The 576,716-nt window shown below is 43.7% G+C and overlaps 1 protein-coding gene, 2 long non-coding RNA genes and 1 pseudogene across 4 annotated transcripts; 1 reads left to right on the top strand and 3 right to left on the bottom strand.

Moving 5' to 3' along the window:
- Positions 1 to 36,014: 36,014 nt before the first annotated feature.
- On the bottom strand, positions 36,015 to 40,860 carry LOC110342171. Its single transcript, XR_002384176.1, has 2 exons — positions 40,748 to 40,860; positions 36,015 to 36,635 (listed from the first exon to the last, which is right to left on the bottom strand). It is a non-coding gene; the product is annotated as an uncharacterized LOC110342171 (long non-coding RNA).
- A 16,763-nt stretch (positions 40,861 to 57,623) lies between these two features.
- Positions 57,624 to 66,025, top strand: LOC101837170 (annotated as a pseudogene).
- A 31,778-nt stretch (positions 66,026 to 97,803) lies between these two features.
- On the bottom strand, positions 97,804 to 488,528 carry Creb5 (cAMP responsive element binding protein 5). 2 transcript variants are annotated; one of them, XM_005076816.4, is made up of 11 exons: positions 488,486 to 488,528; positions 409,560 to 409,631; positions 403,601 to 403,694; positions 392,610 to 392,731; positions 339,529 to 339,701; positions 194,729 to 194,855; positions 189,074 to 189,184; positions 116,789 to 117,112; positions 112,485 to 112,712; positions 105,070 to 105,178; positions 97,804 to 104,174 (listed from the first exon to the last, which is right to left on the bottom strand). In XM_005076816.4, the coding sequence occupies exons 2-11, from the start codon at positions 409,611 to 409,613 to the stop codon at positions 104,011 to 104,013; spliced, it is 1,506 nt and encodes a 501-aa protein (XP_005076873.1). In that variant the 5' UTR covers positions 409,614 to 409,631; positions 488,486 to 488,528; the 3' UTR covers positions 97,804 to 104,010. The 2 variants fall into 2 exon arrangements, with proteins under 2 accessions (XP_005076873.1, XP_005076872.1); XM_005076815.4 differs by lacking the exons at positions 339,529 to 339,701; positions 392,610 to 392,731; positions 403,601 to 403,694; positions 409,560 to 409,631; positions 488,486 to 488,528 and adding an exon at positions 224,971 to 225,124.
- Positions 488,529 to 500,009: 11,481 nt separating this feature from the next.
- On the bottom strand, positions 500,010 to 576,124 carry LOC110342170. The gene is made up of 6 exons (XR_005874350.1): positions 575,194 to 576,124; positions 510,201 to 510,310; positions 506,902 to 507,004; positions 504,195 to 504,329; positions 503,126 to 503,184; positions 500,010 to 501,920 (listed from the first exon to the last, which is right to left on the bottom strand). It is a non-coding gene; the product is annotated as an uncharacterized LOC110342170 (long non-coding RNA).
- Between the last annotated feature and the right edge of the window lie 592 nt (positions 576,125 to 576,716).

Raw genomic sequence — 576,716 nt, 5'->3', positions numbered from 1 at the left:
ACAGAGTGCCTGAACGGCTGAGAGAATTCCAGCCATGGGTAGTGTGATTTGTCCTTCGCACAGTACCACCGTTTTGTGATTTGACTGTCAAGACAGAATTTAGGTATCATGTCTGCTCTTCTGGACCCCAGCAATCAGGCAGCGTTTCGTCCAGGCTGCTGAACTTTCTGTGTCACAGCCTGTGCTGAATCAGGGGGGTGCCATAGTGTACTGAGACCAGCTACGGCTGTGTGTTCCCCTTTCCATATTATAGTTGGGGTGAAGTAGTGCTCACTCTACAGCTGATGTCACACTTAGCTATTAGCATATGTACACGGCAGCAGGCTGCCACCCTCTGATTCCCTCTTCTTCGAGCCATGGTATCCTTTCAAGGATTTTTACTGTGGGAGATTAAAATACCATCTAATAACAACAAACACCCACACTAGCACTTCTCAGCAAGTTAACAGAACTGCAATGTTTGTTTTCAGCCTGAAATATCTCTGATGGAAATATTCCCCAGTTTATAACTCTAAGTCCTGTCCTCAGACGCAACTACTGCTTGATGTATTGCTTTCTAGTCAAGTTTAGACATAATTGCCAGGAAACATGGAGGTCAAAGGATAACTTGAAAGAATTGGTTCTATCCTTCTGCCACATGGGTCCATCCATCTCACAGGCCCTTTTTAGTCTTTTAGATTGGCAATTACACCTCATTCACTGTCGCTTTGTCTATTCCAGCGTTGTTGTGTATGCATGAGCTGTATGCACTCCGTTGTGTATTGTGACTTTTTGTGTATATACGTGTGCTCAGACAGGAAGGTGTCTGCTTTCAGGTTACCCCCTCTACAGTGCTCCACAGTGGTGGCACAGGGGTGTGGGGGTGCGGTGAGGGGGGTGAGGGAGTAGGTCCTTTCTCTTCCTTGAGGGATGCTTGTGTGTCCTTTCTCATCTATGCCTTCTTGCTAAGCCCTCGCTTCTTAGAGAGAGCTCCACAGGGTTGTGTACTCTGGCTTTTGATGCCAAAGCCATTGACTTCTGTCCGTTTGCTCAATGCATGTTATTTGAATGGAGTTACACTCTGAGAAAACTGGTTGCTTCTCGAAGGCTCTTTGCTTCCTCTCTCAGCCTTCTCAGATCTTGTCACTTTTTTTTCTACTTCTGAACACATATTCACACTCATAACACTCATACACTCATACACACACACTCTCACACAGACACACACACTGCATGCATGCACACATGCATTAAAAATGTTTCTAAGATAGATTTTGATTTGAAATATGTTTTTGATAATTCAACTTCTTTAATAAAAATGTCACAACTAGGTAACTTATAAACTGCTTCCAGTTCTCTCGGTTGGGAGTTCCAATCAAGGCTCTGGCAGATCTAACATTTGGGAGTGGCCTACTTCTCCCAGGTACACAAGGCGAAGTAGCCCAGTCCAAGGCCTCTTCCATAAGGGTCCAAACCCAATCACCAGGCCTCTGCCTCAAAGCCTAAGTATGTCCCAAAGGCCTTACTTCCTGATTCTATTTTCCTGAGGATTACCATTTCAGTGTATGACTTTGGGAGAATATGACATTAGGGCAGTAGTAGGTGCAGTTGATTGCATGGGAGGAGAACTGAAAGTTTTGTGTGCATGAGGCAAGTCTCATCATGTAACGTGGATTGTTCTAGAACTTGCGATCCTTCTGCCCCCACCTCCTGAGTGCTGGGATGACACAGTGGCTACCACCCTGGCAAGAACTTACTGATGACTCTGGATCTGTGAATGCTACACACCCCTCAATGAATTTACCTCCTGATAGATACTGTCCTGTTTTTTTTAAACAAGCAAGCAAACAAACAAACTTAAATCTACAATGTTAGCACTATCTGTATTTCAGTTTTTTGAGGCTATCATAAATGGATTTTATTTCAATTTTTTCATCCCTTACTAACATTTTTCCCATACAATGTTGCTTGATCATATTTTTTACCCTTTCTCAACTCTTCCAGATCCTCCTTATCTCTCCAAAGAAAAAAAACAAACCAAAAGCCAAAACAAACTAGAAAAAAATACAAAAGATACACACACACACACACACACACACACAGGAGTGTGTTTTGTGTTGGACAACTATTCCTGGGCAAGGGACTAGTCTGGGAGTATGGTTGATAGACCCAGTGATACTCCATGAAAGAAAACTAATTTTCCATTTCCTAACAGGCATCAATTTCAAATGGTTCCTTGCTTGTGGATGGGACTTTATGTCCACTTTCTCTTCTCTGTCCTGGAATGTTTTTCTGGTCTGAACCTGTGTAGGTCTGCATATTATCACAGTGACTGTGAGTTCATCTGTGCATTAATCCTGTTGTGTTTGGAAGATGTTGTTTCCTTGGAGTCATCCATCACCTCTGGTTCTCCCAATCTTTCTGCTTTGTCTTCTGCACAGATCCCTGAGCCTTGAGAGAAGGGGTTTGATGGAGACATCCCATTTAGGATTGTATGCTCCAAAGTTTTTCTCTCTGCACACTGTCTAGTTGTGGGTCTCGTTGTTAATTATCATCTATTTCAAGAAGCTTTCCTGATAAGGGTTGCTTGTTGCTCTAATGTATAGATTTAGCAATGTGTCATTTGGAGTCATTTTATTGTTATGCTCCTTCAAAAGAATAACAGGCCACTTTAGCAGTGTCAAGTATGGCTTCAATCTCACAGAGTGGACCTTAAATTCAATCAAATCACTATTGGTTACTTCCATAACTTTTGTGCGACTATTATACCAGTGTATCTTTCTGGTAGGTTGCTGTTGTATGTGGAAGGATTTGTAGCTGAGAGATATTGAAGATTACTTTTCTCCTCCAGTATCCTGCAAAGTGCCTTTTAGCATCATTAACACTAGTCAGTAGGGAGAAAGCTTCCAGTTGGGCATCAGCTCAATTTCTCTGTATTCAATGACATAATTAAGTTGTGTTTCCAGCAATAGGACCTTACAATCAAGTTGTGGTCCTGATGAAACCCATTTTTGGCACTGGAAGTTTTATTTTGTCACATAAGATGTCTACTTGGGCCGTTGTGTGCGCCACTATAAAGTGATTTCTACACATTGACCTACCTTATCTTATGGACTTGCTAAACGTAGTTCTAAGAGCTTTCTGCTCTAGAGTTTATAACACACATCTTGTACTTAACCACAGAGATCCTTCTCATGCATGATGCTGTCCCTTTCATATACAATATAAGAACATTTTTTTTCAAGAGAAGAATTTTATTTTAGAGTCAGAATTGTAGACAAGCTACTTCCTTTCATAAACAAAATCACATTGCTTTATTCTTTTGAGACAATCTCAATCTATAGCCCAGGCTAGCCTCAAACTTGTGTTCAACTTCCCTAGTGCCTGGGTAGTCACTGTGTAGAACTATGCAAGGCCCTTGTAAAAGCCTTGCTCATAGTTGTCCTGAATTGCTTATATTTTGTCTATGGCTGCTCCCATCCTGAAATAGCAAAGTAGAGTAACTCAGGCTGAGGGCACACAATGAATGAAGCATAAAATATTTACTATCTCCCCCTTTGAGAAACATCCCATCAACCTCCATCTTATAGTCAGTTGAAGAAACAATTGAATCCCAGCATTTAGGCACAGTTCTGTAATTCTAGCACCGAGGAAGCTGAGGCAGGAGGATCATCACAACTTCAAGGTCAGTCTGATCTACCCAGTGAGTAGGTAGTCTGGACCCTGTCTCTAAAAATTAAAAAAGAAAGAAAACAAATTTCTGTAACCATAACTGCTTAGGTCTTTCTGGTTCCTTGGGCCTGTGCATGATTCTCTTTTCAATAGTTTTAGTAAATTCTTAGTGTTTCACATGTACCTCTAAGTATTTCTTTGTTCTGTTTTCTTTCTTTTTGTAATCTGGAGATTTAATTACACAAATGTCAACCATATAATCTCACTGTATAGCTCCTGGCTATTATGTGTACAGAGAAGCCTTTTCCTTGTCAGTTGCTTTGGTTTTTCCCCACCAGTCGCCTGGGCTCTGCCGCATTGTAGTCCCCGAATAACACACAAGACTCTGTATTAATTATGAAGCTGTTGGCCTTGCTTTTTTCTTAATGGCTAGCTCTGACTTAAGTATTTAACCCATCTAAGTATTTCTCTTACTGGAGAAAAGGGTCTGGGCTTCTTACCCCTATGGCGGTTACATCTTGATTCCCTGTGTTTCTCCTCCCAGAGTCCTCCTGGACTCCTAGTCCCACCTATCTTGCTTCCCTATTGGCCAACAGTGCTTTATTGACATATACACAGGACTTCCCTATCATCTCCTCTTTTCTGTCTAAACAAAAAGAAAGGTCTTAACTTTAACATAGTCAAATTATATATAACAGAACAGCTATCAAGCAAGAACACAGTTACAACATTTTGTCTATCAACATTTAGCAAGATTTAAAGAAAATATCATCCATTCCATTCTTGTGAGTACAAAGTTCTATACGTAGCTTATCTTTTATCATAATCAAGGAAAAATATAATTATAGTTTTGACTCCATCAAAGTCCACAGAAGGATAATATGTAAACACTAGAATTGACAGAGACATCTTGCTGCCTGGACAGTCACCTGACGTTCCTATGTAATGTTGGGGCATCCATCTTCAGCCCATAGGCCCCAGTGTATGTAGAAGACTTCTCAGCAAAGCAGGAAGTCTCAAACTGTCCATTTGCATTGGCAGCCTGTCATTCATTTTTCTGTGACCTGTAGAAAGTCTCGTAGACTCTTCCATGAAGCAGGAACCCTGAAAGACTATTTGAGTTCAGAAGTCACTTTCCTGTGGGTCCTGCATATCCAGTTTATACAGCAACAGTCAAACAGTCCAGGCAAGAGCAGTTTCTTGCCCAAATGGCTAATCTTGCCATAACAAGTTTCTTCGATGCCCATCTTCCTCTCAAACGTAATTGGTGATGCCAGGAGCAGATATTTCTCATTGTCAAGAAAAACCCTAAAACATTTTAAATGCCATTTTCTGAAGGTCTTTGAAAGGTTTGAAGACTATCTATCTCAAATATATCTCTGTATATCTAGAAAACCAAACTAACCTAAATATAAGTTCTGACTATTATAAGTATCTATAGTCTGTATTTAATTATACATTACGTTTTAAAAGATCAGTATAAGCACAATACTTAATCAAGAGGAGAAATAGACACATCACAAAATTGACCTTGAATTTGCATCAATAAATGAAAAACTATACCAATACAAAGTACTCATTTCCATACCATAATCTCCTTTTTCCTTTAAAAAGAGATTGGTTATGATCATTAACCAATTATAAACAACCCCATTCAAATGAAAACAAAGATTTATTAACAATATGGGGATTTGGATGTTTCTTTTTTATATTTAAAAATATATTTCAGTTGGCTTCTTTGCAAGATTGCTAATTTTAACACCACCTGTTCAAAATTCCTTCAAGGAATTCGTCATCTTGAATATCTGTCATTTTAAAAAGTCTCTATCCATCGGCTGAAATTTGCTGCCTGTTGATGTATGCCATAACTTCTCATTAGGTATCTTGTCATATTAATAGCCATCACATTAAAGTATCTTTCTCATGACTTCTGTGATGGTTTATCACTGAGGTCCAGTTTTATTGACTGATTAATCAGAATGGTAAGCTGCTTTTCTTCCCAGTTTGTCCTGGAAGTTATGTTAATAGCTGAATACTAGATATTGGGTTAAAACATGGAAATAGTTTTATCCTCAGAGATGAATGTGTGATTTCTTATCTCAGTCCATGACTGAAGAATTTAATCAAATAAGACTTTTCCTGAAAAGGTTTAAATTTGGCTGTTGCTAGCATGTGCTACAGACTTCAGAGTCCTCTTGTGTTTTCCAGGCTTATTTGTCAAGTCGAATGCTCAAGAATTAAGGGTTTTGTGGGGTTTTATTTCAGTAGGTTATACCTCCTATAACACAGAAGAAATGTCCTATTTTAAAGATTTATTTACGTATTTTATGTATATGAGTGCTCTGTCTGTATGTATGCCTGCATCCCAGAAGAGGGCATTGAATCTTACTGTGGATGGTTGTGAGCCACCATGCTGTTGCTGGGAATTGAACCTGGGTCCTCTGGAAGAGCAGTCAGTGCTCTCAACCACTGATCTATCTCTTCAGCCCCAAGAAGAAATGTTCTTGATTGGATGGATTGTGTTTTTGAAGAGTTTGTATACATGAAGAAGAAAATAGATTAATTTTGTAATAGTGTGTAAAACCTGGGGATTTTATACTTTTTAAATGAATTAATGTGAGATTAATTTTGTAGCCAAATAGCTCTGTATGTGAGGTTTGTTTTGGTGCTGTGGAGATGGTTCAGTAGGGGAATGTGGAGAGTTCTATGTTTTCTGAAGTCCTGTGTGTGCGTCTCTGATATCAGCATGGGAACGTCTTTCATTATGGCCTTGTGAACTTTCACTTAGGTGTCTCTAACTGCTGCATTTACTAGGGAAGGAACAATCCCTCACAACAGGCCAGGACTTCCCACTGTACGTGCTTAACTCAAGCAAATGTGCCGCTGAAAATCAATGCTGACAGGAGAAGAGTAAGATGGACTAGAAATGTAATACTCTAGAATTGTCACCACAGCTCAGCATGTAGACAAAGAAAAACAGCTCACCGACACACACACACACACACATACATACACACACACACACACACACACACACACAATGACATGTCTAATTGTAATGCTGTCTACAGAAAAGTATTAGAAAATGAGGCCAGGGAGCGTTGAGGATAAACTGTATTTGAGATTTTTACCTCAGCTTTGTTCATGAACCCTTTCACTTATGTATTGTATGGGAGTCTCCGGTATTTTATGCTTTTATCATTACACCACATACTGTATCCAGTCACCTAGTCTTCATAAGACCCACCCTGTGAAGTACTCCCCACATTCGAGCCAAAGCCTGGTCGTGGAGCAGATACGTATCTGGGCTGACATCCCCAGTTGGGAGGTGCTGGAGATGATACAAAGCCCACCTGTTCTGCTCCCCAGTTCCTGCTGTCAGTTCTGGTACTCTCCGACTTCAGTCTTGCTCATCACCACAGATAAAACCTCAAAGGCCTGTCTGGAGATGCACCACGAAGCCATGCTTCTCCCAGTACTACACTGTGAGGATCATGGTTTTGGCCTTCGCCTTCTGCCTAGTTTTGTTAACTTACAGAATGCATAAAGACAACGGCTGGTGTTATGTCGTTTGTCCTTCGTATTCTGCAGACATGTAACTGCTTCCCAGCCACGAATGCTTCAGTCTGCCTTGACATGGCTGGGTCAGGGTTGCACAGCAAAAGGTCAGTTCTTTCCCATCTGAGCTCCCTAAGGATAAGATGTCTGTCTTGCTTTTTCTTTTTTTTCTGTCTCTACGGGACAGAGCTAGCAGAGAGTTCCATGTCCCCTCCCTCAAGGCAGCTGTTCAATCTTTCCCTGCCATAACTCAGATGCCAGGTACTTTGGTGGGAATCATATGCATCCTTGTGTTGGGGAACGTTATTTAATGGCTGCAGTCCCACTCGAGGATTTACCCAGTCACCACTGGAAACTGACAGATGCGGTGACATAGTAGATTTGACTGGAGTTGTAATATGATTCTAGTGTTTCTATCTGTATTATGGAGATACATTCCTCAAACGGGGGGCACTTTGGGGCTCAGGGGAGAAGCCTAGTTGGAAGCATGCTTGCCTAGCAGATACAAAGCCCTGGTTTGATCCCCACCACTACATAAACCAGGCACCGCGATACACACTTGTATCCCAGCACTCAGGAGGCGGAGGCAGGAGGATCAAGCATGAAAGGTCATCTTCGGTGGTAGACCCAGAGCTGAAAGCCAGCCTGGGAAACATCAGAAGCTGCCCAAGCAGCAACAACAGCAGCAGCAGCAGCAGCAACAACAACAGCATAATTGCAAGATTTAGCGCAGATGCTTTCCATCTGTGTCTTCTTGTAGACTTCTGACTGTTGGAAGTGCATCGAAGTTCACCTCATGTCTGTTGGCCCTGTCATCACCCGGTGGGCTTCCCATGGTAGAGTCGCAGTAAATGCTGGGGCATTTTTAAATGGCTCTCTTTGGTGTTAGCCCTATTAGGAATGAAGTTTTTTATTGAAATCCCTTTGATCTACTGAAGTCAGGCTTTTATTGTCACACACACATGGATGACTTCACGCCACTTTGTCTTCGCTCCACTCAATCCTCCCACAAAATCACGACAAAGGCTCTAAAAAATTCAAGGACTATTGATAATTCGTGAATTTCTTTCTGTCACAGAAAGACAGGTGTTTCTGTGAGATAAGGGACACTGTGGACACGAATTGAAGCACAGGCAAGGAGCCCTGCCAGGTAAGTGGTTATCTGCAGTCGCCAGAGAAAGCAGCTCGAGTAGCTGATGGGGCCGCTGACCTTGGCCCATGTATCATCATCACACAGGACACAGGAGCTAATATCCCCATTCTTGCAAGCGTGCAGCAAGGAACGGCGACCCAGTCCAGTGGAAAAGAATTGTCTGTGTCAGTGAACCCCCTCCACTGAGGGACAGAGGCAGAGTAAGAGACTGCCGACAAATGGGGAGGGAGGGAGGGAGGGAGGGAGGGAGGGAGGGAGGGAGGGAGGGAGGGAGGAAGAGAGACTTTGGTTTCTTATATATTTCTCCTCTTTTGACTTTGTTCTATTTTTACTGAAGAGGGAAAACGGCATTGGGCTCTCATCCTTATCAGAAAGTTCAAATTTGCAGCAGCTATTCCAGTCTGCAAGACTTCAAGGGCATAGTTTTTCCTTATAAGGGAGCTGAGCAAGGCTGCAGACCATGGGCAATCTGAACTAGCATCTCTCTGGCTGTGATTGCGGTCTGATTAGGCCTGGGGTGAGTGGTACAACTTTGGATTGATGCCTGTTCTCTTCCCACCCTGACCCTACTATAGCACTCATTGCTTTCTCTCCTGCGTTTTTGTTGTGGTGGTGGTTGTTGTTATGGTTTTCTTTCTCTGTAGATCTGGCTGTCCTGGGGACTCATGCTGTAGATCAGGCTGGCCTCGAACTCACAGAACTCACAGAGATTTGCCTGCCTCTGACTCCCTGAGTGCTGGCCTTACAGGAGTGCATGGCCACTGCCCGCTGGCCTGGTGTTTATAGAGCAACTCCAAGATGCTCTGAGATAATGGGACACAGCTGTGTGGGAGCCATTGTGTAGACAGTGCTTGGTTTCTGGTTATGGTAGGTCAGGGGTAAAGAGACCACCAAGATTGTATTTCCATGAAGTTGTTGCTACCTATAATATGCTGTTGGGCATCCAGAACAAAGGAACTATACACATGGAGTCTTAAAACATACAGCCATGCTGTTTCAGCCTGAAGGATCAAGGCCTCACAGAGTGGGTTTATTCTGAGGCCTGAAATCTTCCCATGGCATCCTTTCGTCTGGTTTCCATTGGTCTGTTCACAGTCTTGTGTTCTTCTGCCAAGGACTCACATTCTGTCCTGCTCTCTGAATGGCATAGCCTCCCTGTCTAAGCATCTATGCTCAAACTTCTGGTTACAACAGCCATGACGGAATAGGTGGAAGAGAGGACGTGCCTCCTCTCTCTGTCCTCATGATGACTAATTCTGTCTCCACACAAGGCCATGCTGTATGGAGGGACTAGCATTCACCTACAGATTTGGAGGGCACAGGACATAACTCATACTGCTTGCTATTCTTTCCTTGGGTGGCTGACTGCTGACTCGCAAGTAAGGTTGGGGAAGCCATGGATGACTGTCAGGATAGCCAATGTTTTCAGACAAAGAATCCAGACATGGCAAAGGGTGAAGCTGGAGGATTCCAGCTCATCTGTCAGAATGGTTATTGTTTTCAGGCTGCTGACAGAGTCAGATTTGAAATAAGGGTCAAAGGGAATTTAGCCTCCCGTGGAATGCAGATTTCAGCTTCTCAGACATTTCTCAAGTCCTTGGCCTAATGCCTTCAGGAACATGGGGTGCTCACTGAGGGGCCTGCTTCTCTCCATATTCTCCAACACGGTGTGGATGGGATGGGAAAGGCCAGCTTCCAGCTGAGTCCCTCCCCTGTGTATACTGATATTACCATGCTTTAAAAATACTTTTTGGGGGTGGTGGTAGGGAGATCACTCGGTGGACGGGAGCGCTTGCAGAATTAGCTGGGGGACCCCATTTTAGATCATAAACATCACCACACATGTGCACTTAGGCCACAAGTGTGGTAGCCTGTCTCAATGGTATGAGATGTTCAGGGTCCTTCTGGTTTGAGACTAACCTCCACCCTGGACACAGAGGGCCTTTGATCGAATCGACTCTGCTCACGAAGACGTGCTTGTTGGTGGATATGGAAATGACGGCAGTGAAATTCAATTGCTGGATCCCAGAGGACTGTCACGAGTGATAATAAATTAGGAAACATGAGCTTTGGAGACTGTGTATAGCAAGCATAATGGGATGTTGAAAAACAAACAAACAAACCCTAAGCAGTCATTTAATTATGGATGCTACAGTTTTCCCCACCAAAAATTACTTCATCAACTAACCCTTTGTTCTGGTCATAAAAGAACATGCCTGAGATGTAGCCAAGAACATTTTATCTTAATTACATGGCATTGTTGTGGCTGCCACCATACACCTGGCCTCTGGGCAACGGTACTTAGGCAGGAAGTAGGCCTGGGAGAGCCTCCCAAGGCCATGGCACTGATCCACTGGAGCTCACAGATGTGCACTGCCTGTGGCCTTGGGTTTCAGGTCACCATCCTGAGCTGAGGTTTGAATGGGGTGTCTTAGTTAGGGTTTCTATTGCTGTGAAGAGACACCATGGCCATGACAACCCTTATGAAGGAAAAGGTTTAAGTGGGCTGGCTTGCAGTTTCAGAGTTTTAGTCCATTTCATCACGGTGGGACGTGGCAGCCTGCAGGCAGACATGGTGCTCGAGAAGGTTCTGAGGGTTCTCCATCTAGATCCACAGGCAATGGGAAGCAACTGTGTGCCACACTGAGGGTAGCTTCGGCATAGGAGACCTCCAAGTCCACCCCCACAGTGACACTTCCTCCAACAAGGTCACAACTCCTAATAGTGCTGCTTCCTTTTGGGGGGCATTTTCCTTTAAACCACCACATGGGGTACAACCTCAGAAGGGCCGGCTGGCACTTAACCTCTGACATCCATGCGGCTCACATTGTCTCACTGTTGAAATCGGTTTTCCTACCATCAGATCCCTTCTCATCTCTAATGTCCCCACCCTGGCCTGCTTTCTTAAGGCAACAGGTACAGCCTCTGCCAATTGTGATTTCCACCAATGAGTGGTATGCTGGAACACCAGTCTGGCTGAAGAGTCACCGACTTTCATCTGTGCATGCATGCTTTCAGACTTTGGTAACATTTCTTCCGCAGTGCGAATTCCAGCGTGAGCAGCAGGAAAAGGCACCCAGGCAGCCTAGGTGTAGCCACAGACTCTGACCCATCCACAGATAACTTGAAAGTTGGTGAGTGGTCACTGTTAGCCTCCCTCACTGTCTTTCCCTATTCATCAGGATTCCAGTATCCAAGCAGATGAATTAAAACTGGTGAATAGAGGAGCTCCAAAAGAAGATGACTGCGGAACTATCTTCTGAATTTGCTTGGAAGGGGCATTTTCCACATGTGGTGTGTCTTTGGGGGCTTCTTGAGGCTCCGTTCCTTGCTAGGAGAATTGCCGCCTTTCTTGTCACTGTAGGAAGGACTGTAAGTCTAGATTCATCATGCTGGCTTTGTGACTCCACCACAAAGATGATGAGATGGGCATCTATTAGAACCTCTTGGGAGTTGATCAGCAGCAGTGTTTCTCTGCTGTGCTGGAGCTCAGTACAGTGAGCGCAGGGAGTTTGGGGCCACCATGCTCAGCTGTGCTCACAGAGGGCTGGAGGGGATGGGGACCAGAGCCAGAAAGTGAGGTAAGGCAGAGGCTGCTGTGGTTCTGGGTGACTCTGTTTCCTGTTTTGATCTAGACCGTTGGAGATTACCTGGATCTCCCCATCAAGTCCCCATTTTGCACAACATCCCCTTTTGTGATGTGTTCTCCTCCTGATCATCTGCCTTCTAACATCATCAGTCCGCGGAGCCTGGGTAGCATTGGTAATAGTTGTGAGTGATGAAGTGTTGGATGGAGGGTGAGAGCTGGCCTCCAGTGAGGAGAGACCTATTGTAGAACAGCCAGCTTCTTCCAGTGGACATGCCACCATTTCTTTCCCTTTGGCCTTGGCACAGCTCCTGCAGTTGGCCCTTCTGTGAGATCCAACGCTCCTATTGCATCTCAGGGGCCTCAGTCCTTCCTTCCTTCCATCCGATTCACCCCTGAGCCAGTGCCCTTTCCATGACCTTATTCCCAGGCGCTTGGAAACATCCTAAGCTATTCACATTGTTTCATCAGAGCCTGGGGAGCTGGCACTCAGAGCCTCCCTGCTTCAGCACTTGCCAAAATTAGGGGTGGATGTTCTAGTTACAATGAGACAGAACTCTCAGGACCCAGAGACAAAAGCAGCCTGAGGATTCCACTGTCCCTCTGTTTCCAGTGAAACATAATGCTGGAAAGGATTCATATTTTTCCCCAAATGCTTCCTGCTTTTGGCAGTAAAGGGATTTCATGCTGCATCCCAGTGGTTCCAGAGTCTGCACCGGGTGACTGGCTAGAGGGGGGGGGGTGGAGGACACAGAAAGGGGTTGCACACACATCACAGCGGGCCTCTAGACAGGGAGTCAGTGACTGTCCCTTAGGACAGCAGCCTATGAAAATGCCAGATCAAATTTCCTAGTCATTAGCACAGGAAGGGCAGGGGTGTCTCCAACTGTATGCAAATGAGCAAGCTGGTGGAGTCTCTTATGGAATGGGGACTTGAGACTTTATTTCCTGTGCCTCTGGTCTCTATCTTCCAGAAAGAGGGGACAGGGCTTGGTGTAACCTGTGTTTAGGATTGTAGTCACCATTTAACATTTACTGGAAAGATTGAGAATATCAGGTGTTTGGGCCAGCAAGACCACAAAACCGTGAGAGCCTGTACTAAGTCCTCAGTGAGTATTTTCTTTAAGAATCGTGGTGGCTGTACAGTTCTTTGACTTTACTATTGTTCATAAATGTTAGACCTTAAAGGTTATATACAGTTTGTTGGTAACAGAACTATGTAGACCCAAGTTGACCAGATACCCAATGTCTACTAAACACAGAAACAGACATTGAACCCAGACAGTTGAGAGCAGCTGTAGCTCTTAAAACGCTGCTTGATATTTAAAGTAGTAGTTCATAGTGAAGTCCATGCTAAGAACGTTATTGAGATTTTAATCTTGGAGTCACTTTAGATTTTCATGGAAGTTTCAGAATCCATATAGAGAATTCTCATCTACTTCTGCTCACCCGATTGCTTCTAAATTGTACGTTTGCCAAAATTGAGGAAGTAGGTGACAAGTTCCTATGAACTAAACCCCAGGCTTTTTCAGGTTGCGTAAGTATTTCCCTCTAGGCCTTTGCACTATTCCAGGGTGCAATCCGAAGTGCCTCCAGGCGTGCATTAGGTCTTTTGGTAACAAGCATGCTTTCTACCAAGGCTGTAAGTATACTGAACAGTATAGCAATGGTGCTCTTGTATTCATGTGTAGTAAATGGTGTCTTCAAAAATGTTTACAACAGTGCTTTCCAATGGAAACAAAGAAATAGAATGTGTAAATATATTTTGTTACATATTAATATTCGTATGTACTCATACATGGAATACTATACAGCAATAAGAAGGAACTAATGCTTGTCTAAGGAATCTATGATTGTCTAATGAAAATAACATTAAAAGTCACACAAATGATTCAGCACGTTAATTTTTCTTTACTTAGCATGACATTAAATAGCAAGTAAGAATCACCTGGGGAAGGCGTAAGGTTTGTACTGTAAACTTTCCCCTACTTTTAAACAGAGATGCCCACATTTTCACTTTGTTCTGAGTCTCACGTGTGATATAGTCAGGACTGCTGATCCCTGGCTGAGAACCAGAGTCGAGCGGTGGCTGTGGCGCTGTGGAGATTCATGGGAAGCGGTGATTGGAAGGGCTTCCTCATTCATCCGACCTCTTCTGGTGCCTAGGAGTCACTTCCGACTTCTGCAGTACAGCCAGGGGTAGGATTTCCACTCACATTCCCAGCGGCTGATGCTGTTTGATTCAGAAAGTGGGTGGCGCATGCCACATCGAAGCCACTTAGACATCTGATGCCCCCCAACACCTGGCTTTTCATGCATCATTCTACTTAGTAATGCATCAGTCATCAATTATGTGCCAGGGGTATCTACAACTCCTACGAATTCAATAAATCCAGAATGCAGTACTTGTGTACCAGGGGTATCTACAACTCCTACGAATTCAATAAATCCAGAATGCAGTACTTGTATACCAGGGGTATCTACAACTCCTACGAATTCAATAAATCCAGAATGCAGTACTTGTGTACCAGGGGTATCTACAACTCCTACGAATTCAATAAATCCAGAATGCAGTACTTGTGTACCAGGGGTATCTACAACTCCTACGAATTCAATAAATCCAGAATGCAGTACTTGTGTACCAGGGGTATCTACAACTCCTACGAATTCAATAAATACAGAATGCAGTACTTGTGTACCAGGGGTATCTACAACTCCTACGAATTCAATAAATACAGAATGCAGTACTTTGTGGTGACGATAGCCAGTGGGCTTGGGATAGTAGATATCATTTATATCCCAAAGCGAACTATCCTAAGGTAAAAATGTCTACAGGCGAGCTGTATTCAGAAACCAAAGTACCCACTGTGGTATACCTCCCCCTCAGAAACTTTCACTGCTATGCAGGTCGTTTTAGAAGGACATTCCTTTTTAAAATGATTGACAGCTGGTGGTGCTAGGTCTATCATTCCTGTTGTTGTGCCCAAATTCGGAACCCCCAAATCACCAAGAGACCGGTTCCAATGCAAAAGCCCAAAGAGTCTTTTATTATTATTATTATTATTATTATTATTATTATTATTATTATTATTGTTATTGTTATTTGGTTTTACAAGACAGGGTTTCTCTGTATTGTTTTGGAGGCTGTCGGTCCAGCCCGGCCTCGAACTCACAGAGATCCGCCTGCCTCTGCCTCCCGAGTGCTGATATTAAAGGCATGCGTCATTACCACCTGGCGAGTCGTATATTATTAACGAGTTAACTGTCTTAACTCGGTCCCTCCACCTGTTCCTCACAGTGGTTGGACAGCGAGGTGGGGAATTTACTGGGGTGTGCAAGGGGAGTGTCTAGGGGTATGCAACAGTCTCAGGATTGGTGCTCTTCCTGGTCTGGGCAATCCGTCCTGTAATGATTGAGGTCAACCGGGTGCTATGGCCTATAGGCCCTCCCAGGGTGGTTGCGATACTCTGCAGGCCACTATTACTGTAAAGCACTAGAAAGCATGCTCAGAGCCTGATTGATGGGTTCCTTGTCTTACACGGAGGGCACCTGACCTCCTAGTGACTAGGGCGGCTCCTGCAAGGTCAGAAGGCTGGAAACTGAGCAGCATGTGCTGAGTCAGAGGCTAACATCTTGCTGGGCCTTTTCTGCAGCCTGTCGTACAGCCCAAAGCAGAGGGCTGGCTGAGGGTCTGATCCCTTCACTGTTAAGAGTGGGCACTGGTTAGAGACCCTGCACTTGTGGTAAGATAAGTGGGACCAGTAGGTGGACAGCTGACACTTCACACTGTATGCATTTCTCCTGGACATCAGAGCAGGCATCACCCTCCCCCCTCCCCCACAGAGTGGGCATCACCTCTTCACTTCCTGCCCGGCCTTAGCTCCCCTCAAAGTTCAGTCCCGTATGACCTGGTTCATTAATCCCGACCCCCTCTCCTAAAGGAAGCCCTTACTGTATCTTTTCTGGAATTTTACCCCACGTCTTCCACTTCCTCCTATTTACCTGCCGTGAAAGTTGATGGTTTAATCCTCAGGCGAATATTCATTATTTTTGGAGCTGCAAAGATTATCTGTCTCTCCAGTTGCCCTGCCTGAACGTGTCCCTCCAAACTCACCCTTAATCAGCCTGCTATTGTGTGGGGGTGGGGACTGTTAGAGGAGGTTAAGCCTCCAGGCAGAGCCCTCACGATGGGATTAATGGCGTTACAGGAAAGGTTAAAGGTAGTGCCTAAAGCCTTCCTGTCACATGAGGACAGCCAGTGACATGCCATCATAGAAGCAGATACCCAGACACAGCCCTCACCTGGCGCTCAACCTGTCTGTGTCTGTGTCTTGTTCGGAGATGTCCAGTCTCCAGATTGCTAGGAACAAATTCCTATTATTTATAAATGACCAAGTCTCAGGCAGGTTACATAACTGTGTTGTAGAGTCACAAATGAATTAATATATAGCCCTCAAAGTCCCAAGTGCTCTCCCTTCAGCAGCCCTAGGCCCTGTCGCATCCTGCGTGGTCCCTGTGCTCCAGCTGCCTTACATTCATGGAGACTTGTCCTGTCCCACCACGGTCCACTGCCCACATCCCTTCCTTCTGCACATCTCTCCTCTTGCTGGGCTTCTTCCTCATCCTTGTGGATTCCGATAAACCTTGGCATCTCTGCTGCTCCGCCTTCCATCAAGCACTCTGGTGCTCAATCCCGCTGGCTCCCTTTGAGTCCTGCACCAGAGTCAGGAGCAACCTGGGGGCCAGCTGGAGCCAGGGGGTTTTCCTACCCTAGTGCTTCAGTTATTTGAGGAATGTCAGAAGACGTGTAACCAATTAGTGGCTGGGACCAGATTAGTGTCAGGACAATCCTGCCTCCCTCCAGGGAGTTCCCTTGTTCCCTTGCAGACAGCCCCACCAAACACACAGTGTAGTGTTTCACTTCCCCAGGCTCCGGCTTCCCGACGGATGCCCGGCCTGTCTTTCCAAGTACAAACCTCCCTTTCGTTTGTCTTTCTCTGAATGTCTCATGTTAAACGCAATTAGCAGCTGACTTGCTAATTTCCCTTAAGTGGCTGATAGAGCACAGACGTTTTACTGAGATTTTGAGATGATTATGAGTTACACAGATAAAAGAAATGCCTCCTTGGAAAAATTACAGGAGTTCGCGTCTGACATGTTCTCCATTGCAAAAGCATTTCAAATACACCTAAGTGTATAGGAATAGCGCAGTGACCGGAAGAACAGAAACTTCAGCCATCACCTCCAGAACCACCAGCCTGACACAGGGCAACAGGAATAGTACAGTAGTATGAACAGCAGGGATCCCTCACTCTGCCACCAGATTAGCATATGGTAATTTTAAAGGTTTACCACCCCCCATCACATTCTTTTAAAGACAGATTTTTACTTCAAAATACCCATGATGTCTAATCTCAGTTGTCAGCATGACCTCATCTGGAATCAACTAAAGCCCAGGCGGCTGGGCACACCTGTGAGGGATTTTCTCGGAGTGGAGTGGATCATTTGAGGTGGGAGAGACCCAGCCTAAATCTGGTGGGAGAGGAAAGCTTTTGCTCTTTGTGCGCTTGCCCTCATTCTCGGTGGCAGACGCGCTCATCCTGCTGCTGTGGCAATTTTTCACTCGTGTTGGCACCTACTGCCTTGGATTCCAATGTAGACTGGAGACCGGCAGAGCTCTTGGACCCCAGCACCAGGCTGGGACTGCTGAAACATCCAGTCCCCTGGACTGGACAGCTACCAGATTGTTGCCCTTGCCATCAAGAGGCAGCCACTGATGAACCACCCAGGCCACAGCAGCCTCTTCTCCTCCGGAGTATTTAGGTTTGGAGCAGATTAATTCATGAGGCCAGATGGTTAGCTACAAGACACGGTGACCTTGGGAGAAGCCCAACCACACTGTCCACGACATGTTTCACCTTGTCTTTCCCTAGCACCCCATCTGGTGACATGGTAACCTTGCCTTTCCCTAGCACCCCATCCGGTGACATGGTAGGGGACAGAGGGCTCAGGGCCACATGCTCATGACTTGATGAACAGAGCTTCAGCTCTGGTCCTACTACCTCTCAGTTCTGGCTCTCCCTAACCAGCACTTCGGTTTCTCATCTGCAGATTCTCTGTGTGTCTGGCCCTGTCTGGTTTAATGAAATGAAGAAAATAAGGGTTGCAACTCCAGGAAGCATATACGACCTAAATGTTCATCCCCATTACTGACCTGTCAGGGACACAAGGAAGCTCAATCCATCTCCGATGGGACTGAGCAGTGGGAGAGCTGAGTTCCATCAAAGAAAAGCAATGAGAATATGCCGTACCACCATGGAAGAGTAGATGATTTTACATCTTTTCCTCCAGACCCTAAAGATTCTAGTTCTTGCCACCCCCACCTTTTAGAGCCAGTTCAATATGATTGCCAAGGAGACAAAGGCTCCAGCTCATCCTAGGAATTGGAACTCCCTGATGAGCTCCATTCCATCCTGGTCCTGGGTCCCAGAGAGGGACAAACATCACGTGACACTGAACATAATTTTGATTGGTTTCGATGTATCCTGAACCACTATTTAGTTCATGTCTTCTCTAAATTCACTTACTTTGTTTACCTAAAAATTTTAATGCTACTGCACTAGGCAGGGCAGGCGGACTTTGCTGCAGTAACAAATAAACCCAGTATCCAGGTGACAGCAAACACACATGATTGATTTCATTTTATAAAACCCAGTAAAGTGAAATGACTTTCAGGGTGGCTTTTCTGAAATATTAGACAGCACTGACATGGCTCTTGCTCCCCCTGCCCTGTAATGTCGCCATTTCCAAATGGTGGCTCTGAGTGAGTAATTCAAGGTCACTGAAGAAGTGCCGTCTGACTTGCCGGTACTCTGCCTACAGATAGCAGATGTGTTTTCTGTTCCCACTCTGCTGGTGACTGGTCCCTCCCGGCTCTGCTAAAGTCTTAAAAATGGAAGATTAACGTCACTCTCTGCGATGAAGAGAAGGCCATCAACAAACACCAGAGCAAAGCATCGGATTTTTGATGGATGCTTTTGCGGCCCAACATTCAAAGACTCAGTTTTACTTAGTCAGAGAGCAAAAGCAACCAAGAGAGACAGGGGAGAGAGAATGAATGTCCAGTGACTTGTGAACTGAGAGAGAGCCAGGAAAATGTCTGAGGCTCTTAAAGACCTCCCCAGTCTTTATTCACACCGAGCCCCCAAGCACAGGAGTCATTATTATCCCCACATCTTTTACAGGCGAGGCTGAGTAGATTAAAGTCACAGCACGTGAACGGTGGAACCAGGTCTCTGGTCCACATCCTTAGAGGCAGAAGCAGTGTCCCAGACCATCACTTGGTCTCTGGGTGATCAGGGCTGTGGGACTCTGTAGGTAGAAAATGGCAGGGATAGGTCTCCCCACCTAAAGGATGGGCTTGTCCATCTGGATTGCATAAGCATTTCCCCAGTGAAGGTCTCCTTGGGAGACGGTTTCAGCATGTGCAGGGGCTGGTCTGATTCTAACAGAGGGTGTGTGTGCTACTGAGGCCCAGGAGGACCAAAGGGCTGTGGTGCCTGCTGCCACTTTCCCAGCAGCTTCTTGCATGGAAGGCTTGCTCTTGCTGGGCACACTGCTCCCATATGGTAGGATGCTAAGTAGCATCCTGGTTTCTGTACCCTAGATGCTAGCTAGTGTCTATATCCTTCTCCCTTAGCTGGCACAGTCAAAAAGTTTCTCTACACACTTCCTGTCCCCGGGAGTAAACCCTCCTCTGGTTAAGGCCTACTACTTTGAGTTTTTACTTTGGGTTTCTGAGGAGAGTATCTAGAAATTTGGGGGGTTTTGTAGTCTCTCATGTTCCTTCTAAATCTTGAGACTTAAAAGAGGAAGGAAGGAAAGAGGAAAGAAGAAGGAAGGAAGGAAAGAAAAAAGGAAGGAAAAGAAAGGCAGGTAGCTTTCTTGGCGCCTTATCACTTGATTAATTTTTGATATGGAGTGCGGCCATGGAAAGGAGAGCTTGTAAAGTCTGCGGAGAAACCCTGATTGCATTTTACTGTTCCCATGTGGCAATCAGCTGCTTGTTTTGCTCCATGCTGCCGCTCAGCGGCCAGTCGGCCTCAGCACAAGGGCGGAATGCAATGTTTTTTTTTTTTTAATGAAGCAAGTGGCCTGCCTGGGGCTTGCTGAGTAGGTCTTGCCTGTGCAGAACCTTTCTGGAGCCTCACCCTTTCCTTCCTGGGCTCACCTCCCTATCACCTCTGCAAAGAGAACCCAAAGCTGCCCTCTTGAAGCAGAAAGAGTCCTGTGGCTAGAAAGATCCGTCAATCAAGCAGCAGGTCTTAAAAGCCCGGAAGAGCGTTCCTCACACAGAGAGATGGCTTCCTTATAAAGCTCTTTGGCCATGCCGCCATCTAGTTAACCCCAGCGGGGAAACGGACAATGCTACAAATGCATACGTTTGTCATCCTAAGAGCATGAGCAAGCCCACTTAACTTCTGGAATAGCCAGGAGCTGGGCCAACAGTGACAGCGGTCATTAGATAATACTCTGAGGTTCCCTCTCTGTGATACCTTTGAGGACAGCCTTAGAGAAAGACAGAAGACAAGAGAATGAGGGTTGTCCTGTTAACACTCTTGTATTCTACAATACATTAAAATCTCTCTCTCTCTCTCTCTCTCTCTCTCTCTCTCTCTCTCTCTCTCTCTCTCTCTCTCTCTCTCTCTCTCTCTTCTCTCTTCAGGATCTGGAGAGATGGCTCCGTGATTGAGAGCATTGGCTGTTCTTCCTGAGTTCAATTCCCAGCAACCACATGGTAGTAGCATCGTAGCTTACAACCATCTGTAATGAGATCTGGCCCCCTCCTCTGGCCTGTAGGCATACAAGCAGACAGAACACTGTATACATAATAAGTAAAACCTTTAAAACACACACACACACACTTCACATCTTCATGTGGGCCTAATTATATACTTGACTGTCTGTGAACACAAGCAACAACCAACCACCCAAGACACACAATGAGTTCTTGGTAGAAACCTACTTTTTTTTTTCCCCCGACAAGTGTTCTGTTTTCCAGGAAACAAAATTTCACTTGAGATATGTGAGCCTGAATATGTTTGAGCAACCAATTAAATAATTGAGCAGTTTAATCTAGATGAGAGAGTCAAGTAACCCTGAACTATAGAAGCAGGTCTGTCAACCCAGCTTCAGAAGCAGGGAAGAAAATAAAAGCTTGATTCTGGGGGGGGGGTTGAATGAGGGGGTGGGCAAAAGGGGGTGAGGGCTTCAGATGTTGCAACAACCACCGAGAACCTGCTCAAGACAGCCAGTGAGCATGAGCTTGAACTAGGTGCCTCAAGACCGAGGGGTTCAAGAGATAAATAGCCCCCCCCCCGTCTCATAAAACCACACATCCCTTAACATTCCCACATATCAAAAACCTTCCCCCGCACTCTCCTTTTCTTTGCCTGTATAGTTTCCAATCTGCCTTTTACAGCATTAGACACTTCCGAAATGGAAAGGACCAGTGTGGTAATGGCTCGTGGCTCGGTTTGTTGAGTTTTATTATTTGTTTGCTTGTTTTCACCCCGAGCTTTAATTATTCTGACTCTGAGGTCCAAGGTTAACATGAGTCTGAACTCTTCAAGGCTGGTGATGCATTCTCTACAGACACACACAATGAGATGGTTAGTGCGAATGGCCAGCCCTGCCTTATGGTTGAAGACCCCTTCATGGGCACTGACATGAAGGCATCTTAAGGGTCTAAACACCATTAGAAACTCTGGAGACACAAGAAGGCCTAGACTGGAAAGACCATGGAGAACTTCCATAACAAATTACTAGTTTCTTTTTTTTTCCAAAAAACATGGGTACTGGTGAGTGAAATAGAATAATTTGGGGAAGTCCTGTGTATATGTCAATAAATTACTGCTGGCCAATAGGAATCTAGATAGGTGGGGCTAGGAGTCCAGGAGGATTCTGGGAAGGAGAAAGACAAGAGAGTCAACATGTGACACCATGGGGGTAGGACGCCAGGAACTATTCTCCGGTAAGAAACATACTTAGATTAACAATTAAGGCAGAGCTAGCCAGTAAGAGACAAACAAGGCCAACAGCTTCATAATTAATATAGCCTCCTGTGTGTTTATTTGGGACTCATGCGGATCTAGAACCAGGCTGGCGCGGCAGAGCCCAGGCGACTGGCGGGGGATAAACCAAAGCGGCTAGCAAAAGAAAAAGCTTCTCTTAACAATTTGATACATCCTGTACATCTTGATGATGGTCAAACCAGGGCAAACTTACCTGCTTCTTCAAATGTTTGCTAGTTCTTTGTGGTGAAACATCCCTAATCTTTTATTCTCTCTCTCTCTCTCTCTCTCTCTCTCTCTCTCTCTCTCTCTCTCTCTCTCTCCAATAATGCCTGCTTTCTTTGAGACAGGCCCATCATTGGCCTTGAGTTCAAGTATTAGGTTAGACCCGCTGGCCAGTAGGCTCCAGGAAGCCACCTGTGTCTGCAGCATCAGTGCTGGGAAGATATGTGAGCACCACCACAACCAGCATTTTTACACAAGTTCTGGGGATCTAACCCAGCCCCCTGAGCTTTCAAGGCAAGCAAGCATCTTCCTGACAGCCATGGCCTCAGCCCCTCTCCCAGCTATTTTAAGGTAGTCCTCATCTATAGCCCTCCCACCGCGCAAAGCTCACCAGAACTTCCTCCTCTTATCTACTTGGTACTTGGTACCCATTGGTCATCTTTTCTGATTCTTCCCGGAACTTCAGCATCCTCTTACTGGGGGAGCAGAACGAGACAAAAATGATGATTGTTCATCTCTGGTGAAGATAATCTGATGGTTGTGTTGACAGACTGCCAAAAAACAAGCAAGCAAACAACAACCAAAACCAAGACCAAAACCAAACAGGCTCCACACAAACGAGATCTAGTCCTTATCTTTGCCTCCCAGTGTCCATGGCAACAGGAATCTTTGCTCCCTTATGGAGTGCTAGAACCATCAGAAGAAGAGAAAGCATCCCACCTGCTCAGAAAGACCCGCCCACCATGGCACATACAGAGAAGGTCAAACCCAGGACTGCTGAGCCACAACCCCAGCTCAAAGGTGGCCCTCCAAAGAAAGGGCCATAGGTCGAGTCCCTGTCTCCTTTCATGGAGTAAACCAGTTGCCAAGTCTCTGTGTAATCACATAACCCCGCCTCCCTCTCTCTCTTGCTTCCTTTGCTTTCTCTCTCCCTCCAGGGAAGCGATGCTTCGGGCATGGCAGCTTCAAGACTGATGAGGAATCCTTACAGCCTTCCCAGCACCAAGTGGAAACACACTGGTTATACAGACCTCGATTTGTGAAGCCCGAGGCTTATATGACTCAAAGAGCTAGTTTACAAACACACACATGTTATTCAATTTATTGTACTATCAATATATGAATATTAATTTAAAATGAAAGAGTATCACAAAAGGCTACTGGGGCCTTGGAGTTTTCGGTCCCATCTCTCCTGAAAATCATTTAGGGATTTACAAAAAATAAACCTAATTAAGATTCCTTGCTTTTTAAATTATTCTTAATCATTTTAATAATTTTACCTGCATGTATGTCTATATACCACATGCATGCATGCCCAGTGCCCTGGAGGCCAGAAGAGGGTATCACATTCCCCTAGAACTGGAGTTACAGATGGCTGTGAGCCATTATGTGGGTGTTGGTAATTGAACCCCGGTCCTCTGCTACAGCAGCCAGTGATCTTAACCACTGACCCCTTGACTAGCCCCAAGAATTCTTTTTGATGGAACTCTGGCTTGCTTTCCTGACCGGGGGTCCATGGTTCTTTTTCCAACTCTGAGGTTTGTGCTGAGATTCTGAGTCTCATCTCAGGTGGTACCCACTCAGAGGTGTCACCTGTAGCGAGTCTTTCTCTGTCCCGCCAACCAGCTCCCAAATCAGCACACAGAGACTTACTACTAATTATGAAAGCTCAGCTGATGGCTTAGGCTTGTTTCTAACCAGCTCTTATACTTTAAGTTAACCAATTTCTATTCATCTACATGCTGCCACACGGCTCATGGCTAGTTACCTCATCTCCTGCATGTCACGCTTCCTCTGCGTCTTAGCCCTGCCTTTCTCTTTCCCAGCATCCTCTGTGCCTGGAAATCATGCCTAGCTATTTGACTGCTCAGCTTTTTATTAAACCAACCAGAGTGACCCACCTTCACAGCCTACAAAAAGATTATTCCACAACAGTCACCATCTCAGGGCTGACCGTCATCGCAGGACACACTCTACAGGACCAGAACAGCAGTTTGAGTGGCCTTAGCTAGATCTGGTTCTAATCCACAACTGGCAAGTATGAACTTGAAGTTCAGGATGGACAGCTGTGTGTACTTTAAGTACTTCATCTCTGCAACTCTCTCTCTCTGTCTCTGTCTCTGTCTCTGTCTGTCTCTGTCTCTGTCTCTGTCTCTGTCTCTGTCTCTGTCTCTGTCTCTGTCTCTCTCTCTCTCTCTCTCTCTCTCTCTCTCTCTCTCTCTCTCTCTGTGTGTGTGTGTGTGTGTGTGTGTGTGTGTCCAAACAGCAAGGATAGTTGAAAGAGATGATCAGGGGCACAAAGCACGTGATGAAATGCCTGTCATGAGGCCAGCCCGTGATGAGCCTCTGCCCACAGAGAGTCTGCAGTGAAAGTTGGGTGTGTGTGTCTTTACATTTGTCTCGTGCCCCACCCCCTCCCACCACCGGCTGTAAGAGACACGGAAGAGCTCTGAAAAACTCATTCCCTAGTTAATGCTCTCTGGCTTGCCTTTAGGCTGTCTGTCAGATTCAATCTGTCATGATGCAATCATATTATACATTGCCTCCCCGGTGGGTAGCAAGTGAGCGCACTAGGGTTCGTTTCCTGCCGTTTCGCTACCAGAAGAGACTAGATAGATGCATGCTGCAGATTTCAGCTCCACAGCCGACTGGTGCACACAATGAACTAGCTTATGTTTCTGCGATGGAAGATGGGTGCCCCGGGGATTTGGTGGAGGTGAATAAGGCACTTCCTTGTGATCTGCATCTTAGATGCGCATCTGTTCCAGTCAGTGGAGAAAGGGTGAAAACCTTAGACGCTAATCTTCTTTCCACAGGTGGGGAAAGCTCAGTGGTCAGACTTCGGGCATGATTGGGTAAGGCAGCTGCTGGAGTGACTCTTCTCACAAGCCTCGGTGGAGTGTGGGCGCGGACGTATGGCTCCGTGCAGCAGAGGGTGGGCACCGTGGGGTGTCAGGGAGAGGTTTTAGATCTCCTAGCTGAAAATGGTTGGAGTAAATGCTCCCTCGCCTGCTTCCGTGGGATCTGGGTGGATATACTAAATGAAGGAGAGACACTTTGTACATCTAAGGAGTCCAGCATGTCTTGAAAAGACCCCTAGGGTGTCAACATCCCAGAACCTTTGTGTGTGATTTCAAAAGCTCGTCTCTCTCGGCTGCGGCTCCCTCATACTCCACACACTTGTACTTTGGTGTTGCCAGGCATAGAAACTAATTCTAAACATTCAGCTCTCCTGGCTTATCGCATTCAGATTAGGTTAATACAGGGAAAAACCACGCGTTCAGTGTCCTCTCAAATTTAAAGGCAAAGGAAGCCAAACCGCGAAAGCATTTAACTGCAATGAAATACTGCCACCATGTGGGATTAATGTGTATTGACCTGCACTAGTCTTTGGTCTTTCAATTTTGTCAGCATCTATTGTGCGTCTGGGGTTAGAATCGGGACACTAGGCAAGCACTCTGCACCTGAGTGGTACCTTAGCCCTTTGTTTTTTGAGACAGGGTTTTGCTATGTAGCCTTGGGTTCAAAATTCCTCCTGCTGCAGTCTTTAGAATGCTAGGATTTCAGATGCCTGTTACCACCACATCTGCCTTTTTCTTTGAATTTCTAATGATACACTATTTGTAAAAAAAAAAAAAAATGGCAGAAAACCTACTCTGTTTAGATAAAAAACAACTGTCTTCTCATGTTCACCTACAGAAAATATATGGAGATTTTTCCTCTTTGAATTTCGATAGACTCCCTCTCAGTTGAGTTCACGGATGAAGTACCCATTCATACCTGGAACACTTGAACTCTTTTTTTGTAAGTGACCAAAAATTTAAACATTAATAAGCCAGCTTTTACAATAAGAAATTCTAATTTTTCCAAGATGTCCTTCCTAATCCTGGGAGGAAAAAATACACAAGATGAATTCACAGACCGCCCTTTTTTTTTTTTAATGGGAGAAAACACACTTGTACTATACGTAGTTTTAAAAGATAGGAATACTTCTCTTAAGGTAAAGTGCACAAATGTGGGCCATCCAATGGAGCATGTGGAACCTCCCCCACGGCCACATCTTCAAAAGAGAATGGTTTCCTCTCCTCCTCCAGCAGCTGTCAACTGATGGGTGCACCTGGAAAGGGTGGCAGCTGGAGATCATGTAGCCCACGTGTGCCTGGATTCTTGCTGGCTTGATACTGCACAGGCCTTGGGCAGACAACCACAGCGGCTGTGAGTCCACGTCATGCCCAGAAGACAGCATTTCACAGCACCCCACCCCCAGATGCCCTGGCTCCTCTGCTCTTCCTGCCTCTTCTTCCATGGTGTCCCGGAGCCATCATGATGGTGGAAATAACACAGATGTCCCGTTTAGGGGAGAGCGTCTTGTATTCTCAGCACATTGATTAGTTCTCTCTCACCCTATTGACCGCTGCCCACAGCCAAAGGAAGCACCATTGACCAAGGTTTCGAGTAGCCCTAGTCTATAGATGCAAAAACCAAAAATACTTAGAAGCCAACAATTTGAAAGGCTACCCATTTCACAAAAAAAATAGTGAATGACCTCTCAGCCATGGGTGTTTGGCCAGGATTGCAGTAACTGGCATGAAATTTCCTCCTGTGGAATGGTCTTCAAAACTGATCAGGGTAGTTTGTTACCTCCTAACCACGCCGCTGTTGCAGAAGTGGACAGCTACTGCCTGGAGGGTCAGGATTGCAGGATGCAGGGCTCAGCACTGAGAAGACCGTATGGTTCTCTACCGGGAGCCCGCACAGCACCTTCGGGTACCCTGTGAGAGCTAGGAATCAAGGAGGAAGTTCCCCGATCAGTCTGAGATTGATTTCTCTGTGTCCCACAGCCAAAGTGTAGTTAGTGTCTTTGCAAGACATTCCTGAGGGGAGCTGGATGGAGCAGATATGGTCATATATCATCGCATACACGTGGAATCCTCAAAAACAAGAGATACATTTAAAAGGTGACCTGTGTTGAAGCCACAACATGAGAAGCAGCCCATTGACGGGGAGACCCTCACGGCAAAGGGTGGGTCTCTGTCTTTTCATTTTTATGTTAGAAAAATAGGCTGTGAAGGACAACAAAAATTACAGCTAGTCTTGCTGCCACAAGCCTGTAATCCTGGCACGTGGTCAATGAAACTGAGGCATTGTGAGTTCAAGGCCAGTCTGGGCTACATGACAAGGCCCTGTCTCAAAATCAGTCAACTGATTAATCTATTTGTTTTTCTGTCTGTGTATCTATCTATCACCTATCTATCCATCCATCATCTGTCTATACAGTCTGTCCACTATAATTATTTGTGTAGAAAAACATTTAAAGTACTTTACCTGTGTGTCTCTTTTAAAATTTATGGTGGGATTTATTTTTTAAGTACTAGTCAATAGGAGCCTGCACACTTTCAACCTAGGAACCAAGCAGTCAGGGCTCAGTAGGCCTGGAGGGTCTGTATCTGAGCACACTGGGTAGTTGGCGCCCTCTCGTGGTCATTATAGGTATTTACATATCTACCTCAAATTTAACGTAAGGAAAACAAGCAATCCTTTGGAGAGTTGGGACCAGAAGCCACAAACATGTGACCTGTAAAGTTAAATAAGTCTTGTCCTCATTAGTTCACTGATGTCCATGAAGGTGTGAGTGAATTATGATCCACTCAACAAGCGTGTTAGGATTCAGTTTGGAATGTGGGACTCAGGCACACCAAATTGGCAAGGCCGCCCCAAAGCCCCAGGCTTCTTCCCCCTCTTAACACAATAGGAACAAACGCTGAAGACATGAGGTGGATGACAAATGGGGCAAACACTTGGAGGAATATTAATTTGACCCACTTAAGCTTCGTTTTGTGACGCACATACAGCTGCTGTGTTTACACGCATGTAGAGAAGTCTAGAAGAATAGATGTCAAACTGCTAATATCGCAGTCTCCGGGCACTGCGATGAAGATGGCAAGAGAATGGAGGCGTTTGCCTTTGGATTTATCATCCATTCATTTTCTAGCATAAGCTTACTTCTCCTTCGTATTACAACAATCTTAAAATAAACAGATGTAAAAAACAAACATACGCCCATCTGAAACGAACATGCCTGGGGAGTGTGATAGGCAGGCTAGGAGATGTTATAAAGTACTCTGTGATTTAGGACTCTACTTTCAATATTACAGTAGCGTAAGAAGCACTTTTAACGTTTTGGTAGAATTTGCAGCAGTTCCCTTGTTCCTGAGTTAGGGGACGGGGGCCACATGCCTGAGCACAGATCTGGACTGCGCTGCCTGCTGCAGCTGAAGCAGGTACTACAACAAGACCGTGGAAGCTGCTGGTCTGAGTCTCCTTAGCTTTGCTCCACACGGGGTGGGAGAGGGGGATGAGCCCAGGAGGATTCCAGCACCAGGTGATGGCGGGTAGAGGCGGTGGGAAGCTGTGGCTCAGAGGCCAGGGAATCTTCACTGGACAAGTGACCCTACTGGGCAAGCCTCAAGCTCCCATTCCAATATTTTTACAGTTGTTGATCTTGCTGATACAACTCGTCCCGAGAATGACAAAGCAGACACCGGAAGGCAAGCCATGCCTTATAGAACACAGTTATTAAAAACCACCCAGACACCCTTTATTAGCCACAGTCCTTTGTGTCAAAGACATTTAAAGCTCCAAGTGGTACAACAGATTTCATGAGCTGAAAGTGGCTGAGAGTGAGAAGGCCAGGTGAGAACGGGCAGGGACATAAACCAAGCATGACAAGTTCACGCGGGGCTCTACTGAAAACGCAGCTTGACACGGGTGAACCGGAGATTCCCTTTGGAGTTTACCAGTAATGGAGCAAAGAGAAAATGGTTAGTTACAGGAGTCACAAAATCCCAAAAGGCAGGCGTGGATCCATTAGGAGGGACACAGTTACAAGCCCGCGGCAACAGGGGGAAGGTAGCTCAGTTGCTGATTTCTGGTTAGACACGAGATGTTCATTCTGCCCCCGAGGAAGAGGAAGACAGTGAGAAGGAGCCGGGCTAGCAAACTCAGGTCTGGAGTTGGGCAGCCAGGTTCCAACAGCCCACAAGCCTTGGAAGAGTTACTGTCCCTGTGTAGTGCAGCCACGCCCACCTTTCTGCTCTTACCCTACCCCAGTCCACCCTTGCCGATTCCTTGTCTAGCTGAGCTCACACTACCGGGTCTCTTCCCTGCCTTAGTGTGTTTAGTAACGCGGTTCTGCCCATTCCCCACAGAGAACAGACGTTCGGATTCTGTTCTCTTAGATCGGCCCTTGGGCATGTGGGCACCACTACACATTTTGTAACAATGGTTGCCCCACACAAGGTTAACTCCATCTAACCTCCTTCACTGGTCCCTGTGTATCCTAATCTGTCGTTGTCCAGTTGAGACCCCCAAGTGTGTTGGTTTATTCTGTCAACTTGACACAAACTTTAGAGTTATCTAGGAAGAGGAGCTGAAACTGAGAGACTGCCCCCATCCGATTGGCCTGAAAGCAAGTCTGTGGGGGCATTTTCTCCATTGATGATTGAGGTGGGAGGACCCAGACTACGGTGTGTGGTGCCGCCCGTGGGCAGGTGGTCCGGGGATGTATACAGAAGCACCAGGAGGAAGCCAGGAGGTGCGAGCCGGTGAGCAGTGGTCCTCTGTGACTTCTGCTTCAGGTCTGCCTTGACTCCCTCGGGGACGGAGTGTGATCTGAGAGCTGTAAGATGAAATAAACCCTTTCCTCAAGTTGCTTTAGGACATGGTGTTTATGACAGCGATGGAAAGCAAGCTCCCGCCCCACACAGACCCCAGCTCGTTACATTGTCTCTTTATTAAGGGGTCCCTGGGTGCGCCTTCCATACACTTCCGTCCAGAATTGTTATTTTCTCAGTCTTTGCCCTTTGAGACTCCCGGTCCAGTCTACTATGACCTTGTCACCTTTTAAGTCAGTCTTCGAATCGGGCAGCTCATTCCCTGTGGTTGTTTGTGTCATCCCCCCCCCCCTCCTTGGAGCTCTTTCACTTAGCACCCAAGTTCACACATAAAAACACATTGCGTAATGACAGACTGCGATGTCCTAACCCAGGGCAGTAAATGGGCTATTCATCTCAGCAACTCTTGGCCTCAGAAAGAGACTTGAAAGGAAAACAAACAGAGTTGTGAATTTGTGTAGGTGGAACCTTCCAGATTTCCTTTCCCAGACAGCACAAGAAAATTAGGCTAAGTGCCCACACAAACATAGGCGCTGCTGGTCTGAGTCTCCATAGTTTTGCTCTACACAGGGTGGGAGAGGGTGATGAGCCCAGGAGGATTCCAGCACCAGGTGATGGCGGATGGGGGGCGGGAGAGGGGAAGCTGTGTGTCAGAGGCCAGGGAATCTTCACTGGACAAGTGACCCTACTGGGCAATGTCATAACAAGCAAATGACCAAAGTAAGAAGGCAACAAGCTTTACAAGCACACACACACACACACACACACACACACACACACACACACACACCAAGGTCAGGGACAGCCTTGTTGGGAGTTGGCCTTGCCATCCTCAGGAACTATCTAATGAAATATGAGACACCTGCACCTCTGCTGCGTCACCTGCCATCTCCAATCTAGCATGTGCAGCAAGGAAAGATTGTCACTCTTCTGGAAAAGGTCCATAAACTGAACGTGGCATTAAGTCACTGGCTAACCTTATTAGGAACAGAGCTACATTAGGCTATGGGACTTTTGACAAAGGAGGTAGCAGTCATGCAATTGCCTCATCCAAGCTTCTGTGGGCTCTGCTTCCAAACCAGAGGTTGCTGCATCTGTGTTTACAATGGGACACTTATGTGACGTGTGTTTCATACGTACCCTAAATACTTACCAATTTCCTACTTTAAATACTTTATTCAATTGATGCTGGTTGACCTGAGGCATGGGCCAGTGGGTAACCTTCACAGTCTTTTATTGATATTAAGAAGCACCCTTTGGTTCTCACAGTACTTTATGCGATGAAATTGTCCTGATATTGTGGTCACCACCACTACTTTCACAATACATTTTCTAGCAAACAATGCTTGCAATTAGTTTTCCCATTAGGTCTTTGGGCTATCTAGCCTCAGGTTTTTGGTCACCCAAGCAGTGTTGGATACTGATTCCGGCTCATGGAGTGGCCTTAAGTCAAATCAGACATTGGTTGGTTGCCCCCACCAGGTTTGTGCTACTATAGTTGCATTGCCCTAGCATATCTTACAGACAGGACACCAAGAATCAAAGGTTTTGTGAATGGGTTAGTGTTTATGTTTTACCTTTAATAGCCTTCAGAGTACCTTCCTCTTCTAAAGATGCTAGAACATGGGAGTGAAGGTTCTATGTATAAGTTCAAATGTCTCCATGTATGAGTTGTATAGGTGTTGTCTTCAGCAATGGGGCTTTGCTGTCAGTTTGTGGAGAGCAACCAACTATAGGTAGATATTGCTTAATTGGACGTATCATGGAACGTCTTGCTTTCTCCATCTATTGTGATTTAAAGTTTTACTCAGTATAAACGTCTGGTCTGGCATGTGTGGTCTCTTAGAATCTGTAGAACATCTGTCTGGGTCCTTCTGGCTCTTTTAGAGGCTCCATTGAGAAGTCAGGTGTTATTCTAACAGGTCTGCCTTTATATGCTAGTTTATCTTTTTTTCCTTGTAGCTTATAATATTCTTTCTCTGTTTTGTATATTTGATTATTATGTACGTGATGTGGGAAGTCCTGTGATTATGTCAATAAAGCACTGTTGGGCCAATAGGAATCTAGATAGGTGGGACTAGGAGTCCAGGAGAACTCTGGGAAGGAGAAACACAGAGAGTCAAGATGTAACGCCATGGGGTAGGAAGCCCGGAACTATTCTCCGGTAAGAGACATACTTAGATTAACAATTATGGGGTAATTACTTAAGTCAGAGCTAGCCAGTAAGAAACAAGCAAGGCCAACAGCTTCATAACTAATATAGCCTCCTGTGTGTTTATTTGGGACTGATGCAGCTCTAGAACCAGGCTGGCAGGAAGGCTTCTCTCAAGGAAAATGTTTCCCTTTACATGTACGGAGGGGACTTTCTATTCTGGTCCAGTCTATTTGGTGTTCTGTATTCTCTTTGTACCTTCATAGACATCTCCTTCTTTAGGTTAGGGAAAACAATTCTATGATTTTGTTGAAAATATTTTCTGTCCCTTTGACCTTGGCCTTTCCCCTTCCTCTATTCCTATTATTCATATATTTGGTCTTTTCACAGAGGTCCAGATTTCATGGATGGTTTGTGTAAGGAATTTTTTAGTTTTAACGTTTTCTTTGTCCTATTTTTTCAGTTGTGTCTTCAGTGCCTGAGACTCTCTTTTCCTTCTCTGTGTTCTGTTGATGAGGTTTGCCTCTTGGGTTCCTGGTTGAGTTCCTAAATTTGTTAATTTCTGGTTCTCCCTCATTTTGGGATTTCCTTATTGATTCTATTCCCACTTTAAAGTGATGAAATTTTTTTTATTAACTTCTTTCTACTGTTTATGTTTTCATCTACTTCTTTAAAAGATTTTCTCAGGCCCTCTTTAAGGACATCAATCATATTCACAAAAGCTATTTTAAGGTCTTTTCCTTGTGCTTCGTCTGTGTTCTAGCACTCAGGGCCTGAAGTGGTAGGGTTCCAGACTCTAGGAGAGACATATTGTGCCGGCTCTTGTTAATTGTGTTTCTGTGAGGGCAACCAGGCACCTGGGTTGAGGAAGATTGTAAATCTAGGTGCTGATATTTGGCTTTGTCTATGTTTGGTTTTGGGAGCTGACACCTAGGAATAGGGATGGGCCAGAGGGGGTTGAGGTTGTCCACAGGAGGGAGGAGAGCAGGGTGTTCCACCAGAATCTACTTAGTCCCCTGGGAGTGGGGCAGAGAGTGATGAGGGGCCACAGCAGGTGCTCCATACAGAGCTTGGAGCGAGAGTGGGGGACTGGACTTGAGGAATGGGGGGGGGTGATGATTGGTAGTCAGCCTCCTTGCTCCCTGGCTGTAGTGGCCTGTAGGCTCCCGGGGAGTGCCTGACAGGTTGGGAGCTGGGCTAAAACATGGTTGGTAAAAGGAAGACAGGAGGAGAAGATCTGTGGGATCCACTGGAGATGTGGGGGGGAAAGGAGTCTGCAGCAAGTGTTCTTCTGCTACAGAGCTGGGGGCAAGATTGGGGGAGCTGAGGAGAGGTGAAGATCTGCGGCCAGCCTGCCTGTTTCCCTGACTGAAGTGCCCCGTGGGCTCCCAGGGAGTAGTTAATTTCAAATGAAAAGCACTGCAGGGAAGTATAGTGCACATACAGAAGTGAAAATTTATAGATTGGTGGTGACTTTCCTACAGTGAACGCTTCCTAGGCAACCAGATCCTGCATCCAGAAATAGAAAACCACCGAGCACTGCACAGGTCCCTAGCCACCTTCTTATCCAAGCTCTACTCCAAAGAGAAACTGAGTCAGTTTCTAACAGCGCAGCTCAGCTTTTATATTGGACAGAAATGAGGTCACTGGGCTTGCCCTTCTCCGGGTATGTACATGCCGGTGTGCAGAAAGAGCCCACGGTCCCACATACGTGCCGGTGTGCAGAAAGTGCACGCGGTCCTACATACATACGGTGTGCAGGAAGAGCACGCGGTCCTACATACATACGGTGTGCAGAAAGAGCACACGGTCCTAATGCGTGCCGGTGTGCAGAAAGAGCACAGTCTCAGTTCTGGAGGGAAACTCACTCAATTGGATGGACCACGGTACATTGCCGTGACTTGTGCAGCTTGGATCTGGAAACCTGACTAGGACAGTGAGGGAATGGAGACAGGACAAACGAAGACAAAGGAACAGAAAAGCTGGGGTCAGGCAGACTGCACACCTCTGACGGAGCCTCGCCAATCACTGCTGCAACTGAGAACCTCAGCACTTAGGCTGGTCTCAGTAGGAGGTCTCCGTAGGTGAGCAGTCTTGGGAGGAGGACAACTCACCTGCAGTTGCTAGTTTGGGTACACACTGATCAGTCGTTAATAAACACTCATTCTTGCACCAAAGAAAGAAGGCTTTGCCAATTTCAGGTCTGACCCGTGTGGGGAAAGGCTTTGCCAATTTCCCATGGGCCCGATACCTTGGTCCTTGGCGTGGCCAGCTCATGTGAAACAATACACAATCTCTTGGGGCTTCACCAGCCCAGGGCTTCCCTTGCTCAGCACAGCACAGATTTTTACTGTGGATGAACACCTGGGTTGTTTCCAGTTTGGGCCAGTTGCACAGACTCATACGAGAGTTCTGAACACTCTTTACCCATGCTACAGGCACAGGCACATACACATTTTACTTGGATAGAAAACTTAATTTGCTGGACATTCATGCAGAATAAAGAGTGTCAAGTAATTTTCTAATGCAGTTGTAAAACCACAGTAATTCTAATTAAACTTATTAGGCTTACAAGAACCAGGCAGTGTCTTGTCAGTCACTCTTGTGGTGTGCATTGTGGTGGCTGGTCCGAGCACACGGCCTCTTTTCCTGATGAGAGCCATTCCCGGTTCTGCAATGCTCTTCTAAGATAGTCCCACTTGAATTCCTTTTGCTGTTGTTTTACCGTGTGTCCCCCACACCCAAAAGATTAAGGAAACTTAATTTCCATACTTACATGCTGATGGCATGAGATGTGACCCTTAGGTAATTAGAGTTTGGGAAGTTGGGAGAGTGGGGCCTTAGTAGTCGTAAATGAGGAGAAGAGACCAGGGTAGTAGGCTGTTTCCATCCACCATGTGATGCCCTCTGCCATGCCGTAGGCGGTGAGAATGCTTCTGTCGGCCTACAGTTTGGGAGGCCAGTTGGCCATGCTGTGACTGAACTTGTGCCAAAGCAGCACCGTGCTGGATAAGAGCAAGGGTGCTACTTCACGACGGCAGTTGGATGGTCCCTGAGGCGGCCACAAGGAACAGGAAAGCTCACCTCTAGATTTGATTTGATGGCAGATTGGCTTTCTTTAAATGCTAATGGGAGCTCTCCCCTGAGTGTAGTAATGAAGGGACTGTGAGCCTCAGATTTATTTATTTAGTTAGTTGTTTTTCAAGACAGGGTTTTTCTGCATAGCTCTGGCTGTCCTGGAACTAACCCTGTAGACCAGGATGGTCTTGAACTCACAGATATCTGCTCTGTTTTTGATGCTGCAAGGTTTCACGTTAGACGGAGGCAGCGAAACAGGTCTCCTCCCAGACAGCCAGATGCTCCAGAATCCTTTTACCATCTAATGGGCCATATCTTTCTGACTAGCTTCTTTATGCTCCATGCTTTTTAAATTACAATTTCCTTTATTCTGATAATTTCATGTACATATGAAATAAAATATGTTCATCTTTACCCCCTTTTCCACCTCCAACTCCCTGTACCCCTATAACATGTCAACTTCAAGTCTGTTTGTTTGTTTTTGAACTTTCTAAGGTAGATTAGTGTTGCCTGTGTGTGGGTATGGGTGTGGGACAACCCACTGGTGTACAGGAAACTTACCAGTGGGTGTGCCCTCAAGAAAGAATGATTCTCTGTCCCCGTAGCTCTCAACTGCCAGTAGCTCATTAGTGAGGGGTGGGACTTAGAACGTGCCCTTCCCACCCATGCTGGCATGTTGGCCGGCTCGATCTTGTGCACGTCCTCCAAGTGATCAAATGCCTTCTAAACATTTGTGTTTATATCCGTAGACTTGGGCTGCTTTTAGTCATGGTCTGAGGAACTTCTTTTTGCAGGGGATGGAAATCAATGGAGATATAGATAGACATGGTCAAGTGCTGAGAATTGGAGAATAAATACTCAGCTCTAAACGGGACTTGTTTATTATAACACACACACACACACAGAGGAGGCAGAAAGAATGTAAGAGGCGTGCAGAGAGATGTGCCTCCAATGCATTCATGAACTTTGAGCATCTGCATGCCATTCCCAGGAGCAGTCAGGAGGACAGGGTGCTGAGCGGTGGTCTCTGGCTCTGGTCGTCTTTCCACCTTCTCGTTAGATCTTTGTGATCCACCATGCGGTTCGTTCACCTGCAGTGCTCTGACCTTGAATAAGTCACTTAGCAATCACGAGGTGGCTCAGTTGAGCTCATCTCTGAGACGCCCTACAGTGGAAACTCTTCTACTTCATGAAATGCCACAGAGTCACGCTCAGCTTCTGACCTTATACTAGAGGTGGTCACAAAGGGCAGCAGTTCCCAGTGTTAACAGGCTTTGCCCTCAGCAGTTGGCTTTCCACTGAATTCCATCCAGCAACCTCTGGTGTGGTGGCGAAGTGCTTTTATCGTCAGCAGCCTCCTTCTCACTGGTGAAGATGAGTGAGTAGCAGGTGCATCAATGCCAAGAACATTTCTTCTGCCACCTTCAGCCACTTCTCAAGCTCCTGATCCAATGGGCTAACATATTAATCCATACCCTGAAGGGCCCTGCAGGGAGACCAAGAAGAAGCTTTAAAAAACTATAATAATTCTATTAAGTCTTTGAGAAGTCTAAGTAATGTATACAATGTATTTTGATCACATTCACCCCCACTCTTAAACCCAACTCCTGCTGGATCCACCTCTAACTTCCTGTCCTCTGCTAGCTTGGTTAGTGTCCTCCCATCGTTTTTTGCTTTTGTGTTTTAAGCCCACCAATTTGTGCTGCCCCTACACTCAAGAGTGTGGGGTCATCCACTGGAGTGTGGTGGACCTACCTGGGGCCACACACTGAGTCTGTCTCCCAGAAGCTATCAGTTTTCAATAACTCCTCAGTACAAGGAGGGGGAGATGGAATGGGGCAGGGGCTCTGAGGGCAGGGGCTCTCCCCACGCTGTGCTGGAAAGTTCATTGACTCGATATTACTCAGGCAAACACAAGTGCTGTGAATTCCTGAGCACAGAGATACTGTCATGTCCAGAGGACACTGCTGTGTTTTGGTTTTTCCAGACCTCTGGCTAGTATAATTTTTTCACACCTTCATCCATGATGGTCCTTAAGCCCTGGGGAGGGTGTATGTCTATCTGTCCCATCTGGGGCTGAGCACTTCAGGGACACTTACTCTCTGAACTTTGACAAGTTGTGAATTTTTGAATTAATTCTCTACTGTGTAAAGAAACTCCCCTAATGAGGTCTGAGACTGCACTAGTCTGTGGGTATAGAGGTACGAATTTAGAGGGTCATTTGTAACTACATCGATTTAGCTAAACTTGTAGGCATTGTGGGCTCCAATAGGTGACATCCTAAAACTATACCCCCCCACTACTTTTAACATCCCAAGCAGGGCATGGAGAAGTGGCTCAGGGCTTAAGAGCACTTTCTGCTCTTACAAAGGGCCTGAGTTTGTTTCCCAACACCCATGTTAGGCCACTCACAACTGTCTGTTGGGGCCTTGGATCACCCCTGGAAGTTCCATAACCAGGTTCTTGGACAGATTTACTGTACCAAGCATGCATTTCTTCCTGTGGAGTCAGCCTTAAATCCAATCAGAAAGTGGTTGGTGACCCTCATAGCATTGCTGTCATAGCATGGGCTTATCATGCACTGTTGGTCATCACTACAGTTCACAGGGCTCACAGCGGTTGATAGGTCATCCCACCACAGCACCCTGAGACGACACCGACCAGTTCTATCTATGAAAGCTAGCCATCAGGGAGGAGGAAGCTTTCTGGTTAGTGCCAACTTGATGTCCCCATGCCCCGTGACCAACGTGTGCGGTGTCGTCAGCAGCCGTGTCGTGTCTTAGCATTAGTTTCTGGTGGGCAACCAGGAGCAATAGGAATAGCTTGCACATTTTGGGAGACGCGTTTCCAGGATGCCCATGTCTAGCAACTGAAAGGGAGGTGTCCCACACCTGACGCTGCCACTTCCTCTGGAGCCCCGTGGTGTCTGAGATAGCCATCATCCCTGTGTAGGATAGCTCCAATTAAACTCTTCACAGACATAATGTGTGTGGACATGTAGATGTGTAAGAGTCTGTATAGTAATAGTTTCCACACAGCATCCTTCCTGTTAGCTGTCTCTCCCCTCACTTCCTCCTCTGAACTACCCTCCCAGCTTCCCCTCACTTAAACTCACTCCCCGTCCTCACCTCTTTCTCCTTCATATTTCCTGTATTCCACTACCCCCTCACTTAAGAACCTCTCCCTCCACACCAAGGTTCCCTTTATAGTTTTTTTCTTTTGTATTCTGTAGGCACTCTGTGTTAGAACACACAAATCTAAAGATTTGATACTAAGTTTCCACACATGAGTGAGAACATGTGATATTTGTCTCCCTAGGTTTGGGTAAATTATGGAATTTTCTGAAATGGTAAGTAATAAAAAGAGAGACAGAAATGATGCTATAAAATATGGTTTTGTTATCACTTTCCCTATATTGTGCTTACAAATGGAGACACTTCTATGCAGTATTTATTTCTGTTTGCTGTTTAAACCCAAATGAGTCCCTTCGGCAGTACCATCATAAGAACAAGCTTACAGGTCAACGAGCCATAACAGAAAACCAAAAAGCCAGATGTAAGTAAAGTCGGCTGTTTTATCTACTCTGCTGAACCAGGGTTTCTCCCCCCAGCTAACTGTTTGGGGCTAAGTGTTGTGAGGTTGTCATGGGGACAAAAGCAACAAGGCTGCAGATAGAAGCCTGCCTCTTCTACCGTGTGAGTGATTCCCTGCAAAATAAAGCAATGCAGCAATCAGTTGTTTTTTAAATCTTTAAATATGTCATGCATGATCCAACTTGGGGGGAATCACAGCTCATGTCCTTAGCCAGGTCCAACCTTGTGTCTTCGGTGAAGCCATTAAAAGTGGGAAGCCTCAAAAGGGGATCTATTCAATATGATCACATTGGGAAGAGAGACCTGGCACCCCCCCCACCTGATGTCCTGGAGTGACATCAGTGTTTAAATAGAAAGCCGAGGATGTGCACATCTAAGCGGTCTGCAGCATGGTGTGATCCCACCATCCACTGACTCATCATTGTCTAGGTCTTAGCTTCATCTTGTAAGGTGATGTGACCAGCTGTTAGAGCTGTGTGAATTCTCATCCCCACTTTCTTCTCCCAGCATGAAATGCCCTGGGGAATCCGTTGGGGGAATTTCTTGAGGGTTCACTGTCTGAACACTCAGATACATTGAGAGACACGAGTGTATCTCAGGCACATCTTCCTCCCTCCCAGACCAGTCACACATCCATGAACATCTCTGTGCGTAAGTGCAGATGTGTGCAAAGTGCCCATGGATGCCAGAAGAGGGTACCATGGCCCAGAGCTGGAGTGACAGGCCATTGTGAGTGGCCCAGCATGGATGCTGGGAAGCAAACACCAGTCCTTCGTAAGAGCAGAAAGTGCTCTTAAGCCCTGAGCCATTTCTCCATCCCCTGCTTTGGATGTTAAAAGTAGTGAGGGTAAAATTTTAGGATGGCCCCTCCTGGAGCCCACAATGCCTGTAATTTTAGCCTCAAAGACATTTTTTTAACAGTCTAAAACTCCATGTTTTGTTGACAATGAAGCAAAGTCAGATCCTCAGGAAAGCAAGGCAAGAACAACAGAAGTGTGGTGTTTTAGCAGAAGAGATTCCTGGAGATGACCTGCAGGTTTATGAAAATGTTCCACAGGGAAGCGGAGGGAGGTAATGGGAAATGCAGCCAGCGGGCCAGGCCACGTGTGCCTATCCTTTAGATGAAAACCAGGTGTTGCACTGGAACCAGGTGAGCTGTGGTCATAACGTGCACATTCCTCTCCTGGAAGGCAGCAGGACACAGGACTCCCTATATCAAACGCAGTTGCAGGTATTGACAACCCTCCAAAGCTGCAGAGACACCCATGGGTCAGGCTGTACTTAAAACAAGAAAGGGTGAGAACGGCTTGAAAAGCTAAGCGGCCTCTGTGCTGAAGTGGACTGTCTTCCATTTAAAAAGCAGACCAGAGTTTAAGGCAATCTGTGAATATACCCTCGAAAAGAAAAAAAAAAGAAATAAAAAGAAGAAGACAGCAAGAAAGGACAGTAAATAGACCCATATTTAAAATCTACCACGGAGAGCTGAGGTTGACAATGGGAAGCAAGCATCCTCCACCCTCTGCCCCACCCACTGAGGCCGGCTCTCTTGATCAAACCCAGAGCTTACTGATACGGCTAGTCTTGCTAGCCAGCTTAATCTGGGGGATACCCTATCTCTGACTCTTGAAGCCGGAATTGCTGGTGGGCCACTACTCCCACTCAGCATTTATGTGAATTCTGGAGATGTGAACACTGGTCCTTGCACGTACACAGCAAGAATTTTAAGGATTGAGCCATGTTTCCACACCAAGAGCTGTCATAGGCTAAGCAAAACCTGCCAAGTGTTTTTGTAAGATAGACTCCTTGCCATCATGTCTCCCAAGTTCTTTGTGTCACATCTACTTTGGTCACACACGGAACACACACTATATCTGGGCAGGAAGGAAAACAGGCTCAGAAGAGTTTGGTGGTGTTCCCAGTAATGTATCGGACTCAATAGTTACCTAAATACCCACAATGACTCCAGAGCCCAGCAGACTTCACCTTCCCACATGTGTTCTGTTACCTTCTCTGGGTCTGGAATCTAGGGACAGTTGCTTCAGGTCTCCTCCCCAGGCTGGGGTCAGTGTTAACCAGAGCTGAGATGCTGAAAGAGGCTCATCTGGGCAAGGATACACTTCCAAGCTCATTCATGAACTTGGTGGGAAAATTCCCATCCTCATAGTTGGTTGGACGGAAGGCTTGATTTCCTCACCGATAGCAGCTGGAAGCTTCCTTACCGATAGCAGCTGGAGGCTTCTCAGAAGTTTGCTTTACATCGTCAGCCAATAACTAGGCCTGCTACCAAAGTGGAAGTCACAATCTCGTTAACAGGTCACAAAGTGCCCTTTCCACCTTTGTCATACGGTCCATCTCATACTCTGTGGAAGGGGATTATTTATTATAAGGCAATAAATACAGGAGGTCAAGGTCACTTGTGGCTAGTTTGGAAGTCTGTCACAGAACACAGGGCTGCACACAATAGACTTCAGGTAAATCGATAAAAATGGCTTCCTTTTTTGTGAGAAATGCAGAGTGGGGTCAGAAGGAAAGTCTGCTTGATTTCTATCAGTAATATTTCAGTTTCTATTATTCTACCAACTGCTATTTTGAGAGGCAATAGAGCTGTTTTAAGTAGCATTTGTGTATGTTTTTCTTATGCTGGTGGACAAGGACGTGTAAGACAGATGGAAGACCAAAACTCCTTTTGCAACCCGGAATGCCTATGAATTTTGACACACATGAGGCAAAGAACATGATATCAGCTCAAAGTGATGGTGGTGTTGATAATGAGGGCCTTCCATAGGAGATGAGAAAATCGTTGCGTTAGATGAGCATTACAATTTTCATCTGCTAGATGGAGACTGCAATCCCCACTCCTGCCCCCTTTGAAGGCATGCCTTGACTGAGGTCTGTTGTTGATACTGTGTACCTCACTGAGAATGGATATTTCCATGTGACATGTAGCATGTCTCCAATGAGGTTTTCATTTTCAGAGTTGTGTGGCTTTAATTTCCAGTTGTGGTGCTTATTTCCCAAAACAAAACAAGCATTAAATGGAGGTTGTAGAGGGCCCCAGGCCCAGCTGAATCTAGAGAGGAAAGCAGAACGCCCTACAGCATCATTTTCTGTCCATAACAAGACCTGGGATAGAAGCATGAGTAGTTCACAGATAAAGGACTTGCATAGTTCATTGAGTTGGATAGCCTTTGAGACTGGTTAATTTTGGTATGTGATGTTTTTATGCATTTGAAAGTTTATTTTTAAATAGCAAAATACATTTTTAAAATAGAAGAAAACTTTAAAAATCTCCACTCAAAAAACACTTCAACATGGCAGTCACAGTCCAAGGGACTCCAATGTCCCACTCTTCCCAGAGATTTACTTTTCATGAGGGCAGCCATGTACGTCGTCATCTGAACAAAGACATGTTGGGGACAGAAAAGGCCACTGTTCACTGTTAGTAATTACAAAAGAAACAACAGTGGTGAACTAGACTGTTTTCGGTAAACCTGGCCAGGTATGGGACATCTCCTTGCTGTCAGAGTGGAATGAAAATGTTCCTTTAACCCAGAAGTCTCTGCTTGGACAATGATAAAGGGGAGAACATGGAGTCCACACCGATAGTGGTAGGGTGCAGAATTGCATCTGACTCATGTGCTGGCCTACACTTGTAGGTGAAATCAAGGACCGACGGATATCACAGAGGTTCCCTCTGGCAATAGTCAGCACATGTCTGCCACTTGTTGCTTTTCTTTGTGCTTCTTCGGGGCTCTGTAATAGTCCACTCATCTTGAGACATTTTTTCAATTCATTTCTACCATTTTCAAATTCTGCCATGCAGTACGGTAGACAGCCAGGTTTGCCCGTGGTTGATGTTTGGACAAATGAGTTATTTCTTGACGTAACGCCGACACCACATTTTCAATGGAAAACCTTAGTTCAGTACTTCACCAAACGCTGTTCCAATATGGAAACCTGAAACCTCCCCATCTGCTAGTCGTCACTCTTGCTTTTAACCCAGGAAACACACTCCCAAGCTGAGCACCCAGCAGGCTTTGCCGAGTAAGCTGGTCAATTAAAGGCAGCGAGCAATTGAAGATATTTGTTGACGCAAGTGGACATGCTAGCTGGCTATAGGGCAAATGTGTCTGTAACAATGTCTGCTGAAATGAATGCTTTTTCTGGAGGAGCAAAAGCTGGTAAAACATTTAAGTCAAATCGATCTTTAAACAGGGTTCTGAACGTGGAAACCATTTCTATACACACATGGCATCCATTAAAGATGAGGGCTAGGGAAATTTCTCCTATGAGAGACTTTCCAGAAAGAAAGAACATGCATGATAAAGCTTGTCCTTCCATGGCTCCTAAGAGAACAGTGCCTCACCCAAGTCCAAACTCTCAGCCACTCAAGCACAAGTGCTGTGGGACACTCTTCACACTCACCATCTTCTTGCACATTTCCTCAACAACAATAGCAATAACCTAGTTATTTGCTAAACTATTTCAAACTTTACAAAGTGCAATCAAAAACTTTTAATATTCTCTCTCCCTAGAGGCAGTCATTATTTGCAATTTGTAATGTATCTTTCCATTTGTATGCAAACACATCACTGTAAAGAATTTTAATAGATTGCTCTCTATTATTAAAACCTTGCTGTTGTGTGCATGTGTGCCTTCTACATGAGCACAAGTCTATCAGTGACTCTCAGGAGGAGGAACTATGGTTCAAATGATAAACGGATTGTTTTTATTCTGATAAATGTTGCCAGACTTTCTGTGTGTAGTGGTGGTGGTGGTGGTGGTGGTGGTGTGTTAGGGTGTGTGTGGTGTGTGTGTCCAAAATATCTCCTAGTGAAGGCCATCCAACAGTCTGTCTGTGGAGAAGAACATCCGTTCTACATGCCTGTGTGTTCTAGGTCACTGTCTCCTTGTCTCCTATGTGACAAATTTGACCTTTCACAGATATGACTTTCTTGACTTGCCATCGTTCCCAGGTATGTTTCTGCATATTTCTGTTCCATTTCTATTTCCTCCTCTGTCTGTGGACCACATGTCTGTTTTTCTAAGGGTTGGCTCTCCACTCTTACAATCTTAGCATTTCTCTTAGCTTTAGGTGGAGCCCTCCATTTGCACAGATACCTTCCAAATCCTGCCTCATTGCTTCTCAGGGACAATCCAACCTCCATAGCACTTTTATTAGTCCTTTGCTACAATGGCTCTGGAATTTAAAGGCTCAGGAGATCTGCCTTTCACCAAATGGATGTGAGTGTCGGATGTTGGCTCTGGCAACCTGTCTGCAGGCTTCGCTCAATGCTGCTGGGCCTCAGCTCTGTGTGTGTACCCAGCCTTCTGCTTTTAAGGAGGCTTTAACATGCTTCCTCTGCCTTTCTCTGGGTTCTTGTCAAATCCTTTGGTGATAAAGCCAGCCTGTGCTCCACTTTGAAGAATGCCCTGGAGAGTCGCTTGCGGAGGCTGGTTTCATCTGGCCATTGCAGGAAGATTTTATGCAGTCGTGCGGACTCTGTCTTAATTTAACTAACAGGATTCTTCTGCAGCTATGGAAATAGAAGGCATTTATTCATCCTTTGGATTTATATATTTTCTTAAAGGTTGCGATTTACATTTCTGTTCTCCATCTCTCTTTATATTGCTTTCTGAGAAATGCAAAACCATGGGGAAAGAGAGCCTGGCCTTGAGGAGATTTTCAAATGCAGCTCCCATTTGTGTCACTGGAGGCGGGGTCCCCAGTCCTTCCTACCAGGGCCAACTGCCTGCAGGGTAATGGATTGTCTTCCTCTCATCAGACTCCACGGGAGATGTTCTCAATGGTTTATGCATTCTGGCCGGAAATCACTCCCTGCAGACCAGAGAATTCTTCCTGTGTTCCCCAGCAGAGGTCCCTGGGGACCGAATCTGGCTTGTAGAGTGTAAACCCCATGTGTTGTAAAGAAAAGATCAAGGGCAGACTTGGCACTAAGTGGTTGTTCCAAAGTTTCCAACTGGTCTAAGCTTTCAAAAACAAAGAGTGAGTTCTTGTAGCTTTCACCTCGGGGGAATACTTACAGAAGGCGTCTAAACACCCTCGGATGCCCAATCATAGCAGAAGGGAAGAAATCTGGAAAAGGAAAAAGATACTGCTTCTACTTTGGAATGAGAAAATAGGAAGGGGGAAAATCATGGGAGGAATGGGCTGTTTGTCATTCAGTTGCTTGGAACTGTTTCTTTGACCCGTAATTGTGTTGTGTTAGAATATAGGCATCGGTGGTACCTTCTGTATTTAAAGCAAGGGATAAATGTGTTAACTGTGTAATAAACAGGGGAAATCAGCAAAAAAAAAAACCCAGGGAGGGGGAGGAGGAGGTTCAAAGAAACAGAGAGGTTTTAAACTGGGAGAGAGGTAAGAGTGAGGGAGAAGAGGGAGGAAGACAGAGACAGAGAGAGGCAAAGATACACACACACACACACACACACACACACACACACACACACACACACACTGAGAGGGAAAGGGAGAGACGGGCAGAAAGAGAGAGAATGAGGATAAAGAAAGACAGAAGAAAACAAAGAAAGGAATGAAGGAGAGAAAGTTAATGGGGTGGGGGTGAACCTCTGTGGTGAGTGGTTCAGACTGCTGGAAGCCTAATGCCATTGCCAAGAGCAAGGCTAGCCGGGAAAGCAAAATCGTTTTTCTTGTTGTCACACAGGGCCTAAAGGACAGAAGGTTAGCAAACCCTCCACATTACTGGTCACATTAAGCTTTGTTTTGTGATCCTTGCTCTCCAGGGAGGCCTACAGCTTGGAGCTTGAGGTGACAAAGGGCAGATTCAGGGAATTATTTATTTCACTCCTTTCCATCTGGTCATCCACATTAATTGAGTGGATTCATTTGGTGCCATTTTTGTTCCCTTTAGAATTCTGGTCATGAAAACGAAGAATCATGACTCTGGTACCTCGCGTGGTCTGTGAGTCATGGCAGGATGCTTTACTGCCCTGGCCTCTCCAGGTTTCTAAGTTTTGATTTGCTGAGTTCTTTTCTCCTCCTTTGTGCGGTTTACTTATTATAATTATTAATGAGGAAGCAGAAAAATGGCTATTCAGTCAAACTTTAGGGAGCAGGACTAATAAATGGTCTCTGTCTAGGATCTAACATTTGCCCTTAAATACAGTAATTATTAGGCTGCTTGATGATACGCTGAGTTTTACAAGGCTCTTATTAGGGAAAGAAAAAGAACATAATAAATCCACTAATGTGGGTAATGACTGGTATGGAAATTGAAAATGGTTCAAAATTAACCCACTCCTTTTTTCCATCTTCTAAATACCCCCCTGGGTCCTAATATTATTCATCACATAAATATACTTGCTTTTCATTTCAGCTAGTTCTGTGCTGCCAAGACGCTCCAGAATTAATTGCAATTAAGTGCTATCTGGCCTTACCCCGGCATTGCCAAACAGGCTCAACTGAAGGAAAATGTAGCAAACCTGCAGTGACAGATAGATGTAAAAATGACTCTGCAAGTGTCATGTGTCTTGACCAGTGCTAGATCCCTGAGACTCTGAGCAACACCAAAAATAAAGGCATACAATAGGTGGGAGCTTTCTGCTCATGGTGAGTGCTGAAGCGGGCTCATGGCACAGGACACACTCTCTGTCTCTCTGTCTCTGTCTCTGCCCTCCTCTCTCTATCTCTCTTTTTCTCCTCTGTCTCTGTCTCTGTCTCTGTCTCTGCCTTTCTCTCTCTCTCTCTCTCTCTCTTTTTCTCCTCTGTCTCTGTCTCTGTCTCTCTGTCTCTCTCTCTCTCTCTCTGTCTGTCTGCTGCATAGTAAGGACAATCCTATCTTAATGTAGGACTTTCTGTGTGTCTTTAACAGAAGTCAAAAGCCAGTATGTAATAGGAGTATGATGAAGTCTGATGCAGAGGGAGTATAGAGCAATGTTTCCTATTCCATCCATTAGAGCATGTGTGACTTTGGGGTTGTATAAAACACTGAATTTATTAGAGACTTGTCTTTCAAGTAAACTTGATAGTGATGTCCCAAATGTAGTCATTTACTGAAGATGAATCTGTAAAACAATATGTGACTGAAGAGACCTTTCTGTTACTCAAGTCTCTTTCTATTCACCTTCTGTTGGTGTTCAACAGCTCAAAATTCACTGGAATCATCTCCCGGCTCCACAAAACAAAATGGAAATAACAGATGTAAACAACGAAGCCTCATTCCTGAGGAAACCCCATAAGGAAGCTGCTTCAGCTCTCAAGGGTCCCCAAGAGAACAAAAGTGACACAGTGTGATTAGTGTGTTGGAAGCATTGGAATCAAAATGGAGAAAAGGAAAAAACCCTCATAATTACTGTATAATCCTGCACCACTTCAGTAGAGAACAAGCCAATGTAATAAGATAGGAAAAGGAAGTTCAGCTCTTGAAAGTAAAATGCCATGTCAAAAAATGAGGTTAAAATGTACAGCACACTGAGAAGAAATAACTACTCAGAATATAGCAGACAAAGGACTAATGTTAACATTTCCAAATCACCCTACAAACTAATAAGAGATGATCAAAAAAGCCACCAGCAAAAAGGGCAGTTCTAGAAGATTTAAATGTTGAGGATTGGCAAAGAAAAAAATAATTTTGTAAAGTATTTCTGAAGAGCAAATCCAGTAGTATCCATCAATATAAAAGTTCACTATGATTTAACTTCTATCCACACAGCATAATGAAACACACACACACATACACACACACACACACACACACACACACACACACACACATGCCCAGTCAAGGCTGTTTAGTATAGTTGTCTATATAAGTGCAAATGGTGTGCATTGCTTTATTAATTTTCTATAACAGGTACCACCGACTAGGCAGTTTAGACAACAGAAATCTATATCTTCATGTGGCTGAAGCCTGAAGTTGAAGGTCTCTGTGTTGGGTTTGATCCTGTCACCTCTGCCTTGTGACAGGTAGACATCTCTACACTATGTCTTTTTCTGGAATGCCTGCGTCTTGCTCATCTTTTTTTAAAAATAATTTCACCAGTATTATTAGATTAGGGGCACCAATTAAAGACCCTGTCTCCAAACAGAGTCACATTACAATGTGTTATAAGGCATCAAAGCTTAGGGCTTAACATGAATTTTGAGGGGACACAATTCAGTCTTTAACAGTCAAAAACAACATAAATGCAAAAAAGGGAAAAGAGGAGTGGTCATGGTACATTCAGGGCACACAGTAGCATATACTCCCTAGTAAGAATGAAATAAATCAATAAAAAAGAAAGAAAAAAGTCAAAGGGTAGCAGAGAGGCCAGTCTGGTTTACATAATGAGTTCCAAGACAGTTAGAACTACATAGTAAAACCCAGTCTAAAGTAAAATTTAAAAGTAAATAAATATTAAGTGAAAAAGAGTTCAAATTTACAGATAGTACAGGAGGATTTAATTAATGCAAATCAAACAAGAAAGAGAAAATGATATGGCATATACCATACTTATTTAAATATTTTTATTTTAAATTATGTATATCTGTGTATGGTTGCGGATACACGTGAGTGCAGGTACCCACAGAGGCCAGAAGAGGGCACCAAATCCACCGATGCTGGAGTTACAGGTGCTTGAAACCCAACTCCAGCCCTCTGCAAGAACAGTGCATTCTTAACCAGCTATTTGACTCATATACATAGGCCCAGAAGACAATGTAACAAACAGGACAAGACAGTGCAGAGTTTCCTTCATCTTGTATACTTCACATAGGCCATTTCAGGTCTAAATAAATTTGATCTCTTGATGGAGAATACAAAGGAATATTACCCAGCTCTATTCTAGGAACCTGAGATCAAGAAACCCCAGTTAGTCAGGCTGACCAGCCCTGCAACTTCCTAGGCCAAGAACCAGGGTTATGTATTGTTCCATGCCAACATCCACCCCATCTGAGATCTCCTGGAGCACAGGGAGCAGGGAGGCAGTGCTGTGGACCCAGAGCTGCAGGATTTCCATGACACAGGGCAGCAATGGGATGTCCAGGAAGATTACAGTGAGGGCCAAGCATCAATGGTGTAGCAGAGCCTAGGGGCCTTGAACCAGACCAACGATTCTTTGGGATGAACACATACATATAAAAATGTATGGATAAATGGGTTTACTTCATGACTCATTGTATCAAACTGCAGCTTCCATGATGAGATTTTTCCCTTTCTTCCCCACCCTGTTCTTTTTGTAAATTTTATTTTGTTACATTTAGGGGGGATGGGTGAGATTGGGAGACGTGATATGAAACACACAAAGAATAAATAAAAAGTGAGTTTAAGAGAAAAATGATACCCCATCTAATGCGTATTAGCTTCTGTTAAAGTGTCTGCTTGTGCAGACCTCCCTCTGCAGCTAACTGCTTATCTTAACTTATGTTAAACTGCTTGATTGTGCAAACCTCCTCCTAGACTGAGATGCCAGGATGTGGTTTTGTCTTTAAAGGTCCCTTGCTCTAAATGCTCAGATCTGTACTTGGTTCTTGAATATCTAAATATAGTCCCAGCAAGCTGACTGGCATAAAGACTTCCAATTGGCAATAAACTGTGTCTGAGTGGTCATCTGTGGTGGGCTCCCCATAACACAGTCATCACTCCTTAAAGGTAAGTAACCATTACCTGACTTCTACCAACATGATTAATTTTTCCTGGTTCAAAATTTCTAAACATAGAATAGTACAATAGTAGGTTGTTTTGTCTGGTTCTTTCATTCAGCAACATGTCTATAAAAGTAATCCATGTCAGCATCAGAGGTAACAATTCTTTTAGATAATTGTATAATATAGTATAGCATAGGATAGCACAGCACAGCACAGCACAGCACAGCATAGCATAGCATAGCATAGCATAGCATAGCACAGCACAGCACAGCATAGCATAACATAACATTGCATGACTGCAGAAACCAACATTGAAGCTTGCTTTCACTTTGGGAGCTGAATTGTTAGACCCTTCATATGCATTTCTCCTGATGAGCACATGGAAATCCCACATCTTCACCAGCAGAAAGTGCTATCAAGTTATCATAATAAGAAGAGCTTAGAAGCATGAGAATCTGCATTTCCACGATGACCAATAATGTTGGGATCATTTTTGTAGGCACATAGCTCTCCAGATTCTCCCTTTTGTTACTGTTGTTCTTGCATAGTTTTGAGCTATCCATCCATCCATCCATCCATCTATCTATCTATCTATCTATCTATCTATCTATCTATCCATCCATCCATCCATCCATCCATCCATCCACCCATCTATCATCTCAAAGATTTGTAATACACACACCAGTTACACTTCCTGCAAATGTGTTACAAATACTTCACTTTGGGATGTGTATTTTACCTCTGATATAGTATCCAGGAAGGTTAAGGGGGTTTTATTTTAATGACATCTATGTCATCAATCATTTCTTTATTTTCTTGGACATTTGCTAAGGATGTTTTTACTCTGTTCCTAAAGTCTTTAAGGTATACGTTGATATTTTCTAGATTCTAGAATCCTTGTTTCTTTAAATTTCTCGTGACCAATTTGGAGTTGGTATTTTTGTTTGTTTGTCTCTGGTCCTTCTGTTCCCATGGATGTCTGATGAGTCCAGTACTGTTTATTGTCAATGCCATACTTTCCCATGGTGCACAGTAAATCAAGCAGCTGACTTTCTGTTGGCGTTCTCAGATGTTCCTTCCCTGTGTCATATCATTCATTTTAATTGTGGTAATTTTTAAAAAGTGTTGACATATGTAGCTCTCTACTTTTGAAGAATGCATTCGATATTCTAGTTTATTTGCATCCCCATATAAATTTAAAGATCAGCTTGTCAGTCCCACGAAATATTCGCTTGCATCTTGGTTAAGACTGTTTTCAACTTTGAGGCTAAGGTGAGAAGACCCTGAATTTAAGACCCATCTGGGCAACATAGTGAGACCTGGTAAAACATTATAGCCCACAAAAACATCTACATGCATTCTATAAAACAGTTTAAGAACAAATATGGGACCAAGAATCATTATCAAATCAGGCATCAGTGAATTGATTCCAATACTAATGGTACAAATTATTTTCTTGTCATGCTGTCTGATATCCAATTAGAATGTTTCTCCACTTTAAACTTAGTCTCTATAATTTTAGAATCACATATAAGGCAGTCATGGAATGTTACAATTTTCCTTAGTTGGTATACAACAGGCTCTGATAATTTAGCTTTTAAAACCCAGTTGGATGACAATGGAATGCATTTAGGTGGAAAAAGACTGTTTCATCAGGGGATCCCAAAGGGAAAGATACCTGGACAGATGATAATGGAAACAACATCAGTCTAGGGAAGGGATAATAGGCCCCAGAGGAAAGTTCAAATACTCAAGTGTCAGAACACGAAAACTGTCCAAGGGGGAAGTGTCACTTCCCTTGTGTGGGCTGTTAGCCAAGGCATGCTCTAGTTTGAAAGTCTAATGAGATTTAGGGCATCAAGAATCCCAGGTTAGAAATGACAGGATGAAAAGACAGGGCTAGAGAGGGGGAAAGGAGAAAGGGAAGCAGAGGGATGCATGCACACAATTATGTGCATGTGTGCGTGCGTGCGTGCGTGCGTGAGTGCGTGCGTGCGTGCGTGTGTGTGTGTGTGTGTGTGTACAGAAATCAGGCTACATAGCCTGCACTGAGAGTGTAGTTTGTGCTGCTCCCTTAGAGTTCCCAGTGGGGCCTCCCCCTGCAGATGTGTGACACACCTGTAGAGACTTTTGTGGTCATTATTGCCCCCCCAAAATAGTACACCATCAATTTATAGAATATTTGTGTTGTATTGGGGGATGGTAAATGCTCTAGAACTGATTTAAAGTATATAAGAAAATATGTGTTAACTAAACATGAACACAACACTACTTTATTTAAGAGGCTTGATTCCTTCTGTATCCTGAATAACAATAGCACATTCTTCCATCATCTTCATGTATAATCTGAGGGCCCCATATAGATGGTCATTTCTTATAAACTCCATCTTTGTGGTTCTCTCTCCTTCCTAAAAACTCAGCTCTTTCACTTTTTTTCATGCATATCTTCAAGGATTTTTTCCTATAATGTTGTTAATTATCAATTATATTAATCTATACTGACTATTCCGGAATGGGAATATAAACCACATTGGTTAAATATTTACTGTAAATTTTCTCTTTTTCCACTCAAATCTAATTTGAACTCATATTTAATATTAAATGTTTTCTTGTTTTAATTTAGAGATGTTGCTATGTTTGTGTTTTCAAAGACATTGTGGATAACATATTAGAGGGATACATTTAGACATTATCTAACAAATCAACCTTAAGAGCTTCTATAGAAGACCATGAAAGCTAATAAAAACAGAAGCAACTTTATAGTCTATAAGAAAGGAAAGTCAGAGGATTTAAAATGCCCAATTAACAAAAAAAAAAAAGAAAAAGAAAAGAAAATAGCAGATAACAGCAAGGACATTTAGAAAACAATGACAATGATTCAAATAAAGGTTAAAATGTTGATAATTATATTAAGTATAAATGGATGAAAAAACTATAAATAACTATAGACGATAAATACAGCCCGATTGCACAATGTTCACCTTCAATATAAGAATTATAGAAATATTAAAAATAAAAGATTGGAAAATACATAAAATGCACAATGGGATGAAAACTAATGTATCTCACTGAAAACAACTGGACTTTAACATAGCAGACTTTTCTACAGTGATAAAAACGTAATATTCAATTCTTAATTTACGTGCAACAAATAGGACAACCTTGCATTATATGAAAATAAAATACCTAACAGAATTAGAAACAGCCATACCTCAAATCATAGCTGTAGATTCTTAGCAAATCTCTCTCTTTCTCCATAGAATAAGAGCATACAAATTTAGCAAACACTTATGTGAATTGAAGGAAAGAATAACACACTTAATATAGTTTGCGCACAGAACATTCTGTGTTCAGAATCTGCAGAATATACACTCCTGTGTGACACATGGAATGCTTGCCAAAGGAAGCACATTCTTGACTTTACAGAAATCTCTAAAGATATTAATTGCAGAATGTATTGTCTCAAAATAGTGGAACTTAAGCATAAAATCAATAGTAACACAGAACACTGTAGGAAAATTCCTAAATGTTTGTAATCTAAGCAGTGTGCTTCTGAGCAGCTGAAAGTAAAGAAGTAATTACAATGAAGTCTTAAGTGATAAACTGAACTACATGAGAATAAAATATCTCAAACTTGTAGAACCTGGTTAAATATGCACTTAGAAAATTACGCACAGCTTTAATTCTAGGTATTGGGAAACAGAGTGACATGCACTACCTAAGCTGCCACCTCCAGCGGTTTGGAGAGAGCAATCAGCCTCAACAGAAGTAGGAAATAATAAAAAGGAAAATCCAGGTTCTAAGGAAAGTATGCAAGAGAGAACAATATCCAGAGAGAGGGGATATGAAAACATTGACACGTGTAGGGGAAATCTCATAAGTTCAAGGAAGAAACAAGATCAAATTTAAACAAAGTCTTCCAGGGAGTTGAAACACAAGGATGATCTCCAGCTCATACTATGAAGTATACAAACTGTGATAGCAGAAACACAATGGGATTCTGCAAGGAAAGAAAACCTCCAGTCTTGTCTCTTTGAAAAAAACAACAACAGATTTTTAGAATCTCCAATGAAACCTTAGAAAATGGATTCAGACATATATAAAACGAGTTATCCTTTAGGACCATTTTGGGTCTCTTTCATAACTTCAAGGCCATGCTCTAGTTTCATTCTGCTGCTGTAATAAAAGCATTGACCAAAAGCAACCTAGCAGAGGGATAGATTTATTGGAGGTACATTTCCAGGTTGCAGTCCATCGCAGAGGGAAGTAGGGGTAGAAACTTAAGCAGGAACTAAATGAAGGACTGTTTCTCACTGGCTCACTCTGGCAAGTTCACGCTTAGCTCTCTTACACAGCTCAGAATCACCTGCGTAGGGATGGTGCCGCCCAGAGTGGGCCCTCCCATCTTCAAGGCAGTTTCCCCACAGGCCAATCTGATCAATACAATTCGTCAGTGGGGGCTTCCTCTCAGATTACTGTAGGCCATGTCTAGTTGCCAGTTAAAGCTAACCAAGATGGCTAGTTTCACATTTGAAACATCAATGCAATTCATAACACTTTTTAGAAGAAAAAATACCCCAAGCAATTAACACCAATAACTGCTGGGAGAATATTGGACTAAACTCCACCTGATAAAGGATCTTAGCAAACTGGGCATTGAAAGGAAACTTAATTTTGATAAAGGGAATTTCAAAGGAAAGAGAGGAAAGGAAATAAAAACCCTATTTTCTACTTTGTAGTGGAAAGCGTGCTTTCCTCCTTAGTGGTCAGAGAGAAAGGGCGTTGTTGTACTCGTTGTATTCAGCAATGCACTAGAATTCTGACCATCCTAGGTCATTCAAAGATAGTGGACCGTCGATGGCGTGGCCCCTCGAAGGCTGGATCCTTAGGCCAAGCAGCATACTGCAGAGCCCTACAGTATCTATGATAATACTTAGGGAACAGGAGAAGAATTGAGAGCATCCAAGTGGCCTGGTAGAAGACATGTGCTGACACATATATGCATGCACCCACACATGTGTGCACCCTTGCATTCCCACACAGGTATACCCACTCACCTGTATACCCACACACACTTGCACCCCACACATATGAACTCATATCTGTGCACCCCTACACCATATGTACTCACACAACCCACCCCAAACACATGTACCCACACACCTCCGTACCCACACACATGTGTACCTTTCCATCTGTGTACTCACACACATGCACATGCACATTCACATAAACACACACACACACACACATGCACACACACACAGAGAGAGAGACAGAGACAGAGACAGAAAGACAGAGACTCACACATACAGAGAGAGGGAGGGCAGAATTCTGTTAGATTTCCAGAGGAGAATTGAAAGCATCAGAAAGGGCCCCTGAGCATTTGCAAGAAAGGAGCTGCTAAGCTTGGGATGGAGGTGGGAAGGGCAGGCTCCTTGCCTGCAGGAAGGTGTGAAAGAAGCCATTGCCCCAATACTTGAGTTGCATTTCTTGTTTATATTTCATTTTTCTAATTCTGTTTTCTCCCTAGTAAATGAGGTATTTCTTCTCTGTAGCCCTTAGCACGTCTGTCAAGTAAATGAAATTGAAATACATGTTGCCAGTTCTTTGTAGCTGTGATATTTCTTTAAAACCAATCCTCAAAGCTCCTGAAACGTGCATTTCCACAGCACAGAGTTCTAATGTCTGGGGTTACTTTTAATGCATTTGGCCATGTGTAGACCAAACTGTGAATCCCATGCATTCTACCCGAGCGCTCCACAGCCTCCCCCTTTCTGCACCTTCATAGAAAATATAAAACTCCATTCATAAACATGAGTTACAATATGCCCCAGGCACCACATTTAAAAGATTGTTTGCTTTGTTGAAGTCTATCTCCACTGAGGAAGTCCGAATAAATAGCCTCAGGAGCCAGTGTCACCACTGAATAGAATTTATTCAACATTCACTGCGTGGAAAATGCTCCAAAGATTTGTGCTGTTTATACAGAATGAGTTATAAAATGTGTGGTCCACCAAGAGAAAAGAGAGTTTATAGCAGAGACCCCCCCAAAAGCCCCAACTGCTAGCTCACCCAGTCACCCTGCCTTGACTTCACAAACAGAAAGCCCTGTGTAAATAATGCTTAGGAGATGCAAAGATGTTCTGACCTTCAAGTCCCTTCAGCGCAGCTAAGTAGGCGACCCATATGTGTTGACAAAAGATCATAATGAAACCTTTTGTCTTATACAATCAGTATATGCTAAATGTGAAATCAGGCACACGCATAATACTCTAATGTGTCTTTATTTGCTATTGGTGTGATAGTGTTGCAAAATATTCCAGTGAACGTCTTGAAGTAAAAACAGAAAAGCCAAATTTCACAATCTTCATCTGCCACGGGGAAGACTGCAGTATGGTTTTAAAGCAAGGGTTCACTTACCTGATTCTAGAATAGATACAGTGGCCAGAATAGTTAGGATGGATGTCTAATAATACTACTTTAGAGCAGTCCTAAGAAGCAGAATCTAGAGTATATTATCCATAGACAAATGGTGGGTCAAATGCTTGCCATCACTTCTCTTATTCTCCTAATTAAAGTGTTTGAGCCCAATTCCCTCTCTTGATAGAGTTCTAACTCAGTTACAAGAGGACTGCTACCTGACATCAAGACTTGCCAGAAAGTCAATGTTATTCGACATGGGGTGGTTTTGGCTCAGAGAAATACATCTCGATTAGTGCAGTAGAACAGAAGCCTGGTAACATCCTCCCTCACGTAGCAGCATGATAGCGAAGTGCCACAATGACTTAATGAAGACATCCAGAGAGGTGGCTCCTTTCAACAAGGTGCATGGGGAGGGGGAGGGACATGCGAGCTTTTATCTTGAATGAGGCCATTTATAGTGATCTAAAGCTTAACTGGGCTTATCGTTTCAATGACAGGTATTGCACCACCATCGTATTTATTATCAAAGACTCTTACAAGAGGGCCTGGGGGAGATGGCTCAGAGGGTAAGAACACCTGCCGTGCAAGCATGAGGACCTGAGATTGGTTCCTAGAACCCATGTGATTGCCTCCTGAGTGCTGGGGAATAAAGACATGCACTACCAACGCCCAGCCGCAGATACTCTTGTATGCATGTATGTACAACACACACACACACACACACACGAGCACATGAGCACACACAGGAACGCACAAAGGGATTGCACAAGTTTTCGAGATCATCACCTTTCTCTCTGTTTGAGGTCAGAACTTTTAGTGTCCTACAGAAAACTGGCCATCCTCCTGTTCAGGTTTCCCTGGGAATCTCTTATTCATGGTCCACTTTGAAGACCCTCCCATCATCCTCTCTACTTTGCTAGTTTCCTGCTATCTACTCTTCTAGTTGAACATGCCTTTGGACTTCTGGCAGACTGTTCTGGAAGGCTCAGAGGTTCTCATGCTCACTCACAGTAGATAGACCAACTCTCCTAAGTCTCTAGCTTCTTTTCCAATGACTTCCAGGTCTGCTCCCCTGGTCTGGGCAGTTGAACAGTAAGCTGAGGGTGTAGCAGAGAAACCCAAGGGCACCAGGAGAGAGGGAAGGTGGACAACTCTGCTGCTTAGGAAGGAGCTCACAGAGGGGCCTGTTGACTTTCCTGACTTATCCACAAGCCCTGAGCTAACCTGGGAACATCCACCTTATTGAATCAAATTTGGGCAAATTCTGAATGAGTAAGAAAAGTTCTAGTAAAATCACATTGACTAAACTTGAAGTTTGATGACAGTGCTCTGTGTTTTTTAACAGAACAGATTAAATTTTTGTTATCATCTCTGTAATGAGTTTTATTCCTGGGTCCTGTGAAGACAGGTTTAAAGGAGTCCACAATTACCCGGATAAAGAATTAACAGGTATTTATTAGGGGAGCACTCATACAATGGTGGTAAATGACCACTGCAGTCTTCCTGCTCCTGGAGATTCAGCCTCCGACCCTCAGGATGTTCCAACCACAACCCAAGAGAGTTGCCATAGCCCCTCCTCTTCCTCATTAGTGATCACATCCAGATACCGAAGACACGTCCTTGGGCCCACCACCCCAAGTCCACTGGTGGAACAAGATGCCATTACAGTCCCAGTGGACTGAAGATTGGGTCCATTCCTTTACTCCTGTATCCATGGGTCTTACTGTCAATTGCATTTTACCTCATTGGAAGTGGAGCAGACATCCAGGCCCCTGGATCTGGGTTCAGACACGTGGTTTGCTTTGGTCAGTGGGATTAGAGGGGCTAGTGGGTATAATTAGCAGGTGTGATGCAAGGAGACCTTCAGATCTATCAGTGGACTATGCCAGTGGGACTCCTGGTCCCAGAAAGGTGAGTGCTCTGCAGAGTAGGCCCAATTTGAATCTGCAGCCCCTAGCCAGAGTTATGAATGTTATAGCCATCTATAGTTATCAGGGTTAGAGCAGCCAGCATGTAGATACTTGGTGTTTTTTAAGCCACTCTGCCTTTGGGGGTTGATGTGTGGTTATTTTGACACCAGCTGATCAGACTAAGAAATACTATAGTTTTTTTAGAGACATCAGCTATTGCAGGTCCACTTGGCTGTAGCAACGGCTCTAAATACCGCACCCTGCTGTCATCTCCACCAGCATCATTGGAAGGCTAGCTCCCAGTGGGGCTTCTGAATGTGATGTCAGCCTCTGCTCCGAAGCAGCTCTTTGGTCCCTGGCAGGTGATTCCTTCAAGCCTTATCCAAGCACCTATATCTGCTTCTTAGGGATGTCTGATTCTCGCTAACATGTCACAGTCACTGAGGAGTCCTGCAACTTTTTAGCCTCCAATTCCTTTAATCGGGTATTCTCCAAAATTCTCTGACTTTCAAATCTTTTTACCTTTCAGGACACACTGGGACATGCTGGTAAAGGCCACTAACCTCTGGTTTTCAGTCAGATGTCTCCTTTCTGGAAATGATGGAATGCTACTCTTCTCACTTCATTTTCTGCTCAATGTAACAATGATGAACAGAACCTAACTTTGATCTTCTGGTCTCCGGCGCCGAGCCTGCGGATAAGGCTCTAAAGTGTAGAAGTTAAATAAAAGCTATACTACCTAGAGTCACTGTTTCAGGGATTCTCCACAATTTTATACACATTCTGAAACACAAAACCTCATCTTTAACTTTTTCTAAATTATGGGGTTTGCATTTTCATTCTCCCAGTGAATATTTTATCAGAACCCGAAACTCAAGATCCCCAAATCACACCAATCACTGGAGCGATTGCTCCTCAGTTCTTCTGTGTAGTTGGCAACACTGTTACTCTCACTAGACCAAGGCTAGCAATCATGCCCCTTTGTCCTCCCGAGTTTGAGTGATTGCTGGGTCTTGTATATTTCCCCTGTCCTGTCCTCTTACCAGGCACCTACTTTTGCTGCTACTATGATATTCAAGGTCAGGAGTTGCAAAGTTCTCCTGAAGGGTTAGACTGTATGTATATTAGGTTCAGTGGCAGCCTGTGGTCTCTATAGTAACTCCCTTTCTCTGAGGTTGTATTTCAGAAGTAGTCAAAGAACAGTCCTTAAGTGGTTTGAAATAAGGCTCTGTGGTTATGTGTTGACTCACATATCAGTTGGTCAGTGAATATGAGCTTCTCAGGAAGGGAAAACCTCCAGAAGAAGCTGGAAGCTAAAAGTCACATGTCACCAACACTCCCAGCAGCTGGGACAAGTACTTCATTGACAAATTTATCACCAGGGTCACTCCATCAGCCACATATTAATTTTCTTTATAATCCTCCAATTGAACATTTCTTCCAAAATTTCCTAAAGTCTGCTTTGTCTTAGTTTTATGATAACTCAGATTTCCATGTTTCCACAGTTCTAGAGATGTTTTCTTTGTGAGCACTCCTTAACAGAAGTGGGGTAAAAAGGGCATGGATGTCAGAGTCAGAACCACCTGGTGTGAATCTCAGCTTTGCAAACTCTTATTAGATGTGCGAGCCCATGAAAGCCCCTCAACCTGCTTGGTTGAGCCCCTCAACCTGCTTGGGTGAGCCCGTCAGCCTGCCTGTGCTATGTTTCTCAGCATAAAAACTCTAATACCTTCTTTATATTGTCATGGGAACACAGGAAATGATAAGTATAAGCATTGTACAAGTGCTCCAGAAATATTGATTTCTCCCTTTTTAGAAAGAGGACAGACTCACTTTGGTGTCCCCTGGAGCAACACTATAGTGTCATAAACATTTAAGGGACTTGATGTGTCTTTACTGAATTTGATCTTTGTAAGTTTAAAAGAAAACCACCAAATTCATTCCCACTGCAGACATGAACTCCTTGTGTATAGAAGGCCCATCTCTTTTGTTTCCAACCTAGAGACTTTGGAAAAAGAAACTAAGGACAGCATGAGAGGTGGGGGAGTGACGGGGGAAATAAAGGGCTTTTAAGCTTTCTGTGTTTGCATGGGGTGAGTGTCTGTATATGCAAGGGACTACTGGGACCACTGAGTAAACAGTTCTTGAGTGTCTTGCTAGAAGCCCACTGCTTGAAACCATCTGTCTTGAGAACCACGGGACAGCAAGAGAATCATGAAAGTGGAACCCAGGCCTTTGTTCTCCTAGTTGGCAGTGGTAATGACAGCTCTGGCCCTCTTCTTAGGTTGTAATCTCTTTTGCAGCAAACAGCAGTAAATGTCAACTCTGAAAGCCACCCAGTTTGACAACGAATTATTTAAGCACTAAGGGTGACAAGAAGACTGTATTTTATCAAGTCATTCAGCTGGCTTAGAGGACTTCCTTGCTGGCCTTTTATATCTGATGGGCAAAAGCGTCCACAGTAGCAGATGGGGAATGTCAGCCTGGATGTATATATAGTAATAAAAGATAGACATTGTAACTGACTTGTTACATCTATTTAAGAAACACTTTTGGGGTATGCTCATATTTTTCACAATGTGGCCATTTTAGAAACTGGTGTCTCCCCTGTCCCAGTTAGAAGCTAAGCTCCCACTCTGGATGCTGTCACTTCCACTTGGAGCTTGCAAAGGAATTTCCTGAGTTTGGGAGAAACTTCTTGATTTACCTGAAAATTTAGAATTTTGATTGATGATTTTTACCTAAATTTTACTGTCCTGTCCCATGAGGCCTCCTTTCCCTCAATGCTTGTTGCTTGGACACAAAGGCACAGGACAGAGCTGTGCAGCAAGGGATCTGCTGGGGACAAGAGTGGGGGATGAAATCTAGCTCAGGTTCAGAAATTAGGCTGCTCCAAGGACAGGACCTTGTTCAAACAGGAGACACATTGTTTCCATATGTCTGTTTCTCTTGGTTATGCTCAAAGTTCAATAAAGCTAAAAGAAAAAACAAAACAAAATAAGCCCAAAACAAAACAAAAAACCAACACTCCAGAGGAGACAGAAGACACAGGTGCATCTGTTTCAGAAGACCAACCTCAGCCAGCTTGCAGTGTTAAACCTATTTATTCTCTGTCTCAACTGTGGTGGGATAGTCTACACATGGTAAAGCAACATTATTCTACACACACACACACACACACACACACACACACACACACACACACACACGTAAAACAGGAAGTTGGAACAAAATCCATACTTATCAACATCCATAATACACTTGATGTATTTATTGCCTTAGAGATTTTCAGAAAGATTAAAATTTCAGATTTTGGGTAGGTGTGTGTGTGCGTGTGTGTGTCTGTATGGTTCTGTGTGCATGAGAGGTCAGGTTGTGGGAGATCAGCAGACAGCCTCTGATCCCTCGGAGCTGGAGTTATAGCCCGTTGTGAGTGGCCTGGCACAGGTACTGGGAATGAACTCTGGTCCTTCGGAAAGGCAGAAAGTGCCTGGAACCACTGAGCCAGCTCTCCAGTTTTTGCACAGTTGTGCTATAGGGAGCTACCAGGTCTAGGCAGAGATCTCTATTCGTCTCTTGCCATTGCATGTGGATGTATAATTATCTGAATTCTTAAGTGTCATAAAAATAGTTACCCCACAGCAAGCAACACCTTTGTGTGGTTTGTTTGAGGCGGGGTCTTTCTATATAGCCCTGCCAGTCCTGGAATTCAACACACAGACCAGGCTGACCTTGAACTCAATGAGATCTGTCTGCTTCCAGCAATACCTTTTACAGGGTGGTCTTTTGTATTTCCAGCAAAGCCTCAGGTATCACAGCTAGTGGGAAAGATGAATGGATAGCCCTATGCTATGAATAATAACTAGCATGCTTTGGTGAGGACTAGAGGGGCATGATTCTTGATTACTGACTGTATGCATCACAAAGACCTTATCATGAAGACTTTTCCCATTGACATTTAAGAGAGAGTATAAATATGGGTGTGTGTTTTAAGTGAGTCCCAAGAGGCAGGAGCCCGAGCTTACAAATCTTCAGAAGTGTTTCTAGTAGTCTGTCAAGTTCAGTTGACAATGTTTTATCCGTTATGCAGCTATTTCCATAATGATAAAAATTAGTGGTTTAGAAGGGGAAGGAAGAATTCGTCGACATCCAAGCACAGAAGTCATCCCAGGGGCTTTGCAGATAAATCAGCTCCCACATTCTCTCTGCTAATGAGGAAAATGCATCTCAAGAGCAGGCCTCCATTCTAAAGGCCTCACCAGTGGGGAAGAAATAGCAAAATCATGGGGAGATGTTACAGGGTAGAGAGCAGTGCAGCTGGAGAAGGTATCAAATGCTGTCCACGGTGAAGGGAACATCACAGGGAATGTGGACCCCACCGTTTCTGGCTCTCATGTTCTATCTTCAGTTTAGATGAAGGACATCTGTGGGAGAGGGAGAGAGAGAGGGAAGGAGAGGGAGAGGGAGGGAGAGGGAGAGAGAGGGAGGGAGAGGGAGGGAGAGGAAGAGAGAGAAGGAGGGAGATGGAGGGGGAGAGAGATGGAGGGAGAGGGAGAGGAGTGAGGGAAGGAGAGAGAGAGAGAGGGAGGGAGAGAGGTTACAGTGTGCATTCTCCTGTTTCCTCTTTTTCCACTCATTCACAGCTGCACTGCACACTCAGCACACATACACACACACAGGTACACACACACACACAGGTACACACGCACACACGCACGCACACACATGCACGCCCCGACTGAAAACCAAAGGAGAACCATGTTCAGTGGTAGAGACAAATGAGCAAGGAGACCCAGTTTCTGCTTCAGTTTCTTGTTTACAAAGATATTCAATGTATGAACTGATCTTGAGCTATGAAGAAAACTGCAGGAGGATGAGAAGGTGAGAATTAGATATTCAATGTATGAACTTATCTTAGAGCTATGAAGTAAACTGCAGGAGGATGAGAAGGTGAGAATGCAGAAGGTTCTACTTCAGACATCAGTTAGGAAGGCCCTCTTTGATGGGGCAACCCAGAGCACAGAACCAAAGCCAGAGAGAGGCCTGGTGAACCCTGGAACAGCACCCTTCCAGCCCGGAAGGGGCCAAGCTACTTGGAAGTAACATCTCTGATCATTTGAAGCCCTTAAGGCCCCACAACTAAGAACTCTGGGAGACCTTGCTCCTGACTCGTCTACCTCTTGTCTTATTTGCCATCTGCCTTTCTCTGGACACTTCTTATTCTTCTTATGATTAACTGACTGCTGTGTTCCCACCTCTCTTGGCTATGATACTAACCTGGGGCAGACAGGATGATCTGAGCTGCGTTCAGACTCCCTGTGCTCCAGACACCTGTCTTCTGATCCCCCTTGTACTGATTAGGATCCTGGGATGGGATTGGCCTGGGCAGCCTTTGGTGCCATATGGTAGACTGAGAAGAACTAGTCCCTCAGGACCTCTGGTGTCTAAAATACCACATGGTTTTCAAGGGAGGAGGGAGTCTCCACTCAGTGTGTTTAAGTCCTGTCCTTGAAAGGACATTTACTTTGTTAGAACCCTGAACCTGACTCTTGTCATCAGCTACTCCAAGTTTCCTAGGGAGGCCACTCACAGGCCTTGGTGGCTCCTAGGTCATCTCTGAATGACACTTCAGTAGGTGGGAGTGTGGGAGGACACCCCCTCCCCCATCTGCAGCAATCCCGAATCTTGGAATCTCCCTGGGTGTTTTTTCTGTCTCTTTTCTGGAATGCAATGAATGTTTGCATTTGTCCGAGGAAGACACAGTTAATCTCAAGACACATAAAATAACAGGAAACTCCATGGTCGTTGGGTGTTTAACACACACAACTAATCTTTTCTAAGAGATGGTGGAAAGGATTGTAGCTGTCTTGGAGATGGGGAAAACAGGCCACGGGTCTTTGTTGTTGTCTAACAGGCTGTTAAAAGGAATTCAAATACTGTAACAAAGAGAAACGTTTGTGTCTTCTTTTAACCTTGGAAAAGACTGAAAGAATTCTCTTAAAACCCTGAGTGTTGTTACAAGATTCAATTTTCAAGCATTGGCTACTAAATTCTCTGATAAGAACTTGGGGGTCCAGATGCACCTGGAATGCAAGGGCCCAGCTGGGGAACACAATACCCTCCTGTTCTGCTGTGAATGGTGTGTGTGTGTGTGTGTGTGTGTGTGTGTGTGTGTGTGTGTGTGTGTGTGTGTGTGTGTGTGTTTCCCTGGTTTCTGACCATCAGATGGTTTTAAGGTTGTTAGGAGCAAGTGTTTCTTTTAACACCTTTGAACAACTTGCAATTGGTCATTTGAACCACAGTTTCTGTTGTGAGACTTACTAATGTGTCCAACTGGTATTTATTAAGGCCAGTTGTCAGAACCTGGCATTTATTCCTTTGTTCCTGGATTGAACTCATCATGTTGAAAACACAGTATTGGGAGGTGAAGGCCTCCAATGGGGTTATTGTTTGCTGTTCAGGTCAAGGCAGTGATGGACGCCAACCACCAACTGTGCTGCTCCTGACAGTTTGTGAGCCACTGTTGGAGGCAGTGGCAGCACAGTACACGACAGGGGCAGTGTGTGGTAGAGACGGTGTACTCATCTCAACAAAAGAAGGAAGCCAGGGGTCTCGATGTCCTTCTCAAGGCCAGCCCCATGTGACCTAACTTCTTTCCCACAACTCCACCTCTTATGATCCTACCACATGCCCACAGCTTCCATAGACTGGGGATTTGGCCTTTAGACACACGAGCACTTTGGAGACGTGTAGGATCTAAGGCGCAGCATTATTTTCCTGTTAAACCTCAAGAGTATGTACACAATCTGGGCGGATTGGTCTGGCTGTCCTTAGTGTACTCTCAGGAGCCACCCAAAGATCTGTGGCTTAGCAATCACTTTGCCTCAAGTTCTCTGGGAAGCTTGTCTGTCTTTCAATTTTAAAGACTTTAGATTTGTGATATAAAAAAATTCACATCTGCATGAACATGCCTAATGGATATATAATGGGCATTTCATACCGTGATATAGTGAACCACAGCAGAAAATTCTGGATACATGTGTACATGACTATGCCTATCAAAATTTCTGGTTTTCTGGAAATTTGAGCAGCTGAAGTAGGAGAGAATTAGTCAGTATTAGGGAGTGAGTGTCTACATTATGAACTTAGATGACACCACTGATGATGAGAAATTAAGGGAGGAGTTTCTTCTTTTGGATCTATCACCAGCGCTCAGGTGGTGTTAGAAGACGGAAGACACAAAGGGTTTGTCTTTGCTTCTCATTTCCTGAAGAGACAACCAAGGAAGGATTTTGGGCTCGAAGCCACTGCACGTTGCCTTGGCCCAGAGGAAGGAAGAGCAGAAGGCTCACCTGACTAACTAGTCTATGCAGCATGTGGCTGACATGAGAGCACTCTCTGCCAATGCCATCCTAAGTCAGCTCCAGCCTACAGCTGGCGGCTACTTTATGCCAGCAGTTCCACAGGCTCAGGGAAGGTCTCCATATTACACGCCTAACCAGCTAGCACAGATGAGGCCTAATCCACTCTGGCAACAAGGCTTCTAAGGAATGACAAATGCTATGCAGCAGTCTGGGCCTCGTCCAGCTCTTCGCCATCCGGTTCCAACTGGTAATGCTCCTGCCTCTCGTGGCCTTCCTACTACCACTCAGAGTGTGGGGTCTGAGTGCCGGGACTGCTTGTCTATGCACTTTGGTGGGGCTAGCGCCGCCCAGCACGGGCTGACTGACAGCTGCCAGTCTGGAGGCGCTCCTGCGGCTGGGCCAAGCCTTGCGCCTGGTGCCACAGTTGCTGCTCCTGCTCCCAGGATTGTGACTCCATACAAATAGGCCTCCAGCGTCCGCAGCCCTCACCCTGCCACTCAGCCACTGCAGGCACCACAGCCTGTAGTCCATGTCCAGGAGCAGGAGACACTGACTGCCTCGATGCTGGCTGCAACACCGTCCCCGGAAGAGAAGCAGATGCTGGGGGAGCGTTTGTTGCCACTTATCCTAACAATGCATTCGAATCTGGCTGGAAAATTTACAGGAATGCTGCTGGAAAACGACAGCTCTGAGCTGCTCCACATGCTGGAGTCCCCTGAGTCTCTCCGTTCCAAGGTGGGAGAAGCTGTAGCAGGAAGTCCTGCAGGCTGACAGCTCTGAGCTGCTCCACATGCTGGAGTCCCCTGAGTCTCTCCATTCTAAGGTGGGAGAAGCTGTAGCAGGACGTCCTGCAGGCTCATCATGCCAAGAAAGAAGCCACCCAGGGGGTGGGGGTGGGGGTGGGCACTGCTGCTTCTCAGACAAGGAAAAAGAGTCAAAAGCCAAATAACCCCTCATGGAATTCAGCTAAGGTCTGAAGACTGCCTGGTTTGTCTGTGGACCTCCACACCAAGAACCACACGTTGCAAATTCAATAGGTCATTTTGTACCAAAGGTCAATTATGAGGCACCTAGAATTTTTCAATTATAAGAGTGTATTTTCTCAGTTCTGCTATGGTCCAGGTGGTAACTTTTTTTTTTTCTATGTGGGTTCTGATTTTTTTTCTCCCTCACAGGAATTTATTTTGTTGTACTCAAGACTTAAGTTTCTGAATAAAGAAAAAAATCTGTAAAAAAAATATGGTTTTTTTTGCCGGGCGGTGGTGGTGCACGCCTTTAATCCCAGCACTCGAGAGGCAGGGGCAGGCGGATCTCTATGAGTTCAAGGCCGGGCTGGACCGACAGCCTCCAAAACAATACAGAGAAACCCTGTCTCGTAAAACCAAATACATATATATATACATATATATATATGGTTTTCAAACAAGACTTCATATTTAAGCAAGAACACTAACTGACGTATATTTTATGTAAAGAAAATAAAAATAACTGTCTAGTCAGTGATCACAATTTCAAACACATGTGCAGGCTTGATGATGCACACTTGTAACCCCAGTGCGGGGGAGGCTGAGGTTCGGAGGCTGTGGGTTGGAGGTGAATCTAGACTACAGAGCAAATCAAAGGCTCCCTAGGACACACACTGAGGCCAAGCCACAAAAAGAGAAGCAAATAAATAAACTTGAGATATACTTAATAGCTATCAATGTAAAGAAAATGAATCAATTCTGGCCAATATTTTCAGGATAAGAAAGGAACTTTTCATTGAGGCAAATTCTTTCTCTCCGCAATGGAGTGTTCTTTTGTTCCTTCCCCATCAACACCAGAAAGGAAACGCGCATGCGTTAGTAACAGCACCCTTGATGGAGATGAATGAGTTAACGTTCAAGTTCAAGCTTTGCCTCAGAGGTCTGGAAGGGAAGATGTCATTTATTGTTACTGACTTCCCACTTGGGTGTGAAGAGTCAGAAACCAATAGTCAGCCGTGCTTTCCAAATCCGTGTGTAGTGTGAACTGAGTTATTTCTCTTTGGAAAACTGGGGGGGGGGGGCTTATGAATAAAATCTTAGCCTCAAGCCAGGTGCGCCTCATGTTTGAAAGACGACTTCCCGTTGGTTCTCCTCCACTCTCAAACCCTTAAAGACTCGTGTGCTGAGGAGCTGACCTGCAGACAGCATCTTTGGGCGCCACACGCGTGTTCAATGTCCATATTGGGGCTGAGTGTGCTGGCACAGGGTAGATCCAGCTGTGGGTAGAGAACTGAGAAATGTGTTTGGAGACCTGTCATTTGGTGTAGCCACATCCCATGTTGTTGTCAGAAAAATATCCAACGAGAGGCAATGCTGGTCAGGCCTCAGAGGGCAGACTGGCTTCTTTATTTGCCTTTTACCTGAGCACGTTCTTGAAGCGACAGAGTCTCCCATGATGCTATAACCATGTGTGTTTAATCCTGTAGGCAGTGCTGTCAGGGAGAATACTGTACTCTGACGGAAGCCACAAGACTGGTGCCTGGCCACGATTTCTCTTTCTTTCTTTTTTTTTTCTGGTGGAAAAACATACAGCCACCCCACCCACACACACTTAGCCCAAGCAAATCAAAGGAAGAATTAACCTTGACCCAGCACGGCAGTACCGTGCTGACACATTCCACAGCATACGGTACAGTTCATTTACCTGCAGACTTCATTTGGATCCCACAAGCCTCCACACTGTTATTTTCTGCATTGCTTTTAGTCAACACGTCTCTTCAGTCTTAAGACTCTAGTGGTTAGTTGGGTTTACTCTTAAGTGGCTCGAGGAGAGCATCTCCTAATGAACAGCATGGCCATGCAGGGCACAAGGCACATTCTTACCTATTCCCTAATTAATTTTGATGGCACCCCACAGTGAGGCATCGCGACTTCCAAGCTACAGAGGAGAAAATGGGATTCTGCCCGGCTGTGACTTACGCTCCTCATAGCACCAGTGAGTGGCAGACTGAGTGTCTGAAAGCTTCTGGGGTCTCCTGACCCTCCGCTACATGCATTTTCCATCCTCCTGCAGTCACTTCCCCATGGTGACAAGTATGACTTAAAATTCACAGGAGACTGGACCACTGCGTTTATTATTAAGATATGTGGGAAATCTTTACGTCCTTGGATCACGTTTAAAACACAAGCAGCCCTTTGGAATGGGAAAGGTCTCCATATTCTGGAAGATTGGTCCTTCCTCTCGATGACCTCTCCAGATCGATGCTGGATCCAAAGCCCGAGTCCTGGGACCTTGCCTGTATTTACACTCTCCCCCTGAGTGAGCTCATCCAGCTCCGTGGCTTTAAATAACATCTGCGAACGGATGCTACACAAATTTATAACCCTGGATCTAACCCTGGCCTGCAACTCCACCTGTTTCTCTCCTGTCGTCCCTCTTTGGAATTCTGCTTCTACCTTTTAATGTTGAGTGGAAATATAATAACTCCATGCTTGCACACACATTCACATGGTGAATTGCAACGATTCCAGATACATGCATGTTTACAGTACACATGACTAGGACAATTACTATTTCTTTATGTTGATACCTTTTTAAATTGTTTTAGGCACTGAGCCTTTGAGTCATCCCCTTTTCTTACTTTAATATATATGGTAAATTGCCAAACCTGGGATTCTTGATTGTTTTAGTTTGCTCCTTATTGCTGTGATAAACACCACAGCCAAAACCAACTTAGGGAAGAAGGGGTTTATTTGGCTTACACATCCCAGGATAGAGTTCATCAATGAGAAGCCAGGGCAGGAACCTGGAGGTAGGGACTGATGCAGAGACCATGGATTGGTGCTGCTTACTGTCTGGCTCTCCAGGGCTTGCTCAACAACCACCTTGCTTTTACTACCAAGGGCCACCGTCCCAGGGGTGGTACTACTCACAGTAGGCTGGCCCCACATCAACTATTAGTCAAGAAAATGTCCCACAGACATGCCCACAGGCCAATCTGATAGAGGCAACCCCTCAGCTGAATTTCCAGTTCCCAGATGTATCTAGATTTGTGAAGTTGACAAAAACAACAGCAAGAGACCCAGCCAGTAGTTGATACTGCCACTTCAGCAAATGGCACAGCTGCTGTCACGTTAGCTTGACTCCCCTCCTTTGTCCTTCCTCCCAGCATGCTCTGTTCAGACTACGCCTCTGTCATGCCCCTCCTATCTCACCTAGGCTGCTGGCTGCCATCATTCCCAGCTCATCCACCACCAATCAAACCTTACGACCCTCACTGAAAACATGGAGAGGCTCCCTCTGCTCTGATAATCTGATCTAACACCCCTCAGTGCCTTCCAGAGCCATGAAGGACTCGCTTGGGGCTGTGACTTCATTTTCTCCATGCCTCCCTCCCGTTGCTCTGGCTAGTCTACAATCTCTCCAGCAGACAACACAAACCCTCCATCTAAGAATGCAGCCCCTTCCCTGCTATCAGCTGCTGGTCCTTCTGCTTGACTCTGGTCCAGATCTTGCCAAGGCTGCTTCCTGTTATTAAGGCTCAGTGGCTCTCTCATTGCTGGAGACCTTTCCCGATTGTCTGCTCCCCCTCCCATGATGCCCTGGGGGATTTTCTTAGTAGCACTTAACCACTCTCGGAACTTATCTTATTTGTTCATGTTGCTCCCTGGCTATCCCACTGGAGCACCAACTCCACAGGACCATGGGCCTGTTCCCAATGAGGCCCCATATCTCTCGTGCCAGGAAGTCTGTGTTTTCCTTTATGCTCAAAGCTCAGTAAATACTGTGGGTGGGTGAATGGAGGCAGATTGGCTTAGGAAAGTAATGGAAAGGCTTTCCTATTGGCTGTTTAAAGATCCTCCCGGCTTTACTGGAGACACGGTCATCTTGCAGTATAGCTCAGGCAAACTTTGAACCCCCAGTCTTCACGTGCCACTGCCCAAGGAATGTCTAGGTACAAGTCACCACTCCCAGATCCAGTGATTGTCCTGTGACACTCCAGGGCTAGCCCCTCATTGAATCCACTTCTCCAGTGAGATTAAAATAATGACCAGCTCGCTTGGACTCCTGGTCATGTTGATAACTGAAAGACCCGTTAGAAACTAAAAGTGATTATGTTGGATAAGCCAGATCACAGTAACCAATACCACCACGACCTCACAGACTTAATAGATGGGTTATTGCACACCACCCCTCAGACATCTCTTCTCCACGTGCCACCCACACTGCCTATGCTGTTTCCACGCTATATCTCTCCCCCCTCCGACACCTGGCTTCCATTTTTACAGCAGGGAAAGAGAGCTGGCAATTCACAACCCCCACTTATAAATGCTGTGACCTAGAAGGGGCAAATACCATTTCTGATCCCAGTCATTGTTTAGAGGTTGTCAGTGGGGTCTTAACTGCAAATGTGGCTTATAATACGGCAGGAGTATTATGTATTTGAGAAATAGGAAATGTCTCTGTTACAGTCTATTCTTGTACACATACAATACAATCAACACCCATCCAAGGGTGTAATCTCAAGTTCTGCCGAGGCCAGGTATGATGGTACACACCACGCCTACAATCATAGCAATTGGAAGATCGTGGCAGGAGAATCATGAGTTGAAGCTAGCTTGAGCTACATAGCACCTTCAGGTCAACCTGAACAACATAGAAAGACCTTCCCTGAAAATACATGCACACCACTCTATTTTCCTGTCCGCTGCTGTGATAAAACACGCTGAGCTAAAGCAACTTACGGGGAAAGGGTTTGTTTGGTTGATACTTCCCCTCCATTCCTGAGGGGAGTCAAGGAAGAATGCAAGCAGGGGTGCAAGGAGGAGCAGACTGGAGATGTTCTACGACCAGTTTAAACCTTAGACGCCAGCCACATGCAGAGGGGAGCAGGGTCAGCTTGCAGTCTCTGGCAGTCTTGGAACAGGTTCTGTTGAGAATGGTTCCTGGAATAGGTCCCAAGGAGGGCCGTTTCATTTTATTTTTTTCTGGCATGTGGTTTCTGGTATCACTAATTCAGCAAGAGCATTCTGGGTTGTCAACAGGTTAGAAGCAAGGGAAAGAGAATGCCCGGTTCTTCTGGTAACTTTTCATGTTGGTGATGCTCACCATCTACACGCATGTCCACACAGGAGAATAGCTGGTTCTGCAGAGAAGTCCATGCCACCGACACGGAAGTAGGTGTCCCCAGAGGCTGTGCGTCTCCTAAGAAGCACGACACTTTGGGAGGAGGACAGTCAACTCAGAAGCCCCCTTCACAATCACGGAGACTGCAATAAAGAGAAAGTCATTTCCAACTGTGACTGAGCCCGAAGAAAGGTATGGATGTCAGAGAAAATATCCGTGGAGAAGCCAACTGGATTCACACGAAGTCAGCGCTGAATGCAGCAATCCGTTCTCAGACCAACGGTGATTGCGAAGACACATTCGGGACCTGGCTACAGAGCGAGGACTTGTGGCAAGGCAGGGACATGTGTGTTGGGTTGAAACACTGTTTAATTGCTATCCTCATCCTTGGTGCAGCCAGACATGGGTGCCAGGAGGAGATACTAGAGATGGGATGAGGTTTTACTTGACTGCTCAGTTTGGCCTAGTGGTCTGGCTACTCACCAAATTAAAAAGGAGACTCCTTTTTAATTTTTTTCCAGTCTGGCCACCTTTGCTGCTGCCAACATTCTACGTCTATGATCCGTTATCAGCAAGTGTCACCCCTTTGCCATATATAGGAACAGCAAGTGCAAGGAAAATGCACTGTGTGGGCGGATGACTCAGGAGGTAAACAAGCATTATATCTCCAGTGATGATAGACTTAGAGCCCTCAGGGCAGACTACTGTCTGCTGCCTCTCCCTGGCCCCTCCTCCCACAGTATCTTCATATAGCTCCAAAGGAGACTCCAGTACCCGCAACAAACTATCAAGTAAAGGTGGCGTCTGATCCAGGTTTGAAAACTGCAGTGGCGCCCTATAGACCTCCATGTGTTCACACATGCAAAGTCATTCCAGCCATCACCTCTCTCTCTCAGTATCTAACTCAGGGGTTGCTGACACCAAGATAAGGAAGTCACCCAGTCTCTCTGTCCTTAGTTGCATCTCCAGAGCACACAGTACCTAGTACCTACCACCATCAGACATCAAAAAGTACTTAGAACTTCTGGAAGGCATGCGCGGAGCCTCCTGGTGCTACGAATTCCCTTAATGCTTTCCCTGGTTTGGGCTGAGTGGGTTTTGTCATCCATAGAGAGGAAGGATGTGCTTGTCCTATGCCTAAGTTGGAAAAGCAAGTCTGAGCCTCAAGAAGGAAGATGGGAGCCAGAGAGACTCTAAGCCAGTGTCCACACGTGGACTATCTTCTCTCCGCTCGGAAAGCCTCAAGTCTGCTTTGAAGGGCTTCCGATTGATCCGTTCAGGCCCACTCACATGATCCAGTGTAATCTCCCTTACTTAAAGCCAGATGATAGTGACTTCAGTGGCATCTGCAAACAGCTTCACAAGTGACCTCTTGACTAGTGTCTGATGGGGTAAGGGGACTTTAGCTTGTCAAACCCATACATCAAACAATGGTTAACAAAAACAAAAGAATAGGTAAGGCGTGTGTTGGGAGAGCAGATGGGGGTGGGGGTGGGGTGAATGCTAGGAGGCAGAGGCCTGCCAGGTCCCAGGTGAAGTAGGAGGTGCAGTATCATCTTTCTAGAGAGACTGTGGTTCGAAGCTTTGCGATCCTGAAACATGCAGGTAAGAACCACGTCTCAGGACGGACCCTAGCAAGTGTTTCAAGTAGATGGAAGCCAACTCTGCTTCCTCCAGGGTCAAAGAGGCCTTGCCAGCCTCTCCTCTTGGCCTCCCTCCCTCAGCATGCACCTTAGAGAGGTGAATTTCCCCATGGCAGCGCCAGAGGGCGCCCGAGCTGAGGAAACGACCTCTAGGAGGTGGCCTGCAGGTGACCCATATAGGGACCCTCAGGCTAGGAACTTAGCATGGTGATTTCCTTACTCTGGGACACTTACACAGACTGCCTCTTTAACCTAAATGCTTCAGTGATTGTGGTCGGACTCCTGGGAGCAAATAACTGGTCCACAGGCTTTCCTCTGCAGGTGCAAGAGAGGCTGGTGGCTCGTAGATGGAGGTCCCAAGGCGAGGGAAGGGACATCTGGACACTCCATGACTCACTTACTAACCTTTCCTGAGCCTTCCTCTTATTCTTGAAACCCATGGATCACTTCTACTGCCCCAGGTTTGGAAAACTACGTTGATACCGGGATATTGAACCCATGATTAGCTTCGAGTCTTGACAGTCATCTGGGACACAGCCCCACTGGTCTCGGTTTCCCCTCCCAACTTCTGGAAAGATCTGCCATTTCCTCCCACAAAACAAGCCCTCCCAACAGAAACCTCTTCAGTCTATAAAGTTAGAACCCCAAGGCAAGAGAAAAGTCTTCTCTGAATTTTTTCCCCTAAGGTTGGAGATTAAAAAGAATGAGTAACGTCACCTGCCTCATCTTTCATTTCTCCCTTTAAACACACAAAGTCTTCTGGAATGCCCTTAAAGGCAGCATGGATTTGCAAGGAAAGAAAAGTCACTACTGAATGTCTATCAATATTTTCGGGTAGTGACATTATTTTAAAACAAAGACAAAAAGAGCTGACATGGATTTTTGCAGCCAAGCCCAAGTGGATGGTGTACAAAACAGGGTACAATAGACAGAAGAAATGAGCATCTCTGCGTTCATAAACTGCTCTCTGAGCAGCCTTGATTGTGCCCGATAGGGACATTTAAACACGCAGAGTAACAAGCGCAATTCTTACTTAAACACGCATGGCAAGGGTCGGGGTAGGGAGTCCTGTCCTGCTTACTCCTCTTGTCAGATGCATGGCCCCAGCTCACGTGTGGGTTTGCAAAACCCTGACAGGAATGGGTGTCTGTCTCCCAGACGTCTGGCTTATCAAGAGGCTTCTTCTATTCCCTGAAGACACTAGGCCTGGATTCATTAAGCCTTGTCACAGAAAAAAAAGGAAATATTTTTCTAAGGCTGCAACTAATCCTAAAATATAAACACGGGTGGGGGGTGGGGGGATGGTCACACATGAAAAGTTTGTGAATTTTTTAACTGGAAATGTGTAAAGATGTTGTTTCAAATCCTCAGATGAGGAAAATGACTCCCCTCCCCCAAAAGTCCCCAATGATTTTCCTTCCTTTGGTCCCAGACCTCCCCTAACAGACTCAATTAAATAATGTAATATCTTTTTTTTGAGTCATTTAGGAGAATATTTATATACTAGTGAAAGCAGGGAAAAGTTTTTAAAGATCTTGCTAACTGCACATTATATACAGGCAAATCTTGTATTTATGGCGTTTTTTTCCAAGCTAAGGGTTTTCCTCCCTTTACAGGCATGGGCACAGGCTGTCATTCCTTTGCAATCAGTGTGTTCCATGCTCCACAAAGAATTTTTTTAGAGCAAAAACGTGCCCTAATGAAATTCAGTAATTCTTTATAAAAAGAAAAAAGGATCTTTTATAAGCATTTTATATGCACAGAATATTTAAGCTTGGTGTGTACCTGGTGATGTTGGTTTCTGCTGACTGTGTAATACAGGTAAATCAACACAGTCCGAGGTACATTACAGGCTGCAATTTATTGGGTTTTACCTTCAGGTAAAGACTTCTATTAAGAATATACAAGTGTCTGCATACCTAACCCACCTTGTTTTCCAGGGGGGGTGTATGCATAATCTCTTTTTAAATTTGCTCAATCAAAGCTTGCTATATTGAATACATTTAATTGGAATCCAGTGGTTAAAAATATAAAAATTTACTGCTGTAGAAAAGTTTTGATTAGTACTTTCCATTAGCGAGTGTTGTTGATAAACCCTGGAACGGCACATTTGCATCCAGACAACTGGCTAGGCAAAAGAGGCAATGCCTTCAACTCCACAAATACATTATTTCCCATAAATATTCTTAATGAAAGACCTGTTCTGTTTCAGAGGAAGTAAAGGCAGGGAAAAATTTTAAATAATTGGAAGAAAAAAGGTTCCAACCTTGATAAACACATACATGGGGACTGGAAGGGTGAGTTATTAGGTGTAGAAAAGTAGAGTCTAAGAAACCTATCGTACCCAGAGAGCCAGGCAACCGCTGTGAAAACATGGCAGGTGGCGTCTGGAAGCAAGGCCTTTCTTTCACTCCAGACTCATCCTTCTTCCTGAGTAAAACCCATAGTCTCGTGAAAAAAAAAAGAGATTTTTGCACTAATGAAGTATTTTGGGAAGATTATAGTTAATGCTATATTTTCCAAAATATAATAAATAAGTGAAAGGAAAGAAAAAAGAAAAAAGCCTATATTTTAAACAAAATTCAAACAGAGGAATTTCCAATTCTCAGAATTTTGTAATCAACCATCACTCAAAATGCAGCTACCGATTTAGAAGGCATTAATTAACAGCAACAGTGCAGGCTTAAGGGAATTCGGCCTCTCCTTCACTCCTTTATGAGCTCTGTATCCAGAAGGGCACCATTGCTCAGTGACATGCTTCAATCTTCAGTCATGGAGGCATGCTGCAATACCTACCATAAGTAATGGCCAGGGCTCTGGCACTCAGTACTGGTATTCTGATTTCACATGTCACAAGGAAAAGTCTCAGGTGTGGACTCTGAGGCCTGAGTCTAGAACTTTCTAATACACAATTCTTAAGGATGGGTTAAGTTTGAGGACTGTCGCCTTGTCAATATCCTATGATACATTCCTGTGGACTGTAATGCTTCATGTGTGGGTGTGTGTGTCATGGGAAAAGGAATTCAGACAGCACAATGGAGAAAGAGGGTACAGTGTCCACTCTGCGCATGCAAGGCAAGGTTACACTGTAACCCATTGCTTTGCATATTTGTGTATTGTCATAGCAGAAGCATGGCTATCTTAGTCATAATGAATTCAGAGATTTCAAAGGTGGATATTAGGATTTCAAATTGGTGATAGCTGTCCCTATTGTGGAGGATGTCAAGTGTAAAATACAAGGCTTACTCTCACCTGTGGAAAAACTGAAACCATCAAAAAAGAAACTCTTGCTCATGGGCTGATAAAGAACCAGCAAAGGGCGTCTGTCTCTCAGTTTCCCAAGGCTCTTTCTTTGCAAAATCAACACCTCTGTATAAGGAAAGCAACTCAATGACAGCAGCAAACGATGCTTGTGAAGATGCTGCCTGCGAAAAGAACGTTAGACTGAAGAATACATGTATGGGAGAATGACATTTCATGTTGGAATGACTTGAATTGAGAAAAGGTCAATGTGTTCAAATCAGACAGCCAGAATAAAAAAACAGAGCTTGTAAAAGAACCCCAGTTTCTGGAAGAGACAAAAACAGAACATGAAAAGGAACCCCAGTGTCTGGACGAAATGTCTTTGAAAAACTATTCGCCTAACATTCTCGTGTCAGCTTAAACTTTGTTAATTAAATCTGAAACTATATAAGATTCTACTCTTCTAGACTAAGCAAGGGAAAAACAACTGTAGCTCAAAGCTTGAAGGCAGTTATAGTCATTTTAAGAATGAAGAGAACACTTTCCCTATGGAGACTTCCAAGGCCATTTGGCTGAAAGACCATTGGTAACTTCCATTAGTAAGAGGCAGTTTCATTTGCATGCAAGCCTCATCCTATGCAGCTGTTCAATAATAATTATCTAAGAACGTTCATGTTAAGCCAGTGTGCCTCAATTGACTGTGCCTGGAGTGGGCCTTCACAGGGCAGTAAGAGCAGCGCCCTGTGCTCCTGGGAGGCTCAGTCCTGTGGCTCGCAGGAAATGCAACGTTCACCCTGGAATCCAGCTTCCTTGATAGTTAATAAATCTATCGTAATTCCTAACACTCAGGAAGATAATTTTCACTCAGACTTTGCAAGTTCTGAACTTGTAGAGTTTTAACTAATTAGCTATTCCACCAGATTTCCTAGAGCGATTGAGGCTGAAATTCTAGAAGATCTTGTTGTGGCCCGTGCTTCACTTGAACACATCTTGTCACTTACATCAGGTACTTTTGCATTCCTTTTCTCTGTAAAAGTGCCTTTCAGGACCAAGACTTCTTTGGTCTTTTACTGTTGGAGGAAAGAATGAGTCAAAGCAATTCGGAAATGTGCAAAAATCAGTTTCAGGGAAAATATTTTCATTGAAAACCTATTTTCTCCTTTTTAAGTTTTATTTATGTATGCATTTTATGTACATAGGTGTTTTGTCTGCACTTATATCTACACAGCAAAACAGAGCATCGGATCTCAGGAGACAAGCTACAGATGGTTGTGAGTCACTGTGTGGGTGCTGGGAATAGAACTCAGGACCTTTGGACCAGCAGCCAGTGTTCTTAACCACTGAGCCATCTCTCCAGTCTGTATTTCTTTCTTTTAAAAAGGATTTGGTTATTATTTTCATCTCTGTGTATGAGTGTGTGCCTGCATATGTTTGTGTGTGCCACCGGTGTGTAAGCGTCTGTGAAAGGCAGAGAGGCCCTGACACTGGAGTTACAGGGAGTTGTGAACTGCCATTATGTGTGTGCTGGGAATGAACCTTCTCTTCAAGACCAGTACATACTCCTAAGCTTGGATCCATCTCTCCAACCCTAACATACTTCTTTTTAATGATAAGTAATGGGTACTCTAAATTAAAATTCAAATCACACCACACAGGAAAGGGTAAAGAGTAATTAAATATCCCTGATAATTCTGCCCAACAGGTGAGATTAGCCAGTTGCTACTCTTACATGAATCTGTACAAACAGTTTTCCTAAAAAAAACATATTCTTTAAAATCCAAAATATATGTTCACAACACAGATTCTTAAGGTGTGGGAGTGTGGCCCCGTGGTCCATGGATAGAATGTGGGTGTTGCAAACATTTTGGCAACACTAAGAAGTTTCTAAAGGCACAAAATACTAAAATTAATACAAATCAAACAAGTAATGAATCTGGGGTGTTTCTGGCAGTGTGTGTGAGTTGAATAACACGGTTTCACTGGAGTCCAGGTTATCAACACCCAATATGCACTCTGATCTTGTGTCACACCTCACGAAGCTAAGGTGCATTGCCTAAGACTTGTTGACTCAGGAGGAAAGATGTTTCATGGTATGAATCGCAGGATTTTTACTGTATGTACAAAGCGTTCTGCTCAAATAGAAGCAAAATGTTTAGTTATGGAAAAGAAAAGCTGTATTTTCTCCTATCAGTATTCAGGATGGGAGAATCACACTAGGATGTCTATGGAGTGACTGTAGTCTTTTAGAATGTTTGCTTTTTATAACTGCTGTTTAAGATATTGATTTGAGTTTCATAGAAACAAATTCTTTAAATGAGTTTTCATTTGGGATTAGGACAGAATGTCCAGCAATCTCTGAAGTGACACTAAACATGCTCCTGCCGTTTTATATTACATATTTATGTAAGTGGCATTTTTAGCATTTCTATTTTTTAATCAAAATGTTGATCAATTCTGATGAACTTTGAAGATACATTATCAATATTAATCCAAGATATAATTCTTTATTTAAAAGTAAACCACATTTCTCTTATTAGAATGCAAATTTGCAAACATGTTTAATAAATAGTAACATTATATATACCAATTAATTGTTTATAAAATAAATTTGTGACTTATTAGTGTTTGATTTGTATATTTACTTATATGTGTATATACTTGGAGTTGTCTAAAAAAATTTTAGGGCCAATGGAATTTTGGTGGAAAAACTGAAGAAGCTCTGATTTTTTTATAATGCAATTGGAACTGTTTTTTCCACTGGAACATATTTTAGTACTAACAAATGCATATCATTATTTTAATTTTAACAGTTTGGAGACTTGTGTGTGTTCATAAAGGTAGTAACTTCTAAAACTAACCATTGTAGTTCTGGAGTAATTGTCTAAATAAGAAATCACAATTTAAAAGCAGTAATGAAGGGTCCAGAGACGCTCATCTCAGAGTAGAGAGCTTGGTGACCGTGCACTAGCTGTGAGGAGGCTGATGCATTACCTCCATCCAGCAAGGACCAGGTTAGGAAGCTTCATCCAATCAATCATCAAGAGGCTGCTTGCTCTCATTTCATTACCCTGATCTGCTAGGCAGTTTCTCAAGGGTCTGCACAACTCACTCTGAAGTAAATTTGGTTTCCTTAGCTACCATTTTAGCGAGAGGGAAAGAACTTAAATATGTGGACTTTTCCTACATCCCTCATGAGTTAGAAAAGTAAAGGGTACCACTCTCCTAGGACACATTGGATGCTGGACAGTGTGGACCGCAGTAAGAAAATCGGCCTATTCCTAGGCCAATTGCCAGCAGCACCACTGATGTTTAAGAAGCCTGTGTGCTCAACAGTTCATCACTGAAATAAAGGGCTTTAAAGGGACTATTATTTTGTAGGTTAAAAACACGAGAGCAGTTAAGGAATAACGAAACTGCTTGCTTTGTTTCCCTCTCTGGCCACTTTCTATCTCACAAGCCATTGTTTGGCAGTGACAGCCTTCCTCACTGTTTACCTACGGCAGTTGGGTGGAGAGACTAACTCTGTTTATAAGTTTCTAAGGAGTTAAGACCACCAAATCCACTCCTAGTGATGCATGTGACAACAGTCTTAACAAAAATCTGTCAAGAAGCTCTAGGAAAAAACAAAGCAGTTCTGTGTCCCCAAGTGCAGACTGATGGAGGTGATTCTAGTGCCGCCATTGAATTCTTTTCTTTGAAATTTCCAGTTATAGGCTGGGTTACAACCCTTGGTCCTAAATGAAACTGCAGTTTTATTGTGGGGAGGGACAGGCCAATCCCTCTTTGCTGCTCATTCTTCCTTTAACAACCCACAGGGTGAGAAGCCTCATCATGAGAAGGATGACTGCAGAGCTGGTTGCCGGAACAGCATCTCCCCCGTCCTGTTTAGATGGTTCCCGCCTGTTTTCCCAAGGCAGAGGAAGATGGGTGAGCCTCTTAGGGGAGGTTACTGTTTCTTTCCTGCGATGCTCAGTAAAGATGATGAACGTGGGCCAGGGTGGGGAGCAGGGAGGACCCGGCTGAAATTTTGGCAAGGGATGCAGAGTGGGCCCCACCTAAATGCTGACAGAACACGCGGTCCTGGTCCAAGCTGTTCCGCAGATGTGAGCTGGGTGCCTCCCAGTTCCAGCTGATGTGGCTTAGTGGATGAAATGGCATTTTCCCCTCAGGAGTCTCCAGCGCTGGAATTCTCTCAGGGGATTGGCTGCTTATGATAACGCGTCCTTGAAGATAGCCTTCCACACCCATCTTTGGGTGACCTCACAGACCCGAGGCAGAATGGCCTCTGAAGGAAACATGTGTAGACTCCAGTTGGGCGATGTTCCCTTCCCACGTTGGTAATCCCCACGCCCCTGCGGAGTGTGGAGAGTGATGTGAGGGTCTTGCCTCACAGCAGTGGGGTGGGAATGAGGGAACTGAGGCAGGAGGCCCGGCGACTGGCGCAGATATTTATTAGTTCACCGAACAGACTGCTGAGTGACAGGGGCTCCTGGCTCCCAGCAGGGAGCCATTCATGGAACATATTTTTAACATGAATCGCAAAAGAAATAACAAAAATATGAAATGGCTAATTAGACTGCCATTTCACAAAGGCCCTGCCTGATGACAAGTTTCTTGGTCGGTTTCACCATTTACTAGTTTCCAAGTCAAATGAAGTCAGAGCCCATGAATCCTGGTCTCAGGCAGGGCCACTCGGCAAGGCTTGCAAGGATGAAGGGGGTAAGGGTGGATATTCAGCAGGCCTTAATGTATTCTTAATGTGCTGGTGAGGTAAGTGCCTTCTAGAAATCTCTGGGGCCACCTCAGCTTGAGGTGAGAGCAGTGGACTACAGATACTGAATGATTGTAGCGAATCTGTTCTTTGTGGGTCGGTGGCAGGGTGGTCCGGTGGTGTTCTGGGAGATTTTTAAAGCATTCAGGGGAAGGTAACCCAGTTCTTACGATCAAAAGAATGACAGGGACATGACTCCATTCATTTGTGTGGTAATCTATCTTTGACGTTTATATGAAAAATAAGCAAATTAAAAATGTTTTCAGAATCACTTCGTGGCTAACCCTAAAGTTGCTCCTTATTTAGAAGTAGAACCCAGGAAATGTGGCATCTCTGGGGGCATCCTGTAAGCATGAGATGGAGAATTATGAATCTATAGTATTTGCCTGTGGCCAAGGGAGAGGGACAGGGAGGGGAAGATGGGGAGGGGAAAGAAGAGAGGGAGGAGAAGATTTGATGAAGTATAAATACTCAGTAGAAGAGAACAGGAAGGTCGTAGGATTTCTTTCATCCTCATACAAACAGACTAACGGGCTAGCATCCCAAATCCGAGGACTCTGTTTCCCCAACACTGCATGTTTACTTTAGCATCTGGTAACAGTTTTGCTATGGAGACTATCCAAAACCTAGGGTCTTCAACAATAATTTATTTTCAAGAAGGCCCTAGCCAGGCAGATCACCACTGATCCAGGTCCCATTTATCCCTAGGATTATTTTTTTTATTCACTCATTTACCTGTTCAGTGCTAGGAATAGAGCAGAAAGAAACTGCTAACCCTATCACTAACTATGCCCAGCCTGCAATCCCTACTGCTTTTAACTGAGTTCTCTCCTTTTCTCCTCTCTCCTTCCTTTCCGTCCTCCTTTCCTTTTGTGGGGTTAGAGAGCAAACCCAAGGCCTTGTTTATACAAAGTACATGCCCTACTGCTAGTTTCGCATTTTTTCTTTCCTTGAATCTGTTACATCAGGCAATGATGGACTTGGTAAGCGAATAAATGTTGCTCTGAGCAGAGCTTGCCCCTGAAGGTTTCCTCATGTTGCTTCAGATGAAAGAGTAAGAACTAGAGACACTTGTTGCCTCTCAAGGGGAGAGTTTTATTCTATACAAGTCACTTACAAGACTTGCATTTTCAAATGCAAAGAAATGGGGATAAAGAATCTATAAAACCATTGACGGCAACACTGTCCTCCTTTGCCACCATTTCTACTGCTGTGGCTGCTGGACAACAACTCCTATCTGAATGTGGCTCTAGGTGCATGGACCTAACGGGACTTCCATCATTCAGTCCCTTGATATGCTGACACATGTGAGGACTGATCAGTAGGTCTGCCAGTCCGTCAATCCATCTTTCTACAAGCAAAGATAAGGAGTGAGGAAGAAGCTGCTCAAGTGTGCCTTTACTAGGATGGCTATTGCTGGCACGCAGTGTGATTCTGACTGTAAAGAATTAAAGAATGGTCTCCTGTCCCACTTCTCAGATCTAGGTCCTACTGTAGGACGTAAAATATGTGCAACTTTTTCTAACTGCATTTTGTCAATAGAAGAAAATCTGAAGCCAAAGTCAGGAAGGTGTTTTCTATGCTTCCTTCAGCAGATGAGACCATGGGAGAAGAGAGAAGCCAAAGCCTTGTGAATATTTAAAATATTTAAATATTCAAAATAAGGAGCATTGATTAGTCAGTCTCTCGAGCAACTCTTGCCAGTGAAAGGGTTAGGACTGTTCTGACTTCCAGATCCTGTATCTCAGGAAGGAATCATCTGAGGGAATAGAGAATAAAAGAGCTTTGATTCATGTTTAACAATTTAAAAATCCAGTCCCTACCAACTCCCAGGTGTCTATTTATTCCTTAAATCTCAATATGGGTTTTGTCCAGATTTTAATGCAACTTTTCAGGGCTTTAATTGCATTTCTGCAGCTTTTTCATCTTTGAGGTTTTTGCACCATCTAGATTGAAAAGTGTCTTAGCTACACTGAGGAAAATATAAACAGATGTTTGCTCTTACGTAACCTGAAAACAGACAGGAGGGCCCAGACCAAGTGGGAAGATGAGACCATGCTCTGAATAGATAATTTGGGACCCACTGGATTAAATGGGCCACAGCACCATTGAGTTTAGTGCAAGGAGCCCCATGTGATTGCCTGAGGGATGTGTGCATGTGTCTTAGCGTGGAGAGTTCTTGTAGGCTCTTGGATCAATAGTTTTCTTCCAGGACAAGGTCGGTGGCACCCAAAGGAAAATGGCCAAGAGCTTTTCTGAGGGCTTTCAAGTTACATGCTCATCACTTTGCACTTGCTGCTGAAGTTCTATAGGGAAAGCGAGGGCCTTATCTGCAACGTTAGGTGGAATATCTGTGACCGTGGTTACCAAAATGCTTAAATAAGATAATTATATTTAGTTTTGTGTTAGGCGTGTGGTGTGTGTGTGTGTGTGTGTGTGTGTGTGTGTATGTGTGTAGAGAGAGAAAGAGAGAGAGAGAGGAGAATATTATTGGCACTTTAATAGAAGTAAACAGCATATAACCAAACACATTTCAAGTCTTGTCTCCGTTCCAAGTTCTGTACTGGTTGCCATATGGGATAACAGAAATGACAAGTTATAGTTCAGTTCCACAGACGTGATAGTCTAGTAGGAGAGCGAAGCAGACATGTAAATGTTTACACGTGATAGTACCATGATAAAAATATGACTAAAGCGTTGTGGAATATTATTTTAGTTAGGCAAAGATGTGTTACATGTGTTTATGCTGCCTTTGTTAATGGTGTAAAAATTTGTTTACATTGTTTGTGCTGCATTTGTTTCACTTTGCCTGACTAAGGCACCTGATTGGTCTAATAAAAAGCTGAACAGCCAATACCTAGGTGGGGCTTTTGGGCAGAGAGAATAAGAAGGAGGAGAAATCTAGGCTTAAAAGAGAATTAAAAGAAGAAGGGGAAAGAGAGGGACACACCTGGGGCCAGAAGTCAGGTAGCCACCAACCAGCCAGACACAAGACGCAGTGAAAGTAAGATGTACAGAAAGAAAGAAAGGTAAAAAAATCATGAGGCACAATGTAGATAAAGAGAAACAGGTTAGTTTAAGCTATAAAAGCTGGCAAGAAATGAGCCTAAGCTAAGGCTGAGCATTCATAACTAATAATGTCTCCTTGTCATGATTTGGGAGCTGGTTGGTGGTCTAAAAGAAAAAGCCTGCTACACTAAAGCAGTATGAGAGTAGAAGGAAACACACATTCCAATCCACAGCTAGGGACGGTGAACCTGGACTTGGAGAACGTGGCAGACACCTATAGAGTGAAGGAACCAGTGGAGGATCTCTTGGGGGAATATCTAAAAACAAGTCTGCTCAAGGATTAGGGGAAGTTCTGCAATAGTGGCAAATCATCCCTGGGATGGTGGAAAAAGCATAAAGGTAGGGAAGGATGTGCCGGATGAAGAGGTAGTAGTGAGAACTTGTAGCATTTTATCTCAGTGTATTAAAGTCCCGCAATCAAGCTTTGCCTGGAGCATGGTGAAGAGCCATGGAGTCTCACGGCTTGAGGCAGGAATGGAGGTGTGTGTGTTTGTACATGAATGGATCTGTGTCTGCACACATACATGTATTGTGTGAATATTGCAAGCATGTCAGGGGAAAATAAGAAGACAAAGGGAAGCAGAGAATTTTGTGGGTTAGGCTTATCTAAGACATTACCTGAGGTCCTGATGTATGGAGAAGGAATTGAGTTCCATGTCTAAAACCAGAAACATGATTAGCAAGGCCAGTAACGGCCGGGGGTGGCCTTAGGGAAGATGTGGTTCTGGATCCTAGGTAACTGACTTTTCACTCCCTCGAAAGGCTGTGGTCATCAGTCCCAAGGCCACTGATCACTTAGTCTGTGGCACACTTGAGATATCCTGTGTTCCCATTGGGCAACATCACTTGATTAGCTTCTTGCTAACTTTGTCCAATTGCAGGATAGTTTTCTTTCACCTGGTCCCATTTCCCCCTCTAAACCATGTATAAGATACTGTACTTTTGTTTTGTTTGTTTGGTTTTGGGTTTTGGTTTTCAAGACAGGGTTTCTCTCTGTTCATCTCCCAATGCCCCCATACTCTCCCTCATCCCTGTTGCTTCCCCCCATGAAACATAACAAAGTAAGCAAGCAAGCAAAAAAAAAACCAAACAAACAAGCAAACAAATAAACCAATAAGCCAACACAGAACAAGAACAAAACCACACTCAAAACAGAAAAATCTCTGCTTTTCCTTCTAGGCTCACTCTCCCTCACCCCTCCATCCTTCCTGATGACATTGGAGGCTTCGATGAGTCATATAGTATATACCTTTGTCCCATCAACTTGAGTGGGTTCACCTCAATGAGCCATTGGTCTGGCTCAAGGCCTCTGGTTTTGGTACACCATCCTCACTAGATCCTTACTGGAGATCGTGTGTCTTGGAGATCTTGCAGGTATCATTCTGCAGGACCTAGATGGCATAGATGCTAGGGTGGGTGGTTCAAGGCCCAGTTGTGGGCCTGGGTATTAGCCAAGCATGCCAGATAGAGTCACTGGGACCACCTGCCTCAGGTGTGGTGGTGGAATCAGCTCCCCTACTTGCAAATCCTCAGTTTAGTTTCGTCCTCGCCTGTGGTGAGGGGTGGGGACCAGAGCACTACGGCCCCAATGGCGGCATGGTTGTGAACTGGAACTCAGTCCCAGGAGACTGCCCAGGTCTCTGGAATCAGCATGGCACTCAATGGCAGCAGGAGCCATGGATATCAACACAGACCCTGGCTACTTTAGGATCAGAGACCCACACATGGCCCTTGGTAGCAGCCTGGCCCAGACATTGCCATGGTCCAGGGCAGCAAGCAGACCTCCCTCAGTCTATTCCTCATGGCCTTCCCCCTGGACACAGGAGGCAAGCTGGCCTCAAACATATGCCCAGTCCTCTCAATCTACCTTTCTTCCCTTATATGTCTTTCCATGGCGCACTAACCATTCTGCTTCTCTAACTAACAATTTTCTGCCCCTTATTCCCTTAAGTGAGGGGGCCCACATGCCTGGTTATGGCACCAGGCGGGTCCCTGGCTGTCCTCCTGCCAGCCAGGTTCCAAAGACCCTGGCTGGCTTTCTTCTTTCCTGCTGGGAAGGTCCCAGTGTTCTTAATAAACCTGCTTGGCGTTAAGTGGTAGCTTAAGCAAGATCTCCTGACCCCAACATTCCTACCTTCTTTATTATTTCTGATTCTCTGGTCCTCCTCAGGAACCTGTCCCTGAAGAAGGCCTTGTTGGTCCTGACCAAGAAAAGACAGATGTGTCTGTATTTGAGGAAGGAGTGGAGGGGTAATGTATCAGGAGAAGAAAGGAAGGGTGCTGCAGTCATCTAGCTCTGAGGTGACAAGACGCTATGGGAAGGGGAGGAAGGCCTTGTTGAACTGAAAATGTGAGGTAGGTGAAGGCACGAAAACCCAGGATGGACCCCTGCCACACCAACCCTGCATTCTGAGGCCATGCTCAAAGTAGGGAGCCAGAAGGAACTGGTTTGCATATTAATTATTTAACATAAGTGTGAATAAGGGCTCGGGTGTAATTGAAGCCTAAGGCAGACGTGTTGTGAAGTAGAGGCAGGGGATCATGAGCGATCAGGTTCTAAGTCACAAGGGAGGAGTTGTTCTTCAAGAACTGGCTGCTCCAAGGGACTGAATGACTCACCAAGGAAGACGCCCATCCACAAGGAGAAAATCTTGTAAGCGTCGGTGATTTTTCCATCCTCAATATTTCACTCAATAGAAGGGGAATGGAAACAATAGTTTCAGGGGTCCCCCACGCAAAAGCAGCAGAAAGGATGCTCTGTGGTGCATACGTGCCTTCTTATGGCTCCTGGAAGATATTTTACCTGAGCATCTCTCATCCACTTTTCACTTTGTAACAATCCTCACTAAGTGAGATCCGCCAGATGCAGAGTCTGTTGGGTCCGATTGCTCCCCATTAGATTTTCATGGAACCTGGGTTATTTCCCCAGTCTCTTTAGACTGGTCTTCTCAGGTCCACTCATGGGCAGATTTTTCTTGATGCTTGCTTACATGCCGCAATCAGGACACATCATCAATACTGCACAAAGCTTTAAAGGGTAGCTTGGGGTAGAGCAGGAAGGAGAAAGAAGGGCCACGTTCTGTGTTAAGTGACAGGACTTTAACACTGTTTCTGATTCTGAAAGTTTGGTTCAAGTGATAAAGAGGCTTCAGGTAGGTGTCACAATGCTGCTCTTCTTTGTGTGGCAAAGCGGCTGTTACAGAACAGTGCACTTTACTTAAGTGAGTCTCACGGCTGCTTTAATGGACTCCTGAACATAAAAATTGCAGTCCTGACCTGTGTCTATTCTGGCCCCTGGTTCTGAAGAAGCGGGCAAGGTCTAATTGCATGGTTTGGCTGTTTGCATACAAAAAGGGCTCTCAAATGCATCTTATATGTGAATACTTGGAGGGGAGTAGAAACGCATTCATTAGTTGAGAGAGCTGAATGTACTATTGGATGAATAAGAGATTCTCTGCTCATTGAGCTCTTTGTAAACTGAAACTCTAAGTTAACAAGAATGAAGTGAAGTGAAATGGTCCAGCGGCAGAACTATTTTTTTTTTAGACCTGAAAACAAGAGAAGCAGTTCCACAACATCATGTATGGCTCTGCAGAGAAATGGTCAGGGTCTTTGTAAATACGTCGTGCCTGCATGGTCTGAAAATGTACGTCAATAAACATTTCAATGCTTCGCACCGCTTAGGTTCATCCTGGGAAACAAAATGTAAAATGTACCTGTCTCGTCTTCTTGGGTGTGTGTGTGTGTGTGTGTGTGTGTGTGTGTGTGTGTGTGTGTGTGTGTGATGGGTATGTAGGAGGGTATATGTGGATGTGCATGTTAATTGTGGGGAGACACATGCACACGAGAGAGTCAGAAGTGTCTTTTTCTGTGTCTTCTGTCTTATTTCTTGAGACAGGCTTTCTCACTTAACCTTGAGCTCATACTTTGCCACTATTCACTGACCAGCAGGTTCCCAGAATCCTCCTTGTCTCTACCTCTCTAGCATTGAGACTACCAGCATTGCTACTAGAACCCAGCTTTTCACATGGGTTCTAGGCGTAACTTGTGTACAGGACCTTTACCAACTAAGCCATCTTTCCAGTTTAAAAACATATTATTGTTATTGGCTGTGTTGGCAATTAAACCTAGTGCCTTTGCATATGTTAAGCAAGTGTTCTACCATTGACTTGCAGCCACAGTTTTTTTTTTCTTCTGCCTCCAACTATCTACCTTGTGTAAAAGAGCCATGATCTGAGTCAGAAATACTTGTAGTATGTTCTAGTTTTTCCAGCGGAGTTCTGCAGCTCCTTGCCCTGCTCTGGATTTGTGATGGGTCAAACTGACCCTACATGACATTGATAGATTTCAAATCCAAGTCACCCCGAGAGCATGAGAACATGGCTCACTGGGTTTCCCACCCAGAGTGAGACGTGTGAGGTGGAGCCCATGACTCTTCTCTTTGGCTGCTTCCCGGGCAAGGATGAGGCTGAGGCTCCCCAGACCATGCTTTGAGAACCAGTGAGCTTACTGCTTCTTGTTCTCTGAACCCATTCACTTTCTTCCTTAATAATGCAAGTGAGTATGCTTTTGTGTCCGTGCAAGGGGGCCTCCAAAGCTTGTTTAGTATTCCATAAGTGCTGTAACTACTTGACATTTGTGGGCGCCCTCTTCTTTGCTGTGTTTCCTTTTATTTATTTTTCTGGTTATAACTCACCCTACTGTGACCATCCTGTGTGATGAATTCAGTGATTTCTAAGGCGAGTTAGCCACTTCAAATAATCCAATGAATATAATGGGGCCTTTTCTCTGATGAAAGAAAAAAAGAACGAAAGAAAGATGAAATTTGCTTCAGCTTCCTGTGGATATCAAATCATCTGTTCTCTACTAGGAGGGGGATTCTCCCAGGATTCCCAGATGTGTTTGCAGCAAGTAAATACACCGAGAGTCATACAGCCTTGAATGCTGATTCTGCCCCCAGGAAAGGCTAATCAAAAGTCCGAGTCTATCGGTTGTCAGAAGTTGCAATTTTATAAAAAACGTTTGAAATAGGTATGGGGTAGGAAAGCTGTCTTCCTTGATGGAGTCTGGAGGTTGACACGAGGAGTGTGACTGGATGAAAGGCAGGTCGGAGGCAAACACTGGGGCGGGCAGTGTGAAAGGAGCTGGCTGGGAATTAGCAGTGGGTACAGTTTTTTCCGGGGCTGGGAAACCGGTTTCTTCCCCAGTGAGTGTCTACAGCCTTCTCCAGGCCCCAGCTTCTGTTTCTACCACTTCCTCCACGTGGCTGAGGGTGTGCTGGAGACGCTGGGGTGGGGGTAGCAGGGTGGAAGGGAAGCTGTCTTTTCAAATGCCAATAGTTCACCAATGACCTGAGAATCCATTCTGTGTCATTAAGCTCAAAATGGGGCTTGAGATTCAGCATTTCTAGTCAGTTCCTGAGTGTCACGTGTGTAGTTGGTCCATGGTCATTGGCCGCCAGGGCTGGCCCCACAGGCATGCACCAGGATAGTAGCCACTTAGGAAGAGCAGCTCCACAGGCATGCTTAGTACAACCAGCCATTCAGGGCAGCTTCCACGGGTATGCCTAATGCAGCCAGCATGCATGGCTGTTGGAGAGGCATGCACTAGCATAATCACCCATGCAGGACAAGGCAAGGTCATCATGCACCCCTGAGGCACCTTCGGGTCCTTATTGCATCTTCTTACCTCCTGCCATCCTATAGGTGTTTGGTTGGCCCATGTTCGTGCCGCCTAAGTCATACATAAAGTTGGGAGTGTTATGTTTTCCTTTCTTTGGTCTAAGTGACCCTGAGACAGATATAGAGGTTACTTAACCAATCCCTGTAAGATCACAGACCTTTCTCCTGTGGTAACCTGATAGTCTGTCCTTGGTTTTTAGATGAATCTTGTAACTTGGTGTGTGTGTGTGTGTGTGTGTGTGTGCGCGCGCGCGCGCGCACACGCGCGCACACGCATGCACACACATACGTGTTAAAGTTAATTGTTTTGTGGCTCTTCTCCTTGAACTTAGGGAAAAAGAAGATCTATGCAGCGATCATCATAGCTGCCCTGTGTATCATTACTGCTGTCGTTGATATGTAGTCTCCCTGTCTAGGGCGTGGAAGATTATTTTCTCAAATAATTTCAATCTTCTCAGTGCTTGATATTATTTTTACTCCAGCGACAGCTGGTCAGAGCAGCTCAATAAAATTTTATTGAGCAGCCCTGTGTGTTAAAGCCCTCATGAGAACAGTAGTCTAGGTTTTCAAGTTGAGTGTAACCCTGGAGAAAAACGTGGACAAAAGGGGAATCCACTTATGTGAAACACTGCCCCGGTAGTGGTGAGCTGTAAATGAGGGTGAGTGCTTGATCACTGGTGACGGCTCCATGGCAGTCAGTGTGGCCGGGCAGGGCTTTCTTCTGGTTCTTTGAGAATCTCCCAACTCAGCATTGATGATGGCCAGACACAGATGTGGCTACCACAGGATTTGCAATTTTCCCTTCAGTGTGTGGACAGTCCTACTCAGTCATTATGCTTAGTAGTTGGCATGGGGAAAGTTTAAATCACTTGTTAGCGTGCATTTATTACTTTTCTCACAGCTGTGACAAAATACCTGGCAGAGGTCATTTAGGAAGGATTTATTTGGGGCTCATGGCTCCAGGGGTGCAATCAATCACTATTAAATAGGCGCTGTCAAGTGGTGCTGTGCTGTAGAACCATGTGGGTATAAAGACAAGGAAGCAGATATTGGATGGGTCGTGATGCTCAAAGGCCTTTCTCCAGTGAGCCAGCCAGGCACCACAGCCTCCCTGAACAGCACCACCAGCTGGGGGCCAAGGGTTGAAACCCCAGAGCCTGTGGGAGGCATTCCACATCTGAGCAGTAACAGCATGCTTTCTACTCTGTACACCTGGCTTCCTAAGCACTGTGCAGGCATGAACACAATGGCATCTTGAGAGAAGGGTATGGCTGTTTGCATGTACAGTAACCTTTAGAGGTCAATTGTGGGTGAAACATCCGATAGCAGAGACAACATGCAGACTTTAAGGCTGACTTCGGTCCCATTGTACCTTCTAGTGATTCACAAGGCTTCTAAGCTGAAAGAACGTTTGTTAATACATTAACCATTTCCCTGATGAATCTGAACAATGCTCAACTCTTCAGAAGAACTCTTAAATAGTTAAAAAATAAATACAACTAAAAGGTGTTGGGAGATTGGATGCAGAAACTCTTTAACGTGACTCTTAACTATTTTAATCCCTTATTAGTTACTGCTGTTTTGATTTAATTAAAAGCATCCCAGGCACAATAGACTAAGAATCACCATTCCATCATCAATGTTTAATGCCCAGAGTTTGGACTGGGAGACCATGTAGGAATCTGATCTCCCAGAATACATTCCCCTGGACTTCTGAGCAAGCTGTTCACCCAGAGGCACAAAGTAGTCGTGTGATTGGACAACAGCAATGGTTTCCTCGGGATGCACTAAAAAATACCCACATATGAACAGTTTAGTTTATCTTTGAGGTTTGGGAAAATGTTCCTTTTCTCTGGTTCTTATTTTGTTTTACAAGAGATTTTTTTTATTTGTTTTAAAGAACTCAGTTTCTATGGTTGTAGTGTAGTGTTCAAATTTGTTGGGCCAATACAGAATGAAAACAAAACTCGTGGCCTAGTCATCTGGAGACCTGGCATCCAGTTTCAGCTGTGAACCTTGGGTGAGTAATGTAATGGCCTTGGGCCCCTGATTCCTTGCTGTGGAAGGAGAAAGTGCAGCCTTCTGCTCTCTGTGGGATGTTGCCAGTTCTGAGTCCGTCTTGCCCATGACTGCTTATTCCTATTTGACAAAATCATGTGAGTCAATGTCCCTTGATTCCCTTTTCATTAGTCAAACTAGGCCCCAGCTGTTTTAAAGAAACAAAACAAAGGCAAGAAAATAAATACAAATCAAAGGTTTAGTGACATAGGAGTGACCTTGCTCCTGCAAATTCCAACTTGCCTGAGCAGTCAGCTATCTTGACAGCTCTCTGAGCAGCAGTGACTCAAGGATCCAGGCCCCTAACATTCCCTTTCCCTCTCTCTGAGTTAGGGATGGAATTCAGGGCCTTACCTATGATAGGCAAGTACTTAGCCACTGAGCTATTCCCTAGCCTTTCACCTTTCCCTTCCTTCCTTCCTTCCTTCCTTCCTTCCTTCCTTCCTTCCTTCCTTCCTTCCTTCCTTCCTTCCCTCCTCCCTCCATTCCTGTTCCTGCTCCCCCTTTCTTCAGAATTAGTTAATTGGCCCTGTCAGGTAATGATGTCAGGAAAGATCTGTCACCCCACCTCTGTGCCTTGGCCTTACCCCTCTGAGTCTAGGCAGCTAAACCTCCTTTAGTCATCATAAACATACACAACAACTTCCAAATGGTGGCTTCTTCAGATGCTTGGTAGCCAACACAATTTTTGCTCATGGTGGGTGACTAAGAAAAATAACATTGTGTTTACTACCATTCAAGGTTGCATTTAAAAAGAAGTCATAATCTAACATTTTTTTTTGACAAATGTAATTCCAAAACTTAGTATGATAATGTGAATATGTTTGAGGTCCAATCAAAATGTTCATCTCCATGTCTTAGTGTTGGGGAAGTCCTGTGTATATGTCAATAAAGCACTGTTGGCCAATAGGGAATCAAGATAGGAGTCAAGGAGGACTCTGGGTAGGAGAAACACAGAGAGTCGAGATGTAACCGCCATGGGGTAGGAAGCCTGGAAAATGCTCCAGTAAGAGAAATACTTAGATTAACAATTATACTTAAGTCAGAGCTAGCCAGTAAGAAACAAGCAAGGCCAACAGCTTCATAATTAATATAGCCTCCTGTGTGTTTATTTGGGACTGATGCAGCTCTGGAACCATGCTGGCGGGAAAGCTTCCCTTTACATCTTAGAGTCATGGGGAAACATTGATTTCCAAAGTGCAACCAGCTTTCAGACAGCTTGCATGTCTCTAGATTGGTGCATTGTCGGTGGCTCACCAATGACTTTAAGCAAGTGAATCTTGCATCCCTGACTAACCTCAGGAGCACACCTCAGTCTTTTTAGTCCCCTCCTTGGACTCCTGATATGTGGCCCCTCCATCATGGCCAAAGGCCTTGAGCTCCTGTGCACTGCTGTGAGTTTGCCCCTTGGTGTCACGTGTTCCGTGCTGACAGTGAGGGTCAGGTCTTTCTCCCACACGTGCTCCCTGAAAAGACCACAGAGCACATCCCTGGACACCATCCTGTTTAGCCAGCCTCTAAAAAGCTCAGAAAAGGCATGTTTACAGTCATAAAACAGCCGTCAGAAGGTTCCAGACTCTGGAGAAATAGGGGGCAAGTTTTACAGGGCACAGATAAATCCTGTAGACCACACCAACAGCCCATCAATTGGGAAACTAATCCTCGGGTTCTAAATTAGTATTTTGATCCTGTATCTTGTTAAGGTAAGAACACTCAGATGACCCTGTCCTGGCCACCGAAACCTAGATATGTTATCCAGGGACAAGGGTTGTTCTTTGTTTTTCTGATAGAAAAGAGCCAAAAAGGACATTCTTGACCCTGATTCATTCTCGCCCTGTCTTGACTGGTGCATGCCCTAGAACCCCAGTAGCTTTTTGTGAGGTTACCAGGAGGTGACAGGCACCTGGGAGTGGCCAGCAGCATTTCAGAGCTGCTGGTGCTGACATCAAGTTTCAGAGTCAATGCCAAGGGCTCCAGTTCCACACTCTTCATTATGTAAGGAAAACAAACAACTATTTGTTTAAACCAGCGGTGTCATTTTCACTGAAATGTATTCATTGCACACTCATTATACTTTATATAGGACTTCAATACACATGGAAGAATGAAAGAGATTAAACTAGGCTCTTTGTCCATCCGTCAAGGTGGTCATTTTGTCCTTTGTTTTTTAGTATTTATTCATCTTGCACAGTAGATTTCTTTGTGATATTTCACATGTGTACACAGTATACGTTTGCCATGTGTACCCCGCAACCCTCTTACCCCCCTCTCACTTCCCCTGCTATTCCTCCTCCCAACTTGTCCGTCTTCCGCTGTTATGTCCTCTTTTTTAATCGCCCAACGAGTTTCACTTGAGTCACAGAAGTGTGGTGATCAGAAGTTAATGGGAAAGACATGATTCATGGCAGGTGGGCAAGCACCTACCAGTGGCTGCACCGGCTGAGAATTGTTTATTGCTTCCCTGGCAACCGTTAATTGTATATAACCCTCATGGAGTGGAGGGATCTCATGAGCTCTTCCCTCTCTCATGGCAAGCTATCTCAGGGTCCCGGTCTTGTGTAAGTAACTACACAGTTGTGAATTCTAGGATACAGTAGCCACCATGATGCCCTGACTTGGAAATCTGTGCTCCATACCATTCCCCACTGGCCTTTGGCTCTTCGGTTCCTTCTGCCCCTTCTGTGAAGATGCTTCCTGTGTCTTAAAAGGGGGTGGTACAGATATCCCATTTATGGCTTACCGTTCAACAGTCACTTGTCCCCAGCACTTTGACCAGTTATGAGTCTCTGCACTTAATATCCACTGCCTACTGCAAAAACAAGCTTATCTGACCAAAGCACGTACAGTGGCACTATCTACCCGTGATTTAGAAGGAAGTTTGATGGGCATATCATATCCACTTAGAAAAACAAAAGCGCAGCTTCCTTACTAGGACCTGTGACCACATCAGCCCAGGAGTTTGGTTGAGTTTAGCGTACCAGATGCAAATCCTCCAACCTCCTGTGGAATCAACAGGTCATGCAATTCGACCAGAAATTGGACGGTTACCCACACAACAGACTCACCACTGTTGCACCAGTGGTGACACCTTGCCTGGCTGATCAGATGTACAGGGGGTTCACGGCTGAGTAAGTCTGCTGGTGGCAGCAGTAACTCGGCATAGTAGCACCTTCCACTGTGGAGGCCCACACGGAGGAAACATGATCCCCTGCTGCCCTATGACCACAGCATGTGGTGTCTTCAGCAACATGATCTTACTGTCTAGTTCTGATGGCTAATCAACAGCAGTGCCAATTGCCTGTACAGTTTTAGGAGTAGCAGAGACCTCCCTGACCAACAACTCATAGACAGTAGCAACTCCTGACACTGGAGATTTTATTCAATAGCCCATGGTACTAGGGGCATAGTCACTCATTCAAAGAACTTATTAGAGTTTATCTGTTGTGCTTGTGTGCATTGTGGAGGCATGCACCTGCCCTGGACACAGAACACCCACACCCATGAAGGGCAGAGGTGGGAGGATCTAGAAGGAACTGGAGGGGAAAATATTAACAAAATATCTTATATAAAATTGTTTTTTAAAAAGCGAATGTGTCCTATTCTCACCTTCCAGGATATTGTTCTAGTATCTGTAGACACACTTATGAGATTGTAAGAAAAGCATGGCAATGATCTTTCTAGGTAAGTGTAAATATAAGACCATTTCAAAGCAAGAGAGTAGAAAGTCATTATAACATTCAAGAAAACAAAAATATACTTTTGGTGATGCTAATTCTTATGGTTTAAATATCAAGGCCCACAAGCAAGCTATGATATACAGAATATACAGAAAAAATAGCAATACAAAATTAATTTAAACTTTTAAAAAGATTTACTTTATTTAATGAGTGTTTTGCCTGGATGTATGTATATAAATCCCTTATTTTCCTGGTGCCCTCTGAGGCCAGAAGAGAGCATTGGATCACCTGGAGTCACAGACAGATGTGAGCCACCATGTGAATGCAAGGAACCAAACCCAGGTCCTCTGCAGGAGCAACAAGTATTCTTATCGGCCAAACCAACTCCCCAACCTTGCCTTTAATCTTCAATAGCGGCTCTGTTTCAGTCCCAGGCTTTTAGTAAGACAAGAACCTACCATTCACTCATTTGATGAACATTTGTTAACATCTGCCTTGCACGTGATGGTGTTCTAGTCTTCCCACTGAACTTCCACCTCACCGCAAGCTTCACAGTTGTGAGACCTGATTTCTGCAAGGAACATCTAGAAATAGTGATTTCCACAAAGTCACCATGTTTTTTCCCTCTCTACTCAGTTTTGGAAAATCCTTCTTCATCTCCAGAAGTCAGAGGTTTAAGCCTCCATCACCCAGCCTCCCAAGACAGAGCTGATAAGGAGAAACCCTGGTCCAGTATGTGCAACCAGGTCCTCTTTCCTGTGGCCAGGTATTGAAAGATGGAGGCATCATCAGCTCCTTTGGGGGGGGTTGCATAGAGAGGATATGAATAAGGCGCCGGATGAGGCCATTGGAAATGGTGGAGCCATATCAGTGACTGAGCAAGCAAAGCAGCTGATAGGAAGAGGTCCAGATACAGCAGAATGAGAAGTCACCACAGACACACGTAGAGCCAGATAGCATTGCCTCCTCAGAGGCCTCCTGATCAAAACTGGTACAGAACCCGGTTGGCTGCTGTGTGTGATACCTTTCATATCCATCCAATAATTCCTTTATCACTGGAGCCTTCCTGGTAGAGCCCCTCCTGTTTAAGCAAACTTAAGCTGTCTAGGAGGAAAAGGAAGATCAAAGCTGTGAAACCAGGTATAACATGAGTGCTCCGTTTAAGGTACCACAAATGTGGTCATAACAGATTGCCCAAATGTGGTATCAGTTTTCTTGCTAGAGAAGATCTGAGTGAAAACTGTAAGTGGAGTAAGGTCTTCCTACTGACTCAGGAAGAAAACAAGCGAGCAGCTCTGTTCCTGAGAACATGCAAGTGGAAGTAACCCGCGGGAGACCTTCCAGGGTGTAGAGGGCTGTACTGATGTAATATTGGTTTCAGGGGATTTATGGAAGAATTCTGACAGCCCCTACAGGTCAGTCTCCCACAGGCCTAAGGAAATACAGTATGAAAATACCAGGTAGGAGGAAAGAGAGTTATTTAAAAAGGATAAAGGAGTAAAAGCCGTGAATAAAGAGGAGGGTGTCTTCTAGAATACTTTTGAGGAGGCTTACCACACTCAGGGAGGGTCAAGTGAAGAACTACCATGGGACCAACAGTGGCTTCTTGAATTTTTTATGATTCTTTTTTTAAAAATATTTTTATTTAAATTAGAAACAAGCTTGCTTCACATGTCAGTCCCAGTTCCCTCTACCTCCCCTCCTCCCTTGTCCCCCAACTCTCCATCCCTTCCCCCCAACCAATCCTCACTCCATTCCCCAGAGAGAGTGAGGCTTTCCATGGGGCATCTCCAGAGTCTGTCATTTCGTTCAGGGCAGGGCCTAGGCCCTTCCCAACGTGATTTCTTGATTTTTTTTAACATAACTGGAGCATGAGCTGAGGATGTCTGGCATTAAGGTCTGCTAAGCTCCATCTCTCTTTGATGGGAGATGTTATTATGTATATGTTTTTCTTATTGGTTGATGAATAAAACACTGATTGGCCAGGTAGGAAGACAGGAGGGGCCAGGGGGTAGGGGGGTAGGAGATGAGGAGAATTCTGGGAGGTATAGGCAGAAGTGGAGTCACCATGTAGGACGACAAAGGAGAAACAGGTCTGGATCCTTCTCCGGTAGAATAAGACCACGTGGAAATACTTAGATAAATAGAAATGGCTTAATAATTAAGAGTGAGCTAGTCAATAAGAATCCCAAGCCACCAACCAACAGTATTATAATTAATATGTCTTTGAGTGTTCATTTGGGGCAAGGTGGTTGTGGAACCGGAAGGGAAATCCCTCAACATCCCTAAGTGAAGTACAGTAAGAATCTATTACCAGTGATCTCAGCTGAGAAGCTGGATGGAAAAGGGAGGAGTGCAGAGACACTCTGGGGAGGAGACATCCTTGCCCTGACCTGTCCCCACACATCAGTGACCTTTGGGGGTAAGCCTTGGTTCACCAGTCAGTACTGGAACTGTATGAAGAATCAATACTATTATCTGGAAACCCAAATTCCATCATATAAAAGTTATGCACATTGCTTGCATTTGAGTGCTTTATTATATTGGAATTGCAGTGATATTAACATTTGTACAAATGCACAAAATCTTGTCTCTTCTTGCTAGAAAGAGAAGTAAAAATATGGCCTAGTCGAACAGTCTTAATGAACTCATTGTCCACTGATAACAATAAATGTGTTCACAATGCAACAAAAAGCTAAACAGAAAATTAAACACATTAAAATGCTGCAGCAAATATTTACACATATGTACCCCCCCCAGGTTTTTTTCTCTCCCTCCAATTGGAAGGTGGTTGCTTCACAGACAGACACACAAACACAAAGGCTTTGCTGTTTACAATGACAAATAACCCCAAATCCAGAACTTAAAGTGACGGCACCTTTTTCGGGGGGGGGGGACTTTTTCAGTCAACACTTACTTTACACAGTGCTAAACTTCTTTTATTCTATTATATTTTTGGACAATGTTTCCATTCCAATTGTCCTAGAACATTGTGTTTGAACAGAGCCATTATTTGGGGTCTTTTCAGAAGATCCCAAGTATTATGTACTCTCTATGGAGAACATTTCAAGCTTATTTTTTTCCCTTAGAGACAATCTTCAAAGGCAGTGTTCCTCTCTGTGAAGCAGAGGAGATTAGCAGAGGTCCTGGAAAGGAAGGGGTGGGCAGGTCTTCCTGCCCGCAGCTGCTTGGGAAGGGTCCTTTCCCTTGATTCCCTCCATGGAGCACCACTACTTTCCCTTGCAATTTTAGCAGTGTGGGGCATTCAAAAGGAGCAAATGAGAATCTAATGCATTGATTGTGTGGAAGATTTTAATGATGTAGTTAAAGCTAATTTATTCAGGTCCCACATTCTCCGATGTGAGGTGAAATGATTTTATGTTTCAAAGAATCCCTATAAAGTTCTAGGATATAAACCCCAATGCAGGGAAACCTTAAATGGCTTAGGAAGAAATTCCTAGGTCCTGACTTCTAATGAGCTAGATGCTTCAACTTGGTTTAAATATAGCAGCCGACTATCGATTCCCTTCCCGATGGTAAGCGTGGAAAGGCATCAGAGGGCCACTTACTGGTATTAATGTTTGAACAAAGCCTGGCAATTTGCCTTTACTCTATCTTCAGTTTGCAGTTAAATAGGTTTTTCTTTTTCAAAAAATAGATGATTTATAAGGAAAAAATATATAAACACTCTTTAAGCAATTTGGCTACAAGCATTACATCACTGAAAAATTCCACAAGGAATAGGAAGAGACTTTTGAACAGACGGACGTATTTCTATTGTCACAACACGACGAGTTAGACTGATTTGAGTTCTTTGTGTGTGTTTTGGTATTGGATTTTTACTCGTAAGTTTATTGCTCCTTTGTCTTCTGCTCTTTCCTTAGGCTGTGATTATAAAACAGAGGGGTTGTCCTTAACCATGCTACAAGGCAACATTGTAATATTGAGACCTAGGAATGAGAGCACAGGGCCACTGTTGCTTCAGCAGCCTTATAAAAACTATGGCTAGGACACCAGCGAAGTGTGCACCATGGCACTGGAGAGGAGACCTCTCCTGGCTTACTCAGGGTACTTTGGTTTGGAGGATGAGATAGAAAATCGTTAAGTGTAGCTTAGTTGTTGCCTCACATCTGTTGCATCATATAGCATTTTTCAAAACTATGCAAGGGAGAAAGAGATCAAGGGGCCAAATCATATTGTGAACTGGCGGCTCTTGGCATTCTTGGTGCAGGCTTCAGGAGGCCATGAGAAGCGCTGCTTAGCCACGCTAGGAATGAGTGCCTACACATGAACCTGGTTTAAATTTTTTAGAAACTATTTGAAATGGTGCCACATAGGGCCCTCATAGAACACTCGTAAAGGGTGGAGCCAACGCAAGCTGAAGGTCAGGAAAGAGGTTAGACAGATAAGCAGAGCAAGGGGGCGGGGCCAAAGAGCTAAAGTGCAACTTTAAAAGCAGGAGAGCGGTTCTAAATCACTATTGTGGCATAGGCATGGCTTTACCGAGAGAAGGCGGCTTCCTTTCCCATTCAGATACTAGGAAGGGACAGCGTTTGAAAGACCTCAAGCTGCTGCCCATTGTTTGGGAGGGGCCGGGAGCTCCAGGCAGCGGAGTAGTACAAGGTGTTCTTGGGGATGGTTGTGCAGTGAAGAGAATGAGGAGGAAGGCATTTAAAAAAAATAAATAAAAGAGAAGAAAAAATAAGAAAGTTGTCCTGGTTCTGATCACTGGCGCCCTTTAGTTGAACATGCTTCTTAAATGAAAGCACTTACTTTAAAAATGAAAAGAAGAAATAAATGTTTTAAAAAGAAAACGACCTTGCTCAGAATGTAGATTAACCAGTAATACACAGAGCAGTCAACAAGCCTCCAAAGGTCTACGCACAGAGATCTGAGCACAGGCTTCCAGCAAGTGATGGAAATAGCCATCCAAGACCCTGAAAAATGGCACTCTATCTAGGGCAGTTAATTATGGACTAACATTTTCAAGACACGTAGACCCTACAGAAGAATACTGTTCAAATGGAATGTTTAAAATAACATTTATTAATAAATATCTTATAAATTCTAAATTAAGATTTCTGTTCAAATTTCGCTTTGGTCCTTGAATCCCACTGTATACACATACATACATACATATATATTTTCTTAGATGGTTTTATTACTCAAAGAGAGGGACATTCTACCCTAACTGGAAGGCTAGTTTTATAGTAGTTACTGGTGCTTCAAATAAAATAATCCCAGCTAAGGGCTGTTTTGTTTTTTGTTTTTGTTTGCTTTTTAACTGAAGTTGGTTTATAATTTTAATGGCAAACTTCAAGTCACTGCAACTTGCTTTACTAGCAGGCCACAGTCACCTGAGCACTCCCACTGACACCTCTCTCGGAGCTTGCACTGAATCTTATTTATTGACTAGATAAGCTGCAAGGAGCACAGGCTGAGTCAGTCACCCAGATTCTCACCATACTCACCGGGAGGGCTCACAGGAGACCGGCCTCTCACAGGTTGTGTTAACACGGTGATGTAAGGGTAGGACGTGGAAGACTGGTGTCACCGGGGAACCACATGTAACTCCACATCTGGCTTTGAGATTAGGACATTTACCCAGGTCTGACTGGGGCTTTCAATCTCCCAGCACCACAGATTGAGGAAGGTATCAAAGAGAAACAATGCCTGAATCCAGGTGAGAATCCACCCGGCAGAAATACTCAAGTTACCAGCTCTCAGCACATTCGGCAGGGAGGGCCTGGAGAAGTTCCCAGAAGGCTGGCAGGGACTTGAGAAACAGATCCTGTGATAACAGAGCCACACAGGAGTAAGGAGAGGCAGTGTTGCTGGGACTCCCCTTTCCTCCTTTGGATGGGGGACTCTGAAGGCTGTCACCTCTGATTGATTCACAAAAAGTCTGCATGGCTGACACAGCAACTGGCTGGGAGGAGAAGATAATGGCATTAAAAGGATGCTGTCCTGGGGTGGCCAGTGTATGACAGGCACTGCCAGGGTCATTTCAGGGAGGCTCTGCCATCCCTCGAAGGCTGACCCTTTATGTGGGATCTTTACTAGGGATAGACCGGAAACTAGATTTAACCTAAAAGGGTTTTTCTCTTTGGGACTGTAGTACCCAAAGCTGGCACCCTCACTGCAGTATCTCCCTGCTCCAAACAAACACACCTAAAGGCCCGCACATAACAAGAAGGCAGTTCATTCTAATTATATGTTGAGAAAGGGTTGCTGTGTGTGGTGGCTTGCCTACTTAGCATAAAAAACAGACATAATTAAGCTATAAATTATGCACATCAGTCAAGCTGTCGCTGAATTAAGAAAAATGCAGGCAAGTTCTTAACTGCAAAGCCTGCCTGTTTAACAGCTAAGTATTTCAGTTGAGAGGTGGGAGAGGAGGAAACTAAAAATCATCATTTCAGTGGCAGGCCACTCCCTAGACATCATGGTATTACTAGTGGATTACAAAAAGAAATTCATTTCTTCAAGTGCTATACATGCAGGCAGGAGAGAAAAGGTCTTGCTTATTCAAAGTTCTGCCACTCCAACTTGACCCCCTTGTCTTTTGAGGGGAGCAGAATATCTACCTTGCAGATTATTTTGAATTAAACATTTCTTAGGAAGCCAGTTAGGTTAAACCATTCATTTACTGCCAGAATTTGGGAAAAAAAATACTAATATGCATTCCGTATTTAAACTACTTGAGAACGATACACTTCCATTTCCTAAAATACAATAGAAAAGCTTGTGTGCCCCATCTTCCTTCTTCTGTTTTCATTTTTCTTGTTTTGGCTGGGTTTTTTTTTTTTTGCATTTTTTTTAATCTTAGGCATATATCCAAGTCTTAAGCTTTACTGAACAGTCAAACTTGTTTCTCAAAAGCACAGCATACATGGAAAAATTGTTGATAAATATTGATTTTAAAAGTAAGTTATTAGATAAAACTGAAACTACTTACAAAAATCATGCTTCGGAGCCCTCATATTTTCTTTTTTTTTCCTCTAAAATAGATCTTTTAAACTATAGTGAGCGAAAAAGTACATCCTTCCTTTACTGAACTCTTATAAAAGTGACAGCTTTTGTAAAATACTGTTCTTTTAAAACCTACACTGTTCATAAACACACACACACACACACACACCTACCCGCACACACACACTCAGGCACACATACACACACACACACACACTCACACACACAGGTAAGGAGGTGAAGTATTTGGGCAGAGATGAAACACCAGCATATGCCTAGGCTGCTAGTGAGAAACATTAGCCCCTATTATTTGTGAAACACAATATTAAAACACCAGCAGAGCAGAATGGCTTGTTTCAAGGAGGCACAACTGTGGTTTGGGTTTGATCTGCTTTTCATAATGGGCAAGTTCATTGCTGAAAATATAAATCAGAACTGTTCATTGGAGGGCAACAGCCTGGCCACCTCCACTGAATTTGATGGGCAGCCAAAGAGTCGGTCTGTTCTTATAGACTGCAAGCACCCTGCGGAAACACTGGCCTTGCTTTCTCCCTCTCTGTTTCCAGGAGTGAGCCTGATTTTGCCCACCAGAACAGCACAGTTCCATAGGCTTAGGAAAAATAATAATAATAAATCTTAGGCTATTAGCAGCTGATGATTGAACAATGTAATCTGTGTAGTGAACAGAGCCCTTCTGAACTATTATATAGTGCATGGATTTTTCAACATTATAGACAGGCTATAGAAACGAGTTGTAATTCGAGGGTGTGATGTCAGAGCCCACATCCTAATTTGAACTTTCACAGTTGGGGCTTACAAAGTCCCTTTCCCTAGTGTCTCCACAGCTGGCATTCAATAGTGCTTCACCTATAACCAAACCACTTTTTATTTGCTCTGGTTATTAAAAACATTAAATCAGGCACATTAAACATCTCCTGGTTACTATTCTGTGAAAGGCAAGGGTTGAATGAACTCCAGCTGTGGGTTAAACTCAAGTGAAGCAGTGGCTAGGTCCACAGTTTCAGGATTTGTTTTTTCTTCTTCAGACATTATTTTCTTCTTCACATGCAAAGCAAAAGGGGAAAAGGCAAAACAGAGGAAAGCCAAAACAAAGAGTAAATGAGGAACCCGGGGAAGTGAGAGTGGAGGATATTGAACATCTGAGCAAGTGGATGAGAGCAGGAGAGGGCTGACATGCTTGGTGGCTTTCTTGGGACATCGGTGGACCATAGTTCCTTTTTTTCTAGCAAGAAAAAAACTCAGGACGGCCCATGTGTTCATCTGAGACTCTGGTGACATCACAGCACGAACTCAACATGAGTTATGACGCATTCAGATTTCTCACCCAGTTACTGTGGACCCATCTCACTTGGCGTCTACACATACCTCATTTTGGCTAAAAGCTGTAGTTTAACAAGATTCCTTGTTCCAGGCAAAGGGTTGGACTGGAAAGAATGAAACTATGGCTATATACAGGAAAGACTCCATTTATAAACAAGAAACTGGTACCAGAAAATTGGAGAAAAGCACCAACAGGCTTCCCAAGCTGATAGATATTCATTGCATAACTCCCTTTTTCTTATATAACTAAGTATAAAAGACAACATTTCCATAATAACTATAAAAATGAAGGCCAGTCTTTGAAAGAGCTGAGGCGTCTTCCAGGTCTGAGTTAATCCTAAAAATGCCCTTTGGAGAAAGGATGTGTGTAGCATGCCCCAACTCTTCTCAGAGGCCAGGTCTAACCACTGCCTTTTAAAGAATAGGATTGAGGTCTGTTCTGTGAGTCGTGAGCTGACTGAGGGTAGAGCTCCCCACGACCTCGCTGACGGAGGAGGACGTAGTGATCGTGTTATGCTGGATGACCGGCTGCTGCGAGCATGCAGGGACAGGGCTCGCAGGAGGGCTGCTCTCTGGACCTAGAAGAGAACGTAGACACACACACAAATATAGCTCTTTCTTGTGGGAACTCCTCAGGAACAAATAAAAATGTTGTTGGACATTTACTTCATGTAGAAGAATCTCACACATCTTTTTCTGGAAGGTATGGCCAAAACTTCATTTTAGACCGAAGTCACTAAGCTAAGCCTTCCAGGTTTATAGCTACGTGTAAAACCATGCTTTCTCCACCAAAGTGACTTCTTGTGTTTGAGTCTTGGTGTGTGAACTTCCCCATTTTGTATTTTCAGATAGCCGTTTGTATATTAAATGTGGAAAAATACTCACATGTGTTGAGAGAATCTGTGTTGCTCAATCTAAAAAATTATTTGAAAACAAATTGACCTTCAGCCATGAATCATTCTTTCTCCCACCATCCCTTATACAACTAGCATCTAGTCTACTGACATTCCAGGTGCAGAAAGTAGAGACAGGAAAAGGGGCCCCACTTTGCCTGCTGGTAAACTCGAACAGCCCAGGAACTTGCCAGACTGGTGGGCAACAGGCAGTATCTCTTGAGACACTGGGCATGAGTCACCAGTGCTGCCTCCCAGCCTGCAGACTTCTCAGCATGTAGAACAGGCTGCCGGTAATTGGACCCCCACAGACTAGTTTCTTCCTGACTACAAAGCTTGAATTTGGTAATGCAGAACATTCCAGAGCTTACCAGGAAGTGGTGGGCATGGTGCTGGAGAGGTCAGGAAGGATGCCCAGCAACCCTCCCACCCCCCACCAGCAGGAGAGCTTTTAATTGCTCAGTAATTCCAGTATATCTTCCTAGGTGTGCAACGTAGACTGCATTTTTCCATTTTAGTAAAATTCAGTGCAAAGTTAGTAACAAAAAAGTGACTTCTAAAGAATGAAGCAGCGGCTTACTTAAGTATCCTTGCGATTCTTTCTGCATGGCTGTAATCGGGCAGTCTTTATGTGTTAACAACAGCTGTTTCAGCTGGGCCACTTCATTTTTCAACATGGACACTTCATTCTGGAAAGACATAGTGAAATTGTGGTGAGCATGCCGAAAGAATGTAAACACAAAGTCCCACCCACTTTCAACAACAAAATCATCAAACTTTATTGTTTGAGTCTGAATGACATTAAGAATATTACTTGAGACTCCAAAGTTACACAGAGAAACCCTATCTTAAAAAAAAAAGAATATTATTTGGAGGGATTGATCTGAATTTTGTAGCTGTCCCTTAATTTGTCCCTCTAATTTGCTATGGGTCTTTTGAAGAGACCAGAGTTTAACTCAAGAAATGAACACTACTTTAAAAAACCAGATTACACCGTTTAAGTGATGGGCCCTGGAACCAGGTTATATAGGTGAGAATCCCCACTCTTCGCTGACCATGCAACTGGAGATGGATAACACAATTTAGTTAACCTCCACCAACCTCATTTATAGCATTTGGAAGATGGAATCAGAAACAGAACAACTTACAAAGAGCTAGGTGACACCCATGTCATGAACTTGACTTTCCAGGCACAAATAAACTAAAGAAGAACATTCCTAGAAATCTAGAAGTTATTTGAAAAAAAATTGGGACTGTTTTTATTTTAAAAGAATATCTCCCATTTCCAAATGCATTTGGAGTACTGGATTCAACTGCACACTGAATAAGTCGCTAATAAACTAACAGTCCTCTCAACTGCAAAAGATCTATCCATTATCTTTCAAACTATAAAAACATGGTAATAAAAAGAAATTCACCTAAGTATGAGTAAGTCATTTAATTGGTACAGGAAAATTGCTCTTAAATCTGAGAGCATTCATGAAGTCAAATGGTACCTCCTACTTCCCAGGGAGTATGATTGATAGGGACCAGCTAAAGCCCAAAGTGACTTCCCACAATTCTAGGGCAAGTGGAACAACTTTATTTTACAGGGAAATTCCCATCAGCTATCAACCAACTCTACTTTGAACTATACCTGAATTATGATGTTTAAATAACCTTTGTTTCCTCCAACCACCAAGTTCTCCCTGTCTTTAAAACAGTATGTAGGAAAGTATCACCTTTAGACAATTAAAATCCTGTTTAAAAATAAAACGACTCAGACTGAAACAGAGAACTGTGATGTGTGTGTATCCATGCACTCACACAATGCAATGGAATGTCTCACTACTTGCACACTTAGCAATGATGCTCTTCTGAATACACCATGCCGGACACCCGAGCGCCTAGCAATCCTCTCAGCTGCAAATGACGAGACAATGGCACTCAGAAAAGCCACCCCATTTCTACTGTGGCCTAGAAAAAATAACCAGCAAAGTCTGAGAGTCAAACATGGGGGTGGTTTGATGGGTCAATGTGCTTGCCACCAGGAGTGAGGACTGGAGCTCAATCTCTAGGATCCACAGGGTGAAGAAGAGATGAACTTCTACAAGTTACCGCTGATCTCGACATGTGTGACATGACACGTGCATGCCCCACAATAAATAATTTTAAAATTAGCAAACAAAACCAAGATGGATTATTTTGCTTTCTTAACACCTGTTTAATTAAAATTCAATCTTATTTGCAGCTGATGGCCATCTTGGAGAAGGTGAATATAGGTTCCATTTTATCCTCCACTGTGCCCTGGGCAGTGACCCTGTATAGGCAACATTTGAGCTCTAGTCAGAGCATGTCCATTGCTTCTTTTTTGAAATACCAATAATGCCATTGGCTACTAGTGGGAGCACATCCCAAACTCTTTCACGATACATTTTCTGTTTCCACAAAGCAATTTTACTACAAAGTAGCAATAGATTCAGGTCTGTTACTAAAACCCTATCCAACTATATGGCAGCAACATTTTGACCATGAATAACAACATACTTCATTAATAAACCAGTATGCGGTAAGTAGGAGAAGGTTTTGAGTGGTGTAAAGTTCTGAAAGGGTGTAAGAACAAGGGCTGAAGGGATGAAGGGTTCCCAGCATTCACATGGTGGCTCACAACCATCCATAACTCCAGTTCCAGGAGATTCAACAATGTCCTCTGTAGTTTCCATGAGTACTAGGCATGCACATAGTGTGTATACATGCATGTAGGGAAAACAATTATATAGATGGAAACATAAATTATGTCTAAGAAAGATGTAGGAATTCAGAGAATGTTGTAAAACCACCACCATTTAAGGACAAACATGAATATGCACAGATTTCTGATGTTAGTAATTGTGTTAGTTGGCCCAGTCACAGTTTTAACAACATCAGCAGAGAGAAGTAAGCAGCCCTTGGCTTCAACACACATTACTCTGATGCTGTGGAGAATAAGCAAAAGCCTGAGAACCATGGAATTTATGCACAGCAACCCACAGAAAAAGCAGCTCACTCAGAATTGTGCATTATAATCAGGTATCGGTAAAGAAGGTGTGGCTCAGTGGTATAGCGCTTGCTTGGAATAGGAAAGGCTCTGACGGCATCCCTAGCACTGCGAACCAAACAAAATGACACCACTACTAAGGACAGTAGTAGGGTTGACTTTAGAAAATCACTCCACCAAAGTCCAAACTAAGATGGATGGACTAGTTTAATTCTTCCCAAAAAGACAGCTTCTTATTCCAGAGTGATTCTGTGTTGCTTTTCTGTTGAGAAACTCAACTACTTATCAAACGGAGGAGCTAGTCTCCATCTTCATTGGCCAGCAAATCACTTTGGTTATTCTCACAGATGCTTATACTCCAGGCCTTATGTCTCAAAAGGAAGCCCTTTCCATCACCCTTTAGATGACCAAATCCTAACAAGGCGCAGTGTATAGTCACAGTTTCATTACACACAGAGAAAACAAAAACAAAAACCAAACAACCAGTGTACTCATACTGAAAAAGAGTGTCATCAGGGCCCTTTAATTTGACAAAGGGCAATAACTGCTGTCCTAGGGAAGGGAGGCTAAATGGAATGCTTGCACTGACAGGGCATCGAAGGACTCTGCACCCAGAGAAGACAGGAGCAGAAAATACACAAACATTAGACTGTGCTTCTACTCAAAGTCTTTTTCAAGGTAAGAGGACTAGAATCACCTTGAATTCATTTTGTAAGAGAGAAACCAGATAGCAAATGTTTCAAAAGCGCATGAAAGAAGTCAAACTTGGCCTAGAAGTTCAGCAAGGAGATAAAAGCCAGAACTGTATGAGGCATCAGCTCACTTTATGAATGGAGGGAAAAAAAATCACATTTGAAGTTCACCTTTGTTGGTTGCAATGCCTGTTCTAGGTGCTCACATAAATAATAAAAATCAAGGCTAACTAATAAAATCTCGGGCTGAGGTCAATCCTTTGGGTTTTCAGTTGTGGAATGGATCTGAGGCTGCTCTTCTTAAAGCAGTTAGCTGTTCAGATAATGCTGGTAAGATCGGGATCCCATCACAATGATGTGTTCTTAATTCACACATCTGCCCGAGGGTGAAGCAGCAACCATGTCGAGGTGTTCCACACTTCAATACCATCCTTTAAATGGCACGTTCAGAATTCCCTGACAGCTCGGGGCTTTGGTAATGTCATTTTGTTGTAGGATAAATCCACAATGCTGTTTGGTATAAGCTGGAGTTTGTGCCAAAAACATAATTACCGCAAATGGTCCAGAACCCCACCCCCTTTTTCAGATTAGCTGAGGGCAGGTTTGGTCCCCTCAGAAACAAAGGACTCTCAATTTGTCAAGCAACAGTTTCCATCTGGCCCGTTCCCTTGCCAAGTCCCAGACCTGGGTTTGTGTGTCTAAAATTTCAGCATCAACTTAGACCATGTGTCTTTGTACTAAAAAGGAAAAGCAATTACTTTAGCGGGTGACCAGATGATTTCCATATCTCCACTGAACGCAAATGACCTAGGAATGCCACATGAGCATCGATCTGTCACAACAGCATCAACAGGCAGGGTCCTTCGGTTCAAGGGCTTCTTAGAAGGAAAGATGTCAGAGTAGTGGCTTAGGGCCACAGGCAATTTGCCCAAGACCTCACTCTGATACTTACTGGTTGTATGACATTTGGGGTGACTCCTGATCTCCCCAAAACCTCAGTTTCTTCATATGGTAAAATGGCAGGTTAGGCATTTTCTAAGTTTCTCTAAATCCTACACCTGTGTTGACCTCTTGGGCAAAGATTTGCTGTGAAATCAGGCAAGGAAAACTGGGGTCTGCTTTCTGTTTTCCTAAGTCTTGTTTTTCCAACCGAGAGCTTTGCGTCTGCCTAACCAGAGGGTTCTATTCTGGAAAACAACTCAAAGGTGGCAGCTGGCCATTCGGACCTTGGATGTTCCATCTGGCTAGGGCTTGTTTGCTTAGCACCTTTTATTTCTATTTACTTAAAATTTGGCTCATGGGACCAGTCTCAAGAGAGACACCTTTTCCTTTTGACAGTGAGAAGAAAGGGGTCACTCAAAGGTAGGAAAGGCTGTGACATTCTCTCCTGCATCACGGGGCATGATAACCCCCCGTGTATAACCAGAGAACATGGGGCTGTTGTGGCTTTTGTCCCTCTGGTCCCCAGCCTCCAAGCAGTGCTTGAAAACCATCAGTAAGTGGTGTTTGTGATCTTTTTTGCTTTCTCTGTACTGATTTTGTAGCCGAAAGTTACCAGTGTCTGCTGCATAGACTCTCTAGGGCTGATGATTTTTTTTCTTTTAAATCCCAGTTCTTAGGACTTAGTACCTCTTTTTCTTGGCTGTCTTAGCTATTTGGGTTCTAAAATATTAAGCATACACACACACACACACACAGTGAATTAGTGTCTAGCAAAGGGTAAACGTACTTTGTATGTTTTCTGAAAGCAGTCATAAATAAGTGTATGTCAAGACCCAAACACAGCTGACCTCAGACTCAAGGGCATCTTTCTGTGCGGCTCTCTGCTGTGATTCTGCTCAGCAAAGATCCTGGAGTAAATCTTGGAGGACCCATTGGAATTCACACTGATTTAAAGTTTCGTATCTGACACATGTCAGCCGGCTCTGCATGGCTCTGTTTTTAGGGACTTGCACTCAACTGAAGCTGACTTTTGTACCCCCACATTCTCTTCTCCAACCAGGGGGCCAGTGGCACTGTCTGGAGGTATTGTGGTTGTCACAGCTGAGGGAGGGGTTTTCTCCTGATTCTAGAAGCCAAAGATGCTATGAAACAGCCTAAATGTCACATGCTGTAACAAAGATTCCCAGAGTCAATAGCACTCAAATTGGAAACCCCACGGGTCTCCACCATCCTCCTGTAGGTCTCAGAACTGCTAGGAATTCCTGCTTCACTTCTTGCTCAGCCAATGCCACAATGTGTGGTGGGTCTGCACAGCCCAGAGCGTTCACTCATTTCACGTATTTCTGCAAAGCGATTCATTATAAAATGATTTGCCAACAGTGTCTGTGAAACGGTAGGTTTAATGTTCCAGTCACACTCCAATTTATTTTTAAAAAAATGTTTATTTATATACGTGTGTGCCAGTGTGAGTGTGTGCCATGTGTGTACAGGTGCTCGAGAAAGTCAGAAGATGGCATTGCATGCTCTGGACCTGGAGGCTCAGGCAGCCATGAGGTACTCTGCATTGGTGCTGGGAACCAAACTTGGGTCCCCTGAAAAAGCAGCAAGTGCTCTTAACTGCAAAACCATTTCTCCACCCCCCCCAGTACCATTTTTAACACAAACACGTCAAAGCGAAAATGTAACCACAAGTGCTGAGATGCTTATCCACACTCCTGTTAAAGTTCCCCACAGACGACTCTGCCTGCCTGAGTGCGGCTGTGGCTTTGAAGGTGTCTAGCGCCAGACACCGCATTGTGGTTTGACGCACTGCAATCAGACCGCTGCCAAGTCGGTGAGGCAGCCAGTCTGCGGACACTCTACAGATGGGGAGCTTGTTCAATGATAAAAGCAAAAACAAAACACAAGCAAACAAAACCCAGTGCGGGTCCTGTGCCAGAAGCGGGAATAGCCAACAGGGAGGAGGTACAGTGAGGCACGGCCCCAAACTGTGTGCAAGAACAGGCATATGATCTTATTTTATGTAAGCTGTGTATTTTCTAATTTCATCATGTCTATCACAAAAGGGTGATACATCTAATGTGTGTGTGTGTTGGGGGGAGGGGCTTGAATGCCTGCAAGTTACTGAGTTCAGAAAGATACACCAATCTTCCTCTGTACACTTTGATTTGTACACGGGATACCATGAGTCCCCTCCATTTAATGCAACTCACAATGCAAAGACGCTGGGGTTTGACGTCCCGAGTGCTCCTTTGAAAGGTGCACAGATAGCTGGGGCTGTAGTTCAGGTGGCAGAGTGCTTGCTTAGCATTAGTGAAGCCTCAATTCCCAGCAACACATAAATTGATTGTGATGTAGCATGCCAGCAATGTCTGCACTCTGCAGCTAGAGGCGAGGAGATCAGAGGTTCAAGATCATCCTTAGATGCATAGCAAGTTCAAGGACAGTGTGGGCTACAAAATGCCCTCTCTCAAAAAAAATTAAAATTAAATCTGCTTACAGGTGTTCCGAGACAGCCTGGAGAGACTGTCAGTTACTAAGGTGTGCAATCTGTCTATTTCGGTCACCTTATCCTCCTTCTTATGCCCATAGGCTCCTCTCAAGTCTGAGAGGGGCTGGTTGTATCTAAAAAGGCCTCCCAAGGTCCCCGAAGGTATTTGTCATATATCAATTTCACTGCCATTTTCTCTGGAGAACCTTCCTGATGTTAGAACAAACACCTCGAATGCATCATCGGCGGGAGGGGAGTTCTCCTGAGACGCACCACACATTAATTACTTTCCTCATCACACAGGAACAGTTTCTCTAGCTAAGTTCCTAGCTAAGCCACCTCTGGAAAGCGAAAATCACACAAGATTCCAGCCTTCCTGAGTTTGGAATGAAGATGGAGACAGGCTTTGCTTTCAGAGCACACAAAGCTAACAACAACACATGAAATAATGCTGCCAACTAAAAACAAAAACACAGACAACTGGTGTATGCCAAGGGACCCTCAGCCTGGTGCCAGGGACCATGTTAGCTGCGTCATGGACATCCGTTCACATCTTCCCCCCAACTCTGGGAAGTCGTTCCCCATTTACACATGAGGAAACTAGCCAGGCAGCCTAACACAGCCAGAAGCCGCTGAACCCAGGTTTGAAGCCCTGCTCCGTTCTGTGTTTGACCCCATGCAACCCTCATCCCTTGTGGGAGGACTGATAGCACCGAACTACGTAATGATGCTGGATGAGACGGCCTGGGGTTCCTCCGAGGTGAGGTGTGCGGTAGGATCCCGTGGGTCAACAAGCGGCTGCAGAGCAGGAAATGCCAACCGTGACAAGGGCTGGGGAAGGGATGGGACCGCACCTGAAGCTGCATGTTTGTCTGGGTGAGCTCTTCTGCTTTCTTTTCCAGTGACATCACCCAGACCTTCCTCTTCTGTCTGCAGCGGGTGGCAGCAGCCCGGTTCCTTTCCAGAAACTTCCTCCGCCTCTCATCCGGGTCCTCATCCACCACCCTTCGCCGGCGCCCCCCTGTGGGCTGGGGCGGCTGTATTGTCTGGGTTGGTTGCATCTGTTGTGTGGCTGGTGAAACCTGAGGGGAAGGAGAGGGAGGAGGTGATGGGGACGGGGAAGGGCATGTTGGATAGGGAAGACTCCCAAGCCAGTGTTAACAAGAGCAAAGCTCAGGAAGCCAGTTGCTTTTTAGTAAGCACGTGAGACTCGTTCTCAGTGTATGGCATAAACAATGAAATCACATTAGTGAGAGCAAAGTCGCTGAACTGCAGTCTATGTATTTGGGTCAGATACAGGTGGGGCTAATAGAAGGGTACAAGCAGGTGAAATTATTTTCCAGACAGGCATTTGGAAGATCGTGGGAGGAGGGGAGCATTTGTTTCTTCTTCAGGTATTAAAAATGTTTTATTTAAGATGCGTTAAAGAACATTAAATTGGTAGTGGACTGCTACTGAGTTGAAATCGGTGACATCAATATTATCTCCATAATAGTGTTTTGTTGTGTTTGTTTTGCAGAAAGCCTGGCGGCAGGTCGTGTGCTCCTTTGCTTCCAAATGTGTTTAAGTCCCATCAGGGGAGCACACCTATGGGACACTGCCATTGTCACCCCTGGACTCCTATAGAAGAGCCTTGTAAATGCAGAAGGGAGTTGTAGTCCTATTTCCTGTTCCATTTTTAATACCTGGGACTAAAGACCTACAGACTCCAGGCAGGTGTGGTCTACAAGGTCCTCAGAGCCTGGATTAAGGAGGAGGGAGTCTCAGGAGAGCTTCCTAGTGACAGGGTCTTGGAAAGCCAGCAATTCTTGCCAGCTCTCCTCTCCTTTGTACACTGCAGGGTGAGACAGTGAGGACAGGTTACCTCACACATACCTACATTGTAAAGAAACACTAGGAGTGGTCACACACTTTATTAAAAAAGTTTTACTAAGCTTTAGGTCTGCATGGGACTCCACAACAGGGAAAGATTGGGGACCCCCACACAGGCAGCTTTATTTCCCTCTAAGAGGCAGACATGCAGTACCTTGTGAAATTTCTACAACTCCTCTTTATATGTCTGGGCACCTAATGCTTTTGCTAACGCTCCTCACTCCTTCCTCCCTGTCCTGCCTCTCAGTCACCCAGGTTTGCAGCTGTAATACCTATAAAATTGTTTTACAAGAGACATTTAACCTACAGAAATAACAGGCAAAAAGTTTTCAAAAAGCTAAGCTCAAAACCCTTTGCTAACGCATTCCAACTCTCTGATTGAAATCAATCAGAATGACTGTAATTGCACTAATAGTGGCTGCGGGTTGACATCGGTCGACTGATGGTGATATATTTTAGCCCTAAACTCTGTCAAACCTTCTATGACTAAACTATAAAAGAATCAGATTCAGGAGGTCGGTCGGATTGCATCTCTGTAATTTTATCTACAGCGAAGGCATTTTCTGAAACTCTTTATTGACAATTCCTTTCCGCCCAACCACAGAGGGATCACAAAATAAGTAAATTTTCTAGGGTCTTACTCACCAGGGTGGTTGGTGATGACACAATCTTTGCCATTGGCTGAGATGTAGCAAAGTGTGTCGAGTCAGGTGCTGACCCCTGAGCTGGCTCCTGCAGAACCAGGCAACAGCAGCAGGAAGCACACTGGCTCTTTAGCTACCTGGCGGTTTTCACGTCTACTTTTCGCTCGTGAGATCTCTTACTACCAGTCCTGCCCAAGACGGAATTAAGCAAGACTGGACTTTAGTCTTCATCACAGCAAGGACCTCTCACTGCCTCGAGCTACTCCCCTGGTGTCAGTTCCGTACACTCAGACACCCCTCCTGTACCTGCAGCCTGGGTGCTAACTGAAGGGGAGTTCTGGCCCAGCATGGGTCCAGGGCTTTCACTGGGGGGAATACTGGTTAAGAAACACTACTGGTGACCATGAAGTTTCACCAGGATTCTGAATTCACACCTAAATGGTGCAGGGAAGTCACAGGCAGCTGGGAGAATATGAAGGTACAACCTAAAACCAGACAGTCTGTAGTCCTGTTAATCCCTGAGACTCTGTTTATGTTCCAGATGGGAGTCCCTTACTGGAGTTCCTTAGTAGAGCTGCTTTGCAAATTTTCTAAAAAAAAAATGAACGGGGATGTGAAGAAGCCAGAATTTGTCCCAAATTCACTTTGACTCTCAGATTTGGAAGAATCAGAAATTTCTGTACCTGCCGTTCAGACTACCATATAATTGACAAGATTTTGTCAGTAATCAGCCTTGTACATATAACATGAGTGACAGTTTAGGATACCATCTAAATGATCCCTAGATACAGAGTCTTTCTTTTTAGACTAAGATTTAGAAAAGAAACTCTGGGTGCAGCTAATTACAATAGCAATTAGCTAATTGCAGATACAATTGGGCACTTACTGACTTGAAACAGGGCAATTGGCTAATTGGCACTTAGCTAATGAACAGCTTTCATATTTAAAAAACTGTTAAACTTGTCTCTGAAATAACTTGCCCAGAAAGGCACCCAAACCTTGATGTCCTTCAGTAACAAACACAGAGAGAATAGACGACCTTTGTCTGGGACGGCTTTCCCCTTCCTTTTTGATGCATGTCCCATAGCTAAAATGTGAATAAAATATGCTCTGGGGAACATATTGTCACTGAACTACTTTCTAAACTTTTGAATTATTTGGGTTTTAAACTCCATCCTGGCTAACATGTCTGGAAAACTTTTTCAGAGCCTCTGTGGCTTCAAACTCATGATACCCTATAAATTTAATCTGGCACTATCACCGATGGTGATTGAGAAAGCTGAGGTTTATGGGGATGAAGGATAATCTATATCTCTGTTCGAAGTCGCCAAAGTCAGTCAAGAAAAGAGCTGGTTTTGCGCTGTACAGCTCAACTCTTCCAGCTGTGCAGAGCACCACTAAGGGTCTTTGAAAAGGTAAGTTTATCTACCCGATAGGTTAGGAAGTTGCCTGTGACTGACACCCACACTTCACCCCTTACCTTTCCTGGCTTGGGTTTCTTAGGGCAGGGAGCTCGAGAGCTTGCCTGATCTGGACCTTGCCTCCAGAGGCAGACAGCAGAGGAGAGAGTGAATAAGCACTCCTTGGCAGACCCTAGCTTTCAATGCTATTCTGACCCAGCTGGTCAGGACTGGGCTGTGTGGAATGGGTGGAGGAGACTGGGGAAGGTCATCTTGCTTGAGGTCCCAAAGCGACTAGGGCTCACCGCACTCTTGGACACATCCTTCAGCTACTTAGGAAAACCCAATCCTGTACAGGGACTTGCTTGTCTTCTCAGCCTGGGTGACATAATGTCTGCCTGGTCCCCCAACTCTCTTTAAGTGCAGTCTGCATGCTTGTTCTCTTGCTGGTCAGCCCTGGTGACTCCACCCCTGGGATATGACCTTTCTTTCTCTTCGTCTGATCATCTGCAGAGCTTGGCTGTCTCTCTGCTTCTGCCAAGATGTTTCACATTCAGTGATGAGTCACTTCTCACCATCTCTACAGCACCTGTGTCCTAGCATCCCTTGATGAGCGTCTTCATTGTCAGGGAGAGGTACTCTTCAGTTTTTTAACTGTTACTTAAAGGTCCCTTTACTTACATCTTAAGTCTCTGTCTCTGTCTGTCTCTCTGTCTCTGTCTGTCTCTCTGTCTGTCTGTCTCTCTGTCTGTCTCTGTCTGTTTCCTCTCCCCCCCCCCTTTCTCTATCTCTGACTGCTCTGCCTGAGTGTATGCCTACATGCAGGAAGAGGGCATCAGATCCCATTACAGATGGTTGCTGGGAATTGAACTTAGGACCTCTAGAAGAGCAGCCAGTGCTCTTAACCACTCAGCAATCTCTCCAGCTCTGCTTAAGTTTCTCTTAATTCTCCATTATCTATCTTTTAGGACAAACTTTGTGATACACTTCCAAAAATACAGGGTTTGGAGAACTTCTAGTTTTCATCAGTTCCCTAGAGATTGATGAAATTTATTACCTTGTTTATAGAAATTATGACCCAATCGTGTCTTATTATTCATGAACACTTCCTAGGAAATGGACAGAGCTCCCCAGAGCATCAGATGGAGAACCTAGGCTTATTGAACACAGTAGCAGCAGATGATTGCAGAGTTAGTGCTCGTGCTGTTAACATGCCAAGGAGAAATGCTGGTGAAAGTGTACCTGTGCTTGGTTGCCGGAGTGCAGGGGTGGGTGTGGCGAGGTCTGGTGGTGTGCCGGGTGTGCATGAAGGTGGGAATGGGAGTGGTGATGCGGGTGGTTCTGCTGGTGGTGAGGCTGTGGGTGGGGATGGTGTGCGGGGTGTTGGTGCTGGTGCGGATAGGGGTGGTGGGACGGCAGTGTCTGGTGCTGATGCGGGTGGGGGTGCATGTGATGGTGCGGCGTCTGGTCTTGCCGGGAGCCCATCATCTCCATCATGTGCCCGATGGTGTTCATGTTCCCATTTGACATGGCAGCAGGGTGGTGAGTCAGTGCAGCCTTCAACCTCTGAAACAATAAAAATGGGGGGGGGAAACTGAGGTCACTCTTGCACACAGTGAAGACTTTGAAGCAAAACAACTCATACATTCAGTTCTATAATATTTTTGGTGCTATAGTTACGGTAGCTTATGTAAGTGTGTAGCTTTGTAGAATCTCACTTTCTGAAAAACGTATTACTATAGGTAGAGGGTCACTGTCTGTTCTGTTAACTGTTAAATCAAATACACAGGATATCCTAGCAATGTTTACCAAAAGGTATTTCCTACTGTGCCATCTCTCACCATGCCCTATTGTAGCAAAATGTAGGTACAAACCAAATGAAGCCATGTAATATATTAACGGTTCCCATCCCCACAGTGTGCAGGAACCACAAGTACAACACATTGTGTCTTGCAAAAGATTTCTCAGATGCAAGGAAGAGATCACATCAAATGTCAGCATGCAGGAAAATTACTAACGTTATCTTGAGATTTCAATTCAGCCTTAGCAACCCATAAGACAATGTGAAATTCCTTTGCATTTATTAACCATGATATTTCTCGTGACCCCTCCTGATAACCGTAGTTTTCTCACATGACAACTTTCATCTAACTTTAAGCATGAAGGGAGGAAAATAGAATGGTCCACGGCACTGCACATCACCTTCTGTGATGGCCACCAAGGTCCATGTCCACCAAGAAACTCCCTTCATTACACAGCAGCCAAGCACACCAATAGTTTCCACCTGAACCTAGAGCAGAGGCAAGCCCAGGTTATCAGATAGCTTCCCTCCCCCCCCCCCCCGCACTGTGAACTTCACTCTCAGTTCAGCAAGCCTAACTCTCAAACAGCTGTAGAGGATGTATAAATGACAATGCCTGCTGTTCTGCCTTGCAACTTTATTTACATACAGGAATTTGAAATTTCACATAATATACACAAAATGAAGTATTATTTACTTTCCTTCCTTCCTCTCATTCTTTTTCTTTCTTTCTGCACTTACTTGCTTAAAATGTCAAAGCCGTTCTTAGCTTACAGTATGTACAAAGTTATGGTCTAATTTGAGATTTGGCTTATGGGCTGGGATGAGTGGGCTATCAATATTAACCCAGCTCCCTTAACCTTGCTTCCTTTGTGGGAAGTTATCCTATTCTGCGGGTCCCTGGTGTGCTAAGATACTGTAATGTAGTTACTCCTTGGAAATGTATGCCGGGAGGACGTGAGTGTCTAATTGGCAAGCACACTCACATTAGCTCCAGGAAGACTAGTGGGCTCCAGTTCTCTCCAGATTTGTGTTCTCATCAGATGGTAACACTGAACATCACAGATAGAGAACAGCCTTCAGATGAAAACAGATGCCACAGCACTCTAATCAGCACACCAAACTTTCTCAACCAATTCAGCTAACTGAATCTTTACTTAAACATAAAGTGCCTCCAGAGGAGGACAGGGTGGAATACCGGGTTGATACAGATCATCACTACAAATGTTTTCTGTATCTTGATCCAACAACCGCTGAGTCCATTAGACCTCTCAGGATGACCAGTAGCTATTGCTGGGGCAGCATCAACTTGCTAAGGACAGTCAAGAGGAAAGTGAGCTTCCTCAATCCTGGAAAAGCTTAGGTTTTGGGCACTGTGTTTACTACTAAAGAGAAACATGAACTGATACTCCTCAGGTCTGTGATGCAAGATGATGTCATTGTTTTTCTGAAAATAAACAAACAAAATGCTCATTATAAGAAATTTAAGCAATGCTTGAGAGTGCCACTTAGATCCAGTGTGCTGTTTGTACCGTGGGTGAGCAGCAGTGTTCCAGAAGCCTACGTTTGCATAGGGAGAAAGGGAGGGACAGGTGGGATAATTGTAACGTCAAAAGTCATAATGAGTGTCTGGAATGGAATGAACTGCTTCACATAGTGCTTTTTTTTCCTGAACCGGAAAGTCTCGAGAGAAAAAAGTATGAATGAGATTATGTTGAAGTTGTTTTAAGTTGACTTACTGCATAGTACCAATGGGCCTTAAGTTTCATTATAAAAACATGTAGGATGCTTGGAATCCTAGCATTGAAACATCCAAGCTCAAGGCCAGTCTGGGCTGTGTGTAGACATGTATGCATACATATATTTGCATGTAGTTTCATTGTTAAAAAATTCAACTGGTACAGGAGTACTATGTGAAAAAGTAAAAGCCATCTGCCTAACATCTCTCCCTATGCCCTAGTCCCATTCCTCTGCCACTGCCATGTGCCCTCAGACAGCCACTTTAAAGAGTTTGTTATACATTGCTTTTTATCACTTCAACCCCTTTATATCACAAAAGTAGCTAATGCAGATGATCAAGCATTAATTGAGCGCTGGCCTGTTCTCACTATGTTTCTAAATATTGGGTCCCTAGGCATCAGTACAATGATACTGCAGGGATAACATGAAGGGCAAAGCCTGTGCTTGGGCATGGCTGCTGGTAAGGGGCAGATGCTTTCCTCTGAGTGGGAAAGTGAGTGTGGGAAGCCATGCCATTCACCCTCTCCTGGAAGCAGAAATTAATTGTGTTGTGGCACTTCCCCATCCCCAAAAGGAAAGACAGAAACAAAAGGAAGAGCCAGCAGAGCTGGCAAGATAGAGGTCAAGGTGCAGGCTGCAAAAGCAGATATGTATGTCTGATACTCAGCAGGCAGCTGGAGACAGAAGGCACTCCGTATGTAGGAGGAAGGGAGGTGGCTGCGAGAATTTCGAAGAAGTCTACTGCAGCACAGGGGCATCCAGGGTTGGACATCTTCTCTCTCTCTTTGTGTTTGTGAGGGATTCACTCTTACATCCACTCATACCAAAACAGATATGGTAAGCCTTGGCCAGACCCTGCTCTCCCCAGGCAGTCATACCAGTTGACCTGTAGGCCCAAGAGAAACATCAAGGCCTCTTTAATGCCCTTGTCTAAGCTGACTTTTCCGTTTCTTCAGACATTCTGAAGACTTAATGCTCTGCTCCAGGCTGCTCCCTAGTAAAAAAAATCTTCCTTACTTTCTGCTGAGTCAATCCCCAATGATGTATGTTCCCATTATAGCCGTATACCTTTTAGAAAAAAAATGCATCTTTTGCTCTATAAGGTGATTGATTATTCCATTAATATCCATTAATCACCCGGATCATGAGAATTTTTGGATTTCATTAAGTGTTAACTTACCAGCTTCAGTACAGAGACTAATCCATAATTATATATGAAATTAATATATGAATAAATGAATGGTTACTCCAAGGCTTACAGCGGAGACATAGCATTTTTGTCTTGGAATACCACATACAGTTTTTTTGGGAAGGATGATACATTTGTTAGCAGAAGTCACAGAGGTAGTAGACCCCCAAGACGTGATATCAAAGGACCCACTCCTCCCCTTTACCCAGCCTTCCCTCTAGAAAATGGCAGAGAAAAAGGAAGCAAATGGCCGAGAAGGTGCACAATAAATTCATCTTCATGTCTCTTTGAAATCAAAGCATGGAAAAACCAAAAGCTGTGCTGGAATGGGCCATCGTGTTGTCTCTTCAGTGCTATAACTGACTTTCCCACCTTTAATTAGGGGCAAATGGAGCCTGACAAATACATACTGTGTACCAGATCTTCATCTCTCAAATAATTAGCTTGTACTGGTGAAGGGAAATTACTTGATTGCCTCAAGTCTGTTCTTGTATGTTCCAAGCCAAGGCAATAACACCAGCAACGCTAATAACATTCCATTTAACTATTTATTCACCCAGCAAATATTTATTAGGTTTTGACTCCATGCCAGCACTGCACTGGGCACTTTGTTATTTGCTGTCTGCAGTAAATGGAAGATACATCAAACCGGAGCTTTGAAAAACCGGTGGAAAGAAAAAATACACTACGGTATGACAATGAAGACGTTGGCTCCCCTTGGGAAACCCTGGGCCTGGGCTGAGTTTATCTTCCAGCCCTCATCACAGTTGAAGGCAGCCAGTTCCGCAGCTGCCCTGCACATGTCCTCTCCCACACCACCAGCGCCACTTCAGACCAGTTTGGGGCAGTTCTTACAGTCATGGAACCACTACTCCCCTGTGTTCTGGTGCCAAAGGGAGCACATGCACTGGGAACCATTAAAAGACCCCCGATATAGATAAATGCACCCACTGTCTGAGGTATGATAAATGATCAACTAATGAGGCCAAGCTGTATTTTGCAGAATGAGCTTTCTTTGTGAAGCTGCGAGGTGTCTTGTTTTAAATAATACGCTGTCAAATGCCAGGAACAGGCAAGAGCGTGAGATAGACACTAATGAACAAATAAACAGATTTTCTCAGCTCTAAAAAGAAAAGAAAAAGAGACTAGGACTGAGCAGGGACTACAAGAGAGAAGAGGGAGATTCGGCTGGCTTTCTATCGAGGCCCCTGACACACAGCTGCTTTCAGTCAATTAAAGGTCATCTTCGTTCCAGCCATGTTTCGCCAGCTGCTTGCTCGCTGTTTCCAGTGGGAGTGTGGGCCTGTTGCCCTGGCAATGAGTCCCGGGAGGAAATTAGCTGTCCACTCCTCTCCACTTCAGTGTGGCCGCTGCTGGGTGCCAGGGTGCCAGGTCCTCTTGCAGTTAGCCCAGGTTTGTATCCTGGTACATTTCATGAACCCCAGATGCTCTCACATCGTCTGTCTCACAAGAATGTGGGAATGGGTGCTTGTGTGAGTATACGCACACCCACACACAAAACACAAGCACCCAGCGCGGCGCATATACACCCACGCACACCCCAGGCAGTCTTTCTCCCATTAGCAACTCGTTCATGCCAATTAGAAGCATTTGTGTAACTGTAAAAGCCTCTTCAGTGAGGTAGATTGCCGATGTTCATAGCCTCGGAAAGCCAAGCCAGATCATTAAATTTTACTTGAAATTCAATTGGGTGGGAAGTGGGGGAAGGTGGGAACATTCTTTCTAGAAGGCTTGTAATTATAAATTCCCTTCTGATATGTGATCACATCAAAATGTAGTTCCTGGGTTCACCACAAGTAAAAAGCTAGCTATATACAAATGTGGTAAAAATCTGTATCTCAATTTCACATTTAATACAGTATTGCCACTGTGGGCCTCCTCAACACGTTTCTTCTTTCTTTAGCATCCTCCACACAGTTGTGCCAAAGAAGGGGTTAGTACCAGCTTCTGATGGTGCTCAGTGGTGTGAGACCAAAGGCTTTGATAGATGTGAGCGCTGAGTACCAAAGACTCCCGACATCCTTTACTTGCAAGGACTTCTGAAATTAACATCATTAATTAGTTCATGAAGATAAACAGAAATGAAGTCAGTTATTTACTCACTGATTATAATACCTACAAAGAACTAATTTAGATTCTAAGCGCATTCTAACTCAAGAATAATAAGAGATAGAGTGTCATGAGAAAGGAGCATGAGCTGTGAGCATCATATGTACGGCAGGCTTTAACGTCCAAGACCACATGTGGGCTTCAGAGTGTCTACTGAGAATTACTGTGTGAGCTTGATTCTTGAACTCATATATCTATTTGTTTTTCATCAAAACCCATTTTCCTCAGTATTAGAATACTTTGGTTTTACTTTAAAATTTTAAAAACTCAGTAAAAATCGTAAGAGACAATGAAGTAAACCATACCATGGAATGTCACAAACATTACAGCATATTTTTAAAATCCAGACACAGAAGATCACATTTATATGGCATCTAGAACAGACTAGAAGTGGCCAGGGACCGAGCAAGGGCCACAGGGTTTCCTTGTGAAAGACGAAAACACGCTGGAGTGCAGAGGCAGTAGCTAAGGGTGTGCCGAATGTAGTAAGAGCCAGTGAGATGCATGCTATAAAGTGGTTAATTTTATAAGATTTTTGTCTCAACTTGAAAAACATTAAAACAATAACAATGCAAAAGGCTGGGCTTGTGGCTTAGTAGCAGAGCTCTTGTTTACCCAGGGTTCCAACCTGTGCTAGCTACTTGTATGTCATCCTAACACAAGCTAGACCCATTTGGGAAGAGGGAAATTCAATTGAGAAGATACACCCATCAGATTAGCCTATGGGCAAGCATTTTATTGACTGACCACTGATGTGGAAGGACCCAGCTTCCTGTGGATAGTTAGCCCTGGGCAGGTGGTCCTAAGTGCTGTAAGAAAACAGGATGAACACACCATCAGGGCAAGTCAGAACACGGCACTCCTCCATGGCATCTGCTTCTGTCCCTGCCTTCAGGTTCCTGCCTTGAGCTCCTGTCCCAGCTTTCCTGGATGATGGGCTACATGATGTAAGGTAAAATAAACCCTTGCCTCTTTGGGTTGCTTTTGGTCATGGTGTTTTTATTGCAGCAATAGAAATCTAAGACACAACCTCAGCACTACAAAAAGAAAAAGTTCAAGTAAGAGCTAAATGGGAAGCCTTTCCTTTTGCCAGAGTGCAGACAGGCACTCTAGACTCCATTTGACAACCTCTGGGATGCCATTGGAAGCACAGCACCGTCTACAAGAGAATAAAACAATGCTTGCCTCTAGAATGCCAACAGTCAAAGGCAGGTTTCTCTAGGACTTTGTCTCTTTGGCAAGAAGTTGGACCACTTCTTTTCTTGCAACACAGTCATCTGTTGGCTGGCTTAAAACCAAAAGAAACTGCAGAAGATGTAATCCCAACTTTGTGGCACAAATCCAATAGAAAGTTAGATATGCTGACTGCCAGTACTACAAGATTGCCTACCAAGGGGAAATTCAACAGGATGGAAGCAACACCTATGCTTAGTTAGCAAAACAAATTAAAAACCCACTGTCCAAAACAGTCTAAGGAATATGGAGCATGGCACAGGCACATGTGTAGCAGAATGTGGGGACTTTGTAAAGCATTCTTGGGCAATGCAGTCATCAAATCAGCTGAGGTAGCTTTCCAGTTAAGTCAGGAGTTCTGGACTAGAGAGCTCTTCACGTAAGACAGCAAGAGGCTGAGTCTTCCCTTCACTGGTCATACCATGTGTGAGTCCATGTCTCCTTCCTGTCTGTCCTCCTCAAATGTCAGCATCAGATATCACCTGTAGTGGGTTTTTCTGTGGGGGAGTATTCCAATATTTATTTGGGTATCATGAGGTTTTTGTTTCCCCCCCCCTGCAGGATTGGGATGGGTATCTATTATTCATATTTGCCTGTTTCAAGTGTTCATTGTTTTTAAATAGATAAGTTGATCCATCTAGTCATGTTCAATAACTAGGTGAAGACAGTGGTGAGCCTACAATTGTGTGTGTGTATTAGTATACTTTAAAATACCTCTTCTTGGGTTCTCCTTTCTTGTTGAAGTCCAAGCTTGGACACCGGATGAGACTGGATAGTTCTATAGCTTGCTGTTCCTTTTAAGCCACTGAACATGAACATTAAAAGATGACCTCAGTAGTAATTTGCCCCCTAGAATGTAGCATCTGCCAGTTTCCCTGGGAATTTTAAAGGTCTGAGCACAAAGTGGGTTTCCCGCAAGCTGCCTGCCAATCTCCCTGCGCAGTACCTTCCCATGCCATATCTTCAGAGCACTGGTTTGTAGTTTTCTCCGTAGAAAGATCCTTTGTCTTGTTGCACATACCACTTAGCCCTAAAACCCCAATCTCTGCAAACCTAGATGATTTTTAGGGCAGGGCATATTTCAGAGCTTTATAGAAGAAACTGGTATTGGAAAAATTCAATCCCTTGTTGCTTTATTTCAGATGAGGTCTTACTCAGGATCACAGGCAGTAACGTACATTAGAAAAACATAGAACTTTACATTTGTAATTCACCATGGAAACTCCACACTAACACAGCACTGAGTTCAGGATTTTAGCTGCACAGAAGTCAGGAAACTTAGAGTTAAGTTCCCAAAGGATTTCATTTAATATGTACATCACAGGGCCTTTCCTGGGTTGTGATCTAATGATTTGGCAAAGGAGATGCAATGAATAATGAAGGAAAGGGTTTCCTCCTCCTGCTCAAATTCCCACAATCCCTAGTAAGATGGTCAGAGAACATCCATAAATTGCACCATTTAAATGCACTCCTTTGCCTGAGTAGGTGACAATAATACCATTGTCATGTCTGATGCTAGTGGTGCCGGACTTGGCAAGGGGTTACTTGGGTAAAACAGTCAATTGCCACCAAATCACCCAGTTCTCCAGTGGGTCATTTTCCATGCTTTTGTGAGGACAGCTGCATCCAATAGGCAGTCCCCCAAGCTTTCTCCCCAAAGGGCACCTCAATCACTATGACACCAAAACTTCTATATCTGGAGTTTGTCACAAAACTCCGTAGGAACTGGAGAAGGACTTTTTGTGGAAACATCATTGGCTAGCTCTGTGCATGATAAGACACTGAAGCATCATCCCTTGGCTTCATCCAGATATGTGACACCAAAGTCCCTGCTGGAGTCATTATGGTCAAGGGCCCTGGAATTGCTTATAACAAGAAATCTCCAAGTGTTTCCCTTATTTCTGAGGTAGGTGATGGTGTCCACACCTGAGGCTATTTTACATGCTCTGTGTGTCCAGTTCACCTTGTGTCAGTCACCTACATGGATATGGGAGGAAAGTGGAGGATGATAGAGTATGGTTGACACTAAAGTACCATGTAATTTACTCCTTGGGTGTTAGTGGTCCAATGACCAGTTGCAAAACTAACTTTTGATGGCTCTGTCTTTATGTTAAAGATGAACTTGAACTCCAGGCCAACCCTATTGGTCTAGGCTTTGATTCTTGATTCAGCAATCATTTGAGAAGAGGAAAAGCACAATTGGTATTAGCCCCCTGGCTCTACACATGTTGCCCTTGTGGACCTCCTAGTCTTCCTTGGCAGGGAGAGCCTGCAGAAGACTGAGAAACTCAGCAGGTAGGCCAGCGTTGTCCAAGGGAACCTTCACACCCAATCTTCATATGTGGCTTGGAAACTATATCATGGAGAACAGAGGATTCATGAAGAAGGCAGACACAAGTGTGTATACAATATACATAATACACACATACACACAGAAGAGAGAGAGAGAGAGAGAGAGAGAGAGAGAGAGAGAGAGAGAGAGAGAGAGAGAGAGAGAGAGAGAGAGAGAGAGAGAGGGAGAGATCTTTTCCATACCCTGGATGCATGTAATTTAAAGTATTTCAAGTGTGGGCAGGACAGAGATTCACATGTATATAGTATACTTGCATATGTATATAGTAAGAAGCTGTTCTTCAGAAAGCTTTAAAAGAGCGGCCAAGAACACAGCACCCCTGTGCATCTCACTTATGTTTTAAAATTTACTTAGTAACAGTATTATGAGATACTGAGTATTTTAGGCCTTCTTCAGGCCTCAGTTTTTGCTGTTTTTTTAATTTTTTTAGGCAACAGTGTCAGAGTACGTCTGCACATTACTAATGGTTTTAGCTTTAGCTCAACTGTTTCCTTCTTCCCATTTCTGTTGTCGCAATGAGCCAGAGATCTGTATCTACTGCTTTACCACCTGAAACACCAGCAATGAAGGTGATGGGGTGAGGAGTGTGCAACCATCCCTGTAAACCATTGTCACACCCGAGGACTATTCAAAAAATGCCAACTAGAAAGCTTTCTGGTTCACTTATGAGTTGAAAACAGCCCCTCTAAAGAGTTGTCTCTTAACCTGGAGATAGCCTTTTTTCAATCTGTAGTCTTCTCTAGCCCAGGTCATTTTTCTTCTGACTCCACCTTGCTCTTAAGCAACTGTTCACTGGGAACTGGGGTTATGTAGTAGTTTGGGATAGCCCCTAGTTTCCTGAAGACATCCAAGGTTCCTTGAAGGTTCCCAGTCCATGAAGCAGGTGGCACAGATCGATCCCCACATTTGGAGATGCAGAAAATTCTCATGAAGAAGTATTAAGCCATCTTTTGGAGGCTAATAAGAGGGGTCTGAAACTTGGTGATTTTCTCTAGGGTGCAGGCTGCTTGACTGGACCAGTGCGTGGTTGGAGGGAAGATAGTGGGTGATAAAGAACATGATACCCAGGATGCACAAGGCCAGATAGGGAAGGGCAGGAGAAGGAAAGAAGAGTGGAAGTGAGGGAGCTTCTTCCAGAGGAAGGAAACACCTGCTCGGGAGTCTGGTATCTGTCTACAAGGGTGAGCCAGGGCACTGAAAAGGAGACATGAATGCAAGATTGAGTCAAAATAGTCTACATTAAGAAATAAGTTCACCTACCCCCCCTTTTTGTAGAGAATTGTCCATCCCAATTTCAAGAAAAATTAATCACCAGAGAATTATTATTAAGGAATTCCTTCATTTCTCCATATCTGGCAAGGACGTCTGTTTCTGATGTGACAAGTAAGGAAGACTGTAGGTTTATATTTATAGGAATAATCTTATATTAGAAAATTTCACACTTCTGTAAGGTTTTTCAAACCATGTACAGTTAACCATAAGCTAACAAAATGGTTCACCAAACATGCTGACCACCAAGCCAGGGAAAAAAGTGATAGAAAACATGTCAACCACCAAGCCAGGGGAAACGGTGATGGCAGTTCTAGCAACGAAGATCTGTTTTCCCACTTCTGAGTGCATTCCAACCAGCCCAGCCCCCAGCTAATTTCAAAATGGCATCATACTGAAGGAGCCCACTCAGGTCTGCAGTCAACATATGTAAAGAGTACTTCTCCTGTTGGGCAGCTATTGTACTCTGGGTGGGTGAGACTATTTCCTCCATGTTCATACTCATTGAATTTGCCCCCTAGTCTAGACTGGCACTGAGATTATCTGAGAATACATTTTTTTCAGTTTCCCAGTACTACCTGTACCAGTAGTTGTGCACGCACATATGCATGTGTGTGCACGTGTGATAGTCACAGTATACATGTAGAGGACAGAAAGCAGCTGTCAGGAGTCTATTTCTTTCCTTCCAACATGTGAGTTCCAGGGATTAAAATCAAGTCATCAGGTTTGGTGGCAGGTACCTTTACCCACTGAACCATCTTGTTGATCTCAGGAATCTTTTCCAAAAGAAAAGAGTCTATTAATATTTTTGTGGTACTATTTTAGTGTCTGCTACTTATTTTTCTCTTTTTTCCCCACTCAAAACTATCCTTGACTTCATTCCAAAGCTAATAAACTGAAGGAAGTCCATCATTACTCAGCCATCTTGGTGGGTACAACATACTATATACTTTGCTAAAAAGGAAAACTGTTGAGAGTCAAATATGTGACCTATTAAGGTAAGCATCATTAGCTCTGAGTGGAGACATGTTTTCAATGAGCCCAGTTGGTTCTATTATTTAGTGGCTCAAAATTCCTTCTGGCAGTAGGAGGGATAGCTACTAAAATTCAATTTGTAAACAAAGAAATATTATGCAAATAACCCCAACTGTTTCCTCTAAGAAGAAAACAGGTTTAAAATCAGATTCCGATATGAGAAATAGATGAGTGTTTATGCTGGGTCTATTCAATAAGCTTAAGTTCAGCCTGGATACTCATCACTCCTTCCCTTGGAAGTAATCGGTGTTCTTGAATGGAATTTTAGAGAGATGTAGGCAGAGAAAAAGTGGTGGAAATAGAGGCAAACAAATCCTTTGCTTCTGCTACCCCAAATGCACATGGCAGGACAACTTTGGAAGTCTAGGAGTGTGTGCCCTATCTATGCTGACAGCACAGTAGGCTGGTTGCTTTAAACAGCAGTTTTACTTCTCATTTAGTCCTGGATTCATGGGGAGGGATACGCTCTCCAAGTTTATTGCTCTTTGTTTGTTTTCAGATTGCATGGGGATAGAAACCAGGGTACTGCACATAGTAAGGAAGCCGTCTGGCTCTGAACTATAAATTCCCAACCCTTGGCTTCATGAAACAGAGTCTCCGTAAGTGGTCCAGACTAGCCTCAAACTCATGATTCTCCTGCCTCTGCCTCCTGATGCTAGGATTATAGGCATGTGCCACCATGCCTGGCTGCAGTTTACTTTGATTTCAGATAGAAACCTCTGTAACAACAGTCATCAGTTAAGCAGGATGCTTTTCTGTGGATGATGTCCAGACAAAATCCATTGTAAGTGGAAGATGTAAGTTGATAATTCAGTCAACACTTTTACACCAGGTATCATAGCATAGCAACACAGCATACTCTAAACACAGAGTTTTTAACCTTGTGACTGGATGGTGGCTCATTGTTACTGCCTACCATCAAAAGGAAGTGTAGTACTGTGAATTTTTAGTTCAGGAGAAGATCCAAGTTTAAAACCTGGAAGTTTCTACTGAACATACATGGCCTTTTTATCAGATAGAAAACAGTAAGTTAAAGCATTACATGTCTGAATGTTATCAAAAACGTGCCACTAAAGCAATCCCTTACTTGGGAGGTTTGTTTTTGAAGCAATGAACAGCCAAGCAAACTAGTTGAGACTAGCAGCTCTAGAAAGGTAGTGGGGAAGGGACCAGGATACACTGTACAACCTGGGTTGGGCTGATTTCATTTAAAGGACAGTAACTACCTAGGTAAGAGACCAATGCCCTCTTGCTGACTATGATGGCTTTAAAACAAATAAACAAAGTAAAGTCAGATGAAGTGTGTCTGTTGTGACCTAGAGACTTATAAATTAGACCTCTATTATTCTGAGTTTCAAGCCCGATTAAAAGAAACACCTATGAACTATTAAATATGAAAGGGAACTCAGTGCAGTACTAGTGTCTATTTATTCTGAGAAAAGACTGTTGTCAGGGCAGCAGAAACATCTGAGAAGCCATTTAAAGTCGCATGGGTTGCACACCTGAGATTTCCACAATCCAGGGCCTCCCATATATGTGTCAAACCTAGGAATACAGAAGAGGACTAAAGTGGCCTTACCTTCCATCTCACATGCTCAGTGGAGCACAGATGCACAACTTGGACCTTACTGTACTGAGGCTTCCCATTAAATGTTCCATGATTCTCTTTTAAAACCCTAAGACAGTTAATGTGGCCTCACTTGAGCTGGGCTCATGGCAGCCTACCTCCCAAAGATTCCTTTGCCCTTTCCAACTGGCAAATACTGGCCTCATTTCCTCTGGTGCTGTAGGGATCGTGGAGACTGACTGGCTTGGCAGGAAGGCTTTCCTTCGGCTGCCCTGGCATTTGAGGAGACACTGCTCCTTCTCTGAACACACATCCACTGGGTACTTTCTCTGTGCACAGGAAGAAGTAGCTGGATGAGACAATGTTTTCCTTTCCCATCCCAGGAGCTTCACACGTAGTCTGCTACTCTACTGCCGGGTGACACGGTAGTGCCACAGGGACTTCCATTGAGAAAGAAGTTCAGGTTGCTGAGTTCAGTAGAGACAGAAGAAATCCTGAAGCCAACTAGCATCTTTAGACCAAAGCATACCGAATATCTGTGGTTAACTTAGGTCTAAACAGTCTCTGCAACGAAGGGTTACTCAGCTCCAAATTAAGTAGTGCTTATGTCCCTAAACTTGTTATCCAGATGAATTAAACCATGACTGTTACTATCAATCACTAGGCTACTTATTTATATGCTAAAGACATCATCAACCATAGTGATATGGCTTAGAATGGCTGTGAGTGATCATAGTGACATCAAGAATTTAGTTGTTTGGGGATGGAGAGATGGCTCAGCAGTTCAATCCCTAAGTCTACATGGTGACTCACCACTGCCTGTTAAATCCAGCTCCTGTGAATCTGATGCCTCCTTCTGGCCTCCTTTGACAATATTTGCATTGTAGTACACACATGCACATATACACATACAATAAAACACAAATAATAAATAAACAAATCCTCAAATCCTTTTAGAGAGAGAGAGAGAGAGAGAGAGAGAGAGAGAGAGAGAGAGAGAGAGAGAGAGAGAGAGAGAGAGAATGTAACTATCTTTAACTGCAGGCTCTGATACCGGAAGAGTTAGGGCACTCACACAGGCCAAGGCTGTTTTATTTTCGAGATAAGAGGGTCCAAGAGATAAAAGATCCATGTGACAAGTGTAAGATTGAAAGTATATTAATTAGAACTCAGGATTCCCAACTGCTGGTCCAGACTTCCTCTGCTATTCTAGGGACTAGTCTGGCACTCAGTTACACCCAGAATAGTAAATAAGAAACAGAAGTGACATATGCAAATACTAATAGCCATGTGCTATGTGTTTTTGGTGGTGTGGGTTAATGTGTTTTGAGGCAGAGCTGCTTCTTGTCTGGAGCAAAGGAGACAGCATGGCCACTGCTGGTGAAGTGCAGACTAGGATGAAGGTGTGTGTCTTCGCAGTTGAAGCAAGTGATCCCCTGAAATGATTCCTACGGGGGGGGGGTAACTGGAAGGGCGTGGGAAGCAAGCAAGCTGAGAGAAGGGTTGCTGGTGATGGGTGTGGGGGCTCTTAGCTGTAATCCTAGCTACCAGGAGGCTGAAGCAGAATGGTCATATCAGCTTGTGACTTCAAGGCTGGGCAATAGAAGGAGACCCAGTCTTAAAAAAATAAATGCATGTGTAAACTCAATTAGATGGTTCATTGGCTTTGTGCTCCGCTATTTTTCCAAATAATTCAAGTCATGCAAAAGCCTTTGAAGTGACTTGCATAAAGCCTCAAACTTGACATTGTGTCCTCAGTGACAAATTTGTCCATGGACTTTGGCTGGTTGGGTGTATGGAGAGGTCTAGACAGCCTGCATGTGTCTGCTGAAAAGTGCCCATCACGGCCCTGAATTATGCAAGGCATCCACTTCCAAAGAGCTAACCTGAGTCTAGAGATCCCAGCAACATGGCCTTTTAGTCCAAGTTCAAAACTGAGTAGGAAGGTTGACAACTCCTCCATGCCGATCGTTCCTTGACAAAGAATTTCAAGAATGGGCCCGAAACATACAAATTAAAGCATCGATGGAAATCCCCTCAATAACTTCCCTCAGATCTTCTGTGAAATACAGACTACGTGAAACTTTATGTTTTAATGTTCAGCTTTATTTGTTGAGGTGCCATGAGCCTCACTCACGATGAGCAAGAGCTCTACCACTGAGCTGTATTCCCAGCCCTCTTTTTATTTTGAGACTTGGGTTTAATAAATTGCCCAAGCTGTGTCCCAGGATGTCTTAAAATTATAATCTACCATAGTCTATCTGGTTGTTTAGGATTGCAGGCCTGTGCTACCTGGCCTGGCCTAAGTTTTAATTTTATATTTAATGCCCTGATTTTCATTAATAGGTTGAGGAAAGGCATACAAAATAGGCAGCTACAAAGTTGACTACAAGCTGGCTGTCTTCGCACTCAGTCTTCTGATGTTATCTTTAGTATCCTACTTAACACTGCCTACTCCCAGTCTCCCAGATATCACTGGAACTTCCCTATGACCAAGGGATGGAATGACACCTATGCCAGTGTGTGTGTGTGTGTGTGTGTGTGTGTGTGCGTGTGTGTTGCATGCATGATAGAAATAACGCAGTCTGCTCCGGGATTATTTTTCTATAGCCCTTTAAGCAGCTCTTAGTCACAATTTTTGGCTTGGGCCGCAAAGAGCTCAAGTGCATTCTCCAGGCGGGTCAGTCCTCTGAGGTGTGAATGCCCTGGCCTGGCATTCGTGAGCACAATGCTTCCTTTTGTTCTTCAGAGGAACCTGGATTCCTTGCTAAGTGCCACACCCTGTGGCCTTTAAGAAGCTGTTGGGTCAGAGAGAGAACATGGCACAGCCAGGAATGAAAATGTGTGTGCCCGTACAAACCACAAACAGCAACAGCAAAAGTCCCCCGGGAGCACTCCAGCACCACAAAGAGCAACAACAAAAGTCCACAGAATATAACTAAAACATTAACAAGAGACGCAGTCCCCACTCTTGCTTGGCGTCAGCCCAGGGCTCACCTTAGAAACATCACGGTTTGGATGTGACTTGAGCCTTACCCCTGTGCTCATGTGTGGGGACATTTTGTCCCAGGTGGTGGTACTATTAGGGCAGGCTGTGGAACATTTGAGACTGTGCCCCAGCTAGTAGAAGTAGGCAACTGGGGGTGGGCCTTGAAGGTGTGATCTTCTTGCTCCCTGACACCACATGACCTCCTGTCTCCCGTTCCAGGAATGAGAAGGGCCTGTGCTTGGAAGGCCATGAATGGGGTAGATCAAGAACCTGCATTCACCCAGCTAGAATCAGGGGCCAGGCCCAGCCTGTTCCCTGTGAATGATTTGTATACTATCCCATGAACCAGGCCTTAAGCTCCACTTAGAGAATAGGAGAGGGGGAGGGGGCAATCCAGATGTGTCCTGCAGCAGTGATCCCTTGAGAGGTCTCCACAACACAGCATGAGCAGGATCTGAGGCCTTATGGTATCTACATGTGGGTTTCCCCTGCTGGAGACTGTTTATTTTCCTGACTCTGAGCAACCACACTGGAGACCATCACAAAGATGAATATTGAAAAGCCCCCCCCAAAACAGTACAGAGCTGTTTATACGACTCTGGAGAAGCATCCTGAAAACCAGCTTGTAAAAGCCAATACCCTTGGGAGCAGTGACTTGTGATAAGATATTGGGGTACAGAGAGAAGAGAGGGGGATGGGGAACTGAAGGGAGCTGCTAAGGTGAATGAATGGGTGGAACGTGGGTAGCTGAGCTGTTTTGATGCGGAAGTCTTGGGAGCTTTTGCAAAAGGCCCAGAGCTGTTTGGCATTAGAGGTAGGATGAGAGGGAACAGACACCTTTGTACGTCCTCACCCGTGAACCACACAGCACACCTCATGCCTTAACAAGAATGATGTGGGCTTAAACCACAGGTTCACAGCCCAACCTTTCCCACCAGGACGTCAGACAAGCCTTCTTTCCCACAGTCTGGCATAGAATGTCAGCATCCCACCACAGTACTGGGGCTTAAGGATCCATCGCCAGGGCAGCCAAATAGAGTTCTTTGCTCACAGCAATGTTGTCCTGGCCCTTAGCCAGAGTGAGAAGACCAGGAGGGGGAAGAATCCTATAACTAAGAAAACCAAAGAGGAGGGTGGGGAGTGGGGAGAGAGGGTTGAAGTGGCTGATTTCTCCCCTCCCCCCTGCTGTGGTCAGAGCTGGGGCAGATAATTTATCACACGCTTTGACTGCACGCCAGCTGGCTGTGAAAAAACAGTAAGAAAGAGTTGTTTATTAATTCAATTAGCTGGCTTATTTATCAGGGCTGGGTTAGCAGGGGCAGCGTGGAGACCAGGGGATGCCTGTGTCCAGGCTGTCGCTCACAAGCCCTGTAGGCAAATGGAGACACACATGCTTGGCCTTGAGATGTGAGGTGTCACACAAGCTGTGTTTGTCACGCCTGGAGCATGACGAGGAAGCCCGTCAATTGTAATGAAATACTGGGGTGGGAAGATGCCCTAACCCTGACAAAGTTGTTCTCGAGTGATGACAGTCATCAGTGTTTATCACCCTACAGGGTGACTCTCATACACAAAGCTGCGTCATTTAGGCTTTTGGCACTCTTCTTGGTTGTCTCCCTTGCTGGCTGTTTGCAATACCTTTACCTTGGGTACAGCCAGAAGTCCCTGGGCATGGATTAGACTTGCAGGCGTCTTGCCAGTGGATTCCCTAAGGCCCAGGGTCTAGTCAGTTTGCCCCAGGTCTTCCCTAAGGCCTCATGTCACTGCTTGTCCCTCTCCTGCTCTAGGCTGACCCAAGCACTTGGTGCTCCCAGGCCACGCATCTTCTAACCCTGTGGGGATCAATAGAAAATATGGCGAAAAGAGAGAGTTCATTACCATTCAACGTAACTTGATTATAACTGGATGTTTGTAATATTTGATCTTTGTTTTGATTCCAATTTCCATCATGGAACTTATGAATAAGATGTTTTAAAGACTTGAAGGGGAGTGAATTCTGAACACGTACATTAGAGTATTAGTTTCACACATAATTTAAGCAAGTGTTATGATTAAAAGTGGCAAAAGGAAATAATTAATGTAGGGATATGATAGGATTTTGGTGAATTAACTGGTCAATTAAGGAGCATTTGTTACCTAAGGTGTAGTAATGTCAAGGCCCCATCACGGACTTTAGTGGGACATATGGCATATTCAGGAGCACTGTGATTTTTCTCATTCTTTATTAATTAATTTTGTTCTCTGAAATGTATGTAGGGTGCTCTGACTACTTCTCACCTACATCCTTCCTTACTCCACTCTTATCCTGACAGCTTCCTTCCAGCCCTACCAGTCCCCTCTCAGATTCAGAACTCATAAGCAAGGCCATCTGTGTGAGCATTAGGTTAGAACTTTCTCTTGGAGCCAGGAGGGGTCACCAGTGGGTACACTGATGATAATAGTGCCTCCCACCTCTCTCAGTCTATCACGGTTATATGTATGTATATATATATATATATATATATGCTGAGAAGCAGACTCTCTTCATTTTTCCCTATCAGTCAATAATGATACAAGGGTGTGTGTGTGTGTGTGTGTGTGTGTGTGTGTGTGTGTGTGTGTGTGTGTGTATACACGTTCAGGTGTTGAAGCATGTGTGCCAAAAGTCTTCTTCAATATACCCTCCTCCATATTTTTTGAGTCTGATTCTCTCACTGAACCCAAAATGCAATGATTTGGCTAGACTGGCTAGCAGCAAGGCCCAGGGATCCTCTTGTCTCTGCCCCCCCCCAAAGCTCTATACCTGGCTTTTCACATGAGTGTTGGGGCTCAGCGGGAGCCTATGCTCCTAAACTCGGGTCCCCATGCTTTTTCAGTAAGCACATTCCTGAAGGAGCCATCTCTCCAACCCAGAGAAATGTCCTAAATCATCGTAATTATCTTGCTTTCCCTTTCTCCTCTCCCTTCCCTCTTTCATTGCCCCTCCCCCACAGTCCTTGTTTTCCTGTTCACTGGTTGCTGAAGGGTACTTCTCCCTGGACAGTTTGCTAATCTCTAAGGTCTCAAGAAATAACACATCTTTAATATGTTTCCTCCCAACTATACTCCCAACACTTGGCTTCTAACTCCTTAAACAGAGTCCACTGAGTTGGGCAAAACCAAGTAGAATTAAGTCTCCTTTTCATACTAGCAACTTTTGCCTTTTCAGGTTTCGCTGCCTGAAGCCTCTGGTTCAAGAAGGGAACAGGGGATTAGATGTTGAGACACTGATGATTCTTTCATTTCCACTTTTTATTTGTAGATCAACTTAACCAAAACCAATTCATTTAAAAGTTACATATTTTGGCATTCTAGCTTTTCTGTGTGTCCAATTTTTCTAGTTAAATGTGTATTTGGGGGGCTTCTTCTGCAAATGGTGGTATCCACACTGAACTCTATAAACTTCGTGTGACAATTATATCCGGTGATAGCAAGACCAATATAGTGGTCCGCCCTAGAATCTCTTCACATCTCCAAAATATGGTTTGTAAACATTTAAAATGTGGGGTCAAAAAGTCCCACAGGCATTTACAGATGCATATAGATAGGTTGACATGAAGACTGGAAGCGTATTTCCTTTTGGTCCAGAAACTTATTTACAAGGAGAAGAGCTGGATTAAAATGCATTTTCATAATCAAATGCATTTTGAATTCAGTGTGTCCCATGTGTTTGGGATTCAGTATCTCTAGTGAAGGTCAGCAGGTTTATAAATTGTTGAGAAGCCCAAGCCCTCTGCCACAGCAGAGTCTAAGCATTCTTTGAAAACAAAAATAAAATGGTAATAATAACTTCATGCTGAACAGTGAACTCCTTGATCAACAGGAAGCTTTATGAAAGAATTCATAGATTTCTTTGTGATTATCATGCCCAGATTCAACTCACTTCAAATTCCTTTTGTAAAACAAGAGAAATGCCCCTGCATCGGGTGCTGGCCACCATAGCTCTGCCTGCCTGGTGGCCAGTTTCTCCTGAGCATCACTTGTCTTCCCACACAATTATTTCTCAGATTGACTACTAGGGTTTGCTTCTAGAAGTTTCTTGCAGCTGAACCTAAATTACCTTTCAAGCCCAATTCCTAGAAAATGGGACCACCATCAGGTAATTGGACACTTAGAATCCTGGAGGCCATGCCAATATCTAAGCTTTCCCTGTCCCACTACAGCCTACAGAAAAACTTCACTTAGAATTTGCATACCCATCAGGCCCAGTGGGGTTTACAGGGTGACTCTGGATATTTTCCCTGAAAAATGTGTATCTCATTTGCTTTGCTGAATAGGACCCTCAAAGGGCACTGACCTTTGCAGATGCCTTCATTGCTACTGTCCCTCAGAAGGTCAACTCAGACACACCTGACCTCTGAACCACACATCCTTCCTCGTGTAAGATGCTTGGAGAAGCCCTGCTGGGGCTATTTCCACTGTCAGTGGTCAGGGTTATAGAAACAACACAATCCTATTTCTCACCTTCCAATTTAATATGCGTTTAGCGTCTAGCAAGATTTTTGGCAAAGATAGCTTGGGTTTATTCCACTCCGTTATTCTCAGAGGCACAACGTAGGATAAGAAAAAGTAAAAGGCAGATGCAGCTGCTGAATTAAAAAAAAAGAAAGGGTTTTCTGGGCCACGGGTCTGTGCTCCAGTACCTTTCAAGGACTGTGGTTGGAAGAGCCACCTGCATGGAAGTGCAGACGAGCTAGACACCCTAACTGGAAGTCACTTTGACAGAGCATCGGTTGTTCTTTGAACTGTACACTGCCTCTTCTGTCACAAGTCACCAAAGGTAAAGGCTACTTCCCTTAGGAAAGGAAGGTGGTGGTTTTTGTGGTATGTTGTTACACCAGCTCAGGCAGGAATTAGCATCCGAGACGTCTAGCTCTTCCTCTCCCTATGTATGCGTGCTGACACGAGAATTTTTACAGGTTTCTTGCTGAAGACGCCGAAGGAGACAGGGTTGATAGTGTCTGAGGATGAGTAAAGGGCAGAGGCAGGTAAGCACGCTTCTTGCCCTAAACAGACTGACCATCTAGTAGGAGAAAAAAATATATATACTACAGATAAGCAATGTAAATAACAGAAATGCCAAATGAGCTTAAGGGACAGAAAGTGACTGTCACAGGACAGAGTCTGACAGCACCAGGAGTGTCCAGCGAGGAGACCCTGCCCAGCTAGGAGCTGCCAGAGGAGGGGGAGGGGAGCAAATTCTGAGTTTCTAGCAAAGCTCCGAGACTTCATACAGATGGCAAGAATTTCTCAAAAATTCCCTTCCTCCTTTCCCTGGTTCATTGCCAGGACTCAGGATTTGCTTTAGGGACCCTGAGGGCTTATTGCCTATGCAGTTCACCCTTCCAAAGAAAAGCAGCTCGAACATTTGATAATTTCATCTGCAAAATGAAAACCAAGTTCATCACCACCAGCCATAGGGAAGGCTGGCTTGGCCTAGGGAGCCAGTATAATTTAGAAAAATGTATTATTTATGCTATTGGAATTTATGCTCATTTCCTCCTTTCTCCTTGATCTAAGGGAGGGCCACGCAAAAGCAAATAACTCTAGTTAATAAACATGCCAAGGTGACAAGTCCCATGAGCCGTTTTCTTTTCATTTTCAAACTGTCCTTTGTACGACTATCCCACTCCCTCGCCGGGTAGACTGGCCAAGGCAGGACATGGTCCAGAATAGTACCCTTTGCTCTTCTTCCAGGAAAGGACTCCTCAAATGAGGTCCCAAGTGCTCGCTCCGTGTCAGAGAGCACACAGACACCTACACACGGCTGGTGCATGCCAACTCCTGACGAGGGACTTTTCAGAAGCACACCGAAGTCTCTGTTGGACTTAAATTTATTTTTAATCACATAAAATCCAATTTGGAAAATTGGTGCATGGGATTTTCTGAGTCACTAGAAATGCTTTATGAAGTTGCAAACATTGAGAAGAAAGAAGTCTATCTCAACAAGGCTGGTATTCCTCAACAGTGGGAAAATATGATCAGCTTCACAGTTCAGAGTGAATGAGATGGATATCTATTATGGTGTGTGTGTGTGTGTGTGTGTGTGTGTGTGTGTGTGTGTGCATGCTGTGAGATTCCAACACAAAATGAATTTTCTGTCTTTCACTCATGAGAAAGAGTTGAGAGTCATCATCATTTTGAAATAAGCATATTTTATTAACTTTGATTTTCAGTTTTTATAATCTGTTTACCAAATAGTAAATATTCTGGGTCATAGCAATTAATTATAATAGTGATCTTTGTCTTCATTTTCTGGTCATTTTCTGTTGTTATTGTTCTTGGAAATATATATACTAGAACATATTCTAGTTCCTTCTGGAGTTTCCAAGAAGGCTAATAAAAATATTTGAATTGATTTCATGTCCTATTCCTTATTACTTGTATGTCCATAGAAACAGCCCTTTTGACTATAAATGGACTTCTTGAAGGAAAGCACGGATGTTTTTTATGAAGCATAACTAGTGTTGTGTCTTCAGTATGAATGGGAATCACAGATGTGTAATTGTAAGCTGATGGTCGCATTACAAATCCATATTGCCATACCAGAAGTCTTTTAAACATTTAAAATATTAAAACTCTCAAAGTGTGATTTGGACTCAGTGCACAAACGATTATTATCTGCTTTTCAGGCCAAAGTTACTGCTTTGTTCTTGGTGGATATAAATATCAAACAATGCTTTATCTATTGTGCTTAAGTGACAAAGTATAACTAGAAAATTCTGTATACATGAAGACGCTTTTCAAGTCACTACATGTTCTTGTATATTCTTTAGAAACTGTGCTGTGACCTACACCTCTTGTAGAAAGTCAGGTAGGTTTTGTCTTTCTGTGTCCTCTTTCTTTCCACTCTCAGACACTGTGCTTAGGAGCTTAGGATGCAGTGTGGAAACACGGACAAAGATCAACAAACAGTTCTCTGCCAGGAGGATGGCCCCATAAATCACTGTGCACCCTGTGACAATGTATCCTTCAGCCAGAGGAGTTGTGTCTGCAGATATCATTGATGCGTAGACAAAACACCAAATACTTTGTAGGCAGTAGTCCCCTCTAAATAATTAGCTTTGCAGTCACCTGGTTGTATTTATTTATCTTTCTAGCTCTTTTCCAGTATCTTCTAAAATATTCTTTAGCAATTAATGTAAAATTAAAAAATTTAAATACAAAAATTTAAAATTTACCAAGCATCAAAATGTTCAAAAGAAACACTGAAGATTTATATTTTGCAATAAAAATATCTCAAATTTGTGACAATGCACAAGTCCAGAAACTCCTAATGGCAGACATCTGGCTAGCAGATTAATCTGTTCTTGCTCTGATTGTTTTCTATGGTATTTGCAGGACTGCCACTGTCTTGATTTTCTTTCATTCAGTGAGGAATTACCTGCCTTCTCAAGGCAATGTTGTTATAGAAAAGTTCTGTATTTCTAAACCAGGTGGTATTTTTCTAGTAATATTCTTAGCCAGACCAGTTTAACTTTTGTAGAGAAAACAAACTTCAAATGGAAATTGCTATCAGGATTTCCCCTACAATGAAACTGTAAATCTGAGGTTTGTGTACAGATATTATGTGGAGCCCAGATGCCTCACTCACAAAATGTAGGGATGGACCTGGAATTGTTAGGGGAAGGGGTGTGGCTCCAGGTTGGAAATAAGATCATGGCTCAGACAAACCCAGAACATTGAAATGGGGACCATAATGGTGACAGTTAAGAATGCTTTGGACTGTGAAAATCAGTATGGTGATTTCTTAGAAAATTAAGGATCAACTTACCTCAAGACCCTACAATACCACTGTTGGGCGTATACCCAAATGAGGCACATTCGCACCACAAAGACATTTGCTCAACTATGTTCATAGCATCATTATTTGTTATAGCCAGATCTTGGAAACAGTCTAGATGCCCCTCAACTGAAGAATGGATAAAGAAAATGTGGTTCGCCGGGCGTTGGTGGCACACACCTTTAATCCCAGCACTTGGGAGGCAGAGGCAGGCAGATCTCTGTGAGTTCGAGGCCAGCCTGGTCTACAGAGCAAGTTCCAGGACAGCCTCCAAAGCCACAGAGAAACCCTGTCTCGAAAAACCAAAAAAAAAAAAAAAAAAGAAAATGTGGTTCATTTACACAATGGAGTACTACTTAGTGGCAAGAAACAATGACATCCTAAAATTCACAGGTGAATGGACAGAACTAGAAAAAAACATCCTAAGTGAGGTAACCCAAAGCTAGAAAGACAAATACAGTATGTACTCACTCATAAGTGGATACCAAACATAAAGCAAAAGATACACAGCCTACAATCCATAAGCCCAGAGAAGCTTGAACCCTCTTCCAGAAACAGATGGAAGCAGATGCAGAAATCCACAACTAACCAATGGACCAAGCTCGTAGAGTACAATCGAAGTGAGACAGAGAAGCAAAAATATGTACAAAGGAGTCAAGACCATGATGGGGAAACCCACAGAATCAGCTGACCCAAGCTAGTGAGAAATCACTGACTCAGGTCTGACAAATGGGGAACCTGCATAAGACTGAACTAGACTGACTCCCTTAATATAGGTGACAATGGTGTGAATGGGACAATATGTGAGGTCACTGGCAGTGGGTCCAAGATCTAACACAAATGCACAAACTGACTTAGCGGAAACCTATTCTATATGGAGAGATACCTTGCTCAGCCTAGACACAGGGGAGTGGGGGGTAGAGAGGTGCCTTGGTCCTGCCTCAACCAGATGATGGGACAGACTTAGTAGACTTCCAAGGGGAGGCTTACTCTCTCTGAGGAGCAGATGGGAGGAGGAGGAGAGGAAGCGGGAGGAGAAGAGGGAGGGGGAACTGGGATTGGAATGTAAAAAAATTAATAAAAAGGTTGTTTAATTTAAAAAAAGAATGCTTTGGGCTGCTGTGTTTCTCATAGTAATGTACAAGCTAAAAATGGTGTAGTCACCTTTACTCCACAGTCACCTTGGACTCAAAACATTCACATAGTTACCATATGGCCCACAATTCTGCACTTAGGTACAGCCCCAGAGAGCTGAGAATCCTCACCTACAATAACTGGTACATTAAAGCATTATTCAAAACAGACAAAAAAATGGAAATAAGCTATACGGCCAACTGATGAACTGAAAAAGAAGCATGAATCAAATGCAGACTAGCCGATAATGGAATACTATGTGACAACAAAAAAAGGATAAAATACTGAATGTGTTACCAAATGGGAGAATCTTTAGAACATTATGCGAGTGAGTGAAGGCTCTACCAACAGGCCACATTTCTGTGATTCCACTTCTATAAAATTTCCCAAACAGGCACAGACACAAAAAGCTAAGCAGCTGTTGCCAGGAATTGGAGAGCTAGCAAGGTAGGATGGCTGACTACTGATGAATAAGAGATTTCTCTGGGGCCCTGAAAACGTCCTGAAATTAGATAATATTGCTGCTTGTACAACTCTGTGGCTATTTTAAAGTAGAATAGTGGTTTGAAAAAAGGTGAATTTTATGCCTTGTATCTCAATTGGAATGAATTAGATTTTTCAAAAATGGCCTTCTGACAACACAACTCCCACGAGTGAAGAGCAGAGATAATATGATTTTCAAATTGCCATGAAGAAGTTCCAAATTTCAGATTACAACAATTCAGCCTTCTAAACAAACTTAGAGAGAAACAGATATTTTAAAACAATATCATTCTGGTCTGTGCTAGCAAGTGACAATAGTTTTAAGCAGAACTTTGTAACGACTTAGCTAAGGGATATACAAGATCTGATATCCAATTCCACATTAGTTCTCGATCGGTTGTGCTCAGCTTCCCTGTGTGGCAAAAATTCTTGCTGCCACCTTGCAGGGATTTAATGCAAAAGAAGGGATGCTCAAGGGCATTGGAGTCACAGGATGGTGGCGGCAGAAGGTGGAACATGATGCAGGTGACTATTTTAATCTACCGCATAACTAGTAAGCGTCCTGGGGGCAGTTAAGAATTGTATGTGAGCAATGTTAAGTAACCACATTCCACGTATGTAACTGACATGATGAAAGCCACCATTCTGTATGCTAGCTTTAAAAAAAATCAGTGAAAATGAAAAAAAGATCATAAGGCATCTATGAAAACACATTAAAGGCGTGCCAAGGGAATCATAGACTTTGATGTTGGAATTCCATACGATAGCGGCAATGAATGAGTCACACTGACCAGTATAATAAACCTGATAAATGTTATGAACTGACAAGATCATCAAAAATGTGAACAGCATAAAGTTACTCATCAAACACTACATATAATTAAGGAATATGCAGATATAACAGAGAAGGCGACAATGTCCCTGAGAGTGGTAACCTTTTTGGGGGGAAGGTATTAGAGGTCCAAGGAACATTTCTACGAAGAGGTGTCAGCAGAGCCTAAGAGACTCTGTATTCTAACAGCAGGGAGCAAGGGAAAAGGTTTCTGGTAAAGAGAACAGTGCAGGCAAAGAAAAACAGCAAGGCTTTGGCATCGGGGATACAGACTCTTTAAGTCACACAGAGCACGTTAGGTTTCAGCTTCATGCAGATTTTCTCCAGGCAGACACAGAGAACAAGGAGATTTTCATGAACTGTGGTGTGGAAAGCTTGATACATTGAAAACCAAACACAACCAGAATCTCAAACCGCGATTGGAGGGTTGCAAACTTGTTCCTGCTTTTTAGTAGTGAGAACAAATTGGGATCCCTGGAATATAGTGCTTGAGATGCTGGGAGAATAATTTTATCCACAAAGTATTAAGTTGTTGCCGAGGACAGCTGAGTAAACAGCTTGCTGAAGTCTGTTTGAGGCCTGCCAGCTAGTCACACCCATAATTTCATCTCTATTAAGGAAAACAGCTCATACTGTCACACTGCCCTGCTCTGACTACCCCGTGGTTTGCAGCGTTTGAGTTATGGAGTGTCACTTGTGAAACTTTCTATAGCAGTGGGGGCTGTGTTTTGATGTCCTTTCGTTACCCACCCCCGCTCCACTGATTGATGGCAGAGCACGCAGAGACTTAAATCAAAACGAGAAAATACGTGTGAAATAATGCAAAACAGAGCCAAGGGGCTGGCGATTCCGTAATTACACCTAAAGGGAAAATAATTATGCAATGCCATATGGTAAGGGCTAGCCTCAGAGTAACAAATGCCCATACTGTGAGTGGAGAGTTCTCGGAAGAGCGAGCAGGACCTTTGAGTAGGGCCTCGGAGGCGCTTGCCTTCAAAAAGGACCTAGAGACAGCTTTGTGAATGATGTTTGGCCTTTGATAATTCTGTTTATAGCCCAGGAAATGAAGGCTTGAGTGAGTGAGTGACACAGCCCTGACAAATGAATGTGGGAGAATGGGGTTGAACGCGGTTATTTATCGTTTCTGCTCAGTGTAGGCTGCTACCTACAGTGACCATGGGGCTTACCCACAATTCTGGAAATGTGAAAATGACTTATTGATAGAAACCAGAAAACTCTCCAACTCTTGACAGCGACTGAGAGTTAGGAATTAAATCAACACAAGAAACAACTCATGACGGTGACCTTTCTGTTTATAAGGGGGGCGAAAGATGAAAGAACTGCTCCGTTGTCAAGAATATGAAAGGGCCCTCAATAAGTCTATCAGTTAATGAATAACTCCTAAGTGTGAGAAATGACCTGGGCAAGCTTCCAGCTTAAATCTTCATGCTCAGTCTACACACTGTAAAGCCCTGGCACATGGGGACAGACATGAAAGATCCTAGGAAAGGATTAGGTGACTCTGGCTCTCACTGGTCAACTTCCCTTGTGAAAACTTAGCCCTGAACTTGGGGCCTCCTGAAGTCTCTCAAGTCACTCATCCAAGTGAAGCTTACGGAGGGCTGGCCTGACACTGTGGGAACAGATGGTTAGCAATTGAAATAAGTCCAAAGAGAGAAATCAGGAAAAGAGAGAGTTAAGATATACCTCTCCTGGCAAATCTGGCCAGCTGTCTGCCTTTGTAAATAAAGCTTTATTGGAACATAGCCATGCCTGTTCATTCAGATACTGCTTGTGGTAGGGAGACTTGGGTAGTTGCTGCAGACATTCGTGCCCATAAAGCCTGGACTATTGACTCTATGGCCATACGAGTATATTTTCAGAAATATTTGTTCACTTTGCTTTAATATGTTATCTACAAGGAATAGCTCCAGTTGTCAGAAATACTGTGAGCCTGAGATGAGTGAGGCTAAGAGATCTTCCAATGATCACTGGATTCAGTGGAGTGGGGCATCATCACCCAACTTCAAAATGACTTCTTTCCCAACTCCATAATGACTCACACTCCTTTCCTCTTGGGTCTTTGGTCGGATGATAGGCAGTTTGCCATGTGGGGTAAGCTATGCCATGGGTGGGCACACCTGCCTTGTACTTGGGTTCAGTGCCTTCGAGGCAGCTGCTGACCACTGTTGCTGGCCTGGCCATCCCATTCTGCAGCTGTCCTAGGTGTCCTGCAACCTGCTCCCAAGTTTTACCTCAGCCTGCCCTGTCACACTGCTGTCTGATTGCTCTTCCATCATAGCTTCCGGTGCCTTTTGACTGTTAGTTGGAGCTTGATTTAAGTGAGAGCCACCAGGTCCCAAGTCACTGTCTGAAGCAGAGTCCCTCTCAAAAGAGTCTGCCAAATTCTGGAGACTCCAGCAGTCTGCCCTCGGAGGAGGAGGTGGCTTTTAGAAGTGAAACCACCCTGTATCCCTTCACAGCTGGACCTGGCCACCAAGCCAGACGGCCGCCCTGAAGTGTGGGCGAGCTTCAGGGGACAGCCAGCTGCTCCTTGCTGTCTAGTTTTTACCAAGCCAAGGAGAAAAAGGTAACTTTCCCTCATGAGAAATTTATGAAGAGGAGGAAAGAAAATACTTACACATCGCCCATGTAGAGCAGGGTCGGGATGTTCTCTCACTCAAAGAACACACTTACTGAAGTCTTTCTCAAGTGACCAAAGAAACAAGTGACAACTTAAAAAGAAAAGGAGTCTTCTCCGGAGAGATTACCTTCAGCCTTTCATCCACACACCCACCCACACGAGGGGGCTATAAATTAGGTATCACAGGCGCAGAAAACTGGCAGTTGACGCTTTAAACATTATGAAGGTCCAGGTCTGGGCCTTCACACAGATACTTTTTGTTGCTGAATTAGGCAGTTACCATGTGAAAATACACAGAAAAGTTTCTGGAAGGGCTACACATGAAACGCCCACACAAAGACAGCAGGGTATGAGAAGGGCTGCCTGGCTTTTCACACGTACTGGGAGCCTGATGATGGCTTCACATATTCAAACGGTAAGTCTCCAAGGCAGGCGTTGTTATCGTCCCAGCTAAGACGTGAGAGTCCTTCTCAGGAAGAGACAGCTTGCTCAGAGTCACGTGTGAGCAGCACGCTCCGTCACGAGGGGTTCAGAAGACAACCCCAACTCCTCTGTGAGCCTCCTGCCCCAACATGGCTCCTTGACAAGGAACATACATTGACCCTGAATTTTTCCCTTGGGATGTCCAGGAGAAAGTGATCCTGAACTCTCCAAGCTTGCATTTCCCTCCTAAAGGAAGAGCCATTCACTTCTCTGTGAACCACCAGGATCCTGGAGACTAGGTCACCCAATATTCTCACAGGACAGAAAGCAGATCCAAAGCCACAAACCCCTCTGTGGAAGACCTTTCCCTTTGGGCCCTGTGACTATTCAATGCTTTAAAAAAACCACTCAGCGTTTTCCATCCTTACTGGAGTAAGAGTTGCAAACACAGCTGTAGGATTTGCAGTTGTGCTATGTGATACTTTGGCATGCGCTTAGTTATGAGGAGATTACACAACCAATTAACTTATCTAGCTGCCCCACTTTGGTTTGTTGTGTTGTGAGAGCATAGACACCCATTTCAAGTATACAGTTACTTCAGTTGTGTGGTACAATCCTCTGAAATTACTCGTTTGTGCTATTTACTCTACACACTCCTTCATCCCATTCCTCTCCTTTTTAACTACTCCATAATTTCCTTTCCCTCCCCTTCTTTCCCCGCCCCTCCCTTCCCTTCCTCCCTCCACCTTTCTTTCCATCTAGGAAAGACAAGTTAGTTGTCACGAAAAAAAGTACAGTTAATAGTGTGGTTTTAATATCACATTCACAAGCCAACAGTGGGTGATCAATTTCTAGCATCACCATCGGCGGTGTGACTGCCTTTTCCACAATTGGATTCTTTCTCCTTCCATTTGGTTGTTTTTCCTGTCTCGAACACCAAAACAGCGAGTAGACCGAGTAATGAAAGCGGGCCACTGTGGAGAACCCAGAGTTGACCCGCTCATTTGAAAAGGAGGGTTTCGTTCCGTCTCCTTTGCTGTAGTCAGACGTCTGGCCAAGGAGAATGTGCAAACCCTCTACTTCTAGGTGCGGTGCTTCACTTCCCCTGCGGTGGCTTTTGTAGTGGGCTTAAGCTTTCTAGCTCCTGGGAGCAGATGCCCCAGGACAACAGGCTCCCACGGATCACCGGAAAAGCTCACTCGTCCACGCAGCTGCCACAGTTCTGTTCTAAGGACAGAACGGACTGGGTGCAAGCTGAAGCAATGCTGTGTTACCCGGATTCTTCCACTTTCTGCGCCCTGGGACCCTTTCCCCGTCCACAATCTTTGCCTCTTTGTGAATCTTTTTTAGCAGGGGAAGAATGGGGCTGTGAGAGCTGGAGTAACTGTTGCAGGTCCCCATCCGTCCCTGACTAGTGATACTTCTCTCTGGGCACAGTGTTGCCTGCTGCCCTTTCACCATGGCCAACAGACCCCTTGTGTGCAGTGGAAACTTGTGACTTTTAGGCTGGAAGGGAAATCCAGTCATCCTACTGATCCTTTAAGTTCCATCCAATTTCCATCTCCCTGAATTGTCCTATTCAAACAAATAATGGACCTCTTTATTTTGGCCAGGGTTATACTTCAATTATCCCCATGGAGACCAGAAAATTGCATGTCAGTCAGGTCCCCCAGGACACGTCCCTTGCTTCTTAATAAGGAATTAATTCTGAGGACTGCTTCTAGCCTCCTAAATGTAGGCAGCTAAACTGCTTGCTTACTTCCACAGACATATACTTCTGAACTGCTGAGCACAGGTTTGTTTGTTTGTTTGTTTGCTCGGTTTTGTTTGTTTGTATGTGTGGAAGGCTTATAAACAAAGCATGTATCTGCTACATGAGGGCCATGCTTCTGGCTGATTTATCCAACTGAGTTTCAATAACAGCAAAGGAAAACAAGATAAATGGTATTTTAAATCATTATCTCTCAAGCCAAAGACAGGCATGCTTTCTTGGGTGAACTAGAGGACTGCCTCTACACTCATGGCTAGAGGTCAGCACCCACTTAGCTTGCAGGATCGAATCTTTGGAATGCTTTGGAAGAAGGAAGACGTTTTCTGAGGAGGTGGGTGAGACTGCAGGTCATCCTTAGTGAAGGCTGCTGTGTTCAGATCTTACCAGCAGGTGGAAACCACTTCCTTCTGAGAAGATGACATACGGCTAAAGTGTGATGGGGGAGGGGCTTCTCCATGTAGCATCATAAATGGTGGGTCTTGATTGGACTCACAACCAAATTTCAGTGTTTGTAGGGCACAGAACACTGTCTCTCGTCACTTGTCAGGAAGTGGGTGCTTTACATTAAAATTGTGGGACCAATGCCTAGAGAGACCAGGCAGGTGTTCTGCCCCCAACTGTCACCCCATCCTCAGAAGGTCACCCCTTTATCCTCTGACCAGGAAGAGCTCACTGACTAGAAAGCAAACCATTCTACCCCAGGAAAGTTTTGCTTTTTTGAAATTCAGCTGCCTTCCCTACTCTGCAGTTTCTGAAACAGCAGGATAATTGTTATAGTTCAGATCATGGATGAGGGCTCTTCATCTTCTTTACAGAGTTCAGTGAAGAAAAAGGTATCTCGGGTAAACAAGATGACTCAGTGGATAAAAGCATTTGCTGATGCAAAACCACAGAACCTGGTGCGAGGCAAGAACCAAACTCCCCAAGTTTTCCTCCAACCTCCATACATAGGCATGCCATTGCAAAACACACACACACACACACACACATACACACACACACACACACACACACACAGAGGCAGAGGCAGACAGAGACACAGAGAGATGAGAAATCAAATAATTTTTTTTGGTTTTTACGAGACAGGATTTCTCTGTATTGTTTTGGAGGCTATCGGTCCAGCCTGGCCTCGAACTCACAGAGATCCACCTGCCTCTGCCTCCCGAGTGCTGGGATTAAAGGTGTGCGCCACCACCGCCCAGCTGAGAAATCAAATAATTTTAATGAGGGTTTTCTTTTGTAAAATATGAGTATCATCCTCTACATGGCCCAGAAGATCGAAAGACTGGCTACAAGCGCCTCTCATCATCACCACCACCATCTTGAAACTTTTGGGTCTCAAACCCTTCACTTCCCCTGGGTCCCTTTTCTGTGTTAGCCTGTGCAAACTCCTTTTAGAGTAAAGGAGGAAAGATCCTCCCTTCCTCAGGGTACTTCATCCCCCCATTTACTAGTATGCAACTCCAGAATCTTCTTCCCCATCCCCACCCTTCCCATGATACACGCAACTTAGGATCTACTCTGAATTTTAACCCACAGGGGCTGGGGTGGATTGAATCAGAATGTGTGTCAAAGACTGGTGTATTTGAAAACTTGGTGCCCAGTTGGTGGCACAGTTTGGGAGAGGTTTCGGACATGTGGAGGATATATGTCACTGGAGGTGGACTTTGATGTTTAGAGATCCATGGCATTTCAATGGCTGTTTCTAGAGCCTGCTTAGGGTTCTAGATGTGAACACTCAGCTTGTGGCTTTAGCTGCTACACCTGCCACCATGAATGTGGCTTCTTCAACTTGGGAACTCTTACTCCTCCGAAACCATGAACTCAAATAAATTCTTCTATACATTGTCTTGGCATGGTGTTTTATCATAGCAACAGAAAAGTAACCAGTAATGGACATCTAATAGGTTTTTTACCATCCCCTGTCTTTATGGGCATTTTTACAGTCCATCAATTTTCAAACATTTTAAGAATTTATAAACACATTTTCTCAAAGACTTTTCTTTCAATTTTACTTTTTCTATGTCTACTGGAATTAAACTGTATTCTATTCGCAAGTTACCAAAGTGGATGCAAGACCTCCACACAAGGGACTGGACTTTTGAGGGGTCACTTTGCTCACTTGGAAACAACTCTTTTGGTAGAATTGCATTTAGGCAAATGGGCTGTCTGAACCAGAGCAGGTTACTTTGGCATAGAAGCCAGAAAGACCTACACATTTGGAGACTAGCAACTTTTGTTAACATGGAGAGAAACCAAACTTAGGGTAACAGGATGGGTATGTGCCAGTTTTCAGGGTACAAATCCCTAGAGAAAGAGCTCTCTGAGTCTCTGCTCAGTGTTATGTTGTGTTCCCCCCACACACACACACATTGGGGTATTTAGGAATATGTTAGGTGAGACAGTCACTTTGTAACTAAACAGAAGTTCTGCTGAGTTCAAACTAAACCCAACTTTTTAAGATTTGGCCAAAAGAAAATTTCCTGGAAGCACAGTCTGAAGCTAAGCAAAGAAAATCAAGTCCTGACTCTCAGTAAGAGGCCATACACTTCATGCACCTCAGATTTTCATTCTCTCTTTTCTAGATGCACTGTGAAGCCTGTCTGTGCCATACCACAGACAGCCAGTCTAATATACATAGTTGCAGTGAAAAATAAATAATAATAAAAGCACACAAGAATTTGAAAATGGGGTAGATGACATGAGTACAGACATTGGGAATAAAATCACTTGACTGTAAAAATTGTCATGGGATGCAGACAAAACAGAGCTCAGGGTGAGTTTCTTGGGATTTTTCTCCCTACATGTAATTGGAACTGGCTGTCTTATCCTTCATTAAAAGAAATCTACAAACAAGAGATGGAGGAGTAGACCTATGGTGATTAAAAGCAAGCTGTGTCCATTCATGAGTTTGACTGGTGCCCTGATATGCTGCACTAACTTCATACTCCACCAATGCTCAAAGTACAATAAAACACTGTCTCCAAGGACTGCCTTGTAGCTAGGACTCTTTGCTAAGGCAGCCTGGCCATCCCTCCATTTTTAGTGGGGTAGCAGAGGATGAGAGTCTATCTTCCTCCCTAAAGTGTTCTTGAAGGTTTGGTAACCACTGAGACCATTCTGTCTTAGCTGCTGAACATGGTCTGGAAGAAAAGCTTCAGGCTTACTCAGTGCTCAAACATTTGCTCTGTGCTACTGGACTTACCCTCCCATGTGCTTTCTGGATACAGAGTCAGCCATAGCTTAGAAGGGCCGTGTGAGGCTTTCACCAAGAACCAAGGGGATTTAAAAAAATCTTGGGATATGGAAAACCAACATTTTCTTTTTGTCAGACTACTTGTTTATTCAGCCCTGGGTTTTGAAATCATTTTCAAGAGCAGGTACATAACCCCTAGCACACAACACAAGTGGCTAACAAACAGTGGTGACTCTTACAATGCAGTGGGTAGGGACCAAAACACACAAATATTTATTTCGTAATTGAATTCGTATTAGGACTCCCACTTTACAACATGGGATGCTGTGGCCCCTAGGAAGTCTAAGCAACCTTTGTTGAATTTACCCCCGTGTGATTCCTACCCAAGGAAATGTTAAGAGATGAGGCTCACTACAACGTGAGGTTAGCAGTCAACTTCCTGCACAGTCCTGACATTTGTATTAGAGAGGGGGTTTAACACAAAGGAGTAGTCCCTTCCAGAAACATGTTCCATTTTTATCTGTCTAACTCCCTAAGACATATTACTTTGTCCACCAAGACTACTGCAGGAAACAGATAACATGCCTCAAGTAAATGCCTTCAAGCAAAGATGATACCTTCCTTTCACCATGTATGTGTCTCTACTTTCTTCTCATTGACAGTGCTAATTGCCCCTACCCCATCAACTTACTATCCTTTCTCTTTTCTTGTTTATCTATGTCAAGAGCCCAGAAGAGTAGATAGATAGATGGATGGATGGATGGATGGATGGATGGATGGATGGATGGATAGATTGATGGATAGAGGACACCGACACAAAGATATGGATCATGGAAATGTGATTTCATAACATCTGCCCTCCTTGGAAAAGAAACAACCAAATAAGAATAAAGCAAGACATTTAAATCTTTACATCCATCCATGGTTCCCTCCATTCTGCACACAGTTTCTGTCATAACACACTTGGTCATCAGAGATGGCACAGCCACAGACTAACTGACGATGAAATCTGATTTGTGATCCTTTTCAACATTTTATAATTCCAAATAAGAAAATGTCACTCGAATAAGTAAAAATGAGGTGGTCAGCTCTTCATTGCTATTTTGATGACAATATTCTTGACTGTGTAAAGGTGAGATTTGAGCATCAACTCCATGACATTTATATTTCCAAAAGAGTGTGTGAAGGAAAACTGGACAGATAAAATTAAGACATGGCTAACATTGATTTATGAGATATCAGCAAAGTGTCCTTTTCAAATCTCATCATCCTCAGAAATTAATTCTTGACCTTCTAGGAACTGAAAGAACAGCATTTATAATTAGACTCTGGGAAAAAGCAGTAAGACTTCAGTTAGCTTTGAAAACAAAACTAACCCAAGTTGTTATTTTTTTAAAGGCAAACCCACAGTCAGTCACAGGGAAATAGATAGTATCTCTACAAAGCAATAACATTTACAAAGTTTTAAAAATGGGCAAAGCATAATATAAAAGTAAAAAACAAACAAATTATGGCTCAGAATTTCTTCCAATGCACCAGAACCAAACCTCGGGAGGCCATCCAACAGGAATATTTCCACTAAGTAAATATTTGTGCATATAAACTCTCTCCTTTTAGTTTGATCTCTCTCTTAAACATTATGAATTTTATAGCTTGGCAAAGTGTTGTGTTTGCTGTCCAAAACCCAAAAGGCTACTTTTAAAGATTAAAAGTACAAACTTTAGTGCAGGAGTGGGGTTGCGAATAAAATTAGCATAAATTTCTCTGTGAGTTTGGTATGGGAGAATCCAGCATACCCCCCCAAGACTCCCCACCCCGACATACCCACCCCCATCACATTGCATTCTGGCTTGGCTTGGGTATAGCTGTGTGAATTTTGTTATAGTGTCAATAGCACATACTTTATATTCATTTTGACATTTTTTAAATAATAAATAATAAGCAAGGATAGTATTAAATATCAGGGAAGAATGTGAGTCAGTAAAAATGATGTGTACCCATTGGGTGGTCACTGAAGGAGACATTTCCAGCTTCACAAATGTAATTGCTATATGATCATCATTAATAAATCTCCACACCCTGATTACATCACACTTTCAAATCTCATAAGGAAAAAAAATTAGGCGTCATCTCCAACAGAAAAATACCTCACATAAATCAGTTAAACCTCCAAAAAAAAACAAGATCAATTGTAAGAATACTAAGGGTCACTGACTATACTCAAAGATCTTCCTTGTATTCAGGTTTATTCTATAAGTAGCAAGGAAGAGTGGTGTATTGAAAACATGTGCTTTTTAAAGATGAAGGTGTGACAGACATCTGGCCATGCGGCACATGCCTGTAATCCCAGCCCTGGGATGACTGAGTGGGAGGGTGTTTAAAGCCAATTTGGGATGCATATTGAAAGCTTATTTGAAAAGACAGAATGAAAAAAAGAGACAAAAATGGCAATTTAGGACATCAGGAGAATGCAGTTAACTTCATGGGAAACTTGACAGAAGCTGGATGCCATTAAAACAACAATCCCGGGGGCTTTGCATTCTTAAAGACAGTTTTCTCCCTACCTGGACCCCCAAGGAATGGTAATCTGTCTTTAAAAGCAAACTACAGAATAAAATGAAGGCTCCTGTTGAAGTAGCATATAGCAATCATAAACAGAAACACCGTGTTTGTATAATATGTACAGCATCTCAGGACCTGAATCCCTGCTGGTAGCTATGAAGACACAGAACCAAGGGTGAGGGATTGTCAAGGTTGTGGGTGCATAGAGACATGGAAATACAAACAATTAACACAGCCACTAAAAGCAAACCACAGCATTGTCTTGCTTTTAAGTTCATGGAACTAGTTGTATCATAATAGGATATTTGTCTTCAGTTCTGTAAGTCAAGTTCTAGACCTTGACACTGTTAGCCATAATAACAAAACTAGTAATGTTACATAATAAATGCTTGCCAGAAATTCCACCCCTCCAAACACAATAAATCGAAAATTCTTTAAAAAATATTGCAATGTGTGCAACCTACAAATATAGATATCTAACTCTTGAAACAACTGCAACATTAATATAACATTTTTAGTAAAGTAATTCACTGTCTCTCCTCCTTGATATTTGCTTTGAAAGAAGAGGGGTTTATATTAATTGATCCATGTTGACAAGCAAAATAACAACATTCCAAATGAAAGTACTAACCTAGTCTTTCTTTGTTTCTTTCTGTTTTCAGTATGGGTGTGTCATTGCAAATGCTGCATGGATATCCAGGGGAGTCTACAGAGCTTAACTTGAAATGACTTGGCTGGTAAGTTAGTCTTCCCTACAAACTCCCCCTTATATTCTCAGTTGGGTGTACTTTAGTTTAGATCCTATTGTTTCACACTGCTTTCTCTTCATATCACCAACTCATTCCTAAAAAATGATCCCACTTCTAAAAACAGACACAGTCACACTATTTAAAAATGATCCAAATATAAAAGGAATCACAGAAATGCATTCTCATCTTGGCTTATATAATTGGCTTAGTATCCTAAATTATCACTTGCCCCATCCCCACAAATATTTCCATGAAACAAATGATACAACACATACACACACACACACACACACACACACACACACACACACTTCACAACATTTAATGTGGCAGCACACAGGGAGGAATTTGGACTGATTCCAGTCATACAAAATGCTAGCTATATGAATTGCTCCAACTGAAAAGCCCCTGCTCTGTTTGCATTTGTGATATTGGTACGGTGCCGGGTGAAAGGAATCTTTAATTAAGGTTGGAGTTTCAAACTAATTGGATGAATATACTGTGTGCAGATTTATGTCCTGTCCCTCCTCAGCAGCTGAAAAGTCACCCACTCAGAAAACAGTCTTGAGAGACCCCTCTCAGAGAAGGAGCTGGGCCTTTTGACTCACCCCTTACCATGTACAGAAACCTGAATTTCAGAGCAAAGGGGGCCCCAGGGACTTGCTACTCCAACATGAACAACCCATAGGTAGAAAAACTGGGCCGCAGAGCTGTTAGGGTCTTGCCCAAGGGCCCATTACTGGCTAACATGAAGCTCTTCTGTGGTCCGAGGAATGCATCCCACACTTAAACTAACAACTCTGCATTAAAATTTGCTTCTATCAAATCGCTGTTTGTTCTCTCTTTCTCAGTTTGTGATCTTGGGGCATGTGCTGATCTAAGATGGCTTTTTTTCACATTAGATCCCGCTTTTCTCTATCTGTCAATTTCAAGCCTGCCAATTTTGTGCTTTTCTGTGCCATTGCCCTATTCCCATCATTCCATTTGGCTTAAATGTGTGGCCAGCAGTGGAAGTGCAGGTAAACAAAGGCTCTAAGAGCATCCTGGGAGGTCAGCACCCTGTGTGCACTCCTCTTGCTACATCAGAAAGCTATATATATATATATTCTTGCCAATTGGATATATAATGGAAGATTAATTAGTTTGCATTTGCAAAGTGCCTTGAAAATCAAAAGTGCTATGATTACACCTAATTAAATTTCTCTCTTATATGTTCAGCAACAATTTCATTTGTATGTGCTCCTGTGCCAAGAATATAGCTGTGTGGCTTACAGAGACTTCACTGTGAAAGCCTGTCACATGTGGATTGCATCTCCTCCTTGTCCCTGTTTTCCCTCCCATTCTTTACTTGCTTCTTCTGGTCTCAAGATACAGATTGGCCCTGAGTAGACACATATTCGTTAAGTTTGTGCTACATTTGGGAGTGAAGTGCTTTTTAATGAATAGGTCTTTGTGCATCACAAAATAGTCTCCTGAGAAGGTAAATGCTGATTCATAAAGACACAGCCACACATGTTAATCTCTGCCCTGTGTGGCTGGGGTGGGACTGCCCATCAGATGAACACAAACATGCAGAGGCAACCTGGCCTGCAGCAAATCCCTGGCAGGTCTGAGTCATGCCCTGGGCTGCTCAGGGTGGTATCTCCAGTGTCCTTGTAAACACCTTTCCCCACCAGTCAGGCTACTGTCCTAACCTGCCGAGATGCCTCCAAACTGTACAATAATTTGGTCGGTCTGGTTTTGCTCCTGCATGTAGACACCGAACGAAGCCTCCCAGGAGAGGAGCAAAATGTGTGTGGAAATGCAATCTGATTTAGAAATCAGCTCTCCTGTAGGTAGGGTTGTGTTCTAATAAAGACCTGGAAATACAGACGCAGAAGTCTAATTAGCTGGGTTGGGAAATCAACAAGCCAGAAAACTGTTGATAGAAAAGTATTCCTATTGTTCAAAACATATTTGGTGCATTAGGAAAACAAGACCAAATTCTTTCTCCTGGCATCTACCCGCAGGCGGTGCACCACCTAATTGAAGGGAGCCGGGGAGAGGGGCATGGGGACTGACATCACCGTGTAACCAGCAGCCAGAGACCTGTTTGTATGTGGTTAGAAGCTAAATTCTAGTTTACTGCTGATGTCATGAGTCAAGCTCGCATTAGTGAAGTGGACTGGCAAGCTTTCCCTTTCTTCCACATAATAAGAAGCCTCAGCCCACCACGGGCAAACCGACACCTGAGCCTTTCCGTCAGGGGCTGAGAGAAGTGCTGTGGTGGTAACCACTCTGCAGCTCTCACTGCAGAATGGGGACCTGCCAGAGTGATGGCACAAGACACTCCTCTGCTTTGCATTCTCCGCACAAAGGCAAGGGACCTTCTGTCCTCGGCACAGCACAAATGAACGGGGAACCATTCTGCAGAGTAACTCACTCAGCTAGGAATGCTGGCAGCCAGGGTCCCTGCTTGGAAACTCAGCAGGAGCTGAAGCAAGGGCAGCCCTCGTTTGAGGAACGTGGTTTGATTGGCATGAATGTGTGCATTGTCGGAGTCTAATTGCACATCCACAGTTTCTGGTAGACTGCACAGATCTACCGTAGAGCCGCAAAGCAGACGCACACCTGCTCTAGTTATTGAAATTGGAAGATGCCATGCTCCAAATCCACACACATCCCTCGTAAGGGACAACAACAACCAAGTTCAGACAAAGGGGAATGCCACAATTGTATAAACATGTAGTTTATTGATTATTCCCCTTCCTTGGGAGCCATTTTCTCTTTGCTAGGCATGGGGGTTAGCTCAAAGTCAGCTGTGGCGTGTATATTAACACACAATCCCCGCTACTCACTGCTGAAGCGATCGCCAAGGCTTCCCACTGAAGTGTTTTCTAACCCTGATGACAGTCACCCCCAGTACAAATTAGGGGTGCTTGGGACTGAATTCCACTGGCCTCCCAACAGTGTGTGCTTTTCATTAATGTTGGTCCCTTGGTGGAATGCCTGGCGGCTCACTTTAAATACACTTTTCTGTAAGTCAACTAACAAAACTAATTAGGAACTGTGAAAGGGCATATTGATAGAGTGAAATCTATAAACCAGCTCTGACAATTCTCTTGGAAGACTCCATACATCATGGGCCTCTGTGCTGGATTTGGGGCTCTTTTTTGACTAGAGTATAAATAAACTAAAGTAAAATCTCACATTTTAAAATGACTTTAAAGAGCCACATGCTTCCTGAAAGGACCATTTTCAAATTATATATAAACATGTTTAATCAGTCGTTACTGCTCTGAGCCACCGAGGGATTTCACAGGGGCATGCCTGGGCAACCTGATGACTGGTGGCACAGGCCACAGCACAGGCCCCAGCACAGGCCACAGCACAGGCCACAGCACAGGCCACAGCACAGGCAGCGTGAGGCTATGCTGATCTGTCATGATGGGTCCACAAGTTAGTTCCCTTACAGCTAACCTGGCTGGCTCTCCCCTCACTAGCCTTCCACTTTTGTAAGCTCCACTCCAACAAACACTAATGGTTTAAACAGGACAGAATCCAACCAAGTTAACGACAGTGACAACTACAAGCCAAATCTGCGTAGGTACAATTACAGTCCATGGCGGTGCGGCTGAAATCACAGCCGAAGCACCTGGTCATGTTCCCATGTGTGGCTTCTGTGTTCATCGCATCTGCGTAGTCCTAGACTCAGCTACAGGTGGCCACAGGCTGTTCTCCCGCCACGTGCCATTTGGTCTTGCTATGCTCGGAATAGAGAGAATGGCGGCAAGAGCATCAGGGACAGCGATGGCACCTGTGGCTGCTTCACTGCCCTTAGGAAATACCAAGAAGCAAACCATTACAACCACTGCTTCTGCTCTAAAGGCGCTGCTGCTGGCACCATACCACAAAAGCACCAATAAGAACTCGGAGTGCCAGCATCACAGAGCATCTAGGACCAAGGGTCTCGGAGAGATATTCTACAACAGTAGGCTGCAAAGATGGGCCAGGCTGAATGATGACTGTGATGATGCAACATGAAGGGTAGTGCCTGTATTTAACTTGGTACCAGCCAGCAGTTGCAGACTGTCGAAACTCATTTATTAATGGTTGATTATGCACTCCTACAACAGATGAGTGCCTGGATCAATTATCCAAGAAAATATCGAACCTCTACCCGGTGATTTATGCACCAAGCAAGGACAGCCAATTGATCTCAGTCTCTGTCTCTCTGTCTGAAAATTGTTGTCAACTCCCAGTAGATATCTCTGAAAATCGTTTGTAACTTTTGCTGGGCTCACAGTGTTTGGTTGTGACTGACACGGATAATGAAGGCAGTGTGGGAGAACAAGGAGTTTAGAGACCACCATATTGGTCATGGAAGGTTTGGATCCTGGATTAAAACGTCTAAGTGCCAAGTAAATGGGTCTCTATCTTGCAGACATGTAGGGGCCATTGCATATAATTTACTTTTACTGTGTACTATGGTTTGGAAATAAAGTGCCCCCAAAGGCTTTTATGTGTTGAAGGCTTGGTCCTCAGCTGATGGCAATATTGAGGAGAGTCCACATCAGGAAAGAGCTGAACTCATTAATGAAGTAACAAAGTAACTGTTAAATTCATAGTTATGGGCTGTTTGGAGGTGGGGTCGAGTGGGAGGAAGCAGGTTATCTACAGTTTGTTTTTGAAGGGTGTACCTGCTCCCCAGGTACCTTCTCCTCCTTTCCTCCTTTCCTCCCTCCCTCCCTCCCTCCCTCCCTCCCTCCCCCTTTCTTTTCCTATCTTTCTCTTTCTCTCTCTCTCCCCCCCTCTTCTCTTTTCTTCCACAAGTACAGTTTTGCTATACAGCACATGATACATTTTCTGCCATGTTTGGCCACTGTGGCCAGAAACAGGTAAGGCCATCTGCCAAGATAAATCTCTCTTCTTTAAGTTACTCTTACCACGTATTTTTGTCACAGCAATAAAAAAAACTGACTAATGATTGCGTTACAAAGGCAGATGGCAGACCCTTCCTTTGGCTTTGCCTTCCTGCCCACGCAGACCTTGTCTTGCATGTAGAACCGCACAGTCACTAATCCCACAAAGACCAGCAAGGGAGCTTTAGCACCTTCTAGGTGGGAGGGTTTGCATAACTTAGTACTGTTTACGTCAGTCATTCTGTGTTTCCACACACTATCATGTTCTGTATCGAAATCCACAGCAAACAGACATACATTTCTACAGTACGTAGACTATTTTTTATTTTATTTTTTCTACTCACTCAGGGCCTATCAAGATGCCTGGCGCACAGTACATTGACACAAATGTCTGATAAAAGAATCAACGAAATAATAAATGGCTATAAAATGCTTCTGAAGTATACTCTGGTCTTCAATGCACGTAGATTTTAGGGACCACCTGAGTCATACTAGGCCTTTGGCTGACAGCATTTATTCCTTTCATCCTGAGAAATCATCAAGATTAGAATCCACAGAAAGGAGCAGGACTCATAGTTTAGTCCGTGCCAAACACTTCCCAAAGAAGACTGTGCTATTTCTGACTTGGTGAGGAGTTTTCCTTTATCAGTCTGTGCTGATATGTGCTCTTACACAACACTCCCAGGTTCACAGTTCAGAAAAACTAATTTCATCACATCCCTTCATGCTCCTAATCCTCCAATGGCTAAAAGATAATGACCATTTCCCCTGGCTGGTGTTACAGAGCCCCCTGGCTCTTAGAACCAATTGGGCTTCTCCACCTAGGGCTCTGATCTCTCTCTCTCTCTCTCTCTCTCTCTCTCTCTCTCTCTCTCTCTCTCTCTCTCTCTCTCTCCCTCCAACCCATCTTCCAGCCTAGCAAGTCTGCCACTGATGGAGAGCTGGTGGTGTCTTCCAGAACTCTTTGAGTGAGGCCAAACAACCTTCCTCCTCATTCCATTATGGTGAACTGAACCATAGGCCTAGCACATCTCCAATGACCTATTCATTCCCTGCCTCTCTCCCAAGACTTCTGTCCAAGTTCAGAGGCTTGCTTTCCTGCCAGAAACTTCTAGAGCACTTTCTCTCCATACCATGCCTGTAGCCCATGGATCACAAACCATTTTGTATTAACATCCTGATCCCCCAGTCTACTCAAGTACACGCTTGTCAGATCCATGGTGGAAGTCACCTGTTGCTGCCTAACCCTGTCAGCCTCATTCCTTTTCTTATCTCCAGTAGGGATAGTCAAAATATAATCGACAGAGTGCGTTCCGAGAAACCCACCTTCCCATCCTCACAGATAAGGTGGAGAGAGGGCTCAGTTCTGGGATGCCTGAGCCATGGGGGAGACACGTTTCCAGGGTGGTGATTAAAAGTGGACATGCCTGCTTCTGTGGCACCTGCAGGGGCAGACATAAGCAAAGGCTAGGCATGGAGTCTTGACACTGTCTTTTTTGAAAACCATTTGGTATTGAATCAAGAGTGAAGGATGCCACAGCTCTGCGAAGCAGGGGGGTCAGATGGTAGAGATCTTGTTAAAGCGGAACACAGAGTGAAGCTTTTTCATGTTCTCGCAGTGCTGACACTGTTAGCCAGGGGCTGCTTGCCAACACGCTCTTGGCAACTGGTTCAGTCCTCTGTCTGGTTAGTAGGAAGTGTAGGTAAAATATGAGCCATCATTCATCCTTAATGAATCTGCGGGTGACAGCCTGTCACTGCATGGGAGGCAAGCGCATCAAGGTACAGTCCTGTAACTCCAGCAGCCATCCCTCATGGATGCTGTCACGGAGCCCTAGGAAGCAAAAGGTGCAGTCTTTCAACACAGAGCAGGTGGCCACCAGGGATGCTTAAAGGGCTAGAAAGCATAGCCTGGCCAAACACGTGCTGCTCCTTGCGGCTCTGGTCCTCGCAGAACACTTGAATTATTCATGGCACGCGGTGCCGTCACAGCACACAGGCAAGAGGGGCCACGGCTCCCCACAAACAAACTGAGGGCCTTTGGTGGCGGCCGGCAGCTCTCCGGCTCCGAGAAAGCCGGTGCACGGTGCAGCAGAGGGGCCTGTGGACTCAGCTGCGATCTTACCTCACTGTCCCCTGCAGTGACCTCACCCAGCCACAATGCCGCTATTCACGGAGACAGACTGGAGCACTGCACACAAAAGCTTCATTTAGCCACATAAACATGAATATTTAGCCTGTTGGATTAAAAATGAAACATAGATATTTGGCTTTTGGGGATTTGATGAGCTTGAGGAAGGTTTTTTGTTTGTTTGTTTGTTTTTTAGTTTAAGTTCAAAGACTAAACTTGAAAAGAATAACACAAAATGTATTTATTTTCCAACTTTTATTTAAATGAGAATCTATATTCCTTGTCAGGTTAGCCTTTTCTTATCTTCTATCAAGTCCTCAGCTTCCAGAGATGGACTTACTTTTAAAGTTAACCACAGATAGTTTTTATATTGATTTTTTCTTCACATATTGATAATTTCTTTAAAGAAAATTTTGGAAGCCTTTTATTTCAATAGAAATGGGTCACTAAGACAGCATGCTTTGTTGAGCTAAAACACATCTTTAATAATTTTGAAATTTAGAAAGACGATGCCCTGCAAATAGAAATATGCCAAGGGAGGTTTTTATAGGGAAACGACGTGGATTCCACTTACAAATCTCTGTCAATAAAAATATCCCTGGCTAGGTATCGTAGGCCTTTAATGCTTGGCTTATTTAATCATTGTCATGTGAATCTGCATGCCCGCGAGTACACAGAACACTCAAAGGCAAGTTTTTAGAAATGCTGTTTGGCTACGTTTGAAGCTGTAATGGCTACCGGTGAAAGGAATCAGAGAGAGGATTCAGCAAACTTCCTAAAGAGGACCTGCCAGGTGACTGATAGCTTTAGCTTTTTAAAATACCTGTACCTTGTCTCCAAGAAGAGCCAGGAAAACAGCGCAGGAAAGGAAACAGCTACCAGGCATGATTCTCACACTTAATGTCAGCTTTCTTGTTTTGGTGTTCTTACCACTTGTGTGTGTGTGTGTGTGTGTGTGTGTGTGTGTGTGTGTGTGTGTGTGTAAAAGAGAAAGATATTTTCAAACAGTACAGACACTATGTTTATTTTTTCATACAATAAAGTGCTATGCTATGATTACTTATTGTTTTGGGAACACTCTTTCCTTATTATCAGGCGCTTAATGATTTCTGCTCCCCCAAATTATCTCCACAGTGCTCCCTGACAGAACTCCCTGACAATGCTCCCTGGCAGTGCTCCCTGACAGAGCTCCCTGACAGAGCTGCAGTGAATGAGTTAATATAATCCTCTTCCTGCATCTGTGATTTTTTTCCTCAGGGTGGATTCCTTGGAGTAGAACTGGAGATTACAGATACCCTCAAGGCTTCTGCTCTGAAGGTGCCTGGTACCTCTTGCTAAACTGTCTTCCAGAGGGCAGGGCCATGTATAGGGTATAAATGGCACCTTTTCAGTCTGTCTACTCTGGGATATCATCACTCATCATCACCCCAGAAATCTTGTACGGCTTGCATACACTTGATAACCTTGGTCTAATCATGAGGAAACACAAACTTAGGAACATTCTACAAAACAACTGGCCAACGTGATTTCAGTAGTCAAGACAATAAAGGAAAAAGGAAAGACTGAAAACTAGTCATAGTTTGGATGAGAGTGAGAAATCCCCTTGACAACTAAAAGCAGTGTGGCTGGAACAGCAGAACAGAGCTTTGTGTAGACAAAGCAGGGAAACAGAGGTGGTCTACAGTTCAGTTAAAATTGGATCAACACTGCTTTCCTGGTTTTGACAATTACATTAAGGTTATGTAAGATTGTAGTGAATTGGTGAATTTGTGAATTTGCTATGTTGCTTTGGCAACATTTACATAAGTCTAAAATTATTCCAAAGTGAAAGTCAAAGAAGAATTGCAACATTTCACAATTCAAATTGGGGGGAGTGTGTGAGGAGATGGCTCATGGTTAAGAGCACTAGCTACTCTTCCAGAGGACCTGCGTTTGACTTCCAACACACACATAGCCACTCCCAACAGCCTGTTGGATATGGAGGCCTCTTCTGGTCTCTGTGAGCACCCTCATATATGTGGCACACACACTTACACATAAATAAATACAAAACAGTTCACTAAATATAAGCCAAGCATCAGTGGTGCATGGCTTTAATCCCTAGCATTCAGGAGGTGTCGGCAGGGGCAGGCAAATCTCTGAATTCGAAGCCAACCTGGTCTGCAGAATGAGATCCAGGACAGCCAGAGCTACATAGAAAAACCCCGTCTCAAAAACAAAACAAAACAAAACAAAAAACTAATACAAACAAAAATCAAATGGGGGGATGGGAAGTACCTATACAGACACACACATTTTACAACAACTGAGTAACTCGGTCTTATCTGGAACGTGCACTCTTAGATTTTGTAAACCATAAAATATAGCTACAATAAAGCAGAAAGCCATTATAACTGAAATGGCTGCTCAAACCACTCTTTGCTACAATCTGAGAACACTGTAGAGTCAACATCCTAAGAGTCTCCACAAGCTCTGAGTGCAAATCACAGACATGTTGTTCCTCTCTTTGAATGAATGACAGCAGAGGCAGCCCCTTCAAGCAAAGCTAAGATTGTCTTTAAAGCAGGGGCTGAAATAAGAGATACCCAGAGAGCTAGGCATGCCTCCATGTCACCCTGTCCCCACTGGCCCATGCTTAGGTGGCTTATACTATCTGTGCAAACAAATGGTTTCCTTTCTTGGACAGAAAAGTAAAAATGTTTTGTTGTTTGTGGAAGAAGTCTAGAGACCTACATAGACTCTCTACACCCTGGAAAGTGTCACTTAATTTTGATGAGGTGATCAAATCCTTCCCAGCACAAATTTTTTTTTAAATCTGTAATCAGCCAGTTGAGAACTGAAGCTTCCATGGGCCTAATGAGGCCTGTGTTTAGCCCAGTACAAAACTGATGGAAACGTGAAATTTCATTACCTGATCCATTCATCCTATTAAAGTTAGAGTTCACATTTCATCTCATGACACTCAATTACATTTTTAAATGGAAATTTTAATGTATGTTTAATTTGACAATCATTACATGATAATCAGCTCTAAAATGTATCACATAAACTATACTTTCTCTGGATTTAGTTACCACATTGTAAATACATAAAAATAAGACTTGGTGCATGTGTTTTAATCATCTTTTACTGACTAAAATGTAACACGTATAGAAATTATAAGGATTTTTAACTGGAAGAAGGGTCATGTATTTTATACTCAGCCTTGAGCCCTGTTTCTTACATGTCAAGTACCTATGACAAACATTAGACATGATTAACATATTGTTCTGATTTGATAGGAAATGACCCCACAGTTCACCTGTCTGAACCCTTGGTCCCCAGCTGGTAAAGACCCTCTGGGAGGTTATGGAATCTTTAGGTTGTGAGACCTACCTGAGGGAAGCCTCTGAGTGGTGGGTTATGACATCGACATCCTGACCCTGCTTCCTGTTCCTGTGTCTGTTTCCTGATTCACCTGAATGTGAACAGGCAGCTGTCATACTTCCTGCTGGGGTTTCCTGGAGCTAACCCCGCTATGCGGACCCTCCCTTGATACATGGTATCTCCTCAACCTGTGAGCCTAAACGTACCTCCCTCCCTTAACTTGCTTCTTATAGGTCGCAGTGACAAAATGGTAACTAAGACACATGAAAATGAGATCCATAACTTTTCTTTATGGAAATATACAATACCAAATGAAAATGCAACTCCAGACTATAAATATACTATTCATTAGAAAGCTCAAAAGTTAAAATTTAACAATACATTGTTAAAATATGCATAGTGTAGTTTTGGTCGTGATGTTTTATAGCAACTTGTACTAAGACATGCTACATATGTGATAAAACCATCTTTTAAAACCCAGTGAGCACAGATTTCAGGACATGAGTGAACTTGATTCGGGAGACTGTAGAAGCATACTTCTAGTTGGCAATGACTGCAATCTGGCTCCAGGATGGCAGTTACTTGCTGTATAACACACAAGTATACGACAAAACTTCTCATGTCAAAAATGCTACGAGAGGAAAACATGTTTAACTGTTGCTATGAGCAATGGTTATCAGGAAACCTAGTGGTCCTCCACCTTATCTGGAGCTCTCCGTTCTCAAGTGAGGTTCTGTTACTCATGGTCAAGCATGATGTGAAAATATTAAATCGGAAAGTCGGGATTTAAGTAACAAGTTTCAATTGCTCTTCTAAGTGGCATGGGAGGCTCTCATGTGGTCTTGTTATCTCTACCCTGATATGAGACATTCCTTTTTCCAGTGTATTTGCTCTCTACCAGCCAACTGCTTGTTAGTCACTTTATAATCATCCTGGTTCTAAGAGCAATTGTTTGGGTGTGTTGCTTTTGATCAGGTAACCTTTATGTTACTTAATAATGGTCTCAAAGTGTAAGAGTTGTGATGCTAGTGATTCAAATCTCTCCAAGAAAATCTATAAAATCCTTCATTTAAATTTAAATGGAAAAAAAAAGAATCCAGGTACCATTAATCCCAGCACTCGGGATACAGAGGCAGGTGGAACTCTGAATTTGGAGGCCTGTCTGATCTATAGATTGAGCTCCAGGACAGTCAACACTGCAAAAAGAAACCCTGTCTTGAAAAACAAGCAAACAAACAGCAAGAGAGAGAGAGAGAGAAAGACAGAGAGAGAAGGATAGAGTGAGAGAGAGAGAAAAAAGAAGATTAAATGAAAGATAAAGCAGAAGAATAAAGAAAATATGTATGTTGATATTGCTATTGTTCAAAGTAAAAATGAATCTTTTGTCTTTGGAACTGTGAAAGAAAAAATATATATGGCCACAATGTGTGAAAAACACTCAATTAAGATGAGAGATGCATTAAGCTATGGATTCAATACCATTTGCAGTTAGGTACATGTCTTGGGCTGTAATCCTCCATGAATAAAGAATGTCTATTGTATATTATGTCTGATAGACTGATTCATTATTAACATTTGTATTTTCAGTCTAATATTATATCTAGAAAAGATATAGTACACTTTTTACATTGTAAAAAGAAAACCTATTAGTTGCCAAGAATGATGTCAAATTTCAGCTTCGTGCCAACTTCTTGGCCAATTGGATTCTACTTCTGAGACACATAAAACTATTTGTCTTGTGTAAAAATCTGTCATTAAATACTTCCCCTCATACCGCTGTACTAGGTACCCTGGCAACCCAATAAACACAAAATAACCCTCAAGATCATCTTGAAAAATCCTCAAGATGGTCTTGAAAAATCTACTGACTCCATCATTATGGACATTGATGTAGGAGGCCTGTGTGCATATGACATTTGCTAGCACTCAGGATGATAAAGTCTGATTTAGTGCCAGCCTCCATAGGCTTCTGTTTTAATAGTGGGGTGTGGAAGTTGTTCACAGTTGGCCAGTATGCCACTGCCTCACAACTCAGTGTCCAATAATTTCTTATTCAAGGATAATTTCATCGGGCTAGTTGTGCTCAGCCCACTCACTTCATTTAACTGTTGTTAAAGCAGGTGGGTGCTCCAGCAGCAGGGAGCCTCTCAATGGGGCTTGCAGCTGAGGAGGCAAGCTTGACGCAGACCAGAGGAGCGCCTTGTAAATCAGCCTCTGAGACATCCGTCAGGGCGGTGTGCCCTTTCTCCACGGCTGTAGTCATGAAGTCATGGGCCTGCCATGGGGCTAACATATTATTAAAATAAATCATTGGCCTGAAGACTTGCATTTAAATACCAATTAACTCATAAGTAAGTGGGAAGGAGCTGACTCGTCTCACCCAGAATGCTGTTGGGAGAAGTGGCTGAAATTACAACTCCACGATGAGCTCTCTGCCTTCATAGGTGCTGAGACACCCACAGGACAAGGGCCAGGCAAGTGCCCCAGAAGGCCAGAATTCTGCTTACAAAGATCTCCCTGTTTCCACATAGCAAAGGTAGTGTGGGCACAAGGTCACTTCAGTAGGATCCTGAAACTCCAATGGCATGACATGCTCACTAATTGCTAAATGATATTATCAAATAGTTACATTTCATTCACTTACTCTTGGTTACTTTCTCTGTCACTGCACAAAACTGCCACTACACTGGCAATTCGTTGGAATGGAAAATGCTGTGAAATCCCTTCCCCTTGGTCACTGAGTCCCTTCCCAGGTAGAAACTCATGGAGACACAGAATTCACTGTCTTAAGCCCAGAATCTACAAATAATTCTAGCTTACCACTCACATGCTGTGGCCCTTGCCCACAAGTATATGACTTTGGGGACTGGTTGAGTAGAAGAGTCTTAGTCCGAATTGTGTTTCAAAGGTCAAGTTCTAGCTGCATTTGTCTCCTGTGTGCTGAATTCTCACTTGTGAAGGAAAAGTCCATCTGGAGGATTTGACTGGTTCCCTTGGGCACTCTGGCATTCTCTTTTCAGCCTACTGCTTGTCTGAGAAACACTCTCTAAACTTTTGATAGGACAGAGTGTTCCCAGTCAGAGAGTAACCACCATTGGTAAAGAACGAAGGTTTTCTACAGAGAGATACCTGTGCCCTCCTTTGGCTACCAGAGTATTGAGACAATGCTTCTCTCAAGAGATCAGAGTTTCTCCAGGAGTCTCACACTGGAGGAAGGAAAAGGCTGAAGCCTGATGCTAGACAGGAGACACTGGTAAGAGATTCTCACAAGTCTGACAACTTGTTGAAGGGACTGGAAGTCAGACAAAGATGAATTGGGTGGGTAGGACCCCACCTTGACCAGGACAGCTTATTTATCCAAACCTATAGTCTTCTACTTAATCTTAAACTTTATGTCAGGACCCCAAAAACAAACCTGGAGGTCTTCATTTGTTTCCCTTGCCAGAATTATCACACTAAGCAAATCTTTCTCTGATTTTCGATATTATTTAGCTTGTTTAATTAGCCTATTGGGGACAGGTGGCTGAACCTAGCTGGTTATGGCTGCCAGGGCTCAAAGCGTTGACCCTAACATCTCCAGTGACAAGAATGCAGTCCCTCTCCAATATTAATGGCTCTGCCCTTGAGTTAAGAGTTTGAAATCACTCTTTCTTATGACATAAGAGTTATAAAAGATTTAAAATGTTTCTTGCATGTTAATCTGTTTGTAAAATTCATAATAAACCTGGACTTCCCACTCTGCATGTCAAATGACTTAGTGCATTTGGCTTTTATAGATTCAGACTTGTGCAGCCTACCAGAAAGGCAACTCTGATCTTACTCGTGAGAAAAGGAAAGAAAATACTAGGCCTATTCCTTGTCTCTATTCCTAGTGGCCTATAGATATGTTATTAAAACTCATATCCTATTAAGTCATTATATTTTTATCCTGCTTATCCAAAGCCATCAAATAATGAACCATAATCTGAAATCAGACACGTGGCCACAGGCCTAAGAGAAGTCTCTTTATTGACCTGGCATACTGTTCTAGCTCTCCTCAGGGAACAAAGGCAATAGTGGGAGTTGTGACTCCAAGAGAGGACTCCTGGAACATCTTCAAGATGACTTCAGTGCTCTCCTGAATCCACCTTGAGAAAGCTGTTTTCATGGGGGAAGGGATGCTACTAACAGACAAAATGTGAGGGGACACTGGTAAACAAAGCTTGCTCTTCAGCATCTAGAATCTGCTGGAGGCTTTGATCTTTGTGTTTTCCCCCCCCAAGCATCCCAGGTTATGCAGAACTGGCCACAGACACCCAGTCATGTTGGCAAGCTTAGGCCATCTGAGGGTCTAACCTGGCATTTTCCCCAGAAGAAGAGGCCAGGAAAACCTGTTGTGATTGGTATTCCTTGCCTGACTGAGTATCAGGAATCAAATGATATTCAGGAATATTGAATCTTTCTGTTCAGTCCTAGAAGAAGGAAGGTGAGTTCCTTCTCTTGCAGAAGTTATGGAGGTACCAGAAAACCCCAGGACACTGCTTCCTCATTCTCCTAAAGAGAGTCTTCACCCCCTTCTAACGGAATCTGCAAGTGACCATTCTGTTTCTCAGCCACTTTATATGTCTAAAGTGCTTCCGTATTATAAATTCTTTTTGGTTTTAGCCATAATCAGGAGTATGAGGAGTGACTGATGCATTTATTAACTATTAGAGAAGTGAATGATGCTGCTAAGATATAATACGGAGAATATGTTAGGTCACACAGCAAGTGGTGTGTGTGTGTGTGTGTGTGTGAGAGAGAGAGAGAGAGAGAGAGAGAGAGAGAGAGAGAGAGAGAGAGAGAGAGAGAGAGAGAGAGAGAGACCCTGGATGTGTGTGTGTGTTTAGATGTAAGTACTTGTGTCTATTTTTCCTTTCCAAGCATCTTCTTGTTCATATAAGATTACACACAAAATGCCCTCTTGTGAGTTGCTTTCTACAAAGCCATGGATTGCAGAGCCTCAGACAAGAAAGTTTTATTTCTAGTTTGAAGAATGACAGTAAAGGCCAGAGTTTAGAACACAAGGCATAAGATCATATTTGAACATTTTGAGTAAACAATGAACATGATTTGTTTTTATCTAAAAACAGTTTTCTCCACCAGAGACTAAAGCTTCCTGCTCAGCCTTCCTGCCCTGGTATCCTAAGAAATGTCTATGAAGCAATAAAGTTTTCTCAGGGGAGTTTCATTACTGAAAGGACTCATTAGGAAAGACATTAAAATACAAATGACCTCATAAACTATTTAGCTCGGCACCGGTGGGAGCATGCTTATTAGGGCCCGGGCTTTGTACAAATAGGACTGATCAATTAAGCTTCATTAGAAGCCAAAGGCTTCTCAAGCAGAATGTGTAAGTCAGAGACCAGCTGTCCAAGGACCTGATTGGTAAGAGCCTCTTCCAAATTCCCTCTGTTATGCAGATTACCACCTTTTCTGAAGCTGAAAACATCCCAGGTTAGGGCAAACATTCTGGAGTAAGGGATGTAGAGACTTGATGACCAATCAATGGGTCAGAACTCTAATATCCCCCTCTCCTTCTGAGAACATGAGTATTAGGTGTTTGGCAAAATCTTGCTGAGAGGCCTGGCTGTGACATAATAACATTCCCTCCTTTGCTCTTTTGTAGAGTCCAAGGATGAGGAATGATAGGTCCTCCAGCATAAGGCTGAGGGAGACCCCCATTCTCAGGGTCTTCCAGTACAATTGTGTTCATGCATGTCTGAGAGAAAGTACTTTGGAAGTTTGTGCTTGAAATCTCCCTCCTGCCTCCCAGATGGAGAAAGGGACCACTCTGTAAGCTTTGTCTAGATGAAGGAAGAACTATTCATTGGAAAGGCCAACACAGCAAAGCTGGGCTTTATAGATTGCCACAAAACTCCCTCTGGAATTCAGGACTTGTTTTACAAAGAGAAATCAGGGGTGGTGGCTGGTGTGTGTGTGTGTTCATGTGCACACAAACCCTTGCATGCTCAGGGACAAGCCTGAGTTGTCTTCCTCTGTCACTCTCCATCTTTTTTGTTTGTTTGTTTTCGAGACAGGGTTTCTCTGTATTGTTCTGGAGCCTGTCCTGCAACTCGCTCGGTAGACCAGGCTTGGTCTTGAACTCACAGAGATCCACCTGCCTCTGCCTCCTTAGTGCTGAGATTAAAGGTGTGTGCCACCACCGCCCGGCCCTCCATCTTATTTTTTGAGACAGGCTCTCTCACTAAGCTATAACTCACTTACTTTGCTAGAATGACTGGCCAGTAAGTCTAAGGGATCCTCCTGTGTTTGGCAGGCCAGCACTGGGGTAGCAAGTACAAACCACCATGACAAGTTTCTTATGTATATGAGATTCTCAGCTGCTCTGGCTTGCCCACTTATTTACCCACTGGGCCCCCTCCCCAACCCCTGGCCAGGTGTTTCAGATTTAAAGATCTCCTTTTGGAAACTTCTTCAAGCTTTGTGTTCTTGTCTGTCTCCTGCTCAAATATGTGTGCTGAACTCCTAGTTGTCAATATCCCAGAGTGAGACTGTGTTTGTAGATAGGTCTTTTAAGGCTAAAATGGGGTTACAAGAAGAAGAGGAAGAGGAGGGGGAGAGGAAGGAGGGAGAAGGAGGGAAGGAGACGCAGAGAAAAGGAGTAGAGGAAAAGGAGGGGAAGAGGAGAGGGGGAGGAGAAGCTACAGACACCACACAGAGGAAGTCTGTAAAGACACAGGGAAAGATGGTTCCCTTCAAACCAAGGAGAAGGCCTACAACAGAGCCTTCTCCCCATAGACCTTCAAAGGCACCAGACCTGCTGATGCATAGACCTTGAAATTCCGTGTCCAGAACCATTCTGCAACAAAGTCTACTGTTTAAACCATACAGCTGTGGTGCTTTTCTTATAGCAATCCTCAACACAGGAACAGCTTCATTTGTTTCTGATGTCCATCTCTCCAGGTTCTATTGCCTACCCCGATCTGATCTTTCCCCCTCTTTGGACATTGCCATCAACTCCACTCCCACGCAGTAAAAACCCCAGCAGAAAAGCAACAGTATGTTATAATGGCTGGAAAAATCACAATATGGGTATGGGAGTTGATGGGAGATGACTTATGTTTTCAGGCATTATAAATACATCCTCCAGATATACAAAAGTGTTAGCCAGACCACACTGGCATTGCTACAGTTGAGGGAAAGGTGGACGATTACTCTTATTTGAGCATGAAGTAAGCACAGAGAATTGTCCCGGTGAGCTCAGCCCTCACAGCAGCAGACTTGATCATTCTGTAGGCCATTGCCGTTGTTCTTCCTTCTGGTTTCTACACCGAGAAGAACCAGTCAATTGTTCTGACATTAAAAAGTGACGATACGCCAATTGAATGTGAGAACAGCTCACTGTGGCTATTTTTAAGGTCTGTGAAAATGTCAGTTTCTTAAAACAGTAGGAGATACATGCTCTTGCTAGGATGGAATCCCAGGGATATTGATTTCTACTGCCTTATGATCATTACACCTACAGTTATGCTTTCTCTCAGAAGACTAGAGATGTCTTAATATCTCTGGTTCAGGTGGAGCTTAGTAGAGAAATGTGCTTGACTTGCAAGCCTAAGATCTGGGTTCAATTCCCAGCACCCCAAACACAAAACAAGGAGATAATACACCTTAACTGACAAATAAATAGTACATCTTATCCATGCACCAGCGACTGTGTGTGCCTAAGGTGGTTGCAGAGACCAAATTCTCCTCAAATAGAAACCCTTTTCCTTTCCTCTCCCAGAGGTTCTGGTGGCAGCCACCACAGCAAATACGAAGCACTGCCATTGAGGATGGTGAGAGGGGACTGTGGCCCTATGGCCCTCCATTCTTCTGTCAGCATGCAGGGAGCTCTCAGACGTCGTGGATTAAAAGGGCTTTTGTGGCAGTCCTGGGAAAGTCACTATCTCTGACACATCCTGTGAGGAAAAGGGCCTCTTGTGTTCGAAATGACTTGTAAACACACAGTGGGAACACTACCCACACATGTGAGAACTGGGGACCACCTTAACCGGAGCTGTTTGTAGAAGCCACCAGAAAGGTTCAAGGAAAGCTCTGAAAAATCACTTGAAATGTGCTCAGTTCTTCAGCAAGCTCCCGAGTACCGCAAGACCTTGTAATCAAGTAGAAACCAGCTCAGTTGCCAGGCATACAAATACCTTAACATAGCCGTGTAAGATGCTCATATGAGTTTGAGATGTTGAGAAGCTGAACACAGGAGGACCCAGAGGGCCACATGTACCATTGAGTTTCTTTTACATGAGTAAATTTACATTAAACTAACATTTGGAAATTTAGGAAACACATATCAAATAACAATGGAAAATTAACATTTCTTTTTCTCCCCAAACACTCATGCCATCTTCCCCACTGCCTTTTTGTTTTCCAAAAGGCTAACATATATTGAGGAATTTTCTGTTGGAAAGGATTAAGAAGTAAGCCTCAGTAATTCCCTTTAAAGGAGGCTGTCAATGGAAGCACAGAAAAGTGTTTCGCCTCATGCTTCATTCATGATTCCACACAATTCCTAAAGGCCTGATGTACTCTGGACTTGCTGCATACTACATGTGTTGTTTACCAAGGAGGTTTCTGGGGTTCCTCTTTCCTGGGATGACTTAGCGCACTCCTTCAGAAAGATGTCTGACACTGGTGGTGTTCGAACAAGGAACATCATAACCCATGGAAGGTCACTTGGCTGCAGGGTACCCAGATCTAAGTGCCAAGCATTCCTAACAAAACTAAAATACTAGGAGAAATGGAAGTGGTCATTGGCAGAGTCTTCTAGTTAGGAACCAGTCTGCAACACAGCAGGAGTGACTTTTAAGAGATTTGAATTCTATAACCCAGAGAATAAACATCAGATGTTCGTGGTTGCTTACTGACATTTTCACTGCGTCTAAGTTGTCTACCCTGCAATTCCAGAAATGTGAACTAAATCTCTGACTGGTTGACAGGTAGGTTGGTGGGTGGGTAGGTAGATAAAACCTGTCCTGATATTCTCTAGAGAATCTAACTTACATATAAACTGATAATTTCCATAATCCGAACCCCCCCCCTTTCCCAAATCCTTTCTTCAGTCACCCAGTGCAAACAAGATCTGGCTCTGGTTCCCTGAACTAATCCACACTAATACCATTTAGAAAGGAGGCTGTCCCTTGTAAATTGGCAGAGCCCAGTAAGCTCCCTGCCCACAAAGAAAGGTTTAGTAGAAAGACATTCATGAATATGCCAGTAGGCCAGTAGGAGAGGCTCAGCTTTTAAGGTGCTTGCTGAACTCCAAAGCTACACCAACTGAGTAAAACTTCAAGTTGTTATTTTTAAAGCAAAGTAAGGGATTTAATTCCACTTCTCCTTCTGAATGCTGATAGATTTTCAAGACTCCATAATATACAACAGTTTCACCAAGAGTGTATACTGGCCTGAAGTCTCAATTCTCCCTCTGCATACCCAAGTCTTTAGAGTTCAAGTAACAAACTCAAGTAAATAAACTGTGCCTTCTGAGAGTAGTGCATGTAAATTATTTAGAGGTTGGGGTTGTGTCTTAGGCAGTGGTGTAAAACCACAGCCTGCCATACAAAAACAACAAATGCTTCCTAAACACATACACACACACAGACACACACCAGTGTGTTTGCATACACTTCCTATTTTCCCTGATTTAGGGTCTCCCACATGCTAGGTGAGGGTTCCATACAATGTGTTTATAGTTGTGTTTTCAAGGGCCAATTTGAAAGTGCACAATAAAGACCTTTTGGGCACCAAAAAGCCAGTTCATGCCCCCTGGGTCCTGCCTCAACTTGGTATGAGACTTTGTGACTTTGTGGACTACGAAAGGAAGGCCTTATCTCCTCTGAGGAGTAGATGTAGGGGAGGGTGTAAGGGGGAACTGGGGTTGGTATGTAAAATTAATGATTCTTTTTAAATAAAAAAAAGATCTTTTGAGTAAAGGATGTATGAACAAGTGAACTGATTGCTCCGTAGAATGCTAGAGACATTTCCTTACAACAAATCTACGAAACAGATCTGTTGCAAGAAATGAATTACAGCATTATTGGTAATGATGTGACAAACTGTCTTTGCCTGAATTGCTTTAACTTATCTTTCCCTACAAACTCCTACCCTGTTTTATGCTGAACTGGAATTTGGAGCAACTTGCTTTTAGACAACTTGGGTCATTAAGCCATGGCTCTGTCCAGACTTGCTCTTCATGAGAATTCCCAGGAGATGGAGTTCACTACAGTGATGGAGTGAGGTGAGTGTGCTTCTGCTATAGTCCTGTATTCTTAAATATCTCACACTGGCCTATAGAACAGCAGGACTCATTCATCACTTGAAGATAACCAACTTTTATAACCTGTTAGCATATTTGTACCAAAGGGCTTGCTAGCAACGTGCCTTCCTAACAACATCCTAGAGACACAGCTACCTGAGTTCAAAGGACTGGAGACCAATGTCTCTATTGCTGGCAATTCAAAGTGTATGTAAGAGAAGTTCTCATCTGAACCAAGAATGACTCTAAGTATTTTAGAAAGAAAACACCCTAGTTGGAATGGGAGTACTCATGTGTTGTTGAGTATACAGTTGAGTCTCAGTCTTAAAGACAGACATTCCAAGTATCTGTAAAATTTAAAGCAATTTGTGCAGCCACAGTAAGTGTCTTATTTTGTTTGTTTTTGGTTTTTTGTTGTTTTTTGAGACAGGGTTCCTCTGTATTGTTTTGGAGGCTGTGCTGGAACTCGCTCTGTAGACCAGGCTGGCCTCAAACTCACAGAGATCCACCTGCCTCTGCCTCCTGAGTGCTAGGATTAAAGGTGTGTACTACCAACACCCGGTGTAAATGTCTATGTTAAGCAATAGAATTTAACATATATTGCTTGGTGAACCCTTAGCCTTCTGTGTAATTTTATCCTTTGTATTTATTTTAACAGCAAATATATTTTTAGATTCCTATGATAAGGAACTCAGATCAGTTATCCCTAAGTTCTGGTTAAGCATACAACAACTGCGTGTTTGAATTCTAAAAACACCCTGCCTTAAGGTATTTTCTAAAGCAAGTCTTTAAGAATCGAGTTGTCTTTATTTTCTACATTTTCACTAGTCAGCAAATTCAAAAATGGCAACTACGTAAATCCCATGGGCTCCTATATCCCCGTCTCCATAAGGACCATGGTGAGTGACTAAGTGGGACTAGGACCTGAATTCTATGGCCAGTTTCATCACAGCTTTGCTGAATGATGAAGCTCACGTGATCTTTATAGCTGCAGCTTTCTGCTCTCTGAGGCTATAGAGTTTATACAAGCATGTTTTAAACACACATCAAAGCAGCAACAGAAAAGCATCCTTTGAAGCGGGGGGGGGGGGGTGAGAAAAAGTAATATAGAAACAAATTACTGTGTGCTATGTGTATTATGTCATTTATCCCCCAAAATGACCCCATAAAAGGGAGTTCTATTGTTGGTTATCCCCACGTTCTAGATGCAGGATTTAAAAAGGGGAGGGGATGAAGCAGCTAACTCAGGCAGCACTGACTCTGGACAGTGCTGCTTCTTGCCTCACAGAGAGAAAAAAAGCCCCTTCCTTGCTCATAATGGCAGCATAACCAGTGGTTCCTATCTGATGATAACCTAATGGCCAGTGTGAAAATGTCGCAGAAATCTTAAAAGACAAGCCTGATTTACTGTTAAAGACATGGAGACCTGTTGTTTTCTGGTTTGGCATTCCAGATTTCAAATCTTTAGAGGTTGGGGACTTTGATAAGCACAAGACCCTGGGTTTGGTCCTAAATTTATTTTAACATTAAAATATTTAATGGCAAAGATATTTCTACATTCCTACAATTAGGACCTCAGATCAGCTATCCCTAAACTCTGGTTAAGCATACAACAATTCAAGTTTGAAATTTGAAAACACTCAGAATTAAAAATAGCTCCAAGAAGGTGGAATTTCATATCTTAAAAAAATTTTCAACTCTGCGGCCTAGTCCATGGTAAGTAACCGTGGCTGTAATGTGGTCCCATCTGTCCCCACTTGCTGTGCTGGGCACAGGAAAACGATGCATACACAGGTTTGAAGAACTGCAGTAGACCAGCAATACCTCAGGACTGCCATGCTTCCTGACCACTGTTACAAAGGAGAGAGGCTGCAGCACTGCATGGCTGATATAATTCTAAGAATCTGCTGGACCACTGTCACCACTACTCTCCTGGTGCTGCTGCAATCCAATACCTGTGCTGTGTTCAGGCCATTAGAGCAGATTCACCATTAAAGGGTTACATCTGAGGCTAGATCATGGGACTGCCATTTGCTGGTTGCCTGGCTTTGGGCATTGTCCTTTGTCTTTCAATTCTTATGTCTGCACAAATGAGATAGCTATGTCAGAGGATTAAATAGATTAAATAGCACAATGCATGGAAATATATGGTTCTAGTATTTACCACGTAGTGGAATCCTTGTCACAGGGAAGGCATACGGTAACAGGACCCACCACGAACATTCAGTGTATATTTGATATGGCTGTATATTAATAACTCATGTGCATTCATTAACCAGTAGATATTTGGTGCCAGGTATATGCCAGGTATTCAAATCTTCCCCTCCAAGGAGCCAGACAGGTAAAGAAGCTAGGGCCAGGTTAACAGAGGACTCACTCAACTTTACAATAATCGACCTCACCCGGGAGGCTTAAGTTACTCATACTTCTTGTTTAATGTTTTGGTTTGAAAGCAGATTCGGCAACATTTACCCCTCCAGGAATGATGGTGATGTTTAGCCAATATAAATTCATACAGTCACACGGCAGCAAGTGGAGAGAGCACGGCCAGAGATTGGCTTGTGGTACATGCAAGAGCTCTTTAATCCTCCCTGGGTCATCGTGAATGATTTGAACACTGAAGCTGCTTAGGCAAATGTTTAAGTGAGGAAGGCTTGCTGGGGTAAGCACAGAAATGTGGTAGAGCCACACGAAGGAAGCTAAGACCTTTGCAATAAGTAGTCTGAGTAACTATAAAAATCAGAAAGCTTAAGGAGATTAGAAAAAAAAAACAAACCACAAAACACTGCTTCCAAGAAAAAGAGTGTGGTAAAACAAACAGAAAGTCTAGGAGAAAAAAATGAGCAAAAGCATATTTTAAGGTGTGGACTCGTCTTACAAAACAGAAACATAGTGAAGAAAGGCAGGGGTGAGGGTTAATCAGAATTTGAAAGCTGCAATGACAAGGCAGATTGCTCTGTCATCACTCCTCAGAATGCCAGTACCAAATCTAGGTAAGAAACATTGCTTTTTCTACTAGTGAGGCTGAAGGAAGAGAGTCACTTGAGTTCAAGAGTTCAAGGCTAGCCTATGCAATATAAGGAGACCCTGTAACAAAGAAGAGAAGCGACAGGAAGAGGGCACGGGAGGAAGGAGAAAAGGAAAAAGAGGACAGAAGAGAAAAGTGAATGTGTCTTGAAGCCGGAAAATAGGATAACAGGGTACATTTCAGTGGTTGAATGCTTGCAGAATACAGCAGGGTCTGGAGTTCAATCCCCAGCACAGCACAGGAGAGAGAGAGGGAGAGGAAGGGTGGGAGGAGCATGAAAAGTACACAGGTTTAGCCAAGAAGAAAGTCAAATATACAAATACAGAAAATGATGTCCAACATTAGTCAGGATATAGGAAATGCAAACAGAAATGGATGATTTTGTTTCAAAAGCAGTAATGCATAATATTCTTAAAGGCTAAAAGACAGACATGCGGCATGTTCCCATGTATTACAGGAAGGAATAAAACTTGGTATAAATTTTAAGAATTTTGACAAGCACATATAGTATTTAAACGTTATATTCCTTTTGATCTATTATTGCAATCCGGGACTCTCTCCTAAGGAAATAATCAAAGGGGTAATTAAATAGTTTCAGGGTAGCTGTTTGTTTTACTTTTTTGATCAAAGAACTGTTTCTAGAGAATAATCCAAAAATCCTGAGATGAAAATAATGGAATAGTTCATTTTTATGTGATATTCATGGTATAAATTATGTAAGTATTAAAGTGTTTTGAAAGACACTTAATGATAGGAGAAAGCACTCATAATATAAAAACCTTAAACACAGACTGCTAGTTATGCAATGTGATGTCAATTTTACACAAAAGGGAAAAAAGACAATGGAAAAATTAAATTTTACTTGTCTCCTGAAGTTTGCTACCATATATTAACTATAACTCAAGCTATGCTTCGCTCTATGAATTCATGTGATTTTTTTTCTTCCTTGAATTCTGTCTTAAGGAGATTTCAATACTAAAGTGTCAATGCCCTTGACATCAGGTCACCTCACCTTCAGAAGGTGTCTCATCACAGGCCTCTCTGGAAAGTGTTGTTCTTGACTGTGGTTGGCAGAACCCAGGTATTCAGGTGGTTATTTGTTGAGTTGTGGGAAGGACATGCCAAACATCTCCCTGTCACAGGGTTACCTGGGTACTGAATGTTTACCATTCATTAATCAATTATTTAAGCTAAAAGCATGTCTTCTAACTAAAACTTAGAAAAGAAAATAAACAAGCAAATGGGCAGACACCATCTTGAATGACATCCTAGGTCATAGTTATACCTTGACATTAATCAGTCTTTCCCTCTCTATTTATTAAACAATGTTTACTAGGAACCCATTATATGCAGAAAGATATCAAACTAGGGAGATGGAACAAAGTCAAATTGGTATGGAGGGCATAGGGCAGGGTATGGGGCAACACTGAGGTGGGAAACCTTGGTGAGGAAAAGAGAAAGAGAGTCAAGCTGAGTCCATCCTCAAAGAAGGCATGACTTCTCCCTTCGGGCAACTGAAAAGACTTCCTCACTCTGGAGTTGAGTCTGATAAGAAGACAAGAGTTTGCAGATACCCACGGGATGTAAGCACAAAGGACACAAGGGGTAGACCAGGCAGCCAGATGTTGGGAGGGGCTCTGGGATGCTCAAGAGCCAGACCAGAGCTATGCCAAAGGAACACAATTCAGCCTGCTTCTCTGCAGTTACACACACACACACACACACACACACACACACACACACACAAGTGCAAGTGAAACACTTCGTAGTTTCTGAATTTCTACACGTGTTCCTTAGTTCTCAGGTCCTCGATTATACTACCAGCATGTCTCTTATTGCCTGTCACAGTACACAAAGCCACAGTTGTGCAACTATTTAAACACACTTTCCTTGCTAGTGACTATGTAGTTTGGAAATGAACCCAACTGACATATGCCTGTATTGGTGGGATTTAATTTCAAGAACCTTGTGATGCCTTGAGTTCATGCTAAGATGAATATAAACCACGTCGTACTTTCAACTAGCTTTCCAAATAAATGGGCTACAAAGAGAATTTTGAAATGTACTCCATTGTTTTAGACTTGGAGATTGAATCTCTATCACTTCATTAGGAAAATCATGCTTAAAATCAACACCATAGCTTCAAGCACCCTAAGTCTGAGTTTTCTGACAGCTCTTCTGTCTTTAGAACGCTAAAAAATATTCCTGAAGGACAAAGCAAACTTTGTGATGGTCAAACTTTTAGAAAGTGTAAATTATGTCCACTCCTAGGGGGACAAAAAGACTAAACTCTATCTCTGCAAAGCAGAATTCGCCTGTAAGCAGATTAGCTCCATTTTCTTTTTCTCCTTGAGTTTTGTGACACCAGCAGAAACTTGTTTGCACAATGTTCCAAAGCAGACAAGGAAACACGTGTGTGCACACGTACACAAATCCACAGGGAAGACACGCCCGAAAGCTTTGACAGGGAATGTTCCCAACCAGACTGTGCGTTCCTTGTCCAGATGTGTCTGACTTCAGGCTCAGGAACATTAAACTAATACAAAAACAAGACCCAGCAGTGCACGTGCTGGGCTGGACGACAAGAGGCCATGAGCCATGGGGATTTTATTTCACCTATTGTCATGGTGACCAAACCAGAGTGGATACTGGCCCAAAGAGAAAGAAATAAAACCCAGAAGACAATGAGTCCTAGGAGAATGTCTGGGTGCAAGGAGAGCCAGGAAAGAGATGGATCTGAGAAAGAGGATTTGGTGGTGATTTTTTCTTTTTTCTTATTTTATTATGAATATGAATGCTCGGCTTAAACATGTGTCTGTACCACATACATGCCTGGTGCCCATGGAAACCAGAGAGGGCATCATATTCTCAAGACCCAGAGTTACAGACAGTTGTAAGCCACCATGGGTTCTGGAAGTCAAATCTGGGTCCTCTGGAAGAGCAGCCAGTGCTCTTAATCATTGAACCATCTCTCCAAGCCTGAGATTTCTTTTTTTTTCTCCTGAGACAGGACCTCACTACAGAGTCTAGTTTGACATCAAACATGTAGGGAGATTCCTGTCTTGATACCCATAGTGCTGAAATAGTAACTCTACCACCATGCCTAGCTAAGTTTAGCTCTTTTTCAACACTCCTGCCTGCTTCAGTAGCTGTAGTCTTTACTCAAAGCAATTCAGATCTCCAAAGGCCCAAGCCATATTCACAGAAACTCCAAGAAGACATTGATGAGACATGGGAAACTGGGTTAGTACAGGCAAAACCTAGACAATGTGTGTTAGATGTCAAGAGATAAAATATCTGGCTGGTATGGATTCCTGGACTGGATAGTCAATTGGAATAAACTGACAGTCCCAGGTCTTCTCACCAACAGCCAGAGAACCGAGCCCACACCTGTGGGCCATGGGATTCTTATTTTGTTTCCCAGTACCATGAGAGGGGTGCACACCGGCTCCTCGCCATGCGCTTCACAGCTGCACCTTCTGTCGTAAGAACTCCAAGAGGGCTAGCCTTCACAGCTCCAGACTAGCACAGAGAGAGAGAGAGCTTCAGTCAACTTGGAAAAAAGGGATCCTGGTCAAATTTTCCTGCCATGATAGTTTGTGACCTCAGACAAGTCATCAACTTCAACCTCAGACCTTGGTTTCTCAAAGGGAAGGCCTTTCCTCAGTAACCCCCGAGCCCCATTCTGCTTTGCAATTTGTTAATAATCTCTAACTCTTGTTGTCAAGAGAAGGCTTGGGAGTCTGGCCCACAGGGAACAAAATGCTATAGGAACTCATTCTGTCACTGTGGAGTTATCAATGGCCTCAGAATCTAAGCATTTACATGTGATTTGACAAATGACATGATACACCCTGTATAATGGGTACATTGAAGTGGCAGATGAGAGGTCCTGCTCTCAGCCAATAGAAAGGAGCTCTCCACTTTCAGGCAGCAGCTGCTTATTTCTTTAATAACAGTGGATAATAAGATCCAGCCTTGTCTTGGCTACACAGAACAATGGAGAAGTCTCTTCTCTCAATTTAGAGAGGCCTGGAGAATTGAACAGGTATAAGCTAAGCAGTTGCTGGATTGAGCTGCATCTGAGTTTATACCTCCATGTTTTGTTATCATGAAGGTTTGTTTTGTTTGTTTGTTTGGTTGGTTTGTTTTTTTTAAGATAACAGGAGATCAAGGGATGGCAAGGCATAGCAGGAAGAAGACAAAGTCAAAGAAGACTTGGCCTGTGACAGTACCTGGGTAGGTACTGTGTGACAATACCTGGATAGGTACTGTGTGATAGTACCTGGATAGGGACTGTGTGACAATACCTGGATAGGTACTGTGGTGTGCCACTGGAAAAGTCCCTTAAGCTCTTTGTCCACCAAATGAAGACTTTTCAGGGTTACCGGTTGGTTCCAATGATACCATGCCTTTGTAAATGGCTCTACACAGACAAGGCCAGCACCATGGGGGCGCAAAGCCGGGGTTCATCTGCCAGCACCACGTTTCATCAGCTACTTGATCTTTCAAACCACTCAGATTCTCTCTCACCAGATTGTCGAAGGGTTAAATGAGAAGACATTACACCACTGTCTCTTATTTCCCATCATTCCTGCCACATATGAAACAAATGCTTAATTAATGCTAACAATTACTATTTTCTGTGCCCTAAAGAGGCAAATTGTCTATAAAACCAGACAAGTTGGATACATTAGCAAGAAAACATTCTCATGGAATCTTACATAATTCCTATTAGTCTGCTGCCTGGGCAGCGGTTTTTCAGAGGAGCAAAGCAGGAGGATTCTGAGAAATACATATAGTCACTTAGTCCGGTCCATCATCATGTTTTGATTACTAGCTGCAGGGACACATGGCCACTAGCATGACTCAACCGTTAATGAGGGAGGGCTTCCTTAGAGTCAGCAGCACTTCCTGTCAGGCCGGCTGAAGCTTCTGCATGGCAGACAGGGAGTCATCCACTGCCTTCACTCTGCACTTTTAGGAAACCGGAGCTCGGTAAAGCCAGCAGGCAAACTGAAGAACTGCACTGCTGGAGAGTGCCAGAGAGATGCCACCAGGAGGCTGTCCTTTCCTGGGCATGAGCTCTCCCAGCAGCTCCACAGAGAGCTGGCTTCGCCCGTGATTTATCTGTTGGACAGTGGGTGGCCAAGGGGCACCACGGGGTGACCAGTCATCCCACTTGATAATTAGGGAGGGTAAAGGCAAACACAAACACACCCAGGTTGACATTCAAAACAAAGTGAGTGTTTAACCAAGGCTTGCTCACTATACCACCCTAATTCTCTGTCTGCAGTGGGAGAGGAGGAAGCCATTAGCCAAGGAATGGCAGCGCCGCTGGTGATTTATCAGCGGTGCCGAGCAACACAAGCACAATCCAGGTTGAAAAATGAGAGCCCAAGAGTGGAGCTCAGTTCAGTGATTTAGTGATGACTGGCTCTCTTGATGGCTGTGGTCTCCTTGCTCGGGTAAAGAGCCTATCTTAATGTCCCCATCCCTTAAAGGTCTTTTCTTTCTGTGTTCACTCACACATGCACACATTCCAGTATTTATTCAATTAACTGCCAGCACCCCTATAGATGAAGTATTGACAATCTTAATGACTGAAATCAAGCATGACCGGTTCATCGAAGTGGAAGAAACGTCATTAGCTATTGATTGCCTTCAGTTCCCAGGAGAGGAATGGCATTCCAACTTTAGTTTTCTACAGAACACATGTACTGTTTTCCTTTAAGGAAAAACATGGGCACTGCTGAGCTATCTTCCAAGGAAGTGAAATGTAGTCTGCTATTCTTTACCAGCTCATCTCTTAGCTCAGAATCTACCTAGTTTTATTCTCTCCTTCTCACCCCCTCCCCATCCTCTACCAGCTCCATCATCTCACCCATCTCAGTAGTGTTGGTTCCTTGCATGATTTAAACTGCACTTGATGTAGCCTAGTTAAATTCAGTTTTCATTTATGGGCGTTTTACAGTTCCAGGAGCCTTCATAATTCAGGAATGCTTTTTGAAGAGCATCCAGTCAATCAAGTGAGGCAGATGAGTGAATGTCCATTGTAAAAAGTGGAGATAAACGGGGGTGGGGGTGGGAGTGGCAGCACACGCCTTTAATCCCAGCACTAGGGAGGCAGAGGCAGGCAGATCTCTGTGAGTTTGAGACCAGCCTGGTCTACAAGAGCTAGTAGGATAGCCTCCAAAGTCACAGAGAAACCTTGTCTCAAAACCCCCTTCCCCCCAAAAAGTGGAGACAAGATGTATCCAGTGAAGAGGCAGCAGCAGAGTTGGTCCAACTCTAAAATGTTGATCTGGAGGTCCGAATTAACTGTGTTCCCACCATCTGCATGTCCAAGGTACTGACATCTGCTAGTTCTGCCATATTTTTGTCTGAAAGTTTGTTGTTGTAATCAAAAGTTGTCATGAGATGTGGCATTTGCATAGCATACATGAAGCCCTGGGTTTAACTCCCAGCATGGCATAAATCAGGTAGTGTGGTGCACATCTATAATCCTAGTATTTGGGTGGATGGAGACAGGAAGACCCAAACTTCAAGTTCATCTTACTGGCTACCTAGGGAATCTGAGGCCAGCTGGGCGGACTCTGTGTCAAACAAATCAAAACAAAAATATCTTTGTTATTGAAGCTGGAGACTAGTTTTGTTAAATAATGTGTCATTCAGCTAGTTTTTTAAAGCCTCTCATCCTTTGACTAACAGGTAGGGGCAATATTTCTGCCATATGCTTTCTGGGGACAGAGTCAGACACAGTCAAGCACAACTTTTTCCCAGAAGCAATACTCTCCAGTCTTCAATAACCCTGTTCAAACTGAAGATGAAACCATCAGAGCAGTCAGAACCTCTGAGAACAGCTGGTCTTGTGTCTTCACTCATTTTAACTAGCTTCTACACTGTGGTAGTCACCGCATCAAGAGTGACACAGACAAGTTCCTCCAGCTCTCTGCAATGTATTCAGCTTCCAGACTTACTACAGATCACTTTATAACAAAATCCCATTCAAATAGAATTTGTCTATTTCCCACTAAAAGAAATCTAATCTTACATTCTTGGCAAGTTGAGACAAAAAAAGAAACAATCATAAGTTTGAAGCCAGCCTAGGCTACCTAGTGAATTCAAGGTAAGATTGTGTAACTTAAGACCTTTCTCAAAACAAAAATAAAAGAAGACCTGGAGATGTAGTCTACAAAACCATTCAAAGAAGGGAGGTGGAGAGACAGCAAGGAAGGAAAGGAACAGTTTTTCTAACTCTGAGAACATCACGCTAGCCAGACCTTTGTGGCGCATGCCTTTAATCCCAGCACTCGGGAGGCAGAAGCAGGTGGATCTCTGTGAGTTCGAGGCCAGTTTGGTCTACAGAGCGAGTTCAAGCACAGCCTCCAAAACAATACAGAGAAACCCTGTCTCAAAAAACCAAACCAAAACAAGCAAACAAAAAACCAGAACACCACACTCAACCCTCTTCACGTCCACACAGCAGACTGCAATGATGCGAGTGCCATGATGCTTTGCATTTCCCTTATCTTCTCCGTCTCTGTTTTCCTCCCTTTCTCCTTTTCTCTCTCCCCATGCTCATCCCAATCCTCCCCACTTCTCTCTCTTTCTCCTTTAAATGTTAAAAGTATCTACCAAGTGCCTAGTGACTTCCTTTCTTTCAGACCCCACTTCCAATGAAGACACCCAGAAACTAAGAATCTGGGAGAAGATCTTGTAACTTAGGGTGATTATAAAGATGGGAGGGGAACACTGGAGATATGACTCAATGGTTAAGAGCATTTGTTCCTCTTACAGAGGACCCGGGTTCAATTCCCAGCAACCTACAAGGCAGCTCACAACTGCATCTAACTCTGGTTCCAGGGGATCCGATACCCTCTTCTGATTCAATGGTAGATACATAGACAGACATACAGGCAAAAATACCCAAACACATTAAAAAAACTGCTGGGTGTTGGTGGCGTACTCCTTTAATTTCAGCATTCAGGAGGCAGGCAAATCTAAAAGCTCAAGACCAGCCTGGTCTACAGAGGGAGTTCCAGGACAGCCAGACTATATAGAGAAAGCCTGTCTCAAAATAAATAAAAGGAACGAAAAAAGAAAAGAAAGAAAGATGGATGGATAGAAGGGTTCCAGTGACTTCGGTCTGTTGGTGAGCCCCCAGTGGAAGCCAATATGTCTGTGGACACATGTAGATCTGTGCAGCCAGTTCAATACCAGTTAAGAACCTATACAATATGTAATGGAGAACCAGTCAATACTATGGTAAAGGAGGTGCAATAAGTCAAACATTGCCTCACATGCTCCTTAGTTAAGATAGCCCAGAATAGTGCACTACTGAGTCTGGTAAGATCCTCAATTTCCTCACTCTCAGCAGAGAATGGATGATGTCCAGGACGGGCAGCAGATGCATTCTAATGGGTGATCTCTGGTCAGTGAGCCTCTAGCAACATTGTGCGTGGAAATAAACCCCGTCTTGAGAGATTTTTGTCCACCTCCAAATTCAGGATGGTGGCTTTTGCTGGGAGCCACTGGGCTCTGAAATGAACCCTCGGGAAAGTCAGGCTGCGGTGGGAGGGCAACACCTCCTGGGGAGCTGGTTGCTAGTGAGCCCTGAGAACACACCCTGCCTGACGAGGACATTCATCACAAAGGCCCATGTGTGACCTTAGGAAAAGTCCTTGAAAACAGTGAAACAAGAGTCTCCATTGAAATCTGGAATCCATTCCAGTCTCACACAGGAAGAAAATTAGGCAAAGAACAACAAACCCTAGAGTTCAGAGAAACCTGGGGAGGCTCTGGCTGACATTAAAATCATGGAAGATTTTTTTCCTTACTGCTTGGTATTTCATAAAATCTTTTCATCTGAGCAGCCCCAAAACTGCTAGAAAAGCCTGTATGGCTAATAGACGGCAAGAAATGAGTAAGCAGTGAGCAAAGCAAGCAGGGTAAGAACAGAAACGCTGACCGATGTGACCAAGTCCACCTGACACTTCTCCGAGCCACTATGGAATGGTGCATGCTATTCTTCCAATCATTAGCAGCCAACACTGCTGTTTTCCCCTTTGGAATAATGTATTGGTCATATGAGGGGCAACAGAGGTAACAGCTGGGAGTAGAGAGAGAGAGAGAGACGTTGCGCTTCTCAGGCACCAATTCTGAGATCAGGTTCATGAGTCCAGACATCACCAGCCTGGAAATGCTTATTCACTTAGAGCAGAGTGCCGTGCTTACTCTGTGCGTTTACCTCAGTGAACACTGTAGGGCAACACCGTTCTTTGAAGACCAGACCAAGTCCCTTTTGTTCCCAGCTGACATTACTCACAACTAATTGGCCATGTTATAAACCTGTGCCACCTTTGGAAGCATTTCCCTTCTTTGGCAGCAAGAAGAGAGGGGGAAGCTTTCTCTCTCTGTCGTCTCTGTCTCTGTCTCTGTCTCTGTCTCTCTCTCTCTCATAGTTGAATAGTGACATTAAGACCCGGTGAAAATCAATTGTCAGGGCCACATACATTATATCTCATCTCCAGCTTGTCTGAACACTGATCTCACAGCAAATAAGAGGACTGCAGGATCCTGTAGCTGGAGACAGAAGATGCCAGACACAGCCCCAACACATTTACTCATACACGTACAAATAGTTTAATTTTGTTTCTTCTTAAGCACCTTTATAGTTCATTTTTATTTTTCTTTAAAAAGGAGGGGGTGGGTAAATGGCATTGCTTTGGTATCCAAAACAGATGCCAGTTTGAACTTTATTTTGCCAGCATGTATTTGGTTTGGCTCTGTGGGGCTTGAGTTGAAAAATATTTGCCGATTCCAAAAGGACTTAGCAAGCTTTGCTGTGGACACTGTGCCGTCTGGCACATCACAGAGCCTGTGGTGGAGCAGAGAGAGCCCACTTGACCACAGTTTCCATTTGCCCAGGGTAGCCAGCACTGGGGGTTCAGTTGATTCCTGGGGTCAAGTGGGTTAGGTTCCCCAAAGTAAGGGACAAGGCATGCTGTGGGAGGCATCAGGACAGATCCCACCCTCCACGTATGTGATGGGTAACTTTCAGAAGTCCACAGTATCCTCACACTGATTGTCACATACAATCAGTGCTGCCAGCCAGCATACCAGATACACACCCACTTCTAGAAATCACCACCTTTATCTGATACAGAAAATAAATATAAAGAAAAGACATGCTGTGATGCATCTCTGTCACCTGATGTGAACTATGCTGATGGAATTTAACTACATTAAAAAGGAATGGCTATTCCCTGTAACTCTGCTAAATAGCATCTGAAAATCTACTTTATATTGCTAAGAGAAACAAGAACCTCCTTTACCAAGACTTAGTAGAATATAGACATGCAGATCCATCTCCGAGTATTGAAAGTCTGGCCATAATGCCCCCAAACCTCACAAGCTAAAGGTCAAGGAAGGTTGTCAAATGTGATCACGCCACACAGATTGCCTGCCACACAGATGGCCAGATACAGTGTTCCTATGGCAGTGGACACATAGGAATTAAAAGTCTGTTTTAATGACATTGGGTAGGAAGAGTGACATCAAAGATGTAACTAGGTTATAGAATTCTGTAGTATTTTGCTATTTCACACAAAGAGCAAATAAATACATTAGTCAGGCATGTTCTACCCTAACTCCCCAAATTTCTGGACACCCTTTCCTTAACATTACATGCCAATCTAATGCTTGGGACGTGATAATCTGCTGCAGGAAACCTATAACAAATACTTGAAAGACAAAGCCCAGCTGTCAGTCATCTTCCCCCAGAAATACCTATTCACCAGAGCAAAGAACAAGAGCTTACTGCCTTAACCAAGGGATGGAATCACACCAGAACTTGGTGTTACGACATGCACACTGTAACGGAAGGATGACTGAAGGTCTTATTTACCATTTTGGCTTCTGAATGCATTGGCTGGACTTGGGGAGAAGCACAGGGATTGCTGAGGTTGGGGCCTTGCATGCCCATAATGCCGGAGTTCACTGACATTTGTCTCTCCATCTATGAGGAAGGAAAGCAACACAGTTAGAAGGGCAGGGAAGGCCACAGACAAAGCTGCACTTTGCTTTGGTCGGGGTTGGGGGAGGTCATTCAGCATTTCATCCAATTGCTGGGAAACCACAGGCGTGGTGCAGGGAGTAATGCGCTCTCCAATCTTGAACTGGAGCACACCAAAGAGTCACCGGGTTCTGCGTGCTCCGTAGCAGATTCCCCACGCCAAAAGGAACTTCCTAGTCTGACAGACATTGCCAAAGAAAACCACCAAATGTTTCTACCTATCTCCAATCAGATTTATTTCTGTTGCTCTAGAGAATAATAAGTGCATACAAAGTTAAAAGATTATATAGATTATATAATGCACCAAATAGTTACCATAGAATGCCTTTGGCATTATTTTACCTGACATTTCGTATAGTAACCACGAATCATTCAACAAGAGGAAAAATAAAAGGAATTTTAAAGCAACTGTATCCCCTCTAGTGCTTCTCTCTGCTGTTACAGTGCAAATCAGCACAGCCCTAGGCATGGTGGCAAAAGCCTGTTAACTCTGCACTTGGTGGGCAAAGTTGGGAGGATCGGGACTAGGAGGTCACCCTATGGAATTCTAGGCCAGCTGGAGCTGCACAGGCATACCCCATCTCAAAGACAAAACAAAACAAAAGAGCCTTGCTTCCCATCCCCCCCCCACTCAAGTTGCCCCCGGGGTATCTCCTACTCTTAACCTGGCCAAGATTTCACAGGGCTATAAAGCGAGGCCCCACAGCTGGCTTAAGCTCTCTGTATGGAAGAAAGGAGCTGGGGGATGGGAATGACACGCCACAGATGGACAGCTTCGCCTTTGTGATCTCTTGATAGCTTACCAGTGTCTAGAGTTAACAGCGCTGCAATAACCTGACCAGTATGCTGGCATCTTCAGGGCATCCTATAGGTAATTACAGGTTGACAGCACTTTACCTGGCTACTTTGGAATAGATGTCTGTCTCAATTTTAGACGTTTTAGGATTTTGGAACATTTACATGTACGTAATGCGACTTTCAGGGGGATGGAATCGATGTCTAGACATTAATATCTCATGTACTGCTTTTATATACAACTTGTAGATAATATACTAAATCTCAGCGCTCCTTGCCCCCAATAGGTTTCAGACTTTGAAGTTACAGTTTAATCAACTTGCATAGCATAATTTCTGTGCCAGTACAGAAAGGATGCATGTGATCAGTAGCACTTCCTGTTAAGGAGAAAATTAGTACTGTTCAAAGAAGAGTGAAATAAAATACACCTATATCATGCAGCAAATAGCCAGACTGACTGCTGGGGGCAAAGTGATGCTTCAGTGCATTTCTCCTAAAGGGTGGACATGTGGTTAGAAAGTTGAGGGTCCCCCATTCCCTAGCTTAGTCTGTGTGATTTTGGAAGGTAAAGAGTTCCTTATCAATGAAGGTTCAAAAGGGAGTGTGGGAACTTCCCTACAGGGCAAGCTTGAAAGCAAGCCTGAGTGGATGGCCAGGGAAAGGTGGCTTAGGTGGCTGAGTTTCGGTGGCTGTGACCCTGGCAAAGGCATCTGGTTAATATGCTGTTTTGAGCAGTCCAGTGGTGCCAGCTAAAAGCTGCCTGTTAAGACGCGTACCAGCCTCCCCTCGCCTGAATCAGCTGACCTGTTATCCGGCTGGGGTGTAGGAAAGATGTCAAGAGAAGCTAATGAAGGCCAGCTTCCTGAGACCTTGACAGTTCAGCAAAACAAAACGTCTGCTCCCGAGTGCGCTAGTTCTCCAGACAGCGTAGGCACTCTATTTTGAAATCATTTGAGTTGCGATTAAATATACTTAACATAAAATGTGCCATTTAACCCATTTTAAATGCTCTCCAGTTGAGTATCATTAAGAACATTCTCACAAGCTGTAATTAAGTTGTGAGGAATTCAAGAAATGCACCTTACATAGAACTTTCACCCCACTAGAGGCCAAGCAATAAGAGGAAAGATGCAGCATTGGGCCCTCTATTCCAATGAAGACTCTTTCAGAGAGGGAAAGTATAGCCCAGGTGAGCTTAGCCTCCCAGTTCTAGCAGGATGAAGCATTTCAGCTACACAGGAGCGAGAGCAGCCTGCTTGTGACTTCTTGGCCAGGAGACAGCAATCCTGTTCATTTTTTTTGTAAGTAGTTGTTTACGATGGTTTCTACTCCATTACACAAAATACTGGTTCTGAGAAGGCTGCCTTGTGCATCTGGTAAAAAGAAACCCTGGGCTTTCCATCTTGGCTGATTATCGTCAGGTAGCGTAAGAGCAAGCATCAGCTCAAAACGAACATCCCAGCTTAGCTGTGCTCACGTCCTGCCTGACTTTACAGGGCTGATAGGAAGCAGAATGGCTTTGTTGAATGCCCAGCAGTGTTTCACCACTGTGAGTAAATGGCCCAGGCAAGGGTTAGGGTGTCCATTCAGTGGAAGGGAGCTCGCTAAATGTGTGGAGGCCGTGGGATCCCATCTCCAGCCGTTACACCAAAACACCCATATTAAGGATTCCCCTCTTCTCACTACAGAAAGCAAGGGACTCAGTGTCCACAGGTTAAAGAGCTTTTGTAATGATAAAGGGGTATGCATTTCCACAAATTATGGAGGCATTTGACTTTCAAGATGATAGGAAGTCAATCACAGGAAGTCCTTGAAGGCAGCACCTGCCTTGTACTCCCTGTATCCTTAGCATCTAACAGTTTCTGGCACACTGAAAGTGCTCAACAAAGTGTATAGCATGAATGAATGAATGAATGAATGAATGACTATATCATGTACTTTGGGTCTAGGTTTAGTGAAGGGTGTGGCCTGGAAGCATGCATCATGAAACAATTAAGACTCTCACCTTCAACTAAAGACAGCCTCAAGTTGGAAGCCCAGGGCCTTGAGATTTCCCAGGGTGGGGACTCTAAGGGGAGGATCAGCCTTTGACTGACAGTCCAGAAGCCAGAGTCGCAGCACGGGAGCTGGCAAAAGTGACTAAGGAAGGAGAACCCGGATTTCAAGGGCCTGGGGACCCTAGAGGTATTTCTTTGAAATTTGACCAATAACTTCAGCATCCCTGAAGCCCAGCACTATTGACACCTTGAGTCAAGTCCCGAATACTTCTGGGTTGTGGGAGCATTCTGTATATTGTGAGACATTCAACAGCATCCTTAGCTCCACCCATTAGAACACCATACTTCCTACCCCATCCCTGTCATGACAACCAATAGTGTCTCCAGATATTGCCTACCGTTCCCCGGAGAGACAAACTCTCTCTCCCACCTTCACTGTGAGTCACGGTAGCAATGTCCTGCTGTGGACTGTGGGAACTCTGGCAGGAGCCATGTCCCTGACTTTTTGTCTATATTGGTTCTTGACCATTCATCTGAATCTTTTGCTCCTTTCTATTGATCTAAAGCATCAACAGCGGGTCAAGCTGTGTGACAGGATAAATCGGTAAGTGGTACTAGGATTTCAGCTCCCACCACATCCCTGGAAATGACAATTGAACCACATAGAAACAAAAGATCTCCAGAGTGGCATTTTTCTAATTGTTGTGTAGAAATTCCGAAAAGAAAATTGCTTTGGACAGGTGGGGCATAGAAACAGCATGAGGACAGCATGTAGTCGCAATCTCCAGGAAATTAGTTGAACTGAAGGAAACCAGGGATTTATGTATTAATAGTGCTGTTCTCTGTCAACCAGTCTAGTGAGAATAACCAGATCTTCCATCTATCCTCCAGCTAGAGATTACAATAGGCTTCCAGCCCGGACCACAGAGAGAGCATTTGTAGATGGAAGGTTCATTTGTCTGAACTGAGTCCACATGATGTTGTCCATTCCTCGGCCTTCCCCACTGCTAACTGAGCCAATTTCTCAATAGCTCAATAGGGAGTAATCTGAGCTGCTCGTCACGAAGTGAGAAGTGGGTTCCACTCATACATAACCTCCACTCACCCACAGTGTTACATTAGACATTGAAGCTTCAACTGCTTACCCTCTAGCTTCTCATCTATAAAGTGGGCTTTTCAGAAACTGCAGTGACCACAACAGAGCACAAAGAGGGACAACCATGTTGACAATGCCCTAAGATGCTAAAATGTTCATGCTCAGTGTGTTGTGGGAGGGTTGCTCACTGGGTTGTCATACTGCTTCCAGGGCTTTCAAGAGTTCCTGTGGTTCTGTCCGTTAAAGCATAATGCCGGGAACAATGAGGAAGATGGAAAGGGAGAGCATCCTAGAAGAGAGCCAGACTTACTCTGCTCTACTGCATCTCCCCACAACACCTGCTAATTAATAGTGAAGCTCTTGAGGTCAGGTGTAATGTGCAGGCCTTGCAACCCAGCACTAAGAGTCAGAGATGAGAGTTCAAGGTCAGCCTGAGCTGTGTAGTGAGACCTCATTTCAAATGAAAACCAACAAGTCAGGAGTCAGACTAATTAGATTTAGACCTTGACCATCACCTACCAGCTGTACACCCTTAGCCAGGGCACAGAACCTTGTGAGTGCCCACTTTCTCACCGGAGACACCAGTATACACAAGCATGAACCTCAGTGGTTTGCTGTGAGTGAAAAGAGAACGTACCCATCACTTAGTAGCTGAAAGAGCAGACTTGGGAGCCAGGATTCTCCAGTTCAGAATCCAGCTGCTTTGCTTCTCAGATGGACAAGCTACCACTGGCTTAACTTCCTCCTTTCAAAAGGTGAGGGCCACTGCAGACCTTCTTGCCGGACCATTTCATGTGCGGACAAAGTGCTTGTGGTGAGCAGCATATAGCAAGCACCCAGAAAATGCTACCATTTGAAGAACATGATGTGCATGAATGCAGATTACCAGCTATCACGTGTGATCATTTAATGAATGCTCTGGGTTCTGCTTGGAACCATCACTATCCATTTGACGACCCTGTATATAAGATAGGCACTCGAAACTGTAGCCATCCCTTAGTATCCACAGGGAATTAGCATTAGTACACCAGCCTCTGCTTTGACGCCCAAATCTTTGATTGTTCAAGTCCCTCTGCTAGATGGCACAGTATTTGCATATAATCTGCTTATCCCTCCCATTTATTCTATATCATCTTATCCTTCCTAATACAATAGAGATACTCTGTAAAAAGTTATTAAACCATGTTTGAGGAATAATAACAAGGAGAGAAGTCTGTACATGTTCAGAAAATATGCATTTTTCAGTCCACAGTTTCAGTCCAAGGTTGGCTGAATTGTGGATGTGGAATCACAGACAGAGGGCTGACTGTGGCTATAAAACCGTATCTTCCTGAACTAATTCCATTGCTTGAGTGTGGTGGGGTCACTTGCCACTGACAGGTAAAATAGACCCTCCCTCACATTAAAGCCCCAAAGGACAGGGAAGGCTATTGGATGGTCATCTGACTACGATATACAACCTACCCCACAGCTCAAGTGCGCTCAGAGGCCGCTGCCTTCTTCCCAGACAGCTCAGATCTCAGCTTCTACTCCCCTCCCTGGAGCCTCAGTACTAATGGGGAAATCACTGCAACCCCCTCACCCTCCAAAAATGCTTACGGGCATCAAGACGGCAGAAGATCCTGGCATGGTGGGGTTGGGCAGGGTCCCAGGCATGGAGGCCGGCATGGGCTGCCTCTGTCTGTTGTGGAGATGGAGCAGAGATGATAGAGAGCCTGGGACAGGCCTGGGGACAAAGAGAAAAAGAACAAAAAACAAGAACAACACATTATTCCTGATGGCCTGGGTCTGTTACCCAGCATCCAAACCAACGGGGACACCAACATCACAGGCAAACAGATCGGATCCTCTGATGGGAGAGCCACATAATTGAGGATATTAGGGAAATAATAACAAATAAAATACATGCCTGGTTTCCTTTGCTGCTTCCTAGTTAATACATCAAATTCCACTTCATTTCCTGACCCGTTATCTAACTGATGTTCAGTGGAAACACGCTGGTGTGTCTCCAATAGCCTCCACCTCTAAGGAAGAAAATCTGTAGCAGAATGCCCAGCTTATTGCTATCTCAGCATGTGGAGTGTGTTAGTGTTGAGGATCTGGGTACACCGGCATTTCAGCTCACACCTTTGCCCCGAAGCCTGCCTGGCTTTGCTCTAGGTCCATGCTCATTCCACAGTCACAGAGCAAGCTCCATTCATGTGTTCCTGGCAGAAATGTATTCTGACTTATTTTGTAATTCCACTATGAGTGGAAAAACACAAAGTCAGGGCACAAACAAATGCAGTTGGACCATGGGGCTTGGCACTGAACTCAGCCTTTCATAGGGAAGTCCAGGGTTCAGCACCCTATTACCAATCTCTCATTTCATAATAACATGAGGTGTTAGGCTGTTTGACAGAAACTGATTTGGGCCTGATCTTCAGGATTTGAGTAAGCATTTCCCAGGAGAATGCATAGTTTGAAATCTTACTTCAACTTGCCAAAAAAAAAATTTAGGGCCTGAAATTGATTTAATGAGCCAGCCAAGGAATGTGGAGCTGAGGGAAAAGGGGAATTATTTGTGTTTATTAAAAATAGCAAACAAGTGACCTTGCGACAGAACTCTCAATCTCTCCGCACTTCTGCTCTCTGGAGCTGGATAAACCCCAGGCCATGAAATCAGAGTGAATGGCAAGCAGAAGGGGCCTTGAGTCTTCCATATTGAGCCCTCTCTAATCCTGCGTGTCCCACTTCCAGAACCAGTACATTCTCTCAAGATAATAAAACATGTGACTCCTCCTGCCAAAAACTGGATGAGGCTACAGTTAGAGGGATTCTATATAGGCCACAGCCTTCCTCCAACATGGAGAACCCTGGTCTATCTAAAGCATTCGAACAGCACTAGGCTCTAGCCAGAGTTTAACCAGAGCATCACAGCCTAGTTGGAGCCTCAGCCTAGAACCACAGCCCAGTGCAGAGAGACCCATGAACCTGTCCAAAGCCCCCAGCAGAGCACATGAAACTGTCTGGAGCCCTGGGAGAGCATCCTGGTGCCATTAGACTCCAGAATCCCATCCCAGCACCAAGGCACTGTGTAGAGTTGTCAGGATACCATAGGTCAGTTCAGAGTCACAGCCGAGCAGTGGAAGAGGCTACTCTTCCATGAAGTTCTGGTGACTCAACGAGAATTGGGGCCTGAGATAGGACAAGAATGCTAGCATGCTCTTCCTTTACATAGCTGTTAAAATTCCAAAGAAGATGAAACGTTTCACGGTTTTTGCCTGAGAGCTTTTTTTGAAAAAGAGCTATTTTTCACAGTTACAAGCATCCTAGAAAGATCAGACATCAATTAGTCAAGACTGACACACACAGGCGGGTGCATCTATGAGAAAAAAAAAAGCACAAAGCATGGCACGGAGGTTGTGTGAACGTACAGGGCTACACCAATAGTGTATGTGTGGGTAAAAACCAAAGTAGGTTAGCATAAGAAGCTCACAACAACCGAGCGAGTGTTTTCAAATAAATCACGAAGCCTCCTTCCTGACGTGTGCCCTGTGGACCTCCACAGAGTAGACCCAACCAGTGGGCCTAGAGTAGGTGTGAAGGTTCTTGGGCTCCCACAGTTCCATCAGGCTTTGGGGTCTAGCTGCCCTAAAACACTATAGGGCAGCAGTTTTCAACCAGAAGGTAGAGATCCCCTTGGGAGTCAAATGACCCTTTCATGGGGGTCACCAATGCTGCATATGAGATACTTACTTTACGACTCATAACAGCAGCAGAACTAAAGTTATGAAGCAGCAACGAAATAATGTTATGGGTGTTATAGGTGGGGCCACCACAACATGAGGAACTGTATTGAAGGGTCTCAACATTTAGAAGGTTGAGAACCACAGCTGCCTGAGTGAGGTCATGACTGTACTATCACAAAGTCTCTTTAGAGGTGGTTAGCACAACCTAAGAGGTACAGAATGGGACTCTGTCAAAACTGACACTTGTTTAGAGGCCCCATTTTGATGTTTGTTTGGGAACTTTGCTGAAAAGAGTTGCTTGTCGAACAGTAATTAGATGCTGGGGAGATGGCTTGGTGGTGGAGATTACTCACTGCCCTTTCAGAGGACCCTGATTTAATTCCCACACCCTCATGGAGGTTCACAACCATCTGAATTCCAGTTCCTGGGGATCTGATACCCTCCATTGACTTCCTTGGGCAGCAGGCACATGTGTGGTGTCCATACATACATACATACATATATATATGAATTAAATAATTCCTTTTAAAAAACTATTTATTAGTAGTCCCCTCAGGCCCAAAGTTCTTCATCTGAATTACAGTATCATAAGATGCAACGTTCACCAAGAGCCGCTCTCCACAAAAGTAGCCAGCCAGCTATATCCACCCAAATTGACGTCTATGCAAACATGTCTGTGCATGTGTGGGCATTATCTTTGACCAAGTATTGGTTGCTAGGGGCAAGTTTCAAATGCAGTTTAGAGGAAACAAAAGCTTTCAAGAGGAAGACAGCTGAAATCTTTTCTACATGTTACATAGGTCTGCAAGATAGTGTTCAAGACCAAAGGGCAGCACGTATATTGCTATCATTTGCCTTCTGTTTCTAACCTGCTATGTTAAAAAAAAAATACCAGACTTAGTCACAAGAAGTTATTGGTGGTTTTTTTAAAGGCAAAACTCAATTAAACAATCCAGTGGCTATGAATGGAAATGACAAAGTAATTCAATTTGAAATGAGTTTTCACTCTTCTCTGAAGGCTGGAAACTCCCAACTGTATTGAATCACTAGGGAATGGAATACTTCATTTAATCCAATAATTAGGTTAGTTATTTCCACACCCTGCACAGATCTACTATATTTTAAAATCTCAAATATTTCCTCTTTACTTAAGAAAACCTTTCAGGGGACCTGTCTCCCATGGGATTAGAAGAGTTTCCAAGTGATGCCAGTCAGCCCAATTAGCAATGCACACTTGGAAGGAAATAAGACTACTCAAGATACCTTTTTGCTTGAATTCTGAATAACTTCCATATTATTGTATTATATGGATTCCATGAATTATCCCCCCAGGCCCTTCTACCAAAGGGGGTTTTCTGGGTTCCTTGTTTAGCTACAAACAGTGGAAAAAGTAAAATCTGTATATAGCTATCACAACTTACAGAAAAAGAAAATCAGGACCGGGAATGTGACTTGGTGGACACAGTATACTTAGACAAGTGTGAGGACCTGAGTTATGCCCTGCACAACAAACAAACCAGCAAACACCAAATAAGCATATGAAGAATTATTCCCATCAGAAGGTACAAAGAAACCATCAACAGGATATTCACACCACTGAAACCAGAACAGTTGAATGCATTATCTCATTCCCTTGCATGTATTAATTCATTTTTTTGTATTTAATCTATAGTATTCTTGAATGAAACTTTCTGTGTTTTCACTTGGTGCTTTCAAGTAATTTTCAAAATGTTTTCATATCTCAGTTTCATGTGACTTGAAGTAATGCAGTGTGGTAGGAAGGTCGTGTTATTCCTACTTGTACTCATGAGTAAACTAAATTTTTATACATTTCTCATTTGCCCACAGTCACACACATTATGGAAGGGAGAAGAACTTCCCTCATCTCTCACCTCCATATCTCCCGTAACTAAGTTGTTATTGATTTTTATGATAAAATAAATTCATGGCCCATTTCTGTTGATGCTCACAACACTCCCTGAACTTATCACTAAGTAGTGAAATTCCAGAATACTGCTAATACGAGAGATCATTCATCCATGTGAAACTCTATTTTCTCCTTTTTTTTTAAAAAAAGTAAATAAATGAAAAACCTTCCCCAAAACACATCAATTAGATTCTGAAAGTCAGATGGTAAAATCGCAGTAAAGTTGTGAAAACAAAGCCGACAGTCTTTCCTCTGGTGCAGGCTTGTTGCCATGAGCTAGTAATTCCAGACTTTGAGCAAGTCGAGCCTCCTTTTTAATAACCATATGCCTCTAGGTAAAGTATTTCTACTAAAAATTATTGAGGCATGGAACAAGGTAAATGTGTGAGCTCATGTTGGATTGTTCAATTACTGAACTGAGGCCGCATTAAGAGTTTTCCAACTTGACAGATTACTCCTCTTTATGCACTTGTATAAACACACCGCTTACGGCTGAAATCTATGTAAGCTTTTCTCTCAATTAAAATGTCAAGTATGACAGACTGTGTTTTCACTGTCCTTAACAGAATGATAGGTACCACAGCAAGAGGTTTCATGTCCTTATCCCCCCTACCCCTGCCAAAGGATGTTTTTCAGTCTGGGGGTGTCTGAATAGCCCAGGCTGTGGCTGCCAGTCTCCCTTGCCCTAAGTCTGTCTCGCTCTATCTAAGTAGCTGTGGGCCAGGGCTTCAGTCTGGGGGGTCTAAAGACAGACTCTATAGACTGACCTACTTTCCCAGACCTTAGTGATCCATGGTACCCTGTGACTGCTTAGAGACTACTAGGATAGATAGATCTGCTATGAGGCCAAAGGGAAGAGGGCAACCCTTACACACACACACACACACACACACACACACACACACACACACACACTCAGGAGCTAGATTGGTCATATAGGAAACGACTCTGCCAATTGTGTGATACAGAGAAAATGACTTTATCCATCCCTCAGTGGTAAAACAGTGTTCCAGTTTATTTTTATGTTGCTGTGATGAAACATCATAAACAAAACTTGGTGAGGGAAGGATTTCTTTTGACTTATAACTCCCAGGTCACAACCCATTATAGAGGGAAGTCAGGGCAAGAACTTAAGCAGAAACAGAGGCAGGAACTGTGAAGGGAAAGTTGTTTATTGCTCACTAGCTCCTTTTCATCTAGCTTTCTTTTAGAGCCCAGAACCCCTTTCTAAGGATGGTCCTGCCTGTAGGAAGTTGGGCCCTCTCACATCAATTTGAAATCAAGAAAATGCCTCACAGACATGCCCATTGGCCAACCTGATCATGGAAATCCCCAAGTTGAAACCTCTCAAATCACTGGACTGTGTCCAACTGAACATAAGTTGGTACCAGGAGTGGGGCGTTGATGGGATGGACCTGATCTTGATGTTTTGGGGGAGGATATGAAAGCATTTAGAACTCAGAGCTGGAGAAAACACTGAATACTCAGGGCTGTTCTTTAAAACGTAGAAGGCAAGAATGTTGAGAGAAATGCTGACAACGGAGACCCAGTTTGTACAGTTTCAATAGAAAGAAAAGACCCTATTGGGTTGTTTGTGCAGTATTGAATTAAGAATATGTGGTTGCTGGTTAAACGAAGCTATAGAATTTACTGTGATTAACAAGAGACCAGTACCACTGAATTGAAACCTCTGCTTTACAGGGACAATAGATGCTAATTAGCCGGGGATGGAAAATCAGCTGTGACTAAGAGACCAGCTTCTCCAAAGTGAAATCTTCTGGGAAATATTTCCTTAGGGTCAGCAACAGGGTAAATTAACTCAGCAGGGAAAGGGAAGACCAAGCCAACAAAAGGCAAACATTTTCCTTCTGCCCTGCCTTTTAAAATCTGTGCTGTGTCTAGAAAGTTCAGCCCACATTTGGGGTGGGTCTTCCCACATAAATTTAACTATCAGGACAGTTCCTTAGCTGAGGATCCCTGGTCAGGTAATAATAATTTATAGAAAGTTGACGTAAAATTCAACCATCACAAGTGGGTGGATAGTAATATTTACTCGTAGTACTAAATGATTTCTTACATGTTACTATATTAAATATACTAAATAATAAAAGTAGTTCTAACCTGTTTGCCAAACAAACCCTCTCCTTACTGAGTTGCTTTGTTAATGGCATTTTAACACAGCAACAGAAACCTAACTAAGACATAAATTTAACTATCAGGACAGTTCCTTAGCTGAGGATCCCTGGTCAGGTAATAATAATTTATAGAATTCGCTCAGGGCATGCCACTGTCCCCAGTGAACTGGGCCCTGCTAGATCAGTCAGGCTTCCCCACAAGCCAATCTTAGGAAGGCATTTTCTCAATTGAGGTTCCTTTTTTCCAAATGACTCCAGCTGTGACAATTTAATTAAAGCTAACCAGGACAATCATATTTCCCTCAACAAGTTGTGATCTTAGCTTTAAGTAAGGAATAGCAATATGCAATGTTCAACATTCCATACATATCTGTTTATTTAACAGTCCACCACCTTCAGGTTCCCAAGTCCTTCTACACAGGAAAACGAACCCTTCTCACTTATAACTTTAGAGAACTGCAGAGTGACATCACATTTTTTCTCAGAAAAGGCTCTTGCAGATATTTCCTCAAATGGAACCAAACCAGTTCCCCTGAGATCAGTCCTTGGTGTCTTGTTTTTTTTTTTCTTGACAAAAGACAACAGAAGCAATAATTTGGAAAACAAGAAAGCTGTCTAACCCACATTTGAAAAAAATCATATAAGTATTGTTTCAATTAAGAAATATGAGGTGAATTACCCTGTTGCCTGTAATTTTTTGAGTGAGCTTTCACTTTACAAAGTCTTACCATTAAGATCCCAAAGAGAGATGGGAAATACAACACTATTTCCCACTTTAAAAAATGAGACAAAGAAGTAGAAATATTTAGCCCTATGCATGGCAGCTTCAGTGAAAGCATGTAGCCTTATTTTCAGGGCTGGCTTAGTTCAAGGGCCTTTGCCGATAGGAGCTGCCCCTACCCACAATGCCCCTCTCCTAATTTCCCTTTGGCTACAGGGACATTCAGGTGGTCAGCTAGAGAATGCTTCCTTTGGATCCATATCCTATTTCCTGTTTCATCTGAAAGCTCTACCTTTCATTAAAAAAAAAAGGTCAAATAGCAATGTCAGTAACACTGCTATCTAGCTTGTCAGGAGTTCCTGTAAGTCCATCTTTCTGTAAAGAACACAACAAACTCCTAAGGTTTCTGACTAGCCCCGCCCGTAGCTTTGTTCTCTGGTACCTCCAGTCCTGAGCCTCTGCTCCACTCCAGGCAGCGCATCTTCATTCCAATCACAGACCCCTGACCTGAGTCTTTCCACCTTTCCTGGGCAATCCCACTAGGCTGGGGCTGTTTAGTAATGCTCTCAGTTTTTCATGTTAGTGTTTATTGATACTTAATGAGCCAACCAATCCAACCCTGAATTATCATCAAAGATCAACCAAGCAACGAGTATGTTTCAAGATGCTGTACATTGCATTCAGGGGGATATGGTTTAGTTTGGTTTCTTAAGTCATCGATGTAAAAGTCCTTTACAAATTTCCCATTGGGAAGCATACAATAACAAGAAATTAAGCATGTTCTAGTGTCTCTTGAAGTCTTCCGCCCTAGTTTTCCCATGGCCATTCATCAATGATGAGTGACTTTTAAAAGGTGTCTCCAAAGTTGGGGTTGAAGATCAGGTTATAATGCTTTCCTAGTAAGGTGAGGCCCTCACTAGGTAGGGGGTAGAGACAAGACGAAACTTTCCTTGCCATTATACATAAATAAAAATAACAATAAGCTTCAACAATCAGAGATTTTGTTTATTTTATCTACCATGGCAGGTGCTTCTGAAGCATAAGGGGGTTTAGGACACCTAGTAGGTCTTTCACAAATACTTCTGGAATCAATGAAAACAGATACCTAGGATTGTGTCTACTGGCAACAGATACTTCAGAATAATTACCTTTGCTAAATTATGAGAAGAACTTAGTTGAATCTAAGTTGTAAGTCAAGCCCCAGTTTTCATCAATAGACTCACACAGCCTATCTCTGTTTCTTTGCTTTGATAGTGGGGATCAAACACAGACTCTTGTACAGGCTGGGCCATTTCTGGTCTGGAAAAACAAGGTTATATGCACCTTTTACTCAGACCCCTTCAATTAAACTCAAGCTTTCAGATGAGTGCTAGACCCATTTGGTATTGCATCAACTAAATCAATTCCTATTTCAAGTGATATTTGAGGCATTTCATAACCAAAGGCCAAGAATCATTCCATATTCAGGTCTATAATGCCCCCATGTTGGATGCATGCTTGACCATAGTGTTATCCTGCATGACAACCAAGCTCTGCTCTCTGAGGTACCCATTACCCCAGAGCTGGTCAATTTACATCATCACTACCAGAAGTTGTGAAGCTCAGTTCACCACATAGGCTAAATCTGGGCCTCTGTGTTTGTCAACCAGATACTACTGATGCCTTTATTTTATAGACTTAGTGTCTGATGTCTTGGAAATCATAACTTCTCTCTAAGTGAAGGCCGGCTGTGAGAAAGCCAAGGCAGTAAAACAATAACAATAACAATAATAATAATACTGCCATGATCTGCATCCTGCTGAGGTCTTCAAGGGTTTTATGGCAGATGTCGGGCATCCCTCCACAGAGGAAGGTTTATTGGAGCTTTCATGCACTTTAAGCAGATGGAGGAGTAATAGGAGGAGAAACCCAAGTTTATGGTCATTCTGTGAAGACTATTAAATCAGCTTTTCCCTCCTGGCTTCTTTAATGACTGATTTCTGAGCCATTAATCTGAATTAGTCCTTCCATGGGGCTGATTCATTTGAGTTAACCCACAACATGGCTAGATTCATTTCTGATGGACTGTTCTCAGATAAAGAAAACCCATTTCAAAATGTGATATTCTTTTACTCCTTGTAATGAGCTAACAGATCCTTGTAAAGATTTTTATTATTGAAAGTTCCTAAATGCCTGAGCAGTTTGGCTTTAGCCATGGGTTAGCCGTTCACACAGGAAGATAACGGTGTTTCAGCCAGCCAATAACCTCCCATTGCATCAATCACTCATGAAGTCACACGTGGAAAAGGTAAGTCAAAGCAGAACGACAGACAGAAAAGATTGTGACTGTGGCTCAAAGGGTGCACACCTCACTGGCGAGGAGAAAACCTAGCTTTCTAGAGGCATGTCTCTAAGCACAGCTTCTTCCTGTTAATAAGCCTCCTGGCTTCCTAAGGGCCAGTAAGCAGGCCTGTGATTATGAGCCTTGTCATTTACATGAGATTGCTGCTTTTCTCATCCCCCAGAAATGAATAATTCATGGCAGCACTCACTACTACTCTTGCCTGCAGATTCTGTGGAGGCCCAGAGTTCCCTGGGTTCCTAGAGAGCAGGGCCCCACCCCCACCAAGCTCTAAGCCAGGCCAGCAACCCTGCTTAGGTTTCTCCTGGCTTTGCAGCTTGTCAGTCAGTATCTTTTAATTGAGTTGTTTCTGGTAGAATCTGCAGTTGGACCAAGCCCCTACACCTAGATTCTGAATTTACATCCGAAGTTTGCCCCTAATGGCATCAGCTCCAAGAAGCTGCCATGGAGGCAGAGGTAGAAAAGGCCTGGGAGATCTCTCCATGGCTTTTGTGGGCCTGTGGGTCTCATGGGATTGCTTACTGCAAGGCTCTCTCTCTCCTAGCCTCTTCTGGAAACTTGTGCAAGGCCCCTCCTACACATCTCCAGGGAGATGGCAAATTTGGGACGTCTCCACCCTGTCCTTTACCAGGACCTTTCTACCCTTTAGGAGTTGGTGTTGACATTCATTGCTCTGAGGGTATACCAGCAGGAGAAAGGATGTGTTCCTGGTCTAGAGGGAGCAGCTGGGACACCACACATGGCTAGGCAACCAGCTGTGAAAAGCTTAATCTCTTAAGAGGAAGTTATCTATTCTATTCTATTCTATTCTATTCTATTCTATTCTATTCTATTCTATTCTATTCTATTCTATTCTATTCTACTCTACTCTGCTCCATTCCATTTGGTATTACTGAGGATGGAACCCAGGACCTTAGAGGTGCCAATCAAGTGCTCTAGCACTGAACTATAAGCCCCCAGTCTACCCACCTCCTTTTTGGTGTGGGCAGGATCTCACTTTGTAGCCCAGACTGTCCTGGCAGTCCTAGGACTCTGTAAGCCAGGGTGGCCTTGAACTCACAGAGATCCACCTGCCTCTGCCTCCCGAGTGCTGGTGTTAAAGGTGTGTGCCACATGCAGCCCAACTTGTGTTTTTAATGATGAAGCTACAATTCCAGGAAGAGCCCTATTCTCCAGAGACAAATAAGAAAAGGTCTTGCTCCCCCAAGCCCCAAGCTTAGTAAACACCCTACATGTTTATGCCCTGACAGAGGGTACAAAGTTCAGTCTCAGATTCCTCAATGCCCTAGGATGAGTCCCAGGTGCTTAAGAAACACTAGCCAGGTCAAGTTGGAACACAGTGGTGTGTGTGTGTGTGTGTGTGTGTGTGTGTGTGTGTGTGTGTGTGTGTGTGTGTGTGGTGTGGTGTGGGGGGACAGAACTCTAAGAAGGTTGCAGAAATACATGGGAAAATAACAGGACGGATAGCTTAAAGGGGAAGCACAGGGTTAAAACTGTTTCACTCAATAGAAGACAAAATAGAGAAGTGTGAGGGGTGACAGAACAGAACAACCTTCAATTTCCAGATGACTAGACTAAGTGGTCAGAGTGACTCTCAACTCTAGTCAAAGCAGAACATCAGCAACTTAACTAGAAATGAACAGCAGAGGATATAGGTTACAAAAGAGCATGCCCAAGAGCAGATAGAGAAAATCAACCAAATGGCTAACCACAGTTTTACCATTGACTCTTGTTGCATGCTTAAAAACATAGTTGTGTTCTTGTCCTGTCTGGGCTCAAGGGGGGATGAGCAGTTGATATGGCAGATCTCTTGATCCTACATGAGGTCTATTATCAGTTTTCCCAGGCAGAGTGGTCCATACCAAATGCAGAGCTGTGCAGGCTGCCATATCTGGTCTCTAAGTGGGCTGACAGGCCCAGTTGCTTCCTTGCTCTGCCACAGACTGAGAGTATGAGCTCCCTGCAATCCCTTAAGTCTTGCATGCTTTTCCTTCAACGAACCATGCAGTTGTGATGCAAGGTCACAGGGATGACCAGAAGAGAGATTGTTCAGACTGCCTTTGATCCTTGGAGGATGGCAACCTATATTCCATGCATGAGATGATGCATCTTATTTAGAAGATAAGATCATAACTAGTATCATTTAAGAAAAAAAGTTAATATCATATACTTAGAAGGTAGGAAGTAAGGGGTTTGGGAGAAAGATCCCAAAACAAATCAAGGGATATGTGTCACTTGCATTGTTGTGATGCCTGGAGTACCTGCCCTTGTCTTCTGGGAGAATCTTGCCAGGACAGACTGCCCCTGCTTTGGCTTGTACAGTGTGTGTCAGTCATTCCTTTAGACTGAAAGAGAGTGTCAGAGAACACTGAGTTTGGCATCCAGTAGGAGCTACAGTTGTTGAATGACTTAATGACTGTACCCTATTTTGTCTCTCCATTGGCCACAACTGTAGTCCTGTGACTTATCTTTTAAAATTCTGTCTCTAGGTCCTCACACATGCTAGTCAGTTGTTGTAGCCCTGAGCCAAGCCACCAACTCCATGTCAATTATTATTATTTCTCCTTATCTTTTTTTTTTTTTTTTGGTTTTTATGAGACAGGGTTTCTCTGTATTGTTTTGGAGGCTATCCGTCCAGCCCGGCCTCGAACTCACAGAGATCCGCCTGCCTCTGCCTCCCCTCCCTATCTTTTTTTAAGGACCAAAGTAACTTATGTACCATTCTGATTGATAGGGATATGATGGTCAAGTTAACTTAGCCCTGTCTTGAGCAAGGGACATTAGAACAGGGTGGAGTTGTTAGGAAACTGACCACTCCCTTGTGCAGCCTCTTGGAGCTACCTTTCTAGTCCTTTGGCTTTGCAAAGAACACTCACCACGAAACTGAACTGATAGCCATCTGAAACACTTAGTCAAATTGCAACAATAAAGTTCATAATTAGGATATTTGACAATTACTTTGTACTTTGTATTCAAGATCTCAGAGGCCTTCTCAGTCTGAGATAGACTAGCCGCACGAACAGCAGGCAATGCTGTGGTTTCCCTGGGGATAAGGCTGCTTCTATTATTAAGTAGCAAATTAGCAACAATACAGTGACCATGCACCCTCATCACATACAAACTAAGCAGGCAAATATGCATTAAAAGGCAAAAAACCCTACAAAGACTTAGTTTTGGATGTATTTGGGCTGTATTAGCTGGGTCAAACACTGGAAATGACACTTATTTTATTTTTTCTAATCAATAGTGTGTGCTTGAGTGCATGTGTATGGATGACTGTTGGGAACTAGTTGTGTGTGTGCCTGTGTGTAGATGTGTGTGGATGTGTGTTCCTGTGTGTGAATGACTTCTGGGAGTTGTGTGTGTGTATAGATGTGTGTGGATGTATGTTCATGTGTGTGGATGACTGTTGGGAATCAGGTGTGTGTGTGTGTGCGTGCGTGCGTGCGTGCGTGCGTGCGTGTGTGTGTGTGTGTGTGTGTGTGTGTGTGTGTGTGTGTGTGTGTTTGTGGATGACCATTAGGAATCAGTCTTTTCTTCCACTGTGGGATCTGGAGACCAGACAAAAGTTATGGGATTTGTATGGCAAATGCTTCTACCTACTGAGTAGTCTTCCCAGGCCTGGGAAGGTTGGATATTTTTAGACCTGTTTGCTTTGCTATTTTCCCCAAGCCTCTTTTCAATTTGTTTCTGAGTACATTTGAAGGTGAGTGGCATGGTGGTACACACCAATAACCCCAGTGCCTGGGACACTGAGACAAAAGGGTTATGAGTTAAAAAAGTCAGCATGGGACACAGAATGAGTCCATCTCAAAAAAAAGTACAGCAAACAAACTACAGAGTAAATAAATGGACAAATAAAATTTAAAAATGTAAATGTCTACATCTGTTAAAGACATCAAGTTTTAAAAATTTAGTTTTCCTTTTAGGTTCACTCTGAATAACAAACTAACAAAAATGCTTTAGGTTGCAGTGTTTTGGAAAAAGTCTTATAGAGGCACCTTTCTCTCCCCTGGTGGCCCTACACAGTGCCAAAAAGGGGTGACTTACTCTGTCCCCAAATTACTCTCCAGACAGTCTTATTCCTGTCCTTAAATGAATGTGGCATTTGGGGTTTCACGTTTAAAATGTAATTTGGATTCATTTTAGATGTCTTCCTACAGCTTAATAAACATCTTCCCCAGACGGGCCGAGAGTCTGATTTTAATTTGTGGTAGGGTCACAGGCAAAGTAAATGTCAACTCCAGCCACAGAGAGTAAGTCTGTAATAGAAATAGAAACAGAAAGTGACTGACAACCCACTTGAGCACATGATGCTTGCCACAGGGAGTAACTGCTCCCTAGGAAGCCCCTACTGGTGTATGATGAGAGCTGAGTTTCTCCTCAGAACCCTAAGTCGTGATCCAGAACACAAGGGCTTAGTGCTACTTTCTCTGATTGTGTCAATCTGAAGTAAAATGGTGAAATAACTAAGATGCTGGTGGCCCGGCTTTGATTATGAACGTCCCACAAGGTCACTACCGCCTCAGTCACTCATCCGCCTGGGGTTCTTGGGCTAAGTCCTCAATGCCTCTGAGTTTCCATTGCTCTGTGTATAAAGCAAAACAGCTGACCAACAATCCCACAGACCTCTGTAACACTAAACTTTCATGAGTTGATATGTTGTCCATTGTTACAGAAGCTGACCTAGGAAGAGACCTAAAAGTATGTGTTTCAGAGAAGCAGTCCACCAGTTAAGAATGCATTTTTCTACAATCCAGGGGAAATGGGTGAATAGTTTTCCACTGGATGCTCTAGGATATCACCTTCCTTGAACAATGACAAAACAGCTCAGAGTGTCACTAACATTTAGCCAAGCAAGCAAGAAAAGCCAAGTCCTTAAGACTAAGAGAGTGGACAGCTTTTTCTCATGTACAAACAATAACAAGTGTAAAATACAGGCTTAACTCTAATGTTGTATGTACCTGCCATTTATGATTAAGCTGAATGACATTTGAAGAGTGTGAGGACAGGCTCCCAGGTGGATAGTTGTGGCTTTTCAAGGCAGTGTCCATTGGGACTGGCTGGAAAACCTTTATTCTGAGAAAGGAAACATGGCTATCATGTATTAGCTGCTACTTGACCTGCCAGCAAAAGGTCCAGGACGACATTAAGAGCCTATGCTGAGGTGTGGATGATCTAACTGAATCATGGTGCCTGTGCTAGTTCTGTGCATTAATGTGATAGGCCATAGACTGCCTAGAGATCTGGTTAAGTGCTATTTCTGGGTGTGTCTGTGAGGTTGCTGCTGACTAAAGCAGTATGCCTTCCCCAACTGAGTGCTCATCAAGGAACCCACTGAGGGTCTTAGGGGAACCAAAGTTCTCAACCAAAGGAAGGGAATGCTATCCATGGGTGCTTCTCATTTTTATGCTTTCAGACCTGATTTTCTGGGTCTCCAGCTGGCAGATAGCAGATTGTGGGGCCTCTTGACTTTGATAATCTAAAATCAGTCGCTAGCTAATTCCTAGGTAGGCAGATGGGTGGTGGATAGATAGCTGGATAGTCCTGCACTAGCAATGGGGTTATATACAGGTAAACTCATGTTAAGTTTGTGAGTATATTTTGTAAGTCATAGCTGCATTTTATATACTATTGAAAGGCAGAGCTTAGCTGAGTTTACATTAAAAATGATCAAAATTCTTATATTAGCCTATAGAAGAACGAAATTATTTCTCCCAACAGTGGTGTTAAAGTGTTGAGTATCTCATTTAATTTACTGGGTCCTGAACTGAAAGTGAAACCAGAAGGTTAAAGGGTATGCTTTTATAGCACCACAAACCATCATAAGTCAGAGATCATCTGCATGCATGCATCCACCCACCCACCCATCCATCCACCCATCCATCCATCCATCCACCCACCCACCCAACCACCCACCCACCCATCCATCCATCCATCCATCCATCCATCCATCCATTCATCCATCCATCCACTTCTTTCTTAGGAGCTTGATTCTCTGATGACCCCTGATAATCTAGTGCTCCATGCTAAGACTCTGTTTCAGAGAAAGTATCCCATATTACTTTACATATATTCAGTAAGTGAACTAATAGAGTTTATAAAGTAACATTGCTATTCTCATAGTATGCTTCCAATCATGCACCAAGTTCCTTCACCCCCACTTCCAAAATGGCCCTGGCTTTATCCTTCTGGCTCTATCCTGACTGATGAGATCCTGGTCCAAACACTGTCTTCTCTTACTTGGTCTTCTGAAACAGTTCCTGTCTCTCATTTTTCTCTTCTGTAGTCTAACTATATTGTTGTCAGAATGATCTTTGGAAACAAAAGCTAGTCCTGACATTTCCCTGCTCTTCAACATTCTTCTGTGACTTTCCTTTGCATTTAGGACTTTTTTCCCCTGAAGAAAAGGCATCTTTTAAACACTACATCTCTTGAATGCAGAATTACTTTTTACCTGGCTTGATATGTCCAGCCCTTGACTTTCATTAATTTCCTAGAATGTAACAAGTTCTTTCCTGTTCTAGGGCCTTGATACATCTCCAAGGCCTATGCCTAGAATGCATAGTCACCCGGTCTTTTGTGAACCAACAGTTATTCATCAGTTAGATCTCTGCTTAAATATTGCTTTCTTAAAACTTTCTCTGAGTCCTAAATTAGAGGTGCATCTAATCCATATGGTCACACCTCCCCTGTGCTTCACTGATCTAAATCATAATACACTTGTATGCTTAATTGTTCAATGTCGGCCTCATACCTTATACTCATATTCCATGGTAGTTGTGGATACATATGTCAGAGATACTCATTCTGATTGGCTTGACCATTGGGAAAGTTCATGCTTGCTTTCAGTTTCATGCTCCATTTGGAAGGAGGAAAAACAAGGAAATCCTGAAGAGAGTCCCAAAGTTTGCAGGAATGAAGAGCGAGTGCTCATCCTGTAGAACAGGATGCTTGTCAGCTGTTGGTAACACATCTTCCTGAAGTCTGGGACTCTTTCTCTTACAAAAGCAAAAGGGAAAATACCAAATGGCTTGTTCCAGGACCTTTGAGTTTTTCTTTAGGTTAATGCCAAACCACTCAACTGTTCTCATGAGAATTAAGGGCTTTCCTTTTTGCCAGGGGTTTCAGTTGCTGAAACTCTCCAGAAAGGTAGAAAAACTTTAACTTTTATATTCAGTTCTCAAGCATCAAGCACATAAGCCAAATAATATTTTTATAAATAAGGCATTCAGTACTCAGGACTGGTTCTCAAAGCCATGTCCTGCTTCATAAGGGAGATATCTTCTGCTGTGCATATGGTGATTTTTTTTGTGTGTGCATGTCAAAAATAAATAAATAAAAGCAATTATCTTAAAGTCCAGTATGGATGAGAGAATTTGTTTTCTTAACATGGAGTCAGCTTAGGAGGGGTAGAGAGCCCTGGATATCCAAGAAAGGCTGCCTACTGCAAACTTCTGGCACCCTCCTTGGTCCATTGGTCCACAGCCAGGGTTTGTCTTCATAAACGAATTCCACGTCTTTATTAAGTGAAGTAATTTTCGTTCATTATTTAAAACATACTTTAAATATTTTGTTTCATGGCATTCTAATACAATTCCCTGAAGATCAAGGAAGATGGAAAAAATCAATTATATATTTTTTCAAATTTAGAGTGATTATAAAATGAATTACATGCCAATTTATTCATTATGACGAATATCGCTTGACAGCATCTTGAATAACTCAGATGGCCATGATTAAAGGTGTCCTTCTGATAGATGCGGTTCCATAGAAAATCCCAACACATTTATTAAACAGACTTCTCTCTGGGTCCGTGTGTAGGAGGCCACAGAGCAATGGATTTCATATCAAAATCAACCTCTCATAACAAAAATGAGTACTTGGACAGTTCAAAACACATTCCATGTGGGAAGGCTGCTTCTAGCCGGTAATCCAGAGAATGGATCTCATTAAACTGAATCGTATCTGACATAGATGAAATTACAAAGTTGGCCCTTTGACAGATGAACTAATTGGTTTTATCCAAAATAGGAGGAATAGGTTTGGGGGGGTGCATTTAAATCATTAGGATTGTTGGGTCAAAGGCAGAGAAGAGCCGGAAAAGGTGCTGGGAACTAGCAGAAACTAGACTCTGCTTCCTCAGTTCCCAAAACCTTCTAATGGGTTTCACTGTTTTCTTTCCAGTGCTTATCATCATCAAGGCACCACGCATTTGCATCCCTAATTCGCCCTTCTCAAAAGTGTTTTGACATCCCTGTTGGTTTTGAATGCCTCTTAATGCTGCTCTCCCTTTGGGCAGGTGCCCACACACTCCTTATATGGGCCTCAACCTATAGTGAGTCTGCTTTCCTCACAGGGTTATTTAAAAAAAAAATCCCTGGGAACCTCCTGTCTTAATTGCACTCTTTTAGAAAAGTGAAAACTCAAAAGTCAGATGACTCAGAAAATGAACATTTAACTGCATCCCCACACATGGGGTCACAGAGAGTCAAAAGGGCCATCTCTCTGTGTGTGGTAGATTTGCTTTTTAGAGTTATTTTTTAATCAAAAGGAAATAGATGTAAATAAGACCATTTAGATAAACACAGGTTAGAGGTGAGTGAGCTGAGACCCAGAGGCAGCCCATCTTTGAGCACTAACTCTCGGGTAACATGCTTCTTTCTCACAGTTTTTGACAAGAACTAAACCTATACAGGTTGCCTGCAGAATCCCAAAACACCATTTGGTGGTAGTGAGGGATGGGGTTCAATGGATTCAACAAAAGCATTTTATAACTATGGTTCAAACTTTTACTTAGCTTCCGCTGTGCTTTAAAAACTATACCCAGTCTAACATGAATAAAAGATCATTCTGCCCCTAAAGAATTCACCATATACTAAGGAAAAGAGAGGAGACATGGAAGCCCATAATGGGAGCCACCCCCCTGAACCATACTTCATGCCCTGGGGGGGGGTTCCAGGACCCAGAAGAACAGACACAGGAAATGTTCAGGGAAAGAAAGACTAATCTCATACTGCAGGCGCACGTGGGGGCTGTGAGTTAACATGAATATGTGTGTGGGGGTGGGGCTTGCTGCAGAAGTTGTAAGCTAAATTAACTGTCCACGCTAGGTAAATTGCTATAGTATGTTGGTGAAGATCCAGAAGATGTTAAAAAGCTCCCACCTCCCATAGCTTAGCCCAGGAAGAAAACATTCTCTTGAACAACAACAATCCCGAACCTGGCAATACAAGCCCTGTAACCAGAGAGCACCGACTCATGGTTGCCCCGGAGGATGGGAGATTGGGGACATTTATGGGCATTAAGAATTCTTTTCAACTAATTCCCCGGGTTTTCAGGGAGGTAACTGAGTCACCCAGGAAGAGAAGCACTTGATAGTGCTTAGTGACAGCTTGAGATGGGGGAGGGGTAGCCGGAGGAAGAAGGAGGGAAGCTGTTAGATAGAGAACTGGAAGCTTCCAGAGTCAAAAAATACCTTTTTTTTTTTTTTTAAATCCCTATTGCTCTATAGTGTGTTGCTCCAGGAAAGGTAAAACTGAGCCAGATTCAGGAATCAGCACAAGTGGTTTTTGAATCTGAAGCTTACCAGGACAAGAGAGTTGGTTTATCTTTTGTATATGTGCTTGTTGTTGTTTTTCCGTTTTTGGATTTTTTTCCCTCCAGCACCTTTAGTGCTCACCCATTTTTTTTATTTGGAGTTCAAAACATATAGACAGACTTATATAAGATAAGCAGGGAGTAGATTTTAACAATCAGTGCTCAGTGAGATTTTCACTGAAAATACCAAAAGTAGTTTTCTGTGACGTTTTCTCCCTGTAAGAGACTTCTGCAACAAATTAATTTTGGTTCCTGAGGAGAAGCACAAGGTGCTATGTGAGACACATTCTTGACAAAACAACAGTTTCCCCATGGCTTCCAGAATAAAGTTAAAAGCATAACTACTTTTTGACAGGGGAGGGGGTCTGCACCGGCTTGAACACTTTCGATAAAACTCATTGTTGTCCCTGGTTTCTAAGCCGATATTGGCAGTCACTGAATACACCCTTTCTTCCAAAGGAAAGGAATGAAAGGAAGACAGGAAGGAAGGAAGGAAGCAGGCAAGCAAACCTTGGTCTTCCTGGCTTACATCTGAAAGTGAAACAAGATGGCCTCACCCAGCAAAAGGCCCAGCCCAGTCAGGCCCCTTGTCACCCAACTGCTGGCCTTTGCTTATGCAGTGTGGCTCTCTCAACAGGTCCCTTCCCTGCCTTTGCATATGAAAAAAAAAAATGAGGCCGTGAAAGTGTCAGTCTGCTTTTGTCAGCAATAGCCAGTAAAAAATAATTGGAGGCGACTTAATACAGCCCATGCACAACAGCCGTGAGATAATTGACCCCTAATACCCTGCTCCACATGCCAGGAAGAACCGGACTGTGTGGAGACGTTTCAGTGTGGCTTATCCAATAGAGGGGCTAAGCAGTAGTCAAGCTTCCCAGGCTTTCCCTGCAACCTGCAGATCTCATCCCACACTGCCTCCAGAACACCCAGCATCCCACGCAACACTGCTGTGGTAAACCAGTGGGGTTTCCCTCCAATCTGCGTTCATGCAATTTCCCCTCCGTTCTTCCAAGGAGCTGGCCTTGTAATGCCAGATAAACAACTAGACCCAGTGTGCATGGCTCTAGACACCAACGAATAAAGTACACCCAATACCACATCTCCCTAGAGTGTATTATCCCACTTAGCAAACACTGTGATTGACATAGGGCAGTGGGTATTTTTGAGTTTGAGGGTTATTTTCAAGTAATTGCCAGGCTTGAAATTTGAGTTTGTCAATCAGACAGCTCTTTTAAGCCTATGAATGTATTCTTTTCCAACAGTGGGGCAATTAAAGGAGACACGAGTAAATGACGAACTCTCACAGGTCTTTTTTCTTGTCATACAATTGTTGTTAAAAGATTCACTGCCATGTCTGTGGAGGAGGGAACCTCATGGCATTTTGCGTTCAGTAAAAATGTCTGAAACCATTTTTCAAACATTTTGAGGTTTGGCATGGGCCTGAAATCCATCTTGCCAAGCACTTTCCCCCTTAATTTTTAAACCCATGTGTCTTTCAAGGGGAATTTAATCCGTATGTTTCTAATTCATTTACACTTAACTCATCCAAATGGTGCTCTGTAAGAACTATTTGATGTGCGGAGTCCTATGGGTGTCTCTCCCTCTCTTACAGTCTGAAAGGCCCTTCTTTCTGAGAACCAGAAGATGGGATTTCCCATCTGTAAGCCAAATGATCCATGATCAGGTCTGTGCTCGGGATCAACACTGAAACCAGAGGCAAGGAAATAGCTGACGTAGTGACACAAACAACCAGCCCTCCACGCCTGCCTGCTCCTTCACCCATGAAGACCACTCAGAATCACCCCCTCCCTGAGCAGGCCTCACCCACACGCTAAGAGCAAAGCATGATGCTGAAACAGGAAGGAGCACAGCAGTTGCAAAACTTCTCTTTGATTCCAGGACTATCGGGGCACTTGGGACTCCCACCTCCCAATCGGCAGAAATGAGGCCTGCAGCTTCTTGTTCCAGGAAAGCATTGCCAGGCAGGGAAGAAAGATAACCATCAAGTTCCAGAACCAGGAAGGACTGAACAAAAGTTCTGGTAAGGCAATGCCTGGGTTGTGTCTCCTGGACCTCTGAGGAGGGGTCGTGCAGTAAACTGCCAGGGGTACGGACCAATCCAATCGAGGCTTTGTTTCCCAAGCTAGATTCTCACAAAGGTGGATTTTTAACATTCTTTAAGGGTAAACTTAGTTTGAAAACAAACACCATCATTTTGTGTGAGAATACAGATGCCCAGGCAAGCACAGGTCGGGGGATTCAGCCCAGGATCCCTGACCCTCACCATGCATCACCATGACAATTCCACACTGTCAGGACTTTTCAAAGCCTGAGTGCAATGCCACAGTAGGCAAATAGTGACAAGCTGGAAAAACCAGTACAATCTGAAATCAGCCTTTTAGATACAGAAATAGGTACCCATGAAACCTTATATTCAGTCAGGGGACTATTTCATATAAATCAGGCATAGTGTATGTATGCATGTATGGATGCATACATCAACATACATATGTATGTGTGAACAGTCATTTATCTCATTACCATAGTCACAGAACTGAACTCAAGGGACACCAAAATGCACAGCTGCTCATAACACTGTGGTAGTTATGTGTAACTTACTCACATGATCCCATTTCACTTCATCTCTAGCTGACTCACGTTCCCTAGTTTGACATAAGTGTCGTGTAAAGAGTCATAGTGCTGTATTGTTTAGGGAACAGTGGCAAGAAGAAGTCTGTACATGTTCAGTAACACTAATTGCCCCCAAATATCTTCAGGCTGGAGATGGAGGAAGCAGAGGACATAGTACCCACTGGTGCAGAGTGCCAACTGTATACTACTACACAAACACACACATACACACAGCATGCTGGGCTTGGTTGAGAAGAAGTTTCACATTGCTGCTGCATATAATGTTTTCTTTTTTTAAAGGTTCAAAACCACTTTGCCACCCAGAAACCACAATTTTCTTGATGGCAATTCTACCAATGACACTATCAACTGGTCACACAAACCTCTTCATGTGAGCGTGTGATCCCATGGCACACTGGCCTAGTCTACCATAGGAGGTATCACCCAGAGTTTGGGAAAACTAGGCAGGGTATACATGGCTTGTAGTGACAGGGGGTGTTGTGGCACAGTGCTAGTTAGGAAATGGAAGAGTCTGCCTGGGATTTGCCAGCAAGCGTGATTTGCCACGTGCATTTTCCAAGCTCTTAATCAATATTAATTAGCGAGAAACACACTTCTGAAGTCAGGAGGCATAGCAGCCTCACCTCATACCAAGGAACCATGGGGATTGGTGGGGAGCTGAATCCCAGGCTGCTAGGTAATGGCTAAAGGATGTGAATTGGGATAAGGGCTGTGCCACATTTTACCAGAAAGCATCACCCCATGACATAGGCACTGTCAGACATCGCAGGCAGCCTGCACCTAGCAAATTAAAAGCTTCCCTCTATGGCAAAGGATGAGAAGTCATTACAACAACTGAGAATTGCCCTCCGGTCTGCTTCTGTTGTTGTCTTTTCAGAATTGGTAATGAAGTGATGCGTTCTCTGTGGTCATGAAGTACAGGAGTTTCTGGGATTGCAGTGCAAAGCCTGCCTGTCTGGGGGTTGTGGTCTAAGCTGTTCCCTACTTGGTGAGGCAGAGGGAGGAAGTGGTGTGACTGGTAGGCGCAAGGTCACATCCTGCAGGTGGGTGGGTGACAGTGCTAGGGAAGCTTCCAGCTCTGAACTCTTTGGACATCTCCTCCATACGGGTCAGGCTCACACAGGGCAGGCAGGAAAGGAGAGAGGTAGGAAGACTGTCAGCCTATCCAATCCCATGTCTGGCCTGGGACTTCTGGACTGGAAGACACCATCCTCTGCCCACTGACTAGACCCCAAGGGCCCTATGGCTGGGGCCAAAGAGCAGGTGATTTTGTCTGCCTCCCCAAGGCTCTTTCCACACTTGGATGGTGTAGTCTTTACTAGCCAGGGGCCTGAATGGCCCCCAGATTCTGGAAGCATAGCTAACCTCTGAGGGCCTATGCATCTAAATCTTTGTTTCCTCCCCGTCCCTCCATTCTCAGAAGATGAAAAATAAATAAATTAGTTAATTAATAGAAGATAAAGGCGCATTAGCAAGGATACAGCAGCAAGGCAGACGGTCTGGGGGGATAGAAGTATACACTGTTCTGCCTTACCCTGGTCTCATGCCTGCTACAGAATCACTTTCTGACCTTGGACCACTCTCTTTACAACTTTAAAGACTTTTTTATTCATTAGTTTTTGTTCGTGCGTGTGTGTGTGTGTGTGTGTGTGTGTGTGTGTGTGTGTGCCAAGTGTGTGCAGTTTCCCTCAAGGGACAGTAATTGCGAGCCATCCAGCATCGGTGCTGCCATGAGAACTCTGGCCCTGTGAGGGGACTAAGTGCCCTTAACCACTGAGCCATCTCTCCATCCTGTCTCAATTGGAGTGATTTCAGTTTCTGATTCGGTGAAGCAAGCTAGTTAGGTGTGTTAGAACTATATGATTATTTTTCTCCTGCTAAGGGTGTTCCAAATGGTAAGGATAAAATTACATTAAATGTTTCTCTTGTGACCTGTCCCCTGGAGCTTCCCCCTTGCCTTCAGGGGGAAGAAATGGCAGAAAGTAGTGATGTATGAGCAAAATCAGGATTCATAGAAGCCACCTGTCGGAAGGGAGGCTTGGCCTGTGTGAGGGTGGGTGCTGGTGAGAGCAACCCTAGAGGGGAAACGTAAAACGAAAGCAATTCATGTCTACATTTATACTAAATGAGCTTATCTTAATTGCTGCTATTATGATTAATTCCAGAGGAATTAAACCATCAGCTCTTTCTTACAAAGTGTTGTGGAGCTGACTGAAGCAGTATTCTAAATAAGAAAGCCAAGAAGAGGTAGATGCAATAAGAGTCTTTGTGCTGTATGAAAATTAAGGAGAGGGAGGAAAGGAGGGAGGGAGGGAGGGAGGGAGGGAAGGAAGGAGGGAGGGAGGGAGGAAGAAGGGAATGAAGGAAGGAAGGAAGGGAAAAAGACCTTCACTTGACTACAAAGCGTAGGGATACAAGAAGCTCTGGTTCCTTTTTGTAACTAAAGCAAACGACTGTAAAGTGCACTCTTAAGCCTCTTCTTCTGACCTGTGAAGACATGGTCACCCAACCTACAGCTAGCCTTGCACTTTTTCTCTTCTTCTCCCTTCCTGCCCACGGCCTCAGTTACATCCTATGACTAAGTTTACCTCCTGAAAAGGAACACTGAATGGCACTATTTCTCTCTGCATGAGTACTTATTATTATTATTATTATTATTAAATTGTAGTTGTGTGTGGCACATGTATGTGTATGTGTGTATATACGTGTGAGTACAAGCATAGTACACATGTGGTAGACACACAACATCTGGCATCAGGTCTCATCTTCCACCTTATTGAGGCAAGGTCTCTTTGTTGTCAGCTGTCTGCCCTAGAGCTTCAAGGCATTCCCCTGTCTCTGCTTCTCATCTTGTCACAGAAGCAATGGAATTGCAGACTTACACTACTGTGGCTGGCTTTGCATGGGTCCTGTGGGATTCGAACTCAGGTCCTCATGCTTGGACAGAAACTGTTCTTCCCACTGAAACGTCTTCCTTGGCCTTTACATTATTGATGCTCCAAATATATTATCATCTAAACTTTCAACAAAGCCAAATGATTTCCTTAGTGAATAATTTAAGACTTACCAATAGCTTTCTATGTTAATTGCATTATGCTCATTTCAGGGAGTCCATCTTATGAGGTAAAGCCACTGAACCTAGCAAAGTATCAGTGGACTGGCAAAAATTATAGCAAATGGCAGAGCCAGATTTGAACCCAGATTTGCCCGATTCTAACAGCACTCCTGGGGCAGAATTACACTGGACCATATTAATTAATGAACAATTGGTAAGGTTCCCTCTTTAAAGCTTGTCTCCTACCTTTTCCTCTAACAGTGATGCAGGCCCTGCGGAGGACACAGGGCACAGGCAAGTGGGTACAGAGGCCCAACAGGCAACCAAACGGACCAGCTGGCCATCTCAGCCCAACATGATTTCAGTTCTTTAGAGATTCACAGGTAACTCATGGAGCATGCAGAATATAACAGCACAGCCTCCTGGGATAACTTCCCCATTCCAATTAACGCATAACTAAAAGACTGCTTGACAGTTTTTGTAGGCTGTACCGTTTTGGGATGGGGGAGTCATTCGGTTCAATTCCAGTAATTCAGATGGAAAAGTTAAGATGGTAAGGAATTTCAGGTTTCACATGGAGAGACAGCAAAGTGTCCAGATGGGCCTCAGTTAATATCTAAGACGCATTCTGGTTTCTGGGATGATAGCAAGCTACTGATTATTTCTTCCTGGGTGCTGCGCTGCCGTATCGATCATCAATAAGCTCCCCTGCCAGAGGAGGTTCAGGAAGGAAAGATGTATGGCCTTGTTATGATGTGTCTGTGTTCTATGTGGATGGACTCCCAGCCAAGTCAATTTCAAGGAACGGCTTCTGTTGTAACCAACACCCATGGAACACAGCCCTCCGAAAGCCCCCACAGCAGCAGCAGACATTTCAACTAGGATAATAGTGAGTGCCAAAAAACGACCATAACCTGATTTCCAGTGCTGCCCAGTTCCTCCCTCCTAGTGACCATTCCCCTGCTCTGTGACTCCCCAGCCAAGGAGCTAAATGAGCAGCTTTCTGTACCCAAAGCAAGTCCCCTGAGGACCCTGAGAACCCACAAGGAGCGAGCAGAAGAAAATCCCACTTTCCTCTCCAGCTGCTGCAGCTCTAAGTACAGAGCCAGAGTTTGCCCACCCTGTTTACTTCCAGGCACATGACAAGTCTCATTCTCCACACTAATTTCTGCCCCTTAACCCTGACCTGAACTCTATGTAAAGTCTATTTATACTGATGGATTGATTGCAGGGCTGGGGATCAAACCCGGTACCTCATGCCTGCTAAGCATACAAAGCACACCTCTGAGTGGTACCTGCAGTCCAGGAAGAGTTAACGGCATTCTCATCACTCAGGTAAAGGCAGTCTCACCCACCTGCAAGTGCACATACTCACTGCTGTGACTGCACACGTGAGTTTTCGTCCCACTGGGAACTGACTCTAATTCTCCTTGTTTTTGAGACAGCGTTTCTGTGTGCAGCCCTAGCTGTCCTGGAACTTTCTCTCTGTAGACCAGGCTAACTTCACACTCACAGTGATCTCCCCGCCTCTGCCCTCCAAGTGCTGGGATTCTGGGCGTGGGATTAAAGGGATATACCACCGCCACCACCTGCTCATTTCAGTTTCTAATCCACAAAGCCACGGTAGTCCATGAGTGGGGTGCCTGGGTCCCCCCCAAACAGCATGGTCCTGCCATACTCCTTTCACCCAGGCCAGGAAAAAGCTGGCAAGTTTTATGGGGCCAATCCTTGCCTCATTTTCAGCAGCATCCTGCATTTACTGCTCTGCTGCTGGTGCCTGGTACCTGCCCTATGTGATGGGTTTGTGGTCTCAGCTTCACCATGAACTGAGAACTATGACTCCTATTTGTGGGGCCTTGGGGGCCTTGGGGGCCCTGGGGGCAGTGTCCCTCTGCTTAGATGCTGGGTTTCTGGAATAAAAAGAAGGAAGATGTCACAAAAGAAGCCTTGGGAAGAAGAACCCCTGGGAACAAGATTCAGCCTAGCATCTGGGAATAGCAACCAAAGACCAGTCCCCTCAGGAGAAATCTCCTCCCCTGCAATTGCTGGTATGCTGCTGTGAAGTCACTGAGAGCTGGGGACCCTCACCACAGGCCCACAGGGGTCTGGCTCTTTGCATTTCACAGAGGGGAGGGGTCAGATGGCATAAAGAGCTTCAGCGGCTTTCCAAAGTCACACAGATGATAAGTAGAACAGTGATTTGAGCCTAGACCCCCCAGATCCCCAAAGGCTACATTCTTTGCAAGAGATTCCATAGTACCAGAATATGCCCCCTTAACATCATCCCATGCCTTCTTGTCATAGGGGAGGACAACAGTGTTTAGCTGTAGATTTGGCATTGCTCTGTTCTATGTCTCTTCTCTGGTGTCCCAAAGCCTTGTCTGTTCCTTCCCTTCTGTCATAAAAACGTGGCACCCCCCCCCGGGACCTCCTCCCCCACCAAGTTACTTGTCATGATGGTGGCAGGTGTTTGTCAAGGCTGGCATGTGAGTCCTGGATGAGTATATTTAACCCTCTGCTTTTACATGGAAAAGCATGTATGCAGACCAATGCAAGCCAGTCTGAGAAGAGCTGCTTGCAGACAAGGGCTATACTGGTGTCCTGGCTGGCACTCTAGATCATAATTTTTTTAAGATGTTGCTATTAGGAGAAATAAGGCAAAAGTATAGGTATAACGGAGTCTCTAACATGAATCCTTCAACTCATGTGAATCAACAATAATCCAACAAAGTTAAAAACAAATATAGAAAACCAGACACTTCCATCTCCCCACAAAACCAAAACAGCCGTCAAATCATGACAGAAGTGTTATCTAGTTTCATAGAGAGTGCAGTGGACTAGGGCCCCTTCTCTAGCTCTCCGGGGGTCACAAAAAAAAGGCGTATGTGATTACTGGTATATAACTCACAGCCAGGCCAACAAGAACTCTAGCACTCTAAAAAAACAGAGCAAGCATATCTTCTCTGTTCCTAAAGGCCTCAGCACACCCCTGATGCCCACTGAGCTGTGCATAGTGACTAAGGAATAAGAACTCACCCTAGGTGACCCTCACAGACAGGCACTTAAGGTTATTCCAAATATGATGCTGACTCCACAAACACACACACACACACACACAGAGAGAGAGAGAGAGAGAGAGAGAGAGAGAGAGAGAGAGAGAGAGAGAGAGAGAGAATGCGAAAAGTCTGCTACTTGGAATCTGACTGGAGAATAGAAGTCTTGTTCAGGAAAACTACTATGGGACAAATAAAAGTAGTTAGGACTCTTTCACAACCTTTAAAAGTTTGACTTCAAATTGTCATTTAAAAACTTGACATTAACCCACCTGCTCAGCCACTGAGCATTTGTCAAGCATACATACATCCTAAGCTCTGAAACAAACAGCAAGATCCAACACAGAATATCTCTTGAACTTGTGTGAACTTGAACTTGTGTGAAACTGGTGCCAGGCATCCAGCAGAGATGCAGACTTGGGAGGAATCTGCTATTTGTAAATACCATTCTTCCCCAAGCAAGTAAGGGTGGCAAGAAACTCTTCACCTCAGATTGTGTCTACGAAGCATGTTCACAGTCTATCTGGAACATTTATGGGACGAGGAGAGTCTCCCGTATTTCTTGGGCCACTCTGACAGACAAACCTAGTTAATTATGTCACCCTGAAAACTCTTCCTGGGTAGTGCTAGAAAACTACAGATAGCATCACAAAAGGAGTCTTCATTCTAGGGAGCAAAGCTGAAAATATAGTAACTTTCCAAGCAGGCAGAGGCAAGCCCCTCTCCACCCTTCTCCATTCATTTCTCCAAGAACTCTAATGCCAGCTGAGTGTAAAAAAAATGTATCTTTCTCTGAAAAGCTATGCCAAGGCTTTTCAACATACATCACTCTCTCTCTCTCTCTCTCTATATATATATATGTATATATATAATACATATATATGTACATGTGAAATACATAAAGCGAGTGCACCTGCTCTATTGCTGGAAAACTTTGAGAGACTTAGTGATGGGGAATCGTAGGCTTCATGTGTACAGGAGGAAGGCTTAGTTCCATTGCTCTTGCTAACATTTACAATGCAGGCTTGCTGTACCCAGCAAGGCAAGCTCAGGGATAGTTTCTGACCCCTCCCCCTTTCTCCAGAAAGCACTTCTCCAGTCTCCATTCCCCTTTCACCTCTGGCCAGAAAGGAGGGAGTGGAAAGACCTATTGCATGTCACGATTAATTTCACACAAAATATGCAAACACCTTGCAGGGATGGACCCCTTGCCTCTGTTCACATTGATCTGTCTGATAACCCAAGTTAAATAAGCCAGGAGAAGGGCAGAGTCCCCACAGAGTGAGCTGGGTTTTCTCTCTCCTTCTAGGGGTTTTTACTGCATATACAGTACCAATCCACGCATGATGCAGAGAGGTAGTGATGATTTCCAACACAGAAGTCTCTATTTCTCTGTCTCTCTGGAGAGCAACAGGAATGGAGTCATTACTCCTAACCATGTATTAGTGTCAAGCCATTACTCTACTGTTAACTTGTTTCTAAAACAAGTCAATCAATGTTTTTTTAATTAATGCCCCCTGCTCCCAGTATATAAAATTAACGTAAGAAGATGAGTGTCTTCAAGACACCAGATCTTGTCCAGTGCCACGTGGAACACCCTGAAGCAAACGCACACTCACTGCTAAATGCAGCTGAAACGGCAGCGGGAGAGCGATGCTACTTTTGAGCATCATCAGATATTTTAAAACGTATCCATAAATTCTTAACAAACACAACACCACAACCATGAGCTCTTCCTCTTCAGCACCACACAGAACGGTGTCCCAAGCGTTTCCACTTCACCAGTGACACTCCGAAAGCCCTCCCACCCCACCCATCACACCACCCCCTCACTGAGACCCTTTATGAAAAGACAACCATTTTAACTGGGGGGGGATGCGAGAGAGAGAGAGAGAGAGAGAGAGAGAGAGAGAGAGAGAGAGAGAGAGAGAGAGAGAGAGAGAGAGAGAGTGTTCTGGTGGAGGAAAATAATATACAGCTGTAATAATACCATGTTTTAAAAACACCATACTATAGTTTTACTTTTAATAACAAAAGATAAAAAGGGGGTGTCTGTAAATAATTAGAGGTTGCAGTCTGAAGCCAGTTAAAGTCACTGCAATTGATAATAAACTGAAAACCCCTTGAGAGCAGGTAAATGCTTTGCAACACTGACCCCCATCTCACGTTACTTAACTACCCTGTGGTTCTTGCATTACATCACCATTCCAGCGATTGGTCCCTGCGTTTTAACTCTCTCCCTGTCTCCTCCGATTAGGAGCAACACAGCAGCAAAGAAACTTCTCCGGAGTTTGCTCTTTCTCGATTTGCTTTTTTTATTTGTGGCTTTCTTGCTCCTGCGGCTTCGGTTGGCTTGACTGATTTCCCCCCTCTAGCCCGGCCTCTAAACTCATTCAGGTCTCTGTACTAGGACAAAAAAAAACCCCTCTGATCAAAGTGAAAAGAAATGCCTCTTCAAGGCAAGAAGAGGAGCGAGCCGAGGGGCTGGGGAAAGGGAGAATAAGGGAGACAAAGGCGGCAGGAAGGCGAGGAGGGGGAGAGAAAGGAGGGAGCCTCCAGAACAGAAAGCAACAGGGGCCCCCAAATCTCCAAAATCAAGAAACAGAAAATAAAATCACAAACCAACCTCATGGACATCACTGAGGCTGAATTCCCTCCTGAGGTGCAGAACATGAGAGCTGTGGAATGAGTGTGTGTAGAATTTGAGCCAAAGCTTAACTAGCTTGAGTGAGTCATATCCTTCCCATTTGATTCCAGGCCAAGCGATGATGTAATGCTCGGGCCCTTCTTGAACGCCCTGCTCCAGCTCTCTCCCTCTGGCTCCTCTGCTCGCTCTCTTTCTCCTGGGCTCGCCCTCCTCCCCCTTCTCCTTTTTAGCTCAGTGCGCTGGTGAAGTCACCATTTAAATCTGGCAGAACTGAAGCAAAAACTTCAATGTAACCAAAACAGCCCCAGGCCCAGTTCCAGCCAGTCTGAGGGCCTTCGTGGTGCAATCGCCCTTAGAAACCAGTAAACAGAGTAGGAAACACGGTTGTCCACGATGGCCTACAGCTGCCCCAGTGCTCAGAGAGGGACCCCCGGGGTCCGCGGCCTCGGGTGGCCTTGTTCCGCTAGTACTTAGTAAATGAGTGATAAATAAATGAAGAGGAGTGGGTTTGGGAAGAGTTCGGGGCTAGGGTAACAGCAATGAAGGGATGGGAACACCACCTCTAGAGAGGGGACAAGTGGAAAGACCAAGAACCAAAAGCCAATTTCAGTTACCAAGCGAAGCGTTTCAGCTCAGAACCAGGTGTCAGGGTGTCCATTGCCTGTGGACATTTTTTCCTCCTGGAGCTACATGGGATATTCTGCTCCAGAATGCCAACCTCTCCCTCCCCCACCCCCACTCCCGGAGTTCTCATATCTGACCTCCCTGTCTGCAAGGGCAAAACCACTCCTGGTCCAAACACGCGCCTGTGTCGGGAGTCATCAAGGACTGTGAAATCGAAGTCATTTCTCTCTCCACCGGCCTTCTTTAACGTACTAAGAGAAAGGACCTCTGTGCTCGACTGCAACCTTGCCTTGCTGAGGTTAGCTCTCCACTCTCAGAGAACTATCCAAAGAGAGGACAGGAAATTGATGTGGCCCCTTCAGAACAAAAGACACGCTTCCCATTCATCACCTTGCAGCAGGGATGGGATGAGTGGTGGGGTGGAGCTGTGTGTTTTAAGAGTGTACAGGGAAAGCGAACAGTCTCTCTCTCTCTCTCTCTCTCTGTCTCTCTCTCTCTCTCTCTCTCTCTCTCTCTCTCTCTCTCTCTGTCTCTGTCTCTCTCTCTTTCTCTCTCCCCCCCAGAGGGAAGAAAACAGCATGGGAGTGGTGGAGAAACCAAACGTTACCTTCACAAATGATCGCAAAGCCTTGTAATGGCTGACCTCTGTCCCCACCTCAACTCCCCACACAGGATACCTAGAACAGTCCCAACTCTGGGCAACTTTGTCAGCACAGCCTTCTTATTCCATGTTTTCCATTTCCCATCACTACTTTGTGCCTCCTCAAAAAAAAAGTAATTTTTTGAAAATGGGAAGCTCACTCAGAGCTTTTTGTTTTTTTAAACCACAAAAGCAGAAGGAAGGCATGAGGCTGCATTTCACCCCCAAACCTGATCACAGCTCTATTTACAGCCTAGTGCCCTCGTCATTGTGTGCCAGTGAATCCGTACGTGACCAAAACATGTCTCTTCACACGGCACAGAGCAGAGAGGAAACTTTAGTTCTGGGGAAATCGCTTTGCTTATTAAAGACACCTGCTGCTGAGGGTCCAGACCCGTTCATCTGGATCCGCTGGAATTTCGCTCAGCTCCAGGGACTATCACTACACTGAGGATGAAGAGCAAAGCGGCAAGATTTCCCCACACTCACATGACCCCAGGGCTGGGGCTGAAGGCGCTTTCTCTGTCAGGCTGCCCTCTGTCGTGACATCCTCAATTGATGCGGAGGCCACAGTGGCTCTCAGTGACACCTTTATCAAGGCAGGCAGCTCTGAATTAGAGGTGATCAGCCATAATTACAGCTGGCGCCACTGAAGCCCGTGCCCTGACAGCGGCAAATGTGGCTGTTAGAGTTTGGTCCACCCTGTCAGTGGCATGTATAACTCACTGTGTCTCACTGGCCAAGCAGCCATTGATTTTTCTTCTACTGCAGGGAATAAATAAAACAAAATTTTCAACAGCTCTTACAAGCTATAATTCTAAGTCAACTTAGAAAAATTTCGTATAAATGACTTTTACCTTTTTAGAAGAGACTTATATTTTCTTCATTTTACCCCCTCCTAACACCCCAGTATTCTTCCTTGTCCTAATTTCCATACTTAATGCTTTGGAATTGTTATTTTAGGCATATTGAAATGCCTATGGGTGGGGTTTTCCAAATTGACATCTTCCTATAAACTCAATATGGTGTGCCTAGGACTGTTTTGTCCCACAGCACAGGGACTGGATTAAGCTGTCATATGACAGCCCTCTGCTGTGTTTGAATGAAGTAGGTATAACAATTCCACCCAGAGAACCTCCCTGGGGCATCCCTGCATAGATGACAGTTTTGGTCAAACCCTGACCAAGACCTTTCCTGAGGCCCTCAGGCATCACTGTTTTTTCCAGGAGGAGGCAGGCCCAAGGAATCCAGAATGGGTACATGAAACTCAGATCACAGAGTCACATATCCAGGGAGGTCAGGATTTCTAGAACTCATACATACTCCAAGGAACCAGAAATGCCTACGAAACCTGATCAGGGCTGATGGGATGATACATCAGGGGTCCATTGTTCCAGGACCCACAGTCCCAATATAACTTATTCAGGAAAAACAAACACACAAAAGAATGCTGCTTCTTTGGAGTGCTGGACTGACTTGAGGCCAATTGCAGAGTTCAAAGAGGTCTGGATGTTTATTCTTATTTACACTTTCTAGTTGAAGTGTTGTCTTCCCTTCTGTAGCTTTTAAACCAAGGCGTCTCCCACTGGAAAAGAAACCCTGGCTTCCCTCCTATGTGCAGCTAGCCGGAGAGACTATCCTAATCCCTACAGGAAATTGCCCTCCAGACTGCCCTTTTCACCCATGTTGCCCCCTGGCCCCACTCGGGTCCCTCCATGTCCAGGCTGCTTCTACGGAGAACATGCTTTGAGATGGGAACTGCTACAGGACTGTAATCCCAGTGGGAACCTTCACTGAGGTAGTCCTGGCCAGCGGGCTAGGTCCTCAGATTAGCCGGCTCACTCAGGACTGCTTCCAACACCCTCCTCTGCAGAGCTGTCATCCTTGGGGAGAGGGTGGTGGGTACCGCGCAGCTGTTCCATGTAACTCACTCCGACTCCCAGCTCCTGATGACACGTTTGGCTCCAAAGAAGAGGAAACCTCTGAGATTTGAGCCCCCTTTGGAATCTTTCCAAAACACCCTACTCGAAAAGACACAACAGGGCTTGTTGGAGCTAAAAGGCCCAACGGCCAAGGAGAGGGAGCTTTCCCTGCTGGTGAGTTTCTGAGCTCCATTGCATTATGGAAGACACAGACAATGATGTGAGACATAAGGACCCTTCCTAGACAGAGCTCGCATTTTGTTTTGCTTTGTTTTCCTTTTTAGCTTCATCTATCCCTCCTCAAAGAAAAGCATGCCGTCTTCTCCCAGACATTGTTTTTAAAATTTAACCCATGATTCCTCCAGTCTCTGGGGAATTTGAGAGGCCAGATAATTTCAGAGTTAAATAAGCTGTAATGACTATCACGTGTAATCAGCCATAAACCTAGTATTAAAAATTATTCCCCCAAATGTGGCATCTCTTCCTTTTTTAATTTACAATAACCATCCAGGTGGTTTTCCAAGGACCCCTTTGCAAATTGCTTCCAGCGAACCTTCCGGTCACAGACCACTGCACACCCACATGGTGTCACTCAGCATTCCTTTCAACTTGGGTGTCCCGTGTTTTCACAGTGGACAGAGGCTGAGGGGCATCTGCGGCACGTACCCTAACCCGTGTGCAAGCAGGACTAGTAGGCTTAGATCACTGGGCCTGCTAGTGCCAGCCCTGGGCTCACCCGGGAGAAAGTAAGGCCTTGAGTGACTTGTCCTTGATTGCTCCTATCTGGTAGACCTACTGCAGCTCTTATACCCTGGCACCAAGCACCCTCAGGCAACTCACTGGCCATTCTTGGGTCAAATGCCATGTGTAATATCCTGAAGAGGCAATGTTGAAGGAAGGGTCATGACTGTCTAAAGACAGGAAACTTTAGGCATAAGTAGGTACTAGGAAGTTAGGTGAGACCTCTGATTAGTCTTAACATATTCCTGCGGAATTTGACCACCTGTTTCCCTAAATGTTTACTTCAGGCTTCAAATATAGACACCACCATATCACTTGAAGCCGCCACACAGTCTGAAAGGCAGGCGGCCACCACTGGATATCTGCTGACTAGACAAATGAACACACACTTGGCAGTTCAGGGATTATCTGGATCACGCCTGTCTTACTGGACACGGGAGGCCCGTTTTTGGCATCCTGACTTAGAAACAAGTCAGGTCCAGAGAGTACCCTTCCCCATGCCTGTCCTTCTCAGCAACCGTTGACTTCTACGTTCTTACAGGTCTTTCTTTTTTGCAACCGAGGCCTTGTCCTCAGGAAATCTGACTAAAACCCCACCAGTCACTGCACAGGCTCCCCAGCTGTGCCTGGACCTTATCCTCCCTGTGCTCTCTCACTGTCACTTTGTTTTTGTAATTCCTTAGAGCCTGGGAGGCCTGGGATGGCAAGAAAACTCCAGGGAGGCTCCAGGCTGGCCCTCTCCCCATGCTCTCCTCAGAGGCTTCCAGGTTCCCAGGACCCTTTCCTGAATCCACAGGTAGGTATGGAGGAGGAACAATGGGGTTTTACAAGGAGCGGCTGAAACTGGACCCTCTCTGATGGTATCCCATGTGACACCTCCAGAAAACTGAAAGTTGAGGCGAGAAAGCCCACGGGAGCCCCTTCCTGAGACTCTTCATATGGCTCCCGAGGAAAGGTAGACGGATAGTGGGATCCACTCGTGACAAAACTAATGGTCGTATCCCTTCCAACCGAAGTCTCTGCAGCTCAGGGGAAGGACCGACGCACATGAACAGATTATAATAGCCAAGAAGACACTCGCTCCAGGGACAGACAGACAGACAGACAGACAGACAGACAGACAGACAAACCACTGAGAGGAGTAGGCAGAATAGCAAGCTGCCAGTTCCTGCTATCTCCCGTGAGTCCAGGGCCAGGCTGACAGTGGCAGCTGTCCAAATGCTCATGGAACTGATATATGTTCAGCAGAGTTATGAAGCTCTGCCCAAGGAGAGGGAGCAATACCTACCACAGTCTGGAAGCTTCCTTAGGCAAGTTATTTTCTATCAGCTTCTCCCTTTGTCAATTCTACATCCTTTAGACTCCCATTCATTTTTTTATCACTATAGTGTTCATGTGGAACATAATTACAGTTTTCTGTTCTGTTGAAAATTTGTAGAAGTAGTAATATTTCTTTGTTTTGTGTCTTCAGACACATCCATGATATGATCATTAATCATCACTAGATGAAAATTAAATAAAAAAAATACTCTAATACTAAGACGGGGACATGACCACAGTCCTCTCCCCACAATGCTCTGTATCGGGGCTATAGTCCCTTTAATAACCTAGGTACAGTTTGTGCCATGAATTTTTTGAGTCTAGAAGCAGTCACTGCTCCTGATCTGGAAAGGATGATGGAGAATGCATGGAGACAGCCATCTCTTCCAATGTCATGATTGTGATCAGAGAACTGTTCAAAAAGTCAGCCTTGGTATAGAGGTGGGAGGAAGAGAGTTTTGTTGCATAACCTCAAGAACTAAGATGAGAAAGATGGTCTCCCTGGTCCTGAGGGGTCTCACACTAATCACATAGGCTTGGCCACCTTAGTTCAATATCTCCAAGTCTCATCAGGACCACACTCTGACCCAATACTACAGAATCCATACCTTCAGCTCTCCTGGTCCCACTCTACTGTCTCTAAGGCAAATATGTGGCTACCATAACTTGACCCTTTTTGGTAGAGAAATTTGTCAGGCAAGTGAGCCAGTAGGGGCTTTCAAGATCAGAGAAAACCAGTACACTTTTACACAGGGTAAATTCTCACCACTAGGTAAATTCTCAACTCTAAGTTATCCTCTTTATAGATCATCTTTTACACAGGGTGAATTCTCAACACTAGGTTATCCTCTTTATAGATCATCTTTTACACAGGGTGAATTCTCACCACTAGGTAAATTCTCAACTCTAAGTTATCCTCTTTATAGATCATCTTTTACACAGGGTGAATTCTCAACACTAGGTTATCCTCTTTATAGATCATCTTTTACACAGGGTGAATTCTCACCACTAGGTTATCCTCTTTATGGATCATCTTTTACACAGGGTAAATTCTCAACACTAGGTAAATTCTCAACTCTAAGTTATCCTCTTTATAGATCATCTTTTACACAGGGTGAATTCTCAACACTAGGTTATCCTCTTTATAGATCATCTTGCCCCTATGCCTTGCTGCTGCTGCACATTGTAGTCATCCCTTGGTACCAGTAAGGAACTTGATCCAGGATACCTGTGAGTACCAGAGCCCACGAATGTCCAAATCCTGTACATAAGTTGGCACAGCAATGGCATATACCCTGTGCACATCTACAAATGCAATAATGACTTATTTGAACAAAAATCTTGAAGACATTTTCTGCTGACTGTTTTCATTGTTAAAACTGTTTACACACACACACACACACACACACACACACACACGGTTACAAAGGTAATAATGGATTTGAAGAGCTTTCGAGAATATTAGAAATACTAAGGAAAGCTAAACTATGGAAGTGTACTTGTGTTTCCATTCACAAAGAACCCAGCTGTGGGACTGGGTGCAGCTGATGACTGACCCCCCGTTGAACAGAGTGGTGTCCCAGCACGGACGGACTAAGAGGGTTTCTGCAGGAAGCCTTCTCCTACACTTCTGCCTGCATGAATGGGAAGAGTCTCTTGTCTTGTTTGAAACCTCAACCCTTGGGCCTCCCAAATGAAATTATCTCTGTTTTGATTAACTGGGCCCCCGAGTTTAAAATGCTGGTTTTGATAAGGGACAATAAATGAAGGAGAAACTGCTGACATAATATTTTGGTTTCCAAATCCACTTCCACACTCTGCTGCCCTTCTCAGGCCCATACATGACTGTGGTTTCTGTATTTACACCGGAATCCTGGAAGGAAAGGTGCAGTTAATCCCACCTTACAATGGAGTTGGCCTCTGAGCTCGGAGCAAATGAGCGCAATGCCTCATTCTTGTACATCGGTATGCTTTAGTCTTCCCAAAAGCACAGAGCAATGTGATTAATACATGGTTGAGCTTTGCCCTATGAGAGTGAAGACAGGATCGGCTATGATGTCCAAGAGGGTTCATGAAAAAAGTGCCCAAACCTCTCTTTCTTCACACATTTGAGCATTCTTCAGACATTAACACAATAGGGAGGAAATTGAAACTGAGGTACCATCTGCATTTATCCCAGTATGCATTCTCTGATACCTCCTTTTTAAAAGGTATTTTTATTCTTTGAAAGTTCCATACATTCATACAAAGTTCACTGATCACAGGCATCCACCACCACTATCCTCCTCCAACTTCCCCCAGTGCTTCTCACCTAGCTTTCCTCCCAACTTTATGTCCTCTTCAAAAATGATCCCAGTGATGCTCAGATTCTGTGCACTTGAAAATGTTTGGCTACAGAATAGAAATGAAGGTTTCCAGGTATTTCCTCAGATATTGTGTAAGTAAACGTGGAGGCTAAAGTATCTGTATTTCAAAAGTAAAAGCTCCAAGATATTTTGAGGCTGGTTATTTATACACTAAAATATGAAAAAGACTAAATTTTAGATGGTCATCATAGGATGACCATCCTAGGAGCACAGAGACTATATATAAATTCTAGAGCCTGTCCTGTGCCTACAGTCTCAGGTATTCAGGGAGCTGAGAAAAGGATTGCTTAAGCAAGCCATTCAAGACTAGCTTGAGAAACCAACATACTAAGACCTTGTCTCAAAAAAAAAACCCAAGCCAATAAACAACAAAAACAACACCCACCTTGTTTTAAAATAAAACAAATAGGGGCTAAAAGTTTAGATCAGTTGTAGAGCACTTTCCTTGCGTTCTTGAGTCCTTGGCTCAAATCCCAATACTACAAGGGGGCGGTAAATACATAAAATGAACAAAAGAAAATAAATATCAGATGTGTATTGTTCTTTGCAGCTTGCACTCCAAGGAAGCCAGGATTGTGCTCTACTTTCTATTTCTTAAGGTAAAAAGAATACAGTGATCTGTCTGCAAATGACCAAACCTCTAAGAACTGAGTGTCACGTTACTTCCAAACCAGGATGCCTAGCGTGCACAGAAAGAAAACATGCATTCTCACAGCAACATGACACCCATCTACATAGTTTGTGCAATTGTGGTCTCCAGGACCCCTGATAAGATTGACGTTTCCTGACCTACAGCTAGTTTTGCAAGGCACCCTCCCTTCTGTTTACTTTCAATGCCTCCAGATGTTTATTTTGTAATGTTTCTCCTCATGTGACAGTCACAGTGAGGTGGGGGAGGCAGGGGAGTCTTGGTGTGAGGACTCTTTCATGGTCCTAGTCCACTATACCTTGGACATAAGATGGTTATTTTCTTGAAACTTAGTTGAGCATCAAGCATGGTTGTGGTTCTGGATCCTAAGAAATGCTGCACTGTCCTACACAGGTTCCTGACTTTAGGGTTTGTTATCCACTACTTGCCCTATAGGCTATTAAAAGCATGTTTTAGAAGCCTTTCATTCCCAGCCTTGTCAAGTGCCATAGCACTTAAGAGGAGAGAAGACTGTCTACCCACATCTAAAAGTCAAGAGTGACTGCTGAAGGGGAATAGGATCACAACCTGTGAGTCATCAAGGGCTCCATCTGCTGAGAAGTGGGACTAAAGTGTCTGAATTACAATGATCCACCTTGTAAAGTTTCTGTTCGACCAACTCTTTGTCATACTGAGCTTGTCATGGGACCTCGGAAACAGCTATTAAAATGGATATCACTATAGAAGCACAGGGAGCAGACACATAGACAACACCGGTAGGCGCTGAATGCCTTGGAAAAGGAATGAATAAGGAATAAGCACCCAATGGCTTGTGTACGGGTAAGGTAAATATGTGGGAGGTTTCTAGAGACGCCAATGGTTGCTTGCAGTGTTCTGGGACATAAAGGACAGAACACCCGAGAGACAAGCATTCTTGCAAAAGCCAGAGACCTTGACACCTTTCTTGTTTTTATTTAAACTTACTTATTTATTTGTGATATGGTCTTGCTGTGTCTCCCAGGATGACCTCCAATTCAAGATCCTCTTGCCTCAGGCTCCAAAGAGTCGGAATGACTGGCAAGTGTCACCACACTCAGCAGTCACATAAGCTTTTTTATGTTGTTACTCATGACATCTCTAGCATGGGGCCACCAAGCCACTTTCAACTCTGACAGATGCTAAAACCATGACTATCCCTTTACTCAGAGGAACATGCTGACAGAAGGACCAGGGCCAAAGATTTGGAGAGTGAAGAGACGTGGACGAGCATTAAGAATGCCAATCTGAGTTTTAGGGGAGCTATCCTCTTTAAATACTGGGTACTCTTAGAAAGGAATACTCATTGCCCGCAAGTTGCCTTTGCCATTTGGTGGAGATTGGGGTATCCTTGGATTTAACTTCCTATAGCAAACCCAAGCCTCTCCCCTTTCAAATGCAGTTGCCACTGTGTATGGGCTCCTTATCCCAAGCTGCACAATATCCCTGAGTCACAGCTGCTTTGGGGTGACAGAAACTGAAGGTCAGATAGTTTTGAGCCTAGCAGGTCCCTGAATTCACTCAGGGCTTCTTTCTACATGTTAATTCCTCAGTTTCTGTTACATTAACAGAGGTCTTGTAGTGTTACCCGATAGCCCTTGGTTTGGCAAACCCCAGCAAAAGCCAGACCCTTCTGCTTCTCTCTCAGTCTCTCCTTTCATTCCATGTATCCTTGCCTGACAGGTTTCTCTTAGCTGACTTCAAGTCACCTCACAAAGGGTTTTCTTGATAACGGTGAATTTGTCCTATTGTATGTGTTATGAACTCAAGAAAATCCCAAACAGATGGTCACATGATGGTATGTAAGATACCAGGACAGGAGAAGCTGGTGTGTGTGTGTGTGTGTGTGTGTGTGTGTGTGTGTGTGTGTGTGTGTTTTGTGTGGATTTTTTGTGCTTATGTGTATGTCTTTTGTTTGTGTGTTTATCATATGTGTGGGGTATGTGTGTCTGTGTGTGTTTTGTGTGTTTATGTTTGTGTGTATATTGTATGTGATGTGTGTGTATAGTGTATGTGTGTGTGTGTGTGTGTGTGTGTGTGTGTGTGTGTGTGTGTAGGGTATTTTGGTACAAGGATGCAGTTGAGCTCTCAACCCAGGTTTCAGAAACACACAAGAAAACAAAACAAATAAGAACTAGGTGTTCCAAAGGCTAAAAGCATAAACACACAAGGACATACATATAATACAGCATTTTTTACAACAAAAATTTCTACAAAAAGTAAAATGAAAAGAGGAGACGGAGTGTCAGGAGAGGGAAACGACTTTAGATGTGACACGCAAGTTCAGTTTACCTGGAACTTCATGGTGAGAAGGAGCCAGGTAAGGCCTTGGAGGGCGGGATACAGAGAGATCCACCTGGATAAACAGGCAGGAAGTGACGGGACGTGAGACATGAGAGGAAAGAAGCCATGGGCAGAGGAAGGAGGGAAGGAAGGAAGAGATAAGAAGGGAGACAAGGATGGGGCCTTGTGGAGATAAGTCATTAGATGGTCAGAAAAGATTGATATCACCTGATTTTTTAAAATATTCTTATTAATATTTGCTATTTTTAAACAGTACGTGTGTGCGGTACAGGGACATACATGTGAGGCAGGTACACAGGCCAGAGGCACTGGATCCCCTTGGAGCTGAAGCTACAGGAGGTTGCCCGCTGCCATGTGGATGGTGGGAACCAAACCCAGGTCCTCTGGAAGAACAGTGTGTTCTCATGATTGCTGGCCTGTCTCTCTTCAGCCTCCTGCTTTTATTGTAAGGAAATCTCACTATCATGTCACAGAGAAAAAGTTTAAGCTTGGAGAACTGCTGTGAGATTTTTGTGATAGTCTGAATGAGTAGCAATGGAAACTTATACTGGGCGGGGAGCAGAATGCATACTGGAGGCCAGAGTCAAATTGAATAGGGACAGCAGAGCCAGCCAATGCCGCTGAGTGGGGAAAAGAAGCAAGGATGACTCTGCGCTGTGACCTCATCCAGTGCGTAAATACTGTGGCTAATACTTGGATGAGAAAGGTGTCATCACAGATGAGTCTGGAGGGTCGGGAGTGTTGCTGTGGGCATATTAAATCTGGCCTGCCTATTAGACATCCTGATGGAGAAGCCAGGAGGGCAGACAGCGGGAACATCTGAGCTCAGCGCAGCAGCCGGGGCTGAAGCTATCCACTGGGAATCGGTTCTGATGGACAGTCTATAACACGTAGACGGGCAGGGCTCAGGACTGAGTCATGCCGCAGACTTTTCCAGTAAGAGGACGGCAGAGGAGAAAGAGGATGAGGGGGACAGCAATAAGGAAGGAGCCAGAAGAGTCCTGAGAGCCCTTATTGAGACTGGTCTTTTCAGAAAGCGTGATGGTGGCTGTAGACCAAGGATGCCCTGTGTGGGTCACAGAATTGGAAAGACGGGAGAGTCAGCACTGTGTGGTCCTGTGGCTGTGGTCTGCTGGCAAGAACATTGAGAAGGGGCTCACTCTCCCCTTCCTCCTACCACTGTGCCCTCTTCCCCCATGCTTGATAACATTGGGGAGGAAACTCCCATGGTGCAGAAAATGTGAAGGGTTTTGATTGGCAAACAGTAAAAAAACCGGACGTTTTAAACCACGTTCTAGCCAGGAGAAGCCCCAATGCCTTGGCCCCCTTCCTGCCTTCTAGTTGTCATTCAGAGAAAGTTGAAACACAGCCCCAGCACCTCCCCAGAGATACGTGGTTTTTATTAGCAAGAGATAAACTGCATGTCAACAGGGCTCTGCTTTATTCATTACCACCCTGAGACCTGGCAAAAGTGATAAAATTAGAATTACCCATCGGCACTAGACAGAGACATCTTTCAGCTCCTACAGTTAGGGAGAAATATTTTTTTTAAAGCTGGAAACTTCACTAAAGTATGTTATTTGGGTACACCTATGAAATTTTTCATTTTGGGAGTTTCGAGGGTGGCTGGGGGAATGCAGGCTAGGCATTGACCCCAAGAGCCGCTTTCTAATAAAGAGTAGGAACCGGGAGATGAACTTGTCTGGATTATTCTCCATCAATAAACACAGGTGCTCCATAGACAGATTTTATTTCTAAAATTTTATGTATATATGTATATGTGTGTGGGGTGTGTGTGTACACATGTGTGGAGGACTGCATGTATAATATGTGGGGGGTGTGTACACATGTGTGGAGGGCAGAGGAGGACTGCATGTATGATGTGTGTGTGTGGTGTAGACTGCATGTATGATGTATGTGTGGTGTGTGTGTACACTTGTGTAGGGCAGAGGAGGACTGCACGTATGATGTGTGTGGGGGGTGTGTGTACATATGTGTGGAGGGCAGAGGAGGACTGCATGTATGATGTGTGTGGGGGGTGTAGACTGCATGTATGATGTGTGTGTGGTATGTGTGTACACTTGTGTAGGGCAGAGGGGGTCTTAGGCCCTACTCTATTTCTATTTCCCGTATTCCCTTGAAACAGGGTCTCCCACTGGGCCTGGACCTAAGCCAGAGACCCCCATCCTCTGCTTCTGTTCCTGCACTGTACTGGGATTGCAGGTGCATATGTTATGTGGGGCTGGAGATTTGAACTCAGTCCTGAGGCTTGTGCAGCAAGACCTCTCCAGGGCCATCTCTCCAGCCCCTGAGACAGATTTTTAAGTGTGGAGACCCTTTCAGAACCTGTGGCAATAACTATTATATTAATTATATTCAGGACCCCGGAATCAAAGAAAGGGTGAGATGATAAATTCACCACTCCAAAAAATAAATGAAAAATTTAAGAGCAAAGTTACAGATGTTTATGAAAGTTCCTTTGTTATTATGAATAAACCCATTTTTTTTCTCAGTAGGAATGACACTGGGCCAGAGCCAATCTGCTCCATCGGAGAAACAGCCTGTGCCGACTTAGGAGGAGAAGGATGGGTGGGTGTCTGCTGGGGTTCAGGGAGTCACAGACACCCATGAGGCCAGACACTGTCGCGGTTATTTCAAAGTCAGGGGGAAGGAACAAAAGCACCCTCCGGTTCTCGAAGTGCTTGGCTACTATGATCTCACAGAGCGTCAGTCAGAGCATACAAGATTCCCCAGTCTGACTTCCGTCATTGTGAGAGTGAAGACTAGGACACGAGAATTTGTGCGAATCTCCCAGGGCATGTGTGCCCTTCCCCAGCTCTCTCAGTCCCAATCCTCACACACCTGGTAGCTCAGGCCTGGAAGCGGTGGTCAGTGCTCTCAGTGATTTGCACAGCTTTGGGTTCTTAGGAACAGAGTAGCGTCCTGAGCAGCCACAGCATTGGAGTCCAGGGCATTTCCCACTAACTAGGCCAACACAGCCAGCAGTCTCTCCCAACAAGGGTTTGTCGGAGCTTACTTCATAGCAGTTATTAAATGGTCTGGTGTTTCTGTAACCAAATAAATGCATTAAGAATAGGACCCCTTTCCGGCAATTCTCTCCAACATCCTGGATCTGTTCTTAGAAGCAGATAAAAGGCAATAGAAACTCTGGCCCCAATAATGCCAATTTATATGCACTGCAAAGCAATCTATCACGTCTGTCAACTCTACCCAAACCAGTCCTAAAGCCAGGCAGGGATGAGAAAGGCAGCAGCAGGCTCGGTCAATATGCTGTTAGTAGCCAGATCCAGTCTGTTCACCTCTCATCCAGTCGCTTTTTTCCTCATAATAGAATCATTCTCCTTATCTGGTGCCCTGGGTGTGTGCTTTGTTTGGGGCGTGTTCTCTGCATTTGGTAGCTGGATTGATTGGAATGTTTCCCTGTTAATTACCAGAAAATATTCCATTTTTTCTTTTACAGTGCTAAGTATCAAGCCCAGGACATGTACTAGGTAGGGTATCACTAAGCTTCACCACTCCCAGCCCTTATAGAATATACATTACATTCATTCCACACTGTGACTTTCTTGGAGTATAGGTTTCAGTGACATTAGCTAATGGGTGCAGCTTTTGAAGTAGGAAAGACTTTTTTTAAAAAAGTATAATGCAAATTACAATAACAACAGAAGCTAATTAATCGGTCCTTATTAAATTCTAAAACTAAACCGGGTACAGTCTTTCCTTCCTTTCCAAATGAGGAAATAGTTTTCAAAGGGTGAAGCCACTTATCCAGTCACATACTTAGTGTGTTCACACCAACCCATCACACTGCCCTGATATTTCCTTGAATATGCTAACCAAAACCAAGAGACATGGAGAACCCCAATTCCTTCTTGGTTTATCTGCATTACTCTCTCTTGAAAAGATCTATTTTCTTTTTAATCACGTGGGTGTGGTGGACGGTAAGTGCATGTGAATTCGGGAGCTCAAGGAGGCCTAAGAATTCATCAGGTTTCCTGGAAATAGACTTGTAGGCAGCTGTGAACCGCCTAATGTGGGTGCTAGGAACCAAAACTCTGTCCTCTATGAGAGTCTTCACAGATGACCTGAGGGATTAAAAGCTCTCTTTTCTGACCTTAAGGACCAATATTTAAGACTGTTCCTATTGTATAAGCAAAGGACTCTATATCCCAACACAGAGATATTTGGTCACCAATGTTCATTGTGGCATTATTCCCAACAGCCAGAGAATGGCAACAACCCAGATGCCCATCAACTGATGAATGATTTTGGAAATGTGGTATACGACAATAATGGTATGTTATTCAACTGTTAAAAGAAATGGAATTCCCAGGTAAATGGAAGGAGCTGAGAACTACCATTCTGAGTGAGATATCACAGACACAAAAAGACAAATGTCATGTATTTTCTCTCATCTATGCTTGCTATCTTTGAATCTTTAAATACACATGCTTCATTTGGAAAACCCATAGAGGCTAGGGAACTGGTAAATGACATGATGTAAGCAGGGAAGGGAACACGGACCAGGAAGAGTTCAATGGGGGCAGGGTAGAGGAAGATGGATAGTGAGGGATAATTGACTTCAAATGTTTTTTTTTAAATCATATGGAAATTTAATACTGTAGAAACTTCCTAAATGTATACAAATATATAAAAAAAGAACTTAAGTTGAATTACTCTATAACAGGAACAATCCCCTTCTGCATACTAGCAAGTAAAAAACCCACTACCAAGAATGTGCTACCTTTTTGGAGTTGTTGGCCAGTGGGCCCCAAAGTCTGAAATGTAACTATTGGCATTGCACATAGTTGCCCTCTAGAACTTGACACTTAAGAACCTTTTACTGAAAAATGCACGTACTTGAGCCACAGAACACAGAGAAATCAAGCTGGCACTAACCTAGAAATCATTTTTCTACTGACCAGCTTTCACAGTGATGTAAGGTGCTATGGACACGATCACAGGGGGAAACTAATTATCAGTCTTCCCCTGCTCTGGACACTGGCAACTACAGGAGTGACTTGGATAGGCAAGACAAGATGGCCCCACTGGTACAGTAATGGCATACATGTTATGGGAGTGACCAACAACATTTTGATTGAAGTTAAAGATCTGTAAGATGGAACCCACACCTTAAACTAGTTCTAGGGCCGAGAATCTGTGTGTAGACAGGTCATAGATCCCAGAAAGACAACCTACAACTGTTATCCTGCTAAATGGCCATAGTACTAAAATGACATGTAATGACTTATACTCTTATATTAGTGTGTCTCTAAACCCTCATCAGAGACCCACAGCTGGTCAAGGTGCAGATAGCAAGACACTGTGGCCTGCCCCATTCTAAATGGGACATCTATGTAACACTCTTCCCAAGGCTCAGGGATGGTCATGGAAGAGGGTGTGAGAGTCAGAGACTATGTCTGGAAACAAAAGGGTGATTCCAGACACAGCAGGGTAGTTGCACATATGAACTCACAGCAGTTGTTAGAGCATGCAAAAGAACTGCATAAACTCAAACCAGACAAAATCCCAGCGAGGAGCAGGGAGGTGAGCACAAAGTTCCACCCTTAGCTGAGAAGCCATTGGCATTTGATAGTTGCCAGGAAAGAAAAGTCAGTTTTCTTTAAGGGCGTGACTCCTGCAAGATCCACCAGACTCCAGAAACATTTGGGCAACACAGTTATATTTGATAAGCTTTAGAAATAAAATGACACAAGTTGGGGGGACAAGGTGGGGGGAGTAGATCTAGGAGGAGTTCAGGGGTGATCAATTCCATATATGGTATAAAATGCTCAAAGAGTAAAAATAATACTTTAAAAAAGGATAGCTCAATGTATCTCAAGTCATGCATAAATGAAAAATATATTATAAGAACCTATTTTCTGACAAAAATCACAGTAGGTAGGGCACTACTGTGTATTCATTTCACACTATATATCCTTACACTGCTGTGGTAGTTTGAATGTAATTGGTCCCCATAAGTTCATATGGAGTGGCACTATTAGGAGGTGTGGCTTTGTTGGAGTGGATATGGCCTTGTTAAAGAAAGTGTGGGGACCGGATTTGAGGTTTCCTGTGCTCGGGATACCACTCAGTGTCCTGTTGCCTCCAAGATGGAGGACTCCCAGCTACTATGCCAGCACCAAATGTCTGCCACCGTGCTCCCAATCATGACGTTAATGGACTAAACCTCTGAAACTGTGAGTCACTCCAATTAAATATTTTCTAGAAAGAAAACTTAAACTAGTACTAAACTTAAACTAGAGTTGCTATGGTCATGATGTCTATTCACAGCAATAGAAACCCTAATTAAGACAATGGTTTAACCAATTTATCCTAGTTTTTTAGCAGTAGGTTGTTAGGAATTGGTAGATTGCACACATACTACATATACAGGCACATGCCTATATGTTTTTATGTTAGTGAACTTTTGTTACCTCAATTTGTGTTCATTTATAGTCTCTGGGTTTTTAGGTGGTGCACAAGAGACATGCAGAATCAGAAGCAAGATTGAACAATTACCCCATATAATCTATATATTCCCTCATGTGCTGCTCTTGTATATAAATCATCCTCATAAAATGTTATATTTTTGCAACCTATTAATTTCTCTAATTGGTCATTAAGGAAAGCAGAAACTATTTCTAGAGGCAGAAACTCAGCAAGTCAAATTCAAGTGAGTGATTTATTGAAAAGATACACTTTTAAAAAATCAGCCACTAAGAGACAGTGAACTTAAATAGGCATTTTCTAGATTTTTAAGCTTGCTGTTGACATCACTGCTGCTGTTTTATTCTTTTTGAGACAGGGCCTCATTCTAGCCCAGACTGACCTGGGACTATGTAGCTCAGGCTGGCACTGAATTCATGATGCTCCCCTGCCTCAGTCTCCCAGGCGCTGAGCCAAAGTTCCTGCCTTGCTTGCTGGTTTTAAAGGTGTTTATTCCCTCACACCTAGGTCAGGGAACACTGTAAGATTGTTTAAGAAGGATAACAATGGTAAAAAAAAACTAGCTAAGAAGTAGGAAATGAAGCCCCAGCTAGCCAGTTTCCCGGGCTGTGACTGGTGCATCTGTATCCAGACACACCCTTGGCCTGAGCTGGCAGCCGCAGCTCCATGCAGTACCCGGGCAGAAGTGGCTACAGCAGCAGGTGGAATTCCAGGAACAAGGATCTTGACACAGGAAACACGCAACAAATGTTTCAGTTGGGTGAGCTTGGCTTGCAGCCACAGCCTGTTACTCCAGCCAAACTGTTCCCCGCTGCCCTGACAGAGGCCCATGGTTGTGTATTGTTCTTGCTTTTTGCTTTGGAATTAATTTCTGATATTCAGAAGAGTTGCAGAGATAGAGCATCACATTCCCCGGTGAGCTTCCCGGGCTAGTTCTTCATATGATGCTGCCCATTTACCAAAACAGAAATTAACATGGAGATATACCAGAACTCTATGAATTAAAATACAGGCTTGATTTGTATTGAATATTTTTTCTCACTAATTTCTTTTCTTTTCCAGGAACCAATCCAGGATACAAACATAATGGAGTTTTAATCATTTTACTTCCTTGCTCAAAAACAGGCTCTCATTGCTAACCAAAACAAATGCTGCTCGGGTTTTTTGGTCATATCTTGTACTTTTAGTGTTGTCTGTGACTATTCACCAACACATACCCTAAAACGTTTGGGTAAGTCAAACTGGGCATGCTTCATTCTCTCACTCCAGGCTGACCTTTTCCACATCTGCTCTGAAGCTTCTGTGGCTGCCTCAACTTCAAACAACTCCCACAGCTCTGCAGAGTTCCAGCCCATGTTTCTATTTCCAGGAAGCGTTCTTGGTTCCCCCCAGGTGGGGCCTTTCTCACTAAGAGTCTACCTACGCCACACCTCCAGAAGCCATGAGAGTATTGGAAAACAGACCATGCCTGGGCAATGGTGGGTGAGAAGATGGAGGGACACATACGTCTGATGATAGGGCTGTAGAGAATTTGAAAAGAAACTTCATATTCTCAGCCTCTGGGAGAACAGAGGCATAGACTACAATGAGGTAATTGATTATTATATAGATTGAGATTCTATCAGAAGATAATATATGCTGAACATCCCTTGCCCAGAATTCTTGGGACCATGCATATCTCATATTTTAAGATTTTCCCCCAGATTTTGAATACATATATGTATATATTTCTATGTACATACATATATATTAACACACACATATACACACATATATACGCATGTATTTAAAATTCTGTATAGGATTGTTGGATATTGAAGACTGGGGAATTATGTAAAAGGATGTACAGATAAGGTAAGGCCACTAAAAGATAGCCATGGTTTTCAAACCTTTAGTCATCTCACACAGTGCGACCATTCATTTTTACAAAGACAAAGCAAAAGTGTGTCTAAAACCTGTTACTAAGAACTAAATATTTGTGACTTGCAGCTTATTTCACATCCAATATATGTCTCAAATAAATATGAACTAAATTCAAATCCATTGACTGGATATCTATTGCCTTCTGAGATACAGTCTACATATACACATCAAAAGTGATTATACAAAAAACCCTTAATTTCATTTGCAACCTTAGAAATGTTTCTTTACAAACAGAACAACTTGTATGTAAATTCAAGGCCATTTTTCTCACCATTGCTTTATTTTCCGTTTCATTCATTTACTTTTAAAAAACTCCATTTAATGGGACCCATGTAGAGAATGATTCATGTTCCAAAGCATTCTTGTAAATCTATTCATATTTTTGAGGTAGACACAAGTAGACCAAATGCATTTCATTTGTGGAAGGATCTGTAGCCACAGGTCCTCTGCTACAGCAATAGGTGCCTTTTTCAATTGCAGAACTCAAATATTCTACATCTTTAAGAAGAACACCTCCCAAACAGTAGTCAACTCCAGTGTTCACCCACAGCCTCCACAGCTGGCCAGCACACATTCCGAGGAAGATATCTCTGACTGCTCTCACTGGAGTTTGCACACACAACCCCCACCCCCAGTGAGGCTGAACAACTCCGTTCAGGGAGTGCAAGGTAGAGCCCTCTGCAAGCAACTGTCTGCAAAATTTATTTAGAACTGTTTATTCAGGGCTAATAAGAACTTCTGCTACAATTCCAAGAACATCGAGTCCCAGCCTTGCTCCTTACCAAAAAGAAAAAACAAACAAACAAACAAAAGGTTCCCAAATCTTATCATCAAGACCTTATTTGATTCCAGTAAAACTTGTGACAGGCTGGCTCTGATACTAGAGGGATTTGGTCCACAAAGGGTTACCTTTCTCTGGTGTCTACAGCTCTCCTCTCCCCATTCCTTCCCTTCAGCTAAACCCACCCTGACTTCTTTTTCCCATCAATTTATTTATTTTTAAGCAAGTAAGCTTTGGCCAGATTCTTAAAACATTGTGTCTATCTGTGAGTGTGAAAGATCAGAAAAGAGAGTCATTTGTGACTGGCTTAAGGCAGGGGATACCCTGCTGTCACCATTGACGCTTGCAGGGCCTCTTTGGAGGTTTCCTTAGGAAGGGCGACCTGGTCCAACCCAGTGCAGCTCTTGAGAGCTGAGCCCAAGGTGGTATAGCCACCAGCCATATTGTCATTAGGGACACTGAGTCATGCCCATGTACAAGGGGTGGACTCAGGCATGAAAGGTCCCCAAGGTGTTGGCTCATTTGGATGCTGCAGCTGAGCCTGAAAGTAGAAGCTTCTTTTCTGATTTTAGGGTTGACACTCAAGTGTCATCTTCAGGACACCTGGTCCTTACTTATTACCTAAACTTGGAACTCAACACCCACAAATCCCCCAAAGAACGTTTGCTGTTGCATTACACGCTGAAGAGGAGAGGGACAGCAAAGAGTAGATTCATCCCGATTCCTGCTTTTCCCTAGAAAAGTCTATCCCGCCTGATCTACCATAGGTAGGATAACCTCTGTGTGGGACTCTTTTATCCTTATTGTATGAAATGTGCTTTGTTTAAGCTATCTGTGAATCCCAGTGTATAAACTAACCTCAAAAGTTAAACCTAGGACTTTCTACCAGATACCTCAGAGTTGCTTTTCATACAGACTTTTTAAGAACAAAGGAAATAATTATGTATGCTTTCAGTTGCTACTTGCCAGGACTTATCAGTTCAAGCCCCCCCCCAAAGGAAACAAAATAGATCTAGTTTCTCTGCCCACTCTCCTTTATAAATTCCCTAAATATATTTTTAAAGTTTCATTTAAACTGGGGCATTTGGTAAGTTGATAGTTATAGCATGCTCACAGCTGTGGGAAAACTGACATAAAAAATAACCAGCTCAGAAAAATGGCCCATGCACAACATCTTTGAGTTTTTATGTTTTATTAGCAATTTGGACTCATTACTGTTTGGGGGAGGAAGGAAGGGAGGGAGATGTTTCTGCAAGTTGTTTCTTTAATGCATTAAGCAGAGTTTTTCCAACCAAGTTTCATCCAGCTCTGCCCAGCCCCTGTAGTGGGCTGAGAGGCTCTAGGTGGTGCTTAACACAGGCCCCGCTCTCTCTCCCCACAGCTCCCTCCCCCCATTTCCCTTCACCAAAACCACTATCTATTAGCAGAGGTTGCACTGGTATTTCACAAAGCTTCCATAGGAAAATGAGATAACCTCCTTGTCTCAAGCCTGTGTGCCCTCTGATCTTTCCCAGGTTTTGCCCTTTTCTTAGTCTTTTTGGGCAAAGACGGGATCACCTTGGCTCACAACTACTACATTATCACCAAGGCTTTGATCAGCAGGGCCAGAAGGAGCCTGAGGTGACAGACTCCTCTGAAGCAGTACTCTGCTGAGCCTTTCTTCCTTTAGAACCCTCATTATGTGTACCTCTCTGTGGCTGCTGGGACAGTGTGCTGTCTCTAAAATTTTCTTTTCTTCCTGGTATTGTTCTGTTACAGTCAAGCTCCCACTCTCACTGGCAAGTGGCTTGCACTTTGTTAAGGAAAGGCATTAATGAATGGTAGGAATGGTAGCCAGGTTCTGGCCCTCTGCCCTCGTTGCCCCTTGCTATATCTTTGAAACATAAGAACCATGAATGCAGGCAGTAGAAGCCCTGTATAATCGATCATTGCTACCCTTCCCTAGGAATATAGGGGTCTGCAGTGGAAAACTAGCAGAGCTGAGACTCAAAGAATGAACCGGGAAAGGCTCTGACTCAAGCCCTCAGCCTTGTAGGGGTAGGGAAGGAAAGGAGGCAGGCAGACAAGAACTCCTGGTGGTATTCCCTCTTCTCATAAACAAGGCCTTTAAGGCCCTACAAGGGGTTGAAACTGAAAATAAACAAAATCTGAAAATACTAAGGGTTACACACAGGGCTGAATGAGCACGGTGCTCCTTGGTTTGGGGCCTAAATGGGAGATGACACTGTGAAATCATCCTCTAGGTCAGCAGATGCAAAGAGAGAAATGAAGTCTCATGAGCACCAGTAGGACTGCGACTTTCTAGGAGGCTTCCTCTCAGGACCAGAGGGTCAGCAGCAGCCAGAGGCATCCCTGAGCCCTCCTGGTACCCGGGAGGCAGACTCTTGGCCAAACTGGGGTCTAGGCATCTGTATACTTGTTTCCCAAGCAATTTCTTGCACTACCTTTGAGAAGGCCTATTAATAATCACCCCTAAAAGAATCTAGCCTGCACTTGAGAAAGAATAATAAGAAAATAAAATATATCACTAGAAACAGGAAAACAGCAGTAGCGTCAAAAATTGTTCAAGAATAAAAGACGAAATGTAGAAGAGCATGCTTGGTCTAAGCAAACATGAGAAGCACATAGAATATATGAATGCAAGAATGCAAACACAGACAGATGGGGATCCATCTGTCCATCTACCTATCGTGGATTAAGATTAGAAACATGAAGAAAAACAAATGCAAAATGATTTGGGGAAAGAAATCTTATCAGCACAGGAAAGTGGGCTTCTCTGAAAATTCAGAAAGCTTCACTGGCAATTGTGAAAGTAGAATCTTCCCCAGAGTTTACACTCCACTCCCCTTGCCTTAGAGAACCACCCAGCCCATGCCCACACAGAAAGATGTTCCTCTAGGCAACATCTTGCTCATTCTGCTGGCCCATAAAAGATGGAGGTGTCAATACAAAGGGGAGTCTCTCATCTTTCCACTCGACCAGTAATGCTCCCACCCCTCGTCCTCCCCAGCAGTCTGTGAGTCCCAGCTCACAAGTATGAGAGTTCGGTAGAAAGGGCAACATGGAACTCATCAGGCGTAGGCTCTCTGGATTCTCCACAATCCTTCCTGAGAGGCTCTGAGCCAGCCCCTGTCCAGCAAGTGCTTCAGAGAAGCTTGCGCACAACACCCTGCCACCCGCCATCACAGGATCCCAGGCCATCTCTGAGGGTGGGTGTAGGGTGGGGTGGCAGGGCAGTGGAGTGGAGGAGGGCTGGGCACCTACAGGTGAGTGATTAAACCAACCTTTGGAGAGAGAGCTGACATGCCAGCTGTATGGTCTGCCCCCCCCCCCAAAGACTTACTGTGGAGAGCAAAAATCAACAGCCTTGCACTGAACAGGTCTGAGCTGGCCAAGTTTAACCACTGCCATTTCCTGCCTGGGCGAGCACGAGTGCTCTTAACCCACATCATGTTTGGAACTCCAGGAGGTGGCATAAAATCCTGAGCTGCGGTGAAGCCACCTGGTGAGGGCACTTACCATGAGAGCTTTTAGGTACTCTGCAGTCCCTGTCTCTAAAAGTCCAGACGTCTTCAATATCATGTCCAAACCACGTTACAGTTTGTTTTGTCTTGTTTGCCCTCACCTTTTGAATAAATGTTAGTGGCCAACCATGAACAGTAAGGTACTATGCCAACTCCTTTGATTAGGAAAGCAATAGCCTGGCTGTCTTTTGTCTGCTCACTTTTGTCCCCTGTTGTTGTAACTTTACAGTATTCTCTGGATGTCTGAGCCTAGGCAGCTGGAAGAGTAGCATATTGTCCTTCTGTTCATTGGGGACAGCCACCTTGTCCCTGGGAGCTGGCACACACAGACCTAGTACGAAACACACTTATAGGAAACAGGTCCAAACAAAAGAACTATACTTCCCTTTTATATGATGTTGCTGCCCTAGAACAGTATGTCCGTTTCCTTCACAGATGGCCTGTTTGCCTACTGTGTCAGGAAAAGTAATTGTCATTTATGATGTTTATAATTTGTGTGCAACTTTCATAGCAAACCGTTGTTACACTCCCCTTCAAAATAATACATTTCAAACTTTTCATAAGGATAGGGGAAACACTCTAACATACACGCACTGAATGAATGGAAAAATTTCTAGAAAGCCAGACCTTAAAAAATAAACCAATCGACTGTCTCTAACTTAGAAGTAAAATTCAGAAAATGCCAGAGCTTGCCTGAATTCCGTGACTGTATTTCAAGGAAGACAGGGAGTTTTATTTATGAAGTTTAGTTTCTAAGCCTGGAAAATAATGTATGCCAGCAAGCATGCAAATAACCTGGAGAAAACATGATGTGTTGAAAATATGTTGCTTTTGTGCAGAAAGTGGCAGGGGCAGGGTAGCAGAGGGGTGCTTGTGAAGGAGAGAGAGAACATTTGTGGGGAAATCCTTATTCTCATTTATTCTGTAAGTTCAAGAAACCCAAGCAGCTAGCAAGAATGATAACAGAAGCCATAAGGAGTCCTAGTATGCTCCGTGGGATGGGAGCACACTAGGCTGAGTTGGGAAGGCCTGTGGGAGTGGGATGAGGAGGCTGTGTGAGCATGTGACATCTGAACTAGGGTCTCAAGGATGGGGAAAACAACTCCACATGTAGAAGATGCTGGGATCCTTCAATTAGGGGCCGTGTTTCCATCTGTCTCCTACCAGCCCACTCTTGGGAAAGAAGCTCAGCAAATGGATTGCTTAGTGAATGGATGCTGGAATTATTCAGGACAGGGAAATCAAGGCCCACCTGGGCTACATAATGAGACTGGTCTCAAAATTAACATGATGGAGTAGGGAGCGAGGAGGAGAAAAAGAGAAAGGGGAAGGGAAGAAGGAAAAGAGGAAGGGGGAAGGAAGGGAGAGGGAGGGATGGAGGGAAGAAGGAAGTCAGGCAGTAGATACACAGAAAAAGGCAGAGTCCGACACATATATGTATGTATTTAAAATTCTGTATAGGATTGTTGGATATTCAAGGCTGGGGAATGAAGTCAAAGGATGTACAGAATCATACAGAAAGCTGACAGTTGGAATGTTCAAGGTCTGAAAGCAATGGAAGATGCTTGAAGGAAAGTCTTACGAAGATTGAAAATGGGGATGGTAAACTGAGGCTAGACCTTAAAAGCCATTCCAGCACTTCCCAGAGTAGACTATAAGGAAGTTTGATTCAAGACTATTCCATAGAACATGAAAATAAGAATAAAAATGGCAAGAGGAGGACAGAGGGGAAGAAGGAGAGAAAAAGGAGAACTAATTCTATGTGTAAGTAAGGTTCATTAGGTTCAACAGTTATCCATGTTGGCCTTCCTTCCTTCCTTCCTTCCTTCCTTCCTTCCTTCCTTCCTTCCTCCCTTCCTTCCTTCCTTACTTACTTCCTTTCTTCCTTCTTTCTCTTTCTTTCTAAATAAGATAATGGTCTATCTCCACATCAGTGTGGATGGTGCTGGATGATAGACTTTATTCCTGTTGGTAATTTTTCCAGTTGCTTGAACGATAATTTACAATCTACTTTCCTAAGTAGATTGTAGGCTCCAAGAGGGCTGGGGCCCATGGTTTTGTGCAAACATCTCTAACTAGCAGAATGCCTAGCATGCAGTGGGTATTCAAAAATGGTTTCACGAATAAATGAGTGTGTGACTGGGGAAAGAATTCAAGGTTCAAAATAACCATCTCAGTGTTTTCAAAGACCATTGTTCTTGGTTTTCTAGAAACTAGTGCTGCTGACTCCGAAGAAGTTCAGAATCTTGTTTTTTCATTGATAAGCTGTCATTTTCATTTTCTTTTTCTAGATGCTTACAGCATATCATCTTTCTATAGATAAGTTATAAGCCACAATATCTAAGCAATTGTATGCATAGTATCTTCTTAGTATTATTGTTGTAACAAAAATGTCATTTACACTGGAGAGGGGATGTGCCAATAATCTCAACATGAATACAGTTCTCTAGTGGATTTTTGTCTGAAGCCCACATGCCATTTTTAGACTGCTGAGGTTTTGAGTATGACAGAAGGGATATGGGGAAGCTTCCATTTAATTGCATATATGATTTCTCCTGTTATAATTTATCTTCTAAAATCTAGTCTCAAAAATTCATCTCTAGTATTGATACCCATTGCCATTTCCCAATGATGCTATGTGAGCAGCGCTTGTGAATGCGTGCACGTGCTGGCTCACACACACACACACACACACACACACACACACACACACGTCCATGAGTGCACATGCACACTTCTCTCTGCTTTTGCTTCCAGGGGAAGCAGAGAGGGGAGTCAGCATATGGGCTTGAACCACTGTATTTGTACTTCACTCTTACATTGTAAACCCATAATCCATTAGAAGTATAAAAGTCATGCTGGAATTTAATTAAGCTTAATCTAATTCACATAGAAACGGATTTCTCGTGTGTTTAAATTAGGAGGTAGTTTAGAACTAAAAATAATTGCAAAATATGTGGTCATAAAACATTGTGTTTTTATAAAACTCAGCTTCTAGCTCCTTCTGCCAAACTGTACCATGAGGAATAACAATAAAGTGCTGCACATGGGCTTTGGGTCCCCTGCATGCAAGTCCTGCAGCCCTGAATCCCAACATCCTTAGAGGACACTGGAGAAGTTCCTGAACCTAGTGGAGGAAGAGCGCTTGGTGCTGCCTTCCATCTGCCCTTCCCTCAACTCGTTCATGGACAGAATGAGTGCTCTGCTGCCTTGATGGAAGTTTGGTTCGCTCTCCTTGGCTTAAAACGCACAGCATCCTATCAGCATGCAGCCCCGACACCATTCCCATCTTCTGAAGAGCCGCAGGAACCAGCTCCAGCTGCAGAGGGGGAGTTTCCAGATCTCAGTAATTGCCTGCAAAGGCTTGACTCAGGCGTGCCTAATAAACAGGAAAATCCCATCCGCCCGGTACTCTTTGTGAGTAGGTTGTTTAAAACATCGATTCTCATCCAGTCTGTGAAAGGAGTGAGTCAGTAGGTCAGGGCTCTGCGGCCAAGAAGCAAACAAACCATTTGCTCTCATTTTGCAGGTCTCTCAACATGAAGACCTGTGGCAAATCTTGACACATGTATCATCTTTGGATCAAAGGTTCAAAGATGGGAGGCCTGGCCAATAAAAAGGCTGATGGAAAACGCATCCACGAACTGGAAGCTAGCTTAGCTCCACGCTACATGCCCTCAACAGGAGGAGGCTGCCCTCCTCACCGTTTTCCACAGTTGGGTTGCAGCTGTCAGCCCTTTGTTGATCCCCCTCCCCAAAATGGAGACTCAACATGGCCTTCCGGTCACCCCTGGCTTTAATCAGCTCTGGGTCTGAGAACACCAGGCTGTGTCCTCCTGGGACAGCCACTCAGCCAGCTCTGGGTAAGCTGTCTATTTGATAGTGTCGCTCGTGTTTCTGGAACCTGAGTGCAGACATGCATTGTTCCCAGATGCTTGGCTCCTGGAGCAGCTGCAAGCAGGGGCTTCTCTCACTTGGAAGATAGCTGCTGCCTTCCTGTACATCCCTCCAGTGCGTAAGCATCTCCAGCCTGCCTAAAACTCCAAGTAGAGTCAACCTTGCAGAGCCTTTGAAATAAAACAAGCACTCTAATCAGTTCACAGGCACATCACAATTGTGTTTCTTTCTGGTTCCAGGCAGTTGGTCATAAAATGAATAAAGTGAGTTTTATTCCTTGACTTTGAAAATTTTACCCATTTTTGAAAAAAACAAACGCCTGGATCATACACAGGAGAAACAGTTATAAAACAAACAAAAAGAAATGATTAGATGCTTAACCCTATAGTTCATCTGGAGTTAGAACTCCCCAAGTGCAGCCATTTCCCCCCCCCATTAGCGCATATATTTATAGCACATGTTGTACATCCTGAACAATGTTTGGCAGGGGAGATAGCTCAGTGAGTAACAGGCTCAATGCGGAAGTGGGAGGACCCGAGTTCAGATCCCTAACACCCGAGTAACATCTGGCGCCTTGGAGTGTGTTTAGAATCTTACAGTTGCAAGTCCCGAGACAGGCAGGTCCCAGGGGCTTGGTGACCAGTCAGTCTAGGCCAAAGGCAAGTTCTAGGCTCAGTGAGGTGGAGTGCAATGGAGGAAGACACTTGACTTCCAGCCTTCACATACGCCTGAGCAGGTGCACGCACGCTCACACCAAACACAAATACAATAAAAAAATGGGGAGGGCATGCAGAGTAGACGACATACAGTCACCGTGCTCTGTTTATGTGAAGCTGCCCTGGACGGGCCATGTGCCTGTCATTCTCCTGGCAAGCAGCTGAGAAATGGGAATTCCACCCCTGCCGCCTTTGTATAGTCAGGGACCTCTGTATGGAAAGGGATTTGAACATGCGAAACACAGTAAGGAAAATGCTTCAGACTGTTTCCATGGATGGGTTTGTGGCTCTGTGCTAATGAGCAGAGCTGGCAGCGTCTGAGCAGCTGCACTAAGACAGCCTATTGGTTTTTCTGCTTTACAAAGGAGACACAATGACGAGAAGGCAGAGCTTTGGAACAACTTCTTTTGTAAAGCCTTCCCCAAGGGGTGTGGTGGTGGTGGAGGCCATAATAGTGAGGGGGAGATTTCAGAGACCGGGGGACAACAGAGATGAATGCAGTTTAACACCAAGACTGGGAGTTGTCACAGAGGACCCTGCCTTGTACCTTGAATCCCTCCTAACACATTTTGAAACCAGTGTCCAGAGACATCCGTTTGAAAGTCTGAGCTTGTCACCTGCTTCTCCAATCTGTACCACGAGAACATTCTCACCACCATAGCCACCACACACTTAGTCCCTTTATACACATGGCAGGTGTGAGTAATGGGCCCGGTGCCGTCCAGATGGATAAACATGTTTTCAGAAGGGATTATGTGTGTCTGGGATCCGGTCTGCACAGAAAAGTATTCCATCATTTGGAATGCTGGTTCTTGAACAGCCCCCTTCCCCTTTCCTTCCATTCACAATGATCTTGTGTGTATTCTTGAGTTGAGTTGGCTACTGTCAAATATTTTTCAGAAAAAAAACCCAGAGGTTTAGGGCACAAGGTCAGCCAATTGCTTTGCTGTAACTGGGGGAAAGTGTATTGTAAAGAAGTGCTCCGGAATAAACGTGAATGCTGTGCCAAGTGAAAGGGCTGTTGGGCAGACTCTCGTCCTTGCAAGAGTCATCCCCACTCACCTACTCCTTGGCTTCTTACAGGTAGAGACAATGGTCAGGAGCTCCTCTGAAAACTGTGGTGCAAATTCAATACTGTACCCAACTAATATTGTTGGGATATTGCTTCCCATTTTACCCTTTGGATCCCAGGCCTTGGCAATTTATCCACCAAGTTGCCAGGAAAATCATCTCATTGATACCAGAAATAGTTCAGGGGAGAGGATGAGGTACAGAGGAATGAGAACGATGGACTTTTGGGTGTTAAGAAAGCTACACATGGCAATATTGCATGAGGCTAAATTGCATGTTACCTTATTGACACCGGAAATGATGAGTTACATGACACTCTGTTCCATTTTTTTAAAAATAGGTATGATGATGAATAATGAACTTAAGATTCAATAGCCGGGAGGTGGTGCCCATGCCTTTAATCTCAGCATTCGGGAGACAGAGGCAGGCAGATCTCTGTGAGTTTGAGACCAGCCTGGTCTGCAAGAGCTAGTTCCAGGACAGCCTCCAAAGCCACAGAGAAACCCTGTCTCGAAAAACCAAAAGAAAAAAAGATTCAATAGGAGTTAATTCATGCCTGGTACTGTAAACCTAGACAACCATTCACGGCTGGTGAGGTCGTGGACCCTAGAAGAGAACCACTACTGCAACTTTCCTAAACCAGTGCAATCTCTAACTGCATTCCCAGTACTCACCCTCATGCCCACAGATGAGGGTCGTTCTCACTTCTCATCAATGGGGTGTCACTTTACAGCATGGAGATCACCACAGAAAGCCATAGCTGATCAAATTGCAGAGAACAACTGACTGTGAGCTGCCCACCCTCAACTGATATATCTACAATACAGCTCCTAACCGGAGGCTCAGGGAACAGTGTAGGAGAGGGGATGGAAGATTCTAAGAGCCAGAGGATGAGGACAACTGCTGTGAGACAGAGTCTTCATATAACAGGGAGCTGCACACATGAGATCTCAGTCCAGGGTAGCCTAAACAGGACCTGCAGGATGACAGCAGTAGATCAGTGGGTGGGTGAAACCTCACAAGGCCCCACCCCTAGATGAAGAGCTATAGGCAGTTAATGACTGCTGAGGAAGAATCAGTCTTTCCTAGTGATGAGCCCTCTAATTGGTTTCCCAAAATCAAATTGTCTGCACTAAGTACATATGCAATACTGTGGACCCAGAAGGTTGCACTTATGATTGTGTAGGTGTGTGTACATGTGCATGCTGGGAAATTATTGTCTCTGCCTTCCACATTGGAATTACCCTTAGGCTACCATACCTACTAGACATTTACGTATGCAAGCATTTTACCTGATCATCTCCCCAGGACCATGGTCCATTCTAAATATAAAAAAGAGTATGTGTTGGAGTGGAGAGATAGCCCAGCAGGTGGCACTTCCTGCTGTTCCAGAAGACCCAAGAACAAATCCCAGTGTCAGCCGGCAGCACTAACAGTTGCCTGTAGCTCCAACTCCAAGGAATCTGATATCTGATGTCTTTTTCTGACCTCTACAGGACAGGCACGGTCTCATAAGTGGCACACACACACAATTAATAATAATATAATAATAAATCCTAATGATAAGAGTCCATGCCAATTGTGATGTGTGCGGTTTTCGTTTTTGTAATAGCCATATTCAGAGGTGAGTTCATAGGTGCTCTTGGTTTGGATCTTTGTTCTGTACTCAGTATTGTTTGGGGATTTCTAGATGTCTTCAGTCACCCGTCTTTGTGCAAAAAACATAAAAGGAAGCCCAGCAAATGAGCCCTAGCAAAACTATGTATTAACATATTCTAAAAAACATTTCTAACAACTGAAAAAGAGTTAACTGACATTTCTATTAAATAAGAGGGCATCTATAGATATTTGTTCTGGTATTGATCTAAAATTCAGCTCACTTTGTCCCTTTATAGGATGATCACATTAATATATAATATATAATATTTATTCATGAAAACAACAAAAAGGCATTATCAACCAAAGCAAGGCTCTAACTGAACACAAATTATATTTTAAAATTTTCAGCTAAAAATAGTAACAGCCAAAAATGTTGAAAAGGGGAAGGTAAAAGAAGGTTTGTTAAACTGATCCTTGTGCCATTTTAAAGGAGAAATAAAAATTTATTATTATTTAGGTCTTTCCACACCTTTTTCTTTAACTAGTATTGTTCACACACACACAAAGACGCACACACACACACACACACACACGCACGCACACACACACGGGGGGGCAAGAGAGAGAGAAAGAGAGAGAGAGAGCAGAAATAAAACATAATTTACCCTTTCAATCATTTTTGAATGTTCAAGCTGGCTAAAGCCTTTTCAATTTCTTTTATTTAGAGTCTTTTTGTTATAACTTTTCAGACAGGCAAAATATGTAAAGAGTAATGCAATAAAAACTTGCATGGCTATCACTCAAATTCAGAAACAAATTCGTATTATAAACAAGAGCCTCTATTACTTCTTTGTGGATCCTCACCTGTCCACTGTCTGCTTGCTTCTATTGTAGAGTGAAACACAGGGACTACTTAGTTCAAGATGGTGCTGCTTCTAAACCATCTCGTCTCTCCAGTTCATTCCTAGCCTTGATTCCGCAAAGTACAAGATGAAGAACAACAAGGAAAATGAACTGCCCAGGTCACAGGATGCCTCATTTACAGGGTCCACAATGTGGAGGGCTCTCACCTGTGACCACTTCTAGTCTGCAGTGCTGTTGTGCCCTAGCTCTTCATAATATATTTATAAGCACTCCACAATATGTAGTAAATCACTGTGTATTGATTTAAACAATGCCATTTGCAAGCCTCAAAGTGCTGTGCTTTATTACACACATAAAGGAGTTGAATCTCTTTGCCAGGCACTGACGGGTAGAAGTGGCTCAGTTAGAGGCCCTGGTTAGTCAGGTGGTGTCAGCAAAATGCAACGTTCTGAGACCTGCAGTGGGGGAGTGAGTTGCGTGGATGCATTAAAGCCTTGGTTAATTGCTCAGGGGCTATGTGTGATAGGAGGTCTTGGGTTTTTATCAGTCAGCAACAGAAAGAATGGTTGATTTGTGTAAATCCGCATTCTCATCAGAGGGATGTTGCATCTGTAATTTCACAATTGTCATGTCATTGGCAATCAGAGATAGGTTTAACTGCAGTAAAGGCAAGCAAATGAATAAAAAAAAATCCACAAGCTTCTATTGCAGATTCTAGTGACAGACACCTGGCAGCTTCATTCAAATGTCTCTGGGTTCAACAGAAATTCAAGTGGTCAGGGCTAGGGATTTTAAAACTCTGCCTAAAGGCAACTGTTTGCTAGAGCCACTTGTACCAACTGTTCAAGGTTGGATTAGCAAATAGGATGGAGATTTATATATGCATGTGTGTGTGTGTGTGTGTGTGTGTGGTTGTGTGTGTGCACGTGTGTATGTGTGTGCTGAACATAGGCTCTACAGTTGGTCACGCCTCCAAACTACCAGCAGGTTATTGAATTGCTGATGACTTGAAATGGACCATGGTGGGAGCACTCCCACCATGACACCGAACAAGCACTGCAGACAAAGGCTTCACTTACTGCTGTCTCCCAGGAGTTAGCTTTATAGCAGACACCTCCTTAGGATGATAGCCTCTGCATGTGACTTTAATCCTTTTTAAAAATCATTTTTCTTGTATATGGTACATATCATAAGGACATTTTCACGCAAGTCCACACTGTGCTTTGAGCATTCCCCCTCTCCTGTGTTGACTCTGCTTGTCACTGGACTCTGAGAACTGTCTTTTGAACCAATACCTACATGGGAAATTGTCACTATAGCAACAGGTAAAGAAGGCAAGGCTGTGTCTAGCATGCATTCCTGAAGAGTGGAAAACTTGGATTCTCCCAAAATGTCACATGGGAAATGGCTAGCATAGACATATCTACTTCTAAAAACGTAAAATAAATATAAAATGAGTGTTTTCAGCCGCACTCAGCCAAGCTCAATAACCAGCACTCTCCTTCGCTATGGAAATCTGAAAGGGCATGGTGTAGAGAAAGAGTATTGTGTTGAGCACTGGCATACTGCACATCTGCTTCTCTCCCCAAGAAAGGCAGGAACCTTTAAAACCCATCTCCCAAAGCTGCTTCAAGGGATGTAAACAGTACAAACACAATGCATGTTCATGAACACAGCTGGGTCTACTTTTCGACTGGTAACCACGGTTAATTATTCATGAAAAGTCCTTGCAGAATGTGCGTCGTTGCTAAAGAGTTACCTTCATGTCTTCTGATTGAAAGGAATATTTTATGTTCAATGTTGACATTTTATATGGAAGCAATCCAAGGTAATCATTCCATCTCCCCACCAAATCAAACATAACTTGTCACTCATCTTCCTAATGTCACTTTTCTTCCTAATTTTAGTTTTACTCATGTCTGGGACATACAGCCCTAGGGCGTCCATGTGTGATTTTCATAGAGAAAAGAAACAAGATTGAACTTGGAACAGCCATCAGCAAGATTTGTTTTTAACCTATGGACATGTATGCAGAGATATCTGAATACCAGCCATGTTCTCTTGAAGTAGATTTTCCTTGTGTTAAAATGACAGCATAAGATGCAATGGCAGATCTGAGTCACATTATAGTGATCCATTGCAATGAACCCACTAGAAACAGGCACATCATCCTGAAAGGGTTCATTCCATGGATGTGTGTGGTTGGAAGCGTTATACAGTGACAGCTAAGTCACAATCTAAACTGTCCTGAGATACCCTGTATGCACCTTCATGCTCACAACATTAGTGCAAAGGATTGTGTGCGACCATATCACAAAAAGAGAAACTAAGGCTCAAAAAAGGTAGAGAGGCCACGCAGGAAGCATGGGAAACAGAATTCATATTTGTTCTGTCTAGGTCGTTCCCATAACAGTGCCTGACACAGTACAAGCCATTCTGAAAAAGATCACACAATATTCTCCCATGTATACCCATACTCTCTATAAGCACTCACAATCCTGAGATTTTGTTAATTTTAGCCACTCCATCGAATGAGCCATTGCTTCTGTCATAGTTTTAAAGCAATTTAAACACGACCATGTTTGTGTTGTGAGTGAAGTTATGGAATTATGAATTACAAAATGCTGTTGCGATCTACATGCATTTACTAATAGTAATATTAGAAAAGACACTCAGTATATTGGATTAGACATATTGCATAAACTTTGAATTTATTCAGTATTTGTACTATTTTGTATAATAATGATGGTAATATGTGAAATATTCCTTTACACTATGTGAATATATGTCACTATGATTAGTTTCATAAATAAGCTGACTGGCCTATAGCTAGGCAGGATAAGGTTAGGCAGGAGAACCAGAGGAAGAGAACACAGGGAAGAAGAGGACAGGGTCTGGGGAGTTGCCAAGCGACGCACAGGGAAGCAAGATGACCTTGTTGTGCTGGGAAAAAAAGGTACCATCATGTGGCAGAGTGTAAATAAGAAATATTGGTTAATTTAAAATGTAAGAGCTAGTTAGTAACAAGCCTAAGCTATCAGCTGAGCATTTGTAATTAATAAGTCTCTGAATGGTTATTTGGGAGCAGGCTGGTGGGACAGAAAAGTCTGTCTACAAATGGTGTTTCAATGTGGGTCACCTACATCCAGGTAAAACTTTTAAAAAATGTTCTAAACACATAAAATGGAGCCAAACACAGCTTCCTACTTTCATGTCTCTTATTCCCGCCAAGGTCCAAAGACAAGTCTCCCGAGCTTGAGCCTCCAGCACAAACTCTACCAGCAAGCCATGAGCTAAGACACTTGGTGGGTTCCTGCATTCTCTCATGTGGGCTGCTTTACAGGAGGAGTCTCCTGACCACTGCCTGAAGGATGGAACCAGCTACCAACCACCGTGTGCTAGCACCATGCACTAAAATGAACAGCGTCAGCGACTGACATAAGAATTTAAGACTCGTATCATGCGATTCAAAAGACAATACAGATGCCCAGTAAAGACAGATCCTGTCAGAAAAAAAAACCTCTAAATGGGTTACAGTATGTTTAAACATGTACATAGGCTTGGAAGAATAAAGGAGAAAGAATATATGCAGTCATAGATAAAAAAATAAAGTTCTTAAAAATGAAGTAAAATCAACCAATCAATCAATAGAAGGTGGGAAATACACAGAGAATCTGAATCCTGTATATTATTGTGTTATCTTTAAGTTTTTTGATTACTGATAAAAGAGCTGCTAAGAGACATTTCATTATGCAAACTGCTAGATTAAATCAACCTATATATTTAAAAAATATCTTAACTTTAAAATGGAAGTCAAAAGATGTGCTGCTTTGGGGGCAGGAAGGTTATGCCACAGGAAATGAGAGGCTATGTATTCGTTCCAGGTTGATATGGATCAGGTTAAATTGGAGAAGACCCCCTGAAAATCATGGCTACAGACAGAAAGAAAGAAACCTAAAAAAACTACAAAAAATATAGCATGTATTTTACCTGCTCAAACGTAAAACAAAAAAAATCATCTTCAGTTAACTTGTGTAAAACCCACAATATATACTTGTATTAATACAGATGTGTATGTTACCTTTAAAAGTTTATGTGTTTTCAAGACAAGGGGACCAGACACCAATGAAAACAGATGGCCAAGGTGATCTAGCGTCTTGATATGCCTCTGTTACAGTCTCCTCAGAATTCTTCATCCAGAACAGCTTCAAGGCTGTTGGCTGAGATGATCCAGCCTCACAAACTACTCCAGCCAAGACTTAAACATGATCCTGATTTTCTCAAGGTGCATCCAAAGATATCAGGATCCACAAACAACAAGAAGTAGTCAAGAGAATGATGCCCATATTCCCAAGAGATGTGGTATGGGTGGGCTTTGGTTATGTAATGGATTATGGATGTTTGTCATTGTTTAGTGGGGTTGGCTACAAGTTGTTATTCATCACAGAAAAAAAGCTAAACAAAAGAGTTAAATTCAAAGATCTTTTTCTTAAGGAAAGAAGGGGGATATGATATAGTAATGAAAGAAAAAAAGGGTAGATTATTGAATCTATTTTAATCCAAAAAACTATTAATCTTAAAGTATTTTACATTGGTATGAATTTTGGTTTATTGATACCAATTTAAAAGTTATTTTTGTTATACTATCTGTATATTTCTACTCTTATTTTGGGTATTGTCCATATGCAACTCATTAAAAATGTTGTGTAATTATAAATATATGTTAGTAGTTAGTCATCTATAATAATCATACTTGCAGTCCTATTAGGTATGTTTTCAAGGTTAAACAGATGTATTTAGATACATAGATGATCTTTGAATATGTCAAAGACCTACAGAATATGACATTTAATATGTTTAATAACATGAAGTTTTTTACAACAGTGAGACAATACCAATTTACTTCAAAAGAAGAAGATGGGGATTGAAGAACCTTCATATGGAGTTTGCTTTTTTTATGGCAAAAGCTAGTCATTTGGGCAAAGAAACTGCCCTAGTCTCAATTGCTGACAGTAGTCTGTCCAAACTGGACCAGCAAGATGCAAAAGACAGTGACTGCCAAATTTTTCCAAGACAAGTTAGGGTATTCCTTCAAAATTCCCTGCTTCTCAAAAAATGCCTGCCAGATATAGTAGGCCTATAGGCCAAAGTTGGATGGCCAAACATTGCAGAAAAACTTTGTGTGACTGTCCAGGCGGCCAGATGTCCCTGCCATCAGGCAGCATTGCAACGTTCTGGGGTCTTTGACAGAGTTAAAGATTAAATAATTATACTTAAAATTTTCCTTAGTTGTGATATAAAAATTTAAACACACCAAGCTAAGATAAATAATGGAGTATTTTCTCTAGATATGCCAAATACAAATGGAGTGGACATAGTAAATGCAATTTTACTTGATAACTGTTTTGTATATAATTTTACTAATTAAAGTTAAACCCTTCCTTTTTTATTTATACAAGAGGGGGAAATGTGGAATATTCCTTTACACTGTGTGGCTATATGTTGCCGTGATAGGTTTAGTAAAGAAGCTGACCGGCCTATAGCTAGGTAGGCTAAGGTCAGGCAGGAGAACCAGACTAAGAGCTAAGAGGACACTGGGAAAAAGAAGGCAGGGTCTCGGGAGTCTTGACGATATGTGGAGGGAAGCGAGATAAACTTGCGGAGAGTAAATAAGACTGTCATTTGCCCTGTTTTAAAGATGGTGCCACCAGGCACCATGAAGAGAAACCAGCAGGACTAGAATAGGAATTCAGCTTCCACAACTCCCTTCCGGGACATTCTAGGCCTTTCCCTGCAGAACATTGAGCTGACAAGCATCACAGACAGTGAAGGCAGTGAACCAAGCAATCGCCCTTCTGATAAGAAAACGGAGAATTTCAGCTGACACGAGAGTGGAGAAAGTGCACAATGCCCACAGTAGGAGCATTTTGATGGGGCAGAGGAGCTAATTCAACTCTGACGGGGGCTGGCATCTATACCCAAAGGGGGAAAGAGGACCAGAAAAGGTCATAGATAGAGAGGAAAGCCCCAGAGGGTTTTTGTTTTGTTTTGTTTTTGAGGCAGGGTTTTGCTGTGCATGGCTGTCTGGTCTGGAATTCATGAACTTCCTGCCTCAACCTCCCCAAGGGCCCAACACCCAGTGTCTTTCACTTAGGGTTGACTCCCTGTGTTCTGTATTTCCTCCCACAAAGTTAGCAGGGTATTACTCTGGGCCACTTGAAAACATATTTGCTGGGAAACACCTTCCCCCCATTTCCCTTCCCTCAATGGGTTTTGTGTTGTTTCTCTCCATGCCCACTATCATCGCTGACTCCAAACGCTCTCTGGTTTCTATTGCTTTCAGTAAAAGTTACCTGGTATGATGTTAAAAGATACATGTGTTTTATCGGCTAATTTTCCAAGAGGTGCAAACCAACTTTTCCAAATAGTAATAAACAAACAAGACCTCTGCCTTCTAGCCACAAGCTGTCTTTGGTCCCATTCTTCCTTTCTCTACAACAGTCAGCTTTGGATGGCTGCCACAGCTGAAAATAACCTGCAACAGGGATTTTGTGACTACTAATCAGGGCATGTTGCTTTCCAAGGGTGCCACCTCTTGCCATCTTTTGGCACATGTAGGGAACACACCAGAAAATTTCTGCATGCTATAGCAACATCCCATTATCCAAAGGCAATTAAAATCAGTGCTGGCTTTCTCCTTTTAGAACAAGATAACTGAATTTGAGATCTACAAGGCCACCTGCTCTTCAATGTGCTAATTGGTATAGGTGGGCTTATAGGAACAGTTTGCTATCCATTTTGTTTTGTTAAGAAATAATTATTCTATAACTTCTTAATTACTTTGCATCATTGAGCAGAGATCTTCACACTCATCTCAGACAGGGGAAAGACACAATTGGCCAGCTCTTAGTGGCCTGCTGTATGGTGCTTCAGCATTCTGTGTGAAGAATCTTAGGCTCTCTGTTCTGTATAACTGAAGCAGGTGACTATGTCCTGCCAAAAGAAATCAGCTCAGGCTACAAAATGAAAAGTGAATGGAAATGGCCACATGACTGATTGTGGATTGGGCATGTTCAGCCTCACGCATGGCCTCCTTACACAGATGTTGGGCAACATGGGTATACACAATTAAGAGTGGGAGCACACAGGGACAGCATCCAGAAAAAGGAGCTTTGTATGTTATGAGTGATGTGACCTTCAGCCATCATATTATTTAAAAAGTAGCCCGGTGGCTTCCATAACAGATCTCCCTCTGCAGATTGAAAATATTGTTGCATTTTCTAGCAATTAGCTAGCTAGTTAATTCATGACAGTATCATAATTCTTCTATTTCATGTGGAACAAAAATGAAAGGGCAACTAATTTGTCTCAGGACATTTTTTTCATTCATCAGATAATCATCAATGAACTATAGAAGATATGAGTTATGCTTATTTCCCAAAGAGATGAAAATTTAATGGAAGAATTGTAAGGTGTCAAATGAAAAGACCAAAGTACCATTTCTGACACTGAGCCAAAGATATCCCGTGAGGGCTGAGTATCTTCTGGGTTTCAGTATGGACCACACTATGCGTGGACCACATCTAAGGTCAGGAAGCAGAAACTACATTTTCTGTACAGTGCTCGTGGTTTAGAGTATCTTTACAGGCTGTATGTCCTCTACTGCAACTACCCTGCTCTGTACTATAGAAAACATATCAGCAATAGGCATAGCTTGTAGACACTCAAATTTGAATTTGTGTCTGTTTTCCAAGCTATGCAATACTGTTTTAACTCTGGTGAGGTAGTGTATTGGTTAATTCCACATACTGGGGATGTAAAGCAAGAGGGTCTCAAGATTCAATGACAGCTGGGTTAAATCATGAGTGAGAGCTTGAAAATAAGGCAAATACAGTAAAATGCCATTTTTCTTTTGATTGGTTTGAAATCATTTAAAAAAGTGTAAAAACTATGATTAAGTGGTAGGCCATACAAAAACACCTGTAACACCAGCAATAAGATGGCAGAGGCAGAAAAATCTTAAATTCAAGATCAGCTGTGGCCAAATTAGGAAGATTATACCTGAAGCACATAACAAAAACAAGGAAAACCAGCAGCTGCACCAGTTTACCAAACACAGTCCAAGGTTGGAAAACCTTTGGGGGATTCCCCTTTTCCACTGAATATCTTACTAATAATCAGGGATGCTGGGAGTTTGATTGCCTGCTTTGTATATAGCTCGCCTTCAGCAACAGAAGTGAACAGGTCATCCTGATAGTCTCTGCCCTCTGCAAGAGCAGCCTGAGTTCCCCTCCCAACAGCAGAAAGCCAGGTCTGATAGCTGAACAATCCGATGGTTTGCTGCTTGCTGCCCTCGGCACTTTCTTTGCTATGGGAAAGCAACAAAGCTATGCTGGTGTATCAAAAGCATCTAAGGCATTAGAGAGACAGCAAGAAAGAGGGACTCCAGCAAACCACCAGCCCACCAGCTCTCTTTCCTTTTTTTTTTAAGAAGGAAAAAAACACACGTATGTTATGAAAATACACAGGGTTACTTTAATTTTAGCTTTGTTTTGTTTCTTTCATTTTTGAAACAAAGTCCCAGTACTTCCATATCCTGAGTACTGAGGTTTTAAGTATGGGCCATCAAGTCTGGCTAGTAATCCCTTAAAAAGTATTGGACTTATTTATTTATCTATTTATTTTACACACATGCATTTTTTGCCTGTGTGCATGTATGTGCATTACCTGTGAACCTGGTGCCTATGGAAGTCAGATGAGTGTTTTGGAGTAATCTTTTTGTACACTGTGAAGATTTGTCACTCAGATTGGTTTAACAAAAAAGCTGAATGGCCAATAGCTAGGCAGGATTTTCAGGGCAGAGAGGATGCTCCGAAAAAGAAAGGCAGAAATGCAGAAAAAGCCAGCCAGAATTGGAACAAATCGGACATACAAAATAGGATAGATGTAAAAGCCACATAGTAGACTGTACATAGGTTAATTTAAGTTATAAGAACTAGTTAGAAACATGCCTAAACTATTAGATGAGCTTTCATAATCAATAAGAAGTCTCCATGTTGTCATTTGGAAGCTGGTTGGTGGAACAGAAAAATCTGCCTACAGAAGAGGGCATCAGATTCTCTGAAATTGGAGTTATATATGGTTGTGAGTGGCCATGTAGGGGCTGGGAAATGAACCCAGATCCTCTGTAAGAGCAACAAGGACACTAGACCTCTGAGCCATCTCTATGGCCATTTCCTAGTAACTCTTGATACCGAAATATCTAATAATATTTTTTCAAGGCGTTCATCACATTACTCCTCTTATCCCTCCAGAAGTCCACCATTGAGGGCAACGCGATACCTTTCACCAAGCCAGTGCTCTAGTTTGTAGGCTGAGGCACACATTTTTTCCTGAGATTGTATCCTATGAACATTTCTTCAAATGAAATAATATTGAAGGAAATCAGAAATGGGGGTGCTAATCTGTGGTCCATCTTCAACAAAAATCTTCACAATACAAGTAGCATGACCTGTGACAAGGACATCTCTGCCCTCCCAGTTCTCTCACAAGGCACAGACATAATTATCCCACATTCAACACATCTTATATAAGAAATAACAAAACTCATTTACCTTCAACTTTTGGGATGAGTAGTACCTATGTGTACACAATAACTCTTTAACATTAAAAAATATCGTTTAGGTTATTAAAAAAAAGACCAGTGCCAGGTGTAGGATATATCCCCTCAAATGGTTGGTTAGGGGAGTGGTAGATTCTTCCCAGACAAGATAGATAGGCTATTTCAAACGGTCTTTGGTTGCTCAGCAAAACTTGGTGCTAAGATCTTATTGTGGAAAACAACACACAGTTTTGGTCACAGGACACAGGAAAGTCAGGCTGGTATGGACCTGGAAGAATCCTTGTTGCTGTCTAGCTTTCATAGTGCTATTAGGGGCTATACAGACTGCCAGCAGTCTACACACCTACCCTAGTGTGAACTCTGGGAGTCATAATATCAGCTAGTGTGGAAACATGTATCCGGCGGTAAAATGGTACCATGAACACAATAGTGGTAACCAATAGCTTTTTGATTGGGTTTAAGACTACACCCACAGGAGGAACCCCACACCTGGTCCTGTAAATCTGGCCAAGAACTCATGGGTGGAGAGGACACATATTCTAGGGGAAGAATCCAACGCTATTTTGCTAAATGGGGACATATCATTAAATGCCTTCAAAATACTGACCGTCATACCCAGCGATTAGACAAACTAATCCCTCATCAGAGAAGCCTGTTTTACAGACTATGTCAGGTAACAGAGGCTCAGCACTGGCCACAATGGAGAGAATGTGTGGATGTGGGATGCTCAGCTCTAAACACTCAGTGACATTTACATTACCCCTTCCTCCTGAGGCTTAGGGAGCACTGCAGAGGACGAGACAGAAAGAGGGAAAGAACCAGAGGCCAGGGAGGATGGATGTGAAAGACCTTCTGGCCACTCACAGCAGCTATGGTTATCTGTGTTAACGTTCTAGCATGGGAGTTGTTCATGAGACCCCATTCCTAACTGGAGCTATTGACAATTAATGGCAGCTAGGTGAAAATCAGTTTTCTTCATAGTTGGGCTTTGGATATGTTGCCCATGTTCCAATGGATGGCCTTATACACATGAACATTCGTGAAGCTTGTCTAATCTCTGGGTATATGGGTAAATACTTTGAAGGTAGTTTGATCATGTGTCTGTTTAGCAAAACGACAGTAGAAAGCTTTCCTTTAGAATGTATGACCTTTCCAGTCACCGGGCTCTGTGGTCTGTAAATGGAAAATATGAAAATATAAAGTTGGGAAATGGTGGGGGTTCTGGGAGAATTTGAAGGGGAAAACTGAGTATGACTATCATCAAAGTGAACTGTATACATACATGAACGTATTGAAGAACAGATAAATGAAATAAAAAAATTAATAGTCAATTTAAAAACAACAAACTTTGCACTTGTTATGTGTAGTTCAAATATCCCTTCCAGTGTATTCTGAAGCCATGGTTTTTGATTAGATGTCAGGTAACCTGTTGCATCAAACTCCATAGGTGTTAGACACAGCTATTTTTAATTCATATTTAGTAAGATTAAATACAATGGAAGTGCCAGTTGTTCATTGCAATAGCCACATTTCAAATTCCCAACAGCTACAGTTCAGGAAGTTCCACCGTGCCATACTGACAGGGACTGAAAAACAGGTAGGTGACTTTGGGATTTACAGACGCTAAGAGTTATTCTAACTAATTTTCTTGTAATTCTTCAGAATAGAGTTACAGTTTTAAAATTACAAGTACAATTAACATCATAGTATTAGAAGACCAGACCTTTAAGCTGGGCTTGTTGGCACAGGCCTGTAACCCAGATACTTAGAGGTTGAGGCAGGAAGGTGAGAGGTTCAAGGCTTACCTAGGCTGCTTAATGAAACCCTGTCTCAATTTTTTAAATTCATTTTTTATCATTTTAAGCGTGTCTGTGTGTGTGTGCATGTCTGTGTATCTGTGTGTGTGTGTGTGTGTGTGTGTGTGTACACGTGTGCTCATGAGCGTGTAAGTGCCAGTGCTTGCAAAGGCTTCAGTTCCCCCATGGAGCTGGAGTTATAGGCAGCTTGTGAGCCAGTGACATAGGTGCTGAAAATCAACTCAGGTCCTTGGAAGAGCAGTAAAAGTTCTTCTCCACAGCCCTACCCTCCGGCCCTTTAAAAAAATTAAATATTTAAAAATTGCTGTATTTCAGTGGTATAGTACTTTCCTAGCATGCATGATATTCTACTTAACTCCTAGTGTCCCCCCAAATACATAAATAAACAAATAAATAAACAAGAAAAAGCATCCCTTCTAATGATAACTGGGATGCTTTTCTTTTTTAAAGTAATTTATTAATTTTTATTTTATGTTCATTTCTGTTGTGTCTGCATGCATGCCTGTGTGAGAGTGTCAGGTCCCCTGGAACTGGAGCTACAGACAGTTGTGAGCTGTCATGTTGTTGCTAGGAATTGAACCCAGATCCTCTGAAATATTAGTCAGTGCTCTTAATCCGAGTCATCTCTCCAGCCTACTAGGATGCTTTTCATTGCCAACCTTCACTATCATCTTTATAACTAAGAATTATCAAAGTAACTTTCAACAACACTATTTCAGACATGGGCTCCTTTAAGAGGACAGCTGCCTTCTAATTTACCTGCTTTGGGGGAAGAATTAGTGTCAAGTTAACAGCCATTACAGTGCAGGATCCAGACCTGTACTCCATCTCACTTGCATTCTAGAACAAGGTGAGAACAAAACCAGAGTTGAACAAGTCATCTGGTGCCACGCCCATGATGCTGAGGGTGGGCTGGGCCTGGGACATTAGCTAAGGACCCTGATGAGACCTGTTTCTGCTGCAAATGTTCTAATTCATCTGGAGTTATTCTCATTCCTTTATAAGGATGTTTTCCTTTTCCCCTTCTAGGTCACTCTGAAGTCCCAAACAGCCCAAGAACCATGTACATCTTTGTGTTAATGATGGCAAAAACAACATTTTTCTTCTCGTCACCCAGAAACACCACTGCCATATTGTCTGTATTTCCTTCTGTGTCATTTTCACGATGTATAAACAGGACTTAGAGATTATTATAGTTTTTATTGAAAGGAAAATCGCCGGTGCAAGTGTTCTAGAATTCTATCATTACCATTTTGTACAGGGGCAACATTTTAGAAATTCAAAAATCATTAGCAGTAACAGTACACATGCATGTTCATGTATGCGAATACACACACACACACACGAGAATAAAATAAAACAAACCCAGACCTTTAAAATATAACTTGTGGCAAAACATTTCAAATTCTTAGTCAATTTCTAATCTGTCCTTTGGGTTTCTGCGTAAAAATATTCCCTCTGAAGACATCTTTCTTCTGAGTTAGCTTGGATCCTGCTTTCCTGACAACTGGCAATATTGCTTTACAAAACAAGAGTAATCTTGGTGTGCAGGCCCATGGAGGTTGGCCTTTTGCATTATCGCCATGCATGGTAGCTGAGCTCCTTTCACCAATGAATGGCAGGGAGCATCATCCAATCCATTAAAGGTACCACTGACCTAAACTGAAAGCCAGAAGGACTTGGTGCTTCTGTAAACTGGGATTTTTGCCAACCGGATTTGTTCTTTGGTGTGAGCGCAGGAGTCTGAAAGAAAAAGTGTTCATCAATTCACATGCCCCCCTCCCCCGCCCACCCCGACACATTCAAGCAGACTGCAGTCCCAGAGCTTCATGCGAGATGTGACTAAAGGCTCTCTCTTCCACTTCCCCTTTATTTTCTTGGCATGTGTGGAAAAACAAGGCGAGGAGGGTTTCTTGTGAGAGAAGGTTTCCCTAACTCCCTTCCTGAGAGAAAGAGAGTCAACAAGCTGTGAAGATCTAGAAAAGATTCGACACTGAGAACCGGTCCACATGATGAGGAAGTGAGAAGGGCCAAGAGAGAGGATGGTGTAGTTCAGTTCTAACCCGGAGGTTAGAAACCCAGGAAGAGATGCCCCAAGGCTGGAACGGGGGATGCTTTAGCTCACACAGACAAATTTCCCTTTCTCTGCCTTTGTGTTCTGTCTGGGTCTTTGATGGACTGGATGCTGCAGCATATCACTGATGAATCTTCCTTAGTTAAACCTGCTAATGCAAGTGCTAGTTTCCTCTAGGAACACAGGCACACACTTGGAAGCAATGCTTTACCCGCTGCTGGGTCTGCCTTAACCTGGTCAAGTCAATGCACAAAATGAACCTTTGCCCTGGCAAAGATGTTTCCTCAAATAAAAGAAGCCTCTTTGCATGTCTACTTGATTCCTGGTGCATCCACCACCAGATTCCAGACTTCCTCTGCTCATTCGTAACAGGGCCTGGGTTTTCCATGTAGTCATAAATATGGGTAAATATCCTGGCATTATTTCCCTCTGCATTTCCAGATATTATAAATTACATAACTCAGGTTCTTGCAAAAATGCAGTGCAAGCATTCCAGAGATCCAGAGATTACAAAAATCACTTAAGTCAGGCACAATATCACAGACTGATAACAACCACTTACATCCAAAACCCATAAGCAGACCAGACACGTTATCTGGTTTTCTGAAAAGAGGCAAAAATCATACTGTTACCCTGGAATATTCTGGTTCTAGGCTACAATCTTTCTCTTTCATAGAGATCAAAGGGTAATTAGGATTTCATCATGGTAGCAATTGTAATATAAAGGGAACCACAGTTTGTAGATAAGAAAAAGAGATTATTCTTAAAGCCACCCACCTTCTGACAGTGCCATCCCACTCTGGGGCAGGCAGCAATGAGTCTAGAAACAGAATTAGAACAGGAAGGCGCTATCTGGAAACTGTCCTTCTGAAAAGACTGGGCTGCACACAGCTGAAAGTGGTGTCATCCAAGTTGTCAAAGTCTAATGAATCTAAACATGCCATGGTGTGTGCTCAGTACCAGTAGTTATCACACTGGAGGAAGAGAAAGCCAGAAAGACTGCTTGGGAGAGGTGTGGCTGGGATGACAAAAGCAGTTCTTTTTGGAAAGTAAAATAATTATAGAGGGTCAGTAGGCACTCTCAATTTTAACACATTAATAATTTAGATGTACTCAAATCCTCTGGCATATATATATATATATATATATATATATATATATATATCTTTGGTTTTTAATCATCCCTGAGATTTGCCAACAAAGTTACAAGTTGAAACATTTTTTTTAAAAATCTCTTGATCACACCCATTCTTTTAGGTTCGGTTATAGATGCAATCCTTTGTTTTCTGGTTGGCACTGGGGTACATGTTAGAAGCCTGAGACAGGGTTGTGTTTCCAGATCCATGCTTGTATTTTAGCCATCATGGAAAGCAGATTTATTGATGAACCCATCTTCCCCAGTGAGTTCACTTCAGCGCAATCTGACACCCCATTGGAAGACCTAGAACTCTTCCCGCCTCTAGCACTACTCTGGAGGACATGAGAAAAGGCTCTAGTGGAAGGGTTTATAGCTTTAGAGAAGATATTGGATCACCATTCAGCTCAAAGACCTGTGAGGCATATCCTCCACCATGTACTCTCTACAGACACCAGTACGGCCAAGGGCAGAGCTGCTGTCTTGCACAGACTTGCCCCAGCTGGATCAGTGACCCTGACAATGGTAAAACCTGACAGCTTTTGAAGTCCTCCTACATTCTAGATACATCCAGCCTGATCACATGGAGAGGCTCCCAAAAGGCTGTGAAGTACACACTTCTATTACCCACCCCCATTGTAGATACACTTACACAGATAGAGTGTAAGCACCCTTCCCAAGTTCACACCAGTTTGTTCAGCGAGAGAGAACCTGTGTCAATGTGCAAGGCAGAAGGTATACACATGTCGTATGGGAATTGGTGGACGCTAAAAGTCAATGGGAAAAGAAGAGTTCACCACTTTGGAATGGAAGGGAAGTGCCAGACATACAGACACCTAGAAATTCAACCCATGTGCTCCAGCCTTTTGGTGACTTTGGATGAGTACACCTAATCTTAGCCCAAAGATTCCCTTGGGAATATGCAAGTATTTAAAAATTTTTCTTAGGAAGGCTATTTCCAGGGCTCAAATCTATGTCTCTACTAAATAGATTCTTAGAAGCATTCATACTGTTCCCAAAATAATGTGAACAGAGAAAAGTTAAAAGGTCTCCAAGTTCACCGCAGGTGCTATGCAAACCCTGTAGACTCTGAATACTAAGAACTTAATCTTGGAAAAAAAAACAACCCTTTTCACAAAGTCTCCAGAATGGCGGTGCCAGCCAAGTGCTTTGATGTATTTGGCATGTGGGGTGGGAGGTATAAGAGGGAATATGCCCACCCCTAGACATTGCTGTGTCAACATGAAAGACTGAGGTTAAAGTCGTGCTTTCTCCTTCTCTTTCTGGACTGGAGCAAATCTACAGCCCCTGGAACGGTAGAGTCTTGCTCTTTGTCGCCGTTGTCAACCCATACGCTAGCTGTTGCGTGGACACATTCATATCTGCTCCAGTCTTTATTCTCATTTCCTCCAAACTCCAGGAAGAAGATGTGAGCCAGCTCAGATGCCTTCTAACCAGGATTGATTTGTGGCTATTGCAGGAGCCCTTCGGTGAAGCATTTTCCATGGAAGGAATGAAGTTCACATCTGTGTGTGTCAACCAGCCCCATAGGTCTTGTCCCATGCAGGCCAGTAAGTTCCTTGCTGAACACTAACAAGCCGGTTGGCAGACCATATTAAAACCCTCTCATGCAGAAAAGGCCTTTGTGTGTGAAACAGAAAGTAATGTTCAGCTTGAGCTATTTTTAAAAAAATGGAATAAAATCAAGTTGGTAAATGCATGATTCAGTTAAACTAAATAGTTGCGTTAGTAACAACTTTTCACTCTCTGTGTTTTAATTATGTCACCTGGGACTGGGACAAAGGGCTGGGTGGGGCACAGAGATTTTTAAGGGCTTGTTTGCTTTCTGTCCCTACCTTTACTGCTGTTGAACTAAAAAAAAGAAACCTCCACAGGCAAAAATTCTTTGCATTGCCAATAAAATAGCTTCCCCCTGGTTTTTATCAGCGAAAGTCCCACAAGGAACTGACAGCGGTTTATGTCAATGAACAAGATGTATTGTTTTCAGATTTATTTTTCATAGCAAAAAAAATATTTCATGTTGAACTTAAAACAAGGAAACAAAGAACAATGAAGACTCTAATTTGTGGTTCCAGCACAATCATGGGGTTGAAGACAGGCTATCTTACACCCAGCTATTTGTGGGGAACTTACTAATTCTGGCACTCCTGTGCCTCGCTTCACGTGGTGACATGGACATGCAGGGACACACAAGACACATGGACATACATGTTTTTCTTCCTTTTACCCATGGGTTGATGTGTTTCCGTGTGTGTGTTTCTGGTTCCTGTGGTCTAGCCACAAAAACTCAGGAGATGAGGGGGTGAAGGTCAGAGAAAAAGAATAAAAGAACAAAGGAGAAACCCTGAAGGCATTAGGTTAACTTGTGTGCATAATATGAATGAAAGATGGCAGTGCTGAGCGGCTCTGTAACAAATCCTTACTTTACTTTAGCTTGACTTATTCTTGCATTTCTTGTTTAGAAAATGCTGCAGCTGGAAATGAAGAGCCTTTGGAAATTTGGAATTTTGTTTTGTTTTTCTTCACCAGAAACGAGTGCCTGCCCTTCTGTAGCCTTTCGATCAGTATCTAAGGACAAGCCTCTCAGCAGAATTAAAAGGACATAAGCTGGATGCCAGGAGGCCTTGTTCTGAGCATGGCCCACCACAAAGCTGTGGTGTGTATGTTGGTGACTCATTAGCCCCCTTTAGGTCCACATTTCTTTTTTCCTCAGCAATGGACTTTCTGAGAAGATCCATCTGGATCAAGGAATTCTCCCAGTCCCTAATCCCTTTTCTTCCCTTGCTCTTGAATCACTGTGGGGAAGGGGGGGGGGATGAGCACTTCTGGGCATGTCTATAAGGGATAATCTAGATGGGATTCACTGTGGAAGACACACCCCAGATGTACGCATCACCATTCCAGGGGCTGGGATCCCAGACTAAAGGATTGAATAAAAAAACAAGAAAGTGAGTTGAGCATAAACAGTCACCACTCTTTGCTCTCTGACCCTTTGTTCCTGCCGCCATGCCCTGCCTCCCGTGATGGCCTTTACGCCCTTGACCAGTGATTCTCAACCTTCTTGATGTTTCAACCTTCCTAATACAGCTCCTCATGTAATAGTGACCTCCAACCATAACATTATTTTCATTGCTACTTCATAACTTTGATTTTACTACTGTTATGAAGCACAATGTACATTTTTTTTGGTGATAGTGGTTTGCCACAGAGGTTGTGACCCACAAGTTGGAAACCACTGCCCTGCAACTATGGACTAAATAAACTCTTACTTCTTAAGTTGCTTTTTTGGACAATATGCCACACAAATGAGATAAGTAACTAGTCTATTTCTCATCACCTATTCTTCTTCTCCTTACCTTCCTTTTTCTCCCTCTGTCCCCCATTCTTTCTTCCTTTAGAGATTTTAAACATTGCCTGTGTACGCTAAACCCAAATTCTTCCATTGAGTCACATCCGCTGCCTAGGCCCAACGTTTCTTGATTTCCCCCCTTGAAATTGCCATCTGCCTTTCATTAGCCAAACAGGGTCCCTGCAGAGACCACTTAAAGAGGGATCATTTATCACAACCCTTCAAATCATTTCTGGATCCCTATCCTAGACTATTCAACCATCAGGTAATGTGTTCTGCGAGAACTATCAGGGGCAGATAATATAATCTCCCCCATGGTTCTAACTATTGTTAGCTGGAGTTTGCCATCTCCCAGGACTACTGCTTGGCCACTGAAGATTTCTAGGAACAGGACAAAGGTCTTGGAGTGTATAACCCTAACTGCATGATAAGATGCAGCAATGGCTAGGAGAATGTTCTAGGGTGACACTTGTCGACCATTTGGAGAAACCAGTATTCTGAATGGGACCTCAGCACAGTTGTTGCAAGGATTTTGAGTTGGGAAAAGCTGTAAGATGTAAAAATACTCGGTGAGTCTTTGGGGAAAATTAAACTCTACTCAAGACTCTACTGCCGTAGAGACTGATGAGCCAAAGGTAAGGACAACTTTCTCTTGAGGCACCAGGCATGTGTGGGTTTCTCTAGGGGCTGGGCTGAAATTGCCATCTTACAGACGGGAAGACATGCAGGAGGGGTGTGTTTAAAAATGCAGTTCAGCTAAATCCCCTACTTTAAGGTTCATTTTGTAATTAACTCTATTTATAGGACTTAGTGTTTGACAATTGCTTCCACAGCTCTTTCTTATGGTGACCATAAAGAGTAAAACTGCTCGGTACACTTCTCCTTTATCTATCTTGTCACAAGTCTTCATTTGATGGAAATAATAGAAAAGAACATTTTATCCAAGTGATAAAATGAATGGCCAAGTTTCTGCAGTTTTGGTTAGTGGCTGTTAACACTGTTATTTTGGCATCGCTGTTCTCTGAGAGACATTTAGTCAGATTTTCATCATTAGCACCATGTTCTTGGTCTCCTCTGAGTCCATGATTGAAGCTGAACTGCGATGTAAATGTTGTCATTGACTTCATGCATAAAACCATGAAGCCTCCATATAATGCTATTGCCCGAAAGGATTCTCACAACATCCTTATGGAGTGAGTGAGTGTGTGTGCGCGTGTGTGTGTGAACCATCATGTTTCTGTAAAAGTGGGTTCATAGCACAATCATGAGGGCATCCCTGTGGACTTGGGCAGGACTTTTGGCAGCTATCTTCACTCCACAGCACTAGTGCTGGCTCCATCTTGAAAAGCTTTGATGTGTCTAAGAATCCTTGTTTGCAACGCTCTCATGTGTTCTCATTAAAACTAAGTAGGGAACTGCATCTTCTACAGCAGATGAGGCACCTGCTCAGAGACACCTTGTGATCTGTCTTTGACCACCAGAGGAGGTCTGGTGAATCTTTAAGCCCATGTCTGACACCCATTGCACAAGTTCCAGTGAGAAGCCAAGTATTAAGGAATGATGAATGCCTTTGATCCTACTCATTCTTTGAAAAATGGAAATCTGTTCCCTTTGCACATGTTGAATTTATATATTTTGTTCAACGCTGATCCGGGGGAAGCAAAGATTAATATTACTAAAATGCTTAATACCCTAATACAGAGTAAAGGAATGTCTGTTGACATCTAGTACAAAATAGTTGTTTTAAGAAATTGTGTGTCATTGCACTCTGGTAAGTTGTTAGAAGAAGTCACGCTTACATCAGAATGCCAATACTAAGAGGAAATCAAAGATAAGATCAAAACCAATAAACTTATGAATCATAGTTGGCATTAAGAGATACTGGAATCGTTATACTTGGTTATGATTATTTAATCAGGGCAGAAAACAAATGCTAGGAAGTCTCATGAAGCACAACATGAGGCTTGGGGGCCAGGAGTGGACACTGGACATGCCTGCACACTGCACTCCACACAGAACTTACAAAGAAACCATGGCTAAAATGTATGGCAGACAAGTAGACCTGCTGATTTTCCTCTCATGTAATAATACTCGGGGAATGGATATTGTTTACTTCTCTGAAATTTGGGAAGAAACCTGCAAAGTATTTTCTATTTATTATCTAAACACGTTCTCAGTAATATATTCTAAAAAAATAATAAAAAAGAAAAATGCTTATAGGATGATAGTCTAGGTCTGTGTTTTTAAACTAAACTCAATTTTATGTGCTATAATATAAAAATAATAATCTTTATTTTAAATTAGCCTTTTCTGGTCTCCATGGACACTACATATACATGGTGTACAAATACACATGCCAGAAAAATACCCATGCATACAAAATTGTAAAACTTTTTTGAAATAGAAAAAGGAAAACACTGATACATTTTCAGTTTTGAGCTTTTCATGTTACATGAATTAATTTCTAAACTAAATACAAATTAAATTAGGATTTGACACAGAAGTCATAATGTCAATTGTATTTGGATATGTTTAACATTAAAACACTCTCTTCTCTCTCTCTCTCTCTCTCTCTTTGTCTGTGTGTGTATGTGTGTTTTGACTTCTTTTTTTAGGATAACAATTTGAATTAAGATTAGGCCAATGGTATCGTGAGCAATATTACAGTAGCTATTATATATTATAGATTCTCAGCTCATATTTTTGTTATTAGGTCTCACAAGAACCTTTTATTTCAGTTCACAAGAACCCAGAAATATAAAAATGTATCAGAAAAACCCTGGAAAGACAATCACTTAAACACCATAAATAAATATTCTCACCCAAAGATGGAATTCTTATAGTGACAGAGGAAAATAGTGAAATGCTTTAAAGTGAGTATTCCTACAGTTTGATAAGATCATTCATCCTTCAGCTCTTCTGCACCCAATCTAGGATCTCTTACTCTTCTATACTTAAGATATATACCAAGAGTTGAAAGAAAAAAAAAGAAACACAATGGAACTGTAAAAACCAAAGTCAAAACACAAGGCACACAGTACCTTCCATTAGATACCAAATCTCAAACAGCTAACCTTCAGAACAAGGAAGCCCCATAGCAAAAACTTGATTCATAGACTAAGGCTTCTAGTAATGTCCAGTGTCTAACACTGGGTTGCATATAGCCATACTTGGCCAAGGATAGCTTTGAATGCAGCTGGACTTGAGGTTGCAAACTTACTTTCTTGGCATTTTTTTAACTGGGGTTAACTTGATGGCACAGTTTTGGAGCATGAATTTGGTAGATGACAACATGTACTGCAAAGTCAGAGGGATGGGATAGATACAGCAGGGTCTCCACCCAAGAACCTTCCTCACATGGGTCCATCTGTACAAAGCTCTCCCTCTGTCGTTGTGTGACCTTGAAGTCTCTTCTGCAATGGCATTTTCAGTTGAGTTTTTCTCACTCATCCCTCACCCACCGGTTCTCTCCACCACATCGGTCTCCATTATAGCACTGTTCTTGCTGCTTCCAGAGCGAGGGCAATCACAATTTATAATTTCATATTGAAGATGCTTGTTTTTCATAAACCTTTGCCAGGCTGGGGTCAAACCTAGAGCTGTAGGCATGCTACACAAGCTTTCTACCATTGAACATATCTGAATCCCTCCAAGTGTAGTCATTTGGGGAGAAAATTATCATACCGAGCTGTCCACTAGAAATCAGGCGTACAAAAAAATAGCCTTCCAATTTTGTTTGTTTGATTTATTGTTCCCCCTGAAGTGCCAGGGATTGACTAAAGGACTTTGTGTGTGGCAAGTGTTCTGTCCCTGAAGACATTTCTAGACATACTTTCATCTTTTGTTTTGAGACACGGTCTTACTAAGCTACCTTGGCTAGCCTTGAACTTACAATGCAGTCCAGACAAAGTCTGCTAGAAGTCTACCTGCTCAGGCTTTGAAATAAAATCTAAAAAAATTGTCTGCTGAGAAAATTGATTAACGAATGAGCATAAAAACTTACAGGGTACTACTGAACTAGAGGTGATCTCTACTAAAAAGCACCAGGGGATTCATATGCACTCAGAAAACACAGCACTAACAGTAAGAATGAGGAGACACACTTAGATGACCAGAGAGAGCGATGAGAAAAAAGGAAAACTATGAGACTTTGCAAGGAGATAAACAATATGCAGAAGACAGACTGTCAGGTTGTAGGCCATAATTGAAAGTGAAAAGTTAAAAATGACTGTGGTGATTTACCCAGAAATAAAAGAACATAACAGGCAGACATAATGTCTATCATTATGGAATTTATAGTCTAGGAGAAGGGATCCATAAACAAGTAACTACATAAACAAGTTATTTTACTATAGTAGACATAAGAGCCGCACAGGAAGAAAGGGCTACAGTGTGGTGTTTCCTCTGCAGACAGTGAGGGAAGGCTAGGTTCATGGAGTACAGAATGCTCACCAGTCCTTTTGTAGGTGACAAAAGTCACATAGGAAAATGCTCTGAGCATAGTCTTGCTGAGAAGGCTGGCGCTCCTTATCTGTAGTCCTAAGTCCTCCCACCCCACAGCAGACAGTCTCTGGGAGCATGTTGCAAGCAAACAGCATAAACATGGTGTCTGGCCACACGGTGAGTGTTTTGCACTTCATTTTCTTTCCTTGAGTGGAGAGCCGGGTGTGAACATATCAATATAAAAATATTGAAGCACAGAAATGAAAGGGTAGTACATTAAACTGAAGAAACAACATAGAGGAAATGAGAATAGGTGTATCTAGAGTTTCACCCAGTTCTGCAGTCCTGCGATTTTATTGCTCAACGGTGATTGGATGGTTTTATTTAACTCCTTTGGCACACTCAGTTGACAGTTGACAGGTTGCTGGACATCCTCTTCTTTCTCTCTTCAGAAAGCTTGGCTCACAGGTCTGGGCTGGATGAACACGGCACGGCTTGGGTACAATTTAGAACTGTCAGGTAGGCTGCCAAGAGTTAGGGAAGAACCTTGTCTACTGGCATACACTGATCTGGAATGTGACTGTGTGTGAATGAATGGATTTCTAGCTGAAGGCAGTGTGAATGAATGAATTTCTGAAAAGCAACAGAGAGCCTATGGAGTAAGAATCTGAAGTGGGTAGGTTTAAAAAAAAAACAAACAAAACCCTTAAGCCAGAATAAATATAGATCGATGATGGCCGACTTCTAAAGAGGCACAATAATGAGCTGAAGAAAGAATGGTTGACCACAGCTTGCCATCTGAAGCAGTCACAAGATGTCCCAGTCAGAGTTTCTACTGCTATGATGAATCACCATGACCAAAAGCAAGTTGGAGAGGAAAGGGTTTATCTGGCTTACACTTCCACAGCGCTGTTCATCACAGAAGGAAGCCAGGACAGGAATGTACACAGGGCAGGAACCTGGGAGCAGGAGCTGATACCCAGGCCATGGAGGAGTGTTGCCCACTGGCTTGCTCATCACGGTTTGCTCAGCCTGCTGTCTTATAGAACTCAGGACCACCAGTCAAGGGATGCTACCACCTGCAATGGGCCAGGGGCTCCCACATGGATCCCTAACAAAGAAAATGCCAAACAGCCGGATCTTAAGGAGACATTTTCTCAACTGTGGTTCCTTCCTTTCAGATAACTCTAGCTGGTATCAAGTTGACATAAGGCTTGCCAGCATGGGGGGTGACCCATTTTTCAGAATGGCAGAAAAGACTGAAATGTCAAGACTTGCCTACTGACACAATACGTAGCAAGTTCTTCCTAGTCCGGTGTACAGTGAGTGGCCAACACTTGTCAGTCAGTTCTCACATTATCGCCCCTCCTGCCTCTTCCAAAACCATGGATTCCCTTTTAACATGGAGAAGTAAGTATGAAATGGGATGAGTGAGCACAAGGCAGAGCATACAGAAAATATACAAACAAAAGCCTATGGATCTCAGGAATCATTATCATCAGTGGTTTGTTTGTAGGCAAATGCATTCCTAAACTGACATGGAGATCAGTGGTGAAGTTGCTTTATCTTTTAGAAAAAGATACAGTAATCTTCTAAAGCACACAAGAAGTGAAATAGAAAATTAAAGAAACACACTGCTCTTCCAGAGGACCTGGTTTCAATTCCCAGCACCCACATGGCAGCTCAAAACTGTTTATAACTCCAAGATTCAACACCCTCACACAGACATACATGCAGGCAAAACACCAATGTACACAAAATAAAAATAAATTATTAAAAAAAAAGAAATACTGTAGGGCAAAGCTCACATACCCAAGACAGGCGTGGGCAGTATCTTGGGTATGTGAGCTTTCCCCTACAAAATACACTGCATATAGACTGAAATTCAGAAAAGAAATTGCTTCAGAGCAAGGAAGGCAGATGAGAAAACAGTCCAAAGAACAGGTCATTGCAATCTATAGAAAATGAAACCAATTCATAGAAGCGCCCCTTAAGTTGGGAGAACCAGTTTGGCAATTGAGGCAGAGTGAAGAGACGTAGCTAAGGACGCACAAGGACTTAACAGCAGTCAAGTTGCGGGGAATGGAGACCATCTAAGATTGCCAAGAAAAGATAATGAAAAAGGATTTGACTGATGTATATAACTCAATCATTTTAAAAATGAAAAGTGTCAAATGATATAGCAATATATAACTTGAAATATGGTTATATTTTGACCCTCCCATTAAAAAGTGACCACTTTATTTGGTTCTTGTACCCGCATGTATCTGATCAAATACTCTGAGAGGAAAATAATATGATTAATGCTTTTCTATAAATGATTTCTTAAAAAGAAACTTCTTTAGACTCAAAGGCTGCTCATCACTGAGTAGGGCCAGATGGGAGGATCATGCTTCCATGACATTTCTGTGGAAACTTGCCTGTCACTCTGCAAGGCTAGGACAGGAAACACCTAGACCACACGTATAAAATAGTATCAACCTCTAAGAAAAAGATGTCTCCAAAATGACATCCACCATCTTGTTTTACTCTTTGTCTGGAAATCCTTACTAATCAAAGTGTCAGGAAGGCAGATTCATTCTTTATAGGCCTGGTTACAGGTTTTGGAGCTCTGGCCTTACTTTTCAGGAAGAATGGCTTCACATCAGCAACAGGAGACAACAAGATGCTTATTATCATGGACTCCTGAAGACACACGGCCTAAGAGGGCCATGGAGCTCCTCTTCCCTGGGTGAAGTCTGTGAATACCTGGCAGTTTGAATAGCCCTCTCTTATCCACCTGCTCTGGATCCCCTCCCAAACACTGGCAGTTCCACAGTGGCCTGGCCTCAAAATGGTTACAAATCCAAAGGAGAGTCTGGAATTTCTGACCAGCATTATCAACTGGGCTTGCTTACTATCCACAGAGTGGCAGAGCCTTTATTGATAGAAGAGATGCATCCTTTGCTTTCTTCTTGTTTTTTTTTTTTTCTGAGGTATGAGGTGTAAGCAGAAGCAGAGTAACTCCTGGTGATCTAGAGCTCTAATGAGAGACTATTTATGGTGCCAGATTTTCTCTACCTACACACACACACACACACACACACACACACACACACACACACACACGGGCGGGGGGGAGCATACATGCATGACTCCAGTTCTTGAGTCAAATGCATCCTGTTTTGTTGTGAAAGAGTTTTGTTTGTTTGGGTACCATCCCTAACACTTCTTTTGGAATAGAAACATGCCACATGGACTGTCAATATAGAGGCTAAAGATGCCGTTTCTAGAGCCAGCAAGTCTGAGATTGAATCCTTATGCTGGAACTTGTTTGTTATTGGCCTGGGGAAAATTATTTTACTTCTCTGTGCCTTGGTTGATCGATCTGTCTATGCATTTTAATGAAATTTTTAAATTAAAAATGTAGGTTAGTATACAATGTAGTTTGCTTCATCACTACACTTTAACATACATGCTACATCACACCTTACCTTGGCTTATTATCAGAAAATCCATGCCTTTGTCATGTACTTATCATAAGTGCCTTAGAGTGTCTAAAGTGCTTTGAGAACCTGGACCGTTATGAAAGGGATGGAAAATTTAACTGTAATTATGTATGGAAACACTCGGCATTTGATCACTGAGAACTCAGTGTACAACAGACATTATCCTAACAATGTAGGATGCTGAACAGGTCAGGAGAGCAGTTTGAACTTATGGTGCCTATTTGCCAACAGGGAAGGTACACATGAAAACTACACATCATCATTTCACACACTGACGAATCCTGAGAGGAAAATGGCAACAGATGATGCCACAGAGAGTGAGATGAAGGACTTGTAACATCATAGGGAGGCAGAAAAGTCTTCACTTACTCTGGAACTAAAACCTCAATTCTGTCTCTTCTGTTGAGAACACAGGAGAATCAAGTTCTAGGGTTTGCCATATCCAAAGGATTCTGTTACAGTAAGTCCTTCCTATCTCAGCATTGTGTATTCATTTTTGTTCAGTTAGAATTTAAAACTAAGCAGAGCACTAGGGTCTAACCTGTCCCTTTTATCTCTGGAAACAGATCCCTTTCCTTAAAGTCTTTATTTAATTACCCACCTAAAATAAAGTTGGTTCCCATAGTAAGTCCCAGTAAAGGTCATTTGTGTTTAAGGGATGCAAACGACTGGATCCTCCCCCCAAATGAAGGGTGAGGTGGTGCTTTGGGAAAGGAAGCTGGGATATCAAATGTAGAAATGAGGAAAAGCCTGCTTCCTGGCAGAAGGAGAACACAGGTGCTGTTTGCCACTGACAACTACCTCTCCTTCCCATATACCCCCCATGGCCAGAGTTCTCATCAGGTAAGCAGCTGGGAAACATGAAAAGGGTTAATGTGGGGGGTTTTCACACAGCCTCGTAACCCACCAGGGATATTAAGGATAGTCAATGAAGTATCTAAAGACAGAAATGTTTGAAACACAGGAACTTCCAGTCACCCAGACAAAGACGGGGCAACAACCAACAGCTACCCTCATCTAATACCTTCTCCTGGCCCCGACAAGGCAGGTCAGACTCCAGACACCCATGTTCTGTCATTAGTCGACTTCAGGAAATTTTTTGAAATTGTTACCCAATCTGCAAAGACAGGATGAGGAAATGGAAAAGGGAGAGAGGGAGGAAGTTCTGTGCCTTGGTAGATGTCAGAAATCAGGGAAAACACTGCTGACGTGTTTGCCCAGTCAGACACCCAGAATTATGCTATGTGAGAGGGATAAAGGCTGTTATCTTGTGGAAATGGAGGAAACTTCACTGGGGTGGGGTGCGAGTCTTGACTTTGATGAGAAGAATATGACCTGAGCAGTGCTTTGCAAGTGGCCAGTGCTGTTTTTCAACAGGAACTAGGCATTATCATGTGGGCCTGCTCTTTTTGTTTCTACTGTGACTTCTACACATAATGATAAGTTGCCATTTGATCTTGTTTTCCAGCTTCATGGAAGGTATTCCCAGCCTGAAATTCTCACTGGTCTTTATCTAGCAGATACACTCTCACCTCTCTGACATGCCCTCCTGGCAGAGGCCATTTCTGATCAAGGCCATCCCTGGTCACACATGCCTAGAGACTCTGCAAAAGGCAACTACTCAAATCTCTTTCATCTACCAACATTTACCTAGAAATCTGCCAAGTTCTTGGCACATTAATGATGCTCAGAATTTGGTGAATGTTTAAGAATCAAAACCAAGTCTGGGAGGACACTGATCTTCCAATCGAAGGGACTGAACCTCATGAGGATGAGTGTCTTTCTCAAAAGGTACAATCAGCAGGTGACAGTAGGCGTCTTAGTTAGGGTTTCAACTGCTGTGAAGGGACACCATGGCCATGGCGGCTCTTATAAAGAAAACATTAAATTGGGGCTCACTTACAGTTTCAGGGATTCAGTACATTATCCTCCTGGTGGGGAACATGACGGCATGCAGGCAGAGATGGTACTGAAGAGGTAGCTGAAGAGTCCTACATCTTGCAGGCAACAAGAAGTCAACTGAGACACTGGGAGATATCCTGACACACTTCCCCCAACAAGGCCATAACCACTCCAACAATGCCAAACCTCCTAATAGTGTCACTCCCTATGAGCTTACAGGGACCAATTACTTTCAAACTACCACAGTAGGGATTCTAACTATGTGTTTTTTTATGCTTGATTTTTAAGGCTTTTACTAACACTAAGAAGGCCCTGTTAAGAGAAACCTGGGGCTTCTATGTCTTCCAATGGGAAGCAGATGAAATCACATGCCACTTAGGAACCAAGATCTCTGAAACACTGCCACAAAGAAGATGCGGTGGTCCACGACATGTGAAGGGAATGTATTTCTGGTTCCCACTCTTATCATAATCATCACCATCATTATTTTAATCATTTGTTATTATTATTTTGAGACAGGGTTTTGCTATACAGTCTGAAATTCCCAATCCCCACTCGCTCTGGGAATGTTGGAATTCCAAATATACTTCCATGCCTGACCCTCACGGGTGATATTTGGGGTAGCTGAAATCATGTGCTTTAGGGACAGAGCTCTGGGTTCTAACAGCACCACAAACACTTATTAGGTAATTTACTAATCTGCATAACTCACTGGTTTTCACCTATTCTTCTTGTCCTTACCACTCATGCATCACTGTGCCAATTCCCTATCCCCACTCTACTTGGAACACAAGATTAGTTCTCAATAGATAAAGTTGAGTAAACACTGAAAGAACCTTCTTTGTAAAAACAAGTCTCTGCTACCAGAATGCTGAGCAAGGTGGAAAAGATATCTAGAAACTTTTGGAGACTCTTAACTACACTCCCACTCTTTATAGAGAAGTTAGTTCAGGGGGAGTGACAATTCCCTGCCTACAAACCAGAGTGCAACGTACTGCAGGCTTCGCTGCACCATGTGTCCCCATACTGCTGTAATTTTAAGTAATGACATTTTTCTCAAACTTTTCAGCTTCAGCATCTCCAGCATGATGCCTGAAGATACGCTGTGTCAGGTAAAAATGGGAAACACATGGTTTTTTTCAGCACTTGACTTCAAGTAGCCATGAGCCTCCCAAAGTTAAGTAGTGACTGGCAAGCTAATTCTTTCAATAGACTGGATTGTACTATAGATTTCCCATTGATCCCAAAGTTGTCACTGGAATATACATCTTACCAGCTCTTTTCTGGGGGAAAAACAGTTTGCTAGGTTTATAGATTTTTAATGGAATGAGAAAGGCAAAACAAATTAAAAAAAAAAACCTCAAATGGGATGTTGGGTCAGAAAAGGAAAAAACTCAAGGGAAATAAAAAAAGATGTGTATTTTTGGAGAAGGGGCAAATGGGTTTTAGTATGTGACAAATGAGTAATGTCTATGGCTTCGGTATAACAGAAGAAAACAAATGGTTATATAGAAACTGTGCTTCCTAAAATTTCCAAGTACATAATAGCCCTCATATAAACAGGTGATGTGGGAGCTGGTGAGTCTGCAACATCATAGATGGTAGACAGGCCCCTCTTGGGCTCTTTAGAAGTTGTCCATTGGGTAGCAAAGTTGGATTGTGAAAACTCACGGTTCCTTCCAACCTTGGAAGCCTGTGTTTTCTGGCTGTGCCATAGAAGTTCATCCTTTCAAATCTATGCCCTTGACTCTAGTTAGGTCAAAAATTCTGAATTCAGAGATGCATATTCAGTGTTGGTACTTCTCTGGCTGGTAGTGGAACATCAGCTTGATCAAGAGTCCTTACATGCTTATGATGACTAACAAAGTTTGACTGCTGCAACTTATTAACACTGTCCCTTATCAAAACCAAGCTAGCTGTCCAGCATATCAAAATAAACGAAACCCAAACCTTTGGGATCAAGAACATTAACTCCCAAGAAGCAAAGGTTACCCCAAAAGGATACTGCCCTGGCTTCATGTTGAAGGCTGATGAGTTTACCCATAGAAACACAGATTGTTCAACCCCTGACTGCTCTTAATATCTTTTGGAACAGGAAAATGCCTTCTCACTAGTCTGCCTGCTCAACCAACACAGAATAGTTGGCTGCCCCAGATCCTCTTTGCTCCGTTGATGGAGGCCAGAAAGAAGAATTCAGGGACTGACGGCAGCTAAACAGTTTGGCTGACCTGCACACAGGGCGGGGGAACTCTAGAGCAACTCTCCAAGGGAAGGGAGGAGGTAGGGAACAGGGCAATAAATTAGCCAACCGAGTTTTCTAAAGGTCCTGCCTCTGCTCATCTATCCTCAGATTGTCTTTCTTATCATACTCAACATCCATCAGGCCTAGCATCCTAATCTGTATTGGGTGCTACGCATGTCTCTAAGGAGTTGACAAGCATTATCTCTTTTTACTCTCCACAATAATCTGTGATTTTAATTAATCGAATGTTTTTCAAACCAGCAGAGGTACTATTTGGGCAAGATCACACAGACACAGTAAACTATTTAAACAGGCAGACTGGTTTCTAATACCACTGTCCTAGGTGAAGCAGGAAGAAAGGGCATGGGAAGAAGATGCGTTGGGAGTTTAGCACAATTGTAAAAAATTCATTTGTTTTTAATATAGTTAAACCTAACAGCATCCCATGTCTATTTAATGATCTTCTCGGCTCCCAGACTGTATTGTCCACCAGTCAGGGCTGTTCTTCCTTCTTCTTAGCTCTAAAGCCCTGGCTCGTGATAGGTGTTAGCCAATGGCTGCTGAGTAAAGAAACAGAGCAGGGAACTTGCCAAAGGATTTTGTCAGAAACTCGGAGGAAGGTGTATTAAAAGCCGTTGCAAGCAGCTGATGTGACCTCTGGTTCCTCAGCTGTGACTGTTGACTATATGACGTCCTCCCCCACCCCATCCACTACCACATCCCTTGTTTTCTCTAGCTCTGCAGTTCTCTGATACGTTCTGGTGCCACGGTGTTCTCCAAGCTTTTACTTCCTTCCATCCCAGCCCTGCTGATACCGCCATCGAGGATTCTCACTTTAACTGACTCCTTCTTTTCTTTCTCCCTTGAAGTGCAAATTTCCAGTTCTACACCCTGGTATCTGGACATGGAGGGGGTCTGTTTGTTGTTCTTGGGTGCAGCAAAGACTTTTTACAGGGTTTTGAAGGCCAGGGAGAGTGACAGATGCTAGCTTTCTGGGGTGAATCCAGTGCCCCATGGCCTTGACTGCACTAGGTGGCTTTCAGTAAATAAACAAGGTTAGGTCAAGAGTCCTGGGCATGTGCTGTGTCTGAGTTAAGCACTCTAACAGATGACAGAAGCCCAGGATGCCTGGTTTTCTTTACCGTCTTAATGGTGTGAGCAAAGTCCTTGCCCACATCCCTGCACGATTACAACCACCGCCTTGACCAACGCCACGGGTGCAGGAAAACCTACTGATGAGAATGAGAGAGGGACCCTTCACTCTCCTGGGCCATTCCAGACCACTGGAAAGGATGGAGTCGCCGCCTGGTGACGACAGGCAAACAGGGAAACAGTCCTGTAAGGCAGTTGTCACTGCTTCACAGATGAAAGTCCAGATGTCCCCCCAAACTAGCACAGTGACCACAGCCCTGCTTTGTCCTCAGCCACATACAAAGTTTGATGTCTGGAACACTGTGGGTTCAGCCAGCAGTGTCCTCAGCATGTTCTCTGCTCTTTGCTCTCCTTTGTCTTGAGCTATCAGTAAACTGAGCCAGGAATACCATGAACTTCACCCTTTCTCTTAGGGAATAACCATGGCCATACACCAAAAACTTGTTTTCCGCATTTTAAGAGACAACTCATGGGAACCAGAATTAGCCATTTCAGTGAATTTTACACATTCTGAGCTAAGAACTTTCTGGGTTTTGGTATTCAATTTTGAGCCCTAAGATGAATTTGGCCCAGTGTTTTTCAGTGATGACAGCATGTACAAAATATACTGATGCCTGAGCTCCACCCCGAAAGAAATGATCCAGATTTTCTGGGTATGGGTTTTAAGTTCTTCAAGTGATAGCAACAAGTAGCCATGGCTGAAATATTCTTCTAATGGGTGGTACAACTTCGTCAAACAACAAAATGCAACCTCAAGTTACTTGAATGCTCAAGGTGATCTTACATTTCTGAAAGTCACCAAACACCAGCTCCCAAAAACTGAGCTGATAGTATTAAGGCAACACTGACATACATTTTAGAACAAATGCCAGCAGCCAGCATAAAAGACAGGGAAATAAAGATTACATGAACCATAGCACTAACTATGGAAAAACCAGACACCCTGGCACAGGGCCCGGGTGTGGCAGAATGGACAGGAGTAGGGGGCAGGAGAAATTTTAGGAAATTAGACATTTTAATAACTTTGACCACTGAGGGTCCCAACTGGTCGCTGAATTGTGTCTAACTTATTGCAAGCCCCGAGAGCAAAACCAGATGAGGAAAGCAAGCCCTGTGCTGGCTCCCAGCTGCTTCTCATTTCTCAAGCTTAGGAGCAGAAAGGAAATGAAGCCTCAGCCCCTTCCCTGGACCTGCCTGAAGTCCCCCAATAGGTTCCCTCTGGACACCAGGGGGAGCGCAACATATTTGGTGTTGTTTGCCAGGCCCTTCTACGGAGCATGAAAAAGAACACGTTCTTACTTATTGTTTAGGGCATTTGAACAGGGCCGAGTCTCTCCATTATTTCCCTGGTAAAAGTCAGCAGCAGTCTGGGTGTCTCATTTGAAAGACTAATAAAATAAAAGGAACAAGTGGATTCTAGCCTATCACCTATGGTTTGAAATGGAAACATATGTAAAGATTTAAATAATAAAATAAATAAAAACACCAAACAGCACAGACCCCTCCCACTTCCTCTCTCCCACTCTCCTTCTGTTTTGTTTTGTTTTTTTCCCCAATATTGGGGATCAAACCAATGGCCCACCACAAGGTAGGCAGAATTACCTCAGAATGACACCCCCATCCAATTGCCTAGATTTGAATGGAAGAAGAAGCACTTAGTAGGCACACCATACCTGCTTGCACACTGAGGATGCATTTGAGGGAGTGCTAAGGGGCTAACACACAAAGCTTGGAGAAAAGCTGGATGCATGTACTACTTCAGCCAGTGAGTTTTAGCCATTCTACTCCTTCAGAACCTATCAGGAAAGTTGTATTTGAAAGTTGAATTCTTCAATACTTCAGTCATTCCGAATATTTACTATTAAAAAGCATATGCCTCAAATCATAAAAGTGATAAAGCCATTGTACTATCTGCCAAGAAGAGGCTACAAGGCAAATTCCTGGACTTAACCCTAGTGGATTGCAATAAGAATACACAGAGAATGGTGAACCGCACCTGTAAGATAAAATAATGTACCCCTCAGAACCTGAGCCCCTAATCTATATGCACTCTAAAAAGAAAAGGCAGAAGTCTTTAAGACGCCCCCCTCACAACCTGTTCCAGAATGCTTAGAAAGTAGGGGAAAGATGTCCAGGGTGCTTGCTGACAGCTTAGATTCTGTTATGGATTTATCAACACCCCTAAGACCAAGATACTTGTTTGCCAAAATAAACGAGCTTTCATAATTTCTTATGTTTTAACCCAGGTGGATTATCCACTAAGATACTGTGTCATTTTAATAAAAAAAAGTAGCCAATAAGAAGATCGATGGCATATTTTCATGGAGGGATGCCCATGGAATAAACACCGCTGAAACAGGCATTCCTGTGATGAAGGAGAACTCTGCTCACACATTTTTTTTCATCCTAGTGCACATAACTTTTTTCCCCTGTGGATCTTCAGTGAGGCCAGGCAGTTGCCTTGGCTGTATGGAATTCAGCAAAGAGAAATGCATGACCAGTGGCCACACACTCACATCTGGCTGAGGTTTCAGCTGACTGCACTTTGGGATTTTTTAACTCCAGCCACTAGCAAGGATCCCCTCCGTTTTGACTATATAAGTCAATTGTGAGAGCCTCGGGGTAGGGTGACCTTTTTTTTCTAGTCCCCTCTGCTTACCAAGCACTGAGAGTACAGATAGGAGGCTGGCTCTTTGTACTTCTTGTAGTTGGAGGCACAAACTTCAGGCAAGAAATGGGGATGTCGGGGGGAAAGGCGGTTTAGAAACAAGAGTTTGTGTTCTTTTCGTTTCCCATCTGTATGGGAACATGGACCAGTGTATCCAGCAGGACTACACAGTGGTCAAAGAACAGCCCCAACCTGGCTTCACTCCAGCTTCCTACATGTTTGCCAGGTAACTCAGACTTCCCTCTTAAGCCTCATTTCCTCCTCTGTAAAATGGGGATAATGACAGCCCAGACCTTCTGATGTAGTCATGGGAATTAAATGAAAGGGTACTTGTAAAACCCTTTGTCCCACACTACACTGTTTTCCCGAGTCTTCACAGTGATCCCATAAGGTGGGTACTGTTGGGCCACATTAGTCAACAGGGAGCTAAGGCAGAGGTTTTGTAATTGCCCAAAAGCTCTCTAGTCGGTAAGTGGAGGGGCCTCCGAGTGCTCACTGACCCATGCAAGATTGTGTCAGGAAGCTAACAGTGCTCAGAGCATCTGAGTTGACCCTTTCATTTATAGAACAGTGTCACAGTTAGGGTTTCTATTGCTGCAATGAAACACCTGGGCCAAAAGCAACTTGAGTGGGAAAAGGTTTATTTCAGTTGATAGTTCCATATCTCAGTCCATCATTGAAGAAACTCAAGGTAAGAAAGGAACCTGGAGTTAGGAACTGAAGTGGAGACCATGAAGGAATGCTGCTGCCTAGCTTGCTCTCCTGGCTTGCTCAGTCTGCTTCTTTATACACCCAGGACAAACTTCCCAGGGATGGCACCACACACACCACACATCAATCACTAATTAAGAAAATGTTTCATAGGCTTGCCTGCACACCATTCTATTGGGGTGTGTGTGTGTGTATGTGTGTGTGTGTGTGTGTGTGTTCAATTGTGGTTCCCCTTTCTCCGACAATTCTTACTCATGTCATGTTGATAAAAAATTTTTAAAAATCAACTAGGAAAGAGAGAAACACAATTAACAGAGATTCAGGTGACTGGATCAGACTAACTTGAACTTGAGGGTAAGGTGGGGTATGAAAAAAAAAGTTTGGGGGTTAGATGGGGCATGGCAAAAACAGTTCTTTACACTTTATCCAATACTTTTTCCTGCCTTGACTCTTAACTCTAGCCAGGAAGCACAAAAAACATATTAAGAAAGTTGCCTTATTTCAACCCTAAAATAACTGGTATGGTAAGGCAAAAGCGGTGGATTAAAGGACTCACACAGACCTTCATTTTCTACAAGGTCTGCTAGTTTACTATCCAAACATGTTGGTTTAAAGAAAGATACGGAATTCAATCATTTCAAGCTACAAACCTGAAACTTCCAAACTCATTATTTATTAATCATTCATTCAATATTTGTTATCAAACCCTAATAGATTGTATCCCAACCAAATAAACACTGGCTTTCCCAAGCTTAAATAGAAAGCTATTTCACAAATTTTAAGTTTTACTTGCCTGCTTCTAATGTCCATACCAAATGCACAGGTTCAAAAACTTGGAAATGTTAGCAAGGACAAATGGCTAGCTGAAGCACTTATTCAACATACTAAGGTGGACCTGGCTGTCAGGCTCTCCCAGCATTCCTCAGTCCCTACCTGTTATTAGGGCATGACTGGCATACCCCACACCTTACCCTAAACTTCTCCAGTCCAGTGATTGGACTGCCCTTTCTTTAACTACCCTTCCCTATATAAAAAAACCAGCCATTTTGGCTATCTGGTCTACCCTTTATCCTCCCGGTCTGGCCTTTTACTCCATGGCCCCTCTCCCCTCCTCCCTCTCCTCACATGGCCTCGTTCATTCACTCTGGTCTCTCCCAGATGTTCTTGCCTCTAGCTATGCTCTCCATTTTATCTACAATAAAACTTGTTCTCCACCACACCCAGGAGTAGTCATACCCTTCTTTTTAAAAAATTTCAGGAAAATAAAATTAAGATGACCTATTAAATGTAGTTCTTCTCAGACTTTAGAGTTCATATATGTTATAATTGTGGAATATATTCCTTCACATATTTAAATGGCTTAAGTATCTAATTTGCATTTGCATTCACAGTTTTCTTTGTGGGAATGCAAACCTATCTGGTTTGGATTAGATGCCTGCAGAGGGCAGCATGTCATATTGTTTGATGATGAACCCAGGATCACTCCTAACAGTAATGACTGTCCTCACTGACATCATTGTCATTGTTATCTTTCTCTTTCTTATGGTATTCCCAGGTTATCATCTTGGAGATTTTTTAAACTATGTGTATTTTGGTGGGGGGAAGTGTGTGTGTGTGTGTGTGTGTGTGTGTGTGTGTGTGTGTGTACATGCCATAGTGTTCTTGTGGAGGTCAGAAGATAATTTTCAAGAATTGGTCCAAGGCTAGCTAGTCTACATGTTTCTGACTAATTTGTCTCCATCTCCTCTCTTGCCTTAGGAACATTGGAATTACAAAGGCATGCCATTGCATGTGTTTTTATTTCGTGGTCTCTAGGAATTGAACTTGGATGTCAGGCTTGCACAGCAAGCCTCTTTTCATGCTGAGTCATCACCTTTGTCCTGATCTTTCGAAGTTGTAAGGTAGGCACCAGTAACATAATCTTTAATCTCATTATGAATATTGACTCTTCATACATTTCTGACACATTGTTTAATTCAAAGTAAAAAGTCCTCTTATGAGCCCATAACAAATAAGATGTTGGCATAGAGTGTTGTTGTCCTGTTATCAAGTAATTTAAAGTGGTTTAACATGTGAAGACATCCCTGTAACAGTGCCACTGGCAAGGAAAGTTCCTTAACAAGATATGTTTCCACTTGCATTAGTCTGTGGTCAGAAACAAACACTCCCCATAGAATCTGTTTCTTTAAGATTCTAAAAATAAATTGATCTGTAAGTGACTTTGCTGTAATGCACACAGTGAGTCAGACAGAGGAGTAAGAGCCATTTATAGAATGTGAACACAACACTAGACTGGGACAAGCACTTAACCCTCACAAACAGAGAAGTGGCCTTTCAGATTGGGGAGGGTTTGGTTTGTAAGTCTCATTTCTCAAAGGAATTTCATTTTAACTCTGGCTAAAAATGTTGAAATATAGCCAGAGGCTATCACATGACCAAATCCATTGATTAAAAAAAGATTGGCATAAGCGTTTATGTGTGCATTTGCATATACATATACTGTCCTGGGTGGTGGGATTGTTGATTTTTGTTTTTGTTTGGTTGACTGTTTTTTGTCAACTTGACCCAGGTTATAGTCATGTGAGAATAGGGAACCACAGCTGAGAAAATGCCTCCATAAAACTATGCTGTAGACCAGCCTGTTAGTTATTTTCTTAATCAGTGATCGATGTGGGATGGCCCAGACCATGGTGGATGATGCCATTACTGGGCAGGGCATCCTAGGTCCTATAAGAAAGCAGAATGAGCAAGCCATGTGGCACAAGCCAGGAAGCAGCACGTCTTCATGGCCTGAGTATCAGTTCCTGCATCCAAGTCCTTTCCATGTTTGACTTTCTGCCTTGACCTCAATGATGGACATGGATATGGAAGGTGAGCCAAATAAACCCTTTCATGCCCAGCTTGCCTTGGTCATGGTGCTCCATCACAGCCATGATAATCCTAATTAAGACTCTCTCTCTCTCTCTCTCTCTCTCTCTCTCTCTCTCTCTCTCTGTGTGTGTGTGTGTGTGTGTGTGTGTGTGTGTGTGTGTGTGTGTGTGTGTTTATAGTTCTATGCATTGACCCTAGAGCCCCATTCTATACATTTTCTGACAAGGAAATAAATGACTTAAAACAACTGGTATTAGACAGTGACTCAGAATGGCTTTATATGAACATAAATAAATCATTCACATCACTCAGCCTCAGTTTCTTCTGTAAAATGGAAATAAACACAGCCCCTGCTTCAAGAAGTTGAGGAGAGGATTAGGCAGGACACATTGTAAAATGGTTAAGAATGTCAACTACCGTTCTGTTCTCCCTGACAGTTATAGGATGGTGCAATTTCCTCTTTGTTGTTTTGTATGATTTTGGATTTCCTTGTATTTCTAGAGCATGCCTTTATAATCTCGTAAACAGCTGACTTGGAGGGCAAGTCTGGTGGCTACGGGGTGAAAAGGTTTCCCTGCATGACTGATAGAATGAATATTTTGAAGGGGATAGATGATTAGAGGGGGAGGGGGGAGGGAGGGAGGGGGAAGAAGGGGGAGAAGGAAGAGGAAGAAGAAGGAGGAGGAGACAAGTTATATTGCAAAAAAGGAATTTGCCACCTTCTTCAATATGAACCTCATTTACAAAAACTGTCAGCTGTTGGGCTGTCTGCACAAAGGTCTCAAAGCTGGCACACCATGAAGAGATTCACTACCAGAACTCTGACTTCATTTCACACTGCTACTCACTGACCATCTCTACCATGGTAATAAGATCTCTTTGGTCCTTGTACAACTCGAATCCACTTGAGGTTTCTTAACCATCTATTGGCAAAATACCGGCTGTAAGTATTAGAAATTCCACCCTAGGACTTGGGGACATAGTTTATTTGGATTATGGAATCTTCTTGAATTAAATCAATAAATCAGTCAGTTTTGTTTCTTTTCATCTCAGGAGACATCTTGGCTTTAATTCACGAACTTGCCATTGGTATGCACATGTGTAATAATGACACAACTCCACCACCCAGGTGTGGTTCCGGGGTCACACAGAACACTCGGATCTAGAGGTTGACTTCCCAGTGCAGCATAGATGCATTGTGTTACTCAAGGGGGTGAGATCATGGGCTGGCGTGAATTTAGCAGTCTTTTAAATGAATGAATAGAATTCAACCTACTGACCTTGCTCCAGAGGCTGGAGATACAGGCAGTGGAAAACAAAATGAGTCAAAATAGACAGGGGAAAACCACAGTGCACATGACCACTTAGTTCAGAAGGTGACACTACTGAATTTAGTCTGTGAAGATCTTGTCACGTGAAAAATCTGCAAATAACTATGACCTAAACATGGGGACAAGAGACAACCCATCTAGGAACAAATGGACACATTCCATTGTGGTTGTATAGTGTTTAAAATCTATTTTGGGGTAAAGGAATACTGTAAATACTTTCCCTTCTTCATAACTATCATAACCCAAACTTCTAGCTCTCAATATTTTTCAACAACTCTACATGCCAATTATATGGTTTTTGCAGACAACCTTAACTGGCAAACATTATTCTACCAGAGACATGGGATTCCTCTGTGACCCTTTGAGTCTCGAAGGCCAGCCAAGATTCACTTGGACCTTGTGACTGATTCTAAGCTGGGTATCATTAAATGTTGTCCTGGATTCACTGCCCAATTTGAAAGGCACTCAGTTCTGAGGGCCCTTGGGAAACGTGACCCATATTAGGCATGTGGAAATGTCTACATCATACTGAAATGATTTGGAAGTAGAAATTTAACATAACTTTTTGGATTAGAATTCATTTCCAAATTTGGGCCTAAGCTTTAGGTGAAAACCATTTAGTAACTTCTAATGGACTTGTGACAGGTCAATGCCAACAAACATCTTCAGTGCCAGCTAGATCATAGACTTTCCCTTTTTCTAATAGATGCTCTCCTGAAAACAGCAGTTATATGGTAGAAATCACCAACACTACTGAGATAGATCCCTGGCCCTTTCAGCTTTTAATTATTTCACTGATTGATGTGTTCAACTATACATTTGTCAGAAATAACCTAAATTACATATATATATACATATATATGATAAAGAAACTCCCAGTTCTAAATCTTATATCAGAGTCTATTTTTATTGAACAGGATGTAGTTTAGGATGGAGGACCCCTGGGCCTTAAGCCTAGAGTTTACTGACACCATCCTAAAGCCAACTGTTGGGGTATTTACCTACTAAGGTATCAAGATGCTGTAAGTAATAAATCAAAATAAAACTGTTGACCACCTGGATAATTATTTCTTACTGGATAATCTATTATTTTAAGCTTTACCAAGAGGTCACTACATCCTGCATTCAGCTCAAAGAGGTCTCATCTATCTTAAATCTGGTCAGATCTGTGAGGATGACTGAAAGCTAATGAGGGCTGCTATGCTCCCCTCCCCTCCCTCCTCTCCTCTCCTCTCCTCTGCTCTGCTCTGCTCCCCTCCTGTCTCCTCCCCTCCCCCTCCTTTCTTCTGCTCTGCTCTCCTCCCCTCCTGTCCCCTCCCCTCTCCTTTTTCCTCCTCTCCTCTGTTCTGCTCTGCTCTCCTCTCTTCTCTCCCCTCCCCCCTCTCTCCTTGTTTCTTCCTTGTGTTTAGGACTGGGATCAGACATTCCAAGTTTTTGAAATAAATTTCCAATCCAGAAAGGCTGGCTTCAAGTGTGGTGTTCCATTACTCCTCCTAGCCACCTAGGAAGTTAACTGCTACTGTTACCCCCATTTTTCAGGTAAGATGAAACCAAGAGCTACTAAATTCCTTGACCAGGAGCTCAGAGCAGAATCCACATCTTTTGACTGCAGGTATTTGAAGAATTCACACTTCTCTAGATAAAATTTATCACATGAATAGTGTTTGTACACTTAGCAAAATTTAGTTTCCTCAAGTAGCAATCTCTTCAGATCTTCAAAGAAACCTAAAAAGTTTGACTTACTCTGAATTTTCCAGAAAATTAGATATATCAAGTATCAAAAGATATATCAAGTATCTCTTAGGTTCCCTGTATCTCACCTCAGGAAAGTCAGGGCGGGAACTCCAGACATGAACACAGACAGAGGAGCTGATGCAGGGGCCATGGAGGCATCCTGCTTACAGGCTTGCTCCCTTGGCTTGCTTAGCTGGTTTTCTTACAGTACCCAGGACCACCTGACACACTAATCTGGGCCCTCCTACATCAATCATCAATCAGATAAATGCCTTACAGGCCAATCTGGTGTGGGACGGATTTCTCAATGAAGGTTCCCTTTTACCAAATGGCTCTAGCTTGTGTAAAGTTGGCATGAAACTAGTCAGTACAACATCCTATTTCTTTTTTAAAAGTAGTACAGCATACTTCGAACTAATTTTATAAAAATTTTAACATGAAATCTATGCTATTCTGTGTAGCTGAGGCTCAAGAAAGGTACAGTTACTTCTGTATGCCAGGCAAGCCTCCTATCCACTGAGGAGTCACATTTCCAGGCTGGAAATGTCATATTTGTTCTCGGGATTTGCTTCTGATGCTTCTGGTGGTAAATGCAGGGGGTCCAGATGTGTGGGTACTTTGTATGAAGAGGGAGGTATCTTATTTCGGCCTACAGTGATGGGGAATCAGAAGGAAATGATTTTCATTTGTGGCTGTCAGCATTTCTCATTACAGCAGACAGTGAGAGAGAAGGTATGTGCTTAGGAGTGGTATTCACTATGAGGGTATTCCGTGGGGATTGCCACACATCACTCTACTATGTGATAGATGGCTTTGGGTGACACTTCTTTTCCACACCCAAGCTATGGGCCCTTTAGGACAACCTTGAAGCTACAGAGGCTGAGTTGAAATCCCACCTCTACCATTTACTAGCTGTTGGCCTTTCACCTAGTTCATATGGCTTCCCCATGCTTATTCAGAGTGAGGAGTGTTGGAGGGGCTGGAGGAGAAGTTGGAAGACGAGGAGAGAGACAGACAGAGACAGAGAGAGTGAGAGAGAATATGCATGAATCTTGGTGACAATAATGGTGTTACTTACCTCACAGAAGGTTTTAGGGCCTTGACCAAGTTAAATGCAAAATGCTTATAACAGGACTTGTCAATATGCCCAATGAAAGCAGTTATTTTTCATTATTCTAATTAATAAGGTGCTCTATTTCTTTATCTATAAAGTTAAACAATAAACCTTCTAACAAGAATAAAATTCCATCCCATTTCTGAGCTCTTCATAAGTCATAAAATCCTCTGCATATAGCAAATGTCTGCTGCTGTCTTGGAAGGGGGTTGCACTGTCTAGATTACACTTGCCTTCCTGCAGGCCAAGAATTTCCTGCTTCTCATTAAGTCGAAGACAGTCACTTATATTCAGCTATCTTGTCTAACCCTACTGATAGCTTGTTATCCAAGAATCAAAGGGGTTGTAGGTGTCTGGCCTGCTAGACCTCCAGGGGAGGCCTGTAGAGACTCCACCTACTGGATCTGAGACATGTCCCAGCCACCTATGACAGTATCTATGTATAGATCGAGAACCAGAGCCCTACCAGTCTTGCAGGATTACCTCAGCAGAGCCCACAGGTAGCCTGGAGCTCTAGAAATGGGACAACTGTTTGCTCCGTGGGTGGCTGTTGGGGGAGCCTATGGCAACACCAGTCCTAATGACAGAGCTGGATCTGATAGAGAAGAGGACTCAGGGCAAAAATTAAAATGAAATGGATTTTTTCCAAAGTTTGAATCACACCATTGCTGATCAGATCAGTGGGACTGCAGTTGATAGACACAGAAGAAACTTTAAAAATACCTCCTCATCCCTGGTTGTGACCCAATCTCATCATCATCATCATCACTGATGACATACCAACACCCAGGTCTTATTTGTGATCTTTATGAAGACATAGGTGCCACTTGTGGCTGTTCCCCAGCCCACTCTGGACACCCAGCCTTTATTGCCCTCATCAGCTTCCTTGGCTGACATTCTACATAATTTTTCAGCCAACCCCATTGTTAATTCTGTTACTAAGCTGCCGTCCACACCCACTAGAGAATCCCTGAATCCCTTCTACCTGGTGCTCACAAGTCGGCCCCTTTTCTATCTCAACCCAGAGCTAGTGAAGTTGTGCAAAATAACTCCACCCTCCCAGGTCATAAGCAACTGCTTCTTGTCATCCTTCTTGTCACTGTGTTACCTCAGTCACATGCTGTCAAGAAGAGTTGTTCAATAAGTATTCATCAAGTAAAAAAAAAAACAAAACAAGTATTAGTTGGTGATAACAAACTTGACCTGAGGACTTCACTCCCTCCATGACAAGCTGGAGCCGTAGAAAGGGAGCGTTGCTCTCTCCTCTGCATTGCCATCGCTCCTGACGGCCTCTGCAATGTCAGGAAATGCTCCCAGCTCCTGTTACTAAATCATTAAGTGGTAGGGGAGCGGCAGCACCTTCTGGGACTAAGAACAGGGTGAAACGGTGAAGGAGGGAAGTCCCCATTTGCTCTGAGCCTCGGGGGTGAGAACTGTAGGCTTTATTTTTGTGTTGTTTCTGTCACAAGCCAGTGTAACTTAAATGGCAGACTTCAGAACTGTGTTTTTCTCTTTCTCTCCTCACCTCATCCCTGGAACTGAGTTTCTTTTCATTTACATACTCAAGCTGGCAACAGGAGGCACAGAAATGAACGAGGATAAGCATTTATTTTCCGTGTCTGTACATGCATGTATATATGTATGTATGTGGGGGTTACCACCTTGTTTATGGAAATAAAGGCTCTCACTTGAACCTGGGGCCTGCCAGTTGGGCTGGCAGGCCATCAAGTGCCAGGGCTATGCTTAGCTCCGACTCCTGACACAGGGATTACAAGCACATGCCACCTCAATGTCTTGCATTGATACGGGCATTCAGACTCTGATCCTCATGCTTGTACGGCAATGTCCCCACCCCAGGATGTACTTTTCCTATGTAGAACCCGAACTGTCCTAAAACCAGACTCTAAGACACAGACTTGCATTTACTATGCATTTGTGGCATGGGGAAAAGAACCCAGTGATGAATGGCCTGTCCATTCATCAATTTTTTTCTTTAAAAATTATTAATTTTATTGTTTTAGTAATTAATGAGTTTTCTCTGGGTTTTTTTCTTGATTTATCTCCTTGTAGGAATGTTGTTAAATATTCTCTATGCTGGTTTCACATTGCAGAAAGACTTTCCATGGGACATTTGCAAATTTTGTTCAGGTATATGGACCCACTCTGGTAGACTTCAACATAGAATTCCAGGATTGTCAGAACCCTTTCCCCAGCTCTGAATTTGGGGCTTATAGTAAGTTGATAATTGTTTATTGAGTGATGGGTTATGAGGAAAATGAGGTCATTAACCCACCCTTTCCATCTAGAGAATGTTTGAAACTAAGAAACTTTGTTCTCAAATGTAAGGAAAGGTATCTTGATTTTTAATTTTAAAAATAACATTGAAAAGCTGAAGGCCAAAAAGTATACATAGAGATAAGACAGTTTGGGAATCAGAGTTCTTATTGTATATAGGGTTGAGGGCCTTTCTCACAAGGGATTGACAAAAGGTCCACCTGTGTGACAGAGTCCAGACTAGCCCAGGCACATGAAGCATGCTGGAGCTGGTATCTCATGTGAAACAGAATGAACACCCTTAGTCTTGATCTTGTGTTCCACTCACTGGGGACATCAAGAGCCATGGCTTTGCATATTTTAATTAACTAACCACAGGATATCGTAAAAGCATACATTTTTTCAGTGTAATTAAAAGACCATTTCCTAACCACACTATCAAATCCCACGTGGATCACACAAATGTCTGCCCTTGGAATGAGTTTTAAAACACTACTATACCAGTCCCTTAGACATGATGCTCCTGAAGCAGATTTTAACTTTCCACTGGCAAAAAACCTATCTGGGTTACAGGTTGCCCTGTAATACATGCTGACTTGCACTTTCCAGAGATTATCTATATCCCAAAGCTACTCAGCCTTGATACAAATGACTACAGTGGTACTTTACAAAAATTTGCATTGGACAAGCATACTTTCCAAGATGCCTAATGCAGCTGTGCAGACACTTATTGGAAATATCTGGTTTAGATGGCAGAATTAAGTACAGTAATTCCCAGACCAGATTCAGGTTGGTAATGGCCTGTGTGAGAAAAAACGCACTAGGTGGAATGGTCCTGAAGCTCACCCAAGCTGTCCTTCAAAAACTCTACTCCAATGCAGCAGTCATCCTTCTCTGGAAGCACACGAAGCGAGAATGATCTCCCACTCCAGATGTAACTCAATGATCTGACACTCATGAGTCATCATGTGCCCTCTGTAAAGAGGACGATTCAGCCCCGGACAATGGGCAGGTCACTTGAAATTGTGCTTCACATGGTCCCATTCAATTCTCCACCCCACTGCATCTGGAGCAAGGTCATAAAACCTGAATCATTCAGTTTCACATTAGACATGTTACCATGAACCTGAAAACGTATTAGTCACATTCTTGCAAACGAAACTCTTTTTTGAGATAGAAAATGCATATGAAAATACATATGTAATATATACATATAAAAGTGCATGAGTGTGTGTCTGTGTGTGTGTGTGAGAGAGAGAGAGAGAGAGAGAGAGAGAGAGAGAGAGAGAGAGAGAGAGATTTGGTAAAACAAGTAAACAGCACAAAAAGTTGGAAAAGTGCAGTTCCTACTGTGACATTAGTGCCTCGCCAAGGTATAGAAAGAAGTCTGCTTTTCTTTGTAACTCCAGTGAGCAGGTCTACATTTACCCATTAAACATTCTCCCATGGACACAGAAGCAGAGAACAGGTCTACTGCATGATTCCTGCAGAGAAAGAGTGTGGTTTCTTTTCCAATAATGACTGCATTGGGGAATGAACTAAAATGGCCAAAGTTTTCAATCTGTCTCTGCGAAGAAGGGTTAAGTACAAAAATCGCGTTAAACAATAATGGGATTTGTGTGTGAAACATTACACTCTTTGAACATGTTTAGAAAGTGGCTCTCCTTTTTCCCCTCCGACTAATAACAATTCAACATTATTTAACATAATCCTACCGACAGGTAATTTCTGACACGAAATTTATTACCAGCTTGCCCTTTGAGGGCAAGCGTCTCTATTAATGTTTCCTTTGAAAGGCTACAGCATACATTAGATTCTCAAACACAGTTTCCCATGTTTTCCTTGGAAACTTCTACTTTCTGTGGTATTTTACATTGCCCAAGTCTGTTTTAACTGTATCCTTACACACACACACACACATACACACAACTCAGACCACATTTTCACTAATGCCCAAGAACACAGTGAGTGAGCGCAGACTCGGTTTTATTCGACCGTTATTGGGTTTAACTATAACTGGATAAACAACAACACTAGCGTGGCATACATTTAGATGATTTTTCTCCTGTCTCTAAGTGGGTCTATGACTGAGTGAGAAGGAGGGCTTGGCTTTAATACAGGCACGCTGGGAAATGAGAGAGCTGTAGGCTGCCCTTGGCATTGTCCAAATACGGCTGGTGAGACCTGTAAGCAGGCACTCTGATTGGTGCCGGAGCTCTTTCACCACACAGGGCATATAAGACTACCAGAACATATTTGTGATGCTGACTCACTCAGAGAAATGATTTTGTTCCTGGTGAGTCACTGTGAGGTTAGGTGTTGCCCTACCTGCGCTTAACCATACAAGGACATCGCTACCTGGAGAGTTAAGTCATCTGTCCCCAAAAGAAACACCATGTCTGCTTTTTCGGAAACAGCTTTCCTAGCATCATGAGCTCACAAGTTGGATCTGACCTATGGCATTTTTCCTTTGAGAGGTGTGTGGTCTAGATGACTAGTAGGCTGGCAAAGGGATATTGGGATAAAAGAAAGGAATGCTCACCCTACAGTTTTGGGGTGTGTATTATCATTTATCTCTGGTAAAATGTAACATTCCACTAGGTGTGGTAATTTACCCCTTTAATCCCAGAACTCTAGAGGCAGAGGCAGATGGATCTTTGTGAGTTCAAAGCCAGCCAGGTCTGCAAAGTGAGTACCAGGATAGCTAGGACTACGTAGTAAGACTATGTCTCAAAAAAAAAAACCACTACCTTTCCTAACTAATATGCAGTCCTGTGAGATATGACAAGTGCACATTCATGTATCCAGCACCACAGCAAGATACAGATGGATCCTGTCACTACGAAAAGTCCCTCAGTCCCCTTTGTACCTAATCCCTCTTCTCACTCTGTATGCATATAGCGCTGAGATGACTAACATTGGAATCCACCTGCAAGCTAATTTGTGCACCACCTAATACCATATCCTGAACACAATGGATTAACTTCTGAGGAGAAAGTGGGGTTCCTCAATATCATCAGAAAATTAAGGGTGTTTTGGGGGAGAGCTTTGCCTTATTTTGCCCTAGTGGGCAACCTGCTTCTGTGAAAAAACACAGACAGAGGTGACCCTCAGATAGATTCTCAGCTTCAAACTCCTGCCCCAAGATTAAGGAGATGTGTTCCTTCTTGCCATCAAGTCCCAGGGGAAAGCCTGCTCCTCAGTCTCAGTGAACTGCACATGAGAAGAAGCTAGGGACATATGTAGGCCCTATACATCTCCCCAACAGACAGCCACACGCAATACAAAGCAATCTCTCTGTCTCTGTCTCTGTCTCTGTCTCTGTGTCTCTCTCTCCCTCCCTCCTGCCCTTCCTCCCTTCTTCCTTTTCCTTTTCACTCTCTCTCCTTATCTCCCCCAACACGTGAGCACTGGTATGGTGCTTTCCCAGCATGTAGGAGTCCCTGAGTTCTATCACAAAGACTGCTACACGCACACACACACACACACACACACACACACACACACACACACACACCCCAGAAGCAATTCAGAAATTGCCAAGAGGGCCCAGGCTTCACAGTGGACACTAAATTCCCAAAGCCCTGTGGAAACGTGAGGTGCAAGCTCTCCATCCTGAGAGGGTGAACCTTATCTGAGGTCCCCTGCACATTAGTGGAGAGTTAAGTTCCTAGGGTCCTGGGCTATTAGCAATGCAGCCATCCATTTTTCATTTGAAGGAATTTCTAAAGGTTGTATTCTTATCTTCAGGAGGCCCTATAAATGCAGTTCTTGTGTTTTCATTGGGTTTATTTAGCCTGGGGGACTCAAGACCCTGTGTTTAGGCAGTAAATTCCCCGCTTTGTGTGAATGTATGTGGTTAATATACTTAAAAATCCATCAGGCAAGGGTAACAAAAATGCAGCTGCCTTTACGCAGCAGTTTTTGGCAAGAAAACAGTCACTCAGGATGGCGGAGTAGTGCTTATAATTGAATTGTGGTCACTAAGCCCAATACTATCAACTTCGGTAAAAGCCCAAGCCAGATGCCCCGTGAACACTTTTTCCTTTACCACCTTCTTCCACCCCTCACTGTAGCTGACCCCTCATCCAGCTGACACAAGGACAGAGAAGACCCCAAAGTGAGCATGAGGCATGGCCGGTGCCTAAACATATCCTAGGAAGGATTGGTCCCGGAGCCTGAAAGGGTGACAAAGACCCTGGCATCAGGGGTCATAGTGACTACAAGGCCAAGGACTTGTAGAAGAAGGTCACCACAAGTCCTTAGTTATTTCTGGGAGGCTTCCAAGCCTTGGCCGATGGCCATGTTGACATTATGCCATTGAATCACACTGTCTAGCACTCTGGCACGGGAGTCCCCTCACCTCCTGCTGTGGTAACTCAGTCTGTGGTCCATTAGCTGACTTTGTCTACTTCCTGCTGTGAACCCTAGGCCTAACTCCCTGTCATGTCCTTCCCAGGCATTTATGCCATGGCTTTGTCACAACAGCAGAGGGCTTCTGTTAGCAAGTGCCACCACACACACACACACACACACACACACACACACACCTCTGCAGCTGAGCAATGCTATTGCCTCCAAGAGACAAAGCTGCCTCATCCCCCCCAACTCCCTCATCCCCCACCCTCTCCAGAAGCAGTTGTGAGCCTTTGAACAGATGGAGAGAACTAACTCTCCTCATGTACAACTTCCTCTGAGGGAGGCTATGCTGTTTGAAGTTTTCTACAAAGCATTTCTTATTGTTAGAGTTTGAACCTGAAATTGCCCCACAGGTTCCGGTTTTAAGCATTTGTTCTCCAGTTGGGGGCGCTACTTTTGGAGTCTGTGGAACATATAGAAGGCAGTGCCTATGGGGTGGCAGTTAGTCATTGGGGTGAACAGTTAAAGTTACATGTGACCCCTGACGCTGCCCCCTCCTCTTTTAAGTCTGCTGTGATATGAAGAGCCCCCAATCACATGACCCTGCTGCATTGAAATGATCCTCTATCATGCCTTCCCTGCCAGATGGGCTGAAATCCTCTGAATCCATGAGTCAAAACAAGGGTTGGTTCTGTAGGGTACTGTAGTCAAGCAATTTTAAAAGTAACTAAAAAGTCAGCCATTGCAGAGATGGATAGAATTCACTCAACAAGTATCATCCCAAACAGGACCTTAGTAAAGGCAACACCACAGTAGCACAGTACCCTTTGCTTGGCTGACCCTTTCCTTGTGTTATGTGAGGGGCAGAAGGGGATTCTGGGAAGAACCAACACCATTGAGCCAAACCTCATGGAAATGGACTTAGAGGTTGTTGAGCCTAGGAGCAGGTGGGGTCAGGGCTCAGAAATGCAACACTTCAGATTGTTAGGGGTAGCACAATGAGTGGTTGCCTATGTGTCTCAGAGCTCACTCTGTGTGCATTTACAAAGCTATTGAATGTTGTTCCCTGTAAGGAGAGATCGCATACCTGCAGCTGACCACGCCCCTTTGGGGCGTGTTCATGGGCACGTGGGAGGATTGAGGGATAAGAGATGGGAGAGGAGTGTGCTCTCTCTCTTTTGGATCCTGGCCGTGGTTGGGAGTCCATAGAGCGCTGACCCGGCTTTTATGTGATTGCTCTCTCTAAATAAATATCTAGACCCCTTTCCGCAATATTAGTTGTGTGGATCTGTTCAATCTTCAGCTCCCTTTTTACAAATAGATATAGCATAATGTGCAAGTAGTTCATAGATTAAGAGTGATCATCGATAACTAATTGCTGTTGATTAATATTTATGTTAATAATTATGGTATTACCCCATTAAATTTAGACAAGAAGAAATATTAAGAGACTGTTTCTTGTCATATTTGAGTCAGACAATACTTATGCTTACACGGAATTGAGGTCCCAGTGTTAATGGTCACTGCCCTAGGATTGCTCAGACCATGTCAAACCATCAAGCCACCCTGCACCATGAGACACCTCTGGCCCCCAGCTGGAAGAAAAGTAGCAATGTTACCAAAGGAGTAAACAATGAAATGTGATTTCCTACCACTGTTCAAAGGTCACTGATCCTTGTCATTATGCTTGAGACCACAGCTTATATAACGTGCTGTGGGGAGAGGAAGGGGAAGCCAGAGTCACCAAGCCCTGGATGACAGAATGCTGAACTCCGGGGCAGCCTCCATAGCAGCTAAATGTGCCTGCACCCAATCATAGGCTAGTGGGCAGCTTCTTTAGGGATTAGCTCACTTCTGCAACTGTTTTCTCCCTTACACACACACACAGCAAATATGCACAGCCCCCATAAGAATCTTTATGGCTTTTACAACGAAGTCATCTATTCACTGTCTCTACTTCCACAGCACTCTGCCAAACACAACTGAAGGAAGCCAAAAGAAACCCGTGAAGACACGTAAGAAAGAACAACAGTCTCCATCTGCCTTCTAAAAACTAATACAGAAGACCAAACACAATGAAGAGAGTATATGGGTATGTGATTGTGTGTGTGTGTGTATGAGAGAGAGAGAGAGAGAGAGAGAGAGAGAGAGAGAGAGACTGATATGCACAAGAGGAAACCATGTAAGATCTCTCAGAGCCCCTGTGTCATGATTAATAAGCAGAGTTCACAGCCCAGGACACTACCCAGGAAACTCTGTGTCTTGTGCTGTCCAGTGTTTGTTTCAAAGGGCAAGAGCTGGAGAAAAACAAAGGAAGCCAGAGGGAGAAAAAGTAGTTTGCTTTAACTGCGCTGTTGTAAGCTCCAGAGAATCTCAATCCCGATCTGGCCTTTCATTTTGTTAGGATAATATTTTTCCAAGTGTGCACATGCAAAGCAAAGCCTATAGGCTTTGGGTAAAAGTCAATCTTTACATTTAGTGGTTTTCATGAAGGGAAGGGCACTGGAGCTCCTGCTTTTCCACATAGCCTTTAAATGTTTGGTCCTCTCATGAGTTCCAAGGTGTACTTCCTTTAAGCTTGAGATCCCACTCAGCTGACAGAGTCCTAGATCAAAACTGAAGCCAACTCCATCTTCTCCTGGAGCAGCCTGGGTGGGTCCTTCTGACAAGGAGCCCAGCAGTGATGGCATTGACAGTGCCCTGCAGGCTCCAGGCCTCACCTCTACACTGATGGTGCCCTGCAGGCTCCAGGCCTCACCTCTACACTGATGGTGCCCTGCAGGCTCCCGGCCTCACCTCTACACTGATGGTGCCCTGCAGATTCCAGGCCTCACCTCTACACTGATGGTGCCCTGCAGGCTACAGGCCTCACCTCTACACTGATGGTGCCCTACAGATTCCAGGCCTCACCTCTACATTGATGGTGCCCTGCAGACTCCAGGCCTCACCTCTACACATTGCTCAATTAGTTTCATGCACAGGTTCTGATCTCCCCAGTATTAAAGACCTGCCCTTTAGCTATAATTTCCCTGAAATGAGTCCAACATGTGGTCTGAAAAATTACAACTTCTGAGTTTGTCTTTAAATCCTGGCTAGAAAAAGCACCCTCTAGGTTTTCAAAGGATCATAGAATGTATCGTGGAGGAAATATGCACTTATTTATAGTATCTTGTTGAAATAAGATAGCAGAGAGAGACAGAAACACACAGAGAGAATCTGTGTTGAAACTTGTAGAATGTACAGATGCTTAGTGGACCCTGATTCTGCCTAGGGACAGTCCAGTGGACCCTGATTCTGGCTAGAAACAGTCCAGAGTTCATCGAGGGAAAGTGGACAGGGCAGGTTCTGGTTACAGAGAACCATACTTCAGGGATGTCCAGCTGCTCTCCTACAAAACTGAGGTACACCACCAGGGGTGTGTCTCAGAAAAGACATAAAAACATGTGATTTGGAACTAGGGGTAGTAACCAACACACAAGGCTCCAATTCATGCTCTTCCAGCAGGACTACAATGAAAAGGTCAATTTTTAAAAGTTAAAAAATATCTACAGACACGGGGTATCTTAAAAACTAGGATGTAAACATCTCTCATTATGTTCCTTTATGAGGAGAAGTGTCATTTCATGGACACTTAACATCTTATCAAATGTAAAAGTGGTGACTGCTACCAAAATATCATTGTAACCATTTCCTCTGGATTGGGAACCAAACTAAAGGACAAACAAGGACTTGGCAGTAATGCTTTCCAAATCTTATTTTAATTGAATTTTGAAATTCAACTTTGTTGACATAGATCAAAATGTATCCATTTCAAGTGCATGGGTTCAAAGGTTCAGTTTTGCCAAAGGCAGACACCTGTAACCACCAATACAATCAAGATAGTTGATATGGTTAATAAGTTTTGGGTGCCCGTTCACAGCCAACCCCCTCTCTGACTGTCACATCTGTATGTTAGTGTAGAAAAGGCACAAATTATCCTGTGCCCTGAGAAATTCTGTAGGGTTGATTGTCTGTTCAATATAAAATCTACAAAGTAAGCTGATATAACCAAGAAAACAGGGAGAGGGGGTTATTGAAAAGAGAAAAGACTTGATTCTTCAGAGTGGGAAGGTGGCACCGGGCACTATGTAGTCGGCTGCCTTGCCTCATAGTATCTTGTCCTGTCATAAAGGAGACTACCAGTCCTTTTACCACATATGGTCAGACAGTCATCTACTGAAGACATTGGGAAACATATATGCTTGTTTTTAAATAGTCTGAATTTGTGAATTCTGACACAGATTAAATTAGTTTTATGAAATAAAATTTCCCTTAATAGAGGGAAAAGTTTCAGGCCACCACCAACTTCAAATTGATTGATTTAGTATTGTACATTCACCATGTGGATTTTACATTTTGGGAACCATAAATTTCTGCATGGTAAATCCTAATTTGCTTTTACTTGTAAAATCATCAAACAAGTTTCTTTCTGCCTCAGTATATTTTTGTTTAGACTTTTTATTTGGTGATTTAGATGTAGTGATGTTTTGAACAGCATCTATGTAGTCTATTGTTTTCCAGATGGAAAAACTGAATCCATAAGTTCCATGGTTGCTTAATAAGTTTTTGGCTGTCTTTGTCTTAAAAAAATCCTAGCTTTGAGATTATAATATAATTATATCATTTTCCCTTCCTTTTCTTCCTTCCAAACCTTCCCTTATACTCCTTTTTGCTCTCTTTCATGCCCTACACAATGCGCACACACACACACACACGTATATACATGTATATTCCTAAATATATACTGATCACTCTCTATAATGTTACTTTTATGTATGTTTTCAGGGCTGACCATTGATATTCAATAGTCAATTGGTGTGGTCTTTCCAGGGGAGGCTTATTTCTCCCTCTGAGCCTATAATTCATTGTGCAGCGTTGAGGCCATGTGGGCTTTTCCCTGTCCACTTTAGCATGTCTAGTGTTGTTGTCCTTGTTCAGCTCATGCTTAGGCAATCAGTCATGTTGATGAGACTTCATGGGTGTAGCTTCTGACATTACTAGGAAAGATAATCTCGCTCTCCCTCTCCTCTGGCTCTTAAGATATTTCAGCCCCCTGAGCCTTAGATACAGAAATTGTCTTGTAGATGTATCCATTGGGATTGGGTTCCACAACTCTGAATTTTAGTTGGTTGTGATTTTCCGTAATGGTTTTTGTCTGTTAAAAAGAAGTTTCCGGGCTGGAGAGATGGCTCAGCTGTTAAAGGCTAGGCTCACAACCAAAAGAAGGAGGAGGAGGAGGAGGAGGAGGAGGAGGAGGAGGAGGAGAAGGAGGAGGAGGAGGAGGAGGAGGAGGAGGAAAAAAGGAGGAGGAGGAGGAGGAGGAAAAAAGAAGAAGAAGAAGGAGAAGAAGAAGAAGAAGAAGAAGAAGAAGAAGAAGAAGAAGAAGAAGAAGAAGAAGAAGAAGAAGGAGGAGGAGGAGGAGGAGGTTTCCTTGATGAAGGTGAGTATAAAGGTGTAAGTATACTTATCTGTTAGTGTGAAGACAAATGTGTCTTGTTTTATGAGACAGTATCTCATTTCATCCAGGCTAGACCAGAATTCCCTAAATAAGTAGCCAAGGCTACTCTTGAACTTCTAAGACTCCCCTTTCCAAGTACTGGGATTAAAGGTGTGTACCACTTTTTTGCTGAAGTGTTGATCTACTTTGCTCAATTCTGCAAGATCTCTACTGTAACCAGAAGTTCGATGTATAAAATTGTATCTTCCCTGTTGTGTCACCTCATGGTCCTGTCACCTCAGAGCCTAGAAAAGAGCACACATTTCAGGAGCCCTAGAAGGGCCAGCACTTACACTTTTACTCTAGTGTATATCACAAATACCTCTGCAAGCTGCCTCCATCCTGGTTGCCATTGCAAACATGAGGAAACTGAGACCCAGTAGGGACAGCAAGCCTTGCCTCTGGCTATGTATGTAGCATATGGTGTATTCAGAGTTCACGTTTATGGGACTCATATAGGAGCCTTGGCCCTTGACTCTGCTACCAACACCTTGCATGTCCATGCTGTATGCCCAGCTGCCAAAATGCCTTTTTATCAACTACCACTCCCTTCCCTTGTTTCACATTGCCGCGCCTTCATGATTTTCCCTAAAGAATTCCCCTTCCTCAATTACTCACATGTAAATATAGAAACGCACTACATAGAGCCCTGGTTTCACACACTCTCTTATCTAGGGAAAAGAGAAATGAAGAGAGGTCTGAGGGAGGCTCTTTCCTGAAGAGAAACCAGCATGGCTATAATCAAAAACCATCTTAGAAGGTTATCTTAAGGGCTTCACTGATGGAGGATGTCCTTCTGTGTATATGTTTCTCTTATTGGTTGATGAAATAAAACAGGAATTGGTCAGTAACCAGGCAGGGAATATAGGCTGGGGAGAAGAGGCTGAGACAAGCCGATAGAGGGACAGGTCTGGACATTCTCTGGTAAGATAAGGCCATGAGGAAATACATAGATTCATAGTTATGGGTTAATAATTAAGAGAGAGCTAATCAGTAAGAAACCTGAGCCATCAGCCAAACAGTTTATAAGTAACATGAGTCTCTGTGTGTTTATTTGGAGCAAAGCCACTGCGGGACCAGGTGAGAAAGAAACTCCATCAACACTTCACATGTTCTCTCTCTTTAATTCTTTTGTTCCCTCATTTGGAACCTGATGCGTCTAATTGGAAAATGGACAGTGAGAAAACAAACTACATGAAACTCGGTGGCATCATTTCCAGAGCCCAGAGACAGAAAATCAGCTGTTGAAGCCTTGTCGGGAACAGTGAATCTGTTAACTGGGTAGGTCTCACAGACCCTTCAAGAATGAACCCATGAATAAAAGATCCTAGCATATGCACTTGGAATATTCTCGATATCTCCCATCCTCATTACTTTGGATTAGATACTGCTTGAGTGATACTACTGATACAGTCTCACTTTACCTGTCACTTGCCACCGGGGAAGAAAAAGTCTTTCCATCACACTAAATTTTGGTAATAACAAAAGATTTGACAGTCAACCTGACACAAGCTTTCTAGTAACTGTCTTCCAGCCACTTGGGATGCTGAGGCAGGAGAATTGCGTGTTCAAGTCCTGTCTGAAGTAATGAGTAATGAGTTCAAAGCCAGGTGGGATATGAAACTGTATCTCAAAAGAAAAGATAAACTGTGGGCTCCGAGGATAGAGCTCAGGGGTGGAATACTTGCTTAGCATCGTGAGGCCCTAGGCTGGATTCCCAGTGCCCCAACCCCAATCACCCCCCTCACCCCCCATCCCCCGCAGCCTGCAAAACTTTGATCTCATCCATAAATTGTGCATCATCCATCTGTCCCTCCTTTCCCTTCCCCTCCCTCCCATCCCGAGTTCTCACATAATTACATTAAATTAAATGTGCTGGGTCTTTGCCTGCTACATTGTTTTCTCATAAAAGATTCAGGAAAGCCATGCTGAAAAGCTCCGCATGCAGACTTGCTGGATGGCCCCTTGTGCATTCATCATGTGTCCATCTGCTGACATTGCCACTCCACTAAGACATTGGGGGAACTCAGGTAGGCGTGAGTACTGGGAGAAAGTCTAAGGGAAAATGAGGAAAGGATGACCACAGGACACAGGGATGTAAAGGGTGACTTCAGGAGGAGGAGGGAAGGAGGGAGAGGAAAGGTAACCTTCCTCACCTACCCCTACGCTATACCACAAGACCCAACGTACCTACCCTCTCAATGTGGCTGCAGCGCTCTGTGTGTATGTGTGTGTGTGTGTGTGTGTGTATGTGTGTGTGTGTGTGGCCTGTGCACATGTGTGAGTGGTAGTGGCAGGAACACATGTGGGGAAGCCTGTGGAGGACACCAGGAGTCCTGCTCTACCTTTCTTCAGTTTATTCCACTGAGACAGGGTCTCACTGCATCTGGAGGTAGACTGGTGGCCAGAAAGTCCCAGGATCCTCCTGTCTCCATCTCTCTCAGATCTGGGATCTTAGGCATATGCTTGTCCACATCTGGCTTTTTACATGGGTTCTTAGGATTTGAACTTAGGTCCCATGCTTAAGCAGCAAGTGTGTAGGGCCACAGAGCCATCTCCTCAGGTTGCCATAATTCCTTTTAGTCACTTGCTTATTGATCTCCTTTGACCTTCACAAGAAGTGGAAATGAAGTCATAGGTGGCACTTCTGATAAAATCGGGTCACATCAGCCCAGGAAGACAGGACTATCTTAAGGATTGCTATGTAACCAGGCAGGGTGGCACAGAGTTATAAGCACAGTCACTTAGAATGCTGGGGTGAGAATGGTATACCCAACACTACTTTGGGCCAAAGGGAGTTGAAAGCTAGACTTGGACAATTTGATGAAACCATGTTTCTCAATAAAATGTTCAGTTAATGATGGGAGCATTGTCCAGAGGCAAAATGCTTGGTTGCTATTCTTAACGTCCTGGGTCCAACCTTCAGCACAGCAAAAACGAAAACAAAACAAAACAAACAAACAAAAAAACATTGTGGGACATTTCCCAGCATTAGGTGTTCTGGACTGCGAGGCTGGCTTCAAAAGACACTGTGATTCTCAGAGGATGCTCCTGCTAAAATGAAACAAGTGAGCAACCAGGCTTGCTCTGAAACTTTAACAACTGGAGTTGTTCATTCATCAGCTAGAAATAGACAGAACATTGACAGCTCTGCAAGACTGCAGAGGTACACCTGTCTATAAGTCAGAGCAACTATAACACACCTGCCATTCCTCCAGAAACTATCCTTCAAAGTGGGGCTTCTGTCTCCGAGAGATGAAGGGTCTGTGCAGGACCTTCCCAATGTACCTTTCTCCATGTCTAACACCATGCCATTATCAGACCAAAGTGCTTGCAAATACCGTCTTACAAAATTATCCAACAGTTCTAGACTGTCTTACAGAAATAATTTTAGTCAGAGGAGGAAAAAGTACAACTGAATATATTTGCTTTCTATTTGAATTTTTATAGTTAGTATTATTTGACCAAAAAAAAATCCTTAACAAAATCTGAGACAAACTCTTCCCCCTTTCTCCTTATGATAGCTGCCTATGTCTAATATCTATCTGTATCTATGATAGATCTTGGTTTTCATCCATGGTTCTTGGCTCAGAACTCTGACATGCCTTGTGCCACAGTAGGTTCTAAGGCCCCAGATCTCGGAGGGAGGAGAGCTACACAGATACGCAAGAAGACTGTGAGCACAAGCAGCATACTAGCCATCCACCTACACAGCGAAGCGTCCATTGAAACCAAGGACAAGGTTGGAACAGGTATGGGACAGCTCTCTCAGACCTCACCTGCTCAGAAGAATTTGTAATATCCTTCATAAAAATCTGGAAGTGTAACTAGTGTTTTCCTGGGTTCTGTGAGCTGTTTGAATAAATTTACTAAACTCAAGCAATGGTCTGAGGGATTTACACCTGGGGGGTCTGAAACACAGAAAATCCCCTGGGGCTAGTGATATGCAGCAAAAGGGAAGGTAATCTTGAAGACTGAGCCCTCTGCCAGTGGGATCTGATGCTGTGTGTTTGAATGTGATAACTGAGAACTACCCAGGAAGGAGAGGACTCCCACCAGGTGTCTGCACCAGAGTGGCTACTACCTTCTGTTTGCTGGGTGTGTTGGGGAATGGGGATGGATATCCCTACCTCTCAAGTGTTACAAATGACCTATGTTGTGAGCATACAATAAGAGAAACCTTCAATCATATTCTGTTTGCCACAGTTTGAAGAAAGGGGACTGCCTCTAATGTCACGGAATGCACTACACAGAAACAAGCATTGTTGTCTTGCAGAAAAACCTCATCAAAATCTGTCATTTGCCAAAGCTGAGAACCCAGTCTCCCTTCCAAGGAGTGCTGTCTTGTTTTGCCTCTTCTATGTCACACAGATACTAAAAAAAATAAAATAAGTGAAATAGAATGAGTTGCTCCTTTAATAAAAGTGATTTTTAAAAATCTCTTTGATACAGTGTTTAAGGATAATTTGACCCAGCTGGGCGTTGGTGGCGCATGCCTTTAATCCCAGCACTCAGGAGGCAGAGGCAGGCAGATCTCTGTGAGTTCGAGACCAGCCTGGTCTATCGAGCGAGTTCCAGGACAGGGTCCAAAACAATACAAAGAAACCCTGTCTCGAAAAAAAAAAAAAAAGAAGAATCTGACCCACTTTAGGATTCCCCTTTAAGCTCTGTAAGGAAAACGCTCTGGTTCTGTCTTGTAGGTGTCTCTTAAGAGCCTAGGCTCACACATGGAACATAAATTGAGCAAGGCCAAGTCAACCAAGGAGTAAAGGGTGATGGATGGAGAATAGCAAAGGCATGCGGCCCACAGGATTCAATTACTGGTTCTGGTTGGAGGTGAGTGGCATTATGCTTGCTTAATAGGCTCAGCAGTGCTAATCACACAGGACACAAGGGGTGACAAACACATCACAAGACATTGTTGCAATTCTTGAGAATAGTCTAACAAAGGCAGAAATCAAGTGTCCAAGAATGCTGTGGATGGAGGTTCAGAAATGATCATTTTTCTGATACAAAAGAGACTTCTAGACTTCCAAATGGCTATGAGCATCTTCACACATATCAGACATGAGAAAACTTGTCAAGTTTCATGCCCATAAATGAATTAATCTCAGTTCTGCCCTTCTCTACTGTGGGAAATCAGCTTACCCGGAAAGTGTCATTGTACATCATTTTACTGTCTCCGCAGAATCCAAACACAGTAAACCTATGTGACTGTCCAAGTCTGGAAGAAGGTGATCTGAGGAGTCTTTTTGCCTCTTTACTCCCTGTTCTGCTCTCTGGTGCCTCTGCTCAAGCCATCAGAATTAAAATGGCATCAATTCTGTCAAATCCTCACAACAACACAGAAAATGTAACTTAATAAACAAAGCCAGAAAGGTCTATCACCAAGAGTCTGCCAGAATTACAACCTGTCTAACCTTGGACTGATGCCACCTTCCCCACAGACCATAGCTGATAGCATCAGAAAAAAATCACGAAATCCCACTCCTTTGTCCCTTTGAAACTTCCCTTGTCTCAGTCTCCTTGAGTACATCATTACTGTGGCACATGTACTCCCAATGAAATGCTCTGCCACTCCTAAATAAATTTTTCACCTTTGGAGGATCTGTTATTTAAGTTGATACCCTGTAGACCATTCTAGCTCCCACCAAGTTTGGGGACCCTCACCCAGCAGCACAGGAAAGGCTCACCAACACTGGGGCTCACTAGGGGTCAATGCCAGGAGGATCTGGTATTTAAGGAGAGGCTTTAGTGATTCTAAGTCAGTACTGAGAAGGCCTGTTACTCATCCTCCTCAGTGTGGCCCAACATCAAAGAAGGAAGCCTCCAAACTGACCTGGGCTCGTCCCAGGATTCCGTTCCTGAAATTAGATCTTGTGGAGGCCAGGCCCTCCAAATCTACTGAATAGCTCTGGATATTTCCCCTGTTCTGAAATCAAATCCCTCCAAACATTTCCCAAGGGCACTGTTACCATGTTTTATTCATAGACATCACACTGGAAGTGACCTATCCTTTGGAGTTACCAAGGGTCAGCTGAAAATGACTATAGGAAAGGCAGACCCAGACAATCAGCTTCCCATCTCTTGGATCACTCCAGAGAGGGTGTCTGCTCCCAGTGCTCAAGTGTCTATACTTTCTCAGAAAACAGTAACAGCACCACTGGAAGACGGCATGCAACTCATAGTTATTTGACCCTTGGATTCCAAGATTGTCCTGTCAACATGCATTTTGTAGCTGGGAAAGGGGGGGAAAGATCATTGCTGAATCTGCCAAGGAGAGAGAGGGAGGCCAGTAATTTCTGAGTTTGCCTCCAGAAGGCTTAACTGGTCATTAACTGTACTCTTGCAGTCAGGCTAAAACATCACATATTTTAGCTTTTACCCCAAATCAGAGGCCAATATTCCCAGTGCTAATACTACCAATGCTGATAATAAATGTGTTCTTATCCTTATAATGGACATAATGATACATTTTTACACATATAGTTTCTCATCTATTTCTGAAGGACAGCTATGGGAGTTGATTTTTATCTTCCCATTAGGGATGATGTAACCCAGGCATGAAGACAGCAAGCATTTTCAAGGTCACATGAGAATTAATTTGGAAGACCAGGTCTTGAACCCAGGTCTCTCTGACCACAAGTTCATGCTATCACCAGCTTAGAAACTTCATTTATCAAAAGCAAAGAAACAAATAAAACAACAAAAACAAAATCCCAAACCTTGTTTTGTTTGGGCAGGAAAATAGGAAAAGGCATGTCTAGTACATTCTTTCAATAATTTAATGTTCAAAGTAAGCCATCACACCGCTTCTCAGCATCTGTGACTCACTATTCTGGACCTTGGAGTGCTGTTATGGAAATAAGCTGCAGTTTAGATCATGCTGTCATTCTAATATATGCAACACAATGCAAGAAATCTAGTCATTGCCCTTTGCAGAAGGGAAGTCTGAGTCTGTCTCAATTAGAGCCTCTCTGGCTTTGAAATTACACCCCTGTCTCAGACCTCCCAGTTTTGGCTACCCAAACCTTTTAGCAAAGGTAACTCTGGGGAGCACCCCTTCCTTGCATTTAATTTGGAGGGGTAACCATTCTACACATTTTATGCAGTTGGTTCACACCCCAAAGTCTTGTTTTAAAAAGTGTACCATACCTTCCAGGGGAAAGTATCTGGTCAGAAGGCAGCCCCCTTAGGGAAAGGACATGGAAATCCCTCTATTTCTGTCCACTGGGTAGAGGGGCTTGCGATGTCATGATTTAGGAGGTCTTGGCTTAAGGCACTGTGGTAGGCATGATGAAAGTGAGACTTAAGATCATATTTCCCAAGGAACCCAGAGCGCCATACCAGAGGTGGGTGGGTGACATCCGTCTGCTGAGCTTGTGACGCCGGGGAACTTCAGCAGGAGTGTCATGAAAACCAGGCTGGCCCCTCCGATTTCAAAAGCATCAGCTCCTACCCACTTTGCTTTGATGGTGTGCAAAATGGGTCTGAAATGTGATCTTTAAATTATTCCCAAGGTTGCTGCTGCCAAAAGAAGGAGCCATAAGCCAGACCCTTCTACGTTCAATCTTCATCACCAGCTTTGAAATTAAGACCATGCTGGTGGGAAGGGTTGGAAGGCGGAACAGGGAGGCCTCTTTACCCTCCAAATTTTGGCTATTGTAACTAAGACAAGTATAGACACACAATCAGGTGCTTGCTGAGCAAATATGAGACATAAACAGAGCTTCCCAAAGACCAAGGTACGCCATAGGAGGTGAGGTAGCAGCAGAAAGAAACATTCAAGTCTTTAAAAATTCATTCCAAATTATACTAATGATTTGTCATTTGTCATCACACACACACACACACAGGACCTACTGTGTGCGGGCAATAGACTAAGTTCTGTGAAAACAACAGAGGAGAAACGCAAGCCTAGACACAATCCCTGAGCTCAGAGTGTATCATTGAGTGAGGGTGATGGATATTGACTATTCAGATACCCATAAAAATCTCATAGTATAGGAACGTTAATAAGGCTTTTCTGAGATTATTTGAAAGTCACAAGTATCATGCTACTCCGTAAGTCCACTGTAACTTTAAAGGGGACCCTGCATAATAGATAGTAGGCATAGAGGAACACATATACATTGGGTTCTGAGGCTACGGGGGTAGGAAACTTGAGAAATAACCACTGAAAGGATATTGGGGGGACTGTGGGATGTAAGGGTATCAATGAAAACTCAGGATCTTGAACTCAAGTTCAGAGACTTTTGTGCCTGAGTGGCTAGAATGGCTTGGATAGTCTACCAAACAGAAATTCACAATGGTGGCAGAGAAGACAGATTTGAGAGAAAGAATAAAAGGGAAAAAAACTGACTGGTCCAGGGATTTGGTCCTGTTCTTCACAAGGATAAAATATCTTCTTCTGGCAGTGTTTTCTCCTTCTTCCTTCCTTCCTTCCTTCCTTCCTTCCTTCCTTCCTTCCTTCCTTCCTCCCTCCCTCCCTTCTCTATCCTTCCTTTCTCTTCCCTTCCCTCCACTCCCCTTCCTTCTTTTCTTCCTTCCTTCTTTTTTTTTCTGAAACAGGGTCTCACTTCAGGTTCAATGTGAGACTCTATTTCAAAAAAATTAGGAGGATGAATGATTGAGGAATACCCCCTGATGTCAATCTCTGCACAAATTTACATACAACACACACACACACACACACACACACACACACACACACACACACACACACACAATGAATCCTTATCCTTAATGACTATGGGATTCTATTCTGCCTTGGTCCATTTCACATCGACTGTTCAGTAATTATCTACTGAATGCCTACCAAGCTCTGGGCATTCAGTGGGTCCATAGTCTAGTTGAATAATTAGAATTCTAAAAGCCAGCCAGGCATGCCACAAAATGAGCCCAGAGTGAGCCTGGGGGAATCAGGAGGGCTTGAAAACTTTTCTAGAGAGCTGGCAGAAAGTAGACTAATAACTCAAGGAATGTTTAGGAGACAGGCAGCTTGTATTTTTCCAGGCCTTAAAGAGAGTTAAGTGGGCTGTAATCCTTGAAACCAGAGTTGAGAAGGGGGCAACCTAACTTCCCTGGCCTTCAAATGGAACAGACATCATATTCATCAAGGGTTTAAATCCACTCCACAGGCCCCTTCCCCCAGTGCCAGAGCAGAGCTGTGAAAGCAGTCACCTGCCTCAGATAGTTTGACCAGTTGACTTTGTCTCTGAGATCAAGGGACAGAAACCAGGACAACATTTCACCTTTTCCTTTCTAGTCGTGAATTTTAAGTTTCTTCTGGAGACTCTAGCAAACCAAGTCAGCACCTTCTCACTCTGTAAAGAGAGGAAGGCAGATTCCCACCCTCAGGGTGAGGCCACGGTGAGGTGGAGGGTATGTTTGCCCTGATCAGGCAGATGCACTTGGCATTGTCTGCCAAAGTGATTGACAAGGCGGCTTGGGACCCCACTGCTCAGGAGGAACTGGCACTCAGGGACTCACCCAGCACTGACACTTGCCCATCATGGCTGCTCAGCCCCCACGCTGCAAATAAAGTTTCTTCCTGTAGTTTTCCTCCTCCCTACTTGGCAGGCTTTATGTCACTAATGGATCTGAAATTAATGGATCCTCTCTCCCTTCCTCTCCTGGACCTCTGACAAACTCAGCACATTCTGGGAAATTCGGCAGGCGGCTAGTTATCACCTGTGGCTTCTCTCCCAGAGCGATACACTTTCTTCACAGGCACTGCTCCCCTAAGCACCTAGAAATATGGCTGGGGGTGTAAATGCAAAGCATGTGCAACCATCTCCTCGGAACACCTCACAGAAATTTCTCCACTTATGGTTGGGCACACCCAGCATTTTCCCGAAGGCATCATAAAAGTCTGTTAGGGACCTACCAAGTGATAAAGTCTAGGTGTGGACACTATCATGGTCCATTCCTTCCTTGTAAAAGGCCAAAGACTTGGGTTAATGCTATTTGCTTCCATCAGCAACAATTGGCTTTGTCTTCTGGTTGCTTGGCTTACTAGAAAGCCACACTGTGGTTATGCTGAAATTATTTATACCAAACGACGCAGGATTGACCCCTGGATTCTGAGGCCACAGGGGTGGGGAACTACTGGACTTGTTATATGTTACCTATGAGACTTTGGGTAAGCAGCAACCTCTCACCTGTGAGATGAAAATCACTATAATATCCTTACTTTACAAATAACAAAACTGAGACCCAGAGAAATCTAGTGATTAGGTTTTCTACCTCGTGCTGAGTATGTGCAGGACAGGATCTTACAGATAGAGCTCCATAACCTATTACAACCGTCATTTCAGCCCTTTCCAGAAATGGAGCAAGTCCAGGATATGGCGGCGTTGGAAGCCCCTGCGGTATGGAGTCACCTCACCTCTGCAGCAACATTGAACTCTTGACCTCTGTAGGCTCAGCACCACACCACTGCCCACTGAGTGGGCATCCAGGAAGCCTGGGGCTTTGCAGGGTCACTAACTACCCAGCTTTCGGTTCTAAAGAACTCCAACCCCTTTTTCTCATCCAAAATCCCTTCAGGATTTAAGTACACCTCCTAAGTTAATCTGTTTCAAACATTTGCTTAAGAAATCAAAGATGTAAAAGCGTCTGTTGCCTCACTCAAAGCTGAAAACAGAGATAGAGGTCTCTTCCCCTGCTGGTTCTGCATTCTATTCCCCCTGAGTTCTTCGCAAGAAAAAAAAATATGTTGGCCACAGTTGCAATCAGCTTTAATTCATTCTTTATTGCTGCTCTGGTTTTGTGTTATTTGAGCTGGTTTAACTGTTAAAAGCGTTTCAAATGTTCACATGGTCTGCATTAGGTTACTGAATTAAAACAGGCACAGCCCACCAAATGTAGCTCTCTGAAATGCAAACCACATGAGTTTGATTTCTTTGTGGTATAACTTTAATTGGGTTCAGAGGTCTCAGGGACTTACCTGTCTGTCTGCTCCGTGATGACCTGATCTGATAAGAAAACCTTAAAGGGACTGGGGAACCAGAGTGACTTCGGTTCTAGTTTCCAAGCCGGTGGTGCCCATTGGTTTGGGGGCTCCTGCTCCATTCTGGTCCAACTCTTCAAACTCAACTCAGTTGGAAATTGCAGGATCCGCCCTTGGGGCTTCTAAATTGCTGTCCTACTAGGTGCAGGATCCTCTCCCTTGGGGCTTTTTCACTTGCTGTCCCAGTAAGTGTGTAGCAGGCACAGAGCATCCAGGTCACAGACACAAAGTTCTGAGGAAGCATCAAGACAGTCTTCCAGGGAACACATCAGCACAACCTGTGGTCATGTCTCCCTCAGTTCCAGGGTTCATACTCCTAGTCTGCTCAGCCACATACCTTTTTATTTTTTTCTAGACTCAACAGGAAGGGAAGTTTTGAGCTCTTGCTTTTAAGAAGACTACGAGTCCAACTCTTCTGACTGCTGCCCTCCCTCTTACAGAAGTTTCCATTTGGTCCTCAACTGAAAGTGGACAGAAACATGTAACTGTGGGTCAGTTCCTTGGAAGGGCCAAACTTCCCCTTGTAGCTTTCAAAGAAATAGTCTCATGAAATTAGCACTTCAACAAAAATCTTCTGAGTATTATGAACAGTTACACAAAAACCACCTCAGTAGAAATACAGAGAGAAAGCATAGAAGGCTGCTGAGGTTTAAGCCCAGCTTCCTGGTATTATGTCTCATTGACAAGCAACCTTGTGATTTCAAGCCCCAAAGGGGAACCTAGAACTATATGGAGCAGGCATGATGTCCTTTGGAACTACTCTGCTCTTGCTGGCACCCTAGGAACACAAGTGGGACCCTTGATAAGGGAGTCTGTTGGCCATCATGACACAAGTAGAAGTAGACATTTGACTTGCACCTTAACAGTGCTGTCTTTCATTAAAATAATGGAGGAAAAGACATTTTTAGAATCTCTTCAAAGTTTATTCACTGCCCAAAAGATTGAATTGGATCGTCTAGAAAAATGTTGTAGTCTTTCTAAATTAACTACACTCACATAACATAAATACACTCACTCCTAACCACTCCAAGACCTGGGACCTATCAATGATCATGGCTAAAGGCACCAGGTTCTTCTGTGTGCCAGTTAATTCTACCCACTATCTCAGCATCATCATAACCTTGGGTGGAAATGCCATCCTCATTTTAACAGAAGAGACAACAGAACAACAGAACTCTAGCTGATTGTCATTGGATGCGAATTTAAGTTGCTTGAGGCCAACTTGGTGTTGTTTACCAGTAGATATACCACCCTTTCCTTTGTCTTGCCAAAAGGAGATTAGACAGGCCAAAAGAGATGCAGATGGAGAGGAGATGGCAGTGGATCCCAGGGAGAGTCTTCAAGGGAGTGTGACATGACAGCTCCAGGGCCCTTTATCACCTTGGTCCTGTACCTGGAACTGATGCCCCAAGGAAGGAGGGAAGCCATTTGAATATTCACTACCTAGAGATACTAACTTGGGATTTTGCTGAATCTTTTTCATCTTTACACTTAGCTATTTGATAATGAGGCAGTAGAAAGGAAAATGGCATTCTAAACAAAAAGGTGACTTAAAAGTGGTACATTTCTCTCTTGGTCAAATACAGCAACAACAAAAGCAATATGAAACTACTGAATGCTAATGGTTCACATGCTAATAGTTGGAATAAAGCTATTAATACCTGCAGCTAAAAAGTTAATTTCAATTTTTTGTAATATCTGAGACAGAACCCACGACATTTTATTTTACCAGTGAGCTGTATTCTTGCTCCAATGCAACTTATTTCAAAATACATCAAAGAATTATGATGGCTTGGTGTCCTACTAGATAGATAATACAATAAAACTAGTGAAATGGTCATTACAAAATCTATGTGACAAACACGCAATCCTTCAATCTTTCCTATCATAGTAGAATTTCAAAGGGAAAGTGACTGTAAGGTAAGTGTTTTATTTCTTGGCCTCTGGTTTCCTGACACATTTGAGTTTTTTAGAAACTGAGCAGGTGGGAAGAAATTGCATTACTGGGAAGAAAGCCAGTATCAGCTAATAATTACATTGTCCCTTTCAAGGAAGATAGCACCCTTGGGAACAACTCACTGACCACTTGTAGATCCAAATTCACAATCTCAGAAAAGAGTTTCTTACTAAGAGAAAACAAAAATCAAAACACCATCTTCTGGAAAGACATGCCTTGTCGTTCCTGTGAAAGCATGTTAGGGTGGTTTCCTACACAAGATGGGGATCATGAGAACCCATGCCTCCACAAGGATCTTGACACAGTTCTTGTCTGCTGGGGGAGGGAGAGTCTTAGTCATCAATGGTGTAACCACTGCTAAGTAGCTTTTGCTCTAGTAAATAACCCCAGCCCATGCTCACCCATGTTGGAAAGTAAAAGAGTAAGAGAGAGAGAGAGAGAGAGAGAGAGAGAGAGAGAGAGAGAGAGAGAGAGAGAGAGAATGTGTGTGTGTGTAAGAGAGAGAGTGTGAGTGTGTATATGTGAGTATGTGCTTGTGAGGAAGAGAGAGAGAGGTAAGAAAATACAATACAATGGAGGCAAGCAGATACCAGATTTTAATATTGCACATGTTGTCACAGGGAAGAGGGGAAACTTGGCTTTTGAACTACATGTAGTCCTTTTGAGTTTGAGAATCCAGACTTGGAAACCTAAAATGAATGAGTAACCTTAGGGAAAAACTTAGATTCCTGGTAAATGTTTGATGAACAAAGGAATATTTTGTTAAAATACACTAAAGAAGATCATGGTAGTGAAAATAGGCAACTGATGAGTGCCACTGCTGACCTCAGTGTTCCCATTAAGGACATGCACAGGTCTCTTTTCAACCCCTTTACATCCGTCTGTGCTATATCCACACCAGTACAGTCCTTCCCCATGAGGTCACATGAAAGCTGATGTAGAGAAAGAGAATGTAGGTCCTACGACTGTATTCAGGTTACTTAAAACCTCATCACCACATAGAGTGATTGGCTCTATCCTAGGCTCAGTGTGACTCGGGGTATCTGAGGCCAAATCAAGGTCTCCAAAGGCACCTTCACTTCAAATCAAAGGGTAGAAGTGTCCCTTCCTACAAGAATTTACACATATTACCTTGTTCTGGAGTCAGTAGCCCCTTGTGACATCCTTGGGTCCACAAACAAAGCTAGACGGGGGCTCTGGTAGAGTGAGGTGACCGAAAAATAGTCAGAAAAAATGGTTAGGGAGGTGTGAGCTCACAAAGGCATTCCAGGTATCGAGCAGGCAGTCAGGCTTTCCACTGAAGGGCAACCAGTTGGAGACTGGTCTAAGCTGGCTCTTGTTTTATAACCTCTCAACACATGTGTGCAGTCAAGGCTAAATTTAAAACCTATACCGTGAACCTTAGGAAAATAAACCACATTAAACATGCACAAATTGAAAATATTACACTAGAGATTTCACAGGAAATTGGTCCAAATTTAGCCTTGCTCTTTATGTATTTAAGCCTCTTACTCGGTGCTCAGAACTTTCTATCAGAGTTTTAATATGAGTCTACCCTCCCAGCCCCCACCTCGGACCCGCTCCACAATGGCCTGCTCAGTTTTACAATTTTTTTTAAACTTCCAAAGTATCCTGCTACACTTTCTGGAATAGCACTGTGGCTGGCTGATGACTCACAGCATCAGTAGGGGGTGGGGGTGAGCATCTCTCTGAGAATGCCGCACTAGGACCTGGCACAGGCTGCTTCTCCCTTAACGTGTGTGTGATCCCTGTACAAAACACACAGAACAGCCAGATGTGATAGATGCCAACATCTCATTTCATTTGTGAGACAGCCATTTTGGTAAGTGCAGTGGCCTCACTCAGTGGTTTTTTGTTTTTTGTTTTTGTTTTTTTTGCTTTCCTTTTCTCCTATAGATTTCTTTTGTTCTTAATCTTGGGTTGTCTTTCTCTGAATCTCTTCAAGTCCCCCCCCCCAACTTGAGTGAAGTCAAGCATTGCTAAGTAAATAAACTACTTAGATCCTAAGAATTTAACAATCCCACTTTTACAGTGGCATTTATATCTTCTGGTGGATCAGAGTGAGAAGCTGGAGCACTCTCTCCACCTCGGCTCCGTTTACTGCCATCAGCAGACTGTGGGGTGTTGCCAGGGCATGAAGTCTGCAGCCCGGGGAGCACAGCAGTCGCCAGGTGGGAAAGTGATGCCAAACCAAAGAGCCGTTTGGGGGGACAGACACATATAGCCCAAGGACATGCTAGGATGTCCCACTCTTTCCCAATTGTTGCTGCCAGCCAGAACTTGATGATTACTGGCGCTTTCTTACAAACCACTTTCCGAAGCCTTATTAAATTAGAGCTCGTTTTCTGTTTAGATTGGAATTTTTTAAATGATTTTTGACGCCTGAAATTCATGGTGTGTGCCTGCTTCTCTTTACTATGCCAAAAGAAAACACTCGATGGTAAATGTGATTACCTTTATCCTGGTCCCTTTTCTTTACTCCTATGATTCTCTACTTCTTATGGGAATTGCAAGGCTCAAAAGGAGGGAGTAAGCTGGGTAAATGTGCAATGCTAGACTTCAGGTGGAGAGCTCAGGGGGCAGGGGGTGTCTGGGCATCTGGAAATCTGGCAGGGAAAATTACCCTCTTGTAAAGAAACTCAAAAGAAGTTTCACTATTCCTATGACTATGTTCCTCCCGTTTTTAGTTTAGAAAAATTAAAAGAGCATTCTGGATCCTTGGCCAGTGCTGCTAGCTAACCTAGGGAACTATTTGTCCCCGCTTTATCCACTGGCAATGGCAGTCACCACACTTGCCCAGGGGTCTTGCACCAGGACTCCTAAAGGATTTTGCGTTTAGAAGACACCCAGTCAGAGTTCTGTCCAGAAAGGGCAAGGACCACAAACTGAGTGAGTGGTTTGGCAAGGAGAATTACTTCAATTTTCTGGCTCATTAAAAATATTATGGAAATCAAGGTGACATCATGGTTTGATGAGCCTATTAAGGGAAGGATCATGTGGATTCTAAAACTGCAAAGTCCTACGGACAGGAACATTCAAACAAGTCTACTAACTAAGGAGGATGCTGAGACAAGAAAGGCAATTTGTTTACATATCATGGAAAAGCAAAGCAACTTCCTTCCCTGGCTGCAAACACTAGTTTTCAAGCGTTTGAAACAATAGTAACCTGTGACTTTAAACCCCAGCCCTGTGACTGACAGCCCTGGAAAGCCTGTGCCTCTTTGTTCTTAACACCAAACCCTACTCGGGCTCTCACTGTGGGGACTAGGTTGTGTCCTCTTCACCTAGCACACGAGCCTGGTGGCCGTGCGTTACGGATCCCTCAGACTTTAAATCACTCAGAGCCCTAAAAGGAGGTAGAAGGATACTTTAAAAAAGAACTAGGAAAAGTCTACAGATCAAAAATGCGGTGTCACCACATATGCTACTCCCCTTTTCAAGATGACATGAAAGGGATACAGCTGCTCAAACTGGGCACTCTTGAAGATGAGCATCAGCCCACAGGAGGGCAGGGGAAAGAAGGCACAGCCCAAACTAACTTCTTGATGATTCCATTCAGTGCTTGTAATATATATATATAATTACACATAAACACGCATGCAAATTAAAACATAAGGCCCTCCCTGGGCTGTCCTTCATAACTGTACCTCGCGGACTCACTGTGATCAGGCAGTGAAATATTCAAGACTAGAGAATGGCACGTGCCACTGCAAACTTCTAGATGGCTCAACTCGAAAGCACCAAACCTACCGGCAATCCTGGCCTGGCCCTCTTTGCAGATTAGAGGGCACATAGCTTAGTCCACAAAAAGCCTGTGCTTCACCATCCAGCAGTTACTGCTCTACAGAGCATGCCCGGCTGAAGAACGGCCGCCCTTGTTCACCTCGGGGTGGACAGTTCCCACAGTGGGGATATGCAGCCCTAAGAGGCTGGAGTTCACTGAACTCTTCCCGGAGAAGATGTCACCAGTGGCCCCTTCTGCTTTGGGCAGGCCTCCCTTCGGGAGCCACTGGGGACTTGGAGGATGCCACCAAAGAGGCTCGGGCAACAGGATAGTCATTCTGCAGGAAGTAGCTTTGTTCTGATTCTTAGCTTGCTTTTTTCTCTCTTACTATTTTTCATCCTCACATCTGTTACAGCTTGATAAAAGGAGAATGGGGTGGTACATCTTTTACCACAGTTCCTTGCCAAGGTAGAATGGTCCATAACCCTTGGAGGCATGCACATAAGACCCTGAAGGTAGGCTAACATAACAAATTACCAGACTGGGAGGTTAGAAATCTGACATGGCGGTGTTGCTCAGCTATTTCTTCTGGATTTCTGAGGCAGACCACGTGTGTGCCTCTCCCCTAGCTTTAAATATTGCCCGCAGTCCTCTGCATCCCATGGTCTTTGGCTGCTATCACTTCAGTTTCTGCATCTGTAGGCTCATGACACTCTTCGCCCTGTGGTTCAGTCCCTGCAGCATCACATAAGGAGACCAGTTGTTGAAATTAGGGCCCGTTCAACTCCGCGTCTTAACCTGAATTACATCTTATGTCAAGCGTCATTTAGATGTGCCAGGGGTTAGGTCGCATATGTATCTTTTAGAAGAACACAACTCAGCCTGTAACAACATGCATTCAATAGTTAAGGGTTACAAGTAACTGAGTCTTGCCTCTGAGGTGAGCACTCACTGAGCCTCTGAATAAGTTAAGGGCTATCCTGGGGTATGATGTGGGGCGGAAGTAGCCTTACTATAGCCCCCTAGCCTAGGGGAGTGGGGTGGACTGTGGGGGAAGTAAAGTTAATGAGAAAGAGGAAACGATAGTGAAATACTGGAGGATTAAATCAAAACAGAGAGTGGAGGCCTGCAGAGGAAGCTGTAGCCAGGGGACAAACCACGCTCAGCATGTGACTTCTGCATCTCCGCCCAGTCTAGGACTCAGTATCTTCCAGGTTCCTCCTACAGTCCAAAGCATCACTGTGTCTCACAAGTGAGCTGCAATGGCACTGCTTACTGAGACAGGAGACACAGGCTCTGATGACATTCCTGTGTCCTCTCCTTAATGCTTAGCCCCCTCTGTATCTAGACGGCCTCCTGTCACTCTGGAAACCTTAGGTTTCTCCCCAGATCATCCACTCTCCATGGGTGATGATCTCAACACTTCTCCGGGAAACTGGTTTTCAGGGTGGTGCCTGAATCGGTTCAGCTGCAAACTCATACTCACATAATTTATAATGGTAAGGGGGGGAGACTCCCCCAACTCTGTAGTTTTTAAACTGTTAAATTACCAAATGTGGAGCTGCTGTGGTTGAAACGGGGGCCTGGGGAACAAGTGTCCTTTCTACCTAGTTAGTCCCACATCCTTTATCTTTGACGGATACTGAGCAATCTGTATCCTGTCCAGTTGAGTGGACTTAAAGTGCCCATATTCCAACAAGCAATCTTTATGTTGGGATGTATGCATATCACATTAAAATACCCTGAAATCTACCTATTTTTAAATGTTTACTCAGTTATTTCCTGTCAGTTTTTATTTAAAGGAGAAAAACCTCAGTGTAACTGAAAAAATAAGAACTCTCCCGGAGCCATCACATCAGGGCAGTGTTCATGCCTGGCTCTTCCGTCTCTGGCCCTGCCTTGCCACTTGCCTCGAGTCCCTGGCGGTGCCCGTTGGTTTGCTCAATCTGCTAAAACCCATCCACCCACCTCATTTCAAAACAACTAACAACAACTTTGAACCTCTTTTCATTTGAACAAATGGAGGGGTGGGCCTAAAATTAGGTCAACTAATAGAAAGAAATTTAATACAAGAAAAATCAGACCCACCACCATAAAAACCAACTTAAGAACGAGTCTTTGGAAAAAACCCAGCTTCCTAAGGAAGCTCTCAGGAGAACACGAAGGAGCAGGTCCTTTCTCCGCAGTCCTGAAAAACAAGCGTGTCTCACTGCCAGGCTGGAGTGGATCCCATTCCACAGGACGCTTGGGTTAAGAACAGGCAATGAACTGACCTAAACAGTACACACTCCCTACCATGCACAAAGGTGGCTCCCTGGGAAGGCTATCACTGAAAAACAACACATTCAGATTCTGTTTTATTAAACCCCATGTTGCTGGGGCCTCTTTCCCTTGGCCATTCCCTGTTTTAAATTCCTAGAACAAATGAAAAATGAAAAGCCAGCAACCCTATACTCCCATGAAACCTTACCTAAGGACAGGCTTAAATACTGTGGAGCGACTGCTGGGTTTCTGTTGCTTCTCAGAGCTGTTTGTCATCTTTTATGAAAGCCCAGATGGGAATGCCCCTTTGTAATATTTTCCCACTTAAACAGTTTTCTATAAATAATATCCAGGGCCACAAATCCCTGGAAAGCACTGCAGCTTTCATTTGTGTCTTATTTGGGCAGCGGCATTCACCAAGGGGAGCTGCTTAGCAAAGGGAAGCTGGAAAGCCTCCTTTCAATGCATACCAGGATAGGCTGTTCACCACCCCAGGAACCAAGTCACCTCGCTCTTGATAGACTAGGAGGCATTTATCACTCTGACAGGGCACCTCCCCTTGCTCCAGTCCTGCAAGGTGACTCTGGTCTTTTGTGATCACAGGGGCGGCAGCAGCTTTGAGAGTGACTGGATGGTGTGCCTATGGAGACAAAGCTGACAGTCCCCTTGGGGCTTTGATGCCAACTGCGGGCTGCTGGCTTGTTGTTCTGTTCCCGATTCTGCAGTCGTTTCCTGGAGCTCTTCGAGGCTGTTTTAGCAACTTGAGCTAACAGCCACCCACCTTTGGGGGGCAGGGGTGGCAAAGGTTGAGAGGGAGATGCTGCACTTGGGGTGTGTGCTGTTCCCTTTCATCACCCAAAGGCCTCTGCCTGTGACTGTGGAGCAGGCCTTGGCAAGGAACCCAGGAAGCGACTTGGAAAAACTGTGTCTAGAAGGTTGGCTTGTCCTGGTCCTTTCCCCTCCTTGTCTTGTGGTGGTCCCTCTCATCAGACACGGCATCTGCTGTGCACGTTGTGATTGTTAATAAACATCAGACTACACTGACTTCAGGAAGAATTCCCCCACTACACTGACCTTCAGGAATCTCCTGCCCCTGAGGAGAGCACGGGGTAGGAAGAAACCTGTGGCTCAGGCACTCCATATAAGACAGCAAAGGGAACAAGAAACAACACAGAATGTGCAATCTACGGCATTAGTGGGCAGGGATGCTAATTAAGAAGTGGAGTTAAGGGGCTCAGTGTGGTAGCACATACCTCAGTCCCAGGCCTAGGGAAGCAAAGACGGGTTAACAAAGTTGAGGTGTTGATAGCAAGACTCTGTCTGGGAATTTTAAAGGCGCGAGTAAACAAGTAAGCAAGTCCACAATTCACGTTGTGAAGACTCTGCCTCTAAACGGGCTCTCTGTGTTCATTGTTCCTACATCTTAGGCTACGCCACTTTGCCCTAACTTCTTACTGAAGATGCGTTTGTTTTTTCTTACTCGTTTTTGAATTTTTAAATAAAGAAATGAAAAGGCTCAGAAAGAACTATCTTTCCTCTTTCAAACTTGAGGAAAGCCAACACTTGGGGTATCCGACCATAAAGAGCTTCTGCAGGCCTCCTCAGCACTGGCCTCACATCCGTCGGCCACTGGGTAGGAAGCCCAGTGAGGTGACCCGGGAAGGAGGGCGTGGTGCGAACCTGTCCAAGCAGTTGTGGGTGGTTGCTCTGTCCTTTGTGTACCATGGCTTCTGTGAGAGGCCTCAGTCTGGGGCAGGCTCCAGACTGCCAACTCAACGGGGCAAATAATAATTATTCCTAATGGCAATAATAATTATGGAATGCGGTGCGCCCGATATTAGATGGGCTGTCTGTGGCTTGAGGTGGGGCGGTCAAAGCTTCGCACACTTTCTTTTTAAATCTCGCACAAACACAGACGGGAGAGGGGTGGGCATACACATGTACATGCACATGCATGCAGAGAGAGCACGGAGGAGGAAGAGGAGGAAGACATCATGACAGATTCTCCCCTCTGCTTCTCTGCAAAGTACCTAACTACAGAGCCAACATACCAACACACGTAAACAGCAGCTACCCACACAATGAAAGGAGACTGAGGCGCATGTGGTCTTTGAAAGCCTGTGCACCCTTATTTTCCTCTGAGGTAAAAAGTCTCCATCTTTTCTAATTCCAGCTCATTCTTTCTGGGGGAGATGAGACAATGGAAGGGAGGGAGGGAGGGAGGGAGGGAGGGAGGGAGGGAGGGAGGGAGGGAGGGAAGAGAGGAGCTGATGGTGAAATGACATTCTGGATACATGCTCTGCCCAAGATGGGCCGGTCACCACCTCCAGGATGCCAGCTTTATGGCTTCAGTAACCCTCCCCACCTGCCAGTAACATCAGGGTGTAGGAGAAAGAAAAAGTATCCCCTCCTGGACACAAACTGTAGACAATGGGCAACCGTAAAGTTTAAGCAAAGGAACCCTGAATGCATATTGTTCCCTTTGAAGTTTTCGTTGCCTTCATTTCCTTTATGAGGATGAACGTGTGCCACAACTCATGATGCACAGAGACCAGAGAGCAACCTCTGGGGATTGAGTCAGGTAGTCGGGTTTGGTGGCAAATGCCTTTGCTTCCTTTGCCCCCCTTTTTTCCCCTCTTGGAATCTTATGCTTGCTCGTCACCTTGACTACTGTCACTTAAGAAGAAAACTACACAAGAGCATTCATGATATGGGAAAACCCTTGCTATTCAGAATATACTGGATACACCTGGAAAATGCTTCAAGTGTTTTGAGTAAGGCTACACACCCGTCAAAGAGCCTAAATTATGTTCCAGTTAAGCAAAATATTAGGGAATGTGTGTGTGTATATATATATACACACACACACTTTTCATTTGGGTGCACCTGGACTATAAAAGTCCACAGTCACCCTTAAGAGTGTTGGGCAGTTTATTTTGGATTATTTTAAAGTCATTTTTTTTTCAGTGTTTTAGAGAGGCATGGTTTGGAATATATACCCATAATGTTGTGGTTTTGTTTAATTTTGTCACTAAAAATATACTGTGGCCTTAACTCAAGGCTGCAGAGTGACTTTAAAAGAAGCTTTTGGCTTCGTTGACCTTACCAGTTCATCCAAATGGCCCCAGCTTCCATGATCCACACAATACAGACACAGGATCAGTCGGGATCAGGCATGATGTCTGCCTTCTCTTTAACCCTCCACTTCACCGCTTAGCCCTCAGGTTGAGTTGAGCAGCACCGCTGGAGGGAATGTCACGATAATCACAAACCCCAAGTAAGCTGAGTTTGAGAAGAGCTACAAACTGACCATCTGAATTCCAGGACGTGTCCATATGTCCCAGACAGTGTGAACAGAGTAGAACTTGGGAACACACAGGAAGGAAGGTCCCACACAGCCAGAGAGGCCTGTTTGGGGAGCCAGGTAGATCTGCCTCTAGACTCCACAGCCTGTTTCTTTTCCCCATCGCCAATTATTCATTCTACACACAATTCTATTACATGGGAATCACCACACCCACTTCACATTTGAGTAAACTGAGGCTCAGAGTTTCACGCACTTACCAATGACCTGAAGCAGAAGGAAATCCAGGCCACCTACTCACCCCCCCACCCCTCACCTGGGAAATGGTGGGGTTCACCAGAAAAAGCTAAGGAGTCATTACACCTGGGGAGTCTGCCAAGCAGATATTGAATGGAGGGGAAAGGGCTCACAGTCCCCAGTCCTGCCTAGCTGAAGAACTATTGACAGCTGATGACTTTGGAGGGAGAAAGGAGAGCCAGTTTTCTCTAAAGGTGTGACCTCTGGTAGCTGGATCACACTCCCATGGATAGACGCATACTCAGGACTATATGGGCAACACAAGTTGGACTACGAGTTAGAAAACAGAGCACAAAGCAGACATGGAGGTGGGAGGGGTGGGGCTGAGGGGTAGATTTGGGGGGAGTTAGGAGGAGACAAGTGGGGGAGAATATGATCAAGACACATTGTGTGCCTGTGGGAAATTCTCAAAGACGATCTTAGTGTGGCAGCTAATACTGACTGTCAATCTTACACAACCTAGAATTACCTAAGAAAGAAACCTCTGGATTGGGTTGATTGAGGAAGATCCATTTTATAATTGGGCTGTACCATCTCATCTCATAGGCTGGGATCCTGAGAGAGAGAGGGGGGGGGAGCACCAGCATTTGTTTCTCTGTCCTGACTGTGGGTGGATGCAATGTGACCAGCTGCCTCAGTTTCTAGCACCCATCACTGTCATCACTGCAAAATGGACCCCAACACTTTTTGTCAAGCACCTTCTTTAAGTTGCTCTTGTCATTACCAGGAACAGAGTAACTAACACAGTTAGAGAGGAAAGCCCACACAGCCCTGCACACAGCCCTGAGTGGCCAAAGATCGTACCACTAAAATTAGATTCTGTTATGGAAATGGCTACTATTGCTATTCTAGAAAAGGAGCTTGGATTTTTCTGGTGGGTCCCACTTTTGGCTACAAATGTTCATCTCTGCCCTGGGCCACCCAGGGGACAGATGAACGCACACTGTCACACTGTGACCAGGCTGAGCATCAGCCACTCTTGCATGGAGATGACTCCATCCTTTCAGACATGTCCATATGCCTTCCACAACACCAGCCAATGTGTGATTTGGAAATCAACAAGACCTCCAACAAGAACTCTGCCGTCACTGGCTGGTGACTTAGAACGTGTTCATTTTCTTCCTGGGCAGTAAAGTGGGGCTGGAATGGAAGATAGTGCCTACTTCTCAAGCCATTAGACAATGCTAGGGAGTAGCACACAGAGCTACCTTGGGCCTACAACATCATGACCATTAGATAAATGCCAGCTCCCTTATCTTCAGTACTAGTCTTCCAACTTTTCTAGCCATGAGCTTGAAGCCCCTGAAGGAGCCACATTTTCCTCTGCCAAGTAGACCAGCCGTGTTGTATTCCCAACCAGCAGCTGAGACACAAACACACAATGATCCACTGAGGTATCGGAGGCCATCTCCAGACTTACAAACAAGGGCAGGGCTGCTTTTCTGCTCTTTGGGACACCGAGCCATATGCTCATGTCTTCTGACTCCACCCCTTCATCTGGCAGTAATACTGTGTGGTGTTACAACCTTTGAATGTTCAGAAACATTCGACTTCCTCCAGCATCAGTACTTAATGTTTCGTTCCACACATAACACCCTGTGGGTAGAAGGCTGCCGGCCCCCTTGTCAGGGGTAATTTCTCAAGGCTCTGCATGGGACGTAACGGAAGCCATATGCTTAAGTCTGTCAACCCTCCCTGAAAGCATCCCCCTGAAGGGCCCTCGTAAATGTTCCTGGGGCTGTGAAAGATCTAGCAATTTTCAAACAATAAAGCAATGTTCATAGCCGTGATATTCAGCACAACACAAAGCAGGAAACAATGGCTTCTGGTCTGAATTACTCAAACAGAGCTTCAAGTTGTCCTGGCTGAGGGCGGGGTTGCAGTAACAACCTGAAATCTATCCACCACTGCCTCCAGCAGGAAGGAACTGGCTAGGATGTCCCCAACTTAGGTTATGATGGACAGTGACAGTCACAGTCACAGCAAGGCTCAGTTTGGTTGAGGAGTTTAGATTATTTAGATTTGCAAACTTCCTGTCTGTGCATGCAGCTCTTCCCAAACCCCCCCTTACTCATTTTTCCCAGAGAAACAGTGACAGGACCCCTTCCTTGCCTCAGAACATCCCTGTCTGATGGCACTTGGAGTGACAATGGCAATTCACACAGCAAAGCCTCTGCTTTTCCCCCTTGGAAACAGCAGCGGTGCTCCAGCACCTAAGCCCTGCTTCCCATTTTATTTTTGAGTGTTTGTTTTCCTTGGTATGTCCACAGGCCACCTCCAGGCATTGTTCTTGACACAGCATTAGGATACAAAGAAATGCCGGGAAGGCAGTGCAGACAAGGGTGGGAGCAGGTAGCATCATGCTAACAGCATCTTTTACATAAAATAAGAATTTTTCACAATATTTTGTATGATTTACTGTTAAGAAATATATCCAACTACTTCAACTCCAAGAAAACAGAGTTTATGACCCATTCCCCAACTGCTACACTTGATGTGGACATTTGTACCCCATGGACTAGAATTTGAGTCAAGTCCAGGAGGGATTTCCCACACAAGCAGCTTCATAAATGCTTTCTGTTGAAACTTATTGCCAATTCCCTAGTACAGCTGGCTGATTAGCTAATAGAACCATGTTGCAGAATATTTGCACACTGTGAAGATGTGTCTTTGCCAAGGTGCTTTCCGATTGGTTTAATAAAGAACTGGTTGATCAATAGCTAGACAGAAGAGGTTAGGCAAGATTTCTGCAGAGAGAGAGGAAGAGGAGAAAGAATCTAGGAGGTGCCAGGGAAACACGGAAGAGGTTGGGTATATGGTACAGAGTAGAGGTAACCAAGACAAGTGGCAGAATGTAGATTAATAAAAGCAGGCTAATTTAAGTTAAGAGCTAATGGGAAAAGCCTAAGCTAATGGCCAAGCTTTCATAATAAATAATAAGTCTCAGTGTTACTATCTGGGGGCTGGTGATCCAAAGAAAGTCTGACTACAGAACCAAAATGTTTCAGGTTTATGTATTCTGACATCAAATGTAACATTCCCATTGTATGCAATTACTGTGAAGTCTATACAGAGAATTAAAAAACCAAGAAGAAACCTCAGAAATAGGTCAACAATGGCTCCAACAAAATGTCAAAACTCTCTACTGCTGACCATTGTGGTAGAACTCCATGTCCATATTATCTGCATCAGTCTCCTGAAAAACTACTGAACATCCATCATGTACCATTCCATAGAGGGGAACAGACTCCTCTAAGAACACTTGGATCTATTAGGGTTGGACCCATCTAACTCCTCAACTAATCATGGGCTCCTCCAGAAATGCCTCGTGTGATGAGGGAGAATTAGACGCGCATGGGATTTACATTACTATTACCTGCTCATGTACTTTTTTTTCCCAGGCTCTGCTGTCTTGATCCTGAATTAATGAGCGTGTTATATGATATCTAATAAAAACGACTGGAGTAGAGATACTGTTTGGAATGTGCCACATAGTTGGTTCAAGGCTAAATCGATTTCATCTCTAGTTAACACATGCTTGTTTTCTGTCTCTCTTGTCACTCTGCAACCCATAGTTCATTTTTTTTACCCCATCTGGGAAACTTATCTCCTAAAACACCCCCATCAATCAGCCAACGACACTCTTCCTGACAGGGCATCTGCCAGTTTTGCTGAGCACAAGCAGTCACTGGTTTGGGGGATACCTCCCACACTCCCTAGAGCTGTGTGTTTTCCTAGCCTGCTTAACCACCCAAGTACAATTTGGGATATTTATACTTCCCTCCAGTTTCTATTGAGATAATAGCACTACTTTCCGAGAACTGCACACAGGGCATAGCAGGGGTCGCCACGGAATGGAAAAGGAGCTGAGGCTGCTGCTCGTCTGCATACTTAACACTATTTCTTCAGGCTCTTATGTTTCCACCCATTTGGTCTGCTTTGCCTCAGTGTCTGCTCCCCAAGTATGAAAATTAGATGCTTACGAGGATGCATACCCTTTGTCCTGGAAGCCTTCGCTGACAACTTACCCCACTTCCATTTTGCAGACCTCGGTATCCAGCCTCTAGGCTTAAGCGTCACAGAATGAAAGTAGACACACACACACACACACACACACACACACACACACACACACACACACACACACACAGTGGGGGCGGTAAGGATGACTGCAGAAGTAAATCCCCAGTGAGAGGGAAGGAAGAGTTGGGAGAGGGGACAGGCAGTCCCGTCTCCTACAAAGTTCCAGTTGTGAACACACCCACTAGCCCCCGCACAAGAGTGCTGTGCTTGGGCACAGGTGGGTCCCAGTCTCTCTGGCTCGATGCAGCTTCAGCACTGAGCCTGAATGAAGACTTTCATTGCTGTGTGCTGTTTTTGTTGGCCAATAGCCATGACAAACATTTGCAGGTGGCTTGGCCAGATTTTGACACTTAAATATTTGAGGTTGTGATAAAAATCAGAATATTACTACAATATGGTTCTGTAGGCTCATGCATGTGTACAAGCACACGCACGCTCATCTCACACACACACACACACACACATTCACACACACACTAGAATTTTCAAAAAGCTATCTGCAATTTCAAATGCTCATTCACAGACATCTCCCGGGGGAACTCATGTTTTAAAATGAGCACTCATTTCCTCTTTGCTGAGGGAAATAAAAGAGCCAGCCATCCCCAAATGTTACCACCTAAGGTTCCATACTCGATCTGCTGGTAAGAAGGGCAGGGCTGGCTGGAGCTTGCTGAGCCTTATAACCATCTGGGCAAGGTTTTGGATGGATCACAGGGAGAAGCAACGTTAAGTGACAGGATATGGGGGGTTTGAATCAACATAGTAAGCACGACAGGGAAGGATCTGGAGAAAAGAAATACCCTCCCTCAAGCTGGGCAATGAAGACAGAGTCCTCCAAGTAACAATTATCTTCTAGAATACACCAGGAGAGACAAGCAACGCCTCCAAGAAGCAGAATCAGTGGCAAAGTAAGTGACACAGCCTACAAATGTCACCCAATGCACAGTCCAGGGCCAGCTGGGTAAATTATTGACAGACTCAATACCCATCTTAAAACTTAGTGCTAGCCTTAAAAGGATTGCTTCATAAAACCCAGTGCTGCGGGAACACTAAGGGCCTCAGAGAGGGTTGTGGGCCAAGGTACAGGGGGCAGACAGGGGCGGCAGGGGGGAAGGAATGCTGTAAAACTGCTAGTAAACTCTTGCACATTTTATGCTTCCCCCCTTGAAAGAAAAATAAAATAATTATAATTAGCTTGCCCAGCTGTGAACTATCTGCCCATAGCCAGGGCCCAAGTGAGAAGGAGTCCCTTGAGACTTGAAGGCCGTCATGAACGAAGCCACATTACCCTCCTAGAAAATTGTAGCTTAGAGATAGTGGCAATAATTGCTTTCCAAGTCACTTGAGAAGACATTTTTATCAGGGGTACTTGCTACAGCAACACCTGCTTCTTTAAGCAAAAGGAGCTCCAAAGGCCACACTCGCTGTCCTTGCTTTGGCTGAATCACCAAACACACCCATGACAAACAGAAGGGTCATCACCTACATCTCTGGTTTCAGCAGGGGTCCTTCTGATGAACCGAGAAACCTGAGAGACAGTTCCCTATTCTAGAGCACTCAAGAAGCAGTAAGCCAGGACTTTCTGGAGACACATGGAAAAATTGTAAGGGAGCATCTAAGTTTGCTTTCGGTCACCACAGCCAGTGGGAAAACTCAGACTGCACTCATGCATGCTCCCACCACAGGAACTTCCCCTCCTGGTTTCGGCAGGCGGCAGGCGGTTCTGGGGGCACGGGGCAGCCAGTTGTCAGCACCCAGCAGTGTGCACTTTGAGAAGCCAGTGCTTCTTCTCCCTAAGAACCCACACGCTTCCCCATCTTGTATTTCATCTTAACTCTTTAGAGGTTGGAAAGAGCACACTCCATCGTCATTCTGGAGACGTGGAAGTTGGGGGGTGGGGAGTTCTGGATTTCTAAGAAGCTGTTGGGCAATGTCCACATTGGTGATGGTCAGACCACACTCTGCGTGGCAAGGGGCTGGATTAGTCACATGATATGTAGAATTCCATCACATGATCTGAGTGTCAAGATACTTCTCCCAGTTTCCCTTAATGTCTCAATATTGTCTTATTCCATAAACGTGAGGAAAAGGGCTTGGTTCCATTGTCTTGTCTGTTTCAGGAATAGCGCTAATGATGAAGTTGGGGTGGGTGGGGCTGAGAAAGAAATAACAAGAGAGAGGCGTGGGGAAGAAAGACCAGAGGGAAAGGTAGCTATGGACTATACAGGTGGCCTAGCCAAGCAGCTTCAAAACTCCCAGGAAGGGGAGGGGGGCACACTGCAAGGAGGAGGCGGGGCTGGCAGAAAGTGTCTCTGCACCAAACGTTTGTCCTGAGCACCCGTCTGTGGTCTACATAATACCTACAATTTTTGTCTGTCATTCACAAATCTTATTTGAAGAAATTAGGTCACAGAATGAACAGTTTCCCCCCTCCACATCCAGGATTAAATGGAGACTCCTTCTCCATCCTCCCATCAAACGCATCACTCTGACCTCTTGGCGGCATCATATCAGACAGGAAAAACACAGACCCAAGTCCCAGAAACGGGGAGAATATTCAAAACGTTGCCTGAGCTCCCCAGAGACAACGAGGAAGTCTCCTTACCCGATCTGGCGGTTGGTGGAGGGAGCCTGTGTGATGACTGAGCTGGACTGGGGCGATGGCATGGCTTGCTGAATCACAACACTGGTGTCGTGGTTGGGCATCCGTGTGCTGCCTAGCTGGTGAGCTCCAGGCCCCGTCATGGTCCCACCGACTGCATTGTGCATGGAGATATTCTGCCCAGAGAAGACAGAGGAGAAGCATCAGAAGGAGCCAAGGCCCAGCCCTCCATGGCCAAAGCTGGAAATCTGGTTATGTCACCTAAATAGGGTTATGGCTTCTGGCAAGGTGTGAATTCACTGGTCTTGTTATAACTTAACGGTTATGAGGAAGCAAGAAATATTGATTACTTATCCAATGAATAAAGCACAAAAGGAAATGCTTTGGCGCTTTCTGAGCACATTGCCATCCCGAAGGAAGGCTCACACGGTGGAGGGGGAAGAGGACTAGTGTGTACCCTATCTGACTGGGAGATACACACTGCAGTAGAAAACGGTGAGGACAGAATGCTGTGACCTGGTGGATTTGGGTCTTCATCCTGCTTTGCACAACACTGCTCCAGGTTGTTGTTTTCTTTGTTTTCAGTACCACGACACTGCAACCACGTATCTTCTTTTCCAGGAAACTAATACTTCCCTAGATTATAATCCGGGTGCTGAACAAGCTATGTAGTGTGGAGGATTCTTTCTAAGAGATCAAGTTGGGGTACTGGGAGTCCAATGACATGGATAACACTTGCAACATGAGGCTGTGTCTCCATGGAATTGCCCTCTGACAACCAAAAGAAATCATGGAATATAGAGAGATGTGATCATGTCCTCTAGACTATGGAATGGTGATGTGTGGGTCATAACGGCCCTTCAACAAATGCTATTGCCTAGATGAACTAAGGGAGGGACACAGACATTATCTGAGCCACACAACAGACTATTGTTGACTCCAATGGAAGCTATGCTGTTTAAATTCAGAAGCAAGCTAAAATAAAACTGGGTTAAATAATTGTGTTAGGCAGAAAAGCAAGCTAGTGGGACAACAGGATAGAATGCACACCGAGGCAGAGCAGGGTTGATCAAGGCATTGCGACTGAGATGTGACAGAGTCAGAGCCTAGCAAAAGAAGAGAATGTACATGGCCAACCACTCACAGTCAAGAGTCTAGGCAGACCCCTGTGCAGGCAGGTAGCCTCCTTCAGTCTAGAAGGATAGGGGACTTCCAGAGGTCAGTTGGATAGTAGGTTGAAGATGGGGCGGGGTGTGGGGAAGAAACAGAGTGTCACTTGCAATTTACCTGAGAGGAAAAAGGTATATATCTGTCCACACTTTGGTGTTAGCAAGGGAAAAAAATCAGCGTTACCCAGGAGGCTGTGAAGTGACCCTTTGAATTTCTTCTGCAAAGAGCAGGATTTCCTGCACTATGTGTTAACTGACGGTGATAACATGTAAGACATTGGGGGTGGTTGCACCCATCACATGGCACCTTTCCCGAGTTTCTGATTTCTAAGCCCTGACCACACAATTTGTAAGGAGTCCAGATGGAAAACGGGCACCTGGCTCAGACCGAGAGCTGACTGTGTCATCACAGGATCCCAAAGGCATGTATGTATATGCACATGGCCCAAAGGCCCCTCTTATACACTGGGAGGTTTTCCTGCCATGGAGAAATACTGTGGCTGGACAAAGGGAACGGGTGTATAGAGTCACACGACCATACAGACATGGGCTTGCTGTATTTTCCTTTATAGGATCCTAAGACTTCCAGAGCCACTAAAATAATGATGGAAATAAAGACCTTGTGTCATTCTTCTGAAAAGTGAACCTTAACACAATTATGTTCCCAACTACGGGATACCGGGTGGATGATCTTTTGTCTCATTTAGCTCCTCAACCATACTAAAAAACTTCCCATATTGCTCATAATCACCTATATTTCAGTAATAGGTCCAAAGCCTAGGAGAATTCTGACTCCCTTTCTTATACCTGTTTTTACTGCGCTTTTCCCACTGTGTATCACTAAAACTGTAGGATTCGATGTTTAGGACCACATCTTTACACGCACAGAAGAAAATATGAAATGCGGGAAGTCTCGCTGAGTTACCTAAGAAGCCTCTTTTCTGTCATGCCAAGATGCAGTTTCAAATTCCACCAATTTATCCCAAGCATCCCTCCTCTTTCTACATTCCCATTCCTTCTCCCAGCAGCCTGTACCTAATCGCTGTTATCTCCTGTCCTGCAGTAAGGAGACTTCTGATTTTCTTCACTCTTTCTGTCTCTTCTCCCTCCTCCTTCCCATTGTATTTGCACTGAGAACTCTTCAAAATGTATGACCCACCACACTGCACACAGTGCAATATGCACCCCCACCCCAAGTCATTCATTGCCTGGCTTCTTTACTTTGAAATATGCCGACAGCACTGTTTGTGACATCCACAACTGCAGGGCACCCTTCCTACCAAGCAGTTCAGCTAATCCTATCTTCACTCTAGTTCTCGGTGCCTCCTCCCGCCTTTCTGGAATTCCTCTGCCTGCATTCTGATCTTACTCCTTGTCAGGTGAGACTTTATAATACGATTTTTGCTTGTTTCTTTTTGTTTGTTTATTTTGTGTTTTTTGTTTTGTTTTGTTTTCGAGGCAGGGTTTCTCTGTATTGCTTTAGAGGCTGACCTGGAACTTGCTCTGTAGACCAGGCTGACCTGGAACTCACAGAGATCCGCCTGCCTCTGCCTCCCAAGTGCTGGGCTTAAAGGCGTGTGCCACCAATGCCAGGCTGATTTTTGCTTGTTTCTTTTTTTTTTTAACACCAATGCCCTTGTTCGAACTACACCTTCAACTCTCAGACTGTTCATTCCCTAGGAAGTCTTCCATACTTTCCCTAGTGATGGGAGCCGTTTCTTTTATAGGGGTTTTCATAAGATTATAGCTGTGCTTAATTCTACAGTTGTTAGCTATGTCTGCCCTCGTTTGTAATCACCGTGAGAGTAGAAACTAAATCTGATTTGGCTCTCCACTGTGACTCCATTACTACACCAGAGGTAAGTGCCTATTGAGCCACTGGACAGTGTTCCTTGTCTATTCTGATTGTTGAGTCTTTATCCCCTGGCCAACTTCTGAGAGCACAAACATCTCATCTGCTCACCTGGAGACCTGGAAGCATGCTGACAGCCACAGAGCTTTAGACTTTGGGAACTTGTTTGAGCATGGGATGAAGAACTAAAGGAGATCAGAACCAAGAAGAAACCTTGAAAAGAAAATCTCTGAAACCTGCTCAGAGTGTCCCAAGGGATAAGCCTCTGATCCTTGAATGCTTTGTTAAATTGACCAATAGCCTTCTTTATGTCTATGTACAAACCATTGAAGACTAGGCTCAGGCTGTGCCACAAGGAGCTTGGTTGGCTTTTGTGAGAGCATAGCATGTCAAATTAGAGAAAGAAGTTTCACCCCAAGATGCCAAAGCTTAAAAGCCTTTTCTGAGAATCATTAAAGAGAAAATAATTATTATTTAGGAATAAGTCTTATACCCTACCCTAGCAACAATTTTTAAAAATCTCTTTGTCTCTGCAGTCTCTAAAAGGTGACTCCTGAAATATACTTTCACCTTTTCATAATCTCCCAACATACACACATAAAATCTGCATGCTATCTAGTCTCCCCCTTCCCCCCCCCCCCCGCAGACCTAGAGAGTGATTTTAAAACATTTTGGAAAAATAAACAATCTGGTAAAGGCATTTTCATTTCACATTTAGAGAAGGTGACTGTTTTCTTTAATCCTTACATAGGAATTCAACATGAAATTATTTTCTGAGTTCACATTGTCCCAATTATGGATTCAAAACCTGTCTTTATTGATAAAAGGCTAGTATTTTACATCCAGATAAATTCAACAACCAATTTCAAAAACACAAGGAGCGTATTATCTTTCTGAGTTATTTTTGATTGTGCAGGTGGGCAGATTTGAAGCGAGAGAAACAGTGTCACCAAACAGATGACATTGGATGGATGTCAGTATGCAGACGAAGATCAGATGTGTGCACTGAAGCTCGGCCTTTGACCTTTTCTTGTTCAACATCGTTATCAACAGTTTGGATGGAGATATAAAAATCATGCTTGTCAAATCTGCAGTTGACACAAAGTTGGGAGACACAGCTAATGTTCTGGAAAGCAGAATCAGGTTTTCCTTGAGCCAACTGTGTGATCTGGCTTCCAAAAATGCTAACATAAATCTAGGTTGTTTTAGAAGTGAAGCGTCCTGACCAGGGGAAGTGATTATTCCACAGTAGGGTATGTTGGCCTCACCACATTTGGCCACCACATTTTAAGGGGAAAATTGACAAATAAGAGGGAATAAGAGTAATGAATACATTCAAAATGCATTGCAGGAAGAATGGCTAAGGAACCAGGGAATATTTAGTCTGAAGAGGGAAGACCTAGAGGGTCACAGTAAATGCCTTCAAATATTTGCAGGATTAGACACAGTCTGCATCGCTCCAGAGGGCATAATTACAGAATATGGAATCATGATGCTAAGAAGTCATCATGGGCTGGAGAGATGGCTCAGCCATTAAAGGCTAGGCTCACAACCAAAAATATAAGAATCCATCATAACTACAATTTGAGTAGTATCTCCGCTGGAGCAGGCACTATGGTAGATAAGTTATAAACCACATCTCTCACGTTATCGTGATCCTACACGATGGGCATCATTGCTTTCATTTTAAGAAAAGAAAGCAAAAGTCACCATCACCTATGGAGTCACCGACCTCTGAATTCCTCAGTCTGGTGGATCAAAACTTCAAAACCATAAAATTGACCTTATGTCAGAATAACTTTATTAGCATGCAGACATATCCAAAGACAAAATAAAATATTCCATAAAATACCAGGGTCTGGAGTAAGCCAGGATGAATGTACATCATCCATGGTCAGGGATGTTCACAACAGGATTTTTGCATCAGGAGGGACATAGCACAGGACGACTTTCAGATTTCTCCCATGGTTAAGGCACCTTCACTTACATAGGTCATATTTGGATTGACAGTTTTAGGTGATCAGGTACATATACTACTTTTGAAATTGTATTGGTTTGGGAGTTAGTAGGCTTCCCCTATCCTAATATCCCCCATTAGTGCCCAGTGGCCATGTAGCCTAGATAAATCACTCAGCAACCTCATGCTCAACACCCTCAACATTAGACAAGGGAAGAGTAGCCCAGAACCACATGGTCTAGCATTCCTCTGACTTTGGCTCAAGTCTCTTCCGCTACATCTTATGAGTCACTAAATATCCAAAACAGACATTTGGGGCTCTTATTCATTGGCTTACAAACTCGTGTTTTTCTCCATGATCATAAGCTTTTGTGGATGTGGACCTTTTGAAATTACAACAGATGGAAGGGATCTAGCAAACATGCTATCTCCCAGCCATCGAAGATGGGAGCTCCATAGACTATAAAACAGTCTTTACCTAACTCTCTCCCTCTTTGGCTAACATTTCTCAACCTATCCTTGACATCTTTTTCCCTTCTGGCCCTGAAATGCATTGCTTTTAGTTCATCGTTCTTCTGAGGTACGCAGGGTGTGAATGGGAAGGGAACCAGCGGAGTAATGAGCCTTGATTGCATAGTCAGTGAGCTTGAGGTAGAGTGGTAATTGACTTTCTGCATGTATGGACTTGGAGTACAACATGCAAAAAAACCCCAACAACTTAGTGTACAGGAATGTACATCCGTGTTCTTAAAAAAAATAACTATAATTTCAGGGTGTGGCAATGAAGGATGATGGGAAGTGGACCACAACTGAAAGCAAAGCTTAGCACGCACAGTCCAACCAAGGAAGATTCCCACAAGGTCCTAAAACGTTATCTTCAAATCTACATTCTCCCCAACTGCCCAGGTGTGGAGACGTTACAAGTTTCTTCATAAAGATCCTGGGTCATCCTGATGCGCATTTACAAGCCAAGTTGTGCAATCTTGGAGCTGTCTGCATTTTAATGATGCCCCAGGAAGTTTATGAAGACTTCCAGAACCTCCCAGAGCTAAATGTCCATGAACTGTATCCAAAAGACGTCTAAGACATTTACAGAATAACAGCAGTTCTGTCCCTGTACATGGTACTAGGCTTTGGGAGGCGTAGGGAAGACACCAGTGGGCCTAGCTTTTTTCCTTTGGTGCTTTCAGTGGCTACACCAATATTTGGTGGCAGTCTTGCTAGGAGGGTAGGCTGTTCTGTAGATGGGGGTATAGTGAAGAATCTGAAAAGTCACTTGGGAGAGGCACCAGGTTCAGGTAGGCGGGGCCTTTCTCTCCATAGCTCTCTCTGCAGCACTCTCCTTAGAGGAGTCAGAGCAGGATGGACTGTGTAGGCTGAGAAAGCACGCCATGTAATCTCTTCAAAAGGAGAAGGAAGAGCAACGTTCAGGGCTTCGTGAAAACTCCAGCCCAGAGGAGCAAGTAGATGCTTTACTTTCTCAGGGTTTCCTCCTGAGGAATTTTAAGAGGGATGAGGTGCAGGGGGAAACATGATCACATCGGGTTATGCCCACACCAGCTCTGGATCACTTGGGCATGCTATGTTAGTTCTCTGAACCCCAGCATCCTCAGTTGACAACAGAGATAACCATCTAATGACAGGCTTGCAGCCAGGAGCATGTGAGTGATAGCAAATACGTGTCCTTTCCCTTGTAGCAAAGTAACATGAAGCTCAGAGGGGGGAAGCAACTTCTCATGACTTATCCCATGACTAATAAGAATAGAAATCATTTTAATAATGGTCAACACTCATGCCGCAATACCATAAGTGAGAAAACCCATTCAAAGCTGGCTGTCGGCTAAAAGGTGGATAATGTGAACAGTCCCACTTTACAGATGAGAAAAGTGAGGCACAGACAGAGTGAGGAGAATGGCTTAGATCCAGGCGTTCAAGTCCATAAACAAGCACACAAGTAGGAATCTGTGCTATTGCAATTGTCTTGTAATGAGAATATTTCATTTTGGAAAAGGTCAGGGCAAAACATCGAGTATGTCCGTGTTCCTTACATGAGCATCATAGAACATGTTCAATAATGCTCCTTTGTGTCCTGAGAATCACAGGCTGTGTGTCATGCAGTCCATGGGCTGTGTGTCCTGATAACCAGGGACTGTGTGTCACACCATTCCTCCTGATCTATGTCTTCACCAATACCTTCATATCTAGAAGTGTTTGTGGTGACTCCATTAATTCATCCCAAAGACTAGTGTCCTTGTCTGAGGAATGTGCTTGCAAAGGGAGCTCCCCTCTGAACTGGGGAAAATGTTACAGCAGGCTGATGAGAGCAGCTTGCCCATGGCTGTCGATTGGTTCCTCACCCCAAACCAAAAATAGGCAGTTCCCTCAGGGGTCTTTATGATCTGGAGTCTGTACGACCCAGAACAGCGCACCCACCCAAATAGTCACACTCTCCTCCAATGCCCAGATCACTGTCATTTGCCCTAATGCTGGGGTGGGGCACCTGGGCTCTTCCTGGGTGCAGTTTATAGCTGCTCATTTAATTCCATAGTAAAATACCCGAGACAATAAACATCTTCTCAGGTGCCACCCTTGACTGTGAGAAAGTTCCCAGGTGTCTCTCAACAGTCCCACCCCTTCCGTTATAGATTCATCCACCATGTGTCTGTTCTTAACCTACTTCATTACCTACACTGTTTCCACTTAGTGCATTCACAAGGTGTTGTAACTTGGATAAGGTTTGTGTGCCCCCAAGGGTTCATGTACTGGAATTTCATTCCCATTGTGAGGGAATAAGAAGGCAGAATTTAATCCTGCTGTGATATTTAGAGGTGAGTCTCTCACAATGACTCACAAAGTGAGCCCAGAAGGTGTGCAGGATGGAGCCTCATTGTTGAATCCCAGTGGTTTAATAAGGAAAGAGACCACAGGCTGTGGGCTCATGCATGCCTGGCTCTGGTCATGGGATCCTTCTCAGGACTCTCAAGAAGAAACAACCTTGACCGTGGACACCCAGAATGTGGAGCCAGAAATAAATCTGTCCCCTTAAGATGTCATTTACCAATTCTGTGGTGTTGTATTGTAGTATTAGTAAGATAAACTGAACTAATTCTCACAGATTAAGAGGAAAAAATCCTCTCTACTGTATTCACACTCTAGAATCAGAACGGAACCAATGTCAGTGGCCACTGTACCTACAGCCATAAGGGCATTAGAGAAAACAGGCTCAAGCTACCAAAAATGATCTGATGGCGCCACTCCCCGATGGGATTTCTCAGTACTCACAATCTTCCAGACAGCTGCCCATTCCATTGTGGCGTGGAAGGGCTTCAGCGGGCTGTCTACTACCTTCTACGTATGCCTCCAAAAGGCTCACAAGATGCCCCCACCAGCCTTTGTAACATTATCCCGCAGCCTCCCCGCCATCTCCTCCCCACACCACTCACACACACACACACACACACACGCGCACACACACACACACGCACACACACACACACACACACGCGCGCGCGCGCACACGGTCGGTGCATCCTAAGAGCTGGGCCCCAGTTTCACCTTTGCATGGAGTAGTCCCTCTGTAGTCAATCCATTCCTCAAGACTCAGATGGTGTTTCCTCCTCTGTGGAGCCTTAGGCCCCTTTCTTGTTATCTGCATCTCTTCTTCTCGCTCTGCACCCCTGCCCTGCCCTCGTCACACTTCAAGAGAGAAAACCATATTCTCCAAAGAGCCAGTGCCTGTCTCCCTGGTGCGCACTCAGTAGCCGTGCCACAAAGACCGTTATTCGGTGAGCGGGTGTTGTACGTTCTTAGGCACAGCTGTAGCATCTGTGTGCTTTTTTTTTTTTCCAATTTCTCATCTGTGAAATGGGACAGCCTTGTCCTGTAAAGTTTTTTCTAAGACTAGAATTGGGTGATGTAAATACAGTGCTTACTGCCATGCTGGGTTCACTGAGCAACCTTACGGCCATCATCGTCGGCGCCATTAGGTTCATCACCACAGTTTTCAGTGACAACAGCAGCCCTGCCGCAGCTTTCGCCACCAAGATGCCCTCCACCGTAGTCCGGGCATCCTTCTATCAGAACTCTGGGACCACACTGACAAGAGTCATTTATTTTTAAGGCCATCTTGTTCCCTCCTGGTTTGAATGCTTTGATGATGAGGGTAGGGTCTGACCTAACGTGTTTGCCGAGTAAGTCCACAGAAAAGTGCAGAAAGCGCTGTGCTGTGCAAATAAAGAGGGAAAAACATTCCCTCTCCCGGCTGTCCGTAGCTCACAGGGTATGGGACGGGAAATGGCGAGAAGGAGCAGATGACAAACACTTGGCCTGAGGAATATCTAACACAGGCGCACATACTACACAAAGATGGATGATCCACGGCTGCCGCTCTGCCTGTGGAAGGACAGCAGGCTAGCCAACAGGCCTGGTCGCAAGCCACCACTAGGCACGTGATCTCCCTTAATGCCTCCAGTTTGGCCGTTTCGCTTCTATGATTCCAACACCCATCTTGCTATGTTTCACTACTAGTTCTGCAGGGCTGTGTGTCCTTGTCTGTTCCTCCAGCTTTCCCACTATCGTTCCAGTTTGTAATTCTTCTGGTCCCTCCCCAACCTCTGGAGATCCCACTGTGAGATGAACCGACATAACCTTGGACTTTCTTGGTAACCCTCCCAGTTCCAAAGCCTGCAGCTCAGAATCTCTTCTACTCAAAGCCCGTTCTAAGCCTTGTCCTCAAGGCTTTATATCTAAGCTCAATCTTCCCACTGCTTGTTCAAACGCTCCTCCACTCAAGCCTCACCCGTCTAGCCACCACAAGACCTACCTAGGAAGACTGTCAACCCACATGCTCAGAGCCCCCTTCTGCCTGGCCACACACTGTTTGGAAATTAATCAGTAGCATTTTCTCACATACCAAATGAGGATGGTCACCTTTGCTTCCTTTGAACATAAAGGTAAGACACAATAATGCTTGGGAGAGAGCTTGACTCCAGCAGCTTTCCTAACACACACAGCATCTAGACTCCAGCTTTCTGCCCCCTCTTCTGATGGCCCCTTATTCTCAACTGACTCCCGTCTCTCTCTTTCCATCCTCCTAACCCTTAGCACAGGCAGACAACATGGTGCTCAGCAGTCTCCTCCAAGGCCCTATGTCACCAGTTTCAAACTGAGCCACCAACTGAAGTGAACACACACAGGGAAATGCAAAGGCAAGGATCACAAACAAGTGAGGTCCTGGAGGAGGTGTGGGAAAGGTAAGCAGATGGCAGCCTTGGCAGGCTCTCACACCTGAGGGCCCAGGGACCACAAAAGGTGTCATGTCCCACAAGGGGAATGAAGGCCCAGGGACCACAAAAGGTGTCGTGTCCCACAAGGGGAATAAAGCACACAGAGCAAGGTAGAGTGGTTGCCAATAACCTGGTGGTGGTATAAGAGGTGAATGGCCAGCTCTGGGAATTACTAAGTAAATCTCCCTTCCTTCCTAACAAGAACTTCGTCAACTTACTAAAAAGCCACAAGGATGCCCAGGAGTGTGTCTTTCCAGTTTGTCAACGAGAACCTCAAATTTCACAGTAGAAACACAACAATCATATTCTCTTGGAAGCCAGACAGGGTATCACTGACCTGAAAAGAATCACAGCTTTGCTTCCCCTGAACCCATCCCCTTCCTCAGCTCCTATTATTTCCTGGCCTCAAATTCTGAAAAACTTTGGTCTACCTCAAAGAAATTGCTGGAAGACCACCTTGCCTGGAGCTCTGGTTGGACATCTGCATTTGGCAGAGGATGACCTTACCACAAAATAGACACCCTTGCCTCAGTGCCTCTGAGACAATGGAGAATGAGTTGCTGGTACTGAATCTTGGGCTGGTAGAACCCGTCAAGTGGCTCTCTATGAATAGCCTTGCTTTGTAAATTGTTTGGTACTGGGCTTCTTGTCTATTGATGTGACCCCTTTAATGGAAAGAAGGGGAAGTCTCTCTCTCTCTCTCTCTCTCTCTCTCTCTCTCTCTCTCTCTCTCTCTCTCTCTCTCTCTCTCTCTCTCTCTCTGGGTTGGGGATTGGCCTGCTGGCTCCATTTACCCCTGGGCAGAACAGAAGATCGCAGTGGCTATCTACCTTGTTATGTGTCTGTGAGCTCTTTCTAATAAATCCTTGTTACCCATTTGGACGGGCTCTTGTGGATTCATCTACAGAGACTCCTGAGCATCTCACAGAAATTTACAACTCTGTTTCTTTGATTCTCCCAGTCCATCCCTTCCCATTCATAACATCTTCATACACACCTTCCAAGCCAAACAAAACACAGCGTTTCTGATTCCTGTACTGAAAACAATGACTTAAGAAGAGAAAACTACATAAAACACCAACTAACTCTAGTTTTCCCACCAAGGATGTCTATGAGTTTGCTCCCTCAGATCTCATGTTTTTAAATCACCTTTTAAAAGCACAAATTCATTTTCCTACATAACACCCTGCCTTCTGCAACTATCATGTCCCTGTATTCTAAAATCTCATTTTCCTCCATCATAACACCATCACATCATCATTCCAATGCAGTATTAAGGTTGGTATACTTCCAACCTCAATACTGCACAGAGCAGAGTGGAAGCAATTGAAAAATATTCAATGAAATTACATGTTTGCTAAAAGTGCATTACTCTTATTTCTCAAACAAGGTATTTGTAATATACTGTTCCACTAAATAAAATCAATACAAGAAATAAATGGTTAGGAGGGAAAGAAATGGCCCATCATTTTAACACAGAGAATTAAAACTAATAATATATATTCTTGTGGTGTTCAAGGGACCCAAAAGGACAAGAAACCTCGGCTTGAGACACAGACATTCATTGTCTTTCTGTCCCAGTCCACTGGTCATAATGAAAACTTAAGATACCCAACTTTACTGCCTAGTGTCTAGGTCACATAGTAACAATATAAATGTACTTCATTTACTCATGATTCAGAACTCCTGATTGGACAGAAAGAAACAATAGAAAGCAGAGTTAAGATGCTCTCCTGTCCTGTGGTGTGCTCAAGTAACCCAGTCCCACCCCACAGAGATGAGCCTGGACGAGCATCACTCCTCTGAACCCAGGGACACACCCTCCAAACAAGGTCTTGCTCTAAGGCCACAGCTTCCTATTTGTCGACATTCCTGCTGGCAAGACAATTGGGCCTGGCAGAAGAAGGGATTTGTATGCCAGAGTCACCGAAGGAAGAATTTGGCACCTGGTGTTTATGTACCATAAACCCATCACCCTACTAAGCACAACTCTCTTTTCTGCCAAAATTCCTGGGCAGGAGTGGCAGAGGAGGTTCAGGACTGCATGTTTCTACCTAGGCAACCAGGATACATGGGTTGACTGCTAAGCAACATGTTAATGCCATGAGAGATTTTTATTTAGGTGTCCTCCCCCAGCAACCTCCTGTTTTTGTGGTGTGGCGCCTAGTCTATAGGCCTTCAGAAACTGAAACTCTCCATAGGCTTGAGTTCACTTTCATTCCATTGTGCTCTGACGACGGCTTCACGGTGGGGCAGATTTACTGACTATTCCATAAACTTAAAAAAATCAATCTAAATAGACATGTTAAGAAAGCTGGAGGTCCCAAAGACAGTCATGACTACATTGCTGGAGGTTTCAGTGAATTCTTAGATGCAGGGACTGGTGGCTGTCCTGGTAAAGTGGGGTTCCTGTTCTCTGATATATGTGCATGTGTGTGTGCTTACCTTCCTGTTTGCTTTACAGATCAGTGTGTGTGTGTGCATGTGTTTACATGTTTATACATGTGTATGTGGTGCCTGTTCGTTACTTAGCATCTGGCTACTGTACAAGAGATAAATTGTAGGCATTTATATGAAGAAATGGGTTTCTCAGAACTATTTGACATCCATATACTTTACTAGTCACCTTATGAAACGGTTTTCAAGGCCTTGCAGATGAATTTGAAATTGGTTTGAAAAAAATCCAAAAGAAACCGAGCACCAGAATTTATTTCCAATATTATATCTGCTGGTAAAGCATGGCTGCACGCAAGAATGAGGCCTAAAAGCACTTGTGGTCCCTGAATGATCTTTTCCTCTGCTGACGGAGGTTTGCCTGTGAATCAGCTCCGCAGTGTCCCCAGGGGATGCTGTCTCTGGATAGCCAAGTTTCTATCAACTCCATTCTCTTTTCCACAGAATAATACTATTTAGAGATAAAACCTAGTCTCCCTTTCCTAGCCTAGAAAGAGGCCCTTCCAGGAGCCTAGACTGCCCTAAGCCTAAATATCTTATTGTGCACACTGAGTCATTTATTCCAAAATCCTTTCACAATTCCACAGTTGGTGAAGGCATAGGAGAGAAGCCTGGGGGACACATGGAATGCATGGAGTCTTCAAACCAGTCACATAAAACTCTGGGGGAGACTGAGGAGTGAGGACTACTCAATCAGAACAGGGAGGGTGGAGGGACTAAGGAGTGAGGACTGTTCACTTAGAAGGGGGAGGATGGAGGGTTTATGGTCTTAACTTTTGTGACATGATCCAATTACATCTATTTAAGAGTGTCTTGTAGCACAGACAAATGTCCAAAGATTCCCCCTGGAAACCAAGTTTTGAACAAGTCTTCTTGTTCAGCTGACTCAATGGGAACATTCTCAATTCACATACACATCATACCTAAAGCTTAGAGTGTGTTTAATTGAATAAAAGATCCACGAATGCCTGGAAAATCCTGCTGCCTTCAAAGAGAGGCTATGGCTAATGGCTGACCTGTGAATTACAAGGTGTGTGGAAAGGGATGCTTTTCTGCCTCCAAGGATAGTCCTGGGACCAAAAGGGTGTTAGGCTACAATGTTACACCTTTAATATGCAGGATTTAACACCATGGTTTCATCTGAAATTTAATAAAATGAAAAGGAACAGAAGACCCCAAAACCAAAGAAGCAGATTGCTAACACCAAGGAAGCTGGGCAGGAAAAGAAGCTATCCCAGGAGGATGGAGACAGGCCCTCAGATGGCTATATCTCATACTGGGCTCGTGCACACTCTGGGAAGACACGGGAAAAAAGAAATACAAGAGATAAAGCCTCCTTTATGAAAATTCTGAGACAAAAAGGTACCCGAGAGAACCTTGGATCCAATTTTTGTCTCAGCATCGAGGAAAAGGAAGCCCTGAGGGTCATGTCCACTTAAAGGCATGATTGGAGTGTAGGTCTCAGGACTCTTATAGCAGATTTGCTCAGAGGATGAGAGATTACATCTTACACTTTTATTTCCTACTGATATTTGCACATTGATATATTTGACCCATAAAGAAATGAATTCATCTTGGGGAAAAGCAAAGCTGAGAGGGACCGGACGGAGAGTGAAGTCGGTCAAGTTGGTGACTCTACGCCGGCCATTGTTGGCCTGGCAAACTGGAACAAAGGACACCAAGCTTCAGGTCTGATCAGTTGGAGTCTCTGATGACAGGATATTTGCAATTATACTGTAACAGTCCTCAAAGTCACCCCAAAAACAAGACAAAAGAACAACAGAATAAAACAACAAGGAAAGAGCAAAGAGTTCGATGCTTTTCTGCTGGCATTCTCCCTTACACTTCAAGCGCCCTGCGTGGTTAAGCTATTATTACATGCACACTGGATAATGTTCTGATAAAAAAAAAGGGGGGGGGATAAAGGAAGCTTAAATAGCAGAGTGTGGCTTCAGGGACAGGAAAACTCAATTGCCACTATGGTTTCGTATACAGATTGTGTCACACTCAAGGCTGAAATCCTAAACTATGTATTTTTACCCCCTCCAAGCTGCCTGTTGTGTGCTTATAAACAGGAACCTGGCAGCATGTCAGGGGTGCAAATTGATTTCCTTTCCCAAATAAAATTGTAGAAAGCAAATAAACAAGGTTATGTGGGCTAATGAAACATTACATGCCAGGCTGGGGAGAATTCCTCTCAAATGTATTTTCTTGTGCAAAAGCAACACAAAGCATCCGTGAAAGGCTCTTTCATAAACAACATGTTTACACAAGAATGCATTACTTGAAAGAAAAGGAAAACTATGATGTATCTCCCATGATATATTTGCGTTATGTTTTATGATATAAATTAGGGGGTAGGAGGGAGTTCCTGCAGCGCTAGAGAATCTGAAAATTAACCGAAGCTGCTAAGATATAAACTGGAACTATTTTTGCTGTCAGATTATTTCATCTGAGTGCTTTCGTAACTTATCAACGGATTTAAGAAGCCCACCTTCAAGATTATCTTAATGGATCAAATCTAGCTCTGAGAAGAAAGTGAATGGCGCCCACCCCACTCCAAGATCCTGGGAGAGCTCACTTGGCTGCCGGGCGTCAGTGGAAACATCTCCTGGAGAGTGGCCTATTTCCTAATGGAGATGCCGAGGCCAGCTGGAAACAGTTTCAGTAATCGAATGTGTAAGAAACTTCACTGTAAATTGCCTACCTCATGCTTTACAACAAAGAATGGTGAATTTGGCCCTAAAACCAAAGCTGTCCCTGGTGGACTCGGAGCCCCAAGGAGATGAGCCCATATCATCTCCCACCCTTCTCCCATCTGCCTGAGAAACTAGGTAGCGTGGAGCCTGGTAGCACTTACACATGCAAACTGCAGAGGCATCTGACATGCACTCAGGAGATAATCGAAGCAAGGGCAAAGCAGCAGGAAACAGGGAAGGATGTAGCTTAGTTGGCCAATTGCCTGGGGAGCAGGCATGAAGACCTGCATTTGATCTATAGCACCCAAGTTAAAAAGAATATGGAAACAAGCCAGGCTTGCTTGTGATCCCAGCACAGGAGAGGCAGAGACAGGAGCGTCCCTGGGGCTTTCTGGCCAACCATTCTAATCTAATTGGTAAGCACCAGGTCCCAGCAAGAGATCCTGTCTCAAAAACTAAGGCGAATGGCTCCTAAAGAAAGATATCGAAGCTTGTATACATGTGTACAGGCACACACAAACACACAGGTACACATTATTTATGTCCCCCACACATGAGCCTGTAAACACAGATACATGCATATGTATGGACACACACACACACACACACACACACACACACACAGAGGGGGGGGAGATTGCAGAATAGAGACACTGTCTGCTAATGGTCACAGAGGACATTTGATTGTTGTTCTGATAACCCAGCCTTCTCCTATGTTGTCATCTGTCCTTAGTCATGGGCACCATGTACTTAGTGACCAGAAGCAACACAATTTAAATTTCTGTGACCCCAGGATGGCCTTTATAATCAAAATAGGAAATGAACCTTTTACCCCACTTAGAGCTCCTATTTAGCCTTGAGATGTAATTCCACTAGCTAGTTAGAAATGAAGAACCAATTGCACAGAGAGCACAAGAGATCACAGCCTTAACCTGTCCCATGTGGTGACTGTGAAGTCAAGGTCTGAGCTGATGGCTCCCTCCCTCTGCCACACCTTGTGTACCAGACTGCCCTGCCCAAGTCTACTGACCACTCAGAACTGGCTTTTCCCCATTTAAACCCACAACAACCCCCCCGGGGGGGGGCTGACGTTCACGGTGATGAATGAGGTAATATTTGTAAAATGCTAAACACTTCCCAGTCTAATGATCAAATGCAAAAACTTCAGACCAAATGCTCTGGAGAGCAGTTAAAGCACAGAAAGGGTTAGTCACCAGTTGGCTGCAACTCTGTACTAGGGAGGGATTGAAGAGGGGTGTGATTTGTAAAAGGGATTTGACTAAAGGGCTGGGACACTAAGAGCAAGGAAGCGAAGGGGAAGAATGTTTGGGGGCTTGCAAATATGAAACGTGAATTACCTCGCTTCTAAAATATATCATTAACCTAAAGACTCCTCATCCTTTTCCATAACACCAAAGATAACTTAATTACACGAAACCATTTCCGCTGCACACAAGCCCATAGGATGCACGCCAATGTGGGACAGTAGAGTACATGGAAATAGTTGTCCTTATCCTATGAAAAGGATGCAACATGAAAGGGGGGCTGGCGAGGGACACCATATACCAAGTATAACTGGCAGCTTCACTCCCCTGTTTTCTGGGGAAATGGAGGAATCTAATTAATCATTGGCAAATTTGATAACAGATGTGTTTCTTGGCAAATCTACATTAAGCATTGGAGAAGTAATTACCCCCTAAAGCGTGTGGTGTTCCTATGTGTACTTGGCACTGTGCATAGTCTTCAGCCCTTTTGTCTTTATCTGACTTGGAGTTGGAGCCTCGGGGTGATACTTCAACTGCTGCTTTAGATTATAAACTCTTAACAGCACCCTGCTTGAGGGCACTGTGTTTATTGACGCTATGTAAGCAATTTACAGTCCCTTAATAGCACATTCACCACAATGTTACAGTGTTTAACTTGTTAAATTATATTTAGAGCTTCAGGGAATATTACCTCATTGGCTTCACTAGTGTAGTTATTGATATCATGGAGTTATGGGGCATCTACCTGACTGGTGACAGTCACGGGGACATTTTACAGTCTGGGGTCAAAGGCAGAGGGCAAAGTTTGAGCCAAGTTGAGAAGTAAGGGGGCTGAGCAGAGGGACAGAGGAGGGGACTCTAATGGAAACACGCCCAAGCCTAAGAGGACAGCCCTTTAGAATCACTGTAGTAGGAAGGAAAGAAAGAGCTGCCTCCATGATGCAGCAGTCCCCTGTAATCCCAATATGCCCTCCTGGTAGAAAAGTGGCAAGAAGCCTAAATCCAGCAGTCCCCTGTAATCCCAATATGCCCTCCTGGTAGAAAAGTGGCAAGAAGCCTATATCCAGGGATGCCACTGACTGGCAGTCACCACACACCCTTTTCCAATGGGCTCAGCACTTCAGAATCAAAAGATTCAAAAGGAAGCAATGTCTTCTGGTTTGCCTTCTGTTGCAGGGGCAGAAACACTGACCAAAAGCGGCTTGGGGAGGAAAGGGTGCCTTTGTTCCTGCTGCAAATCAACAGAAGAGCCTGGAGGCAGAAACCAAGCAGAGGCCCTGGAGGGGTGCTGCTGGCTTGCTCCCAAAGCACGTTTTTCTTAGACACCTCAGGGTCACCTGCCCAGGGAAGGCACCCTCACAGCGAGCTGGGCCCTCCCACATCAACCATTAACCTAGAAAAGGCACCGAAGACTTGCCCACCCGCCAGTCTGATGGAGGCAATTCCTCAACTGAGGCTCCGTCTTCCCAGGTGAGTCCAGCTTGTGTCATGTTGATGGACTAGCCAGTACACAGTATAAACATTACCACAAAGAGCAGCAGGAGAAGGGATCCAGAGAAGGGCAAGAAAACCAGCCCCCACAGCCAGAGGAGGAGAGGAAGAGGAGGAGGGAGGAGAGGAAGATGTGGCAGGAGCAGGAACCCTATCTTTCATTGTGAATTTTTAAGTAGTTTTTTATTTAAATTAAAAGCAATCTTATTTTATATATCAATCCCATTTCCCTCTCCCTCCCATCTTCCTACTCCCCCACCATCTCCCATCCCACCCCCATCCACTCCTCAGAGAGGTGAGGCCTCCCCATGGGGGATCATCTAAGTCTGTCACACCATTTGGGACATGACCGAGGACCGCCCCCCCCAAATATAGGCTGAAAGAGTAACCCTTCATAGGTAATGGGCTCCAAAAAGCCGGTTTGTGCACTACAGATAAATACCGGTTCTGCTGCCAGTGGCCCCGTAGACTGCCCAGGCCTCCTAACTGACACCCTTGTTCAGGGGGCCTAATTCCAGGAACCCCATCTTTATCAGAATAAATGGAGACTGAAATAAAGCTAAAATACCTTCGCTCCTGAGTTTAATGACATCATGATGCCTCCTCAGCAAAGCAGCCAAAGGTCAAGGTATTAGGCAGCCACAGAAGTGACAGGGGACAGGCAGAATACATGGCTGATGTATTCTGAGGTCTTAGTTCATGCGATATACCCGGTAGCTCACAAACAGCTAAGGGGTGAAGTAAGCTACCAAAATGATGAGGGGTGGGTAGGGCAAGTGGGCTCTGAGCTTCCTTTCCCTATACCTCCATTCTGCAACACATCTTTACTCAGGGTGCCTCACAATAGCTGCCAAACAAAGGGAAATGGAAGCCATAAAGCCGGTGAATGAAGGACATTGCTCACTAATGTCCTTTGAACTAATGGGACCATTAGCAAAGAGCTGAGGGGCAAAGGCAACACTGTTTGAGCCTAAAGGCCGGTTTCCTAAGAGTGGGGAGGAAGTTTCTTGCGTGGGGGCTGCTGCACATCAGAACGGAATCTTGTGAATAAAAATCTCTAATGTTGAGACCGGAATTTCCCATTCCTCTGAAATTTGACAGATTTTAATGGTGGATCTAACAATTCTCATATGATGCTGGGGTTACACTTTCCAAGCTGTATGTCTAGAGCCGCAGAGGCTCTACCGCTCTCACAGGAATGGCATGGGATGAAGCTGGAGGGACACAGAGCAGTATAGGACATCTGTTGGACACTACGCAAACATGGGTTGCTGGCGTTTCAACATTGCCTCATGCTCCATGTCTTTAGACCATATCACATCTGTAGGAGGCCAGATTGGTGGTTGTTATGATTAAAGGCAATAGCATAGAAAAATAAACATGGAGCAGAAGATGTGTGTGGTTGTGTCCAGTCTGAATCTAAGGTTTTCTCAGACACTGCACATAGCAGAAGAAAGCAGCTGTAGCGAAGACTGAATGCACACTATTATTCTGGTTCTTCTGTTATCTGCTTACTAATAACTTCATATTAACACAAGTGTTTGGACCAGAGCACTTAGTAAACAGAATGCCATGGAATTTCTTTTGGCTTAGGCATGTCCCTCCGCCACACACATACACACAGAGTGTCTGCAACTGAGACAGACCTATGACTTGTGAAGACTGAGGAAGAAATGATTCATTCATGTGGAGGTTTACCAAAATAATTAGCCAAAATCATCAAGTAGGTTAATTAGCCCTTAGGACAGCTGGTCGTGTGGCTGCAAGAACCTGCTGAACTTTCTGTTTGGTTTTCGTTTTTTTTTTTTTGTTTGTTTGTTTTTTTTGTGTTTTTTTTAGTTTCTCTCTGTAGCCCTGGTTGTCCTGGGGCTCACTCTGTAGACCAGGCTGGCCTCAAACTCACAGAGATCCGCCTGTCTCTGCCTCCCAAGTGCTGGGATTAAAGACATGCACCATCACCACCGGCTTCTGCTGCACTTTCTAAAGGTTAGCAGAGACTCAGATGGTCTGAGAAGTCACTGAGCTAGCATCTTGGGGACTTCTACACCCTGGATTTTGGAAAGTTCCCCATGTACATGAGAACCAGAGCCAGAAATTTCTGCATGTCTGACTTTCTCCACTTCTATTGGTCCCCGCCAAAGCTCTCACACTTAGCTATCTTACTATGATTGTGCTTTACATTTATGGTGGTGACATGAATGTCACCTGTCACTGTCATATGACACTGACCGCTTATTGGTTAAGTATGGTAGTCTTCTGGAGTTTAACAAAGTTGCTACCAGCATCACAACATGTCATCATGCCTTTTGTTGCAAAGTGTGTGGAATGGGAAGTTTAAAAGGATCAGGGAAGATAGAGCTGCTCGTACCAGAAAGCAACTTCCAGATTTCTCACTGCCCTATTTTCTTCACTGGATCACATTGGTTAGTGGACATGCCTGTGAAGAACAGTCTTAACTATTAATTAATGTGGGAAGGATGGCCCACCGTGGTCAGCACCATTCCACGGGTAGGTGGTGCTGGGTTGTATAAGAACACTGGCTAGACTTGAACCTGTGAGTGACCCACCAAGCAGCAGTCTCCGTGGTTTCTACTTCAAGGTCATGATTGGGTACCTGCCCTGACTTCCCTCAGTGATGGTGGACTGTACTCTATAAGCTGAAACAAACCCTCTACTCTAAGTTGTTTTGGGCCATGGCACTTTTCACAGCAACAGAATGAAACTAGGCATCCCCACCAAAGGCCAAATGCTTCCCCTGTGAAAAAGACCAGGGAAGTAACCCCAAACTCATGAGCTAGCTTCATAGAGTTTAAACTCCAGCCAGTGCCACAGTGGGGACTGAAATGTTTGGCTGACTACAAAATTAATTCAACTAAATTTCTAATCAATAATTGTCCAGGGAATTTATTGAAAATTTTTATATAATTGAGGAGTAAAAGAATGATTGCCCATTACTATACACACACACACACACACACACACACACACACACACACGGATATTGTGTGGATGTTTCACAAGCATGTACCTATATTCATCACATGTATGCAACACTCATGGAGGCCAGAAGATAGCATCAGATCCTTTGGAATTGGAGTTGCAGATCATTAATGACCACGAGGGTGCTGAGAACTGAACAGTGGGTCCTGTGTAAGAACAGCAAATTCCCTTAACAACAGAGCCATACTTCTGCCCCCCAAAGTTCTATAACTAAATACATATATTTCTTGTCTCTGCGCATTGACTTGTGGATAATATTTTATTAGGTAACACATATGGTCCTCCACTGGCTACTTTAGGAATCTCATACAAACTATAGCATTGTCTTTGTCTTCAAAGATTGGCAAAGATCATCTGTTAGCATTTAACTATGTAAGTATGTAGGCATCATTAGTCTACCTGAAAGTCAGAGAATGCCCCAGATAACCAGAGTCCTGAGGTAGGAAGGTTGGCTTTATGTGTCAGTAGGCTAGGCTTTGGGTGAGCAAGGAAAAGCAGGAATTCAGTAAGACTGACTTCCTCATTGCCACATTCCCTACAAAGGGATAAAGCATCATTACCCAGAGCAAGATGAGCCTCTTGAACTATGGAAAAATATAATATAAGTGAGACAAATGGTCTCAAATAAGCCCATTTGCAAAAAAGGAGACTTAAGCAAGTTATGTTAAACAAGTATGACACATGGGGATGTCTAAAGAATCTCCCATGGTGATTTTTTCTCATCTAATACATCCTAACTGCAGTTTCCCATCTTTCCATTCTTCCCACACACCCCTCACTTCCTCTCTCTCCCAGATATAAATCCTCATACCAAGGCTGGTCAAGGCAATCCCATAGGAAGAAAAGTGTCCCAAGACAGGCAAAAAAGCGAGACACACCCACTCCTACTGTTAGGAGTCTTCCAAAACCACCAAGCTACACAACCATAACACATATGCAGAGGTCCTTGCACAGACCCATGCAGGCTCCCTGATTGTTGCCTCAGTCCCTGTGAGTCCCTATGAGCCTTGGTTAGTTGACTCTGGGAGGGAGAGATTGTTCAGCCATTAAAGACTAGGCTTACAACCAAAAATATAAAAATTATGATGAATATGGTGACAGATCTGCCTGAATGCTTCCTCCTGACCTTCACTAGCCTTCCCCTAAGCTCAGTGACAACAGGATCCAGCAAATCCTATTCGTCTTTGCTGCCTCTTGCAAACACTAGTCTAAGAGCACTGGATAAAGAAGGAAAGCAGAAAAGGGTGGCTTTCGGTGATACCCACATGAGGTCCATACAGGTCTAACTTCAAACATTTATAAGTTGGGGGGAAAAGTGATTTTACATGGACAGGCAATGGATATACTCTGATGCTCTGAACACACAGAACTGCCAGGTGCAGATGCCTTGGGTCCATGCTGGAGATCACACACACACACACACACACACACACACACACACACACACACACACACACCACAACCCTAAGGCTAGGTTTGATTTAAGCTATAGCTAATGTTCATTGTTTCTTCTCCCTGACTTCATCATAACTAAAACACTGTTGGCTTTTTCTTTCTGCTCTCAGTAGTCATGCATACACTAACCATGAGAGTCAACAAAAAAAAGAGGACAAAACCACTAACAAATGAATGAGGACTATGAACGGGGATCCTGAGAAGGCTGACCTGCCTGAGGTACACAGAGGTGTTCAAACCCACCAGCAACCACAGAAAGTTTGCTTTCCCTTTAAAAAGTTGTTGGCTTTTCCACAGGTGCCAGCTAGCGTGGTTGCAATTCCCACACAACTAGCCCTGAGTTCTACAGGGGCGGGGGCTGTAGTTTTCTGAACATTCTCACCCTAGTACCCAGGAAGGAGAGGGGAGCAACAGTGGCAACTGAAGACGGGAGAGGAAAGAAACAAAGCAGGAAAGGACCATTTCTACACCAATGGAGACAACGCGCTCCAATCTAAGAAGTCACTTTACAGTGTGGATTCAAGACTGTGTACTTGAGAGCTGAGAGGTCATAAAAATAAAGCAGAAGAAAACCTTTCAAGTGCATTGTTTACTTACCGAAGCAGCAGCGGTGTCAATCTACTTTTCTGAAAATATGCTGAGTAATAAGATAAGCAAGCCCCTCGTAAGGCAGGAGGAATACACAGCGCAGCCTAATGCTCAGGTCAAAGGGGAAGAAACACATCTTAGCTTCTCTTGGGAAAGATAACATGCTCCCTGCACGCTACGTAGGTGATGAGGGAAGGGCTTCACACAAATCAATCAGTCAAATATACTCTAGCCAGAGGTGACACTCATCCCCAAAGCATCAAGGAGAGCGTGCAGCTAGGTAGAGAGAGCAGGCAGACAGGACACAAAGGAAAGCCTTCTACTCTTTTCCCCTGGTTCATGGTTGGATTTGGCCTTAGGCACTAGCAGTGGAAAGAAAATAGACTTCTTAGGTCTCACTTGCTAGGAAGGGAATTTCAAAGATGAGCATATCAATGACTTTAAGACGGCTGTCCCCGGGTCTGTACTATCAGTCTCTGCAGAGTCGAAGTGAAAGCAACCTCCAGATCACAGTGACAAATATGTGTCCCCATTCTTCATCTGCCTCTTCCTACCACCCCCATGGCTATGGCTCCTGGATAGGGCCTGACCCTGCCAGCCAACTGCATTAGGCGGACCTGCCTGTTTCTCATCACTCCTGCAGGGGCATTCTCCGCAGATCAGCTCCCAGTGTCCCTCTGGCCTCTGCACATCAGTTAGGCTAATGGAGCCTTCCGCCCTACCCCCACGCTTCATCTTGACTTCCAGCTCTTCAGAGCACCATACATTCTAAATGACAATGGTGCCCACTCATAACCATGCAGGGAGGAGCCTGGGACCTGTCCTGTTCCTGTATTTCAATAGTTTTTCTCTCTAGAGACACTTGTTCTCTTGGGAAAATCCGTTGTTTCCTTTCATCTTTTTGTGTTTTACATACTGTAAAATGAGAGGCATGCATGCCAGGCTGCTGCCAGCATTCCAAGGCCTTTGCGTTTAACAGGGCACATGCTACCTCTCAGGAATCTGTTAGAGCAACGGGGAAGTTTAAAGTCACATGGAACATCACCAGGCTGTCCTGTTGGGATGGGTGTCGCAGGCTAGGCTCCGTGTGTTATGGTCAGCATGCAGGCCTTTGAAGAAATGACACAGGAGCTCTGGAAAGCGTAAGAGCAGCCCTTACTTCCTAGCTCAGTAACTCAACAATTCAGCATCCAAAAGTCCATGCATCCCTGCACCATCTAGGATAACAAAGCATGGGCCACGGGCTAGGCTGTAGGAGGGAAAATGACAGGCAATGCACAAGTATAACAACAAGAGCCGTGCCCACAAAGTCAGTTTCAAAGCCAGCCCCTACAGATAGACAGGCAAGCATCAGTGACAGGGACCAACAGTAAATACTAAGCTACAAGAAGACAAACGCCATTCCCAAGAGAGTCTCTTCCAAAGCAAGTCACTTGACGAGCTTCCGACATCATAGTACTCATAAAACCAAACATGTATCCAGCAAAGTGGATTGAGGCAATTAGAGATCACAGCTCTTAGGTGCAATAAATAGATAAGAGCCATTCGTTTCTCAGGTGAGAAATGGCACAATAATGAATCAATGCTGGGCACCAGGTCACCATGCAGCTGGGCCAGGGCACGCCTCTACCAACGCATTGCCCTGTGTGGAGGCCCTGTCGTGACACTTTCAGAAGGGCTCGGATTCTATACTAAACACAGAACACAGAATGCCATGTTCAAAACAACAGGAAGACCACAAAGAACAGTTTCTCTTTTTCTTTGAGATGTATTCTGTTGAAACCCAGCCAAGGACAACCCATTTCTTCCACAGAGGTATGCTTCATTCCAGCATATTTGGAAAATGGACTTCTGTGTGGTTTCATAAGGTTGACACTGTTCCGCGGTGGCTCCAAAGAATGACAGAAAGCTACTGTCTGTATGGAAAGATGCCATCTCATATATAATTAAGTACTTAGTAAAGATAGGGCCAGTAATGTTATTCGGATGTAGGAAGACCGAGAGGTAGATAGAGAAACAGGTAGACAGGCAAGCATCGCTGTGTGGCATGTCTTCTGGAATGCTCTAAGTTATGGCATACTAATTAAAATGTTGAACTAATATAAAAAGAGACTATGAAGAGTGGCCCCATGTGAGGAGAGTGGTGTGAGAGGCGCAGGAAGGAGAGGCTGCTGCCACCACCGCCTCCTAAGGGATCTGAAAGGTCTCCCTGGACACACTGCTTTGATTCTTAAGCGACAGCCTGCAGGCATTCACTCCATCCAACACATATGACCCAGCTTCAGATGTGCAAGTGGGGAGTACTGACATCCTCCTGAGGCTAACAGGACTGTGTGCAAAAGACCTCGGTGAACTTCAGATTAAGTTATACGGCTGTAAGATACTGATAATGATGGTGATCAGTGATCATGACGGGCAAGGAACCGATGCCAGAGGAAGCAGGGTGAAGAAGAGCCAGGACCCAGAGTCCTGTGCCTGCTCGGAGGCCACCACGAGATGGGAGCAGCCAGATGGCATCCGCTGATTTGTTTTTAACAGTATTTAACATTCAGTAATGTACCCCCAAAATGTACACCCAGTAAATTAAGGCTGTAATTCCATCTTGGTGTTACGGTGACATGAAAATCCACTCATGCTTGGCTGTCAGGGTTTATGAAGTTATCAAAGCCCCTTGATGGAATTACAGCACTATTATGCACAGCTGGGGGGACATTACTCCTTATCTTAACAGCAGTTAAAAGCACAGTGGCACAAAGGGCACTAAAATACCAGTTGCCTATTAGTGAGCAGCGGGGACAGAGGACAGCAGCATGCATATGTGCACGCCACTCTGTCTCCCTGTCTCCCTCTGTCTGTCGCTATCTCCCTCTCCCTTTGTCTCTCCCTGTCTGTGCCTGTCTCTGTCCTTGTCTCTTTCTGTCTGTGTGTCTCCCTCCGTATCTATGTGTCTGCCTGTCTTTGTATCTCTGTCTCTCTGTCTCTACCTGCCTATCTGTCTCTCTACCTCTATGTGTCTGTCTGTCTCTACTTGCCTATCTCTGTCTCTCTATCTCTATGTGTTTGTCTGTCTCTGTCTGTCTGTGTTTGTATCTTGGTCTGTCTCTGTCTTTTTCTATGTCCTGTTCAAGTCTCTCTGCATCACTCATTATCAGTCCTGGGTGCTGCATTTTCCACCTTGTCTCCTTTATAGGTTTAGCAGAATTGCTCACAGATATCCCAGTCTCTGAAACAGCCAGCAATTTGCCACCTTCTGGACACAAAGGAACACTGGCAGGTAAACAGTCTACTCCCCTGCCCTCTAGAAGGGAGCCATAAATACAGTAAGAGCAGGAGAATGGCTGGTGGTATTTAAAACTAAGCAGCAGGATGGTCAGGAACAGCAGGTCTGGGTTCCCTATGGATGGGATTCACTCCACTATCTGTAAACTGTGTTATTTGGTCAGCCTGCTGCCCCTTTCCAAACCCCAACTACCTACAACATGGCTGTGAAAGTTCAATGCAATCCCTCAGGGTTGAAGGCAAGAACACCAGACTAATGCTTGGTCTCGTCTAGAGCTGCAGTCACTCTCATCAAGACTTAGTTACTATCATGGCATCCATAGCAGTGTTTTTTTCTAGCCTTCAAATGTTTTATTTCATTTATTTTATGTGCATGCTACCCATGCATGTGGAGATCAGAGGATAACTTGTGGAAGCCGGTTCTTTCCTTCCACTATGTAGATCCCAGGGATCAAACTTAGGTCATAAGCTTAGTGGCAAGCACCTTTACCCAACTTTATTTTTCTGAGAGAAGGTCACATTACACAATCCAGGCGTGCCTTGAACTTATAACTTGAGATCCTTTGCCTAAGTACTAAGATTATAGAAGGTCACCACTATGGTCAGATATATAAACAAGTAAGTATATTTGGTTACCAGCTGTTAAGAAAGCCATGAATCAAATTAGTACTATGGGCCCATAATAGGATTCACAGAAGAAACTGGAATGAACATTAAGTAGAACCCTTTGAACTCAACACCAAGGAGAATGTGGTAGCCTTGGTAACCTATAGTAGAAACCACTGAGATGAAGAAATGGATTGGTTAACTATCACTGATAGGTTTGATAAAGACCTGTAATCATGAGTTGTGTGCTGCCAACATCTTCTTAGCTGTTGATTATTGCTGATCTCCTGACACAGGATTAATACAAAGGACTGGGTGTGGGTTCACTGACTGAGTCTCTGTGTTCGTTTTTTGCATCAGCCCCTCAGATGTAGATTGGTGACTTCTAACTTTAGATATTTACTAATAGATCAAGAACTCAAGGACTATTGAGAAACAGCCTTAGTCCTGAGCCTGTGTGTTTCCATAAGAGGCCTTCACAGTCTTCATCCACTGTTAACTCAGTTGAATTTCTAAGAGATTTCTTTCCTCTGCAAGCATTCAAGAGAGATCTTTCCTTTCTGCCTTACATGTCATTTCAGTGGGCCATGGAACTCTACAACAGTTACAACTAACTGGGTGCCTAAGAATATAAATGTTTGATAAATATGGCTTAGGTCAGGTGAGCATTCAGAATGTCAAGGCATCAGCAGGTATATTTTACTTTTTTAAAAACTTATTTTATGTGTATGGATGCTTTGTCTGCACGGATATCTGTGTACCACATGCTTGCTAAAGACACTGGATCCTTTGGAACTAGAGTTATACATAGTTGTGTGTCACTATATGGGTGCCAGGAATTAACCTCATGTCCTCTAGAAGAGCACCTCAGTGTTTCTAACCACCCAGCCACCTCTCTACCCACACCCAGTGTGTTCTAAGGAGAGACTGAGGAATATCACTTGGTCCAGCAGATACGTGCGGTGGGACATGATGAGCAAAGAGTCCCCGAGCACTCCTCAGGATCATAGCAGATGGAGATAGCTAGGCTAATAGAACCCCTGAGCATCTTTCACGATCACAGCTTCATTCTGAAGTCCTAAGAACTCCACCTTACTTTCTTATTCTTAATTCTTCTTAGCTCTTAATACCAGCTCCTATTTTAAAAGCTAAGATTTAAAAAAAGGAACACACAAAAGGGTGATGTTTAGTATAAGCCCAAGTGCTGATGACATGCAGTGATGTTACTACAAAGTCATAAGAACAATTAATCTCAGTAAATGCTATGGAGAACTTACTGGGATACATGGTTAGAAGATATGGACAGATGCAGCCTCAGGCAAAGAAAAGGAAGCCTCTTCCAGGACCACACAGTCAACCTCAGACTACAGGCCTCTTTTACCCAGTGCCTCCAAGGCATCATGGTGATCATAGTTGCCTCCCTTTACCTCCTCTAAACCAAACCATGTTCTCAGGAGCTAGTCTCATCAACTCAGTCACCCACCAGAGGACAGCTAATGGCACTTAGTGATATTTCCCCAAGGCATCATGTATTAGAAGCGCTAAGCAAAGTAGCAAGAGGGCACAGTAGAAGGATGAAGTACAGACCACAGCATCACAGGGTATCTGAAGAGATTAACACTTGGAAAAATTACTGGTCCATTTGAGCTCACAGTGAGCAGGAGACAGGTACTCCATACTGCATGCAAGGTTGAAAATCTAGCATCCTTAGAGTTTGGGAAATGTCTTTTATAAATCTGTTTAAGTCTTCAGTGTTTCTTGAAAATAGTGAGTAGTCTCTCAAGACTCTGAGCTTAATGGCAGGTCTCCCTGAAAGACCCCCTCACTACACATGTAGCATGCATCCTTGGACGTAGCCATAACAATTTATGCTTAATGAATGAGAAAGAATGTCATTTCACTTGCTTTATGACTTGGGTGATGGTGGGCCAGTAACCAAAAAATGTCTGTGCTTATTTTCAGAACTGACACCATGACGCTCAATCCATCAACCACCTTTTACAGAGTTCCCACAAGATGACCATGCTGGATTTTGTCATTAAAAGACGTTAAGTACAGAGAACCTTAACATCTGTTCACTTCTAGGGGACTCTGCCTTCACTGTGACTGTGGAGCAGATCTTCTAAGTCCAAAGGGAACACCTGACAGAGCCTTCCATCACCCACAAAACATTTAACTAGCCAATTATCATGTGTTTTATTAGTAGGGAAGGTTCTTGGGAATGTGGAACAGGCTCTTGAGAAACAGTCACTCAGTCAGTCTTTCTTACCTAATTTTTGTATTAATTCCTACACAGGAAACAACAGTGTTGACTTCTTGAGAGCAAAGGAAACCAGGATGATAAGAGGTTTAGGTGATGTTTAATATTCATGCCTCACAGGCCAGTAGTGGACAGGGGTAAGGCAGACAGACAAGGTAGACTAGCCACAGACTGTGGGTGTGCACATTAAATCCTATAGGATAGCCAATAACAGTATTAATTAGCTAGTAATTATAACAACAAACATTTACCCAATACCCACTTTATGCCAAGCCCACCTATAAAAACTTCCCGTGCATTACCAAGATTATTGATTATAAGACCCATATTATAGAAAACACTTCTATTCTCTTCATTTTCCTCAAGAGGAAACTGAGGCAGATAGGGTTAAGCAACTTGCAGGTGACATATACAATAACCTCGGTAGTGGATACACTAAAAATTTGCAGCGCTAAACAGTTCAAGTCAGATATGATAGAGGGTCATTGGTCTTTAATGATAAGGCAAATCTCAGCAAATTTCAAATCATTGGTCATGCCATAGTACCTGCTCTTGACAGAATTGAGCTAGAGTCAATTACAGAAAAAGCTCAGAAAATTGGAATAGAAACAATATGCCTCTAGGTAATCCATATGTTAAAGCTGAGACCACAGAGAAAATTAGAAAATAAGGCTGGGAGAGATGGTTCAGTGGTTAAGAGCACATAATGTGTTTGCAGAGGGCCAGAGGTGGTTCTGAGAATACATCTGGAATCTCACGATTGTCCATGCCCAGATCTAAGGGACCTATGACCTCTGAACTCCAGGAATATTTGCGCTCACAGGCACTATCCTCACACAAAAACACATAATTTAAAATTAACAAATCTTAGTTTGTATAACGCCACTGAAGCTCTACTCAGAACAAAAGGCACCGCTGTACAGGCATGCATCAGAAAGGGAGCTTCCCAAGTTCATGACTTCAGAAAGAAGGGCAAATTATACCCAGAGAAGCTAGAAATAATGACCAATAAAGCAGAAATTTAAAGAGAAAGAAATGCATACACAATAAACTCCCTTCCAACCAATTTGAAAAACCTTGCTGCAAAAGACACATCCCTAGATAACCTCAGTTTATAATTAGAAACATAAGATATGCTTTCCCCCTGGGCTACACAGAGAAACCCTGTCTTGGGAGAAAAAAAAGATATTCGCTTCCTCCAGTGTTCTGTTATGCTGTTTTACAAAGGAGCTGCATAAATATTTCATCATCTTTGTCATTATCAGCACAACAACCAATATCATCACTTGAAGTATCTACAATGTGTTTCAAAGAGGTAACAACCCTGTCTCGCCATCATCTGCAGAAAAGTCTTCTAACTCTGAAGACGAAGATTCTACCTAAGAGGACACAAAGCCAGAGCCCAAAGTCAAGTATTTTTCTTTTTTCCTCTTCAGTATAAAACAGTCTATGTGAGTTCACTCCAACAGGTGTCTAGGAGAGCCATGGCATTTAAAGCTTACAAGGTTACACAGTTATGAGATACTGGCCTTTACCATTGTCAACCTCTCCAGACTGCAGGAACATTTTCAGTGTTTGATTACAAAGCAACACAACACTCTCACTCTTCATCTCACAGCCAGTGAGATACAGACACCACCTTACCATCTCATTGATAAATTATCCATTTTCTTGACTGGCCTGACTGGTGGCAGAGTTGAACAGTTTTCAAATTCCATATTCAGGGCGCTTCCTAGTTCTCCGCACATTATAGGGGCCAAATGTATTGTAAGTTTTGTGAAAAATAAACTTTTCTTCAACAAGGAGTACCTGAGCGTGACAGAGAGTGCATACTTCTCTCTCGGTGGGTAAGGACAGTGTCTAGTCTGGATCTCAACGTCAAGCTCTGCCACCAATTGCCTGGGTGACACTAAGCAAACATCCTAGTCCCTCTCCTCCCGTTTCCCCACCTGTAGAACCAGGATGACAATAGCATCTGCCTTCCAGGTTCCCTGTTTTGTTTTGATATAGAGAAACCAGAAAGTGCATACCAGTGTCTAGCACATCATTAAAAATGACCCACACCAGCTGGGCAGGCAGCCTTTCTTCCTCAGCCCGTCACCACCTCTAACTTTACTTTGGTTTTAAACTTTACAAACCAAAATCTTCTTTAAAGCAAAAGCAAAATACCAGCATTAGAACCAAAATACCCCTCTGAACACTCAGAGGGTGCCCAGAATAGAGGATTTACAGCTGAGCAAATCATGTCTGCTCCACTACAAATACATGGAGGAAATGGCAACGTGAGGGATTTCAACACAGGATGGAGGCCCTGTGCCTAGTTAAAATAAGTGAAACCAGGGAGGGCAATGCATAGATCCCCCCAGTGTTTATATAAGGGGCATTTTTAAATATTTTACTTGAACTTGGTCACATTCATTGACAGAGATTTATTAGGGAAAATGTTCAACCTCCAATTCCGTCAAGGCAAGGTGTGGCCAGTATTACTCAATGTGACACGAAGGGACGACAAGAGAGGTATGCACACTCTGAAGACGTCACTGAGGGCTCAGAATGATGGAAGTCAAGGTCTCCTTTCTCGGGACAGATCCTGTCCCCTCTCCTGCCCCCAAAGTCAGCTGTGTGCCTTTTCAATTCTGCAAAGGCAATGCTGTGTTTCTTTGTTGATGTCCCCTCTGCCTTTGCACAGATTGGAGCAGGTTCAGCCTGTCACTCTTACTCAGGACAACAGACCACACTATGCCTGTGCTGGACCCCAGCCATCTGTACCATCTCCTGCCCTTGGCCATGCCAGGTTTCATTTCTTTGCATTTTTTACTGGGTTTGTTGCAGTTTTGTTTTAGTTTTGAAACTGAGGCTTATGGGGTCCAGACTAGTCTCTAACTTGCTAAGTTGTCAGGTCTGGCTTTGGGCTTCTGACATTATATTTCAAGCGCTAGAATCAGAGGCATGTGTAGCCATGCCAAGCTCCAGGTCCAGCTCCAAGATCTCCACATCAATGGCCTGCCTCTGATATTTAAAGGATCGTTCGTTCAAAGTGGATGCAAATAACATACTAGTACGGAAAAAAATCTCCAAACGCACACTAAAGAAAGTTATTTTTGCTTTGATAATGTAGTCCAGAGCTGTTCTAAACAGTCACTATAAAATGGATGGCAATGTGAAATGATTATAAAAACTTGCTTCACTGCACTATCTTATTTTCTTTAGGTACTTCATAAAATCATGTGATATAGCTGAAGTATATAAAAAACCGTGGTGATGGGATTTCCCTGTACGCTTTCAGCTTTCTGCATAGTGACAACACTTAGTCCATGACACATACCTCATACCTACTACTTTTGGAAGCAGACAAGGTCTAGCACAAGACAGCCTTAAGCTAGTTTGAAGAAAGCACAAACCACAGTTAGGTACATTCCAGAGTTCTCCACACACTGTAAGAAAGGCATTGAGCAACATACTTAGCCACACATTACAGTTATCTTTAGGACTGGATGGATATTAAGGGAAGCTAAATAAGACAGTACATCTAATATTGATAGGTGGCATGTTCCACAAGAGATCTCTGTGTTCAGCCCATGGTGAACGCTTCATACACAGTGGTAGATAGCATTTAGAAGGGTATTATGACTATCTGTGGAGTTACTGATTTAAGACTGATGTCTAGCTCTGGAATAGAAGACTAGAATCCACTGAGCTACTATCAGCCCCAGGCTGGTAAGGCCAACACCATGCTGCCTTGTGAAGTGAAATTGTCAACTCCTTTTAACGTAACATTTTTAATGACTTTATATAAGAGTACTATATTCACATCACTTCCAACCATCCCCTCCCACCTCCAACTCCTCCCATGCCCCCCTCACTCCCTCTCACATTCACCTTCTTTAATTATTATTGTTACATACATACACACACAGAGACAGACGACAGACAGACAGACAGACAGACAGACAGACAGACAGAGGAAAAAAGAGTCCAGTTAGTGTTGCTTCTTCAAAGTGCTTTGCAGCACTGGCCTACTTTTACAGTGGTGAAGGTGGAGGAAGGAAACCACTCAATGAGGAATCCCTTTGTAGCAAGGAGGACAACAGGGATGTCATCTTGTGGCAATAAGATGGGGACTTCTGTAAGAGGCTCCAGCCCATGCAGAGGCTGCCTTAGTTGTCAACGCCACTTACAATGTGTTTTCCCCTCAGCCTAAGAGAAGGGGCCTTGTGATCCTTCTCCCTGCATTGGCCAAGCCAGAGATGGCTCTGGAAGAGGATGGGGAAGAGGTAAGATGCCAGGCCAGAGCATCTGTCTGCCCTGCCGAGAAGGTTGGCTGGGCCTCCCAATCTGCTTCCTAAAGACATCCTTGTCTTTGTGCATGACCAGTAACTTCTGAAAGACAGCACTCTGATTTGAGAAGGATCCAAGAGCCAGTGGTCCATTTTCTAGCATGCTAGTCAGACAGACAAACGTGTGAAAGGCAACTGGATCAGAGCCCCCTATGTTTTCTTCTGGGAATTCCTATTCCTGAGTCCCTGGCACTGTTGGTCTGAGAGCCCTTCATTCAATATTGTGGGGTGAATTGCTCCTCCAGGGCTAGATAGAGGAAACCGCCATCCCCAGAAAATAACAGAAAACCAACTCCATTGGCCAGTAACTATTCCTGGGCATGGGGCCGGAAAACTGGTTCTTCCATTCTCAGCAGGCATCAATTGCAGATATCTTCCTGATTAGGGGTGGAATTCTGTGCTCACTTCCCCTTCTCAGAGCTGGGATTTTGTCTGATTTGAACCTGTGCTGGTCTTGTGCTTGCTCTGCGGTTCATTTATGCATCTGTCCTGTTGTGTCTGGAGGGTGCTGTTTTCATTCGCCACTTCTGACTCTCACAATGCTTCCATCTCCTCTTCCACACGTTGTTTTGTTTTCTTTGGGGGAATGGAGTCATTGTGGTTTGATTTTTTTTTGTCTTACTGTGTTTTTGATTATTTTGATTTTTGTTTTGTTTTGTTTTTTGAGAAAGAGATAGAGACAGAGAGAGGAGAGAGAAAAAACATGAATTTGGGTGGCTGGGAAGGAAGATGGGGAAGATCTTGGAGGAGTTGTGGGAAGGCAAACATGATCAAAATACATAGTATGAAAAAATTAAATAATAACAGCAACAAAACAGGGTTGTGATAAATATCATTAAGGTTTGTCATCATATTGGAAGAAAGTAGGTCCCCAGTTCAGAATGAGTGATGTCCTTACAGGAAGGGGAAATTTGAAAAGAGACACACAGGCAGAATGCCATATATACAAGAAGTCAGATATCAGGATGACGTATTCATGAGCCAAGTAAGAACACAGATTGCAACAAAACACAAGCCCTCTGTTGCCCCCCTGGAATTTTTTTCCTTTTTACCTTCAAACAGTATATCCCCAAATGAAAGTGACAAGGATTCACAATAGTTAGTCAGCATTTCTTGACAGCACCAAGGAAAGAAGAAATTTCATGTTGTGATCACAAGATCTTCCTCCATTCATCAGTCAGGTTCAGCTGAAGATCATATCTTACCAAGGCCACTAGCGTCCCTCTTGCCTGGCCTCTGTGTCAGATAAAGGACAGAGTGCAGATGGAGATGAGAAAGGCCTCTGGAGAGTTTTGGCCTTGCTTGTTTATTCTGGGACACACTTGTGCCATCTCAACCGTGGTCAAAGGACTCTGAATGAGAACACAAACAAAGCTGACTGTGGCCACGGGCCAGGGTAAAGTTCCCTTGTGCAGCTTTCTTGGAGAGCCATTTTGCATAGCCTTTTATATGATAATCACAGCTCCTTCCTATGTATTGAACTTTGCAGCCAGCAGGAAAAATAAATAAATAAGGCTGACTAATGGCTTGTTTCCCCAGAGGCAGCTTTTTATGGGATCATATGTTTTTTCAGCTTCTCCATCACAGTTTCCTGCTTGGACACTTGGAGCCCTTGACATTGGCTACAACATCATGTATTATGGATAGCAACTCAAACCACTGCCCCTCTGTGGCTGGACTGGGGTCCAGCAGGACCATGGCATCATCCTAGGCTATAGCCATAGCAAACCTTGTACCCTTTGATGACTGTACACAGCAGCAAGTCTTTCAACAACTTCCAGGTCAAGCATGGCCCTTCTATGGTATGGTGAAGAAAAAGCAAGACCAGGCAGACTAAGAGCCCATTGCAAACAATAGCAACTACAGCAACTGAGAAACACACACATAACACTCACACACACTCACTCACACACACACTCACACACACTCACACATGCTCACACACACACTCACTCATACACACTCACACACACTCACTCACTCACACACACACACACACACACACACACACACACACACACACCTGGCCATAAGTGACTAAGAACAAGGAACTTCATTTTTCATCAATGAAGTAGAAGGTTATGATGAAACCTGCGTCAAGGAGCTGTGATAAGGATAGAAAGTGATAATGAGGCCAGGAAGTAATGAATATAGGAAGTGATGAGATAGGAAGTGATGATGAGGATAGGAAGTGATGATGAGGATAAGAAGTGATGGGGATAGGAAATGATAAAGAGGAAGTGGTAATGAGGATAGGAAATGAGGGTTTATGGTACCTGGTCTGTTCTGGTAAATGACAGGGAATGCTATCAGGTGTTCCAAATACTCTACCATGAAGTAACATTCCTGGCAGATAATCCCACAATGAGATGAGTGAGTGTACTAGATCTTCCATAGGGTTGAGTAAACAAGTAAACAAAGACCAACCCATTCCGCAAGTCTTTCTTGTACAGTCTTCCCCAAAAGGCCTTCTTTTTAGTATCCCTCAAAGACCCCCTGATCCATCAGGGGAATGGGTGAGAAAGAGAAACCACAGCTGCTCCTCTCTGTCCCCACCTGTATTATGTGGTTCAGTATCAAGGGGGTTGGTTTAAATGCAGCACCATTTACTTTGGGATAATTGTAATTTAATTATACTTAGTCCAGTAGATTTATCATGTTAAATTTGGGGAGAAGTAACAGGATGAGTCATGGAAACATTTTTGATAAAAATTGTGGAAACTGAGGACATCCATGGGTTCTTTCCCCTTGCCTCACCCCTTCCCTGCCTTCACAGACCCCCCTCTTGCCTGTCAGAGGGGCCTCCGCAGGAAGTCACTTGGGGGAGTCGCCCTAGCCCTTCCCACCCAACATGATTTGAGCTAGCCAACCTCTTCCCTTGCAAACTCTACCCTGTTTGTTAGTTTTTTCCATCAAGGACTACTGTCTTTTGTGAACATGGGACAGTTAGAGTCCTTTCAGGACAACCAGATCACCTGGAGGCATTAGAGTTTAGCAGCTAAAGTTTCAAGAAATCTTTAAACACATTCAAAGTGTTTCTACCATGAGGAGGAAGTATGGTCTGTCATCATACTGTGACTTGAGCTAAACAAGAGAAGTTTCTGGTTCCACAGGATCCCAGCTCTTTGGGATCTTCATAGCTGTTGCACACAAAGAAAAAGTTTCTGTGGTTAAATGATAAGTTCTTAAAATGCTGTGTTGAGTATTTCATCAATGTCAGATAGTGTTCAGTACCAACTACCACAGAAGTAATAAAATATGAATGAATTAGATGCCACAGGACAGAATGAAGGGCTGGTCTGAGTCTGCAGCTTTTGTGACAAGAGAAAGGAAACGAGGGTGAATGAACCGTATGGGTAAGGGCCTGTGTTCTCAGCTGCTGGGCCTGTATGGGGACCCCAGCATCAGAAGCACTACAATGCAGTCTTTGTGTACACTGGCCATGGCCAGTCTACATAGCTGGTCCATGTAGACTACTTTCTCCCTGTCAGGTCAAACTGGTCTAAACCATGGAATTCTACTTTATAGTGGATTTTTAAAGCCAATGGTTTAATTTTTTTCTCCAATAGTGTTCTATAACTATCAAAATTCGGCTAATATGAAATACCTAGATCCTATCGGGAAGCATGTCTTTCCAGGAAGTCACTCAAATGCCAAGGACAGCAGAGCAAGCTAGCATACACAAGATAAATGATTTCATGGGTAAGTAATGAGGAATAGGTAAATGTCTTTTAAAGATGTTAAGATCTGACTTGGGTTGGTCTCATGAGCACTTCTCTAATTTTGTTCTAAACAAATCATCCTTGAACACTCTCTTCACTGATCTGAGTGATCTGAAAGTCAGCCCCATTACCATCTGCCAAACCTTCCTAAAAAATAAATACAGAGTTTCCTGCATTACCTGAGTTGTGAAGGGAAACTTCAGGGGAAGTCCTAGGACTTTTGATTTATATAACAATCACCTGTAACAACACGATGATCACCACCCACTCTGAGGGTCACAGATGTTGAACCCCCATCTAAGTCTTAACAAAAGCTTTGCAAGGTATTAGTCTTTGGGCATAGGGCAGTGATGAGAGGGATTTCTGAGTCACAACTACCATCTAAAATTAAGGAAAGTTATAAGCATACAGTGTTTACTTAATTTCCCCACACCAGATTTGGCACAGAAATCTTAGAAGCCTGTTTTTTGGATATGTTTACAGTGAACAGAATGAGAGCAGAAATAATAAAAAATACCACAGAATATAGGTACTTGGCATATGAGCTTCATTCGCCACCAACCACATCCTGGAAGATATGTGGTTGTTACTGCTATTTTGCAAATAAGAAGACTGAAGTTCATAATATGAGGCTACATGCCAATACGTACTGATACCTACCATCTTCTGTGTGTGTGTCTGTCTCTGTCTCTGTCTCTCTCTCTCTCTCTCTCTCTCTCTCTCTCTCTCACACACACACACACACACACACACACACAAACACACACACTATCCCAAGGTGGCAAATCCTTAGCTCTACTAAATGACACAAAACATTTGTCACACTTTTTATAAGTGACTGTGTTCTGAGTGATACCATACTGCATGGTGATAACTAACATGTATACACTTTGCCAAATGAATAGAGAAATGTCTTATCCAAGGTCTTCTTGCTTTCAGGTCAACATTTCCCATATAGTGTGGCTATTAACAATAGTTGTACTAGATATGTCCCTTTCTCAGGAGTTTTGCCTCCTTCATGAATTATCAGGTTTTGCTTTACTTTGGTTTTGTTTGTTTGTTTAGAAGAAATGGCTTCTGAGTCTGCCCAACCTCCCAGCAGAGGATAAGAGCATTCTCTCACTCGTTTTTGTGTTTTAGTGATTCTTCAGGGAACTTCTTCCATGCGAGGCGAGGGATGAGAAGTTGGGGCTGGCATAGCCATATGTTGACACAGCATATATCAGAACTTAAGTAAGGAAGTTAAGAGAGTCGTACGAAGGCTGACAAAACAGTGTGGGATTCGGGAACAGCGGGAGAACATCAGAGAGCACCTCTGAGAGGTGGCATGTCACATGTCTCACAGCTAGATTAGAGGGATTCTGTCAAGGATGTGGGGAAAATAAAAAGCCTCTCAGGAAAAGATTACTATATGGACAAGGAAGTGAAGCGGGGGGGGGGCAGGATTAGGGTACCGTGGTTTATTCTCTTGGAAGAGAAAACACACAGGGGGCAAACGAGAAAGACAACAGGAAATGAAGCCACGGTCAGATCAGGAAGAATTTTCAGCCTATGTGAACAGCCACACCCATCAGTATTTGTACTCCGTGCATGATCCCAGAAGAGATTAAGGCCTATCCAGAAAGCCAAATTTCCCCTCTAAGCTAGCTGTTCCCCCAGTAGAATATAGCCCTGGCACGTGGCCCACCTTGAACAGCACCTGGGACACATTAAAGCCTCCATAAACATTTGCTGGATTGAGCTTGGAGGACACCATGGAAAGATTGCCAGAGGTAGAAGTTTGGGTAGAGGGGGAGTGAGTGGCAGAGTTTCCTTTAAGATCCAGCATTTAAACAGCCACCACAACGTGTCAGTAACCTGCCAAAACTTCTCTGGTACCCTGAAACAGTAGTCCCTGGGACTCCGGCGGCACAGCCCGTTAGTGGGCGGCACTTACACACAGATGACCACAGCAATGCTCAGGATCCCGCGCCATTTCCTAGGAGTCCCACACCAGCAGCGTGCTAGGTGTGCCGTCCTTGATAAGCACATTCATGGTCTTGTATCAGATGTAAGCGCTGAATGCATCCACACTCCACAAAAGTGTGTATTCCTTCCCAAAAGCCACACCTTAGGACTTGGTGACGAAGAAAACTGTATCATAGCAACTTGGCATCACCCTCAGGATGTCCCGGGCCTGGCTTGGAACTCACGTGAGCAGAGTAAACTGCCTTTCCTGGCTTTTATAAATACACACACAAGCAAAGCGCCTTTCATCCTGAGTCGACAGAGTCAGCCATCTTGGTGGCCACACCTGTGGAACACGGAAGACTGGAGCTCAGCTGGGAGGTGCTGTCCGAAGCCTCGATGCTGGGACAGAGTGGGTGCTATCAAGGTGTTTTCATGTGTTTGAGGAGGTCAGGCATGCCTTGGTGTTCTGCAAAGCATCCCCTGGAATGTTGAAATTATATTAAAATGTGTGTGTACCACGAGGAAGCAAAGGAAGACAGAACATGAAGCAGTAGGAAGCGTGCGTGGTTTCCAACAGAGGCCCCTACATACAATAGTGGATCTGAAGTTTCCAGACTTCGTGGATCCCAGCAGATGATCCAAACCTCCCAGTCCAGCTTCTGCTATAAAACACCTATCTTGCAAGGTAGATTGTGATGATCGCACAGGGAAAAAGTGCCCTTGAAATTTCAAACGCAGACTCTGACAAGAAGATGGCCTGATAATGACAGTGAATTTTGTCCTTACTAGTTTATGGTCACAGTGTCTAACAGTGTGGGGGTATGTTTCTTAACCATTTCTAAATGGATATAAAATAGGCTTTTAGCCTGTCTCTGTCTTTGAAACCATGAGCTAGAAAGAAACTTTTCTGCCATATAATGCAACCTGGCTAAAATTCTAGGGATAAATTCATCCTCCTAAACCACAAGCTCTTTATACTAACAGCAGCCCTTATATACACAGTCCAAGATAGCATCCTAGAGAAGGAAGGACATGGAAGGGATCTGAAGGCTTCCAAGTGAGGGTCACACATGTAGACTTCCCTGGGGAAGGCCAAAGAAATTACGCATTTAGAAAAAGCAATTGCTGTTTTGAAATCTACTACATAAAGGGATTGAAGCAGTAGAAGGGTTATAAATAAACAATAAATCATGCAATTATTACTGTTTGAATTTTGGCAAGATAACAAAAAGAGCAGAGATATAATCAGGAAATAATAGCGAAGTTCTGCAAGGAACCCCTGCAATTAGTGATAAACAGAGTTTGGCTCCAATCTGGAGCCCCAATATGGCTCTCATTAAAGAGCCTTGGGACCTGTTCGTAGGGCCAAGCTCCGCTAGCTTGGGGAGAAGTGAGGTAACCAAAATGTCAGTACACCACCCCCAACTTCAGATAATCTTTTACTCTAGTATTATATCCACCTGGACTGAAATGACTGCCTTATGCCTAGTGAGGAGCGGCCCACGGCCTTCGGAAACTAACTGAGATGTTTCCTGTTCCCAGCTCTTGGATTCTTTCTTTTGTGATACTATAAACACACATACCTGTGTTTACACACACACACACACACACACACACACACACACGCACACACACACAAAGGCAACAGGCACCTTCATTCCTTCTTCCGTCCCCATCTCCTTTCACCTTCTTTTATTAATGGTGCCTCTTAAAGAGATAAATGCTCCCACACAAGTGATATCACTTAAACAGATAAGTAGTCCACACTGTAGAGACACAGAGCACAAGAGGAAAGAACCCTGTCTTATTAGACTAGAAACAGACACACTATATTAATGCAAAAAATCAGCATATGGTTCTAATAGGCTTTCTTAAAATGATTTATCAGCTGTGATTAAGCCCTCAACCGGCATGTCTATCTTCATAAATAAAGCAAAAGTGCACCTTACTCTCAGACATTTCTGCAGTATCTTATTACCCAGCCCAGCATACTACACTCCATTTACAACACGGCTCTGGGGAGCCAAGAATTTGTGTGTAATCACAAAGTGTGTGCTCCAGAAAAACTGCCAAGATTTAGTACTCTTATCTCAGAGATAGTCTTACTGAAAGTCCATTACAATGAAGGCTTATCCCCTCCCTGTGCCACGGAGCCATGCACTTCAGAAATATGAACAGGTAATTAAAAGGCTATGGCGGATTTTGCAGCCAGCCCAGTGACACGGAATCACCAAACAGCTGCTGGAGAAGGGATCTGGCACCAGCGAGAGGTACCTCTGCCAGGGTCTTGTAGGAAGTGGGGGTCACTTTTTTAAGAGTCAATCTCTTTCTTCAGGTCTGTGAAAGGGAAGAGGAATGCAAATATTAGCAGTTCTTGTTAGGAATTCATTCTCCCGCAGGCTGATATGTCAAACAGTCTCTGGGGGAACCTTGATACAAAGGGAACTCAGGAAAGCCTGAGGCTGAGGCCGAGGCAGCATTGGTGCTGTGGACTGGAGACTAAGGAGGGACCAGCGGACACATGTGGCTTCAGGAAGTCACAATCTGATGTCAGAAAACTGCCCGATACACCTATTGCACTGAGGAGACACAGTACTTACCGAGAATAACAGCCTGCATCCCACAGAGCAACTGAACACTACAGTGCACTTTCACGGGGAGGGTCCTTTGGAAGTCGTCCCTAGCAATAGGAGCCTTTGGCTCTTCTGTCTGGTTTAACACATAAATGTGAATCTCAGTGCTTTTTTATTTTTTAACAACAAACCTGTTATACAATCTGTGTCTGTGGTGACATTGCGAGATTTTTGCCAGAGAGATAGAATTTAGGACGGTAAAGTGAATTGGAATATTCCATCGCTGTTACTAACACACATTTTTTTTCCTGCAAAATGTAACAGTGCGCTGACTCAGGCATGCAACCATGGTGGCTGCAGTCTGTGACTATTGCATTCAATTAGTGGAACTGCACTTACAAGGTCAAAGTAACACCTCTCTCCTGGGATCACAGGCTGCACTCCTGGCCCCGGCCAGCTGTCTTACAATATGTGCCTCTTTCACAAGGGGGTCTGAGGAAGGACATATGTGTTTGGATCTGTACAGACACATTACTGCTCATGGTAAATCTATTCCAGTATATTCAGATAATGGGTGGAACAGTGGTGCCATCTGTCTGGAGGGCATCAGTTAGTGCAACAGCTAATGTCTACTGAAGCTGATGCTAAAGCGAACACCATAGGAGAATCTAGGTTATAGCCATTGACTGTCAGAACCTCCAAGAAATGGGTGAGGCATTATTCCCCAAGCCTAGATTGTTCACTTTGCCTAAAATTACACACAGATGCGTGTATTCTTACGATACAAAAAGGGAAGAGAGCTCTCTAGCAGAGACTGGGAGTAAGAATCATTCCCTAATTCTGGATATGCAGGAGACAGATGCCTTTCCCAAGAGCAGTGGTGTGCTGTGTTACTACCTCTGCTGACGTGGAGCTTGAGGTCCTGTTCCAAAGCCTCCTTTGGAACACCAGAAGGGAAATTCTAGGTGAAGGGCTATAATAGTATACAAACTTAGCATGTATGATGTCTGTCGTCAGATCTTAATATACTCAGTCTACATGTGTGGATAGGAGGTTTTTCAAAAGCATATTTTGTACCTGAGAAATGAAGTCACGCATGACCTTTAGAGAACAATGGAAGAAAAGTTTAGAATTTTTACTTTCATAAAAAAGAAAATCGGGGCACATTCCATATCACATCTCCATGATCCATGCCCAGGCTCATATGGGCAATAGAGGCATGTTAGGAGGCCATTTTCAAGTCAATCGACTCACTTAAGAAGAGCTCTTGGTACACTACACTGTAAAAACGCATTTGTAGAATTCTGGACCACTTTTTTCCCCTCCAGAATTTAGAAGACCGACTTAAAGGGGTACAAGGGTAGAGGTTCCGAGGACCCTAAAGTCCAGAGCACAGCGGATTCCAGGCGTCCCTCTCCTGAGCTCTAGCTGCTCTCACAAGGAAGTGGTGGCTGGGAATGCCTGGCCCAAGAATGCCCAGCAGTCCAGCAACCCCTCCTGTCTATACATCTTCCAGGACATCGCTAAGCTCTTGGAATTACAAATCATCCTGTGGGGGGGGGGAGAGCGAGGAGGAGATGATGTCCTGACAACCTGGGGTCAATTCCCTGCAGTACCACATGATCTGTAGACATTCTATCTGCAGTTACACCAAGGAACTGCCTCTCTTCTTTAGGAAGATGAGCTGAATGAGCTCCCAACCTCAGTGTGAGTCCACAGAGAAGGGCTGAGCATGGACCAGCCCAGGCAGGATTTGGCCCGTTCTCCCACTGACTTCCAAAGTTTTCCTACACCAGATGGTGTTTGTCACGTGCAACTCGGTTCTAAAGGGCACATGTGGCCAAAGCCATGCTAAACAAAGAATGCAATGTTTTCCCTTCAAAGACAGTCCAGGCTTGCTCATAAGCAGGTCACCAACCTTACAGCTCCAAGACAGTAGTATGATCTTGCGTGCTGGTCTCATCCTCTGTGCATGATGGGATTTTATCAGAAATGGCATGCTCAGGTGATGCTGAGAGCAGAAGAGATCTTAGGGGATGCCACCCGAGAGCCTCATGAGAGAACTAAAAGTGCCACAAGTAACAGAGCCACAGTCTCAAACAGAATAAAACGGTTGGTAAGATTTCAGAAAGCAAAGAACAAAGGAACCACAGGTGAGTTCAGAAAAGCCACCAGGTGTCCCTCTGTCAACGGCAGCAGCAGAGCAGGCAGGTGACAGTGGGAGTCACTCTGACCTCACCTCCAGTCTAGGTGGCCCGTGAACCCCTTCCGTCTGCCAAAAAAAGCTAGTTCCACAAAATCAGGACTACTGAGTGCAGGCAAAATTCGTGAACCTTCCCAAGTCTGTGGACTGCTGGGGATCATTGCATCAAGAAAAAGGATAATGTCCCTTCGTGACTCTGACGTGCCAGCCAACACTAGCCCACAGGTGTGATTTGACATCCACCCTGACGGAACATGAACAGGAGGAATGCTAGGAATCCCAGTTCCTGCCCTCCCACTTATCAATATGGAAATAACAACACACAAACGCTGAGCCTGTCCCCTGGCAAATGATTCCCATACCTGCTCCTGCCCATACATTCAGACAGATTTACAGCATGATGGAGGCAAAGGCAGGTTCTTGCAACGATTATTTTCTTTTCCTTTCCTCTTTTTATAATGTCAGTTTCTTCTCACATCTCAGTGAGGGGCCCAGCTCAGTGATTTCACTACAGATGCTCGTGGAGTCTAACATTTGGCCAAGTTGTCCAAATGTGAGTGCTGTTTTCTGCCTGGAAAGGAAGCTTCATTTCTTAGCCGTTTTGTTTGAATCTGGCCTAGAATAAGTCTGTTTTCCTGCCTGCCTTTGAGAGCATCGGTGCAAGGCAGCCTTAAGGAAGGCACAAGCAAAGACTTACAGTCCTTGGAAACCCTGTATTACTCACAGCTGCAAGCTGGCTCCTCCAGAGGAGAGCACCTATTTGGTGTTGTGATTCCCATTGTGTTAATACATTGAAATCCTTGTGTGGCCAGCCTGCCTCCAGATGGGTAAGATGGGATTTAAACAAGCCGAGAGTCCAGCCCAGCCCAAGGATAGAGAGATCACCCTGAGGAAAAAGTCTCCTGCTAAGAAAGTTGCTGTTTTCCTCATGATGCCACATATGTCAATTTCACTCACTTTCTAAATGCATGTTGGGAAGGCAGCACTGGGACAGACAAAACACAGTCCCTAGGAACTGATGTTTTCTTTTCCATTTGAAATCTTTCAGTGCTCCTCACCTCCCTTATTGGTCCTGCTTCATATATTTCAAGAGTGGATGCTACAGTATCCGGACCTGGCTGACCACACAGTGATGTGGTGTGCTGGAAACACCACACAACGCTGTGGTTAATATCGTCCAAATCAATTCTTGTTTGTGCTGTTGAGATCTCAAGCTACTTCTGGACACTGGCTGTATATTCTTAACTATTAACAAGAGGAAAAATGATTTAAGGACTTTTGGTTTCCAGTTTTACACATTTTAGTTAGTTTCCTTTCTGAAGCACAAGTTCCGCAACAATAAAGTTGTATTAAAGACCAAATCACCTTGGGGGAGGGGGTTCTCAGCAACTGCCCAGCAGGATGCTCCAGCCTGAGGTGACAGAGACAGAACACCCATGGGCTTTTTCTTCTTGGCTTTCCTCAGAAGGTTCCTAGTTGGGCCAACCAAGGAGAGCAAAGTTGAGTCCTTCAGTGAAGGCACAATTTGTTTGACAGAAGCAAGACAGTCGGATATGGCAGGAGTCCGTACCCTGGGAAGAGCCATGAGTAAGCTAAGTCAGACCACAGAGGCGTCTCCAAAGAGGAACAACAATAGCGGAAGTTACTTCATGTTAAACACTCATCTGTATGTTCCCCGTGAGGGCTGGAAGTTAGCACCTATGAGAAGAGATAGGCTAGGTAGACCTGCCTGAGGGTGGACACACCCATAAAAAAGGATACAGAGATGGAGTTGTTCTAGAAGAAGGAAAAAACACTCTGGTTAGCCATCTGCTTTCCTTTTTGTCTCTCTGTATCAGTTATTTCTTTTCAATGGGAGAGAAGGAGCAAAAATCAAATTATCATCCACAGCGTGGGCCTGAAATGCTTTGCAAACATGCGACTACTGTGAACATTACCACATCTAGTCACTAGTGAGCAAGAAATACTGGTGTAAAAACATGCTATTTCTTTCACAGATCTCCAACTAAATACAGGTTTTTAAGTGAATGAATTCCTCCATGGCAAGCAACACTGAGAACTAGAACAGTCCAGGTTCTCTCCCAGGATCTTTTACAGTTGCAGATGAGAACGTCCATCACAGGTACAGCATGAGTGCATAGCCTGTCTGACTGCTTCTCCAGCCTCTGGACACAGTAACAAAGAGATGTCAGGTAGAGACCTCCCTCTAATTCACCATGACACCCAGAAGGTGATAGCGAATGTAAATAAACCCATGGCAAGTCATTTAAATAATACTCAGAGCCTGGAGACATTGATCTGCAGTTGCTGCTACTCTCGACCCTCTGAGATCACTTATAACGCTGACTGAACACAGAGTTTTGGACTGCCAAATAATTTAGGATCAAAGTTAACTTGCCAGTCTCAACTTTTTTTCTCTCTACTATGACGATAGGGTTTAAGGAACTCTCTAAGGGTGACAATAAACAAATACTTGGTACCTGTCTCGGCCCCACCACTTTAGGCCATGGACTCCCCTCACCATCCACATCAAACACCTGGCATTGTGCTCATTCTTTTCTACTAACAATGCTCTGGGCATTTTACTGCTCTGGAGGTCATCAGACTCTTCACAAAAATCAAACACTATCTTATGAATGTTGTGTTGTCCATTCCCTTGTAAGCCCTTGGGTCACATCCTAATTCATTCTTACATTCAGCAGTAGATACCAGATCTCACTAATCCCGCTAGGACAGGACTCATCATTCTTAACTTACAATGACCTCAAACACATGAAATAGCTTCCAGTTTATCCACAAGTTTAGTTATGCCCCGGAGTGGGAAGCAAGAACCAAGCCAAAATCTCTTCATCTCAACAAATTCCAGCTACAATGAGAATTGTAACCGGTGAGGAGGAAGTTCGAACGTGACTTCCATTTGTCCTATGCTGAAACAGGAGAAAAAAGGGAATCCTTCCAGGTCTGGGGTTTCCCAGTTACTGGGGAAGGGGAAGGAATAGGTTGTAGTCTCCATTATCACTGTCAAAAGGTGTTTCCTTTCAGCCAGGCCGATAGAAAATGGAAAAGATGAAAAACAGTCTCATCTGAAAGGATTAAGCAAACAAGGAGACTTTTTAAAGCCTGGGTAAAACCAAGTTTAGGTTTCAAAACATTCTTTTCCTCTGGACTTCTGGGGGAGGATAGGATTGCTTTCCACAAATATCTTAGCAGCAGCATATTATCCTAACCGGAAACATGCAGCTGTTGCGAGTTTGCTCAGCATGGTGTCTTATTTTCCACCCAGACCCTCCCCAGAAAGCTGCCATGCCTGCTGGTGGCTGGCAAGAGCAAGACAGTAGGAAGAGGCCAACAGCCTGCTCTCTTGACCTCTCCTCTGCCTGGTCTCTCTCCAAGCAACCGGTGGCACCTGGTAACAGAGCAAGGTGCAGAATTTAATGAGAGTAAACAGCCTGGCCTATCAGAGTTGGGCCTGCCCTGGCCGTGACCAGTTCCATCACCCCCACTGAGCTGAGATACAAGACCTTAGGACCATAGCTTGTCCCTTTTCCCCATGTGTGAAAGAGTCAATACCCTCTAGGGATAGACTGCACTTTTCATCATTTTAGAAGGAATTCTAGATGTCTTGATTTGCTGTTTCTGCATCAGCTTAACGAGCCATATTCAAGTCCTATGGGAGAGTCCCAATGTGTAGCACATTCACACTCCTTTTCTTGCTCGTGGGGTGTTTAGTCACGTTAGGCTGTAACATTATATTTCTCTCAGTAAGACAAAGGGTTTCACTTCTGATCCCTTTGATTGAGAGAGAAAAAGAGAATGGAGGTGGAGGAGAGAGAGAGAGAGAGAGCACGTAGAAAAACCGTGTGTTTGCATACATGCAAAACCTTTGTGCACAACCATGTGCAAAACTGCTGTTATATCAATGGAATGCATACCTGCTTGTGTGTTAATCAGTCTCTTTTCTAGAAAGGAATCAACTGTGGAAGGCCAATTCATCCTTTCCCTTTAAAAAAACTTTTTATTTTTCTTTCTTCTGACCTGGACCACAAAATCTGTACCAATTTTCCCCTCAGAATTTCTGAAGGATCTGGGCCTCACTCTGGTTCTTCATGACTCTGTTGCCACTGATCAGCATTGAATGAAGCCTGAACTGGACAGAGCTGGAAGACCCTGCAGGGCCCATGTGTAGACCTCCGCCTGACAGCCACTCCTGTCAGAAGTGAGTCTTTTCAGTCTCATGAAGTCAAATGTCAGGTTCTCCTAACCCCGTTCCTCCCACAGCCACTCTGCACTTCCGGTTGTGCAAGTGGAAGGCCCTGGTGCTCCCCAAGTCTCCTTTTCCTGTGACTTCCAGTATATTCTACCAGCAAAACTATCACCTCTGCCCTTAAAATATACCTAGATCCCAGCCACGTCCTCCATCTCTATTTTAGGCAAATATGCTAAGAACATTAACCTAGATTTCTTTCAGTTCTTTCTTCAATATTTTCTCTTTCTGCCTTCCACCATTGACTTTCCCCTCAGCAGACAAAATGACTTTTTCTAAAGTATTATCTCAAGACCCACCAGCTGTCTACCCTGAACTGCCCTATAGTTTCCCATCTTATTCCGAGTCAGTGTAAAAACAGAACACATCACATGGCCTGCAACGCCCTCCTGGGTCTGCCTCCCCACACCCAGCTCTCTAAGGTACCCTTCCCCGGCTGTACCTCTCTTCAGAACTTTTCCAGTACATATCACCCGGCCTCAGGTCTTTACACATATTCTCTCTGTTCTTACAGGCCATCTTCTCAGCCTCAGGACTTCTACTTGGGTTTCTGGGTCCACTGGAATGCCCCCTCTGAGCACACCCACCCCTTCCTGAGCTCCTTCACAGATGCACTTAACTCCATAGCACTGACTACCACGGGGAATAACTCCATAGCACTGACCACCATGGGGCATAACTCCATAGCACTGACTACCATGGGACATAACTCCATAGCACTGACCACCATGGGGCATAACTAACTCCATATCACTAACCACCATGGGACATAACTCCATAGCACTGACCACTATGGGGCATAACTAATTCCATAGCACTGACCACCATGGGGCATAACTAACTCCATAGTACTGACCACCATGGGGCATAACTAATTCCATAGCACTGACCACCATGGGGCATAACTGCATAGCACTGACCAAAATGGGGCATAACTGCATAGCACTGACCAAAATGGGGCATAACTGCATAGCACTGACCACCATGGGGCATAACTCCATAGCACTGACCACCACGGGACATAACTAACTCCATAGCACTGACCACCATGGGGAATAACTGCATAGCACTGACCACCATGGGGAATAACTCCATAGCACTGAACACCATGGGTCATAATTCCATAGCACTGACCACCATGGGGAATAACTGCATAGCACTGACCACCATGGGGAATAACTCCATAGCACTGAACACCATGGGTCATAATTCCATAGCACTGACCACCATAGGGCATAACTAACTCCATAGCACTGACCACCATGGGGAATAACTGCATAGCACTGACCACCATGGGGCATAACCAACTCCATAGCACTGACCACCATAGGGCATAACTCCATAGCACCTAACCACAATGGGACATTTTTCGCTGGAGTGTTGTTTGTCTAGTCCATAACAAGCAAGGTATCTGAAGGCTGAGGCATTTTATTGCTTGATTGGTTTCTGATCATTTATATTTGTTAGTGTCTTCATCAGAAACTTGGACAGTACTTGATTATTTCCTGAATGGAGGCTGATGAACAAGTTATGTGTTTCAGGGTATAGGGCACTGAGCTCTAAGCCATGGGCAAGCTGAGCTTCACAATGCCTGTTAGAGTTATAATTCTTTGAGTGTGGGATATCTCTCAGAAGAGTTATGAGCCAATGAGGAACTATTAGTCAGAATTGGAGTCAGAGTCCATAAAGCAGAATTGTATCAATGGACACAGACTCATAAGAATCCATTCTCTACTTGCCTTTTGTCCGGACTTCCCAACCCTACAGCTAGAAATGTAACGGTGAAACACAGGACCATCTAAACCAAGTTCTCCAAATGGCTGAAAACATCTTCCACTTTATAAAACTCTACTGATGAAACAATTCAAGTACACTCCTATTGAAGGACTTGGGCCAAGAGTGGGCTGAGGAACCCAAGTTCAGATGCCCAGTACTCACATAAACACCCGGCATGGCATGCTTATCACATGAACACATGCATACAGCAGAGGAGAGAGAGAGGAGGGAGAGAGACAGAAACAGAGACAGAGAGACAGAGAGAGAGAGAGAGACAGTGAGAGAGAGGAGGGCTCAGGTGAAGAAATCAGAAAAGGAAAGGTTGGGGTTTAGAATTAAAGGGAAACAACTGGGCTTAGATATGTACCTCACTGACAGAATGCTTGCCTGTCATATGTGAGGCGTCAAGTACTGGGAAGAAAACCCTTGCTGAAAATGAATCAGCACCTGAATGTACAGCAAAAGGAGAAGATAACTGGAAAACAAGCAGCAAAAAATAAATGAGGTAGGAGCTTTCGGTGGCAGCCTTCAGGGATGCTAACAGCTGGAGAATTACAGGCCTGGAGGCAGGAGAAAGCACACCTTCAGACTGGAAACATCGGTGCTCCTGTGAATTCCCCACCTAGTGGTTCTAAAGCCATGCCAGGGGATAAGCCACCAACACAGTCACTTTGCTGCTGCATGAGTCACAGTGCATTAGTCCCTGCAGGCCCCTACTGCAGTGATGACCACCCAAGAATGGATCTGGTCCCTCTGGTTTGAACCAAACAGAGGAAGAGGGAGCCTCACCAAACTGAATATGGCTCCCAATGCTTGCTATGGTGTCCTGAAGGGTCTGTCTGCAGCCACTCCCCTACACATCCCATGGTGACAGCAACATTTTAACACCAGAAAAACACTATCCTGCCATCACCACAGTTCTCTTGCCTGGCTCTGCTTATTTCATTACTTAATTTCTAAATTGTAATGAGTTCATGTCTTCTCAGCCTACAAGGAATTTAAGGCAATTCACCAAACATGTACAGCATGAAAATACTTTTGTTTAATTAGAAATCAGGACCAGAGGAAACACAAACTATAACTGAAAGTCTGGTAGATGGAGGAAGTAAAATATTACTCATTATAGTGGCCTAAAGAGCTCGCCAAGTTAAGCAGTGCCCTTGGCTTGTGATAATCTAGCAGTCAGAGCAAAAAGAGAAATACAACCAGTACGCACTTCTCATAGCCACAGCAGAAAAATGCTCAGGTTCCTCAGGGGAAGCAAACCATTTCCTGGAATTCAGATCTGCAAGAACTGCTCGCAGGAGGCTTCACATGGAGACTCATGAATAACTCACCAGGAACACGCCTGACTGCCACACCCCCAACTGAGGCCACACCAAACTGTCCTTGGCAAAAAAGTCTTTAGGAATATCAAGGATATGTGCTTACTGCCATTCTGCCAGGAAGAATGTGAAGACAGTACTGACCACACACCCGTCTCTATCATAATCTAAGAAGCCCACTTGGACTGTCTTGGGAAAATGAGGACATTGATTCTCAGTCTTCTACTTATGCAAATTGATCAAAAGAACTAATCTCATTACTCAGGCCAAGGGGATTTACCGGATGGGACTCCCCGATTCCCCCTTGTTATTCTCATGGGCCTTTAAAGTTTATATGTGGCACAATGAAATCTAGTTGTATCTCCTGGTTTTTGAGAAGTGCTTCTGAAAGAGTTCGGGACTTGGTGATTTGTCTAGCAAAGAACAGCAGACATGAATGTGTTCAGAGAAGTGGGGGCAGGAGCAAGAGGGGAGGGCAAGTATAAACGGCAAGTTAGCTATAAGTGAAGCAAGCTGATTGTGAATTTTACACTCGTCCTCCTGCAAGTGTCGTGCATTTGGCTAAAGTAATGCAACCTGGTCACTGTGAGCCAGCCCTGAGCCAGCACAGTGTCAACGTGACACGGAAAATCTGATGGAGGGTTACCATCATTTCACACAGAGGAAGAGTCAAAGGCTTGGAAGCAGGCAGGAAACCATCACAGCCCCTTAAAATTTCTTTTGCAGTTGGAACAGCTGGAATTTTTGGTTTTATCACCACCTAGCTGTTTGTCCCTTTTAACCATCTTCCACATTTTACATTTCTGTCCATGGGCTGTGTCTAACATGTTCAGCAAACGGTGTGCGTTCAGTGATACCCTATGACAGTAACAAAGAATTCATGAAAGGCACACTTGTCAAATTTACTTGTGACTCTACCTCCTTTGATTAATCTTGTTAGTTGATTTAAAATTTCTACCAAAATAATACGAAAAAAACCTGAAGAACTTCATGAAGAGAGCCACATTGTAGCTCATCTGTTTACCTCACCAACAATATATGTTCAGTAACCTGACCAGATAACCTGACCAGAAAGTGATTTCGAAGCTGGTAGAGAAAAACCAAGGATTATTTGCCCCTTAGCCTGGTGTCTTTTGAACACACTGCCTATGCAAGGTCTACTGATAAATATTTAGCAAAGAAAAAAATACCTGGTTGAGGGTGAATTTATCTGACACAGCTTTAAGACTACAGTAATATTTTTCTAAAGCTTGAATTCCATGTGCCAGATACTCGTTATCCCATCAGTAACATGAGCTCAGGATGCTATCAACTATCAGATATACATCACTTTAAAAGAAAAAGTTAGATAGACACACACAAATACCGAAAATACTATTACAAGCAGGCATCATGGCACATACCTGTAATCCCAGTGTTTGGGGTGAGTCAGGGGGATTGTACATTTAACATCCTGAGCTACTTAGCAAGAGATCTTGTCTCAAAATACCTTTCTAAGAATACCTCAACACAGTTTGCAGTGCCACACATTCTGCTGAGGAGGCACACCTCTAGTGTCCACTCAGGCCACCTACCCGCTTGCTGTTCTCTTCTTCTTGAGCCTTCCGGAACTCATGCTCGAAGGAGCAATCCAGCTCGCTGAAGAGACCCACCTCCTCACAGTTCTTCAGGAATCTCGTGGGCGTTGGAGTCTGATCTGAAAGCAAAGGCCAGAGATCAATAACTGGGATTTATCTCTAATGCACGGCAAATGGAAGTAAATTCCTTCATACCCTCCCATCATCTTGACATGATGTCCAACAGCTGCCCACAATCTCCCAGACCTTTAGCTACACGGCCATGTGGGGGGGGGGAAAGGGGAATGGAAGGATGGTAGCTATATATAAGGACTTCCCAGCCCTCCTGACCCCACCCCAACCCCACCTTCACCCCTGGACAGCAGTAAACATTTGTGTCCTCCATATCTGGAGTCAATAGCATCTGACTACACATTGCCACATGGGGAATGAGTCTTTTGGCTCTAATGTCAAAATGATTTAGCGAAGATCAACCCAGAAGATTTTCTACATCACTCTCAAAGTTGACTTCAGGGGTCTGGAAAAAGAGAGTGTGTATATTTTTATAGAAAACAAAAAGAAACAAACAGGCCTGCTAATTCCTTCTTCTTAATACAAAAAGTAGCTTGACAATTTTATCTCCTCCTGAGAATCAGGGAAGGAAGATGAGTGGTTCCAAGTCAAACACACTCAGCTTCCATCTTTTATAAAATATCGCATTATCAATTTTATTTTCCTTTGCTGTAGCCAGGAGAAAATTCTGGGAATACTCTCTAAAAGGAAAGGAATTTCTTTCATAGGCTGGACTTTCTACAGAGTTTATTCCTTAGCAAACAGGGGTGGGGAGTGGGGAGGGGGAGATGAAGCCGTGGTCTGCTGCAGTCTATGTAGTATTTTCACAACCGTGTATTCTCTGGATTTTAATCTCACAAGACCCCAGGAAGTAAGTAAGGTAGACTTATCCTTAAGACTGGCTATCTTCCTTCAGATTGGGCACAGCTGACATGAACAACACTGAGTAAAATAGTTTTCATCAAGGCAGAAGATACTATAAACAGAAGGGAGGGGGCAGCTATCACACACACACACACATACACATACACACATGCACGCACACACACACACACACACACACACACACACACACACACACACACACACACGGGCGTGTTCACATGAGATGAGAAACACGGAGAGTCAGTGCGATTCGGATTTTCTTCGGGTCTCCTGGGTAGATGATGATGACACCAGGATTACAAGCAAGGCCCCTGGTCTCTTCCTCTGTGTGCTTGTACTATCGCCACCTAAGCCCTTGGCAAGCAGGAGATTGAGTGTGGCTTTTGTCTAGCATGATCTGTGTACTGTCCCATCTCACTTTCTGCGCAGTTCTCGAAGCTACTGTCGCCAGTCACCCGAAAAGAGTTCTATTACACTGAAATTCTGTGTCAGGCCAGCATGCTATAAACTTCTGTGTCACAAGAAGTCAGTATTCTTCTTACTTTTCTTCACATATAGAGTAGGTAATCCCAGAAATCCAGTAAATATCAATGGAGACCCAAAGACTATCTTCCTGCTCACAAAGCAGATGGCTTGTCACCAGCGCTCCTCCATAGAATCAGCCCTTCAAAGACAACATGTCCTGAATCCCTATGACAAAGGGGCATTCAGTACCTGAGGGTTGGCATGGACTCCGGGGCAGCAGAGTCCCAACAGTGCTCTTTCTCCACTCTTAACCTCAAGATCCAAGATTCTGAGTCTCTGCTGCCGATGACTATAAAACAAACCTTATCTAAAACACTTACATGCAGGCTGTGCTTTGTGCAAATGACATTTTTAGCACACTAAGTTAGCCTGACGCACATGTAGATATCAGTGTGTCTCAAATGGTCATAGAACCATTGTGTGATTATATAAGCGAACATATTTCTGAAGAAATGTGTGGTTCACAAGCATTTTAACCCAGATTGTCTCACATATGTTTATAAGTAGGGTGGATTCTTTTCTGGAAATAGGGAAATGGTCTTCCTGAACAAGACCTATAACCATCTCATTAAAAACCTTCTATCACCTTCAAACAGGATCTCGTTTTAGCCCAAATGCAGTGTTTTGCCCTTCTTGTTCAAAAGGCTCATAAGCTCTTTGTGTGTAAAACAATTTGTGTGTGTCAAACAATTTTGACCACCCAAAAGTCCATATTTGGAAAATAGCATGACTTAGAGGACATTAAATACTTTTCCTAGATTTCTTCTCTAACATTTTTGGACTGAGTACAGCATCTCCAGTCATCTTGGAAATGTACAAATGCTCAAAGGGGAGAACAGATCAAACTTTCAGTGCTTAAGTCAGAAAGGCAGAAATTTTCACTGCCGTTGATGCCTTTTTCAAGTAATCGTTTCTCCTGAAATCCCTTGAACTTAGTGGGTAAAACCCATGGCTGTAAATTAAAATGCTTGTAATCCCTTCCTTATTTAGATCCAAGAACATTAGTCAGCTATAGTGCCAGGTATGTGTGTGTATCCTTTTCTGGTGAATACTAAAGTACATTCAGTCAGTAGGGACAAGCAGCCCTTGGAGGATGTACAGGAGCTGGGTTTCTTAGGAATGCTTAACTGAGCACTTAAGACTTTAGGCTCGCCTTTCATTAAGTGCTTCTGCAAGAAAAACCCAAATAAGAGACAGGACAACCTCCATCCTTTTGAACTTACACTTCACCTGTCCTAAAGGTTTTCTGGGGTTATTGCCCCCCATACACCTGAATGGATGCTGCATAAACACCTGCATGTTCCCCTCTGACAGAGACTTTTACACAGCACACAGGGTTCTGGGGAATGTTCTGGGGAACCTCAAGCTCCCAAGGCAAAGGTAAGAAGGAAATTTTGATCACTTTTCTTATTTTCATATTTGCCTTCAAGGAGAGTGAGGTCCTGTCATTTGCTGCAGTGTGATAGATCTGGAAAAAGTTGAGCTAAGCAAGCCGGGCACCACACAATAAAACACACACATTTGCATGCATTTGTGGAGGCTTAAAAAGTTAATGTTATACAACTAGAGAATAGAATACTGGATATCAGAGTCTAAAGAGGTTAGGGCAGATATGGGAAAGGGGCACAGGGGGAAATGATAACATCTAATCTTCTACAGCACAGTAGGATAACTATACCTGAAAATAACTGAACACTAAATGATAGCTGGTAAAGGCTTTAGAATATTCTCTATACAAAGAAAGCATAAACACTCAGTGTAATGGGTAGACCAGTTGTCCTAGTCTGCCAATGCACATCAGGTGCAAGCATTGAAATATCACACAGTCCTTTATGAATATGTATATGTATATAGCTTGTATGCATCAATAAAATGTTTTCAATTAAATTTTAAATGTTAGCCCCAAAGGGGATTAAAAAATAATTTCTTTACAGTTCGTCACATTTCAGTATCTAGATCCTTTCATGGATGTTTCTTGAGAAAGGGGCATCTCCTTGCTGAATCTCCATCCCTGTAACAGCGAGCCAAGGAAGCTAGCAATGTTAAGTCCCTGCTGTTCACCTCACAAGGAAGATTTCTACAAACTTGACCTGATAATCTAGAAAATTACCCACCAGTAGCACAGATGAAATTCGGCAGACATTATCAGCAGGACAGACAGAAGTAAATACCTAACACTATTTTTAAAAGTAGTTCCCAAGTTCCCACAAGGATATGGAGAGACAGATCTGCCACTGAAGTGCTTCCCTTGTAAGCATGAGTACCTAAATTCAGTCTGTAGCACCTGTAAAAAGCCAGGCATAGTGGTACATGCTTGTAATCCCAGCACTGGGAATGCAAAAAAATAAAAAATAAAAAGTAGATGCTTGACTTGACACTTGCTGGCCAGCTAGCCTAGCTTACTTGGCAAGTTTAAGGCAAAAGAAAAAAGAAAAAAGGAAAAGAAAAAGAAAAAAGGAGTGGGTGTACTTTAGTGCTTGAAGACTGACACCTGAGGTCCTCTGTCCTCCACATGCACATAAGTCCACCAAACAATGTATTTTCCTCTCCTCTCTCCCTCTTTGTCTCTGTCTCTCTCTGAGTTCCCATCAGTTTATAGTCATTAAGTGCATCATCTCCAGCAGGAATGATCACTTCAAGGTGGACCTAGACAGCAAACACAAAGCTAAATTCACAAGCCTAATAGAAGCTGCTACCCCATATGGTCCCAGAGTTGTGCTTAAGTCACACATCTGTCTGCTTCATTTCCTCAACTATTAAAAAGCAAGATAAACCATCAATTTAAAAATGTTGTGCAGTGGACAGGAGATAACATGCTAAAAGAAGAATATCGACCCTGGGAAATACTTTCTCCTTGACTCAAGCACTCACACTGTCCCATGTTATCACCTATGAGCTAGCTAACAGACTAGGGTGATGCCAAGGAATTTTGCAGCATTTGGTACCAAACTGTTAGTGATCATCAGTGACATAAAGATCTCATTGCCTGCATGTAATGTGGCTTGATAGAATCCCTCAAGAAAGTGGCTTAGGGGGCTGAAGATATAGCCTAGAGGTTAAAGGACCTAGGTTTAATTTCCAGACCCCACATGGTTGTGACCGTCCAATACTCCAGTTCCAGGGATCTGAGGCCCTCTGCAGGCCTCCAGACATACGAGGCCCACATATGCTGAACAGATACGTATGCAAACAAAATACCCATACACATAAAAATAAACAAAAATTTTAAAAGATTGTGGCTCAAATCAATAGCAAAAAAGAATTAAAATTTGTATGTTTCTTTTAGTAAGAAAGTTTAAAGGTAAGGTAATTTTATATATTTCTTATATTTTTACAGTTACATTTCTCTCTTTAATTTTCATCAATATTTTTATTAAAATATTTTAACTTAGCTCCTGTCTGCCTTTTAATAAAGATCTGCTTATGAGAGTTTACATTAAATGAACTTTCAGTCTTTATAAGAGCAATGGCCAGGAGCATCTGGCAGAAATGTATGGAGTTCAGCAAGGCTTCTTTCTGGCAACCAATGTGCCTCTGAGTGTGACTACACAGGAGCAGAAAGACCTATCAGCAATACTGACATTGCTGTTTCCCCAAGGACAGTGCTATCACAAGGCAAGACAGTGTGAACCTGGTTTTGGACAATGGTCTTGACATACATAAAAATCATTCTGGCCAAGGTGACCCTATACAGAGATGGGACATGGTCATGTTCTTGGTTCATTTGTTGACAACATGAAGAACTGGTAGACCAGATGGCCTTGCCAGTACCTGTGAGTCAATGGGAAAATGTGTAGATGAGGGGTTCTTTGGCCGCCTGTCCTCCTTAGCTCTATTCGACTGCAAAGTTGACTTAAACTAAACAAGTGCATCTTCCAGACAGATTCACCACCAGCCATGAACCGCAAGTGCTCAAAAGCAGTTGGGACATGAGTTCACTTTGTCGTTGAGGCATGGAGCTGGCACAAGGGTTATTGACACCATTACATCACGGCTCTGCCAGCTGAGGGAGCAAGAGATAGGAGGTGATTTTATTACCATAACATGTCGTGAATGGAGGAAGCTAAGGCCTCACATTTCTAATTGTCCTTAATTGTATGAGTTCTCCTATATGCTTCATTCAAAGGAACTGGCTTTCAGGTGAAAGAAAGTATGAACATGTTTTTCATATAAAAGGAATTCTGCAGAACAAGGCCTCAATTCATTCCTGTGATTCAAAAGTGTATTTCTTGGCCAGTTAGCAACATGGATGAGAGGCTGACAGCCCCCACAAATGCCAATAGTCACCAGTTTTCTGACCACAGTGAAAGAGACAGTGTGACTTTCAAACACGTCTCTGTGGTCCTTGAGTCACTCATTTGTTAGAATCTCCTCCAACGCTTTCACTATTTATGCCACTTGAAGGCTTAGAGCTAAGGTGCCCATAGAAGAAAAGGCAGTCCCTACATTAATTACCAACTTTAGCTTAGAATAGAACCAAAGCTTAGCATAAAACTCTAAATCTAAATGTGCAGCAAGAAAATGACAAAGAATTTGGAAAGGGCCATTTCTTCATATGGGAAGAAGGGCATGAGGATTAAAGAACATAAAGTTTACAGTAGACCAGGCACAGATTGCAAGCACAGGACAAGACAACATGCTGTCTATCACTACCATGGTGCTGTCTTTGGGCACAGGTCATCCTTTCCGGTTCATGTGCTGTAAAGCTTTTCTTGTTTGTTTGTTTTTTTTACTTGCAGGTGTTTGAATTACTACCGTGTGTGTGTGTGACATTTATTTCCTCCAGCAGGTTTTTTTTGAGTTTCAACTTATTTTCAAGGTGATTTGGAGTGATACGACATCTTTCCTTTGGAAAACTTAAAATGCCTATGAATTATTGAGTAGAGTATTCTTCAAAGAGCCATGAGCAATGATTTGAGTCTCTTTGGATAATCATGATCAGCTCTTTTCAGACAAATGGTTTATTTCATTAAATCACATTCTTTCTTTCTTCACCATGAGAATTAGGTTTCAAGCCTACTATAAGTGATAGGCTGATTCTAGACTCTATACAGAGACATGGTTGAGTCCCCAGTAACTATCCCATCATTTATACCAGAAGATGAGTGAGAGAATCTGGGAAAGAAGGTAAGAATATAAAGTGTTTGCCTCCCTCCTGTGTCTCCACTCCAGGGACAGCTGGCTATGCTACATCAGTCCTGTGGCTTTGTGTCCTTAGCCCTGGGATTACAAAGATGTATCTTACCACACACATTGCCGCTGTATTCTGAAGGCAGGAGAAAGGACTTCTGAGCCCATACTACTACCAGTCATCAGGTCTTGTCACAAAGACTGAGTTTTTCTGGACATCCATCCTCAGGTGACCTGTAGATACTTGCTGTCACATTGCCAGACTTCACAGCACTCATCACTAATCAATCTTCCCTTACTTATGTAGGTTGTTAAGTAGTTGGTTATCATCTATTTTCCTCCTTAGATTACTTGAGTATTGTAAGTACCATGTACCCTATGTCCAGCTATGGACACTGTAAGATCTTGATAGGCACTTACTAGATTTTGAATGAATGAGGAAATGGTGGTGGTGGGCCAGTTGTAGTCTGTCTTCTCATACCTTGCCTGTATTGTCCTAACTTCATTAACTGTGTCACAATGTCTGGTCGTGGGGTTGCTAGGCATGTGAAAACCTGTTTCTATGTGTTAGGGTTTCTATTTTCTGTTACTGTGAAGAGACACCATGACCCAGTATCTCTTATAAAGAAAAAAATTTAATTGGGATGTTTTGCAGTTTCAAGATTTTATAGCTGCTTGATAGGCAAGATGAGAATTCCCCAGCATCCAATGACAGTCAAATTAAAGTACCCCCTTGTGCTGTTTTATTTTCATCTCTGCTAAGATCAGTCTGAGATTTTCCAGTTGAATGAGTCTGTGTATGTAAAATAATTTTGTTATCCACATGTGGAAGGAAATTGTGTTCTACAGATTCTCTACTCAAAGTCCTCTTAACACTGTCTGTATTTCAGGACTGGAGAGGCACTTCAGCAGTTAAGAGCACTTGCTGCTGTTGCAAGAGACCAGGGTTCAGTTCCAGGCACTGTCATGGCAGCTCATAAACATCTGTAACTCCAGATTCAATGCCTTCTTCTGATCTCCATGGGCACCAGGAATATACATACATTCAAGCAGAACACTCATACACATAAAGTAAATCTTAAGAAAACAAAAACCTATACTGCAACTTCCTTCATCATGAAGCTATATTTCATTTGAACAAGGACAACTGAGAGCCAAGACTTGTGACCATCATCACCGGTGAACTCTGGAAATGTACCATACAGAGCAGATAAGAATGAGAGACCACAGCTGGAAAAGCTGAATGGATCCTTTTGTAGTTCCAAGCTAGTACCACCACCCCACTCATGTCCCCATCTAGCCACGTAGAGTGAGGAGTCTATGTTTCTACTCTAGTTAGAAGAGCAGACTTATTTTAAATACCTGTCACTCTCTGTGGCATGGCAAGGATCAGTGACAGTCAGTTGTGAATAGTATACCCTACTCAACCTATATAAAATTAATCTCACAGAAAAATAAATATTTCACATCTGTCAGAAAAAGTGTTTTTAGATAGATAATGTGGAGGTTCAAACCCACCTAGGACTTTAGACATGCTAGGCAAGCGTTCTAGAACCAAGTTATATACCCATCTCTGGAAACTTATTCTTGAATCTGTGACATTTTATCATCTTCTTCATGATACTTGCAAACAGTGAAGGATGCAGTAATACTATAAAATAGAGACTAACAAGACTCCCTAACACTAGCCATACAAATGCACACCTATGTTATCTTCATATGATATGTCAATTCCCACTTCATCTGCAATTTTGCGCAATTAGATGCTGTTTGAAAAATGGGTCAAGAAGAATTTGGAGGGTTTTGCTTGATGTTCATTTACTATTTTTTTCTACTATCATCTTCATGATGAGATACAAAATAGACTTAAGACAAATAATATTTTAGTGGACAAATTTTAGTGACAAGGGAAACTCTTAATGAAACAAATCACAATACAGATGTTCAAAACTTCAGTCAAATTTATAATCATAAATATGCTAAGCCCTTAATTATAAAATTTACATTTTGGGGGGATAAATACACAATTTAGTCACTTCCTGGGCCAAAAATCATTAAAGTCCAAATATTCAACACAAAGCCTATTTCAATTCAATGTGGACAGCCCTGGAATGAAACACACAGGCAACATTAGCTCTCTAAATATATGAATCTGGACTGTACATCTCTCTATTCCAGAAAGCCCCACAAAACTGAGCACCCAAAGTGAGAAACATGTTTTGAAATGAGTACTTCACTGGAGTAGGAAACCACTCCATAGTAACTTCAATACATAGAGCAATACATAGAGGAGGGATCAAATAAAATTGCCACTGCCTTAGTCATGATGTTTTCTTTGTGTTTATCTATTTCTTCATTCTTTTCATAACAAAAATTAGGTTTTTATGCTATTAATTATTTTTCACCTGGTCTACTGATAGTTGGCAGTAAGAGTCACAAGCCAACAAAGGTCCAGGACAAACAATGAACAGACTGCAGGGGACTGATCAGAAATCTGGTTTAGGCAGTGTAGACAAAAGGGTCTCTCCCTATCGTTCAAGTGGTCACATGTTCTGAACTGCTGTTTCACACTTGTTCAGATGAGACTCTGAAAGATGCTACCTGCCTGAAAAATGCTACCCATGCTGCTGGTTGCCACATTAGCCACATATCCTTCATACTGGCTTCTCTTGAATATGCCCTCCTGCTCCACTAGGAACCTACCTATTCAGGGACCCGGTTGTGGAAAATATAGACATAACCTCTAGGTTGAACTATTGTAACTCACTGCCTATGCACTCATGTTCACTTCTTAAGCATAAAGTTAGACTATGTAGACCTTAACAGACTTCAGAAAGTAACAGCATCCAACATAACCTTCCAGTCTTGTCTGTCTCTTTCACATGGGAGTTTCTGCACCTCTTTAAACTCATGAAAACCAGAATCAGTGTCTGTATCTCAGTCTATTTATTAAAAAAAATGAAACAAACAAGGGCAGAGAGTAGAGAGTGGATGTGGGCAGTGACAAAGCAGAGAGAAGAGGTCCCCTTTGAGCAATGGCACCAGTGACAGATCTCTAGTGGCTTGGGAAGCTGTGGTGGCTCTAACACAAATCTGTCTGCTCACGTGTCTAACCTTGCACAGCCTGGTGATGAAAGCAGTAGCCCAGTCTGTATCAGCAGGGGCTCTGAGGATCAAGGGCCTCAGCACTACCCTGTTTGCTTATTCCAGGATAACCACTCCAGTTTCTTGTACCCTTCATGGTAAAAACCTGGCAATTTGCATAGGATTTAGTGATAATGACAATACAATCCCCAGAAATTTTAAGTGCAACAAAAATACTCCTGATGCCTATCAAAATGTGGGCATAGGGGTGCTATCCCTTTCTTCATGTCATGGATACAGGGGTGCAGGTCAAACAGTTTCTGTGAGAAGGAAATGACTTGGTCACCTGCTCAGATCTGTGAAACACTCTGACCTCTTCCATTGGCCTTTCACATTCAGTTAGTGAAATATGCTGCAGAGATACAATCATTCCCATTTCATGGAGAAAGACTGAGACTAGAAAGGTTTAAAATTAGTTGTTCAAGGTCGTATGGTCAAGGCAGAGCCCAGACGAACTTTAAGTTCATACACCATTATTTTTTCAATTTCCCTTTAACATGGGAAGGCATGGGAATTAGTTGATGAACTAATTATTATTTATTTTGCTCCCATTCACTGAGTCTGTTTCTCTGCATGATCTCATTTAACCACCCACTTAAGAGGCAACTATTATTTCCTAAGGAAACCAAACTTCTTGTAGCACGGGAGATGCCTACCACTAAAGCCACATGGCACTGGCTCCCTACAGCATTCATGTGACATAGATGTCACTGATGAACCTTGATTCTAACCATTCTAACCATATTTTCACATGCCAATCTATACTAGTATTCATGAAGGCAGGAAATCTATCAAGCTATGTATTCGCAGAGCAGTGCATTAGAGAGGCTAAAATTGCATCTGATACCTGTGTGGCTAAGGCATAAATTTTTAAAATAACACAGAACGAAGTTTCAGTGTAACATATAAAAATGAGAAGTTACATCAGATGTAGTGACCCTTACCTATAACCTCAGCACTAATGAGATGGAGGCAGAAAGATCAAGAGTTCAAGGACATCATTTGTTACATATCAAGTTTGATGACAGCTTGGGCTACCTAAGACCCCCCCCCACACACACGCACGGACACCAAAGGAGGGGGAGGTAGTTCAGAAACCATGGTTCTAGTTGATCATATTTCTGCTATAAATTAGACATATATACTTTCAAAATACAGATTTACCACTGGGCTGTAACCAACCAAATCATGAGTAAGTGTCTTAAGTGGAACTAATCTGATCCCCAACCTTTCCTTGCCTGATTCTTTATTACCTGATAGCATACTGTCTGTTTTGATTGAAGGAAACTTCAAAGTCATCTCATGCTTGTGCCGATGAATCATCAGATGGTCCTCTGTTGGGAAACGCTGTTGAGTAAATAGAGAGAAAGATGGGAGACATTTAGTTTGCAACACAAATCTGACATCACAGAGAAAAAGATGCTCGGCATCAAAAACAAGACAAGAAAATCAGTTCCGAAAAAGATGTTATTACACAAGCAAATACAGTTCCTAGTTCCATGCTGATTTACACCCATGTGCTGGTGTGTGCATGCGTGTGTGTGTGTGTCCTCCCAGCTATGTGCAAACGTGTGCATTATCATGTCCACTTGTCTATCAAAAGCCTTGCCTATGCAGCAGAGGAATGCTGATAAGTGGTCTCTGCTTCTAGTCGTTCTTCAGTTCCCTAGGACTTTCCTAAAGTCCTCTGCTCCTTGCATAAGTCCAGCCGGCTTGCCAGGGAACTGTAGAATCTGTGTGTTTCTTGAGATGTTTCCATCTGGGAGAAGAAAAACTTTTCAAGCTCAAAGGCTTTGAACTTTGCCTTATCCTTTGCTAAATAATGAAAGAGAAAGCACAAAGGGCCCCGTTGAAGGCATTGAAAAAACACACACTGCACTGCACCCTAGAGCCCGGCTCTGTTAGGAAGTCTCTTAAGAGAAGACAACAACGTTGAAAGGAATGCTTCTTGTGGTCCTGAAATGTAACTAATGACAGCAGAGAGTATGACATCTAAAATGAGAAAAGGGATGGAGATCTGGATAGCACTGGGAATATGTAAAACCATGTGGAACTTTTCTGTTATAGTTACTGCTTTACATAATAGTGTAAAATTAAGTCTAAGGCATGATAGGTATGCTAGACATTATCTACAGATTAACCAAAAACAAGAGAAACGCATGACATAGAAAGAATTTTGATTTATGTCAGACTTTGGGAAAGAACTCCATGCCATGCTTAATTTTTACAATATATCTATTAATGTACACCATGATGTCTTTACGGTATGTTTCTGTTTATGAAGGCCTAGTCCCCATATTATCTAAGGTCTTTTTCAAATTATACATATGATTTTATAGCAACATGACAAATTATTTGGGGTGTTCTATACTCTACATACTGTAGTCGTCTGTATTTATTTGAAATTTTCAGGGAATGATGTTAGGGTTATCAAAAATGTTGTTTCTAATTATTTGGGGCCATTTCTGGCTCTCCTATGTTGTATAGGGCCATGTGAGTGACTCTGTCCATTGCATCATGAAGGAAAATGACCTGTCTTCCAGAGGCAAGTGTCTGGTCTCTGGTGTACAACCCTCTTGTCATTTCCCATGCCTTACTCATAGTATAGCAAAGTGACTCACACTAGAAATAGTGGCCCCTCAAGAACTGTAAATCTCTCAAGGGTTATGTTGAATTCTAAAGAGGAAAACATGTTTCCTAAAATTTTACAATAAAAATATAGCCATCAGTAACAGAAATAAGCTTTGTGGTTTGGCTGTAATTTGTTATTAAGCAGATGCTAGCCTAACCTGGCTCAGATGGCTCTGTTTGTAGTGACTGAACTAAACAGAGTTTTTATTTATTAAAGTTTAATATAAAATGTAAATATAAAGTTAACATCAAATATGAATATAGGAAAATAATATATCCCAAAGAACATTTCTGAATCTTTGATAATTTGAAAAGAAGCTTCTAGAACTCAGGATGGTAAATGTGAATCTCTATTACCTTTGTATACCATGGTTGGAGTATTTTCTACAAGGAGAGTAGATTTGTGGTCAAATGAGGGAGTTTACTGTGCTGAATCCTATCAAGGTGGTTCTTGGTATAAGCATCACTTATGTACTTGATGCTTTGATCATGTTCTGAAGAGTTAACGAAGATGACACTTGAACAAGACTTCCAGTTACACAGAGGTATGCTTTATATAACTTCAGGTATTTCTGTTTCAGTATTACCTAGTCTCTTGATTTTCTTAACATCAAATATTTAACACCGCTAAAATGAGTTAGAGAGAGAAATTAATGTAATATATGCAATACCTTTCATATTAATAAGCCACTTTTAAAACTTACATTTTATTCTGTGTGCCTAAGTGTTTTGCCTGTATGTGTGGATTATGTAGGACATCCTTCTGAATGCTGCAAATATGTGTTGCTTTTAATGGCTGATGAATAAAGCTGTTTTGGTCTATGACAGGGCAGAATATAGCCAGGCAGGAAATCCAAACAGAGATAGAGAAAGAAAGAAGGCAGAGTCAGGGAAAGCAAGATATGAGGTGAAAAGCCACGAGCCTTCATGGTAAAATATAAACAAACTATTAGAAATGGGTTAATTTACATCGAGAGCTAGCTGGTAAGAAGCTCTGGTCCTTGTTAATTCTGAGAGAAAGAGCATGTTTTCAGATCACATTCTAAAAGGTCGTCCAGGTATCAGAGGCCATCCCCAAGGAGCAAAGCTTCTCTGTCTCTCTTGAAGAGAAAGTAGAGCAGAGGAGTCCTTCCATCACCTCCCCCGAGGCAACACAAGCACTAACAATTCTGTTTCCTCATCTTCCAGCCACCCTAAATCACTGCAGGTTCCCAGTGTCATGATCACAGCTGCTGATTTGTCTATGAGTTACTAGTATCCCACCAGCCATGACACTCAGAACTACTGACTGATGGCTACATTTTCACTCAGGTAAAAGATGGGCCTAGTTTTATAACAGTGTGTCAGGATAATAGAAACACTTCCATATAAAGGAGATGCTGACTTACAGATCTATCAACACATCTGAAGCTGTGGATGAAGCTTGAGATTGAACCCTTAAAATCAAGATACTACATAAATCCTAATTTCTCACATTTATTCAACATTTTCCACAGTTCACTTAGCCTTGTTAAAGAAACCCCTTGACTTCCTTCTTCAACAAAACATTCAAGAACATGCAAAATGGGCCTGTTCAAGAACTCAGGGTGTGAATCCATGATAAAGTACATGACTAGGATATGTAAGGACCTGAGTTCAAATCCCCAGTGCCACACACACAAAATACTTAGCCCCAAAAGTCAGCCACACTCAGTCCCCTCAGACTTTGCATTCGACTTGGCAGATTCTCCCTCGGTCCCCTCTTGGCTCAAGTTAACTGAGGATGTCCACTGCCCCACAGGATGCTCCACACCCTGTATCTCCTTGGCTCTGCTCCTTCAAGCTCTCCTGCTCTCTCCTGCCCCCTCCTGCTCTCTCCTGCCCCCTCCCGCTCTCTCCTGCCCCCTCCCGTTCTCTCCTGCCCCTCCCGCTCTCTCCTGCCCCCTCCCGCTCTCTCCTGCCCCTCCCGTTCTCTCCTGCCCCCTCCCGCTCTCTCCTGCCCCCTCCCGCTCTCTCCTGCCCCCTCCCGCTCTCTCCTGCCCCCTCCCGCTCTCTCCTGCCCCCTCTCGCTCTCTCCTGCCCCCTCCCGCTCTCTCCTGCCCCCTCATTGGTTTCTTGCTCTTGGCTCAATTCACCCTAGCTATCCTTTAGCAGGCCGCCATTACATCACTCTGCTTCGGCACTGCCTCCTGCTTCTGAAAGGTTCCACTATGCCATCACTTTGGCTCCCTTGCCACCCACTCACTCATTAATCCCTTCCAATCAGGCCTCCACCCTCTGCTTTCTCCCATGTCTCCTGCAAGCAACTAACTGCCAAACCCAACAGCCTCTGCTCCATCTTCCAACGATCCCAGCTCCAACAGTGTAGGACACCAGTGACTGCACGTCTATGGTGTTGTTTTATTTATACCCTGCCTGACTGCACTGAGGGAAATGTGACTTAGAGCAATGCATGAAATACAGTGGGAGAGCATCAGTTAGAAGTTGGGGATCCAGAACAGAAGGGGTACAAAACAGCAAAGCTAAAACCCCAATGGAACCAACAGCATTGACAACCAGGAACAAAGGTAACCCTAGAGGACATCGGACAACCTCTGACGATGTTTCCGTTGTCACAGCTGAGGAGTGCTATTGAGGTCTGGTAGGCCTAGGCAGGGATGCTGCCAAACCCTCTACAATACACAAAATAATACCCACATCAAAGCGTTACTTGGCCTTAGATTCTAATGATGCCAAGTTTGGAATAGTGTGTGTGGTACAGGTCAATACTTATGAATAGCTATCTCTCTCTTGTCTGACTTTCATTAATCCCACATGTGGCTAGAAGCTCTTTGCTGGCATTTTAACCCTGGATATACCTGAGAATCCTAACCCAGCCTTACCCCTCCTTTTATTTCATTGTTCCATAGAGAAGTCTTTCAATTTCCCCCAATAAAGTGAGTTCCCAGTGTGGTCTGCTGCTTCTTTATGAAAAATTACAATCAACTAGTTAATTGATAATTTTATCATATGATTATATATCTGATGCCCAGACCAGAAGGGCTGTGAGAGCAGAGATATGTGTGTTTGGAGCACTGTGGTTTTCAAGAGGCAGCTAGAATGCCTAGACACACACAAGTAGGTACCTAGACAGTGTATAGGTGACTTGTAGTAAACGAAACGTAATGTCCATTGTCAGAGCCAAGCAAAGGAAATCCCTCCAATTATCTGGGCTCATTTAGACAAGGAGGCTTCCCTATGAAGAAACTGGGGGGGGGAGTTCTGTTTCAGTTAGAAACCAAGTTTTAACTTAGTACAGAGACATTCTGCATTTACCATGGAAAGTCCTTGTCTACCAGGATTTTCCCAGTTACACAGCAACCTACCCACATTCCCCTAGTATTTCCTCCTTTAGAAAGGCTTTTCAAAGCCTTTTTGCTCCAAAATATTTTTCTCTACTCCTTTTCTTGTTCACAAGTTAGAAAGAAACGATGGCACAAAAACCTCTGGTGAAAATTCCAGACTCTGGATGCTCATCAGCTAATAACACCACTGACAATGTTTTATGTTTCTGTGACTTTGTCCCTCCAAAAACTTCTCTTCAGATTCTCCCAGAATCCTCCACAAACTCTGGGAAACTAAAAGAAGGGTATTCATCTTACTCCTACCTGACCTTAGACACTGCCCCACCTAAGACTGACAACCTTATCACATGAATTGGTGGGCCTTGGTTTCCTTGAAGCTACAGGAAAATCGGGGAGTAAGTGCCATCTCCCACATTAGCAAAATGCTTATGCTTGGACTCTGAAATGTATCCTATACCCCATAAAATAAAGATCTTGGTATAATAACTACCATTTCAACATATCAAAATCCCTAGAACATGGTACTACCCAAAGATGGACTCTTTAGTCACGAGCAGAAAAAGTCACCCTCAAGTTTTAAAAATAAAACATAAAATTTGTTTCACATAATAGATATGGGATCTAACATAAGAGATTTAGCAGCAGCAGAAGCACTAGTCATAACAAGAGTGAGTAGTAACTGAACATTTACTATGTTCATGCCCTATAAGAAACACCCTGGAGGCAGCATCTCATTTAATGCCCACACTTTACATTTGAAGGAGTTATCAGACGCTCAGATTCAGTCCTGTATACCAACATAGCCACTCCTTTTAAAAATTCTAGGCCCAAGAACTGTAGTTTTAGAACAGTCATAGTAGTATTCTTTTCCTCAAAAAGGATCCAGAATTCAACCCACAACTATGAGGCATCTCATCTGAAAAGCCCAGTATGTATGCAATTGGCTGCTGTGAAGGACACACCACCTTCCTCTTTCTGAATGACCACCCAGCGGAAATGGTGGGCACGATGCATCTGACTTGCTTCTGGAGGAAGTTACTCATAAGGACGTCAACATTGTTGCCTTTCGAGATGAAAGGGAAGTATTTCAAACTATAAAGTGTGATCTGACAATAGTGAAGATGAGAATCACGATGTTGATGGTTAGGGATACTTTGAAAAGTATTTCAGCAAAGAAAGAAAGCCTAATGGACATGGCGGCTCAATGAGAGCTGCCGTCCCAGGGGACGGCAGAAGCATGGAGGATCCCCACACTCACCTGGGAGCAGCCGGGAGCACTGCAGACAAATGGCCTCTCCTGCTCCAAGTTCATCTTGGATTCCTCATAAATCTAAAGGATCAAAGGAAAACAAACCCATGAGTATCACCCCCTTCTGCTTCAGATGCAAGAGAAAGGGAGCCTTCTATGGCCATTCCCCAAAATGAGCAAGTTACACATGAACACGTGAACACGGTGAATACGGCCCTGTTTCAGGTTATTGGTTCTCCCCGCTTAAATTCCTAGAATGCTCTCTTTAGTGCATTTTAAAGAAAAAGGTGTATTGATGCTAGAGTCTAAAGCATGCCTCTGGAAAGCTGGCTAGTGGGTACTATTGCCAGACAAAACTTCAACTTCTTAGCAAGATTCCAAGGCAAAGCACACTCCACCATCGCCACCCCGCAGTCCTATGAGAACTTTGAAACTGGCTGCTTGGAATAGCCAGAGGGAAAACTTCAATTCAGGTAAATTTTGAATATGGTCACAATCACCTTTACAAATGACCCTGAGTGCCAATAAAAAGTGTGGTCTACATGACTCTCTGATTAGCACACCTGTTGCTGTTAGTTTTGTTTCTTTTTAATGACAGGAAGAACCATGCAAACTTCTGTTACATTATTTAGATGATTTTCTAAATACTTTTAAACCAATTCTAGATTTGTGCATATGCATTACATGTGCCCTTAATGGTACGTGGGTCTATTGCTGAGTTTTAAAAGCTCCTGACTTAACCCTGAGCACAGGGAGGAATCCGTTTCCTTGAAATGCTGCCTGTGGGTGATCCTGAAAGGAAGACACTGACGGCTTGGCATCGTGGAGGAGTCCCACTGTGCCGAGAGAAGCAAACACGTCTAGTTTGTACATGCCACACCATCTTCCCCAAACACTTATTCTTCAGGCGGATATATACACATCCTTTCGTTTTTCCAAAATGTAAAGTGAGGATGTGTATCTTAGATACCATTTAGTCAGACACTAAAACACAAAACCAGAAACAGAGAAATAATGTAAACCCTCTCCCAACTGTAATTCCCCATTGGCATGCGTTTTCAACTAAGTAAAGCCTCACGCATTCCTATAAAACAGTGATTCCCAACCTGTGGTTTGAGACTCCTGTGTGGGCCCAACTGACCCTTTCAGAGGGATCAAATATCAGATATACAGCATATCATATACTGCAATTCAAACAATAGAAAAACTACAGTTGTGATGTAGCAGCAAAATAATTTTATTGTTGGGGGTCACCACAATATAAGGAACTATACTGAAGGGTTGCAGTTGAGAACCACTGCTATAGAAGGACTTCCCACTGCCTGCCCCATAATACAGTGATTAGCATAATTTTAATGCTTTTCCATATTAAGCATTATTATTTAAATCCATTTTGTATTTACTTATATTTTCTTACATTTTCTTATGAGTTAATGCTTTTAATTTTTATTTTCAACTGACACATATTTATGAAGCGTAAGGTAGAAATTTCACAACTCATCTGCAGTCTCTACTGTTCAAATTGGGGTAATTATTAGCACCACTCCTTTAAACACAGTGTCTGAGTGCTTGAACCCTTTAAACTCCTCTACTTCTTTGTGATATATGCGAAAGGTTCCCCTAGACCATACTGTATTATACTTATGAGAAGAAATAAATATTTGGGATCTTTCTGCTTGCTCTTGTCTGAAGAAAGTCATGAGCAACAAAAATAACTTCTCTGGTTTTTAAAATTTATTTAACTTTGCCTTGCCGATCATAGAACATCCCTCCTTCCCTGGACAAGAAGCAAAAAGGAATAATTTTTATTGGGGAAGTAGAATAATAAAATAAACTAGCTTATCCATCAATTAAATCTGCCACAGTTCTCTAGAGTAACAACAACAGTGCTTTCCTGACAATGCTTCTACACCAGGGAGTCTGGTCTGCATGTCAGTGCCCTCATGCCTCAGCCTCCTCTCCTTTACAGTAGGGGTAGCAATATTCATCTTCAGCCCCTTCATTCCTATGTCTGATTCCTTGGTTTGAAGCTTGTAAGACATTTGAAGTCATGGAGAAGAGTAGGGTACCTTGGAGGTAAGAGAAGTTTGTGGGTGCTACTGGAACCTCACTCTAATCTGAATCAGTCCCTGTGTGTGAAATTGCAAATGACAATTTATTCCCTTGTTTGCCTGTGTGGCTCTTTCTTTGTTTGCCAATGTTTTGAAGGAACAGTGTGTTTACAATCAATAGTAAGACTACACAATAGTCAAATGGAATAGTTCTATGAGTGCACGCTTATGGTTGACATCAGAAGGTAGTAATTAATGATAATTAAATGAACGTCCCAGCAACAGCTACTGCTGGGTCTCAAAAGAGTTTAATAAGCCAACATGAAGAAAGATTTGGCCAGATGCAGGGACTAAGTCCAAGGAGAAGTTGTCTTTCCACTATAATTGCTGCTCCATCCAGTCTTGACCCACCAACATACTGGTTTTCCTCCAAACCCAGGCTCACTGTACCAATAATCTACAGCCCTGGTTCACATCAGCATTGGCCTCTTTAATCATCAGTTATAATTTTCTGTTTCAAATGTCCTGGAATCAAATTCTGGTGCTCATATTTGGACACATACCAGAGCCCAGTCTCACAGACCTTTTCTGTGGGATTGAACTTATATTGTATGGCTGTCATGTTCCAAGGAATATGATTAATGTAGCTCGATAAATATGGACACGTGTCAATAACAAGAGTTTATACTTCCAGAGACTCAATATGAGAAATACAAAGTCCCTTCTCAAACAGTATAGTCATCAACACATTTTAATTTTCCAGACACAGATGAACCTGTAGCAATTTATTACATGGTATGCAATAAGCATGGAGCAAATCTGTTTGGCAACTTAACATTGGGATAAACGTCTGGAGGTATACAGCCGTTGCTAATTTAGAGTAGGTTTTAAGGGATCAGTGAGGTCTGATGTGAGTGGGTGTGTGTATACTGTATAAACCTCAACTGCTTAATTTTGATGGTCTGCAGTTCCCACATGCAGACTCTGCAAACAACACGCACTTGTTAATTCCTCCCCATGTAGGTGCTTGCAATAGGTTTCTAAATGCAGCCACTCTGCCATGTAGGCCTCATTACTTTTATCAACTGGCATGATCTGGTCTGATGCATTAGTCAAGAGGCATGGTTGATTTTTACGGTCGATTATTATGGTTTTTCTAGTGCATAGTGCAATAATTACACTCTCAGACCCCTGCTGAAGTTCTGCACAGGTTCTTTTATCACCCAGCAAGTGGGCCAAGTGATTCAGACGGGCTGTAGCCAGGCTGGTCCACATTGGGTCCTCATTCTCTCATTTCCCATTCAGTTGTTTTACTGGCTGGGATTTTTTTTATAAACCAAGTTTGGTTTGGCAATCACCACAGCCTGGGCTCCACTGCCTAGAGCTTCCATAGTAGGCGTTCAATAAATATTTGTGGAATGGATAATGAATCTTGAATCATCACAATAAATTGTCCCAAACAGCCTTCTGTTCTCGACTCTGAAGGCAATAGCACCAAGTTTTGAGAGAGGTGAGAGGCTGTGTGGGCCACTGACTTCTCTGTCTCTGGGTGAAGTCTTAAAAAGTCCTCCCTAGTCTTAAGAAAAAGCCAACACTGCTTTTCGATGGGAGGAAGCTAGTCTCTATCAGTCTTTAATCACAGACATCACAACCAAGAAAACCTGAGCTCCTGTGCTGCCTGTGGCCCGCCCCCAGCTGTGCGTGCCCCCCCCCCCCGGGCGGTGTGTGGCCCTCATAAAGCACCCTTTGAGAAATACTGACTTTGGCTACACTGGTGAGCTGCAGTCTCTCTGTGGCAGATGTTCACATAACTAAACAGTTTTTAAATAGTACCATATTAATTGCCCTTTTCCTTAAGTAAGACACACTGTTTAGCTACAACGAATGCTTCCTGAGTCTAGTTTCCCTCAACCTTTTGAAAAACAATTAAAAATTCTAATAACACAGTTTAGTCCCACACAAAGTGAGCAGAGGTTTTCCCAGTTGACAAGGAGATGACAGACTTGATTTACAGTTCGAACCCTTCATGGCCACTGCATTCCTCTGGCTGCTAAGTGAGCTAGAATCTCTTTCTTTGTTCAGGGTTTGACCCCACAAATTCCTGGTCTAAAATGGGAAGTTGGTCCATAATGACTGAGGACACCAATCCATTCAGAAGCTTTGTTGGTCACTAAGGATATGCTTGGAATGACTGTGTCCCAAAAGGTAAACACTGCAAGAAGAAGACACTATTAAAAACTTAGAATGCCTACAAAAGCAACTTAAATACGTACTTGAAATGTCAGTATCCTCTGGTTTGCAATGATCAACCCAAGGGTATGTTTAACCATCCAGCTCAGAGGCAGCATAGCCAATCCTTGGCTAACACTGAGTTCTAGTCTTAGTGGAATGGTCCAGAATTGCCCCAGTAGAGTCACACAGTGGCAGGATTTGAAATGATAAAACACTAAAAGTATTGCCTGCATCTGAAAGCCTAGCACTAAAAAAGGTAAGAATGTCTAAGGCACAAACTGAAAGCCAGTGAACACTGACCTACTGACGTCTCCATCTCTGGTATCATTTACCTGGTTGTGGGTACAGCGTAGATATTGAACTTTAACCTTTGGCTAGCATCTATTGTCCTACTAAGAGGCTAGATGGAGTTGTCTTGGCAGAGTTCTCCTGAAACAACCCTCCTGCCTTGTTGAGCCTCTCAGGTCCTTGAATGAGCTCCAGAGAAGCAAACTGTGCCCCCTCTAACTCCCAAAGGAGAGTTCATGAGGAAGTCCACTGTGGGATGCTTCAACTCAATACTCTTTTCTCTGAGAAACAAAGATGATTTAATTAACTAAATTCATTATAGGCAAAGCCAATTCGGTTTTAGTCAGAAAGATAAGGCACAGACCATACACAATAAGACACCAACACACTCACCACAAACACGTTCTACATTCATTTTTTTTCTAAAACACCCAACTCCATCTCACAGCAAAGACGCAAGGCTTGCTGCTCAAATGGAATTGTATTTTCAGTTTGGGGCTAAGGCTTTCCTTGAGAATGGCACTCTAACTCTGTATTTCCTCCTCTGTAAAACAGGGTCATAGTGGTCAACCCATTTGAAACCGGAACCCTTCATAGAGGAGCTATTGGGAAAGAGAACTGGAAGAAACTGAGAGAGAAAGAGAGAGAGAGAGAGAGAGAGAGAGAGAGAGAGAGAGAGAGAGAGAGGAGAGGGAGGGAGGGAGGGAGGGAGGGAGGGAGAGAGAGAGGAGGGAGGGAGGGAGAGAGAGAGGGGGAGAGAGAGGGGGAGAGAGAGAGAGAGAGAGAGAGAGGGAGAGAGGGAGAGAGGGAGGGAGAGAGGGAGGGAGGGAGGGAGAGGGAGGGAGGGAGAGGGAGGGAGGGAGGGAAGGAGGGAGGGAGGGAAGGAGGGAGAGAGAGAGAGACTTGAGAGAGAGACTTCTGGGACTTCCAACTTCCAATCTATCTTGATTTTTCAAACCTGAACATTATAACTTCAAATATAAAAAATAAGTGCCCTTGAATTTCAGTCCCAGAAAATCACTGGTTTTGTGAATAGGTCTTTGTATCTCTCTCCCAGTGGCTCTGTCCTTATCTTGCAATGTGTCTTCTTTATGTAAAACTAAACTAACTCTTTGGTATGCCTACTTTTCTATGAATGTTTGTCTTCCCCCCTCTGTGTGTGTGTGTGTGTGTGTGTATCTGTCTGTCTGTCTCTGTCTCTCTATCTCTGTGTGTGTGTGTCTCTGTCTCTGACTCTCTCCACTCTCTCCCAGCTTAGCTTTGCTGGTAGAAGGATAGGGTCAGCTCGTTTCCTGTCCCTGTGTTATTCTTGAAGTGCACTGAAGTTAGAATCTGAATTTCATTGGGCTAGTATTATTTGCAGCTGTGTGACCTCTTTAACCCCGCTTTTAAAAGTGACATTTCAGCCCTCCAGCTTGAAATGCCTGTGTGCTGCAAAGTTTTCCAGAAAAGGGTTAGGCCCTGGAGTGAGACTGTCCCTCGCAAGTGCAAGTTGTGGCAGAAGGCGGTGTGAACGGGCGTGGCTCTGCACGGCTCCCAGTTGGCACTCCTCCCCAGAGGTGTAGAGTTGTACAATGCTTGCCTGGAGCAGAACACGGCTGTCGCATTCAAACCAAACAAGATTCCCCACTTGCAGAAATGCTCACCATCCCTCATGTCCTCCAAAGGTGAGGCTGCTACAGGCTGAAGCACAGATCTCTCCAGGACTGTGTCACTTACTCCATCATTATAGGCACTGTCAAAAAGCTCCCTTCCCACAAAGTCCCCCATTCCCAGAAGGAAGGATTTCCAAAGAGCTTTCATCTCTGGAAACTGACCTGGATCTTACTCCCCAAAGGAGGCCCTAGAAGGAGTGAGTGCTAGAGGCTCCCAACCTCGCCCAGCCTTCTGCGGGGGCTTGTGGTTTTATATGCGTGGCATTTATAACCATATATTGGAAAGCATTCCAGTGGGATTGGTTTTTCATTTGTTAGGGTCCTCTCTCTCTCATTCTTTAAATGTTCCATATGTTTCTTTCAGTATTTTTTAAAGTCATGGGATAATTGGAGCTTTTGTTCTCCCTAATCCTTTCTTCTAACTTTCCTATCTATGAGTTCAATAGTTCAGCACATGCTCGCTGAGCCCAAGTGTAAGGCATTAGCTTTGCAACACAGAGAAGCTCCAGCATGTGTCCACCTAAGTGTGTGCATTCAGGTCTTTTCTCTTCTTGCTTCTGTCCAGCACAGTGTATTTTTGCAGAACATCTCCCATCTCCAAGAAAACTATGTTTGACATGTGTGTGGTTAACAAAACACTGGGGTGGTAATTGTCTGGTTTTTAAGGAAGTATTGAATGTAACTAAACCACTTGGCTTGTTTCTAATGGGTCTGAAGACAACCTCAGAAGGGAAACACAGCCTGCTGCTTTCTTATAGCACCCAGGACCACCAGCCCAGGAGTGGCCCTACCCACAATGGGCTGGGCCCTCCCCCATCAATCATTAATTGAAGAAATGCTATATAGGCTTGCCTACTGCCCGATCTTATGGAGGAGGCAATTCCTCATTTGAAATTCCCTCCTCTCAGATGACTCTACCTTGGGATCAAGTTGACATAAAACCAGCCAGACAGAGGTGATCAGGGCTGAGGGAGGCATCTTTAACTCCACTGTTGACATTTAAAATAATTGGCCTTTGAAATCTTCAGAAGGAAAAATATAACAGCAAAGAAATGAAATACAAAGCTGTGTGTCCTCCACAAGGTAAAAGATGGCTTGCCATGAAGCCGGTTTTCCCTGTCCTGGTCCCCACCACAGTGCAGTTTTCCCTTGTACATATAGAATACTACATTCTCAGATGGGATTGTTCTGTTTCCACACAGTCACTGTTTGGGGTATGTTGACTTTTTTGTGTGTGACAAGGTTTCTCTGTATTGCTTTGGAGGCTTTCTTGGAACTCACTTTGTAGACCAGGCTGGCCTGGAACTCCTGAGAGCTGGGATTAAAGGCGTGTGCCACCAATTCCCGGCTGGTGTGTTGATTTTTAAGGTTTAAGGTTTATTTCTTTTTGTGCATGAGTGTTTTGTCTGTGTGCCTTGTGCATGCCTGGTGTACACAGAGGTCAGAAGAGGGTGCTTGATCCCCTCGAACTGGAGTTACAGGCAGTAGTGAGCCACTGTGTGGGTGCTGCAGATTGAACCCTGGTCCTCTGCAAACACAGCCAGTGCTCTGAATCGCTAAGCCACCTCTCCAGTCCCTCGAAGCTATTTTTAAAGAAAGTGACTGTCTTAAGATATTTTGAAAAATTGCCATGTTTTAATCTTGGTTTTCTGTACACCCACGCAAAAACTAGAAAGTTTTGCTAAACACGTTGCTTTGGAACATCTCCAGGACCAATGTATGTTTGATTCCTGCAAAATGAGCTAAAATAGTCAAGCAGCTCCTGAATCTGAGTGATATTATGTGAGAATACATCAAACACGATGGCAGTGGTACCAAGCTCTGTTTACGGCATGCCTGGGAAGGAGCAGTTTTATCTTAAGGTTGACTCATTATCAATGATTTACTATGAGGATGATCCTATCAAAATGGATGCTTTTCGCCCTTGGTTCCAGCAGAAATCTGGCATTACTGGGAAGTATTCTAAAGAAGCCCAAAGCTCAGCTCAGAGGTGCCATGTTCCATTATCAGTCAAACACCAAGTCAAACATATCCCAAGGCTTGATCCAGATTCCCAACGTATGATGTCTCAAATATCAAGCATGTAAACACTTTGAAATACCGGTAGATCATTTAAAGGCCATGCTCAGCCAAAAAAATAGGAGTCACACGTGAGAGAGGACTGGCCTTGGGTCAATATTTTAGGAAAATGGCTGGAAGAGCAGGTTATTTTGGAAACTAACGTTGTCACCAGGAGCTCCAGTGAGCAGGTAAGTTACCATACTACTGTGAGCAGTGTGGGCACAGCAGGGCAAAGCAGAACCCTGGTGTTGGCACAATCATGCTCATCACGCTACGTCTTTTCCCTGGTGACAGACGCCCCCCCTGCTCATCACTGGCGTTCTGGCTCACTCTCTGTTACAGTGCTAAGGCACCAAAAGCAGTTTCAGAAGGCAAGGTTTATTTGACTTACATTTCTTGATCACAAGAAATTGTTGAGGGAAGTCAGAGCAGGAACTCGAGCAGGGGCAGAGGCGGGAATCATGGAAAAAGCTGCTAACTGGGGGTACTCCTCCTGGCTTGCCCAGGCAGCTTTCCCATACAACCCAGAACAGCCCAGGGGTGGTACCACCCACAGCGCTGGACCCTCCCACATCAGTCATGAATCAAAAACACACCCCAGAGACCTGCTCACAGGCCAATCCAATGGGGGCAGTTCCTCAGCTAAAGTTCCCCTTTCCCAAGTGACTCCAGTTTGTGACAACTTGACACAAGTTAATTGCCAGATGGAGAGTATAATTTATCACATGGAGCATGCTTTTCTCACTATTTTGTTTGCAAGGGTTTTGGGGAGCTGTGAATTGAACCCAGGGCCTTAGATTTTGTATACTAAAAAAAGAGCTGTATATTTGAGCTACAACCTCATAGCAGCCCCCTTTTCCCGACTTTAAAAGAAACCACAAGTTCTGAATTCTCTTTTATGTTGCTGTCACCATCAGCTATCAGTTCAAAGGAGACCTATAGGAGAGATGTGTCTCCAAGCTAAGTTCTCAGAAAGAAGCCTAATAAGCAAAAGATAAAAAGAAAATACATAGTCACACATCCATATAATTTTGGTCGGTTTGGCTTTATTGGGAAGTTAATTTTATGTACAGAATACAAAACACACATATTTGATGTGCAGAATACTTTCTTATTCAGATCTCAAGAGAGATTGTTTTGCCCCCACCCCCCATGAATTAATTCCAGACTTGAAGCGCAAGTTTATTGCCTAATGGAACTTGAGGGGCATATTGAGTCACAGGAACAGAATAAAAAATTCAAGCCCAGTTCCCAAAGGGTTACACTCATTTAAAAAGTACAGGAATAAGCGCTCTCTCTCTCTCTCTCTCTCTCTCTCTCTCTCTCTCTCTCTCTCTCTCTCTCTGTGTGTGTGTGTGTGTGTGTGTGTGTGTGTGTGTGTGTGTAAGGGCAAGTGTTGGCCAGAGGACAACATTGAGTATTATTACTCCTTTGCCATATTTATATTTAAAGACAGTCTCTTACTGGCCTCGAACTCTCCATGTAGTCTGGGCTGGCTGGTCAGTGAGTTACAGAGATTTGCCTGTCCTCTGTCTCCCTAGTGCTAGAACCGAAGGTGTGCACCACCAGCTTTTAAGACAAATAAATAACAACACAAACAAACAAAACATGAGTTCTAGGGATCAAATCTAGGTCTTAATTTACAGAATGAACCATCTCCCTAGACCCTCAGTTGTGTTTTTGAAAACGACTACATTGTTCCCATGGCTCGTGACTTCCTCAACTTCCAATTAAACAAGAGCCCCTCACAAAAGCCAAGGAACTCACTAAACACCCTGAAGGAAATACAAGGACAGAAAAGACCTTTTTGTTTTGTTTTTAACCTGCACCCATGAGAGGTGAACAGTGCACCAGACCCCATTCATCAAAGACCTAAACCATGGACAGGCCCCAGAGTACATAGAAACAAGAGCACCCATTCAGAGACCACACCCTAAATAAGCAGTGACAGAAAAGAGGTGTGTGTGTGTGTGTGTGTGTGTGTGTGTTGTTGTTGTTGTTGCTATTCTCCAAAATGTAGGGACTCCCACTAAGGATGAATGTGGTCTCTTTGCTCGGGGTTAGGGGTCAGGCTCTCAGGAACACCCAGAACCTGAACTCTCCCCGGACAGAGGAGACATACTGCAGCTATTGGGCAGGTATCACAGAAGGAGAGGGTGGGATAAGGCAGGACGGGCAGAGATAGGGTCAGACATTCCACTGAATAGCTAAAAAAAAAGGATGGAAGAGGCAGGCCAGCTCCAAGCCCAGGGACAGATCCAACTATGCTCTGCAGGGATTGGAAGACTGATCATGGGGACATCATTCACAAGCTCCTTCAAGGACAATGGCCAGTGTACAGTGACTGATCACCTGTCACACTGAACTTGCTCACATTTGGTTCTACGCATGGGGTAGGATGGAAAACCCAGAACATGGGTGTCATTCATCTTTCTCCTCACAGCCACCTACCATGCATGAGGCCTCATGATAGGAGAATGAGGGATCGCTCAGCTCTGCGTCTGAACCTTGGTGTCCAGCACAGAGGGGATGCGAGCCTGATGTCTGGGGTAGAAGGTACTAAAGGCTGTACATAAATTTAGCAAAGTTGTGTGAGAGTTCACACAGGTTATGAGAAAACAAGGTTACTTCACTAACTCATCAAATGCCATATAGTCTCCTGGAATAGCTAAACACTTCTAACAAGATGCCAACACCACAGGCACACATAGTCACACATGCACATACGCTCGCACACACTCATACACTCACACATTCTCTCCCACACACTAGCACACACATGTGAGCTCTTTGAATAGTTTTAGAAGTAAGGATTTATATATTTCTTAGTTTTACTTAAAAATAAAGTATTAATTTTTATTCTAGTTGCAACCAAATAGGACTGCAATATTTGTGGGTAGCTTAATGTTTTGGCTAGGGGCTCAATTTTTTTTTATTAGAAAATCAACAACATGCAGACTGCTCTTACACAGTCACCGTGTGCACGTGGATTCGTCAAGGTGTGGGTGACATGAAGAGCTGTGTCCACACTGAACAGCATGTATGCAAGGCTGACATCTGAAAGGATGTTGGGTGATCCCTGGAAAGGTCCTGATATGCTGTGATTTTTTTTCTGATAACTCAGCAATTATCAAGAAAACCCTTACCAATGAGATTTTTACATGAAGCTCACCAGCCTTCTTCATCAATGACTGCTCTTGTCGCTATGACCAAACACCTGAGAGGGAGTAGCTTCAAGAAGGTTTATTTTGGGGGCTGTGGTTCGAGGTGATGCAGCCGATTGTGGTGGTGAAGGCATGGAAGCAGGAGCATAATACAGGTGGCCAGGTTTGTCCACTTTCAGGAAATACAGCAGGGCTAAGAAATACCAACGTCTTCCCACAGTGGCTCATTTCCTCCAACCAGGCCCCACCTCAAGGCCCAACCCAGACTCAGGGCCAAGGGTTGCAAATACTTCAATCCATGCATAGCATTTCGTATTTCCACCACATTCTGCCCCTGACTCCCAGAGGCTCATGGCCATCTCCTAATGCAAAAGTCTATTCATTCCAACTTTTACATTCCCCACAGTTTTAACAATCCTAACACCATTCAAAAATCCAAAGTCTCCTCTGAGATTCAAGGCGAGCTCTAAACTGTGAGCCCCTATACAATGAAAAGACAAGTTATATATTCTAATTTACTGGGCTTATTTTCTGAGTGTTACTCCCTGTGACGACAGCAGCTGTTTTCACACCTGCCTTGTCCATCACTTTAAAGTCACTCCTCTCTGCACATTTCTCCTCCTTTTCTGTGACACTTGTTACCCTCTTTCATGTTAGACCAGGATAAGAACAGTGAGCAGTGGCCTTGACACAGATCGCTGTAAATTTCACGCCAGAGCTGTCCTTTCATGAAATCCCCTCCAACAACAAATTATCACATCACTCTTGAACTCTGCCTCACTCATATTGCCAGGACAAAGGCAGAAGTCAGCCAGATAGCTTGTCAGAATGTAACTCAAACGGCCTCTGGTCCTGCTCCTGATTGAACTGTTTCCCTCGGAAACGTCCGCGTCTGGGCCCCAACTCTGTACATTTCTCCTGAGAGTCTGTTTCCAAACTTCCACCAGATAGCCTGTTAAGCCTGGCTTACAGCATAGTGCTTCTCTACCTTCCAGCTCCAAACCCTACCATATTTCTCCCACAGAGGAGTTCCAGAGGCCTGCAGATGACATCGTCAGCTCTATTCCAGCACCGGCTCCACTATCAGCACAAATTTTTGGCATTAATTAATTTTCTCATGACTTCAACAGAGATCTGCATCTCATGGATGCTGGATAAGAGAAACTTAGGGAAGGGAGAGTTTGTTTTCCCTCGCAGTTTGAGAGGATAAAGTCCATCCTGACGGGGAAGTCACTGCAGCAGGACCAGGGACAACATTCACATTCAGGAAGCAGAGAAAGATGAGGGGCAGCAGTCAGCTCACTTCCTCCCAGGTGATGATGCTGCTTACCCACTCGGTGTGTGTGTTCCCTCTTCAGTTAAAACTTTCCGGGAAACCCTTATAGACACACCCAAAGGCATGTTTCCATGTTAACTCTTAACCTCTTCAAGTTGGCAATCAAAAATAATTACCAAACTCTCTAAATGAGACATAACACCTAGGAATACTTCAAGGTTAGACCTAGCTGTGGGACAAACATACTGTGTCACAGGCTGACTCTGGGACAGACACACTGTGTCATTGGCTGACTTTGGTATAGATACACAGTGTCACCGGCTGACTCTGGGACAGACACACAGTGTCACAGGCTGACTCTGGGACAGACACTGTTGAGCTCTAGGCTTGTCTAGATGCTTGATTGGTTTCTGTTTTAGTCCACACGGATCTTCTCTGAGACTCAGTCTTGATATGAAGATGAAATGTCTGCCAGCCTACACATGGGTTTAACAAGTTACTTGAACCACGGATACAACGTGGCTCTTTCTATCTGAGCAAGCTAGGGAATCCGCTGCATATCACCAGAGGGCCCTGAGGGGCTGGAGCCACGTATTTGTGTGTAGAAAAAGGCTGGACTAGACAACAGCCTCACAGAGAGAGAGAAATCAAATCCATCCACACTCTCATCTCTAGCTGACTGCTATGTCCATGAGTTCCTGGTCCCAGTCATCCCTGACTGACACTGATAGAATCTGCCAACCCTGGCTAAGCCAAGGGTCACACGCTTCTATTGCCAGGGGCTCCGGGCTTCCCTGCAGGCACTAAGGGCAGATCCTGACTGAGTCTCTTTTCTCACAACCACCCCAGCACCTGGGCTACCAAATCAGAAAGCCAGGTTTTGTTTCATCATCACATTTTCTCAAGTAAACCTCATTGTCTTTGACCATCTTAGCTTCTTACTGTCACTGTTCTTTATTCTTTTTCCTCTCACCTTTTCTTTTTCCAAATAGTCCCTGTAATAACTGTAAGCAAAAAATTCCCCAGTAATGCCTGAAGAGTGTGTTAGCTGTGCAAAACTGAAGCCATAGCTTAACCAAGGCACTGTTCACTTCAGCCTCTTAAGAGAGTACAGAGAGAGATGGGATCAAGGACCGCAGTATGTCCTAACCCAGGTGCTGGGACGCTAACGACGAATAATCACAGACCTAAGGAAAGGTCACCTCTTAATGCAGATCATCCCTGTGACGAAAGCCTACAGACGCTGCATGTTCAATGCTCAAAGGTAGCCTTTATTTAATGCAAACACGTGTCTCTTGTGGCACCACATTCTTTGTGTCAGGCATTATTTCTAATCCCAGAAAAGCATCTTCCATAAAGGAGAAAAGAAAGCCTTTGATGGCAGCAGCTTTGACTTATCTCTTCCCCTATGTACATCTACAAGGAGCGCAGCAGAGAAGCATGGTTCTAAAAAGGTTTAAGAGGACAGCATTGCCCAATCATTTCCAAAGCCCTCTGCCATCCTGTTCACCCGTGCAACGAAGACATCAGGTTTTCTGGTACTTTCAAAGCACTAGATTATTTCAATGTAATTTAAGCAATGTTTCTAGTTCGTGGTAGTAAGATGCTTCAAGAACCACGAATACAAGATGTAGCAATAGCATCATCACCATTTCCTCCTCTGCCCTCTACTGTTTCCAGAGAAACAGAAACAAGCTCTCACACAAACACACGAAAAAAAATTCTCTGGACACCCAAGTTAACCAATGTCTCCATTCTTCCCAAACCACCAATCAACCAGTCACCAGGCAAACAGCTCAAGAACCAGGCAAGGAAAACATGTTATTTTTCTGGGCAAGCCTTAACTTCACTGCCTACAAAACACAGCCCCATGGGGCACATCCCACACATGGTGCGATTAAGACTCCCGTGTCTCATTTGAAACCAATAGTTACCAGACACCGCCCAAGGAAACTGAGGCCAGGTCCACAAGCGTGCAGTCCAAGTCCAAGTGAGCTTGTTCACCAGCCTTCCCACACAAACAAGATTTTTCTGCAAGAACCCTCATACTTACAACACTCAAAGACTCTAGAGAGAGGAGGGTCAGAGAGCATCCAGGCTCCACTGAGCCTCGTCCCCAGGCCACTCAACACCTGGCAGTTGCTCAGAACAAGAGGCTCTCCTCAGGCTTGGTGTCTGTCTGTCCTCTGTCTTAGCCATGGGGCTAAGGTAGAGAAGAGAAAGCACCCCAAACATGACATTCAGGATTCTAATAGTCTCTCAAAATGGTGACTGGTAGGAGCCAAAGTCCAAAATGTTCAAGAGCCACTTAGAGATAACCAAAGATCCTTTGTAGACATGCTCGAAAGACAGAGCAGACTCCCCATCCAAAGGCTAGGACCATCATCCCCAAAGTGATAGCAACACACTCCCAGGAACATCTGGCCAAATAAGATGGACCTGGCTGCTTGGTGATGCCTTGAGATTGCAAATCTCGCTCCCCTAAGCACAGTACAGGGCTTTGTTTTGTGTTTTTTTTTCTTTTCTTTTTTTTCTTTATTCAGAGCAGAGGACCAATCACCAGGACACTCCACTTATGAGGCAAGCTCTCTACCTCAGAATTAAATTCCCAAACCCCAGGGATTTATTTTAGAGGGTGCTGGGAGAGCAACTGTCTTCCCTCATTTTTCCTCTCCTCCTCCAGGGGATGTAGCAATCTTTCAGCAAAAATTCCCTGAGGCCCTTTGAGGGCCAGCACATGCTAGACAGAGACAAACAGGGAAGGATTTCTCTGCTCTGACAAGACTCTTGGGAAAGAAAATAGTGCACAAACATATGCAAAAAAAAAAAAAAAACAAAAGCCCCCTAATCAGCAAAATAACACAGAAAAATATCTACAGGGCTCGTGAAAAAAGCCAGGAGAGGGATTCAAGGGCCATGGGGTAAGAAGAAAGATGATATCTGAAGTTTGCCTCTGAAGTGTTTCCCCCACGGACTCGAGTTGTGAGCTCTCAAATCTACCTGGTAGAGCTACTTTGAGAAGCATGGGATCTTTAGGAGGTAGGTCTCTAGAGGTGAACTTGTAAGGTCATAGGTCAGCCCCTGGTTCTAGTCCACTCCCTGCTTCCTGGTCCACAGCTATGGGGAGAGCCATCTCACCTTCCCATGCAGGGACAACGTGCTCTGCAACTGTATTCCCCGCCATGCTAACAGAAGCCTCCCGAAATGGGTAGCCCCAGCAAATCTGTCCCCATTTGCTTCTGTCTGGTGTTCTGGTGACAGGAGTGCATACAAAGGTAGCCTAGGTGACAGGGTGAGGGAACGTTTTCTGAAGCAGGTCGGCTTGCCTCTCTGAGGACTATGTCTGAGTGAAATTTTCTGGATGCAAATGAAACTGTAGAAGAAGACGGAGCTTGTCCTAGGCAGAAGCAGAGAGCTTGGCGTGGCTGGGGAACCGAAGGAAGGCCGAGGTCAGGTGTGCTAGTCCAGGCACCAGGGCAAGGATGGGAACAGGAAGGCCTTTGGTCTAAGGAGGACTGATTCTGAGACTCCAGGTAGAAGGGGACATCTGATCTATGTCCTCCGGTGAACTGTGAGGGTCACAGTATCTCAATCTGGGTCTGTGACCTGGTCACAGTTCACCGTGGGAACAGCCTCTTACCCTCTTTCTGGACCAGGCAAACAGCCTACCCAGACTTCCTGAAAGGTAAGGATGCTGCCCTGGGGTGAGGGATAGAGAGGAAGGAAAACACAGGCTAGTAATCCAGGGGTTGCGGATGCCACAGAGACAGTTCTCTTTAGTCACCTCTGTAGATGCAACATCTGATCACACTGCCATTTTGAAGCGTGGCTGCAGTAACAAGGGGAGGCAACCCCACTTCTCTCTGCACAGGTGGTGAGGGACCTGTTAGAATCCAGAGGGCCAGTTCCGTCCTCTGCGGCCAGTCATTGGACACCTTTGAATTCTAGATTTCGCCATCTGTGAAATGCACCAAACCATTCTTGTTCACACAGGCTGTGGTGAGGATAGAAGGAAATCGATCATTAGTCTTCAATAAACTACAGCACAGCAGTTCTCTACAGGAAGTAAATGTACAGATCTTGATTCTCTCGGTAACCAGCTGTGTGGCTTTGGGGAGCTCATCTAACCTCTCTGAGCCTATTTCCTTACATCCTATAAGAACAGTACCTACCTCGTGAGGATTATTAGAATGCAGAGATTAAAGAAGTTAACATCTGTAAACAATTTCAAACAGTGTCCGGCACGTGGTAAGCGCTGTGTAACTGCCAGTTCTTATTGCTGTTATGAAATTGGAATCTAAAACTTCTGAGGAGCATATGGCCCCATAATCACGGAAATGTGGTTTATTTTCTGGTGACAAAAATAACCAGCAGGAATAACACAGCACACTAGTGTCGTTCACTGGCAGACATCAGCTTTCATTCATGTATGAACTTGTTATATTTCTGCGGACACAAAAGTGAAGGTTCTAATTTTTATATTTGTTTGCATACAGTTTCAACACAAGCTGTAATTTCAAGACTGTGCAGCAAACTCTCAATTGCCTGGGCTAATTTTTTTCAATGCGCATTTTCTTTGCTATCATTTTGCCTCTACATTGTTCCCTGAGTGCATTGCAGGATTCTATGACTGTACGAGTGACTCTGAGCTTGTGCAGTCACAGCTCACAGACACTCGCACTGTGTGTGTGTGTGTGTGTGTGTGTGTGTGTGTGTGTGTGTGTGTGAGCTTGGGCAATCACACAGCAGGCACACAGTGGCCACAGTGCTCCATTTGTTTATCAGACGCAACTTTTATTAACTTCTACCTTTCTGGTAGGTACTGGTACTGGACGGATCTCCTGAATAAAGGACATCATTTTCAAGAAGTAAATAAGTAAATGGTAGCCACTTTGGAGTAACTCAGAACTGACCTCCACCCCCAGCCCTCTGCTCCTTGTCCCTACTATGAAGACCTGAATGTCCTTGGACACACTACTTAACTTCTCTGAAGTTCAGTTCTCTAGTCTGCATTAAGAAGATACCAACTGCTGCAAACATTTCCTGTGAGGATGAAGGAGGAAATTAACTGTAAAGCAGTTGACGCAATAAACATCCACATTGCTCTGTGGGTGCAAAGGGGGCAGAGAGGAACCGGGAGCTACAGCCTATGTGAAAATGAGGTTAAGTTTTAAGAGGCTGTGAGAACACAGAAGGGAGAGTGCTCAGGTCTTCAGAGAGTGGAATAAGCTAGTACCTTCTGTTCTTTTCTGGTGTCTGCCCTACCCACTGCCCAATATCCTTGGCCTGGTAGATCTGCCTTACCTCAGGTATGCAAAATCCTGTGCTTTGTGGCCCAAGTCCCAGAACCAATCAAAGCTTACTGTCATCTCTATTAAATGAGAAGGCCAAGCTTATCTTGCTCAACCCCATAGCTAATGCTCAAGTTTACTCAACAACTTCCCAAAAACTCCTACTCTGGGTGTAGCCAAGAGACCTGCAGTGGCAGGGAGCTTGCCCACAGCAAGGTCTTTGAGTTGCTCAGCAGCACTGGCAAGCAGACTCTGATGAGCCTTTGGAGGCGTCCTGAGACAGGTAGACTCTGTCTCATCTAAGACTCTACCTCACTTGTGCTCTGGGCATGTCTGCTATGGTTCTTGAACATCATCTTTGTGATGATGGTGTGAGCACTGCCTCTCAGTAACTCCTAGAGAGTGGCACTGCTACACGACTCTTCCCACGCTCCCCAGTATCCTTGCATCAAGCTCCTTCTAAGACCACTGGCCAGTCATCATCTGCTCTCACAGAAAGTCTTGCTCTACATCTCAGTGTTTTAGCTAATTTCCCAAATACCATGACAAAATACCCAATAACAGCAATATAAAGCAGGCAGTGTGTATTCTGGCTCCTGGTTTGGTGGAAATGGTATAGTAACAGTCATGTGGAGTGGATGGTCACAATGGCCTCAGTGTGGGAGCAGATAGAGACAGACACTGCTGCTCAGCTTTCTGTCCTCTTTTTCTGATTTAGTCCCTGATCCCAGCCCACATTCAGGCTGCGTCTTTCCTCTTCAGGTAACCTTCTCTGGACAATCCTCAAAGACACACCCAGAGATATGTTTCATGGACAGTTCCATAAAGACAGTAATAACGATAGCCATCATACTCAAGCCGACCTGGAATCCAGAACCCTCCTGCCTCCACCTCTCCAACTCAGTTTCTTACTTTGGGAACATGGAACTTACACCCACCTCCCTCTGGTTTTCAGTCCCTGGGCTCATTCCTGTCCTAGGACCACCTTTAAGAAACACGGCCTTCAATATGGCAGAGATTAGACACTGCAGGCAGCCCCCAACACCCCAGCATCTTCAGGTTCCTTCTGGCACTTCTCTTACCAGAGTCCCTTGCAAATTCAGCCTTTTCCAAAGCTACCCTGGTCAGTAAGGACTTCAGGATGAAGACGGCTTTTCTCAGTTTTTGGTCCCAGGGAATATTTACTTATGTTCAGCCCCAAGAAGTAAGTCACCTGGGAGATTCAAACAACAGGGCTTGACAGATGCGACTTTACCCCCTACAAGAGCCTTCTCTTGCCTACAACAGAATTAAGACTTGCAAACACTACCAGAGAGGTGGCTCATTTCCTTAAGTCCTCAGCAGGGTCTGTGAACTGTACGTGATTGTATCTTCTCTGCTGTGGATGCTCAAAGGGACTTGGGAAGAAAACAAAAGACTGAAGGAAAGGACTGAGTGTCTGTGAAAGGGTCTGCTTACCCTGCAGCTACAGGGGCTGAGGGAAGTATGCACAACGCCACAGCTGAGCCTAAGGGCAGTCTGGATAATCACAGACCTTTCTAAATCTGTTCTCTGCTCCTCTCCTCGAAGTTCACTCTCTACCCACCACCATCCCTGTGCTTCTTTACCTGGAGCACTAAAGGTTCTGCACGGTCTGCTGGGCCTTGGGTAATGGCTGTTATTTCTCCACACAAAGCAAATATCTCCTTTCTCACAACTACCACCTTCCCCTGTGCTCCCCCCATAGCCCCCTCCCCCTGCAGCCTCAGGAGTTGGAATGACTCTCTACCAGGGGCCAGCCCTGCCTGTTCCACAACCCTGGACAAAGTTCATTCAGGAAAATTTTCTCTCCTGTTCCCTTCCAAGGGGAAGAGACTGACTGACAAATACCATGGTCTGTATCTCAAAAATAGTCACCATATTCTAATGCTGGGAATCACTGCGGTGCTAAACCTTCCAGAGACTCTCACGGCCTAGTCCTGGAAACCATGGGTTTCCACAGTCCCATGGAGGAACTAAAAAACTGTGCAGATGTCCTTTGACCACCGTTATAGTGTCTCTCTTGTCTCAGTGCTCGCAGACAGAGAAGAGCCAGGCCAGGCAGTCATATTAGCGTGAGGGAAGGGGCATGCTGGGAAATACTCTGTATGGCAAAGCTGGCTTGCGACATGAAAAGCTAAAGCTGAAAGACAGGAGGGGATGGCATCTCAGATTTATTACTGGTCACTTAGCCATCACCACAACCCCTTTGAAGGGTGTTTTAGTGTTTGCAATATACAGAGGAGAAAGCATGAGGGACACAATTTCCCCCAAGGACCCAGTTTAAAAGAGAGAAACAGGAGGCTAAGAAACTTCTACCAACTCTAGAGGCCTCCAGCAATTCCTCAGGCCAAACGTGTTTTTCGGTCCATTCTTGTTGAAATTCTCCACCAACAGACCAATCAGGGGTAATTGCCCTCGTGGCTGCAAAACTGCTCTTGGGTTACATTGGCACTACCAAACGTAAGACCTACTCTACCTTCATGTGTGCAAGACAAGGGTGACAATTAGATGGAATTTACTAGAAAGACCACAAGCAAAACATAAGACCCTACTTACGTTAATGACGCCCTTTTTTTCTAAGAAGGTGCTGTTTTGCCCTGTAGGGCAGTTTTTGCTCATTTCTACAGTGTGCCTGGGTTTGGCTACTTGGCTGCCCTTGTTGGGTTGCTTCTGGCCCAGCAAGGGACCACGGGTCCTGTGAAGTCACCACCTTACACCTGTGCTTGCACCACGGCCAAGGCCAGAGAAAGTCGATCCCTCTGCTCTCTTTTGAAAGCCTGACAGTCACACCTTCTATACTTCAAAGCTACATGGTATGACCTCAGCAGGCTGACATAAATGGACACTCACAAGAAGGATTGATTATTCATCCTGTGGCTTTTCCATATGGGAAAGAAACAGCCATTAGCGAACCTCCGCAGAGCTTAACAGTTTACAAAGCCATTTTCCATACATTAATTTAATTTGGTTCTTAGAATGATTTATGGGATGGTTGTATTTTCCTTATTATTTTGAAGATGACAAGCCTGACATTCAGAGAGGGAGAGTCATACGGTTGAAGTCACACTGCCAGTAAAAGGCAGAGCTACGACTTGAATTCAGGCCCTCTGCTGCTGGCCGCTTGAACGACTCACTCAGCACAGCGATGGAGCCATTTCAGTTGGCTGGGGTGTTTCTAGATCCAGAAGAATTCATCTAAGGATTCTGAGTACAAAAATGTTGTCCAGGAGGGCTCTGGTCCTCCAGATTGTTTTCAAAGATGGATGGAGACTGTTCTCTTGCCTTGGAGGCTGGAGAAACTGCAGCAAGCTCCTGGAGATCACCCTCAGCACAACTCAAGTGGCAAGATGTTTGGCCCTGGGTGTTCTTTTTAAACTCCTAAAATGCCACCCCCAGGTGGGAGACTCCCATTATGCTGACACTACAGGGTTCAGATATTTCTCACTTAGCAGCTTCACTTCAGGGTCTCATCCCTTTTAGGAAATGTAGAGGCAGCCTTGAAATTCCTTCCTCTGTTCCCAAGATATGGCCTAGAGGAGGTGGCATTGAATGCATCCTATCAATGAAGCACCCAGGCTATCTGGGTGCCTTACCTACTCCTATCTTGCTCCAACTGTATGACTGCTACGAATCTGTTTTTGAAACAGCGTAGAAACCTAGCTCAATAGAATGCTGTAATAGAAACTATATACACACTAAATACTCGGCAAACTCCTAGCACACAATGATTCTCCACTGAAGAATTACTGTTTTCATGGGACTTGCAACTAGAACAGCAGGGCTGTGTCTTGAAGAAACCACACAGTATTTAACAATGTGTAACAAACTTTTCTTCTTAAAAACCAAAACACAGATGTACATGGGTTTACAACAGCGTGTAAACAGGTTAAATAATCAGCATGAAACAGAGGAACTCCTGGAAAGACACAAACTGCCACCAGATGATGAAAATAAGTAACGCCTGAATAATTTATAACAAGTAGAGTTTGGATTAATAACATATATGCACACACCCATAAACATATAAAACACATATACAGTCACATACATGCATACCCCCATATATATATATGCATACAGATATATTCATATACACATGCATATGCACATACTCACATATGTTCTCAGTCACTTACACAGAAACACACACAGTTACATGTACATATACATACATTACACACATACATGCACACATACATGAACATAGATACATGCAACACTCATTGAGACTCATGTGTGCCACCCTCCACACATTCATACACACAAACTATTTCTCACAAAGAAAAATTCAGGCCCACATGGCTTCATTAATGAATTCTACCAAAAATGTTTTCAAGAACAATTAACACCAATAATTCAGAAATTCTTCCATGTGCCTCCCCACTCCAGATAACTAGGGAAAACACTTTTCAACTTTCTCCTTGAAGCCATTATCCTCTGATACCAAAGGCAAAGACATCCCAAGAAAACTGCATGTAAGTATTTCTTATGAATATAAATACAAATTCCTTCAACACAATACTGGCAAACCAAATCCAACCACATATAAAAGGGAATATACACCATGACTAAGTGGGCTTTATCTTAAGAATGCAAGGCTGATTTAACATCTAAAAAGCAATCAATGGAATAGTGTGGATTAATATAGAATCACAAAAACCATATCATACACTCCACAGGCACATTCAAATCATTGACAAAAGACGACAGCTTTTCATAATAAGATATTTAAAAACCCAAGAAAGTCAAGAAATTTCCATGTCAAAAGCCACCAGAAACAGAAAAGTGAAACAAAACCCCTTAGCTAACAATACATGTAATAGTAAAAGACTAAATGATATAGCCTGGCATCAGAAAAAAACAAAAATATGTCAGTTCTTACTACCACTGGAGGGTCTAACCTGGGCAACCAGGCAAGGAAGAGAAAGCAAAACCACCCGGTTGGTAGAGGACCTAGCTCAGCAACTCGTACTACCATGACAAAATTCAGAAAATACCGAGAAATCACAGATGAAATAAAAGAAATTATTAGGAATGACTAACATATTCAGGAACCTCATAAAACAGAAGTTAACACAGAAAACTCACTTGTGTTTCTGTGTGCTAGTGATGAACACTGTGAAATGAAATTCATGATAGAAATCAAATCATACATGCTTGGGAATAAACTTAACAACAAAAAATGTATTTCTCTCTCTCTCTCTCTCTTTTTTTCTGTATTTGGGTTTGAACCCAGGACCCTGCTTATCCCAGGCAAGTCCCCTGTCACTGAGCAGTATCCTGAAGAGAACAACCCATCACCAAAAAAATAGTAATAAAAAGAATAGCTAAATATGTGGAGAAATGCTTGCAAATTGGAAGCGTTTAGCGTTGCTGCATGGTGATCCTCCTCCAGCTGATGTGGGAGTCAGTTCAATCCCAACCAAAATTGCAGCTGTCTTTTTTGCTGAAATTGGCAGGCTGAATCCTAAACTTCATATGGGAAAGCAAGAGTACAAGAATAGACAAAACAAGCTTTAGAAGGAACCAAGTTGAGGGATTCATAGGTTCTTGTTTCAAAATGTGTTTCAAAAAATAAAATAAAACAGTAACCAAGACAAAGGAATGCCAACAGACCTGCTGGGGTACAGTTGAGTGTTCAGGAAGAAACCTCTGCGCTTATCATCACTTGATGCTAAGGAAGGGTGTCAAGATCACTCAAAGGAAGTAAAGAATATTTCAATAGGAGTATATGAAAATTATATAGTCACACGTAAAATAATGCAGCTAGACCTCTACTTCACACTTACGCATGCAAAAAAATTAATTTAAATCAATCATGGAACTAAATGTAACCAGTGAAGCCGTAAAACTCACAGATGAAATCATAACATAAATCTCTGTGACCTCGGATTGGGCAATAAATTCTTATGACACCGAAAGTACCAGCAATGAAAATAACAAGAATAGCCTATAACTGGGGAGATCAGAGGACCAAGTATGGAAGCTACTGGTGGTATTACAATGAATGGACACATTGTGAAACTGCTGTGTATGTTTTCGTTTATACCCAGAGATCTGTGCTGATTTCAACCTTGATCAGGGAGGCTCCCTTTGTAGTGGTGAAATCAGGAATTCATGGCTGGTTCAAGTGTTGAGAATAAGTGACTGTGAGTGTTTATAGTTAATGAGTCGTCTGTATCAACGTCCCCCTCTCCCAGACTCAGGCCACATCACAGAAGAGCACATGGAAAGGATGTAAGCAGGAGTCAGAAGACAAGGAGGAGAGCTGTGAAATGCTGTGTTCTGGAATGGCATGGCTAATGCACACATCTTCTGACCACAGCTGTGGATGCTGATCAAAGCCTGAACAAAAAAGCATGCCAGTCAAACTTGCAGCATGCATGGGGGGGGGGGAGGCTCCTGAGAGCCACCCTTGGCAGAGGAGCTAGAAGCAGTTGATGGCTGCTGATTGGAAAACCACTTTTCTTTTCGGATATAAACACTGGTAGGTTGTACATCGCGGCCCAATTTGAAATCAGTGTTGGATATTATTATTAATAATAATATTGGTAGTGATTATAAGAAAGAAAGAGGAAGTCAGGAGGAAGACAAGTTGGTGAATTCTGGGGGAAATATGAGGGATGTAGTGGGGCTTGCAAGGTAAGATAAATTGTGTACATTTATGACATTTTCAAAGAATAAGATGAATATTAAAAAATAACATAAATTGGACTCATCTTAAAGCTTTTGTGTTTTGAAGAAAACCATCAAGAAAGTAAAAATCAAGTCACAAAATAAGGAAAAAATTCTAATTATATATGATAAGACTCTAACATCCAGACAAATATCACACATAAAGGGGAACTAACTGTTCAAATAAAAGTTTCTGTAAAAAAAGACAAGAAGCACATGATACGACGCCCAGCATTAAGACATTAAAGAAATTCAAATCAAAAGCCACTTTATACACACTATGTGGGTCAAAATCAAGACGTACATGTTGGTGAGGATGCAAAGAGATCAAAGCCCTCAGAGAGACTGTTGGTGAGATTATAAAACGGAGCAGTCACTGTGGACAATGGTCTGGCACTTCTTATGTCTATGTTACTCTGTGACCTAGCACCTGATTTTCAGGATGACGCCATCTAATATATTGCATATATATGTATATATACTAAATCACCATTATATAAAATCTATTATATAATATATAAATATATATACACATATTTCCAGTAAATAGGAGGCACTTTTTAATAGTAATCCAAACTTTACACTGTTCTGAAACTAAAACCTCTTTCCATCCCAGAGACTGTTAACTTGAACATAGATATTCATGGTGTCATTGTTCATAATGACTTATGGTGGAAACAACCCATAAGTCTACCAACTATGAATGTGGAGGCAAGATATATATTCATATATTAAATCCTAAGGAGTCAGGTTGATACATGCCAAAACATAGAGAAGTTGTGCAAACAGTGTTCTGAGTGACAGAAAGATGACATGAAAGGCCATCTATATGGGGCCTTACAAGATGCCCAGAATTGGCAAATACATAAGGACAGAAAACAGAAGATGCTTTCCAGGTGTCAGGGAGGGGAAAATGCAGAGTGGCTGATGATGACACCAAATATATTTTTATTTTGTTCACTGCTGTAACAAAAACCTGACAAAATCAATTGAGGAAATGTCTTAATCGGGGTTTCTATTGCCATGATGAAACACTATGATCAAAGAATTGGGGGGGGCAGTTTATTTGGCTTACACGTCCACATCACTGTTCACTATAGAAGGAAGTCAGGACAGGAACTCAAACAGGGCCGGAACCTGGAGGCAGAAGCTGATGCAGAAGCCATGGAGGAGTACTGCTTATTGGCTTACTCAGCCTGCTTTATTATAGAGCACTATCCCAGGGGTGGCCTCCCCCCAACAATGGTCTGGGCCCTCCATAGTCAGTCACTTAATTAAGAAAATATACTACATGCTTGTTTACAGCCTGAACTTAAGAGGCATTTTCTCAACTGAGGCCCTCTCCTTCCCAATGACTACAGCTTGTATCAAGTTGACATAAAATTAGTCAGTACAGGGGGAAAGGCTCACAGTTTTGAGAAATAAAGTCTCTCATGGTGACAAAGGCATGACAACCTGAGCTTGAGGATCACAGTATGCTCATGCTCAGGAAGCAGGCAGAGATGAAGGCTGGTGCTCAGTTCACTTTTTCCTTCTCATCCTCTGACCTCACCCCAGGAGATGCTACCACCTACATTCAAGTTGAGTCTCTTCTCCCCAGGTAAATTGTTCTGGAAACACCTTCACAGACACATCTAGAGGTATGTTTCTATGGTGATTCTAAATCAAGTCATCAATGAAGATGTACCCTTGTCAACTTGACATCCAAACACATATTATCATAACATTCCACCCCGGAAATTTCATTTCACAATACAAAATGCATTTAGTATATCTATAAAGTCCCCATCACTTTTAACTGTTCCAACAGTGTAAGTTTCTTCTGAGAGTCGAGGCAATCTTTTAACTATGAATTCCTATAATATTAAAACAAACAAAAAACAAGTTGCATGCTTCCAGTTTACAATTCCAAAAGGGAAAGACATGAGGATATCAAGAAAAGATAGGACTAGATGAAACCAAAGCTAAACAAAGCAAATACTCTATGTGGAGCTTTCAATGGAATCATCTGAGCTCCAAAGACCTTGGACATCACCACCTCTCTGGCTCTGCCACTTAAAGCACGTGTGGCGTCTCTCACCAGTTTACAGCAATCCTCCGTGGTAGTCCTATGGTCCCAGCATCTCTATAATCCTGAAGTCTTCATTACAATTTCAGCTGCACTTTCACTTCAGGCAATAGTCTCTTGGGACCTTCTTACAGGTAAAGTTATGCTATACACTGCGTAGTCTCGGTACCTTTCTGGAACTTTGATATATACACAATACCCTTGCTGTTGTGCCTATAATGCAAAACCAGTACCACATGGGTAATGCCTGAAGGTGCATCCTACCTCCTCTGGCCCGTGGCCTCAGTGGTCACTATGTGTGTTCAAGGCTGAACTGAAAGAACACTTTCCTGGGTAGTTGTTTTAAAGCAGGGAACCCCTTCAGCCAGTGTCACTCTCTCTCTCTCTCTCTCTCTCTCTCTCTCTCTCTCTCTCTCTCTCTCTCTCTCTCTCTCTCTCTCCTCTCTCTCTCTCTCTCCTTTTATCTCTCTCTCTCTCTCCTTATTTTAGATGGTTCTGTAGTTTCACAGGTTGGAATCTTCCATGCATGGGATCTTGCCCCCAGGAACCTTTCTGTTGTCTCGGTGCAGAACATTGGGTCTCTCTTTAATAATTCTAATCTCTCAAACGACTACAGCTTCTCTCTCCTGTGTGCTGTCTGAAACTGAATGTGTGAGTTTTCCTTTCCTCTCCAAACTGCACAGTTTTCATATCTTTCTGCTCCATGTATTTCCAACTCTTACTTTCTTAGTGTATACCTGGATAATAATAACAGTGATTGGTAATTGTACCACTGCCAGACTGTTGTTCTAGCTTGAATTTTCCTACACCAAACAAGCTAATAACTAAGTCAAGCCTTTCTCGACTTCTCAGGACAACAGCAGAATACAGTCAGATTCTCAGCTAGAATGTGACACAAGCAGCCTCTAGCCAGTTCTCAATAGAGCATCGTGTTCCCTCCCAAGCTTTCTGTGCTGGGTTTCCACTGTCTGCACTTCTCTCAGCATTCTGGTCTTCTATATTCCCACCAGAATGCCCCATTAAGCTCTGCTTGCAGCATCCAAGGGCCTCTCTAGCCACAGCTCCAAAATAATCTCCACTTCTCCTGCAAAGCAAAGCCCTAAGAACCACATGGTCAGGATTATCACACCAAACACCACTCCTTAGTACTAACTACCTGCACGAATTGTTTGTCTCATTGATATGACAAATACTTGAAAGGAAGGATCATCTTGGCTTAGTGTTTGAGGATACGATCTGTCATGGCAGGGACGCATGATGGTCAGTACATAAGGCCACTATTCATGTTACCTCTGGGAAGTTGTGCTCAGCTCACCTTCCCCTCTATATTCCATCTGTGACCTAGCCAGTGGGATGGCACTGCCACATTCAGCGTGAGTCTTCCTTTCTTAGTAAAAAGCTTTCTGGAAACATCTCTACAAAGTTTTATTTTGATGATAACTTAAATGCAGTCAAGTTGACAACAAAGATTAATCATCACACAAAATTAAGACAGTGGTAATAGTTGTATAGTGATATAACATTGGGTTACATAGTTCATAAGGAGGAATTTATGATGTGTAAATTATATCTCAATAAAGCTTATATTAGCATCTACAGGGATTAGAAAGTCATGTAAGTGGGTTCATTGCCTTCTACCCCAGGCATTCTGTCTCAGACAATGGCAATGGATTTACAAGTTCATGCTCTTTTGATAAAGTCTACGAAGTTCTTTCTAGATGGTATCTGTAGATATAAACTCTTACAATACAAAAATTAGAACATGTTTTTCTTTTAATTTTATGTATGTTTTTTATTTACATTAGAAACATGCATGCTTCAAATGTCAACAAGGCTCCCCCCCTTCTCCCTCCACCAGCCCCACCCCCACCCCCAGCCCAACCCAATCCTCACATCATTCCCCAGAGAGGGTAAAGCCCTCCTTGGGGGGGAATCTCCAGAGTCTGTCATTTCATTCAGAGCAGGACCTAGGCCCTTCCGCATGTGACTAGGCTGAGAGAGCATCCCTCCATGTGGAATGGGCTCCCAAAGTTCATTTGTATGCCATGGTGAACACTAGTCTATTACCCAAAGCCCCAGAGAGTTCTGAGGCCTCCTCAGCGACACTACATTCGTGGAGTCTGGATCAGTCCCCTGTTGGCCTCTTAGTCATCAGTCTGGGGTTCAAGATCAGAACATGTTTTAACACAAGTTTTCTGGGGTTTGTCAATTTAAATGAAAAGTCATACCTAAGCTATTTTACAAAACGTCTGTTTAGAAAGTGTTATAATGATATGAAATTGAAGCTGCTACAAAAAATACTGGATGCAAAAACCTCACATATGCCAGCCATTGATTCACATCAAATATATGTATTTCATTACTCAAAAGGCACACCCAAATTTCTAGACACTAGCCATGATGAGTTGCTGGGAAATTATGACTCTCCACACACTTGCATGCAGGAAAACAACTCTCATTTGATTTCTACATTTAACCAAAAAAAAGACCCTCATAAAATGCTGAAGACAGAAGGCTTGCTTTATCAATAGGCAGCCCTCATAGCTGGTGCAACACAAGTGTTTATTGAGTGCACAGGTACAAGTTTCTCTGGCCTTTGGGAACCCATTGCTGTGATTAGAAACCTCTTAGAGACTCTACTCCATTTGCTACTCTTTCCTCCTTCAACCCCCCTCATCCTGTCTTCTTTTCTGCTGATGCTTATCCTTCTCTTCCTTCCTTAATCAGATGTACCCTCTCAATTCCACCATCTCCACCCCTACTTGTCTCTCCTCATATCTAGCTCTCAAGCTCCTAGATCAACTCAAGCCATGGTGACCAACATTTAAGCATCACTCCCTGCATGAACTGAATTTCCTCCTGTCCTCAGGGGAGTCCCGCTAAGCAGGAGCTATCATTATTCTTTATGAGCCCAGTAGAGTAAGTCCCCTGGCCTAGTGGAGTCTGCTAGACTCCAAGGTCTTCAATCTCCCTGCCACTCAGTCTCAATTCTAGAGCTCCCACAATGTCTGGAACACACTTCTAAAATGTGCCAAAAAGCTGGTTGTGTGTGACACTCTCCTGCTTGTCAAGGCTCTGCCCCCATTATTTTCTTGGACCCTCCAGTCTTATTTATTGACCATTCTTGTGTCCTTTAGAAATAATCTTTGCTATCACTATCTTGACAATGGACACTCTACCTAAAAATGACTTAGGATCACCATGTGGATTCTAATAGGTTCTCTCCTCACCCCAGGAAATCCTTTGGAAGGCAAAACCTGATCTCATGAGAAATAAGGTTTCGGGCTCTGGAGTAGGAGTGGTGGGCTACCATGTTATGTGGCAGACACATTCTTCACCTCTTTGCATGTGAGACCCCTCTGGGTAAATTAGAGGAAGTGCTAACGTAGTATGCATCTTACTGAGTTTCCATGAAGTATAAAGTAACAGAAGAAATAAATATGGTATGCATGTAAATATTTCTAGATAAATGCTTCCCATTTCATCTTCCCTCTTTGATGCTTTTCATCTATACCTCTGCTAGTCCTGTAACCTTCGCTTCCTTCTTATAAACTTGGTTATATACATTTATAAAATACCCAATTCCAGAACTTCTCCATGTGCAAATTTCACATGACTATAATGGAACAGTCTAGTTTGAGCAGTGGAAAACAGGACAGTGGAGACAGGAAGTGCAGTTTAACATGTCTGTCCCAGCCTCACTGTCCACATCTACCCAATGGGGATGATGGTTATAGACCCTGGGAGACTGCACAGAGAGTTACGGGAGGTAGTGTGTTTGAAACACATGTTCAGTGCCAGGAGCTCACTAGCCAGGCTGGACTACAAACCCACCGTTCATTCTGCTGTCCCCCGGCACTGACAGCCAGGTCATGTTCTCAGCAGCATGAGGCACCAGTTCACTCATGAATGCCACTCAGTGCCTCCCACTAAAGAAAAAAAATAGCATGAGGGATTATGGAGAAGGAGAATTTAAAATGACCCTGTAAGATAAGATTCCAGAACCTGAGACTACTCCCTCCTTGGTCCCTGGAACCTAAAGGGAAGCACAGTCCTGTGTGACTCTGACCTACCAGGCTCATTTTCTCAGGGAGTGTGTCAGCATAGGAAAAGGTCCCTTGGCCCGAGTCTTGTTTCAGTGCATGCTCACTCTTCCAAGCCCAGAGAAGAGGCAGTCAGCACACACATGTGAGCTCTAACTGATAAACGGGAATGCTAGTTAGCTGGACAAAAGGAAGGAGGGGTGGGATGTGCAGAGGCGGCCCGGTGCCAGCTCCGGAGCTGCACTGTCTCACTGAGAACGTGACCGCCACGAGGCACTCGTGTTGATTTTTCCCAGAGGATGAGAAGGAAGGCCAGTTCCATGGGGGCGTTAATGTGGAGGGGTGTGGGCCGTGCAGCAGACTCCTGTGGCTACATTCTTTCTTGGCAGGCAGAGTGATAGGGTGTGGGTGTCCTGTCATCAGATCTGCACGACATTGGCCCAACCCATTACATCAGCAGGAATCACATCCCTCGGGGAGAAGTGAAGGCCGGGGCAGCAGGGCCAGCACAGCCCACATCGAGGCATTACAAGCTGCTGCCTCTCCCTGCCCTGCTCTTTCCGGACTCCATGGGAATTGCCACTCCCAGGGCCCACCACATCTCAGAGGCACCACCTAGGTGTTTAATTTATGTTCATGTATTTAATTCCCTCAACATCCCTTCCAAGAATGCAATCACATCCATATTTTATTAGTGACTTAAGCTGGGCTTGGGGAGGTGAAGTCATTGACCATGATCACATAGTCGGTGTTTGGCAAAGCCGGGATCCAAGCCCAGATTCATCTGAAGCAAGAGCCCCTGTTTTGTTGGATGGGACTCCATATTCTCTCAAAGACCCATTTTGACACTGCCTATTCCTGCCTGCCTATATTTGGAACCATATGACGGTGGGGATAAGTCTCCTTTACATTATTCTGTGAACTTAAATCCACCTTGACATAAGTTGTATTGTACGGTTACATTTCCAGATCACTGCCTCTTCATGTCACATACACACAGCAATCCAGGAAGCAAGGCCCTGATTCTACCGTCCGATCCCTTTCAGAAAACATACCAAGCCACATTAGAAATCACAGCGACAGTATCAGAGCCAGCCAGGCCTGTTGGCATTTTTTGTCAATGTCTACTCATTCTTGTATACACCCTTTTGATTCATTAGCAAGAAAATACTGAATTAGGAAGCATTATATTACCAAGCATCTTGCTAGACATGGGAGCTATAAAGTAAACACTGTCTCAGGATTTTTCCAAGCACAAACTAAGCCCGTCTTCAACTCTAAGTTTCTGATGTCAGGCTTTGTCTTGATTTCTGGTCTACACTGTGTGCTCAGTCATCCATTGAGCACAGGCTCTTCTCGGGGTACTAGTGTTGTAATATTCCCTTTTTACTCCCCTTCTGAAGCCTAGAGTCCTGCTCAAAGCACAAAATCTGATGGAACAATTAATGACCACCACATGGTCTGAGCTGGCTTAGGTTTTGGAACACCCTCATATTGGATAGCGAATCAGCTAAGGCCCAAGTTACCAGACTTGCCTTCACCCCATCACACTAACAGAAGATGCTGTTCTGAGACAAGGGCAAACTCACCACCAATCCTAGGTCAGCAGTGATTTAGGCATACATCACTGAGCTTCATGAAGAGACAGAAAACACCCTCCATTTCTCTAAGAGACAGATTCCTGATCACTGAAGCTCTTCTGCATGTAATATATCCAGTCACATCCGTCGGCATTGTCCACCACCAAGATACCAAGGTTTTCAATGCATTTTACTTGTGTGTGAGTGTGTGTATGTATACATGCATACATGTGCACATGTGCGACCAATGGTATGCTGTTATTTTTTATGTTACACAATCCAGAGTCATTTTTATTGAGAATATACTCCCACCAGATAGGCCTATGAGGGCCTTTTCTTGATTGACAATTGATTGAGAGGGCCTAACTCACTATGGGTGGTGCCACCCCTAGGCAGTGGTACTAGGTCCAGCAAGAAAGCAGGCTGAGAAAGCCATGAGAGCAAGCCAGTAAGCAGCACCCCTCCATTCCCCCATCTGCTCCTGTCTCCAGGTTCCTGCCTTGAGTTCCTGCACTGACTTCTCTCAGTGATGAACAGTGCTGTGGAACTGTGAGCAGAAATAAACCCTTTTCTCCCCAGTTAACTTATGGTCATGGTGTTTCGTCACAGCACTAGGAACTTAACTAAAAACAAAAACAGGGGGGTGTACACATGTTGGGGTGCTCATTTTTCAGGGGATGCCAGTTGTCACATCAAATGCCATTTCTAAGGTCCCATCCACTTTAATGTTTCAGGAAGTGTCTCTCACTGGCTAAACTACCTGACCAGCAAGGGAGCCCATACATCTTTGACTCCCAGCACTGTGACCACAAGGGTACCCCAGCATGTCTGACTCTTTGACAAGGGCTTGGGGAGTTGAAGTCAGCTCCTTATGCAGCAAGCACTTCACAACCCCAACTATCTCCCCACTCCCCCATTTTCCAATTGGTATAAAGAACCTCCTCAAATTGGAAAAAAACACTAGCATTATTCTGAAAGAAGTCAGATAAGAACTATACCAAATCCACAAATATGAAACAACTGCCTGTCCTGTGGAGAACCTTGTCTTTCTAGTTAATAGGGTGCTCCAAAATCTAGAAGTAGCAAAATTCAAAATTTTAGCAAGTTTTACTCACCCCTGACTGTTTTGCCCATAGCTAAACAGGAGCTGCTGAGTGTGCACCAGGCTTGCCCATAGTATTTTGGCCAGATTGCTATTAAAGCCTGCGTCCATGTGGTAGCAATACAGAGAGGATATAGAAAACTCATGAGGTAGGTGTCAGATCCAAGGAAAACCCCTCCCCCCCCAAACAAAAACAAAAACTAAAAAACCTCAGGCCTGTTCCCCTACCAAAGGAGCCATTTCTTCATCTGTGAGAAGGGACAGGTGGCTATCTGTGGTGCCTATTAGAATGCCAAAGCTCATGGCCTCCTCACCTGTGGCACCTCTCAGCTCTTCTCACCCCACCATCTACCGTAAAGTTCTCCAGCCTATGGACTTCCCTTCCCTCAGCTTCTGAGTGTCCTATACCCTTGCTATTTCTGGCCGTGTGCTCCCTCTTTGTCTTCTCCTCTCTCCTCATTTTCCCCATCCTTTCACAGCCTGGTCCCATCTCCTAGCCATGTTCTGCCTGCTACTTTCTCTCCCTGTGGACTCTTCTGCGTGTCTCTGGCTGTACACTCTCCCTCATATCTACAATGAAAACCTTTCCCTCAATGTTACCTTGGAGGAGTCATTCCCCCAGTTTACACAGCTGGCGCCTAAACCCTCAGTTTACACAGCAGGTCTTGTGGACGGTCTTCATGTCAGGGAGCCTTGTCCTTGGCAGAGGGCACTGTTGAGCCTGGTCTTTGGCCTTTCTCAGCTCTTGTTTCCAGATGTTGTCACTTGCATGTTCCCATGCCACTCCCACCATTCTTAGCTGCCACGATTCGACACCGTGTTGACACCAGTGTCATGCCTTTGACCTTTCCCAGCTGCGACCCAAATAAACCTCATCTTCCTGAGCAGCCCGTGTCAGTGATTTAATTACAGTAATGGAAAACTAACCAATGTACCCAGGCATAAGCCGGTAAGGAGAGGACAATAACAAATAGGTGACCTCTGTCCATACGCAAAATGGAGCATACACACAGCCATATTTAAAGATAGCTTGTTTACCTACCCCCATTCAGAAAGCATATGGTCTTCACAGCAGAAGAATTTCCTCTTCCTCCTCCTCCTCCTCCTCCTCCTCCTCCTCCTCCTCCTCCTCCTCCTCCTCCTCTTCTTCTCTTCAACTAAGACCTCCACTGAGGCTTCAGAAGAACAGCATCAGGGGAGACGTATTACACTGCCAGAAGCTCTTAAAAGCAGGCTGTTGGCTGGGGCGTAGTGCCCCCATTAGCGAGCAGCCCATCACAGTGAAGTGCCCCGACCAAGGACCATTGTCATGTGGCTGACGGTGACCAACCCATTACCAACAGCACAAGGGAAATTTGTTTTTCAGGAGTGAAAGAAACAAACTAGAAGAACAAGTCTCCAAAGACAGAACATTCGAGACCAGCCAATGCCTGCTGGATAGTTATGTGCCACGGGTGTAAAGGCAGTGAAATCGGATAAGCTCAAAGCCATAGATTTGTAACTTGCACTTATGTAAATATTTATGGATTCCCTGAGGGGGGGATCGATCCTCTCTTTGCCTTTCTCTTTAGTATGTGCTTCAGAGAGAACATCTTTTTTTTTTTTTTTTCTCTTCTTGAAACGAGGATGTAAACTGCAGCTATCGCTTAGGAAAATTAAGTCAGAAGCCTGCTGAAGAATGATCTGAAGTCCATTTATGATTTCACTCTAACAGATTACACTGCATCTTTTTTCCCAACACCCCTCCCCTCTATGGCCTGGCCTCGGTGACGGAGACAGCAGGGTTATTAAGATGGTCATATCAGTAACATGCCTTACATTGAGGGAGGGAGGGGGAAGAAGGAGAGATGGAGACAGACAGACAGACATAGAGAGAGAAAGAGAGGAGGGGGCATACCCTCTGTCCTTTCCAAGGAATAAAATGCATATATCTTCCCCTGGTAACTGACAAGCGCATACCAGCTTTTTGTTCATAGCTTCTTAGCCAGAGCTACTAATCTCTTCCCTGCTTTCTGATTTCTAGCTTAGCCACACAGTACCCCAGGCCATCTCCTAAAGCCCTGGTATGGTCTTTCTCCTCCCTCTCAATGCCCACCAAGTCCCAGATACCCAAAGCCTGGTTCTTAAGACTTCCAATCTGGGCTGCCAAGGCACTCTCTCCAATCCAGCTCTGATTTGTTCTCTGCCAGGCTCGCGGACACAGAAGTCTCCATCTTCTATCTTACCGAGGCCGCCCTTTCAGCATTTAGTATACAAATGGCATTTTTCTTGCCATTTGTGCCATCAGTGCCATTTTTCCTTCTGAGTTTATTAAGACCTTGTTATATCACAGTATGCAAGGGGAGCGGTAAAGTAAAGGCCAACAACCACTACATGGTACAGTTAAGGTGAAGATTTTTATTATGAATAAGAGAGAGAAAACATTGAGAGAGCAGAGCAGAGAGTAAAGAAAGCAGACTGGACATGGCCAGGGCCAGCTGTGAGAAAGGAGAACAGCAAGAGGTAGAAAGAGATAGTGAAAGACAAGGGAGCAAGAGAGAGGAACAGAAAGAGAGACAGAGACAGAGAGGGAGAGACAGACAGACAGATGAGAGACAGACAGACAGAGACAGAGAGAGATGAGAGTGTGTTTATAGTAGAGAATAGGCGGTTATTAGGAAGGTGAGTAGCTGGTGGGGAGGGAAAGGTCAGAAGGACTTTGAGATGTCTAACAGGCACTTGTGAATAGGTACTACAGGATCCTGGGAGCCAGCATGGGCTTTGATATTCAGCCATGGGTACATCTCAAAGGACAGCCATCAGTCTCTTCTGCTAGAGGTAAGGGAAATGACTCCTTTTTGGCAGATGGGAACCAGTTTCAAAAGTTCATGAGGAATGTTGGCTTTTATGTAGCCTCCAGAAATCATCCTATAATGTAGGTTGAGCTAGGTCTAGGCTCAATTTTGGATCTAGACAGCGGGCCTGCCCTTTTGTGGAGGGAATGGGGTACCCTTTGTACCGGACAACTACAAGGCCTAGCTCAAACACCACTACAAGAAAAGGTTTGACCTCCTCTTCCCACCCATATCCTCACGGTAGGGACTGCAATGTGTCTGATTACAACAAGTAGAAGCAACAGGGAGCTTGCCCATCTTGTGGTTCCTGAGTGTCAGCCCCGGGAATTAGACACATTTCAGTGTCTGGGAACTGACAAATGCCTCCTGTCCTGTGCTAAGTGAGTAATTTCAAATCCTCAGGAGTAAGCATGTGGCAGAGGACTTGAAGACACTCTGCAAGTGGTTCTACCCCCACCCAATTCACTGGATGATAGGTGAAAAACTTCTGTCCTTTATTTAACTACAAGAGCTGATGTTGGTATATGCACAGTCTTCACCCTAAGGAGGTTGTTAAATCCCATACTTCAATCACAAGGGAGACAACACACAAGGGCATGGAGAGGGTGTCAAAGCCACAAGTCTACCGCTTCAGGATCACAGGCCCACACCCCTCTGTCTGACACTGCATCAGCACCACACTGAACATATTCCATCACAGAAGGTCAGATCTTCCATGTCCCGTGGGAATAGGACCCTCATCAGCTCACCCAGATTTTAAATACCATTTGCACACCGATTTCTCGGTCCTTTAGAAAGCTGTCACAGTTACTGTCTTCCTTGCCATGACAAAGTACCCTACAAGAAGCAGCACAGGTTTGTTTTGGCTTAAACTGTGAAGGGATGCAGTCCATCCTGGAGAGGAAGTCACGGCCACAGAAGCATCAGGCTTCACATTGCATCCACAGTCCCGAAACAGAGAGATGGATGCTGTACTCAACTTCCTTTCTCCTTTTTTTTTCCCAGTCCAGGTCCCCAGACCATGCAATGGTGATGCCCGTAATTAGGGTGGCTCCTCCCACATCACTCGCCTAATCTGGAAACCACATGGCTCGCTGCCATGATGATTTAAAACTTCAGCAAGCTGATAACCAAGATGAACCGTCACAAAGTATATAGAACACCTAGGAAGAATCATCACTCCAATGAGATCTGGTGCTCTGCATCAGCACCTGCCTTGCTGACAGATTAGCCTTATAAAAGGGATGGAGCTTCACGTAGACTAACAATGACATAAGCCATTCATTTGTCCCAGGCAGAAGTGTAGTATACTCAGATATTGTGGATAACCCTAAGGGGTAACTTGGCCCCCACTGGGGAGAAAGAACTCTAGAAAGAGGAAGTCCTGGCAGAAGAACCACTCTGCCAGCAGAGCAGCCAAGAGTCAGACACTGCTAGAGCCCCTGGAGAGTACACTCAGGCAAATCTGATACATATTAATCATCCTTAGTAGTTAGCAGGAAGTACCGAAGGGAACCTATGAGAGAGAAGAAGCTCATAGGAACAGGAGCTGCAGGCCATCCTCACATAGTGACCCAACTGGCCCAGACCCCTCTTCAGCATACTCATTTATAAAACCCCTCTCCGCACACTACAAAAAAATGGTAACATCTTCAGCAGATAGTGCTTATCAAACTAGATGGCTGCATGCAGAAGAATTCAAACAGGATCACCCTGCACAAAATTCAACTACAAATAGATCTTAAGACCGTAAGATAAAACCAGACATACTGACCCTGACAGAAGAGAAAATAGGGACTAGTCTTGAACTCATTGGCATAGGAGAAGACTTCCTGAATTGAACACCATTAGCACAGGCACTAAGATCAATAATTAATAAATGGGATCTCATGAAGCTGAATAGCTTCTGTAAGGCAAAGGACTCTGCCTATAGGACAAGCAGCAGTCCACAGAATGGGAAAAGATTTTTGCCACCTACACAACCAATAGAGGATTAGTATACAAAATATATGAAGAACTCAAAAAACCACTAGATATCAAGGAGACAAATGACCCAATTAAAATATGGGGTACATATCTAAACAGAGAATTATTCTAAGAGGAAACTCAAATGTCTGAGAAACACTTAAAGAAATGTTCAATGTCCTTAGCCATCAGAAAAATGCATATCAAAAACTACTTTGATATTTCATCTTACACCTATCAGAATGGCTAAGATCAACAAAATAAATGACAGCTCAAGCTGGGAAGGATGTGGAGTAAGGAGAACACTCCTCCACTGCTGACGGGAGTGCAAACTTGTACAGCCACTTTGGAAATCAGTGTGGTGGTTCCTCAGGAAAATGGGAATAATAGATCTAGCCCAAGATCCAGCTGTACCAACCTTGGCCATACACTCAAAAGACAAAGGATGTTTTATCCTACCACAGAGACATTTGCTCAACCATATTCATTGCTGCTCTATTCATAATAACCAGAAATTAGAGACAAGCTAGATGTCCCTCAACAAAAGATTGGATAAGGAAAATGTGGTACATTTACATAATGGGGCATCACTCAGCTGTTAAATCATGAAATTCACAGGTAAATGGGTGGGACTTGATTAAATCATTCTGAGTGAGGTAGCCTGGACCCAGAACAGCAAATTTGGTATGTATTTGCTTATATGTGGGTATTAGCTGGAAAGTCAATGACAAGCAAACTACAGTCTGTAGAACCACATAGGCTAGGTATAGAGTAAGGGACTAGGCAAGCAAAGATATATCTCATTAGGACAGGGAAAGAGAATAGTTACAGATGGATGGAGGGAGATGGAACAGGAGGATCAAGTTGGGAGGGGCAGGGAAGAGGAGGATGATGTAAGGAATATGGGGAGAGACAGCTAAAATTAAGGGCCATTTGAAGGGTAGAAAGACAACCTAATACAGTTAGAAGCATCTTAAAATATATACATATATAAAGGCAATCCAAAGAAATCACCAAATAATTGCAACTTGAAATGACAGAGTCCTAAATGGTCATCACTTGTTGCCAAATGAAGCTTCCAGTATCAGGATTGGGTTACAACTAATTGAGTCATTGGCCAAATTGAGTTGTTGCCCAAACCCCCATTCCTATGGGGGTTCCCATGAGAATGCCAAATAACAAAGGCTGTTCCCAAAACTATCGGTTGCTCTCCACAAACTGACAGCAAGGCCCCATGGCTGAAGACAGCATCTTCTCAGCTCATTGAACATGGAGAAGATAGAGCCTTTATCCCCATGGCCTCATGTCTTTGATACAGAAAGGCACTCTGCATGCTACCAAAAGACAAATATAAAAACCAAGCCAGGCACAAACCTCTTGATCCACAATGATACCCTGACTGAAAGATGCTAGAGCAATGGTGGCATAATCTTGTGGGCGTGACCACAAGGACTGACTTAAGGCCCATTCCATGATGGCACCCATACCCAGCATTGCTTGCGTTACTAATACCAGAGATGAGATATAGATAGCTCAGGGACCTAGGATAAAACCAAATACTTTAAACAAAAATGAAAGCAGCAATAAAATGACTCCTAATGACATTCAGCTATACTCATAGATCATTTGCTCAGACGTTGTTATAGAAGCTTTCTCCTGCAGCAAATGGAGGCAAATAAGGAAACCCACAGCAGACATTATCAGAGAGTAGAAGACCTTGGAACACTCAACCCTAAATGGGATGTCTCTATAAAGTCCCTTCCTTCAGGGCTCAAGGAACTCTATGACATAAAGAGGAGGTAGAGTCTAAGAGCCAAAGGGGGATTGAGCACACCAAAGAAACAAGCCCCCCTAAATCAGCAAGATGCACTCACACATGAACTCACAGAGACTGAGCAGCACACACAGGCTTGCATGGGTCTGCACCAGGTCCTTCACATGTATATTATGGCTTCAAGTTCAGTGTTTTTTTATGGGATCACTGAGTGTGAACAAATGGGTCTCTGATTCTTATACCTTCTCTCAGACTTTCCCCTCTGTTATTTTGTCCAAATATTATGTGCTAATTTTTGTTTTGTTTTTATCCCTCAGAAGCGTGTTTGTTTTCTAATGAGAGACAGAAAGGGCGTGGATCTGGATGGAAGGGGAAGTAGGGAGGAACTTAGAGGAATAGAGGGAGGAGAAACCACAATTAGGATATATTACATGAGAAAAAATCTATTTAAATAAAAAGAAAACATCTCCATTCAACAAGACAATGATGGCAGCATTTTATTAGCCAGAGAGATTTTCTTTCATATTAATTCAACTGCAGTTGAGCAAACCAGGATGTCTTGTCTAATGATCTCCCTGGCTGTGTCAAAGGCCAGCAGACACTTCTAGGGCAGCAGAGATGCATAGCAGGCCAGGCCTACCCTGAGGCTTGCGCAGAGTCTCTGCGGTTCTACCTTTTGGCTTTTTAGCATGATTTGGAAGCATCCCATTGCACATGGTGGGGGTCAGAGATACCAATTATCTTGACATAGATAAGACACTTGGCTCAGCAGACTCCCCTGTACTACTTACTGACTCTAGAATGTCTTTCATGTAGAAGAAACATTAGAGTTATGTAAGGAGTCAGCTTGTCCTTAGTAGTATCAACTGAATAGATTTTGCATAGTTTTTAATGTATGCAAAAATTGTTAGAAATACAACCTGGCAGTTAGGGAAGAGATAGCATTTTGTATAATTTAGAACATTTCCCAGTGTTGTTCACCACTCAGGGAAAATCATTGCTGCCATCACAAGTAACCCACACAGAGCTTCATTTGTAGGAACTGAATTTTTTTCTGACAGTCATGGGATGACCCTCAACTGAGGCACAAGAACTGAACTTTTTATCGAATCTTCCAATACTGTAGCACCTAGCAACTGTGTGCTGGGATTTAAGTAAGCTCCTTAATTTTGATTTTACTTTGTATGCCTTTAGTCAACCATAGCCTGAAAATGAAATATTCTAGAACCAGACAATGCATATGTCTTTAAATTTTTACATTAACTTATTCTATGTGTGCATACAGGAATAGGAGCTCTTCTCCCACCATGTGGGTCCCAGGGATTGAACTCGGGTCCTCAGCCTCAGCAGTAAATGCCTTCCCTCACTTGCTGAGACATCTCATCTGTCCAATAAGACATAAGTTTTATGTATGTGAACCAATATGACTAGCATGATTGATTATCTTACCATCTGCTCTACCCCACTTAGGACATGAATCATTCTCTTTCTTTCCAATGTATCTATGCTGTATATGCTACCAACCTGTTAATCACTTATCACCATTGTGATTATCGGACTAACTGTCACAGTACATTAGTGTCTATAGGCAAATAAGCCCCAGAGAGCAGATTAATACTGCATTGCAATGCCTAGAATATTGGCCTGCTTCTCATCATTCAGACATTGCACCATATCAGATAATCACAAGAGTAATAATACAGTACAACAAGATATTAAAACATCAAGTTCACATAGCTCATACTCTATTGTCATTAGTCTCATTACTAGTTGTTAATCTCTTACTGTAACCAATTTGTAGGTCAAACTTTATTGTAGGCACAAGTAAGGAAAAACCTAGTATTTTACTAAGTTTGGTTTCAGACGTTCCACTGGGAACCTTGAGATATATACACTCAAGCAAGAGGGACCACCATACTGTGCTGGTTTCTTCCTATGCTCTGGCCCACCTTCTCCATTCTCTGCCTTCACTGTCCTGCTCTCTATATCCGCCAGGCCCCTTCATCCTCTGGCTACTCCTGCTCAGCCAGTAAAGGGCAGTGGCTAGAGGTGGAAGGCTGTGAGGAGAGAGACAGAGTCTATAGGACCCCTTCCTTCCATCTCCTATCATGGAAATCTGGGCTCACCATCTCCCCTTGCTCCTGTAGGGATAGGAGATAAGAGCTTCCAGCTGCTCTTCCTTCCTAGACTCCCCTGTCCTTGATTGGTCCCAGATCCCTTTTCCTGCAAACTGTTTGGCTAAACTCTTATATTGTGCTGTCTCCCTTCAGGATACTGAGTGACATAAACGTGACCTTCTTTCAGTAGTGACAGAATTGAGTCCAGAATGCACCATGGATGCCAAATGTGTAGACATTCAAGTGCCACACTATAAAACGATGGCAAAGCTTTTATAGAATCTACATACATCCTCTCATGTACTTTACGTAATCTATGCATTGCCTATAATGGCCAATGCAATGCAAATGACATGTGAATCATTGTTACGCAGCATCACTTAGGGAATAGCAATGGGAAGGAAGTTGTGCAGCTGCCATTATTTCCTCAAATACCTTCAACCAATGGTTGGTTGGATCTGCAAGTTTGAGGTCTGCGGCTACACAGGGCTAACTAAACTTATAATTCCATCTGAACTGTATTCCTTTTATTTCTTTACTATATTTTTAGAGTGTTGTGTCTAGTGTTTACTTTTATCTGGGAAAGTTCTTGTGAGATCATAAATATTAACTGTACAATATTTGTCACAGAGGACTCCTTTGAATATGAGAGGATCGAGATGCTGCATGGGAAAGCATAACTTTAGGTTGGCAAAGAGCTGAGTGAGGATCGACAGTGAGTCTAACCCACATAGCAGAGGCAGTAGTCTGAGATGAGCTAAAGGGATCTCTAGATACCAGCAGATGATCCAGGAAGACTGAGAACCCAGGCTCGGACTGACTTTTCTTGCCATGAGGATCTGGCAGCTAATAGCAGAGAAATGCAACAGCCACACCTTCATGCTATTTTACATGACCATAAATAGCCATATGACATACATGCATATACTTTAAAATACATTATCCTTTGGGAAAACGCAGTGGAGCTTATTGAGCAATGCTCATATTGCTCAGGGATCCCCAAGTCATGCATCAACTGCTTTTAAAGGTGGGCAACTGAAATGCACCCATATAACCTTCAAGTGTCTGGACATCAAAATAGAATAGCCATGTTAGCAAAACGTTGCAGATCCCTGGTTCTCAACCTCCCTAATGCTGTGACCCTTTAATATGGTTCTTCATGTTGTGGTGACCTCCAACCATAAAATTATTCCGCTACTACTTCATACCTATAATTTTGCTACGGTTAGAAATCAGAAAGTAGCCATGTTTTCCAATGGTCTTAGTTGGCCCCGATGAAAGGGTCATTTGACTCCCCCCAGAGGTCATGACCTACAGGTTGAGAACCACTGTTCTAGAGTATAGTGCTCACTTAATGATGCTCCTGTAGGACTGCCACACTTCTCTATGCACAGAACACTAAGCAAACTGGTCTTGCTGACATGGGATACACACAGTAGCATCTGTGCATGCATGTGCGCATGCTCACTATTCACTCCATGAAACTTCTAGCTATATACAGATCTAACTATTTTTAAGCTGTACCTCCCCAATGGAACTGATTGTGCAGTACATAAAGAAGTGCATGAACACACACACACACACTCTGTACACACTTTGGCAAAATGGCATTCAGAATGCTGACCAGACTCTAGATCAACTGTAAAAGACTGAACGGCCTGGGCTTTCCTTGTTTATGCCCAAACCACAGAAAGACTGACAGAAAGCCACACAGCTGGTGTAAGTCTGGGTCTGTAGAATGTCAGATGCCACAACATAGAGCAGCCACTTTCCACTGTTGTCTTTGTAACGATAACACAAAGGAAAGCAGGTGAGGATTACAGCCCTCCAATCTATCCTGCTTCTTGATGTTTTGATAAAGCACTGGCCAGAGTGTCTTAGGGGAGAGAAAGGTTTGGTCACCTTACACTTCCGTATCACAGTCCATTACTATTGAGGGAAGGCAGAACGAGAGCTGAAGCAGGAACCCGGATTCAGAAACTGAAGCAGAGGCCACAGAGGAATGATGTTTAGTGGTTCACTTGTGACTTAGGGTCAGCTACTTTTCTTATATCTTCTAAGACAACCCATACAGGAGTGGTACCATCCACGGAAAAGCTAGGCCTTCCTCCATCAATTAGCAGTCAAGAAAATGCTCCACAGACTTTCCCACAGGCCAATCTGGTGTTCCCTTTTCCCAAAGGTCTCTAGTTTGTGTCCTGCTGACAAAAGTTGTAAACACCGCCTATCCTAAGTTTACTTCTGTTTTCCTTTATCCATCCACTCCCAACACACACACACACACACACACACACACACAGACACACACACCACAGACTAAAATGTTTCTATGCCTATGAGTGTTTTGCTGGCATGTATGTCTGGGCACCACTTGTATGCAGTGCCCACAGACGTCACAAGAGGGTATTAGATCCCATGGGACTAGACACAATGAAATTGGTGTCTAGTGAATCTTTCATGGCAAATAGTTTCACATGATTAAAATACATTCAAGAGAGAGACAATATGCCATAAGAGCCAAAAAAAAGCCTCTTTGTAACAAGCCCCTCTTCAGGCCATCAATCCAATCCTGTGAGACCTAACCAGCTAACTGTATGTAACTAACACTTATCCCTTCAAGGGAGCAGACACAGCCTAGACGTGATCCCTTCTCTTTCTGATACCATTATACTGGAGAGCAAGCTCAGTGTAAATTTGTGGTGGGGACAAAGCACATACACATCCTAGAAAGGGAAAGTTAAAGTGTATGGCCAGTGGGGACAAAGGCAGTGAATGAAAGAGCAATGAAGGACGGCAGAGGGAGGGCGGAGTCCCTGTCCTCTATGCAGACATACTAGCTGCAAACTTAGCTGCAGGCATATAACGTAGGGTTGAGCATAAACTTTCGAAAAAGCAATTCAGAGAAGATCATCTCTGATGAGATGGGGAGGAAGCGACTTTACCCTAAGTTCTTAGGCATCTGGTTTATTTGCTCTCTCTCTCTCTCTCTCTCTCTCTCTCTCTCTCTCTCTCTCTCTCTCTCTCTCTCTCTCTCTCTCTCTCTCTCTCTCCCCGTCTAGAATAAAGAAGAGGGGGAGGAAAAGAGAAGAAACTTGGCCTTCATGAAACAGGAAAATGTCATTTTGAAAAAGAAAAGAGGTACCGATAATGATTATGAATTGACTGAGAAGCCAAGGTTTAAATTCTTCCCAAGTCAAGGCTAGGGTATGGCCACAGAATAACAAAAGAAGTCTTGAAGGATTCACAAGGCCTACCTTCCAGCCATAGCCCTGATCCTACCGGTGTGACCATCAGGCAGTCACAGAATGCCTCTGGGCCTCAGTTTTCCATGTATGTAAAATGAGAAGATCAAACAGCCTAGGTTTGTTTATTAAGTATCCTTCTTGTGCCTCATCCAGGTCCCTTCCCAGACAGCTCAGCCCCTTTGTTATCAGGCACGGATGATAATCAGAAACGCCGCTTGAAGAGTTCAGCAGGTATAAGACTCACTTCAGTGTCTACAAAGAACAAAGCAAGACTGAAAACCCGGAAGGGAAACCATCAAATCCTACAGTCCAGCATCCGGGGCTCTTGGTGGCATCATCTGGATTCCACCAGCCTTAGGTTTTACTGCCTGCATCGCATGTAGCCTCTCTTGGACCAGTTTTATTCAGTGTCTGCAGCTTTCCTTAGCTCGATGTCCCAGAATCCTGGCATCTGGGCTTCACCATTACAACTTCAGGCAAAAGATCTCTGGGGGGGGGGTTCATTGCAAGGAATCCATCTCTGCTGGCCTCAGCAGCTTTCTGGATTTGTGACTAAAGCTCTCATGACCTTTCAACTCTTACAGTTTGCATGTCTGCCAAACCAGCACTGTATGGAAGATGTTTCCAAGTTCCACTAGCAGCTTGAGATACAATTTGTGTGACTATATCTGAAATGAACTATAGTCCAGAAATCGAGGACACACCTGCGAGAGATTTTCTACTTGGTTTGAAGCAGATGAATCCACTCCTAGTCCAGACCTTTAAGATAGGATCTTAAGTCTGGAAGACACAGGCCTTTAATCCAAATATTGAGTCAAGCAGACACACCTGTAATATGAGCCATGCCTTCTTCTGGAAGTCTGTGTCAAGATGTGAAAGAAGGAAGCTTTTTTCTTTTCCTGCTTGCGTTTGCCTTTGCCTTAGAATGTTCATCCCTTCACTGGCATTGCAGCCTACATCTTCAGGATTCTGGAATATACTGAAGACCAGCTAAGATAGTCAATTTGAGATTGAGCAACTAACTACTAGATTCTTGGACTTTTTAATCACAGTTAGCCATTGTTGGGTTTGCTGAACTGTAGCCTATAAGTCATTCCAATAAATTCCATATATATATACATATATATGGAGAGAGACAGAGAGACAGAGACAGAGAGAGACTTTTCCCATGAGTTCTGTGATTTCTGGAGAACCCTGACTAATAAAGTCTGCCTCTCTTCTATCACAACTAGAGTGATCTATGTACATCTAGGCAGCCAAGCTGTGAAAACCCTTCCCTATGGAGTTGTTTTTGAGAAGGAAACTGTCAATGGAATCCTCACTCTAGTTTTTCATGTTAAATGAATTTACATCTTACAGTCCTCTAGCAGGTAAGATCATACCTTTCCTGTCATCTCGTTACAGAGCACGGCTTTCTCCTTGATGGCACCGATATCCTAACTATTACAGATGCTTTGTCTGTGCCCTCTTTTAAGTTTATAACTTAAACTCCCTCTGCTTTCCTTACCAAACTGGCCCTCTTGCTGTTCTGTCTCTCTTTAGGGCAGTAAACAGTACCCATCACACAGCTGGGATACAGCCTATCTTGAAATTTCCTCCTCAAACATTTCAGCCTAATACTTTGGAATTCAGCTACTTTTAAATTTCCCCTCCATTACATAAGCTTTGTCTGCAACTTAAATGTGTTCATGGTCTTCCTTGCTGTTTTTCATAGTTTTCATATCTTCTTGCTTTGAACTCCCATTATAAACTTCAGAAAAGGCCGTGAGCATTAACGATGCCACAACCTAAATGTTACCTGGTATTGAAATTTCCTCTGCCAAACACCTTAACCTCTTACTCTTGAGTTTGACCTCACTCAGTGTCTTGGAACATGGGCAGAGTACAGTCAGACCCTTTGGCCGAATGTAACCTGAGTGACCTCTACCCAATTCCAAGTTGAGTCCTTTCCCCTTCTGAACTCTTGTGATCACAGCCTCTGCTCTCTGTCCTTCTATCAACATCTTGGTCTGCCACACCAACCTGCTAAACAGCCTGTTAAGCTCTAATCATAGCTTTCTAGGCCCTCTGTACACCACAGTTACAGATTGGTCCTGTTCATCTTGCAAAGCAACTCCAAAGGCATTATGTTGATCAAGGTCATCATGGTAAGACCCACTTCTGTTGCCAAAATCTGCATGAGCTACCTTTCTTTCCAGTCTGGAAATGCTAGAAATGTTCTCACAGGCAAAGTGTGCCTCACAGGGGTTTTCTAACCCGAGCAAGTGGACAGTTGAAATCAGCTATCACAGGAGGGCTCATAAAAAGGGACTAAAAGCATTGATTCAAATTTCTCCCCTCCAAGATTTGTAGCAACTAAGACAACAGGCATAAATTAAAGAAACCACCAAAGCTAAATTTCCTCTGCAAAACATTACTTTCCTTTCTTAGGATCAAGATATACTGGCTGGGTATTTTGTTTGTTTGTCTGTTTGTTTTGTCAATTTGACCTACACTAGAGTCATCTGGAAAGAGGGAATCTGAACTGAGAAGACACCTCCATCAGATTGGCCTATAGGCATATCTGTGGGGACATTTTCCTCATTACTGATGGATGTGGGAGGGCCCAGTTCACTGTTGGCAGTAACAACCCTGGGCAGGGGGGTCCATGGTTGTCTGAAAAAGCAGACTGAGTAAGCCAGGAGGGCAAGGCAGTGAGCTGTGCTCCCTCATATGGCGCCAGCCTCTGTTCCTGCCTGATTTTGCTCAATGATGGACTAAGCTGTTTTTGGCCATGATGGTTATCACAGAACAAAACACAAACTAGGACAAGTCCTAACAAAACATACCGCTGTAACCTATCGGAGATGAATTAGTAAATCCAAAGACTAAAGTAGAATTGGGGGAATTATAATTATCAGCAGCTGGGTAGTTATTGCGTACCATATTTAAAAAATAGAATAACCCCTCAGTGTCTACAGGGGATCAACTCTAAACCCCTCAATGGAAACTCAGCTCTTCAGATGTCCAAGTCCTTCATACAATAAAATCGTGGCATTTGCATGGATATCTACATGCTCTTCTATTATTTCATGATTGTTAATGATTCCATTCACACTATAAGTGCTTCATACATTGTTATTATTTAGAGAATAACAAGAAAAAATATTGTGCATGTTCTATATGTCTGATTGTGTTGACGAGCACGGTGCTGTGAGCTCAGTAAGCATTTCTAACATCTGTGGAGTACTTTCTGAACTCCATGCTGCCTGGAGCACATCCCTTGGTTTCTCCAAGGACTCTATGATGTCCATGTTGTACCGGTTGTCACTCTCCAGTTAAGAGTTTAGTAACCAGTTCAAGCCTAGCAAGGGACAAATCTTAAGATCTGAGCCCTGCCCGTTAAATGATCACGACTCAGGAGCAGAGTTACTGCAATACACTCTGTCTGGTAGACAGCAGTGCACCAAGCACTCCAGCTCTAACGGGCACAGTTTGATGTGGGAAGATGATTGCTATTGTATAACTATCAGCTTCAGAGATGTCACCCAACTGATAAAGAGCAAAGCCAAGAGCCAAACTCCAAATGGCAGGGCGCTTTCATGCGGCTGCTCTCAGAGAGGAGGCCAGTGAAGTCTTCACACCCTCGTGCATGAAGAACATTTGGTTCGTGTTTTCACTGGTGTCATATTTTGGAAGCTGCCAGCAGCCACAGCATCCTGCCAAGTTAGCCCCAAATGCTCCAGTTTTTGTGCAGTGTATCGGAGCTGGGGGGTGGAGAGGAGGGAAAAACTACTAAAACAAATACAGACCAACAGAATACAAGGAAACGTCAGACAGCACCCCCAAAAGAAACAGAATGTGAGGGGAAGGCGCCTGCCTCACAGGTTCCTTTGGAGTGACTACAGTCAGCTCACCCAAGAAAGGTACCTAGTCATTCCCAACAATTCCCACTAGAAACCTAGGGTTGGGGGGTAGGGGAGGGAGAAAGCCAAGGAATTATGGGAATAACCCTTCACTTCACAGGCTGACCACTGGATTTCTGCTTGTGTTTGTTATCACTGCTTTGTCACTGCCACCAACAGGCTTTGGGCATGCTGAGCAAGCAGCGATCGTTCCGTTCCTCTTTCAAGCACATGGTGGGGGCTTCGGATCCTGGGTCCCACTTTCACTCTTAAGTAAAGCCCTATTGGTATTTTTATCATTATCTTGCTCAACTAGATAGAGTTCACTGGTAAGGGGCAAAAGAAACATCCTCCTTCTCCTGTCTAGTTGGTAAGCAGCTCAGGAAGAGCCGCTAAAGATAAATGGCCCTAGGATAATCCAGAACCATCTGCTGTGCCAGAGGCCTTGGCTGTTACAGAAGGATGCCGGGAACTTCCTTGCGTAGCGTGTCTGACGAGGAAGAAAGCCCCTTGACACTGTGGTCATCAGTGACTATCGTTATGTGGGGCAGCAGAGTTTTCTCTCAAATTCCTTCCTTTACATTCTTTGATAATTAGATTTTCTCTGGCACCAGGAGAACTTGAAATGAGCTCGGGAAACACAGCTAATAACTTCAAGTTCTTCGGGGGTAGAGGTGAGGCCAGTAGGAACGTCTCAGTGTGTTGTGCTTAACTTATGCACACAGTAGCAGAGCAAATGCTATCAGGCCACGCATCTAGCCTTCATTGTTTTTAAAGACAGCTTCTCCTATGGTGGAGAAGTGCCAACAGAAGTCTTTTATCCCCTTCCAGACCTGGGTGAGAAGGCCAGTGGTTGAACAGCCATCTGTCACAGTTTCCTCTCTGCAGTTGAGAGACTGATAGTCTAGCCATCGGCCTTCTTCAGAAGCTTACCTCCACCTTCCATCCCCAGGAAAGTGAGCCACATAGCTTCCCCCAATTGGCCCAGGTGGCAAGTGGAGAGGTACTGCAGGCGGGGAGGGAGGCCAGGGCCACCTTGGGAAAGATGATTCTAGTCTTGCTGGTGCCTAGATTGGTCCCTACCCTAATTCTAACTTCACAACTACTGAATGCGTCAGAACAAAATGAATCCATCACATGTTAAGGGGGTCCCTGAGGCTAGCATGGCACTGCCAAAATCTTCATCAAGTCCTTTACTGGTACTATTATAGAAACATAAAAAATTGAGGGACTAGTGAGGCGACAGAGAAAAGGAGCCATCTGGATTTTGTATAGACATCAGATGACACTCAAGCTACAGAGTTAATCTTTGTGATGCTCACTTATTCACTTCTTTCTTTCTTTCTTTCTTTTTTGAGACATGATCTCATATAGCCTGATCTGGGCCCAAACTCACTGAATTTCCAAACCCCCTTGTCTCCACCTACCAAGTGCTGGGGCTATAGGCACGCAATACCTTTTCAGAGCAAATCTAAATTCTTCATAACAAGTAGCTCATGATTAACCTAATTTTCAGATCACTTAGCTCAACAAACTTCCATGTGGTAGAAACACAATCTAATTTCTACCAGGCTCTGTCAACACTACCCACATATCTTGGGCAAATGCCCTGTAGCATTTTGGCATCTAAGATTGGGTCAAGCTACAAAAGGAGAACTTAGCGGTAGGAGAAGCATTCGCCCCAAAGGATCGACATCATCTATAGCATATGATTGGGTGGGAGACAAACTGAGGTAATGGCTGAGGAGGAAAGGGGTCGGATGGGTTAGGAGATAAAGAATGGCTGAAAGCTTCCATTTTTTAGTTACATGAACCTTACATATTCAGGAGCACCACAAGTATTTCTGAAACAAATGACTTCACCTGCCTCATGGGCATGGAGCTTTCAACCAAGTGCCAAGTTCTGGTGTGTGTGCATTCAGGTTTTGCCAGGAGTAGATGACTTTCTAGTTTTAAAAAGGAGGTAGGGAGAAATGCTTTGGAAAGGATTTAAGTCAAGCACTAATGTCTTCTTAGACATCAAATAACTTCAAAAACAACATTTGATGAGTTAAGTATAAATGAATAAAAAAACCATATGGACTAAATTTCCCTTGAAATACACAAGAGTCTAAAAATGAAGGAGAAATACATTGATAAGATACATTTGCAGTTTTATTGAAAGCAAAACATTTACAAAGCCGTTATACATCTTGATGTACCCAACCTCAGCATACTGTCTTCTGTCAGCCATGGCCTGTCTCATTGGGCCTCCCCAATAATAGGCTGCCAAATATTTTCTTCCTTGCAAAAAAAAAAAAAAGCTAGCTCTCAAGCCACCCCACAGTCCTTGGATCCCATCTTGTGTACAGTTGATGAAACACCTTCAGCCCAAGCTGTGTAAACTCCAATGGCCCTGAATTTCAAAGAAGTGGCCCTTGTTCCAGAGACACGGTGGCCCCCTCATACTGAAAACATAATGTCTACAATCTGTCAAACAATGGTTTGTATGTGGCTATTAAATCAAGCTTCCACCATGCAGCTCTACAGTTAGTAAAGTATCATGCTACTTTCCAGACTTACAAATTTCACAAAACCTGACGCCAACGGTAGGTGTTGGCAATGGACAAAACCAGGCTGCAGTTTATCGTGCAACTGTGCACACCCCTGCAGCGGATCCAAGCAAGCTGGCAATGAGCATGTGATATTAACTGAGGCCCTTAATTTAAGGAAACGGAATCAACCAACTAGTAATTAACAAATTATTCTTAAACAGGCCTCGCTTAAAAATTAAGTTGAACTACCATTTTTCTATAACCCTCCAGGAAAACGCTGACTGCTACTTCAAGTAAACACAACTTCAGCAGATGGTGAGCTCTCGCAGAGCACCAAACCTATACTTAAATAAATCTGTGTTGTCGGACTGCAGCACTACACGGCTACTCAGCAGAATTCATGGGCACCTTTGCAAGATTTGGCAATGATTAACTGTCACGTGGAGATGACAGCTGAGAGCACCAGTCTTCCCGGTCAGAATGTTCTGTGCCCCTGAGACAGGTAAAGCGTGCTGGAAGGAAGTAGCTTCCAACTGATATCCCAAGTGTACATATGAGAAAGATGCAATACAGCCCAGTGATTCTGGGTCTGTTCATTTACTCATTTGAGAAGTTTCTGCTCAGGATAAGCCAGGTCACAGACATTCTGCAAGGTCCTAGACAGTCAAAGCTGAACACCTCCCGCCCAAAACTACTCCAAGATCACTCAGTTGTGGAGAAGGAAATCAGGGTAACTTGCTAAATTCTGTTGCCTAGGTGCCTTAGACTACAAAGAATCTTAACAACTGGAGGGTTAATGCCACAGCTGCTTGAGGACTTGGAGACCCTTTTGCCTTTGGCAGTTTCATCTTAAGAGATATGTGGCACATACTAGAACCTGACTAGGTAGCGTGTGTTTAACACAGACGAACCTAGAGAATTTCTAGATGGTAGAAGAGCTTGTACAAAGGCTGGGGTTGTTGGTCATGGGCAATTCATTATGGTAGATTCTCAAGACAGACACAGAGTGGCATCGGGTGAAGAGTGGGGTCATATCATGAAAAAACTTCTACATCAGTTCAAGGAGAATTTTATCCCGTGGGGCAGTTGAAATCCAAAAGAGCTCATCTTTGGGTTTTATGCAGTGTGAGGAAGGGTAGTGTAAAATCATGTGGATTCAGAAAACAACAAATGAAGAGTGTTTTTATGTTTGTGCTTAAAAAATACTCACAGATAATTAGGGCTGTTTGTGGCCAAGGCTAAGAAGTAAATATTCCTGTGTTTGGTTGTTCACCAAGGAAATTGTGGGACGTAGCCCAACTCACCAAGTCTTGGGGGTAGTTCTTTTTGCCTCTCTTTCTACCCCACAAACTTTGAAACTAGATTTCATAGCTCACTGTTGGGAGTCCATTTTTAAGAGTTCAGTTTTATTGTTTTAATGGGGTCCACGAATCACAGAATGTGAGGCGTCAAAGGGAATTTATAGCAATCACTAAATCCAGTTGTTCCCCACTTGGGGGTCTCTGGATTCCAAGGAGGTCTGTGAAAGTAATAACCAAGATTGATTATATTTTTAGTATTTCCAAAACCTTAACATATATAAATAATTCCTCATCCACACAACAAAGCTTCACTTGCCAATGAAATGCTGAGTTTGTGAACTGTTGGCTGCTGTTATTTAGATCTGTATGGTAACACTATCATTTCATGTTTTCCACAATTGCTTATTAGTGATTTCAAGTGCCAATACTATGAAAAGAAAAAGTTAAAGTGCATCAAGCGTGGGGGGAGCCAAATAAAAAGCAAGGAAAAACAAAGTCCTTGGCTGATGTGAAGCAGGGATGGGTGACCTCCTCTACCTCCAGGCATTTTCTGGCTGACACAGTAGATCTCCCTTGCTCGTATCCCAGACCTGGGGCATCGTTAGGGTAGCAGTAGACTCTCAGGTACGAATGTCTAGTTGAATGACAATACAGAACTATATTCTGAGGTTCTCTACCTGTTAAAGGAAACTCTCAACTTCAGCTCTCTTGAACTGAAAGAGCTTAGCAGTGTCCCCTCTCAGATGAAACCCTATAGAAAACACAGCGTGTCCCTGACAGTGGGGCCTTTGGGCAGCTTCCATTGCTTTGTCTCCCCTGACTCCAGTAATCACTTAAGTTGCTGCATAAATGATGCATTCCATTGCATCCTCACCACAATGGCTCCTGAATAACTGGAAAAATCTCACATGGGAGTAGATGGTTGGTGCCTTGTAAATGTACTCACAGCCTAAAAGTTATCAGATTCGAATTATATACATACCCCCATTCCCTTTTCTGTTCTGGAACAGATTTGGGCAAATAATTAATATGAATCATACCACATAATATCGTGGAAAGTTAAGGTCTTTTGAGCACAGTACATAACTCCATTTTCAATAATGTATATAAGGAAGTAAAAAATCAGCTGTTTACCCAGTTCCCATAATATTGGTAACCCGTTCTAAAAATTCACAAGCAAATGCTATGGAAGACTGGGCTGGTCCCACATATCAGAAACAATGACTGGTCCACATGGAATCATCAAGAATTACACTCTTTGATCCACTTAGGAACCTACTCCTAGAAGTCAACATTGTATGATCTCTATAAAAAATATATTCGATAGGAATTCTGCCTGGTTGGTGGATGGCAACTTTATCTAAACATGAGCAAATCGTTTCAAAATGAACTAACTTGTTTTAAATCTTGCTATCCCTTCAGAAACCCATCTTCAGATGTTCTTGTCACTCAACAAAAAGAATAATATACTCGCAAGCAATAAGCTAAGCCCTTTCCCTGCCCATTACACAGGGCAAGGCAGGGGAGGGAGCATGCTTCCTTGTTTTCTAGCAAATACATAAAGAGGCTAAACACAGTCAACAGATTGTTTGTGGCTAGCACCGACGTCTCAGATATGTTTAAGAAACATTAGAGAACATGGGCAATGAAAGGCCATATGCACAAATGTACACTTCACACACAGGCTGCATCAGACCTAGCAACCCAAGCTGCAAGGGCAAGGAGCATTGATTTCTACTGGAGAAGGCATATCAGGTTACAGGAATGCACACATTTAATTTTTATGAGACTGAAAGCTCACAGAAACAACAACAGAAAATCCCACTTTGTGACACATTAATGAAACCCAGTGAAGGGCCACTTTAAAATAAAACAAAGGGAAAGAACTTAATGGTGTTATCAAAAGGTCTTTGAAAATAAACCATAATGCCGCGGGCCACTCTGACATGTTGTATGATACTTTAGTCTCTGGTCCGGAGAAATGCTAGATCCAGGCTCCATCTGCTATCTTCTTTCTTATATAAACACACATACATATAAGGTATTACCCCTTTCTGGTCTCTATCAATAATAGTTTTCATTTTCTAGGTAAATCCCAGAGTCACCAATCTTCCAGTGCTCAGCGTCAACCCAAGAGGAACCAGGGGCAACAGAAACGTCGCTTCATCCCACAGCATCCTCTTCCAGCCAAGTATAATTTACAGCCCAGTGTTTGGTTCATCTGTCACAGGAGAATTATAGGACCCCACCACTTACCCTGAAAATAAATATCTGTTCCTCATTCAGGTAAATGAGATCGTTTCAGACATAAATTGACTCCAGTACTAAAGCTGGCCTTTTGCACAAGAAATAAATATTTGAATCATTTCTCTGGATGAGGATGGTACTACGGATACTTAAATTTAAGAGAGTGATTATACATTCCTTTTTCATATGAAGGGCAGCCCAGAAAAAAATTGAAAGCATCCAGTAATAAGTCTGCTAAATCAACTCTTGCCTATTATCAGTATGCAAAATCTCCCCGGCAAAAACAGAGGAGGAAAGGTCAAAGCACACATCTCCACTAACAATCATGCATCAGGAAAAAAGGCATCCTTGCAGAATGACACTGAATTTTTACCGGCCCACACAAAACTTTGAACTATCCACTCCATCCTAGAGAATTCCCATTGTCTGAGCTGCCACACAGAAGGTACCATCCTTCTGTTTGCAGATTGAACAACTGAGGTAGCCTGCAGCTCTCCGGGTGTCTGAAGAGACAACTGGTTATAGGAGGAGTCAGGTGAAGAGAGCAAAGAAAAGAACAAAGGAGGGAAGGAAACAGGAAGGGGTAAGGGAAGGGAGGAGAGGAGAACCTGAGTGGCCTAGGCAATAATTGCAACACTTTTTCATACATACAATCTTGCTTCTAGAGGAATTATGGCCCTTGGCACTCCACCCTTACCCTTTTAAGATATGTGTGCCCAATTGAGAAAAATAAGACACTCAAACACTAAATTAAATATTTAGGTGGCAGTATTCAAGAAGCATCACAGAGGTTAAATACATATTTAACTATGGTCCCCTCAGAGCCACATTCATTTTGTTATTTTGTGGGATTACAGAAAGATTCTTAACAAGTTAACCCACAGTCCCAAACTTGAAACTATACAATACAGACAGCCTCCCCATGCCATTTGTTAAACTGTCTCCATCCATCAAGGTTTCCTGGTGAATATCTAAGTATGCTGTGGTAGTCAGGTATAATTATTTACCAGTAAAACAACTACCCCTGATTATATGGTTCACACTGAAGAGCAAGAACTTAATGTGGTTTAAAAATCAACTGTCTAGGATACCAGCTCTTTCATTATCAAATGACAATGAAATCAAATATTTAGCCATTGTATTATTATTATAGTGATTTATCGTGAACCTAAAATTTATTCATTTTGCCCAGTCCATATTCTTGTAATTCCAAAACATCTCCAAATAACCGCAACACATTTTCTAAGTTCTGTATTTTAAGGAATTCACTTAGCATGGGGTAAAATAAACACTGCCAAGAAGCTGTGAAAATAATAAGAAAACAAAAGTTTCCACAAGAAATGGGATCTGGGTGCTGAATTTGATTAAAATCATATAAAAATGAATAAATTAATGTCCTAATCATTATAATTAGTAATTCTATTTTCAGTTTCTAAGGATAATTAATTAGTGGATACCTTTGAGGCACAATTATCTCCATCGTAAAACAAGGTAGCCGAGCTGAGGTTGAGATGGGCCTGAGGGGCAGAAGGGAGGCCCTGGGATCCTTGCTCCAACATCTCCCACTCCCACTCCCAGCTGGCAGGAAAAGGTCAGGCCTTATGTGGCATAAGCCAGAAGCTGTCCTTTCTGTCTGTCAACTATCCCTCCCAACTGGCGTTGTAGGCCCCCTTCCGTTTTCACAGGCGATCCCTTTCAGACTGCGGTTTCTCTGGCAGGCTGCCACAAGAAAGCAGAGTTGAGTGAAGAGAGATAAGTAGAGGTCCGGATCTTTCTAAATTTTTATTGCAGCAGAAGGATAGAAAAATAAAAGGGAGATTAATGGTGCTGCAGCTGTAGCAAGCTGAAATGGGATTATTTGGAAGCTACATAAAGACATGCATGCAAAGATTCACAAATAAAGCACTGGGCCAGGAATTAAGACCCATAAACATGCTTTGAAATGCCTCTTTAATACGAAAAGCACAGGGTTGGGGCTAGAGACGGAGTTCAGTTGGGGAGTGCTTGCTTTTCAAGTATGAGGACCCACACTTTGAGAGCCAGGCATGACGGTGTGTATTTGTAAGCCCAGTGCTGGGGGGTAGAGGAAGACACATCCCTGGGCCTTGGAGGACAGTCACCGTAGCCCACAGCTCCAGGCCAGTGAGAAACAATCTAAAAGAGTCAGCCAGGCTATGCCTGAGGAACATGATGGAGCTTGACCTCCGGCCTCCATACAGGGGCTCACATACATGCACGTGTGCGCACACGCACGTGTGCACACTCACACACACACAAATGTACTCACAAACAGGCACACACATAGGGCTATATTTTTGTTTTTAAAAGTTAGAAGTTAGCTGTGTATAACTTTCCCATAGTTCAAAAAGTAAATTTCCATGAGATATTAATATTCTGAAAGAAAAACAGCCCCAAACTAAACAGACAGACATGGCCAATTTGTGCAGGAAACAGTGTTTTAATTGAATAAAACAATGCTTGACCTAGCAAATTGACATCCTCCCCCCTTTATGACAATACCCAAGTCTTGACTGGAGGTCAGGGGCTAAGACGCACTATGGCAAAGCCTTGACTTCATAAGGCACTGAGCTCTGAGGATAGCAAGATGCACTCGTCCTTTGAGAAGAGTGAGGAGGCCACTGAAGAAGGCCTCACAGCACTACTGACACCAAGGCAAGGCAAGCAAAATGGTTTACCTTCCCCCTCCCTACACCCCCTCTTACCCCCCATCCTGGGAGGAGAGGCGTGTACCACCACAGGTGGATCCTAAAGTGTGTGTTGACTCAGAGGAGACTATGCCAGCATGTAGGTTTGGGGAAGGACCAGTTCTTTCCAGTGGTTGCGTTAGCACACTGCTTACCCCTTTGCTCATTCAGAGAAAGTAGACCCCCGTTTCTTCTCTTCAGGGTGTGCTTGAGGGGCAGGATCTGAAGGAAAGAGATGTGTCCATCAACGTTTTACATGGAGCACTCTCATCGAAAAGTATCAGGTGACCACAGCCAAATCACCTAAATGCCTGCCAGCTTGCCAAGGAGCTGCAGCATGGCATGCAGGCAGCAGCCATTGATGACCCAACCAAGAAGGTATTGCTTGTTTAAGGAAATACGCACAGAATCTGCCAAGGCGCTCCTCCACTCAGTGTTTTCCTGAATGAACTTCTTCTAAGTTCTGTCATGTGACCTAACAGTGGGAATCTTGTCATATGGGAGCCTCATTCCAAATGCACCGACTATGTGGCCCTGGCCAGCAGCTGGTTGCAGCACACAGCACTTCGGCTGCATAAAATGGGTAATGTAATCACAGCACCCAATGTTAAACAAAACAGCTCACTAGAAAAAATACAGCCAAGGCCATCAGAATCACAGGGGAATTAAAACAAACAAAATGCACCCCTGTGTGCAGCCACCCCAAATCCTGCAGCGGCTGGCTGTTGCACTGACATTGAAACTTGTGTCGTAAAAGGCTAACCAGTCCTCACATGACTAGATGTTTGCCCAGGTCTCCAGGCATCTGTCCCTGGATCACTGGTCCTTATTCCATTTCTTTTTAATTCTTTCAAATGTTGCATATGTGTGCAGTCCTGTGTAAGATTACATGCACCATGTCCCTGAAGGTGTCTACAGAGACAGAAAAGGTCATGTGCTCTTCTTAACTGCTGAGCCATCTCTATGGTGGGTCCCATTCTCTTTTAAACCACTACAATATTCCTCATTTGCATATTGTTAGGATTCCTTACACCTGGAATATTCCTCCTCATTATATTCGAATTGACATCAGCTTTGCTTTCAGGTATGGGTGGAAAAGAATGCGGTGCTTGGATGTCAACCTGAACTAGTAACTGAAACACGTTCCAAATTTCCTGCGCTTGCTACTCCTGCTCAGGAAATACTACTGGTGTTTACTTCACTGTTTGAAAAGTATTTTTTAAATATTCTTTCAACAGAGAGGTGATAGATGTCCAAATATGAGTCAGAGACAGAAGTAAAGGAATGAATCAGGATTCTTTACTGGTTCCAACAAGATTCAGAATGTCCCTACCCATGACTTCCCTTGTCTGTCCTAAGTTCACGACTTAGGTACACCTTGGTGCAGAATTCCCTTTATTTCTTGAATTTCCACTAATGTAATATCAGTAATGCCCCAGACACAACATCAGCTTGAGATGCTCATTGCAAACATCTGGGGCAGACAGTCTGTCTCCTCACTACATCTGTCTCCTGTCTCCTTACATCATCTCCTCTCCTTGAGTAGAGGCTAGACCTGCTTTCCTGGTTCTAATGTACAAGACTCTGGCTAATGAATAGGATTTTGCATCTGAGATTTAGTTACAAAAGGATACTGACTGACACTTCTACCCCCTCTGTTGTCTTTCTTGGAGTCATTGCTTGTTCTTAGGGAAGCCAGCTGCTCATATGGAAAGACACCCAGAGTAAGGAAACCATGTCACATACCCACTGTCAGTGAGGATTCCAAGCCTCACAACAGCTACACTAGTAAGTTTGGATCTGATTATCCACGGCCTGTAGCAAACACATGAACTGGCCAGTAGCTCATTCCCATTTCTGGCTAGAGGAGATCTGTGGTCCTGGCAGACATCTGATTTGTATCCCTGTGAGACCCTGTTCACCCAAGGAAGCCACACTCGACTCATGACCCACCGAAATTGTATGCCATCTGCAGGGCAGGAAGGGGTAATTTGTTACACAGCAACAGCTAACTGAAACAATTGCTTATAACCCAAACTATACACCTAACAGTTTCTTCTCTTTGCTTCGGGATTATAGTGGAGGAAATCTGCCTGCCTAAAATGTAAGAATAAAACTTTTGATAAAATGAAAATAGAAGATATCCACAATTAGTAATAATTACACAGGATTTACTTTCAGATGGAATGGTAGTAATGTTGATGCATTAGCCATAGTGGCCACTCACAAAGCCTGACTGGTACTCCACATTCATAACCACTTCTTTCACAAAGGCTCTGAAATGTGTAAGCAGTCTTGCTAATGAGGAAATGGCTTAAGTTCCATGAATGCAAGGACCATCTCTGTCCCTCTCACCACGGCCTCCCAGGTTCCACCCTCCTGTGGAGGTTTACAGACACTCAAGGTATACTTGCTGAGTGGATGTCTCCCACACATCATGAACCTTTTTCATGAAACTTCCCCAACAAATATATCCCTATACATGAATCAGTCAGTACAAACATGTTTTCATGGAAACAGTGCATGTATTCCCAAACAAGAGAGGCACCTCTGACAGCTCACACTAGCTTTTTAACTGCAGTAAGGAACTCATTTCCAAATTTAACCCTGTCTTTTATATATGGTTCCATTTTGACAAGGACAAAGGACTTGAACTCTTTTCCTAATCTAACAACCCTCTCTTGGTAAATCAGTTCTCTTCCCTGGGAAATTATCTTCAATAATCTTCAGGATGCAGGGGGAAGAGCTTTCTAAGCCTCACAAGGCAGGTCATCAGCTGTGGCTCAGATCCCCTCAGCCCTCACAGGAATCCCACCCCCCATCTAGGCTCACTTCCAGGTCTGCCCTCATTGGCTCCAATACAGAGGCAAGTAGTGAGTGGTAGGTGTGTCAAAGGTCACTCTAAAGTACCTAGGGAGGTTGGAGGGAGGTGTCCAGAGAGATGAAATTGAGATGCCCACAGGAAAACAGGAGGGAGGGTATTGATAAGACACAGCCCTTAAACTTTTTTCTTTGCAAAGTCTCACAGTCAAGTGATCACTCAGCCTTTGTGGTGATTCAGTCCCTCCTCAGCAATCCTTAGTGAAGAAGTGTTTGTTCACAAAGGCACATGAGACATTAAGGAATCCCCATGGCGCATTTCAGGAAGATAAGAAATAATTAGGTGCAAGAACAGTCATCCACTCATTTGTCAAATACTGGCAGAATAGAGCTGAACAAAGCATGTGTGATCCCCAACATTGCAGAATTCAGATTCTAGGGGAAACATAGGCATTAGGTTTTTGTTTTAAATTTACTTTACTTAAAAGCCACACAAAATGATATAAAACTGACAACTGATAAATGCTATAAGGCCAAAAGTCCATGACAGCAGTGGCCCAAAAACTGGGAAAACTCAGGGTTATCTAGGCAAAAAAATAGGTGATGGGACAGCGTATGCAAGGGTCCTGTGCTGAGAAAGGCTTGATTTCCTAGGGGCTGACACTCGGGAGGCTGGAGCCTGTTGAATAAAGGTCCATGTGCTGTCAGCTGAGGTTGAGCTTGGTTAAGACTGTGATTCCAATCTTAACTTTACCTGCAGCACAAGCCCTTTCCCTAAGCTCCATACACAGTGTCTCATATGTAACATACCCGAAACTGAGCTTGTTTCACCCACATCCTTCCATCTCAGCGAAGGGCAGCTCCTTCTTCCAGTCTCAGGCTGGAAAGCTTGCTCACTCTTACACCAATCCATCAGCAAATCTGTGCATTCTACTATCAGCCAACATCCAACCCCTACTATCTCTCAAATAACTTCCCAGTCCATACCACCACCCTTGCTCCTATGGATGGATGGATAGATAGATAGATAGATAGATAGATAGATAGATAGATAGATAGATAGATAGATAGATAGATAGTCTGGTCATCAGTCCCATGACCAGTCTTCAAAAGAAAGACGCATGACCAGGAGACAACTCAATTAGCTGCATCACTTAAAGGTGAATATCTATTTCTTTGCAAAAACTCTTCAGTTTCTGGGAAAACTGGATTTGACGATACTCTACTCAATGCTGAGATGGATGCTTAGTGCCGATAGCATGGGTAGATGTCCCATGATGTGTCACTTTTCCTCACTCTCTCCACACATCTTCCTTGAAGTTCCTCAGACAGAGCAAATACACACTGGCCTTTGTGATAGTAGCCTAGAATACTCCATAGGCCCTCAATTCTCAGGAATTGTGACTCTGGTTAGTAGATCTCTGGACTACCCCATAAGAGAGTCCACATTATCCTCATGCCAGCTTTGTCTTTCTTTAGAGCCCTTACACTCGGTGATATATGATCCACTTATAAATACTTGCTCAAAGACTGTGTCAGTTTGGCTGACTGCTACATGCTTAGAATATGGAGGAGTTCTAGGGAAAGAAAGAAAAGAAAGCTTTGCTGGGACCATATAATCATCTCCAGAAGTCTTCAATATATATAATATACATATATATACATATATATTATATATAATCCTTCTGGCTCAGTCCCACACCCTATACACACATACACACTCTCACACACACTCAATCATACCCTATACACACTCTCTCACACATGCACACACACTCATACACACCCTGCACACACATATACTCACAAATTCCCACCCTACACCCTCTCTCTCACACACAGATACACACTCACACTCACATACACACTCACGCTACACACACACTCTCACACATGCACACACTCATACACACACCTTACACATACACTCACACACTCATACCCCCTCACACACACACACTCACACACTCATACCCCACACACACACTCTCACACATGCACACACTCATACACACACCTTACACATACACTCACACACTCATACCCTACACACACACTCTCACACATGCACACATACTCATACACACACTCATACATACACCCTACATACATACTCACATACAGTCACATACACATACACATACGGGAAAAACATTGAGCACTGGGTATTTTACTAAGATTTTTAGAAACTCTGGGGAAAAGTGAGCTAGAAAGAGGTCTAGCTAGGAGAAAGGGTATTCAGGGGAAGAGAGAAGGTGTTGCAGCAGGCAGGTCTACTCCTGGGAGAGACAACCAGACCCAGTCACGCTGGGGGAATAGAGCATGCTAAGAGGAAAGGGCAAAGACAGAAGAAATAAAAGAAATAGAGGAGTAGCCATTATAAACTTAATAGTAGATCAAGGGTTTCAACATTGTCTAAGCTCAACTCTAAAAGAAGTTTGTTGTCTTTTACAACCAGAAAAAGACGAAAATCTTCAGAGCACGCATCTCTCTTGCCAAAAGACTGATCATGTATTTTTTAAGAATCATTTATAAAAAAATCCACAGCAAACTTAACAGTCAATAGGGGATGGTTAAGAAATTATGGTAGAGTGACTCCATGGGATAGTTAGATAATCACAGTTTTCAAAACAGTGTAAATACGTGAAAAACCGTCTGCGGTTTAAGTGAAGGAAGCAGTATTTTAAATGTCTCAGTATTGTGATTCAAACTATCCAAAAATATTGGGTTCTTTTCTGGGTAAAGCATTCAAGGAAATGTGAAACAAGAGAGTTCCGAGTTTCCAGAGGATGGGGGACACAATGTGATCAACACTGCAGCCCTGCTTTTAGAGCTCTGTCTTCTGCTTCTATCTACCTCCTCCTCCTCCTCCTTCCCTACCTCCCTCCCTCTCTCCCTCTCTCCCTCTCTCCCTCTCCCTCCCTCCCTCCCTCCCTCCCTCCCTCCCTCCCTCCCTCCCTCCCTCCCTCCCTCCCTCCCTCTCTCTCTCTCTCTCTCTCTCTCTCTCTCTCTCTCTCTCTCTCTCTCTCTGCTATGCTATGCTGGGAAGAGGAGTCAGGGCCTGTGCACACTAAGCAAAATCTTTGCCACTGAGTTACTTCTCTAATCTAATGTTTCTTTACGCATAGAGTTTTATTTTTTAAAAATGTTGGCCAGGAAGGAACCTTTGTCGACAGGACTAAAGAGTCTCTAGGCCTGCCCTCTCCCCTCACCCCCAGCAAGCACTGGTGGTTGAAAATTATGCTAGTGGAAGAAAATTCAGAACAATAACATGCAAGTGTCTTTTCAGTCAGTTCACTCCACATGAATGAACTACCTACTCCATGTTCTGGGCAAACATTCACTGCCTACAGAGGCTTGTGAGGAACACCTAATCTGAGAGATTCATCTGGCATCAATATTGAGCTCAAAACCTAAGGGAACCAAAAACACAAAAATAAGTCTAATAAAATATACATTTTCTAACTCATAGGAAGCCAGGTGTGGCAGCACACACCTATAGTCCTAGCACTTGGGAGGTAGAAGCAGAAGCATCACAACACCAGCTTGGCCTACTTAGTGAGTTCAAGGACAGCCTGGGCTATGTATAAACAAACAAGCAGAACAGAACAATAAGGAACTGAGTAAGTTTTGTACTTGGGAGATTATGAGAGGAAACGATGAAGAAGTAGGTGTGGGGTGCATGGGTGTATGTGTGCACTGCATGCTGGAGGGTACTGAAAAAGGGTACCAGATGCTACAGAGAAGGTGTCGCTTTGAACAAGGCAAATGCCATCAACACAAGACACAGTTTACCGTGGGCCTGGCTTGAGTCTGGGAAGAGGCTACAGGGATGAAGCTAGGGCTAGCCTAGGGCCCTGAAAACAGGATGCTTTTGACCAGGGAATTGAGATGTATTAAGCCACTCAGTGGAAAGATTCGTCTGGTAGCCAGAATGGAAAAAGTATATACTCAGGGACCAGACACAACTGACTCCAAGCTCCAACTTGTTCATTTACTGGTTTTGTTACATAGTATAGACTTCTTGACTGGTGTGCCTTGCTTTCTTCATCTCTGAAATGGGTCATTCTGGCTCAGCAGGTTTGTTGAAGGTTGGCATGGTAGAAGCAATGAGAAACTTTGCTCAAGAAAGACTTGATGAATAATCCCATTCCCCTGAATTCTCAGTGTAAAAGAGAAATGGGGTGGGAATAGAAGAACAAAGGGCATAAAGGATATATGGGTGAAGTCTAGAAGACTTGGTGGTGACATATTCACGTCTTCCAAGGAAACAGGCAACATCACTGATGTACAAGAAGCTGCGGGCACAGAGTGCAATAGCCATCACTGAAATGGGTGTGGCTGGGCGTGAACTGACACAAGAGGATGATGGTGTAAAGAATTAAAGAAGATGACCAGGCTCTTAGCAGGAAATATCCAGGGTGCAATGCATGGATTGAACCCATATGACACAAACAATAAGACTGCTGGTAGTCAACCCTTCTTGTTACTGAGGTCTGTAACGACTTTACCAACCTTTCTCCATTCCTCATCTTGATATATATTCATGTCAAAATACAAGAAGCACTAATGCCAAAATACCCTCTATAGGATACAGTCCAACCGAATTTAGCATCCTATATTTTCCTCCAGGATAACAAGTTTATTGAGATATCACTCATAAATTGTGAAACTAACTGATTTAAAGTGCATACATACCCCAATGCCCTTAAAATTCGCAAATCTATGAGACCATCACAACTACCCCAAACTACTTTCATCAACCCCTAAAGAAACCATGAACTCCTTATCTGTCACCTACAATCTCCCACCCCCATCTCAGCCTTGAGCAACCAGTAGCCCATCTCCTGTAACCATACCAAACCTGAATGACCTAAGTTAGATCCCTGGGACCCACAGGGTAGGAGAAAACTCCTGCAAGTTATTTTCTGACCACCACTCTTGCTCTGTGACATGTGTTACCACACCTGCATGAATGTACACACCCACACACACAAACCACACGTACACGCACACAAATAAATTAGTAAATAAATAAAGTAATTTCCAAAGTCTTATTAGTGGCTGCCTGGGCATATATTCTTGGGTAAACAGACAAACTGATCTCACAAAGAAGCACTAAGATACTGATAGTTCTAACTACTGTTAAATAGTCCTTCTTGGTTATACATTTTAGCATATGTTCATTAACTCATTATCCATTAACGTAATAGTCATTTCTTAATATATGTAAGAGTCTATCCCCACGGCTTCATGGTACCAAGACTTCCTACATATACCCGAATCCTCAGATGCCCATGTCCTGTACATGCAATGGCACAGCATGTATACACAGCCTTTGGATTTCTTCATACTCTTTTCTCTGTCTCTAGACTACTCAAAACTCTTTTTTTTGTGAGACAGGGTTCTGTGTGTAGCTCTGGAGCCTGTCCTGGAACTCACTCTGCAGACCAGGCTGGCCTCAAGAGATCCACCTGCCTCTGCCTCCCAGGTACTGGGGTTATTCATAATGCAAAGCAAATGCTACATAAACTGTTGCTACACTTCCATGTTCCTCAGTTTCCTGCTCTAATGACAAAGTACTCAAAGCAAACAACTTAAAATGAGAAAGGCTGTGTTTTGGCTCCAAGTTTCAGAGACTTCAGTCCTAGACCAGTTGGTTCCTATGCTTTGGGGCCTAAGGTGAGACATCATGGTCTGAAGCTAGTGACAGAGCAAAGCTGTTCATGTGATGTTGCTTCCAGTGACCTAACATCCTTCTACTAGGCCCCACTTCATAAAGTGTCCATTATTCCCTAATCTACCCATTGCCCCCTAATGCTATCACAGACCGGGATAGCTTTTAATCCATGGCCTTTGGGTGGCATTTGAGATCCAAGTCATAACAATTGTATTTTTTAAGAATTAAAGGCAAGAAAAAAATGTCCACATGTTTGGTACTGATGCATATTTTTTCAAATGTGTCTGGTCCTCTCATGGTTAAAGGAATATGAAGAAAAAAGAGCCCACGGTACATGCAATATATCCACAAACACACATGGTTGGAGCCCGCGAAGCTGCTCATATTTGATCACAGCATTTTCAGGTTGAAGTATTCCTGTGGCTAGAGTGTTAAAAAGATCCTAAAGTGTCACTGAGCACAGAGGTTTTAATTTTAGAACCTGTGGCTTCTGAATCCACAAGGTTTCTTCTGAACAGGTGTCAGTGATCCCTGTTCCTGAGATGGGCTGCAAGCTCTGGTGGAGTGTTTCAAGGTCAGCAACAGCCAACTTCCCTTCTGCAGTCCCTGCTGCCTGCTGAAGTCAGGGAAACAGCATTCATCACCAACACGGCGCTCTTCGGAATCCCACACCAGCCTGTGCCCTCTCCTTTCCCTGGCAAACAGCTTCCGTTTCCTGTACCATTCCACACATGCTTGAGTTCAGAACTTTCAGTTTCCACACTGTCCCTGGAGAATCTTCTCACAGCCCAGTGTCCCTGTAAGGAATGAGGTTCTGGTCCCTTTCTTAACCCACAAACTGATTTTCCTTATTGATCCTTGTGCTAAGAAAAGCAGTCAAGTAAACCCAAACAAAAGTGAGCAAATAAGGTGAAAGGTTGATTTCTGAATTAAATGACTGAGCTCTCAATCCCTGACCTATAGGCATCATACCCTGATCCAAGCCAGCCTCCAGAAAGGATGCATTTGAAGCTGTGACTGCTGATATTTCCAAATTGCATCAAATGTATATGTTCTCTCTCTCTCTCTCTCTCTCTCTCTCTCTCTCTCTCTCTCTCTCTCTCTCTCACACACACACACACACACACACACACAGAGCACATGCACACACAGAGGCACGCACGAGCACACACTCTCCAATGTCACGTCTCTGTATTAGTCTGAAATGGTAAACATTCTCTTTAGATTATTTTTTACCTTCCTATTAAAACACCAAAGCCACTATACCTGGCATGGACCAAATGTTCTGTACATTCTGTTATCCTATCTACATGACAGGTACAAGCAAACTTTGTCCCTCTTTTATGTAGCTGAGGTAAAATATACATAACACAAATCCTAAGCATTTTAAGAGCAGTGTCCCACCAGTGTTAATGATATTCTCTCAAGCTTCTATTTTTTAAAATATGTATAAATAAACAAAACTCATCAAAAGAACGTAAGACTTCCCAAGTAAAGTTTTTCAATTACACATTAAACACTGAATATAAATCACCCATACAATTCACTCTTAGAGCCTACCTTTTAAGGATACAAGAATTTTGTGCTTTTAAAAAAGGTGTTTATTGAAAGGATAAAAAAGAAGTCAGTGTTTAAGGGTTAAGTTGTCTGCCTTAAAAATGCCCCTTCCAGAGGGCATGCTGAGTTATGTTTTTTTTTGTTTGTTTGTTTTATTTTGTTTTCCTCCCTGGTTTTTGTAAGCGCTTCTAAAATACATAAAAAAAAAAAAACAGCGAACTTATCTTGCAGAACTGCCTCCACCCAATCAGCAGACACTGCTGTTTGGGTTTTTAATGTTTTGAATGGTTTGGGGATTAGCGTGGGTATTTAGCAAAAAAGTACAACTTCAAATTATACGCTGCTTCACGGTGCCAAAATTCCGTGCACCATCAACCCTGTGACGTCCATGAATCCCAGCACTGAAAATGATGGTTGTTAGTCATCGGCTTTGCAAACGAGAGGATGAAATTGTAAACAGTGTGTGCTGAGGCAGGCTGCCTTTAAGAAAGAGGATGTTTTCAATATGATCTCAGTTCTTTGAGTGTAATCAACATACATACCTAAACCAACGTTACATATAGGCTTGTCCTAAAAAGTGGGACAATGTATTCATAGGCATCCTAACAAAAGATGAAGATACCTGACATGATGGTGTAGGCTTGTAGTCCTAGTACTTGTGAGGGTAGGGGATGCTGAAGTGGGGGACTCTGAGTTCAAGCAAGTTTTAAGGCCAGTCTAGGCTACAAAGTGAGACCCAGAGAAAACAAAACATAAGTAAAAGCAAATGGATAACTGTATTCCCAAGCAAGCATATGCCCTAGGAACAATTTAGTCCTCAATACCTAAGGATTTTATTTACATGTATTTTATATAAGCATAAACACACACAGATACCAAAGCTGTTTTAACTTTTAACATGATGCTTAGCAAACAATATAGGATAACTGCTCCCTGGCGTTGATCACAAATCCCAGCGTTGATTATAACATGGTCCTCATCTATTGATGATACAGACATACAAAAGCCGATATGGCCACACCCTACCTACTGCCATTATTAATTAAGAGAAAACAAAACTCGGATCTCAAAAATGGGTGTCACCAGACAGACCAAGTGTGGAGACGGCACGATGAAGATGGTGAGAGCTGAAGTGTTTTATTACGCAGGGCTAGGAGACCAGACCAGAGTCCGTCTTACTCAGAGTGAATAGCTAGAGACCTCTTCACTCCCCCAAACAGTTGAGCGACTTGGATCATTAATCTCAATGTTTATCCATACACACACACAGAGAGAGAGAGAGAGAGAGAGAGAGAGAGAGAGAGAGAGAGAGAGAGAGAGAGAGAGAGAGAGAGGGAGACTTCTGTCAATCACAAAGTAGCCTGAGAGAAGGTTTGCCCTAGAAACTAACAAAAATGCAGGTTTGCAACAGATGCCTCATTGCAACTTTTAAAACAGATCCCATGTTAGGAAGTTAGTATACATTGATGTATTTGCTAATCAATCCAAGTACATGTAGCCTGCAGCTATGGAGCTGATAAGAAGTGAAACCATTAAAGTGCAAAGAAAGTGTGGGAACGCATCACAGTGTTATTATAAAGAAAGCAACAATGGCCAAAGACAAATGGGAGATCCACACCTGCAGGCTGTCCAGGGTAAGGCTTCTATTTAGGTGATACGGCACTCACAAATCTAAATTTACCCATTTAAACAATGAGCAAAAAAAGTGCTTGCCCTGTCCATTTCTCAGTTTCTCCATCAGTAAAATGGGGTTGAAGCTATGTGTTCATAACCAGAGGCTGAATTCTTCCATTGGCTTCAAGACACGATTCAAGAGCAGATGATGCAGTAGACATGAATTTGTATGTAGCCAGCTCTGCCGGAGGCAGGGAGAGGGGTCTGGGGGATCTGACTCAGGAAGCTGGAAACGCTGAGGTTCTCAGCAATAGGAAGTTGCAAGGGATGGACAAGAAGATCTCTTCTCCTCCACACAGGCAATGCTGCTTTCAGACTCCACAAGACAAATGTGGGAAGAGCCAGGGACCCCTATTTTATTCTTTGCATCCTATAGTATGCATGTACTGAAATAGTATGAAAACACAAGTATGTAAATACACACAGGTAAATATAATCAGATTTCCCAATGTTCGTTGAGAAATACTGAGTCTTAAAATATTTTCGAGAGTCACAAACAGGATGAATGCCTTCAGGCTGGGAGATGATAATTAACGTCTTGCCCTAAGTGACTTTGGTCTAAGCAGTGACACAAAGCTTGTTAAAGGCTTGAAGAGAAGAAACTCCAAGGGATCCAGATGTCTCCAGTGAAGTAACATTTTTCCCTCCCAAAACAGCTACAGGCAAGTAGTACCAGGGGCACAAAAGTAAGCGGGCAAAATAAGCAAACTGTGGGGATCTTTGCCTTTTCCCAAGTGGAGGCTCCACGAGCGGCATGTAAACAGCACATTGTTCTAGACAGCCACATTCGGGGCTTATATATAACGGAGCTCACGTCTGGTTCTCAGAGCCATCTCTAAATGAGTCATCCTGTAGTTTCATTTTCATTCACCCTGTTTCCATTTTAATTTATTGCATTTATTTGTTTGTTCATTTATTTTGTTGTGTTTATGGGTGTGCACAAGCTACAGAATGTGTGTGCAGGTCAACCTGAAAAATTGGTTCTTTTCTTTTACTGCATGGGCTCTGGGGATTGGGCTCAGGTGTTTAGGACTGGTGGCGAGTGCCTTGACTGACTGACATCCCCTAATTACATTTCCTTACTTGCATTTTGTAAAGCGAGGCATTCCTGTATCCACTGCTTGCTGCCCCCAAACTCTGAGTGAACACTTCCTTGTGGTCTCTTTTCTTAAGTAGAATCATAGCAGAGGATTAAGACTAGGGAGAACTTTAAACTCTTCAGGGTCTTCATAAGCATATAGAGGCCCAGCCCCACCCCAAAGTCAATCAACTAGGACTAGCCTAGAGGAAGCCTGTGGATTATTTTCTAAGTGTCACAGGTGGTCCCCTTGGGCTGCCATGATTAAGGGCCATGTACAGACTCTAATTGTCTGACATGGTAGTCACTGGCCACACATGGCTATTGAGCACTTGACAAATGTGGCTACCCAAAGCTCATATAGTAAAATACACCCCAGATTTCAAAGGCTTAATACCAAAAATGTAAAAGAATGTAAACTACCACATTGATGGTTTATATTAGTTATATGTTGAAATTTGCAATGATAATATTTGGGATATACTGGGCTAAACAGTTATTAAAAATGAACTTCCGTTTCTTGCATTGTGGCTTCTCTACACTTCACATGATCAACCTGAGCTGCACAGCGAGTCCCTGTCTCAAAATAGAGGAGACACGGGCAGTACAATCCGCTAAATTGGGTGCAACTTGGGGGCTTTCTAGCCTCTCTTTACCTATTGCTATAGAGAGCACATCACTGTGGAGCTAGGAATGATGGGTAGAACAGGTGACTGCCAACTGGTGTTCCCTATTTCGTCTCACTAATCATTTCTTCAAAGGTCAGATAAGAAAGCTGAGTTATCTATGGAGAAAGAGCCCCTCTCTGTTGTGAACACATGTGTGAGGTAGCATCGTAGGACTACCAGAGTGTGAACTACTCTGAAAGGATGGATATTTAAAAGAAAAATCTAGCAAAACATTAACATGAAGTAAATGCAAAGAATGGAGGAAGAGAACTTTTTGCTGCATTTCAACGAAGAAATGACCCTGGACCTGGGGTATAGCTCAGTGATAAAGTGTGTATGCTTACAATTAGCGGGGCCCTGAAAGAAAGAAAAGACCAGACTAGACCAGACCAGACCAGACAGACCGGACCTACTGACACTGGAGTTGCCAGCATCCGGAGAGCTGTTTTTGACTCACAATTCCTAACCCTGTTGTTTTCCACTCTGAGGAATCACAATGTTGTCCTTGCAGTGAGGCAAATCAGGTACATCCTAACTTTCACCATGTCACACCTCAGTGCCCTGGTAGACATGGACTTTATCCCCGGTGCCTTCTGGGTTGCAAAAGTTGAAAGCTGAGCTTTAGAAGCCAGGCTTGCTCAAACAGAAAATTCCAGTTTTGATAAAGTGACATGGTCCTACCAAATTGACCAAATGTCTTTCTTCCAATAGTCAGCTAATTTAAATAAAAAAACAAATAATTTTGTTGTTATTGTTGTTGCCCAGTTTTCTCCTTGGGAATCCAGCAGAGAGAGAGTTACATAAAGTTAGCTAAAACGAGTTACATTTGAGAAATCATGCCTACAACGTAGGGGCTCCTTGGTGTGATGAGAGAATGAGAGAGGCCTGGATTCTGATATAAAATGCAAAGGCCTGGAAGGGCAAGCTGCCGGTCAAGCCAAACGACACACAGTGCATGCATTCAAGGCTTCTGCTTAGATCCTCTTGTTCTCCAATCCAGTGGCAGCAGAGCCTAAATCAGAAAGAAAATGCCCAGTGCTCTGGAGCCCTCTGTGCTGCTAAATTATTCCTGTTAGTTATAAGTAGTCAAGCTTTGCCAATGAAACCCAAAGAGCATGCTTCCAGACAACTCACTTTGCACAGGACAGTATTTACCTCCAAACTCACTCCTATGCTCACCCGGAAAACATAATATATTGCAGATGGGTGGGTGCCCGGCAAAAATAAATGAGTCCAAGTGAGCCGAGTAGGTTTTGTGAGGCTTATTATCAGCATAAAGAAGACTTTAAGAAAAAAATTTTAAATGTCAGTATTGGGAAAATTAGCATTATATATATATATATATATGCAAATATAGACTAGAAACTACAGTTTGTTTGGTCAAGACAGTCAAGTCAGTTTTAAAAACTTATCTTTGAAAGGTTGTCGGTGAAAAGGCTTGAAAAGAGGAAAGTTTCCAGAACCTTGGCTTCTGTTGCCTGGGTCCCTGGCAGGGGCATTTAGGCAACCTGCCTGGCAGAAAGAGAATTCTGAGCTGAAGGCAGGGGCCAGGCATTCAGACCTGGTTCCCACTCTCTGGCATGGGCCTTGGATAAGTTAAGGACTGTAATAACCAGGCTTCAGGGTCTCTCTACTCATTGGAGAGGTTGACCAGGAGTCTTTTTCCTGGCTCCAGCTTCTCTATACAGCTACTGGTTTCTACCCACCATCACAGTCTCTAGGCTGAGTTTTAAAGATCCCTTTTAACTCCCTCCAGGATCGGGTCAAGTCCAATACCAACACGGTGGTTTTCCATTCTAATTAATTTGGGGGACAGAGATTAGAAATGTGAACCTTAAGGAAATAGAACAAATCTATTTAAATATTCAATTTCAAACCAGTGCATTTATCCCTGACTAACTTTCAGATTAAAAGAGGGAGGAGACCATAGGTTGAACCCGTAGCAAAAGCAAACTGGCATCTCGAGACACATCACAAGCACTCCTCAATTTTCCTGAACTCTGAGAATTCTCTGAAAGTCCCACAAACTTTTCTCCAAAATTTTCCTGGTATTTTTGGAGGAGTGTTATCACTACCCGGGAAATCCTAAGAAGCCTTCCTTCTTTCTGAAAAGTCTCTTTTGTTGATTCCCAACTATAGAACTAATGAGTATTTTAAGAATATATTAACTGTTCATTTGTCTTTATTATTAAATCTAATAATTATGTGGTAAACACATTACATGAAGTCATCTTTAAAGTGCCAGTCCCTGCACAGAGCACTGTGACAAAACAGTTCATTTAGTTCACACATGGCAGCAGGGAGAGGTTCTTTGTGAGGTTTATCTCCCAGACTTAAATATTCAAGGCTACTGCTCTCTGTTCATCTCCTTATCTCAATGGCATCATTTCTCTTAAACAGAGTTTGGAAATAGTCCTCAATTTAAAGGTTTAAGCACTAATTTATAAAACCCCTTAGTTGATTCCCATAACACAGCAGCAGTCAAACTGGACAAGATAATGAATTGACTGAGATCATTGTCCAGCTTCATCCAAGAAAGCAGCCTCTAAAAGAAAAAAATCTTAAAATGCCTTGGAAATCCAATTTGCAAGCAGCAAAAGCAGCATATAGATGGGAAACACCAGCCTTGATCACATTAATTTTGTGACTAACTGCATTGCTTTGAAAGGGAAAAGAAAAGAAAAGATGACTAAAATAATAAGACCACTCCGATCCTCGGTTGAGTCTATCAGTACAACCAGAAGAAATGCAACTGCACAGACGACATTCACATCTGGAGGATGCAGGCACCATCAGACCCCAACAAAATAGCTGTCAACTGAAGATGAACACTGCAATTATTTATCATTTCTAAAAAGTAAATCCCAGTAGGAAATGGGATACCGGGACTGTGACATCAGTTTGGATCACAGTAGAAAAACTCTAAAGCGTTTCAAGCATGCAGGTGTGAGAAACTGGCAAAGAGTTATAATAAAAATATTCTACAACTGGAAAGACATACAGGAAAAACCTTCTAAGAGCCTAACATTTGTTTAACCACCTATTCAAAAGGTGAAACATCAAAGCAAGATAGAAATAAAGGCATGGATTTTATTTTTTTTCCGGGATCAATCTAATAAGCTGACTGCTCAGTATAAAAAGCCAGCAAGTTCAAACTCCTGCCCAACAGGTAATTCGGCCATTTGCATTTTTAAAAACTCTGACATGGAGATGTCATCAACTGAATAAATGCATTTACTCTGAGGAAAGCTGAAAATAAGATACTGATGCAAAAAAAGGAATTAAAGTAACAAATTGATATAAAATGAGAAAGTGTGTGAGAAGGCAGTGAGTTATCTTAGAGGTTTAAAACTAAAGGAAAACTGGTATTTAATCAACAGCACCCTTTGCGGAAGCCTGTATCTAAGCTTGAGTGTGGAAGTGGAGTTTTGTTTTGTTTCGTCTTTAATCTTGGGGTTTCTTTTTAAAGAACACCTTCTTGCTAAAACTCAGGTGCTTATTAAAGTGACTCACAAAAGTATTCTGGAGGGAGGACTTCACCTGACACCTCGTTTGCCTACTCTTCTCCATAGCTTCCCTACAATGTACAGGCTCGTGGACATATTTCACTCCAGAAATGAAGCTCGCTCTGTCTCTCTCTCTGTCTCTCTCTCTGTCTCTCTCTCTGTCTCTCTCTGTCTCTCTCTCTCTCTCTCTCTCTCTCACACACACACACACACACATACACACACACACACACCTGCACAGAATCTTACCAATCCAAGCAAACTAACAAAAATCATACACATGCAAAATAAAAATCCATTATTTCCAAGTCCCGTCTGTGACCTATAAGGTTGACCTCTCCACTGATGCCATGCACAGTGCTTTCTCTGCCTCATAAACATAAGCATGCTCTTACCATGGCTCGTAGAGTAAAACCGCGACGTGCTGCCTTCTGCAGTCACCAGATCAAAAATGTCCCTTCTCTCTTGTAACTTCCTTTAGCCAGCAAGTTCAGAAAGGAAACAAATCTTTGAGCACTTGCCCCAGTGTTTCAGAAGAGTGTGAACTAGCTCTTAGCTTAAAGGAGAACAGACCTGGTACTTCAGTCACTCTGTAGCTCAGAGGTCCCTCATGTACTCTGGAACCTTCTTCCCCCTCCTTCTTTACGTTTCTTTTAGTAATGAGACTAATTTTTCCAGTAGCCTTTAACTCCCTAGATTTAACAGACATGGAAAATATGACTAAAAACTTGTAGAACTGTCTAGCCTCCAATCCTTCACAGAATGAACTTTGTTGTGTTGAAGAACACCTCGCAAGCAGCTACATGCTCAGTTCCTGCTCCCTGTGCTCTGCAGCACACAACACCAAATAACAGTGCGCCATCTAGTTAGCAAAGTGCAATCTCCATCCATAAAGGGGGGACACCTTCCAACCCTGGGAGCTAAGCTTGTCAAGGTTCAGCAACTCTAAAGGTCCAATTGTTTATTTAAATAAAAAAAATATCGCTACTGGGATAATCCACATCTAGTGGATATGGGAAAATTTAGGTTATAATGGCACTACAAACTTTTACATCTAACTTTGATTTACAAGATAAAAGCAAGTTTTAAATTAAAAGGGCTTTCTGTTAATAGAGCTTATTATTCTGAAGACGGGAATGATTTTCTTCGAAAGTTGTCCCTGGGTGCACGCCTATTATCTTTGCTTTTCCCTTCCACTAATGAGCATTTATCTAAAGAGCCTGTTAATCCTCTGATGTGTGCTTCTGGTCAGAGGTAACAGTTTGAATAAAACCACTAATCACTGATCACTAAATCACTGATCATTAATCACACTCTCCAGGGCCCATGACCCGGCCATTTTCCCCTTAAGTCTGCATCACAAACAAGAAGTTTAACATTTTCAATGCCCATGCATTGCACAGGGAGTTATACGTTTCCATGTCTAGATGGGAATAAATAATAAATACCGCCACAAACTTGATGAAGGGGTGTCAATCAGACTCCAGTCAGGAGTTCACAAAGCCTCCTCTCAAACTAGAGCACACTAGAACAAGTACATCTAATTATAACAAAACACGTGTTCTTCAAGTAACACCACCTATTTAGAATATTTCCTTTATTTAACTTCCTCTGTCTCCAAATCAAAGAATACCCAAGTTCCCTGTCCTCTTCGAGCCAAAAGCTAGTCCCCGAGTTTGTTTATACTTGATTCTGCCTATCATTCTTCACTCACCCCAAAAGTTTTCTCTCTCTGTCCCCTGAGCAAGTCACAGTAGTGGTGCCGCTGGTGTTGATTTAAAGGGCAAGGGGGAAGATATTAACTCCGTTCTGTAAACTGGGCATTTAACCTCCTCCGCAGACAAACTCCAGCCTAAGAACGAGAAAGTACCACACACTGCAATGTGCTGTTTGTTGCTTTCAGCTGTCAGACACATCCCCTCACTTTGGAAATTAAACGTCTAATCTAGATCCTCTCTGCTAAACCCGATTTAGTCAGCTCCTTCATCCTTCCCCTAGAGCTGCAGGGTTCATTGGACTCCTGGCTCTTAGCTGTGTTGCTTTCCTAAATCGCCACAGGGACATGGTATTAGCATATTAGAAGTCAAAACCTTTCCAAGCGGTTTTTCTATCTAGGCTGAGCATTCTCGCCCGGGAAAGGGGCCTGGCTAGTGCCTTTCTTAAATAACAGAAAAGAGCAGATTGAGCGCTCATCAGGTACTGCACTCAGACACCAGAAGCTCACTCCTGGGACAGCATTCCCCCGAGGCAAACTGTAAAAGGCGGGGCTGGCCCACTGATAACGAGGTGGGCGGGAGAGGGTTGGAGAAGGAGGGGTCGGGAAGAGAGGGCAATAGCGGTGTCCAGGGAACCCTCAATTGCCCGGGGGTGGGGGTGGGGAGCGAAAGCAAGTTGCTTTGTCAGCATTCTGAGCCCCTGAACCCTTGAGTATCTGAAGCCCTTAATCAAACACTTACTGGCCTGCTGAATGACGTAATGGACCTGTAGCCAGGCTTTATTCTTTGACACATGTCAGGGAGAGGGAAAAATAAAAAGCCAAACAAGCTTTGCATACTCTGACACCGAAATGCACAAGCAGTCCACTCCAGTTCCCGGTCTTGAACCAGCATCAAGTGGGGGCGGTACTCGTTCAGGGAAAGTTGGAGCTTTTTCTACTAAACATCTCCTGGAAATAAATCTATGACACCCCCCTCCCCAAAAGCAGGATATAGGAGATGTAGTCCCCCTGATGTGTCAGGGGTGGGAGGGAGGGGCATCTCGGCTCTTTCTTGTCTGGACCCTCTAAGAACTTTGTGAAAACTTTAAGCGGTTCGGTGGGGAATCTGGTTTAAAGACAGGCTCCATCGCAGGGTGTTGAGAACCGCCTGTGCGCAGCGCGGCTCGGGCCCCAGCTGTCATTTGGGGCGGCAGCCCGGAAGAGGTAACTGTGCCAGCTCGAAGGGGACGGAGGCGGGAGGCGGCTGCAGGCGTGAAGGCGAGGGGCCTGGAGCACTCTGGAGTGGGAGCGCCTGGAGCGAAAGTCAAGTGCCCTTCAAGGGCAACCGCCCCTCCCCGGGCGTGCGCCCACCAGCTGCAGCCAGCAGCTGGTCTCGAGAAGTGGCTGCGGCCGCTCGGGCACCCGAGGGAGAACGAGCCCCCTGCGCACTCGCCTGGCCACCCCTAGTTGACCCGGCGCCTTTGCCGCATCGGTTGGAAGTTTGCAAACTTTCTCCAGGGGTTCCGCTGCTTCACTGAGAAACTGGGGACGCAGGGGAGGCTCCTGGTTCGCGGTCTCTGTTGCTGCCGCTGCCGCTGCTGCTGCCGCCGCCGCCGCCGCCGCCGCCGCTTGACCACACTTCAGGAGGGTTCCGCTCTTTGCCAGGGCTCTGGAGGCAAACATACACCCCCGATTCATAACTGTTCCCCGTGTCAGGGAAACTCACGCGCGCTCCCATTCACGCACGCACACTGGGTCGGACACGGCGCTGGCTCCACTCAGCATCCCTCCAGTCGCACGGCGCAGCAACCACCGAGACGCGCTCCGGGACGGAAACGGCGTGGGGTCTCTGGGTGGCTACAGGACACAGCACAACTCCACAGTCCACCAGCAATTGGGACCAGACTTCCCTCTGATCCGCCAAAGTGTTTACAAACACAAACCAAGGAGGGAAAAATGCATCGCATCCTCCCTACTCCTTGCCCTGTGACCTGCCCATTGGACCAAGTAACCTCGCGGCTGCAGTGGAGAACCAACCCCTGCAAACAAGGACGCTCCCAAGTCGGCTCGCGCGGCAAGTGCAGCGAAAGTGGCTAAATGCAAAAGCCCCAGAAGTGGCCGCGCCGTATTTTTAGGAACTTACCAAACAAGTGTGGAGAAGGCAAGAGCCGAGCCCGGGTGAAGGGACCACGTTGGACTGAGCAAAGATTACAATACATTCTATTTAGAGTGCATTACATCACCCCCCCGGTGACGTCACGTGGGATTCCTGAACTTCTAAATCATTGCGGTCCGCCGGGGAAGGAGGGAGAGAGGGGCGGGGCCCGCACGCCGAGGGGGCGTGCCCCGTCCCCGCCCCGCCCAGACCCCGCCCCTCGAGCGGACCTGGGTGCACGAGGCGGCGGCGCCCGCGACCGCGCAAGCAACAGCTTGCACAGCCCAGCGCCGAGTAACACGGCTCCCCAACATTAGTGGTATGAGTCAGCTTGGAAACAATCCTGATGGCTTCAGACAGGACCACGCAGGAGACACGAACACGAGCTCTCCGAAACGGAGTGCCAGTATGATCAAAAATGAGTTAGGTTTGGGGTGTGAACAAGAGAGATGACAATCAGACGCTGAAGTAGATGGGTGAGAGACTTTTGCACTTATAAATGCAAGACGCTCCCCCCATCCCCAAGAGATAACCAAGCTCCTTTGCCTGCGACAGCTGTGACCTCATTGCAGTGTTCTCTGCAATGCTGGCTTCTCAGCATTATATCTACACTTCGCCTCCCCTCTCCGTGTCACTCTCAAGGGCATAACTTCTTTCTTGGGCACACTCACTAGGGCTACACACAGCCCCCAGCCTTCCCTAGTCCTTCACGGTGTGTGTGAGGAGCTGAGAGTGTCGCTACTGAAGGCGAAAGGTGAATCTCAGCCAAGAGCCAAGTGATGAGCCGGATTTAGACTTCGCGTCAGCGCCGGAAGGGCCCTGGCCATTGAATCCAGAGCCTCGGTTACTGGCCCAAGCTCACCGGCTGGGAAGCAGCCGAGTCAGGGCTAGAATACAGAATCTAGGGCCAGGTCTACAGCAGGAAACGAAGACTGCCATTTTCAACGTGGGCCAGTCGCCACCACTATCACCTTCCTCATCCCGGCCAAGGGCTAGGTTTCCTTTTGGAAGCTCTCCCCTTGGGGAGCATTGAAAGCTTATTCAAAATGACCACTGTCAATCTGCAACAGTTCACACTTGGCTAAACTTTTGCAATCACACCAGGGTCATGCTCTTCTTCCTCGCAGCACCTTGGCACAATAAGAAGTGAGGCTGTGTTGTAATTATCCCTATTTCACAGGTGAGCTAAGGCAGACTCCAGAACGGTGAGCAGGGACCCCCTCCAATCCACATACAGCTCCAAATCCCACTTGGGTGCTCTGGCAGAACCAGTGATGCTCATTCTTTTCTGGTGGGTGACTGGTGGTTAGAACTTCAACAAGAACTTCCTGGCTGGGAGTTGGAGCTTTGCTTAGGAACAGTTTAGCCCCATTAAGAAACAATAATGGTTCCTGACATTTATGTAACATCTGACATTTATATAGTACCTCTCATTCCAGTGTCTCACAGCCGTGACTGTGCAGTCTGCCAGAGGATCATGACCAGACTGGCTAGGAATCATAATGCTTTACCCGAATTGTCATATTTCTGAGCTGGTTTTGACATACTAAGTGGAAGGGCTTTCTATTTCCTTTCTGGTTTGAAGTGTTTAAATGCCCCCTCCTTTCCGGGGTTCCCTGAAACCACAGGGGCTGACTACTGCCTTTTCCTTGCAACCTTCCTCAAAACTCTCCAGTGAATTGTCTGCTTGTTCTTTTTCTCTGTGGAGCACTGAAGGAACTGGGAAGGAAGACTCCAGTCCTAACCTGACTCTGAACCAATAAAACGCTAACGGTGACAGCTCAATTATCTTGGCTTAAGGAAGGAAGCAATAGCCCACTCAGCAACGGCTTCTGTGTCCACATTCCATTTCACTAACCAGTACAGCCTTGCCTGCTTTCAGCAGGGACCAACCTCCTTCTTCCTCAGAGCCCAAAGGAGCAGAGCCAGCACAGCAGAGTTCAAGCTGAGAGCTGGTGTTCTCCCCCAGAAGAATGATGTGAAGAGTTAAATAAACAAAACAGGATGATCACCAAAAGATTCACAAACCTACAAGGAGTTAAACCATTTGATTCACAAAATTCGCCTAAGAGAAGCATGAATAGATGAGTTTTAATGAAAGCACTACCCAGATTTCTTAATGGGACGGTGGGAATATTTACAGTAACTCCAGAGTTATATCACTTGCATTAACAAATGTATTCGGCCTTGGGTGAGATTTCTGTAAGCCCCACTCTTTCTATTAATGAAAGTAATGGAACTAAGACTGTCATGGGCAGGCATTCAGAGATGTTACCAAACTTAGCCAGTAACTGGAAAGGAGGATTTCCCCCACCATGTCCCGGGCCACACTACCTTCTGTTGTGTACCATGGGCACGTGGGCAGCAAGCAGCCTCTTATCAATCAGACCCCACCAACAGCTCTCACGACTGTGGCTTGCATGCCTGCCTGCCGTGTGCTGGTTCCTCCAGTCTCACCCAGGGTTTCTCAGAACTCAAGTACCGTGGAGGCAACAGCACAAGGGTGTCTCTAGGAGTAACTAACCCAGCAGGTGGTTGCATAGCCTATGGCATTTGCCCACTAAGATGCCAACACCAGACCAAGAAAGGCACCTCACCTCTGGGTCTCTGGTGGGATGTGTGGAAACAGGGACCTTTATACCAAGATCAAATCAAACTGGCTGGGATACCATCCACCCAGGAAAACCCCACATAAGTCAACCTGGTGCTGAGTTTAGACCTTTGAAGAGAGAAGTATCTAAGTATCTACACTGACTCCCTGCCAGACCCTAGGCTACCCCTTAGTTGCTAGGCCAGGAAGAAAAGAACCTTAGGGTCAAAGTCATGGATTTCCCTTTATCAAGGCCTAAAGAAATTCCATACTTAGCATATTGACAGCCTTGTTGGTACACACTGACTACTAGGCATGAACAGTCCCAAGGGATTCATCTAAAAAAGAAACTGTGCACACGAGCACACACACACACACACCCCTACTTGGAGGTCAGAGGTCAATATCAAGTTCTTCCTCAATCTCTGTTCACCTTAGTCTTTAATACAAAGTCTTTCACTGGCTTTGTCTAGACTGGCTGGTCAGTGCACCACAAGGATCCTCCTGTCTGTACAACCCCAGTGCTGGTGTTACAGGGGTAAGCTGTGGGCCTGAACTTTTTTAACCTGAATGCTGGACGCTCAGGCCCTCATGCGTACAAAGTGGTTTACCAAGTAAGTCACCCCCAAGTCCCTTGGAAGGAATTCTTTGGCCCTGTACCTTGGGTTCAGCTATCTATCTGTTCAACTCACAATGAATGTTGGAAAACCTGCCTGGTGCTGGCATTAATAAGATTGGGGCTGGAGAGATAGCTCAATGGTTAAGAGCACTGGCTCTTCTGGAGAACCCATTTGATTCCCAGCACCATGTAGCAGCTCACAGCTGTCTGTAACTCCAGGTCCAGGGCATGCAGTGCTCTCTTTTGGTCTCCATGGACACCAGGCACACATGTGGCACACATATGCACATGCAGACAAAACACTCCTACGCAAAATATAAAAAATTTAAATAGAACAAGTGTCTCCTTCCCTGCATCTAGGTTCCTACAGAAATCCCCAGACTTGGGTAACTAAGCAGTAAGCACTTAGCATGTCAAAGGTAGCTTCTTGGTTCCAACTTTGCGAAGGTTTCAGCTCAAAGGGACCCAGGAGTCTACATCTATGAATTTCATGCCAGTATCTTGGGACCTTGACATTGAGTGACACTGCTTTAGCTACTTCCTACATGGTAAGTGATGGAGAGGAGGCTGATGAGAGGGATCAGGAAAAGGGCCTGCTTGCATCATGACTTTCCTCTTCATGGAAGTCTTTTTGGAGTTTTGGTTGCTGGTGTTCTTTGTTTATTTTATTTTTGCAACACTGGAAGCTTGACCCCAGGACTCCTGTGCTCCACACTAATACGCCAGCAGCTTCCTGTAAAGACTGTAGCTCACCTCATCAAACTGCATACACATCTCAAGACATGCTTTGAGCCTTCGTCAGAGCTTCTGCAGCTGGTGCTGCCACTGCTGGAGAGACTGAGCTTTTCCTGGCTATGCTAGCTAGCAGAAGTGGTACAAAAGTCACCGCTGGAGGCAACTCAGAACACCCCCAGCTCTGGCTCCACTTGGGAAGTCTATCCCTCCTAAAACAGATCATCACAGGGTATCTTCATTACCTCTCTTGAAAGAACAAAGATTCCCAACTGACAAACCAAAAAGTGCATGTAAAGACAATGCTATAGCTTGAACCTAAAAATAGCCTCCAAAGACTTGGGTGTTAAAGGTTTGGGTGCAGGTGATGGATCAGGAGGTTCTGACTTTATTGGTGGCTTCATCAACACATGGATTGATGATTTTTAACATAATGTTTTTACTGGCTTCTTGAGAACTGCATACACTCATATAATATATTTTGATCAGATTCATGCCCCTTCTTCCTTCTAACTCCTCCCAGATATACTCTGCATCACATAACCCCAAACTTTTGTGGTTTTACAACCCTTCTCATAACCCAATGAGTTCAAGTTTCACTGCCCATATAGTCATGAGTGTGGGCCATTCACTGGAGCTTGGTTGACCTATCAGGGAACATACTATTAAAGAAAACAGACTCCGCCCCCAGCAGCCCTCGGTTGTCAATAATTCCTCAACTAAAGGTGGGGGCTCAGGATTCCCTCTCTCTTCCATGCTACAATGTTGACTGGCTTAGTCTTTGGCAAGTCTTGGCTAGGTAAGCACAGCTGCTGTAATGAGGGCAGCAGCCCTGTGGTGTCCAGAAGACATTGTTTTGATCTGGTCTTCCCTGACCTCAGGCTCTTATGGTCTCTTTCTCCTTTTCTTCGATGGCCTCTGGACCTTGAGAAGCGGGGTGTGAGATGGATGCCCCACCTATTTCTGAACACTCCAAAGACACTTATTCCCTGGGCTTCTCCAGCCGTGAGTTTCTCCCATTAACCACCAACCACTGCGCAAAGAAGCTTCTCTGAGGCCTGAGAGTCGCTTTGGTCTTTAGGTATAGAAATGTGGATTTAGAGGGCAGTTTGATATTACATGCATTTAGCAAAATATTAGTAGTAGATTCACCTATATGAGGCTGGGAGTTCCACAAGTCATGAGTCCTTGACCAGACTTAACACAACCCTACTTATGGATGGAGCCTTAAAACACATCAGAATGTATTAGTTACCACATGCCATCATTTGTGCCACAGTGGTACCCATAGGTTTATTTTTAAATATATTTTAATGGAAATAGAATGCTTCCCTTCTCCCATACCTTCCCTCCCTCCATCAGATTCTTCCCAGGTGTCTTCCCTCCAGCTCCTCCCATGCTCCGCCCCTCTCAAGCCTCCTTTTCTTTGGTTTTCAATGCTGACACCTAGTGTTCCCTCACTCTCCCTTCTCTCTGTTCCCTCCCTCTCTCCACCCCCCCTTCCTTTAAAGGCTGCCTCAAGGTGAGCAGCTTTTTCTCCACCATGTTGTTTCATTTTTGCTGCTGTTGTTGTTTTAAGACAGGATCTCTTTGTGTGGCCTTGGCTGTTCTGGAACTCACACTGTGGGCCAGGCTGATCTCAAACTCAGAGCTACACCTGTCTCTGATCCCAAGTGTTGGCGTTAAAGGTGCATGCCACCATCACCAGGCTGACCAAGATGCTTCTTGCTACGCAAAGGCAGGCCCTGGAAGGACCTGGGTTCTCAGTCTCCCTCATTTTGGTTTCTGTCTGCCATGGGATGAACAGCCTCTGCTTCCTGCCCCCATCACTATGGTGTTCTGTCTCCCTCAGACACAAAGTGATACGCAGCTCACCTTGGGTGGAGGCCTCTGAAATTGACCCAAAATAAAACTTTTTCCTCTATTGTCTATGTCAAGTACTTTGCCATAGCACCTGGGAAAAATGTGCCTAACCTAGACAATAACAACCATACCATAGTTACCTACAATTTATCAAGTGTTTACTGTTTGCTGAGTCCTGGACTAAAGGCTATGTGTGTGTGTAAACAGTTAACCCTCCCAACAAACTATTTTCATTTTGCCATGAGGAAACTGAGTCTTAGGGAGGAGGATAGTGCTTCTGGGGCTGTGGATCTGGAATATGGGCGAGTGGAGAGAGTCACTCATCATTGGTACCTGCCTTGAACCCAAGTCAGCCTGAGGACTGCAGGAGGAGAGGGGAGAACTATCCAGAAACAGGAAGTGAATGAGGAAAATATATCAGCCTCCCCCTAAATTCTTCTTGGCTAACCATGAACCATTCCAGACAGTTATTTTCATGCCCTGCGAATGAAATACTGGATCTCATGAGACCTTCTGCTCAGATCCACACTTCCTTTAAGGCTCTTGAAGTCCCTGTACTTTTGTCTCTGAAACTTGAGCTTCACGCATTGAGCCTGCTGGCACATGGCACGTGTGCACCACTGGAAGAGGTTCATACTTGGTGTACATCTGTTAGTCTCTCTCATGCCAGCATGTGTGCCAGCTCATGATGCCACATGGACACAAAATGCCACAGAATCAAGATGCTCAGGAGTTCCACCACCAGGCTCGTATTAAGTGCTCGGTGAACTCCAGACGTGGGTGGCTAAATGGGATAGGGAAGAGGTGGGGTGCTGACTACACAGACAAGAGTCCATGCTCTCAAGACAGATCTCTATGGGGACCCGCCGAAAAGACAATGCAATTCCAAGAAACACAAATGGTTGAACCCCAGCTTGCTTGCACTGGGGCTTTATGCTAGGCAACTGGGTTCACTGCACCATGACACAGAAAGCAAGCCAGTGAACAAGAGAGGGAGGGAGGGAGGGAGGGAGAGAGGAAGAAGAGAGAGAGAAGAAGGAAGGAATGAAGAAAGGAAGGAAGGAAGGGAGGAAGGAAGGAAGGAAGGAAGGAAGGAAGGAAGGAAGGAAGGAAGGAAGGAGAGAAGAGAGAGGATTAGGGAAGTTCATGTTCCTTGTGCTTTACTTACCCCCACATGGACAAGAGTGCACAGAACCTGAACCACAAAAATGGTTGCATTCACTTGGTAGAGTATTTCTACCATGCTAAGAACAGAATATGTACATCACAGCCATGAATCAAAAAGTGCTAGATCTAAGTGACTTAACCAACATACAAATTAACTAATCTCACGCTTGCTATTAATATTAAAATATACTGTTGTACATTATGCAGTATAAAGGTGAATAGCAAAATGAATGCTAGTAATTTAACATTATTACTTTTTGTTATCTTGACTGGCATTAAGCAGCAAGTAAAAATTCTGTTATAATCAAGAGATTGACTCTGGAAGAAGGAAACAAACTTTCTGTTTCATAGTTTTAGTGGCATTTTTCTGGATTTTTAAAAGGGACCCTGAACTTTCAGCTAATGTGGGATCCACAAAGCATGTGGCATGGTGTCTCAGTCAGTGTTGTATTGCTGTGAAGAGACACATGACCACAACTGGACCTTACTTACAGTTCCAGGGGTTTAGTCCATTATCAGCATGGCAGGCAGACATGGTGCTGGAGAAGGAGCTAATAGTTTAATATCAGGATTCACAGGTAGCAGGGAAAGGGCAGGCTACTGGACCTGGTTTGGGTTGTAAAACCTCAAAGCCCATCCCCAGTGACACACTTTCTCCAACAAGGCCACACCTACTCCAACAAGTTCATACCTAATAGTGCTACTCCCTGTTGACCACACATTCAAATCTATGAGCCTATGAGGATCATTCTCATTCAAACAACTACACATGGCCTTACTGTACTCTATGTGTCCCAGTTATTTAAATGTCCAAGCTTCTTTACCTAGAACACCATCATTAGTCTGCAAGCTATTACAAGATCCAATGCATCAATATATTTAGAACAATATGTGGCATGTTGTAATCAGTGGAAGAATTATTCAATATTGTGGTGGCTAGCTTTATGTCAACTTAACCCAAGCTGGAATCATTTGTGAGGATGGAACTTCAATTGAGAAAATGCCTCCCTATGGTAAGGTTATAGGCAAGTCCATAGGGCATTTTTCTTAATTAGTCATTGACAAGGGAGGGCCCAGTCCATTGTGGGTGGTGGTCCTGGATTCTATAAGAAAGAAGGCTGAGCAAGCCATGAAGAGCAAGCCACGAAGCAGCAATTCTCCATGGCCTCTGCATCAGCAGCTGCCTCCAGGTTCTTGCCTTGACTTTCTGTCCTGATTTTCCTCTGCAATAGACTGTAACCTGTATGCATTAGTGGAATAAAGTCTTTCTTTCTTCCCCAAGTTGTTTTGGGTCAAGTACTTCATCACAGCATTAACTAACTATAACTAAAACGGATACTACTATGCTTTCCAAGTCTTTGGGTTAATTTAATCGATGAGCTCATGTTAAGGACTTAGCATGCTGCTTGCCTTCTAGAATTTGTTCAGGAGTGTTGTCAATGTGGTGCTTTGTGGAGGATGCACTGTTGAACTCCATAGGTTTGAATGATGGGGTCAATCTATTTAGACCTCAATTTCAGAGTCTTAGTATGACCTGCTTGTATTGGAAGAAGATGTTGCCACCAGAAAACTAATCTGCACTGAGTATGTGGACACCACAGCAGCTTCCTCCAGGCTTATGATCCAGCTAATGTCATCAAATTTACCCTTCCGGTCTCCATAGAGAAATATGTTTTACACAGAAGACTGTGTAACTATTAATTCTTGTGTCTTTTAGAGCTTCTAGAGGCACTTCTGGAATCCTAACATGTACAATTGAACACAATATGCTCTTGCATTGATACTCATGGTGCATGCTAACTCCAAAATAGTGATTCACAAGGGATGAGGCCACTCAGCTCAACCTTCAGGGATCCCAGATAGAAGGCCGCCTCATGTTGATGGCCTGACCTAGTCTTTTAGAATTGTTACATCTGTCACCTTATAAAATGTAACGTTTGCCCCCAGACCTGGCGGGAACCTGGCGAGAAACCAAATGTTTCACTATCCCAAAGAGGATTAGAGTGTTAATGTCCCTGTAAAAGTTACCTGATCTTAATGGGCTCCCCTTCTTCTTCTTTAAAGAGAGAGAGTTGATTAAAGGCAAAACCACTCAATCTTTCACCAGCTCTGCTTTGAGATTAAGTAAAAGAGATTGACACCTGCTCTGGAAGATGACCCCCATGATGAACAGTGCTGTGTCAGCACACTCCAAAACTCCTAGTCATTTCCTAGATCGATGGTAAGTGGAAAGTAACGGTTTAACAATAATTAAGAATGTTTTATATATATATAGGGAGGTTCATTTAGACTAAAACATTATTGATGTCCCATAAATTAATATGGAGCATCGTCTCCCATGGACTGATATCCCATGTGCCACCTCTCTTTCCGTAGTTAACCACATGTTTAACTCATGTACTGCTGATGTGGGAGGTTAGTCTCAGCTCTTTAGGGTCGTTTGTAAGTACCTGTTTTCAATGATCCTTGGGAATTTCAATAGCATTTAAACCTAATGGATCCATATGCCTCCTTATTCTTACAAGATACAGAATGTTTAAAAGCTGGCAAGCCACTCTGAACCTCCTTTGAATCGTGGCCATTACTCGCCGGGGGAGATGGGAAATGTAAAGCTCCCCCCTCCCAATCTCTTCCTCAAGCCTGCTTTTAGAATCCCCTATCCACTGCTTTCACGGTAGTGGCCTCATTGACACAGATACTGCAGTGTAAACAACACACAGGTTGCTGTGCAGTTTAGCAAAACCATCTGTTTTCTGACCTACTGTGGCTGTTTAATGCCATGGCCATGTCTGACGGGGAGGGAAATGCAGTACTATCAGTGAGCACCAGCTCTGGGTCCTACCTGCTGTCTGTGTTCTATCTCCTCTAATGCTAACGACTCTGGGCGAAAGGTGTCATCCTCCTTGTTTTATTAATGTCAGAACCAAAGCAGAGAAGCTAAGCCATTGACGGAAGTCTCAGAGCCAGCAAGGAAGGACGCTGCGGCTCCAAACCTCATCAGGACCCAGAATCCCAGGTGTCCTGCCATCAGCCAGCTGCAATCTTTCCTTTGGTGCCCTCCACCTTGCTGCCAGTGCTCCTGCAGAGTGTTACTTATTTGGTAAGCATAAACATACTCAAAGGTGGGAAGCCGTGGCATCTCTTACCAACCAGTTTCTAGGGGTTGGATCCCTTAGTAGGCTGATTCCTGTATGCTATACAGCAAGACCCTGGGCATCTAGGTGACTTAGGCACATCACTACCTCTCCTGGCATTGGGGACTGTGGTCCACATCTTATTGGAGTAGGTTGACCATATCTCTGACCTCCTCAAGGTTCAGGAGAGGACAAAGGCCGAGAGAGGTGTGCAAGTGCCTAGGCTGGAGGCTGGAAGGACAGACATACTCACCACCAGATAGATGGCACCTGAGGATCCCATTTTTCCCCTCCCAAGTACAGGTGTCCATCAGCACTATATAAATACAAGGTCATTCACATAAGAACTGGGGAAACGTGAGGGCCTGCTCTTCCACTTTGTGCCTGTTGTTAGTATCAACCTGAGGAAGTGCCTCCATCAGATTAACCCGGGGGCAAGTCTATACATGGGGCATTTTCTTAATTGCTAATTGATGAAGAAGATTCAGCCCTCCCTAGGTGGTGTAGGCAAAGGGCCCTTTATGTCACTTTTACTCTTTTTTTGAGATTACTGGCCTGTGCCACCACTCCATTTTAAACTATAGTTTTAAGATTTGTCTGGAAATGATTTTCTTGTTTACAATTTAATACTGACTCCCACCTCAGGGCTATTGAACTGAAAAATTCAACTCACCAAACCTGCACAATGAGCTTACCAAGACAGCCTAATGTGGAGTGAGAGGCCAGCCTGTGTGAGTTACAATAATCACAGTACTTACTGAGTCCCACTTGTCTGTGTATCCTGTCTTTGAAAAACAAATGTGAAACCTCTTCAAGTCAAACATATATCCTTCATTGGAACATGACATTAAATCAACTGGTGGCATCTTCCATTAAAAGTATGCAGAAATGCTAGTTGATATATCAACTAAAAACTTCGTTCCCCTCTGCATTCTTTGGTTGTAAAAATTTCAAGATTAAAATTTCTTTGTGAAAATTTTTAAAAAGTTGCAATGATACCTCTTTATTTCTTATGTACATTGCATTTTGCCTGTGTGTATGTCTATGTGAGGGCATTGGATCCCCTGGAATGGAATTATTGACAGTTGGGAGCTGCCATGTAGGTGCTGGGAATTGAACCAACTTCTGAAAAAGCAGCCAGTGCTGTTAACCTCTGAGCCATCTCTCCAGCCCCCATTTAATTCTTTAATCAAGTATTTCTATTGTTTCTACAGATTATAAAAGACATGTGTGCTTCAAAAACCTCAAGAAACAAATAAATGCATAGGACAGGAAGCTAATTTCTCCATCTAGCCACATATAGAACTGCTATTAGCAATTTGGAGAATACCATTCTTGAAATAACACAGCACATATAAACACACACTGCACAAGTGTGATTAAGCCACACGTTTTCTTCCCAAAGTGCCCTTTCCATTCTACATTTTATTGTGGACATCTGCACACAGAATACAATAATATGACATCATACTTTCTCATGATCATATAAGTTTCCATTGTTTGGACTTAACTAATTCATTATTAATGAATATTCATGTGATTTCCATTTTTCTATTATAACTAGTGTCACAATGGGCAACTATTCATGGGCTTGTACATAAGAAGTGTGACTATTTTCACAGAAATGGTGATGCTGGATGACAGGCATTCAGGCTGTTTTCAACGTCAGAGGGTTTGGAATGGTTTTCTGAATTAAGGATGATGAAAAGCAATATGCACCTAGTAGAAACCAAAAATTCTGATATTAGCCTGGGCTAGCAAATCATTGCAAACTCTGGGTATCATCATTGTCCCAAGTACACTAACTGTTCCTGTTCCTCTCTGTGCTCTAAGCTGGCATGGTCCACAGGCCAATTACTTAAACACACTTCTACTTCCAATATTAACCTTCGGGGGCTTACTGGGACCGAATCTCACCCAGAATCAAGGAACCCTTGAATATTAGATATTGCCGCACACTGCATCACTACTCTTCTGAGTAACAGACCAAACCGACTCCCTGTTTACAGTGAGGAATCCTCCTACCCACACCCTCTTTCCAATCAGGCATCATCCATCAGTCACATTGCTAAAATGTCTACTCAGTGTGAATGATTCCTACCTGTGTCTACACGTGTGAATTGTCCCCTCACTGATTCCTAGTTGTGCCCACTCAGTGTGAATTGCCCCCTTACTGATTCCTAACTGTGTCTACTCGGTGTGCAATGCCCTCTTACTGATTCCTAGCTGCAATGAGCACCTTTTCATACACATCTCCATTCCTCCTCCTTCTTCTTCAGTTTCTTCTTTTGGGAGTTTACTTTGTAAATATTCTTTCTACATTAAAGGTGTGAAGTCTTTTTTCTATCATTTATTCATTTTACTACTTTTTCTCAGTGTGCCTTTTAACGACTTCATTCTTCTGCTCTGAGGCTTGCACCTATGAAATATTAACAGAGCAGGTAGGTATAACAGTAATCTTGCCAAAGAAGACAGTAACATGACTTAAATTCCAAGAGAAAATGTTTCAATATTAGGTAAGAAATAAAGCTTGCACAATGGCAAGCCCATGGTATTATGTAATATAAAGTAATACATTTTTTCCATGTTGGTTATGACAAGAGCAGTGAATGGCTTTTAAACTTGAAATCCATGATGACCACATGTATTAGGATTTAAAAAAAGAGGTTTCATTTTTAGGAGGTGGAGTTAAGTAGTTAAGAGCACTTGGTGCTCTCACATAGGATACAAGTTCAGTTCCCAGCACCCAAACATTGGTTCACAAACCTCCTGTCTCTGGAATCTAACGTCCTCTCCTGGCCTCTGTGGGCATCACGCACATAGATGGTGCACATATATACATACAGGCAAACACCCATATGCATAAAATGAAATAAATATTTAAAACAACAACAACAAAAAGTCTCATGTTTTAGAAACCGATCCATCATCCCATCAGAGAAAACTGACCATTATGCTTCACTGTTGGGTCAGCTGCAGGCACTTGCCAGGCTGAGGGCTATGCTTGAGCTCAGCTTGCATTCCAGGCTTCTCCCTTAGCCAAAGACAGTCCTGCCTCTCTGGAAATATTCCATGGCTGCTCTTCCCACATCACTCAGAAACCTAATCATAAAGCCCAGCATAAGGAGAATGCAACAGGATCTAGCTTTAATTTAAATGTGCATTGAAGGAGAAAATGGTGACCCTGTTGGAAAGTTTAAACCTAGGAAGCTTGGAGTCTAAACCTAGGACTTTCTCCTCAGGTTCCATGAGGTCACCGTCTAAAGGGGAGGAGAAGAGAGTTCTTTCTTCATGGGTACAGATTTCCTGTTTAGGATGCTGAAACAAACAAACAAAAGCAAAAACAAAAACAAATCATGAGAAACTAATAGTGGTGATGGCTAGATAAAATTGTGAATGGACTTAGCATACCTAAATTGTACACTAAGAATAGTTAAAATTGCAAACTGTATTATGAATGTTTTGCCACAATAAAAAAGAAAGGGAGAAAGAGAGAGGAGGGGAGGAGAGAGAACCCCAGTTCTATCCTTTCCTAGCCCTGGGGATGGATTCTACAAACCAACCCCTCCCTCCCGGCCACTTCAGCTCACGCATCTGTGTTGTGGAAGATGTGATGTGATCTAGGTGTCCTAATGATAAGAGAAAGCTGCCATTACAACCTTCAATGAGTGTGAATTCTGTAATTCAGGATCTGTTTATGGACTAGACTTCTGGTTGTTAAATTTAACATGCAAACCACTAACTTATGAGATGACTTGTTTTTTTCTTTTTGAAATCTTAGTAAAACTCACTCTTAAAAGACATCAGTGATTCACTAGCCCAAATCAAGCAGTCAAGAGGTAGCTAGTGTGTGTTCCTGGTTGCAGACCCTCCATGCCTGGAAGGAGAAGATGTAGAGTGTTCCAGAAGCTGCTCCCACCTGACAACACCAGGCAGATGGGAACCTCATAGCTCCTTATCTTTTTATGTAGCCCCACCCAATCTCTATTTCAGTTTCCCCTTCTAAAACACAGCTGCCATCAATCATTCCATTGTCGAGGGTTGAATGACTGCCACCATGGAGAGAAACCCACTCTGTAAATCATCCCCTGTTTGCACCAATGAGGGTTCACACATATGCGACCAAAAGCAAAGCACTGACCAGCATTCCAGTCCTCAAACTGGCACGTCTCTTCTATCTGTCCAACTTTCTGTGCTTCTGCTTTAGAATAAAGTCTTCCTGAGAAATTAGTTTCCACATATCATTTAACCCCTCAACTCATTGCCACAATTAGAAAACTTCAGAAAATGCTCTGTAGATCCTTGCAGCATTTTTAATATTTTATAAAATAATATGTATCCAGCAAGATCATGGTCACAGTTTTTCCTCTGCCTCAGTGTTCAGAACTTGGTGAAATGAATAAAGATGAAACAATACAGAATATAAAGGCAGAGGGGGAAGGAAAGGGGCAAAGGAGAGAGAAAGACAGATGAAGACAGGGACAAAGAAGACAGAATTGATGACTTCACTCCTACAAACTTACCTGTTATTTCTTAGCTTGCCAATATTAAAAAAAATTAATAGCATCTAAGAGTTACAGTCCTGTTTTAAAAAATAAAAAAAGAAATTGCAATTAAAATGATTAAACTGAGTAAAACAGACACAGGAAACATACAGAAAAAATATATTTCCAATGTGCTAAGCCTCTGATCCCATTAAGCACTTAAATAATATCTTCCTGACATCATGACTATATAAATAACATGTTACCTTCATATTTATGACACCAAGTGATTGTACTTCTAGTTTATGAAATAATATGTTTAATTTGCAATTTTTAAATGACACTGATAGAGATTAGGGTGTGTTATAGAATTAGATACTTATGTCACAGAAGGCAGTCTTATATTCCATTGTAAACACCCCAATACGTACAATAATACATCTAAAACACAGCAAAAGATAGCACACATTATGACAATTACAGGACATGTGCCCTGTACCCAAAGGAAAAGAAAAGTAGAGAAACTGCCACTCACATCTTTCTTTGGCAATCTTTATCTTTGGGGCACAGCGTCATATAGCTATAAGTTTTTGTATTTTTTTGATGAAAAGAAAATAAGTGTAGAATCATATTTGCTGCAGCCTAATGCCCAAATCCCATGTCTACAATCCATCATTAAATTGCGACAGTATATGGCTACAAAAAAACCCAGTTATCATTCTCCCTTGTAAAGCTTTTGGGGGGCTGGCGGGTATTTGGCAACCTTGCTGTTTCTAGGTTATTTGTGGACTAACCAGTTTAATTGAGCTGCTGACTGTCTGTGTCTGCATTGCACTTCTGACTTAGATCTCTATTTCTGCTGTTGGCACCAGTTTGTGCTATGTGGCAAGGGGATGGCACACATTCAGCAAGCCTAGGTCCCAGGGTCCAGCCCACCCTATCTTTTCCTTTGCCAATCTGATTTCTGAGGAATTTGCCTAGAGTTGTTGCAAGGAAAAAAAACTGAGGGAAAGGAATTCCTCCCCCTACTTTTCAAACCATTTCATAGAATACCTTCTTCAGGTTAGGATTCTTGGCCCTACTAAGGTAAAAAGGATTTTATTTTTACCTTTATTAAAGTGAAGGCCTCTTCAGAATGTCTTCTGTAACTGAAGCATATCCCACTGCATGTGAAACACAACGTAAACCAGCTTGTTGCACCGTGGAGAAGAGTGCAAGTCAGATATTTGCTACTCAACCTAGCCTGTTGGGAAAGGAAAGGGGGAGGGTGGGGAACTTGGGTTAACACCAGCCTTGTCCTGACATGCACCAAGATTGTAGCAGGAAGGGAAATTGAAAACAGAAACATCAGGAAGGCAGAGAGGGGGCGGGGCCTCTCGTTCTTCCTTCGCTTTGTTCCTAACAAACGTTCATCATCACCCACTCTAAATCATGTCACTGGATAGAAGACTGTGCAACAGGGAAGTTCGTAGTGCAGAGCTGGAACAGACGAAAGCTGTCCTTGACTGCTAACGGGAGGGGCTCTCTCTAGCACAGACATGGGCCTCCTAGGTGAACACTCCAGGCTAGACCATGGTCAAAACTGAGACAATAAAGAAATCCACAGATCTCACCCAGAGAGCTTCATGTTTAAAAGAAGACCCTAAGTCTAGACTCTTTTGCCCCAAAATATACATGTTATGCATCCTAGTGAGTTTCATCTGCAAAGTTTGAGATGTTTTCCTTCCTTCTCCAGAGAGGTACAAGAAGCTCTTTTATCCCTTCAAGAAGGAGAAGGAATGAGGAGAGATATGACACTAGTGAGATTTCCAGAGATCTACAAGGATGACACCAACTGGCAATCTAACCAATAGTGGAGAGGCTACTTTAAATACCCTTCCCAGATAATGTGACTGATGACTAACCTAGTATGCCATCCTAGAGCCTTCATCCAGTGGCTGAAGAAGCAGAGGCAGACACCCACAGCTAAACACTGAACTTAACTCCTAGAACCCAGTTGCAGAGAGGGAGGAGTGATGAGCAAAGGGGTCAATACCAGGTGAGTGGAACCCACACAAACAGTTGACCTGAACAAGGGGGACCTCATGAACCTCAGAGGCCAGCATGGAACTGATCAAGACCCCCTGAATGTGGGTGTCAGTGAGGAGGTCACAGCATTCTTTGGGGCCTCAGGCAATAGATCAGTATTTATCCTTGTCATCTAAATGGACTTTGGGAGCCCATACCACATGAAGGGATGCTCTCTCAGCCTGTACAATGGGGGAGGGCCTAGGCCCTGCCCTGGGATAATATGACAGACTTTGGAGGGCCTCACCCTCCCTGGAGAGTGGAGTAGGGATTGGGTGGGTGGTTGGGAGGGTTAGGGGAATGGGGGGGATGGGAGTGAGAGGGAACTGGGATTGACATATGAAGCAAGCTTGTTTCTAATTTAAATTAAAAAAAAAGAGGTTAAAAAAAGAGAGAGTCCCTTCCCTCAAACCAGAAGGGAAGAGAAGGTGTATGAACACTTTCAAATCCATGGAAGTCATTCCAATACAAAGAAGGCTTGCAACCAACAATGTGGTGAAGAAAAACTGTGGTAATTTTATATTTCCTCTACAAAAAATAGGTCGGTAAAACACAGGGGCTGTGCAATGACTTTCCAAATGGGCTTCTGAGTGACATAACTTCAGATAAAGCAAATCAGACCTTAAGAGTCAAGAGACAGGGAAAGTGGCTGATTCCAAACAAGAGCAGCATCAAATGTGAGGTGCCGTTGACTGTGGCAAACACGAGAAGACGGCTGGTTCTCTCTTAATGGAAAGTCCAAGACAAAAGCTTCCTCGGGATCTGTGACCCTCCACTAGATGACATTGTCCAACGTTTGGGACTGAGGCAGCCTCTTAGCTTTGTTTTCTGTGTTCCCCTCCTTTCAGTCTACATAAGCCTGGAGGTAGAAATGGATTTCACTTCTACCCAGTCATCAGTCCCTGCTTTTTAATCATTATATTCAGGCTACATATTTAAAGCGATGGCTGATATAATTGTATTCATATCACCTCTGTAACTGCTTTAAACCCACCGTTCTCATTCTTTGCTTTTCCTTTTCTTTGGCTCACTCATCCTCTGCCTTCCTTTCTTCTGAAAGAGCATTTAGCATATGACCCAACCATATTTTGTCCTAACAAACAAATAACAAATAAATTATACTTCTTTGGAAAACTCTTTAGTGCTTACCTTAGAGCCTGCGTCATAGATTTATGATGAATCTACCTTAAGACTTTACCATTTCAAAGGGAGTCCAGGTCCTCATAGCAGAATGTGAGTCCCTTCCCCTCACCTCTTCTGGTGCTGTGTTTACCAGAAGGCTCATATCACCTGATGCATTGCTGCTCCCAGGATCTTGAACAAACTCCTGCCTATTCCATAGCTCCTAAGTTTCAACTGCAATGCGGGTGAAGCCATGTCAGACTAAAACAAATGTCAGCTTTCGTTTCCACCACAGAGAGACTGAGCGACAGCTCAGAAGGTGTACATAGAGTCTACCAGAATTCGTGATCAATTGCTAGATTATTGAACTGAGCAGAACAGCTGGAAGGAGTAGGGTGCTGGGAGGAAGAGAGAAAGAGCGATGGACAGCATAAAGCTTTAGCTGGCTGTCCCACGAAAGGCAGGAGCTAAGATTGGCAGTTCTGGGGGGACAGTGGGACAGTCAGACACAATATTATAAGCTTCTTGGCTATCAAAACACATTTCTGCTTTGTGGGCTAAGATGGGTTTAACTGAGAGGGGTGAGTTCCTCAACAAGGAAGTCCTGACATGACTTTAAACCTGACCTTCCTAAGGCTGATCTGCCACATGCGATAGACAAGGTCTAAGTTATGTGATGAGGGTCCTGTGTCCACAGTGGATCTCATCAGCCTTCACACTCTCCTTTTCCTGCAAAAAAAAAGAAGAGAGAGAGAGAGAGAGAGAGAGAGAGAGAGAGAGAGAGAGAGAGAGAGAGAGAATGAATGAAAATGTGACTGGATGAATTACAAGGTCTTCCTATCCTGCAATTCTAAAGCTCTATAAAACACCTTCATCATAATCTACCCTTCGTGGAGTCTTAGGTCATCGTGGAAATACTGATCTGTTATCAGTCAGTCAAGGGCAAAAGTGGATTAGAAAAACCCAGTAGTGAAACTCTAAAGGGAAGTATTGTATCACCCTGGAGACATAAAACCACAGGAGCCTGGGCTGTGAGAAGCAAGCCCATTGTGTGCCCAGGAGACTGAAGAAGCCTATCGCCCAGTGAGTCCCAGAAGTCCTCATATTCTGACTGCTCTGATCAAGAATAGCAGAAAGAGAAGGGCTCCCTGACATTTCTAGAACAACTCCCATGAGAAAGGAACCTGCTCTCCATGCAGGCCCTGTCCAGCAATGCAAAGGCAACTTGGGAGCAAGTCCAAGATCTAAGAAATTAAGCCTGTTCCATAGTACACGGAAGGCAAACAGCAAGGAACATGGAGGGAGAAACAGAGGTAGATGGTGCATTGTTACAGACGATTTCCACAAAGGGGGCCTGAAGGTGGGTAACTGCCTATCTAAAGCCAGTGGACGCGACTCCACAGCAAAACTCCCGGAAACAAGGCTTCACTGAGTTACTCTTAGTGGTCATTTGACCTGGTCTAATTTATCTCAAGTTATAATGATATTGGAAAGCACACAAATATTTTGAACATGAATTTTACTTGTTCACATGATTATTTTCCAATAGATTCATCCTATGGTACAAGATGGGCCGATTAGTAACTATAAATGAAGTTGAATGAGATCCAGGGAGAAAAAAATTAAATATCTGATGAGTGCTTATGTGCCAGACATTGGGCTAGTCTCCTTATATGAAAAGTCACCTCTAAAGAGTGTTTGTTTTCTTTTTAGAAATGAGGGAAAGAAATGCCTAATTTCTGAGTGATCACATGTACTATACTTAATACAGTCTGCTAGGGGTGTGAAGTCCACACTATAACACATATGAAAATAAAATATTAAATTTGCAATAGAACAGGAAGCTGGTTAACCACACAAAGGTAGTTGCTTTATACTACAAATAATTTTTAATTGCCAAAAAAACTTGCAACAAATGTATAAAAGCAGTAAGACTCTGAGGGGTAGTTTTATTTGTCCGGATTTTTAAAAATAAATCTACAAACCAATGCTAACAGTGAAGATTTTTAAAAATTCAGCCAGCATAAAGCAAAACAGAGCAGGAAGGACTTGGCACATTGTCTCCAACCCATCTTTCAAAGAGTTAAAAATGCATAAGGAAAGCCGAAGCCTGAGTCCAAATCGCAAACTTGACTTGAACTCTGTTGTCAATTGCCAGGGAAAGCATTCCAGACTCTAAGAAACTGTTTGATTTTTTTTTCTCCCTTCCTAGCATCAAGAAAGTGCTGGAGGGCTTAGAGGGCTCCTGGCATGTAAATTGTAGCCATCAGGAGAAAACCCCATTGCTCTATGAAGTGATGCTTTCATTTTCCCACATGGGCAGAGTCCAGTGGGATGGAGAGCTCTGGCTTGAAATCAACCAAGTGACAGAGAGAATAAAGAGCCCTTTGCCAACCCGGAGATTAAAGGTAATCAACGGGGAGGTGTCTGCCAGTTATCTGAAAGAATTTGTAAGCAATAGTAGATGCAGGATGGTAGAGTTGCCCAAAGGACAGATTTCTTTTCTTTGCCGTTTGGGGGAAGCAATCAGCAGCGTATTTCACTTGTGGCTTAGCAAGGTTATTAACGGTGTCTGTTTAAGAAGGGTGAAATGTTTCTGAATGGGTTTCCCGGTAAGCACTGGAGTGGTATAGAATTATGTGCTGTTTTATGATCAGGCTGCACAGTAAGAATAAAGTGCCATCTCCCCAAGCTTTCACACAACAGAGCAATTAATTAACTTATCCCCACGAACTCTGTTCTCACCGAAACTTATTAAAAGCCTGGTTCATCACCGGCAAAGCCCCAGGCAATCATCAATTGCCTCATAATAATATAAAAGAAAAAAAAAAAACAAGCTACGGTTATGCTCTCACTTAATACCCTAGGAAGGTCCTCTTTGCCCTTTGTCTTTGTTTGAAAATATCTCTATTAAGAGTTAAAAAAAAAAGACTCTCCTTGACATGAAATATGTTATGGCAAGGAACTATGGGAGTAAATTACAGACGCCTCCGGGTTACCAGATTAAGAAGAGTTGCTGGACTTTCTCAAAGACACACAAATCATTCAACATGTAGCACAACAGGGCATACAGTGTGTTATCGATGTCATGTTCCAAGCACCATTGTTAATACAGACCAGAAGAGGAATTGTTCATCAAATAACAAAAGGGGGAGGGAAGGAGAGTGAACGGACTTCTGTGTTAAATAAGCCATCAGAGACGCTGGTTTTAAAAGTATTAAATAGCTTAATAGTTATTAGTCTGCTTGGAGTTTAAGTTTAAATCCAACTCCCAAATATCCTTAAGCAGAAGCTGTGTTTATGAACCCCTCTTCAGGAGAATTAGAATGGTTGACCATGTCAATAGCGCCCTCTTCAGGAAGTTGGAAACCTAGGCCTTCCTTAAATTGGGGGTGGGGGGAGGTCACTGTGACTAGTGAACTACATTTGAAAACGTGATTAAACTGAAGAAATATCTGGAATGCTCATAATATCTCAGTTTCACAAGGAGCTTAGGATTCTTTGGTGATTCCAAGAAACCACAGCCTGTAGCCCTGGGTTATTGTATAGTTTGTGGGCTGGGGGTAGCATTTGGTCTGTTAATATTGGCTTGTTCGAGAGAGGAATATTGAACTTCCTAATCTGTTTTTAGATATAGTACCCACAAAATTAAGTTGTTTCACCCATTCTAAGAGTTTCCTAATTGCAATAGTCTCCAGTACTTCTCAGATTCCTTTTAAAATGCAAACAGGTCCACTTTTTTGAGGGTTCCTAACTAATGAGTGTGTGCACATTTCCAGCTGTTTTCCTGGTGTGCAGTAGATGTTCGGGAACCTGAGACTTTGTTGGTGAGAACCTCCTGGAACTTTTCGTGTTCCGCATATCCCAGTCCTGAAGTCATCTGTCTAATTACTACCGGTGGCTATTCCTCATGCTCAGCACTTACCCATCCAGGTGCAGAAGCCAGGAGGTCCTTGAAGAAAGAGTCCGTACTAAATTTCTGACCCTTGTCACCACAGCCTTGAAAATCAGAGATGCGGGCTTCTTGTCTCACGGCTGTAACACACCAAATGACCTTGTGGCAGTGATTTAATCTCACCTTATTTAACAAGTTATCAGGATTTGGGGGGAAATTTACTTCCAATTTCAGAAACGCCTCAAGAGTTATTAGGAGTGATAGAACACATGCCAGCTCCCAGAAGTGAGGCATTATCATTCGGCGTGATGGATGAGGTGAGCAGGCACTTCCTGAGCTCAGCCTCAGTCTCCACTTCTCCCTATCCTTTTATAATCAGTTTTCTGGGCCTTGGTTTCTTCATCACCACTATTAATGATAAACTCCTGTTTGAATAAAGACTTAGACCAAGGTGCCTGGCAGAACTAGATGAAAGATAATAAACATCTTTTTAATAGGTGATTTTATTAACCACAGGAAGGTAAGCACACAGTTGAGCTGTTAAGAGCTGGGAATCAGGTGTTGAGATGCATCTATGCCTGCCCTGTGGGTGTTTGACAGTCTTGATGACTGAGGGCCTTGGACTTCGAGGCCCACATTTGAACTGAAGCAATATAGGAAATTGGAACTGAGACCTCAGAGAAACCCAGAATAATGAAGGGCCACATCTTCCATGGGAACTACATGGAAATAGCAGGGGCAGCTTCTGCCTGCCCTCTGTGTCGGAATGTTCCGAGGTCTCCTAAAGTCCTGGTTAGGAAAGTGGATGGTCAAGTTAACACTACCAGTGCAGTCCCAGAAAACTCAAGCAAGATATTAACCCGGAGGAACCTTGGTGAGAGAGGAGCTACACCCAGGGCCTTGATGAAGACAAACTGTTACAGGAACTCATCTTCAGCTCAGGCCTTGCAGGATTTCTCCGAAAGAAGTGGAAGAAAAGCTTGAAATCCCAAAGCATAAGACACATGAGGATCAGGTCATGCGAGCAAGTCTGCAGGCACAACAGCAGCTGTGCATGCCCATCGGGAATTCCAAGTATCGGGATGGGAGAGACAGATAAAGTCACCAGGTATAACGTGCTAGTGGAATTATAATGACATCTTTTTAAACTAAGAATGTTACCCAATACTTTATAAACAATTAGTAAGATATTTCCAAAATGTCAGATACTTTAAAAACTAAAATCAAAGCTTTCAAAACAGGATAGCTTAATAGATCACAAATACTAAAGAGAGAGTTGGCAAAATTCGGGAGATGACACTGATGGAGTAAACCAAATTGGTGGGAATAAAACAGAGCACTGGTAAGGAAAGATCATTTAATAGTCGGAGAGGGTAGGCAATACATTGATACAGGCCCCGTTGGAGTTTAAGAAGGATTTTAGATAATATACAGTGCTAAGGATGTGTATTTTGAAAGCAGATGAAAAATATGAATTTTCAGAGTCAAGAAACGCAAGTTTCCAGGAAAATAAATAATACGAAACTGAGAACTAGAGCAAGCACACTGGAGCTGCAAAACACCAATCGGAAGATGCTACCGGGCAGAGAGCACAGCTCAGTGACAGAGCACTAGCCTAGCATGAGTGAGGCCCACCGGTACCCAGAACCCCCACTGCTTTGCAGTGTCAGCAAGCTCCACGGCTACAGGAGAATTTCAACTACAAGGCCTGGACTGCAGCGCATCAAAAACCAGGCTCAGTAAGTTCATAAGATACCGCTTCAGAACAAAAAACCAAACAGAATGTTCTGGAGTTCAACGACAGAGCGCGTGTCTAGCACATGCCGGATCCTGGGTTTAACCTCCAGCACCATGAACACAAGCAATAATCGTGAAGTAAAAAATATGCGGGTGGGAGGAGCTCATCCATGAAAGATAGATATTTAACTGCAGCAACAAACGTCTCAACAGTAGCAGCAAAAGCCTCACTGTAGGGGGGAGCCTACAAAATGTTTGCAGAAACCGGCTTGCCCGCCTAGCATTCTGTGTGCAGCAGAAGAGCAGGAGTGAAGTAAGACATTCTGCATAAACTGAGATGGCTTTAAAGGAGTCTCCATGAAGAGGGACGAAAGACGTGCTTAACAAAGATAATTATTATAGAAAGACAACAGAGAGCATGGGACTAAGAAGATGGCAGAGTCTAAAGGAACATGGATACTATAAGAGACTAGTGCTTAAACGTAGACTGTGTATTCATGTTTAAGCTGGGGGTGACAAAGAAGGTGATGTCATTATGAATAATGGAGGGCTCAGAGTGGGCACATGTATAAATATGTAAATGTCCTTGCGTTAGTATGTAAATCAGATAAAATGGAGTTACTCTGGTACAGGTGTCAACAAGAGACCATGACTCCTGTGAGCTGACTCACCCATGGGTGGTAACCAAAAAGCTATGGGCTCTACAGAATGATCTGGAAACCCACTAGACTCTAATACCTGAAGAAGCTTACAATGCTGACACTGTATCCCTGCTATTGTGCTTCAGTGATATTTGTATTTTTATTACAAAAAGGACTATTCCAAGCCACATACTCTTCCATCTTCTTTCTGTCTCATGCACACACAGCTTCTTCGGTCAACTTCAGAGCAAAGCCATTAATCATGCCAGTGGCTGTTGCGTTAGCCAGCAAATGGCATACTCATGAACAAGACTCTGGATTTTGGTGTGTTTCCTTAAACAGGGTATTGATGTGCAGCCAAGGATAGCCTGGAACTCTCTAACCTCCTGTCTGAAATCACAAAGTGCTAGGAATACAATATATGGCTTCATACCTAACAGTATTGCGGGCGTGCGAGTGTGCGTGCGCGCGCGCGCGTGTGTGTGTGTGTGTGTGTGTGTGTCTGTGTGTCTGTGTGTGTGTGTATGTGTGTCTGTCCTCATGTGATAGTGTGTGCCTGTGTGTGTGTCTGTGTATGTGTGTATCTGTGTATGTTTGTATATGTGTCTGTCTGTGTGTCTCTGTGTGTGTGTGTATGTCTGTGTGTCTGTGTGTGTATCTGTGTGTCTGTATGTGTGTCTGTTCGCATGTGATGGTGTGTGCCTGTGTGTGTGTTTCTGTGTCTGTATGTGTATGGGTATGTGTCTGTCTCTGTGTGTGTGTGTCTGTATGTCTGTGTGTGTGTGTGTGTATCTGTGTCTGTGTGTGTATCTGTGTGTCTGTGTCTGTGTGTCTGTTCGCATGTGATAGTGTATGCCTGTGTGTGTTTCTGTGTCTGTATGTGTATGAGTATGCATCTGTGTATGTTTGTGTGTCTGTCTCTGTGTGTGTGTGTTTAGGTGTGTGTCTGTGTGTGTGTGTGTGTAAGAGTGTGTACTCTGGTGCTCAGATGTGCACATGGACACCAAAGGAAACCTTCAAATGTTGTTCCTCAGGTACCATCCATCTTTTTATTTTTTAACAAAATCTCTCAGTGGCTTGGAACTTCCCACATAGATAGGCTAGCTGGCCAGAAAGCCAGCGATCCTCCAATCTCTGCCTCTCTAGACCTGAGAGTACAAACATGTGTGACTTTAAAAAAAACAACAACAAAACTTGTGCTCTGGGGATCAAACTCAGTTTCTCATGTTTGCACAGCAATCATTCACCCACTAAGTCATCTCCTCAGCCCCCTGGTGATTAAAAACTATGACTTAAAAAACACAATTCTACTTTCATGATTTTTGATACAGGTAATAGTTATCAAAACTAAGCACAGTGCTTGTGTGTTGTAGAGATTTTCTTCTTAAACTGGATTGAACCCAGATCCATATGCACACTTTGCAAGAACTGTACTATTTTCTATACCCTAGCCCTACCTATTTCTTCTAAATTCTGATATATACATATATATATGCTTACTTATACATTAAAAATACCTAGACATGTAAATATAACTGGTGTTAATATTCTAATAGCTTTTCTTTTAAAAAAAACACAAGTGTTTGTTTGTTTTTGCTTTAAGTCAAGGGCTTGGCTACGTAGTTGCTAGGGACATAATTGCCCAGGCTGGGCTTGAATCTCTCCATGCTCACTCAAGTTTCAGGCATACACCACCACACCCACTTTAAGAGAACTCAATTACATAGGCTTTAATGGATATTTTTCAACGACTTTCGAATACTGAAGATCTTTGAATTAATATAAAGAGGAGTGCAAATTGAATCTTTTAGATACATTCCTTGAGTTTTAACAACCAGGATATGTTTACAAAGTTGAATTTAAATTTATTACAGCATTTAATAAATAATGAAGGGTTTCACCAGAACTCACGTCAACATTCATTTTATTTCATTGGGAAAAATAAAAACTGGGAAATTCTTCCTCTTTAGACTTTTTTTAAATGCCATGGTTTCTCGGAGGCACCGCAAGTGCTTTCAGCAATCAGATTGCCTCTGCCCTGTGTTAAACGCACCCTGTGTTAAACGCGCCCTGTGTTAAACACGCCTCTGTACCAGCAGCAGCTGCTAACAGCACAGGCGTACACCCTTCCATTCCTAAGAAACTAGAAGACCAATAACATATTTGTGTTTTTAAGTTTGGAGAAGGCAGCTGCTTTGACCGCCAAGGTTCTTTTTCAAACTGAAATGATGGTTTCAAGTGTGATGTTCCAGCATGCACTTATCCGGGCTTTGACAGAGCCTCACTGCCCTCGCTAGCACAGATACAAATAGTTGAAAGCCTTCAGTTTCTGCCACACTGGCATCAGGGAACTAACGCAGACACGCCGGGAAGAAGATTGTAAAACTGTCTCCCCGGGAACACTGAGAGGAAATGTGCTGCCTCTCTCTCTCCGTTATGATATCATAGGCTGTTTTCCTCCAGCAGCGGTGCCCACTGGGGTTACCGTTGTTAATTTTACACTGTACTTTTCCAGTTCAAGACACTTGGCCCTTGGCCTCTTTCTCATTCCCAGCATGTCCAGTGGGTGGCCTGTCTGGCTGCTAACCTTAGGCGATACTTCATCCAATCTAATAGGCACTCAGCTCAGATGGTCGCCTGTGCAAATGCCACAAGGAACAGCTCCCATGGGACCCGAAAGAGTATTCATTTTCCAAAGAGAATGAAAGCCCACACTGATAGCATATAAAATAAGAGCTCCTTAAAATGTAGAGTGACCAGGTTACTTCACCCTTTCCTTATGCTATTAGAAAAAGGCAAGATTTAAATACTGAAGAGACCTATATGCCTACTTGACACTTTAAAGATAGCAATTCACCCATAAAACGCATTCGAATCCCCCTCACCAGCCTCTGCAGTCACCAGGTTGGCAGCTCTTTTTGTAAATGTGTATTTATTTTTATTTTATTTGTGTATGTGTTCGTCTGCCTGTATACAGTCGTGAATGCCTCGGAGGTCGGAAGAGGGCCTCAAATCCCCTAGAACTGGACTTATGGGTGGTTGTAAGCCATGGTGTGGGTGCTGGAACTGAATGCAAGCCACGGCACAAGCACCAAGTATCTTAACCGGTGAACCACCTCTCCGGCCCTATGGATGGTCGTTTTCAGCTAATGTTTCCATTCTCCTAACTTCCTAGTTTTAGAGATTTGGAGCCTGATGCTCCTCCCTGTGGTTTAAGCCACAGTAGAAGCTCTGGCTGTGCTCTTATTCCCTCCAGTACATTCTATCTCGGCACTGACAATGCATTCACCTGACCCAACCTATTGTCCAAAGTCTGTATCTGCTTGCATGCATGCTGGTCCCTGTCTGCAGACGCTCCAGGGTGCACCTTTTTCTCCTTATCTCCACTTCCTGTAACGCAATGGTTCCTGGTGTTTCAGGCTCAAGCATGCATCCTCTGCTGGGGCTTCATGGCTTAGTTCTATCTTCATAGCCCTTTCCTCACCCCTCTTCAATCTTCATTAAGTTTCATTTATTATTTTCTTCTAATAATTTAGGAGAAAGAGATAGAGCTTAGTAGCCGAACAATCCCCTTCCTTGACAAGCATGGCAGGAAGGTGTGGGGCTGGCAGAGACAAGAGAGTGAATCAGCATTCCATGGAATTGTAAATGGGACCTTTCAGATACAACCAGAGAGGGGGCTGGTTCTCCAGGCAAAAGCAAGGAAGAAAAGATGTAGGAGGAGGAGCTGATGGAAAGGTAAGTTGCCACTGTGAAAGCTTACTATTTTCTAGAACATTCTACAATGCAACATCATCTCTCTGGTATGAATTGGTTGATTCCCTGTATTAATTTGACAAGGTTAAGAGACACCCAGGTGGTAAAGCATAATTTATGCTTGGTTACTGCGTGGACTACAGCCAGTGAGTGCTTTAGTATTTCCCCTGGTCAGCCATAGCCTAAGGAGTGGATTCCTGGGCAATGAGAGAGCCTGTGTCAAACGAGGTCATTCCTGAGGATGACCTCCAAGGTTGTACACAGGGATACACATACAAGTATACATATGAATATACACACATACACACACCCACAAAGATTTAAGTTCTATTAAATTCCCTCTAAGTGAACAACAGACGGACATGAAACTGTAGCCTTCCCTAGGACCTAAAGATGTTCCAGAAGAGTAGAGAGGCGAGGGTCCAAGATTGAGAAGGAAAGAAAGGAAGGAGAAAAAAAGGTGTTTCTGCAACTAGAATCCAGTCAGGCTAAGTGTTAGTGGGTCCTCATTCTGAAAAGCTGGTTAGTGACAATATTAGTTCACAGGGCCCATTGATGACACACTGAATAGCTGCTATTATCACTTATTAATACAATGCTAGACACCTTCACTGGTGTCTGGGAAGAAGATGGCGTTGCAACTCGATAACCCACTGTAAATGGAAGATTAAGTCAAAAACGCCTGTCATACTCCTAACCCAAGCAACTTAGCTCAGCACCACATCCACTATATAGTCTAACACATTCGCCACTTCCTGTTGCAACCTGTGGTGACTGGAAGCCTGAGTGTGAAGAGTCTCTGGACAAGAGTCAAAGTTCACATTCTGGTATCTACTAGATATGACTGTAATGTCTCAGGGCTCACTGTATTAATTAGGCATCATTCTCCTTTGCTTTTACTTGTGAGGTATTCAGGAAAGAAGCTGTCTGAACCACTCAAGGGCATGATATCAGAAGGGAGACAAAATGCCTCCGTGTTCCTCCAGTGCCAGCCCAGACGCCAGATTTGCGGTATGACTGTGCTTCTGCTGCCTCAGACTGTTACAGACCTGGGCCAGCGATTCTCCCAGCTACGTTCCTTCATCACCCCAGGCATGAAGCCAATGACACTCGTTTCTAATTCCTTGCTGATGTTCACTTTCCTTCTCAAAGTGCCTCCGACAGTTGTAAGAAGTGTATTTTAACTGCTGTGATGGTGTCTGCAGTAATGTAGCACTGTTTCAGAAGATCCTTCAGCCACCATAGGTCAAAACCAGTCATCTAGAAGGGAAACAAGTGTCAGGCACAGAGAGGAGAAAGGATCTACTGTTGATGGAGAGTCTCAACTAGACACAGGAGAGTGGTACACAAATGCCTTTGGGGCCAGCTCACTAGCTAGGAGGAAAAGGGACACCAGAAGCTTCCCTCATGAGTACAGGGCTTTAATGAGTCTCAGACCATGCGTCTTCAGAGTCAGCTGATGTAGCAGCCATTTCCAAGGAGAAAGCAAGCCTGCAGCATGACTTTCAAACCTTAGTTTGCAAGGACACTGATTCCTGGGGCTCCCTACCCTGTGAATGCACGGGAGCACACATTTCTACCATGCTCTAGGTGATGCTGCTGCCAGTGGAAACTCTGCTTTGAGAACTACTGGCCTTGATTAGAGAAAGCAAGGCTGTACATTACAATCCCCCAGAGAGTTAAATTTTCTGAGGCCAGCACACCCAGGCCAATTCAATCTGGACCTCTAGGTATGAGCCAGACTTGGAAAACTTAAAGGTTCCAAGTGATATTACTAAGTACCCAAGATTAGGAACAGTGGATGCTTTGGAATGGATCCTGGGTTGTCCTATAATTCCTGGAATTTAGTAGAACAAGCCTCCTAATATCTACTTTTTATATATAAATACTATGTTTGACTCTCCTCAGTAGACTATATATATATGCATATATATATATGATTTTTTCGAAGATAGCTTTCAGGATCTTAGAAAAATTAAATAATAGTTTGAATATACAGCGTATCTCAGGGCTCATGGTGCCAGTGCTTGGTTTTCTAAAGGTGATGGTAATTTTAGGGGACTCTGGGAACTAAGTAGATGGGTCTTAGCTAAGTTTATGGGCGGGGAAGTGGGGGTTCTATTATCCCTAATCACTACCTGTCTTACTCTCTCCTCCTGGTCAACTAAACAGCCTTTTCCACATATTCAATTGCCATGATGTTCTTCTCACACAGGTAAGGACAAGTAACTATGGACTGAAACTGATGAATCCACAAGCCAAAGTAAATGTTTTCCTCCTTATACTGTTCCACTGGGTGTTTTGGTTGAAGTGGATACAGAACGAATTGCAATAAGTTTATTGGTTCAGATTGCAAGGGACTTAACATTGGGATTTAACAAATGGTATCAGTATATAGGACCTGTGTCCAGGCTCCTGATACAGTACAATTTTATCCTTTGACTAATGTATTCATCATCATCATCATCATCAACAACAACCATCATCATTTTAAGTTCAGCTTATTTAAAAGTTCATTGTTATTTCTCATTTTCAAATCAGTATACATTTAATTTTTCAACTTAACCTTTACCAAGACAATTGCTTTGAGTTTTCCAAAAGACATAAGAATACGGGAAAAGTAAATTCCAGAAACTGTCACATAGCAAATTTGATGTCAACCCTCCCAAAATATCTTCTAAAGAACTGCCTAAGAAACACTGCGGATTTCTGGGAGCCAGCCCTAATTCGACAAATCAGTCTTTTGCAAAACAAGTTGGATTTCCTCCCTTGACATGCTCACAGGCCAGAATCATGGAAACAGGACAGGCCAAACTATATCTTAATTTTAGCAAAGAATCTAACATCCTGTGGACAAGCTGAAGACATGAATGACAGTGGAGATGAGTGAATTTGTAGCTGGCTGGACAGCTCTTCCCTAGGAATGTTGACTGTTTGATGAATCACTGCCTATCTGAGGAGCAGGGACTATGGCCGACTCCCAAGAATTATCAGTGGCTTATCCAGGCCAAAACATCAGCTAATGATGGATGAAGACATACAAGATGTTTCTATCCAAATTTCAGGTGCGATGGACAAAGCTGGTACAGAAATCCAACTCATTAACTGTCAGACAAATTAAGAGGCAAAAGGTTTCTAACAGGCTGACATGAAAACCAGTAAACTTAGTGGGAGTAAATGAAATCATCTATTTAAAATTAAATATAAAAGATGGGAGATTAAAAACAGCTTTGGAAGAAGTAAAAAGAGACCCCAGGAACTTTATGTGATTGGAGCCTCAATACAATGGAAGAAGCCTTACCCTTTTAAATTCGCAGGTCTCTTTACAGCCATCTCGGTCCTTCCCATAGTTTGAAATTTCTCACAATTTCGAGTGGATCATGGACCCCCAGGATCCATCTCACTCAAGGCTACACACATCTCAGTAAGGATTTTTGAATAGTGTAATTGCTGACATGCAAACTACAGGAAATTAGCTACTTTTAACAAATATAATGATAAGACAAGAGATAAAGGCTAACAGAGCTTGGTACATCTTAATTATGATCTGAAGTCTATGATGTTGGCTTAACTATAGACTGAAAACAGTCTATAGACATTTAATGGTGATGGAGATTATTTTAAATAAAGAATGTTTAAAGGAAACCAAGGTGTTTGCCTTTAAAAGTTGGATGAGAAACTTACACCCTCCAAATGTCTGAAGCCTGCCTCTTGAGATGGGGTAGAGATGTAATCCATAGCAACATTACCAAGTGGAAATCCACTAGGTATCTAACATTTAACATTTATACTTGCCAGAAATAAAGTAAAAAATAATTCATACTAATTGTACAAAACAATAAATTATGAGTATTCTCTCTGACACATGCTTAGCCAGTTTTCTTATATTACTGGGACCACCTGCCCAAGGGTAGCACCACCAACTGTGGGCTGGACATCCCCATACCAATCAACAATCAAGGCAATTCCCCACAGTCAACCATAGGCCAATCTCTTCTGGGCAATAATTCAACTGAGACTTATCTTCTCAGGTTGACAACAAAAACCTAACCAGGTCACCAACTTTACATTTGGGGACAAATGGCAAGCCAGCTTGCCCTAAAATTTCACCACTTTAGTTGTGAAAGTATGGAGCCAGACTCAGTATGGGAACCAAATCCCCCCTGCCATTTCTTGGTTATCTGTGAGGGCTGCCTTCAGTGATCCTGGCTCGGGCTCTGACACATAGCTGTGAAGAGACTACTGTTACACCTCTGAGCCAGGCTCAGTCTGAGCATGTGATGAGCACACACAGTCTCTATCTTCATCAGTATTTCACCTTTAGTTCTACTTTTATGACTTGGAAGGACCATCGTGGGAACATCCTCTTTCTGGGGTTATAACATTAGGACGAGAGCTAAGATTGTTTTAAGCAGTCAAAGCTCATTTGATACCTATACAACCAACCACTAACTGTAGAAATGCCTTTTCAAACACCAAACAGATAGTCCTATGTGCTCTTAGGTGTGACTGTCTTTTCACTAAGCACAGGCCTTTTGAAGTTCCGTGTTGTTCTACCTGCCAATGGCATCTCACCTTATATGGATAGGAATACATTCATTTTCCCATCTCTTGTTGGTGAACACTGGTTAGTTTCCAGCTTAGAGCTATTGTTCATTATTCTTCTAGGGACATTTGCACAAAGGTATGTGTCCCTGCAACGATAAACGGCACACTTGTTGAAGGTATAGGTAACTGTTTATTGTAGAAATTACTTACAAGAGAAAATGGGTAACCCAGATGAGTCAAGTCTTTCGCTACCAAACCGGAAGCTGAAAAGAGGGAGAGAGGCTCTGCTGCTTGGTCTTTCATTCCTTCCTCCTTACATGCCTCTAACCACGCCCAAAAGTGGGTCTGGCTGGTGGCATAGTTCGCTGCCCTGTCTCTAGTCATGCCCAAAGTGGGTGTGGTTAGCAGCACGGTTCCGCCCTTTCGTTACCACATCCATATGCTGTCTCTAGAGTGCCACGTGGCTAATAGCAGAGTCCTAAGTTTCCCCCTACAGGTACGTTTGGGTAATGCACATGGAAGCCACATTTTTCCCAAAGTCACAGCACATTTTGTGTTTCTACCAGCAAAATGGAGTGCCTATTTCTGTGTGTCCTTTCCAGAACATGGCACTGCCAGTGACCATGCTGGTTAATATATCCAATAGGAGTGTCTTAGTGCTGCCAGTATCTCACTGTGGCTTTTATTTGCATTTCCTTAAGGACTCCGTGGTATTGAACGCCTTCCTGTGTATTTATTCAACACAGTATAGCCTCTTTAATCAAGTGTCCATTCAGATGTACTGTGGTATAGACTTTAAAATCAAAGCCTGACTCTGAGCCACACCTGAAGGACATAAACGGTAAGCCAGCTATTTGGGGAGGCTGAAGCAGGAACATAGAAAAATCCAAAACTTGCCTAAGCTGCAGAGTGAGTACAAGACCAGTCCTAGCAGATTCCTGAGACTTTGTGATTTGTAAAGGGTTTGAGATATACTATCCTAGGCCAGTCCCCAGCATCCTGACCAGAAGTGATTTAGCAAACTTAGAAACTACTGATTTACCTTTTCCCTGAAGGAGTGACTGGCCCCCATGACTTACATTAGCATTTATGAAGGCAGGAAGTCACAATGCCAGGAAGAAACAAACAATGGAGTTGGTGGAGTCCAGTTTTCTCAGGACACTTCACAGACACCTAATGCCCCCTTCTAAAAAGTGTTCTTTTACCTAAATGGACATACTACACATGGGGGTGAATATGCATCTGGCATTCATCCATTAGAGAAAAGGTGGGCAATATACAAGGCATAAAAAATTGAAGTGCCTCATCACTCGGTACTCAGAAAACCACTCGGGGACATTTTAAGTATAATGTGCATCAATTTAAAAATAAAACACATAATTTCTAGAACCTCTCTAGGTTCCAGAGTGAACAGAAGTTTTGCCTTTGGAAACTCTGAAGGTGTGCCTCTCCTCCTGACACAGCTATGACAGGAGGGCCATGCCCCTTCCATCCTGATGCTCCATCAGGAAGGACGTGAGTCTATTATCCCAAGCGCCGGGTCTAGCACCCAGGTCCGAAGTCAGGATATGACAGAAGGGAGAAGGCCATTGGAGCAAGATTCCGAATGCTTCCCTTAACGGGGGAGAAACTGAGGCTCAGGGAACCAGAGTGACTTTCTGAGCTAAATCGCACGAGACCTAGAGACGGCACCCTTCCCCATGCCAACGGTCTTCTCACATGGCACATAGCTTACCACAGCGTAAGTGAGCCATGCACCTAGCTCATTCAGAGCCCACTCCCAGCTGGGCAACTCTGCATTTTAAATTAAGTGCTCCCACACAATTCCCTCGGTAGTTGTAAGGTTCTTAGTGTGATAAAAGAAATGTCATTTACTCCACAAAAGGCACCTTATAAAGTTGCCTTCTCAAAGAAAAACCTTGAAAGAATTCCCTCTGCCATGTGCAGAATATCTACTTAATTAACATGAGCACTCATCTTACCAGGCAATTAAAATGATTTATTCAAAGAGCTTTACAGTTGTGCCTTACTACCAGCCTACAATAAACCAGAGAAATAGGAGCAAAAATGCATGGTCCTACTCACACACAAGCAGCATAAATAATACTTCCAGCCCTAAGCAATCCATATACCCTTCCTGAAGAAAGACTAATACGAGGTTTGGGATTTTTTTTTCAGAGGGAGAAGCACACAATTAAGCTTTATTTTGTTTTCTGTGAGGCTGGAATTCAAGCATGTTTTTTCTCTTCTATTTTGGACTACTTTCTTCTTGAGAAAAAACTTTAAAGGGCACCCCCCAAGTACAGCAAAGAAATGTACTCAACGTGCAGCCCCCTGGTTCCATGCTCTCCCATCACTGCCTGCATTGCGGTATATAGCTCATTTGTTAATTGTTAGAAATGTATTCATTGCTTCTCTTGTTCAATTACTGACCTGCCTTCTTCGGGATTACATTCTCACCAAGAACACATGATAGTGTGTGTAAGGCATGGGCGGGTGGGCGACCCTGAGTTACCCAGCTGTGCAACCTGCCCTCGTAGGGTTTATTACTGTCTTTGCTAAGGGCTTGCAACGGCCCAGAGCAGACTCTGACACACTCAGACACAGATGCTGTTGTGGACTCTGTCCCCCAGGCATAGCATAGCCACGGCCAACTTTAAATCAGAACAGCTGTGATTACCCTCATGAGACCCTCAGGAGGTAGAGCCCATTAGCTTTCCCCTGTGGAACAGGAGGAAGGCTCACAGGTGCACAAGGCCGCTTCCCTCTTTGAGGACATGCAAGCGTTTAACAATTACTAGGACGAGGGGAGCCTCCCCTGCAGTATAGTTATCTACAAGTTGCACATGTGCCTGTAAGTAACTGCAGTTGAACTTACTGGTTCACCGTGGTAGACTTGGGTAGACTCATTTCTTTAGACTTCAATTTCCCTCCCTATTTTAAGTGAATAGAAATAGATTCCCCAGGAAAAGGCACACATCACACGTAAGTGGAGCTCCAGTATTTTAAACACCTGAGCACTGGGATTCTAGATGAATAATTTTCCTGCCTTCTTCAGGAGGTACTACTTACCAATTTTTAGGAGGATGGTATATGCCAGACCAAATCTGAGCACTAAAGTTGGGTAGCTAGCCAATTTCCCAGGTCCTCTCACTCAAGTCTCAGAGAAACTTACGGGGACCAGCAAACACTGAACACTTACCAGAAGAGAAGGGTCCAGGGAGCAGGGTGAAGGAGCTTGCAACCAGTTGGAGAACCTGATGAGGCAGTTTGAAGTAATGGCCTTGGTCGTAGGTATTAGACACAGGGAGATAGGAAAGGAGGACATGAAAGGACTCCTAGCTACATGCTTTGGCGTATGCAGGGAACACTGGTGAGTGCATGACTAGCCTCAGGACTCTGCTGGGATATTCTGCTTCCAGGCAGGGTCCCCACTTCCATGCCTGTCATGGCAGTCCTCTTGAGCCTTTTCTGTCTCTCTTCTCTGCACAAAAGCCTCCTCCCTCCCTTACTCCCCCCTCCCTTCTCTTTCTCTGTCTCAGTCTCTCTGCCTCTCTCTCAGTCTCTCTCTGTCTCTGTGTCTCTGTCTCTGTGTCTCTGTCTCTCTCTTTCTCTGTCTCAGTCTCTCTGTGTCTCTGTGTCTGTCTCTGTCTCTCTGTCTCTCTGTCTCTGTCTGTCTGTCTGTCTGTCTGTCTGTCTGTCTGTCTCTCTCTCTCTCTCTCTCTCTCTCTCTCTCTCTCCTGCTTCTTAGCTTTGTCCCTGTCCTTTGAAAGTATTGTCCACTCAAGTGAAGGAGGGGATCTCCAAGTGTTGGGTCACGATGGGATGGTGGGACCCTCAGTGTTTGGAAAGCTCCTATCATTGCTGTTGCTGTTTCCTGAACATCATGTCCTGCACTCTGAAAATGTGTTGTCTTTCCTTGTTTCTGGATTTGGTCATCTTTGGGGTGCCAAAGTGCAATCTTGAAATAATTAAAGCCTTATGTAGGTAGTGCTGGGGGCCTTCTACTCTTAAGAAAGCAAATAAGACACTGTTCCTTCAACTTTTCAGTATTTGCAGAAGTCACAGGAGCTGTAATGTATTTTATTTGTCCTTTTAATAGTGTGTGTGTGTGTGTGTGTAGCATTTATAGTGTACTTCAACATTGCTTTGTTATTAACTTAAGCACAAAACGGTTTCCACAAAGATAATTTCCTATAGTAAAACAGCAGTGAATAGTTCTAGTATACTCTTGCACATGGAGTGACTATAGACAACTATAGTATACTGTGTTTTTCAAAGAAATAGTAGAAAATAATTTAATAATTTGAATGTCTTTCCATAAATAAATTATGCATGTTTAAAGAGAAATATGTTTACCCAGATTTGAACATTACACAATATATATGTATATATACATATGTCACGGTATCACATGGTGTCTCATAAATATGTACACTTTTTATCCACTAAAATTGACTTTAAATTTAAATAAACATAATACATGAAAATCTTTACACAATTGTCCCTATGTCAACACATTTAAAGTAGCTTATAGTTTTGTATATTATCCTAATGCCTTTACTTTCCATTCCTGAGTTAACCAGAGTGTCACATTTATACCTCAAACACCTCACCTTTATGAGCTGTTTTATGATTTCCACGTTCTCCCACTTATCATATTTCATCGACTTTACTCAACAGTTCTGTGTAATTTTTCTCATTTTACAAAATGACAAAAATGAGACAGGGAGGCACTGAATGCTTCTGCCCAGCTGGAAGCAACAGTGTCCACCTTCCTAGAGGGTCACCAAGAAGGAAATATACCCTGATGTGGCCTTATGTGCCAGTAGGGGACAGAAAAGCCCCTTAGAACACCTTCTAGAACATGCCCCGTTTTCCTCTAACCATAGATGTAGCCACTTCTGATGGGAGGTTCCTTCTGTGTATATGTTTCTCGTGTTGGCTGATGAATAAAACACTGTTTGGCCAATAGCCAGGCAGGAAGCATAAGCAGGGCAACCAGACCAGGAGAGGGCTGGGAAAAAGAAGGCAAAGGGAGGCCTCGGAAAACGATACCATGTAGCCACTAAAGGAGTAATAGGCCGGGAATTCTCCAGTATGCCAAGACCATATGAAAATACATAGGTTAGTAGTTTTGGGCTAATAATTAAAAGATACAGTTAGTCAGTAAGAATCCCTAGCCATCAGCAAACAGTTTTATAATTAATATAGCATCCCTGTGTTTATTGGGGCAAAGCCACTGAGGGACCAGATAGGAAAGAAATTCCAGCAACACATTTCTTCCATTATTAGTTGGCTTGGCTGAATTTTTTGTTTTGTTTGGGGGGAGGTGGTGATGATGAGGGTGGTGGGGGTGGTGGGGGTGTGTACACAGACATGAAGTTATCTCTCCTTCCTGTGCATCTTAATGTGAGCAAGCAAGTCTAACTAATAGTCTTAGCAGGACCAGAAGGAAAAGTTAAGCTCAATTTCCAGGGTCACAAGGCTTGTCAGTAGAAGGTAAAGCTAGGTGGCATGGTGCACACCTAAGATCCTGGTACTCCAAAGCAGAGACCAAAGGATCACCTCACTTTCTTTTTTTTTAATCACTTTTATTTGTTTTACATACCATCCGCAGTTTCCCCTCCCTCTCCTCCTTCATCTCCATTCAGACAGAGTAAGGCCTCCTATGGGAATCAACAAAGCACAGCATATCAAACTGAGACAGAACCAAGCTCCTCTCCTTGCATCAAAGCTGAACAAGGCATCCCACCATAGGAAATAGGTTCCAATGAGATAACTCATGCATCAGGGACAGGTCCTGGTCCCACTGCTAGGGTCCCCACAGAAGAGCAAGCTACATAATTGTCATCTGGGTGCAAAGGGTCTAGGTCAGTCCCATGTTGGTTCCCTAGTTGTCCATCCAGGGTCTGAGCTCCCACAAGCTCAGGTCAGCTGTCTCTGTGGATTTCACTGTCATGATCTTGACCTCCACCTTGCTCATATGATCCCTCCACATTCTCTTCAACTGGACTCCCAGAGCTTGGCCCAGTGCGTGGCTGTGGATCTCTGCATCTGTTTCCATCAATTACTGGATGAAGGCTCTATAATGAAAATTAGGGTAGTCACCAATCTGATTACAGGGGACAACCAGTTCAGGCACCCTCTCCACTATTTCTAGGAGTCTTAGCTGGGGTCATCCCTGTAGGTTCCTGGAGGTTTCCCTGGCACCAGGTTACTCCCTAACCCAATATTGGCTCCCTCTATCAAGATGTATCTTTCATTATTCTCCCCCTCCTTCTTACCCCCAACTCAACCATCCTGATCCCTCATGCTCCCATCCCCCAATCCTCTCCCCTCTATTCGCCCCTGTCCACAGTTTACCCAGGAAATCTCATCTATTTACTCTTCCCAGGGAGATCCATCCATTCCTCTTAGGGTCCTCCTTATTATCTAGCTTCTCTGGGGCTGAGGATTGTAGCCTGGTTATCCTTTGCTTTACATCAAATATCCACTTATGAGTGAGTACATACTGTGTTTGTCTCCCAGGTCTGGGTTACCTCATTGAGGATGATCTTTCTCTAGTTCCATCCATTTGCCTGCAAAGTTCATGATGTCATTTTTTACACTTTCCACTGAGCAATACTCGTGTGTGTGTGTGTGTGTGTGTTTGTGTGTGTGTATACATATATACATATACATACATATGCATATGCATATGTATATATCACATTTTCTTTACCCATTCTTCGGTTGAGGGCATCTAGGTTTCCAGGTTCTAGCTATTATGAATAATGCTGCTATGAACATTGTTGAGCAAGTATCCTTGTGGTATGGTTGAGCATCCTTTGAGTATGTGCTCAAAAGTAGTATCCCTGATTGATTCCCAATTTTCTGAGAAATCACCATACTGATTTCCAAAGTGGCTGTACACTCCCACCAGCAGTGGAGGAGTGTTCCCCTTACTCCACATCCTCTCCAACATAACCTGTCATTAGCATTTTTTGATCTTGGCCATTCTGACAGGTATAAGATGGTATCTCAGAGTCATTTTGATTTGCAGTTCCCTGATAGATAAGGATGTTGAACATTTCTGTAAGTGTACCTCAGCTATTTGAGAGTCTTCTGTTGATAATTCTCTGTTTAAATCTATACTCCATTTTAATGGGTTTATTTGGTATTTTGATGTCTAGTTTCTTGAGTTCTTTATATATTTTAGACCACCTCACTTTCAATGCCATTTTGTGTTATATCATGAGACTCTGTCCCCTATGATTCACCTAGGCATTACTAATAGCCCAGAGAAATCACACAAAGAAATTGGGGCTGAGAAGAGAGACATGAGAAGAATAATAGGTAGAGATTAGTATTAGCCTGCCTGTATAGACAGATTTGCAGACAGACTCCTGACCCACTGTGGCAGGACTCCCTATAATTATCCTTGAGGCAAGTGAGGAGGTTTTGTAATTCACAGGCCATGGGACAGACCAGTAAATTGAATGTTAGGGAACTGGATGGAATACTCATATGGCATCTGCTACAAGTACTACTAATAGAATAACTATTTACCAGATACTGATAACATTCCAACTTTTTTCTTTGCTATTTCCGTTCTTTCTTTCCATCTGCCTTTCTTTCTTGCTTGCTTTTTTGGTGGGAGGGGTTGTCATTTATTTGTGGGTTGTTGGTTTTTTTCTTTTGAGAGAGGGTCTCACTATGTAGCCTTGGTTGGTCTCAAAACCCATAGTAAAACCTACCTCTACCTTCTAAGTGCTGAGATTAAAGGTATAAGTGACCACATCCAACCTTCATTCCCAATTCTTAAAACAATCCTACTGTGGCATGGCTTCCTGGGGAGACACGAACAAACATCTATTCACCCCAAAGGTACCACAATAGATCAAAGAAACAATGGCACTCACTTGAGCCTGGCAAACCAATGGATGTGTTGAAAAGACATGTGAGAGTAGGACAAAAGGTTACTTACAGGGGTGTGGATGATCCAAGGGCTGCTGCAGTACCAGAAAGCCCACCCTAGCCTGATGACAATTGGTGACAAAGGTACCAGAGAGCTCCTTGCACAACTTGGGAGTGGCTGTGCTAATTGGCACCTCCTCCTTTCCTTCTCATTTGTTAGTCTCAGACAGGGGTCCTGTGAATCCTGTCAGTTTCAGAAATTCCTAGGCCTTGTGTTGTTAGCTTCTTGAGTTTAAGAGCCTCCCCCTCCCTCCAGGAGGTAATGCTCCAATTTGGAGGAAATAGCTATGGAACACTGTCTTAGTTTGGGTTTCTATTGCTGTGACATCACACCTCTTTTTTTCCTGGAAATTAATACATTAAAAACCTTATTTATTAATTATGTACACAGTTCTCTGCCTGTGCATGTGTCTGCACCTCCAGAATAGGGCACCAGACCTCATTATAGATGGCTGTGAGCCACCATGTGGTTGCTGGGAATTGAACTCAGGACGTCTGAAAGAGCAGCCACTGCTCTTAACCTGAGTCATCTCTCCAGCCCTGCCATGGCAAATCTTGTAAAACTTTAATCAGGTCAGGTGGCTCACTGTTTCAGAGGCTCAGTTCATTATCATCATGATGGGGAGCATGGCAGCCTGCAGGCAGACATGGTGCCAGAGCTGAGAGTGCCACGTCTTGCAGGCAAAAGGAAGTCGACTAAGACACTGAACAAAGCTTAGTCGAAAGACCTCAAAGCCCACCCCACAGTGACTTACTTCCTCCACAAAGACCACACCTACTCCATCCAAACCACTCCCTTTGGGGCCGTTTTCTTTCAAGTCACCACAAGCATCTACACACATAACTTCATTTTATGTATGAATGTGATGGTTCTGTCTGTTAGTCTGTCTGTTTTTCTTTCTCTCCCATTGGGTTCCAGTTTTTTTGACAGACTACTCCTGTGTCAATACACCATCTATCCCAATATTAATGAAAACTGACTTCTTCCCACAGCAACGCAATGCCAATAGCTCCTCACTTAGGGGTGGGACTTCGTCTCTAATTCCCTTCCTCCCTACTTGGATTTTGCCTAGTTTGTGCTTGCACAGGCTTTGGATTTTGTCTAGTTTGAGATTGCACCAGTTTTATGCATGTTGTCACAACTGCACCCATAGGCATATGCTTCCAGGCAGTCATTACCAGAGCTGAAAGAGCTCAGAGCTTCAGAGCTGGGTGAGATCGATGATCACTTCTTTCCTCCAATAGCAGGCACAGCACCTTTCTGGGACTATGAAAGCTAGGCAGGAAGGATGAGGCTTCCGGTTAAGTACCAGCTAGATTTCCCCCATGTTTTATGACTCAAGTATGTGGTGTCTTCAATAATAGGATATAAATGCCAAGTTCTTGAGAAGAACCAAGAGCATTGGCCACAACCTGTAATGTTTTGGAGAAAAGTATTTTGAACCCCTCATAAAGAGGTAATCCATTCCTGGCCCTGGAGGTTTTATTTCATAGGGTATGGTATTTAGTTGGGACACTTTTCCCCCGTTATAGAGCAAGTCCATTTGAGCTCTTCTTATGTATGTGTTTGTACACATTTTAGAAAGTTTTTGCAGTCGTAGATTTCCACAGTGACCTTGTTATCATCACTCCCCATGTTTCCTCTCTACCCTGCTCTCCCAGGCCCCATTCCATTCTTCCTGTCCCACTTCCCTCTTCGCTTATTCATAACACTGTATTCTATTTCTCCTTCCTCAAAAAAATCACCACCTCTCCTGGGGCCCCTTACTAGACACCTAATCTCTGTGGGTAGTTCAAATGACATCCACATATCTAAAGCTTAAAAGCTAACCAAGAGAAAATACGTACTTTGTCTTTCTTCAACTGGGCATCTTCACTCGGGATGATTGTTTCCACGTCTCCCTTTTAGTTAGTTTGTTAGGAAATTTGTGCAATGAATTTTGATCATACCCATCCTCCCCCAAATCTTCCCAGATCTGTTGCCTCTTCCTAACTCACCCAACAAGTCCAACTCATATTTTAGTTGTATGGTCTTCGCTAGAGAGTGGTCAAACAGCCAGGAGCTGCACTCTTAAAGAAAACTTTCTCTGTCACCCAGCACCTATTGCCAACAGCAACTTAGCTAGGCGTGAGAGTCTATGCCCATCTCCTCTTTCCGTGCCAAAAAAATTCTTTTGGAAACGGGGTTTCTCTGTGTATTTTTCGAGCCTGTCCTAGAACTAGCTCTTGCAGACCAGGCTGGTCTCAAACTCACAGAGATCTGCCTGCCCCTGCCTTCCAAGTGCTGGGATTAAAGCCTTGTGCCACCACCGCCTGACATTCCATGCAAAAATTTTATCTGCCTTGAGTGTAATCAGGCCTTATGCACACTGACCTGTTATAAATTCATATATGCAAGCTCTCTGCTGTATCCAAAAGAGCACTGTTATTTTTTATAGTCATCTTACGATCATATAGTCACTTCTGGTTTGTAATATCTCTCTGCCTTCTCCCCGCCCCCCACACTTGTTACAATGATCCCTGAGCCTTGGGAGGAGCAGTTGTGATGTCTCATTTAGGTATGACAATCTCAGCCCCTTATTCTCTACACCATCAGCTGTTTGGGGCCTCTATATTAATTACCATCTACCACAAAAGGAAGCTTCTCTGAGGAAGATTGACAAATGTATTATGGGTATAATGGTAAGTCATTGGGATTTGTTTTAATATTATGCCTATTTATCAAAGGAATAGTAGTGAGTTCTCCACTGAGGCCTCTGGTTCTTGCCCCAGCAGCAGTGCCAGGAATAAGTTTCAATTTATGAAGCAGGCTTTAATTCCTGATTAGAATGTGGTTGGTTACTTCCATGATAGTCATGCCACTACCGCACCAGCAGACTTGTCTTTCCAGACTGCTCGTTGCTGTAACGCTAGAGGGTTTACATCTCAGTAAGATCAGTGATTCCTTTTCTCCTTTGGTAGCATAAATAGAACCTTTAAGCATTCTTAAAGCTATCTAATGGGGAAGAAGCATCCAGCTGTATACCAACTTGGTTTATTGTCTTAGTCAAGGTTTCTATTGCTGTGAAGAGACACCATGACCATAGCAACTCTTGTAAGGAAAACATTTAATTGGCATGGTGACTTCCAGTTTCAGAAGTTCAGTCCATTATCATCACAACGGGGAACATGGTGGCATGTAGGCAGATGTAGTGTGCTGGAACGGAGAGTCCTACATCTTGCAGGCAACAGGAAGTTGACTGAGACACTAGGCATATCCTGAGCATAGGAAACCTCAAAGCCTGTCCCCACAATGACACATTCCCTCCAACAAAACCATACCCACTCCAGTGAGCACACACCTCCTAATAGTGCCACTTCCTATGAGATTATGGGGACAAATACATTCAAGTGGAGAAGATGCTTCTAGCTATATACCAACTTGGTTTATCAATGCTCTATGACTCAAGTGTGTGGTATCTTCAGCAACAGGATCTTACTGTCTAGTTCTGAGGATATTCAAGAACATTGTCAGTGGCCTGTAATGTTTAGGGTTCTTTGTGGATTTTAACTTTCAATCTCCACTTATGTATATTCCATTTGGAATAGCAATGAGGACCAGGAAACTTGTAAAGGGCCATAGGAGCAGGAGTTCAAGAGAGGAAAGATATAATTTATGGTATAAAAGTTTAAAGGAGAATAATGTAACAGAAATTCTTCAGTGAGGATGAGAAGGCAGGGTAGAGAAGGGAATATAGAGATGAATAATTATGCTAAAGACATTTTGAAAACCCACATAGAAACTATAATAGAAGCTTTTAATACTGTATACATACACAAAAGAGTGCAAGTGAATCACCCTATAGTAAGGCAACAGTGCCCCTGCTACACACAACAAGATTTCACTTCCAGGGCAGTGAATTATTCTGTTAAAAGTTGTCGGCCAGTGAGATGCCATAGACTTCCAAATACTACAGAATATTGCCAACGCTTTTCTAAGACATGATTTTCAAAGAGTTTAGCTCCCAGGAGGAGGAATGCCCCCTCCTTTTAATCTTACTGTTCCTCCCCAAGTCCTTCAAGATCCATTTTATGTAAAACTTTGTTCCGGTCTTAGAGCTACTTGGATCATCCTCCAGCCCACCCTCCTCTTCTCCTTTTGCTTTCACTTGTTTGTGTTGTATGTAGAAATGGAACACTCTATAAATATAAACACTGTGGCTTGTTTTAAGACAACACAGAAGAGACTTGATACAGAACTCAGTCTCTAAAAGTATCAGTACCTGCAGATGAAGGAGCTCATTGGGGCTCTAGACAATTCATAAGACCTTATTGCTAATAAAATTTTCTTTTCAGATGAATAATTTTCAACAAAACTAGTTGTTTACAATATGTTATTGTGGTGAAGTATATAAATCATTAAATAACTGGAGTGATTCTGGTTGAAAAGAAATGTTTAACTTATAAAACCTTATATAAATTTAAAAAATTTTTTTATTTTAATTTTAAATAGCTTGTTTCACATGTCAATCCCAGTTCCCTCTCCCTCCCCTCCTCCCGCACTCCCCTTCCACCCTCCCTCCCACCCTATTGCCAAATCCTTTGATTTAAAAACATAATTTAGTTGCAGAAAAGTTGGTAGAACAATAAAATATAGTTGGGGAAAATGTCTATGAACAATGCTGAATGGAAACACTGTTTCAAGGAAAAAGGAAATAATGTAAATATTCTGTTAAAGAAGTTTGTATTTTCTAAATGGATTACAGTAAGTATCACATTTCTGTGGTGTTTAAAATCCACTGGCCATATTAGAAAGAGTATTGTAACAGCTTTCTTTTAAGATGTCAATATTTATAAAATGCTAGAAATTCTATCCCTAGAAACTACTTAAACTTATAGTGAAAACTTTAGATGTCAACTCTAAAAATGAATAAAGGTCTACAAAATTTTGCAAATTCTTTTAGGGGTTATATGAGAAAACATGTTTGAAAATAAAAATGTGTAGGGCAAGAGAAAGCTGGTTTGAAGACAGTGTGGTGGGTCACAATGAAAACTTCTGAGAGGTGAGAATACAAAGCAGCTTCAGTAAAGAGGCCATATTCTTACAAGAACAAAATGGTAGGTGAGGAACAATTAAAGGTTTCTTTGATGCATCTCACTATGAGGAAGAGCATGAAAAGAATATAGTAGTTAGAGAATCCGGTGAGATCCAGAGGCCAACAAGGAAAAGGGAAACCATATTAATTGTTCACAGCAAGACACACAAGAAGGTGAGACTGACCATACTTGAGGGAAGAGGATCATTACTAGAGAAAGGGTGAAGGGGTCCAAAGCTCATGTGATATGCGGACATATCTTCCATCGTAGTAAGAAGGAAGGAATGTGAGGTGCCTGTGTTAGTTAGAGACACCACGACCATGGCAAGTCTTATAAAGGAAGACATTTAAATTAGGGCTGGCTTACAGTTCAGAAGGTTAGGTCATTATTGTCACGGAGGGAAGCACCCAGGCAGACTGGTGCTGGAAAGGTAGCTGAGACTTCTACATCTGGATCTATAGGCAGCAGGAAGGGAAAGCCACACTGGGTCTGGCTTGAGCATCTGAAACCTCAAAGTCCACCCCCAGTGACACACTTGCTCTAACGAAGCAATACCTATTCCAACAAGGCCACACATCCTAATAGTGCCACTCTCTATGAGCCTATGGGGACCATTTTCAGCTAAACAACCCAATTCCACTCCCTGGCTCCCACAGGCTTATGCATTCAGTCCAACTCCAAAAGTCCCACATTCTCTTAGTCTCAACCCCATTTTAAAGTCCAAAGTCTCTTTGGAGATTAATGCAATCTCTTAACTGTAACTCCCTGTAAAAACAAAATAAAAAAGAAGACCACATACTTCTAACATAAAATGACATAGAATATGCATTGCCATTACAAAAGGAAGGAAAGGGAGCATAGTGAAGAAATACACCAAAGCAAGAGCAAAAAACAGTTGGGCAAAGTCCAAACTCTGCAGCCCCGTGTCTGATGTTGAAGTGCTCTTCAGAGCTCCCACTCCTTTCAGGTTTGTTGGCTGCAGCCCTTCTCTCTCTCTTGAGCTGGTTCCACTCCCTGTTAGCAGATTTCTTCATCAGGTATTCTACGACACTAGCATCTCCAACGTCTTGGGGTCTTCTAAGCAATATAGTTTCCACCTTCACAGCTTCGTGCAATGGCCTCTCTAGACCTCCATACAGGGACATCCCTGACACATGCATGGCCTCAGTGGCTTTTCTTAGTCTCAGAGGGAGGTTCCCTAACCCCTTTCTTATGTCTTGAGACTCTAAAGCAAGAACCATGTAGCTAAAGCTGCTTGCTGGGGTTGGAACATGGCCCCCTCATTTAATTACATCTGCATCAGCTTTCTATTTTCAATGGTTTTTTTCTTCACTGCCTAAGCTTGGAAGTCCCGAAACACACTCTGCAGACCAGGCTGGCCTTGAACTCAGATCTGCCTGCCCCGGCTCTTGAGTACTGGGATTAAAGGTATGCCCCACCATTCCAGGTCCTAAGATTTTCTTGAATTCCCTTTCATTCTTATTTAATTCCTCATCATAACTGGGAGGCTTAGATGAGCAGGGTCTTCCTCTGAGGTCACCATGATGCACTTACCATCATGCTTTTCTTCAATCTGTTTACATTTCCTGCTATCCTTCTCTCCTCAAACTGTACATTTTGTATTTTTCCTTGCTTGGCTTGTTTTTTTTTCATTTCATGTAGATCTGTATATGCATGTCAACTAATAAGCAAGCAACATGGTTAATACAAGGCTATCTGGAAAGCTCCTCTGATGAAGCTCTTCAGTTTAACCCCAGGCAGATATTTTGGACAAGAAGCCATGTTCTTCACCAAAATATCACAGCATGATCTCTAGGCTGCTTACTAATATTCCTCTCCTCTGAAACCTCTTAAGCCTGGCCCCAGAGTTTAGATCACTCTCAGTACCACTGTCTTCCATGCTCCTTCTAGTGTGGCCTGTAAGCCCCAGTTCAAGCATTCACCTGTTTTCCTAATACAAAAATCCCAAAGTCCACATTTCTCCAAATAACAGCATGGTCCATCCTGTCACAGCAGTACCCCACTCCTAGTACCAACTTCAGTCTTAATTAGGGTTTCTATTGCTGAAGAGACACCATGACCATGACAAGTCCTATAAAGAAAAGCATTTAATTGGGGCTGGCTTACAGGTCAGGAGTTTAGCCCATTATTGTCATGGAAAGCATGGGGCATGCAGGCAGACATGGTACAGGAAGGATAACGGAGAGTTCTATATCTGGATTGGCAGGCAGCAGGGAGAGAGAGCCACACCCACCAGGCCTGGTTTGAGCATGTGAAACCCCAAAGCCACACTTCCTCCAAACAAAGCCATACTTACTTCAACAGCTCCTAATAGTGCCACTCCCTATGAGCCTGTGAGGGCCATTTTTATTCAAAACACCACAGTGGGTGTTCATTTTGCAGGCCAAGCCCAAACATCTGAAGTTGACCCTAAGATCTCACTATGAAAGGAGACAACCACCTCTGGACAATTGTTCTCTAACCTGCACAGCATACCATTACATGCACACGTGCACATGCACATGTGTGTGTGCACACAGACACAGACACACACACACACACACACACACACACACACGAGAGAGAGAGAGAGAGAGAGAGAGAGAGAGAGAGAGAGAGAGAGAGAGAGAGAGAGAGAGAGAGAAACAAAAGGTCACTGGACACTGGAATTGACAGTCTGGAGGTAAAGAACCAAAGATTTGAGGTAGATTATCCATGAGTGTGTGGGAATCCAAGAATAGAAGACAGTGAGGCAGTTAGCAATTATAAACTGAGGGCTGTAACTGGGAGACTGGAAGAAGAGGACTATACTAGAATATTCGGTGGAATAACAAAGTATGCTATGAGCTGGTTTCTGGAAGGCAAAGGAATATAAGTAGTTTCTGGTAAGTGATGAATGGCTACTGTGACCTCTACCTCCTCTCCACACTCGGAAGATTTAGAGAACGTGGGAGAAAAAGAAGCCGCTACTTAAAGATCAGGGTGGCAATTACAGGCAGATCAGAAGCAAAAATGAAGCTAGATGCTAGTAACAGACCAAGGGTGGCAGCCAGAGCATCCCCCCACCCCTTGGGAAAGATGTGGGTGGTGATGATCCAGGAGGCTTGTGCTTCTGGTGGTGATGTCACTGATGAATGAATTTTCTCTGTCGGCCTCAGTAAACCACCAGTACACCATGAGATCTAAGGAATATGTAAGCAAGTTCTCATGACATTTTTCACTGACAGAAAATCAATAAAACCTAGCAATGTGGCACCTACATGTACCTAGCTCCATCTGCTCAGGAGACTGAGGCAGGAGGTTGCTTAAGTGTAGGAGTTCCAGATCACTGAAATTGTATACAGGAAAGAAAAAGGGGTAGATATGGTTGAGCCTACAAAGAGAAATTATGCTCTTCAATTATCTCTTCATAACGCATCTTCAAAGGACTGTGGGCTTTTGTTTTAAAGTTCCTGAAATTTGGGTATGCTGCCACCAGGGAGCAGTGATGTCATGATCGTTACTTAAGGCCAACCTTTGTCTTTTACTACAGAGATCATCCTTACCACTGCTTCTATGTGTTTCCAGTAGACACTTTTATTTATGTATATGGATGTACATGTGGGTGCCTACAGGGAAGTAGGCATTAGATCTCCTGGAGCCCAAGTTATAGATAGGTGGTTGTGAGTTGCCTGATGTTCATGCAAGGTACTGAACTCAAGTCATACAGAAGAAGCAAGTGCACTTAATCAAGAACTGAGGCACCTCTCCAGACCACCCACAGAAAACTGAACAATCAGAGCATGGCTTTATTATTGAGCTGTTTATGGAGAAGACTTAAGAGGAAGAGGCTATTAGATCTTTGTTTGTCCACTTGAACTAATCTAGACTGTCCATCTCGCCCTAATCAGACTCAAGAACTTTGATACGCAGCATTACCACAACCACCGTTCTTCTGGAAATGGAGAAGTCCTTCACACATGTGAAGCCAGTAAACTCAGAAACATTGGGCACCAAGGAAATACAAAGAAGAAACTAACATTTGACCACAGCTACAATTTGTGTCATCAATTGTTACATCAGTATTATTATCCCCATTTCACAGAAAATAGAATGGGGTTGAAGGAAGTAAAGAAGTATCCTGAGCTAACACCACTGGACAGTAGGATGCCAAGATTCTTCTAATTCTGCTGGCTTCCACTGCTACCCTGTATAGGATATCACAGATAATGGAGAAAACTGGAAACTAGGACTGTGATATGTCCTCATCCTCAAGGTAGAGAATTCACACACACAATCATCTTTGTGAGCAAAAGTCAGCCCATGATAAAGATGCCTAGAGAATCCAAAAAGACAAGTAGAAAGAGTGGATCTTTGTCAGGGGCTTTGAGTGGTGAGCAGTTGTTCAGCAGGACAACACACCCTTAGTCACAACTCTGTTCTGAGTAGTTGTTACTCCTTTTGGGCTCAGTAGTCCAGACATCATCAAGGGAAGGTCGTATTTGTCTTCTTCAGATCCCAAGAGGGAGGGCATCTGCGTAGTGTTACTGCACATAAGATGTAGTGACCAGGAAAGGGAAATGAACAGTTGAGTGTGGCTAGGATATCACAAAAGATGGAAGAGACTTTGGCCTCTTCAGTCCCAAATGGCTTTCTAAACTATATGACTCTAGTGACACGTAGGACGCCTTTAGTGACATGTAGGACACCTTTCCTTCATAACTTGACACAGTGACAACCAGAGGCTGCTGCTAGGGTTTAACTGAGTTTTTCCCTGGGGAAAAATAGTAACTGATTTTTTTTCTTCCCTAGGCATTAGAAAGTAAAAGAAAATCCCTGTGTGGAAAAGAACCCTTCAATTATATTTATTTGTTCCACGTGTATGTGTTTTGTCTGCATGTGTGTATGCCACATGTGCGCCTGGTGCTTGTAGAGGCGAGAAGAGGGCATAAGATCCCCTGGGATTGACATTACAGAGTTGGGAGCCCCCATGTGGGTGCTGGGAACCAAACCCATATCTTCTGCAAAAGCAGCAAGTGCTCTTAAATGCTGTGTCAGCTTTCCTTCCCCTCTTCAAGCAAATTTAAAACTCACAGGTGCATTTAGCAAGTTGAGGCCTCAAGTGGGTTGTCTGGTAATAGTTGTCTGGTACAGGGCCTGGGGTTCAGTCAACCTCTAAGAAAGAAAGAGAGAGAGAGAGAGAGAGAGAGAGAGAGAGAGAGGGAGGGAGAGAGAGAGAGAGGGAGGGAGGGAGGGAGGGAGGAAGGAAGGAAGAAAACCTGTTGAAGTAACAATTGTCAAGCCTTGGAGACATTGAACATTTTACCAAGTTTCCCAGGAGAGCTAACAGTTCCGTTTCTAAAACATTTGCCAAACTCGTTTCTCTATTTTCTTTTAGTACTTCTCAGTATCTATATAGATGGTAACTGCTATCACCATTAAATACATAATCTAAATGTATAAATACATACTTATTACCAACCATGCTATCATATCCAAGTTTAGGATGACCTCAAACGTTATCTTTTGTTGGTTGTTTTCACGCTTTGCTCTTCTGGGGGGCCCACCACCCAGCTCCCAAATAAATTACACATGGAGGCTTATTCTTTCCTATAAATAAACACCCGACCTTAGTTTGGCTTATTTCTGGCCAGCTTTTCTTAACTTAAATTATCCCATCTACCTTTAGCCCCTGGGCTTTTATCTTTCTCTTACTTCTGTATATTGCTTTCACTCTTACTCTGGCTCTGTGGTCCTGTGACTGGCCCCTGGAGTCCTCTTCCTTCTCTTCCAGTCCCTAGATCTCCTCTCCTCCCAGATTTTTCTCCTCTTTATTCTCTCTGCCTGCCAGCCCGCTTATCCTTTTCCCTGCCTTGCCATTGGTCGTTCAGCTCTTTATTAGACCAATCAGGTGTTTCAGACAGGCACAGTACCACAGCTTCACAGAGTTAAACAAATGTAACATAAAAGAATGCAACACATCTTTGCAACATTAAACAAAAGTTCAACATCATAAACAAATGTAACACATCTTAAAATAATAATCCACAACAGTTTCCAGCTGAGAATAATTCACAAGATCAAGAATTAAAGTTCTGCATTCCCATTCTCAGCCCTGCCTTTTCGCCCTTAGAAAATAAAAGCTACTTAAACCTCTCTCATACTTGAGTTTTATACATTGTATCTATAAAGAGAAAAGTTATAACTGTAGCATTGTCTGCAACACTAAAAATAATTGACCACTCTTAAGCCACTAAACAAATTCAATTTGTTATTAAGCTATTATTTCAAAGCAGAAACCTAAGCTTATCCGATTTCTTTCCCCTACAAACCCTGTTTCTGTGCTCCAGAGAAATCTGTTAAAAGATAACAGTTAATGAACTTGGAGACCGCTCTTTGTGTGTTTATCAGAAGCTGCTGTCATTGCTTGACTAGACTACTCCCAGATGGGGGACAAAATGTGTTTCCATTCCACGGAGATATTAAAATAGGGTCTGGCAAACAGTGAAGATAAAATGAGGGGAGAAAAAGATAGCTTCATATTTTACAATAAATATGCCATGTACTTCTGAGAATTTGCTTAAATCAATATTTTAAGTCTGATTGTTGCTCAGTGCTATTAGGCAAATGCAGAGAGTTCACTGTGGGATAGAGCTAAAACACTCCACTAATTTACATTTATTGATAAGGACTTGGCTGGAGCAGGAACACTCAACTTTGCTTCAATAAAGAAACTGGCCTTAGACTCTGGGATTTAATATTGATGCAATGTTAGTGAAGAAACACAGCCAGAAGCTCTCCCCTGGCTCTGCTACCGTCTAGGTTAGATGCCCTGAACTCTGCCTCTAAGGAGGCATATTCCACACAGTGATGGCTCCGCTCACCAGATCAGTGGTAAGTCATTTGCTAAGAGTCTTGACTGCACTCAATGGAACCAATTCTGGAACTGTACAAGATTGCTGTACAAGTCCTACAGAGTTCACAGGGTTTGTGTAGTGTTAGAAACACATGTCTGGAGAGACAGGAAGCAACCAAGGACTGTGTGGCATTGGGAAGAGGGCCCCAAGCTGCAGACACAGCAGGTTTACCTGATTCAGCATATTGCTGCATTTTTTTCATGTCTTCTCTTGCACAGTAGTCAACATACTGAAAAAGATTTTTGTATTGGCCAAGGTCAGAACACAGGCCAATCCCTGGCTGGGTGGAGAGGATGAAGAAAAGCAGGGTGTGTTCTCTTTGGCTTCCTTAGGTATGTAGATTTGTATTGCCACCAAGACCTTATCTAATTAGGGGGAAATTTTCTAAGGGACTGCTGAAGTGGGGAAGGGATGCCAGGAAAACAAGGCACTACACTCTTGTACTGTGAGCTTCGGAAACACTGGTGATCATGATTACAAACATGTTAGTTGCATTCTGGAGAGGCCCATTGTAAGGACCCTAAGCTAAAACAGGCTTAGGAACATTATACAACCCGGCACAGGGCTCTGGCTCACTGGGGTTACTTTTTCTGATTGCCAAGCCAACCTAAGTTATAAGCACTGATATTATTATTTCTGTCTTGAGGCAACTGAAAAACCAAACCCAGAGGCTTCTCAAGATTAAGCATTGTTTTCAACCTTGGCACTGTTGACATTTGAGGCCACAAACTCTTTGCTGTGGAGCCGTCCTGTGCACTGGAGGCTCTTCTCACACATCTCTTGCCTCCACCCTGTAGGTGCTGATAGTACCCTGATTCATCACAGCAATGGGCAAAAAAATGTTTTCAGATATTGACAAACATCCTCAGGGCAGAATAAAGTTGTCCCCAGCTGAGAACCACTGAGAGAAAGTACTTTTCCTAAGTCACACTAGTTAAGTTTGCTCTCAGACCTATCTACACTCAGAGCCCACACCATCAACCATGCTATGACACACCTTGTAGCTACTACAGCGTTTTTATCACTAGATAGCGACAGATTATAGTTTATTATAAACAAAATGATGCCATACACACACAACAGTGGTTGAGTCACCGAATGGAGTTATATTGGTCCCCCTCACACACCTGTTTGATCTTCCTCTCTCTAAAATGTTGCACTCTTCAGTCAGCCCCTTCTCCTCCCTAACCACCGTTCTGCCCTGTGAGTCTGGGTTCAGTTGTCTCAGATTCCAAATGTAGTATAAATAAGATTGTGTCTTTCTGAGCCTCACTTATTTTGCTTATCATGTCCTCCAGGTCCATCCATGTAGCCACAATTAACAAAATGTCTCTGATTTTAGAGACTGCATAATATCTCATCGTGTGCACATAAGCCATATTTTCTTTATCCGTGCATTGTTGGTGGGTGTAAATAAAGCTTAGCATTTGTGAGTAAGCCTTCATGAGGCAAGAACTCACAACTGCCTCTCTGACATACTGAGTCAGCTACCTACCCAGGACTGGATTAGTAGATCACATGTAAATCCCACTTTCAGATATTTTTCTTTGGAGAACCTTCCACACCATTTTACACAATGACTGTAGTATTTGAAATCCACCCCCAGCAATGTTGAAGAGTGCCTTTTCCCTTAACACATTTCATCTTGTTGACAATAGACAGGTATGAAGAGATACATCAGCATAGTTTTAATTTGTAATTTTTTAATAATTAGCAAAGGTGGGTGTTTTACGTGTGTTTATAGTCATTCATATGTTGCTTTTAGAGAAATGTTTCTTCTAGTGCTTTGCTCATTTTAAAAATAAGGTTGTTTCCTTACTGTCGAGTCCCTTCTATGTCTTGTATATTAATTACCAGATGCTTGGTTTGCAAACACCTTCTCCTGTTCATGGGTTATTGCGGCCCTCTTTTTTTTTTCATTTTTTTTTTTTACTGTGTAAAACCTTTCTCAAAAGCTAGATACAATCAAATTGGTCGTTTCCTGCTGTTGTTTTCTGATCTTTTGGAGTCAAATCCACAAGATTTGGGGTAGCACATTTCCTCCTATGCTTTCTTCTAATAATTTTACAGCTTCAGGTCGTACATTCCAGTCTTCTGTTGATCCTGCCGCGGAATGTGAGGTAAGGGTCCAGTCTCATTCTTTTGCATGTAGCCATTCTGTTTTCCCAGAGTTCTTTAGTAAATAAGCTGTTCTTTTCCCAGTGTGAGTTTTGGAACAGTGGTCAGAAGTCAATTCACCATGAAACCGTGGGTGTGCACAGCACAGATTGCATTCTGCCTGAGAACACTTTGGTGGCAGGGGTTGGGGGGGTGGGGGTGGGGGGTGGGGTGCATCACAAGTTTGTTTAATGTCATATTTCTCTGAGGGAATTAAGTTCCACTGAGTATTGGACTTACCCAATGTCCCTTCATTCTCAGGTTTTTAAAAAAGCACTCAAAAACTTGTGTTTAGCTTTGTTTTACTTTAGTTGGCTCCTGGTATCTTTTTTTCCCCAATTTTACTAACTGGTAGAATTAAATGTGAACACAAATTCCTTGATCAAAATTTTAATAAGGAATATGAATTACCCTTGAATGGTTATGTCATACTATTTAAAATAAGTTTTTTTAGGTCAAAGGAAAAGAGTGAGGTGAGGGAAGCAGGAAAGAAGGAAGCAAAGGCATCTGGGTGCTCTGAGCCTGTCTCCGCACCCTCACTAATGGACCCCCTGCATTTCATAAGCCCATTTGCATCCCAAAAGAACTAAAGAGGAAACATCCCTTGGGTTTCATCCCAGGATGGCTTCTAACATGCTGAATGTAGTTTTATTTCTGACTCATTGGGAAAACTGAGTCACAAATACCACTTTACCACTTAACCTTTCATTGAAGGTCTCCTGGCCAAGACCAGGTCGAATCCAAAGCAGCTTGGATTCAGAGGGCTCAGATGAGCTCATGGTCCACAGCAGAATGGCTGCAGATGCTCAAGGAAGAAAGCCTTTGACAGCTGGGATCTTCGTGACTTACAAGACAAACAAAATTCCTGGCTAATCAGGAACCAAGGAGATGCCTAAATAGACAACAACATGCTTTGGCTAGTCACTAGACCTCCCAATCTTGTCCCATCTGTGAGTAAGTGGAGACCAGTCATGATGTTCAAGAAACACAAATGTGCCTGACGCTGACAGTCTGCCATCATCGCTGGCCTATCCAGCCACCAGAGGCTACATAAAGACCTTGAGATAGCAGCTGCCCCAGCTTGGGTGGATGTGCAACTTCTGGGGCACAGCCTGTGGGAATAGATCTAAGGGTGGTTAAGCCAGGTTGCTAGCTCTTCTGCCTCCCTTATAGCATAGCCTGTTGTTGTGAGGTAGACAGAGCTTGTAAAGTCAGCACGCTGTATTTCAACCTCAAGTCTCCCAGTGGGCACACCTTGCCCATAGCCCTTCACTTATTTTTGACTCAAGTTTCATCATCTATAAAATGGGGATAATCATATCTGCTTCCCCAAGGTTATTGTGAAGACTAGACAGCTGTGAGTATGCAACTTCTTACATACACAAATGGCTATTCAGAACCAAAAGAAATCAACAAAAAAATCCCCAACCCCTCAGCCTCTTTTCTCCACTATGGATGCCTTCTCAGTCATCGGTGAGCATACATCAAACCCAGTGATGTGAGTTTCACCCCCTCCCCATTTTACTCAGCCCATAATCTTCCATAATACCCTTTCTTTGAACTTTAAAGAATCTCTCTCTCCTTTCATGAACCACGCTCACTTCCGAGAAAGCTTTAATGAAAGCACTGCATGGAGTGGTCCTAAATGCTCTTCCAAGCAATTGCTTCCAACACAGACTCCTGGCACAGCGCTGTATTTACTTAGCTCTAGTTGCACAGAGAAATTCTAAGCACATACCTCTTGCTCTCTGAGAGCACGTGCTTACCGAAATTCATTCATGCATATGGACTCATGCATCTTTAGAGAGTAAAAGCTGGAAAAGACTTTCTTTCTTTCGTTTCTTGATAGAAAAAGGATCCCATGAAAAAGATTCGCCTTAAAAACTCCACATTAGGTAGGAGTGATGAGCAAAGGAGCCAAGACATGCTGGAAAATCCCACAGAAACAGTTGACCTGACCTAATGAGGGCACAGGGACCCTAGTTGTAAAGCTGGGGAACCAGCATTGGACCAAACCAAGCCCTCTGAATGTGGGTGCCAGAGAGGAGGCCTGGGCAGTCTATAGGACCTCTAACAGTGGAGTCAGTGTTTCTCCCTCATACACAAATGAACTTTGGGGACCCATTCCCTATGGAGGGATATTATTGCAGCCCAGATGCACAGAAGAGGGTCTTTTTGGGAGGGAGAGGGAACTGGGATTGATATGTAAAATAAGATTGCTTCTAAAATAAGAAAATCTCCACATTAATAGAATTCTTAACCAATAGTTGCATGTAGTGAAAATACTAACAAAATCATACCCATACCCATCTACCTAATTTGTTATGCCTCACTTCACTCTAACTAATTGTAATGGTAGGTCCACCTTCATCTCCTACTCACAGATATGTCTTTCAAGAAGAGATAGGATGAGCTGGGTGTTGGTGGTGCACACCTTTAATCCCAGCACTTGGGAGGCAGAGGCAGGTAGATCTCTGAGTTAGAGACCAGCCTGGTCTATAAGAGCTAATTCCAGGACAGCCTCCAAAGCCACAGAGAAACCCTGTCTCAAAAAACCTGAAAAAAAAAAGAAGAGATAGAAAAATATGAGGAAGTTTGGGTCCACAAAATGACTCAGAAGACAAAGGCACTTGCTTGGTAAGCCTGGTCACTCAAAGTCCAGTCCCTGGAAGCCACATAAAGATGGAAGGGAAAGGCCACCTCCACAAAGGTCTTCTTTGACCTCAGCATGAGTGCAATGGTGCATGCAACCACACACACACACACACACACACACACACACACACACACACACACACACACGCCTTAAAACAATAAGTAAATAAGGTCAAACATTTCAAGTAGAAGGATAAAAAATCTCTGGGCACTTAAAGTTGTTTCTAGAGGAAACTGCTTGTCTAACCTGTGAACCCAGGACAGCTTTGAATGTGGCCCAACATAAAACTGAAAACTTTTAAACAGTATGAGACAGTATTTGAGGGAGAATTTTTCTTTCTTTCTTTCTTTTTTCTTTTGTTTTTTGTTTTTTTGTTTTTGGTAGCTCACCAGGCAGTTCTGGAGTGTGAACTTTGCAGGTGATGTGCTATGATGTCAGAGGGCTGGACATGCCTGGTCCTATAACCATGCTGAAGAACACCGTGCTGTATGCAATGGGCCCATCAACGGGGTGAGGTTTAGAAGGGAGGCAGCTAGCAGAGCAGCCCCCCTGACCCAGCTCTGCAGAGGGGGGATGCCCTTCAGCTTAGGACCTGCTCTTGACTGGCGTCAAATGTCTTTCTGTGGCTTTTGTGAGAGACGCAGTGGGAACTCTTCTTGCGTGTGTTGCCAACATCCTCTCCATGGACAAGTGGTCTGGTGGCTAGATCCTGGTAACCATGTTCTCTTCCTAATGATGATGGCATTCATTATCACTAGGATGATACATCATAAGCCCCTGTATTGGCTACTTCTCTGATTGTTGTGACCAAGTACTTGACAAAAAGAAACTTAGGAAGAAAGGTTTTATTTGGACTCATGGTTTCAGAGAACAGTGTCCATCTTAGTGAGCAAAGTGTGCCAGAGTTCATATGAGAAGACCAGGAAACAGAGAAGGGAGAATTCTTTTTCCCTCTGTCCAGTCTGAGTGAGACCCAAGCCCAAAGAAAGTTTCACCCACATTCAACAGTTTCAGCCTCCTCTGGTGTCTGAAACATATACCCAGAGGTGTTTCTCATAGATGATTTCAAACCCAGTCAAGTTGACAATGGAGAATGGATAACGGATCCTCGTTATCTAGATGTGGTCATACTCATCCTGGCCAACAAGTGTGTCAGGTGACCACTTTGTAAAACAGGGTGCATGTGACTTTTGTTTTGTTTTTGTTTTTTGTTTTTGGAGACAATGTTTCTCTGTATAACAGCCCTGGCTGTCCTGGAACTCATTGTGTAAATCAGGCTGGCCTCAGACTCACAGAGATCTGCCTGCCTCTGCCTCCTGAATGCTGGTTAAAGGTGTGCCACCACCGCCCAGCTTGCACATGTCTTTTAATGACACTGCTCTTCCCTGTTTCCAAAAGAAGTGCCCACTACTCACCCAGGAATAGAAGTAAAGTGCCTCTGATATGAGGTACCTGAGATGAGTGGCAGTCATACCATAGAAGGAGAAATCATCTAGCTTCCTGACCTATGGGAATCATAGCAACTCTGGACCACCTGCCTCCTTTATGCAACACATAGATGAGTTTCCACCTTATCCAAGATGTTTCCTTTGACAGCAGGACGCAATCCTAGCACGATAGATGAATGTAGATAAGATATCAGGTTAACTCCTCAAAGCTTATTGATTTCCCAGGGGTCTCTACAGGCTTTTGTTCAGTTCTTGTTTACACATTTTGCTTTGAATGAAGAGCTAACGTGTACATTACTTGTAGAGTGGCCAGCCACTGCCGAAAATGAGGTTGTAAAATAAACCCCATTTCTAAATTGAGAGGGCCCTGGACACACACATGATATATAAGCACTTTGCTTGGAGGTAGCAGCCGGCTAGGTGGAGAGCAGTCTTCCCAGCATGCCACATCTGGGCAAACTCCAAGAGCCAATCCCTTTTTCATTTTGTCAAAGGAGTAGAAAACAACTGGTCTCCAGCATGGGCTTAAGTGTCTCCTGATTTATTTACTTACCTGCATTCAATTAGAAAAGTGCTCATGTTTGCTGTTTATTTATAGATGTCATTTGGGTTCTGCCAGCTCTTCACTATATGTTGCTCACTTCCTCTGAACAGAGAGGAGTGTTTACAAAGCTCTTCCCCGTAATTAGTGTCACTCATTGGAACAAGGAACCTCTGTTCCATCCGGGCTACAGCTGTCATCCTCCCTCCAGGAGGAATTGCACTGATGGAACACTTCAGCCACCCATTTCTTCAGAATGTAACATAATAGGTGTCCTTCCCACGGCCAGGCTCTCAGGAGCCACACCAGGAATCCCACGAGGTGACAGCCTGTGGTCCAAGAGAACCCCTCTGTCACATTTCCGATAAGTGTGTCGTCTTTCTTTTCAATAGTGCTGTGACATAAAAATGAGGCAGGCAGTCATTTTGGGTTAACTCGATCCTCTCAGGAGGTGGCAGATCTCAGATGGCAGATTAATTGGTGGCTGTTGGCTTTGGTATATCCCATACACACGAGTGCCAGTGTGCATGTTTGATTGGTGGGAGCTGAGGGATTTCGGAGTATTCTTATGGGTATATATTTCATTAAAATTCCAAAAAAAAAGGATTGTGCCTATTTGGGAAAAGCAAGATATTCCACTGCTATTTAATTTTTCTGCAGGACACTACTCTATTACCATGAACTGCTTGAAGAAAATAGTGGTAGAGGTAATACTTTTCTCCAAATATGACATGTTATTGAAACTTCAAGACACTTTAAAAATAACTACCCTGGCCCTCTCTATTGCTTTGAGTACTTCTGATGTAGCCACAGGCCAAGTAGACTTTGTCCCCTGCTATGCCAAGTGTCAGAAGCAAGCAAACGAGCTGAGGGTGAAGAACAGGCTAGACTCTTTCTGTGGAATTAGACAGCGTGTCACCCCAGGCAGACAGAATCATCAATGTGATATGTGGACACTACCTTCTCTTGTTGAGAATGCAAGCAGTCTGTACCCAGTCAAGCTATAATGGCAGACAGAAGCTTCTTGGATGAACTCCTGTTGTCCCAAAGATACCTCTTATATAACAGAAGACATCACCACGTCTGTAGGCAGAGTTGTTTGTCTGGACTGCCCTTCAGCTCTGTCCTGTCATCCTGTACCAAATAACTACACAGAGACCTATTGTTAATTATAAATGCTTGGCCGATCGCTTAGGCTTGTTACTAACTAGCTTTTACATTTTAAATTAACCCATATTTATTAATTTAGGTGTTGCCACATGGCTCATGACTTGTTACCTCATTTTCTACAAGTCCTCCTTTCCCCACTTCTTGTTCATGACCCTGAGACTCCAACCTTCTTCTCCCCAGCATCCTCCTAGTCTGGCTCTCCCACCCAATCTCTTCCTGCCCAGCTGTAGGCCAGTTGGCTCTTTATTAACCAATGAGAGTCATGCATATTTAGAGTGTACAAAGACTGTTCCATAGCACATCAGGGCTTTCAGAGTTAGTTTTTTCTCATTGACACAGACTAGAGTTACCTATGAAGAGGAAACCTCAACTGAAGAATTGTGTCCCTCAGACTAGTCTATGGGCATGACTGTGGAACATTTTCTTGGTTGTTGATCAGTGTGGAAGGACCCAGACCACTAGGGGTGATGGCATTTCTGGACAAATCATCCTCAGTTGTATAGAAAGCAACATAAGCAGCCAGGTGGTGGTGGCCCACGCCTTTAATCCCAGCACTCAGGAGGCAGAGGCAGGTGGATCTCTGTGAGTTCGAGGCCGGGTTGGACCGACAGCCTCCAAAACAATACAGAGAAACCCTGTCTCCTAAAAACCAAAAAAAAAAAAAAAAAAAAGAAAGAAAGAAAGAAAGAAAGAAAGAAAGCAACATAAGCAACCCATGGAAGCAAATCAGAAATCAGCATTCCTCAATAGTTTCTGCCTTGAATTACCTCAGTGATAGACTGTAATGTGGGAGTGTGTGATGAAATAAAACAGAAAAGCCAATACTTGCTTAAGGAGATATTCGGTTTTAGTGATGCAGTTCTGATGGTCTCCTGAACTCATGCTGTTAGCTAGGACCAGGAGTCCTTTTACCCTTTGCTCCAGCAGGCATGCGTCCTTAGACAGGACAACCCTTTGGGGGTCAAAAAATTTTCCAGTTGTCTGACTTTCTAGTGCATCTCTCCTGTTTACAGGCTAAACTCTTTCCCAGAAGTCCACAGCCAACCTGTCACATTCTCATCCCAACCAAATGGCTGGGAAACAAGCATTTCAGCTTTTCAGTGTCTTAAGTTTGACAGTTTGACATGGACAAAGGAAAAACGAATAGGAAATAGACAATGACCTAACCAACAAAATCTACTGCAGGGAAACCTCTGCAACACAGTGAGAATGAACGCGTTAACTAGAGAGTAGCCATCCTCCGACTCTAACTCTGGACTTGTGAGCATAGCTTTCACTCTGTAGGAGCCCATTCTGTAGCTTACAATCAGCAATCTCTGTGATTACATCCTGACCGAATCATTCTTCTGTCTCAAATCATTCTTCTATCTCAGGATGTGGTTCCAACCCCTTTCACTTACTATCTCTACTACTCGTATCGGTAATTCTCTTTGTGACTGACATTTGGATACTTTCAGTTTCTCAGGTATACCCCATGCCCCCATGTTTGTGCATTAACCCCTCACAGAAACAGCAGCTCACATGTGTGCAACATACATCTTTGATTTTAAGTTCCCAGTAAAGGGAATGCAACTCAGTTTCTCTGGGGAGCTGCATTGGCTACTTTTCCTGTTGCTGTGAGAAATACCCAAACAAAATCAACTTAAAGAAAGAAGGTTTGTTTTTGGCTCACAGTTGGAGGAGTACAGTCTCATGGTGTATCATAAAGAAGGCACTGTAGCAGGAGCTTAAAGCAGATGGTCACATTGTATCTATAGTCCGGCAGCACAGAATGGTGAATATTAGAGTTCAGTCCACTCTCTTCTGTACAGGATCCTAGCCCAGGGAAATGCGTTGCACACAGTTGGTGAGTTTTCCCACCTCATTTAACCTAATCTAGATCATTGTTCATAGGCATCCCCAGAAGTCACCTGTGCCCTAGATTATTCTAGATCTGTCAAGTTTATGATCAATAATCACTATCACAGAAGTCAGCTCCAAGGGGGAGCTCAGTGCCTCTACACTCAGCATCTCTTTCCAGGATGACATCTAGTATAGGAGTTTGGGGAGAAATTAAGATATTTTTTCTTTTTTGGTTTTTCAAGACAGGGTTTCTCTGTGACTTTGGAGGCTGTCCTGGAACTAGCTCTTGTAGACCAGGCTGGTCTCAAACTCACAGAGATCCGCCTGCCTCTGCCTCTGCCTCCCGAGTGCTGGGATTAAAGGCGTGCGCCACCACCACCTGATGAAACTAAGGTATTTTTGAAAATAAAATGAATATTGGAAAAATTTAAGACAACTTTGGCTGATTTCTGCTGCTTTGGCTCGGAGGCTTTACTTGGGGGTTGCAAGATGTTGGTCACAAGCATCCATTTATTGCAGTGGTGGAAATTACAGTGCCTTGTTCAAAGGGACTTCACTACTTCCTAGCTGAAAGACTCAGGGCCATCACTCCTCTAATTCCCAGTTTCCTTAGCTGTGTGTTGGTGTCAGCTGTCTGTACTGGGTGAGGCTGGCTCCTCACAATGTCTGTTTCCTAGCTACAGGGAGGCGCCACTGAGAAAAGTCTTCCTTAAAAAGGAATAGCTGAGAAAAACTTGATGCCCTCTGATCTCCCTGGTGGCTGTCATGAAGAATGTCACTCTTGATGTTGTGTAAGTTATCGTGCCAGCTTGAAGGGAGCCAATCCAAAGATAAACTCATACAGCACATCTGAACAAAAGGACAAAAATGAGCCAGGTCTTAAACAAGTGATGAATATACAAGTTTGCTCCTTTTCAAGTTATAGATCTCATACCACCAGAGACAACAAGGAACGTCAGTCATTCCTAGTTGATGGTTTCCGGTTGTAGATATCTAAACTGTCTTAGGTAATGCACTCCTGCGAGGACTGTAAGAATGAAAGGATCTAAGCATGTGACGTGGACCCAGCGCTGAGGAAGCCCTGGCCACATAGTGTCCACCATCATTATTAACAGGGAGACTCAGGCCAACAATAAAGTTGTCCTCCATGTGGCTCAGGCTGGTGCTTATAGCTATGGAGATAAATTCCTGAAAGGAAGGGACCTTATCTGGATGAAAACTCGTTAATTTCTGTCATCCTCCAGCCCAATGCCAAAGATTCCATGATGAATAATCAGAATAGTATTGCTATTATCATATTGCAAACACAGTAATTCTATACCTATCATATGGCACCAGAACAGTACCCCTCAAATTACTCTTGTTTATTAAGAAAAATTTTAGGTGACCTAAAATCAGACACCTTAAAAGTGGAGACCAGAACTAGTTGCACGTGGTCTCCATGAGTGGTCCAATTATCTAAACTGTTTGATTTATTTGAAGGATGTTAATTTACATTTGTTCCTTTCACTCATCACTACCAAGCTTTATGACTGTGAACTATACATTTCTCCATAGCATATGGGCCACATAACTTTCTTGGATAACTAATTAACAAGGATTTTCCCCCTAAACTGTAATTATAACAAAATATGGTACATTTAGCTTAATTTTCTAGTTAATGCTTGAAGGTGCATAGGAAATGCAGCTCCGTGGCCCAGAGAAGGGAAAAGCTGCCATGTATACACTCATTCTCCAGAGAAGGTCTGGGAAGCAGATGTTCTGAGACGCAAGGGCAAGGGAAGGCTCATGTAAAAGTCTCTATGAAATGATATCGATGATTAAAGGCCAGGATGTAGTTCATGTTCATTAATAGATGGAAGGAATAGGAGCGGGAACTCACAGAGTTATCAAAGACATAAAAGACACTGCTCTTGGCATGACCTGCTGTTCTCTGGCTTCTTGGTCATCCTTCTTTCTCCTTTGTGTAGTCTAGCAGGTGACAGGCAGGTGATGGGCAGCCTCTGAGTATGAGTAAGAATTATCTCATGTGAGCAGAAAACAATATGGAAAGCTTTGAAAAACGCTAGTGTGCATAACTGCATGTGATTTTTTGTGCTGAATCGGTTCTTGAAGTTATATGGAAGAGAGTTGTAGAGACTCCATAAACCATGTGCTGCACATCAAAACTCCAAAACGCCCTTTTTTACTCATGCATACATTTAGTTCTTGTCCTCTGGCGTCCCAGCCACTGATCACAGCTCTTCTGTGTGTGCCGTCAAAAGCAATGCTTTAAGTTTTTAAGAGTTCATTAATTTTAGCAGGGACGTGTATAATCCGCCTTGGAATACATCTTCCTTCTATCATCACATTGAAGTGTTTTATGGGAGTCAAGGTGCAGCTCAGTCGTAGAGCGCTTGCTTAGCATGAGCAATGGCCATGGTACTACCCTTAGTGCCACAAAACAAAACACAGAGGTGTCTAACGGAAATCTGCCAGAACACGATGGGAATGGTGGCCAGGAAAAGCTCAGCACCCTTGGTAACTTCGGACATTCTTTCATGCCATGGCAATTGTAAAGCTCAGCACAAACAGGTTGGAGCTAGGACAGGGACTGTCTACCAGGCATAGTGGCACACAGCTAAAATCATAACACTTCAGAGGCGGAGGCAGGGGGATCGCAATTTCAGCTAGGACCGTTATGTCATGGTGAAATAAGGCAGTCCTAGACACGTGTTACCTGAATTTTAATGAATATAAAATGTATATGTTATGAAAGTAGAGAGGGGGCTGCTGAGAGGGGAGGGGGCCTAGGGGAAGCAGGAGTCAGAGAGGGTAACAGAGCACATGCGGCACGAAAGCAGGGGTCCACTAGGAGGGAAGAGGGGACAAAGGGAGGCACGGATGAGAAAATAGCAAGTTTCATGCATTCGTATAAATGTGCCATGGTGAAACCCATCACTTTGTATACCATTAGAAAACACTAATTAAAAATTGAATTAAAAGAAAACAAAGAGCCAGGTAGTGGTGGCGCATGCCTTTAATCCCGGCATTCAGAAGGGAGAGGCAAGCAGATCTCTCTGAGTTCAAGATCAGCAAAGTGAGTTCCAGGACAGACAAAACTACACAGAGAAACCCTCTCAAAAATCAAGAGGGGGGGGAGAGAGAGAGAAGGGAGGGAGAGGAAGTGAGGGAGGGAGGGAGGCAGGGAGGTAGGGAGGCAGGGAGGCAGCAAGGCAGGGAGGAAGTAAGGAAGTATGTCACCTGACTGGGAAATCCCATGTTAAAACTTGCTTCAGGTTTCAGGTGCAAGGTGAATGAGCAGCTCCAACAGTGTTAGCAGGGATCTTGCCTCCCTCCATTTCTCCAGCTTCCTTCTGTAGTCTGCCTCCATCCTGAACCTCCTCACAAAGCCCTCTTTTTCTTGCCCCTGAAGCTGAAAGCTCTTAGGGTCACAAAACAAATATTTTGCTTTCATTTTTATGCTCTTATACCCGGCAGTCTCTTCCATGGTCAGAGAGAGGAATTAATGTCCAGAAACCAGCAAGAGTTTTTCCATCTTGTCTATTACTGGATTCATACAAAGCACTGGGATTTCAGGTTTGTGGTACCACACCCAGCTCTCTCTGTCTCTCTGTCTCTGTCTTTGTCTCTGTCTCTCCCTCCCTCTCTCTATCAAGTTTAAAGGAGGTGAAAAGTCTACCTCTCCCACAATCTGATAAAAATGGAGGAAGAAAGACTTCCCCCCCAAAATGGATAGGACTATAAACCAAGAGGAAAAACAGAAAGACTGCTGAGCAGGGTACAGCAACAATTCCATGACTCAGTTGTTTGTCCCCTCATCTCTCAGATGATCCCTGGAATGGGGCACTTTGGAGGGGAGGAGATGAGTGAATAAGGAACCCTTTGTAAGTAGACACACATACATACATGGATACGTGCTCACACAGAGAGAGATCAGTCCCTTAGGTAGGCTTTTCCATTTGGGATCTAAAGGACAAAACTAGCACACAGACTACAAATGATAAGTGATGTTTTAACACCTCTGTAGAGAAAACGTTTTCCCTTGTCTTTCCATTGCTCTTCAGCACCCAGTTTAGGTCTTGATTAGAACCAACAGCAAATAAGCCAAACTATTTACCAGTAAATAAAATAAGAATGTATATTTTCACAATGGGTATCATGGCCAGCCACCTTCTCCCAGAGCCTGTATACTAGAACAAAATTTACAGTTCTCTCTGTAGTGTTTAATACAGATTCAGTAGGAAAAATACTTAAATTGTATTACTCTGATCAAATGGATGAAGAAGAGACAAATGCAGGGATCAAAGGTGACCTAGCCATACAGCACCTCCCCATGCCCTCCATCAGAACTAAGGTCCCTGGTTAAGCACAAGATCCTCCATTCTAGCAAGACTTGGCTCATCTCATGGGGTGTAGGGACTCTGAGAAGACAAAAAATTAGAAACTCATTCTATTGGCTCTGGCACCAAATATCAACACCAAGCTTTTCATTCTCCTTTTCCTCTTTTCTGACACCAGTTTAAAGGGGTGGGGTGGGGAGCTTGAGACAGGAGGCTAGTAAAACCCAACATACTTCAATTGTGCCTTATAATGTATTGCTAATTTGACTTGCAAATAAGGGAAGCTAAGAATAAAAGTGTGTTCCATCTGCCCCAGTGTCTTTAGAGGTCAAGTAAATCAAGAAGCAGGAACTGGAAATAGGCAAAGGTACATTTTTCTATTTCAACCTCCTAAGGTCAAAAACTATCCAAGGACCCCACAGAGAACTCAGAAAACAATAAAACTGCAGACAAAAAAAAAAAGAACCATTCCTCTCTGGTTAGCTGTGGTTGCTATGTAGAAGATGGCATTCACCTGGGGTAGTCAAGTGGCAGTGACTCCAGACACTGGAGTCACAGAGCTGACGATGAACCAAGAGGCCAACGCCACCATGCCACTGGTGAGCCTGCAGCTGGCAACGTTTGTCTGTGGAATTCGGTTTCCTGTACCACATGTCTTTCCTCAGCACTATTACTATCATTTAAGAAATAAGAACAAGAACTGAGCCAAAGTCAGGTTGGGTCTGCCATAAATAACTTCATGTTCAAGGCAATTTATGCAGCAGCCTGGTGAGCCAGCCAAGAGGCTGGCATACACGCCACCGTGTGCGTGGCCCAGTGGGGAGCATTCTGCACAGAGAATGTGGCTGTTGGCACGAGTTTGTTTTTTACCTGGGCCAGCTTGAATCGCTGTCTCCTTGCCAGGAAACCTAGCGGACCATTGGGAGTCCTTTAAGAGAAAAGCCACATATTTCATGTGACTTGTGAATGGAAAGATGGATGCTGTCAGCAAGCGGTTTTGCCGCCAGATTGGGCTTAAGACGAGCATAATGGGAATTTAGATTATACAGAACAACCTTTTTCATGGACCTCATTTAGTAATAGCTAACAATAACGATAGCTTCCAGTATTGTATGCCTATAATGAGCCAAGAAGGATGCTGGCTTGCATTTACAGCCCACAGATACAGTGGTCCCTCAACATCCAGGGGGATTAGTTCCAGGATCCCCTCGGATACATAAACCCTAAAGTGCACAGGTCCCTCATATAAAATGACATAATATTAGCATATAACACATGACATCCTCCTATGTTTTCTGTAGATTACTGATTGATAATAGCCAGGTTGATGTGAACGCTCTTAAATACTGCACTAAATTCTTTAAGGAATGACTAAAAAAATAAGAATACATCCATGTTCAGTCCAGATGTGATTTTCCACCAATATTTTTTATTTGTTGTTGATCTTGCAGATTCAAAGCTATCACAAAAGAAAACGATGGTTTTAGTATTTAGTACCACCATGCAATAGGGTGTATGAGTGTGTGTGTGTGTGTGTGTGTGTGTGTGTGTGTATGAGAGAGAGAGAGAGAGAGAGAGAGAGAGAGAGAGAGACCAAGAGGAGAGAGAATGAGAGCATGAGGGTATGAGAGAAAGAGCGATCACTTTATAAACAAGGAGAGATGATGTTAGAGAAAACATCTGACTTGTCTGAACCTAGCACCCCATTGGTATTGAACTAGATCAGTGGTTCTCAACCTCCCATGCCATGACCCTTTAATACAGTTCCTCATGTTGTGGTGACCCCCAACCATAAAATCATTTTATTTGCTGTTTCATGACCATAATTTCCTATTGTTATGAATCACAATGTAAATATCTGTGTTTTCTGGTGGTATTAGGTGACCCCTGCGAAAAGGGTCATTCAACCCCCAAAGGGGTCTGGACCCACAGATTGAGAACCACTGAACAAGCAACTCAGTTGTCTGCAGCGCTGAGCCCATGTCCTTCTGCCTCAGCCACGCTATGTGCCCTCCACCTGCCCTGTGCCACGAGAAGCTGCATGGATAGCTGGCAGCCCTAGCCAGACCAAACCTCGAACCTGAGCAGTGGTAGAATAGATACCGAGGAGTCCGAGCTTGTGAGACAGTCCCTCCCCTAACTAGGGCAGCTTTTCCTTCTGCACTGCACACTGTCTTCACACCACCTCCCTGGCCGGAGCCCCCTACTCAGAGCACTGGGTCCAAGATGAGCTTTCAAGCCAGGTGGGCAGCTTGGAACAGAACATTCCCTCACGGATCCCAATCCTCCCAAGCTCAGGATGGAGGGCTCTGCTAACAAATGGTTTGAATTATAGGGAATTTGAATGTGTTCCCTCGTCTTGGACAGAGTTGATGCAATTATGAAATAACCCCATTTTTTAAAGTGTGTTGTCCATATGCCATTACAGCTGAGTCTTTTCATGAACAACAGGCGTCTGGCCACTGCATGCAGAGTCACACCCCACATGCAAAGTGGACATGCATAATAGGGGACAGGATTCTGAAGTGCATTGGAAGCTATTGCAGAGAAGTGTCAAGTTTGAAACCTGGACTGGCCAGAAGACGGATGGAGCAGATTGGCATTATCCAGAAAAGAAACAACAGCTGCTTAATGAGTGGATAAGAATTAGAAAAAAAGTCTCACGATTTGACAAGATGGACCAAATGTTGTGACATAGTGAATGCTGACATCGAGGGAAGCTCCGATAGGTGTTCCCATACCAACTCACTCCAGTTTTTAAAAGGGGAAACGTTTGTGGAGCAAGAATTTTCTATCCTCAGACTCAGTGTAAACACTTCCTTCCATCTTCCTTTCTAATTGGAATTAAATCAAAGGCCTATGAGCTGTGCAGAAGAGGGTTAGTCACTTTGCAAATCAGTTCATAAATGCATCTGCTCCAGCCTTGAAGTGCAAAATGGATGGAACAATATGGCAAATATCCCAATAAAAGAGCTTTAATTGAAGGGCCAAAAATGCACACAATGCCTTGAGAACTATTTTTTTTTTCAAATTAAAACTGCGTGTTTGCACATTCTGAGTCGATTTGGTTGTTTGACTGTTTTTATGGTGTTATGAGACTCCCAGGCCTTGATGCACAAGCTTTGCTAGAACGAGCTGAGAGAAATAAGCCACAGATATCCACAGAGTCCCTTAATAATCCTCTGCCTGTCTTCCTCGGCTCTCCCCAACCGCTCTCCCCCACCACAAAATCCAGGCGTAACTTGTTTCTAAAATGTGAAATATGTGAATGTCCTTGGACAGATCCCATTTTTATCTGTCCTTCAAGGTCTATCCTGGGGAACATAATATGATCATTTTTTCCCTTTTATATGAACTAAACTTCTGATCTCCAAGCCCTATCACTCATGGCCATTGGGCATTGACACCCCAGGGCTTATAGTAGTCCATTGTAGTGGGATACTCTCCCTAGATCCCATTTTCTCCAGCTGCTGGACAATGGGCCTCAACTGTTCACCATCTTCGAGAGTTGCTTCAGTTTGTAAAAAGGGCCTGGCCCAAAGTCACGTGTGTATCTAGCAGCAACTGTCAGCCAAGCCTGATTAATGCAAGGTCAAGGCCTGAAGTCCTCACCACCGCCCTGACACCCAAACTCAGCACAGTTCTGAGGGATCCGCTCAGGTTTTCTCATGGGATCTGCTAAGGCCTTTGTGGAGACTACGGTCTGGATATGCACCCCCCTCCCTCAATTCCTGTGTTGAAATCCTAATCCCTAAGGTGATGGCTTTAGGGGCTGGCCTTTGGAAGCCCATTGATCTTGAAATTCTCAGCTTCCAAAACTGTTAAGAAACATGTTATTTGTAAGTAACCTAGTTTAAGGCATTTTGTTACAGCAACCAGGGCAGACGGAGAAATCTGGGCTCTGTCTCTCCACTCGTCCTGTCACTTCCTTCTGCAAGTGTCCTTCCTCAGAGCTCTCTCCTGTGGAGCTTCCATCTCAGAATCTGCTTCTTGGAATCTGGCCTGTGCCCCTCGCCCAGCCCTCTAGTGCCCCCTTCTGGTTATGCCAGGTCTGGCTCTGACCAGAGCTTAACCGGAGGCTCAGTTCTGTTGCTACAGGGCTGGGCTTCCCCTGCCTGAGCCGACATGCTAGAATGATCTATACCACCACTACCGCCCTGGTGAGGACAAGCTCTACCCGTGATGCCTGCTCAGTGATGTTGGGCATGTCACCTACGCACAAGGTCCTGCCCGGGGGCTGAGGACCTGGTGGAGCCCTGCTCTAGCCTCTCTCCACCAAGCGCCATCATTTTCAGGCTCCCTTGCTGTCCCCATGGGCTGGCCATGTGCCAGACTAGGCCACGCTGCTTTTGCTTTTGCTTTTGAAGAGAGTGCCTCCTTCTCTCATCGGGTTGAAAAGCATGCCTCGTCATCAAAACCAACGCAGAGTCTGCTTCCTGAATACAACTTTCTCATCCTGACTCTTTATTCCCAGAAAAGGGCAAATGAACAGTCTGGTGAGTGTGGCTTCATCCCCTCATAACTTCCAGAGCCAGCATTGACCAGACAATCAGTGGGTAAGGGCTCATTGCTACGCTGCAATGTGGGTCTTCCACACATAAGGCATATTCTTGAGGACAAATCAATGTAAAAAACCAAATAGCTGTGGGACACATCAGGCCCTGTGCTAATTGTGACAGGGATGTGAGACAACAGAAGGTACAGACCCTTTCCAAAATGGCACACAAAATCCCCGCCGTTAGAGAGATGTCTTATGTGGGAGATGAGGACAAGGCCTCCACAAGGAATACAGTATCTGCCAGGAAGCAGGTGTCCTGAGCAACCCTACTGTGTATCTCTCCTTGAATGGTCAACACAGCAATCTGACTGAGAAGAAAACAAAGTAACTGCATACTAGGCATGAATAGACGCTATGGTGCAGAATAGAGTTTAGTCCTGGAATCACTCACTGGATTAAATTGATGGGGGAAAATATAATCTTCCTAATAATAACAGGGATAAATGTGAAACATTGAAATCTCCAAAATTTTAAAGAAACATCAACAGCATAGGAAAAGTATTTTCTAAGGAACAAGGCCACGCCTACCTCTGATGACAGACACATGTATAGAAATCCCAAGTGAATCCTTTAAAGAATACACGTAGCTAGTGACAAGCTAGAATGCAAGTTAAGAATGGAGTTTTAAGTCGGGTGTTGGTGATGCACGCCTTTAATCCCAGCACTCGGGAGGCAGAGGCAGGCGGATCTCTGTGAGTTCGAGGCCAGCCTGGTCTACAAGAGCTAGTTCCAGGACAGCCTCTAAAGCCACAGAGAAACCCTGTCTCGAAAAACCAAAAAAAAAAAAAAAAAGAATGGAGTTTTAATTAATGGCAGAGTCAAAATTAAAAGTAGTAGTCTGCTATTAAGAATGAAAAGGTAACGACTAACTGCAGAGCTGACAAGGTTGTCAGCCACGCTAAAATAAGTGCAGCGTTCAAGTCAAAAGGTATAACAGGCTCACTGTATCGGCAAGGTCAGATTTATGGGTCCATGTGTCAAAATGGCTACCCCGTCTTAAGAGGGACATTAGCATCCATCAATAGGAGATTGGCTAAATAAATTATAGTAATCCACACAATGGAAGCCAGGCAGCTATTAAAATGATGATGTGTAGCTACTTTTATTGACATGGAGAAATGTCTATGACAAGTTAGTTAGGCAAGTAGGTTCCTGAGTGGCTTGCACAATCCGATCCAGGTAATACAAAGTCATGGATCTATATGTTTTAATGTTTCTAAAATGCTTACATCAGGACCGGAGATGGCTAACTCAGTAAGGTGCTTGAGGACCTGAATTCAATACCTGGAGTCCACCTGACTCCTGCAGGTTGTCTTCTGACTTCCACGTGCGTGCCAGAGCACCACGCGAGCACACACAGTGCTCACAGTCACACCATCAATTCATATAAACTTAAAAAAGAAGCAAAAGGAGGAAGTCACAATGATTATTGCCAAGCTAAAACCGTAGGACAGAGATGGGTTGGATGGCGTAGGAGTTGAAGGTGTGGAGGTGTGGACAGAAAGGAAAGAGGAATGTCTACATGGTTGACTGTGCTTGGGAGCTTCCAAGCTGCCCCTCTACCTAGCCAGGAAGGGGAAAGTCACTTTTGCCAGGCGAGTGTGCAGCCATTGCAAACCAGTCATCAGCCTCCGTGTTCGGAATGCAGACGCTGAGCCTTCTGAGGTTAGACATCCTCATCATGGTTGGGGGCAGGCATGCTCTTTTCTGGGGCTCTGAAGGAGAACGTCCTCACTGTGGGCATTCCTTGGCGTTTCACACTGCCCTTTGATTGCAGCACGTTTCTAGTCTCTATCTCAGTCTTCACATGGCCTTTGCCTGTGTCTGACCCACTCTCCCTCTGCCTTCCTCCTGTAAGAGAGCTAGTTCAAAAGATTTAGGTTATATTTGAATAACCCAGGACGACATCTCCTCAAGATCAATCTAACTAGTTGCTCGTATCAGCGGTTTTCACTAGACGATGCATCAGCAGTAGGTTTGTTACCTCTGGCTCGGTAAAAATGAGACACTGGTTTATAAAAAAATACTTGTTATGTTAGAGACAGAATCTCACTATGTAGCCCCAGTTGGCCTGGAACTCAGCGTGTAATATAGACAGACTTTCAACTCATGATCCTACCACTCAGCCTGCTGAGTGCTGGTATTACAGATATGAGCACTTAGCCTGCCTTTAAATGATACCTTTTATGTAAGAAGTACACACACACACACACACACACACACACAGAGAGAGAGAGAGAGAGAGAGAGAGAGAGAGAGAGAGAAAGGTGTGTGTACCTACCACATAGATGGATAGGCAGTGTATCTATGGTGTTGTGTTTTTATGGAGTAGAGATGTAACTACAGGGAGAAAACAATAAAGCTCACTTAAAGAGCAATAATAAGAAATGTTGAGGAACAGTGAAGTAGCCCAGAACCCCCACAACAACAAGAACGTGTGTAGTCAGCACAGGGTAAGCGAAGGGCTCAGCAAACGCTGATTCAGTAATTAAGTAAATGGGTGAAATTTCAGGGAGACAGACTGGGACCTTTGCCAAGTAAGCGCTAGGTCAGCCCGCAAGGAAGTGAACAGCCTGTCTTCCAGCACTCAGGCAGAAGCAGAGAGGAGAAGTTTCCCCAGGAGTGTGCCAGGACTTGTACAGAAATATTTAGTCCGTTTGATCGGTACACGACACACAAGTGTCACTGTACCATGAACAGTCTTGGACATTGGTCTAGCTGCTTTGTTGTTTAGATGACCCAATCCAACCATTTGCAACTCAGAACGTCCCTCAACAATCACTCTAGACTTTCTACTACCATGGGTTGGGAAATAGCTCAGTCAGGCAGTAAAGTGCTTATCATGCCAGCACTCTTAAAAAACAAAAAACAAACAGGCTTGTGACCCATGTTTAAAATCCCAGTGCTAGGGAGGCAGAGACAGGGGGATCCCTAGAGCTCTCTGGCCAGCCAGCCTAGCCTACTCAGCAAATTCCAATCGCAGTGACAGACCTCATCTCAAAAGAAAGTGGGGGAGGCTATAGTACCTGAGGAAACACACACACACACACACACACACACACACACACACACACACACACACACACACACAGAGGAAGCTGCTGTTGCTGTCCTGTTAACCCATCCCTAAGCTGGGGACTGTCATATCATATATAGTTCTTGTTTAGTTTGTTTGTTTTTGTTCTTTTGCCTGCACTATCTTGTTTTAAAGGAGACTAAAAGTACTAAAAATTAAGTGAATCATCAAACACTGTGAGGGCTGGGTAATTCCTACTTTACTTTCAGTCTGTCGTCAACAATATTTCTAGTTTGGTCCAGTTACAAAGCTTGATGAGGTTTAATAGCATTAGAGATCAACGGTCCCACTGGAAAAACAAATTAAACATGCAAAACAGGGGCAAAAATTAAGCCTTGTGTTTACATAGGAGATGGTTTAACCTTCTCCTCAATTACATAGGAATTGGGTAAAATGTCAAGATAATTGATCAAAGGGCTATAAATTTGAACCACTTAAAGCAGTTGGTGTTTCATCAACAATGTGTGATGCCAGGGAAGCCTTCTCAACAGGAAATATCAGACTCAAGAAAGAGGCTGGCTGTGATAAGTCTATTCATGCATTTAGCACAATGATTTACAGATGTCCTCAGAAACCTGTGGGCAAGCGAGGCCATTGTGGGCCACACTCACTCTTCAGTGGCCCTAACTTCACAGGAACTAGAGGGAGGTCCCACAGCACTGCTCAGGGGCAACCCAGTCAGGGGACGTGGCAGGAACCCTGTTTCATGGTATTGCATTCTGAAGACACATCAGCTCAGCAAAGTCATCATTTACAGAGCTCTTAAGCTTTGGCTCACACAATATAGAGCCGTAGGGAAGCACTGGCCTGACAAATTGTGAGCCCTATTTCTGAAGGTACTGTTAGCACCATACTGTGTCAAGGGTAGATAGAAATGACCACATGGGGCCAGGGGTGGGGGGTTGAAATTCTACCATTGGCAAAGAGGCCACCTTTCATGGCTCCAACTGGATATGAAACATCTTACTCCAGGGAACCTTTTTCAGAGAGAGAGACAGAGACAGAGAGTTGGGGCAAGGGGCGGCGTTGAACAAGCTGGCAACAAGTCAAAATTGCCGCGGTTCCGACTTTTATGAATGTTTGACATTGAATCTGAGTCTGTTTTCTCGGTGCAGGAGCTTTGGGTAGAGAGCCAGGCCCAGAGGGACAGACTCAATCCAAAGACTCTGCTCCCAGTGCCACTCCACACCGGCAGGAAGGCACTGCTGTGTGAGGACGAACTCTGGAAACCGGTGGAAATACAATCACCAGCTGATCCCCTAGTGTGTGGCCCAGCACCAGCAAAACTATAGCCTGATCCCCAGTGAGGAAGGGCCGGTAATTCGGGGACAGGTGGCTTCAGTAACGGACATGGAAGTTGTTATTGTTCCATAGATGAGAGTGGTCACTCCTTTTTAGAGAGAAATTGCCCAGTAGGTTGACTCAAATTAGTGACTCAGAGAGCTGCTGGAATGAATCACTGTTTTCCCCCTGAGTGGTGACTGTCACAGCTAGGTCACTACTGCTCACATATGCCTGAGACTCACAACAACTGAGGAGCAAGGAGGACACATCTCTAAGGTTCAAGTGTAAATCACCTGATGGCTTCACCAGAAATGTATTTGTATGTATGTCCTGGAATATTATCCACATCACAAGATACACAATGATATTTAAGAATGTCCCCCGCCCCCAATAGCCTAAAAGGTGTTTTTTCAAAGGATGGAATATGATGGCTGAATCATACTATGAGCTTGTGAAAATCTTAAATGCCTAAACCCTTCCTAAACACATCAGCCTAACCCCTGAAACAGAGTGCATTCAGGACACTCCCCCTAGATGCTTAATTTTGAGAATATTGAGAACAGTTTCCCCAAAGTCAAGTGCATCCTAACAATGTAAGGTGACCAGTGGATCCAACTCAGCATGGAAGTGTCTATGCAGATAGTAAGTCCTTGGCAAATATCACTCTTTTGTTGCTGCTGTTTAGGCTGAACACTCAAAAGACTTTTGACTGTCAGGCAATCCTAATGGAAAAGAGGAAAAACAGATGGAAACTTTACCACGCCTTAAAAATACACAGTGTTTACTCATTGACTCACACATGTCCTTGAAAGCTGTTTTCTTGTCAAGGATATTTGAAACTCTCTGAGAGTGAGATCTGCCTGTCCCTCACCCGCCCCCCCAAAATGACAAATGAAATGTAACCGGACCCCTTTTGTGTTTGGGAATGCCTTGATTACTCTGTGGCTCTCAGTTCTTTCCTGTGGTCAACCACAGGGAGGATGTACAATGAGAAAAGTTTATCAGTTGGATTTTACTGAAAGAAAGTCTAAAGCATGGGAGCTTTCAGACAGAGATGAAGTAGCTATGGAAGGCCACCACCCACACAACTTGTCTTGCTCCCTTATAGTCCTCGGGGCTCACTGGATGCAGGAGACGTCTGACTGGTTTTCAGGGAACCCTCTAAGCAGACAGAGGACAGGTCTGCAGGTGCCACAGATGTTGAAACAGTACGCCTCCAAACGTGGACATCCACTTCCATATTTTGATCTCTCAGCTAATAAGTTTGAGGGATTATGAGAACAGATGCTGCAGTTAATACTGGATCTAAACAAAACCAGACTTTCTCTTTAAAGGGAAATGCAATATAAACCCATTTATGTCCAAACTGGTTCTCAGGGAACCCTCATATCTGCCCCAAGTAGGAATCACAAGCAATTTTCATACCTCTGATTGCATTTTCCCTCTCAGGGGGAGGTGTGAAAACTATTTCACTGAAAGTTTTGAGAACTCTGTTTACAGATGTTAAAAGTATTGGAAAAATACTTGCGCCAAGCCCTTTCAGTGGGATGTGTGGTCACAGTGACTAGAAAAATGAAAGAAGGAATGAAAAGCTCTCAGGGGATCCAATTGCAAGGGCAACAGAAATGTCAGATTGTGGTAGACATGGGGAGGGTGGAGACAAACAAGAGATGCCGGTGATAAATGCCATCCAAACATGGGCTGCAGTGATGCAAAAACTACATGCTAGCAAACTTTTGATTCAAGTAATCATTTGTTACCCAAACCCGCTGTGTCCAGGGAGCAGTACTGGCATGCAGGTAAACATTGGGTCTAGATAGTTCAGTCCTCTTTTCTTCAAAGCAGCCCATTGTGTTTTACTGCAGTGTATAAATCAGGTCATCACGTTGTTCTGAGGTACGTGACAAAATGCAGATTCTTGGGTTTGAAATATTTCTTGGAGCCAAAATTTATAACTCTTGAGTAAGGCTAATGCATAGCATACTTGGAAGAAATAAGCATGGCTTGCCTGGCTATGTCCACTCTGTGTTTCAGAATCAAAGCCAGATACAACTGGCTGAGTACAGTGCCTTTGTGTTCGTCTGTTTCTACCTACCTGGGACTTTGTTTAATTGCATGGAGACATGAAGGGATATGGATGAAATGTTTATAGTGCACACATGAAGAAGCATGTGGGATGGAGATGGACAGAGAAGTTACAGTCCACACCAATGAGGGTTTATGACCTGAAGAAAGGTGACTTTTATATCTCATATCATCAGAAGCTGTTGGAATGGTTTGACTAATATTTTTAATATCTCTCTGGCTAGTGTGTAGAGAAAGGATTATAAGGGAACAACAGAAGCAAATATATTAGTCAGGAAGCTCACTGTAGTTGTTAAGACCAAAGAAATGATGATATGTGTGACAGAGACAGTATTAGAAGTGGAAGAAACGGACACTTTAGGGATGCATTCAGGTCAAAGGTTTCCTGATTTGTCATAAAAGAATAAACAAAAGGGAAATGCAAGCTAGTTCTAGTCTTCATCCAGCAATTAGTGAATGCCAGAGCTGCTTCCTGTGGTGGAATGATTGGGAGACAAGTTGTAGAGAAGCATAGTAGCCTCTCTGTCTGTTGTTGGCAAACAAGCTCCCAATCAGACTTGTGTGGAGATGAAGACAGACAACCAGACGTAGAGAAGTGGAAATACCAACAGACAATCCACATGAGCAGGAAAGTCAGATTTGGAAAGCTTGGGTAGGTCTTACTGAAGACATTAAGGTTTATGAGAGCATCCAAGGGGGAAAAAGTTGCTTGAGAATAAAAGATGAACCAGAAACTTGTTCCAGAAACCTCCGATATTTACTCATCTTTTAGGGAGAAGGAGCCAACTGAGGGACAGACAGTCTGTGGGGTCAGAGGAAAATCAAGAGTATGGGGCTGTGATAAAATGCCATGGCCAAGACAATTTATAGAAGGAAGAATTTACTTTGGATTTTGGTACCCAAGTGAGAAGAGTTTGGCAGAGAGTGTGAGGGGCATGCCCTGTCAATGAGCTGTAGGCAATGTTTTAAGAAGTTCTGCTGTGTGGAGAAGAGAAATTGGGCAGACTCTGGAATGAATGGAGTCAAGTACAGGCTTGTGTTTTGTTCTTGTAGACAGGAGATAGCACTGTGTTTAACAGCTGTATTACTTGGTTTTACCCAGAATCCCAATTCCCCCTCATAGGAGTCCTTTATCAAGCCACATGCTTGAGGAGTGTTAAGGTAATACTTTTGGTCTAAAGAGCACTCAGAGTATGTAAGATCTGCCTTATAAATGCACTTTGGGGCTCACCAGTGATTAAAACATACTCTCCTTCCCCCAACTTTCACAAATAAATAGACTAATAAACAGATTTATCCAGTATGTATGGGTTCTGTCAAAACAGAATGGAATCTAACTTACACCCCTTTCACTAAAGAATTGTTTGACAATCAAAATGAGGTTAGCACCTACTAATAAATAACTCCACATATTTTGAGTTCTGATCTGTCCCCCTTTTTGTCTAAATAAAAAGGAAGGGTTTTGACTTTAACATAGTAAAACTACATCAATTAATAACTGTATTATAATATCTAGTCTGCTTGTATTTGACAAATTTGGAGTAATTATGATCTATCCTATCTTGATGGTTCAAAATTTTGTACCTAATTTGCCTTCTATCATAACTAAGGAAAACTATAACTATAACTATCCACTATTCAACTCCTTCAAGACCCCAGAAGGATATAATACAACCTGAGCAAACAGGAGGTGCAGCGTAAGCCACTTCTAAACCTACAGAAATGACAGAAACATCTGGCTGCCTGGATAGTCACCCAAGGTTCCTCTACAATATTGGGGCATCCACCTTTGACCTACGAGCCTAAAATATCTGGCAGACTTTTCTATGAAACAGGAATTTTGAAGGAGTGTCTAGCCTTGTCTTGCCAAAGTTCAGCAGTCTTTTTCCTTTGTGTCCTGCTTATCCAGTTTGTACAGCATACTGTCAGCAATCAAGGCAAGGGCAGTTATTTGCCCAACTGGCTAGCTTTGCCCCAGTGAAAGCAAACTCCATATGGAGGTTCTTCAATGCCCATCATCCTTTCTGAAGTAAATTGGTGCTGCCAGGAGTAGACATGTCTCAGCATCATAAAAAGCCTTAGGCTATTAAAACATCTTAAATGTCATATTCTGTAGGTCTCTGAAGACCATCTATCTAAAATATATCTGTTTAACCTTGAAAACATACCTAATATGACTACACATTTGATTATTATAAATGACTGAGTACGATTCTGTATTTCTTATTATACATTACATTTTTAAATGAGCTGCATAAACATAATACCCCAAACAAGGGTAGAAATATACATACGGCATAACAAAAATAACTTTAAATTTGTATCACTATACCAAAATCCAAACTGATATAAAACATTTAAGGTTAATAGTTGTCTTTTTATCTTATATTTTTATTTCCCCCCTAAACAATGACAGACATACATAATCCACCAAATAACCAAAAGCCACCCACCCCACCACTTTGGAATGTGAGCATTGTGTTCTCTAAACTGCTTCCTGCTGTTTGAGGGTGACAGCATCTTTTGGGGACCTTGAGAAAATTGAGACAATGGTCAAGTCCTGAGAAAACTAATTGTAACATTTGTTGTCCAGTCTCAGAACTGTTCCCATGCAGAGGGATAAGTATATACATCACCTGTCTTGTAGTTTTTCTCAGTTTATTTCTTTATGTCTGTAACCAAGATTTTTCAAAAGATCTCCCCCAATCACACCTGCTCTCTATTAACCTTGAAGGAATCCACAGCCTTTCATTTCCTGTGAAAACAAAAGGAAAACTTCTTCCCCAATGCAATACATTTTCTGACTTCCAATTTGAAGTTAATCCATCCCTAAAGTATCTAGGCTGGTCTAATTTTACAATCCAATGTCTATCAGCAGCTGCAGTTTACTCAACAGAATTCAAAAAATTCAAAGTATTTACTTTTTTCTACGACTGTATATATCTCTTTTCTTAAGTCTATGCACATTTTTTAACACACTGTAACCTGTTTAGAGGATTTTTCTGTCTGGAACTGCGTTTAGTGTGTGCCTCTAGCCTTTTCTGGCTATGTGAGACAAACCTTAAACTGATAAGCAGCTTTGTGCTGGCTGGGTCTGTGAAAGCAGAGCTTTACACCACACGGGCCTGGCTGAGAACTGTGTTCAACCGGGAGCTGCATCTAACCAGGAGCTGCATTCAAACACCCCAGCTGGTACCAGCATGGTGGCGGCATTTTTTACTTAGCTTTTTGTTTCTATTTAGTGTGTCAGCTACTCAAGTGCTTGCTGTATTACAGAGCCTCTTAAGGAACTCTCTCTCTCTCTCTCTCTCTCTCTCTCTCTCTCTCTCTCTCTCTCTCTCTCTCTCTCTCTCTCTCTCTCTGATTCCTAGATCCCTACGTGGAAATTCAGGTCCTGTGTAGGAGCACCAAATGTAACAGCCTTTCTTTTGGGGCACCAACCAACTCTGAAATCATGACATGGAGACTTATTATTAGTTGTGAATGCTCTATCTTCTGCTTGTCCCAGCAGCTCTTATAACTTAATTTAACCTCTTCCTCTTCATCTACATTTCGCCTTGGGGCCTTTTACCTTTCTTTCATTCTATATGTCCTACTCTGTGTCTGTCTGGGTGTCTCCCTCTCTTTCTCCCCAGTTCTCTCCTCTTGCTTTCCCTTGAGCCTAGATTCCTACCCCTATTTATTCTCTCTGTCCACCAACCTCACCCATCCTTGCTATTGGCCATTCCGCTTTTATTAGACCAAGCAAGTGCCTTAGGCAGACAAAGCAACACGTCTTTGCACCGTTAAGCAAATGCAGTGCAAACAAATGTAACACAGCTTTACGTAGTTACAGTAATAGTCCACAACAGATCTGAGCTCATTTCATAGACATGTGACTCAGGATCCCACTCTCCAAAGAGGACTCATGCTGGGAGGTGTAGTACTCTGTGATCACAGTCTTAAAAACTGTCAATAATTTTATCTTTGAATGCTCTTGTAAGTCCAGTCCAACAGAACAATGAGGCACGTGCTGTGACTATGAGCCTCTGTATGTATAGCACCCTCCTCACTGGTTGTATTCACAGGTACTCTGTCACCCTGTATCCCTGGCAAAAGACTGGACATTGACAGCAAGAGTTGAATGTGGACACACACAGTGCACAATGTCGAATACTTGTAAATGTCTGCATTTATCTAGAAATCACAATGTATGGGAAGAGAATTTCAGCAAATGACAAAGAACTACATGATGGGCTGAGGGATGGAGGCAGAAGGAGATATAGGGAAGGAGGAAAGGATGGAAGGATGGAAACATGAAGGGAAGAAGCCAGAAAGATGGAGAGGGAGAGAGAGCCAGCCCTGCCAATTCAGGGTGTGTGAGAATGGTAAAGAGGAGAATGGTGAACGAAAAGAAGATGAATTCCAGCAATGATAAAGATGCTTATGATACAAAACAAATGGTCCACACTGCTGGGCAACATTCCCTTTGCTTCCCAGGCTCCAGGCTGTTTAATTCTCTCCACCATCTTTTCAGATCACTGGTGCACCTGTCCTTACCGTCACACAGAAGGCAGAGTAAGGATCACCCAGGTTAGTAACTTGCTTAGGTGATGGGTGGCGATGCTAAGCTATGTTTCTCTGGAGAGTCTATGGTCATCACTGCTTCCCACACCACCTCTCAGGATTGTGTAGCAACTACATGGACTGGTAACTTGGGTCTTTGTTTCCATGGAGAACTTTTAGAAAATGAATTTTGGTTGCTTATGTTCACCCTTCGCTCATAAAACTTCTTTTTATTTTAAGTATTGTGTCTGCTTCAGTGGCCCATAACTAACAGAAATGCTGAACAGACCTGACTGGGGAGGGAAGAGAGCACTCTGATACCTAGAATGCCTCTGCTTCAATAGACAGCAAGCCTTATAAGTAGGTGCGGCTTACTCACCTCCTCTAATTAGCTTGGCTGAGGACATGGGCCTGTGTTTGGATTGAAACATGCATATAGAACACTCTGGATTTCTATAATCCGGAAAGGACCGGATTTGTAGAGAGGCCACCAGGCTACAGACAGGGCTGTAACTCAGAGAGAGGGAAGCCCGATGGGGAAGAAGGCGGAGTTAGACTCCTACACCCCTGTGCTGTTTTATGATTTTCTTTCTGAACGGTTGGCTTTCATCCCTGTAGCCACCAGCTCCACCAGACAAGGAGCCCTGACAGGGGTCCTTAAAATCCCAGCTATAGAATTTCCTCATCTTTGACAAGGAAATATTTCTTCATCATGCATTTATACCCTTTATACACTGTACTGAGTACATGAACTTCGCTTTGTGTCAAAACTAAAAGAAGGCTGAGGGCATGGCTCAGTGGGTAGAGTGTTCACCAACCATGCAAGTCTGAGGACCTGAGTTCAAATTTCCAACCCCCAGGCAATGCCTTACTTAGGAGGTAGAGACAGGGAAACTCTGGAAAATTCTAGCTAGCTAAACTAAATCTGTGAACTCTGGGCTCAAGAGTCATCATGGGAGATATTCAATGCCAACCTCTGACCTCCATGCATATTCATATACACATGGGTCCGCACACATGTAAGCATGCATACATACATACACATTATATGTATATTATACATAATGCAATATGCATTATATACCCACATACATTTGTCCCCAAAATTACTTAAAAAGAAAAATGGAATTTTCACTAAAACCATTTATCAGAGGATTTTCCCCTTAAGAATAAAAATTTACCCAGGCTAACCACTTTCCTAGCTCTTATATCCAGAGACTTTCATAAATCAACCCTACTCCCAAACACAGGAGTCAACACCTGAAAGGGTTGTCCAGGAGATGATGAAGAAGCAAACACTGAGGATGGGCATTCCAACCTACATGGCGCCGACTTTGTTCTTGCAGGAAAATTTGGGGAATCCCTGAGGAGACTGGGGTAGACCTGAAGATGTGTGGAAAGAAGAGTTCAAACACACCCCCTTTCATCAATTCCAAGTAGCCACAGGAGGGGTTACATACAGAGTCAGAATGAGAAATGGCATCTTCACGAATACTTTCAAAGTCCAGCCTTTTCTTTTCTTTCAGCCAGTAAATAAGCAAGGGAATCTTGCAGTGAGTCTGGGAATCATAGGATGACTCCATTCTGCTGTCTTTTCCCTTAAGCTGCCTTGCAACTCACCATCATGGAAGGCCAAGCGTAGTCCGATGTGAGTATATATGAGTGCATAGTTCTTTTTAAAGCAACAAAGCATATAGGCATTAACAAATAAAGCAAGACTCTAGCAGTTAGAACCTCTTGCCCTTTGACCCATTGACTTTCTCTTTTACCGCACAGTATGACAGACCTAATAGGGACACTACTTCCTTCTTTCTTTCTTCTATAGTCTCTGCCTTTCTCAAGCAAAGGACCAGGGCTTGAAGTATGTTCTAGGCCCTGACCAAAAAGAGACTAGAAGAGAGGATTGGAATGCACTCACATGTCTCTTCACCAACTGAATTAGCATATTAAACATGCAGATGTGCTGGCTTCCTTCACTTACGTTGATGAAATGTCACAGATAAGAATGTTAGGAAAGAATTGGAATCTGTTGAGTGGAGGATGTTTGGAGAACATGTCTGGTACTTTTCATTTTTCCTCCCCACATAATGGTTTCAAGGTGTTATCAATCTGCAGAAACTCTAGCAAACGGACTTTGGTGAACATCGAAGAGTCCCCCTCTTCAATAGAGCTGCTTCAAGTTGAGGATAGTGCCTTGTGCCTCCCCTAAGAGCCCAGTATTAAACTCTGAGGAGATTAACAGCACAGTCCTGAACCTCTCAGGCTCTCCCACAGCATGGCCTCCTTAGTGTGGCCTTTGAGTTCTTGGAACAAGGGGACATGATCAGAGTTGGTGAGGTTGGCAACTTGGGTGTGTAACCATATATTTCTCTAAAATAAATATACCTACATTTTCACTTTTACCTACAGACTCTTTAAGGGGTACAGTGAGCATATTCTGAGATTTAGAACTTCATATGCTCTTACAAATAGTACCTGCTCCATTTTGAAATAGACTTTTATCTGGCATGAATATTCCCAGAACATCTGAATCTTGTTTGCTGAGGCATCATTATTGCTGCTTGTTCTTGGACCAATACATTGCACATTCATTACATCAAAAGTACAGCATTCATGTATCAAATTGAAAGTCACTCCGTGGTGACCTAAACTGAGGCAATGGGCTTATCTCCGAGAACTCAGAGCAAAGAATCACAGGCTATGGTAGGTTGGAATTTCAGAAACATTCCAATTTTTTAAAATATCCTAGGGATAAATACTAAGAATGCTTGGCAGGTTTTTAAACTAGATAACTTCATATGTTTGGAAAACAATTCACCAGAAATATATGGATATATTCGAATCTTTGAAATACTCTTATGGTATTACTGGAAAGTTCCAGAAATGTATTTGAAACTTTTAAAAAATGACCTAAAAGACCTTAAGTAAATTCTATATCCATTCTTCCTCTACTAATGGTTGACTTTGCCATGTCATGGGAGACTAATGTTTGCAATATTGAGTGGCCATCAGCCGTGTGTGTGTCCAGTTAGATTCAGGAATCCTTTGTGAAGCTCAAGAAATAGAGACCCAGGCCCTCTACTTATGCTGTTGCAGAAGTGAAGTCTAGTGTGGCGCCTACAGCATAAGAATACAAAACTCCCGATATGTTAGTACTGACACAAACATCTATCAATGCTTACTAATGTGCCACGCACTGTGCTAAATAATTTGTGTATATTACTTAATTCTTCTGACACCACAATAAAGGAGGAAGATAAGCCAGGAATCAAAAGAAAACACCCAATGCATGAGCTAAGCCATGGGTTCATCCCCAACACCAAAAAGGGGGAAGAGACAAAAAAAAAAAAAAGCAATGAACAAGCTTGCCAAAAACTACACTCTTGTGAAATGCAAGCTAGGCTTCCAATGCTTTGGGGGACTAACTTCTCAGCCTCCACCTTCTGCTCCTGGACTATTCCACTCATGCAGGCAGCGTATCAACTCTGCTTGCTTCCTTAGAAAACCCAAGAGCTATAGGTATTAGGCCATCGCTTCCCTCCCACCCAAGTATGTTTCGATGCTTGAAACTTTGTGTTTGGAAATGTGAGGTTTACAGGAGGCAGCAGGTAAAACAGAACAAAACGGCAGCTGGTCATTCTTTGCCGCATGGGAAGCCACTGTCAAAAGTCTGTTTCTCTCAAAAGTGACTTTGGTTCATGCCCCCTCTGGGTTGATGCAATGGGGATTTCTCCACATCACACGACTATGGAGTCATCTGAATGCTGTAACGGCATCTCTCTATCTTTTCTGCATAAGACACCAATTTACACTGCCACAGAGAGAAACTGCAACACAGACCCAGGTGGCTGGAAACAGATTGTTACCAGAAAAATGCTGCTTGGAAGAGACAGCATGGGCCTTTCCAAACACCAGGCCCCTTGCAAATCCCTGCTAAGCATCACTGTACGGGTCAAGTCCCTCAGTATGCTGGCCAGCGACACGGCTCCTCAATGGGATTTCAGTCTGAGGAGCTGGCATCTCATGAGAGGTAGAGTCATGCTTACTGTTGACATAGCTGGGCACCCGCTCTTCCAACAACCTTGCAAAAAACGAGGAGTAGGCTGGCCCAGCTTAAACACACACTTATTTGTTTGCTTGTGTATGTGTGTATACACCTGGCTGTGTAGCCGGATGCTCAAGCAGAGGAGGACATCAGGTGTCCTTGTCCAGGATGTTTTGCTTTATTCCCTTGAGGCAGGGTCAAAGGAACCTGGAGCTACACCAGCAGCCAGAAAGTCTCAGTAACTTCCTGTTTCTGCTCCTCACAGTGGTCACAGGCAGGCATGTGGTGCTGCCCAGCTTTTCCCACGGTTGCTGGAATCTGAACTCAGGTCTTTGCACTTGCAAAGCAAGCACTCTGTTCTACTGGTCCATTCTCCCAGCCCCCAACTACCCCCATTATAAAGACCAAGCTACTGAGGCTTGGAGAGACCCTTGGCACCTGGTTGGCTTCTACTTCAGGCCTTTCTACACTAATCAGCAAGGGAATTTTGCAAATCTTAAATGTAACTGTGGTGTCGGCTGCGGCACTAGCTGCAAAAATTGCCTGCTTTGAACCAGGAAGTGACTGCCAGTTGCACAGGAAGAAGGATAAAAGGTCCTGTACTCCTTGAGCACGTTTCTGAAGTTACGTGCTAGGGACTTGACAGGCCTCACCACTCACCTACAGCCAAGATGATGGCAAGAATGACGAGTGCTGCTCCGCCAGACAGCAGGCCCTACCTGGGCCTGGGAGGGTGCCTCTGCAGCTTTCATTGGCTCCTCCAAAAAAAGAGAAAGAAAGAGATCACTAGTTGCCAAGCTCTGCAGATCCCAACATAGGCTCTCCTCTTTTCCCATCCTCTCCTCTCCCTTCCCTTCCTCTCTCTCCTCCTTTCCTCTGGGCTCCACATTTGAACAATAAACCAATTACTCAATCATTACTGGCCTAGCAGTCTCCGGGGCAACCATTCTGCTCAGTTTTTCCCAGGCATGGGCAGGTTATCTGCCTGGTTCCAAGGGCTTCAGGCAGATGTCTGAAGATCATCCACTGACAGATTTATGCTTTTCAACCTCTGCAACACCCTCCGCCCCCATCCCAAACCATATCCTACTTGTGGGCCAGAGCCCCGGAGGCCAAGTTCACCGAGTCCTCTGGAGCACTGGCAGAACTAAGATGCCGACTCTGCGGTGGTACCCCCCCCCCACACACACACACACTGACTCCGAGCTCCTCAGCCTAGCATGTCTTTCTGGCCTGTTTTCTACCCAAGATCTGGAACGACTTGGGATTCCAGGCTTTTGAAACAAGATTAAAAGGTCTCTTTTACAACATTTGCTGAAAAACTCCTCAGAGGAAACGTGGTTGGCAGGTAGAAAAACCAGGACCTGTCTCCTTGAAAATCACAGCTGTGTTATCTTTTTCTTCCACTGATTGCTTCCAGATTATCACCGGGGCAGCCGGCCAAGGAGCCAGTCCTCGGTGTCCCGAGCCGGCGCTGTCGAAAGAGCTCGTTTTCCTACAAAACGAAACACTTTTGGAGATGCATAGCTCGCCATATGCAGACCTGGGAAGAAAAGTTTGCAAAGGATTGTGGCCTCACTGCCCAGGCAAGTCAGCACAGGACGGTGAATCCAGAGCTGGTGCGGTGGGAAGTTTACCAAAGCATTGGGGAGGGTCAAAGGCTTCTGAAAGGAAAGAGGGTCAAAGGGGCGGGGGCGAGGAATTAAAGCACAGGGTGAACTGGGCCGTGATGAAATCTGCTGTGAAGAAAGGGGCCCTGCATTCACACTCAGTCTCCTGCGGCCCTTGGAGCACAAGTTCTCAGGGGAGCCTAGCCAGCAGCACCTTCCCTGGGGTTCCTGGCGCCTGCCCAGTGCTCAGGTTTGGCCAATACGAGAAATGAACCGGGGGCAACCTCTGTTTCCGAGTGCGGCCATCAGGCAGGGCTGTGGCTTCTCCAGAAAGACCCTTCAGATTTGGTTGCTCAGATACACATGGGATCAGAGGTCTATAGGCTAAAATCTTGTGCTGTATGTCTTCCTTCTGGTGATAATGAGAATAAACTGCCCCCACAGGAAGTCACTGTTTGGGTAAGAAGCATCCAGAGACTGGCCTATCTAATACATTGAGCCCTATATTCAACCCCGTATTCTGAAGGCTGGGACCACACCAAGCAGCAAGGTCAAAATGTCTCCGAGGATTTA

This window comes from Mesocricetus auratus, unplaced genomic scaffold, assembly GCF_017639785.1.
Source record: "Mesocricetus auratus isolate SY011 unplaced genomic scaffold, BCM_Maur_2.0 Super-Scaffold_100676, whole genome shotgun sequence".
Lineage (NCBI taxonomy): Eukaryota > Metazoa > Chordata > Mammalia > Rodentia > Cricetidae > Mesocricetus > Mesocricetus auratus.
This window is presented reverse-complemented; position numbering and strand designations above follow the sequence as displayed.

Excerpts from the sequence above, each read along its gene's own strand:
- Creb5 (XM_005076816.4), bottom strand. The coding sequence starts at position 409,613 with ATGAACTTGGAGCAGGAGAGGCCATTTGTCTGCAGTGCTCCCGGCTGC. Across the intron at positions 194,856-339,528 it reads TCCACCAACCGCCAGATCGG|GCCTGTCCCAGGCTCTCTAT; the intron begins GTAAGGAGACTT and ends CTTTGTCCCCAG. Across the intron at positions 104,175-105,069 it reads AGAATCGCAAGGATACTTAA|GTCCAGAGAGCAGCCCTCCT; the intron begins GTAAGCCGCTGC and ends GTTCTCTTCTAG.